At 40.4% G+C, this 441869-nt stretch overlaps 11 protein-coding genes and 2 long non-coding RNA genes across 21 annotated transcripts; 8 read left to right on the plus strand and 5 right to left on the minus strand.

The window, feature by feature from the left end:
• The first annotated feature begins 8055 nt into the window (after positions 1-8055).
• spop (speckle type BTB/POZ protein) lies at positions 8056-110284 on the plus strand. The gene is made up of 12 exons (XM_042505670.2): positions 8056-8207; positions 9975-10118; positions 31239-31381; positions 55685-55965; positions 57838-57959; positions 62127-62278; positions 71401-71528; positions 90549-90726; positions 96924-96979; positions 100447-100569; positions 103052-103194; positions 106796-110284. The coding sequence occupies exons 4-12, from the start codon at positions 55888-55890 to the stop codon at positions 106938-106940; spliced, it is 1125 nt and encodes a 374-aa protein (XP_042361604.1). The 5' UTR covers positions 8056-8207; positions 9975-10118; positions 31239-31381; positions 55685-55887; the 3' UTR covers positions 106941-110284.
• A 71086-nt stretch (positions 110285-181370) lies between these two features.
• LOC121957166 (neurexophilin-1) lies at positions 181371-204926 on the minus strand. The gene is made up of 2 exons (XM_042505690.2): positions 204363-204926; positions 181371-187980 (listed from the first exon to the last, which is right to left on the minus strand). The coding sequence occupies exons 1-2, from the start codon at positions 204417-204419 to the stop codon at positions 187207-187209; spliced, it is 831 nt and encodes a 276-aa protein (XP_042361624.1). The 5' UTR covers positions 204420-204926; the 3' UTR covers positions 181371-187206.
• Positions 204927-210842: 5916 nt separating this feature from the next.
• Positions 210843-358999, plus strand: LOC148186435 (uncharacterized). Its single transcript, XR_015779687.1, has 3 exons — positions 210843-211265; positions 309083-309294; positions 358845-358999. It is a non-coding gene; the product is annotated as an uncharacterized LOC148186435 (long non-coding RNA).
• ngfra (nerve growth factor receptor a (TNFR superfamily, member 16)) lies at positions 293290-333313 on the minus strand. Its single transcript, XM_042505853.2, has 6 exons — positions 332892-333313; positions 329314-329476; positions 320069-320431; positions 309088-309325; positions 307131-307348; positions 293290-298065 (listed from the first exon to the last, which is right to left on the minus strand). The coding sequence occupies exons 1-6, from the start codon at positions 332928-332930 to the stop codon at positions 298013-298015; spliced, it is 1074 nt and encodes a 357-aa protein (XP_042361787.2). The 5' UTR covers positions 332931-333313; the 3' UTR covers positions 293290-298012.
• LOC121956046 (uncharacterized) lies at positions 358256-366126 on the minus strand. The gene is made up of 5 exons (XM_042504128.2): positions 365762-366126; positions 364096-364779; positions 362587-363297; positions 361790-362431; positions 358256-359505 (listed from the first exon to the last, which is right to left on the minus strand). Exons 1-5 carry the CDS (start codon positions 365784-365786, stop codon positions 358784-358786), a joined length of 2784 nt encoding a protein of 927 aa, XP_042360062.2. The 5' UTR covers positions 365787-366126; the 3' UTR covers positions 358256-358783.
• A 1757-nt stretch (positions 366127-367883) lies between these two features.
• LOC121956955 (migration and invasion enhancer 1-like) lies at positions 367884-371143 on the plus strand. Its single transcript, XM_042505408.2, has 4 exons — positions 367884-368043; positions 368253-368350; positions 368520-368596; positions 370141-371143. The coding sequence occupies exons 1-4, from the start codon at positions 367982-367984 to the stop codon at positions 370222-370224; spliced, it is 321 nt and encodes a 106-aa protein (XP_042361342.1). The 5' UTR covers positions 367884-367981; the 3' UTR covers positions 370225-371143.
• A 6348-nt stretch (positions 371144-377491) lies between these two features.
• On the plus strand, positions 377492-389675 carry slc4a1a (solute carrier family 4 member 1a (Diego blood group)). 2 transcript variants are annotated; one of them, XM_088069344.1, is made up of 22 exons: positions 377492-377562; positions 377666-377733; positions 378866-378934; positions 379138-379193; positions 380705-380811; positions 381322-381368; positions 381468-381633; positions 381739-381874; positions 381984-382053; positions 382153-382195; positions 382279-382463; positions 382562-382769; positions 384134-384337; positions 384446-384594; positions 384692-384886; positions 384994-385239; positions 385357-385446; positions 386720-386886; positions 386973-387214; positions 387310-387479; positions 388331-388504; positions 388610-389675. In XM_088069344.1, exons 3-22 carry the CDS (start codon positions 378911-378913, stop codon positions 388685-388687), a joined length of 2757 nt encoding a protein of 918 aa, XP_087925470.1. In that variant the 5' UTR covers positions 377492-377562; positions 377666-377733; positions 378866-378910; the 3' UTR covers positions 388688-389675. The 2 variants fall into 2 exon arrangements, with proteins under 2 accessions (XP_087925470.1, XP_042361408.1); XM_042505474.2 differs by lacking the exon at positions 377492-377562 and having other exon boundaries at positions 377582-377733.
• A 1155-nt stretch (positions 389676-390830) lies between these two features.
• On the plus strand, positions 390831-402147 carry ubtf (upstream binding transcription factor). Of its 5 annotated transcripts, none has more exons than XM_042505472.2 (20): positions 390831-391391; positions 393760-393818; positions 394159-394331; positions 394436-394519; positions 394618-394838; positions 394955-395081; positions 395167-395277; positions 395375-395508; positions 395603-395744; positions 395847-395888; positions 395988-396095; positions 396351-396506; positions 396652-396798; positions 397711-397821; positions 397918-398006; positions 398103-398292; positions 398377-398424; positions 398525-398578; positions 398666-398785; positions 399207-402147. In XM_042505472.2, the coding sequence occupies exons 2-20, from the start codon at positions 393782-393784 to the stop codon at positions 399351-399353; spliced, it is 2241 nt and encodes a 746-aa protein (XP_042361406.1). In that variant the 5' UTR covers positions 390831-391391; positions 393760-393781; the 3' UTR covers positions 399354-402147. The 5 variants fall into 5 exon arrangements, with proteins under 5 accessions (XP_042361406.1, XP_042361407.1, XP_042361405.1 ...); XM_042505473.2 differs by lacking the exon at positions 390831-391391 and adding an exon at positions 391430-391637; XM_042505471.2 differs by lacking the exon at positions 390831-391391 and adding an exon at positions 391811-392047.
• Positions 402148-404206: 2059 nt separating this feature from the next.
• atxn7l3a (ataxin 7 like 3a) lies at positions 404207-416709 on the plus strand. 3 transcript variants are annotated; one of them, XR_015779668.1, is made up of 15 exons: positions 404207-404450; positions 405711-405753; positions 405898-405997; positions 406124-406256; positions 406352-406523; positions 406639-406736; positions 406834-406856; positions 406965-407010; positions 408265-408302; positions 408409-408477; positions 408615-408658; positions 409142-409213; positions 410634-410770; positions 411263-412880; positions 416679-416709. XR_015779668.1 is itself a non-coding variant. In XM_088091157.1 (14 exons), the coding sequence occupies exons 3-14, from the start codon at positions 405947-405949 to the stop codon at positions 411457-411459; spliced, it is 1080 nt and encodes a 359-aa protein (XP_087947283.1). In that variant the 5' UTR covers positions 404207-404450; positions 405711-405753; positions 405898-405946; the 3' UTR covers positions 411460-414919. The 3 variants fall into 3 exon arrangements, 2 of the variants coding, with proteins under 2 accessions (XP_087947283.1, XP_087947284.1); XM_088091157.1 differs by lacking the exon at positions 416679-416709 and having other exon boundaries at positions 411263-414919; XM_088091158.1 differs by lacking the exons at positions 409142-409213; positions 416679-416709 and having other exon boundaries at positions 411263-414919.
• Positions 415154-419165, minus strand: tmub2 (transmembrane and ubiquitin-like domain containing 2). The gene is made up of 3 exons (XM_042504262.2): positions 419029-419165; positions 416506-417155; positions 415154-416396 (listed from the first exon to the last, which is right to left on the minus strand). Exons 2-3 carry the CDS (start codon positions 417138-417140, stop codon positions 416003-416005), a joined length of 1029 nt encoding a protein of 342 aa, XP_042360196.1. The 5' UTR covers positions 417141-417155; positions 419029-419165; the 3' UTR covers positions 415154-416002.
• Positions 419166-419276: 111 nt separating this feature from the next.
• Positions 419277-425270, minus strand: asb16 (ankyrin repeat and SOCS box containing 16). 2 transcript variants are annotated; one of them, XM_088091156.1, is made up of 7 exons: positions 424611-425270; positions 423395-423736; positions 423055-423322; positions 422564-422972; positions 422326-422409; positions 420942-421052; positions 419277-420846 (listed from the first exon to the last, which is right to left on the minus strand). In XM_088091156.1, the coding sequence occupies exons 2-7, from the start codon at positions 423729-423731 to the stop codon at positions 420661-420663; spliced, it is 1395 nt and encodes a 464-aa protein (XP_087947282.1). In that variant the 5' UTR covers positions 423732-423736; positions 424611-425270; the 3' UTR covers positions 419277-420660. The 2 variants fall into 2 exon arrangements, with proteins under 2 accessions (XP_087947282.1, XP_042361719.2); XM_042505785.2 differs by having other exon boundaries at positions 423395-423759; positions 424611-425269.
• On the plus strand, positions 423660-426045 carry LOC148186436 (uncharacterized). The gene is made up of 3 exons (XR_015779669.1): positions 423660-423768; positions 424529-424652; positions 425318-426045. It is a non-coding gene; the product is annotated as an uncharacterized LOC148186436 (long non-coding RNA).
• A 2477-nt stretch (positions 426046-428522) lies between these two features.
• LOC121956222 (poly(A) polymerase type 3-like) lies at positions 428523-439839 on the plus strand. The gene is made up of 19 exons (XM_042504353.2): positions 428523-428648; positions 429278-429448; positions 430042-430108; positions 430224-430305; positions 430542-430651; positions 430872-430925; positions 431033-431144; positions 431296-431385; positions 432802-432940; positions 433390-433462; positions 433599-433719; positions 433991-434075; positions 435579-435632; positions 435821-435940; positions 436144-436238; positions 436329-436591; positions 436737-437006; positions 437163-437254; positions 439691-439839. Exons 1-19 carry the CDS (start codon positions 428641-428643, stop codon positions 439701-439703), a joined length of 2019 nt encoding a protein of 672 aa, XP_042360287.2. The 5' UTR covers positions 428523-428640; the 3' UTR covers positions 439704-439839.
• Positions 439840-441869: the final 2030 nt, after the last annotated feature.

A 441869-nucleotide genomic window follows, 5' to 3' on the forward strand; every position in this document is an offset into this window, starting at 1 on the left:
TTTTGAGATATCCTTTTTGTGGCCAGAATGTGGAGACAGGGAGACTTGAATCACACATGGATGGATCTCCCTCCAGTTGTTCGTCCTTGCCTTTGCATGGCTCCGTCCTGATTAAACACTTGGCTCTGGCCGCACCAACATCAGACATCCCGTACTGTTTTCTCTTACCTTCCTCTGCCACCTTGCTCCTTTGGCCCAACACCCTCACTGTCCACCCCTCCTGCCTGCTGTCCCTCCTCCCATACTACACTGTGGTAATTGAGTGAGAGCGGTGGCCCTGGAGTCCTTGTGTAATCCACACTTTATAAGCACTCTAATTGAAGTGCAAATTCAATACTCCCTCATCAGCCTTTTACTGGCTGTGCCTTTGCCTTAACCCCTTAGGTAATTACAAGGAGACTGGCAGTTCAATCATTTTGCAGAAAATAATGTAACAAAAACATAGCTGCGAATCATTTTACCGTGGCTGTGTTGAGAGTATGATTGTCGGGCTCACACAAAACACTGTCCTCTCTCTCGGCAGGAGGGTAACACACTAAAACCTGTGCGATAAAGAAAGTTAGAGGACCTTACCTGAATACAACACGGGATTACTCTACACTCACATTTCCCTGCTCTTGTAGTGCCTGTGGACATGTGCACACATGGATGCAGGCACAAAAGTGAGCATGTGCACACTCACACAGTTTCCTCTTTTGTATAGTTGTAGATAGACACACATGGGTATAAAGAATTGGTGTGTATTGGTTTGCCTATATTACCGTGCATGTGTGTCTGCGTGTGGGAGTGGGGTTTGCAGCTTTAATTAAACTTCCTCTATTTTCTCTCAGCTTGTCCCCATAGGGCCCTGTCTTCTTCCCGACCACATGCTTATTTATTTATAATTGCATTAAACTCCAGAGCGGAGCCATGGCTGAACACGGTGCCAGACCTGTGGAGTAAGCTGGGATTGTCACACAGTAATACAATTTCATGAACTGAAGCATCCCACCAGCTGGGGAAAATTCCATGTTATGAATCATGTAGGGATGCACTGTACATTAAATAACAACATGATGAAAAAAGAAATTTGGATTATTATTCCCAATACAAGCAACACAGATGTATACAATTCAGAACTGTGGGACTGTTTCACACAACAGAGCAGCCAGCTCTACCTGTGAAAAACTCTTATCAATATCATCCCTGCCGCATTGTGCTCCTCAAGAGATCAAACATTCCTGAGAAGAAAACAATCCAGGTGTCATAACAACTTCTTCCCTTTATTCAATTGCCAGATTTTTCTTCCTTTTTTGTTTATCTTTCTAATTTGCTTTTCCTTAAACTAAATATCCCACCAGACAACCTTTTGGATGAGCATCACAGCAGATCCGCGGCGCATCCCAAGTGCTTTTGTTGAAGTTGGATGAATGTGATTTAAATCTTCAAAAGAGAAAATCATATTATGATATTCTTATAAGATTGCGAAAATTGCCAAGCTACCCTACATGGGCAGCTACCCACATGCGGTGACTTAATATCTGCAACACTACCTACTCACATCTGCAACATAAAAAAGCCTGCGTGCCATTCTTTTCAGAGCCAATTTAAATGCTGGCATCAAGATCATAATCACATTATAGCACATCTTTTCATGTCATATCATCAAACCAGTGTAGCTGTAAATCTTCACAAAGACACTGCACCATCGTTTATGTTTTGCATTATACTCAGTATGCTTTTAATTGCTTGTTGCATTACCTCACATGGTGTGCCTGCACATATATCCTGATGTGATGACCCACTTTACGGAGGGCAGTAATTCACAAAAAATATGTGTATTGCAAAGTTCCTCAATTTAATAGGGTTTTCCATGAAAAAAACCCCACAGAAATTTACACTTGTATTGATCAGAACTCTGAGAATAAAGTGCAGCAATTACTGGTGACAAAAAAATAAAATCTATCTGTGTGTGTTTGTACAATAAATCACCAGGCCCCCAGCTGAAAAGGAAAATGGGCACAGCATTCTGCAATAAAGACAGAGTTATCTTTACTTTGAGACATGTCGTCAACATTGATGTCTAATAATAATAATAATAACAATAATAACAGAAATATCACATTTTACACATATTTATGTGCGTACTGTTTCATTATCTGGATCATTTAAGAAAAAGTTGGCCTAACCATAGAGGTGCCTGTTCTTTCAGAGAAAAAAATTATAGAGCAGTGGTTTCCAACTGGTGGGTCACGTACCAAAAGTGGGTCACGGATCCATTGAATTTCACACTGAATTTCAGGCAAGCATTCTTTGTATTACTTGGCCAATAAACATGCTGCACCTTTGCAGTGTTTTTGTCACTTTTTTGGTTGCATTGCTATTTATTTACTAAGTTTTTGGAGCTATGTCACTTTTGTGCTGCTCTCAGATGCCTTTCACAAGTATTTTAACCACTGAAACACAAACACATTGTGATTTTTTTTTACTATATTATAATTATCACAATAACATATTTAAAAGTAAGCTATAAAATTATTATAATTTTTAAGCTCCTTTTTTCATGGTCATTTCTGTGTTGTTTTATTTTAACTTTATTCATTTATGTATTTTTCCCATTGCCTTCTGTTGGAATTTAAAGGGGGAGAAGTATTGTGATGTGAACATTGTTGGGTTGGTCTTGTCAGAGTGGGAGCACGGGTGCTGTGCACCCACCAGGGGTTGATGTTCCTTGTGTTGCATTTATTTTGAAGGAGACTTCTGCTCTGGTGGTCACGTGCGCCCCTGGCGTTGTTGTATGCTTGACCTCTAGCCGACAGAGACGTTAACAGACTAGCTCCGGTTGTAATATTAAGTTTTGCCAGGATTTATATAAAGTGCAACTACGGCCACGAAGGTGTCGAGTGGTTCTTTTCCAGCTGAAGTTACCACATATTTTTGGCGACGAGGTGAAACTTTTTTTTTGGACGTGTCGTCTCCGTTTTGTTGTTTTCTTAGCTATGCTAGGCTAAAGTGTGCTAGCTAGTTTCAGGCGGCTGTTACGAGCTACGCGCGGACGTGACAGTGCCAGGAGGGGAGACGCGACCCGGAGCAGAGGTGCGGTGCGACCACGGCGGGCACAGTGTCGGCGGCTGCAGAGGAGCAGCTCGGGGAGCAGGTCGAGGAGGAGAGACAAGCACCGGCGGCTGCAGAGGAGCTGCACGGAGGCGGGGAGCCTCGCGCTCGGATGGCTACGTTCGGGACTATCGGTGAATTTGTGGAGGGAAACGAGGACTGGACAGAGTATGAGGAGAGGTTGGGACACTTTTTCAATGCTAATGGGATTACTGAAGAGGCTAAAAAGCGCTCTATTCTCCTGAGTGCGTGTGGAGCAAAGACTTATAAGCTGATAAGGAATCTGGCCACACCGCGGAAACCGGGGGACATCCCCTATGAGGAACTGGTCGCGCTCGTGGCGAACCACCACAATCCGAAACCGTCTGTGATAGTCCAACGCTTCAAGTTTCACAGCCATTTCCGGAAGCAAGGTCAGTCTGTAGCCAACTTTGTAGCTGAGTTACGGCAGCTGTCAGAGCATTGTGATTTCGGGACAGTGTTAGATGATATGCTCCGTGACAGACTTGTGTGCGGCATTAACAATGATGCTATACAGCGCCGCTTACTGGGGGAAACCCCACCGCTGACTTTTAAGAAGGCCCTAGAGATTTCACAAGGTATGGAGATGGCTGCTAACAATGCAAAGGACATTCAGAAAGGAAATGGAGGCGCACAGACAGCAGCAGTGCACCAAGTCAAGAGAGAGACTGTTAAGAATGCCAAACGGGTGGAGTGTTTTCGGTGTGGGGGGACACACTACGCAAATGATTGCAAATTTAAAGACACTGTCTGCCATGTTTGTAGTAAAAAAGGGCATTTAGCTAAAAAGTGCAGAAGTTCAAAAGGGAAGGGAAAGCCTGGGCAGGGAAAAAGTCATCAGCCTCAGGCAACCACACACCATCTAGAGGAAGAGGGTGTGTGTTCCTACAACATGTTTGGGGTGGAAACAGACGAAGAACCTCCTGAACCTTATTATGCTACAGTCAATGTTAAAGGGCGGGACATCACGTTCGAGATTGACTCAGGAGCTACTGCATCTGTCATCAGTGAGGAGACGTACAGGAGCACATGGGGGCATAACCTGCCTCCCCTCAGACGTTCAAGGCTCAGACTCAGGACCTATACAGGGCAGCCCATCCCTCACTTAGGGGTGATCTATGTGGACATTTCAGCAGAGGGTCAAAAGGCGAAAGCCAGGCTGGTGATAGCTAAAGGCAACGGGCCCAGTCTTTTGGGCCGTGACTGGCTTCGCAAGATTCGACTCAACTGGCATGAAATAAAGTATGTGCACGCAACAGAGGACATTCTGAAACAGTACAGTGACGTGTTCAGAGACGAACTGGGCACACTGAAGGACGTGACAGTAAAGCTGCATGTCGACCCTGAGGCCACGCCGCGGTTTTGCAAGCCCAGATCAGTGCCCTATGCCATGAAAGGCAAGGTTGAGGAAGAACTGGAGCGGTTGCAGAGGCTTGGTATCATCGAGCCTGTCCAGTTTTCGAGGTGGGCGGCACCCATTGTGCCAGTTTTGAAAGAGGACAAAACTGCACGGATATGTGGGGACTACAAGCTCACGGTGAATCAGGTCTCGAAGCTGGAGGAGTATCCCTTGCCACGCATAGAGGATCTGTTTGCGACCCTGGCAGGAGGTAAGCTCTTCACAAAGCTTGACATGAGCCAGGCATACCAGCAGCTGCTACTGGATGAGGACTCAAAAGAGTATGTCACCATCAACACACACAAGGGATTGTTCAAGTACAATCGCCTGGTGTTTGGAGTAGCGTCCAGTCCTGCCATCTTCCAGAGAACAATGGACACTATGCTGCAGGGGATCCCGCATGTGGCAGTCTACCTAGATGACATTTTGATCACAGGGGCCACAGAGGCAGAGCATTTGGCTAACTTGGAACAGGTGCTGAAGAGGTTCTCAGATGCAGGGTTGCGGTTAAAGCGCAGCAAATGTGTGTTCCTAGCACCAAGTGTGACCTACCTAGGCCATAAGATCACAGCAGAGGGACTCTGCCCAGTGGAAGACAAAGTAAGGGCTATTAAGGAGGCCCCGAGCCCCAAGTGTGTCACTGAACTGAGATCTTTTTTGGGCATGGTGAACTATTATGGCAAATTCCTGCCCGACCTCTCGAAGGTTTTGGCCCCACTGTACAAGCTGCTTCACAACGACACTAAGTGGCAGTGGTGCGAGGAGCAGGAGGGAGCTTTTAAGGAAGTAAAAGAGCTCCTCCACTCAGCGACGCTCCTAGTTCACTTTGACCCAGATAAGGACATAACCCTTTCATGTGACGCTTCCCCATATGGTATTGGGGCAGTTCTTTTCACATCGCGGAAGATGGGTCCCAGGAAGCTGTTGGTTTTGCTTCACGTACGCTGACAGCGGCGGAGAAGGGATACTCTCAGCTGGACAAAGAGGGCTTAGCCATTGTTTTTGCTGTCAAGCGTTTCCATCAGTATCTCTATGGCCGTGCATTCAAAATCTATACGGACCATAAGCCACTGATGAGCCTGTTCAGCGAGACCAAATGCATCCCGCCACTAGCCTCAGCCAGGATACAGCGCTGGGCGCTCACACTGTCAGCCTACCAGTACACCATAGAGTACAGAGCGGGTAAGGACAATGCAAACGCAGACGCACTGAGTCGGCTGCCATTACCAGACACACCCGCTGTGACACACGTACCTCCCGAGACTGTTTTTACATTGGAGAGGCGGGCAGAGACACCTGTAAAAGCCTCCTGCATAAAGCGGTGGACAGAGAGGGACCCAGTCCTGTCCCAAGTCAAAACCTTCCTTTTGCAGGGTTGGCCCAGTGTGGTAGAAGGAGAGGAGTTGAGGCCTTATGCTAAACGCAAAACAGAACTGAGTCTGCAGGATGGCTGCATCTTTTGGGGTGCGAGGGTCATCGTGCCTCCCCCAGGTCGTGCACAGATCATGGACGAGTTACATGAGACTCATCCAGGGGTATCGCGGATAAAAAGTCTTGCAAGGTCCTATGTCTGGTGGCCGAGACTGGATCAGGATCTAGAGAACAAGGTGAGAGCATGCACTCAGTGTCAGGCCAATCAGAACATGCCTCAACCAGCCCCCTTGCACCCTTGGGAGTGGCCAGACCGCCCCTGGTCTAGGCTACATTTAGACTTTGCTGGTCCGTTCAAAGGGCAGATGTTTCTTATAATGGTGGATGCACACTCTAAGTGGATAGAGGCCCACCTCATGAGCAACATTACAGCCCCCACAACCATTGACAAACTCAGGCAAGTGTTTGCAGTACATGGTTTGCCTGACAGATTAGTCACTGATAATGGCCCGACATTCACCAGCGAGCTGTTCAGTGAGTTCATGCAACAGAATGGCATTCATCACATACGGACAGCTCCTTTCCACCCCGCCTCAAATGGGTTGGCTGAGCGGGCTGTTCAAACAGTGAAGCAGGGCCTGAAGCGGATGACAGGAGATTCGCTCAGCACTCAGCTTTCGCGTTTCCTGTTTAAATACCGCCTCACGCCACACCCTACGACGGGACGCTCACCAGCAGAGATGCTGATGGGGCGTAGGCCCAAGTCGAGGCTGGACCTGCTGCGCCCTGACATGAAGGCAAAAGTGGAGGAAAAGCAGAAAAAGCAGAAAGACCGACATGATCAACATGCACGGGAGAGACAGTTGAAACCGGATGGCTGTGTCTACGTGAGGAACTTCAGCGGCAGTAACAACCAGCAGTGGCTGCCTGGAGTTATTCTCAAGCGTAGTGGGCCAGTCTCCTATGTTGTTAAGCTGACTGATGGGAGGATTTTCCGCAGACATCAGGATCATGTTCGCTTGCGGCATGATACAGTTTTGGAGAGAGACAGTGTTGCTGAGTTTCCAGTGGTGAGACCGACAGCTGTGGAGGTGGGTCAACCAGAGAGAGAGACACAGGCAGAGGTTTCTGAGCCATCCAGAGAGGGAGAACCCTCTCACACTGACACCCAGACCCCTCTCAGTGCTGCAACACCAGATCCGCCCAAAACACATACACCAGGAGGGAATGCTGGGTCACCGGGGGTAGTGCGAAGGTCACAGCGCACTCGCAAACCTCCAGACAGACTAAATGTTTGATGGACCAATGTACGTTGGACTGAATGTTAAAGCTGTCATGTTTTCCATGTGTTTGTATTTACAGCTGTTGAGGAAATACTTTATGTTTTGAGAGTACCCCAGTTAAAGACAAAAATGGGACTGTTTGGTTTCTGCTAGTAATTCACATTTTGGGGAGAATGTTGGAATTTAAAGGGGGAGAAGTATTGTGATGTGAACATTGTTGGGTTGGTCTTGTCAGAGTGGGAGCACGGGTGCTGTGTACCCACCAGGGGTTGATGTTCCTTGTGTTGCATTTATTTTGAAGGAGACTTCTGCCTGGTGGTCACGCGGCGCCTGGCGTTGTTGTATGCTTGACCTCTACATAGAGACGCACAGACTAGCTCCGGTTGTAATATTAAGTTTTGCCAGGATTTATATAAAGTGCAACTACGGCCACGAAGGTGTCGAGTGGTTCTTTTCCAGCTGAAGTTACCACACCTTCTTCCTGTTTTGAATGAAGTAATGCCAATTGGCAAAAAGAGTTTCAAAGGGTTAATCCTGCAATATGTTGTCTTTCATTGTGTTCTAAGCCCATGTGTTGTTTACATTTTGTGAAATAAAATTGAATATGTAGTCATTTATTTGATGTATGGACCTCAAACTAATGAGTAAGGAAAAATCTGGACCCCCTGGCTAGACCAGTTGGGAACCACTTATACAGATAATCTTTATTGTCCATGGAGGGACATTTGCCAATGGCCAGCTCTTTTGTTAAAACATATGAGTAACATTTGTCTCACAATCTGTCTCTCAGCCACATTATCTATTCCCCAGGCCCCTTAATGCCTTTTTCCACCAATCCACCAGAGGGCCTTGGACTTTACTTCCTTTCCCCATCACCTGACTGCCCCGCCCATCTCCTCACCTGCATCTTATTCCCTCATCAGCCTCTCACCACATATACTGGTCTGCTTCCTTATTGCTGTAATGCTGCCAAGTCAGATTTTATGTTTGCTCTTAAGCCACCTACTTCAGTACCTGACTGCCTGTCTGCCTACCTGCATGTAAGCCTTAAATTTCAAGAAACCACTGATGTCTTCCTGCTGCCTTGACTGTTTGGGTCCTTCCCTTGTCCCTCTTCACTGTTGTGGCAATCAGTAGTCTACTAACGGTTGGAAGTTATTATCCCTCTGCTTTGTAAAAATCAGAAAAGTGCAATATTCATGGTGGTATAGTGGTAAGCACTATTGCCTCACAGCAAGAGGGTTCGAAACTGTTTGCTGGGCCTTTCTCTATCGACTTTGCATGGGTCAGTGTGGGCTTCCTCCCACAGTCCTAACATTCAGATTATGTTATTTATGACTCTAAGTGTACTTAAGAAGGTATACTTTCATTTACTATGAAGAACTTATTTTTTTAAATTTTTTTTCAGTTAATCTGTATCTTGTTTGTATCGGTTTCTTTGACAGTGGTGAAATGTAACTGCGTTTACTCTCTCTGCATTACAAGATTATACTTCAGTATCTTTAGTTCCTGCTATTTCACACTTTTACTGTACTACATTTTAGAGGAAAATTCTGTAAGTTTACTCTAATACATTTATCAGTTGCGGCTATTGTTACTATTTACTTTAGAGATGAATTTATAGGGAGATATTCACATATCCTACTACCTCAGATTCAGGTGCTTTGGAAAGTAAGGAGAAGATCCTGCAGATTGCTGTTGTTTGGCATCCCAATACTTTGCAGATTAAAAAAAAAATAATTTAAGACATATGCAGAGTTTAAACATATGATGCACTGATATAAATCTAGCTTCCCCTCTGCCAGCTAACAATAATATAAACATGTCCTATAGTATAAATAATAAAAATCAGTCCAGAAAATAAGATACCTTTCACAGGGGCCATTGAGTATACTATTACATTCAGCTTTACAGGTTTCTATTGATACTCACCTGCTTTTACCTAAAGAAAGGATCTGAATACTTCTTCCACCTCTGCACCCTGGTTTATTTCTCAATAAAGTCAGTTAATCTTTAATAAACTTTAATAAGTAATAAATAATCTTTAAATCAAACTAAACTAATCACCATTTTTGCACCAATGATGTAAAGGGTTAAACGTTGGAGAAGTATTCAGACCATTTACTTGAGTAAAAGTACTAAATCACATTGTAAAAATACTCTGCTACAGGTTAAAGTCCTGCATTTAAAAGTTTAAAAGTAAATAAGTAAGTAAATAAGTACTCATTGTACAGTAAAATACTCCCTGACAGTGTTTTACTATTATATGTTTTCGGGTAACTACAAGTGCTGCATTAATCCTAGCTGTAGCCTAGATGTTTAGGGTTGTGCTCATTTAAACTCCTTTACATATTGTTTGGTAGTTTAAATTAAAATCATATTCAATAGGATCATCACATATTTGTAGTGTGACTGTCCTGTGAGAACTGCATATCTTTAAAAATCAACTTTTGATGGCGTCACAAAAACAGCCCTGTTCTCAGCCTTGTGAGGATGCATTTTCCAGCTGATCCAAGAGGGTTTTGAATAATTTATTTAGCACAAGAAGTGGGAGAATGTTCTCAACACATAAAGCAACATTTAATCCTTTAGCTTATCACAAACATTCAAAATCAACACATCTGAAGATAAATGGTTTTCACGAGGCAGGAAGAGGATAAAAAAACTGTCATCTAAAATGTAACCTAAAGCTATCAGACAAATGTAGTGGAGTAAGAAGTATGATATATGATGTTTGGAATGAGTAATATCTAACATAACAGGTTAAATGAAAGGGAGTTTAATTAATAAATCCATTTAATTTACAGTGTGACACCCAGAGTGAAAACCAAAACAATCCCAGCATGGCCAGCCGCTTGTTGTGCGCCTGTATACGTCACAGCCTAACCCGGAAGTGCAGTGACAGCTCTGTCAAAAATCCTCCATCCCTTTCGTGAAACAGCGAAACAAAGGTGAGTTTAAAAGCTACACTCCGGTCTCTCCTTACACCTTTCGCTTGTATCTCATGCTGTCTTCCCTGTACAACGTGTGTTTGGGCTTGCTTTAACGCTGCGAGCACTTTTACGGGGCTTAAATGTTAGCCGCTAGCTGGCTAATGTTAGCAGGTAAGTAACGGCTCATGTTTGATGTGTGTGATGTCGAGATAGTGGTGAGGACTTTTCGGGTGCGTTTTGTCATTTTCTGTGTCATACCAAGGTCGGTCGGTTGCGTGTGGTCCAAAGAAGAAATTACTTGTGTAAAAAATTATGACACATGCAAAATAATGAGCCCAGTACAAGCAAAGACGTTATAGTGTAGTCTCCTGCGCTGCTTAAGTATCCTGCCAAAAAGTGACCCCCGTTTGTTGCATGTCCATGCGCAGTGCAGGACAGCTGCAGGATGCACCGTGACACTGAACTATAGACTGCATATAAAGAGTTTTATATCTTTATACCGTTATGTACATTACATTTTAGTATTTTACAATGCATTTATACAATCTTTGTTTAATCTTAATGTAAAGTCCATGTACTGAACCAGTGGTGGATGAAGTATTTGAGTAAAAGTATATCTTCCCAGAAAATGATGTAAAGGTTAAAGTAGGCTGTCTGATACTAAGTATCAAAATAAAGTATCAAAATAAATTTACTGAAGTAATGAAAGTTAAAGTACAAGTAAATACTGATTATAAAAAAGCAAGCAGTCAGAATTTCAACAATGAAGAAGTTTACTTTTACATTACATGCAGGCCTATACCACCTTAAAAATTACACTTGAAGAAAAATTAGGTCTTTTTCACAACTTCAAGAATTTAAAAAACAAAATCCAATTGTCCCTTCCCTCCGATTTCTTCATTTGTCTGTCTGCCTGTCCCTTCCTCCCTCCTTCCCTCCTCCATTCACTCCCTATTTTGTGGTAAGTAACTAAAACACTTTGGGGAAATGTAGTGGAGTAAAAGTATACATTGTATTTAGGAAATGTAATGTAGTAAAAATGAAAGTTGACAGAAACATAAAAACTCAAGTAAAGTACAGATACTCTCAAAAATACTCAAGTATTGTAAAGAAGTACTATTACTGTGTTACATTACACCACTGTGCTGTACAAACCAGTGGGACACAAGAGTCCAAGTGATTTATTTTTATAGATAGAGTAGTAAAAATTGTCACCACCTTTATCAGCTGCAACATTTGTGAGACTTACAAATAAGTGCATTAATATTTATAATCCACTTGTAATAGAGCATTTCTACACTGGGATATTTGTACTTTTTAAGTAGTCTAAATAAAAGTGGTTTAAAGCCAGCTCGAATAAATGATGTATTTGCAGAGACAGAATTGTGATCATCAAAGTCCACAGAATTAAACCACGGTTAGTACTTAAAGAAATTAATTTAATTTAATCATCTGGTGGAGAGTGATTAATATTGATAGTTAATGTCTCTTAAAAGTGAGACAATAAATGTTGTTATTTCTAACTACATTGATTTGCATTTGTTTTTTTTTTTTTTAAATGGGTTTTGAATAGGCTGCTCACTGTTGAAAATATCTGGTCCATTGGCATTTCCTGGTTTTAAAATTCGGCCCAATGGACTTTGTCATTGAGTAGCCGTGATGTATAGTTGGTGGTGCATTAATGTGTAAGCAGCACTAAAGTTACAATGTACATTCGAATGCTTAATAAAAAACAAAACGGTGGAGTAAAAAGTACAAGAGGTGCTTCCAAAATAGAGAGGAGTAGAAGTATAAAGTAGCATAAAATGAAAATGCTCAAGTAAAGTACAAGTACTACTAAATTCTAGGCAACTTAAGTAGAGTACTTGAGTAAATGCACTTACAGTCCATCACTGCTTACCACTAAAGCCATAAGGAGTGAAACTTTTCGCAAAACCAATTAACAAGGATGCACCAATCCAATCTTTTCTCCCCTGATGCAGTTTGCCGATCCAATAACTGTGCGGTCTTTCCCCCCAAATTTAAAATCTGTGATTGCCAATGTTTCTGTGTTACGTCCAGTAATGCCAGGGGTTGTTGTGGCAATAACAACTGAGTTGACAGCCGCATTAATATTAATTTAATGTAAAAAAAATTCTTAAACACTGCATTTTATAATTATACTGATAAAGAAACTGGCCTATCAGGGCAGGGCATGCCTATAGATTGAAAGCTTTCAAAACAAATGACCAAATCAGAAAACAAATCAATTCATAAAACTTTGTTTTGCATTATAGGCAAGTTGCAAGACTAAAGATGTGTTAAAGTAGAAAATGAAATATATTCATAAATGGGGCAACTGTGAATTTGTGGAAAAAGGCACAAATATAAGTCCTGTCTTTTTTTGTATAAATCTAAATGCATGTTAAAAATTCAGTTGGCTTGTCCCACAGTGTTTTCTGCTCAGCTGTGCTTGAATTGTATGCATGTGCAGGGAGGCGTGTGGGAGTTCAGAAAAGCTCTGAATGGGAGTCTTGTTTGATTCACAACAGTCTATGGGTGAAAGTATTTGAATCTCAAAGATAACTCGCTGGCATTCTTTTCATTTTTCTGCTTCTCTCACACTGAAACACAGTTTCTTTACTGGTGGTAGAAGAGATTCTTGACACGGTCATGACTTATACTGGTGTGAAAGTTTGTTAGAAGTATTATTAAGCTGTATCTCTATCTGATAAATAGAATACAGTCCATCCTTCTCAGGTCATCACTCAGTCAAGTAAGTCACAGTTGTCTAAAGTTCAACAAAATTCCCCTGAACTCAGCACAAAAAAGAATCTGATGACAGCAGGAGTTATAAAGACATATTGACCAGAGCGATAATAGACCGTAAATACTGTAATATTATACAAAATGGGTGATGATGTATAGAGGCAATACTTTTTCTATTGGCTGATCATGCAAATTTTCAAGTTTGATTTTAAAATTACTACAGCAAAGAAGAAATAATAGGCCATAATTACTGCAGGCATTTTGGCATGATATAGAGGGAAATTCACATGCAAAATTAATAACATTAACGAGGACTGCCCTTTATTTTGCTTCACTAGTTTTAGGGCCCTGCCACTGTGATAACTCATTGATTTAAATTCTTAAAGTGACATTTTACCCCCAAATCAAAAATAAACATATTTCACTCCTCTTACCTGTAGTGCTGTTTATCAGTCTAGATTGTTCTGATGTGAGTTGCAGAGTGTTGGAAATATCAGCAGTAGAGATGTCGGCCTATTCTCTAGTGTAATGGAACTAGATGGCACTCAACTTGGGGTGTATAAAGCTCCAAAAATAAACACCTGAAAAACTCTACAGCAATGTGATCATGACCTGGTTCCTCAAGGTAATCCACAGAACTTGTTATAAGCAGTTTCATGTAGGAACTATTTTCTTTCTACTGAAGTACAACTGCCAAGTGTATCATGCCTGTGACAGGGCAACAATGGCGTTCTCCTCGCCTAAGCTGAAACATTAGCTAGCACAGTGGTGCTAGGTGAGCTAGCAGTTGATGCACACTTCCTTCTGTGGGATGATATGGTAGTCGGGTGTTGTTTGGTAGAAAGAAAATAGTTCCTACATGAAACTGCTCAAGACATGGTCTGTAAATTATCTTGAATAACCGGGTTATGAATTCTAGAAAGAGACATAGCTGGTGAGTTTTTTGAATTTATTAATTTTTTGCACCACAAGCCAAGTGCCGTCTAGTTCCATTATAAATGAGTGAATGCAGACATCCCCTCGGCCCACTCACACCAAAACAATTCCAGATTGATAAATAGCAATACAGGTACGAGGAAACATATGTATCTTTTGATTTTGGGGTGAGCTGTTACTTTAAATGAAGCAGAGTCATTGTTAGTGGTATTAATTATGCCCATGCTTTTCCTGCAATGACAAGTTAAAATGTCTGCTTTGACAAAGGCCCACACAGAACAATACAAAAACAAGAGAATGCATATAAAGCAGGGTTTCCCACACATTCATTTATTTGTGCCCCACCCACATTGTCATCAGCTACCACCACACATAGATTTTGATTCTGTGGGAAACAGTATAAAGATTAGTGACAGTCATATATGCAGCGGCAAGCAATATTCACAATACATTTTGTCATAAGTATGCTTTTGATTATTAAATAATAAATACAGCATGTGTTTCCCAAGTCATTTTTTGCTGTGTTTTTGTAGATGTTTTTCTCTTTAAAATTCAAGTAGCATGTAGCTGATAGTCATACTCATTTTTTTTGTGTGAGCAGGCTACACTGAGCTGCGGTCCAGTATTTCCATCTGTGCAAGAAAATGTTTTTTCAAAGACCATCTCAAAGCCATTAGAAAAACTGAATTCAGTCGCAGCATGGGAAGCATTTTATTTTAAAAATTATGGCCATGTATTATTCCATTTTGTTACACTCTTGGGGGGGGCAAAACCTATTCGGGTGAAATAAATTCTATATAAGAGGAACACAGATCTGCATGCTGTTAACAAGATCAGTTTGGAGGGGACAGGCCAGATGCTCAGTTTCATATTACTGAGCTGTACACATCAAAAACAGTTATTAGACAGGTGGCCTTTCCTAAGACTTACACCTGGCAGCTGGCAGATAGACACACTTTTTCTTTTGTTTATCGGAGTGTGTGTGTGAAGTGGAATGAGGCCACTTGTCTTGATTTAGAAGTGCTTTTCTTGCCCGGCTGCTTGTATTTTTTTTAAACACTAGTCAAATTTAAGCTCTTAGGCTGATGTGTGTCGAGCTCTCTCCCTCTAGTCGACTGTGTCCATTCAGCTGGGCGCTGTATATTAAACTATTCAACCACTCTGTCAGATGTTCTTTACACACAAGCGCCCAGCTGCCCAGAGCCTCCCACCCCCTCCTCTTCATACACTACAAGAAGCAGCCATTTGGTTTATTTACGGGAGGTGCTTCTGTAACTGCTGGGAATAGGCCAAGAGCCAATCGAAACACACGGTGGAGGCCAAGCTAATAGAATCTGACAGGAATGGAGTCATAGAGGCCGCTCAGGCATCGTAAAGCTGTCGCCGTTTAAGCCCCTAAATTTGTCGCTATTACCTGCTTGCTTCTCCCTTTACATGGCGAAAGAGTTGTGAGGAAAAGTGGAGCCAGGCGCCAGAGTTGGAGCAAGTGCTGTTACTCATCTTTTGCTGTTTCTTCAACATTAAATAAACACGGGTATGCTGGTGTGTACATACTTATACACATGCTTGTATATTTTCATCTAATGCATTGACAGTAAATGTACATACTGTCCACCTTAGTGGTCTTAAGTAAGCAGTGAGGATTATTTTTTAGTATTGTAGATTCTAGCTAGGGATGCACTGATTTATCAGTGACACATCGTTAAAGGTTGATATTTGCCTTGTTGAAATAACATGGCCTTCATCAATTGTGTTACATCAATATTGGGCAGACTTAAAGGAGGGCTAGGCAAACAAAACAAACGGTGTCCTGTCACCCTGCGGTCCTGTCTTCCTGTTGTCCTGGAGAGAGTAGAAAATAATGTTTGTGACAAACATAGATCCTCCCCAGGATGGAAGGACACAGTTAACTCATAGATGGAACAGGTTATGCACCCTGTTGTTTCCCTGATAATGCTACATTGTGAATGACAAATTCATGTTCACAACATTTCACAACAACAGTTCTTGCTGACACTAAATATCCAACAAAAGCCAGAGGCTGTCAAATTAAGTTGCTCTGTGCTGTGGATTCACAACTTGAGCAGGAGAGTTAAGACAATGTTATCTCTGAGCCTTCATGTGCAAAGTCACACCTGCACAGGGCTGCTGCATTGTCTGCTACTGCTTGTACCAAAGATATCATGAAAGTCAAGAGCACTTACTCCGCAGCCAAATCCAGTGACCAAAACATCCCCAGAAGCAAACAAAGGACCACCCTGACAAACAATGTTATATATATTAAAAAGTCTTGATTCATTAAAAATGCTTTTCATGTTAAAATAGGTTAAATTCAAGATTGTTTAATAAGTGTGTATGGTTGAATTGGTGCTCATTCAAAGATAGTGTGATGAAGGATTGAATAGCTTTAAAACAGTCTAAAACAGTGCATTGATGCATCCCTAATTATTACAAACAAAATGTTTCTGCACTGCACCATTTCTCTGTGTGACTCTGCTGCACCCAGCTAGCCATGTGCTGTATTTGTTTACACTTATCCTTATTTGGCTGTGTGGTTTCGGGGAATTGCTTTTGTTGAAGGTGCTGCAGGCGAAGATGTCAAGATGTATGAGTCTTTTCTAGGTCGTCACAGTGTAAAACGCTACAGCAGTTAGTACATCAAACACCAGTCAGTGAGGGGAAAGTCATTGGAAATCATTCCCTAGTCAGAAATCCATTGTAGAATCCCAAAATGAACAGAGTTTTACGGATTTTTTTCTCACTAATGAGCCTGATTAAGAGAATACACGTAAATACCCCTCCAGTTGGGCTCGTCGTCACTGTGGCCAGTCTGGCTCCTGAGCTGTGGCGATGGATCAATTCCAAAAAGTGTTGGCCGATGGCATCACAGCCTAAAGCTCTGGCACTTCTCTGTCTGGCTTTGTGAGGGACTTTTCACAAATGGGAACTGATGAATGTAGAAAAAAATGAATGTGCATTATTTATTTTGACCTGATTTCCACTTTGAAGGTCAAACCTCAAATTAGAGTATATCATGTTTTAAATGCTCATTCCACTGACATCCCACTGTTAGCATAATGCTTATTTAATTGGTTTTGAAAACACGAGTAGTTAAGCTCTTGACTTAAGTGCTGACAGTGTGTGATGTAAAATATGAGTTTTAAATGTAGCTAATATGGGCTGAATGCATCCTGAGTGCACAAAATATGGAGAAAAGTAATCTGCATTTTATGACAGTGTGGTGAGAATTTGAAAAGCACTAATTTTCTATCCTTTAATGCTACTTCCAAGAATCTTCCCATGTGCAGACCTACTAAGACATAATTGATATAGGCAGAGGCCCACTCAAAAATCTCTCTGATTGGGCCTTTTATAGATGCAGCTTGAGAAGAAGCTCATTTCTCACATTGCAGATCGCTTGTGAGGGAAGGCAACAAGTATTGAATTAGTTTGCATGAGAGGAGGGAAATTGAAATATGGATTGGGGTCGCAAATGCCTGCCAGTGCTATTGGCTGTTGCGGATATGGAGGATGAAATGTATTTTCTGTGTGTATGTGTGTGTCAGTGTGTGACTGATGCAGACAGTGCTGGCATCGAATGGTTTTCCAGCGTTCCTATTTTCCAATAACAAGTTGGGAGCAGGAGTGACACAGATGAAGTGAATGTTTTAAGAGGAAAAGTAATCTTAAAGACAAGCCAAGCCATTCCTCACTCTAATACGCAGCCTCATCCTCTGCTTCTCCTACATCACTGCTTCTGTCTCGCAGCCAGACACGAGCCAGCTCTCTTGCCATCTGCCATTTAGATGTATTTAAATCATGCATGCCTGCTGAGTTTGGACCTGTGATTTGAACTGGTCAGGTCCCCGGTCTCTGCCAGGCTGCTCAGCAAAACTCGTGACCCAGGAAAGCCATCTGAATATGAATTAATGACAACACAGTTGGTTAAAAGTGTCACTGCCCAAAAGTCAGATCCAATTCTGCTGATATTATCTGGCATTTAAAGCCTGGAAAATGGTGACCCACGCTAATGGTTTGATTACCAGATCAAGCTCTGTCATGGCTGAAATGTTGCCTGATTTGGCATTTGAGATGGATATCATTTTTAGGTAAAATATTGATGGCAGCAAGAATAATACATTACAGCCAAAAGTAAAGAGAGGCCCAGTCTGACAAACTGTTGTGAGGACAGTGATTAAAATTGCAGTGAAATAGTAAAGAAGTGAGGAAATGGAGTTTAGATATCAAATTACATTGATAATTACAACCTTAAAGAAATCAATTACTACTCACTCTCACAGCTTACTCATATACAGTAAATATATACACAGTTATATATTTTCAATATTACAAATTTCAAGTGATATTATTATTTGACATTAAACATTTCCTTCATTGTAATGTACAATTTGATAATAATTATAGTTAAAATTTGATATACAATACAATTTGATAATAATTATAGTTAGTTAATATCAAATAATAATAATAATATTAGTCTATTAATTGACTAGTTGATGGACAAAAAATGAAATGGCATTAAGTTAGATGATTTGTTAATCACTTAGGTAATTTTTCAAGACCAAAATGCTAAAATTTTTGGCTCCAGCTTCTCGTGTGTCAATATTTTCTGGTTTTCTTAGTTTTATTATAATTTAGTGTATTTGGGATTTGGACTGGTGTTCAGACTAAAACATCATTTTAAAGATGTGACGTTGGGCTCTTGGGGCTTGTTTTCACTACTTCTTAAATATTTCTTTGAAAAAATGGTTAATAATAATAATAATTAATTAATAAATCAACATATTATTTAATAATAAAGATTATTGTTTGTTATATCACTAGATAATTATAACAACTTTCAACTACATATAGCACCTTTCATTAAAGAAATGCAGTAGGGCTCGACAGTAACGGTTGTCAGGTTGCCGTTGGCAGTTGTTGGCAGCCGTTTTGAGAAACTGTTAACAAATTCTCTTGCTTTCGGTTGCCATCAGTGGCAGCCACTTTTAACTTAGGAAAAAATGGGGATAATAGGTGGCTAATGAACACTGCCATTTGTAAGACAAACGCAGCCAATCGAGCAGTCCTTATAAAATTTTTCACTCCGCGTGTGATCTGAAATTTGAGACACTTTACATCGGTGCCTCGTCTGCTTCAAATAAAGAACAGATCTGATTTGGTGTGACTGATAAGCTGCAGGACCGATTAAGCATACAGGAGGTAATGATGCTAGCTAGCCTGGCATTGTTTGAGAAGGTAACTCAGTAAAAACAATGTTTTTTTTTAATTACTTTTTTGTTTTGGGGATGTTAGCTATCAGATTTCAAAACAGTGTGCTGAGCTACTGTTGCCGTCATCATCCGTAGCGACAGCATTGCACCAACTCTGCTAAACATGTGGTCAGTTTAATATTTCTCTCAATTTGGGCTAAAATAAGTGTATTGCAAAGCATGGAGTGAGATATCTTACACTTAACCAAATTGTTTAATTTGGTATGTCTAGCTCACCAAACAGCGCCTTTCTCTCTTTAGTAACAATAACTTGTTGCGAACAACACAAGGTTGTGAACAAAATTATGAATCTGACATTCAATGTCTCTGGCTGAATCTCTGCTGCTCTCTGGGGACAATGTACTTCCGTTTTTAAAAAACATTTGGTTACATTTTCATTATTACACTGACGCACTGTATAACTGCATCATATCTTTTTTACTCAAAGGTGACAAAAAATGGCAACTGTATTTTCAGTTTCAGTGACCAAAAGCTGATGGTTGGGGCCTCCACTTTCAAAAGTTAGTCTTGAGTCCTTTGCAGCTCCAACTGCTTTCAGAGTAATATCTGTAAATCACTTAATAAATATCACAGTATCTTTGCAGTCTGTATCTTTGTTAAATCTGAATATCTGACAGATATTTGAAGAACTAAAAGACATTAATTGCCCTTATGATTAATGAAACTTCTCTTGTAGAGGACTTTGTCACATACCGATTCAAGTAAAACCACTTGTAAGGGATTTGAATGGTCTAAAATTATGAAGTTCATATGAAAGGGCCACTTCACCCTCCTAACCCCCAACACAAAACACTCTTGGGAAAGGAGTTGCGTGTCAACAGTAGGGGACTGAAAAAGAGCGAGGACGGGAGGAGGCGGAGGGAGAGTAAGAATCGCGGCTGTGAAATCGATATTTCATACTGTTCTGAAATTGAAGGGTTTTTTTGTCAGAAACTGTGTGTAGAAGGTGGAATATGAAATAGCTTTGGTGGAGGCCCCTGATGTAAGCAGCAGTATTGATTTCCAGAGACCTGGTCCAATTATGGTACCGCAGGATTTGTCAGTGCCCTTTAAAGCACCAGAGTGACTCTGGTGGGGCAAAAAATTTGGGCATCGCTGGACTGCCTCATCTCCTCCTCCCCCAGTGGCCGGCTCTCTCTGTTAAAGTCATAGAGAAAAAGTCAAGGAAATAGAGTCTTCTGTTTCTACAGTTTCCAGATTCTCTCTGAGGAAACAGCTGCAGGATGGGAGATTTCCCCTGTTGGCAGTTCCTGTTAAGAGATTCACTGGCATTACAACATAAAGAGAAAATAATCCTCTCTCTATGTGTGGTACTATCTGTCTGCATGTGTGTCTCTGTTGGCAAGTGGCTCAGAGAGAAAGAGTCTGACTGAGTGGACTGACAGAATCAGTGTCTGCGTACGAGACAGCCTGGCTTTTTACATGTTTTGTTACCGAACAGGGACGGGGGCTGCATGAACGGCTGTTGGGCTGCAGCTTGTGTTGAGGTGTATTCACACGTATCCCCTACAGTTTAGCAGTTATTGTGAACAGCAACACATTAGTGGAAAAATTGCAGCTGTTTTAAAGCTTTTATTGCTGGAGGATTTGCAGGGTAAAATGGTCTGTAATTCCCATCCTGTGCTCCCGCTGTGCTGTCCCTGCTGCTGACGCTGCTTTCATACTGCCCTAGTCTGGCTTCATAAGGAAAAGCGACAGGAGGCTATCGGCTCCCCGAACAATATAGGACATCCACCCCCCCCACCCCCCACCCCTCACTCTTGAGAGTCAAAAAAAGTTTGCTGGCACTGAAAAGAAGGCTTTGCCTCTTACTCAGTCTCTCTTCCCCTTTGCTTCCTCTACAGTCGCCATGTGTCCCATCTCTTCTTCCCCTTTCCTCTCCCTCCCTCAACTCTCGTCCTCTCTCCAAGTAACAGGAGTCTCATGCAATATGCTGTGTTTCCCCACTTGAGTGTTAATGAGGCAGATGAATATTCATGGAGAGGAGGCTGACATCGCTCTATGGCGATTGTGCAGAGGATGTTTGTGTGCACAGGCGCTGTGGTGGCCACATTTCTGAGAGATCTGCTGTGGGCAGACATCAGGGGACTCTTGGCTTCTCTGCTAAAGATGCAGATGTGCGTCCCTGATTTTTGTTTTGGTTGGTGATTGTAGATGACCCCCTCTCTCCCTAGTGTCTGTTGGCAGAGCTTAAGTTTAGCCTCCAGCTGCTGGTGGAGAAGAGCCAGGGAGCACAAGATTGAGATGAGGAGCTACCTCTTAGTCTGCTGCTTACACTCCTCCACCTCCTCCTCCTCTTCCTCCCTGTGGCTCTGGCCCGTGACAATCAAATGCCATTGGCCACCTCTCTGGGGATCATCCCCATGCTTTTATTATACCTCTCCCTCTTTCCTGCCACATCTCTTCATCTTTTCATTGTCTGTGTCTCCTGTATTTTGTTTCTTGGAACATATTGTGCTGTGATGTCTACAGCCGCCAGCACTACTTTTTGAAGGACATATAAGAAAGCGTGTGGTCCATTTTAGCAGCAAAAGGCGGCATGATGTGTTCTCGTCATGTCTCATGCGTTGCAATTTCCTCCTGTGCTCTCTAACCCCCTCCACTGCACTTTTTTCATTGTCAGCTTTGTTCTGCTCTTCAGATTCTCTTCCAACAGTCCCTATAGTAATCTCTCACTTTCTCCCTCCCCTCGTTCCTCTTTTGCTTGGCAGCCTCTCATTTGCATTTTCTCACTTACTCCTCATCCCTGTCTTCCTCCTCTCTCCCTGCCGTCGTCAGCCTGCGGCTTTCGCTGCTCCCCTTTCCCCGTCTTATTTGCCATTACTCCCTTTTTTCCCTGTCAGCCTCCCTCTTTCCTCCCTTGCTCCTCTGTAAGATATCCGCCCCCTGCGGTCTGGAGCTCCAATGGTTCTGTTAAACATCTGTAAAATCTTTGATCTTCCACCAGCCATTTTCAACATTAGGAGGTGTGTGTTTATGTCTGCGGCTCAAGGTGGAAATGTGTGTTTGTCTGTCTGTCTCATGCTGTTTGTACTCACTCAGCAACCCTTATTTTGGAAAGGTGAGTCTGTTGGTGCTGTAGAGGAGGACAGATAGTCTGACTGGCTACTTTTATGTCTACTGTTAGGTGACATAATAGAGGCCTTCCTGCTCCTTGGTTCTCCTGGCCTCCCTGTGTTCATGAAAACTGTGGCACTGCCACTTAATATTGTCAGTTCTAGTCTAGCGGGCGTCCATGCTGATTCTCATGCACACACACATCCTTCCTGTAGTTGGGGAAAGGGTAGAGGCTGGCCAATTTATCAGCGCTCTGACTGTAAGGCTGCAGGGAGCCCTCCGTCTTCATCAGCTCACTCAGCAGATAGGCACACCCCAGTCACCGCTACTAGACTTACCTCATGTGTCTCCATCACACGATAATAACAAAGCTGTGAGAGTGAGTAGAATTGGCGCTCCATGTTATACCATGTTAAGAAACGGGATGTTTGCTCAAATCACAGGTGGAGCAGGTTAAAAATGTTTTTATTAACTCTAAAAAATGAAAAGGCCATAGTACTGTAGTCGTCATTTCATTATAAGCTAATAAGAATATAAATGAGAAAATAAGCTGCACGTTATGCTGTTTTGATTATTGTAAGTGTAAAGCAAGTTTTTTTTTTTTAATCAGCACCTAAGTGTAAATTTGTTGTGCAGACTTGAAATTCTGAATTCCATTATGAGACATCACAGCAATACAGATTTAAAGGACATTTAAACCAAACACATTAAAACAAGTATCATTCCCATCAAAAGTATTAGAACCCACTGCTGGTTGCTGTTTAAGCATATGCCCTAGCCAGTACAGGAGTTTTTTTGTCATTATCATTTAATTTGTTTATTATTTTCTATGTAAAATGTCACAAAATAGTATAAAACTTTTAATTTCCTAAAGCCAAAGGTGAAGTTTTAAAATGAAAATTGTTTTTTCTGACCAACAGTCCAAAACCCAGTTATATTAAATTTTAGGTGATGGAAAGCAGAACATACGGCAAATCCTCAAATTTGAGAAGCTGAAACTAATGTTTGGCAATTTTGCTTGATAAATGACCCAAAGGCATACTCCATCTGCATTTTTTTCTGGGTTCTTTAAATGGAAACATCAAATCAGTCGTGAGCAAAAAGCCGTGATGTAGGTTACAGTGCTGATGCCCTCTCTTCCTCAAACCCCCACACATGCCGCTCGCTGTCAGTATAAGCGTGGAGAGTAAGGAAAGTTTTAGCTCGGAAGATTTGAGCTTGGAGGTGGAACATATTGCTATTTTATCATTATTAAACCTTTATTTGGCCAGATGAAGACACACTGAATTGTATAAACTCATTTACAGATCCATAGTCGGAGGACAGTAGATGTCGGTTGGCATGCTCCCAGTGTATATATACATTACGGTTTCATTGACTATATAATTGTTTTGAAATGCAAAATAATGGAATTGAAAACTTGATTTACTTGATAAACTTGAACTTTGAAGCAATTTAAAAGAATGAATTGTTTCACAGCCCTACTCTTCATCCATGAATCTGACGTCAAAATAGTTGTTGATTAATATTCTCTCATTGTTTTAGCTTTAATTCATTGTTAAACAGTATCTAGTCTTTGCATCAGAAAACTGCAGTATCCAAATCAAACATCAAGTTGTAGCAACTCATATCAGTTTAAAGAGATCTGAATAAAATGAACTCTGCTTGTATGTTTTATGGTCACTGGACAGAACAAGGTTATTGTCACTAAGTTGTTTGAACCTTGGGTGCTCGTCATTGATATACCCTGCTGTTTCTGTCCTGTCATGTGATATCTCATGGTCATCCTGCAACAGCGAAGGATGCCTGTCTACTATCCATCCTCCTCTTCTAGCTCCCCTTCGTCCTTGGCCTGTATGCCCCGTCGCTTCCCTCGGCCCACTGCTGATCAAAGCCCCTTTGAGGGTGCTGAGCGGGTCCAGTGCTGATAGTGATGTGATGATATGTGTACGTCCCTTCTTGTGTGATTAGACGGTGTGTGACAGGCAGCGTTGGCCACATCAGCTCACATTAAGCCCGAACGCTGCACTGACACCACCGCTGCCGTTTTTATCTTTTAATGTTACACCTTCCTCACCAGCCGAATCAATTATCAGTGATTATGTTAGTGTCAAAGTCTTTAGCGCCAGGCTGAGCCCCACTGCCGCCTCCTCCTCCTCTCCTTCACTGTGTGGCCCAGAGGCCCAACAGAAGCCACACTACGCTGATCTCCAGTCAGAGCACTGCTGCTGCAGAGGGACAGCTTTACAGACAGCTCCAAGTTTAACCTTCCTCCTCAACAGAGCTGTGACAATGCAAGGAGAGTTTATTATGCCTGACAAAACTCCCCCATGTAGGTTCTCCTCGGCGAGAAAGCTGCATAGCGATTAGCCCTATCATGTTCAATTGTGGATGTAGCTGTCAGAGCTGGCTTGGTGGTCTTGTTGTGTCCTTGGATTGAACATGGTTGCTTGAGAAGAGACCATGTTGTATAAGTAATAAGAGATCACAGAGCCTTTGCTACACCACACTTGTGTTAGCTGCTAAAAGGAGAATTTTCTATGCAAAATCTCTCCTCCACACTTTCCCATGTATCCCATCTCTTTCTCTCATGGGCTTTCCTCAGTACAAGCACACACTTGGACTTGGATTTACTGGTGTTTCACAGTGTGCGTGTGTTTCTGTGTGTGTGGATTATTGCCACTGCAATACACACACACACACACACACACACACAGACGCACACAAGGCAGTGAGGCGGCTCGTTAAAAACTCCTCTCGGCTGCAAGGCCACGGCTCTGGCTTTTCCACCTTTGTGAGTGTCAATGCTGTGTCACACACACATTCACACACTTTGTAGACTTTTTAAATATCACGAAGCTGTAAGTTTAGAATTTAACACTTTCTATAACTCACTTTCACATACACACATTTTGCTTGGGGTGTCCTTTCAAGTGATTAAACGTCAGCTGCTCCATCATGTCCCCCACCTCTTTTTTATTTACTCACACACATGCTAGTACTGAAAAAGTTGATATAATTGGGTAACATTTTGGAAATTAGCAGATTTACAGATCTGACTCTCTCAGATTAGTTAAGGGTTTCTGTGGATCCTTGAAAAGTCTTAAAAGGCATCAAATCCATCAATCTAAAAATATGGCCTTAAATGGCATGAAATGTCTTAAATCAATCTCTCAAAAGACTTAAAAATGCTTAGACATTGGAGATGGCGTATTGATGAATCTTTTTTTGACAATACATTTAAATAGCTTAAAATAATTGGTAACTTAAAAATAATATTGCTAATTTAGTGATTGCCTCTTGCATTAACATCCACAAAGATTCATGTTATGTTGCAATAAATACTTATTTGAAATAACATTAAATTTCCCCTAACCTTGACTAATTAATGTCCATACATGATTTTATCTTCAGAATTGGCCTCTGTTGTTCTTAAATTTCATCCCAGGTAGCATTAAAAAAGTCTTAAGAAGTCTTAAATCACACTTGCCATGGATGTAAGAAGTATGTAAGAAGAGGTACTTTATTAATCCCTCTTGGGATTTTGTTGTTAATTTATTAATTAACACACACACATGCAGATGCTAGATCGATGGTGCTTCTTCATGATCCAAGCAGTTATGGGTTTTAGTGCCTTGCTCAAGGAGGTGAACTGGCACCTTTCCAGCTACCAGTCCACACTCTGTAAGTCTCTGAGTCTGAACTGAACTCTGTGGTCCGTGCTGAACTTGAATGGCCACCCTTTGGTTCTTAAGCCAGTTTTAATAAGCGACTCCTGAAACTGATGTAGAAATAACATATCACCCTTTTGGTTAATTGAAACTACGGGAATGCTCGAGTCCACTCGTAATTGTTAGGGCTGCGTTGAAAAGGTGAATACATTTGTTTCAGTTACAGTTACAGTAAAGCCAAACATCAAACAAAATTTCATTTAATCTGATAATCACTTTAGATTTTGTTAAATGCTGTCAAACCTCAACATGGTCATTTATTGTCATTTATCAAGCAAAAATCTTCTTTTTTTTCTCTAATGCAATTTTAAGAGGTCACCTCAGGCTTTGGGAGCAGATGATGTGGATTTAATTTAATTTAGTTTTTTTTGTATAATGATGACCAATCCAATCCATCCTCCAACAAAGCCAGCTGTTTACCGGAGATGAAAGCTGCAGCGTAGCTCATGTCTTTCCATTAGCGGAGCTCTCTGTGGAAATAAACCAAGGGTCAGGTTTGAAGTTGCCAGTTAGGATTAGAGTTCTTTAAATTCAGCTGCCGTACATCTTTACTTGACAGGCCTCCGATGTTGACAGGGGTGGAAGTTTGTTTGAGGCTTTTAAGATCTAATGTGTCCTCCCGCTATCTGAGATAGTTTCGCTCTCGACCCTCCCTGCCGCTCCACCTGCCCATCCTCTCCTTCTATATGTTATCCAGTGTTGAGTGGTGGTAAGGAGAGATAGTAATCTGCTCTAGCCTTGGCACTCCCTCGCACTCTGGTCTCATTGAAGAAGATTGATGGCCCTCTTTCTGGAATGGCTGTTGTTTTGGATGGAGAGAGAAAAAGGTGGAGGCAGAGAAGTGGATTTAGAATGAAAAACTGAGCGAGTCGAGGTGGAGTAGGGGATGGCGGCAGTGGGGGGGGGGGGTATGGTGAATGATAGCTGTAAAAAATGGAGGAACGGCAGAGGAAATGTCACTGTGGAGGCGCTTGAGAGCTTATTAAATTTAGTTTGTGTTTTATTGAGTGAAGGCAAGCATCCACCTGTGATTGGCTTTAGATTCACACATCAGTCTTTTTTTTTATTTCTTGATGCACGTTTGGGTTATGGAATTGGCTGCACTTAATTTGCATGTCAGCAGGATTATATTTAAATGTCAGCTTTTCTCTCAGGATGGAAAAGGAGCCAGGAACGTGTTGTGATGGAGCGATTTTGTACATGTGTCTCTGTTGCATTAGAATACTGTAGCCTTTAGGCCTTTAAGGTATCTGCTGTTCACTATTAGTAGTCAGTGCTGCATCGCTGGGGGGAATTAGCATCTCTTTATCCCTCTTCATGATAGGTCTATTGCTCGGTACCCGTGTGTGGGCGGCGTTGGGTTGATTGGCTGTGATGACAGTTATGCTCTTAATTGTGTCAGTTATTCTTCCTCTGTGGCTCTTTTTGAATGTATTGAAGCGCTTGATGTAACCCCTCCTGGCGTTTTGTTCCTTTCTACGCATTGGCTTTTTTAAAAATCTATATAGGTTTTAAGAGCCGTGAGACGGAGAGGAGCCAGCTTTAATACTCCCCTCTTCTGAGAGGAGAATTGAGTCTGACTTTTTATTTTATTTTTTGGGGTACCCCCATCTCTCCGTGTCCCTCTCTGCCCTTTGCTTAATTTGTCTTCTATCCCTTTAGTGTGTCTACCGTCTTTTTGTTTCTCTGTTTCTTGACTATTGTTTGAGCTGCTGTTCTACTCCTTTATCTCTCTGTCTTTCTCGCTCTATTTCATCAGCCTGTTGTACATCGACCTATCTTTCATCCTGTCTCTCCCCCCTCTGTGTCTTGTCGGCTCTTCAATTTTCTGCTTTCTATTTTCCATGTTCTTGTATTTTTGTTTCCCACCCCCCTGTCTGGCAGCTCCATCCTCCTTTTCTTTACTTTTTTTTCCCAGACAGACTGCACTGTCTCATGATGCTCAGACGTTGCCGTGGTCAACCAGTCAGGCCTCAGTGCCATGACTGGTTGGATTGTCTATTGCCATCCGTCCTCGTCTTAACTGACCACTTGAGACTGCCAGAGTCGCAGGAGGGCAAATGACACAGGACAGAGAGGACAGGAAGGGCATGAAGGCCGGGTCCCATCCTGCTTATCTAAGCTGCTGATGGGGTTGTTACAAGCTCCAGGTCATACTTCATTTCCTGTGGTCACAACCCAGTATCATACCTCTGCTCGTTGTGTATATTGGACATAGAAAGTATAGGCAATGAAAACAACAACCATTGTTAGTTTTAAGAAAACAGTGAGGAAGGAGGAAGATGTTAAAGTTGAGGACATTGTTGTTATTGTGCTAGCTGTTCCTTCATGATGGAATTATAGCAGAGAGAAGTGATGGTTCAGAACATCATTCTCTCTGCAATAACTGATTTTTTTTTCCCACATGGGGGCAGCACAAACAAGCTGTGACCAAAACACTGACTTTTTATCAGATATTCTCCACAACCCCCGAGAGGAAAACATCTGGCTGTATGTTCACCTACTGGAAGCCAACTTTGTCTGTTTGGTGTGCGACAGGTAGTGTGCAGGTGCTTTTTAGAGCTTTTTTGCCGAATATAGCTACAAATTATGTTATGAAAGCGGTGAACCAAAACAGTGAAGTTGCGGACCCTAAACTCAAGATGTTTCACAAACAAGTTGTCATGTGATCCATTAATATGTGAAAATATAAATTATAACCACTATAAAGACAGTTCAAATATATCCTCAAATATACTCATACACTCAATTCTTTTATATATCTATTATAATAACTGTTTAGTTTATTCTATGTGGAAGCAATAGTGAGAAATGACGGAGGGTGATGTCTTTTTACCAGTTTGGAATCTTTGCCTGATATAATTAACTATTAATTGATTATATAAAACTAATGGCAATCAATTTTCTGTTGCACAGCTAATCAATAAGTAGACTTATTGACTCACCACTAGCATATTATTGTTGACATCGTATTGCAATTAAGCCATAGTTTCTCAAGTTGCGGCCCCAGGGATAACGTAGTTCCTCAGAAACATTTTGTGCAGCCACTGATGGTGACATGTAATGCATGCATTATATGTGAAGCATCATTTAGATTTATTATTTGATAAGCCATTTGAAGCTTTACTGTTAGAAAAATGTATTTCTCGTAGCACTGTTGGCCAATTTCTATTCATATTTTTACTTTACTTTTTTTGTGAGTACTTGAGTTCTGTGTAATTATTTAATGAGAGTACTTGATCATGAAAGTAACTCAAATTGCCCATCCCTTCTTATTAGGAATAATATGAACAGTTACTGGTTGTTTAGCAACTTAACGCACCTCATAAGTTGCGCAGGACTTACACTCTGTCATCAATGCTAGTACTGTTAGCTAAAATGAGCGATTTCGATGCACAGCTTGCAAAATGCAATGCAAAATGCAAAAATGCATTTTTTTTTCCTGTGTGGCTCTCAATCATATGCTGAATCCCTAAATTGACACCTTGCTGTAAAGTTAAAGGAGTATGTTTGCAAGTATTAATGTATAAAGCTGTGTGCTGAAGCGGTGCAGTTATTTGAAAATATCCAATGTTCTGTGTAGCGATGCTATAATAAGTGAAAATGCAAATGTGAAAACTGAAAAGATATTAGTCAAAAGAATTACTGAAGTTACATTCTCAATTTCATCTGCTAAATGTCACATATCAAAAGCAGTAACAGTGCTAATATATTGTATACTGAAGGGGTGTTATTAGGCAGGATGGTCAGTTTTTCTGTCGAAAATGCCTTATATAACCAGGTTGGTATTAAATTGATTTTTAAAAGGGGGCCTATAGATCCAGGATGCGTCTATTTTGTTGTCAGTTGTCGAGTGAATGCCTGCTTCGTCGAGTCAATGATCACATATTCATTTCAGGTGAGCTATTGATTAGATGGTGTTGGCCCCACACACACACAGAAGCACAGACCATACAGAGCCAGGTTCTCTTTTTGACATTTCTCTCAGGGTTCAGCCTCTGTATTTTGCATCTGATTGACATTTCCTTGCTATGTATCTGTAAACATGTGGATCTTAAGATATTTCATTCATTCATGTAGATCACCTCCGCTCTCTCTCTGAGGTAAAAGCCCATAGGCAGTTTGGATACTGGTCATGAATACAAAGAAGCAAAGTGTAAAAAAGTAACCTATTCTTTGTTCAGTAAATCTGGGCCAAATAGTGTTTTAGTTTGTGTCAGAATTTATTTAACTATTGAGGCAACCTGCGACTAATTTTTCTGTAGCTATTGCCCTGATTTCAAGTCATTCATGCCCGATTTAAAATGCAGCTTTCTACTTTATGAGCTGAGTGTAAAAGAAAATTGACTCAAATCAGCCAGCTATTTCTACTTTAAATGTCTTAAATGTCAGGCATCTTTATGAATTGGCTGTGTTATGAGCCCAACGAGCATCACTGGGGCCGTTTTAACTTTAGACATTTTGTTATAAACTGCTGCAGACTTTCCTCGAATAATGGTTGGCCACACACAACCGGTCTGCTTTGTGAAATCCAGTTGGCTCTGTGGTTGGCAAGCATGTGAAGTATGAGTAAGCGGCGGTCATGTTTATTTAGGTAGAGGTGGTATTTGAAAGTGAATTAGACTTGGAGGATTTTAATGAGACTGCCAGAGCATACCTCTACGGTAGAGTTGAGTGCCACTGTGGGTCTGTTCTGTCAGATGGTTGTACTGTTATTGGGGTCTCTGTGGGGCCTTTATATATCACATTAACATGCAGCGTGCACGTCTGAATTACTGTATATCCGCAAAGATTTTTATCCATATTTATAGGTCAGTGTAAATACACCCCAAGAAGTATTAAAGACGCATTGAGCCTGCTTTATATCTCATTGCCATAAGCACCATCATTTGATTTGTGGAAATGAGATTTCATTCCTTCATGGCTGTGTTTACACCTGTGGCTTAGCTTAGTTTGCTGTTTGGATACAGTCCAGATACAGTTTGTATTTGGATTAGTGTTTTAATGCTGGGTGTAATTACGTAAGGAGGGCCTCTGTTCCACTTTGTTCCGCCTCACTGTGTAAACCTCACTACCTCTTCGTAAAACATGTGTCTTTGTAATATCTCGTCACACAGACTCTCACACGCACGCACGCACGCACACACGCACACACACACACACACACACACACACACACACACACACACACACAAGCAAACATACTCTCAAAAAAATGTTCTGCATTCAAGTCTCCTGCATAACAGGTGCGCACACAAACAGTCAACTTGACAAGGAGTCTCTTGCAAGAATATGATAAGGCACTGGATCACACCCACGCTCCCTCTCACAACTACAGTCTTGTTGATTCTTTCCGCTGTTTGCGTTTGCAGCTTGCAGCTTGCCAAGAAGCTCAGGCTTTGGACAGACATGCAGTACTGACACACCTACAGACAGAGAGACCTGACGGACAGAGTCCAGCTGGCGAGTCGTAGCGGCAACAACCGGAACAGATGTGTGAGGGACTTTGATCTAGGTGAGTACCAAATGGGGTGAGGATCTGGGGGAGGGAAGGGAGGGTGTTGGTCTGTACCAATATTTGAAAATGGTATATACTCTGGAACAGGGAGGCTGAAATGGGGGGCTGTTAGAGAGGTATCATGAGCACATTTGACTGCTCTTAAACTTCAAAATGTTTTAAACTGGAGGCCTTGTTTTGGTTCAAGTGTTTGAAGTCTTAACTACGTATTTTATACATTTCTCCCTGGTACCAAGTGTTATGAACTGATTTGTCAGCATAGGCATACAGAGCAATATTGTATAATAGGTCCACATTAAATTTGATTTACATGCTTATACTTATAATGTTGTCTTTACAGTCTGCTTTGCAACCAAGTCATGGAAAATAATGAGCTACTAAGTTGTAGTTCAGTAGTTTCTCTTAAGCAAACTATGTTTTGTTTTGCTTTTTGAGACGTGTACACATATTCCAGATGGCTCGTGTTGAACCAAATAGTGGGTAAGCGGAAATTGATGGTCCAGAATGAGAAATAAGGTAGATGGCATGAATAGAAAAACAAAAACCTTCAAAAAGAATGAAGGTGACAGAAGATCTAAAGGCTACCAGTCGAGGAATACCAAGTAGCAAGAGAACAGAGGATGCAGCAGACACTTGATCATATAAATGGCAGCATGGATAAGAAGTTTCAGGTAGCATTCAGTCGTCGTTTAAAAGTGGAAATTGCAACTACTTCTAATAAAAGACTAAAAAGTGAGGAAAAAAGGAAGGAGATCAGGTTTTTGGAAGGGGAAATGAGGGCGGAGGCATGGAGGATGTGCTTACATGAGAGGCCAAAAAAAAAAAAAAAACAACAATAAAATAAATCCTTGAGGGGAAATTATGTGTGCCTGTGTGTTTCGTGCCTCCCCCAAAAACTTTCCATGTTAATTAGGTAATGTAAAACTAGCAAGAACAGCAAGAAAGCAGGAGCAAAAGCTAGATGAAAAGACAGTGTAAAACAGCACACTCTATTCAGTAAGAGGCCACAATACACATATTTTTGTGCGTGCTGAGGGGAGAAAATAGTAAATTACTGTGCATTATTGATGTGACATACTGGCCTGCTGGCGTGCACAGGTTCGCCTGCAGTTTCATTGTTTCACCAAACGTGTAACAAAGTGAATCTTTCTTTTTGTTTTAAAAGGCAAATGCAGCAACATGAGAAATTCCAGGACACAGTTCAAATCTATTCTCCACATTCCCACATGCTTGGAGTGTGATTTACCTTTACATATTCAGAGTGAAACTAGCATTTCACTTGGCAGTGTCGTCTAACATCAGCATTGCTGCATATATCCATGAAAATTAAATCTGTGTGTGGGATTTGTTGAGAAATGCTGGGATATTTTAATCACCTCCTTTCTATATTATCATACATACAGAGCATCATGCAGAATCAACATGAATATGGTTTTGTAGATGTACATGAGGCAGTGCCTGTGATATTGGATTTCCTGGCTTCTGTTCTCTCAGGAAACTCAAAATGATGAAAACTATTGTGTGTGTTTAGACTGGATGTGTGTGCCGGTGGGCGCGAGTGAAAGACAGTCCTTGCTGACCCCGCAGTTACAGCCAATTTGCTGTGATCACAGTGACAACTGTCTCCATATGGATACTTAGTAATTAGCTAAGAGGAGATGGAGAAAGGTTGGAGTTGGTGGGGCATTAGAAGACCTGTCAGAAGGCCCCCACTCATCTTACCCCCCCCCCCCAAATCTGTCAAGAGGCTTGTCTGGGGCCCATCCCCCCCTCCAGTCCCCTCCCTTACACTTGGCTGCTCCAGTTAATTGAAGCCACTTCAGATCAGTCAGAGGAGCTGGATCTGCACGCCTGAGAAGACCACGGCGCTCACCTGACTTGTCAGTCACTACTGCCAGCTGCCTGCCACATGCATCGCCCTTTTTTGAATTTAAACGCAACAGGGATCCCAGGAGGAGATGCTCTGCATGCACCAACCAAAACCAGCCTCACTAAATCCGTCCCAGATGTGGTCTTCGCCAGGACGCTGTACCAGTCAGTTTGAAGTAGTGTATTTGAACCCATGAGCTTTTTACCTTATTTCATTTAGGCAGGTGAGAGGGTTGGCTTTTAAACTCAAATAATAACCACACAGAGACATCTGAAAATGTGGACCTTCGATAAACTGCAAGGCAGTTTGTTTGAAGTTAGCCCTGCATCTACAAGAAGTGACCCTGAAATGTACTTTAATGGCTATAAGGAGACGAATGTTGTCACCTGATAGCCGGTACTTACTCAAGCTTGAAAAGCCAAGCAAAACAAAATGAACCAAGGGCAAACTTGCACTCAAGATGCAATAAAATGCTTTTCAATACATTTCTAAACTCTGCAAAAGAGCAGACAAGAAGTGTAAAGCTCAGTGCAAACAAAGAGCCAAGACTGCAAGTCCACAAAGCTGTGAGCAAAAGCGACACGCACTGCAATTGGATTTGTTTGGACTAATTTGCCTGCCGCATGGCTTTTGTTGATAGATTAGGGCTGAGTTGAAAATTGTGTATGGTTATCATAAAAGCAGCCAATGCATGAATGCAACAAAGCAGCAACTTGTCCGCTGATTTGGACCAAAACAAGCTGAGTAAGGTTTGCAAAGGCCAGAAAAGTGATACCGTGGAGCGAACAAGCAATGCTGTAATTCTTCTCATGAGGACAATTTTACAGTTCTCCTCAGTGCCTTGCCTATGGACACATCAGCAAGGTGGATAATTAAATAATTGCCTAAAAGTCCTCTAGTTGTTGAGAGATTGCCACCTTGTTGCAATTAAAAACTTTTCTAACTCACATCCTGCAGGATTTCTGCAGATGAATACTTTCCTCTTACATTCTGTGCTCCTGTGTTGCTTCTACAATGGTGCCTTCCGTAACACTGAGCACAAGGGACGTGTGAAGTCAAACCACAGGGAGTAGATCTTTTTAAAACAACCCACACGGGACAAATCTAAAATGAGAAGTGGAGCTTGTGTATTGTTTTAAATGCCAGGCTTTTCCTCATTCAGCGTCCCTTTAGTTGTAGCTCAGTCAGCTGACATTTAATGCTCAGCCATTACATACTCTACCGCTGCTACTTTAGTATAGGCCCAGTTGTTGCCGGCATAAATATGAACAGACAGATGTGACAGCTGGCCAGCCATATGTGACAAGCCTTTTGGATCTTTATGCCTTAATTATTCCTCCCCTCGGGACCAATATTGACATTTTAGGTCTTAACACTCAGACCTTACAAACTGCCAGCTTCCAGTTGGCATTATCTGTCTCTTGGCAACCTCCAGGCAGACTGAGAAAGGTGCTTGATAAGTGCTTACAGCTAAATTCATTTCTGTCAGCTGTGGTGAGATCGGTACTTTCAAATTTATCACAGTGTTGTAAAAATCATTGTCTGTTGTTTACTGATAACTAGCGGTGTCAAAGGTTTCTTTCATTTTTTTTCTTAATGACGTTTCTGTGGGAGTTTTTCCTCATTTTCAGTGAGGGTCTGAGGTTGGAAGGCTTCGTTTTCATTTATTTTCATAGTGTAGGCGTTGAGAAACCCTTTGAGACTTGCTGTGATTGGGGGCTATACAAATAAAATTGACTTAATTAATAACTGAAAGTGGAAGTTGAATTATTGCGAACACTGTATATATAATTATCTAATCTTGGCTGCAATTTTCACATGGCTCCAGTAATCCTGCTGCAGTATGCATTTGTGAGTTTTGTTGTTCGGATGATGTCACACCGCAGGAGAGCACATTTATGGTTTCTTCATGTATTATGTTGAATGGGCTGCTGTCATCTCTTTTTAAGATTTGACGTGCGCATTTATCACGCTGTTGTATAAGCGTTTCTCACAGGAATGAAGGCAACTCTGTTTTTTTTCTCCATGAATCTTTCTCTCTCTAATTCCCCTCGCTGTGTGTCTCACCTGGGTCGTCCCACACATTTTCATTTCTCTTGTTATCCCAGGTTCTAATTTCAGTTGCCGCGGCAACCCTGCGGCTCCCTCCACTTATTTCTCCTCCCTCGTCTCTCTGAGCTCCTTGTTAAGTGTGGCAGAGCCGGTCAATGATTGTGTTTTATTTATATTTTTCCTGCGGTAGGGTTCTTTTCGATGGGACCACTCATGTATCTTCATTTCATGTCTCTCTTGCTTACTTGTTTGCTTTCTTTCTGCCTTTATTTTCTTTTGTTGCTTGTTTTGTTGTCTTTGTGTTTTTCTGTTTTTTTCTCATGACACACTGCAGACTGCCACTGTTAGCTGTCAGTCCTGCAGTAAATTGCGGTCACTCAAGGACACTAGGTGGACGGTCACTGCTTATCCGATGCCATATTTTAAGGCAAATTAGTTTGCCCATTGTGCCTTGTCTGATTGTTTGCTTTTATGCAGATGAAGTTTAAATAGAGTTCAGCCACTGTGTTGTTTCATCAGTAAAAGTCCACATGTTTGAAGCTTACCTGCTACAAAAGATGCGTGATTATAAACTTGTTAAACAATAACTCATTGCAATGCCACCATATGCTTAGTCTCACTCAAGGTACTTTAACTGTAATGCTTGGAACTGATTTAGATTTTTGCGAAAACACTGCTATTTTAATACATGCCCTGATTTATTACAAATCACATTATTTCAATGTCTGTTTTTACTGTAAAGAACTGAGCACAAATTACTTCAACTCAAATGCTCAACAGAAGATTCAATTTGTCATAGTGTTTAGTTCTTTTTTTACACAGCAGCCGCATCCCTGAGAGCTTCTCTGTGCCGACTTCCAAAGTGTTGCCTAAAGTGAAAACAGCTAACTGTAAACAGGGACATCTCCTCCTTTTTGTCATCATATTGATATATATATTTTTAAATGCACTGAGAGTTCTGTATTGCAAGTTATTAATTTACAACCCCAATTCCAAAAATGTTTGGATGTAAAATGTACATAAAACAGAATGCAGTGATTTTAAAAATCCTTTTCGACTGATAATCATTTGAATGTCATACAAAGACAAAACATTTGATTTTAAAATTGGCTGTTGTTTTTTTGAAATATTACCATTTCTTTTAACACTTCCAAGCGTTTGGAAACTGAGGACAGGAATTGTGGAAGTTTTGAAAGCAAAATTATGTAATTTCATGTGCTCCATTGCCGTATTTGTTGCACATTATAAAGTGATGTGCTCCATTGCCATATTTTGCGGCACATTGTGCCACAAAATTGTCACGGGAGACAAGTCTTGACTTTAGGCAGGCCAGTCTAGCATCCAAACTCTTTGCTATGGAGCCACGGTGTTGTAACACGTGCAGAATGTGGCTTGGAATTGTTTTGCTGGAATAAATAGGTATGTCCCTGGAAAAGATGCCATTTAGATGGCAGCATATGTCGCTCCAAAACCTGTATGTACCTTTTAGCATTCATGGTGCCTTACCACTTGTGCTAGTAACTCATGATGCCATGGGCACTGACACACCCCAATACCATCACAGATAATGACTTTTCAACTTTTCACTGGTAACAACCTGGATGGTCCTTTTTTCATGATTTCAGATGAGTCTAGGATTTCCAAAAACAATTTGAAATCTGGACTCGTCAAACCACAACACACTTTTCCACTTTGTGTCAGTCCATGTCAGATGAGTTCAGGCCCAGAGAAGCCTTCGCTATTTTTATTGATGTTCTTGATATAAAGCTTTTAATTTACATTAGAGTCTATCCTTACGCGTGTCGGGTTTTAATGCAGTGCAGCCTGACGGGTTAAAGGTCAGGCTAAATCAGTGTGTTTGCCATCATCCAATTCTAGGTAACACGGCATAACTAATTGATAAAAAAAAATTAACAGTATATATAAAGTACTCCTTTAAACAAATATTCGTTAAAGGAGGAAATGTCTGCTGATCCACTTTTATCGAACCAAAACATAAAATTCACACAATATAAAAGCTGTAGTTTTAATATTTAATAATGTGTTTAATACTATTTGGAAAAGTTATTGCCTGACACCTCTATATAGTAGCCTTAACGCAGCTGGAAGACATACTAAAAGAGCAGTACAATATAGATGTACCACTGGACTGTACAGTTTCATGCCTGTTTATTGCTCACCAGGAATTTTTCACGCTTTTTTTTCTCTTTCCTTCCTTGTCTCCTATTGTTCATCCTTCCCTCCCTCACTATGACTGTTTTTCTGTCTTTCACACATAGACTATCTCTTAATAACATCTCTGAAACTGTTGTAGTGTAGATATGTATGCCAACAAATGACCACACCAGCATTTCTAAAACTGCATTTTTTAAATTGAAACACAGTGCAGCTCTGTAGGAGTAAATAACAGTAAATTATTGTAAAATGAAAAGCTTTAAGCAAATTGTTCATAGCATCTCACAGTCACTGCTACATAACAATAGTGGCATTTGAAAATTCTTTGAATGACTCTGAAGAAAACACCTATTTTGGTTACTTCAGTAACTTCTTCGAGACAAGTCCATCTTGCTTATCTGAAGTTACAGGGACTTGAATCTGATTTGTTTTGACATCTGTCTTCCTTGTTTGCTTTGCTTTCTCAGTTTCTGTCAGGATGTTCCTGCTTCTTTTTACTTCTTATTCTTTTTCTCGTTGGTCACATTATTCTGTGGACAAAAACCTGTTTGGGTACAAATACATCAGTGTAAGAGAAAGGCAGGTTCCTTCACCTTCACAGTTTTGCTTGATCCATTTCTTCCCACCCTTTCTTTTTCACAGTCTCCTAATTATTTTTATGTATCTATGATATATTTATATATTCAACATGGTCTAAGATAAATGCTGTCTGGCTCCCCGCTGATGTGCTTTTTCACTTTGCTCTCTCTGTTTATCTGCCTCCTTGCCCTCCGTCCATTATTCTCGGTTGTTGCCACCATCTTGGCATCTGCCCGAACACATCAAGTCTCTCTGGTGCTTTTGATTGGCTGTTCAGAGATTGGAATGTGCCTCCCTGACTCAAATGACTTCATTAGAGAGTGATAATCTCAGAGGGGGTTGCCACCAAAGGTAGCCTGATGTGTCTGTGTTGTCAGGGCCATTTAGACAAAAGATGAAACGTGTTGAATAGTTAACATGAGTAATTTAAAATGGCAGAATAGGCAGCAGAGATGAGTTTCAGGACTGGAAGTTTGGGATAGTGGCAGGAGTGCTCTCAGACATAGCGAAAGACAGGGAGATGAATTAGGAAGGCTTGGATTTGGAGCATAACTGTTGGTCACGGTCCCAGATTCAATGCAGAGATCTTAAATGTCAATGTGTGTGTGTGTTTGTGGTAGTCTAGCAGCTTTATCTGCATGGCATTTCCTGCTTTCAGAAGCGACTGCTGCACCAGGCACCATCTGATGACCCTTCAAAAGGCTCAGCGCTGCAAAGAATATTGAGGGGGACACATGTAACCTTAACATGAATTAGAAAAGCTTGGATTTGGAGGATGACATACAGGGTTTTGTCACCTTTACTAACACCAGCAGTTATTTGGTGGGCCTTATCTTAATAGTGTCAAGGGAGTTTGGATTTGATTCCTTTTCTGTGTGCTCCATGTGTGCAGGTAATGAACTGATCTCAAATCAGACTGCTGGATGATTAAAACAGATGATATGACACATTCACAGTTGTTTGGCATCAGCTTGTTGTCTCAACTTTGCAGTCTTTTCTACTTCAGCACTGCAAGGATAGAGGTTGGCATTTAGGTGCCAGCAGCAAAACAGAGATGTACGACTGCAAGCACTCAACGCCCACTACTATCTCAACTAGGGTTCTTCAGAGAGTGAATATTGAAAATGTCACCTGAAAATTATATGTAAATATTGACACTCTTGAGATTTTAGCATTTTTAATGTCATATCTCCTAAAGAGAGAGTGATATGTAGCTTAAAATTTATAGTTGTGGCTTTGAAGCCACATTAACATACGCACAAATTGGATATATTTCCACATTTAATTATGCATAGTTAGTAAACAATGTGAGAAAATACTGCGCGCAACAAGTACAAGCTTGTGCTTAGACTTATATGTAATGGAAATAACCGTGAAATTTGATAAGTATTGCTTGAGGCAAGTTTTGCTGATGATTCTTTTTTAAAGTTTGTTTTTTTTTTCTTTTCCAGTGGCACTCTTAATGGTTCATCTGACCAGCAGTATTTTTCTCTGCTTAGTATTACTGGCATTTCCCTTTTTATTATCAAGACCGTAGTTTGACACTTTTCAGAGTGAGACGGCTCATTTTCAGTCCTCACTGTATAATGTATGTGCTCTTAAATGTAAAGATAACAATGTATGAAAGGTGAGGAGATCACTTTTGGTTTTTAAAGACGGTCCATCTTTTATGAATTTAATGGAGAGCATTTAAAATTCTCCCTGAATATAAATGAATGTGTGCATGTGTGTGTGTATGTGTGTGTGTATAAATGTGGTAATTGGGAGGCAGAGTGACGTCGGGGCACACAAAGGAGTAACCCTTGTCGTACCAAGTGCAACCGATGGATAGAACTGAACTTATTAGCGCAGCTACCTTTCCTTTCCCTTCTTTTCACTGAAAAGAGCAACAGCAAAGCAATAAGACAGAGATCACCGTGTGCACCTGTCTCCCTGTCTCCAAATCCACTCAACGAACTGTGAGACTGTGTCTCGGTTTCCATACAGTGTAAGTGAATAAATGTGCATTCTGTCTAGTGAATGAGGAAAGCTGAATAGAAATAAAATATCATCTGATTAACTTTTTTCAGTTGACAAATTATGTGATGAATAATGAGTTGGATCCATTCACTCAGAATAAAATGAAATGGAAAATACTTTTGGTTGTAGGTCAATCATTAGGTTGTTTACAATGCGTTAGTATAAATGATGAATTGTCATCAATAAAATTATGTACAATTGGAGTGTCACAAGGCTCAACTCTGTTGCTGAGTTTATAGATCAAGGATCTCCCATCCATTTTTGAGGATGTGGAAATTTAGATGTATGCTGATGATACAATCATAAACACTCATGGGAGAGATACTAAACAAGTGGCCACCAAGTTTTCATCAAAGCTTCAGTGGTGGAGTGACATGTTTCTTACCTTGAATATGAAGAAAACAGTGACAATTTATTTTACTAAAACAAAAGCTAACCTTGTATCCACAGCTTAGTGTTAATTGACAAATAATCAAAAACATCAGTGAGGTTGAAAATTTAGGTATGATTTTGAATTTCTATTTGACTTTTAAAAGTTATATTCAAAACATGAGTACAAATTGAAATACAGCATTGTTAAATTTAGACATAGTATAAAATGTTTGCATGCTATGATTTTTCCATATCTTGCATATTTCTTGTTGAATATCTTGCTGGTCCCAGGCTAGTAAGACTGTGGTAAAACCACACAAGATTCTTTTCAAACAAGCCTTAAAATACTTTAATAACAAATCTGTAATACACCCATCATTGTAACATACTGTCCAAATACAGCCTTGTCATTTTGAAAATCCCATTTCTTTTAACAACCAAAAGTTTGGTTGTTGTTCAAGATTATTTACAACTTGACTTATTCACCACTGAATAGTTTTTTAAGCTCTGCTCAACATCCCGCTGCACTACACTGCCTTAGCACAGTCTGCTGTTTAATTTTTAGACAGCCATCAAACATCAGAATATTCTTATTATTATTAAAACTTGCACAGACTTTCATCTTTTTCTTTCATGTAGCAAAAAAAGGACACTGTGCAGCTAGTCATGTTGAAATTAATTTCATTGTGGTTTGTGATTTTAATTGTAATTGAATTGTATTTTTAATAGTTGAACTGAATTAATGTGCTGTTGTTTACATGTTGATGTGTGCTTTTAGATTTGTTTGTGTAATTTTTAGTGTGACTGATACTGTGCAATGGTGTTGCATGTAAATGAATGTTTTTAGTGTTGGTAGATAATTGTTCTGTGTGTACCTGCCCAGGCACTGCAGATGTAAATTTGCTAATATAAACGTGCCATAAATCATCTCATTTTGAGATTGTTTTTTGTGCATGGTCCTTGTTTAACAAAGATTAATAATAATAAGAGGTAGTGAATTACATTATTGCAGAGTGTGTCTTTGTTTCAACATTTGGCTGTTATAAAATATGGCCTCACTTTAGTAAGCACCGAAGAGAATAACATCTTGCCTTGTAAAAAACATCAGTTTGGAATTTGCTTGACTTTTGAATTCTTTCAATTTTTACCTCTAATTAACATTGTTCACTCAAAGAAATGTCCTAATAAATATAAAATATATAATGATAAATAAGTTTTTATTATGTGACAGCACTGTTATTGTTTTGGTTATGATTAGGCACAAAAAGGGAAAAGTCATAGTTTGGGCTGAAATAAGTACCTAGTCAAGGTTAAGGAAATATCGTGGTTGGGCTTCACATTCCTACCTCGTTAGGTTTGACATTTCTTGTCATGACTATAATAAACACTTCAGCAAGGGAATTGTCATTGCCATGGTCAAAAGAAACCAGCCTCGATTGTCTGTTAAAAACAGTGGACAACACATTTTGTTAACCCATCCATCCACCTTTATCTCCTCCCTACACAGCCTTTGTTGCTCTAAAATAACATCACTTAAATTCTCCTTTTATTCCTGATGATCAAGGTCATCAAGGTCATAATCCACGCTTTCTAGAGGGTTTTTCCAGTTGAATGTTAACATAGTGTTGTTTTGGCACACTTGCTGTAAAAACGATTCTATCCTTTTCTTGGGAGGACAGTCTCAACAAAGGGTGACCCAGGACCCCTGCTTACAATGACCCTGTACGGTTACTGCTGATTGGTCTCAAATGTGTGTGAGAGATTAGAAGTGAAATCTGGTAAGAAGCAGGAATATTGTCCCCTGAGGTGAAGATGGGCTGCTGTGTGGAAAAATGCCAGTTTGGACCCTGCCTTTCCCCCACCCATGGCATTAGATTGCCCTTGATCCCCATATTTCAGCACAGCAATATGACCGTATGACAAATTAAGTGAACAGTTGATCTTAATTGGCTCCTTTTCTGTGTTTGTGTGTGTGTGGGTGTGTCCACTTGGTTTCGAACCATTGTATGCTAATGGGAAGACCCACCGTAGGGACACAAAAAAAATGTTGACTTTTCATTGATATCCAGTTCACAGAAGAGGGTCTCTGAGGTTCAAATAACCACATTGTTTGTGATCACTTGTTATTATCTTTCATGACAGAAACTTGCCTCCTTATTTACTCCTTCACTATTCTCCATAAAGTAAACATATTAAACACTTAATGGTTTACTCTTTTATTAGATTTTATTAGATTTATAGACGCTGTAATCATCCTTCATTATTTTGTTTCACCATTGTCATTTTAGGAGCAGCAGTGACCCAATGAATTCTACATCTTGTGTTCCATCAAAGGGTCTCTTTTGTGGTTTTATAGTACATAAATGTTAGACATAGAATTCAGACTCTCAAATAAAATAGCTCAATGTAAGTATACAGCACTTGCTAGCAAATAGGGAGCAACTCTGGAAAAAGTGCTGGAGTGGGCGTACGGGAGGGGTGCAATTGTCCCTCACTGAAATGAGCCTTTATATGTATCTGGGGATAGAATGAAAGATGTTTTACCTGAGGCGACATTCCTGTGCCAAAGCAAGCTGACATGAATCCAAACCGTAATTAAAATGGAAACAACGCGAGGAGGAGGTTGGTGCCCAAGGTCTGACATGGTCTTAACCTTTATATTTGAAATTCTAATCATGTCATGACTCTGAACATTGAATTGATTTTTGCAGAGTGCTGTATTTCTGGCTGAAATGTCATCACAACTACAAGTTCTGATTTCTTAGGAAATCAGAAAAATATCAGGCTGGATTCAGAGTGCATTGTAGTTTTTTATGCTTTATAAAGCACATTTATGAATAACAAAGGTTCTGGTCAAAATGAATTAGGACCCTGTATGACAACATTCTGTGTATACACATATGATATTTCTCCATTTGTACATTTTTTAGGATGTTGGAAACAATTCTTACTTGGCAGATTTTGGCAAGCTGTGCAAGCCACTGCATTGTCAACAACACGGTCCTGCTAACATTTCACAATAAAAAGCCTTGTGCTTTTTTAACAACTGAAGAGATTCTTTTAACCAACACATTGTCAGCGGGCTTTTATTTTGAAAGAGAAACAGGAAAGTTTGAGTAAAACTTGCATTTTATTTGCATTTCTTCATGTCTGTGACAGATGAGGACATCAAAACTGAATATTTTTGTGGAAAACCACTTGCATCATGCTGGAAAAATAGGAGACTCCTATTCTGTAGATGTTGCGGAGCTGAGAAGCAGTGTTCAGTGTCCTAAGATGCCACCAAAATGTCCTAAAGTATGGCCACACTACACACCACTCCGTTCACATAATGGGTATCGTATAGAGTATAAGTAGAAGTAAACAATAAAGTACCTTATTGGTATCGTTATCACTTTAAGTGTTCTGGTACATCATTTTTTTAAAATGATACCCAGCCCTATTAAAAACCCACAGTCAGGTTCCATTTTTTCCTCTTCTTACAAATCAAATATCTCGTTTAGGTCTATAGAAGCTGAAACCTGTTGGCCTATAAAGGCACTGACTGAGTGCATGCATGATGTCCAACACAGTCTGTGATAAGAGAAGGATCAGAAGAGATTAGACAAGTGAAGGGGATAAAGATAGAGCTAAAGACAGGCTTTGTTTTTGGCCCCCTTATGAGCCAGGGCTCCTGCTAATTACCAAGCTCTCTGGTCCTTGCTAAATGTGTTTGAAATCCACTGGATGCAGATAATTGAGCTGGAAATGTGTTACATGACAAAGTCACGCTGAAGGACAACCACTAAAAAAGGCCTCCTCTCCACTTCCCCCTGTTTTCTCTGTCAGGCACACTTTTGAAATACAACTCCCCCCCAAATGATTCATTCCACTGCGTTTGTCTTTGTTGTTTGTTGAGATTGAAGCTTAGGGGATGTTTGAGCCACCTATTGTGATAAGCTATAGTCAAAACAGAGATGGGCCATTGGCGGATGTGTCAGACAAGCCTGTGTTTTCTTGTTGCCAAAATAATTGCTTTTAGCCTTCAGTTTAGGGATGTGAGCTTTTAAAGATCCTTCACACATCATCATAGCAAAGTATAAAAATGTTTTATAGCCACAGGCTGGATGTGTCTGTCCATGCATCTCAAGTTTTCTCTCAGCGAAGCAGTCGCTTGTACTTGTAGCCTAAATTTGAAATTGATTCCAGCGCTTCATATGAATATTGATTTACTAGCTTGGATACATTGATCCCGGGCAGAGATGGGCCTCCCCTGAGAATGTTGGAGTAAAGTGAAAACAAGGTGAAGAGAGACTCCCTGTCGCTTTATTTGCATTTTAATTATAAATTGCATCATTGCACTGAGTGCAGTAACAAAACAAACTCCCTCTCCCTCCATTCACTCCTCCCTTTTGCTCCAGGCTCGGCTCACTTCATGAGAATGAAACTTCATGCGGAGAAGCCTCTGCAGGGCAGAAAATAAACAGGCAGGGTAATACATACGCGCACATCCAGTGGTCGTGAGGATGAAGGTGAAAGAAGCTCTGTACCTCAGTGGGTGCATGCATAACATTTGTTGCACAGATATTGTTCTCTAGCAGCTTAGTTCAGAGAATGGAAGAAATATATTGTCAAAAAAGATTTTTGTTTTATGTGTAGACAGACTTTACTGTGTTTCAATGGGCGCCTGTGTTGGGGAAGAATACACAGAGTGAGAGCGAGCTGTGGACTTGCTGCAGCCAGTATCATTTTGTCATTTAGAAAGCACTTTTCTGTTGTTATCTTGGCTACATGGGCCCACTGTGGTTTGATGTCTGCCTCAGAGTATATCATTTTTATTTTTTTTCAAGTCTCAAATTTTCACAGTGGATTTGGCGCTCTCTGCTGTGTGTGTGAGTGTGTTTGTGTGTGTGTGTGTGCAGTTGTGTAGAAGAGTTGGTATGTTTTGTCACATAAGAGGGCTAATTGATCACATTGGAGTAGAGTGTAGGGACAAATCGCAAAAGCGCAGACTGAAAAGCTTTGGATGTGAGACTTAAAGCCCCAGTCTGGATTTGTTCGCAGGGTGGCATTATGTTTATGCACACACACTACTGCCAAGTGAGAGTTTTTCTAGAGGATTGTATTCATCAAATGAGCCCTTTATCTTTGTTGCAGGTTGGTCTCATTGATATATCAGTTGTTTCAAGCTGAGTGTGCAAAATATTAAGAGTATGCAGATAGATTGATTAGCATGTGTAATGCAATGAGACTGAAAGTCATTGTGGTAAAGGTATTTATGTGTGTAATGACATACACCAGAGCGTGCAGACTCTTATTAGACATTTATTCACAGATTGCAGCATTATGGCTAAATACTGGAACTTTAGAGAGACCAAATGTTCAGCATTTTGACTGAAGTTAACGTACATGACTTGTAAAGATGGTTTTAATGTAGAAATGTTCTGATACCATTTTTAAGCCTCGATTTTAAGCGATAACCATGGCTGGAGGCATTATGACGAAATTCTACACAAATGTCTGATATAATAAAATTATAAAATGATGATATTATACATCCAAAAGGTCAAGTTCAAATTCCCTCCTGATACTTATTTCGATTCCTGAACTTTCAAACAGCTGATAATGAGTACCGATCTGATACCATTTTATTTAAAAAAACCCAGCTGTGAGCCACTAACCCTGTATGGATGTGAAATGATTGCTATCATTTTTAGCATGGCTCAGGTCAAACCCTGTGTAAAACATTTAGAAATATATACATAGACCTCATTATCTCATATAACATCTAGCTAAAAGCTAACATCAAACTGTTTGCCAGAAATCAATTCATCTTCGCCGCCCTTAAGTGGAGGTAACAAGTGGCTGCACAGCGCAGCTTGCTGTGTTGACTACTGTTTTAAAGCAACAAAGAAGAATAAATTCCCTACTATCATATCAGTTCCTAGCCTGGTGTACTTGCTGGTACCGGATCCAGCATATAGGCAATATCAGAGGCATTTGTAATTTTAGTATCTGTGTCAGACCAGCTTTATTTAAATGTATAGGTGGATATTGTGTTAGGGCTGCCCTTTTGTTTGTGCTAAGATTTAAGATTGGACCTTTATACTTAGACACTGAGTCACACAGCAGCTGGTCGGCTCTGCAGCGACAGAGCAAATCAGAGGTTTGGGGGAAATTAGAGAGGATGGAGGGATGGGGAGGGAGCAGAAAGGCAAGGGCTAAATGCTGACAGAATACTCTCTTCTTTGTCTTTTTCAGCCTTGCAATTAAATTAAGCTAAAAGACATTCTAAAGCCACCATAGGCCATTGACTGTATCAAATGATAAATGATGAAGTAGTGACGAGTACTGAGATATGTTCGCTTTTATTACCAAGGTTCAACCACTGGACTTTCCCCCATGTGGCATGCATGTTTGAATAACTAAAAAGCTATAGCGTAATAAAGTTGTTATGATTTAACTCTTTGTGTTTCTGGCATGCCTATACTTCTGTCACTTTAACTGTCTATATCAGTGGTTCCCAACTTGTCCAGCCACAGGGTCTAGATTTCTCCTTAGTCATTAGCTTAAGGTCCAGACTTAGGATAAATTACCATAAATTCAGTTTGATTTCACAAAATGGAAGCAAAACATTGGCTTGGAACACAATGGAATAAAACATAATGCAGGAATAAAGTGCCATTACTTAAAACCCTGTAAATGAATAGCTAATAATGCTGTAAAGGCACAGTATGTTAATAGGCCAAATAATAGCCTACTAAGAACAAGGCAATAAAAATAGTTGCTGTACTGAAAAAAAAGCTTTACGTGATAAAAAAGGCCCTTAACAAAGTCTGTAGGTCTGTCCTTAAAAATCAGTGTTTTTTATTTTTTATTTTTTGTACCATCTTGACACATTCATGAGTCACTTGCGGTCCATTCAGAATGGACCCGCGACCCACTTCTGGACCATGACCCACCGGGTGGGAACCACTGGTCTGTAGGTATTAAGGAATTTCTGTCAGTCTTGCGTCAAAGTGCCAGCAACACTGTCTCCAATGTCATCCAAAACATCAATTCAACGACTGCTTATCTGTTAAAGTGATACCAGAATTAAGTTAATTAACATTTCCCACCATAGTAGTGATATGTATTGTTAATGCTGTGAAGCGCAGTTAGGTTATTAACATGAATAATTTGGGCTAAGCTATTGTACATTCTTAATTTGAGACTACTTATGGTAAATTTGTTATCTTGGCTGCACAAATTAATGCTTTTCTCATTTTTTCTGAGTTCTAAAGAAGGAAATATGATCAAAACAAGAAACTAGAGCAGTAAAGAAGTGTGGCGCTGGCATGGTTGCCTGGTTTTATGGCAAGAATGACTAAGGGAGGGAGAGAAAATGCGGAACTTTAGTTGATGGTTTGAAAAGAGGGGGAAATAAGAAAGCAGAGACAACGAGCTCAAGAGAGAAGACCATCAGTGATATGGAGAGGGATGGTGATGTTGTTTCACCGGGGTTTGCTCTGTGGTGGGAGGGCCTCTGTCTCTGCCAGCACCTCTTAATCCATCACACCTCCTGCGGCCCTGGATCCGACACACACCAGTGTCTCTCCAACCCGCCGCGAGTTCGCGCTCAGCCCTGTCATGCATGTGTGCCCACTGTTCCTGCCGTTCTCTTATTCCTGTTTTCACCCTCTTTTTCGCTCTCTGAGTGAGTGTCAGGGCTATCAGCAGTGCCTCGGGCAAGATGGACAGACACTGTTTTACTGCAGACATGTTTTTATACATGCTCCATATCCAGCTGTGTTCACACGTGTGTCTTTCACTCACTCCTGAGAGGGAAAATTCTCCTTCCCTCTGCCCATTTTTGCTTGCCAGACTCACCTGCTGCAGCTCCACATATACTCCAGGTTTTCTCGCCATTAATGTCAGAGACACCTCGGCGCTGCTTTCCTCTCTCTCATGTCTGCTGCCAAAACTCCTGAATCTCTTGTAACTGGGAGTTGGAATCACTTTCGTCATATGATCCCTGAGTGTGTGCTTCTTTGACAGGAAGTTCGCCTCCAGCCAGCTGTGTATGATTTTTGGAAATGCGAGTCGGCTACTTCACTTGATCAATCTTGCCGATCCCCTGGATGCGCCTGCACATGCTCCCTGTAAGCTTTCATCGGAGCTCCCGTCCACTTTAAATGCTATCTGACCTTCTAATGAACAGGCTTCATTAACCCTCTGTCAGATTTCTCACCAGAGCTGGAGGGAAGAGGCTGGTGATGGCGGGGGGTTTGTTAAAAAAGCTCAGGGTTGACTCTAAGCTGTGGAAAAGGGAGCTAGCATGTGGGCGTTTGATTTACGTTCAGAAATGCGTCACGCATACGCTCAAAGCTGCAACACTCTGTCACTTAGCCTCAGCTTTCTGGCATGTTTTCAGTCTTTGTAGTCTGTCCCTCTAAACTCTGCAGCCCGTCTCTGTTTCTCACTGTTTTGCTCGCTGCCTATTGTCGCACAAGGTGACCCTCTAAACACTCCAGGATCCCTGCTGTGATCCCTTCCTTTTCTGCAGCAGCCAAATCATACAGCTCCACCCCCTGTCCACCTGGTGGTGGTGTCTCTGCACCATGCCACCCATTTGCTTCTCCTCCCAGTAGGAAGTGGGTCCCTAAGGGAGACGCTGGTAGGAAGTCCTCAGTATTTGATGCTTCCCTTTCATTTTGAAAGTTAAAGGGAATTTAGATGGCGACATGTTGTGTGTGCTTGTGTGCTCGCATGTAGAATGTGTTTCTGCTTTTTTTCTTTTTTATAATGAATTTATTTTCTCTTTTTTGAGAGCAATAGCTGTAATGAATTCCAGAAGGCTTTCCATCTCTCTCTTCTGTCACTCTTCACCTCCTATTTCACAGCAGGCCTGGTCGCCTGAAGTCCCTGCCATATGGCCAAACTGAGGGATTTTTGGGATAAACTTAACTATATCAAACAAATCCATTGATAAAAGCATGTGAAGGGCTTATCATCATCATCACCAGCAGCCAGATGCTTGAAGTAAGTCGGCTACATTTACTCAAGCGCTGTAAGTACAATTTTAAGGTACTTGTACATTACTTGAGTATTTGCATTTTCTGCTTCTTTATACTTCTTTATACTTCTATCCCAGTGCAGTATAGAAGCAAAAAATATACTTTTTACTCAATGAAATTTATTTCATAACTTGAGTTACTTTGAGGATGTAGCTGATGATGTTATATCATATTTAAATAAAATGGTATTGATCATCTGGGTGGCACACATAAGGGGCCAAGTAATAGTTTCCATGTGTGCATGTCCGCTAGGGTCAGCTTTGGTCTGTGTGATGTAAATGGATCCCCACGAACCCCTGTGCAGACATCTGCATGCAGCGCATTTTTTGTGATAGTGCGCAATTCTTGCAAGCAAGCTTGCTGACTGCGCATGCCCCTATTTCTCGTCCACGCTTCGGGTCAATATAAAACAACAAACATTCACTCTGGACCCAGCATCTTCTATTTTCAGTTTTCACCCGATGCTGGCAGAAAGCTTACCTCAGAGCCCTCTCGTTTATTGCTCGGGGCTGACGAAGATCCTCAATTGTACCATTAACGAAATGAAATTAAAGTACATACAAACCTTTATGCATCAGTAATTATAATCCAATATATAATGTGCATTACTCTGACGTGCCATTCTGCATGGTGTACTTAAAGCATTTCTCTACAATGGTATCGCTATTTTTACTAAAGTAAAAAATCTAAGTACTTCTTCCCCTGTTGCCAGCAGCAAGTGTGTGTCCACATGTTAACAGTGAAAAGGTACTTTTAAGTTATCTAATGTGCATATTGAATCAATACATTTTTCAAAAAATCAAAATTTCTCTTCTCTTTACAGCAACATTTTATTTTTAGGGATAGTAAAGATATTGAGCCTGTGATTATGGCATTGCCATTATGTTAAAAAAATAACAGTAGAGATCAAACAGGTAGAAAATTTTAGGAGACAGAGGGAATGACATGCAACACGTCTCGGTCTGGACATGAACTGCGGACATTGCAGTAAGTTGTGTCTCAATCACAAAACTTCTGGATGCCAAAGACGTGTTGTTTTATATCACAATGACTTGGCTCTGAGTACCCACACCTACCAGAGTGGTTCAGAAATATTTATCCATAAAAATATATAAAATCATGAAACAAATAAAGCATTGTCCTTCTTATTAATTAAGTTTCTTATATTGCAGAGATAGTGGGTGTTGAACAATAGCAGGAAAGATGCTAACTGTGTGGCTCCATGATGTGGTGTCAGTTTTTAATGAAATATCTCTTGACTAATAATAACATTAACAATGACTCTGTTTTGTTCAAGCATTTAAGTAAGCCATTACAGTATGACATATAGCCGGCATGCACTATACCAGAACCCCTAAACTAAAGCAGCTAAATATAATTCAGCCATAATTTATCATTGCAGTTACACTTTTGCTTTTTCTACTTTAGAATACTCTGAAAATGTATAATTGTGAAATTGGCTGAAGATAATGTGCTAAAGATAGACATAACAAAAAGCCGAAAATGTTAAAAATACACCAGTTAAATATGCATTGTGTTCACAGACAGACTCGCAGGTTGGAGTGGCTGTGCGGGCGACGTGTGCATCACTAGCTTTTCAAATTGTCACGGAGCACAGATGGAAAAACAAATGAACAGAAATGTGTCCTCGGGTGTAAATATGCATTGTAAGCTGTTCACATTAGCAGATTTGCAGATGGAGGTAACATATGTGCAGAATATATATGCTATTACAATGTAAAATGTACAGATGGAGTTAATATCACAGCACAAGCTTTATTACGCTATGAGCCGAGTGTCATGTGTTGACTCGGTGTGACGTGATGAGCTGGTGGTGTGGTTACTGTATGCGGTGCAGACGGCCAGTATCTGGGCAGCTGGCAGCCTCTGGCTCTCCGGCTGATGCGGGAGGCAGATGCGGCATCACCTCGCTTAGCTCTTGTTTATACAGAGGAAGTTGAATCTATCTGTCTGTTGGTTTGTCAGACTCTCCTCCCTGGCGTGTTGAGGTGTGTGACAGAGAGATGGAGAGAGATGGAGGCTGGACTGGCAGAGGGAGAGGAGACTGTCTCTCTGTAATGAATACAAATGGGCTCCAGGTCTCACTCTCCTCATCTGACTCCCTTCTCTGAAAACAGGCATGGGACGAGGATGTGGGATCGGGGTGGCCCGTATTCCTGCCCTCCCACTTTACTTATAAACACGATGTACATTTATTTCCTGATTTTGTGGCGACTTCTTTGCAGTTTTCAAATCCCGTTTTAGCCTAAACAGCTGATAGTGAGACTGTCAGCTCTATGAAACTTTATCAAAGTCTTGTCAAAGTAATTGTTTATATCTACAGTTTTATGTTTTTAATTAAAAATAATGTGTTACAAAAAATGTTTTACCCAAATGAATACATTTGAATAAGTCACAAAGTCTGTTGATGATTTAAGATTTGCATATAACTGCTGAAATAGGTAAGCTAGTTGAGCCTTTTACCACCAGTTTAATCAGCGACAATTTTAATTATCAAAGTAATTTATCACACAACAATGCCAAAAATTCTCTTGTTCCAGCTTCTGAATCTGCTTTTTACTTGTTTCACATCATTTTAAAATCTGTATGATCTATTTTGTACTCTCCATAGTTTTCTCCATAGTTTCCAATGTTTTTTTTTCTATTTTATAGACTAAGCATGTAAACTATTCATAAAAAATAATTTACAATTCAATTATAATAACATAAAAATCAGTTGCAGCCGACATCAATTTTTTTGTGGACACCTATACAATCAAATTCAATTGAATTAAAAAAAAAAACATGCAATGAATGCTATCTTTGTGAAGCTCATGATGTTCAGTTGGACTTGTGAAGGAGTACACCATCTGAAGAAATAGTCTCTGTCTCTATCTTCCACTTATCTGTATTTTATTGTATTCACTTTGTCTATGTATGCCATTATTGCAAATGTGGTACTGAAAACACCTATTGTAGCAGGAACTACCTTGAAAATGTTTTTGAGTACTTTTGCATGTCCCACTAGCGTAACGACTATGCAATGACTGTTCAATATTTGCTCAAGACAGATCAGAGCTGGGGTGATCCCGTCGCAAGATGGTCTCTAGTTGTTACTGAAAATAAATATGAATCTTACTAATCTCCTGTCAATAACAGTATAGTAACAAATCGGACAAACTAAAGCACACACTGATTATGACTCTACCCCTTCAAAATCTTTCTATAACTCAAAACCTCATTGTAAACATATTGTTAACTGTTACTGCTGCAGCTTCCACATTATGGCTGGATATTGATGCACACTTCAGGGCCAACGTCCTTCACTATACCCAGCAGCTGTGAAGCAAGACACAGGAACTTTTGTTGGTTTGATGAGCTGCACCATTTATTCATGGACAGACTGAAACTTACAGTGTACATTTACAATGAGGGTTGCAACATTATGACATTTTCACTGTATGATAACCGTCTCTGAAAATATTGCTGTGTCATGGTATCACAGAGGTGTTATTACTGTCAGTTACAATGACCCTTAAAGGAATGAAAACAGAATGTTTTTTTTTGTAAAGATGGGAGTCTCCATCCTGTTGTATCTTTTTCACTTCTGTAGATAAACAGATGGACACGGCATGATAACCGTCAATTTTCTTACCACAATGTACCTTGAAACTGGTATCGCTGCAACCCAATTTAAGTCAACTTTGCAACTTTGGTGCTTACTTGTTCTTTGCTCTTATTGCCAACACCTGTCCACCACACTCTGTACAGATGCATTACATTATTATTGCAACAATGTAATAAGTAGGCACCTGGATTGCACTTGAACCTGTCTGTAGCCATTTTCAAACATTAGTACTATGACCATTAAAGCCTGTGCGGGGAATTTTGTTGTTTTTTTCAACTACTCTCATTCCCATATGTCACATGATTCTTAGCAGCAAATTGTGTTGTACAACAATGATTTGATTTCAGTTCATCATCCAGCCCCACTCTCTACTGTCATGCACTCCAGAACATGTACAGCTATCAGATATTGTTGTGTTGTGTAGCAAGGACTGAACATTATGGGCTTCACAGTGTTGTATTCACTGCAGGGCCTTTGTATGCACGTGTGCAATACGCTGTTTTTTTCTCTCAGTTTGTCGTATTTGCCAGAGAAGAGATTAAGACGTATCTGTGCAGAATCTGAACTAGTTTGCTGTCTCTCTGCATCGCTCTCTCTGAACACCCTTACCCTCATCCTTATTTCCACTGCTTTTTCCAGCCTACGAGGTGCTGATGGAGTCCAAGTAGCAGCAACAAACACTCCCTTATCTGAAGCACAGCACCTCCATTACCGCCTTACTTTGTCTTTTAATTGCCTTTGGGGGGAGCACAGTCTTTGTAAATCTCTGCCTGCCATACTCTGTGGTGCGGCGATATTTATTTTATTCTATGCTGTGTGCATTATCACCTATTAGTCATTCTCCCCATTCATGCTGTCATCACCTGATTCCCATGACAAATGAACTGTCTGAAGACATTTCTTCTGAGGGAGTCCTATGATTAGCACACATCTCCTCTATCTCTCAGAGTTGTTATTGCTGCTTTCCTCCTGCTGCTCCGCTCTTGATGTTTGTCATGAAAAGGATGAAAAAAAAAACATCCTTAGCTTTATTCTGGTTAAGTGTCATCTGGGTCTATTTAGAAAGCTGTGAGGCTGTTAGCAGTGCTGCCAGTGTTGTCATGTTTTCTTAAATTGATTCCCTGTGATTACTTGGCATTCATGTTGCTCTTTAAGGGACAGGATACAAGAAAAGCACTTGGTAAATTGTGCGTCAGATATGTTTTGGAACAAAGCCGGAATGATGGCACAAACACACAGACGTGTGCGAAAAATCTGCGTATACACCCTCACTCACTCATATAGACTATAATTAATTGCCAGGAAGTCTCAGGTAATTTAAATTGCAAATCAGTGCAGCCTTGTTCTCCCAACTTTTATGATTAATATTTTATTGTTTTACTGAGCGAAAATGCCACCAGTGTTTTTCATCAGATACAAATAGCACAAAAGAAGAAAAGGGGGGCACTGGATTGAGGAAGATCAGATGCAGGCCTTATCTCCAAACATTAATTAAGTTGCGTCTGGGTCTGGAGCTGCTAAGGTCGCTTCTCCTGTCTCCAATCCACTCACGAAGACAGAGGTCTGCCTCCCTTTTCACCCATTCTCTCATTTATCGCTCTGTCTCTCTGCGTTCTCGCCCTGATACTCAGTTTCTGCCAAATTTTCTCAGGTCCTGAACTTCTCTTTCAATCAGCCACTAATTAAGCAGCAGAGCGGAAGGGTTTCTTTGGCAGGAGATCGGAGGGGACGTGCAGGTTGAGTGAGAAAATCCAGGTCCTGAGACCTTGTGCTGAGTTAGGTATGACATGTCTGAAGAGGAAGTTGAGAGGAGCAGAGCATGAAACCAGCGGAAATGAGAGACTTAGGCATCAGAGAAATTAAGCTTTTAAAACCAAAGTCACATGTACCTTTTTCTTTTTTTTCTCAACAAGATTTTTTATCCCATGAGACTGCTAGTGTAGAAAAAAAATAGACAAAAATAATGAGGAAGTTTCCTTTTGCCACAAGCAGAAAGTGAGAGTTAATTGTGACGATTATGGTGTAAATCTCAGTGGCAGCATTTCACGATGAAAATAAAACTGGATGTATAGCTTCTAATGAAAAACAACTTTGACCTTTCTCAGGCGGCGCTGGCTTTTGAAAGTGCTGCATGACCTTGTGTGTATGTTTGTGCGAGTACAGACTGGCAGCTTGAGATGAAAGTCTTGCACTTCACTTAGAGCCATGGTGGACGGGCGCAGCCTGGCTGGAATCAGATGGCTGGCACAGTGCTCTGCTCCTCTCAAAGCAAAACAAAGACGAAACCACGCGCAGATAAAGGAAGGCTTCCCCCAGTGAAGCAGAGCTCGCGCCGCTGCTGTGCTTTGAATACTGAAGCCTCCTTTAAAGCAAATGAATTCAGACCCCTTACGTCCTACTTACTAGGAAATACCACTCAATTAGACTAACCATTCAATTAGGAATTGCCTTGACATGCTCAAACACAGACACATACACATGGGCACTCACACAAGGTCACAGCTTTTCACAGTAATGTGCTTGACTAGTTTAAAGTCTATTTTAATGACTGTGTTTTTGTGTCCCCACAGAGCGCCTGTAGCTATTTTGGAGTCTGGACGTCCTGTTGTACGGGATTCATCTCTCTGCAGCTCTCTGTACGGCAGGTGTTGTTTAAGAGGTGGCCAGCTTGACTGATTATTGGCCCTTCCCTCGCCTGCGCACCATAGCACCTCTGCCCACACCTGGCTGGTGCCCCAGCCCCATTCAGGTCATCTCTGCATCAAAGCTGGCGATGTCCAGAGCCCCAAGCCCCCCTCCCCCAGTGGACATGTCCAGCGGTCCTGTAGCTGAGAGCTGGTGTTACACTCAGGTGAGGCGGGAGTGTGTAAAAGCACGTTATCCTCAGATAGGGGCACATGGCTGCATGGAGAACATATTTGACATAACTAATGCTGATAGTCCATTTTTTTGTGGTCTGTCAGAGTTTTTGCATAATGTTTTAGGAGGAGATTTAGGGGGATTTTTTTCATCCAGCAGTGAGGTCTGCTGATTGCAACATGCTGAAACTCTCCTTGTTAGAATTCCTTTAGTGGTCATTGTTCAGGAGGTTTTTACTGGGAGACAAAGTATCAGCAGCGGTCTCTTTTTTACCCAAAGCAAATATACCAGGTATCTAAAACCAGTAGAGACACTGATTAGGCTGATTTACATTTAAAAAAAAAAAAAAAAAAGTTTCTCCTACGTTGTTTGGCAAGTTGAAGACGAGTTGCTTGCCCAGCACCAGTTAACCTGTTAATGTGTGCTCACCTTTTTTCTCTAACAACTTCCCGACATTAAGGAAGTTTTTACTGGGTGTCAGATTTTCTCGAGAGGTCTTCTCCTCTACAAAACAAACAGACCCAGGGATGGAAATCAGTTAAAGCACTAAATAAAACAGTTTCACCTGACAGAAATCAGTGTTTTCCCAATGCTGCTGGTCATGGAGGGGCTGCTAACTATGGTGGCTGACTAGGGTTGGGCACTGAAACCGTTTGCCTACTGGACTGAATCATAACACAGATTTCGGTGTTTCTTTTAGGTGCCTTCTTGCATGAGTAGCAAGAGAGAGAGCAAGTGCGAGAATGAGACAGCTGTGTACTAGTGACAGTGAGGCTGCAGTGACCGGAGCAGAGATTATGAAGTACAACATAGCAGTGCAGTGTGTTAACAGTTCAGGCTCTTTGTCAGTGAGTAAATGCATCTCAAACCCCTCCTCATGACCCAAGCTGTGTTCCCATGTCTTGTTTATAACCTGCTTATTAAAATTAAGTGAGTTGCTCATTAAATAGAGGATCATTAAATAGAAGTATAAAAGTATCATTTTAGCACCAGTATCGGACAAACCCAAATTAAACTGATCCCTGTGGCTAATGTGAAACATGAATGATCCTTATCTAGAGCCAGTATTGGGTTTGTCTGTCCTGGGCTATTGCCTAAACATGGCGGACTCCGTGGCAAGGATCTGCTTCTGATGTAGATATAAACGGCTTATTTTAAGGTTACGAAAACATGATGATTCTTATTTTCAAGTGATTTCACACTCAACAAAACATAGTTATAGTATTATATTCCATTTCTGCCAATATATCCCCCTAAATCCTACATACCAAACCTTTAAATGGAGCTAACTTCCGTCTTTTCTTTTTTTGAAAAAATTAAGCTTTTTGGTGCCCATCTGAAATTAAACCTATCAGTCAAAATGGAAGGATTTTACTTAAAATATACATCAGTTATTCGTAAAACTTAATATTTTATGTGCAAGCCAGTGATCAGTTCAATAGCAAGAATCATGTCTTTGTTTTTCTGACTGATTCGGTATTACAAGCCTAATTTGTGTTTTCATTTTATACTTTGTTTCAAAGGTCACCTATACTGTAAAATCATGTTTGTCTCAGTGCAGGCTTTACTAGTTCAGAAATCACTTTCCTATTAAGAGCCAAGGTAGATAAAGTATGTCATTGATGATGTCTGTTTTTTCATCTCCTCCTGCAAAATTGTTTTTTGTTTTTTTTCCCTGTTGCCGCTTTTACAATATCCTTTCTTCTTTCCTTCCGTTTGTTGTCGGTGTTTATTAAGATGAAAGGCAGTTTTGATGTGCGGTTTGAAGTCCGTGCTGACCAGACACCACTTACCCATATAGAATAGGTAAATATATAAAAAAAAGAGATCTGGTTTCAGCTCTTCCCATGTCTTTTCTTTGCAGATCAAAGTGGTGAAGTTCTCCTACATGTGGACCATCAACAACTTCAGCTTCTGTCGTGAGGAGATGGGAGAGGTCATCAAAAGCTCCACTTTTTCCTCCGGAGCCAACGACAAACTCAAATGGTAGGTGTACACTGATAAAATACTGAAAATGCAACAATCTCACTTTAAGAGAGTTGTTGGGGGTTATTTCTCCAACAACTCTCTCAAGCATTATCCACTTGTTGCATCTTTGAGAGCTACAACATTGTTTTCAAGAGTTTGAAGCATCCAGTTTCCTGCTTCAGTGGCAGCTAGTGTGCCTTCATCTAACCTGTATTACCACTTGTATTTACTTATACATGTGCCTTGAATAATAATTTTTGTAGCGCTTTGTCATGCTTGAATTTCGTCTGGCTGTATCTTCGCTTCCTCACGTTGAAATAGGCTGAGAGTGAGAGATAAACCCACCATCAATGCCTGAGTTAATGTATGAATATGTGGTTCACATAAAATCAAGCACACTAACGTGAGAATAAAGACGTAAATGTACAGCTGTTTAAGTCTGTAGAAGAGGGGGAGTCAGAAAATTTAGGGGGAAGCCTTGCTTGTCTCTTGAACAGAGGTCACACAGGACATCAAAACATCTGTTTGATGTCCAAATCTGCAGTGGCAAGGCAGTATTTGAGTGGGTCCCATTTAAAAAAAAAAAGCATACTTGAGGATCTGCTCTAAATACGGGATGTCACACTGTATCTTCATTTAAGGATTGGTATGATGTGTTATGAATTAGTGCCTGAACCAGGTAGGTTAAGGCCAGACACACCAAACTGATCGAGCAGTGACAGAGTGGCGTGTTGCATCACCTCACATCGCCTGTGTCTCATCCAAAAAGTTGCACTTGGACACACTGCAAAGACTACAACCAACGGCCAACCAGCATTTACATTCTGCACCTGCATTAGCAGAAATAACTTCATAGCAGTAGATGGTTGTAGTCTGTAATCGCTGTCTAAAAGGGGAAACTGGAAGACCGTCTTGACACCAGTTAGCCAGTGAGCACATGAACAACACACCCAGATATTAAAAAGAACAAATTATATTTATTGTGTGCTAACGAGCAATAACACAAACCATCTGGAAAGGTTTCTGCCAGAGAGCTCAATGGCTAAAGAAAAACAACCTTACCGTATCTAACAAGTTTGTTTTGATCTCATGCGACTTTATCCTTTTGTTTACTTTTTCACTTCTGTTATTCTTCTAATGCGCTGAGCTGAACTGCCAATCGAAATAATTTAATTCACCAACGGTCTCCACCATGGCCTGACAAGGGCCATTTGTGCAGGTCACACCACAGCAACTAGTGCCACAGCTGCTCCAACACTGCTCGATGTCTGACCGTCGGCTTGGTGTGTCAGGGCTTTTAGGTTTCAGTAAAGAATCATGGTTGGGCTTCATCACCTTCATCATTTAGTAGTTAATTTAACACATCGTCATGATGTGACAAGGCGACCTGACTTCTATGCTGGCTTTTGGTTTCACACAAGACACAAATTGTGGTCCCCTTGGTCAAAGACCTGTGTTTCTTTGACCCATTTATCCCCCCCGCCCACCTGCCCATGTAGACTTTGTCAGTCTTGATACTATCTGATCTAGCTTCCTCCTTCGCTCCTGTCATATGACTAGGACAGCCTGCAGCGCATAGGTTACATGATCACAGCCTCCTAGCTCACGGTTATGTTGGTTATACACATAGGTATAAATATGAATAGTGAATGAGAGCAGCCTGCACACTGCTCAACATCCAGGGAAAGCTTGTCCTATTGCAGTGGAAAGAATGCTTCAGTTGTTTTTTAAAATGCAGATTTAGTAGGAGAAATAAGATTTCAGTCAATCTGCACTGCTTCGCTCTGAAAGGTATTGATGGCCTAGTGTTGTCACAAAACTGGAATTTCCATCTTTGATACAATACCTTGAAAAAGATCTCAAGATTTCAATAAAAGATGAATATAACAAGGCTATAACATGACAACGACAAATTTTCTTTTCTTTGGTAGTATCATAAAGTTTGTAGTGAACAGTCATGAAGGAGAGAGAGAAAGAACAGTTAGTACTGGTGTATTACTGTGAAAAACGAGTATTCAAGTATTCAGAATCACTTTATATTGATAAATCAGTGTTTTTGAAAACATTATGGTGAGCTTGGTTTGCGATCTAGAACAACACAAGTGGCTGGGATGAAGAACTTGTGGGCTATGTTTCTTCGCCATTTTCAATGACACTCCAGGGGACTGATGGGTTGATGGCATTAATGAGAACTCCTGCTTATGATAATACATCATATCCACATAGTTAGCTTTTCTGTTTTATTAGTTATACAGTAGAGATCCGAAGAAATCAGAAATGACACTGATTTGTAATCACAGAAGAGCTCCCAGAGAACAGGGAAACAAATTCTGTATTTCACACAAAAACATGGCCATTTGGAGGGGGCTAAAAGTAATGACTGTGGCTGTAGCCTCAGGTAAAACAACACATAACAGTGGGTCTGGGTTTGTTATTTTACCTGCTTAAATTAGAAATAAATGGAGATGCGCAATTTCAGAGAAAGACCGGGCTCTTCTTCAAATACCACATCAACCTAAGTTGTTTTTGGACATTATGCCATTAGTCCACTTCCTCCTGTAAGTGCTCAGCCAAGACCGTTTACCTGCTTTTTCATCTTATCTGAGTGAACAATTGTGACTGGTCTGTTCCAGCCCTCTGTGTCATCCTGCACTGTCAGGAGCATTTTTTTGCTTGTTTCTCCATTGCTGTCATAGATGTTTGTTAAAAAAAATTAGCTCCAGAGTGCACTGTGGGTCAGCCCTCCACCTTTAGTTATTACAGTAATTAAGAAATAAAAAGAAATAACAATAATGAAAAGATGTGTACTGATGAATTCAAGAACTTGTCAAAAATATAGTATATTTTATCTACAATATAGGGGGAAAACCCCTATGGAATAGAAATTTGGCAGTATATAGTCAGTACAAAATATCTTAAATGCAAAGTCTTGCCGTTTTTCTTTTGCCTTGAATACTTTATTTTAACAGGGTTCATTTAATTAGAGTTACTGGGTAACTGCCAACTAAATGAATCATATTCTACAGAATAAATGTATAGATATTGATTTCTCTTGTCAATGTTGAGTCTAGAGAGCTCCAGCACATAAAGATTGTTACTTTTTTAAAAATGTATTTGTCTCAAGTGGTTTAGCAGAATCACAGCTCCCAGCTGTCTCATGTTGAATAATAGTTCACATGGTAATGTGTTTCATCTTCTGAAACTATATAACAGTCTGTGCAACAGAAAACCCATACGTTTCAAAAGCACTAGGATTCTTTTGTTAAACTGCTCTATGTAAACATAAAAGGACTCTGACTCCCAAGCAGCATTAATGTACTGTTCACAGCAAATGTTTTGAATACCCAGGATAAAACATATTGTTCATGCACCGATGATATTTTTCTGTTTTGAAAGAGGTTTAGTAGGTTTATCTCTAATTTTGAGGAAGGTTACCTAGAAAGCTGCCTCACTAGTCAGAAATAAGGAGGTCAAATAATCCACGCTGTGTTACATTTGCAGCCATGATACTAGTATTGATGCAGCACCAACACTGAGATACTTCTTGTTGCATTGCTGAAGCAGAACTGTTTCCTTTCTTTCCTTTTCATGCTCAAACTGTGGAATGTTCTGCTTTTGGCAGTTTAGGCCTTTTACCAGTTTTATTGCTGTTTGACATTGAAGTATTGGCATTCATGCTCATGTTGCTGTGCATGAAACAGACTCAGACTCATTGCTCTTTGGTCTGCTTTGTTACATCTCAGCTGTCTATAAAACTACTTAAAACTGAAGGATTTTCATTATAGATTCAAAAGATGGAGAAACATTTTTGATTCCAGCTTTGTAAAAAAAAGTCATATTCAGGGCTGTATATTCCAGTTCACTTAAACAGATATAATGATACATCTTACATGATTTCATGGTTTAAACAGTAGCATGCATTGCAGAATCAATACCATCAAACCATCACTTTGGCTCGACTGAAGGGTTGTGGATGAAATCAATAGATCTGACTGTGAAGCCAAGGATGCAAAATCTGCAGCAGTCTTCACAGGATAAATCTGAAACACACTCTAATAGCCAGAGTGCCACTACTGATATAATACTGACATTACAAACATTGCATACAAAATGCTTCCAGGCATCAAAGCATCACGTCAGCTTTATGTGTCTGATCAGTATGTTTCTTTGTTTTCCTGCCTCCAGGTGTTTGCGTGTGAACCCTAAAGGTCTGGATGAGGAGAGTAAAGACTATCTGTCACTTTACTTGCTCTTAGTCAGCTGCCCCAAAAGTGAGGTGCGCGCCAAGTTTAAGTTCTCTATCCTCAATGCCAAGGGAGAAGAGACCAAAGCAATGGGTAAGTGTGACCAAAATCAGCTAAAACTGACCAGGGGTCTCATTTATAAAATGCGTAGGATCTAGTTAGCAGTAGTAATAGTTAGCTTTAACCTCTACAGTTTCAAATTAGCAAAATACTTGCTGATCACAGCACAGTAAGTGTCAGGATTCCACAGTTTCCCCCCATTCTCTCTGCTGATCCCCCACTTCTGTATCCACATTTGTCCTCTTAAAAGTTTGTTTTTTCGGTACAGCATCTTATAAAAAGTTAGTTCTGGGTTCTTAACATAGTTGGTAGTGCATCTAATCATACAGCAGCTTTTAGGTGTTATTCTTTCATTTGCTCAGACAAAAAAAAGACACAGAGCCACCTTCACTCAATACATAGTCAGTTGAGAGCGATGGATTGTTTACCTCCCCGGTGGGGGCGGGACTTAAATGTGCTCCTTCTCTGTGGTTTTCTTTATGATGAATCATGGCAACAACCAAGTGTCTTCACAGTTTTTTATATATAAACAGCATCAGACTGATAGTATCACACTGTACCAAAATGCTTGGGACAATCAATGGTATCGCTCACCCTGGGACATCATTTGAAAATTGATGTTGGATAGGTAACCACAAAAGGAACACCACCTGAAGTAAGAATTCCAAAATGTTATTTCCATGGCTGAGGAAAGTTCAACTATTATTTGTGAACATGAGCTACTCTCTCTCAAGTCTCAAACTTGTGATGTCATCAAGTATAAAGTCTGGAGCTGCTTCATAGAAAACGAATGGGAGCCTGATTTTGTGGACTCACTGAATGTTTGTTTTCATTTTTTATATGCAAATGAGCTTTAATTTATTGTAGTGTTCTCTGTCCTGAGACAGAAATGTACTCATATACTCAGAACATTCCCCAGGCTGCTCATACTGTTATCTATAATATCTTTCCCCATTCATTGTCCACAGAGCTGCTCCACACATAGTACCCTATGACATCACAAATTATAGTTTATTACTCTAGTTTTGTGATTTGGGAGAGAGATGTTCATGTTAAATAATATTTATGAACTGTCTTAGACCACAGGAATAACATGCATGAATTTCGAAAATGGACATAGTTCCTCTTTAAGTTTTGTCATGGTGAACTTGGCCTGCATAGTGATCATAATAAATAAATAGAGTGTAATGATTGTGCAAAGAGCTGTCAGTGAATTGATTTCCAGACTTTGGTAACTTGCACAATCAGAGATGTGCAGGTGGTGAGGATTTACTGAAGGCGATTTCTCTCTCTCCTCTCTGGGGAATGAATGAGATGGTGAGACAGAGCTGATGAAATATTGAGTGGAATCTGATTTGAGATTTTTACAATTGAAAGGTGCTTATGGGATAGCTATTACACAAATAGCATTGCTATATTGAATTTTATGATTAAGTTGATTTATAAGTGACGTGATATGAGGTGAAATTTAATGTGTGAAAGGCATCATTATACATGTTATGATTACTCTATTTAATTTCTATAATTTGGCTTCAGTTTACCACGTTACCATCTACATTGCCAATTTCCTCTGTCTCCAAAATGTTCATACACATTGATCAGATTTTCCCTACAGATGCACACATTCTCTGTTATATATTATATATTCTTTATTTAACCAGGTAAAAGACTCATTGAAATTTAAAATCTCTTTTCCACGAGTGACCTGGCCCATCAAGTTTGTTTTTATAGATTACTCCTTTTTTGTGGCAAGTAGTGTATGCCTCTTTTAGGCCTGGTTTGTGTTTATTCATCAGTTATAAATGAGACCTCTGCACCCTAAAAAACAACCTCTTTTTCTTTAACAGTCCATTACTCCTTTAATTTTCTTAACTTGGAAATGAGTTGGCTAAAAAAATCTCAGGCCCAACCTGTGTTTAAGTCTATGTTTCAGCAGAGAACTGTGGGTATCTCAAAGTTGGAGAGGTTCAAAATTAAAAACTCCTGTCACACCTGTGTCTTAGGGGCACTGAAATTTGTAAATGCAGGAGGTGGGGAGTGTGTCTAATACTCCCAAGCGTGTCTAATAATGTGAGGTATTGATAGCCATATGGGCTTGTGTAATCACTGCTGGTTGGATTCATTTTGAGTAAATATATAATTCAAAGTAGCGTGGGGCAATTTTGATTTTAATTAAAAGAGACCCAACCTTTTTAGAAGTCTTCGTCCGCCTCTCTCCCCGTTGATGAATTGTAAATGAATGTGCCTCCAATTCCTGCTTTTTTTTTAATTAGGTTATGTTATGGGGAGGAAAAAGCAAACTTGTGTGGAATTGAATTAGTGTGGGCCAGATGTGACCGCTTCCTGGTTATCAGGCTTTCTGGCTGCCTCCCTCTCTGCTAGTGCCCTGCAGCGTACTGTACAGGAAGCGTGGAGGAGGGAAGATGGGGCGGGCGGGTGGGTGGGAGAGAGGCAGAGTAGAGAAGAGGTGGGAGGCGGAAGTGTTTGAATTGGAGGCGTATGCGGTGAAACTGTGTACAACCCCCCGCGGTGCAGGTTGTGTAGAAAGGGAAATCATTTTTCCTGCTGAGAAACATTTCCCCATGTGAACTTGACACCCCCCACCTCCGTGTGTCTAACTTTTGCTTCCTCATTTGCTCACTAAGACCTCTCTCTCCTCTCACATTCACAATGTCACTTTCTCTTTCTTTTATCCCTTTTTTATTCCACTTCTGCCCTGTAATGTTGGAATAGCACCTCTTAACTTGCAGCGACAGGCTCACGAAAACTGAACCTCAGTGTGGTTATTGTCCTTACAGCTTTCTCTCCTGGCTATTATACTGTATGCTGGTGGCTATATGGTATTGTGGAGAGGATTTGCCTTTGGCATGAGTAATAAACAGGCCTTTGAGGTGTGTGACTTCACTGCCTGGCCATTTCATAAGCACTGCTCTCTTAAATGACCCCAGAAAAGCCTGAATGAGGGGAATACCGAGTGAAGTGAAGAGGATCTCATTTTCCTCTCCTCCTCTCTTTTTGTGTCTCAAGGGGCTTTTGCCTATAAATGGTGTGCTCTATGGTGCAAACCCCATCCCATTCTTGCCATATGCCCTCCTCCAATCTTCCCACAATCCCCCTGGGGAGAGCGGGGCCCTCCACTTCGCTCGCCCTGTCACAGGAGAAAATTACCCAACTGCCAGCATATTTGTGACAGTTTAGTGAGCACTCCGTCTAAGAATATGGCAGTAAAGATTGCTCTATTGGTTCTGGATCATTTAGAATCCAATTTAATCCAGGCCTCTAGCAAAAAAGGCCAAATAAAAACAAAGTGCCTTAATTAACAAAGCTGGGTGGCTGTGGACTGTTTATGTGGCAGGTCTGCGCGTACACTTAGTCCCTGTGGGGGCAATTTCTAATACAATGCATATTCGGTCTTTATGAGTACTTTAAACAGGAATAGTCAGGTAGAAGAATGAGCGGATAATCAGCAAAGACAGGAGAAGTTTTGAAACTGTAGTGAGTATATTGAAATATTGCAGAGTAACATTGCTATCGAAGGCAAGTGTCAGAATCCTGCTGATGGAAATTCTCAGTGCTGAGCCGAACAACTGAGGAGCTGAAGTCTGCGTTTGACGTGTCGGTTTAAATTTCTATCTTTTGTAGCTTTTGCACGAGGCAATCTCTCGCTTACAACCCAGCCTAATGCAAAAGCATCGGCCATACACTCATTGTTTAATTTTACCCAGACTCTCTGAGCAAACATAAATTTTGATTTGTGTTGACTGGCATGTGCATATTGAGAATTGAAGTATCCCTGCGGTACTTAAAGGAGGAGGTTTAGAATAAAAACAGTGCAAGATTTGAAGGCTGCACTACGATTGCAGATTTTGACTGGAAAGCTTGACGTTATCTGATGAAACACCACATCGGTATCAGTCAGCCCTTGAGCCCCCCACTAGAGAGTGTGTGTCTGTGTCTGGATCCTCTGATGGTCCCTACTTGCTAATGGAGATAGATTCAGGCAGCGGCAGTAGCCCACCGCACCCCCCCTCACCACACCGTACTCTCGGTTTGGCCACATCATTTCTCTCCCTGGCTTAATGTGCTGGTTCTCTCCTCTGAGGCTGTTGGGTGGGTTGTAACTTGTCTCTTGACACCCCCCCCTCCTCCTCCTCCTCCTTTTGCCAGAGAAAACATCTGCCCCCCTGCAGACTTCTGCTCTGACAGCTCGGAGAGGAGAGATGGAAAGTTCTCATCCTCTGCCGCAAGCTGTTTTGTATTCAAATAGTCTCCTTGTTAAGTCTCCCCTACAGACAATGGTTTTGTTGTTTTGTAGCCAAAGGCTAAGTGAGCTTATGTGTGTATGAGTTGGCCGGAGAGTCTAGTTACAGCAGGTTTTTGCTGTGGGCTGCTTCTGTATTTTGTAGCTGGAGATTCAGTGTGTTTTTTCTTTCCTTCTGGTTTCAGTTAATTGAGGCTCTGTGTGTGAGCTTGTCAGCGTCTGTTGCCCTCGGTGACTGATGGAGGTGATCAGGCATTCTGTGTGGGTGAGTGGAGCACGGCTAATAGAGTTGAAGCTATTGGTCAGTCTTTACATAATCAGATGGTATTGACATTGGTAGGAAAGGATGTCAATAGACATGTTTGTGCTGACACGAGTTTATGGAGCTCAGTCTTCAATAGAGATTAGATTTTCTTACCGGGAAGACTGTGTGTCATGTTTATATGTGTATCTGTCTGCTTTATGCAATATGAATCAATGTGTAGAGGGAATAAAGTTTATATTAGGTTTTTATACTCTTACTAGTGAGATAAATACACCCTTGTATAGACCGGTCAGGTAATGGCTTTGCTAATTGCGCTTTTGCGTCAATATGTTTTGAAAGATTGTAAAATGTGGTTGCGAGTCGTGGTTAGTGGAAGGATTTTGCTGAAATTGAATGTGTGAAAAGAGAAGGCCAGAAGAGTGACAGACAGGAAGAGAGATGTTGACTCTGGCTGCTGTGTCGGCTGTTATTTTTCTACATGCCAGCTCGTCTTCTGGCGACCTTCTCGTTCTGTGTGCCAACCGTGCCCCTGAGCCCTCTGCCTGAATATGGATGCCCCGCTCACTTAAACACCATGGCGTTGCTTCCGCTCTCCTTGTCTACTCTCCGTCTATAGCTCAGACCTCGTTTTTCTCACCTTCCCCATCACCTTCAGTCGTTTTTTTGGCAGGGTGAGAAACTTCACTCTTCAGTGCCCGGGAAACATCAAAGTGCATCTTGACAACATGGTAAAAACTTGAAAATCATCTCTGTTCTTTATTGAGTGGTACCTATATATATTGTAACTGTGACTTTTCACACAAGTTCTATATTAATTATAAAGTGTGCTGTGACAGAAACACAATCACCTATCTATGCTTGTTAATTTTTCTGTCATACTAGTCTGTTTCATACACTCTGTTAGATATTTCAGTTTCGCCGACCCCCTCCACCACTGTCCAGCTCTTTTTGGTATTTTGGCATAGTGCTTGTTCTCTCGCCACCTTGGCCAGCGCACTGAAAGAGCGAGTGCCAGCGATCTGACCTGCAGTTGATTCTCTGCCAGTGCAAGTTTCTGATGCCCCTCTAGAAATGGCAGTGTGGCATAAGCTGAGCTAAGCACACACTTGCACACACACTCATCATCTGTTCCTGTATGCATGTGCACATTCACACATACACACATGCACCTCACTGTCACGGGTAAGCGCTGAAGAAGTCACACCTTTCTCTTCCTCTCCACTAGTCTGCTGGAGCTTCTTTCAGCGTTCCCTCTCACCTCTCCTCACCTCTTCCTCTTCCTCTTGGCTTGCTTGCTTCCCCCCTTCCTGTCTCACTCTCCTGCCAACCCCTCTCCTCACACCCAAGTTTAGCTTTAGATACCGCCACTGGGGAAGTCCTCACTCATCACTGCTAGTCTTGTTTTCATACCTAAATAACAAAACTTCACAAGGAGAGTCTGTGCCTTGGGATTTTATCTGGGTCTCACATGCGAGGTCTTATCAAACACGTTTAAAGGACATGAAAGAGCGGGTGAAAGTCAGAAGAGAAAGATTTTTCTTCAGACCTTTGAGAGAGATCCAGATACTATTACTTTGAGTCTACACAGCCACAAACAGTACAGTGTACCAAGGCCACAGAAGTTTGATTTTCTTTTAAACCTGCTCGGCTTTGGTTGAAAGATCTCTGGTCTATAAACCTCAGTCTTTTTTAGAAAACAGACACCCGTCCTCTGTTACACTCAGTGGAAGTACAATGAATAAAGTCAAGTGCTGTGAAAAAGCAGAATGCAAGGATTTGTAATTTTTGTGCTTGCAGGCATGCTTATGCATGTGTGTGTGTGTGTATGTGTGTGTGTTTGCATGGTTATTTCTGTCAGATTCTTTGCGTACACAGTCCCTGGGGGCTGGGGATTACAGTGAAGGACCGCCTGCATGAGCAGTGGTGGGAATAACTGCATATGTACTGCACTCCTCTACCAATCCCCTCATAGCTGCATGCTCCCTCAGATCCAAACAGGGGATTTGACACAGGATCTTACAGCAACATTGACACTTCATCTTAGTGCTTCCCACTGTGATCTGTCAGCGGATCTCCTGTTGGGATCTCTAGGCAAGAGCAGCCTGAAGAGAAATCTGTTTGAACTGCTGGGGCTAAATGCATGTAGTCTGTACAGACCGAAGAGTTTTGAAGGTGAGAGGTGATGACCTCTTGGTATGAAAGGACTATGCAGTATTAAGCCCATTTCAGACAACTTTTTACAACTTCATGCCCTTTAACAGGGTTTAAAGAGGACTCAAAGGTTGTTTTTTTTTTCATTTTTCATCATCTGACATTAAGACATAAGTTGAATCTGTGTGGCTATAGGAAGTCTGTATGCCCCGCAATAGTCTTAAATGTCATAAATGATAAACCTGAGGCCCAAAAAGACCCAAATAAAGGTCTTGACACAGCAGTGTGTGACAAATGTTTGTGATAAATTAATGACATAAAAATGTGAAATACTTGTCTGTATCAAAACTATTCAAACTGGCAGTGATGCAAATTTTTTGACAGGTCCTCCACTGACGTGATATGGTGATGTGCATTTGTTCCACACAGAGATTTACTGATGCCTTTTTCCACAGTGTGAAAGCTCAGAAAAATCTACCTTTTTCCGAAAAAAAAATTATGTTGTGTTTTTGCTGCTTGATATCCGGGTCAAAGTACTCATGAAAAACAACAACAGTTTGAAAAAATATTTCATGTGTTAATTAGGGGTGTAACAATGCATCTATCTGGATCAGTATATTGATTCAGTGATCACCAATCCAACAGAGGCAGAGTGAAAGCATTGGTCATCATTCTTAGATACTCCTTTATTTTAAATTTCCCATGGCATGTCTGTGTCGCCACTTAAATCCAAGGTCACCACCCTCCTACACATTCAAACAGCGCTAGTGACCTAATGCCAGGAATACAATGGTAAGCAGTCAAGACAAGGACACTGACAATATTTACTGATATTGTCTCATGTTGATGGAAATCGTATCTTGGCAGACTTTGTAATTTTGAGGTGTTTGAAGAAAGAAGGAATCATTATATATATATATATCATGTTGCAATCAGACTTCTGATTTATACCCCTATTGTGAATTAATAGCACGAGAAAAAGAAAAACACTGACTCTGGTGTATAAAGGTTTTAAATCAGTTTATTGGGGTGAAAACATTTGAATAGTATCTTTTGGAGAAAAAAGGCTGCTCAAGCAGACACGGGTCCTATACAGTTTTTTTCTCTTTCAAAAGTCTCAAATAGTTGTACATTTCATGCCACCATGGATATGATAACATTTACATTTAAAATAATCCTAATGTACATGTTGAAATCTGATGTTTCTTGCAAATCCTAGCCTATTGTGCACCTACCCTCTCGATAGTTATGTCCTTCTCCGGGAGCTCCCTGTTCGTTTTGCATGTGCTTTCTAATTTGATTCATGCACAAATGCTTGTTTGCACATATGGAGTTGATCTGCTGTATGTAGACAGGGGGCATGCTGCTATAACACTTAGTCATTACAACCAAATGAGTATCGGACAACCACTTCTGGTGATTTTTAATTAATCTGTTTTTAGTGCTCCTGGATTGTGTTTCTGCTCTTTCCCAACACAGTCCAATCGTCCAGATGCATCAAGTTTGCCAAAGGCATCTTGATAACATCTGCCAAAGAAATGAAACGACTTGAATGGTGATGTGGTTCTGATGCCATTTAAGCCTTTATAGGGCCGTCGACATTGTAACAGACGTATACAGCCTTAAGTTATTACCGTCACGGTGTGGTGAGGCGTGTCTACTCTGATAGGAATGGACAAAAACGTCTCCATCCACAGAAAGGGTCTGAAGCTTGTCTCGGCTGAACACATTCAGAAATCCCAGAGCAGTGCCCGAGGAAGCATTTTCGACTCATTAACAAAATGTCGAGTGATGTAATTTCTCCAAAGAATGGTGTTACATCCCTCCAACAGAGCTCCAGTTACTTGCAGAATTTATGTGTGAGTGCCGTGCTTCCTTTCTATCGGCAATTAGCTTTAATTTGCTGTGATCTCTGCAGCAGTCATAGTCCACAGTCATTATCTTTTGACCTTGTATGTGAGCATTTGTGACTGTTAGGTGACTGTAGATAGCTGTGACTGCCCCCACAGTGTGACTATTGTACACACAAGAACTCCAGCACCTTTTCCTGTGTCTTTGTAGTGCAACTGAGTGTAACAGAATCCTTCCTGCCACTGTCAGAGATAATTGGCACTCCATAAACACATGATAATTGGACTGCTTTGATCCCTGCAATTTCTCACTTCTTGGCCAAAGAGGCGCAGCAGTTCTGTCTCATGTTTACCACTAGTCTTTATGTGGTGACGAGAGGATACAGAGAGTGAAAGAGGGAGAGAGAGAGATTCTGTTTTCTTCTGAAGTGTTAAAAGCTCCCTGCAGGCAATACTTCCTGCACCCAGCCTCTTTCGCCATTGTTTCTCCACTGCTTATGGCCATGACTCATAACAAACTTTCTCTTTCGCACACACATTCACACACGCAGGGCTTAATCACGTTGTGAAAGTCTCCAAAATAATCTTGTTTCGCCTTGTTTGTCCGTGTTTTTTTTTCTTTTCCCAGAGAGCCAGAGAGCGTACCGTTTTGTCCAGGGGAAGGACTGGGGTTTCAAAAAGTTCATAAGGAGGGACTTCCTGCTGGATGAGGCCAACGGTCTGCTGCCCGATGACAAATTAACACTGTTCTGTGAGGTGAGGGTTGACTCTTCCTCTAAACTCAGGTTATTTGTTACACAGAGTTCTCACCCTTTTTTTGCTGAAAATCTCAAAGGAAATCAGAGTACAGGCTGCACACTCAAAAATGATAATCCTTATTATATTGCTAGATCAAAATTATTATTCATAATTCAACATTTCAGACAAGCCCAGGCTTGTATGATTAAGTTTTAAAGCTGAAATTATGGTGTTGGATCATACTAATGCAGAATAATGTGTGCACTTGATTCCCCCAGAATATATCATTTTAACAGAATCTAAAAATACTGTTGAAATACATAAATTCATTGTTTTATTGGCGCTTTTGTCTCAGAGTGATCACAACTGTAATTCCTCTCTCACTCATCTTTTTATTCAACACTACAGCTCATTGTATGTCCCTGTTAGTGAATGATGTATGTTTTTATTGGTACTACATAGCCTCTGGGTTTAGATCTCTCTCTCATCGCTAACATACAAGCTGATTGTCATTCAGCCGGCATGGTGGCTTGGCTCCGATTCCTCTGATCCGAAGCCGGCAGCTGCTCCTCATTGAAAATTCCCTTGTTGTTTTTCAGCTGTAACACAGGGGGCAGCAGAGGTCAACTGTCCTCCCTCTCTCTCGTTCCCCTCTGCTCCTCATCATGGAGCCGGGGAGCAGAGAAGAGGTTAAACTTTCTGGATATGTTAATGCCTTAGTTGTAATGCATGCACCCATAAATGTTTAAAAAGCATGGCAGTGGCTGTTTAAAACAATTCTAATTAACCCTGCGGGTATGGAGCAGAGCATGTCTTGAAGTTTTCCCTTTTTGTAGCGGAGCAATGTGCAAGTCTGTTTAAAGTGTTTCCAAACTGGGCTTATTGACAGAGGGGTAGGAGGGGCAGTGCTGCTTCTGCAGAGCCATGTGGGATAGTGGGGTAGAGTCGTGTATGTGTGTGTGTGTGTGTGTGTGTGTGTGTGTGTAGGAGTATTTTATGCATATATTGTGTGTGTGTTGGTGCAGGCGTGTCTCATTGGGACATAATTCTGAGGATGAGACTGTTTGCTGGAGAGAATGAGCTGCAGGAGAGAGGAATTAGTTACCTTGAAGAGTCCTCTCTCACTGAATGCTTCCACTCTCCTGAACGGGGAGGAGGTGGGGTTGCTGGTTCAAGTCCTCCGTGGCCACTTCCTCCCCCGTAAATATCTGCTGTACGGTGGCAATTAGCCCGCTCTGCTGATGAACAAGCACGGCAAGGCAAAACCTGATTTATATAACACATTTTATACACAAGGAAAAATCAATGTGGTTAATATAAAAACTGTGCACAATTGTAAAAGCTTAAATGGGAGTAGTAAGTAGATAAATAAAGCAGGCAGAGAACATTTTCTGTATTTATTTTCTAAGATTTAAAAGTACTCTCAGGTGCTGTGGAACTTTCCTCCAACTGTGTGTTGCATAATAATTTCAGCTTTACAATTTTTAACCCAGGGAAACGTTCAGCAGAACAGCCCCAGATGACCTGAGAGGTCACTGAGTTCGTATTCTTAATGCAAGTCAGAGACCTGGTATATACACAGGCAGCAGTATTTTAAAATCAATTCAAAAATGTGTGTGTGTTATAAGAAAAAAAGGCAATCTGCTTGTGGGATGTTGTGTGCAGTAAACGATGTGATTGCCAATAGTGAGGTCTGGTAGCGTTTTCCACCAACACGTGGGCAGGACGGTTGGAGGAGTTGGAGTTTTGAGTGGATGGTGGTAGGAAAGTGCAGAACGGGTATTTGAATCTCTTTCCCTGGTCTTTTTCCATGTGAAAGTGAAGCCCAGTGTTTACCGTCAGAGACCTGGCTTCGCTTTCGTCCAGATGGTCCCGTCCTGCATCTGAGAGAGCCCCGTCGCCCCAGAGCCCAGCTCTCTCTCCCTCTTCTCTCTTCTCTCATCCACTTCCTCTTTTTTTCCCCCTCCATCTTATCTCTCATTCAAACCCAATCTCCTCCTCCTCTTTTCCCTTTTCCTTTCATCTCTGGCTGCCTCCCACTTTGAGCATCACAGTTTCTCACTTTTTTCCTCCTTTCACTCTACCTTCCCCTCTCCCTCGTGTCCCTCGTCTCCCTTTTCTACTCAGCCTCCCTACTTTTACTCCTTCTTTGCCCTCCTTCAGCTCCCGTCTTTCTTCCTCTTTTACTCTGTGTATTTGTGTGTCAAAGAGGCGAAAAGGCTATGAGGAGAGGCCAAATCTCTGTTGGAGGGGAACACAGGCTCAACCTCTCCTCCTGACCCTTGGTCCCTGCGCTGGGTTCATTTGCCTCCTGAGACATCAGTAATTCAAGTTTTGCACAGGGAATCTGACTGTATGTCATGTTGGAGAGGGCCAGAACAACCAGGCGTTGTTCTCTCACTTCTTGTCTCTTTCTCTCTCTCCATCCCTGCCAAAGCGCTGCAGACACCTGCAGGTATTTAATGAGGGGATAGCTCCCATTAAAGGTGCTGCGTTAGCTGTCAAAAGAGAGCAAGAGGGACTGAGAAGGAGATAAAGGGGGAGGGAAAGGAGGCATAGTGAGAAGAGATTGAAGGAAAGGCCTTCTCTCAGGAAAAGTGGGCACACTTGGTGGCAGCGAGCCAAAGGGGGTGAAGAACAGACAAAAGAGGGAAAATAAAAGATGATACAGGATAAAAAACAAAAGACTAAGATGGTTTGGATTGGATTTAGCTCAGAGAGAATGTTTTCATGTGGATGAGACATGTTTTTACCTTCTTTGCTCATTCCTCCTCTAATGAGACGCAGAGGTAAAAAAGGTTAAATCTTCTCCCTTTGGCTGTCAGCAGCACAGGTAACCTCTTGCTCTGAGGTCAGACCATCGGCATCTAGCTCTTCATGCGATAGATAATGCAGATGCTTTGAGAGTTTTTAGAGTAATGCCAGACGCACATGCGTGGTCCTATGGCTCACGGAAAATCTCGGCTACTTTGTGCTGTTGTGATTTGCCTGCAGGCAGAGTCGTGTTGACTGACACCGTAAGGGTTACTATTCTGGAAGTCTGTTTTGACTGACTAAAGGGGAAAGAAGGGGTTGTTTTTTGGCAGGGAGAAGTTTATGCTGAAACTTATCTGTCAGTCATGTTAAATTGGCTGCTGAAAAGTAGAGCATACTGGTCCACCTTTAGTCAGCCAGAAGTGAAGTCAGAGAGTTACATTTGCCGGACACATTTATTTCACAGAGGAGACGTCTCTTCCTCCCCAGTCAGCTGTGGCAACATGGAGGATGAACTCTGATATTCTCCGTGTCTGCCATGCAGACACAGCTTTCTGTATCTATTATTACTCAGCTTCACATATCTTTCACTGGGGAAATGCAGCTAAGTACATTTTCTCAAATTCTGGTCTTAAGTATGAATTGGATGTATTTGTACTTGAGTATTTCCATTTTATGCAACTATTATACTACTACTAATACTAATTTTCATTACATTTCAGTGGCTAATATTTTCAGGGTTGCTATGGTCATGGAAAACCTGGAAATATGGAATTTCACAATCACGTGTTCCAGGCCTGGAAAAGTAATGTAGTGAGTAAAAAGCACTAAAGGTTTTTGAAAAGTCCTGGAATTTGGTTGTGTGTAATGAAAAAGTAACAGTAATCTTCTATGGATAACCTTTCAAGTAAAGTAACATATCAGCAAATTCATTTTCTATAACTGTCGACATAACACAGCTTTAATATGCGTCTGTGTGATGTTTTGTTTACCATCACTTACGTTTCGTCATTCCTCGCCTTGTTCCGTCTATCCCTTCATATATTACAGCTGGGTGAAATTCAGTTTGAATAGAGTTTGAATCTGATATGTTTGAAAAAAGGATTTTTTTATTATGGGTCCTTAAAAAGTCATGGGAAAGTTTAGAAATGTTGTCCTTGAAAATGTGTAGGAACCTTACATTTTATTTTCTCGCCCATTACATCTGTCTGATAGCTTCACTTTCTAGGTCTGAAGTTTTCTCACCCTTGCTGTCCACGGGACAGTGATGTAACCATTGAATTTGATCATCATAATAGAATCACATCACTGTAGGTTAAACTACTGAACAGTATATAAAGGAGTTAAAATGACCTGAAACGTCTACAGCAGTAACATGAAACATACACATTAAAGGACCACTGTGTACGATTCAAGGGGATTTAGTGGCCTATAGCAGTGAGAAGTGCCGATTTCAGCCAGCTGAAACTTCTGCTGATCAGAATTCCTTCAGTGATTATTGTTCAGGAGGTTTTTTATCAGGAGCCGAATTATCTGCAGAGGTCTCCTCCGATCCACTATAAACTAGTAAAAGCATGTTACAAATCTTCTGTTTGGCAGGTCCCATACATGTTGTTTGCCCAGTGCCTGCTAATGTGTGCTTACCTTTTTGCTCCAATAACTTAACATGTGCTCACCGTGTTTTGGATGCAGACGTTCAAAAGATTTTTACAGTGAGCTAAATAATCTGCTCTAAAACAAACAACCTGGTGATTTACACTGGTAAAGAAAAAAAATAAAGCAGTTTCACATTACAGATTAGTGTTTCTCTGACTCTGTTTGGCATAATGGTGACAGGCAGCTCGCCCACCACATGCTTATGTGTATTCACCTTTTTCTTTTATAACTTAAGATCCAGACATTCAGGAGGTTTGTACTGGGAGCCGAATTATGCACAAAGGTATGTTCCTTTCTCACACAAACAGACCTGGTTATTTAAATCAGAAAAACACTGAATGGAGCAATTATATATCACAAATAAGCATTTTTCTAGTGCTTCTCATCTCAAATAGGCATGTAACTATGATGGCCACAACAAAACCATGAATGGCACTATCTATAGTCAGTGTTGGTTTGTCTTTCAGTGCTACTTATTATACAATAAAGAAAACACACTTGGTCTTGTTTTTAGTCATGTCGCTGCTGTGATGAAGCTTTTTAACTTGAATAGCTTAACGGAGCAGTTTGCCTTGACCTAAATCCCTTTCACGTGGTTATTGATTATCAACTTATACATCAGGATCACATTTATTCTATTTTATACTGATATATTGTTTTGCCAGTATGGACTGATGTTAATCTTTTATTATAAACTGGATTGATTTTACTGTCTTTCCATTTAAGTTGCAAACTCTTATGAAGTTGAGAACTACTGCGTATTTGGCTGCTGTCTGACTCACACATAGAGATAGGGGAGATGAAAAGTTTTCTCTTTCAGGTTCAGCAAACATCACTGTGAGGTGCAACAGAGGGAGGAACAGAGGGCAAGATTTACAAAGGCTTTTGCACTGTTTTTTCAGGCGCAGGTGTGACGCATTCTGCCCCTAACACGTTTGCATGTTTAGTAGTGAGTATCTGAATGTGTGCCTCTGTGGTCATTGCATATCCATACTAGGGAGGATCACATAAATCAAAGCAAGTACATATTAAAGCTACAGACAGAAATTTTTGTGAAAATAAGTTTTTGTCATACTGCTTAAACTGTCACTGTGTAATGAAAGAAAAACACGAGACAGTCTATAGAAAAACACGTCCTTCCTCCCTTTTTTTGCCTATAATAGTATTTGCTAGAATTTTCCACAGCGCAGCAAACAGCAACCAATCAGCATCGATTGATTTAGACTGTTAAATGCAACTTTCAATCATGTTAATCATTGCTTGTGAACTGCGGTCAAAGAGTCAAACTAGGCAGCGTTGAACAAATATAAATCAGATTTTTGTTACTCAAAAACATATTTCAGTGTCCTGCTTAGCTGTAAATTGAGAGAGTTTGCGACCTGGCCACTGTGTTGGAAGTAACGCATCGGCCAGACTGATTTTCAGTGCTGCCTAGCTTGACTGCAGGTCATGAGCAGTGATTGACATGATTGATAGCTGCATTTCAGACTCCTTGGCTTTGATTTGTTGTTTTCATTCATGTGAAGTAAGGTCACTAGAAATACCACAAGTCAGTAGAATAGGCAGAGGAATATGATTTTTTTTCATAAAGTTACTATCTACAGCTTTAACCACTTTCTTTGGAAATGTAAACACAGTTTTTGGCAGTTGAAATCCAGAAACACATACTTCCTACTTTATCACTGAGTTAGCTGATGTAACCCACAAACTGACAGTCAAGTCGGTTTATGTGTCAGTTAGATGGTCGCCTCAGATCAAATTTGTTTGGATACGTTTATGTATGACTCATAAAAAACAACATTAGAAAAAGAGAGGGATTTTGATATAACATATATATATATATATATATATATATCTTTTTTTTAAATGACATATTTACCAAAAGATGACTGAACAGTTAACATAGAGACACAGGTTTTGAGCTGGGAAAATATATATATTTTTTGTAAATTATAGTTCAACTCCAGAGATTAGATGCACATTTTGCATTAAGTACTTCTTGGAGAAAATAAATACCTCCTTATTTACAATAGTAATTACATGTGAGGCAAAAAAGAGGCATAAAGTTGTGTCAGTGTATATTTAGTTATTATTAATGTTCTGTATGGTAACCGGTCTCATTCACTGCCGTGTGACACACATAAGGGTGATGAACGCATATGTGAGGATCAGCGCCTGCATGTGTAAACTGGGAGACGAGCCACTGTTTTTCTCTTGATTGGTTTACCTTTTGCAAATAGACAATCTTTAATGTAATTTACTAAAATGCATTTCAACCGGGGCCTTGGCCATTGCTAGCCGGTTCGAGGTCTTTTCTTTAAGGCTTCTCAACCGCCTCCCTCCTGGGGCGAGGTGGCGGTGGGAGAATAAATGAGTGGGGTGCTGATGTTCAGCTGTTTCCTCCTCTTCCTCATGGTGTTAGTGCGGCTTGCCTCTTCTGTCGGTGGGTAAGCACTTTGCCGGGTGACAGCACCCATCCTTCACAGGGCCTTGCCATATGCCGTGCTGCTGTCAGAGGAGACGACTGCAGATGCTCCAGCTGCTCCCTCCCTGCACACTGAGCAACACACACACACACACACACACACACACACACACACACACACACACACACACACACACACACACACACAACCAGCTCTTGGAGCAGGATAAAGAGGCAGTGGTGGGAAGAGCGGGGCGAGGGAGAAAAGATGCACATAAAGATTTGGGTTTGTGTGAAAAAGGGGAAGGCAAAAGCAATCTTTCATTCCTGGAAAATGAGGTAAATATGTATTTATTTAGTTCTATTTTTGCATAACAGGCAGAAAAAGTGAAGCGGGTAAGATGACTTGGATCATTTAAAAAGGAGGTTTGAGACCTAATCAAAGAGATGGAAATACAAATGCCGATTGAGACGCTGTGACAAAGCAAGAGAATGAGCAAACAGTGCAGGCTTGATCCTTTTCTTGCAATGGGATTTTTACTGTGATAGCTTGTTGGCACCCATTTTTGAGCCACGATGGAGCCCTTAATTGATTCTGCCTTTGCAACACTTCTGCACCAGAATCACATCAACAGGTCTTTTATATCCCATCAAAAGCCCTTTGCTTCTCTCAGAGTAAAGACGGCAGAAATTGAGCAAACAGGCAACTTTTGCCTGCTTATTTATTTGTTTTCTTTGTCCAAACATTTCCTTCAAGCACTTTAGATCGGGCCTCAGAGTCTCAAAGCTATCACTTTAGTGTCTGTGATCTTCCAGCAGAGAAAACAAAACTACTTAAAAAGAGACCCAAATGGCTGGTGCTCACAGACAGCATGCAGAGGCTCATGCTCACTGCCAGTGGTGATACTGAGTGTGTATCGTGTGTGTGTGTGTGTGTGTGTGTGTGTGTGTGTGTGTGTGTGTGTGTGTGTGTGTGTGTGTGAACTATATCTCTGAGCCAGTGTCTGCGTGTGTATGTGTAAGAACAAGGTTGGCCAGCCACGAAGCTCGTTCAGCAGCTTGACTTCAAATCATGCATGAAATATGCCTCTGTCTGTGCAGATTTACCTAAATACCTCTGTGTCAATGGCAGGCCGGCCTGCCTGTCTGTAGACTGAGCCATTGAAATGGACACAGCTGGGTCCCTGCAAACAGCCAACTGAATAGGCAGCTCTGACACATGAATGTGTGCATTCAGTGGTGTCATAATGTAAAATTAAATTTGAATAAAAAATCATAGCAGTTTAGTTAAAGATTCCAAACTACCATGAGGCAATAAGTCATTTAAAGGGGACCCATTAAACTCATTTTCAGGTTCATACTTCTATTTCAGGTTTCTACCAGGGCATTTTTACACGTTGTCATCTTCAGAAAAATACTTAGTTTTAGATAGGACTGGAAATTGCCAGCATGAAAAGGGGAGAGATGACATGCAGCAAAGGGCTGCAAGCCAGAATCAAACCCGCAGCCGCTGCAGCAAGGACACTGCCTTCATATATGGGGCACCTGCTTTATCCACTGAGCCACCCGACACCCCAGCACCTGACTCTTTAAGCCCCCTTCTGAAAATGCGCAGTCTGCACTGATTGGTCAGCATTTCCAGGTCCTCTGTATCTCGGTGGCTCTGCACCATAATTGCAGCTGGGGAATAAGTATACTGGAGTAAAGCACTTTTTGTTGTGAAAAATCACCAAAAGCAACTTCGACCAAATCTTCACAACAAGCCCATTGTCATTCCCAGAGTGTCTATTACCACCGTTTTCTCACGCCCCTTGGTGTGTCATATCGCTGTCAAAGGCCCCCCTCAGCACAAAAGACGGAAGATGGATGAGTCAAACAAAACCGGACTTTCATCTTGGAGAACACAGGTCATGCCCTGTGTTAAACCAAATATCAATGTTGTTTCAATGTAATGAAATGTCACTTGGCTACAGTTGTCATACTTAATTTCACCCCAAAAAATATTTATTTTCCCATTACCTTACAAAGTCACTGCCATTAACCTAACTGCGACCATTACACAACATTAACCAGGTGTTACAATGTGTTTTATCGGTGCGTCAAAAACTTTAGATATGCTTAAGGGTAGCCTTCGCGTCTCTTTAAGACATGGAGGGGTGTGACAAAGCATTAGTATTTGATGACCTGGAAATGAGAACAGATTGTCACAGTTGGACATTTTCTAGCAGGAATATGATCTGAAATCAGGAAGAAAAAAACAGCATCAGCAACCAAGATGACATGTTTCCCTGTTCCCGTGTTAGCTTGTCATAGAAATAAAAAAAAAAAAAATTGAAAACATAGTATTCCAAACATTTAAAGCCGGAGATTACTTTCATATACTATTACCTTATTACTTGAAACTTTGGCCACATCAACATTAACATCCAACATTGTAACAATATGACAGAAAATGAGGACAAGCACAGTAGGTCCACTTTAAGATAATATTCCTGGTTGATTTTCCGTCAACCATGGTTACTGGAGGTAGCTGCAAGTTAAAAACTGAAGATCTAGTTTAATTCAAAAAGAAGAGAAAATGGTGTATCTCTTTACAGTGTGGCCAAAAAAAAACCACACTGTTTTAATGATGAAATTGTAAAATAATCAGCCTTTTTTCATTCACACCATGAGCAGCTGTAATCTGGTGTCACGCTGCACAAATTGTGAGTAGTTTTCCACACAAACAGGACAGGGTGAAGTTGGTTACCTTGCTAAGGAGTTGGAGGTGTGCAGCCTGCAGCTCCTCATCTAACAGCTTACTGTGGCTGCTTCTTCTTCTTATATCTGCAGTCTTTAGTCTTCGATTTGTTATGAGCGTGATGTGGTTTTTGTTATGGTTTTTGTTATGTTCTGTGATGTGGCGCTCTTTTCTTCTTCTCCAGTCTATTGCTGCTCCGGCTATCTGCCCAGTTTTTCTTCTGTTTTGTCAAAAACAAACCCAGAAATACAAAGCACGTCACACATTGTGCTGCAAAGAAAAGACCCACCAAACAGTATCTTGTTAGGACAGCGACTGTAAAAGCGTCTTAAAGGTTGAATAAGGTGCTCGAAATACAATTATAACCAGCTGGGATGAAATGAATAGCCTGTAATTAAAGAATGTTCCAGCTATTGTCTTCAGGAGAGTGAGTGCAGTATTTATTTTTGACTTTTATTTAATAGCGTTGGGATTTGGGGCTATGTTTGTTTAATGGTGTCGGGAACAAATCAGATTCTGCTATTATTCTCAGTTTTAATCAGTTCAGTCACCTTCTGCAGCTGCCAGAGGGCGGCTAACTCTGTATCCTGTATCCGAGTCTGTCTCCTGACTGAAATATCCTGTCATTGCTCTGAGTGTTTTTGATTTTCTTGAGCAATAACATCCAAAAGTGGGTGGAGAGGATGAATAAGAAAGGGAGAGGGAGAACGAGAGCTGCAGAGTGGGTCTGTGACATCCAGCCTGTTTACTCTGGCTGGCTGGAGAGAGGAGGGTGAGCCATGCATCATAAAAAGCTGATGATGAGCTTTGTGCTCAGAGGGTTCAGAGGACAAGTTTAAAGATCACAGATCAATTAAGCCATTATAGATATATGTATGTTGAGTGTCCAATAATGTGGTTTTATTGAAAATGCTTAAATTTCTAGTAATGTTAACCTTTGTCACATTGGTCACTTAATGCAGACCAACCTTGTCAAAGAAGTATTTTGCAGTTGGAAAGATGGTCTTTTCATAAACCTGGGCTCTCTATGCAGTAGAAAGCTGCAAGCGCTTTTAATAATCGGTGCTGATTGACCAGTAACATTTGCTTTTGCTCAAGAAGTAGAAAACCTACAACTACCAGAATACACTGCACTGCACTGGGCCAATCATTGCTCTTCCTGGTGTGTGATGTATTGGAAGCTTGTCTGTTTTAACACAGGAAAAAAAATGATGAATGCCTGGTAACACACGATCCTGAGTTACAATTTAACAGTAGGCTAAAGTAAATAGGTCAAACTAGGAAGTGCTGATCGAATATAAAGTAAGATTCTGTAACTGCATTGTTTATTTCTCATCTCAAATGTTTTTAGAAAAAAAGTTTTTGTGTACTGTTCAGATGTAAAATGAGAAAGTTATGAGCCTGCTGCCATCTTGGAAATACTTGATCAAAGTATCAAGCAACGCTCACAGGCAGGACCAACTTTCTCATATTACAGCTAAAAAGTACGCTAAAATATGTTTCTGAAAACATTTAGATAATAAATAGGCAATACAATAAAAGAATCTTGGTTGATATTTGATCAGTGCTGCTTAGTTTAACAGTTTGACGTCAGTTCATGGGCAGTGAGTGACATGATTGAATGTTGGGTTAGAGACTGCTTAGTTTTTACCATTTGATCAGAGTTTTTTTAGCCTCCATGTTTACAATGCAGAAAGCGGTGCGGTGCCCACTTCATGCTCCCAATTTCTCATATGACAGCCAAATAGTGCACTAAAATATGTTTCTGAAGACATTGTAGTCAAGAAATAGAGTACAGTAACAGAGTCTTGGTTTATATTTGATGAGCACTTACAGTTTGATCTGAGCTTGATAAATAGAGAGAGTGGGGCTGCTCTCTCTTGATCCACTCTTGATCTATTTCTATACTTTTGTGTCCGTGGTGGCGGGCATATGAAAATGGCTGAAGTACAATCTGTAGTTCAGGCAACATTGCTGGTGTCCAAAATTGAGTTTATGGAAAGTATACCATAGTCTATTTACACATACTACCCACACTGTAATGATGCAAAGCTGGTTGAAAATCAGCAAAGTATCTCCTTAAGTCTGTCTTATTTAGTGAATAATAAAAACCTGATGTGCAGTTTTACCCTGGAATATTAGATACAGGTTGAGTTGCAGTCAAATTTCCATTAAAAACAGATGAAGTCCATGGTGAAGCCATGATACAGTGCATTACTGCAAAACTTTGGCTGCTCCCCTGCTGTAAAGGGAAATTAAATGATTTTGTTTAATACATTTGTTTTGTTCCTGCAGAGCAGCAACATCACACAGACTAATAAGGTGTTTGCTTTGAGACAGAGTGCAGGTATAATACAGTTAATGCAGTAAAACATTTTCCATGTGTATCCAATGCTCACAGTGTACAATCTCTACCCAGGCAAATGAGAGTTCTGCAGTTGCATTGATTTATTCTGTCGGAAATAAAAACTGAAATTAAGTGTGGAGAAAAACAGTCTAGTGATAACCTGTCAACAACAAAGTATAACCCACAACACAGTAGACCTGATACTGAGACAGCCAAAACTGAATGAGAGACAAGTAGTAATTTAACTAAAATATTGTGAGCAACAGGACGTAATGAATAGAAGAGAGTGAATGTAAAAATAAAATAGTGACAGTGATCCGCAGCAGGTGCACAGTAGAATTAAATATGTTGAGCTAATCTTGGTACCAGTTTTTATTATTAAAATATGGGGTGTAATTACACTGGATCGTTATCACTCTAATTATAAACAATTAAAATACAGCTACCATTCTGGCAATAGCTGTTTGCCAACCTGGCAGCCATTACCGAAACTTAGTGTCGGACCCTGCCTCTGCCAGCAGAACTGGGCAGGGTTTTCCCCTCATGCTGTCAGTTTGTGTTTATTTTGTCAACGAATGTCTCAAAAACTGTATTAATTTACACACAGATCTCTGGAAAGATCGGTCATCTGTCACCAAAACACATTTTAAATCTACATAGATTCTAGTAAGATCATTAAACATTGTGCTTGGCTGTCAGCAGCTCTCCATTATTTCCCCACTACAACAGCTGCTTGTTTCCATGTTCGTCATTACTAACACTTAATAAAAAACACGTTTCCAATGCTAGTATGGGGATAAAATTGCAGCCCTAGAATTCTTTAAAGTTGCTTTAATTTGAACACCATGTGCTGACAGTCATGAAAATGTGCAGTAAGGGGGTTTGGAAGAAACTGACTTGTGGGACCGACAAATCTTGACAGTTGCACGGAGCTAGTTGAGATATATACTCATACTGACTGCTATTTAGCTACCCATGAAGTCAGCAGCAATGTGACTCAGAGCACTAGAGATCCTGCCCTGATCAGTAAAACTATGCAATGTGCAAATCCAAACAATATACATGCAAATGATCTATTGCTAATTTACAGCATCAAAGAAAAAAAGCCCCCAAAAGACAGGCACTTGCATGCAGATATTCTTTTAAAAATCGTACAGCTGCCGTAAGTGTTGTATGTCATACAGGGGTGTGTTTAGTTTAATAGGGTGAGTGTATAAATGAGTTTATGTTTTAAGGTGTTTGAAAAAATGCACAGGACTGAACAGAGGAAAATGTGACTTGGGAGGTAAAAGAACAAGTGTTTCATAACTTAATGAATTTGATTTGATTTGATTTTTTTTTTCCTTTTTCAAACTATTTCACGCATGGCAAAACACTGTAAATCCATAAACAAACACATAAACAGGCAGAAAAAGATTGATGCATTATGAATAAATCATCTGGGTACCGAAACTCAATATTAACTCTGCATTGCCTGGAGGGCTGAGAAGGGAGCTTACGACAGATCCATCTTGATGTCTGAGGAACTAACTGGGAGGCGAGTGCTTTAGTAAGTACTTATCCTGGGAACTTAATTACCAAAACAAATGATGATTGTGGCGATATAGCAGCTATGATTCTTCATTACTGTTATTCTTTACCTAAGGTTGTAAACAGAGTGTGTCTCTGTCTGCATCATCGTCATAATGAACACCACTGGGGAATGAATAAAAGTCAGTTGGTTGGTCAGTCCAACACTTCGCTAGGATTTAGATATTTTCACCACTCCTGGCTGGATTACCGTGACATTTCTCAAGGATATGAAGGGTGATATTGTTGATTTTGAAAGTCTCTGGTGACCCCAAAACTTAAGTCTGGCACCAACATCAGGTCAACATTCGCTCTTGATTTGCACTTGTAGACATTACTTTGTATCTTAAAAAGTAATGACTGAATATTGTTGACAAATTTGCTTGCTGAAATTTCCTGTTTCACCACCATCAAGCCAAAATTTTCACCGGTTCAAGAATGACCAGATTGGCTGTAAAATTTACAGTGCACGTTGCAGTGTTAAAACATATCCTCATACAGCAGTTCATGTAATATCTAATGAATTAGCGGCAGCTATTGGATGGACTGACATTTTGTACAGACATTTGTGGTCCTCAGAATATGAATCTTACTCACTTTGTTGACTCGCTGACTTTTCCTCCAACACTACCAGTGGGTTTACGTTTTTGTTTTTAAATAAAATGTCTCAACAGCTATTGGATGCATTCCTAGGAAATTTGATGCAGACATTTGTCACCTTTAGCTCATATATCATCATCATCAGGCCAAAATTAAACTTTATTGCTTTATGACCAAATACGTGTTAAATTGATGACATTCCCTTTAGGCTCAGCTGTACTCTGTGTATAGTACCAGCAAATCTTAGCATGTTAACGCACTAAGCTAAGATTTTAAACATTAAAAACATACAAAGCTTGATTCTACTACCTCACAGAGCCACGGGCATGGTCTTAGACTCTTGTAGGAACTTGTTTTAAAATCTAAAATACAAACTATTATATAAGACGTTCATTGAAATTCATACCATAAACCAACATTAAGGATGTGGGGTATATTTGTCAGTCTATTCTGTGAATACAAATGCAGATAAACTGGCTACATCCTTGCCCACTCCTCCAGAATGAAAAGGGGTGTTTGGAGGAGGAAGAGGAGGAGGTTGACAATGACTGAAGATGACAGCTTGTGGCGTGAAGACTTTCCGGGCAGCCAGTGTGTCTAAATAACCAGGTGCTGCGATTTAGTTTCTGCCTGGTTAAACAGTGGAATAATTGGTCAAGTTAGCCAGTAATTAGACCAGCTCTGCCACGCTGCGTCTGAGAGCCCAGCGACGGCTCCGCCATGCTAATTGGGCTATTTATACCGCAACGCATTGACCAGGCTCGCTGGCTTCCCTTCCAATTCGCTTTTCAGCACTTGTTTATTTTTTCAGTGTGTACTCAGGACACAGCACTGGGCTCACTGCCCTCCTCCTCCTCTCCTAAAGCCATTTTTCATTCCAACTTGAGCTGACTGAACTTCTGTCCTCGGCCCTCTGTCCCTTTGTCCGTCTGTCTCTCTCCTCTGTTTTTTGTTGTTTTTCTCCCTCTCCTCTCCTATACACGGCAGCTCCCTTTCTAACAGGCCTTCTGTATTGCTAATCAGTGTTTTATGAATGCCAGTGTCTGTGAGCAGGACTGTCTCTTCCTCATGTGAATGTCTATGTGTTTGTGTGTATGAGCATTCCTCTGTGAGTGTCAGGAGATGGATGCACGTCAGTCAGTCAGACCTGCATCCCCCTGGAGTGTGATTAATAGAGCCAGCTGTGGAAACCAGACTGTCACACATTCACACTCATATGTACAGACACACACATAGTGAATGCTCTTCCCTTCAGAAAAGTCACATTTTCTTCTCTCTGTGTCCCTGTCATTTCTTTGTCAGGAATGAGCTGCTGCTTACGAGAGGCCATCTCCAACTGTAGATCCCACCAATAGCTCGCCCACACTCCCCCACCTCCCCTTACCTGTGATGGCCTCTATTCTCCTCTTGGTATCTCTGCATCTGTATTCTCTGCTTTTTATTATCCCTATATCTCCTTCTCTCTGTCCTCCTTTTTCTCACACTCTTCTTCTGTTTTATTATCTTTCCTGCTGTCTCTCGTTCTCTCTGTCTTTCTGTCCCCTTCAGGCTAACTCTCAAACCTCCATCAGGAGCAAACAAGACTCCTTGACATTCAATTTCCTGCTTGCCACGCACTTGTCTATTGTATGTGCTTCTCCTCCTTTTCTAGGACTCTTTTTGTGTGAGTTGAATAGGTGGATAGATGTGCTATTGGACGAATAGGCGGGCAGATGGACGGATGGGGATGGATGAGGAGGGATGTTTTTTTGTGAGGTTTTGGGTGTCAGCCTCCCCAAAGCTTCAACAGCAAGGTCACTTTGTGGTGATTTTCAGCCTTTTTCTTGAAAACTATGTACTGAATGTGTTTAAGAGCTGTCAGCAATGAAAGCAGAGAACCAAGATTATTCTGTCTGATTAGGCAGTGATTATTGTGCAGAATGTAACAAAGTAATTAAACAGTTAATAATTCATTAGAATATAATGTGCTTGATGGTGTGTCCCCATCAGCATCTTTAGATTTAATTGTGTATTTAAGAAAACTACTGTATGACATAATTTTATAAGAGGGCAAAACAGAAAAAACACGTCATGTGTATTGATTGGAAATATTATATAAATGTTTGTGAAGTTTATAGTAAAAGTTCCAGCTTATAGTGTAACATCTTTATGTTGACACTGCCATAATTAAGCACGGATACACCTATTGTTAGAAATTGGATGTTTAGTATTATAATTTTGATAGTGTTAATGTAATTACATAGTCAGGAAAAATATAGCAGAATTAAAGTAACATCATCATACAGCAATATTTCACTGGTTGCTTTATTACGCTGTTGACAGATTGACATTTTGACAGATTTTTAATCATTTAACAGTTGTAATTAATGTTCTTGTGCAGTCTTGGCTGTAGTCATATGCTCCTGAACGAGTCCACTTAATCAGCCACATAAGAGTTGCATCCGTTATACTCATTTTAAACCTGTTAAAGCTTTGGTAGCTTTAATAAAAAAAAATGCTTGAACTGTCACTTCACAAAGCACTAAATGAGACAGATTATCTGTTAAAAAAAAAAAAAAATCATAATTCTAAACAACTAAATCTCTGATGCAGCTGTCAATCACTCTGTGAACTGCAGTCAAACTGTTAAACAGTGCTGATCAAGTATGAATCAACATTCTTTGACTGCATTGCCTATTTTTTGTCTGAAATATTTAAGAAACATATTTTAGTGTGCTGTTTGGCTGTAAATTGACAAAGTTGGTCTGGTTGGTGGGCGGTGCTTGGTACTTTGGTCAACTCTGTCATGGCAGCCCGGTCACAAACGTTCTCATTTTACAGCTAAAGAAATATGTTTTTGAAAACATTTGACATGAGAAATACACAATGCAGAAACAGAATCTGGATTGATATTAATCAGTGCTGCCTATTGACAGTTGGACCGCAGTTCACGAGCACATATTGACAACTTTATTAGAGACTCCTTTCCTGTCGTTGTCGGTGCACTTCGGTAGATTCTGGTGAATGACATTAGAAACAGGAGGAAGAGGAGGAGGGATGTGATTTTTTTCACAGACTATGTCATGTACTTCTGTGGGAATATAGTAGCAGTTTTAGCAAAATTGACCAACTATAGCTTTAATGACTACTTTAATATTCCTCAACAACGAAATGCAGGAGGATTTAAAGGTACCATAACATTATGTTATGGCTGTCAAGTATGTCAATGTTTTTGCAACATGAGAAGTTATTTTCTTTGGTCAGTTTGTTAATGTGAAATACTACTCACCTACATACTGCTCTTTATTTTCTCTGCCATGTTGAGCAGCAAGAGAGATTTTCCACTCCTGTCTGTTTAGGGCAAACTTTTGGATGGTAACCAGAATGAGTTGTTGGACGTTGTTTCCAGTTATATTTATTTTTCATTCGTAATGCATTATCAGCTTTAAATCACTGCTTTTGCTGTACTGCAAACAAGAGACTTGTTTAGTTCATTGCAGCAACTGAATTTTTACTTTTAACACTGTATATTGATCTTTTAAATTCTTATTCATACTTCATTTATAAAGACAAATATGACAAAATAAAAGTGAAAATGGTGTAATTAATTGCAGCAAGTCTATTAAAGCAGCATACATCAGACTAATAACTTAGTGTTGGTCTGAATAAATACAGGGAGAAAATATAGATATAATAGAGAATTGCTGTATCACACATTAACATTATGGAGTTTAACATAGCACAATATAATACAGTATGGCATATAAGATGAAGCATAAAGTGAAACATATATAGCAAAGCAATATAACATAGAATACCAATTACAATATACAGTAGTGCAGTGATAAATAATGAATATTGCATACAGCGCTGTCTTTTCTTCTAACTTTAAGAACATAGTTGTGCACCATGTTGCTTTTTTACAATGCTTCCCATTCTTTTCAACACAGGCACTCATTGTTTGTACCTAAGAATGAGAGTTTTATGCTCCTTCAAGAATTAGAGGTACTCCAACAGGCCATTGTCTAACATTGTTGTTACATATGTAGATAACTTCAGAAAGCTTGAGCACAACTCTGCACAACAATATTTTACTACGCTAACCATCAAGGGTCGCTCTAGAATAAATTTTCACCAGAAATTGGTGTAATGCTTTTACCTATCAGGCTGTTGTATCATGAAGTGTAACTAACTCACCAAATAATTAAATAAGCAGCATAGTATATTCTAAGCAGGGCTGTGGGTAACTCACTGGTATTTGATTAGATGGCACAGCAAGCAGGTGAAAAACTGCAAGTCAGTCAACCCAGGCTGTCGGAAATTACTTAGTAATTAGTGTATGTGTGTGTGTGTGTGTGTGTGTGTGTGTGTGTGTGTGAGTGAGTGAGTGAGAGAGAGAGAATGCGTGTGTGTTTGTGCTCATGAGTCTGCCTCGTGTGTACGTGAGTGTGTGTATGCATCTGTGTGTGTGTGTGTGTGTGTGTGTGTGTGTGTGTGTTTGCAGTGAGTCCTGTAGAGAGATAAATGAGTCTGGTTGACATTGTCTGGAACAGGTGGTGAAGTCAGCAGGGAAGACATACAGACAACCCTCATGCACGCACACACACAAGCACACATACTCGCACACCCAATTTGACTTCAATGCTGATTCTGTGGCTTGTTTAGAAGCATGGCCGATCTGATCGGATAAAGATGGAAGAATGGGTCATTTTTGAATAGCCTCCATCTCGAGTGTCTGATGTATTGATTACAAAGGCAGAGTGCCCACATTAATCATTCACAGCATGTTTGATTACCTGATTTATTTCCTTTTAATGAACATTGCATGCTATTTATTGGCCTCTGCGTGAAGTGAGTGTGTTAAAGGGGCAGTTCACTCTGAAATTATAACCCTGTGTGTGAAAGTAATCCTATTTGTTTATGCTCAAGAAGGAAATAAAATGTTACATTTTACTTGTGTGTTTGTAGGTGAGTGTGGTGCAGGACTCTGTGAACATCTCAGGCCAGAACACGATGAATATGGTGAAGGTTCCTGACTGCAGGCTGGCTGAGGAGCTCGGTGATCTGTGGGAGAGCTCCAGATTCACTGACTGCTCTCTGTGTGTCGCTGGGCAGAAATTCCAGGCGCACAAAGCAATCCTGGCAGGTGAGAATATCCTTTTAATTCATCACATCTGAGAAAAGTTGATGGATAATGACTCATACTTAACATGTAGGGGGTAAAAACTTCATGAAGTAAGGCAGTGGTTTCTTAAACTTCTGATTTTCTGACAACTATGAGAAGAAAATACCAAGTTCAGTAAAATATGTACAAGTAAGAATACTAAAGGTTTTATTGTTCAAGATACCATGGTAGCACATAGCATTATACTGCACATTTTATTGCGTATATGCGTACTGCAGTAAAAACATGAACTGAATTAAGTGTAAACCCTTGTTCTCGTCCCAATCATGGGCTTAAGTACATTTCTCAATCTTGTCTCTGTAGATTTTAAGTCTTAACATGTGAAAAGAATTTAACTCTGAAGATGTTATGCAGATGGATATTACCGTGTGCCTCAACACACAGCGTCATTAATGGAGCAGCATACAGACTAATAGTGAAGATTGCTAGTGGAGTAAGGTGTGTGTGTGTGTGTGTGTGTGCGTGCGTGCGTGCGTGCGTGCGTGCGTGCGTGTGTTGTAATTGGAGCAGTGTGTCCTTGTGTGTGTCGCACTGGCTAGCTAAGCGTCGCCACTTTGCACTGCACTAAACTTGTGCCGACCCATGGGGAGATGGGAAATGTAACACCCACCCTTAGGTCACCCCCTGTTTAACACCATTAGCACGGTCAGCACTGTTCACGCTCTTAGCACAGTTATCTGCTAGCTGTTAGCCAAAGGCTCAGCAGCTTCCATTTTGAGAGACGGTGAAGACATACTGGTTTCAATACTCATTTTATTTGTAGTAACTATAAAAAGAACAATCCTTATAAATACCTAGATGGGAAACTGGGCAGAGTCACTGAAGGGTAATACAGCACATAGTTCCATTGCAACACCAATAAAGGAGGTCAGTGAAAGCAGAAAATGTTCAATAAGTTAGAAAAAAACATAAAATAAATGTACCAATGTACAACCATGTAAACATTGTGCAGGCAATAACAGCATAAGTAATTTTTGCATGCACGGAATGAATACTTTAAGTAGTAGGAAAAAAAAGGCATCAACAGTGTTCATTAAAAAACTTGAACTGATCAGTGGAGCATTTTGGCAATAGGAGGCGGGTGCCTCTGCTGCACAGTACACTGGTACCAGCTGCATTTTTTCCTCTCTTTTATTAATATTCACGACAGTAATTCTGCTGTACTCTGCTACTAACCAAGACAAGAACAGTCATCATTGTCATGTTATATTTATCTTTTAATAAAAAAGTAATTTTATATCCTCAATGTCAGTTTGTGCCCGTGGTATTGAATATCAGTATTTTTCAAGGTATTGTATCAAAGTCAGAAATTTCAATATCAAGACAACAGTAAATAATAGATGTTGCGTACAGCTCTTTAACTTTAACTATTGTCAGAAAATAGTACAAACTGCCCGTTAAAATTTCTAAAAACGTAATCAGATTGCGTGTTGTGTCCAGATACTGAGTTTACAATTTCTCAAAGCTAAGAACAGCAGCAAATTCTTGCATAAGAAAAGCTGGAACCAGCAAATATTTGACTTGTTTGCTTTATAAATAATCTGAAATAATAGGTTATCAAAATTGGTGTCTGGTGATTGACTGATAGTTTTAAGATCACATAACTTGCAAACTAATATATGTGGCGTAGTTAATATTTGCCATTTTTCTGGGTTTTGTTTGAGACTTTTGGATTTGGTCTAAACGCTGCTTCAGTTACTTTTCCACTGTGACAAAAATTAAATTCCAGGGGAAATACTTCATCAAATTTTTAATTTAATGAATAATTTTTGTTTGCCAAAGGGATGGTTACATTTGAATATGCTGAATATCCATACAAAGTATCATTTACTGGCACTTCAGCACCTGTCTGCCTTCATAGAGCCCACACACAGACCACACCCTGTCATGTTCACACTCACATGAACACACATGAACACACATGAACACACATGGCACACGGCGAACCACTTGTTGGCACTTTAATGACAGACAGCGTCAGATAGCGAAAGGTTTGAGGAAACTGGTGAACTGTGAGTCTCAGTGGATGGGAGGAGAGGCTGTTCATTATTGGATTTGTTGAAATGTGTGTGTGAGGAGCCATTTTAATTATGTGCTGCTGTGGTTTGGGGTCTTCCCCTCTCTCTCTCTCTCTCTCTCTCTCTCTCTCTCTCTCTCTCTCTCTCTCTCTCTCTCTCTCTCTGCTCTACTTGGTCCAGATGACGTCCCTCCTCCTCGTTATTCCCCCTCTCGGCCGTTCCCGTGACAACTCTCCCGGCCGTTAATCGCCGTGGAGACGGACAGAGAGGGATCAAACGAAGGAGGGAGAGCAACTCAAATTGGCTCCACATTGGCCATGTGATCTTTAAACCACTCTGGTTCTCTCCCTCTATCTCTTACCTTCTCTTTCTTTTCTGTCTCTACATCCTCCTTTACCTTTTCTCAATATTCCCCCTTTCACTTTCATGTTTCCCTTTTTCATCCTCCCTCTTGTCTTTCTCTACCCACTCCGTTTTCCTTCTCCTTTCATCGTTCCTCTCTCCTGCCTCTCTGTCTTCTCTGTGTTCACATCCGTCTATTGTTTGTCTTCCTTTGAGTCTTCTTTATCTCTTTCTCTCCTCTCAAATCTTGCTCAGTTCGCTTTCCTCCCGTTTCTGTCTACTCTCCTTGCCTCCTACTTTCTCTCTCCTCTCCGTCCATTCACTTTCTGTAAAGCTCTCTCTCTCTCTCTCTCCCTTTTTCTGTCTCTCATGCCCGCCCCTTCCCTTTGTTGCTGCAGTATGAGCTCACCAGTATTGAGCTGCACCAGACAGACTTACTGTAGGTTAGTCCCCATAGTCCTACCTGCCCATTCACTGCTAAGTTTCAGTGCTCCAACAACATTTGCTGCAACATGTTGCTGTCTCTGACATACAGTGTGACCCTTGCAAAACATAACTGTAGGTAACTGTAAAGAACCAGGAATCTACAGCTGTCAAGTTGCCTTTGACTTAGCACTTCTAGATACTGAGACAAACAAAGTCCCTCTTTTAACTTCTCTGTCATTAAGACTTAATATCAGCCGTGGTACTGTTTTCATCTTGTGTGTCTGTGTGTGTCGTCATGGCGCAATTTTGTCCCATTGACACCAGTTGTAGGGAAACTACCACAGAAGACATTTTAAGTTTTTTTGCTAGGAATTTTTCATGTCTGCGCCTGTGGGCAGATTTTGTCAATAGCATCTAGGGCTGGGTATTGGTACTCTATACTTTAAGGTAATGACTGAAACAACTCAAAAAATCAAAACGTCTCCAGTCAAACGATACCTGCATTCAATTCTTTTTGCGCCATAGGTCTGATCTCCAACCATCCCGTCTCTCCGCTGGACAGGCTGACTTTCTGTCTCAGCTGGCCTTCCGTCTGAGCTGACTTTCCGTCTCAGCTTTCTTCAACACCATACTGTAAAACAATCACAGTGACTCTGAGGCCTCTTAAAATATTTAACCATGACAATTGACAAATCACACATTCATAAAGTTACTGTTATACATAACATTCATTTCCACAACAGTTTCTATTTTTTTACTGAAATCAAAGTCTCAATTTCTAAGTGAGTTTTTTTTTTTTCATCAATTGTTCCATAACCTTAAGTTGTGTGGCCAGCTTCCCTCGCCTCCCTTGCAAACAAAACAAATTACCTCTGGAAAGAAGAGAAGTAAATAATTTGGCTGTTTGTTTGTTTTTATGTGCATTTCACTGATCCCTTAAGCTCTCCTTGGATAGTTACTTAAAACATCCATCTGACTTTTGAGCTTCTAATTTCATTTTCCCACTCCTGAGTGGTAAAACATTAACTCCCTCTGATACCTACTGAAAAGTTATTTCGAAGCAAGTCCTGTGACATCTATAATCTGATCTTTAAAATAAAGAAGAATTGGGATGTTTCTTATCCAAAAATCTTGACCCCTCAGCTGATATACCGTAAAACTTCATGAAAGGCAACACTGTTTCTTTTTCTCTTTAAAAGTAAAGGAAAACTGAGATACACCTGTCAACGTGCAGAGGGAAGTTTGCATCTACTTGCTTGTTCATGTAGACCACTGAACTAACTAAACTTACAGCTCAGCTGAGGACAACACTATTAATGTCTACCACTCACGCTATTACAAGCACAAGCCTTTTGTCCATGAGTAGTTTCACACTTCCTTCTGAGTGGTGACTGGCAGGTATATTTCAGTAGAAAGAAACATTGCTGCTGAGTTTTTCAAATCAATTTCTTTGAGCACCACAAGCAGAGTGCCATTTAGTTCCATTATATTGGAGAGAAGGCAAACATCTTTACGACTGATATCTCCAACATTTGGCAACTCACACCAAAATAATCTAGACTGATAAAGAGCTCTTCAGGTAAGAGGAAAAACATGTACTTGAATTTGGGGTGAACTATCCCTTTAATGTTACCCAGAAGTTTTGCTTTTGACCCTCAGCCAAAGCATATCTAAAACACATTTATGAAAGCTGAATGAGGTGTGACCTGTAAGTTACAGTGTTATTTATTAAGATGATTGAGTTACATCTGAAGCAGCAGGTGCTGACCTTAAAACCACAGGATCCCAGTGTGAACGTTTTTCATTGCTCATATTATTATTATTATGATATTAGCAGCATCATATTTATTTGTGGCTTGTGCAGAGTTGATAGATGGCACCACGTTTTCAAATGAGTAATTAAATGGATAGCTACTTCAGCTCTGAGGTTGATAAGTCATTATTAAGTGGTTAAATTAATTAGCATATCACTGACTTTGACACATGCTTAATAATGTCTTGAAACATTTGTTAAATTTTAATCACTAGTTAATTAAGCATTCATCAGTGAACAGTACAGTAACTGTAAGTGTTACCCAGTGAGCACATAATCAAACAAAGTGAACCGTGTCAGAGGAGGACAACTCTGGGTATATGTGATTTTTTTTTTTTTTTTTGTTAAAGTCCTTTAGGTTATAGGTCTAACCTTTGTGGAGACACTTCGCTCCTTCCACTGTTAATCAATCAAACAATAATCAACGCAGGCTCCAATTGCCAGGTTCAGCCTGTGCCGAAACTAACCACTGTCACGGCTACAATGATATGAGAGAAAATACAGTGTTGTCGCCTTGAGCAGAACTGCCGAGACAAGATGTGGTGATTATTTTAAGCATGCAAAATTATCATACAGCAGTGATTTCGAGTAACAGAAATGGGGCTGATTTATGACATTTCAAGTGCTGTGGTTGGATCAGACAGTTAGCCTGGTTGGTCTGTGCTGAAGATTAAACATATCTCCCTCCAGCTGGGTTCGTGTCTGGAGTAGTAAGAAAAAAAAATACACTGTGCAGCAAGTTAATGGTCACCTCACCTGTTTCAAGATGAGAGCACAAACACTAAAATCATCCTTTTTTTAATAAATAGCTACACTTTCAGGGGTCTCAAGGTTATTTAATTTATCATTTATTTTAAAAAAAATAATATATCATGAAATCTGGTTGAAAACTGGATTATAAAATACAATTTCCATTGTCAGGTCACCATTTAATTATTTTCTTGTACTTTGAGGGACTTCTGCACATAATCAGCATTTCTTTTGCATTTAGTCTCCACTTTAATAGAAGCATAGTCTGAACTGTCCTTGCCTCAAGAGGATTTGTCAGCTGTGGAGAACAGTGTCCTCTTGCAGCAAAAGACAGAACACATTTTGGATTTGACATAAAAGCTGGGCAAGAACAACTTAGAACATCAGCTCTTTTTTAAAAAAATATGCCTGTTTTGTATTTTATGATTAAAATCAGCCTTAACAGTTCTCTATGCTGCCATGATAGAATGGTCTATGCTGAATGGCAGCAGGCGACCACGTTATCAAAACAGGGAGATGGACCTTAATGTATCTAACAAGCTCCAGTGAAGTCAGTCTATCAACATTAAAGTGTGGCTAAACGCACCTGAGAGGTCGTCATGAGTCTGTCGGCAGGACGGAGCTGCAGTTGACTTTTTACCACACAATGCTTCTACAGCTGTCACTGCTGCCAATCATCCGCCGCGCTCTCCGCTGGCCCTGTGGCAGGCTGTTAACGGATATCAGAGACCTCAACATGCATCAACATTACACACAATAACAAACCCCCCTCTCTCTCTCTGTCTGTCTTTTGTTTCTGTCTGTCTCAGCTCGCTCGCCGGTGTTCAGTGCCATGTTTGAGCACGAGATGGAAGAGAGTAAGAAGGTGAGTTGAGCACTTGACTCTCTTGATCCTTCTCCCTCGGTGGCGAGCCGAATGCCTAAATTCTAATCTTTCTCTCCGTTGCGTCAGGAAGTGTTCACCTCTCCAAACATCCATGTGTGTCTGCACGTGTTCCTTCATGTCTTCTTGACTCCATCTCTATTATCTGCCTTTATCTGTCTTTAAAGCCGCTATGTGTAGAATTTTTGTGTGGCTATAGCATCTTTTAAATGATGCAGAAGGCATACAGTGTTTTTTAGGCAGAATGAGACAATACTAGTGAAACAATAGTCTGTTGCCTTTAGCACAGTCATCTCACAATCTCTTGGATGAAGTCTTGGTAAGAGGAGGCTGTTGGTGGTCTGCTGTGGTGTCCTCTTTTGGAGCCAAAGTTGGACATTTAAAGATTAAAGCTGCCCCATACTGCATGTTTGAGGCTGATACCAATATCAACATAGAGTTAAAAATCGCAATACCTTCAACCAGAAATTGCGCAATACTTTTTTTACACTTTTGTAATGCCATTACATAACATGAATATTTAAATATTATTCATGACCAAGACATGTACTGAGTCAGATATTTTAAAGTCGAAACAATAAACTCATCAGTGCTTTCTCGTGTAAAAACTTTGTAATGGCAACAGTGGTTCTAAGTTAAGGTTAACATATATTTTTTATATGTAGTGTCTGTGTGTCATAGTAGCTTTGGGAGTTATCTATTTTTCATGCCTTAATACATTCTTAAAATATCATATACAGTATATGACGGTATTTGTGTACGTCGCTAACCCAGCAGAATATGCTGTCTCCTCCTGCAGTTTCTCACTGCTCTTTGGGGCTGACAGTTTACAGTCCTGTAACATTATCCCTGCCACTTGCAGTTGTCATGTTCGTCAGCTCAGCGTTCACCAGACTGACTTCTTGTGGTGTGTGATGTGCACTACATACAAAACCTCCTCAGTACAGCCTCTCTGTAAGAGATTGATATAAAGATTAGCGACTGTATTTTTGATGCTGTGAAATTATATCATCAGGATTTCTAAATAGCCCCCTACCGTAATACAGGGAGGCCGCCACAGAGACTTGTTAAGTCCAGATCTTACCACCATTTAGAGAAACAAAACTTTGCTTTAGAGCTAAACTTTGGTACGCATGTTTGTGCTGTTGATCAAAAGGAAGCTAACTTTACAGTAATGACCTTTGAGGGAACAGAGAAAAGATGTATGACGCTAATGTAACTTTTTTGCATGTGTTTCACCATCCACATTTCGAAGAGGAATATTTTGCACACAGTTGTGCAGCCTGAGTCAATGGTACAAAGGCAAGTTTTTCAATTAACTTGTTGTTTTAGCAACTTGAGGGTTCAGTAACTCTTCATTAAAAAAAACAAAAACATAACTAAAATGGTGTGACTATCTAACATGTTCCTGGCAGGTTTGTGTGTTAGCAGTTAGCTCAACAGTAATTTGCTAAATGGCCCTGCAATTACAGAACAATCACTAAGCATGAATATAGATGAATTTCGGTGTGCGCTGTTTCTGTTGGGCGTTAACTGACACTCTATATGTCAGCATAGGTAATCTGTGATTAGATAGTTCATATTTAGTTCATATTTGTTGAGCTTCTTTCTACACATAGTGGCTTGAAATTCATTTTTGATAATTACTTTATGTTAAGTGTAAAAGAAAACTATATGCAAACCACTTCATCCACTGCATATGACTTATTTACTATGAAGTTAAAAATGAGGCAAAACACCTTTATTAGAATACATGTTTTGTCTACAGTGACATGTTCATTAAAAAATATGCTGATTTCATGTTGTTGTTTCTTAACCTTGGTGTCTAATACTGCAGCATTAAAATGTTTTCTTAATAGCCCATATAAAGCTCTCAGAAGCCTGCACTGTTTAGTAATACAACCTATATAAGTTAATGTTTAGTTGTCCTGAGTGCAACTGATATTATGGATGTGTTAAATATATTTTACTATTTTGTATTTGTGGTTTAGTGTACATGTAAGTTTTTCAGCACTGCCAGCAGTAAGTGCTTCTTTTTTATGTGTCCTGTGTGGTGTATGTGTTTGTATGTGTGCATGTTTCCATGTGTGTCTGCCCTCGCGTGCCACAGTTGGCTGTGTTCATCTGGTAGGAGGTGGTGAGATTGAACCTTGGTGATTTAGCTGTCATGTCAGCGGAATATTGATGCCTGCATGGCTCGAATGGGGAAATTATAAAGTACAGAGCCAGGAAATGCATCTTAATTGCTGTTAAAGTGGGCGTCTTCATCAGAAAGAGGGAGAGCTGGTGGGCCACGTCCCCATACGATTCAGAGAAAACAGATAGATGGGTTAACACTCCTCTGCAGCACTCTATATAGGAGAGACAAATGAGCTCATAAAGAAGCACTCTAATAGAGGACTGCTCTGTGAATAGAGGGCAGCTTCAGACACTGTAACTACAGGAGCATCGTCTATTTATGAGGAACAGCTCAAAGCTTGCCTTCGCAATACTGAAGGAAGCCCTGTTAGGTTTTCTCATGTGATTTCCAACATGATGCTATTTAGCCTTTTTAAAATTTCATTAACACTCTAACACACACTCCAATTAGTCAAGTTTTTGTCTCCAGTGTGTCAAACCTTCTCCTTTATTTCAGGCTGTGATGAGAAATGTTATTTTTTCAAATTGCTAATTTAGAAACAACATGCAGATTCAATGTGCATTAAGTACCAAGTAGAGAATTCATGCTGCACGTGTGTGCTCACATGCCGTTATGTATTTAGGTGTGTTATCGGTATTCCTGAAAAGGGCACTGTAGCGCGCTGCGTGCTTTAAGCTCGGCCCAGCTGCTGTCAAACTCTCCCTCCATTATTCCTCAGCGTGTTTATGTTGCTGTTGAGTGGTCAGAGTTGACACAAACGCACTAAGCTGTTGGTACACCCAGCCTGACCCCGCTAAAACGCCGCTGGTCACCGTGGTGATGATAAAGCTGTGTTATAATTGGTTTACTGCTTTGTTCTGCCTCTCAGTGCGGAGGGAAAGGTTCAGGTTACCGTCACTGTGCCAGCAAGTGATAAAGCCTACTTTGCTGGCTGCAGGCACTGTCAAGGAATGAATGCTCAGGATTAATTTTCAGGAATCAGCTGAAAAGAATGAAATAATGTACTAGAATGTAGTTTTGCTGAAACGTGTTCAGACTGTTCAGAAGGTTCTTCAAGTTTGTCTTCTTATTTGCCACTTGGTACTTGTTTTGTATCACTGCGTGGCTGACTGTCCCTGTGTGTGTGCTAAACAAGGTGAGGAAGTTTAATTCAGGTAGGTTTTTCGGATATTCACATGAAATAAAAAACACTCCGCCGCAGCGCATGGGTTTTGAAGGATTGTCAAAGCATCTGTCTTTTTCTTCTCTCGCCTTTTATTCCGTTAAACCCTGTGTGTATTCTCCTCTCCTGTCCTCTCCTCCCGTTCAGAACCGTGTGGAGATAAATGACGTGGAGCCAGATGTCTTCAAAGAGATGATGTGCTTCATCTACACAGGCAAGGCCCCCAACCTGGACAAGATGGCTGATGACCTGCTGGCTGCAGCTGACAAGGTACAGAGAGTGTGTATGTGTGTGTGTGTGTGTGCACCTGTTATTATGTACATTTATACACAAGCAGGTGTGCATAATAATAATCCCCAGAAATAAAAACCAAATACTCCTCAACTCCTAAACACACACACATTCAAGCGCATTTTTGTAGAAAAAACAATATATATATATATATATATAATCCTATGTACCTGTGGGATGCAAACAGATTCATGCACTTGAATCGTATTCATAATTGTTTGTTCCTGTGCTGACCCTGTATACTCAAGGTCTCCTGTCTATATGTCCACACCGACATTTTACCCCTCCACTCATCCCTTTCTTCCAGTTTTGCTGTTTTCCATTTTTCTGAGAGCTTTTTGCCTTTGCGATATTAATAGTATCAAGCTGCTCATTGTTGAGCTTGATTTGTATTTTTCCAGCTTTTAATGGCTCACAACAGGCTCATCCCTGTGTATTTCCACAAAACCAGCCAATTATACACTGTTAAAGAGGCCTGTTAGACCTATGATAGTGGCACAGCTCTGGGGATGGCGATGGCAGTCCAACGCTTTAGTTCTGACTATTATATCTCAATAACTGTGGAATGGATTGGCCATGAAATTTTGTGCAGATATTAATGGACCCAGAGGATGAGGCGTAATGACTTTGGTGATCCCCTGACTTCTTCTAGCACCACCATGAGGTTGATTTCTTTGTTTTTTAGTGAAATATCTCAATATAGACTTGATGGATTGGCTCAACTCTTTGTATGGGTGTTTTTTGATTAATTTTGCTGAGTGAAATGTTTAAAGGGATTACCGTGAACTAATGAACTGGTTATTTTCCGACTGTTCATCTAGAGCCAGTAATTCACTGTATATAAAGATGAACAACATGACAGCTCCCCAAAAGTGAAGCCAAAACATCTCAATCGCCTGGTGGCTGGCTCAAGGATGAGTCATTAACTCCGCCCCTCCATGTTAGCGAATGAGACATGGGCTAAAGTAAAACCTCATGATACACACTAAATACAATTTTCCCAAAGATAGTGTCTGTAATTTAAGGTAGTTCTTATCGCCCTACTGGATGTTCAAGTGTTCATTTTCTGATAATTTTGTTGAGAATTGTTTTTGTTATGCTTTAAAAAAAGTGGGTTTGACCATATCATTTAAAGATGTGTGTGCCAGTCAATGTGATTGTGTTCAATAGTGCCACTTGCAATTGGTTGGACAGGTATATGGGCGGAAACTTGATAAAATGCGGAGATGTCTACTGTGCGGACTCTCAAACCTCCAGTCTAGCATTTTGGCCGTCGTCATGTTTTTTTTTGGAGCGAGAAGTGACCATATTTGGACAACAGGGTGGTGCTGTGGAGGGGAAAGAGGGGTGGATCTTATTAACAGACTAAAGCAATCTGTAGGGACAATTTGCAGCCTGTCGCTCAAACAGCCCCATCCTTGAATATGCATAACTTTCGGTCTTGATAATATGTGAGAAAACGACCCCCCCCCCCCATACAGTTGTCATGAATGTTTTTGTATCAGGCTGTAAACATGTTTATTTCTGCTGTAAAGTGGAGATTTTAAGATAGGGGTCGATGGGGATTTAATGTTTTGGAGCCAGCCTCCAGTGGTCATTTGATGAATTGCCATTTTTGGCAGTTTCACATTGGCTTCATTTCTCAGCCATGGAGGTTGCAACTTGATAAGCACATATTGATATGCTAATATGCTAGACATTGTAAATGTCATACCTGTTAAACATAAGTATGTAACCACAGTCATTGTGAGGGTGTTGCCTTGGTTGGTTTCTATGCTCACAGCAATAATCTTGTCAAATTACTTTAAAAGATTCAAGAAGAACTAAAATCTTTCGCATAATAAACCAGTCCGTGATTTGTCTCAGCAGATAAATGTTGATGTTTCCTCACCTCACTTACAGCCTTCACGCTTGAATGAAGAGTGCAAAATTAAAGTTCCTAATGAGTGTTTTCTCTTAAAATATTTTTTTGTTTTGGTGGCAGAGGGCACTTTGTTTTCCCTACTAGATGTGAGGCATGTCTAACATATCCTAGCGCAAGTTTTATTAAGTGGAAGTTCATGTAAATTAACTCCTTTACATCATTAATGTTAATAAATACTCGTTAAACTGTAGTCTCTGCTGAACCAGCATGACTCATCCTGAAGTGTGTGTGTGAATATGAGCAAAAGATTATTGTTCTTATTGTAGTCAAACTCCGTGGAAATTATTTTTTACCCCTCAAGTGCTCCCCTTTCACACAGTCCCTCCTCCTCTGTCTACATAAATGTCACTTTTGCTTCTCTTGGCCATATTTTTTTCTTATTCAATCTAAGTCTTGTTGCCGCCGCGGTGGAGTAATTCTGTGTTTCCGTATCATTACACAGTGCAACAACAGTTGTTTGTGGCAGCGCTGTTTAAGTAATTTAGTTTACCTGCTGTTTCTCCTCTCTCTTTCTCTCTCTCTCCCTGTCATTGACAGTATGCTCTGGAGAGGCTGAAGGTGATGTGCGAGGACGCTCTGTGCACGAGCCTGAGTGTGGAGAACGCCGCAGAGATCCTCATCCTCGCCGACCTGCACAGCGCCGACCAGCTTAAGACACAGGCTGTGGACTTCATCAACTAGTGAGTTACTCGCCTGCACTTTCATCATTTATCTCCAGAACTACTTCCACACTTATGCAAACATTTTTTCCCCTCTCTCTCTCTCACACACACACACACACACACTTAGCTTTTTGTCAAAGGAAGTCATTAATTTTCAGTGGGAGCAATTTTTGTCTCCCGAGGAAATTTAATTTAATCCCCCGATCGGACCATTTTGCTGCCGTATCATATTGGGCCATTTAGCAATAAAGCTCAGCTGCTGATGTTAATCATGTTGCAGGCAGCCTGTTTAGGTAAGATGGGGCCTATTAGCATCAAAGACTGCTATTTATGTCCACGGAGAGGTGATTGATCCAGTGTTTGAATGCCCAGTTGAAACAAAAAGCTTCCTCTAAGTCACTACCTAAATTCATCACCTTCTCTCTGTTTTCTTATTTCTCTGCCTCTGAGCCAGACACATTTCCCATCCCTTTGTTCACTCCTCTTTACAGCTTTACTCATCTCCTGGTCTTGTTCCTGCATCTCCCTCCCTCTTCCATTCACTCCCATCTTTCCTCCCCTCCCCTGTTCTGTGCTTAAGAGCTCATGTATGCCTAAAGGTGTTCAGTAATGCAGATTTCTGCCCCTAATCCCAGTCATTAATTGTGGTTATGGGGTTTATGACAGTTTAATTTGCCACCACGTTGTGGTGGTGGTGGGAAAATTGGCCACAGGGGACTCCTGGCCAGCAAAGCGTTATCAACCCTCCTCCTGCAGACACAATGGACAGCAACAAGAGCAACAAACAAAAATCAATTTAGAGGACGAATATAGAAAACAGGCGACACAGAGGAACCAATAATCCTCCCCCCAGTCGCACCTCGACCTCTTTCCAGACCAGTCTTTACAAGCAGCTTACAGTCATTTAGTCGAGACAATAGGGGTAGTCTTTATCCTACCTCTGTCTCATTTATTCATCCTCCCCAGGGATGTGGTGGAGAGTAAAGCCACCCAGACACTCTTTATCCACTTTGTTGAGGGAAAAGAGCACATTTTTTTAAACATGAATCTTAAGGCTCCAGTAAATTCATCGGATAAATCACAGTAAGTAGTGCAAACGCAGTGTGAGTAATATGAAGTGAGGGTTTCTTAAGGCAGAAAAAGCTTTTCTGAAAGTAGTTTTTTGTTGATAATAGTGGTGGTTTGCCTTATGATTACCACTGACTGGAGGTCATAGTTTGGCCTTTTTTTAATTTACCTCCACATCACTGCTCCTCTGCCTCCCTCGGTCCCTCCTGTCCCTCTCTGCAGACTTTCATTACTCTCCCTCACCTCCCTGCTTTTTATTTATTTCTTTTCTGGTCACTGCTGCTGTCTTCCTCTCTCCTCCCTCGGTCTTTCCCTCCTCCTCCCTTTCCTACTGTGACTGCTCTCTTCGTGCCCTTCGCTGGCCTGTTGCCTCAGCCTCAGCACACTAGCCATTACTGTAAGCAGGGGTTTAGCTCCTCCACAGAGGATGGGGTCAGAGGTTGGCTGGAGGTCTGGAACTGCTGTGTGGACAGCACATGACCATGCACACACACACATGAACACACCCGGAGTGCCAAGAGTAGCCATGCCAAGACACATGAACACACACACGCAGTTTATTTACACACAACAAAACATGAAAAATGTCATTAAAGGCCACACAGCGGTGTGCGTGATAGTGCAGCTCAGCACCCTGAGGGCGTCAGGAGGCTGAAGATCGCCACAGGGTCCGCTGCTGGAAACTCACATCTGTGGGAGATGATGACCACAAGTGAAACTCATCAGCAATTAATTACAAGATTTATCCCAAATTGTTTTGGCCTTCTGGGTTCCCTGAGTTGATGAAGCTCTAAATTTGCACAACAGGAAAGCCGAAGAAATCAAAATGTCTTGAAAAGTCATCTTTAATGGAAAACAAAAAGAAAGGACAAATTAGGAATGAGTAACTAAAGAGAGCAGTTCCTCCTTGAAGGTCTGGTGTGTAGGATTTAGGGGGATATCTTTGCATAGATAAAATAATGTAATAAGTATACTTTCTTGGTGTTTAATTACCCGGAAAAAAAAGGAATCATTGTGTTTTCATAATCTTAGAGTGACCCGTTTATATCTGCATAGGGAGCGGATCCTTGTTGATCAATATCAATATGTTGCACTGCCAAAAAAGACAAACCAAACACTGACTCAAGATAGGGCCATTTGTGTTTTTTTTCCTTCAGCCACCATAGTTAGAAACTCCTCCAAGAAGAGTAGCATCAGAGAAACATTGATTTGTAAAGTGAAACAGCATTATTTGTGTTTTTACCTACTTAGATCACCATGTCTGTTTCTTTTAAAAAGGAAGAGACCTCTGTGAGTTATTTGGCTCCCAATAAAAGCGTTTTTAACGTCTGGATCATAAGTTATCAGAGAAAAAAGGTGGACCACCAAGAGTGTGTAGTGCTCGAGCTGCCCATCTCTGACACACAGATGTCAGATAATTCTGCTCCCTTGAGAAAAACCTCCTTAACGTTAATCACTGAAAGAATTTGATCCCAGAGAAGTTTCAACTGGTTGCTATCTGCAGTCCTCACCGCTAGAAGCCACTAAATCATGCTAAAGTTTACACTACAAACCTTTAATAATCGTGCTGTGGTTTCTGTTCTAACACAACCTCATAAACTGTATATCACCTGATGCTGATATCTCTTAGTCTAATTGAAGTATTCCCATTATGTTTGAAAGTAAACCAAGACGGAAAAAACATTCAATTACAAGTAAAAATCCTGCATTCAACTTTTTAAATAGAATGGAATAGAATAGGACGTATCTTTGTTTTTCATGTCACTAAACACAAGAGATAACAACAGTAAAAGCAGTGGTCATATTGCGCATTTAAAAACAGTTTGTGTCAACCAAAGAACACAAGTATTAAGTGCAAAATGAACTATATATTTTTATATAGATGTCATAGATATATAAAATATTATATAAGTAATCAGTACCCATGTTGTGCCCATGGACCATGTTATGGCCACTCTAGTCAACATATCACAGTTTACATTGGTAAACAAACCATAAACAAATCATCAATCAATTTTAATAAATACACATGATAATATATGATTAATAAAAACCATGGTACCAGTGGCAAAATACAGCTGAAAGACTGTGAAATAATAAACAATATAGAAGAGATTTTTTTTTAAATATCTGCATTACATAATTATGCTTATTTTTTTCTCTTTTCTCACACTTTTTTGTCAAATGGTGTGAAATGCTGTAGAGCTTTACCTCCTATGAACTCTAAAGAGTCAAGTATTTAAATGATTTAATATATGATATGACAGATTTTTTAAACGAATTGCCTGCATATTTATGACCGCTGCCTTTTATTTGTGTGGTGTTATTTCTCTCACAAAATGACCTCTGGGGTTAAATATTTAAAAATATAAAGTAAATAACAGCTCTGCCAGCTGGTATGACAAATCCTTAATGTCTCAGAGCTGCACTGCACACAGATGGAGTCAGAGAAGCTGTCGAGAAACTTATTTGTGTGATCGTCCATTTTTTTGCTTTCCTTAAACATTTTCCACGCTTTGTATCTCCTCTATTTGCCCTCTCTCTCTGTCAGTCACGCAGCTGATGTGATGGAGACGTCGAACTGGAAGTCCATGGTGACCTCTCACCCACACCTGGTGGCTGAGGCCTATCACTCCCTGGCCTCAGCTCAGTGCCCCTACCTGGGTCCCCCAAGAAAACGACTCAAACAGTCCTAGTGGTCCGGGGAGGCTCTCCTGTCCAAACCCTGCTGTGTCCTCTTGTACCAGCAACCTCACTGCTCCTCCAGTCCCACAGCATCCACAGACGCCCAAGACTGAAGCCCAGGACTCAGCTAGATATGGCAGAGGAAGGCCACTCAGCCAGGTCGCCCAGAGAATAACAGGACTGAAGCAACAGAGGAGGTACTACACATCTCTGAAGGTGGTGGGGGTGAATTCTATAAGATCTAAACCTGGATATTTATGGATCGCAAACTCAAAGCCTCACATACACCATACATCTTTTGTCTTCAGTATTGGAAAGCTAGAACCATAATCTGCGAGTCAGTCACGTAAAGATTTGATCTTCTGCCTCAAAAGGAAAAGTCAATGCTGAGTCCCTGTAAATACAATACTGTGGCATATTGTCTTGTACAGCGTCTCGAGTGTTAAAGCCCAAACTGCTTTACTGTAAAAAGACAAGTGAAGAGGATCAAACAACCTGAAACTGAAAGACTATTGTTCCCATTGTTGATTATTTAAACAGTGTTTTCTACAAAGTCTTGTTTTTATAGAGCACAAAAACAAATACGAACACGTTTTAATGTTTATTCAGTCTGTGCCTTAAGCCGAGCAGACACTGTGCAGAACAGTCGCCCTCGACTTATTTTGGAATCAGGACAGATTTCTGCCAGATCGGTTTCTTATCTGACGTGCAGTTTGAGGGGGGGTCACGATGCCAGATTAATTGCCTGAACAATCAACGATCTGGTTGTCAGGCTATTTGGATTTCTGGCATGTCAGAAATTTTGGTCGGCTGTCTTGCAGTTTGAGCAGTCCGATTTCCCACATGGCGGCTGTCAAAATATCCGTTATGAACTGTACTGAGTTTGTTTTAATATTATTAGAGAAGTGACATGTTGTGGCTGAAACTGTCGTCGTGACTGAGACTGAGCTGTGATAGAAAACTGAAGATCGCTGCAGAACAGACAATACTTGTTGTCTTCATCTTCCAGTCATCTGAGGCTCTGTATCTTTTCTCTTCTTATTTTCCATTCACAGTAAAATTGCACAAAGTAATGCTGGCTTTCTCTTTTTTGCCAACATTATTGAGGATAAAGTGGACTTGGTTGAATAAACTGTACCGGGATGTTTACTGGACAACCATGCTACATTCTTTCATTTAGTGTGGGCAGCCACTGAGTTTACCAGGGCAGTCGTGGAGGGGGCAAAAATTTGTCTAATTACCCCGATTGGGGGGGTGTTAAGTTTTAAGGTGTTTTAAGTAATAGAGTGCCCAAGGGATGATGTTTTTCTGTAGGCTGATGCAGGAGTTAGCATTGCCCTGGTTCCCTCTTCAAAAAGCCTATGGGATATTTTCATTGGATTTTGGATTAGGGCAACAAGTAAACTGTAGTTTACACATTTGTTCAACAAGATAATCTTCAGAAATGAACAGCACAACAACACAATTTTTCAAGATTAAATGCACTTGCCAGAAGTAAAAAGCTAATGTTAGGCTATAAATGAACTACACTATAGTTGCACATCTTAACGAAGCTTCCACAACAAGGCTGTAAGTAGCCACATTCACTGTTATGAGAATCTGTGGTGTCATTCAGACGCTTATTAGCAACTGCCCTTTTCAAGACCATAAAAGGCTCAAAGTTCATGACTGGGATATTTACTTATGTATTTTATGTCTTAGAACAAAGTGTGAAATTGTTGTATTCAAGACAGGGGAATTAGAAGTGCTAAAACGCTAACACATTTCCAGGTTTAAGGACTCATTCCTCTGGTTTTCTATTAGTGTCGTAACTAAATTAAAATTTGCTGAAAAATCAGGTGACTGAATAAGTGGAAGATCTCTGAGGCCCGTCTCACACATTGTACACCATGTCTTGTCATGTCATGTCTTTGCCCAAAAAAGAAAAGGTGTGTGAGAGAGACTTTGATCCAGAAAATAAGGGCACGTTGCCCACAGACACTGCTCATGCATAGGGCCCAGAATTTGGTGCTACGCCACAGGAATTAACACAATGTAGAAAATGGATAAAAACGCACAGTGTCCACCCACCTTTAAAAAATATGTCAGATGAACTAACCATGGAAAAAAAACTTTTTTACTCACCTTTTTACCACAGAACATTCCCTTTGACTGAAGCTATAAAATACAGATGTTTGAATTGTATCTGGCTCGTCTGTGTGTCTTTCGTCCTTGATATCTTCATTATTTCTCATTATGCAGTTTGGACACATCCACCAGTTACTGACTCATTAATGCACAGCATCTTTCAACTTGCTGCCTGATCAGTGTGTGTGAGGAACACATTTCAGTTTCAAGCTTAATCCTGTCATGATCAAAGTTCAATCCCCAGTGCATGTGCTGCTCACCTCAGCTGATCACAAGGGCTCGTATCCAGCTGTTCTGTGTGCAGACTCGGCTCTCGCTCACAGTCACAGGCCTCTTTGACTTGGCCTTCGTGGCCTTGCTTAGAGAGCAGTTAGGTTGTAATCACTTCAGAGAGAGCTGGACCTTTCTCTCGGACAGTATCTTAACAGGGATTTCTCTGTGTTGACCAAAGTTGATGCCCAGAGGGCTTTAAGGAAGCTCATCCCTGAGCCCTGCAAATCGCTCCTCATCAAACAGTCAGCCCTGGCCGGCGATCTTTGGGGAGACTCTGGCGCTCATCAAATGGAGAGAAGGCCATTATTTGTGATACAGACAGAACACTGTAGCTTCATGACAGACCTTGTATTGGTAGGACTGATGATTCAATTCTGTCATTTATATTTGCTGAGCGGCATCATATTTTGGAGATATGGTGATCGAGGCATGCTTAATTATTCAATATTACATCATTTTTAAAAAATATATTTAAAGACTTTTTTTCAGGGCATTTTATGGCTTTATTAGAGAATCAACAGTAGTGAGATGACAGTGAATGAGGACAGAGAGAGATGGGAACGGCATGCAGCAGATGTTCAGTCAGACTTGGATCTGGGACATTGTAATTCGTGCTGCGATTAATTCATTGAAGAAGGTTATACTGTGTATACAGTATAGTGTTCACCATTATAGAAAAGTAATGTCAATAGCGATACAAGAAAATGGCATTAGACAAACGTAATCAGTACTAAGAAGTGGAGCCGAGCAATATATTAAAATTGATTATCTTGATAGGAGACTTCAATATGAGGGTTGTCTGTGGTTGTGGTTATTATACTAAAAGTTACATTTGTCTGAGCAATTCATGAACAATGAACACATCACATTATCAGCTTTATTAAAATGTACTGCATGTAAAAGAACAAATACACAGAGGAAATGATGGAACTATATAAACAAGTTAAGATGCTCAGTTGCTCAAAGGCTCTATTTTCTTCTTCCATTTGTGTTTATTCACACTATCCATGTGTTGTTTTGTGCTGTGTGCTTGTGTGTGTGTGTGTGTGTGTGTGTGTGTGTGTGTGTGTGTGTGTGTGTGTGTGTGTGTGTTAATGACCTGCCAGATGGACCAAAGACAATTATCTATCTTGATGGACAATAAAATGCTCCCTATTGTTACATTATAGTGCTGGTCCATATGACATCAATCAGTATCACATCTGAAGTATATGAATAAGCATATTCATAGATACCGTATAACAATACGGAAAAAAGGCATAATTACATATCAAATGATGCAACTGATACATTCGCTTGGAAGTATCACATTGTTCACAGAAATATGTGAATTATTACCACAGAATATAATATATTATACTGAATAATGAGAAAAACAGCAAAAATAATAACCGCTTAATATAATGTATACCAGGAACAAAATAGAACATTGTGAGATTCATAAAAATAGATGTTATGGAAGAACACCTGTATTAGATTAGACTGTATAAGATGATACATTAATAAAGTGGTAACTGTATACTATATAACTAAAGTGTCTTAGTTACTGAGCTCTGAAGTTTGATGGTGTTTGCTGGGAACATAGCTGAAGTAATAAATATTTTACACCGTAGTACTGAGAAATGTAGTTATTTCAAGTTGCACAAAATTTGGGACTTTAATTTTGGCAATTTTCTGAATTGATACTTTAAAAATGCTTGATTTTGAGTCTCTATGCTGATTTTTTAAGTAATTTTCTTCAAAAAAATTTTTTGAAGATTTTTGAATTTATTAGGGACACAGGAAACATGCTGTATACTTCCTGTGAATATAATCTAATTAATCGTATTTCCATTTCTGTGTTTTGTATGTATTCTGATTTCATGCCTTATTTTGAAGGCAAAGTAGTAGCATGTGTATCCTTGGCTGTTTCAGTGTATTTACCATAAAGGTCAGAGTACAAGGCCACTGCAATTTTAGCTGCTGCTGTTTTGACCACAAAGAAACATCAGACGCTGCCATTAGACCACCGACATGATTTGATCTAGCTTGGCTGACTGAAAAAAAAGATTGTGGTCAGTCAGGCCGTCACTGGCATCTCCATGGTCAAAACAGCCGCCAAACTTGTAGACAGACACAGGTAGCAACGTCTTGGCGAGTAAAGCAGACGTAGAAGCGTCGCTCACTCTAGCCTTATTTGGAAGCTGGGTTTTGCTAATTCCAGCTCCCTCCTGGTGTCTCCCATGATAAACAATGATTCAGAAAGTGTATTTTTAAATTGCACTGGTCTTCCTCTTTATAAAATTTAGTCATAATGCTGCCAAACATTGTGGCAAAATGCGACGAAAGGGTCACATTCTGGTACCCCTTATATTAATGTAGCATAGCATCCCCTCAGAATAACAGGAGAAGGAGAACAGTGTTTGATAGCTCAAACTACAAAAATTCCTGAATCCTCAAATAAGCCTTGCCGCCAATAATTCAGAGTTGAAGAATGTCCCTGTAAAGGTCAAGGTGTGTGTGTCAGACTAAAAGAGTGTGTGTGAACATGGCAGACATATGGCGCTCTACGAGTGGGCATGCATGTCAGCACAATGAGCTTTTTTGGGAATGTCCCTGAGATAGGAAGAGGCTTTGTTAAGCAGCATCGGGCCTGCCAGAGTGACCTTCCTCATATGAGCTGGAATTTGAAGCATCAGGGTGTGATTTATTTTTTTTTTTCCAGCTTTGATAGTCAGCTTGTGTAGCAGCTTGCAGCCAACCTTCTGTGTCTTTGTAAAGATGTGTGTGTGTGTGTGTGTGTGTGTGTGTGTGTGTGTGTGTGTGTTTGTGCATGTGTGTGTGTGTGTGTCTCCATTGGCCTTAGATGAGACCGTCAGGGGGAGATAGATGGAGTGATGCATGTGGAGAGGCGTACTCTGTTGTTATGCATGCTGTATGAGTCTGTCACTCCCTCCCCTCCTCCGCGCTCTTCCTCTTGTGCCTCCGCCTTGCCTCCCCATCATTCACTCCTCCTTTTATGGGAGGAAGGAGAGCGAGGCGTGGTGGGTCAATGCTGTGAAAGCCCGTGACAAGCTCTGCGTCTGTGTCAGCCCGCCATCACTAAAGAGGAGGAAGAGCCGGGGCCAAGATTGATGCCTGCTGGTCTGCACTGCCCAACAGGAGGAGGAGGAGGAGGAGGAGGGAAGACAGCAGTGTGGAGAGAGGAAAGTGTTGGGTGGGGGGGTCAGGGGCTTGAAATTTACACCTCAACTATTTGTATGTCAAAGCCACCCACTTGTCACCAAGTCGAGCATCTCTATGAATATAAATATGGTTGTAATTTCACTTGTGACTTTCTCTTATGTCCTCACAAGATGACGCCAGACAACCTCACTAACACCATGACTCTTATTTGATTATTTTATTTTTCTGAGCCAGATATTTAGTTGTCTCTTTATTTCTTTGTCTTTTTATTTGATCTCTTTTATGAAAAATCATCACAGACATAATGCTGCATACAGTTTAGTGATGTTGCAGAAATCAGCTAGGGGAAATCAGCTCTCCTCTATTCTTATTTCAGAAATCATAATTAGTGCACGCAACATTTAAAAAATCTGGTTACCTGTGTGTAATCTCGTTCCTTTATTGATGTCTGATTTTTTGTTACCAAAGTCATACTTTAAAATGACATAGAAGTTGCAGATAATGCCAAATTAATGGCTGATATAATATATTTTTTATAAGATAAGGCAAGATATAAAAAGGTAAAACTTTATTTATCCCACACTGGGGAAGTCAGAAATAGAGAAAATGCAAAAAAGGGATTTGAATGCAAAAAAAGGATAAAATATTACAAAATACATATGTGATAAAATAAAAGTCAAGTAATATAAAATCTATATACACTATAAACACCTTTTACTTTTACAGATGCTATATGTTCATAATTAATAGTAGCACTGGATAACTAAAATACACACATGGTGTGTGATATTACTGTATAAATATAGATTTATAGCTTATAAATAGTATTGTACAGTAAGTGGTAAGATATTGCACAGTAGGAAACTGAAAATATATGTATGTTCTGTAAATATTTATGATGTGTAAAATGAGGAGGAAATTGTGCATAAGTAGCTGTCAAGTTGTAAGTGATGGGTAACGCTTTATAGATCAGTAGCAGGACAGCTCTTGGGTTGCCAGGTTGAGAAAAATGTATTGGGTTAGTGTGTGTTAGCCATCTTAATTAGCTTTGTCTTTTTAACTAGCTCCTAAATTATTCAGGGAGAATTTCATGGACAGTTTTACCATTTTTCACTGGAAAAAGCATCTAGATCTATTAAACCTGCATTCATTAAATTTCCCTGGCCAGATGGGGGCAGCAAAACAAACTCTACAGACAACACTGGAAATTATCACCTTGTAAGCAACCTTGTTGGCCTGTTTACACTCCTTGGACACAGAGAAATATTTGCATTCCTTTGCAGTTGTGTTTGTGTAAAGAATAAGAGTCCAATATTTTCCTATTAGCTTTGTTTTCATCTCCACCAACTCCCGAGAGAAATATGTGGCTCTTTAGCTGCTAAATGCCCCACTATGTTCAGCAGATAGTCACTAACTTTGTCAGTCTGCTGGTGCTGGACAGGTAGTGTCAGACAGCTGCTTTTTTAAACTTTTCATTGAAAAGCACTGCTTGTTGCTGCTTGAATCAATTTTGATGAGAGCACTGAGCATCGAATAAAGACATCAACAAATCACATGCTGATATTGTAAAACAAAGGCTCCGAAATTAAAAACCAAGATGGCAAACTTGATTACTCATTTTGACCTTGACGATAGTAGCACATACCAGGTCCACTCCTCACATTCTTACCTTTAACAATAAAAGCCTTGGACATACACACTCCATAATGGTATACCAGAGAGAACTCAATTCACTCTGAGCATTTGACTTAAGTCAGCTCAATAAAATAGCTTACAGTAGCACCCCTGTTAACAGGTTAGAGCAGCCACGCTGCTCAGGTGCTGCACATCTAAAGAAATGGAGGCTGGCTGAATTTTTTTTCTCCACATGGCGCACTCTTTTTTTAAGCAAAAATAGAAAGGGAAAATGGTCTGTTGATAATTATATTGACTCTATACCAACTTTTACTGCAGTTTCAATGTCTTTTTCAGTCACAGACATAAGGAACAAATGTATCTGTTTTTCTCAACCTTTCCTGTTTCTGTTTCAAAATAAAAGCCCTCTCACAACGTTGACAAAATCCCTTCAGCTTGATGATCAGCACCGCTTCTGCATCATTGGAAAAGTAGAAAGAACAAGTAATACTTTCGCTGGCTTAACTGGCTACTTTCCGTTTAGCACATTGCTAACTTGATTGAGGATATATTTTGACCCGATTGACGAGGTTGTGTTGTGACGCTCAAAAAAGTATATTCTCAGATTTACTATCGTCTCATTTCACCATGTAATTCAACAGGAAAAAATCCTTTTTTTGCCACAGGGCATCATTTGTTGTAGTTACACTGTTTGACCACAACGAAAATTGGCTTCACAGCTCGCTGAACTTCCTGGAGGCCTGAGACAAACACTGCGAGGAGTCCATGGGACTGTCACAATTTGAGCCCCTGCCCCACAATTTATTCACTTTAAAATGTTTTATTGAAAAAGTGTTGCTGTTGTCACAAATTCTCATTCTGCCCTTATGAATTGCTGTTATGCAAAATATTTCACATCTTTGTGTCATTCATTTGTCCCTTCCCCATCGGGTTAAGGCCTTAAAACCAAAAGAATGAGCTTAAAGATGCTAAAACAATCCATCAAGTTGAGGGGAACAGCATAGTTGGGTTATAATTATCTGATGGTTCAAGCAACAAGCAACTATTCTCACAAACAGAAGTTCATATGATCCATTTTTAAAATAAAAATATTGAACACAGATTTAAATTTCAAGCTATTAAATGTATCACAAGGTCTAAGAAATCCTTCAAGAAAAGGATTGATACAAAAAATTATCCTATATTAGGAAAATCAGTAATTTGACATTAAGAAGGACAACTCTTGAGTTGTCAGGTTGCGAAAATCCATTTCGCTGGTGTGTGTCATTCAAGAAGACATCATTTGCTTTTTGTTTTTAACTAGCTCTGAAATTGCCCTAATGAACAGTTTGATTGCTAAAAAGAGCTGCAAAGATCAAAAATCTATTTAATCACAAATTATAATATTTATAAACCCACTGAGTACTCCACTGGAAGAAGACCTTATTAATTATGTACTCAGTTTTAATCAATTTCTTATTTAAAGTAAGAAAAAAAACCTTTTAATGAGATATTCATTTTCTAAAAGGACATTAAAATAACTGATTTGGTAACATTAATAAAGCCATTAGTTACAACCTATAAACCCTTTACAAACTATGGATCATTTGAAAAGCTGTGCCCAATCTTGTGTAACCATGAGCGCAGCCTTATGCAGCATTAATGAGAGCAAATCATAACCTTTGTGAGCAGATATTTGACCGTATATATCCCTCATGATATCCCAAGTAATCCACTCAGATGGTATCACCTGTGACAGGCGAGGGGAGCTCAGGCCTTGGGGCAGAGAAATGGAAGGCTGAAGTGACAGGGGTAATGGATGGATAGGGGGATGAAGAGTGATCGGGTGTCATACAGGTGGGATAGGGCCAGACATGGTGAATGAAGGAGCGATGGAGGATGGATGGCCGGAGCACCTCAGACATTGACAGCGTTGAGAGATTTGTCTTCTTTGCACTCCATTTGTCTTGTTTCTCCTTCTCCTCTGTGCCCGAGTGAGTTAAATCTCATAAAACTATTCACTCTGACAGTGCAGCAGCAGTGGCGGCGTTTGTTTTTTGCCGTGATACTGTACCTGCTGTTCATACTTCTCCATGAGAATCCTCCATTCTGAGCGGGTTGTTAAAAGGATTAGGCGACGTGCACAAACAAACAAACTGCAATCCACAATGAACTGTTTGCTAATAACACCGGATGTAGAAATTAGAGAACTAGACATGGGAGTTGAGTCATACTCGCACAAACACACACACACACACACACACACACACACGTACGGACACAATTACGCACATATATATGAGCTGCTAATTGCTTTGTGTGCACCAATCCGTCCTGTGAATGTGCCGGTGCAATATTGCGGTGCTGTGGGTGTTTGCTCGGCTCATAACCGCAGACCAATGTGGCGGAGACAAGCTCATATATTAAGATAACCCCGAAACGGAATGGAATTGTATTTCCCCGGTGGTTCAAACGACTTCTGTGGTTGTAAACTGATAGTGGATGAGATTTGGCTTTAATGAAGCAAGACTTATTGTGCACAGTGCAACAGAGGAAGGTGCATGCGTTTCATTATTCGAGTGTGTGTTTGAATGTGCATGTGTGTCCATTTTTTTCCTTAACAAGGGGCGCTGTTATCTACGGCCACATGTTTGCTCATGCTCTCATAGCGGTTGTTATTGTATCACTATTTTTCTTGCTCTGAGTTTGGAGCGTGTGTCTGAAGGGCTGTGATTTATTTTGCCTGAAATAATCAAGCGAAAGGTTTTTTATTTTGTGCACGTCCCTGGTGTAATTTTTTCTCAAGGTTGTGTGTGTTTGTAGGTGTGTGTATGTATAGGCTGTATGAGTGTCATCTTCATCTGTTTATTACAATGTTCCCTACTGGCCACGCTGTAATGAGACCTGTGGAGCCAAGGAGTGATGGAGTTGAACTCATCAGGACGAGACTCGTGGCAACAGAGTGAAAAAGAGAGAGAGACATGGCAGGGAGCGGTAGTTAATAAAGAGGGAAGCTAAAAGAAGCCACAAGAAATACATAACTAAGTGACGTGCATCATTTTTCAAATTTTTGTTAAAACCTGATTATTGTTGTCTGTAGCTTAATTTGCTTATAGGGTTCTGTTTCTGGTCATTTATCATGTATTTTATAGTGAAATAGCTTAAATCATGCAGGTGATCAAGGTCACATGAAGCATTTTCTTCTTAAAAAAGCATTTCCTGTACTTAAGCAATGGCAGCAATTCCATCTGGAATTATTAGCTTACTTACAAAGTCACAGGGGAAACATTTTACTACCCTTCTCCCCCTGGAGTTTTAATCCTACCCAAATAGGGCTGAAGCTATATAATGGCAGGAGAGATGAATGAATGGGTGCCTCAGCCTATCCAAGCATGCAGAGGGGGAGAGGAAGGGAGGTTTAAGTAGAGTAGAATAGAGCCTAAATGTCCCTGAGGGGCAATTTGTTTTACAGACAGGAGTCAGATGAATAGTAAAAAACATTGAAAGGCAAAAGAACATAATAAATAGAGACCATCTTGTGATTGGATCACTCCAGCCATGATACAGCGGTTTCCAATGGCCCTTTCTCTGACTTCTTATGACCCCACCCCCACACCACACCCATCTTCAGACATGTCCTTCATTGTGATCTTAACGAGAAAACAGTAATGTTTTGCGACTGTCTTGCACGGTGGCATCGTTGGTGTGTTGACAATAATCTGTCTACAAACAGAGCTGCCAAGGTCCATAAAACAGACTTCCGTGGTAGTTCTCGCTTCAATGGGTGTCTGTTGTCAGATTTTATGATGATGACACACAAAGACCAGGCAAAGACTAATAAGGTGCTAACAATGCCAGCAGTTTGGATATTGCCGTGGCAAGTAAAATAATAAATAATAATCTTTTTTCTAATGTGCTTTTTTAAACCAAAGTTACAAAGTGCTTCACAATACAATGCCATACAATATAAAAAAAACAAAGTAAAACAACATAATTTGCAGAAAATGCTTATACTTATTTATGTATAAACTTGACGGACACTTGGCGATCGCAGACCTCTGCCATGGCCGAAAGTGACAAACAATTTGTGTATATGCAACATGATTTGGATCTGTTCCAAAATTTATTGGTCTTCTTTGCCCCATGCTAAATTATTCCACCAAGTTTCATAAGAATCGGGCCAGTAGTTTTTCCGTAATCTTGCTGACAGACAAACTGACAGAGCTGCTTTGGGCTAAATGCTAAAATCAGCAAGCTAATATGACGTTTGTTAACATGACAATGTGAACCAACATTATCGTGTTGACCACCTCCATTCAGTGTGCTACTTCCTAACATTTTCTAATTAACGAAAAGTGCAGCTAAGGCTAAAGTGAATGTTATTTGTTTTGTATGTGTATGGTCATTAATCAGAGTATTGGACAAATAAAGTTTATGAGCTGATGGCTCTATATGGGAAGTCAGGGGTCCCCCAAAAATGAGAATTCATTGTCTGGGCACCAGGAATATCAACTTTCATGATAATCCACCCTGTAGTAGACTAGACATGTCACTACAAAACGATATGAAATAGAAATAAACTGCTGGAGGCACTCATGGAAAAGTCAGGGGATGACCAAAATCTATAGGCTTCATCGTCTGGAGACCACGAATGCCTGTGCAAAATGTAATGGCAATTGTTGTTGGGATATATTTTTACCTGGACAAAAAAGACCCAAAACCAAAGTGCAAACACAAAGGTTAGTACCATTGTCACTGGTCACTAAACCCATCTAAAGAAAATAAACCATATCACATCAACACCACCAGCAACAACAGTGTGAACTCAAATATTACCAAAGAGTTGAATCAACTTCTTTGTGACAATGTGCCAACAAACATTTTACAATAGAGAACAGATTTTTTTTGTAGGGCATTTGTATTGGATTGCATTAGATTGTAAAGGTGTAGATATATAGCCGTTTGATAGAGTCTGTGTCTAGATCAATATCTGCAGTGACAGAAGCTGAAGTTGCTGTTCACAAAACAAAATAACTATGACGTTTAAAGAGTTAAAACAACAAAGTAGAGGAGAGGGTACACCTAATAAATGAGCTACTCTGTCTGGACAAGGAGAGAGAAAGAGGAGAGATACACTGAAGGACATCACAGGAAGAGGGGAAACAAGGGTTGTCTTATGAGCACTGTGGTCCATTTGTTACCTGTGCATGGGTAAATGAAAGCCCTCTCTTAGCCTCGTTAAGCATGATGCACTGCCTCGGCCATCGGCACGGCGCTGATTAAAATTCGCCCTCCGGAGTTTGGGGAGCAGCTAGCTGAGGCTGCACTCCTGTACTCCCAGAGCAAATGGGCCGAAAGGTCACGGCTGGATGACCCCCACAGCCATGCCTTATTTATTTAGCCTTTTACCTCACCTGCCTCCGGGACAGAAGGAGGAGAGCTCTTCATTCATGCTCATGCTCATATTCTGGTAATGTACTGCAAACCTACAGCATGAACTGTTGCTGCTCCCAAATGGTCGATACTGCTGCTTGTCTTTTTGAAGGCCTTAAACTGGTACTAGTGTTCTAGTTTGATTCAATTCCACAGATGCAAAAAGGTTTAATATAACAATGAATGTAATACTTACATTTAGTGGAGAGTCTCCATCAATATTTGCTGGTGGCGTGGCTCAAAAGATGGAAATGTCAGTCTGTCTGTTTGTTGTGATCTTTCACTTTGTTCCAGACTGAAATATCTCAACTGATGAAAATGATTTCTGATGAAATTTGTACAAATATCTATTGTCCCAAGACTATGAGTATCTTGCACCGCCAGCAGTTCAAAGTTTTCAGGTATCTGCGAGCATCTCTACATCTATTTGATGATTTGTCCCAGAATTTTATTGAGACATTCATGTTCCCCAGAAGACGAATCCTACTAACTTTGGTGATCCCTGTACTTTTTTTTATTGCCATCATGAGCTTAAAATTTGTTGCTCAAAGTGAAATGTCTCAACAAGTTTTCATGTGTGTCATCATCAGGTCATAATTTTGATTCGTCCAATACTTTTAGGAACGGGTCTAGGAACAAACACATGGTGACAAACCACATCTAACCCTTTTCCGCCAGATTAGTTCTGGTTCTTGAACTAATGCCGTTAGGAATTGCTGGAATCTGGTGCTGTCCAGCGAACCAGCCTGCGTTTCTACCAGTTTTGCACAGAACAAATGTAATCAAAGATTTGTTATCAATGGAGAGCATTGCACAACAGAAGTAGACATTTTTAGCAAAATTGCAGATTACATGAATTACTTGCAAACTCTAAGTAACTCTATGGTTATTACTGATATTTTTTTTTTACCCCCAAAACAAGTATGGACCAGATATTAATGTGACCACTGTACACTCTTTTTTTGTTTGATGATTTCTCGCATGATTTCTCCATCATTGCTTTCTCCTTTCTCTCCTTCCAACCTGTAGAATATGACACACCCACCACACTTATGGTCAAGGAAAATTTGCTGTTTTTTGGTTACACTCACAGATTTTTGAGTTATGGCTCAAAACATGTTTTGTGGAGTTACTGTGACCCTGACCTTTGACCATCTGAGTCTAATTAGTTAATTTTTGAGTCCAAGTGGACATTTGTGCCAAATTTAAGGCCATCTTCAAATATAAAAAAAATGAGGTGGATGCAAGGTCACCAAATTCTGATCAGCTCGTTGTTGATCACTTGCACAAGAATGAGAGGAACACAAGGTCAGCGTGATCCTTTAACCTGATCAGCTTATCCTTGAATCCACTTGAATGTTTGTGTTAAGTAAAATGAAAATGGTCGCAATGCTGACCCGCATTGTCCAGAAGTATAATAAAAGGAAGGTATTCCTGAATGGTGAAAAGATGTAAAGCAGCAGATTTAATGTTCAATTCTACATATACGCTTTTTCCCCAAAACATACAGAAATGTGACCCCTTTGCAGTCACCAGCATTTTTTGCAGTAACTGTACCTGATCACAAATACATTTTTATTTGTAATTTTACTATGTAACTCTTTACTGGATATGAGGAACTGTCGTTGAAATGTGGTGCAATTTATATTTGTCGCAAAACTGATGCACAGATGCACAGATGCACAGCGTAAAAACGACTTCCAAAATCTGAAGAAACTAACCTTAGTACAGACTCAAGTATCTGGACCAAGTGTGAAAAAAAAACATCGACAGTGTCCCGGGATCTAAATGTTCATCCAGATGATGTTCCATCCTGCCAAGAACAAAATTCACAAGGAAGCAAGCTTGCAACTTTTGGGATAAATTGGTATTGGCTTCCAAAAACCCACATCATCAGTCACCCACAGCAGACCTGATAAACTCAGCTCGCTCTGTGTAAAGAGTCTCTGCAACCAGAAGGAAGTAAAGCTTAGAGAGACAGCAGACGTACACTTTTAATCTCTCGCCTGTTTCATCTCGTCTCCTCCTCTGTCGGCATCAAACTCTTTGATAGGTACAAGCACCAACTGTATAATTACTCTGAACATTTTGGGAGGCTGTGAAGAGGATGTTACTGTCATTTGTTGCTCAGGATTCACAGATATCTGCATGTTTGTGTTGTAGGAGAGGTGGCACATTAAACTACATAAGGCTGGGTTTTTTTTGTAAAGTTACACTTGTTTAGTCAACCTGCAACATGCTGCAGGATAATCTTGCCTCATCTGCCCACGTTAAAGTCTGGTGTTAGGTGTGTGGTCATTGGCAGCAACTCCAACCATATCTACAACTGGAGCTGTTTTGTGATGGCATATTTTAATTTAACTGATGTCCCTCGGCCTGCTTTGTTGACTTCCTCCTAAATTAGTGATTTTCTTCATTTTCCAGCATGCTTTTTGACAACCAAAGAGAAGAAGATCATCTTGCTTTATTTAACTGTGTGGTTGTAGCTGTGGAGATGACTAAAAGTCATCACTAAAAGTGATGTGGACGGGAGGGCAAAAGATAATTTCATTCAAGAAAGACTTGACTTGATTCCCTCATAAATTATTTCCTCAATTGCTTTGATTTTGACCGTCTATCTGCCTGACTGAGAAAAATGCACAACTGAAAAACAAAATGATACCGGCAATGCAAAGTAGTCAGTTTTTGGTCAAGATCGAAATTCAGAATGTCTCCTGATAAGACTGAGAATCTGCAGCCATGCCAGATGCTCTGTGTGTCTATGCACAGCAGTGCTCTAAGCTACATGCTAACATGGGCACAGTATGTGCTCACAGTGATGCTGTTAATGATACCATGTAAACCAACTTTGTCTAAAGTGTTAGCATGCTAACATTGATATAAAGTACAGCTGAGGCTGATGGGACTGTCATTAGTTTTGCAGGTATTTGGACATAAAGGAAAGTACAGGCACGTTGAAATTTTGACTTCATGTCTTTAGATGCAATGTTAGAGGATCATCAATTATTATCAGCATTATTATTTAAAGGGGGGCTAAAATATTTTCTTGTCTCTCATTTTTGTTATATATATATATATATATATATATATATATATATATATATATATATATTTATATATATATATATATATATATATAATGTTTAAGTGTTGGATATTCCTATTAAATGTGGCCAAAGTTTCAAATAATGTGGTTGATGTAGACCTATTTAAAAGTTTTACATTTTAAATACTCTGTTTGCAACAATTGCTCTTTTGTATTTTTACGACAAGCTGACTTCTGATTGTGTTGGATTTCTTTATCTGCTCCAGGCACACTACTGCAAGTGTTTACATTACGTAGCATACACTGCTAAATGTAGCTAAATGCTAATGTTAAGGAAGCAATGCTCTTCCCTGACAATGTTAATTTCTGTCCTGGTGTCAGGTCATATTCCTGCTGGAACAGCTCCGGTAGGACATTTTATTGGTGGTTTTTCATGGTAAAAATCATTGATACTCTCCATTACAGTAAATCCCTGGCTTCAATGACGGTGCTGAGACACTGAGGTGTGAATGACCCGCATACACTGACCAAGCAGGGCTTTTTTGGGAGGAGGGGCTTAAAGAAAGAGGCGCTAAAATAGGGCATTTCAGACAAACAGACAAAGCGAATACAGGTGTTTAATGACAGACAGTGCGTGAAAGAGAAAGTGTATTTTGAATGATAAAGCATGCTGACATATTCTAGTAAAAAGCCGTTATACATGTATGAACCTGAAAATTTGTATAAAAGATCCTCTTTAAGGGACATACATCGTATTTGTTGAGACATTTCACTGAAAACCACAAATGTCCACCTCATAGTGGCGCTACAGGAAAAGTCAGAGAATGACCAAATTCAGTGGGGTTCATCCTCTTGTGACCATGAATTTCAGTACATAATTTCATGGCAATGCAGCCAATAGTTGTTGAGAGATTTCAGTCCAGACCAAAAGTAGTGGACCAGCCACCTGACTCTGCTATGCCATGAGCCATGCTGTCAGCCTGGTTAAAGAACCAGACGTTGGCTCTTTTACATTTTTTGTCTCTTTGGTACTGTGCTGTGATTCAAAGCATAACTGAGTATTCAGGTTGTGAAATGGGAGCAAACTCGTCTTCTTGATGTTGTGCAACATGAGTTATGATTCGTCTTTGTGAAGTTTCAAACAGTTAACTCTTGATGCCATTTGGAGTTGCGCCTTTTAACTGAATACAGTATTTGATCCCCCGAGGAGACGCCTGACATTGCTTTCTTCTCACCTCTGATATTCTCTATCCAATTTCCCCCCTGTTCTTAACACCTTCCTTTGCATTGCACTCATCCCTCCGACTCTGCCCATCTCACCCCTCCTTCAAGTCAATCTCTCCTTCAGCGTCCTCTCCCCCGTTTATAGTTCCTTTTCTTTTCTGCAACCCAGTCATCCCTCCCTCTAGCCTCCCTCATCTTCATTCCCCTTTGTCTCTCTCTTTCTCTTTTCTCCATCTCTGTCTTTCTTCCCCCTTGGTTCGCGGTGCAGGTCCGGCGAGGTGTAATTGGGTTGTGCTCTGTTAGAGAGCTGCTGGGAAGAGGAGCTTTAATCTTTAGTCTCGCTCAAAATGTAAAGCGAAGGCTGGAGGCTTCTGGCCGTGGCAGAGATTTTCCCCCTTGCCACACATATGTTTGCATATTCCCCTTCTTTTATAAAGACACAATGCATTAATACATATAGGGGATTATTCACTTGATTCCCCCCCCCCCATATGCGAAGAATTACACGCACAAACTACACACCAGTCACATTCCCTTCAGCTCCCACACCTTCCATTCAGTGTCAGTTCTTTTAAAAGATAAGTTTATATGCTGATTCTGCCCACAGCAAGTAAAGCGTATTAGTGCTCTCCAGGTGGTATGTTGACTAGATAATGAGCGTTGAGGTAATTGATTGGGGGTTGTAATTAGTGGTTAGCTGTCACTGATTAATCACAGTCCGCTTCCTCCAGCGTTATCATCTCTTGGTCTCAGGTTGTTTTGAGCATGTGTATCTGCTTCACCAGGCACCAATTGTGCCTTTATTCCTATCGTCTCAGTGCTTAGCTCTGACCTGATGCGGCACACATGCACACAGTTTTTCCTTCTCCACCCCGATAAAAACATCTCATTATAGCCCCTCCAATCTTCCTTATTGCAGTTTCAGCTGTTTGGTTTCTCTCATTTCCTCACTGACACCCTTCAGTCGGTCTTATTAAAAATATATAAATAACCAGGAGCCTGCAATCGGCGTTCGGGCCTCGAGGCTGTCCTATTGTCATTTTTGATTAGTGCTGGTTTGTCAAATTAGCCCATTTTAATCTCACAATTAAATGATTTAATAAGTTTCGCACCAGTATCAGATGAAACTTTTGTAAGTGACTCATTTGTATGCTGAAGCTTGTGAAATCATTTCTGTTAATAGGATAATTCCGGCGTTAATCAGCAAGTTTTTGCTCAGATGAGGTACTGCTGAGCTTCCTGCTACATCTCCAGATTACTGACAGATAGCCACACTGCACGCTAATATTACACAACAGAGAGAGGAAACGAATTCCTGTGTGTGAGTGCGTGTGTGTGCGCAAGTGTGTCCACTTGCCTATAGGGTACCTGGTCCTGTGTATGGTTTGTCTCCTGATTGATAGTCAGGTTTAGTGCACACTGTGGGACAGCAGTGTTATGGAAACCAGCAGAAACCCACAGTAGCATGACCTTCAGACGTTTGGGGATGCACGTTCACCTGTGTGAGTGCACATGCGAATGTGTCTTAGTCCTTCTATCTTTGTGAGGACCTGTTATAGAGTAGAGTAGAGGACATTTAGATATAGTGAGTTGGCCTTCCTTCTTTAAAAAGCTGTTTAAAGCATCTTTGTGTGACGTACTTTCCAGTGGATGGAATTTGTGATCGAGGTATCATTTTGAGAGTGATTAAAATTCCGGGCGGAAACCACAGCACGACTGGAAATGTAAAACAAACTTTTTGCCAAATGAAATCCAAACACACACCTCTGACTCATGATAGAGCTCTGCCAGCTACAATGGCACACAAACTACTAATAAGAGAGATTAGCTGGTTGCCTCAAATCACATTTGATTGGATAAACTGTATATTTATGCCTCTGAATTCTGAATCCAATATTCAGGCATTTATTTTACTGGACAAGAAAAGAGATATCATAATGTATAAATGCCTTTTTTGACTGACATTTTAATTATACCAGGAGATAGCAGAGCAGTTAATGCAAATATATCCAACGAACAGGTAATTTTTTGTCTTAAAAGAATTAGCCACAAAAAAATGTAGAATGAATAAAGGATGTTGAACCACTCGCTGTGGTCAGTTGACTGATACAAAGAAAATGGTGATTATTGTGAGTTATTATTGTGACAACACACATCATCAGGCAGTTAAGTGTGTCACACCCAGTTGTGGAGAATTGTCCCACTTTAAAAATATCACCATATTTCCCTGTTTTGTTTTTTTTTGTTGTTGCTTTTAATTGCTTGTTGCTTGGCAGAAAGAGACATCTGGAACAAACAGTGTAGATCAAACATATATTAATATCTTACGTAGAGAATTAAGGGTTTTTTTCAACCAAACCAGGGTTGGTGATTGTTGGACTAGCCGACTAACTGGATGATTAACAAGACTGGCAAAGAAGGTTTTGATGAGTTTTATTTAGTTTCTCATGAGTTTAAATGAAGCATCAGTTAGCAATGCAAATAAGCTAGTCTTATGTTAAATAGAGAAACTTGGGTTGGTGTACGGTTATATTTTGCCTCTCAATAAGGAAAATGGGTAATAATGTGAGTTTATTAGGTAGGTGCAAAGGTAGTGAAGTCTCCCGGCTCAAACAGCTGCCCTCTTTCCTCCCTGGCTAATGCTGTAACTTAAATCCAGACCTCAATTCCTCTTTAGCAGCAATGAAAAGACACTTCTCAATACTTCGTACTACATCACTGCTTGTTTGGTTGCTACTGCACAATCTCCCCTCAGTGAGTTAGTGACTTGCTGCAAGTCTGTTTGTTAGCCCACTGTGACAGTTTCAATGGCAAAGGTGCACATGACGACTGTAACTCTGACCGTCCTGCTGTGTTGATTTAAATGGGAATGTCTGTTCTGCTATCATTCTGTTCCTATGAAACTGACAGTTTTTTTGGGCTCAAAACTGACATATTACGGCTTTTTAAAGTTCGTATTGCACAATGTTAGCAAAAAAATTGCTGACTTACACGTCGAGACACAGAGCGACATTGGCATTCAGATGAAGTCATCTGTCTGGTCACATTGAAAATATAAGTCCAATATTCACTCTCTTTTTGTTAACGCTTTATTTAGATTGTCCCCCTGCTGATTTTATTTGTTACATTTCAGCAGTTTATCAGTTGAGAGAAAATCAGAAAAACAGTTCAAATGTTTTTCTTTGTCTATAGCTGTTGAACAGATATTCCAGAGTACATTTTACATGACAATACCATGCTCTTATGCTACTATTTTTACCTTGTTTTGTTAGATCAACCATTCTCAGAGGTGTTCAGAAACGCCACTGTAAACATGACATACAAAACATACAGAAGTGTTGTCTGACTCTGCTCCTCCAGACTTTATACCATGTCTGCCACCGTTTCTCTCCAAATTTTTTTAAACTTCTCACCTTTATGTGTCACTTCTTTCAGGATTCGAAAGTAGCACTTGTTTTTTCCCCGATTTGACCGGTCGGCACAACCATAAACAGCACAAAACTGGCATTTTTATAGCACTTCTCTATGCTGAAATCACTGCCTGCCCCCCATCTGCTGCTCTTTGCAGTGATGTGACATCATGTGCACACAACCTATAGGGCAAAGTAAGGGGTGAGGGTTGGGGTTAGGCAAAAAACAGGGTTGGATTGGTGTTTTGGGCCAGGGAACACACGTCAACGGGCTCTCACGAGTTTAGGGGTACAAATGTCTGTGTGTGTGTGTGTGTGTGTGTGTGTGTGTGTGTGTGTGTGTGTGTATGTGCACGCACGCGTGCATGCTATGTAATTACGCGTCTATGTGCGTGCTACGTAAATACGCATCTGTGTGTGTGTGTGTGTGTGTGTGTGTGTGTGTGTGCGTGTGTGCGTGTGTGCGTGTGTGTGAGGAGAGAAGGGAGTGTGATAGAAAATCCCTCATTTCACCACTGGGCAGAGGAATGCCAGCATGATGTATGAGGTCACTCGTCCTTCAAGAAGCTTTGCACTATCCGCTTTTATCAGGCAAGCTGTTCCCCCAACACACACACAAACAAGCCCATGCGTACCTGAAAGGTCACTGTGAGGAATTTTGGTCCATTACTTTGGCTATTACCCTTCATTAATTGTAAAAGATCTCCGTCCAGCTGACTCTGTGAAATAGTCACTTGCTTATGAGACGTTTCTCTCAGAACCTCATGAATTCTTCAAATGGCCTTCGACTGAAGTCCCCGATCACTCATGAGAGCTGATAGGTCCAAGCTCAAGTCATCACACATTCTCCTCACACCTGAGTGAGGTGTGTGTCAGCCTTACTTGTCACAAGTGTGTAACAGTCACACAGACACACACACACATACTCCTGTCTGGTTAAGAATTCCATCAAAACCCCCCAAAGCCGATGCTGTTTTGCTTGCTTTTTTTTTTGTTTATGTACTTCTGTATTTCTTTCTTTATTTACGTTCAATTCAAACTTTTCATTAAAATGCAAAGGATTTTTGCCTCTCTCACTTATTCATCCTCAATCTGCCAATTTCCCCCACTGCACTTGAGAATTATCTTTACTTGTAAGGCTTTGCAAGTTTGTCCTGTTCTGCCTCTCTCTCTCTCTCTCTCTCTCTCTCTCTCTCTCTCTCTCTCTCTCTCTCTCTCTCTCCCTCGGGTGCTCCTGAGGTCCGGTTATTTCTCAGCTGGGGAAATACAAATATCTCTGCTGCAGTGGGCCAATTACCCGCCCTGACTGTTTCTGTGTACTTTGCGTTTTACATCTCAGCATTAGAGTGGTCAGTCATTTATTTCTGTTTGCAGATCACCTTGTAAGCATCAGCATTGAGAACACATAACCTTAAAGTTGATATTTCATTTTTCCATATGCGCATTAAGGTTGAGAAAAAATTACAACAATTAAATTATGATAATTAACCAGACATATCACTCAGGAGTGGTGTGGCGTGGGTGGTTTTCTGTTTACTGTTGTTTTTTATATAAAAATTAATTGCGTGCATGTGTTTCTGGACAAGGCATGTCAGGTGTGATTTATATAGACACACTGATAATAAACTTTTTTATGAAAATTCAGAGTGCTTCACAGTAAACAAAACAGCATGTGAAATTATTACGACGGAGACTGCAAAATATGACAGCAAAACAAGGTCTTGTGTTCCTCAAGCGCTCCTGCAGGTTCTTCCTTATTTGAATTAAGACTTTTCTGCCATACAGGTGTGTGTGTGGCCAGTAATAAATCCTAAGAAAGTGACACAGGATGATGTGTGTTGTGTTAATGAGCCGCGTCGTCATGAAATCCAAAGCGAATAAATAAATGAATGCATTACAGTAGCTGCACAAAGGTGCGTGTGCAATGATGGGAATAATAATCATCAATGCGCTGTCGCTCCAGCTAATGACTACGAGCATGATGCCTTGTACAATATGTAGCAGTGCTCCGTTGCTGCTAATTTGGAGTGTGTAATTGCAGTCTGTCTGGAGCTTAAACAAATATTTCACCATAGATTAAAGCTATAAAACATAACTCCTCATGACTTGTAATTTTTGCATTAAGTTCTTTTCAGTGCAGCTTTCTGTTTTGAGCTCTGCAAACTCGTCACTTCTTTTTCGATTTACTCCAAACACAACATAGCACACATAATTGCCTGTGCACATACAGGGAGGATTTTCCCCCAGAAAAGCAGTGTGAAAGCTTTCATAAAGTGGCCGCACAGTAAGTAGGTTGAATCGCTCCTGTGCTGCAGCAATCAAGTGAGTTGTGAGTTGCATGTGAAGCTCCAGAGGGAATCCATTAATAAACAGCTGACAACATGACACACACTATAAAGCAGGAACAGTGGGGAGAGGCTGGTGGTTTATTATAATGAAGGACCCTGCTAAAGGGAAATGCAGAGACATGTCTCATGACCACGCACTTGTGACGCATGTTGGCGTGATTTTTAATCATGCTGTGTTTAAGAAAGCCAGTGGTATGTGAGAGGCTGCTGTTGATGTACTATTTAAAACAGCTGACATGGAGTCTGATGGGGATTCTCTGCACTGTTTCAACTATTCTCTCCTCCTTTTCCCCCCTCTGTGCCGAAGAAAAGATGCAGCTCAGATCTCTGTTGGACAAAACATCTGTCCAGCCTCTGAGGAAGTTCAGGCAGAGTGTGAAGTAAAACTGGTGTGTGCATGTTCATTGTATGTGTTGCTCTTTGTACATATGAGTATGTTATTGTCGCATGTGAAGGCCGAAGATTTGTTTCAACATTTTGGGGGAACACATGGAGTGGGACATCTGGGAGTCCTCCACCAACAAATTTTGAGCATTAAACATTTTAGTTCCTGCATTCTGGAGAATTATTTATGCAACAATTTGTGGCTTTTTTGCATAAATCTGTGGTAGAAATGTTATGGTACTTCCTGCCTTAATTGTATGTAGTTGGTTATTCCTCCTGTTTTATGGCAGAATGCAACCATTGATTCTGAAAGTGCATATTTCCACCACATACTTAACTGGAGGCACTGTTGTATCTTTGAGTCACGTTCTTGCAGTAAAGAAAAATAAATGTCCTCTACTACTTAATTTTGAAGTCGTCAAATACAGCTGTTTTTGCAGTGCTTTTTGCATAAGATACTGATGCCAAAAGCCACCTTTTGTGTCTGCATGATATTCCATTGGGCGGCATCAGCTGTAAACATGGTTGGACAGAACCCTTTGCAGTATTATTATATGGCAATTGAAATGCTTTGGGTGATGACATCCCTGCGTTGGCTGCCATGTGCTTTTGTTGCCTCAACATAACCATGTGCAGCGTAATCCTACTGTGTGTTTGTGTTGATATCACGGTAGCGGCATCCCGGATATGCAAACAGCAGTCGCAAAAGAATACCTAGAATGTAATATGTAGAAGTGGAAGTCCACTGCAAAGCAGCAATATGTGACGACTTGGTATGAGAACGTTTTTGAATATTCCATTCATCCATTATTTGTAACTGCTTATCCTATTCAGATACGTGCAGGGCTGGAGCCTATCCCACCAAACATTGGGCGAGAGGCAGGGGTACACCCTGGACAGATAACTAAACTATCCCAGAGCTGACACATGGAGACACACAACCACATTTACATACACACCTACGGGGCAATTTAGAGTCACCAATTAACCTGGATGTCTTTGAACTGTTGAAGGAAGCCGGAGAAAACCCATCTTGACACGGGTTAACCCGGCCCTGCTGTTAATGATCTCTGCACCACATTTCTGCACCATATTTTCTCAGTCTAAATATTGTCTAAATTAAATCAAATAAGCCTGAATACTTAGACCTACTAATAAGAAGAAGTGTATTTTTACAAACTCTGCATCATTATGTCCAGCTCTGCCATTTGACCAAATCAGCTGCCTATGATGTGTTGGTGTTGTATAATCAGGGTCAGTAAGATCACCATTGATGCCTTTGATTTAAGTTTACTTTTAGTAAAGTGTGAGTATAACTTCAGTTTTAAGGCAAAGAACCACCGTCCTTGATGCCTTCTGCTTACTATAAATATTTAAATTTTTCCTTTTCTACACTTCAATCAGCGGACTGAGGACTCTCACACGTTCTTCTTCAGTCAGATTTCACCACGACCTCTATGAGCCAATCATCTCCTTGCTGTCAAATCTGAACTTTCTCCCTTCCATCCAAATCTTCAGCTGGGTTTTTTCTCTACTCTTTTCACCCCGACCAGTGTCTAAACTCCATCAGCACATACCCCTGTAAAAAATTCTGATGTCACAATGTGGTTTAGTCATCAAAATACTCCTCATAAATCTACTCAATTTTTTTTATGTGCACACTACATCATATGCTATAATATTATAACTCATTTTGATTGAAACCATTTTGTAATATGTGTCCCTTGGGCAAAGATGTTATTTTTATTTCTCATGCAGCTTGAAAATGGACTTCATTTCAGTTCATTTTTTAAGACTTAAAACTTTTACTGTTGATATTGCACATATATTGTCGATGGGTTGGTTATTAGTTGTACTGAGGATCGTGGACATGGTTGTGATCATGAATATGTTCATGTTGATGTTAAATACAGTACAACTACACTCACATTAATATTTATTCTATTTATTTCAGTGTTGTGCTTTTCCCTTATTTATTACAGCCTCGTGTTGAATATGTCTTCTCTTATTGTCTCACCTGTTGTCTAACCTTTATGTACAGCGGCACTCAGTTTCCCCCCTGTGAGATTTCTAAAGTACCTTGTATGGTATTTTCTCTGCAAATTTTGTTGAAGTAGAATGATCATTTTTTAAAATGTTTTTATATTAAAAAAATCTCAATTTAATCTCAAAACAAACAAAAATTGCCAAAAATAATCCTATACATTTTTCCCATAATAACTGTTAACTTGATACATACTGTACAGTAATTTCTGGTCACTTATCAGCCAACACAACATATACACCAATACAGAAGATATATCTGCAGTTAGATGACATTTGCTTTTCCCTATATATATTGACTTGCCTAATTCACTAGTGAAGCTCTAATTGCAAATATATTGTGGAACAATTGTTTTAAAGGACTGAAGATGATGGACTCCATAGTGTTTTATGATTTGCTTCTCATTCACCCATTCATACACCGGTTGTTGCAAGCCGTCATGCAAGACACTGACTTAACCGTCCAGAGCAATCGTGCTACTATGTTTTGCTCGAGAATTCTTCAGCATGTGGAGCCCAGCTTCGAACCTCAAAATTAATGAATGACTCACTCTTCCTGCTGAGTCACAGACACCCGGTCCATAGAAAGATGAAAATGTTCGCCCAGTGTTTGTGTTTCTGCAGCTCTTTGTTCATTGAACAGAAGTGAAAGCAGAATTTTCCTCTTCTGTAAGTGTTTGAAGGATTATTCCACTGTGAATATAAAAAAGAATGGGTGGATTTTCTTAAAACGACCAATTCTTAAATGAAAAAATAAAAAATAAATTAAAAAAAATAAGCTCTATATTTGTACACTGGACCAACTCCTTTAAAGCTGTTTGTGTTTTACACTTTCCTATCAACGTTTGACAGTTTTATAAAAGGTTTATACCACATTGTTCTGACTAATATTAGTCTAAATGCAAACCTAACTATTGCTTTGGATGTTATTCCATACTGAAGAAGTCCTCTGTGTTTCACATGCAGTGTTTTGTGTAGGGCAGGGGTGGATGATATGAGACTGGCGTCGGCTGGCCCTCAAGCCTAAACGTTATTGGTCCACACTGGGGGTCTTTAGTGAGAGAGGTGGTAATAAAATAAAGATGAGACTGGGCCCGTGATATTTACCGAAGGACAATGCGATTACGAGAGGACTGTTAGTTCTGCTATGAAGCTCTTGGGTTGTGATGAAAAGCAAGGGGAAGATATTAAAACCTGAACCGTTTTGTAAAAGGCTGCCTTTTGCCATCCGCACCTGCCTCTAAGAGAACCTCTGTGTCATGTAAATAAAGACAGAAAGGAAGAAGGATGATTGCTTTAGAGGGAGAGGGACAGCAAAGGGATGAAGGGGGGGGGCACTGAAAGAAAGAGCGAAAAAAGGCTGGAAAATGTGTCAGTGAAATATATAGAGAAGGTAAATGGAATCTTCTGAGAAATGAAGGATGAAGGACGGCATATTGAAACCTTGGAGGGAGAACGTTGGGGCTGAGGTAAAGATGAAAAGTGAGTGGGTGTGAGAATGACAGTCAGAGGCTGAGGCTCCGCTCAGTATGCGGGGCAGAGCAGAGGTTTGGATGTGGCCAGTCAGACGGCACTCAGCTGCTTTAGCTCCATGGCTCCTATACCTAACACTCTATTTATATATCAATGCTGTCAGTATTAACCGGGCTGATCAAAATCACACACTGGCCTGATAAAAATTCATGAATTTGGTTTTGTTATAAAAACATAAAAGATGTATTTTTAATATTTCAAAATGTAATATCTGTGATGCTTTATGCTCTGATAACATTTCAGAGCTGCAGTGTCTTTAGTGCCTCTGTGGTCAAAATGGATCTTAAAGAGATGATGAAATATATTAAGAACCAGGAATGACAGTAGCATTATGTTAAATTCTCCTGCCCATTTTGATGCTAAATAAATGAACCCATGTGGTTACAGCTTATCTTCTCTTTTATATAAAGGGACAATTCAATTTTTTTCTAACCATTTATACATATGCTTATATGATCAAAAGTAATTGTATAGACATGGGTGGTGTCAATCAAGAGTTTCATCATGAAATATCAATTTAGAAAATGAAATTTGCTGATATCAAAGTCTGCCACAAGGCCTGTAGATTTGTTGTCTAAACCTAACTAGCATGTCACATAGATTTGCTTAAGGGTTGCCCTGCGTGTTGCTATCAGACGCCGAGAGGTGTGACAAAGCATCAGGCAACCTGGTAATGAAAGTGGATTGGATGCCTGGCTGGATTTGTCCTGTAACTACAATGTTTGCACATGGCATGTGCTTTGTCTGTTGACTGAGCTCTTCTCCAAAATCCCAAATATTTCCACAATGCAGATGTACAGTGGGTACGGAAAGTATTCAGACCCCCTTAAATTTTTCACTCTTTGTTATATTGCAGCCATTTGCTAAAATCATTAAAGTTCATTTTTTTTCCTCATTAATGTACACACAGCACTCCATATTGACAGAAAAACACAGAATTGTTGACATTTTTGCAGATTTATTAAAAAAGAAAAACTGAAATATCACATGGTCATAAGTATTCAGACCCTTTGCTGTGACACTCATATATTTAACTCAGGTGCTGTCCATTTCCTCTGATCATCCTTGAGATGGTTCTACACCTTCATTGGAGTCCAGCTGTGTTTTATTATACTGTTTGGACTTGATTAGGAAAGCCACACACCTGTCTATATAAGACCTCACAGTGCATGTCAGAGCAAATGAGAATCATGAGGTCAAAGGACCTGCCTGAAGAGCTCAGAGACAGAATTGTGGCAAGGCACAGATCTGGCCAAGGTTACAAAAAAAATTCTGCTGCATTTAAGGTTCCTAAGAGCACAGTGGCCTCCATAATCCTTAAATGGAAGACGTTTGGGATGACCAGAGCCCTTCCTAGAGCTGGCCGTCTGGCTAAACTGAGCAATCGGGGGAGAAGAGCCTTGGTGAGAGAGGTAAAGAAGAACCCAAAGATCACTGTGGCTGAGCTCCAGAGATGCAGTCGGGAGATGGGAGAAAGTTGTAGAAAGTCAACCATCACTGCAGCCCTCCACCAGTCGGGGCTTTATGGCAGAGTGGCCCGACGGAAGCCTCTCCTCAGTGCAAGACACATGAAAGCCCGCATGGAGTTTGCTAAAAAACACCTGAAGGACTCCAAGATGGTGAGAAATAAGATTCTCTGGTCTGATGAGACCAAGATAGAACTTTTTGGCCGTAATTCTAAGCGGTATGTGTGGAGAACACCAGGCACTGCTCATCACCTGTCCAACACAGTCCCCACAGTGAAGCATGGTGGTGGCAGCATCATGCTGTAGGGGTGTTTTTCAGCTGCAGGGATAGGACGACTGGTTGCAATCTAAGGACAGATGAATGCGGCCAAGTACAGGGATATCCTGGATGAAAACCTTCTCCAGAGTGCTCAGGACCTCAGACTGGGCCGAAGGTTCACCTTCCAACAAGACAATGACCCTAAGCACACAGCTAAAATAACGGAGTGGCTTCACAACAACTCTGTGACTGTTCTTGAATGATCCAGCCAGAGCCCTGACTTAAACCCAATTGAGCATCTCTGGAGAGACCTGAAAATGGCTGTCCACCAACGTTCACCATCCAACCTGACAGAACTGGAGAGGATCTGCAAGGAGGAATGGCAGAGGATCCCCAAATCCAGGTGTGAAAAACTTGTTGCATCATTCCCAAAAAGACTCATGGCTGTATTAGCTCAAAAGGGTGCTTCTACTAAATACTGAGCAAAGGGTCTGAGTACTTATGACCATGTGATATTTCAGTTAATGAGGAAAAAAAATGAACTTAAATGATTTTAGCAAATGGCTGCAATATAACAAAGAGTGAAAAATTTAAGGGGGTCTGAATACTTTCCGTACCCACTGTATTCCCAAGAGGGATGTAAATATTCTCATTGTCTCTTTCTTGGTGGCTTGTCATTATCTGTTTGACCATGACACAGACATGCCAACAAAATATCTTTAAGATAATAATACTGATTTTTTCACTTTGCTTCACTGTTATTGGATAGTTGGACAGCGATCCCTAAATCAATACATCTACCCAGACTGATGGATCGTTGTACCACTTATAGGCATTTGCACTTCCTAAAATGTACCTTGCATCAGAGCTACTGCGGCTACAAAGACACGACACAATACCAGCAGTTTTCGATGCGAGTGTGGAATTTTGGAGATGTCAATGCGTGCAGAAAAAAAAGTGTCAGTTGTCCTTGCCTTACAGTATATCCATATATTCTTGAAGTGGTGCTGTCAGCAGAGGAAGAAACCCAGTGTCAGACTATGAATCTAATCAACCACCTTTTAACCTTTTGTATCTACCATTAAAACAGCTTTTCCTCTGGCATGCCTCCTAAACGGCATGATCACCCCAGCATTAATAACACTGAAACATCTAACTAAAGACCACAATAGAAGAAGCTATCACATGAACTTCTAATTCTGATTTTATGTAACCCTGCTCTGCTGAATGAAAAGCATAAAACTTTCCTCTTTGTAATCATTTTGGCATGACCAAAGCCTCAACCCACGGTAGTGACTGCATGACCTGCAAGTATTTACTACGTCACCATACTTCTCGCACCACCTACTTCCGAAAGGGCATGTGAATTACATTTCATTCAGTCATTTTCTGGTGCGAATGACTGATCAGACACAGGTGTAAAGTAATAATATTATCTGTGGCTGCATTGCATTTCGTAGTGAAGCAGAGCCATGATTAATGTCATTGGTCATGTGTTTTGCCTGCTATGAGAAGTCAAAAAGCATCTTGTGAAAAAGGTCTCCTGGAAGGTCTCGATTTAGCAACTTATTTGAGTCACCGCAGCTGAAATAGGCTTTTCACACAGAAAATATTTTGAGATGTAACAGTCAGAAAAGCACAAGTGTAAATGGTCGAATCAATGAAGGCTGAATTTAATTTTACCTACTAAGTTTCAGGTTCCTGGTATTTTTCATGCTAGCTCACTTTCACACTATTCTTATACCTAAATGAAAGCTAAGGTTGTTCACCAAACACTTCTAAAATGGCACACATTTTGAGAGTACCAGAAGCAGATGCACATACTAATGGTTTGAGTATTAAACATGGGTTAATGTTATGTCAAAGTTATGACCCAAAACTTTGTGGTTTGGTTCAGGAAAAAGATCATTGTTGGGCTTAAGATAAATACATTTGTTTAACCCTTTTCCCACCAAAATTAGTGTGTGTATGCAGGTTTTTTAAATGCAGGAGAACTTCTTATGTTCAGGCAATAGACTCTTTTCCTATTGCCATTAGACCAGAGCTTTGTACAGAGTTGATAGTAGAAGACATTATGCCTTTTTCCCCTTTTTTTGATGTCTGTCTTTTTACTTATTCAGTCTCTCTTTGAAACTCTTTGGAACTTTGGAAAGATGTTCAAGTGGTGCTTGGACGAAGACGGACTTTATTTTATGGCAACATATCATGTTATTGTGATAGAAAAGGAAAATTAGCAAGACCAACCCGGTGCCATATTTCCATCACTGCCGGTTGGAGCTTACCACAGCTAAAGCCAAGTAATACTCTTGATTACTTAAGAGTCATTTAACCTTGGAATAAATGTTGATTGTAACCTTTCTCATTAAAAGCCAGATGTTAGTTGGTGTAAGCGGGCGTTCTTTATAGTGGGAAAGGGGCTTTATTTACTTTTATGTATGTTACATACTTGACGCCTGTTTCTAATGTTAGTCGTCAAGTTGACTTTTGGTTTCACACAGGACTAAAACAGTTATCTACTGGGTGAAAATCCTGTGTTTGTTTGACCAAAGCATACACTGCGTTATTGTCTATTTTTTCTAAACTGAACCATAATTTACCAAATGAACATTATGCTGCATTGAAGATGACTTGAAATAAGCAGTTGGGACCATAAACTCATTACAAATTTTGAATTTTTCTGAGGTAGTAAATCAAGTGAGAAATTAGGTCATAGAGAACCTCAGTGATGAGTCCTAAAACCTGGAAATGAATTAACATTTCAGCTACTCCAGTTTCCTCATCTCAAAATCAGTGGTTTTTTTTTTTTTGGTTTGGGTTTTTAGACTTCTAAACAATTAAAGTCCTTTTTGCAACCATTGGAGTCGCCCCCTGCTGGCCATTAGAAAGAATGCAGGTTTCAGGCACTTCTGCCTTGGCTTAACTTTTTATTCCCAGAGGCTAAGCCCACTTCTTTTATAGAGTCTAAGGTCCACCCCAACTTCTTCCCTAAGCGGTCTTTGTTGTTTATACTACGACACCTGACTTTCTTTGCTCCCCTCATAATTACGGCCACTAGCGATTGCTCCCCAACAATAAAGGTAAATATGGGTGGTAATAAACTGCTTTCAAAGATAACTTATACAGCTTTTTTTGTTTGTTTGGTTTTTTTTTTTTTTTTGGTCATGGGGGTGGGGGGAGGGGGTGGGGGGTGTCATGGTTTATGGGGACATTTGAATAGAACTGAACTATTGTTATTGTAATTAGTTATTTGTCCCATTCCTGCTATAACAAGTCAAAATGTCTCACCGTGAAACATGCCCATTGTCAGCCCTTCAGGATCCATTATTGTGATTTTTTTCCGAATACTCAAACATATTCCATAAATACCGTTTCAGCTTAACTGACCTGAAACATAATTGAAGCTGTTATCTCTATCTGCCTCCATATATTTGAGAGTAAAACATGAAAACTAAATAATAAGGGACCACTGCACTCTGAAGGTTTTATACAGGTCTTGCAAATTCATAAAAAGTCTAATGGAAAGTGTCTGGGGTCAGCGAAAGTATCTTGTAATAGTTTGGGGGTCTGTGCACCAGGCCACTTCCAGGGGCTTGAAGGTCACAGCACTCTACTAGCGGTAAAAGCTATGCGGCCATTTTTGCCCTGCTAATAGAATTAGCAGGCCATCTGTTTTCGTGCGGTGTGCCAGCCCGGAACCCCTGCTAATTATGTTATAATATCCCGTTCAACGGCAGTCGTCTTTTTAATATTCCCCCAGCAAACACTCCGGGGGCAGGCTCCAATAAAAGCAGGTGGCTGGAGACAGAGATGCAGAAACACAAACCCACACGCTCTGTTCTAATGAAATAACACTGTAGCTGAAAGTGTATATCTTACCCGAACTGGGAAATATGTTCAGAGGCTGAGCCATGTTGCCAGGCGACTGCTGCCTGGAATGGCGTGCATGTCTGTGGTGACAGACAGATGGAGGGTGGAAGGACATGGTGAAGCCAAGAGGCTGGAGTTACACTCTCTCTAAGTCTGTGTATGTTTGTTTGGAAGAGATTGTTGTTGTTGTTGCTGCTGCTGTTTGGCTGTCGTTGCTGCAAATATGATAGCAGTGTTTGCAGTGCCGCACTTTAGCACATCAGGGGAGGTGAGCAACACCATTTAATAATCTGGCCAGGTCCTCTCCTCAGTAAAATGCTATTACTACTGTCTGCACAGCAAACATTGTTTACAACATGTCTGCTATTACAGTTTAATTATTTGGATATTCTTGGCTGCCAGCATGGTCTTTCTTGTTTGCACTGTTGGTGGTTTGTAATCTGACTTTCTCTTTTTTTTCTGTACAAGGCCTGGCTTTGTTTTGTTGTTGTTTCCTCGGCGTGCCCTTGTGTTTGCAGATTGACCTTGCTCTAGACAAAGTGAGACAGACTCACCCGAGCGCTCACAGTGTGCCTCATTAAATTAGAGTACTGTCAGAGGGGAGTTGAAATAATGCAGCTACGCCCATTGTCTGTCCCTCTTTGTCATCTCAATGAGGCCCGTTATATTTTCCCTCATGTTGCTTCTCCTTTCTCACAGATGTAACTACTGATGCTGTTCACGGGGGACGTCACACTTTCACTCCTCAGCATGACTCTGCTTATGAATATCTCAGCAGTCTGCCCGGCTTACCATACACTCATTTTACAAGAGTGTGTTCATGTCATTTTATTATTTCATCATGCAACCATCTGGGTCTGTGAAAGGCTGCTGAGGAGACACAATAGACATGTTCAATTGAATTAGGATTTACATGAGATTCAATAGTGCACATGTAAACAGGTTTGCACTTGGACATGTGCACACATGCATACGGAAACAAGCAATCAACAATTGCAGAAGAATAATTCAGCTATGAGGGGTGTTCTGCAGCAGGGGGGTGTTCTGCTGCATGCAAACTAACACAAGTGCTTTCTGAAAAACTCCCCAGAGCATTGCACATACATGATGATGAGAAACAGGAAATTTGGAATTGGAACCTGGATCAGTATCAGTTTTTTTGTGCTGGTTCAGATGCCTTTCACAAGCTATTTGACTGTTTGAAACCTGAACAAATTGCTTTGATTTCTTTTGAAAATATGAGGAAAAAAGGCAATGGCCAACTGGGCAAGAAATGTCCTACAAATTGCAAGAATTTAGTAAAAAGTGACCTTAAAATTTGTTTTTAAAAAATAGCATTATTACCACGTTCTCCAAAAAAATGGGGAAAAAATCCCCCAAACTATATTTATAATTAAAAGAACTTAGAAAAAAACAAGCCAATAACTTTTTAAACTTTTTTTTGCTTATTTTCAGGTGATTTTCGTGTAACTTTATTTTTAAAATAATATTTGGGCCATGTCCTGTGAAGCTGCTCATTGCCCTCTCCCCATGTTTTCGAAAGAAATCAATCCATTTTTTTGCAAAGGTTTTAGAAGGTTAAGGTCTAAACATAACACGTTTTTTTTAAAAAAAAAAAAATCATGGTAATCCCGTGCTGCTATTGTGTCCCTTTGAAGCACCCTTGCAAAGCCACCAAAATGGTCTCCTGCTCCCTGCTGCCACAGTGATGGAAAATAATGATACCTCTGTGCTTTTGAGTGGCTCATTTCACTTTAAAGTCTTTAAGACTTTAAGTCACAAGTAATATGCACATTGTGCCTAATAGAAGTAAAATATCATGGAAATATTTCAAGTTTAAGCAACAACCAATGATGTGAGAACACAAGTGCAGCTAATCAGATTTATGTCAGAGGGCAACTGTAATACCAAAGCAGACAAAGCTCTGTTATGGAGCATGTGATTCGCCACAGACCTGTGGGTGAAACTGAATCGAAAAGGTTACCTACAGCGCTTGCCAAATGGGTGGCAACTGACTGCAGTCCAGTCGCTATCGTGGAAGACTCGGGTCTACGGGACTTCCGCAGGTTGGCGTGTTGTAACCAGTCATATTTGTTACTGTCGCAGACAACAACACATGCAGGACCTGTATGAATCAGAGAAAGCCTTAAAAGTGCAAATGTTGTATAAAACAAGAGTCATTGAACGTCAGTGAGTGATATCTCAGAGTATCAGCACACCGTATTGACAGTAACTGAACATTGCACTCCATTTTAACCTCTAAATCATGGTCTCAAGACCATACTGGTATAGCAGGGCAGTACTGTTTTAAAACAAATAAATCTAAAAGTCAAGTAAAATTCTGTGCATTAATTTGACTCCCAATCAAGACACCCTGGTAAGAATTGCTTTACTTTGTTAATATAGACTTCAAATTGTTTAAAAATGTTAAATAATTTTTAAACGTGATTAAAAATGTGATTAATAGTGATTAACTTTTAAAATTCAACAATTTATCGTGATTAAAAACTTACGTTATATGACAGCTCTAGTTTTATCTGCTGGCCTCCTTTTGATGGTTTTGGTTGGATGAAACTGCCTGCAGCTTCTATTTATCTTTTGTTCTGTTATCCATATGGAGTCACATCATCATCATGATATAGGATCAATTTAAAGGAGAATGAGTAGCAGAGGCATCCCTCTGATCTCAGTTTTTTCACTAGCACCCTCTCATTTACTGTAAATCTTAAGGAAATGCACAGAGAGGACGGAGCCATTTTATCTCCTCAAACATCCCCCTTGTTAAATGTGAACAAATTGCTTGCTGATTAACATGTCAGGAAACTGGCCGCAGCATGGGCCTACTGTAGCTGCTCCACAATGACGCTAACAGAACAGAGAGATAAGGAGGAAAAGAAAAGGGAGAATTAATATCCCTTCGAGACTGACAGCGGATGTGCCACATTACTATGCTGCTGCTGTATCTGTGTGTCTGACCAGTTGTGTTGATTGGGATTTCTCCCCTCGAGGTAAAAGACCCTCTGACAGGATTCAAGGCTTTAGCCTACCGTCAGAGACGCCTGTCTGTAATTTGTGATTACAGCACAAGCAGAAGGGGTGGCAGGGATTAATTCAATCCACCACACAAATCTGATTCCCACATTTGCATATTAATGAGAAAAAAATGTTGAGTGTTTTTGGCAGGTGGCAAAACAGAAAATGGTAAAAACTTTGAAATTTGGATATTTACTGCTCTTGTGTCTGGCGAGTTGAGGTCAGTGTCTGGTTTTGCATGTATTTGCATATATTTGCATCCAAATGATGTGATATACTTCTAGATATTCCAGTGGCTTTGTGCCTCGTCCAATGCGACGGTCTTCTGCTTACTTATTACAGTTTATACACTGATCGCTCATTTGTAAGACTCCTGAGCTGAGTTTGTTTTCAGCACTAACAGAAGAGTGTGTTTCTTAAAAGCTGATCGTCAGCTGACCCTGGCCAAGGAAACTGAGCAAGTCAACAATCTCCCAACTCATTTGGTTACAGCAATTAACCTTGAGTTAATGTCTCGAAATGATTAATGAAGCTGGTGTTACAACCAGTTACATGATGGTGTAGTTTATAATATTATTGTCATCTGAGATGGTGGATTCATTAGTGGTAATTTTTGTGAAATTGGTGTCTAATTTTCTATTCTCTTGAGTGTAAAAATATGAAATAATAAGACAGATTTTGCCTCAAGCAGAAACATTTCCCCTTAAATCCACAATGCGAACAATTAACTCCACTTTAAAGGGACAGTTCACCCCACTTCAAAAATGACTGACTGTTTTGGTGTGAGTTGCAGAGTGTTGGAAGTGTCAGACATCAAGATATCTGCTTCCCCCATAAAAATACATTTGAATATTCAACAACAATGTCTCTGAATCTTCTTTCTCCTGAACTACACATGCCAACCTAATCAGTACACAGGAAGTGTGCGTTCAGCCCATCTTCACCTCTAGCATGTCAAATACCGATGTTTTAACACTGATCTTTGTATCAGACACCGATGCGCAGAGGCACCGTATGTGGCTGTATGGTTCAACCAGACCGTAGCAGTTTTCGTCAACAACCCTTCTTGCCATTGTACCACTGCTTTGTCAGTGGACTTTGGCATCAGATACAGACCCACAGAGGCACCCTTTGCAGCATTATGATTTGCACTATGCTGTGTCACTTTGTAATGCCGCTGGCAGCTTTCTTTGTTATACGAGCTATAGGGCAACTTTCACCTGAGAGCTCGTTGTTCCTCTCCTGTGTGACAGTAAAAGTTATTGGAGCTATTCTAATAACAGCCTACTGTACTAGTACGTGTAGCATGCTACTGATGCATGTCACATGATTCAACATTACATCATTAACAACCTTCCTTATGTTTTTTTCTAGAACTAACCACGTGGTCTTGTTGCCTAAACCTAAAGAAGTAAGTGTGTTACCTGCGTTTTGAAAAAGACTGTATGCATGTAACAGCAAAGATACTCTATAACAAAAGATACCTCATAACAAGCTGTGCCAGTCACTTCTGGTCTCCTAAGTGGACATAGTTATCTCTCCTCTACATACCCCCACCTCATTTAAAAGTATAGTAAATGTAATGTGGATGGATGAAATATGATTTAAAACAATGCAAAACTATATACAAATTCCCCCAAATCTAATGCTTGCTCTTTATTTTCCTGCTAACATTTATGTGCTAGCTTAATTTCTGATATTAACCAACATCAATGTTGCCAGGTCTCATGATTTCTGGAAAGAGACATTGCTGTTGAGTCTTTCAGCTGTATTTTTTGGCCCTTTGAGCACCACAAGATGAGTGTCATCTAGTTCAATTGGGGAAAGAAAATCTAGATTAATTAATAGCACCAATGGTAAGAGGAAAAATATTTGTTTCTAATTTTGAGGGTAAGTACCATCTTAGTATTATGACTACTGAGCAGAAGTGAAACGTGAAAGTGTCGCATTGTTAATGGATTAAGTTAAGTGATAATACTAGATGAGTGCTTTGAAATACAAAAATAATGGACAAGATATAGAGGCAAAGATTACTATTTTCTTTGCAAAGCCTATTATTTTCGTGTCAGGGAATATAATCTTGGCTACTTACCACAAGCAAAATCATGAGATGTGTTTATCTGTAAACGTAGAAGCATTAGTATAGTCACTACAAATACTTCGGTCAAACGGATGACTAGAACTACTGAGGATCCCTGAGATATGAATTCAATAGACAGATGTCATTTTACTCACCGTGGTAAATTGTATTAATTTGTTGAAATACATTAGAGACTCAGACTTTGTTCAAACTCACAAAAGTAATGACAGATTCTAGTGGAGATTACAAGGCTCCCAGAGATATTAAATATGTATTTAGCATGAAAAAAAGCACATCTTTTTAACATAGTGCTAATTTTGTGGCTCAGTTTATTGTATAGAAATGTGTTCTATTTTATGACTTTATTCTGAATGTTCTGCATGTCCAAAACTTTGACTGCAAACTACAGCAGTGGAGTTTAAAGAACAATAATTCCTGCTGAAATGTACTGAAGCAAAAGAGCAGACAAAATGTCATGTACCAAATAAGTACCACTAAATTGAGCGTACGTGCAGTGCTTGACTTTATTGCAAATATCCCTCTGATTGGTCACCATGAGGCAACATCACGCTAGTAGCCACAAAATCAGAAGGAAAGTACTGAAACACTAAAAATGGCTGCTGTAATGAATACTTCGGCCTGAGAACCATGTGCTACTTTAGCAGTTTGGTATTGTGGTCATCAGCTGTGGTTGCAAAGCACAAACCTCATGCACCACTTCAACCTCAACGCAGCTGATCACTCTGGAGTCCTTGAGTCTAGATGTGTGTGATTTCCCGCCGTCGTGACGGACTCATGCAAAAAGATTCGCTGTCGCATCCAGAGTGGTAACATTTCTCTGCAGCAGCCTTGAGTAAAGCTGGCTCTCGGTCTCCGTTGCAGTCGGATGCGGTTGTGGTTTATGAGCCAGGCGGCCAGCCCATTAAACCCGGCGCTCTTTTGTAAAGGTTGTCTGCCTCTTAAACGGTGTCATCTTTATTGATGTGTTTCTCTCTCAGCCCCCCTCCTCTCATGTACAGAAATATGCGATATGGCCCTGGTTTAAATTCAGTTCTCCAACACGAGCTGTTTATTATGGCAGACAGGCCCGCTATAGAGCTATAGCTTTAGAGCAAGTGTGTGTGTGTGTGTTTGTGAGTTTGGAGGGGGGGTGACTGTCCCAGCATTAAATGATACAGCAAATTAATGTCTTCCTTTCATAGGCACACACACTCACACACTGGAACACACACAGCACCGGCTCCACGTGCCACATCCTGCTTAGCCCTGACAATATAGTAGCTGTAAAAGTGGTCGCCTCTGTGATCGGACACACAAATCACAGCGGGAGAGATTAGATGGTGCCATCCCGCCGCTCAGAGAGCCAGGGAGGGGCCGCGCCAGAGGACAAGATGTCCGTCTCTTCTTGTGGCTTCTCTCCATGTATCAATGTCATTTTCAGAGGCCCACTTTGCTGTATATGGCCATTCAGCTGGTCTTTATCTGAAAGAACGACCATCCAGGTTTGCTCCAGCATACTTATGATGCTAACCTGCTCTGTGGATTCCGATCTTATTTGGTTTTGCTTCCACATTATCTTCTATGCTCCTTTCATGCGGAGTCACCTTTGACATCAATTTCACGTGGTTCACCGTGGGGCAGCTTTTCAGAGCTGTGGTGCCAATATAAATATAATACACTGGGTAATAACTGCAGCTATGTATTGATCCTGTGGGATTTCTGGACTGTGTTAAGTACTCCATCAAATCGGCTTCAATCTTTACATGACAGACAGTGTATATATGTAAGTGGTTATTTCGTGGTGATGCTCCTCTGCGCACGACCGTGACCACACACACACACACACACACACACACATACATCAAAAGAAACGCTGTGGAGGCGTGGACAAATAGACTCAACGGATGGAGAAGCAAGACATGATTAGCTCTATAAGCTCTTGCCATGCTGTTGGAGTCTGTCCCCTACCTCAATGCTTCCCAACCCCTCACTTCCTCCACCGTTCCCCAGAGCTGCTAATGACAGCTAATTGTGGCATGGCAGGGGAGCGATGATAAAAACCGGATATCAGCAGCCATGCCTGGCATCGTGACTGCCCGCCGGCTGGTAGGCTGGTGGCCCCTCATCTGTCAGCTCCATCTATCAGGAAGTTGACTCAACTTCTGTGTGTTTAGGAAAGCAGCCTAAAAAACAATGTTTACATCACAGCATGTTTAAAGTTTGCTTTGCACTTTTTCACTCATTTTGGTCAGTAGAAATTTGCTGAACCTAAAAGCAGCAGTGGTGGAAAGTATATTTACTCAAGTACTTCAGTGCAATTTTCAGATACTTGCACTTTACTTGAGTAAACTAAACTCCCTCCACGGCCACTGTCCAATCCTAATTTAGCAAACATAGCTGCATGGGAGGCCCGTCAAGCTTCACTGTCAAGGGGAAATGTCGAAATGGTGCACATATGGAACCTGTAAGTTCAACAGCAGATATCGCCTAAGTTTAAAGGGGATGTCTTACCAGTGCTTTTTGCTTTTCTGTAGCCAGAAACTCAAGAGGAACGATGCCGGATAGAAATTAAACAGTGTGAAAGACCTCAATAACAGCTGAATCCATCGGAGATCAACAAAAACGTCTTTGTTTGCTCTGAGGTAAGATATTAACTAACATCAGCTTGCTTAGCAAACAAAGACCATTGAATATTGAATATAAGTCATTTATGTTTTAGCTTTAATTTGAGGCTGTTTGCACTTTAAACAAATATAAAAGCAGGATACTTTCATTTTGCCAACAATTTGCTGAAATATATTTTGATAGGCCGATGAAAGCTAAGGGAGAGCTAGTGAAATGTTAGCTTAAAATCAACAGTTGACTGACTTGCTGTGAAAGAACGATGTTGTTCCTGCATTTTTTTCTTTTGTGTGAATTGTCAAGACAAATATATTGCAGCTCTCAAAAGCGAATTGGATTTCTCACCTGATGACATCATACTACTGTTTGTTTATCGGCCCTCGAAATTAAAGGGGCTTTGCAATACTTTTGATCATGAAGTTCACTTTAATTGTCTGTGCCCATGAAATCTGAAATCCATTCTGACCGTTCTTTCCTTAAATCTGTCTGTTGTGATTTTGTGAACTGAATCACTGGAGAAACTCTTTAAAGACTCCTAAATTTTGGTCAGCTTTACATTATATGAAGAACAGAATCCCATTTTTATATCAGAGATTAAAGTATGGAAAAGTTTAATGACGAAACATTGCTATGGTGCAGAATCCACTGATTAATGCTTTTTTCCCCTTAAAAATGTTGCTGTAGCTCAAAAGTGTTAGGACTCCTCACTGTTCTCTAACACTGAGAAGCTTAAAATACGGAGCAGTTTGAGCCTATCTATAATCCTCTATGGATCTTTGAAAAGATGTAACTTTTGAAGCAATTTTCTGTGACTGCCAGTCACTTTAAACTTAGTTTGCAGCCACTTAAAGCAGTAATTTGAGAGTTTTTTGTGTATTTCAAACAAACCACTGATGCCGCTGCCAGAATGAAGAAATGCATCAATATTTCCAGGAAATAACTACCAGGCACTGAGTGTTCAGAGCAGCAAATACAATTTTTTTTAAGAAATGGCAATAGTTTGTGTGTTTAGGTAATCAATAAGAAGTGTAAAACATGATGTATTTGTATGAAAATGATCATTGCTGAGAAGAAATGTATAGCTTTATGTATGTAGGGATTTTTGTTTTTGTCCCAATATGATGAAGGACAATATGATGGACAACTCTCAGGGCTTCCTTCAAAGCTGGCCATCAATATGTGTTCATTTTTTAGAGAAATTGGTAGAAAAAGTGCCTGTGGTGACATGTTTGGTGAGTGAAAGTCCTGTCATCACTCTGTCAGGGCTGGAGGTGCAGCGCACACTCCCGACTGCTTCCAGCTCCCCGACAAAAATTTTGATGATATGTGCAGCTGTGATGTGATGAATTGTGTACAATAACTGTATGAGCTTTCATTCTGAATTGCTGGTGGACATGAAAGTAATTTACATCTGTAGTTATGAAGTTATTAAGCGGCGTGCAGTCATGCTGTGTTTGTTTCTAAGATTGCTGATCTCACCAGAGATATTGTGTTTCACTGGTTGATATGACTTGATTTTTTTTTTTATTAACCTTTGGCACTCAGTTGTTGATTTGCAACATAATTGTCTTGAAAAACCAGTGTTGTAAAGGAGAGTTTTAAGCCCTCACCAATAACCAGTGTGGACTCTTCTTTAGTGAAGAAACACTGAGGTACATTTACATTGACAAAATAGTCTGGTTTTTGCCCTTATTCCTAAAAAGACAATATTCCTACTAAGCTTTAATGAAAATTAATATTCCACTAACACTCCGGTTTACATGCATACTGCATACTCAGATTAATGTGCCCTAACATATTGTTTATCACATTTAAATATAAAATATAATATAAAACAGCTGGAGCTGCTTGTCCTTTTCCAGCTTTGTATCAAAATAGGATTTTTTTTCCCACTGATGGTGGAATTGTTGGACTCTTTCCTTCACTTTCTTGAAAAGATCAGTGTTACCACATTTCCACATATCTAAAATCCTGTTGATATCCACATTTTTCATAAGGTTTAAAAGCAGGTGTGTTTCTCCTTCTGACCAGAAATGTGGGCTTTTCTACATTTGTTTCTACACCAGCCCTGGAAACCACTGGCAAAATGGTTTGTGTACAACGTATCCATAACAACGCACACAGCTAACTTTGAACAGGCAAGAGGCCATGTGTCATAATCTGCAGTAAAAAAAAAAAACGTGGAAAAGGAAAGTGCTAAATTCGGGAGGTGGCCTAATTCTGAATATTTAAACCGAATATACTGTTTATATGATCTGCATCAAATTCTGAATACTGTCATATTGAGAATAATAGCGGTGTACTGGTGTGCATGTAACCATAGCCAGTGATCTCAGTGTCCAGGGACAGCAGCTAAAGTGTTTCCAAGTTTCATGTCATTCAGCCCTTGATGGGGGAGTCGGCCACTGAGTAAATTCACTGTTAAGCTCTGATCGTCCTTTAGTCTCGGCAGCGCCTCACCTGCCGAATCTCTCACTCTCACCTTCACCAGTTATTTTGTGTTTGGCTCAGGACAAATTGAGGGCATGGCTGTGACAGACAAGCAAGGATATGCATTCTCTATATCCCTAAGGCATCCTCCCTGCATTTTCCTGAAGTGTCAATTATAATGCCAGAGGATGAGAGATCAGGAGCCGGTATGCAATGCTGTGATAAATTTCTTTTTCCAACTCTTTGGCAAATTTCATTTGGAATAGGATTTGGCAGAGGGGAGACAGTAATGTTCAGATGAAGTGCCTGACCTGTTTCTTTGTCCTGTGTTAGCTCTGCCATATCGCTTAATCTCTCATTTCAGTGAGGAAATTTTCCCTCTTGTTTCAAACCCAATTTTTCCAAAACTCCCTGTGTCAGCAACAGCAGCAGCCCCTGCATCCGCCCAGTCGAACGCACAGTGTCCAATTAAACCCTCATATCCATGCAAAAAAGATTTCTTTCTCTTTCTCTCCCCCACTCCTTCACCCACTCAATCCATCATTAATATTATTTCCCCCCGTTCTCAATTACCTTTCTCTTTCTCAATTACCCTGCCTTGTTAGAAAAACGGACATGCCTGAGCACAATATGAAATACTAATTAAAACCAAAATGCGTAACACAAATTTAGATCTCACATCAGCACCTTTTTTTTTTGCCAAGCGTCTGCTCCTTGCCCCCCCACCTCCTCTCCCTCTCCCTGCAGCAGATGGCTTTGGTCAGAGGTGGACAGGTAACAGACGACCCTATAACTCCCCCCAGGGCACCTGAGCCCAGCCCTGCCCAGCCTGTCTCCCCTACGTCCCCCTCCTCGTCCCATTACAGACCTCCTCCACCCCCACTCGACCAGCCCTTTGAACACCTCCAACCTTTTCTGCTCCTTCATCAGCCCCAGCATGCCACCCTCCATCCCCTCCCTGCTCCTCAGTGTCCCCCTCCCTTCCTTTCCCCCTCCCTCTCCTCTCCTCTGGGCTGTATCTGGTGGGCCAGCACCCCCCTCCTCCCCCCAGTGGTGCAGGCCTTCTGGACGGAGCAGATGGTAAGAGAGGGCCAGGAGGAGACGTCCTCTAACCTGGGAGCCCAGCCAGACCTGGCCCACAGCGAATGCCTGATGCCTGCCTAATAGACCTGGACTGGGCTTGAAATTGTCTCACTCTGTGTGTGTGTGTGTGTGTGTGTGTGTGTGTGTGTGTGTGTGTGTGTGTGTGTGTGTGCACGCGTGCGCGCGCGCGCGTGTGTGTGTGTGTGTGTGTGTGTGTGTGTGTGTGTGTGTGTGTGCGTGCGTGCATATGGCACTGTGTGTTTTTCATGAAGCCAATATTACTGTGTTTTTGCTGTTGCAATTAAGCGAATGGTATTGGAATGAGTGTTATTTAAGCCTCAGAGTTTGAGCATATTTTGGCTGTAAGGTTTCACTAAACTCCTGAAAGGCCAAATACTTTTTGAGTCTGAAAAAGTGATTTTCAAGCTGGGCTGCTTGTGCAAGTATGTTTACTCAAGTACTACACTTGAGTAGGCCTCCTATCTTTTACTTACATTTTCTTTATTAAAGTTACTTCATAGATTCACCAAGTTATGATCTATTAGTATACGTTAAGATAAAACTTTATCGATCCCCGCGGGGACATTCACAAAGGGTTATTAAATTAGCTCCACCTTCAGTGTTTGCAACATTAAAGTGATGGACAACTATTATCCAATACTATGATAAACGTTATATGGGCCATTCTATCTACTTTGGCTACCTGTTTGGGAAGTATGTTTTGATGCAACGACAATAAATTCACAAATATGATTACATATTGATGTGATGCAATCTTTAATAGTTTGTTAATTACAGTTGTCACTGTAATTAACAAACTACCAGCTTCAATAGGCCGACTGCATGGGACACACTCACCGCCGTAAAGCACCTTAACACCAACTGATGTGATTTGTTGGCAAGCGAATGAAAGATAATTTCTCTAAGTGGTAGTGGTATGAATGCAAACAACAAATACAGCAAGCCACTGGAAATTCTTGTATAAACAAATTAAGACAATATCTAGTTCTTTGGGGGAAAAAAATCCTTTTTAAAATCAGCTGAACATTTTACCAACTGGTCGCGCAGACGAAACAATACTTATCTGATCTTGGCTGATCTGATCTGACAGCAAAGGCTGTGCAATGCTTTTTTTTCTTTACTACACTTACTGCTTAGGAGCATATACACAAGGAAATGATCGTAACCTTATTTTGCTTTTCAGAAAGAGCTTAAGTGACTGTATTCCATACCTGTCGCCAATATGTTACAGTGCAGAATAAAGATACTGTCTGGATGTCTGGCAGATGTATTTTGTGCATGGATGTATAAAGAGAACTGGATACATGATGCTTGAAGCAAAAAAAGTTTGATTTTTGAGCATAAAATCACCTTGATCATCTGCATCATGGGGCCCATAAAACAAGCACACCGGAGACTTCATCAGCTGACCATATAGATTTTGGCTTAGCCCTCCGTTAACTTGAATGGGGATAATAAGTCTTCTAGACTTAAAAAATGCCATCAGGCAGAATTCTAATAATAAAACCAGTCATTTTGTGGGAGTTCCAAAAAAGTGTATCCACTGCTTGCAAGATGTCTCTTTCACAATGTAAGTCTTTGGGGAAAATGTCTTTTAGGGCATTATGGCATCATGTGACGCACCAGGGAATTGTAATTCCACTTATTGATAATAGTGGCTGTAAAGCTTGGTGCTGTTCCTGGGGGCTTTACATTGTGTATAACTACAAATTCACAGCTGCCATGACTGTATTAAGAGAACCGGATACAGCAATGAACTCTCATTCTTATGAGAGTTGCTTGTATAAAATTACCTGGATGATCTGGGGATGATTGGCATTGCTGTCGTACTGTGCAGCTAATGGAGCAAGCACACTAGAGACTTACGGCAGTCAAGCACAGCCAAGTGCGGCCAAGTGGCTAACTTTTGGTTAAGCACTCTGCTAACTTTAACAGAGATAAAACTATGTAATCATGCTTCCACTTTCCAAATGTTATCAGACCAAATTGATCAAATCCTGATAGACCAGTCATTTCACCTGGGTTGTGAAAAAAAAAATGTTCCACTGATTTACAGTTGTCTCTTTGCCATGTAAGCCAGAGGGAAAAAGTATTTTTGGGCCTAAGGGCATAATGTGAAAATTGGTTTCAGAGGCCATCGCACTTTAAGGGGGCCTGATAACTACTCTACTTCTACTGAAACAAGGGTCAGTACAAACTTCTATCACACACACTGCCACCTAGCACTAAGGATGAAACTTCACATATGTCACTTATTTGTTTCAGCTCTAGTCTAAACACTGCTGTGTTTTTATTGTTGTAAGTTAAGCAACTTATAAAAAGTTGATAAGTTTTAATTTGTGGATTTAAAATGATGGTGTGTGGCCATGTTGATTTGTGTGTTTGTGTATGGGTTGGATTGTGGTTGCATGTAATTAGAAAACATCTAAACAGTTTCTATGGTAACACGCACATCCCTGGACTGGGGCTGAAGAAACACGGTGCTCCTCCAATTGCTGAGGTCGTACATTGGGGGTGTTTTGATGTTTAATAGGTGCACTGAGTCTGCCGCTTAAAAAGAGTTCAGAGACAAACTTTGAACTCAAAAACTCAACTCATGCACCTACATGTTTTGGTTTTGGATGTTTCATGTGACACAAACCCAATTTACAGTGTCAGTGATCCCTGTAAGTGCACAATATGATGGATGTGTTGGATTTATAAATATATTGAGTTGAAAATACATGTGTCCCAGGAGAGAAGTGTTTTGTACTGTAGCTGGTGAAGAATAAATGTCTCTCTCAAATCTACCACGGAGATTTCTCCAATCCTGATAAGCCTTACATCTGTCTGTCTGCTCCACAATACCCAACACTGTGGTTTCAGGGCACCTTTGTTAAAAAGAGGCAGATATTCTGTCTCCATATGAAGCAGAGAGACACTCGGCGCTCACTGTTTTCGAAGTGTATTTATGGCTATTCCATAAAATTCATTTAAAATTCATTAATACCACAGGGATAGATTCAATGAGCTCAGCCTAGTTTCCCTCATTTGCCCACCGAGTCCAAACGGATTGTTGTTCTCCCCAGACGCTGCTCCTCTCCAATCTCTTCCTGTTATTAAATATTCAAATCTCTACCGCAATCACTCTGTTTAGTAAACACTCAGGGGACCTTACCAAGACTATTAAAGGAGAGATGATTGCAATGGTTTGTTTTTGTTTAGTTTTGCTTCTTGATATGGCCGACATGCTAATTGCTAAAGGATTGCTTGTTAATTGTTTGACCGTAGTCGTCACCTGACTGGATGCTTTCATCTGCAAGTTTCTCTTGCTCTTGTTTATTCCCTTCTCATGTTTCCATGTAACATAATATTACAGTCACCCACCAAATATGCACATCTCAAAATGATTTCACACTCCCACACCCTTCCTCCTTTGATCTTTTATTCCCGGGTCTTCACCCGCCATCTGATGATATGGAGGAACACTGAATTTATCATCTATTTCCCTGTTTTACATCATTTATCATCCCCATCCCTTCTCTCTGCTATTGTAGCAGAATGTTTCTCATCCGATCTCCAGTGTCATGCTGTTTTCTAATAAGCGCCATAGTAATTTCTGTGTGTTATTAATGGCGGTGCACACCGCCATCTGAGGAGCTCCCCGCTGCGCTGAGGCAAGGATAGGCATCTTGTGGCCTGCCGTGCCACCCCACGCTCAAAACACGCACACCGCCGCCCCCACCACCGCCAGGGGAGCCCGCTTGCTTGCCCTGGAGGTGATGCTAATGGGAGATTTTAACTACATTTCCCTCCTTCCTCCCTTCCTCGCCTCCTCTCCCACTGGTGCTGCGGATATGAGCCTAGAGCAAACACAGGGCACTCTCATTAAGGGACTAGTGCTGGTATTAAATTCGCTGTTATTAGAGAGGCCTGCTTTCATTTCACTGGCACAGCAAACCACAGACACCCACAGGAGACTCAGGGTGAGGACTAGATTACACTCATACACTCGGATGGCTTTTGGTGTGTGCGCGTGCGTGTGTGTTTGTGTTTTTGGGCCCAAGCTATAAAGGGTATTTGGCAAAATAGGAGTTGCAGTTGCTGCATTCTTTTTTTGTGAGTGCCAATTGCATCAAGAGACCCCGGTTTTAAAATAATAGACTGTAATGTGGCTGGGCAGAGGGCATTGCTTTAATGGCAGGGTTCCCTGCTGCCTCATTGGCTCCCTGGCAGAGAGGGAGGTCATTTTTCACATTACTGCACACCCCCTGCCTGACATGTCAGAGATGGACAAAATCAATATACATAGAGCAACAAAGGCTCTGGCTCCAAAAAATCAATGCCACTTATTTGATGAAAGACCGTTTCCACAAGCTGGAGCAGAATGTGCATGAACGCCTCTGCGATGTGAACTGGCAGGTTTGCATCCAGCCTCCTGTATCTGGAATGAGTGCCCTGCAGGACATCTTCGCTGCCTGCCGATACTGCTCTTGTCAGCGGCCCCTCAGGGCATGGCGGGCTGAGTGACGGGAGCGAGCCAAAGTGACTGTGACAAGGGAACTCGCATCAAATTCCCTGACAGTTACCTCAACAACCTCCTCTGATACTGCCATGTCACACGCATAAGGAGATTACTGAATGGATTTAGTGAATGTGAAATGTGAGTGAACGCTCCATGATACAAGATTTTTTTTTTTTTCCTCCCCAGAGCCAAAGGAGCCTGCCTATGTGATATGCTGCTATCTGGCGTAGGCACTTGGCTGGCTCATCTTGGAAGAAGACAGAACAGGTGGCAAAGAGGCAAAAGCAAGGCAGAGTGAGTGCGTGCTGCGAACACGCCGCAGGTGTCCTGGTCGCCTGCGATGGCAAGAGGCTGAAAAAACAGCCCTTACACACCTTCAAAGCACAAACACACATAATTATATTGGAGATATACTGCAGGAGGACCCCATTTAACTCTGTGCATTAGTTGTGATGTTTGTGATTGTAGCACACAGTCCGTTTTTCATGGTGGCATGCCTTTCTGTTGGTGCTGTAAAGCACAGCGGTGTGTTCAGCTGTGACTGGGACTCATTAGAGGAGAAGAGTGTCCGTCATGGTGCCTTGCTGTCTGTGTGCTGGTCATCCAGCGGGGGACTTGGGGGAGAATGTGGGCGGTGGAGGAAACGCGCAGGGCCCAGACGAGCCTCCCTCCTCATCCAGTCCGCTCCATCCTTCCCTTTTTCTCCTCTCTTACTCATTTGCCCTGCCGCTCTCTCTTCCATCCTCTTCACCCTTTCTTTCTTCCATCTCTCACCGGGGGTTCATCTCTTGTGATTCACTGAAGCCCATTATCAGTTCCCCGCCAACCTCCATCCCCAGCCAGCCTCTCAACAACAACACACAACCACTCGATCAAAGCCCCAAGAGGGCCGGCAGCTTGATTGATGCTTATCAAAGAATCCATTGTTGTTGACCCATGTTGCCAATTCCAGTCATCATGTGCGCTGCTGTTATTGCAAGTTTCTCATAGTATTGTAGCTGTGTGTCATTAGCCAGGTATTGTTTCCACTCCATTCCAAACAATCTTCAAAATAAAAGATAATGCCAGGTGCTCCAGACAGCCATGACAGGTCCAGCTGACATTCCCTCATTTATACCTCCGTAATGTTATTTCAAATCCTCCATGATGGAGGCCGGAGCCAGCAGAGCCAGCAGAGCCAGCAGAGGCAGCAGAGGCAACGAAGTGGTCTCTGGAATAATAGCTACATCGGAATCAAAACAGATTGAACACCTCATGCAACTGATGTTTGAGCTTGCACACAGGGCAGCCTGTAAATAAGATTTTTGGGTCAATAATTTCACATAAAAGATGAAGCTGTTTAATGCGGCAGACAAAATTGCACCTGTGCAATGAGCGTAGGTGTTTTGTGTTGGGATCATTTGGGCTCATTTTATGTGTAATGGCTTTTTAGTTCTTGCATTCTTTTGTCTTGCTGAAATGTTTCAATGATACTGAAACATTAAAACTTTTTCCGTATGTGTGCCCTGCATATCAATAAGTTGGATACATTAAAGTATGAAAATCAATCCTGTCTTTACAAGAAAAATGTAGCACCAGTCTTTTCAAGGAATGGACAAATACGTGTACCTTCAACTGACAATGCCCTCTAGTGGCTGAAGCAATTGTGATTCTTGTCTTTGGATCAGAGAAATAATGTGTTGTTACAGTGACGTGAAGTCCACATAAGTTGGGATGGTTGAATGGGTGACTAAAATATTGAACTTGTCTATGAGATCTATTGTTTCCTACCCATTTATGACCACACATCCCCAACTCTCGTTATGCCTCCCCACAGGCTATAGCCGTGCCTGGATGCATTATGTTGTTGAATTGTTTGTCCGTCCAGTTCTTGTGAACACAATATCTCAAGAACACCGCCACTTTGACTCAGTGATGAACTGATTCAAATTTAGTTTGTCAAAGGTCAAGGTCACTGTGACCTTGCATCTGACCCATTCTTGGGAGCACGAAATGTTAAGAACACCCAAACGTCTATTTGGACTCAATGATGAACTGATTAGATTTTGATAGTCAAATGTCACTGTGGCCTAACAAAACATGTTTTTGGCCATAACTCAAGAATTCGTACTGTAATTATGACCAAAATTCACACAAATGTTTAATAGGGTATAATAATGAAGTAGTGACATTTATTTCCAAAAGGTCAAAGGTCAAATTCACTGTTACATCATAATGTCCTGCAAAAAACACTTTTCTGGGCATTACTAAACATCATAATTCAGGAACAAAAGATATTTGGTCTGATATTGAATTGGTTACACTAATTGTGGGTGTTCACCTGTGCTGATTGTATAGATCCTCTGGGCTGCTGGGTTAAAGATGTGGAAGAAACATCCACCTTTTTTTTTTCAATTTGTAGCTTTTTTTTTTTTTTTTTTACAATTTGTAGCTTTTTTGTAGCTTTTCTGAAGCATTTTTAACTAACAGCTACATTATTGGCTTTGGTTCCATGATGACGATCAGTGGTAACTGCTGTATGTGGACCCACTTTAAGCCATGGGCTTACAAAACTTTACAGCTTTGTAGTTGAGATCACAATAACAAGTTCAAAGATGGGTTAAAAGAGAAGTAAGGGAAGGTCCACTTGGCGCCCACATCCTGTCTGACAGTTGCTTTAAAATGTGGAGCACTGTATCGCGATTAGAGTGATCCCATCACAAGATGGTCTCTAGTATTTTTTGTTGTGTGCTTGGGCACTCTAGCTTTTACCTGAATGCTAAACTTGACCTGTATATGTCTTACCCTCTGCCTGGTTAACAGACTTATGATTCTCTGTCAAACCCTTTTTGGATTTATTTGCCTATTTGACCCTCCTTATTTCGAACCTTGCCTGTCTCACATATCCTCTACCTGTCAAAAGCCTTATACATTGTCATGAAAACTGATTCTGTTTGCCTGCTAGTTTCTGCATTCAGTCTTATCTCTTTTTACCTGAACTCACCTGGTGGGACAAGATCAGGAAATGCTTCTATTTGCAATTTATTTATTTATTTGGACGGCACTGCTGATAAACAGTAAGATCAAAAGATTACTATCATTCAGGAGGGCTGATAATGAGGAAATTAATTAACTAATCCAGTTTTGGGGGTTGAGGAACCTACAATGTGCCTGTAATGTTCTTAGTTGAATCTTGACCTATGACCTTTTCATCTTTCTTGCCTCCTTGCACTTTTTACTGTAGTATTGTAGTATAGTATTGTCCTTTATCTTCTACCTGTTTAGCCACTCAGCCATTTATCCTTTACATTCCATTGGTCGTTTTATGCTTTCCTGTTCCAGAAATCTGTCCTTCCTCTCTCTATCCATATATCCGTCTTCTGTCCATGGGAATATGGGAGTTTCCCTCAGAGCCGCAGCTCTTTGTGCAGCTCTCAGACCAGCAGGACCAGTGCTGTGTCAGTGTCAGATCTCCACTCATGTGTGGAGCAGCTCAGACACAAGCTCAATCTACCCCAGTACCCTGATTCCCTCCCTCCTTCCCTCTGTTTCTCCTCCTCTTCCTTCTCCACTCCTCTCTTTCTCTGTCTCCTCCTCTTTCTCCCGCCTAGCTGTCTTTTTCATCTGCTGTCTCTTCCTCTAAAGGAAGATCACCTTCTCCTCACAGGCCGGGGCTGATATTTCATTTCCAAATCACTGTGGCTCACAGTTGTTTCACCACTCTCATCCTTCTCGCTCTCCTCTTTCTTCAATGTTCTGAGAGACACAACAGAGGGAGGCTGAAACACAATGGCCATGTTGACATGTAAGAGGAGGTGGCGTCTGAGAGGCTGAGGCCTCTGTGCCGCTCAAATGAGAAAGGACATCGCTCATTTCCAACCTCAAATTGCCTTGCTCTCATCTCTGACCCTCGCTTAACAGCCTCACTCAGGCAATTCACCGCCCATTCACACACACAAAAACAAGTGTGTTTACATGTGTGAACATGTATACACACACACACATACGCACTTCATTTAAACACTCAAATTACTCATTCTGCTGCCACAGCCTTGACCAGCGCAGGGGTGATGACTGACTCAAATGTGCTAACACATATTACAAAGACCAGGCAGCCATTTATATACCGTGCCCTCTGGGCAAGACCCTGTCGCCATGGCTACGAGATCATGTTGACCAGTTAAAAAGCAAAAAAATAACAGCTATGCGGGAAGCAGAGTGATTGATTGCAGTTTGCCACGAGGGAGAATCAGCTGAATTGTGGATAATCCGGGGTTCTGCGGACTCATCTGTTTGACATTTCACCTCATGGGCAGCGATGAGCTGGTCCTCCACCAGCTTCACTGATTTCCTTTCTCTCTCTACCTTCTGTCAGATTGCCCTGTGGAAACAGTCGTGCTCATATAACTTCATTACTTTTTAATGCAGCCGTAATTACTCCAGCATGTTGTAATTGGACAGAGATATGAGAACAATAAAGGATGTCAGGACAGAGAACAGGATTTTAATTGTGGGTTAATGATATTTATTTTGCGTCGTGCTCTTTTTCTTCTCAGTCATGGCTCAGTCGTGTGGGCTAAGTGTTGGATCTCCGGGGAGAGCGGGGGGGGGTGCTTATTTCTCTGCTTTTCTCCGCTCTTGCTTTTGTCATAGAGAGGCATTACATTAACCTCGGATCCGATTAAGGGCTGTAACAGAGCCAGGTCGTGGAGTGGCCAAGCGTCCAGGCTCCTCCGGGCTCCTCCGGGCTCCTCCGGGCTCCTCTGGGCTCAGATTAGGCCTGACCCCTGACCGATGTGTCAGTAACAGATAATGAGCTTAGCTTTATCAGCCCCATTTGTCTCCCCGAGGGTCCACACAGCTGCCTCGCCCTGCTTTGTCAGGGCGGGTGTAAACTCTGGGAGCAGTACAGGGGTTAATGCTCAGATAAGAATCGTGTTGTTTTATCGGCTCTCACTGGAGGCTCCTCAGCTGAGAGCTGCTCTGGAAGAAACAGTACTAATATACCCAGGGGGGCGATACTGTGTGAAGATGCACTTAGGAACACTATTCATAAAGTGATAATTTTGTCTCTCACAATTACACCCATTCATTTGTTACATGTCAGACAGCCCTGAGTGGATTTCATTGAAATGTGGAGAAAAGATGAATCTCACCACTGCATCTTCACAAATGTAATCGTCATTTGCTTGTTTATTTTCCCTTTTTTAAGTAATTATGCTGTCTGACTCACTGCTACATTTTCCCACTGCTGTGTAGTGGCATTTTCAAAATGATATTGATCGGTCCAGGAGGGGAGCTATAATCACAGATCAAAACAAGGTGACGTACTTGTTACAGACTGGCCCGCAGGGAGACGGCCTCATTCTCAGGGAACATGTTTATTTTGGTCTCGTAGTTGTTTTAGTCCGCGGTGATCACTGAGCAAGTGGAGTGGGGGTAATGAAAGAGGTTTGCACATCATGATTAATTATGAATGTCATTTAGTCTAATTACAGTCATAATTACAGAGTTTTTTTGAACAAAGACCAAGTGATGCTAAATTGAAGGTTGAATATCGGCTGCAGTCAATCCCAAACTGATTTCCCCTTCGACATCAACAACAAAAAAAGTCATGTCAATATCTTGTTATAACTGATGGGCAAATGATACACCTGCAACAATGGGCAGAGGGACTGACAAAAGGGGAAAAGATGATCTGAGAAGAGGTGAGAGGGGAGTTTCATATTCTAATCAATTACTCTGTTCGTTCACCTGTGGCCTGCATATGTTGTTGATGAGGAGGAGGATTATCAGGCAAAGGGAGAAGAGATGAGGAGATGAGTGAAGCTGCTAGATTAATATCCTGCCACGGCAGCCCAGGGAGAGATTAATTTCCTCTTTACCACCATTTAAAACGAGGCGCATGCGTCAGGGTCGGGAGTTGCTTTAATGGAGAGAAGGAGAGTGATCTGTTCAGCTGCATGCCACAGGGGCGGACGGCTAAGACAATGTATATCATTGGTCCGGTAGTGAACTTAGAGCGAGTCCACCTAAGCACCTTCTGCCCTATGTGTGTATTTGTGTGTGTGTCTGAGCAAAGATGTGATTGATTGGATCTCTGAGTGCTTGTGCCATTGGGAAGCAAAAGAAAGAACCTGAGAGAGTGCAGGCATGTGAGAAGATTGAAACGTGGGTGTGTGTCTGTGTATGCGAGTATATATGGGGTGTGCGACGTGACACGCTTCTTGAGATTTAATTTGATTAAATGAAAGTGCTGTCACTGTAACCAATGAGAAAGATGATCTTACTCCCATTTCTGCAATATTAGGCTGATGAAAATGATGGCGTCTTTTAGATCTTATGCCTCATGTCTTGTAATATTTGGTGGAATCAGAGCAGAGAAGTTTTACATTAGTGGGAACCTAATTGGACATGTAGGAACTGGAGGACTAATTGGACAATATAGGAGGGTGTCCTCATGCAGCTTATTTTAGATGATGAGTAAATCTGCAAATTCATCACAGTTAGTCACTAGAGACAAGAGGCAGCTTGGATTTCAAGATAATGGGAAACTTAACATTAAAACATTTTTTTAGAAAAGAGCTACACTTTAAGGCTCAATCCCAATACATCTCTTTCTCCAACCACTTATACTCTCCAGCCCCTTATAGCCATAGATTTTCATTTAAAAATTGACGATGTGTCTTCACTTATCCCTACTGTGCAAGAATTAAGCCAAAATACCCTGCATACAACCGGTGTCATCTTGTGATGGTGACGTTATTAATAGCTTGAAACTGTGAACAAATTGCATGCCTTTCTATTCCCATCCAAAATAAATAACACCATTTCCATGGTTGTGTCTGTTAACGTAAACGCCGTCAGTGATGATGATGATAATGATGACGTAATGGTTGGCCCATTTTCAACCACTAACCCTTTTAACTCTGTTTTGAGGGGCGGAGAGGTACTCAAAAACATGGGGTAGGGGTAAAAACAAGAAATGGGCTTGGGTCTGTGTTTCCAAGACTATATTTAGCATTCATAAGCAGAATATAAACATTTAAGAAATGTTTAAGACAGATTTTAATGTTGTTGTGAACAGATTTAAGTGTTTATTAGATGTATCAGTAACTATAACTCCAGGTTTTGACACACATAAGTGGAAGCTGGTATATAAACACATAATTAATGACGCTATGATGAAACACATTTGTTGTGATATCTACATTGGAGAAAGAAGTTATAATTATTGATAAATAATGTATATTAACAAAGACTTCAAACTGCACTATGTATTTATTAAACTGTTTATAGCCTTTTGTGAATGTTTAATAGAGGGACTTAGATTAAAGTGTTGCCCTTTTAAAAATTGCCTTCATCTTAAATTTCACATTACAGTGAAATTTAAGCAACTTAAATTTCCCATTACAATGAAATTTAAGCCATGTTCTTGTCAATAATAACTGATTATAGTGGATTTGCAGATGTATTCATCATTTAAGATAAACTTGAAGTGTTGATAAAGTGTTACCAAAAGAAGGGGAAATAATGGTTAAAGTCCCAGTCTAGTCTTTTAATGGAACACATACATTTGAAATATCTTTATGGAAGTAGCTAAAGAATTTGACTGAATCTTTGGCATAATCATAGACAGCATTTCTTGTCTTTATCAGTGTATAAAAGACTAACTAACGTGAGGGAAATAGCAGGTTTCCAATCTTGTGGTTCACGTTTGGCATATGCTTTTAAAATCCTCATTATTCCAACACATCGCTGGCTCCACTGGTTATCACATTCTGGTTGGCTGAGTGTCAGCTCACCATTCAAGTGCTCAGTCATTAGTTAGCTGCCATTATAAATCTTCCCCCTTATTAGAAACGCAGAAAGCTCAATAGCTGGAAATGCAGCCACTCACAAACACTCTATCAAACCATTGCCTTATTGATCGGCCTCTCGTGTCTCATTCACCTGGGCTCAGATGGATGGACCTCAGAGTGTCAGTCCGTCCTGTGAGTCAGACGCTTCTGTATCTGCCTCCTTACAGTCGCTTCCTGCGGCGATGGCTCTGCTCAAATGTCAGAGTAAATGAGCTGGCCGGGCTGTGCTACCGTATGTGCTCATCAGGCCACTTTCTCCTCCTTGTTTGTTACTATCAACCACACACACATACACACATACACACACATTCATACACACCTCTACCTTCCCTAACAAATCCCTCTCCCTCCACCCCCCGCGGCTCTCCTGGGGGTCCAGGGGTCATTTGCTCGCTTATAGGTTTAATTAAAGGCCTGTTAATTATTTAGTCTGCTCCGGGGAAGGGGGGGGATCCATCCTTGGCCTTCAGTTTGATCAGTGGGTGACTTGTTGAGTGTGTAAGAAGGCCCACAGCTAAACATCAGTTTCTCACTGAGCCAATACTCTCTATAGACTGAACACACACTATAATTGTTATGTATTTTAAGTAGGACTGCAGCTAATGATTGTTGTCATTATTGATCAATTTGTTGTTGTTTTTTTTTTCTTCAATTTATTAATTTAAGGAAAATCTAGGCGTTAATTTATAAGTTTACTGTGCCTACCAAATTAAATAAAACAGTTGGGAATGTAAAATACAGCAGTTCAAACAACAAACTAAGTCTGTTTACTGTGATAGATGTCCAAATGAGACTGATGTGGTTTTACTTTATCATGAATTTCTCTTCCAATAAGCTTTGCTAACATTGTTTTTTGTTTTTTGTTTTTTTTTAATCCTCTGTGATTGTCTGCTCATGTCTCTTACCCTGTCTGACTTCTTTTTAGAAATGTAATGTTTCCAGATTTCTGCAATTAGTTTAGTAAGTACACAAAGGTATTGTTACAGATCAATAGGGATCATGGCCAAAACTACAAAAAATAAAACCCTGGTTGTATAAAAAAAAACTACCCTGAATCCTTAAAATTAACTCATGCTCTTGCAACATAATAACCATTCATTGCAACTAACTAAATACTGATAATAAATAATAATGTCCAGGCACTCACAGCACTTGGTGAAGGTTAATAAAAGACCATGCTCTTGTTAAAATACTGATAATGTGAAGAATGAGTTTACTTTATTAACATTAACAGAAACAATATTTTTTTAACCAAATTGTTTTTTGTTGCCAAAACCTAAATATACGTGGAACACTGTCCCCAACTGTGAAACTATGACTTGTGTACAGTTAAATAATGTTTTACTAGGAAGTAACTAGGATGTATATTTTTGTATAGGAATACAAAAATATGTAACAGGGAAGATGATTCATCCAGCAATTACATTTCTTCACTCTATATGACTGTTGGAGAGTACCAGTGACAAGCGCATGTACAAACAGTAGAAGATTCAAACTTGTGGTTTACTTTGTGAAACAGTTACAGTTCCACACCAAAATGATGTGGTTAAGAAAAAGATTGCAGTCTGGTTTTAAATAAATTTTGTTTTTTAATGTTTGGTTACACTAAAGACACAATAATTGGCCTCTTCAGGGTGAAAGTCCTATATTTTTTGACCAATCCACCATCCTGACCTCCTGCGGACATGGACTTTGTCATTCATACACTTTGTCTCCACACAGTTTTGTTTTGTGTCCATATTTCCAAATGGTACACAGAGTTTGCCACTGGTCTTCATAGCAAGGAAGTGCATCTCCTTCCAGATGGATAGGAACACCTCCGCAGAATAGTTCATTTTGAGTGATTTTCACCACTGCCTAATCTTATGGAATATGTGCACGGAGCAGTACAGAGACACAAACAGGACCTATGAGTCATGGCGACAGTAAGTGAAGAAGTTGGCCTGTCTGGAGTACAGCCAGTTTTGTGAAATATTTTGTTCAAATACCCACTGTGCTTACAATCTATATGTTACACAGTTTGCCTGTTACCAATGTTAAAAGTAAACATAAAAAAATGTTAAAGTAGGGCATCATTACGTTCATCAATCCGGTAGCTCATTTATTTTTATGCTTACTACTTGGGACACATACTTCACGTTCTGTTTGTAATCTGCCACAAGAGTTCAATTACAAAGAGGCGAACTCCAAACCCAAACCCAAACAGAAGGAGGAGTTTTGGGAATACATTGGAGATCACAGAGATTCTCATAGTAATTAATGCACAGCCAGTTGATAGGCATGTGTACATAGAGCCATTTGGAAACAAGGTGTCATGCTACATCACCTGACCTCCACCTTAATCTGGTCACAATTATTACGGCCACTAGAGGTCTCAGCCAAAAAATGAGCCAAACAATGAGCCTAACACTGAGCGTGAACATTGGTGGTGATAAGCTGCTTACACGACCTATGACTTATATGGCAATTTAGGTGACAGCAGGCTATTTGTTATGTATCAAACAGAGAAAATATAATAGTCGTCACATCTGCGTAGCTGAAGCAAAAGATGTTGAATGTTTTTGTTTCATGAACAACTTTAACAATTAACTGAAAATTCTTGTTGGTTTTGTCAGTTGTCTATTGAATTTACTAAAGTTATTGTTTCAGCACAAACATCAAGACTAAAATTTACAGGACGTTTTACTCTCTACAGTTTATTTTGATCAGTTTTATATAATGTACTTCTGTCTCTTGTCTCTTTTGTGTTTTAGTTATACTTATCAGTATGCTCTGAGTCTTGTAACAATTCAACAATGCTGGCACACTTAGCAGTAATAGTTGGACTTGCTCATGCAGGACTAAGGCGTAGAGTGTGGGTGAAATGTATGAACTGTACCGCACCAGGCTGTGAAGTGTTTTGATTGCTGCTGTCCCGGTCTGCTCAGCCCCTGACCGGCTCCTCACCTCCATCCCCAGGGGGGATAATGACACTAATACCTGTAAGCGGCGCTCTGCCTTGATGCCAGCCTGGGAGGAGGCGGCGGGGGCACCAAGCCTTTTAAACCAATTTCAAGCCCGTCAATTAAGCTGGTGATTTGTGTTGGACAGAAATCGCTCTGGCACTGCCACTTCTACACCCCCCCCCATCCCCCACCCCTCTCTCCGCACACACGTACACTATTCCTCCTCTATCCCACAATCCTTCGGGGACTCAGAGAGGCATTGATTGGTTGAGCTGTTCGCCCCTCAGACAGATCGATAATCACTGTGTTCTCCCGGCGCTGTGCTGGAGGGGTGAGGCTGGGTAGACGCTCATTTGCCAGTTCCCATGGGAACTGCTCTGAGTCCCACCGGATATGGCGCTTTGAAGACCTCCTTGATTATTTCTCAAAGTTTCTGTTTTGGAAGTTTTACTAAATCAACCTTTGAGGACAGTTAATATGGTATCCAACGGTAAATGCTTTAATTGGCAGTAAAATTGGAACCAAAAATGGGTGTCCGTTTTAGAGGGTATCTTGGCTATTATTGGTTCTTTTCCTTAAGACAGATGATAGCAGCATATGTGTGTGTGAGTGTGTGTGTGTATGGTACGGTAAAATAATGAATTTCTCTTGATTAAAAATTCTCTCAGAGCGCGAGTGCTGAAACCCTATTGATTTCCATTAAAAGTAATCAAACTTTTCATGCTTCTAGATGGGTGTGGGAATTTTTTTTTTCATTGTGAAAAACTATTTGACTTCTGCTTTTAAAATGACCACCAATCTACACAGAAGAGTCTGAATCATCGCATTCATCAATCAGTTCTCCCATGCCTCGCTCCAATATCAGCTGTTAATAGTCTGAACCCTGAACTCGGAAAGTATTGGCAGGGTAACGCTGAAGCTGTGAAAAGCTTGGAAAGTTTAGGGCTGTATCTTCTGATTCATCAATCTCTAAATCAATAGCTCGGAGTTGTCTCGGGCATGAATCTCCCCTCACTACCAACCCTGAATCGTTTGAGCCATCAATTTCCCCTCTATTAGACTTGCACTGTCTGCTCCATGGCCATGTCTTCTCATTGGAGTTATGGGTTGAGTGTAAATGGGGAGGGGAGGGGGGGGCTGTCGGTGGATGATAGAGACACGCGGGGGAGGAGCAGTGTGGGCAGAGGTTAGAGCAGGCAGAGATATGCTTGGTATTTAGGCAGAGATGCATGAGGAATGACTGTATCTGTCACTTCCTGCCCTCCCGTCTCCGCCCAGTGGTCCCCGCCACTGCGTCCGCTCATGCTGGTGGCTCATAAAGAGTCCTGTGCAGCCCTATGTTCAGGTCATAAAACCGAATTAAAATATTAAATCTGTCAGGGCCTGTCCTCGTAAATAAAGCCATATATTACTCCTCCATCTATAAAAGTGAAAAAGGGTCGAGGCATTTTATGAGGGGGAGAGGAGCAGGCCTATTTCGGGTCTGATCACAAAAAGCCACCTCATCACTGCCTCCACCTGTGGACTGAGCTAATTATTCACTTTGCAGAGTGAAGAAGAGTAAAGAGGGATCGATGAAAAGTACAATGGGCTGCAGATGGTCTCAGATAATATGCCTGTTCTTTCATCAGTGACTTGAGGGTGTAGGGAAAAACATCATAAAATTTCATGAAATATTTGCATGTCGTTGGCACATATTCTACAAATAATAAACTACATTTATGTGAAAAAATATCTACTTTCCTAGTGTCTGTTCTGATTAATAAAACCACTTCACTGTGTGCCAATTTGTTTTCTGGTAATCTGATTAATTGTAAACTTGATTACATCATTAATGCACAACATAACAGGATTGGTAAGGACCTAGAGGTGACCCCTGCATTTTAATCCTTTCTTGAGGACCTAATCTAGGTGTAATATTTTTAATATTTCAGTCTGTATCCCGGTTACAGCTTGCATATTCCTAAATATGTTGGATGGATATTATGGGCGGCACGGTGGTGCGTGGTTAGCACTGTTGCCTCACAGCAAGAGGGTCCCTGGTTCGAAACCCGGTTGGAATAGGGTTCGGACCGTGGGTGGGGGCCCTTCTGTGCGGAGTTTGCATGTTCTCCCCATGGGTTCTCTCCGGGGTCTCCGGCTTCCTCCCACAGTCCAAAGACATGCAGCTTAGGTTGATTGGTGACTCTTAATTGCCCGTAGGTGTGACTGTGAGCGTGTATGGTTGTCTGTCTATATGTGTCGGCCCTGCGATAGTCTGGCGAACTGTCCAGGGTGTACCCCGCCTTCCGCCCGATGACAGCTGGGATTGGCTCCAGCCCCCCGCGACCCTTACGAGGACAAGCGGTTGCAGAAAATGACTGACTGACTAATCACATTATCACAAATAATCACAAACTGATGGGTGGGGGAACTGGACAGGGGATGCATCACAAATATTGTGATGGGCTCCCCTTGTAGCTAATCCAGTTGTGTTGCCATACCATGCCATTGTTCCATCGGCTACAAAAGTCCAAAAAATGCTCCATTGTACTGAGAGTTAATTTCTTCAATCCCAAAAACAAATGCTCATTGTCCAGTTTTTCTGAAAATACACACTCCCTGCAGTTTGCCTGGGTGTTTTTTCCCATCACTGCTTTTTCAGAAATTTCTGTGCTACCAAACAGGGGTTCTTTAAGCCAAAACGTCTTTTCCTAACCATAACTAAGTGCTTTTTGTGTCTAAGCATTACTGCACATTCACCACAGGGTATTTCAAAAATGTAATGTATCCATGGTTTATCGAAACGTACAATGCAGACATTTTTTTCTGGTGATTTAGTGGTTTAACTGCTGGGAATGTGTATTTTTGGAAGGTAGCCTCCTGTGTCCCATTTGGACCATCAGGGATGGTGTGTCTTTAACACTAGGTTCATGCATTGTGCATGCATTGCAAAGTATACCTTTGTTTTCACAGGAAATATACAGTTTCTGCTTCTGAGATGTATGCAGTCTTTTTCACAATGAAGTTCCAACATAGTTTAACACATACTAGCACACTCCATTGGCTTTTGATTTAATGCCGGAAAACAAACAGCGTGCTCCCCGGTAAAAGTCAGGGGATTGTTTGACGCATCCACCATGGACTTTCTCACTGTTTATACTGCTGTATTTGCCAGCAGCATCACAAACTGCCTCTGGCCGTTGTGTATTTTATCGCCATGAACAGGGCCTCTGTGCATTGATGTCTGACGCCCTGGTTAACAAAGTTGCCGTGTTTGACGAGTACATTCTGGTACATGCTTGTATATTAATATGTATACCCCCACTAGGGGGTTCTACTGTGTCTCAGTTATTTCTATCCACAGTTGATCTGCCTCCCCCGGCGGTCCACTCCAGTGGTCCCTGAGATCAGAGCCATTAGTATTAGCAAGTGGTAGGGATGTTGGGATGGACGTCCACCTGCTACAGGGCAGCTGCTTCTGCCCGTTCAGCTAATTGGCGGGCAGGTGGCCGGGACAACGCAAGTGTGTCTCAGCCAGGAAGAAGAAGAGCAAGGACATCAAGTCTTCCGGTATCCTGGACCAAAGATGAAAAGGCTTCTGCAGAATGAAAACAAGTCATCCACACACACACGCACACGCACACATGCACATGCACACACATACTGTACATACTTCCTTCTTCCAATTACAAACAAGCTGTAACACACATACTCACACATGTCTTGCAGCATTTGCTGTCAACATACAAAAACCCAAAACAAACACACACATGCACACACTCTCTCCCTCTCTCTATTTTATTTTGTCTAATACACACAGAAAGACACACACGCATGCACACATGGACTCACAGTCTTTGAGCTTTGCAGAATAACCTTGGCACCAGCATGGTGCCTGCTTCGCCAGTCTGGTAGATAGATGGTCCTCGACGCAGGCTGGCACAGGCTTTTCATTATGTACACTACCAATCCATAGGAACTGAGTTTTGGATTTCTTCCTTTTTTCGTCTTTCCCATTTGCTTCTGGCTTCCAGCTTACTCTACTGTACTATACATGTGCTGCTCTTTTTCTGCATTGTCAGTGTCCATCCTTTCCTTTATCTATTGTCTTTTAGTCGCAGTTTTGTTTTTCCTCTCTTCCTCTTCTCTCTTCTTTTCCTTTCTACTCCTGGCTTAATTAGGATGTGGGGGAGCTGGTTGTCGGTTGAGTAAGCTCAGTATCAGATGATTAATTGCTGGAGGGGGGTACAGCAGCCCAGGGGCAGTAAGGCCAGGGGAACACAAGGTTACAGGATGGTATAACCCCCCTCCATTCCACATCCCTACCTCCGCCTTCCCTTCCCTCTCTCTCTCTCTTTCTGTCTCCTTCAGCAACTTTCTCTCCTCCTCATCTCCCTTCTCTTCATCTCTGTCTCATTTACCCTCTCACTCTCCCCTCTCTCCTTGTTGATCTGTTGTACAGCAAATTCCCCACATTTCCTTGTCTGACCTACGCATGTTGCCGGTGAGCGCCGCCTCAGAGCGGGAACATTGCCGGACATATGTGTGCCGGTAATTAAGATAAAAGGCTGAAGGCAGATGAACGGCAACGCAAACCAGCTGTTCATCACTGCAATGATCATTAGCTCCATGTATTCATTAACAAGCCTGATTTCATGCGTTTCAGGCAGTCAAAATGTTCAGCCGCACACTGTCTCCCACTGTGATTTGCAGTAATTCTCACCCCAAGTCGGTGTATGATGGTCAGTAGTCTGCTGACCTTGGCTAACAGCAGGGTTGAGAGTGTCAGACTGTGGCTATGATTAGTTTGCAGATAGTGGACCTTGTCTTCGGTCGGCCAGAGGGCAGAAAATCTATTATGTGATTGGTCAGTTGGCAAGGCGCTCTGTAGCGGCAGCATCAAGCGGGAGTGAAGTCTAGACTCTAAATTTAGATTAATGAAAGGGTAGCTGGCTAAGTTTGTAATTAATAGCAGTGACCTGCAGGGGCTACACGTATTCCTTAAGTCTGAACACAGCTGGACACCTCCCTGACCCACACACACCTCACACACTTTGTCACCGTGAATAGAGACCTCATCTATTTTCTCCAAGTCCCTTTTTATTTATGGCTTGTTTTGACTTCACTGCTTCTCGCAAAATGTTGTCGGCAGGCAGTGTGCGTTTTGGTTTATTGTGCAGAGTCACAAAATTCCTGTAGCATTTCAGACTGTGCCTGCGAAAGGGATGGCAGACCACCTTGAACAAAGAATATTCGACAGGACAAAATGCCACTTCAGCTTTTTGTGCAGAACTCATCTCCAACCATTTTGTTTGGACCTGAGAGCATTTTCTGTCGCCATTCTCTGGCCACAACTGTATTTTCCAGATGCATTCCACTCTTGTGACCCTTTTTTTCTCCTACTTCATTCCTCAGTGTTTTCACTTTCTCTCCCTCCCCTACCTGATGCAGACTTTCCCTCCCTCCCTCCCCCCTCCATCATATGGAGCTGTCCGTCAGTGTAGGGCCTCGTGTCTCTTAGTCTTTGATGGATAGGGAACACGTAGGAGGAGCAGCCGCCCTTAATAGACACGGCGGATTGAAACGCTGGGGAAGTAAATGTTAAGGGCCTCATAAAACATCCACTTCCCCGCCCTCGTCCTATGCCGCCCTCCCCCACATCACCCACACATCTCCCTCCCACAATCACCCTTCTCTCCCTCCTTAAATTTCCACCCACACACCACTGCCGCCTTATCAGTCGCCAAGTGTCTCTCTTTGTGACTGCCTTTCTTAACGCTTTGATATCTTCATGTAGAGATGTGTAGGCATGTGTGTTAAAGTGGACATGATTGTATTTATCAAATCTGCACCTCCTGTGGGGGGATAGTGGTGATTGATGGAGTCAGAGGGGGAAGGACCACCTTTCACCTCAATCAGACATCTGTAAGAGCCGTAGATCAGCTTTCATGGCAGTTTCCAGCAGCGATATGTCACTGCATGTATATACAGTGACCGTGGCGGCCCTTTGCCCATGACCCCGCGTAACCGTCAGCTCCGACAGGGCTGCTGAGAAGTAGGAGGGGGATTAAGAAGACACTGGTAAAGTTGATTTATTTCCTCACGCCCCAGGCAGAGACAAAGGAACCATGTTAAAGAGCCTGCATCAATAAGCCGGCGCTCTTGCTACCGTGTTTGCGAGAGGCAGTAAGGTCAGCTTTTAAAGTTATGGCTGCAGGGTGATAGCTGTACCACTGAATAACCCCCCCCCCAAAGTGGAAGGGTCAAGAGGAGTCAAGGACAGTGGTAACGCAGGAGGTGGGTGGAAAGTGAATTTAGCAGGAGAGGGTAGGGCTGCTGTTTCATCTGGAGCATTGACCCTGGTCATAATTCGAATTGCCTGACTTGTTTGATGCAGAAAGAAATCCCTCAGTGTGAAAGGAATTGCCTTCCCCCAGCAGCTCCATAGTGTGTTTATGTGTAAACATGTGGAGGACAGATTCTGACCATGATTTAGATCTTCAAAAACAGACCTAGAATTGAAAACCCAACTGTAGAAGATATTTGAGGCGCCATTATATGTATGTGCCTGAAAAGACAACCTGAAGCCAATACGAGAGCTCTGCAGATTCAGCCATTAATCATCATAATGCGGGAGGCATCCAGCGATGAATTAGAATCCCCTGGCCCATGCAACCTCAATAATCCAATTATTTAAAAGCCAAAATAGAAGTTATAGTATGGTAAAATCTTTAAGGTGAAGGTCGACACATTACAGCATAGTAAGGCACATGGCATCAGCTCCCTGGCGAGCTGTATTTCCCCTGTGGCGGTATTTCATAGCAAACGTCAAGACATGTACAGCGAGCTCTTGTTGAGGTCATGTTTGGAGCTCATGACGGAGCAGAGGATGAAGTCATGTTTGTCCAGACTACTTTATAACATTATGAGACATACGGAGGATTTTAAGAGTTACTGTGTGCACTGATATGGGTGAGAGTTGTAATCCTGGCTTACAGTAAAATAGGGGTCTGAGCGGATACAGGATGCAAAGCTGAAGTTATTCTGCAGGTAATGAGCAGGAAAATATTTGCTGAATAGAGATATCTATCATTGAAATGAGCAGGGTGTCAGCACATTATAGAAAACACTGCTTGGGAATAGGGACAATGGCAAAACTACCCCAGCTGTAAATACTTAAAATAATATGTGTTCAGGTGGAAAATACTACATGCATGTTGAGGCACTGAATATAGTTAGTTCGTACATATTTGGCTGCAGTATCTTTGTGGTATTTGAATTTACTATTGACTCTCTATAACTGTATCTGAATCATGTTTATGCTTTTGGGTCATGTAAAGTATTAGTGTTAAAGGTATTAACGGTAGTAGTATTAAAGGTCTAGTGTGTAGAATTTAGTGGCATCTAGGGGTTAGGTTAAGGATTGCGTGTAGGAGAAAATGCAAATAGCCATATCTAGAGCCAATGTTTGGTTTGTTCATTTTTGGCTTCTTTAGAAATATGGCAGACTCTGTGGGCGAGGAGCCGCTCTATACAGAGATATAAACTGCTCATTTTATGTTAAAGGTAATACAACAATTCTAATTTCAGGTGATTATTAGTAAATGCAAACATAATATATATTACCAATTGATAACCCTACATGATATACACTGGACCTTTAAAGAAAACAAAATATTATAATAAAATATTTGCAAAAAACAATAAAGGGTATCAGTTTGAACATTAAATATCTTATCTTTGTAGTGTATTCAGTTGAATATAGGTTGAAAAGGATTCGCAAATCATTATATTCTGTTTTTATTTACATTTTACACAACGTCTCAACTTCATTGGAATTGGGGTTTATATGATAATTATCATATTCTTACAATAACTTTGCCCTTTTGTACAATATACAATCAACAATTCCAAAAATGCTGTAATGTGTAATAATTTGACGAAAGTACTTACAATAAGCACTTAGTTTAATTTGCACGTCTCAATTTAATTTCTCATTTACTGGCTCCTACATTTGCATTAACGCATCACTTCTCACATGATCTCCTTACAGCCAGTCGCGTTTGGTGTAGGCCGTGATGACATGAACATGACCCCAACCTTTCCACTCGTATACTATGTCAGTATGCTGGAAAAAAAAATATTGACATCAGCTGTGGGCTGAGCTGAGTAGACTGAGAAACAGCTTCTGTCTAAGGCAGTGGGTATGGGTAGATTTGTAGATGTGTCAAAAAGTTGTTTAAATAACTTGTTCACTGAAGTTGTAAATTTAGCCTATTTGTTCTTGTAATTGTGACTGCCATACAATAATTTTTCTCAAAATATGATACATTGGAGTCTATGGTACAATAGTTTAACATTTCAAATCTGGCAACTCTGTGACAGATCTAATGGTGTTAAACTGTGGCAGAACCAGAGGGTGGATGCTACACTCCAGGAACAATGCTGTTCTGTCACCATGGATTGAGACAGCATTATCAGTGGTAACCTCCTTATGAGTTCAGTGCAGAGCCGGATTTTTAGCCAGTGCACCGAAACCAGAAACAAAGAAGCTCAGTTTACAACACAGAGCGGCAGCATGACTTTGGACTGGACATCATTAATCCACTATATCTTTACATATCAAGTCATTGTTTGCTGCTATATGAATGCTGTGAAAGTTGCATATAAAACCTTTAAAGCTGCTCTAATTGCATTTTTCAAGAATTACCACAAGCCTGCAGTTTCCCCTCAGTCATTTGGAGCTTTTTAACATCATTTAGCTAATTCTGTTGGTTTTACTGACAACTTCACAACTTTACTGTTTTGGTTCACTCTCACTTCTGTCATTGGCTTCTTTCATGGTGGTAGTTTTCACTGAAAAGGTTGAGAAACAAGCTGTAGCCAATGGCAACACCAAACAGCAGACAGGCACAGTTAGCAACTAGATGGTGAACATAGTGAAGAAATTAGCAACTAAAAAGCCAGATGTTTCCCCTCAGGAGTCGGTGGAAAGCAAAAACAAAAGGAAAAATTTGGACTTAAATTCATCTGGTTGAATCAAACATGACTTCAAATCAGGGTGGCTGTTGTTCTACATGTGTTTGTAGTTTCAGTAAGTAAACTAATGTTTTGTAATATCAATTTAAGATGATAAATATGTCTCTGTTGTGTTTACAGCTGTTGCATTGGCCTTGTATGACTAAACAATCTAGTAATAGAGGTTCGAGTAAAAGATCTAAGTACTTCTATGAAAGCTATTTTTCACACTGAGGGAGCTGTAAAGGTGCAGTTGAAGTCTTTGCCCTCTTTTTGTCCAACATATCAGACATTCCAACACTTTATGTGAAATAATTAATCAACACCAGGCTGTGATCCTCTTATAATTTACTAAAATGTCAGACTGAGACTTACTGCATGGCTGTCCATTGTCATTGAGAGGTCACATTAAAGTCTAGTTTTCCAATTACCTCCCTGCAATGAACCTGCTCTCCATCGTAGCTTTCTCTTTTTACTGAGTTGTAAACGTGGGAGCCTAGGCACCGATTTCACTTCATTCAGAGCAATAAAAGGAGGTCTTTGCAGCTCAAAGTTTATTCAGACATTTTACAGAGGGACCATGGAAGACTTTTTCATTTCATATGGCGGAACTCTGATAGCATTCATGGCTTCGTCTTTGGAAGAAAAACTCCTGAGGTGAGCCAAGTGTTTGTCCAGTGAAAGCATTTAAGTGTTATGTGAGGGGAGCTTTACTTTCACAGCACTCATTCATGTGCCATTTGCAGTGAGTGACTGTATATCATGCTGTTTGTTGACTGTTTTTTCACTGCCTGCGGCTGGTTTTGGAGAACCTCTGGGCCCAGCAGGATGCGGTCCTCAGACATGTCTCACTACCAGCTTTTGTTTTGCAAAAATTCAACTGTTTACTGAGAGGAGAGAAGGAGCAAAACAAAGCATCTCCCTTGAGAGCTCCTTGTTTCTTCTCCAAATAGGCGGGAAAGTGGCGAAAAATGACAAGGAAGAGGAGGCAAATGAAGACTGATTGAGGTGTGTGACTGTCTGCAGCTTAGTCGGCACATTGTTGGGTTTGTGATGAACTCGTGCAGGAGTGCTGATAACGATGTGAGCCGAACACCCTCCCATGACAAGCCTGTGGTGGGTAGATTGGTGTGTGTGTGTGTGTGTGTGTGTGTGTGTGTGTGTGTGTGTGTGTGTGTGTGTGTGTGTGTGTGTGTGTGTGTGTGTGTGCGTGCGTGGAAGAGGGTCTTTCCCTGCAAACAGCCCCAAAGATAATGAGAAGCATCAGGGCCCCCAACTCTTTCTTTGACTTTTCAAGTAACAGCCCTGCAGTACTAAGGACTGGACTGTCAGCAAAAACAAACCTGCAGAAGTGTGTGTGTGTGTTTGTGTGTGTTGGGGCTACTTGGTAACTTAGGGGCAATAGAGGGAGCTCGAGGGATATGGAGCGCTGCCAGGAGAGAAGCACTAAGGATGTGTTGGGGAAAGATAGAAGCAAAACCAGGGCCAAAAAAATCCATCAGGCTGCAGTTTTTGAAGGACAGTTTCCCGGTGAGAGTCTCATCCCATCAGCCCCTGGGCTGGGCTTCGGTCAGGCCTCGACGGGAGAGAGCTCCTCCTCCTGAGATCATGCTGCCTCTGGTTGAAGGTTATAAAAGAGGGAAAAAAATGGACAGGCGGTGAGAACAAGCTGGCGAGACACAGTGATGGAGCGGTGGAAAGCTAACCTTTACCAGCTCTTGTTTTATGTCTCCCTCTCTCTTCCTTCTCACGTTTATCACCTGATATGAGCCCTTAGCTGAGCACCCTTTCTCTCCACTGAAGAGTTTGGCATAAACACTTCTCAGTTACATGAAAAGAGGAGAAACTGTAACATTTCACACCTCCCTCGCTCCCTCCCGGTTCACTCAAACGCACACACAGATGCCGACACACTCCTCGCCAAATGCGCGCGCACACATGACCACACATCCACACCTGATCGTCTTCTAAGGGAGTGAATAATTACTTTGCCAAAGGGCACAACTGTGATCCCTGGCTGGTATTTAAAGCCTTGTCACTGAATTTAAATTACCCCTCCTCTCCATCGCTTCCTTTAGTTAAGTGGAAATGTCCTCTTTTTTGGGCTAATACAGAGATCACAGCCCTAATGTCTTCATCACAGCCTCTAGCTAATACTGCCGCATTGCATGATACAGACGCCCAGCTTGAACTTCCACACTGGCGTCAACGTGTGAAGCTATTTGCTATCGCCCACCGCAATCCAAACTTTCCTGTTATTGTGTTACAAGATGCAACGAAGTGTCAAAACCCTGAGCTTTGATATTAGTGTTTCCATCTCAAAGTCTTGCTTTCCTGTGCTTAAGAATGATTTATAGATAAAACATATTTTTCAAGCGGAGGTAGGGAGTTGCTGACTTGATGGAGGTGTGTGTGAAATTCTCCCCCTCTAATTAGTTTATTCAGTTATTCTTTCCTCTTCCCACCATGTTGTAGCCCTAGGCCATCTGTGCTTTCTTTTGCAACAAGCTCTCACTGCCTCCACCGCCCTCCTGCTGTTTCCCCTACCCCTCAGCTGCACTATAATTTTCCAGCCTATCTTTTATGGCCTCTGTCGCGCACGTGTGCCCTGCGTCGTGTGCCCTGCGTCGTGTGCCCTGCGTCTTGTGCCCTGCGTCTTGTGTCCAGCCTGTGTAGAACTACAGAGATGGGGGCTGTGGTGCTCCATCATGAAAGCAGCTGCAGGGATTGAGAAGCTGATCCTGTATTTGTCTTTTACTGATGTAACTTGTCTCCAATGATGTTCTGTGGCTGGCCCACCTGCTTGTCCACTCTACTCGGGGCTCCATGATTGGCATGGCGGGGCAGAGAGACTATTAGGATGCTGAAGCATGAAACCACTTAAGGTGTGTGTTTCTCGGTGTGTGTTTCAGCGAGCGCATGTATACATTTGTGCCCGAAGTAAGAGCATGACTATGACCACCCAGACACACAATTCAGAATATCAAAGAACATCAAGTGTTTTTGAACTCAGAGAGAGTGCAGCAAGGTATGGTATTATAATAAATTACATCTGGATGGAGATGGTATCCAGGTAACAAAAGCCCTAATCAGCCTCCATAAGATCTGCAGCCCCGCATCGCGCAGAACGTGGAGACAGATACAGGGACTCTTAATGGCGTGGAGGGAATTTTGTCTTGCAAAATGTATAATCAGTTTTTTTTTTCTTATAATAAAAACAGTGTCCATTACGTTTTTCCTTATTTTCTGTCATATATTTAATCTTACAATTTAAGATATTAACATTAAATTTCACCAAAATTACAAATAATAAGGTAAACATGAAAGTAATCCTTGTGATCAAAGACATCAGGCTCTAGTGCACTCTGAACAGTGGTGGATGAGGTATTATGATTCTTTACTTAAACAAAAGTACTAATACCACCCTGTGAGTATACTCTGTTACAAGTAAAAGCCCTGCATTGAAAATGGTACTAAAAGTAAGTAAGTAGAATCAGGGGGAAAAAACTCAAAATGATTAAAAACAAGAAGGAAAAAACCATTTAAAAAAAACCCTCAAAATTCTTATTAAAAGATAGAAGACTTAATTAAAAGAGTTGGCAATTCATTTTCTGTATATTGGCTGATTGACTAATCAAATCATTGTTACAGCTGTACTTGCAGAATGTAAGGTAATTTAATATATAACAAAACATAATATTCTATAAACTTTTTTACAAAATTGAAAAGTAAAGCTGTCAGATAAATGTAGTGAATAAAAAAGTACAATTTTTCCCTCTGAAACGTAGCGGAGTGAAAGTAAAAAGTGGCATAAAAAGAAAATACTTAAGTAAAATACAATTACCTTAAATTCATTCTTAAGTTCGGCACTTGAGTAAATGTACTTAGTTACATTTCACCATTGGTTCTGAATACTCTGTTTAAACCATTTTTTCTACAATATGATGTCAGCTGGTGGTAAATTTCTTTATATGGTCATCTGCTCTACAAGTCGCTGCAAGTGTTTACATTAAATACCCTGCTACATGTAGCCACATGCTAACATCAGGGAAGCATGAAATCTTGTTTGGTCATTTTTCCTCGTTTTTGGGTCAAACTCCAGCTGAAACATGTCCGGTTGTGAAGACTGGCATAAAAGCTTTCATTGATGGTTGATGGTTAACATCAGCTTTACATAACCTTGGTTGCTGAGATTGTTAATTTCTTCCTGATTTCAGATCATATTCCTGCTGGAACGTGTCCAATTGTAACTTTAACAATTCACTTTATAAACACGTTTTGACTGAAAGATATTTTGTAAGTGACATATCGCAGTAGCAAGTGCGGCTATTCTCTGTTACTGTCATTCCAAGGCTGCAGTGACAGTGCAGAGACGCAAAGATGTGGAAGACTTGAAATTACTGACCAATCAGAGTAGACTGGGCTTTTTCAGGAGGGGTCTTACAGAGACAGGCACAGTAGCGTTGTGTCCGAGACTTCAGCCCTGAATGTTTTATAAATAGCCCTGGATGTAAATACTGTATGTAGGCTATTTATAGGTTTCAAAAATAAGAATAGGCCTAATAATAATAAAAAATCCCTGCATCTAATAATTTGTCATTCCGTTCACACTTGTATTTCAGTAAATTAGTTAGTTACAATCTACCACTGTTAATGTAAAGTCAATCAGTTTTTAATGATAGCAGTTAAGTATTCTGTTTTTTACTTATTCTAATTATGAAGAACTGCTAATATTTTTAACGTCACAATTCTTAATTAATCTCTAAAGTAAAAACAAAAATATATTTTTAAATGTGAATAAGATGCCAGAGTGCATTAAAAAACAACTACAACATAAAATTACCAAAAAATTTACCCTGAAGAGGATCCCCCCCCTAGATCCCCCTATAGGGGTCCTGGCCCCCAAAGTCCTAGAAATCTTAGAAGTGTACTTGGAAAGTATTAAAACACAGGGTTTCATCACAGAGGGCGAATACAGGTGTTCCACCACAGACAGCATGAGAAAGTGTTTTTTGAAGATCATGTTAATATGTTCTAGAAACTTACAATACAAGTATGAACCTGAAAATAAGAGTAATAGGTGTCGTTTAATCATGTGCACAACTCATAGCAATAAGGTTTCACCTGTTATTCTTAATATGTGTCCCCAATTTCATTCTTCTCAGGGTGAAAAAACCTCTGAAACCACATTTACTCTATAATGAGACACAAAAATCTCCAAAACCCTAGACTAATGAAATTTTCAGATGGGTTGGCAGGCTGACCCAACACACCTTTTTAATATAAAAAGAGATTTAGGGATACATTAATCATTTAAATGAAGAAATAATTTACAAAAACAGATTAAAAAACAGAATTATGCGAAGGAGATTATCCTTACTGCGGGGTTCGCATGCTGTTTTAATGTGGCTGACAGAGAAACCTGTATCATATTAGTTACAGATGACTGATGAAATCAGATTTTTAATAAGACTTCAGTATCACTCCGCTTCTGTATATCATCAAACTGGTATACCAGCCTAATCCTCGTCGATGATTTCAAAGTGTGAAGAAATGAGAGCGCTGCGGCTGAGCTTCAACTTTGTCAACACTGTTAGCGAGGGGATGATGCTGCAGAGTGCAATATCCACCGCCACAGCAATATTACACTTTGTGGTGTAACATGTCATGGAGGAAAATGACACATAATTATTATTCTACAGGGTAAAATTGCAAACCTGATAGCCTTGTTATTCAAAACAAGGTGCTAACAAGGAGTCAGCGCTGTCCCTTCTGTCTCCTCTCACTCTCCTCGTCTCCTCTCACATATTTTGTCTAGTTTTTCCCAGACACACATTTTCATACCTCAAGGTTATTTTCCCGAATGTCTATTTATCATTTGAAGCTTTGCACGCCTTCTCCTGCCTCCTCACGCCATGACTAGTTATTTTCTCAATTGACTATCGTCCAGCTTCCCATTACTCATGCCGAAATGCCCTTTCCTCCCTGAGACGCACACACTCGAATTGTTTTCTCGTCGTGGACAAGCCAAAGCCTCTGTACTTTTTGTAAAGCCTTATGTCCATTATCAATGATTGTTGCCTGCAGTTTGCACCCTCTGTGTGTATCTGTTGCAGTGTGTGTGTGTGTGTGTGTGTGTGTGTGTGTGTGTGTGTGTGTGTGTGTGTGTGTGTGTGTGTGTGTGTGTGTGTGTGTGTGTGTGTGTGTTTGTGTGTGTGTGTGTGTGTGTGTGTGTGTGTGTGTGTGTTTGACCCAGTATGCTGCTCTCACAGATTTCACATTAACCTCAATCCTGCTTTCTTCCAAATTAGATTTCTATTCTTCTGTCTCCGTGTTGACTTATTTGCTTCCCTTTCATCATCTCCGGCAAGGTTATCCTGAGGCAAGCAGCACTTTTATGGGAACAAGGGGGCGTCGAGGAGGGGTGGAGGGCCTGGCTTTGCCGCCAGCCATGCCTTAATCGATCTTGTTTAAAGGGATGTTGTGAGCTGAATGTTTGAACCCATCCCCTCGTTAACACTTTTCTGGGATTTAATTAAGAAGTAGAATGAATTTAATGTCAATTACATCTTAAAATGAACGGAGAGCACGGAGATGCACAACAAAGGAAGCGAGAGTGAGAGGAGAAGGGGAGGGGAGAGAGAGGAGGCTAATTAGAGGATGGAGTTGTGTTCATGCATCATTCCAGTTGAAACATTTCCTTCCTCTCCCTCTCAACCCCATTTTCCTCCCTGCTCCTTTTTCTCCTTCTCTCTGCATGTATATCTGCAAGAGCCCTCAGCAAAAAATTTTGTCACATCTTTTTCTCTGCCGTTGGCACACAGTATGGGTATGCAAATAGGAGAAAATAGAGACTTCAGCATTGTTGACACGCTCTTCCTACATATGAAGCACAACCTGATATAACACTGGAGTCTTTCTCTCTACAACCCAAATGGTTTAAGTACGTCTGTGTACTTTATTGATTTTTTTGAATGTTGAAAACCACAGTAAATGCCATCATATCATCCGTACAGTATATCAGCCACATGACATCAAGAAACAAAACCATGAGGAACATAAAGATAAAACAGACGACCTCCACTGCATGACCCACATTTAAATACAACTTTATTCAGATCTGAGGACTCTTAGCTTTTATATATATTTATATATGTATATTTATGTTTTGACAGTCGTGTTTTGTTACTATTCATTGCTGAGGGGACCAGTGTTGTGTCGCAGTCTCTAAGGCCAAATATCCACATGTCTGTTGGCATTAGATGGGTCAACAGTGAGGCTGCTGCCGTAACAACACCGTCCATCCCACAGCAGCATGACTGTCTCTTCAACTCAGTCCAGCAGCCTTTCTTTAAGTCGCCCCGGAGAGGCGGGGAGGGTGGAGTCTCAGTGAGAGTATTGCTGTAAATCTGAGAGCATCGGTAAGGAGCAGAGTGAGGGGCTTCTTCCCAGCATGGAGCCCAAGATGTGTTTTTTTTTTTTTTTGTCTACATGAGTTCAGTGTTGAGTGGGCTCATGTTGCCCAGCTTTGATTCCAACATGTGTGAGTATCCAGCTTCTCTCCGGACGCCCTACGGGAGGCGGGGAGAAGAGTATTGAGGTTACTGAGGCATATCTGTGTCGGGCACTCCGTTGGCATGCTCACGAGGAGATATCATGTCCTCACAATCCAGGGGGCTTATGTAAGATGCTTTGAACAGGAGAGAGGAAAATACCTAAACCAGCACATCTTAAGACTGTGTGTGCACACGCATTTGTTTGATGGGATATAGATAAAGAGAGAAACAGATAGATAGAGAAGGAGAGAGGGGAGTTCTCACTGCTGATGTTCAGTTGGCTCGACATTAAGCTCACAGAGATTAGCCAGCTCAGCTCAGCGCTGTGCGCACAAGGGCGGGTGGGGCAGCGGTGAGGAACTACCCACAGCAGGGTTCAACGCCAGGGTAAGGGAGGTAGAGAGGGGATGGGGGGCTCGGGCCAGTCAGGCGGGTCACACACAGGGAGAGGACAACAGCGTGAAGACGGCGGGACATATGGCTGAGGAACATGCAGACGTCTGGAGGGGAAAAGGGTGCAGAGAGAGCTGGAGGATGAAGGAATGAATGAACAGAGCGAGAGGCAGTGGTTCATTCATGCTGGTTGATGTGCATTTTACAAGCTCAGTATTTTATCCTGCAGACAGGACCTACATCTATATTGCATGTTCCACTGGGACTCTGCTTTCAAATAAATACTGCATAAACAGCTCAAAGTATCCTCATAAAGCTGTTGCTATGATATCTTATGTATTAGTGCCCCTCCTGGCTCATGTTGGAGAAGAATCATGGCTGGGCATAGTCACATGATGCAGATTATGTCATACGTATATAACTTAAAATAATTGAATTTTGGCTTTACATGGAACTCAAACCCCAGTTTTCTGGATGAAAATCCTGTGTTTGTTTGACCTGAACATACCCTAACCATCTCCATAGGTGGACTTAAGCCTTATTTGAATTGTCTAGTATTACTTTTTAGGTAGGACTTTTCATAGGACTTTTTAGGATTTTGTAATAATTGCAAAGGTTGTCTGTGACCTTAATCAAGTGCAAATCTGCAATGTCCATAACTTATCAAGTCCAAATTCTACCTTAAATTACCTGCCATATTTTAGCAAACACAGGGGTCATTTATTTGTATTTGAATCAGCATCTCAATGATTTAGGGCTGTATTTAGGTTTTTGTTTTGTTTTGGTTTTTGGGGGGTTTTTTTGTGTGCCTCTTTCCCTGTCAGGAATTATGGAGACTGTGTTGGCAATGATAAATGAAACAGTTTTAACAGTTTTTGGCAGAAAGAGCAATGCGTCAATAGAGCAAAATCTCCAAAGATGATATGATATGAGATTGATGACGTGACAGTTTGTGGTGGAATTGGTTAGGTTTGTTTAACACTGTATGTCACTGATCATGGTGCTGTGTATTGTTTATGTGTTGTGTAGAGTAGAGTTACAAATTACTGTGCATCGTAAATTTGAGTAAAATACAGCCTTCACTTATCCCTTGCAAATGCGCCTCACAAAATATAAACATGTAGTGTAATTTCTGAATCAAATGATGTCTGCTGGTAATACTAGACCTGTGCGAACTGGACTTTCTGTTGCTCTTAATACTACGTGACCCGACTTCCTCCATTGCTCCTGTCATACAACAGATGATCACCTACAGCGCATCACATGATCATTGCCTCCTGGCTCACAATTACATTGGTTATACATGAATTATAGTACGTTACTTTTTGAAGATATAAATACAAACCATACACTGTATATAAAGATGGATGATGCATCTCCACGTACTCCAACTGCACAGAAATGAAGTCAAAAATTATGACTCCTGCCAACTTTGACATTATTTGGAGCCAGAGTTTGCCCAGCAGCGATATCCAGGGTATCTAGTTTACGCCCATACACCAATTTCGGGCAGCGCCTTTGATCGCAAGGGTGCTAAAAGGCACACACAGCTGTCAATCATGACCTAATTCCCCGTTCCTTTTTGTTTACATTCATTTACTAGTTTTAACCCAACTTGTCAGAAGAACATACACTTGCACAAACGTAGGAACTACCTAAAATGACAGAAACCATCTTTGGAAAAAATGTATTTGACATGCACTTTTGAGATTGTGGTTTGGCCGATGTCCTATTCGCTAACATGTTGGGGGCAGGGTTTATGAAAGTGCGACAGCCAGACACCAGGGGGAAATGTTTTGACTTCATTCTGGGGAAGCAGTCATCAAGGCTATTCAAAGGAGGCTTGGACATGCTCTTGACACTATGGAAGTTATGGGCTATGACACACGTACTATGTACCTTGGGCTGCAATGTTGGTTATGGCGGATGTTGCTGTAAATAAAGGGACAATGTCCACTCATGTGCTCTCTGGTTGCGAAGGACCTGACAGAACTTTTTGGGTTTGCTCAAATGAATGGCAGCCAATATACAACAGTATAGAACATTTTCATATAGAAAGCATCTTTTTGTGGTCTTTTATTAAGGATCTTGATGGTAATCATTGAACTGTACTTTCCCCCACGTCTTTCTAAATATATTTTGGACTGTGGGGCCTCAGTAATATGAATCAATCCATCCTATGTTCTATGATAATGCTTCAGCCATCGAGCCCTTCAAAAAGTGCATGCCAGATTTTACTGCACGTGTTGTTCCCCAATGATATGACACAATATGATGCTGTGACTTCTCTTTTTAACTCCCTTTGGCAGTCATATCATCCATCTTTAAATACAGTCTACAGTACTAACAGTGTATGTGAACAGCCTAAATACTTATTGTGATGTGGCAGAAATTAGAATCCATTCCTACAAGCTTTCTCATACAGTAATTGGCACTCTGATTGATGGTATCCTTTTAAGTAAAATCCCCTCTGTGAGGATTCTTGATAATGAGATTTTTACAGTAAGAGATAGAGATAGGTGTGTTGTCAATATATATTGATGCATACATGTAATATCTGTTCAGATAACACATTCACGTGCAGGAGGAAGAAAAGGTTTGATGTCGGCCAGATGAACAGACTTAATCAGCGCTGTGGGTGGTGGAGCTGTGTGTCCCCTGCAGACATGCTCGCTGCCATTTGCTCTGTGCCACAAGTTGATTAGGTCACATATGGAGAGGAGCTACCCCCCTCTTTAAGAGTGAATTAAAAAAGCTTTGATGTGCAGGTCTTTGTTGCTATCTTTAGCCCTATCGCTGTGTTTTCCCTCCAACTCCTGCTTCTCACTCTCACACAGAGCAGCCGCAGAGGTACATTTATGTCTGGCCTCATGCTACGCCCCCCCCTCCACAGGAGCATCGCTTCATTGAGACTGTTCACTGCTGCGTCAGTCCACCTGGGACATCGCTGCGCAGTTCCAGCCAAGCATGTACAGATCTCGGTTAAATCCCTGATATCAGTGCACATTAAAACAGCTACCGTTTAATGACTCTTCACACCTGCACTGTGACCGTTCACTGTAAAGTCATTGTGCCCTCATGAGCAGGGTTAACGCTAACCTCCCCCTAACAAAATATCAGGCTACCTAATTCATGGCTCCACTGTGCACTCATCTTTACTGATATTGTTTGTGAGAGAAACATGAGACGGGCAAGCCAGTGGCAATTTATCTTAATGAGAGCAGTTAACTCTGGGCTGAGCTTTGGCTGCCGGCTCCACGCGAAAAACCATTCCCGTGAACGTCCTCTTATCCTCCTACCCGCTGACTTGATTTTTAGGAATACATTTCGCCCTCTCGTTGAAACCTTAATTAGTTCTAAAGGAGATTAAATTATATGTAATTATTATGATAATATTTTCATTTATTCAAGATAACGGGCCGACTTTAGTGAGCGCAGTATTTGTCGGGAGAGAGCAATCTGCCTCACACAGTCAAAGTTATCAAGGCGTGAAATCAGGAATCCTGACGGCAACAAAATGTAATCTTTTTCATACAGAGGGGACAATAGAAGGAGCTGCATACTCTAAGTCTCCTTCTCCACTTTAATTAAAACAGCTCACTGAGTCTCTCCCTCTCTTCCTCCCCTGCCTCTCTCCCTCCCTCTCTCTCTCTCTTAAGTGTAGAGGGCCAATTCTATCTCAATGCAGAATCTAGTTATTTCCCTCGCACTGAACTCGTCTTAAGCCCTGGCCCTGAATCTTTGTTGAGCAATTGCTTTTTCTTGCAAATTTTATTATTTTTTCTCCCCCTCTTTTCCCTCTTTTATTGAAACAGAGGTGACATAATGGAGAGATATATTGTGATTAGATTTGGCAGGCTGCAAACGACACAATGTGGGATGCTAACATGTGAGGACAGGAACTTTGTTTAAGGATGGACTTAAAGTTCAGATAAAAAAAGGATGCCCTTTAAAAAAGTGTAACCTAAATGATACCGTGGTCGGTTCCACTTTACATTCATCTGCTCTTTGTGAGAAAAACAACGCTTTGTGTTCCCTCTGGTAACTTTTTAATCATTTACAGCGCGATATTAAACACTGTATGATGTTTGTAATAAAGTCTGGATTTGTATACAACTCTCCAGTGAATCGTATCACGGCCTTAAAAGCTTGCTTTCACTGAAAATGCTGCCTTGTGACTTTGCAAAAGAGCAATACAGTAAAGGGTGATTAAAAGGACATTCAGACAACATTCACAGATGACTTAATGGAGGAGAGAATTAGCTGGCGAGAAGTTGGCATTTAGAAACTGGGTTGAGGTAAGAATGTGCGTGTTTGATTTTCACTACCAGTCCAGTTAATGAATGCTGCAGTTATGCATTCCAAATGCCTCATTATCTGCATACTGTAGTTTTGTTTTGCATATATGTTTTTACATCTTAGAATAGTCAGGCTACAGAGAGAAGGGTTTTTTTTAAGGTGCCACAATGGCATTAAGGACGATTCACAGCCCTGGTTTCTTCCTCGTGTGTCACAGTCACTCCTACTCACCCCCCTTTTCCTCTCCCCTCCCACCTCTCCTCCCCCCTACAAGTCTTCTAGCCCGAGGGCAGGTAGGGCATCTCGTTATGGTAGTTGTAGTCCGGGCAAACCTTCTGGACCAGGCGGTAGTCCGTACTGTAGAAGGAAATGTAGATACAGATGACCTTGAAAGGCTTGGAGCAAATCCAGGACACGTGGCTCTGAATCTGCTCCTGGAAGCAGGTCTTGGATGGGTCGTAGTTGCACAGCGAGGTGCGCTTGCTGCGATCCACCTTCTCATAGTCCACGCGACAGTTGAAGATCTTTGAGTCCTTTGGGTAGACCACGCTCTGGCGCTCCAGGTCAAACTCCACTGCCTTGACAGGTGGCACCAGGCTGACTGAGATGTTGCCCTGACCTGTGGAGTTGTGGCGGAAATAGACGCTGAAGGTGCCGTTACCGTGGTCCACGATTTTGCCGGTGATCAGCAGGTTAAGCCTCACCGTCTTGATATTGGAATAGAAGTCGCCCCAGCCGAACATCTTCTTGAACTTGCCGGTTTTAACAATGGGCCGCCGTTTGACCCTGGAGCTGGAGGCGTCAGGTTTGAGCAGGTCGCTGCCCAACATCTCCCAGAACTCCTGTTTCGAAAACTCCTGTTTGGAGAAAGGGACCGGAGAGCGGTAGGGCAGCTCCAGGGAGGTGGTGTTAGCAGCTCTGCTCTTACTGTGAAGCATCCAGCGGCTCAGGGGCGAGAGGGGAGCCTGCCCGCTCAGGAGGCCCACCGTCTTGGAGGAGTCGTCTGAAGAGCTCTTGGGGCTGGAGGAGTCGTCTTCTTGACCCAGGGCCACCTGCAGAGAAGAGGTGGAGGTGGGGATCAAGGGAGAAAATAGAGAAAGAAAAGTTGGCAGTTATGAGCAACGTAGAAAGAAACGTGGACAGAAAACAAATTAAAGGCTTAATCGATACTTAATTTACCGTTCATACCTCTAGTGGTAGTCACTGTGACATTCTATCAATGTTATATATAAAAATAAATGGTTGAATTTTTGCAGGTATTGCTATTATTACATTCTTGTGTTTACCCCAGCCGTGAGAGAAAATACTTCTTTATGTGTAGTTTTCGCAGAGCCGATGTAATTCCCTAAGCTCCCTAGTAATGGGCTCGTATGCCTCTGCCGAGCTAGTGGAGGCCAGAGGGATCAAAGAACAGATTCAAACAGAAAATCCACACCAAAACTGAATTCACACAAAGCGTGTTACTCCTGTGGGCAGTTTAATCAATACTTCTGAGGGTGGACAATTTTCTACAAAGTCTATAATCCTATAAAACAATAAAGCACTGTCATTAAGAAATGCTTTCACAAGTTGTTTCTCTGACAACAGAGGTTGGAGGTTGATTTATGCACTTATAAAGTGTCTGGGTGCACCAAGAAAGGAGCTGAAACACTCATTTCTACATTAACACAGCATCATCCAGAGTTCTATTTTAATGTTTCATCTCATTTTCACTGGAGCTAACTCGGAAAAAGGTCACTTGAAGATTATCTAATTGGAGAGAAATTGTTCATATATAAAATCTTAAAGGGAGAAACTCAAAGCGGAGAGTCAACTAAGCTGTGTTCACTGTTTTAAAGTGAGCTTTTTGCTTCTTAAGCACTGCGGTCTGAGTCTGAGAACAGGGGAAACTATTATTGCCTCGAAAGATTCGGTCTGAGGATCAAAGTGTTTGAGGAAGGGAGCTGGGTGGGGTGGGGGTGGGGGGTGGGGGGGTGGGGGGGGCAGAGAATAAAGTGTAATGTCCAATTAAGACTTCCAGTGTTTTAATTAAAGAAAAAAATCTGTATCGGCGCACACACAAAGCTGTCAGATGTTAACATCAACGGAGGGGAGGGAAAGAGGAGTGAGGGAGATAAGATAGTGCTGCTGTGCTCAGCAGTAGCTTTGTGGACAGTGTGTGAATGTGAGAGCAAAGGAATGGATAATTATTCAACGGTAATGATCTATTAACAGGTTGCTGCTGTCCAATGGAAGTCACCAGCATTACTGTGTCCTTCAGATTTGGCGGCGGAGAACACACACACGCGGCGTTTGTGAATTTTGAGTTGTAAACGTGAACAATAAGTGATGCAAATGCAGGATAAGTTTGTGTGTGTGCGCTCTACCCGGAGAGATTTTACAATGATGCATAATGCATGCATTCCTGTCTGTGCTCTGATCCATCTACTGTCTTGACTGCCAGGGCTTCCTTATACAGGCTTAGTCAGGATTATTAAGTCTGACTCATTTTTATTCCATTTTTATGCAGGTTTTTCAAGCTCGCTCAGATTTGTTCACTTGCACCGCAGTCAGTCAGTGATATTGATTTTCTGTCTCTCTGAAAACATGTATTTCCTTTCATAACAACGTGTATCGCATTTCAACTGCCTTGCGAGGATTCCCGCTGATGTGATTGTGGTCTGGTGTTTGGACGCACATGAAAGGACTCCCCCTTTTTCCTCTAATATGGCCCTGTTACCACAGGGGTGTGCGGAGGCCAGACGGGCCAGACGCCCTCTCCTCTTGTTACCTGTCTGCTGCTACGCAACACTGCCGCTCAGCCTCCCTACGGGGGCCAGTAACTGCCCTGACAAGGACTCCTTCCTCTCGACTCAGATAGTTCTGATAGCATCTTCGAGAAACTCATTAATATTGGACAAAAAATTTGGAGGAGCTGAAGACGTATTGATTTTAATCTCTTCAGATGTATCTTTGTTTTTTCAGGCTGGCACAGATTGACTTTGATGACAAATACACCGTTCCCCACAGCTCCTACTGAAGGACTAGTTTGTGTTTGATTTCTCCTCTTCAATGAGCTGGTGGCTGCTGGGCACAGAGGGTAGCACTCTGCCTGCCTCCCCAGATAGCACTTAAGAGCCCCTGCGGTGTCCTACAAAACGGCCCTTTAGGGTTCTTGAAAAATATGTCAGTCTTGATTTCTATAAAACTGTCCCCTTGCTTTAAAGATCCTGATCATTTTACCAATGCCACCACTTGTGGAGAGGGACTCTCTGATGGTGCCATCATTCATATCTGAGTGAAAACATATTGCAGAACGCTTTGCCGTAGTTTACACATTGAGCAAGGCATTGCTCCCTCTCTCGCACAGCGTTCATTAGAAAGCCTGGGAGACCCGGCTGCAGAAGGGGAGATGAAGTGAGAATTGTGCTGTTGTTGAACAGAAGATTTAAGTGTCTGGCACTGCTGGAGGTGTCAGATTCAGTGTGCAGCATCATTGTCAAAGACAAATGTTAAAATGAGCTTAATATGGCTCTGAAGAAAAGAAGAAAAAAACTGAGCCAGAGCTGCAATTATTACTGCAGTGAGAGAACACATGCTGTGTGGTCTTCCACACCACCAGGATATCTTTAAATACTAGTGTGGTTCCATCTCTGCAGGTAAATGTTCTGCAGTACTGTTTTTACATACCATTTGCATGTCATCAAACCCCCTGAGATCTGGTTAGTTAGGGCTGGAAGGTATACTCTCAGAATTAAGAGTTGCAAAAGCATTCATCCTGATTGGTTTATTTGAAGAAAGGGTTCTTCAAACTCTTTTCAAGACATAGATTGAACTTTGTTTAGGGTTCACTCACTGCACCCCGAGATAAACAAAGCTTGGGAGCACTTGTGTGCCTTCATAGCATTACTCGCTTTTGAGAGAATTGTCTGCAGGTCTACATCAAAGATAATAGATTTGGGGGCACAATAAACGCGGCAGGTGTATAAGCCATTCCATTAGGAACCTTTTTCATCCGAAGAACATGTTTTGGAAGAAAGAGTTCTTTAGGTATTGTCTGAAAACATCGCTATTAAAGCATTCTCAGCCTGAAATATTCAAATGTTTGCCCGTGTTTCATGTGGTATTTTTTAAATGTACGTTTGCATTTCTTCCAAATACTTTTCAGATATGTCTGTATGTTTGTGTATGTTTACAAGTTCATTCTTTCCTTTCCTTTTTTACATGTTAGAAATTGGTTTTAATTCAGTTCAAATGTAGATGTATTGTTGATATCCATACCATAATTGCCATGCAATACTACATGGTCTACCAGTACTTGGCACTTTGAATTCAGTTCTAACCCCCTGAATATTTGTGAACCATTATTTCTGCAGCTTGTGCCAGACCACATCAGCCCCGTTACTTTGGTAACCTCATGAAGCCCCCCTCTGCTGAACCTGGTGGTGATTTGGGTGGAACCTTTCACAGTTGGTTCAAGGTAAAATCCTTAATGTTGGGCTCCAGGGAGAACATCCTATATACCCATTTTCCACCAAAGTAGCTCTGGTTCAAGTACTGGTGCAATTCATTTTCATTTCATTTTTGGAACTGTGGTACTATCTCGAGAACCCGCCTTTATTTCCACCAGTTTTGAATGGAACCATTGTAATTAATAATGTGTAACATTACAACATAGGGCGTTGTATTATGCACAGTGGAAGTAAACAGTCATAGCAAAATCACAGATTACATTGTTTACCTGCAAACTTCTCTTCTGTTATTACAGATGTGTTACCAACAGTGCCTTGTAAGTGGAAAAAGGGATATGAAGGGTTTCCGGTGGAACCTTTATACAAAGTTCTACAACGAATAGGGACAAGCTGGAGAACCCTTTATGGTTCTAGTTCTCATCTTTATTACTGAGAGAAAATAAATACCACATTTTCTTTTACAAATACCTTTATATCAATATTGTGACAATATTACAGGGTGAACTATTGGTGCTTTCACAACATATATATGCAATTAGATTTTTGATAATAATCATCAGTAATGTGGAACATATGACTAAGTGAGTAAAGGCACATAATAAAGCAGCTTTTCATCTCCTAACTGCAATGCAGCCTTGAAGACGAAGAAAAGACAACACTTACAATATTATGATATCCAGAATCTAAGAGAATATCTAGTCTCATATCATGATGTCAATATGATATTGATATATTGCCCAGCCCAAGAATCAACAATGCATCTTTAAGGTCACAGAGGTCACACATTATACTGCAGCATAACATTTTTTTCATAATCAAATATTGTTACAATCACTACTTTTATACTTCATTCTGAAAAACTGCACACTGCTACAACTCTCTCGCAACTCTGCATTTAACTAGGAGAGTATATGAGGTGTAAGATTTAACTATCAGCACGCTTCCAACTTTGACTTATGCAGCGTAAGCAAATTGAAACGGAGAAGAAACCCCCCCGAGTTCACTGTTGTTTTCACAAAGCTAAAAGATTAATGCATTGCTTCACTTTGGTGGAATATTTTTGAATTTTAGCATGCCTACCTCCCCACTGTTTTGTTAACAATGATCACTAACATTGTCTGCTTTTGGTATTCATACAACTTACTTGCTTTCATATTTAAAACACAGTCCAAAAAGTCATCCTTTGATGATGCACCACAAATAATTCACTTTTTTCCCAGTGACCCGTGTAGTAACATTAAAGAACTGTTTAGTCAAGTTTTAAAAAGGACAAATTTCCAGGGCTGCCATTGTAATGTCAAAGGTGTCCTGTTCGCTAGGTCAGACTAAAATATGCAGCATCTACATATTATAACAGCAAAATGTTGCTTTGGAGGGCCAGAACAAGTGATTTTCAAACTAAGTTTGTTTTGTTTCATGAAGCTTGGCAAGATGTATCCCAGCTTTAAGTGCTGTAGGCAAAGTGTGGGCGATGGGCAATCAGGTCTTAGTGAGGGGGCGGAGGTTCGGGGTGATTTTGTCATTTGTCATGTGCGCTAAGTGAGTCAGTGAAACGGCTGGAGAGGATGGGAGGTGACTGCAGGCTCTGTCGCTGTGGTAATTGTGAGTCATTCAGCCTCAGTGAGCACAGGCCCCAGGCCTCTCTCCCAGCAGGGAGCGAGAGGAGGGGAGCCATCCTCACAAGCCTGCCAGCTCCACAGGCAATAATCAGCCTGTTACAGTGACAGGTACACCGTTTTAACCCCTTTCCCCCTGTGAATGAAGCTCACACTACTGCCATAATGCAGCAGAGAGATCAGGGAGCCACTTAACTGAAATCTGTGCCACAACTTTCACAGACGCAGGGGGACTGGTGACAGACCAGTGTGTCAACCAAAGAATATTGTTCCAAAATTAGACTCCCACTTGAAGTTGCACAGTCAGACTTTACTTGTTAAGTTCCTGGAAGTGAAACAAGTGTTTCAGATGACCATGTTTTACTTAGAAATGTGGGAACTGGAGCTGAAACAGTAATTGATTAGTCAATCCAAAACTATTTTCATCATTGATTCATCATTAAAGTATTTTTTTCTGGCAAAAACACCAAACTCTGGTTCCATCTTGTCAAATGTGAGGATTTGCAGTTTTTTATCATTGTAAATAGAAGTTATTTGGCTGTTAGATTGTTGAAACTTTGTCAGTATCATTTGTTTGAAATGATACCATTTCCATTAATTACACATTTGATAGTATTTAAAGTACTGAGTTACCAATTTTCAATGCAAGATGTACATACTGTTTACCTTATTACAAATGTGTTCAGTGACTTTTTCAAGTTTTCTGTGCAGGTGAATTAATTTCATAAAGACAAATATATCATATTTTGGGTGTCTAGGCATTTTTCTTTATTTTTGTTTTGTTAATTTTTGTTGTTGTTGATGGTGGAAGAGGTTTCAAGTTTAGATTTCAATAATAGCAGTACAAATAAAGTTCTGGTATCATTACAACATTACCTTGGGCATAAGGAAACTGACATTAAATAGACTAAACAAATAATCCATTGAAGCAGATATATTTTTAAAATAGTAATTTCTGTAATTACATTTGATGAAATAACCATGTTTAATATGAAATGAGTAATAATCCAAAGAGAATTATCACCTGTTTGTGCACTTCCCCATCAGCTCAATGGGGCGTAAGCTCTTTGTTTTAATTTTATAGTGGTAACTGTTACTGTAACTTTTACTGTTTTGGTTCACTCTTACTGTGACTCACCTGCCAAGACACATGTAGAGAGAAAAGTATTTATAGTGGCTAAAAAGCCAAATATTTCCCGTGGGAGTTGGTGGAGACCAGAAACAGGACTCCCAATTAATGCTTATGTTGCTTTGTGTCTTCTGGATGTATAAATAGACAACAGTTTGCACACAACTTTTTTCCAGGTTTAACAGGATTTTGACTCATACCTATAATTACATTTTACATATGTTTCACTGCTGTACACTTCCCATTTACATGCAGTCTTTACATAGCTGGCCCCAAGTTATTTCAGGGTTAAATAACTGAGAAAGTATACAGTAGATTAACAAAAATAACTGTTAGTTGCAGCTCTAATGGAGACTGTGGTGCAGAGCATTACTTATTTTTTATTGTCGTTGCTATGTAATAAAAGCTGTTTTTATTGCTTTTATTACCTTTTTTACTATGATATACAGAATGTATCCCAGTAAGAGCTGAGTAGGTCAATGGCTTAAAGGCAACTGGGGATATAGGTAAACTTATATTTGGTTTAATTTAGATGTCTAGGTCATACGATCAAGAGTGTTTTAACACATTTGTAATGACAAGAACACTTAAAATCTCAAAAGTCTTTAACTGCAAGTGCTTACTGCGAAGTATGTCTGTGGTTTGATGTGTGTTATGAGTCTTAAATTGTATTTTTATGGATGCATGATCTGGATTAAAGTAAACCGATTGATTGATACAAAGGATCCTCCTGTAGAGCTATCCAGCGGGGCTGAAAGCATGTGCTGGTCCTGTGGAGCTGACAAGTTCAATAAGCACTCCATTTTCCTCTGGCTGTTGAGTTGAAATCTTCATCTCTAATATGACATCAATTTTTAATTAAAGACCCAGGCAGCTCAGATTTCTTAAGTGTTCGTCAATGCTTTATTCTTTTTTTTTCGTCTTCTTCTCTGTCTGCTCTCCCTGTCTCCAGATCTAATATGCTCACTGCAGGAGACTTCTCTGTTACATGATTAAAGACTGAAAATGGCTGTGCCCTTATAACTAATTATTCTTCTGGCTAGTGTAGATCCAAGAGGAGGTGAGGGAGGGAAAGGTAATTTCACAAGAAACAAGCCATTTGACTCTTAATGAATAATTTACTCCTTCTTCTTGGGGGTCACTGGAGCTCTGATCTGCAGCGGGTGAACAAACACACAACACTTTTTTATTCTAAACTCTTCTCCCAATCTGTTCTTTCTGTCTGCATCCTCCACCCTCGCTTCCCAGCTCATTTTGGGCAGGTTCAGTTGTGTGGTCCCCGTGGAGTTGGGCTTATTTTGTATGCTCGGAGAGAAGCCAAGCTCTGAATTGGCTATCAGATTTTTTACATTATAAGATATTGACAAGTTGGCAATGCAGGGAGGGTGGAGAGGGGACTGTTTCTCCCCAGTTTGTCCCCCGGGGAACAGTGAGCAGAGCATGCACTGATGGGGCGGAGCTGATTAAAGCGCTGCTTCAGTATTCACACCTGTCTGGTAAAAGCTGGAAGGACTCTACAATTGTCTAATGGAGGTTCAGGAATAAACAGCCTCAGTTCACTGCCATCTGATCAAGGGCTGTCTGATATAATGCTGCAGTCTTTCTGTTGGATTTTGAACACCCGCCCAGGAGCTTAAAAACACAGATACATGAACAGTTGCCAGTTTTAATTCTAAAACAATGAAAGCAAATGAATTTCTTGTTTATTTAATTGCTTCAGTAAGAGTCAAATCTAAAGACAATGGTGTTACTGTGCAGCACCCATTTCAAAGTGTGTATTTGTATGAATGGACTCTGGTCACACACAGTAGCACTATAAAGGCCAGTAGTTGACAGCTTTACATACAGATTTGCACCCAAAATCTGTTGGTACTCATCAGTGACATTTAGAGGTGGGCCAGATGTGTTTGGATGGTGAACACGAATGGGTTTCTGATTGTTTTGAATATCTGCCTGGCTTTGCAGACCACGTGCAAACTGCCACAGCAATCTGCTCCTTTAGCTGAAGTCGAACTTTTTTCTCTTCAGCAGCAGTCTTTAACGGATAAAAGCAAATGTGAGCGGGAAGTGAAATCTGATCACAAGTGCTTACTTGTGAAACATTCGACACGCATCCTGACAACAGGTGTGATCTGCAGTCTATTTCAACTGCCTTACAGTGTCATCAGAGGAAAGGACGTGTACGAACTCTTAAACAACCTATTTGTTAAAGCAATACTTTACCCACAGTTTGACCATTTGTTTATCAATAATTCACCCTGTCTTACAATTTGTGAAAAAAAAACGTTGTTGTTCTGGCATGCCTCCACGCTGAACAGAGAATCCACAAACACAGAAAATTCTTGATGAACTTGAGTAGAAGGGGGCCAAGTTCATTGACAGCAAAACTATATCAGAACATTTATGTACACACTTTCACACAACTTGTCGAGTGAGCACACAACAACCTTCTTTGCTATCAGAAGTTAAATATCATTTGAAAAATATACTGTCATCTTTCTAATGAGTCAGTTATAGTCCGCCTGATTGCAAGAGGTCATTTTTTATTTGTAGAAACACTTCACCCACAAAACAATCATTAGTATATCAATTCCTTGCCCTGTTTTACATTAAATTTGTGAGGGAAAAAATTGTTTTTCTGTCATGTCGTCACAGCGAATCTCTAATTATCCTGCTACAGAAGTGAGGAAGTTGGGTGTGGATGTTTGGCCATACAAAGAACATAACACCGCATTCTGGGCTATCTCCTATCAAGAGTCAATGTTTGTGTCTTTAAAAGGGATTTAGTGGCATCCAGCAGTGAGGATTGCAGATTACAACCAGCTGAAACTTTTACTTATAAGAATTCTCTCTGCATTCATTGTTCGGGAGGTTTTTAGGGGAGCCAAATTATCCACAGAGGTCTCCTACATGCTCAAACTAAAGAAATAAAGGTTACAATAATTGCTAGTCATTGTTGTCCTTTATTCTACAGCAATACATTCTCAATTCAATTCAGAAATCTCTGCTCTGCAGGAAATGTTCCTATTATCCATTTATTATACTTGAAACTGTCTTCTTTCAAGCTCAGCCAAATTCCCTGATCCCTGTGGCTGTGCACTACTTTAATTGGAAACCCCCGTAAAGACCCTCAGCGGGCCTTGTCTGGACATGTGCATCACTCTGACCCTGAAAATCACTGTACCGTCACTGGGCAGCATGCTGGTGAACTGCACACTACATGTTCATCCACGCAGAACAGACTGTTTACAGATTGTGAGAGAATATAAATGGGCTTTTGCTCCCCGGTCTCATTCTGATGTGATATCCAGCAGCTCCAGTCCCGCCATGATGAGGTCATCAGCATGGACCTCGGAGCCTGCGGCATCAGAAAAAGCTTCAGTTTCCTGCAGTGTTAAACTGCACTGACACCCTGATGTTCCCCTCACAAATAAACCCTCGTCCCCTGGTCCCACACCGCTTTTTCTAATATTGTTTGGATGCCTACTTGAAACGATGAAAATTCCATTCTATATTGACACTTTTCACAACGCAGTAAAACAACTTTTACTATTGTCAGTTCCAGCAGAAGCTCTCTGAAATTAAAACGTCTGTTATGGATTTTCCCATCCTTAGTTATTCCTGCGTGTGAAAGTCAAGCACATTTTATCTGGATCCCCTGGGAGTTATATCCACTCATTTCACCCAAGGCTACAAGTCATTTTTCTTTAAGCTGTGTGCACCGTAATCCACCCTTCACTATCCGAACCAGCAGACAAACCTACAGATTTTTTTCTTCCAGGATCTGCTCTGTCTCCCCTGCAGTCTCCCAGAGAGCAATGCCACAATAAATTGTGCTGCTTTTGAGCAGACAACGTATTCTGTCTCAGGACAGCTTGCCGCTTCACTATGAAGGGCTGTCAGTGTGTCAGGGAGCGTACGTTCTCTCTGTCCGTCTCTCTTGGCCTCTCTCTCTGTCTCTCTCGGCTATGGGGCTACTGGGAGCCTGAGGGAGGAGGAGGAGGAGGAGGAGGAGCGGAGGGGAAGGACAGGCGGTCCCCCTGCTGGCTTCCTCAGTGGGTGGTCAGGGGAAAAGAGGTGCACCTCTGGGTTCACTCTCACTGTGGTTGTGCATAACTCAAGCTGTTTTACAGCACAAGCTATGAGCTGCAGAGGTTGTCCATTATCACTCCGGTCGCCATTTAGCACTTCTTCATCTTTGTATGTTGTTTTTGTGATTGCTCATTGTTGGAATATTTATTTGAAAAATTTAAAAAATTGATGTGAAAAGTCAGAGCAAATTAGTTTAAAGCAGAAGGAACGAATCATACAGATGCAACTAGATGTGCCGGTAGAGTCAAAAAAGGCCGATTTTATGGCTTCAAGAACACAAATCACATTAAAGGGAAAAAAACAACAATCGTGCAGTTATCTGTGCAAACCAACTCCTTTTATAAATTTAGATCCACAATACAAACAACACAAGCAGCTGGCTTCTAAATCTGACATTTCATTGTGAAAATCAACTCTTTGTTTTAGAGAAACTGCAAATCTTCACATTTTGAGAAGCTGGAAGCTGCAAATGTCCATATTTGCTTGAAAAAATATTTTTGACCAGTTGTTCAATTAAGTAATCATTACTGCTTTGTAAATGGGAATCGACAAGATGAAACTATAAGAAACACCTTCTGCATTTACAGAAGATGTTTCTTATAGTTTCATGAGTTGTGTGTGCTCACCCAGGCTATACTGCAATCATTCTAACGATGGCAAACATGAGGAGTGCACATTATCGTGCTACTGATGATGCAGATGTCACGACCTGATAATTGTCCCTCTCACATCATCCCCTCATGTTTATCAAGTACGCTACAGATGTCATGGGCACAATAAACTGTTGTGTCTGCTTTCACTGTGCCTCTACAGCCGAACCCTCCTTTATGATAGAAATTTGACAATTATGAATGGGTTTTGTGTTTCCTGCGTGTGTGTGGGATGTGAGGTGAAGCTTATGAGCTCTGACATACAGATTGCAACAGTGATAGCAAAAAGGAAGACTCAGGAGAGTGAGAAAGCCCCCCCATCCACAAAAAAAAATTAGTATTCATCCTGCTGCTGCTGTCTCACATTTGTGTCTGTGTGTGCTATATATGCTTTATCAGACGTTGAGTTTTTTTCTATTTGTTTTCTCGGGATTAGAGTGGTATTTCTGCTTAGCCGGGGATGTATCTGGGTGGACAAGGTCAGCGACCCTGTGAGGAGGACAGGTATCTAAGAAGCATGAATCTAAGACTTTGTGACAGGCCAAAATGGAGAGAGGAGTCTGATGTGGTTAGAATTAACGCCAAGCAGACTCTGCTTTTTAATCTTACACACAAATACTCATGTTTGCACAGTGTGTGTTTTTGCATTGTTGCACCAAGCTGTCTGGTTGAGTTGCGGGCAAACAGTTTTGCTCAGATTGTCATGCATTTTGTTGTCTCAGTTGTGTTACTGTTATGTTATGATTCAAGTGTCCCCTTGCTGTGGTGCACTCTGTGCAGCCTAATCACAATCCCGTCTTTGTCATGAAAGGGATTGTGGCTCTGTGAAGCTCTCAATGTAAGAACATAATTTGTTTTTTAATTGACGTGCCGTCTTAAATAAGTTTCTTTGCTGACGGCAAAGTCGAATAGAGGGTGATGGTAGAAATTTGAAAGTGGGAAACTGAATACTGTAGCACTAGATACCTATTTACGAATTCATACAAGTGTCATGCTTTCTTTATATTTTCAAATTACCTCCAAGCACAGAAACCTTGGAATATGTATGAATGTCTCCAGAGAAATCCAATCTGCAAAAAAGTGACATTCTGTGCAGGGCTACAGAGGTGAAATTCAGCTATCAAGCACGATGGTCAGCGTCTGCGTCTGCACTGAAAGCAATCAGAGGGAGTATAAAGCCGTCCTGTCTCTCATGGCCACAGAGGAGGCTACCTGAGGGCTCATCCCTTCCAGAAAAATTCCTGTGTGAAAGAGCAGCTGCAAGCTCAATGTGAGAACACATGAGCTCCCCCATCTCTGCCGATCTTTACCACATGAAGGTTATAGCACGTGCAAGGTCAGAATTCCTCAATTAATAAGCTCCTTTGTGGGTGTGTTTTGAACAAACACGTTTATGTCTCAGTGTTGAGTGAATTTTTAATTATGTTTCAAACCTATTTGAAATGACCTGGTATTTTGAGCAAAAATTTACATCTAAGTGGAATGATTTTAGGGTGATTGCAGGGCAGAGAGAGTCTGTGGTTCACCAGGGCAGACAAGTTCAACGCCCTGTTCTGTTGCACTTCTTTCTTCTGCTTGTAGTTATTCAGATTGTTGACCTTATCTCTTCCCAGATTTCACCGGCTGGTCTGGGGATTCGGATTGTCAACCGCAGTTCAGCCACACTGCTGCAGTTGTAATTATATGTGGATTAAGTGTATTTTCTTTGGATGCTTTTGTGCAAAGGGAGGAAAGAGTCTGCCATGACTGTCAATGAGGTGTGTAAACCTCTAAAGGCAGCTGTTTAACTTATTCTTTTTTTTAGCCTTTTCTCTACACCTCTTCTCACTTCCTCCATCACTGCTCTGTACCTGCTCTGTGTATTTTCAGTGTGTCAACTTATCGTCTAGAGCCACCTGTCTCTCCTCGGCGCTCGCATCTGCTACATCTGTTTAGTGATGAATTATGTCCTTACAGAGACTGTAACTTTCACATAAACACTAAAATAAATAGTCAGATGACAGACTGGTCAGAAGAGCTGCAACTATTAATCTTTTAATTGTTAACCGTTAAATTAATCGCCAACAATTTGATGAGTGATTATTCGGTATGAGTAACTTTATAAGAAAGATGGCAAAATTCTGAGTCTGGCTGTGGATATTTTCTGGTTTCTTTACTCCTCTGTGACAGTAAATGAATATTTTTTGGGCTGTAGACAAAATAAGACAGCTGAGGACATCATCTTTCACCATTTTCACCATTTTATAGACCAAACAACTATTTGATTAAATGGTTTGCTCAACCAAACAACACATCCATTAATCGAGAAAATGATCAACAGATCGATCGACAATAAAAGTAACCACTTCATAAAAAATCACATCCATTTGATAGTTCGAGCTTTTTAAATATAGAACTTTGCAGCTTTTGCTGATGAGCTTTTTTTCAATGTTTTGTCGATCAAATGATTAATCGATTAATCAGAAAAGTAAGAACAGATTGATCAGTAATGAAAACAACCGTTACAGTAGTTGCAGCCCTGCTTAACAGGAACCATTTTTTATAATCAATGAATAATTTAAGTCATTTTTTGAGCATATACCCCAAACATGTCTTAAATGTGAGGCTTTTGCTGCTTTTGCTGCAGAGCACTCTTTACTTTTTTGACAATTTGTCAAGTAAGCGATTAATTGATTAATCATGTAAAGAGAAAATTAATGATAATGAAGTTAATAGAAATGTCAGTTACAGCTTATCAGCAACTATTTTGATAATTGAATAATCATTTAAGTCATTTCTTGAGCAAAAACCACACACATTTGACGGCTTCAGTTTCTCAAATATGAAACTTTTGCTGCTTTTGCTAAAGAGTGATTATTTACATTTTTTGACGTTTTGTTGAACAACTAATCGATTAATCATGGAAAAATAGCAGATAAATTAGTAATGAAAATAACTGTTAGTTGCAGCTTTAGTTAACATCATGGTTAACCTAACACGCTTAACCAACAACTGACCACTAATTACAAGGACAATGAAAAGACACTAAATATGAAATTACGCTCCATAATACGCCACAGATTATTCTCCTGATATGTGCACATCAGCCACTTCATTCACTGAAATGAACCCAGTCAGTCTGTCGAGCATCACAGAAGAAAAATAACTCGAACCGCTGCCAAAAATAAACACAATTTCTCAAGCAGTCAATTATACAAGTGAGATGGTTTTATATTATTCATAACCCTTCAATTCAAATACAGAGAATAATTAACATTTGAAACACATCATTCATCACATAAACAACAACCAGAGTGGCACCTTGTGTTAATAGTCGTCTGTATTAGCAGTCATTTGCAAAAGGCCCCTCGAGACCTAAAACCCTCTCTGAGAATTGCGGAGCTATTACAACAGAAAATCATCCAAATCTAATTTTAATGCATAGTAGGCTTATATGAGTATTAATCACTGCTCTGTAGCATAATAAAAAGTTACTTAATTTATTAATTCCCCCATAATTTATCAATGTTAGGGGAGCTAATGAATTAGCCCAGATCTCCTGCTGAGGGATGTCATGTACGTTTTTCATAGATACATGGTCTGGAGAGGGAGAAAAGGGCCCCGGTTAATTTCATTATCATTAGCCACAGACCTTTTGGGGTACAATAGGCTGTAGCCCTGCAGCTCACAAAAAAATGCTCCCAGAACCAAGACAACACAAGAGTGAGCGTTAAGCCTATTATCCCGCACTCTTGTATCTCGTTATACAACGGCTGAAAAAGCACTCATCCCCCATATTTTAAATCAGCGTGTGGTCTCGTCTCTCTCAGATCTGCTCTGTTTCAAACTAAATAAATCTGTGTGTGTTTAGTCTTTCACAACCCCCTTACTGTTAGACCCTCAAATCACCAAAAGGGCCATTATTTCTCGGCAAGCACCTGAATAATACGTTAAAATGAAAACGACAAGGTCATCCTTGAAGGGATGCCGACACAAACGGGTGCACCAAACAAGCGCTCACTTGAATATTTCCACCGCACTGATGTGTTTTTTGGAGCTTGCTCATTTCCTGGGCCTGTGAAACTCAGCCCAGGGGTTTCCGAGCAAAAGGGTGTTCAAGTTTTCTCATGTGAATCAAGAGCTGATTTCTCATTAAAGGCTGCTTTTTAATAAATCTGTGAGCGTAGATGAAAGAGGAGTGGGTGATCCAAATTTTGATAGTGTGGTTATGTAATGTTGAAGGTATTCATTAAAGTTGCGGAAACGCTTCGTGTTTACACATCTGGTGTTATAGGTCAGCGAGGGTCCTTGGGAATGGTATCATGGTTTACTTATATATACTGGAGGTTTGTAGTAGTACTTCATTTATTATTAGTTGGCTCAATTAAAGAACAGAGATTCTAATGAGATTTTTCACTGCAGTTCAAAGTTATCTCACCAGCCACAGTGTAAATTCTGTGTTTAATCATATCTGACATGAAGGTGAGAGTCCTCAGGATAAAGACTTTATTAAAAAAGAGCTGCTTGTCTCATCTTTCTGTAGATCTTTGGCATGAAAAGTACTCCATCCTGTTACTGTAGGGTCTGTCCTACACTCACGACTATTACCCTAGAACCTTATGTTGCAATTGTTTGTAGTAAATCAAATAAAATCAAATATGTCTGGTCTGGTTAAAACATTACAAAATTACCTCAACTTGTCTTGTCAAATTCAGTCAACTTAAAATTTTAAGGTAATCCGTACACTCACTTTTTAAAGTGGGGTAAAGTAAACCCACTTTCCTACATATGAATTTTGTTTGCAGCTGACAGAAGCTGTGTTTAAGTAAAAACATACAAACATGACAAACTGCTGAAAACCTTCTTTTCTTGCCTGGCCTAAAAGTCAAAGAAAGAAGATCACACCTGCCTGTCATATGTCAACTTTTCGTGTGTTTTTTTTTTTAATTGAAAATGATCACTTTCTTGAGCACTTACACACTTTCAGGTGATTCTATGATAAAGATTGGATGATACGTTTAAATCCTCTGAGCAGGCACAGATCAGAGCACACTGACACCGGCTGCACGCTGCGCTCCGCACGTGTCCTCTGGGAATACAGTGCACCCGCCGTACTTGAGCCCAGTAGGGTCACACTGAATGCTATTTACTTCATAATTATAAGAGCGGCAAAATAACACAGACATCAGCACAAGTGGAAACAGAGGACAGAGCACAGCAGGCGGGAATTATCCCTGCATCTCTGCATGAAACACAAATAACCTGCACGGCTGCTAATTTATCATTTTGACCAGCGTCATCTCACTTCCACATGTTTGTGCGCACAATTTTAGTCAATTTATAATCACGAGTTTGTAAGTTGTTTTTTGTTTTTTGTTTTTTGGTTGGTTTTTTTTGGCGTTTGGCGTGCAGGCACCTTTTCGTACCTCGTGACGCAGGCACAAGGTGTTAGATGTGAAAAAGCTGATTTGGAGCAAGATGCGTAAAGACTTTCCCCCTCTCCCACTCTTTTCTTACCAAACAAGCGGTTCCGTTGAGGAGGAGTAGGATGAAGCCGCGGTTAGGACGCATCATTCCGGCGCGTAAAACCCACAGCTCCCCCTCCCCGGTAGCAGAAAACAGAAATTTAAAAAAACTCCCGCACACGGGCTTTTCCTCCTTCAGGAAGATGTTCTTCCTCCGGCACCGGATCCCTCTCGGCTGACGCACGGTCCCATGTCCAAGGCAGGCTGAACTGCAGCTTCCACAAAGAAAAGCACTTGGAGTCACCCCCTTTTTTTTTTTTTTTTTTTTCTTTTGCTTTTGTCCCCCCACCAATCCCGGGTTTGAGTCAAATTAGTTGTGGTATGAGAAATCCATGAGTCTGCGGTAGGCTGTTATCATCCATGCAAACAGATAGAAAGAGATCCCAGCTCAGAATGGAATGCTGGGAAGTGCATATCTAGTCATCGGTGCCAGTGGAGATCCTGGAGTGATGGAGCTGCAGCCTCCTGCACAAACTGAGCGATGCTGAGACTGGCAAGAGCGAACACACGTTTTAACAGTTTCTACTCTCTCTCCCTCTCTCTTTCTCTCTCTCTGTATGTGCCTCTCCCCACGAATCTCTTCCCTCTCTCTCCCCCTTTCTCTCTCTTCCCCCCTCCCTCATCTTTATCTCTCTCCACCTATCCAGCATCTCCCCTCTCCCTCTTTCAGCCACTTTCTCTGATCTCATCCACTTAATTCATTCTGCATACAATCAAATAAAAAAAACAATTAAAATGAATAAGCAGTAGCTACACAACAATAAACATCTGTTCCACTTGTATGAGTGCATCTGCCTCTATTTTCCCATCCCTAACCAATATATATATAGATATATGACTTTTTTCCCCAGCCCTCCTCACTAATCCACTGACAACACTGTGGGCATTTCTCATCACCAAGCCTGTCATTAAGTGTAATCATCACTGGAGGTGGGTGAATCTCATTGATTGGGAAAGTCTGTTTTCACACCTTGCTTGTCACAACAACTCCTGTGTCTTCTGAGGATGTTAAAGGTGCAGCAGGCATTTGTCACAATGCCTAATCCTCACGCACCTCATGCACAATCAGATTGTTTTGTCCTCCCCACAGCTCAGCCGGTGATCCAGAGCCCCCCCTGCTGAAGACTATCGACGTACTCTGCGAGCGCCGATGAACCAGTGACCGTCACCTCAGTTGGGTGTGATTGATAAAGACTTTCCCCAATAACGCACAGTTCATTAGGAGCAGGTTAATGGACTGAAATGCAAGATATCACTACGCAGGTCCCCTGGCTCCCAACGGCTCCATTTCTGCTTAATTAGACTCCTAGATGAGTTTCACTCCCTCTGTCCATCTCGCTGAGCCTTTCCATTTGCTCCTCTTTTTCTGCAGCTCTCTTCAATCTCACAAGAAGAAGACCTGCTCTGTATCTCCCAGCCACCTGGTCAGAGCCTCTTCTATCTTGTGTTATTTTGTCTTGGATCAGCCCATTTGGAACCCCTTGATCTGGTGGGGTTTTCTGCACCTGCTAATAATGCATTTGGTGTTATCTGCTTGCACTGGTGTAAAAGGGTTAATTGATCTCACTTCTGGGGTTAATTGGCTCGACAGGCCTAATGCTGAGGGATCTGACCCCTGAAGGTGCAAGGTCAGAGCTGAAGGGGGTCACCAGGGGAGATGTCAAAGTGTTACTGAGACATCAAAGAATTTGGCTGCAGGGGAGTCTTCAGGACGACTGTTGTCTCCCACCCATCTTACTGTGTGCACACATACACATCCACTGCTCATTATGATGCAGGAGATGCTGATGAAAGATGGGAATGAGCTCATCGACTTAGGAGGTTGCTTGATGTCTTTCTCCCTCTTTCTTGCCTTTTTTTTTATTAGATTATTTCAGAAGCTAAACGTGTCTCTGTATAATGCGAACCAGCCTCTTCAGTTGCCCAGGGTATCGGGGAGCTCTCTGGGAGAGGAAACAGCAAACCCATAAAGGGAGATCCGCTCCCCGGCCCACAATCTGAGGAAACAGCAACCACAATAAAATGCCTTTTAAAACGGAGCACGTTCATTCATACACACACTTTCTCTCCTGCACATAATTATAGGGCCATAACTCAGTCTGTATACTCTCTGGGGAACAGCCAGACAAGCGGCTGCTATTTTTTACTCACTTGAAAAAAAAAAACAGTGTGGATGCTAAGATACCCATCATTTGACACCCAGGATCGACTTATCTTAATGTCGTTTCACAGACGACTCGCATCAGCATGACAAATAGGAATGCGTGTTTATATATTTTCTTTTTATTCCGCTTTCCTGCCAAACTCCCAACAATTGTGCTCAATCATTGCATTGCTTGACACGTAATCCTATTTCACAGTGTAATTCAGTTTGAATGAGGAGCTGCAGGCAACAGACAGCCTGGTGAGATGTCAGAGACCCAGGCTGCAGGGTTTATATATGAGGATTGGCTGCCCTCTAGTGTCCTTAGTCTTCTCTGCACCCTCGGGATGGAGGCAGAGCTTCAGGAGAGGTGGAAGTAATGAGTGATGGAGGTCATTTAAAGGGTCACTTCAACCAAATAACCCATTTTCTCACTTCTGGCAGAATTTAACCATTGGCTAGTTTTGGTGTTACTTGTCTAGATTTTGAGGTATCCATCACTGAGATTTTTGTCTCTTCTGTCTCTTATTTAAGAAGTTTGTTTAGTTTATGGAGCTCACAGCATTGAACATTTATAATTTATGTTAAATTTAACAGCAGCATCCCTTTTCAGAGACATTTCTTTACCGAAAACACTATTAACAGTTTTCTAAGAAACTATGACTCATTTGTGCTCAAGAATAGATATGTATCTGGACACGGATGGTCCATATTCTGTGTTCATTTCATCTGTATCACTGCATGTTTTCCAAAAGCTTATAGATATGGACTGTGTTAAAAAAAATACATTATTTTGTCCTCCTCCATCATTGCCATGTTTATTGTCGACACATTCTCATCCCAACTGTTAAATATTGCCTCTTGGCCAGTGATGTTCGTGTCTACATGACGCACTAGGTGTCCTCCTGTGTCTGTTGTTGTCCCAGGGCAGTGTGTCAGTTTGCACCTGATGGCATAGATATAACCAATAGATGGCACAAGAGGGCATAGTGCCTTTTAAAAATACACTTCCATTTTCACAGAAATGTGTGCTTGTTATATACATAATGTCTTTTTCAAAATAAATTCAAAATGAACACAATGTTCCTTGTGTAACACAAGCAGGTGGTTAGGTTAAAAAAACATCTTGGTGTGGCTCTACATTCATATGAAAATGAAATTACGGGATTTGTTGGACCCATCCACCTCCCTTTCTACCTGCCCTGTAAGGACTTTCCAACTTCTTATATTACGCAGTTGCTGGTAGCATTTCTAAGTAATGCTAAAGTGATCTGAGTGATTTCTAAGTGCCATGGTGCTGTCAGCCCACATTATAAACTGACACTGTCCAGCGGTGTATCATACTGCCACAATAGGTGCCGTCCGGACAACTGGCGTATGTATAATACCTCCGCGAAAGGTTATCAACAATCTGATGCTGCCTGGTGGTGTATCATACAGAGTCTGTGTGTGACGCTGGCATCACTGACCAAGCGTCGGTATTTAACAACATGGGAATGACAACAGGCTGTTGCTTTTGTTTGAAACTTTGATGCTGTTCTCTTGCGCCATCTATTGGTTCTATCTTTGTCATTATGAATGACCTGGACAAGTTTGTTCTTTTTTAAATTTATTTAATTATGTATTTATTTTTTATAATGACCCTCCCCAAAGCTACAAATATTTTTCATTGAGCCTCCCAAAGTGACTGGGGGAAAATGCATGACCCTCCCTCTACCATGAATGAGCATATGTTTTATATTCAAACCAAATGTAGGTAGTATTGAGCCAATGCAACGAGTAAACAGCACAAGAGTGAGAGTTATCCCCAAAGCATAACAACTTACTTCTTATCAAAATGCAGGTCCTCCTTAAAATGATGTGTTAAAGAGTTGTTGAAAAAATTGAAAATGCTACAGTTCTGGCTATGATGACTGGTGTAATTTTGGCGATTTTAAAATAAAACATGCCTTCATGCCTGACAAGACTATTTAAAATAAGTAAAAAGATACAGCCTTTTAAAGTTTTATGTCCCTCCCCTGAGCCAAAATAAAAATGCTAATACCTCCCCAGTGCTTAAAAAAAATATTTGACATGCTTTTTCAGTTTTTTTTTCTCATTTTGCAATCAATATTCTATTCACAAATAGATCTCACTCACTCAATTCATAGTTGGCACAGATGGGCTTCTTCAACTGTATTTACATGAGTCCAGCTGTGAGGAATAATTCTGAACTCTTTCAGCCACTAGGGGGCGCTGTAATCAAAGGAAACCCTTTGCAGCTAATGAACACCTCTGGCTCTGTGCAGACACAACTCTTGCATGAGTATCAGTAACCATCCATCAAACATGGGAGACTGATGTCTGACAACATGAGCAAGGTGTTGTGTCAGTGTTTGTTTGCTGCTATTGTTCCCTCTACTGCAGGGAGCACATTAGCTCAAATAGGGGAAAAAATCAGTCTATTTATGTCCGCTGTTGAGTACATATAGATTTTATCAAGCTTCAAGTCTGGAACATATCTATCTTGTTTCAGTGTGACTCAATCTGATCTATTGCACCATCTGTTTACCACAGGAGACTGGGAATTTACTGTAAAAAAAAAATGTCAGATTAACACCAGCAGTTACTTTCTCTTTCTGTGTCCCAGCCCACAATTCCCCTCTCCATCTTAATGTTGAATCTCCAGAGATATAAATATATGAGGCACTTCAAGCTAACAATAGACTGATTGAATCTCGGCGAGCTGCTCTGTGACAGAGTAGTCAGTCACTGTGTCCTCTGCTAATCAGTGTCTTTCTTGAGAAAAGGAGAGGGCACAATAAGAGAGCAGGTCAGGGGAGAAGTAGGAGTGATGACAGACGCTGACACTAGAAATATCGAGGACTGAGGGATGAAGGGAGGTTTAAATGTGGATTGAGGGATGAAAAGAGGTCTGGATGAATGAAGGAGAATCAAATCTTCAGCTCTGGGGAGGTCTGCACACTCAGGATCCATTAATCCTACACAGATCCCCCTCTTCTTTATGTTTCATTTCCTCCTTCCTTGAGAAAAAGAAAAGAAAGTCTTTAGTTTTCCATTCGTTTGGCTTTCTCATAATCACCAATATTCTCTTATCAACTGCTTGATCATTAAGTTTTAAATATGGCCTCTGCATTTTAATGCCTGTGTATGTTTTCTCTCCCTCGCTCCCACTAAAAACACTTTCAAAAGTTGAATGTTCTTGCTTGAAGATTTGCCTTGGGATCTAAACTTTATATGTACCATAGAGGGTTAATTGAGTAACAGCAGGGAAGGGATACACATTTGGGACTTGTCAGCTTTATAATTTTCCCTCTTTCTTTCCTTATTGAAGAGGAGTGGATTATTTCCAGACCTTGACAAGGAGACTCAGACACAGAGGCTGGTTCCATCCAAATGTTGCTCCAAATCTTTTTAGCTACGTGGTGTGGCCACTGAAGAGGACTGTTGGCCGGTCTGTCTGTTCAACTCTTTAGTCCCGAAAATGATTGCATATAAAGATGGTCCAGACAGAGTGAAATATCTTGACAAGAAATGCATGGGTTGTTATGGAATTTGGCACAAATATTCAATAAACACTTTTCTCCCTCTACTTGCATCTCATGTCACAAGCAGGACAACATTCCGACTTGTCCAACACTGTAGTTTCTGTAGTTTCTGACAGAAGTGGAAGAAGTTTTTATACTTTAATTCAAATAGTTTTACCACAATGGGGAAATACTCTGCCACAACTAAAAGTCCCAGTGTGTGTGTGTGTGTGTGTGTGTGTGTGTGTGTGTGTGTGTATATATATATATATATATATATATATATATATATATATATATATATATACATATATATATATAAAATTTCATTTCACCAAGGGATTGATATAGTCCTTTGGATTGCTGTGGTGTATAAATTTATGGTGGCATAAAAAGATAAAGGCATTAATACTCAAGAAATTTCAAGTACCTCAAGGTCTTACTTAAGTGCAGTATCCTACTCGACTAAATGCACTTAGTTACTTTCCACCACTGGTTTCTGAAAGGACACTTCTCAAACAAACAAATGCGATGCTGAATTTCTGAAATCAAACATCAGCATTAGTCTGCCCCCACAAAAGGCCCCAAAATATCTTTGTTATTTTTTATTTTATTTTTAATTATTTATAACACGTTAAAATTTGTGTATATTTAACAAAAATAATTCATATTGGAATTTAAATTATAATTCACAATTTTATGCAAAACTCGACCGCAGATGACCCGCTTGTTGATTGGTTGCTCAAAGCTTATTCTTAGCTGCACCAGCTGCACCAGCCAACTTTGATTAATAAGTCGGCAAGCTAGCTAAACTACACCTTAGCCAGGCGTGAAAAAGAAGTCTTTGGTGCCATGAATTTGCGTTATGCGGGAGTGGAAGCTGACTGTGCTGCAGGAAAAACGTCACTACATGATGGAGTAGGTGACTTCTGTGGACTGGTCTTCACCTGGCAAAGCGCCATATTGGAAATAAAAACAGAATGGGATTAATGCCCTGCAGGATGCATTTGTGTTGTTCAGCTCATATCAGGACGCTGTCTTGGATTTATTCGAACTGTCGTGCATCTCTCAACTGTCACACCATCTGCATGCTAACGGAGCTTTTCGTGCTTAAAGTCAGCTAAAGACATCAAAGTTACCTGAGAAACAGGTGTGCCGAAGGAAAAACCGGCGACGGAGGACTGGACTTCGAGGAAGACCGTTTTGCAGTGCTCTTCTGTGACCGGTGAGTACATATTTCTTCAAACTATTAGCTCTCAGTTAATGACCTGCTTATTGTTGTTTGTATGGTTTGTGTATTGTGCCATCATTAATATGTGTGCCATCTGATGTCTGGTGTGTTGTCCATTGGCAATGATATTAAGACATGTGGGTTGTTAGTGCAGTTTGATGAGGGCTGCACAGCATACTGTGCATGGCTGTCAGTGTGGAGTGATGGTAATCAAGTGAAAGTGATTATGTGCTGGCTACAACCAATAACATCTTTATAGCTCATATAAGTGATGATGTTATTAATGTTGTGGGCCTAAAGTATTGTAGTTGTGTTCTTTAAGGCATCTGCGATGTTTATCTGTGGCTTCTGACTGCATAAAGAGATGTTTTATGTTGCTGTGAATGGCTGCAGTGTTGTTGTTGTGCTGTCTGCACAGTCATAGTGAAGCACAAATGCAGTCATCAGTTCACTGAAGCACATGCTTGGATAACTCAGGTTTGAAAAACATATGTCATTATTTATCATCATATTTGTTTTTTTTACAAAAATGTTTTTGCATCTCCTATTAATAATTTATCAACTCCCCCACCTACAATTATGCTTCCAGCAGTCTGGATGCAAGTGGTGTTAAAGTACAGCCAGCAGGTGAACACTCTGTGTTAAGTCTCCCAGAACATCCTGGATGTCATGGTGGTGAGTTGCACAATATCAAGCCTGTGAGATTGCAAAATCAAAGAGCAGCATCCGAGAAGTTATTGGCTCCAGAAGTGTTGTAAGATCATTGTTTAGATATGATTGAACTTTGCAAATGTAAGGATCTTAGAAATGACAAAGAAGATTACAGCAGGAGAAAATAACAAAAATATAACTTTTGCCAGCACTTTATAAGGTTAAGCCAGTTTGACAAAGTTGATCTGAGGCTGACAAGCTGAGAGTTGTCTGAAAGTAGCCAGAATACAGATTAAGATAACATCATGGCCCACCTTCAGGCCGAATTGGATATTTTTTAACTCACTTTGGGTTACAGTTGAAGACAAACAGACTGTTGTATTCTCTGGTGTGAGACGGGCGGAAAAGAAAGTGTTAAGAGTTATACAGTTTTTCTGTGGGCTGAGAAAATTCCTGAAACCTTTAGGCTAATAACAGTCTTTGAAAGCTTGTTGGAAAATGTCAAAAATGCTTTGTCATCAAGACTGAAACCAGGAACAAGTTTTTCCCCCCTAAATAAACACTGCTGTTACTGCAAGACAATTTCCAACTGCAGTTATTTTAAAGTGTTTTGACACAGATAATCAGAATGCCTGGAAAGTAGTTTTAATTAAAGGAGACAGAAAAAATACGCTGACATTGTATGATACTTTAGCTCCGTAATAATCTGTAATCTATTTTCACAGTGTTGTCCAGAATAAATCGTCATCTGCTGCTCATGTGCTTCCGATCAGTCGTAAGTCTCTACCTGCTGACCTGTCCACAGCTCATGGTGGCTCCAGGCGTGTTAAAAGGTGTTAGTGACTCAGTGTTGCTGCTTGTTTGGATTTTGTTTGGGTTCTGACAACATGGGGGGGCGTGAGAATGACTCAGCCTTAACACCGGTGGATTTCAGCATGGGCTCCTTCCCCCTGCCTGTATTGTTTAACCACCCTCTAATGCTCAAAACAAATATCTCCGGGATCCCAGAGAGCCTGTTTAGGATTTCCCACTGTGCGGCATGATGGCTTTTCCTTCAAACTCTCTCTAGTGTCAATCGAATGACAGTTTAAACCAATCTGGCTTTTTATGTAACCTTTAAGCCAGTTGGTCTGCTCGCAAACATTTCCTGGACCGTTACACGAGCCATGTATCACACTGGAGCGCCCCAAGGGCTCAGCCTGAATACATTTATACTTTTGTCAGGAGCCTTTCCAAAGGAAATCTATTAACGCTGGGGTTTACTTAATCAGCATGAGTGATGGCCATCACCATTGGTTAAGCAACGGAGAAAAATAGACTTTGTGCCGCAAGGTCATGCTCCAGTGATCCCTAATGAAGGTGCCTTTTGGTGGTTTGGCCTTTTTAACTTATCCATCACCTGGAAAGTGTGAGTTTAAAGTGTAATATGAGCAGTTTTTAGAGTTATGGCCTATTAACTTGTAAGTCGGGTCTACATTTTCCTGTAGTTATCCTGCAGTGCTGTCACTGGACACAGTAAAATAGCAATAAAACAAACTTTGATGCAATCAAATGAAGACTCTAATTTGCGGTGATGGACTATCTTCTGTGGATGTTGTTTTTTATCTTATACGAGACAGTAAAAATAGGAAAATGCAAAGAGGAAAGGCACATATACTCTTGAAACACACACAACAAAATTAATCACATTGTGGAAATCTTTCATCTCACCTTTTTTAAAGGCTCATCTGTCATCAGGCCCTCTCACATGCACAATAATAACCCAGAGAACAAGTGTGGCTTTGTTGTGGTCATTGTATTTTCTTCTCCTTTCTCCTGATATCAGAGATGCCTGCAATATGTCTCAACCTATATATAATATAAGAGCTTCCTTTTAAAAGATAGTGGAGACACAGCAGGTTGTTCCATATGGTCTATATATCGGAGGGAGTCTTGTGGTCCTGATGTAGCGTCCTCAAGTTACACTCTTTTTAAGGATAGATCAAAGTTGAGCCCCCATCAGCTGGGATGCTCTGAGCATCAGACACACAGGGAAGGTCACGAGGCGGGGCTGCTGGGAAAGTGTCCGACTTCAAGGCCTTTGAGCAGGGGCCCTGCGTCATCCGCCATTGTGAGGCGGGCCAGCCAGTTGGGGGTGCCACAGAGGGAAAACAGCAGGGCGCCCTCAGGGATACGAAGGACAGGGACCCTTTGAAGTGGGTAGGGTTGCAAGTCTGTGGCTGTGCGGCCCTCCCAGAACCCCACCCTGCTTCCACACATCACATATGGACACCTCGGAAAACGACCCCTGGGAGCTGTGTGGCTCCCAGACCGGGGCCGTGTAATCTGAGAGTGGCTGTAGCAGCCTGTCAGACCACTGATGGAGTCTCCCCATTGGTCCAAACAGGAAGCGAGTGTGACCCCCTGAAGCCCTGGGGTCGAATACGTCTCCTAGAACGGTGACAATTGGATTAGTGTCTTATGTAGACCAGACGGCCTTGGGATCTCATAAACACAGACGCATTCGCACAGGTAGAAGTGGCCTGGGAGCGCTTACACTTGCACATCCTAAAAACACACATTTTATTTTAGCTGCCGGCTCAGAGGAACTCAGACTTTCTGGTTTCCCTGCTAGTTCAGGCAACAGTGCAGCTCATGAGCACATGATGTCATCATTTTCATTTCTGTTTTGTGATAGGGGATTGATAATTGAAAGTGTACTTATCTGTTTTCAATGGATGAGTCATCCAGTCCACCATGCTGCCCTTTTCTATATTTAGCCTTGCATTTATTTTCCAGCACAGCTTTTTTTATGCGAACAATCTCGCAGCAGACACACACCTTCTCTTTAGGGAGACAGATGGAAACAGTGTTTTATAGCTCTGCTCCCTCATGCCCTTTTTCCTCTTCTGTTTTCCTCTCTGCCTTTCTTTTTTTCTTGCTCCCTCGCTCTTGCTGTCCTTTCTCTCTGTCTTGCGTAGATGAGGGCATGCCATCATCACTTTTGCAGACTTAAAAAAAGATGATTAGACAGATTTAATGCCACTGGAGCCAGTTTGGTTGTCTGGTCTACGCATTTTGTGAGTGCATTTAAATACGTGTGTGCATTCCGTATGTGGGTGCATTTGTATGTAATGTACATATATGTGTGTGTGTTTGTGTGCGTGTGTGTGGTCATATAAGTGCATGTAAGCATGTGGCTGGCTCAGAGGAGCAGTGGTGCATACACTACCATCAGCCAGAGCCCAGAGCCAGCCTTGCTTTAATGGCTGCCATAATTAAAAAAGCTTTTAGAGGAGGGTGTGCCACTAACAGAGGCAAGGTGGGGGTGGCGCTGGGCTGGTTGGAGGCACAGAGTGAATAGTGCAGGATAGCCGGCTGCCAAAACAACAGGCTAGTCTGCACAGGCATTTTGTAAAGATGGTAGAAAATGTGCTTTTTTTTCATTCTGTCTAAATTTTTTTTTATTTACTCGGAAGTGGCACTAGAATGGCTTGTTTTTCTGAAAATCATTGAAATACTAAGACTACATTTTTCAGGTTTATGGATGTCATATTTAAATCCTTTACTTAAAATTTTAAATAAATGACTTTTCAGCCACTTGGGGTCAATGGAAACCTACATTGTCACCTTTTTTGGTTCCCATGAAATGAAAAATGCATTTACCCAGTTTAAATCCTATGTTCCTGAGCTGGTTAAATGTCAAATATATGTAAAATAAAATCAGTATCACAGTATTTTTACATCATCCCGTTTGTGGGTTGTAGTAACTACCTATCAAGGCAATATGGAGATAGATAGGAAGTGATTGTTTTGTTTTCATATCGAAAAACTAAAGGTCTAATTTATTTTCATCGTTCCCTTGTCTTCCTCCTGATTTTTCGGTGAGGGAGGTGTGTGTGGAGCCAACAGTCTGCTCAGCAACAGACTCTACTGAGCTCAGAATCTTACAAAACTCTTAGCCTGCCCACATTTTAGTGTACAAATCAAAGTGAAGGTTTTGATTTAGCTTTGTTTTGTTGACTGTATCAGTCAAATATATCGCTTCACCGGAAAATAATCACCATACAGAAGCTACGGATGCTCTAACTTCATGGAGACTTTGAGTGTGACATTGCAAACATATTGTCAAACACACTCCCTCTTATTCATTTATTTATTATTTTATTTATTTTGCTGAAAACAGCCACCTGCTGATGCTTAAAAACACGCTGCGAGAGCAGTAAGAGTGAATCAAAGCTGTAAAGTTTGGGCCACACACATAAATAATGAGCTAAAGCTCACTGCATAACTCTGTAAAGCTGAGGGGAACTGCAGATTTTGGCAAAGTTCATCTCCATGAGTGAGCCTGTTCACATTGTCCATACAGTAACAGAGAATATGCAGGCAGCCATATTTTTATAAACAGTCTGTTATGCTGTAATGTTGATTCCTTTAGCATGAAGCGCCTGTGGAGAGTCAGGAAATTCATGCTGATGTAAAGAGGTAACATGGAAGTGCTTCAAGCTGTCTGCAGCACAGACTATGACCTCAGCAAATGTACAAGGTAATCCTATAAAAGACGTTGCCAAGAGGTCATCGTGGCGTCCACTGGCCACTAGACTGAGTAGAATTTTTGACTTAAGATTAATTAACCAAAATTATTCTACTACTGTATACCTGCCTCATGTAATGGTACCACTGCTGAACCATTCTTGTTGCCATTAGCTGCTTTGTTTACATGTCCAGAAAACATTTATTTTGCTGGCAAAGCTTTGTAACGTAAACACCATGAACATGGATGGAAACAATTACACATCTCGGACATGCCCCCAGTGATAACGGTGTACAACTCTAACCTAAACACTCTGGAAAGCATAAATATTCATTAGAGGCCAGGGAGAAGCCGGATTAGATGCTGTTATAATAAATGGGATTCAGGGGTTTTATGTTTGAGTCATGATGGAGGAAATACACGTTGCTATGTTCAGCTGCTGGTCGATGTACTGTACAGAAGTTCATATTACATTACACTGGCTCCAGATAGGAAATTCAAGTTGGCCAATTTTGACTATAATTCATCAAAACCAGATTTGTGAATCAGATAGTTTTGCATTGGGAAACTGTGGTTTCACACTGTACATGTTGTACTGTAATCCTGTGTGTAGGTGTCTGTCCATTAGTGCTTCAACACAGGTTTTGGACGTGTGGTTGTGATTAGCAAGGTCCTTAAACTCTCCCAGGTTGTGAAAACATTCGAAAACACTTTTCATTTCCTTAGCTTGAACTGGGGAGCGTCCTGCCACTCTCTCTCGCTCTCTCTCTCTCTCTCTCACACACACACACAAACACACACACACACACACTCACACACTCTGTCCTCCCTATGAATGTAAATGATCCTGTTCTCTCACAGAAGTCCAGTGGAGCAGACCTGCTTAGCTGTGCCCTCTGGGGTCATACAGAGGAGGTCTGAGCCTGGTGCGTACAACTACTGTGCCTCACAGTTTCTCCCCACTGAACCTATTGAATATCACCAGGGAGGGGAAACATCCCTCTGTTTACTGCTGCACCCGGGGGTAAAATCAGCAAACTGGTAGAGAAGGTGTGAGTTTCGGGTTCAGGCGCAGGTCAGAGTTAAAAAAAAAAAAGGTTGAGGTTAAAGTTCAGTGCATTTAACTGTTTCTACCCTCACACAGAGGATCCTAACTCACATGTATTTACATTAAATTGCAGCTGACAGGCTCGTTAATGAACCCAAAGAACAAATCTGCACCTTCCGTGTGAAGAAACGATATATAGCTGTAAAGTATATAAGTCGATATTTTTTAATCTTGTTGTAAAACTTATATTTACTGTACATATGTATTCTGGCCTCTTGCATATGCTTTCACATTTTTAATGTGTTTTATGCCTCCGTGCTGGGGATAGTCGAGGCTGGAGGAATTATGTTTTCGGGTTGTCCCTCTGTCCCATTCTCGTGAATCTCAAGGGAATTTCTTTAAATTTGGCGCAAACTCTGCTTGGACTCTAAGAATGGACTGTGTAGATTTGGTGGTCAAAGATCACTGTGACCTTGCACCTGCCTCATTCCTGTGAATGCCATATCTTATGAAGGCCCTGAGGGAAACGTCCACTTGGTCTCACTTGGTCTCAAGAAGTGTGGTCAAAGGTCAAAGTCACTGTGACCTCAAAACATGTTTTTGTCGATAACTCCAGAATTCATACACTAATTATGACAACATTTCACAGAAATGTCTAACAGGATAAAATGATGAAGTGATCACAATATATTTCCAAAGGTCAAAGGTCAGCTTCACTGTTGCATCATAATGTCACACAAAAACTCTTTTCTGGCCATTACTCAAAGCCATAAGTCAGGGACAGACCAGACCAGATATTTGGTCATTTACTTAAAACTAATCCTGCGTGCCCACCTTGAAACTGCGCTGATTGTTTAAATATTCTGGGCTGGGGGGGGGGAGGGATGCTTGACAGGTTTGCAGAGGCATACAAAGTAATTCTAGTTCATTTAAATCTTGCCGCTGCTACTGCTGTCATGCAGCATTGCCTGCTACCAATTACCACATCATAGTTTACATGATAAATACATCTCATTTGTGCAGTTTTATTTACTGTAATTTGTTTCACCTTTGAAATTGCTGGTTGTGGATGTTTAATCCCACTTATTGCTCTGTTGTTATATACAGTACATGTTTCTTTGCTGTTTCCTATCATCTGCTGCTGGAATGACTCTTTAGTTCCTGTGGGGATCATTAGGCTTTCCTTAAGCTGATGGAGCACAGCACTTGGCGTGAGGTTGGTGGGGTGTATGGGTGAACTGGACCCCCCTGACTTGCTCCAGAAGTTGTTGGGTGGAGGTAGAGGTGGAGGTGTTAAAGAGCTCAGGGCAGACAGAGTCTCCTCTTCTCAGGCCCAGGTGGGGGCACAGGGAGTTTCTGGGGAGGCTCTTATGTTCAGGAAGAGAGCAGGCAGGGGCGCAGGATCTGAGCAATTACACTATTTGGGTTACAGGGGAGCTATTTATTTGCGCGGTTTGACATGTTTCTGTCGACTGGGGGAGCTGTGCAGTATGGAAAACCGATAGCGCTGAAGTGTATTTATTTATTCTGCAGGCGAAGCAGCCAAACAGAACAAGGCTGGAGAGAGGAGTTAGAAATTAGAAAGTTAAAATGTGCACACACACACACACACACACACACACACACACACACACACACACACACACATAGAGAAAGAGAAAACAGTTTACTGAGTTTTTCAAAGAGTTGGGCCTTAAGTTTTGTCCCAGCATGCTGTGCACTAAGTCCTGTGGAGTTGTGGGTGGTAGAGAGGACACGTCCTCCATCTGCCTGTACAGCTTCCCGGACCACAATCCGATGCTGGCTTCTGACCAGTGGTGATATGAGTTATGATTTTCTCCATGGTTCAGTACACAACCATAACCATTTAAATTAATTCATAAGCAAAGGTCTTTATGTAAGTACATATAAATTATCAACTATCAAGTCTGCTATTCCCTACTCCCTTTAGTAACTGTTTCGATGCCTGTCAAGCTTTCCATTCTTGCAAGACACATATGCAGTGTACAGTTTAATGATAGCAAGTTTATTACACAAAATTCAAGTATGCACTCCTCCAAAATGCAAACACAGGTCCTTGTACAAGCAGCAATTATGACCCATATTTCTTATTGTTAGGCGGCGGCCTTTAGTGGCCATAGTTATTGTGATGGGAGCAAAGGGGGAAGCCAGGTGACATAATATCAAGATTGACAATCAGTGTCCACTGAATCACATACTTTTTCTTTTTTACCTATAGTAAATTCTACAGCTGCCCTTGAAAAGGATGTACTGTTGCATGCAGTGTGCACACAGTCAGGACATACTTCTTCTTCAAAACACTTTGCTAAAGGCATAGCGTTTTGAAGAAGTTTTATGCTGTTTCTCACTTATCTGTTACCATGGAGATCAAACAAAATGGCATTGGCCAAGCTCACCAGAGATGGGGATCAATCCGGAAAGATCTGCTAATGTTACTTTGCATTTTATGTAACATTAGTTTAATTTTTAAATTACATTATAGATTGTAACAAACAAAAACACTCCAGGAGATACATCACATCATGTTATTATACTTATTTTACTACATATATACAGTATTTTACTACATACTTATTTTAATCCGAACCATGTAGTTTCTTGCCTAAACCTAACCAGGTAGTTTTCATGTGTAATGATGATTCATTCACAGCAACCACATGTTTAAAACTGCGACTGTTAACAGGGATATATGAGCAAATCTGTCATCCACCTGCAGGGGCACTAATTGAGGAAATACTCTGTTGGGTCATATTAGAGGGTAGGAATATAACCTATGTGGTTGTATGGGATGGAAGACTTGTGAAAATCTTAGCAATATTTTTTTAAACAATAGGTCTTTGATTTAACCAGAAGTAGACAAAAGGAGACTTCTCATTTGTTGATAGGGATTATCAATAGTGATAACTAAAATGTCAGATGGGACCAGCACATTCTATTAGCTGCTAATGCACCCTCCTGTAGCTGCTAATGAAGCTGATTTAGTTTAAAAAATGGTGTACAGCTGACTTCTTATGTTTTTAACTGACTTGTTTTAAATGTAAAATCTTGTAATCTTAAATGAACATTTGATTGTAAAAACACATCATATTGTACTAAAAGACTGAGACTAATGCTGCAGTTCTAATCAGCATCATCACCAGCTGATGAGGCCAAACATGGAAATAAAACACAAATAACACAAAACAAAAAACAGGCTGCACAGTATGTTTCTATTTCCACATTATACGAGAAAATTCAGAAATACTACATGCTACATTTGAGTAAACACACTGTTTAAGCAAATGCACTGTTTAACCAATTCCACTTTTTGGTTTGAAAGAAAGTAAGTTATGACAATAATGTTTTTCATTTTACTGGTGGCAGAAAATCAAGACATGAAGAATCAAAATATAAAATCTGATCCAAAGAAAGCAGCGTTTCCCAGTGTTACATGTTTGGCCTCTTTTATCTATCATGGGAAACATACAGCAGCATGCCATTGGTATTTTACTGACACAGCATCACATTAGTTCTGGGAAAGTTCAAACGGCTTGTGAGAATGTTGTATGTTACTGCCACTTGTAGCTGCTGACATGCAAAGTTGCCCAACACAGTTTTAAATATCATATTGTTGATTTTACGGTCAGCACAACATCCTCCAACAATCCTCAGCCTTTCTTTAGCATTATGTGTGGGTTTACAAGTATGTATGTGTGTTTTCATGCTATGCACAGATTCCATATGTTTCCTGCCACATTGTGATACAACCACCGAAATAAAAAAAATAAATCACAAACAAAAAATCTGATATGAGAAAAAAGTCAGGCAAACTCTTATTGTACTGCTGTCATCATTAACATCGCTGTCGTTATGATCTCCTTTTTTTTCCCTCTCAAAATCCCATCTTCTTTTTTCCTTTATTTGAAAGTCTCGCACTCTCTCTCTCTCTCACACACCCACACACACGTGTACACATGCACACACTCACAGGGTGCTAATGTTGACCATGTGTCTGGCAGCAATTTTCACCTTTAACTGCATACTTTAAATATATAAACGCATTTTGAAAAAGTTTTTTTGCTTTTTAAAAATATGTTTGAAATAGTTAACAAGCAATATAATTTCAATATATGGCGTTATATATGGGTTTTCTAAAAGCCAGATCACTGAAGACGTGAGATATGTAGGAATGTTTTAAAAAAAATGTACTCAAGGGTTAAACCTTTGCCCTTGAGTTGTACTCAGTCCATTCCTGGGTAAACACAGCTAATCCAGCGCTCTCTGAGCTACAGAGGATATAGAATCAATACAGCAAAGAGCGGGTATTATTCTCTAATATTATGATGAGCTTTTTAAATTCATAATTCACACTATTTTTAGTGTGGTCAGAAGAACAGGTCTCACCTCTCATGTGGGAACGGTGGGCTGCTCTGCATTCCACAGCACATCAGACATGAATGTGGCTCAAAGGATAAAAACAAGCATAACGACTGGATCCAGATCCTGCAGAGATGCCCTTCTGATGGCTCTCTACACTAGATCACAGGTGGATTACCTGCTGAGCAACATGACAGGATATGAAATCCTTCACTTTTTCACGAAATGTCAGTCCAGAGATATTGATGCTTCTTCTCCTTATAATGGAGGAGAACTTTGAGGAGCAGCAAAGTCTTATGTTATTGCTTATTTTAGGCTGTGTATATGCGCTGTGTGTGTGTGTGTGTGTGTGTGTGTGTGTGTGTGTGTGTGTGTGTGTGTGTGTGTGTGTGTGTGTGTGTGTGTGTGTGTGTGTGTGTGTGTGTGTGTGTGTGTGTGTGTGTGAACATTGGTCTGAAGTGTGCCTGTGGTTCTGCTGATTTGCTAATGACAAAGTCGTGCGTGACCAGCGGTCTGATGGGAGTTGAAGTTGTTTTAGAGACACTTTGTCACCCCGAGACTCATTAGGTGCTTATGATGTTGATGGTGACTCACAAGTATGATTGATTTATCCTCATAGCTAAAAGTCAACTGCAGTCTGGCAATGTTTAAAGAATATGAAGTGGCTTCAGAGTCATGGTTTGATTGTATTCAGTGCACGGGGCCGGTTTAATGCCGCAGGCCAGCCTTATCTCAACATAATTCTTCTGGTTTGGCAGGGGATGTGTCACACACACCCCAGCGCACCAGCCTCTGTCACGACCTTGTAGAAGCTCTCTCATCATGATTACTTTATTCTCTGCTCTTGTTTGATTCTGTCTGTCAGTCTACAGTGCACGACTCACCCTGTAGCAGTTTATCTCTACTGCATTCAGAGCGATGATTCAGTTTTTGTCACTCAGCTGTTTGTTCAAATCCCACAAATCTCGTCTCAATATTGTCCTTTGTTAGGAGTGTTTATGATGAACTCTTAATTTACGTTCCAGCTCTCAATAGACTAATGACAAATGATCCTTAACTTTTTTTAGGCACAAACAACACAGTTAAGCAAATAGCCAGCCCAACAGCTGTGTTTAATTTTTGGTGAAGTATGTACATTTTTTACAGGTGCGATCATAACATGAGCGTAGGACTATGACATCTGTTATTTTCAACATCATTTATCTTTATTGTATTACATATTAAATATCCTTTATACACAAGCACTGTTATGAAATAATCTCTCCAAATGAAAATGCAAAAACTCAAATGGAAGTTGGATCAAGAGCATGCCAAACTAACAGGCAGTGATATTACCCGATCACGCAAAGAGGCAGAAGAAAATGATGGCCAATCAGAAGCCTGAAAAAAGCTGTTACTGAAAAGCCACCTGAGCATTGACCTCTGTATTGGACTTTGACACCTCTGTTCCTCAATATAGTGGAAGAATAACTGTACATTTTTGTGTAGGTTAGAGCCAGCACTATATTGGTCACATTTGACATTGTATGAATTGTTGCCTCATTCATGATGGCTCACAAAGCAGATAACAGTTTTCCTGTTCACATGTCAACACTGACAACAGAGTTTCTGAAAATCTTCACCCTCAATGAAGTTAAAAGGTTCCCTTTTGTGACTGTAAAACACATTTTGTGTGTTGACTTGGGTTGGAACTGAACTCAGTACTTTAATGGATAAAAACTGAATTACATCCGTTCTACTAGGAACACGTTTAAGCCACCGAATTATGGTATAGAGGGCATCTGGATGAGTAAGAACACCAGGTTTTGACAAGAGGGAGAAATGCCTTTATTACAGTACAGTTACAGAGCGACAGAAAAGGGGGAGAGAGAATGGGGATGACACACATAAGCAGCTGGCCGGAATTGAATCTGGACCGCTGCAAAGGCATCAGCCTACAGGGGGCGGACGCTCTACACTCTGAGCCAGAGGCTGCCCCAGTGTTAAAACTAATTCTGTCCAAAATCCGTGACCCAGCCCCTAAACCATAAACCTAAACTCACAAAACTCAATGATTTTTTAAAGGCGTCTGGTAACGGGTCACAGTATCTATCAAGTAACAGATTTCTGTGTTACAGTGGAGCTCCATGGAGCTGCTGGGTTCAACTTAAGACAGGAAGTAGAACACCCTGGGGCCGGGAAGCCGGCTACGGAGCGCCACGGCCACTCCACTGCTTTCCCAGCAAACCAAAACTATTGCAGCAACACTTAAATGCCACTTCAGTTTTGCCGTCTGGTCTATTTTCTATCTTTTTTATTTTAAAAAAGATAGAAAGACTTAGACAGAAGTAAAGAAAGACTAGAAAGAAAGAATAGAAAAGAGCAGAGTTGCATTTTAATCTAGTGTCACCCCTGCAGCTTGTTCAAAAATTACATTTTTGATATTACAAAAAAGTTAAGTACTGAAAATTTTTTTTTATGGAACTTCAGGTAATGAAACCTGAATCGGTCAAAATGTAAATGGTACCCAACCCAGTATGGATGAAGAGCCAAAAAGCTACATTCTCAATTAAAACCATGCACATTTGGACAAGTCCTAAAGTTAACATCCTCTTTGGGGTGACAGATTTCCTGTTGCAGACTTTTTGTAGCCGGTGCCGGTCAAGCTGACACAGATCTTGTTTTTTCTTATGGAAAGATATTATTAACTCTTACACAGTTCTTCCAGTTCTCATTTGGATCACATGAGATTATACTACAAGATTGCATCCTGAGGCATGGAGCCCACAGTGTGTCTGACTTGTATTAAACTCGCCAGGTATGTCATTAGATTTGTGCCAGTGAGTCAGGTGGAAGAAATGGACATGAATAATACTTGTGGGCATAAGCTTTTATTTTGTCAAAACTGCGAAACATTAATCATATTATACTCTAATGTAATGTGTGTCATGACCACTGTTCAGGGTGCTGACATGCCCCACAGCAGGGTTGGAAATTAGCACCAGTCACCAGCCAAATGCTGGTAAAATATACAAGTGGCTGCTAGATTTGCTGCACTCACCAGCCAAAAATCATGTTCATTTATTGAGTGGCTGGTGGATTTCTGAGTTAACCAGCCACAGTGGCAAGTGGGCAGAAAAGTTCATTTCTAGCTCTGCCTACAGGGACTGATGGTCAATAGTTTGCTTGAACTGATCAGCCTCATCATTTGTCTCACTGGTCTGCTCATTGCTTTATGCACACCTTCTTTTTCCTGATGTTGGTTTCTGAGACTTGGACATGCTTCCTCCAGACAGTCAGTCGGTTCAGTGCTTTTTTTTCTGCACACAGTTTTAGCTTATTATTGCTTCCGCTTTATCATGGAGATCTTGTTTATTTTAATTTCCTGAACAACATTAACAGTTTTAACACAAGCCATTTTCAGAAGTCAGCCATTTCTTGAGTGTTCTTGTGTGTGTGTTTTTGAGTTTAGCCAAGTTTAAAACAATCCAAAAATCATAGATCATATAATCATAATCATACAGCATTCTGAATGACACCTTTGCCAGGTTTATATTTGCACAAGGCATCAGTTACATCCTGGAATAACTCAATATTCAAAATGTGAACAGCATTTTTAAACATCAGTGTGCAAAGTAAATAAAAGCCACAGATATATGTGACAGAAAGCACTGACCTCTGCCGACAATGATCCTCTGCTTACATAAACCAGTCACTGAAATTAAGTCAATCCTTTAACACAAACAGTCAATATCTGATGAATGAGCTGAAGGAGTGGAGGCATGTTGGGGAAACCAGTGTTGAGGGGAAGTTTTATTTACGGCAGCACCTCCTCTCTTCAACTCCTGTAGGTAGAGGGGGAGACTTTCATCAAGGTGATTCATCATGAGTGACTCTTTCTTATCAGATGTTATTTGGGTCGAGGCCTCTGTCCCGCTCTGGTAGCCTCAGTGCCCTGCTCTATGATGGATAGTGCAGCGGAGCTGAGATTGTGATCCACAAGAACACAACCTCTCTGAAACAAACCTCCTGCTCCTCCAGTGCCTAGAAATCCACTCTGAGATGTGGCATTAGCTATGTTCTTTGAAACACAATCTCACGTTACTCACACAGACGTTTTATTGCAAATGTAAATTAGTATGGCCCTGAGCTAAAACTTTATCAATGTCACATCTGTGAAGGCTCGGAGAGTTTTTTAAAGTTTGACCTATAAAGCAAATAAGGCTGCGAGAGTGCAATTTGGCTACAAATGAAGCCCTGTTCTGCCAAGCCGTGTAATGCCTGTTGTTGTCGTTTATTTTCACACCCATTTTTGCTTAATACACTTATGTTCACCTATTTGTTTTTCTATCAGTTGAAAAAGGTGAAAATGACCTTGACTCCAGCATGCTGAGCCAGTAGGGAAGTGGGGGATAAGGGCACACTGAGCACGGGTGGCCTCAAAAGTGTGATAGCAGTAAGATTAACAACTTGGGGAGATTTGTTTATGAATGTCAGGGAGTTTCTCTCTTGGCTTTGTGAGGGAGCCGGGGCCCTAATTTGTCTGGTTAATGCTGTTAATCCTGCTCCTGGAGATCGTCCGAGGCCTGCCTGCCTCCCCGCCTGCTGTAATGCCTTCCAGGCTGCTGTCAGAGGGAGGAGAAAATTATTTTTATTAATCTGTTTTTAAAGGCTCACAGGGTTCTGCTGTTGAGGGCTATCAGAGTGAACAATGATCAGGCTGAGACAATAGGTTTAGGATGCGCATTAGAGCACCTAATGGTCCTCTCCATCTTCCACTCACACGCACACACATGCATATACTCATCATGCTCAAAACTCCATCATCCAAACCAATACACACATGCACAGACACAAATCCACACAGCAGAGAGTCAAAGTGTATCTGTCAGCATTTGATCACCAATGATGAAAAACCAGAGTGAAAAAAAAGACATTCGAAGATTTTCATTTCATGCCTTTGTTTAGAAGAAAGCAGCCAGTTTCCATTATAGTCTTCTGTTTCTGTTTAAAGTGAGCAAGGCGGCCATCCAAGACTCAACAGAACGAAAAAAGAAAGAAAACAAAGCCCCTCGGCTGGCAGCATCGTCTATTGTGAAAAATCATCCCAGCCTACTTCCTTCTCTGTAATCCATATAATAAGCTCACTTTGGGTCTAAATACCTGATGCTGCACAAATGCAAAGTTCTGCCTGGGATGGTTGTAATTGTGTGCGGGTCTGTTTACTGCAGTTGCCGTCAGCATGAAGCTACATCTTGTAGTTGTTCCAAGTTTGCTACGAAATAATAGATTTTTATGACTTCTCTTGTTTAATTTCCGGGTTTCGGTGCTGATTGAAATGCACTGCTGTCTGGACTTGCAGTATTATGACTCGGGCAGCTGCTCGACGGACGTGCTTACAAAAAGGTTTGCTCCCGAACACTAATAACTGCTGATTATCTTAATTTAAGCTACTGCATCATCTTCACAGAGTCATATACATCATCATTTTTCTGTGTATACACACTCCTGTTTTGCTTGCTTTAAGGCATGCCTTGCACATTTGTTTAGTGAAATAATCAGATGATGTTTCTGATTTGCTCAGCCCCCCCCCCCAGCTGTCTCCTCTCTCCTCCGATCCCCGTATGCTTTCACTTTTCCTCACAGGAAGTGATTTACTGTCAAACACATTCCAACAGCCAACCCCAACTGCACACACTGATCCCAACAGACCCCGTGCTTTTATTTTTACCCATTTTCTCACCTCCTTTCTTCTTTTGCCATGGAACATCACAGCTTCAACCTCTGCTTTTTTTTTAGGCTCATCTCTTCATGAGGTTGTCTGTGATCAGTTTTATCTGCTCTAGCCTCTCTGTTGTTTGTTATTCCATTGTGTGTTCATGCCCGTGTTTTGGCTGTTGATGCTCTTGCTTGTTTGTTCTTTCCTTTTGTTTGTTCTGACATGGTTTGCACTGATTGGATGTTTAGAAAACCTGGGGAAATTATGCATCTCACCAACACATCATTTTCGATTTTCAAATTTTCATTTCTGATTCACATAGGTTGCTTTTTCATTGCATTTTTTTTTATATCCAACAGTAGTATCCAGGGACTTACCTATTTGATTTCGACAACATGTAGAAATAATGCATCACACCAAAATGTGATGGCATTTTCAGATCCTGTCTAATTGTTCGAAATGGGTAAAACTTTTTCTTTTCCCCAACTTCTCCATGTCCTCACTGTAACTCATTCTTTCTTTTCGTCCACTCTTTGTCACAACATGTTCTCCTCCTCTTCTTCCTCCTCTTCCCGCCTGTCTCTGCATCCGAGTCGGAAACATCCTGTTGACGGCTCCATATCGACAAAGACACAGCTGGTGTGGATCTGCATGTGGGCCGGCTGCTCCAGCTTTATTTATGCCTCTCTCCTGGTTAGGCAGCAGAGCTCTGGAGCAGATGGCTGCAGTGTTCAATTGGACTCTGCCATTGTACCCTTCGTAATTGGTACTTGTAACCAAGTGCCTCATTAATTATGCAAAAGGGACTGTTTTAATGCATGGTGAGCCGGTCTTACTGGAGTGTAATACTAATCAAGTGAGTGCTTTGCTGCATTATGCATTAGAGAGTTTGATTTATTCTAATATGGGCTTATAACAGGATGTGTCAGGTCTGAATCTTTGGAGAAAGGTAGGTGGGGGGAAATGAATGAGTAACATAGCTGCATTCCTTATGAGCTGTCCTTGTGGTGCCCTTGAGAAAAGTGTTTTAGGATGTTCTCCACATGCAAGGCTGTCAGTGTGTAGGACTGTTTTTGAACTCCAGAAAAGTACAAAAAAGTAGACTAAGATTCACTGAAAACAGAAATCTGTGTAGTGTAGTCTGCAGCAGGTGTTAATTCAATTCATCCCATAATCTTTTTGTTAATGTTTTTCTTTTGTTACATAATGTTTTAGGAAAGTGTAGAGTTGTATAGCTTGCAAGTCCATCATTCAGAGAGGAGATATCCTATCTGACTGCAGCTGTTTTTATGCCTTGGCATCAGCGATAGCCGTGGCAGCAGGCAATATGTTTTTGAAGTTGTTTATCCACCCGTCCATCTCGTTTATTTTTAAACCCAATATCTCAAGAATTCCTAAGAATTCCTTGAGGGAATTTCTTAGAATTTGGCACAAACATCCAACTGGCCGATTAGATTTTTGAGGTCACAAGTCAAAGGTCAAGGTCACGGTGACTTTGTCTGTCCCATTCTCCTGAGCATGATATCTGATGATATATATATAAGAACACCTTGAGGGAATTTCTTCAAATTTGACACAAACAACCAGTTAGACTCAAGAATGAACTTATTCGTGAACTGATATATTTTGGTTATCAAAGGTCACTGTGACCTCATAAAACATGTTTTTGGCCATAACTAAATAATGCATATACTAATTATGACAAAATTTCACATTATTGTTTGATAGACAAAAATAATGAAGTAATGAAATTTTACATTCAAATGTTTAATGGTCAACTTTATTGTGACATCATTATCATTTTGCAAATGATGATGACCTCACGTTAATTAAACAAATTTGGAGCTGTACTGTTTATCAGGTGCGCTATTGGATTATATATACCATTCAGTTATACATTGCACCACACCACCAGAGTATTCTGGGCACTAATGGAGCAGTAGAACGCCAGATGCAGTGAAAGTTAATCTTAATTGTGCAGGGTCTAAAAGTTTGCATTCACTCCTCTCTGTAGCAGCTGCTCCTCTCATCAGTTGATCTGATCTGACTGCAAATCATTTATCCAGCCTGCAACTCAAACTTAACACGCTATTGTTGAGGAAAAAAAGGACTCAGGAAGAGTTCCTCTTGCGCTGCATTCAAGGACTCACAAAAATGTCCAAATTTAGAAAGGGGACACAGTGATTTAAAAAAAAAAAAAAAAAAAAGGAATTCTAATTTTGTGGGAGACAGTAGATTCTGAACTGGTGAAATCAAACTTGAGTGTCCACCATGAAACTGTGATGATTGCATAGATCTTATGTGCTGTTGGAATGAGAATTTTTGTTAAGCATCCATGTTTTAGGATGTGTAGCTTCTGTGTAGCAACATCCATAGCCCATTTGAAACATTATTGCTACATATGATTATCTGGACAGACCCCATCTTGACAGACAGGGATGTAAACTGTAACTAAAACTTGAATGGTTTGAAGAGGCATGCAACGGCAAGGTGGTAGTCTTAGTTGGTGATAGGCTCACCTTCATGAGCATGCAGAGAGGGGGAGTGCAAAACTGCGTGCAGTTTCAGTGGATTGTAAACACACCTCACTATATTTGATGATGAAATCTCTCTCTCTTGATGAAATAAACTGTGGCAAAAACAAAAACAGAAAGTTCTTCCGTACTTTCTTCCTTGTTTGCAAGTTGAAATTACAGAATAAGTGACTTTGTTGAGATGAAGAGATGCACAAAAACACTGTGGTTTGGGAAGTTTCTCTTTTATATGGAAGCAATTTTGAAAGGATGAAAAACACCTGAAGTGAACTTTAGAACCACCTAATCAGCTCAAGTGGGAAAACACCTCCAATTTCTCCACCCCTCCAGTGGAGCAGCAAAATGATCAACTGGAGTCTGTGGCTGCGCTGAGAAGCTCTGTATGTGTTTTGTGTGTGGGTGTGCAGCAGGTTTTGTACCATGGTAAGCTGACTTACTTACTTTCCTACATGAGCAAAGTTAAAAAAAAAAAAAAAAAAGGTCAGAAACACAGAGTCAGTTCACTGAAATCAAACCTTCTATTTCAACTTACATCCATAGTCTTGCATCGTTACCCACAGCCATTTTACTATGCAATACATCTGCTGGTTGTCACAACAGCCGGCCGTCCAGTTTCAACATGTGTGTTTGATATGGGGACCGATTTGGTTGGTATGTAAACGGTTGTCGCTGGTGGTTTGACCGCAATGCAGATCACTGCTGCTTGAGGCCGAAACATTACACCCTGGGCCTTCAGATTCACTCGACTGGAGCAACCAGGTCCGAGCAGTTGGCACTGTTGGGTGGTGGTCTCCTGAGATTTGGCTGGTATTTCAACTCTGTGTTAATCTGTGGTAATTAGAAAGATCCATCTGGGCTACAGTGAGCACGGTGGAGTGTGCCATACACATGTTCATTCATGAAGTACTCTGCTGGGTGTGGTCTCGGCTTTATAATCACATCAGGTGTACAGTATGTGGTGTAGTGTGGCATGTTATCTATCAGGCTGCTCCTAAATTCATTTAGTCATAAGTGGCATTCAAGGTCGTTCATAAGTACTCTGTGTGTGCATGCAAATGACTGTTTATGCCCCCCACTTAATCTATAGTTCTGATGCTTTGTAATAGCCATATGAGTTACTTTTGATACTTTAATGTTATGATTTAACATTTTCTGGAAGCTGTATTTCAGGTGGCACAGTATCAGTCCCAAATGTAGTCGAATTAAAAAGCAGTGATTTGATTAGTTGATGAAATTCAAATCCTTTCAGATGTCTCGATGTTCTCAGTGTCTCCTACATCATATAGAAGTCACGTCAACTTCCATTAATGACGAAAATGTCAACATAACTGCATAAAACATCGTATCAGGTCAATATTTTACTGTAACATTATACGGTATTGATTCACATCTTGGTCTTGGGTGAATGTGTTTGTCCAGTGCAGTATAAGAGTATCCTTACTGTATGTGAGGTGAGCTTGTGTACTTCTTTACTGTACATCAGTGTATGTGTGTGTGTGGTGGTGAATGTAGGATGATGGGTGGGGTGGGGGTGGATTCATTGGAGTGTGATCTTGTTAAGGCATGTGCCAGCGCCCACCTCATGTGTTTAATGTAACGTTTGGGGCCAAATTAGATCTTTGCAGGCGTTAATGTGGGAGGCAGCATTTAGTACACGGAGCACTGCCTCAAGAAAAAACATTGTTAGTATTAAGGACTATGTGTGTGCCTCTGTCACTGCTCTCATAGGTTCTCTGGAGGGTTTGACCTTTAATAGCTGCTGTTTGTTTATCTCATGCATGCAGGATATTTTCAAAGGATATTTCATAACTTTTCAAGTCTATCTTGAAACAATAGTGTCATTTGAATCAGATTTGGCTGTTCAATACAGATATTTGACAACTCGTTTTGTTTTCCAAGTAGAGTTCTAAAGTTTGTTCAGGGGCATTCATTGTGACAGCGGAATGTTATAATATTGTAAAAAAAGTTAACAGCGCAAACAAAGGATCTCAAATGCGCTACAACATTTTTTGCTGACACTAGATATCAATGAACAGCCAGACACTGTAGCGTATTAACTTGCTGTGAGCTGTAAATTCACCACTTCTGAGCAGAGGAGCAGCTTCTCTCTCCCTTCATGCCAAGTATCTCTTCCGTGCTACAGGCGTAGCTGCTCGAATCAAAGAGAAGCGTGAAAGTCTAGACCCATGACTCAGCAGCAAAATCAGAAGACCAAAACATCCCCAGAAGTACACTGCACAGCACACTGACTGGCAAAATCAAAAAACGATGGCTCAACTTGAAGCTCTCTCAGTTGACTGAGGGGTCTCCGACTAGTGATTCAAATCTCCAACTTTTAAGGGGAAGCCCTACTGATTAGTCAAATCAGCTTTACAGTACATGACAAAATGGTCTGTGGAATAATCTGAATAAACACAAATACCCCTTTTCAACCAAATTAGCTCTGCTTCTGTAACTGGTTCCTTTCAGGAACTGCTGAATCACGACTGAACCTTTGTGCTGTGTAGTAAACCAGCCTGCATTTCCACCACTTTTGAGTGGAACTATTGTAATGGATATAATGGATGGAATTGATTTGTCATTAACAGAAGGCGTTGCACAATGCACAACGGAAGTAAAAAGTAGAGCCAAAATCGCGGATTACATTGCAAACTTTAGCTGTTTTTAAAGATATTTGTTTTACCCATAAAACAAGCATGAACCAACTATTAATGAGACCATTACGCGCTTTCTTTTTTTCCCTGATTTTTCATTTGTCACTTCTTCAGTATTGCCTTTTTCATCCTCTTTCCAACCTGTGGAATATGGTATACTCACTGATGTCGCCACAGTTCACACTTCAGGAAAAACCTATTCTTGGTTGAAATACACTGAATGGTTTAAAATTATATGTAGGAGCCGGAACAGAGCTGGTTCCATGCTGGTGGAAAGGGGGTAAAAACAGGAATTTCTTTTTTAAGCTTTTTTTTTTATGCCTTTTAATGATCACACAATAGAAGATAAAACAGGAGATATGGGAGGGAGAGGGGGGATGACATGCAACAGGGGCTGCAGGTCAGAATTGAACCTGGGTCGCTGCAGGAGCCTCAGCCTACATGGGGCGCATGCTCTACCTAGTGAGCTAGAGGTCACCCGTAGAAGAAATTTCTCACTAAAATCTTGGTAGATACTGATTGATTTGGCTAATTTAAACTGCTGAATGAGCACAGCAACTGTTTCAGTGCTTATACTAGCCCCTCACTATCATATAAAGAAAGACTTCCTTTAAGCATAACAAGAGCGAACAAATCTCAGACTTCCACCATGTCCAGAGGCTATTGTACATAACAATATTACTGTGAAATATCCTGCATTAAAACCAGACGCACCAAATTGGATTGAGATGTTGTTGTTGTCATGGCAACAATGTGACTGACAAGTTTTTGGTTCCTGCCCCACAATGAGTCTTATTTCTCACCCCAAAGTACGACCGCGACCGTGATAATGCAACACGTACAGATAAGCTCTTTTCTAGTAACACAGATGGAGTACTGATTTCATCTAATGATCAAGATCGGTATATACATGACAATGGCATCATCATTTCTCTTGGTCACTGCGAACTGACAAACTGTACATCAATTACTTGCGGTCCGAAGCCAGTTTTGAACTGATTTCTCTCAACAGAAATATTTGTTAGACTGATCGCACTCTGCTTTTATCATGCAGAGTATTTACTCGTAATTTCCTTAACAATGAAATCATTTTCTGTCTCATTTACATTTTCTATGTTTACAAAATGTTATTTCTAGTTTGCCGCTCCCATTCAGCTCGTCTTATTCAGTGCACCATCATTTACATGAGAATACAAAGGTGGAAACCCCAAGCTTCTGTCTGCAGCACTCTTGTCAATTTTTCTTTCTCTCCATCTGTGGTTGCAAGCAGTGACTCATCGTTGTGTCTGCTGTGATGTCCACTCACAAGACACATACAGGGATGATTATAGCTGTGCATCAGGTAGGATCGTGTCTTTATTGTGCAGAATTCAAACGTAACTGAGTCTCTCTGATAAAGGTAGAAAATGGGTTGATATCATGCCCTTGAATGAAGCTGTCTGTCTCCTTTTTTCCCTGGGGGACTGACTTACGTGTCCATTTCACCTGGTCCCAGTCTGAGTAATAGCAAGGTTTTGTCATTCTTAGTCAGATGAAGCACAAAAATCTGTAATGATGATTACTGTAATTGCTGCTCAATTTGTCTGCCTCCACCAACCCCAGCACCTCCAAAGCATCCCCCTCCCCCATTTTCAATAATCTGCCATCAGCAGACTTTTCCTGGGTTTTCTCATGCAATTATGCAGAGCTGCGTGTTATTAGTTTCCATGGTGAGTTTCTAAGATAAACATCAAAGTATGCGATAGGAGAGTGGCTTGTTGGTTTAAGAGATCTCAGGGTTGCTATCATAATGTGTCCACATTTGACCTTTCACCCACCTCCATGTTCTTTGACAACACGGCAGACTGTGGTTGTGATCGTGGTTGTGCGGAGGAAACCTTGGGTCTTTTCTACCATCGCTTACGGATTGTCCCGTCATCTTTCCTCCCCCTCAATTCACAGTCTCCGACTACCTCAGACCTGACCGACATGAAACACTCTCACAGGGCGCATTGGTGGTGATGACATATGACATTTTCTGCACATGAGGATAAGGTTATGGCAGATGTTTGAAACTTCACAGCTCAGGTTGAGAGATTTACAATTGCATATTTACAGCTCCCACTATTTGATTCATTATTGATTTAAAAAGTGAAGACATGCCTTATTAAGATGGTTTATTCAATTGTACTCAACTGTATTATAAGGGAGTAGAGATTTATTTATATAAAACTTTTCAAAACAAAAGTGACAAAGTGCTACACAATAGAAACCTGTTTATTACTGCTTTGGGGTTATTTTTGTGGGTTTGGCAATCTTTGCTTTTGGTTATTCACTGACCAAAGCCATTCTGGGATCTGGTGACATCACTACAACAAAGTCTAGCAGAGTTAAACAAAGAAGAAGTCAGACTGTCTGGCTGGATGGACAGAAGCTAACAGTTTATCCAGAGATAAATCACTGAATTTCAAATTATGGTAAACATAAATGTAAGCTCAGCAGAAATCTTACTCACAAACCAGGGAACAGTAAATCACTGTGAGCTACAGCAAGTACAGTGGCTCATACTGGAATCAGGAAGTTGCTCTGTAAACTGTGATTAATGTTTAAAATGGGCAGTTAATTATCAACTTTCTTTTCCAAATAAGGATATTTTGGGTTTCGTCTGATACCTTTCTGCTTTACTGTTGTTGTAATGGACTCTGTAAAATAATGGATTTTGCTGTCATGATGTCACCCATTGGTTTGTGGACTTCCATTTTGAAGACCAGAGTTTGGCATTTTGTATATTTGTACAGCTTGTCATCTGATGGCACCTGGCTGCTACTCAAAGCAGCGCTGCCCTTAATTATTCATTATTCTAGCCTAAATAAAAAAATGTAAGTACGTGATATATAACCCACGCCCCATACAGTTGTCATGACTGTTGACATGAGATATAGAGACCAAAACTATCTTTTGTACCAGAGTGTGAACTGTTAATTTTTGCTGTAAAGTTGGGTATTTTAATGTGGCGGTCTATGGGGATGGACTTGCTTTTGGAGCTAACCTCAAGAGGCCATTCAAGGACTGCAGTTTTTGGAACTTCTGCATTGACTTAAATTTTTAGCCAAAAGGGTTTTTGATTGGATCTTGCTGCTTACACAGATATCAGCAGTTATCTTGGTGATTAATATGCTATTATTTCAAATAGAAAACTACAAAAGCAAGTTGTATTGCATGGATTTTTTAAAGCCCACAATACCAATAGGTAGGATATCTCTAGCTACATAATAATACAGCAATATAGAATTTGAAAAGAAAACAGCCTAAAAAGTAGGAAAAAATAGTCCTAAGATGATAAAAATGCTAACCGAACTGGACGAACTAACAATAGGAGTTAAAGAGACAGTTCACCCCAAAGTCAAAAATCAGCATTTTTCCTCTTACCTGTAGTGCTATTTATCAATCTAGATTGTTAGTGTTACCGAGTGCTCGACTGGTGCTTGTGACACTAATGTGAGACGTAAACATTAATGATGTGTTCCCCAGCAGAGCTGCAATGTTAGCGAGCTCAGTGGTGCTAAGTGAGCTAGCAGTAAATGTAAGCTTGCTTCTGCATTGTGATTTGGTTATTGGGTGTAGTTTGGTAGAAAAAAAAATTCTTACATGAAACTGCTCACAACAAGTTTTAGAGACATTGCTGTTGAGTTTTTAAAGCTGTATTTACCTACTTAAACACAGGCTGAGTGCTATCTAGTTCCATTGTATTGGAAAGAGGGCAGACGTCTCTATGGCAGATATCTCCCTCAATTAGCAACTCTTACCTAAACAATCCAGATTGATAAGTAGCACTGCAGGTGAGAGGAAAACATGTATTTATGATTTTGGAGTGAACTGTCTCTTTGAAGTTCCATCATCATAAATTGAGAGACCTTATGTTGCTTTATGGACACTAATTCGTATTTACTTTCTAAATGAAAGGGAAATGTGTCAGCCCAGATCATTGATCTAAAAAAGTCTCTTGATGACTTCCATGGTGTGAAAAACAAAGCTTTGACAAAGTGCATGACCTCTGAACATTTCTGTGTTCATTCACAGAAACTCACGTGAAGTCCTGTAATCTACAGGATATAACCACAACCCTCACAGAGGCCACTCTGCACCAGTTTGTCACAGTAAAAATCCCCTTCTGTTTTTCACGCACAGAGCAGCCGCAGTCTAGATTCTCTGACAAACCAAACTCTTCATGCTGTATCTCTCTCTCTCTCTCTCACGCTGTCATAGCGCCTTTTCATCACTTTGTGTGTGTGATCAGAGTGGCGCTCACCACCACTCTGTGGTGCGCTGATGTGGTTTCAGCCCCCAGACATCCTCTCAGGGAGTGAGGGCCCTGTCTTGTCATGTGATTTCCAGGCCTGTCTGTAGGCAGCGTGGGCGTTGGCAGAAAGAAAGAAAAGGGCGAAACTGGGTTAACTCATGCAACCCGTGGGTCGGCTGTGGTTTAGGCTTTGTGAAGAAAGGTTGTTAAATTGGCTGCTTCCACTGACTTTTTTCACACTTGTCTACCAAACACCACCAACTCACGCCTGACCCCCACTCTCACCGCCGCTCCCTTTCTCTATACCTTTTACCCCGACGGTGGGGAAACACGACCTTTTAGTGTAATTACCCTGACTGAATCTCCCTCATTAGACTCCTGCGGTGGAGCTCATAAACAGCTGCAGTATGTGGCCCCCTGTGAGCCACACAGTATTCACTGTAGACTTCTCACCCACGCATAACCTAAATACACATCACACAGCTATTAGCCAAAACTACTACCATCCAGTTAGGAGCACAGGTTTGCAAAAAAAAAACTGCTTTAAAATCAACTTCAGAGCAGGCAACGGTCCACGATTTCATTATTATACCCAACAATTCTTGCAGTACGTCGGTAAGCATCTTATTTCCTTCACATCCACCGCCAACATCACCGCCTCCTGAGTCTCGAGTCAGTGAAAAGTACAGTATGTTACACTAGTCTGGAAATATATGTACACACATGCTGATTGTCTCCAAATACAACTGCTAAAACACAAAGGAGATCCACCACAAAACATTTGCGTGTGTGTGTGTGTTCATGTAGTGACGTTGATGCATGGTTTGTTTACTCCAGATCCCGGAGCGGCTTGTGCTGGGTCACCTGCAGGCTTAGTCTGAGAGTCTTATTGAACTTCGGCTTTGTTCACAGCCCCCTCAGGTTCACCGCATCCCTCATTTTCATAATCACTAGACATTTTGATTGTGGAGAGTCAGTGTGTTTGACCATAAGTGCAACAGACTGAATCCATTAATAAAAAGTCAATGAGCATGGTCAATAAGGCAATTTAGACAAATACGTGAATCAACAATAGCATATTAAAGCTCTTGCCAGTAAGTGGGTCCATGGGGATGGCATTTTGCTGCGCGCTGTGAAAAATCTAATGCAATTATGATCAGAATAATGCCTGGTATTGACCGGTGTGAGAGGCCATGAGGTGCAGGGGTGGGGCTGCTCTGGGGATGACCCCTTCCCACTTCTTGATTGATTTGGTGTGTCGGAGCAATTCCAGCCCAAATGACTCAGTGCGGGCCTGTGTGTCGAGCTGCGTCCAGGCTGGGCTCACGTTATTAACTTACCCAGGAAGAGGGCACCGTAAATAGCCTGCAGTGGAGCCTCACTGGGGGACACTGCAGAAATAAAGAGGGGAAAAGCAGCCCCGCTAAACTCAATTTGTAATTCAATCCAGGGTGCTGCCATCGATCGAGATCTGCTCCTGCAATAGCAGCCAACCCACAGCTGGGCAATGGATTAAAGTACATACTAACTTATCATCCTCACTCTGCTGCCACCCTCTGTTTCCCAGAGTGTCGCGAAATTGTCCCAATGAGCTTTGTGAACATTATGTCTTTCGCCTAAACAGCATCCTTTTGTTAAGGTCTTCACTAGTTAACCTGAGAGGCCACAACCATATCCATAAGGACATCATCCGCAGGGCTAGAATTCCCTCAAAGGTGCAACATTTCTATAATATGATATAATGTCATTTAGACGATACTAAATGGTTTAAAATGAATGCTGAGCCCGACTCCAAATAATGTCATAATGGCGTATTGAAATTGGCTTGATTGGATGTTCAGGGTAACAGTGACGTTCATGTAAATATCGTAAGCATGCTAAGTTAGCGCTCCGAGGTCAATCCCCAATCTGGTAACATTTTTTGCTGACATTAGATATCAAACAAACGGCAGACACCATTAAGCTGCTGTGAGCTGAAAATTCACCACTTCTAAGCAGAAAGCAGAAGATAACGTTATCTCCGATCCCGAAGGGGGAAAGCCTCTTTCCCTTAAGAATCAGTTCACCCATATTACAATTTTTTTCCCCGCTTATCCTTAGTGGTATCTAGCCTTGCAGATAGTTTTAGTTTGTTTCCCTTTGATTTTAAGATATCCATCTGTGAGATTTCTGCTGCCACCTCTTTAAAGTGGGGCTTAATGAAATTGCATTTGTGGTGCTCAGAGTGTTACAAAACAGGAAATAAACTCTGAAAATATTTTCTATTGAATAGCAGTCCAAACTGGCATATGACAATGTCCATTGTGTATCACAATGTTGGACTCATTGATCGGTCACTGACAGCTATTGCCAATTGTCCATCAGGTCAATGTTAATTATTAATAATACTGATTACTGATTGATAGTGATGTCTATGGAGTATTATTAGACACCAGGCATGACAAGACAAAATGCTTTTGAACGTAATGTATGATGTAAAACAAAGAAAATTCCATCTGTCTCTATTGAATTGTGAGGATGGCAGAAGTAGCAATAACTGATCAATTTTAAGACATATCTCACTATTGGAAAGAAAGTCTTTCTCTTAAACTGGGCTGTCTATGCAGTAGAAAGAATCAAATACTTATAAAATTGGTTCTATGACTATAGAAAACAGATAAAAAGGACTGTTTATGTGCTCAAGAATGGGGAAAACTGCAACTCCCAGAATGCACTGTGCTGCACTTTGCCAATTAATGCTCCTGGTGATGTGTGACATCATGCAAGCCTGGTTATTTTGACTCAGGAGACAAAATGGTGGCCACCTGATAATAATCTTGAATAACCGTTGAACAGTGCACTGGAATATGTTTCTGAAAAGAATTAAGGGGAGAAATAGGAAACTAATTTGATCTTGGTTCATATTTAAACAGCACTGACTAGTTTTACCCTTTGAACTCAGTTTTTTCAGCGTCTGTTTTTAAAATACAGGAAACACGGCACCAGCTTTTTGTTCATAAACTCTCATATCAAAAATATGTTTTGAAGACATTTTAGGCAAAAAATAGCCAATACAGGAAGAGAATCTTAATTTATGTTTGATCACTGCCTAATTTTACTGTTTGATCTGAGTTTGGTCTGAAAAAGGGGACTGGTCTGTCTCTTGATCTGCCTCTTAACGCTGTTTGTGTGGTGGCGAGAATATTAAAGTGGCAAAGTACAATCTGTAGATGGAGCAAGAGTGGAAATTTTAGATTTGAGTTAAAAGATGAGCGGGAGATCTTGGCGCTGGGAAGCTGGAGGGACGTTTACCACAGTTTATTTACACATATTGCCAAAACTTGTTATTATACATCCCTTTAATGCTGCAGGATGCACAAAAAAATAAAAAATAATGATTGTTGGGCTCTCTGTGAACTGGGGACCATTGTTTCTATAAAGCCCTCATGACTGAGGTTAAGTGTGCTCCTTTTGTCGGCTGTATTATACGCTGTCAAGGCAGGGAGGTGCTCCCCATTCACCTCCACTGCGTTTGATCTGAGCTCAGTGTCTGAGAGACGATACCTGTGTTAACTACCAGCTGTCAGCCAGGGCCAGTAGCTCTCTCCACACCAGGGAGCAGGTTAGCATCAGTCATGGATAAAGTGTTGTATGTGCTCTCCCATCTCCACCTTCTGCTGCTGCACATGTGAATGTGATTCCAGGAAAGCTGAGTGCATTGTGGCAAATGAGCGTGGGAGGTGGATTTGATGGATGCCTCTGTCGTGTCAGACGGGTGGTACCGGCAACTCCCTGTAAGATTAACTTTATGTTTCTCTGCCATTGCCTTGACAGCATTAGGGCACTATTTGTGACAAAAGCAAGCTCCGTGTAAGCCATGTAAGATAAACTATACATCAACCTGATTAGACTCCGCAAACACACTTTGGCTGAACTGTTTGCCATATGGAGCAATGAAAGGCCTTTATATTTAAGCGTTCTGCTACAGTTGTAAGGGTGAGAGGCGAAAGGGGACTTGCATGGCAGCTTTTCTGTGAAGTCATACACCAAATTCCCCTACAGAATTTTATTAGATGCGTGTTTTGCTTGCAAAATCCAATATAATGCTTGGAGTACATTGTGCTTTTAGTTTTATTGTTGCACCCTTTAATCAGCTACTTATATTTTTTTTCTTTCATTCTCATAAATTCCCTCTTAAGGGTTAAAATTTCATTGGCTGATTGTATGTAAAGGCGATACATTATTGGCTGACCTAATGGAAGCTGTCATGCTTTCAGTAACCCCACACAAACTCCTTCATCTTATTTCCCTTGATAGATAAGGAGAATAGACTCGATTGTTACTGTGAGATATAAGTGAAAGACAATCCTACCATTTTGAACAAACCGTAATGGACTTCTCTTCCCTCCCCCGTGATCTCTCTGTTCTCTGCGCCTCCCTGCATGTAGCCCGTGTATTTTGTCCAGCAATACCGTATGGCTCTCAGGTTTTTATCGGTTCCATGTGTTTCGTGCCCGGTCGGGGACTGGGAGGGAATGAATTGATCCCTAAAGAAACAGCCTGCTTCAATTCTCCGCATCGGTTTAGCCAATCAGCACCCCTGCTGCTCCCACTCACTCTCATGATTGTCTCACTAGAGTTTCAGTAATATCTCCAGGAATGCTTGCAAGCACACACACACACAAACACTATCTATCCCTTCATCTCGCCGTCTCGTACATACAAATGTTACATGCATCAACCACCGGGTAACAGGAAACAGTCCCAGTGTGTGAGAGATTGGCTGGTCTCACTCACCCTCTCTCACAAGCAGGATGATTTGCAACCTCTCATTGTTATTTATTAGCTTTTTTTTAACTCTACAACAATTCTCTCATGCGTCAAATGGGGTGCTAATGTTGACTCACAGTCCCCAAATCTCAATACATAGGATGCAACACTGTAGGTCTTTCACTGTGGTCCAGACAGTATTTATGGAAAAAGGCCAAACAGCCAATGAATCCCTGCATGACTACAATGATGTAATGCTGACCTTTGCCCTAAATGTATATGTCATTTTTATGATTATTGAGAGCATCAGGAATTACTCTGCTACGTAAAGTGATGGGGGAGGTGGCCCTTTTAGAGATTAGTTTTAAGTTTTGGTGGTAATTTATAGTGAGTCTGTGATTTCTACTGAAATTGGAAAGGAGGCTCATTTCATCAGGGGTTTCGGTTCAGCTATTGAAGCATACACCCTCTTTTTTACCAACCGTTGTATCCCCAGACAACTTTCTTCTAGGGTACAATTTATGCACTGGCTAATCCGTCACAATCACAAGCTGGGAAAGATGTTTTCAGCACCATCGCACGCTGTCAAGGGCATGGGTTGTGATTTAGGGCATGTGGATCTGTTGCTGCTGTGAAGGGAGGAAGAGGTTCGAGTCGAGCTCGGTCCGCTCCCGACACGGGTCAGTGCAGAATGCAAAGGCCTCTGGAGGAAGTGGAAAGATTTTCTTGTTTTTCGAGGTTTATTTTTCTACGTGTCGCGGGGGATGGAAAGGCGCTGGTTTGCAGGTTTCAATTGGACATGATGGATCAAACATCTTGGAAAATAAACACACACTCACAGAGACGCACACTTTGTCATTCTCTTTATTGCTCATAGAGTAATTCACTCCATCAGTTGTGCACATGTTTGCAGACACACATACACACACACAAGCACACACTCAATTACCACCACTGCTCTCCATGCAGTAACACTCGAGCTCCCCTGACACTGACTATACTCTGAACAAACAGCCAGATGAAAGCTCAGGTACACATCAGAGTTAGCTCTACTCTAATGAGCTGACCAGAGGTAATGGATTGCTCATTACGGCAACTTAAGTGAGTCTCTGGATCCTTTAAAAGGAAAAATCTAACTTCATCCAGGTCAGGCTGTCAAGTTCAGTGAGACTTTCTGCTGGCTGCCTGAGCTATAGGGTGAAAATGAGGAAATTACGAGGATGTTAAGAGAATTGGGCTTTCATGAATGAACATTTTACTCAGAGAAAATATCATGAGTGGAATTTTAATGAATAATAATAATAATAATTCTGTGGCTTGAAACCTTGCAATGTAAGATGATTGATGATGTGACGAGACATTAGATAGTAGATGTGACTTAGGTGAGAACATAAATTAAATATATATGATAAGACATTAGATTTGAGATGAGATGTGAGCGGTCTTCAAAATTAACTTTTTTGACTCACCAGTCAAGGTGACTGGTAGATGAAAAAATACACCAACCAAGCATATTTTTCCCAGCCAAAATAATGAGTAGCCTTTTGTGTCACATATCCATTTGTTTGAGTAGATTTCATTGTGATAGTAATGTATTATATCGAATACAAACTTTAAGCAGAGGCCAGAGCAATATCTGAGGCAATTTTTTTTGACACATTTAACAGCTCATCACCACAGTTTCAGCATGATGCATCTGGTAAGTACTGATGGATCGTATATGTTTAGGGCTTTTATCATGAAAGGAGAGAATAGTAGATGTATAACTATTGTGCTGCTGTCGACAGTGTGGGCAGCAATAAAGAGTTTGGCGTTTTTGTTCAAACTATTAGGGCCTCCGTCATTTTTTTAATTCCGTTCATAAGTATAGTCACAATGCTAGCTTGCAGTAAACAGTGCCATAAAACTAGGAGTGCACCATTTCAGTGTGTGTGTGTGTGTGTGTGTGTGTGTGTGTGTGTGTGTGTGTGTGTGTGCGTGTGCGTGTGTGACTCAGACAGCAAAAGAGCAGCTTAGGAGCAGCAGAGTCATACATCTGTAAATGACAGTAAAATGCAGAAGACACTCAGCATAGTTTTTGCATTCATGACTGTTTTGGTACAAACATTTACGCACCTATGTGGCAAATAGTCTACTTTATGCTACACTAATCAAAATTACAGTTCAACCATCAGCATATTGTTTTTATGAGTTTTGGAAAGAATGACGATGAGGCAAAATGATCTGTGGCAAAATTGCAGGTGCATCTGTCAAAAAGCACAATTATTTAATATGTGAAGGGAAGCTTGATTATAACATAGAGCAGTTTATTACCCTTATCCAATAGGACAGCCCAGCATTAAAATCTGTTCTTCCACCTTGTGTGCTGCATATAAAAATGAGCAGAGAAAATATTAGAACCGTCTTTCGGTATTGCTCTGGATTGTATTAGACTGTACATCTGTACATAATAAACGGTTGATGAATCATAGCACATCTGAGCTTTAAAGAATCTGCTGATTGGTATGCAACCTAATACAACCCACTATGGTCTCATTGTTTGTGTTGGTGATAAAGCTCCTTTAGAGTATGGCTGAGCAATATGGCCAAAAGTGTTATCCCGATAAAAATTTCCCTGTGAGTCAGTAACATGATAAAATGTCAAATCACCATTTCTTTGAAGTTTAATGGCTGATTTGGCTCCTGAGTGAAGTAAAGTTGAAGAGGCCAGAGGGTGAATTGTAGTTTTAAACTCTTCTTTATTGAGAGAACCTGACAAACTTGTGCCGAACAATTGAGCATTTCACAAATCTGAGGTCAATTCAACATAATATTGCTAAGTGAAAATATAAATAAACAAAGATATCTTGATTCTGCTCAGCAGCATGTCAGACCCTTTGTAAATAAAGTTTAAAACATTTTGCAAGTGTTAAAGCTGACAGACAAAACAAAAATCTCAATAGTGGTCAATATTTTTTCTACAAGTTTTAAACACACAGTATGTAATTCCTTCCAAGATCAAAATGATAACAAAAGATGGATTTTGATGACATTGTGATGTAACTTGGGATTCATTGTTGAACCACACCGATATCTTTCTGACGTGATTCAGGCAGAAATCATGTTCACGGACAAGGAAATGTATTAAATGTGCATTTAGTCACTTTTAATCATCTTGTGTCATTTAATTTTGATAAAATGGACGCAAGTTGCGAAGGTAACGTTAACTTGCTAACTTACGGTTAGCATTAGATGAGTAGACCACCAATACTGTCGCAAAAGTCATGCGGCATTTCAGACCATGGGTAGGGTTTTGAGTGTGCTGAATCTTGTAATGTTATAACAAGATGCTATTGTGTATGTTAACATCAATATCTACTACTACTACATGGGCATTTTTTAAGTAACGTACTCAAGTACTCAAAACAAGTTAAATTCAAAATTAATGTTTTGAATAACCAGGCTTCAATTAGCCTATAAAACCATACATTTAAAGTTTAATCAAAAGTAAAAAGTTCAAAGTAAAATCAGCAAACTTTCTTTTGCTGCCATTACATAGGTTAGATGCACCACTGAAGGACCATCTCTGGTGCTGTAGGTAAGTTAACGACTGCTCAGTTAACACAAGCTAACAAAGCAGCTGCGGCTAACATTTAACACAAGTCATTTAACAAACACCAACACCCAAAGTGGTGCATTTCTGTGATTAAACCCCTTAATAACCACTAGGTAATGTTAGCCATGTATTGCTAACAGTTAGCCCTGTCACTGTATGTGTGCAGCCGGACTCTCACCAACTGTTCCCGGTGCTGAGCTCACCGCAGCCGTAGTCTCATGATAAAAAGAGAGAGCAACAGCAGAACTAAGTGGCACTGAGGGAACTAAGCCCCTCATCCCCCTCACCCTCTCTGGTGGTTTATTTATATCTCACATTTCACTGAGATGATTGTTGTAATCGTTGTATTGCCCGGCTCTACTTAAAAGTCCTTCATCTTTTAGTCCTCTACTTATCTTTAGTTTTGTTTACCACTTATAAAATGGTTCTGATGACTGGTGGATGTGAATATAATCACTTGTGCTTTCCACTGTTGTTGTTGATGGATATTGCCGCTAACAACATTGATATTATTAGAATCAGTGTAGCTGCCTTACCTTTCTTTTCTGGCAGATCCTCATTATGTCAGAGAGAGGACAGCTCTGTCGTTCAGTCAACACCAGCAAAATGAGAAATTCCTCATCGCGACCCCACAGCCTCCACAGCTCGCAATCCAACACCTGTTCAGTAATGACGGATGCAATGAAGATGGAGGTCACAATGTAAACCACAACCTGGTAACACTCTTTGATGTGAGTGCGTGTGTTAGGGCTGAGTGGACATGTGGCTCTGTGTCGAGAGTCATGAATTTAACAGACAACTTGGTTGATGCTGGTCTGTTTTGAATAGTTGTCAGGTGTTAGACATTACAGCCCCCGAGCCCTCCCCCGATGTTTCACATCTCACATGGTTTATAACACTTTCTGACACACATTCAGCTCATTCCCCTAAACACAGAAGACAAGCCTGTGCCCACTACCCTTCCTTTCTCCTCCAAAGTAAGGCTGTCACGGCTGACACCTGCCCAGGAAGCGCTTAAAACAATTAGAACTCCCTGGAAAGCTCAAAAATGTCGCCTGCCAAGAAGAGAAAAAGAGATATAAAAGCATAGTTCCACTTCTCAGATTAAAAACCCTAAATTAAATCAAGTGTGCCATCAGTGCGTGCCGGGGAGGGTCCCTAATGGCAGGCTTCTCATTCTTTTATTTCATTAATTCCCTCTCCTTGCTCAGCCATCTCCTACTGTAACAGCCTCTCTGACTCATCTGCTGCAGGAGAAGGGGAACGGGAGGAAAAGCACCCAAGAGTGGAGGAGTGGGGGTGGGCACAGTGCCCGCTCGAGGCAGAGTGAGTCACGACGCACCGCAGGACCCATTCATCACAGTGTGGCGCTGGCAGAGCCTGCACCTTGGCAGTGTCCATCACAGCCAACCTGAGCAGCCGTGAAAATTAGGCTGCGTTATCTCAGGGCTGTTATGTTATTGTTGCCTCTCAGCTCCCCCGCCTGTGGTCCTGTGGTTGAGGATGAAAGGACACGAGCACAAGGCCCTGGTCAGCTAATATCACGACACCTAGAACTACACCCTAAATTAGACTTATCATGCTAAATGACCAGGACTACAATAGAAAAGAGCAATCATCTTCCATACAAGCCCGCCAACCCACATTTACTTTTTCCATCTGATTCATGTTCAGTATTAGTTATGGCTCTTATGGTTCATGGACAATCCAACAATAAAAGATTGTCTTCTAAATGGCAGAGACTCAATGGTAATTTTGACCTGCTTTGACCAGCTGACAATAGCAAAAAAGTTGTTGGTATGTTCTTGCACATAAAAGTGTGTGTATTTGCACATTGAAAGTATTTCATAATATTATTCAAAAACAGCAGACAATATAAAAAGACTCCCCTGTACCATGATGGTGACTTGGGTGACAAGAACGAATGTGACGCCTCAGGATTCAACAGTGAGAATGATGCCCTTTGTCTCAGGCTGATGTGCTTTGTAGTGCAGAGCTGGTTAGAAGTTGGGGTTTTCATTTGTTAGAAGAGAGAGCGCTTCAGGTGTGTGACATCAAATGATTTCTCAGCAGTGGAGTCAGGCTTTTGAACTCCTTTTAAAACTTATTAGAAAGTTTCAAAAATCAAAAAGTTTTTCCTGCCAAACTAGAGTGTTGGCATGTGCCATTTTAATCTTCTCTGGTTGGATTGTTACAACAGCATGTGTAACACAGATTGTAGATGCATGAAGCAGAAATAAAATACAATTAAGAATAGGGAAGAACTGTGAATAATAATGTTAAAATGTAGTAAGGGTAACCACTAACCACTACCCCTGGATGTGAAATAATTATCTTTGTATGGCATGGCTCAGGTAAACCCTCTGTAAATTGTGAATGAATACATAATAAATGCCATTTAACTTAAATGCATTTTCTAATTTGACTGTCAGTCATAAGAAAAATCTGGATGTTTTTGCAGATGCTTTTACGCAGCACAGGCAGAACCCTTCATGAGAGCTTTTTTCTCAGCCGCACTTGAGTTTGAGTTGCAGGGTGGACAGTTGATTTGTCTTTCTAATCAGAGCTGATCAGATTAGACTGATGGATGACAGGAGCTGCTGCTGCAGAGGTGGTGAATGCAAACTTTTAGACCCAGCGCATGAACAGTTAAGTTTCACTTTCAATGCGCCTGATATTCTGCTGCTCCGTCTGTGCCCAGAGTACAAGCTGCAGCCACAAATAAATGAATGTATACTATTTACTAGAAATCCTTCTTTGCCGTTTTTAAACAAAACTTTCCATTGCCTGCACAGCGCATCTTGCTATATAGGCTGCTCAATTAAAGCAGCAAAGACGAAAAATTGATTTCCAGGAAAACTGACATTTTATCTAGGTATGAGACTACTTTAAAGTTGTTGTTTTTTTTTAAATAAATAATGTGGTACTAGATTTGCACATAGACACACATGCTAGCCGTTACAACATCCAGAGTTTTAGTAAGTATCAGAGGCTTTTCCGATACTGGTATTGTTCCTGAAACAAAATGTATCATTTATAAGACATGCATAAGATTCAGTGAGTCAGGATTAAGGCATGCAAATTGATCAAACTGTTCAAATGCAGCACTGCAAAATAACTGATTTCGAATGGGATAAAAAACTGAGTATACAAAAAGATGTCCAGTGTAAAACATAACCATATGCGTGTTTGTTAATTTAATTCAGACGCAATTTACACTTGGATATGAAAAATGTGAATACAGTTCATACATATCCATAGCTCTCTTCTTCTGGATAGCTTCCATTACTTTACCCACAGAGGATCCCCATCGTCTTTAAAGCAGCTTGTGAAGCAGTTGCAGCTGTTCTAAATCACTTCTCCTAACATCTTGAATTCACTGAATGTCAGATGCTGAAGATCGGATAGTGTTTGGGGATGAGACACTAAGGACTTGTTGTATATTTTCTGTGAATCTCAGTGCACTGCGGGTTAGTCTGTGTGTGTTACTCATTAGTTAGCGAAACCACATCTGTGTTTCCATCTAAACAGTGTTCTTGTTGCAGATTAAGAACAATACAGAGATGGCATTGATCTTTTCCCATGAGGTATAGTTGGAAAATGGAAGTTGTGTCCAGGTTTTTTTTTCTCCGGATCTTGACTGTGGGATACTGTGCTGACCGATGAGAAGGTGCACTGTGCAGATGGGAAACGGGAGAGGTTAAATCCTCGATTCGAAATTACTCTGCATTGCAGTCACTGCCTGGTGGGAATAAAAATGGCAGAAACATGTTGATTTAATCTCACCTTTCATACCCCTCACCTGGTGTTGGCTGTTTTGTTTATTCAAATCACATGCCGACCATATGATGTTGCATTTACGTATTGGCTTTCAGTTGTCTTTGAGCAAGCTGTCACGGCCAATTTTCTCAATTTATGCCAGATATGAATAATGCATCACTTCACAATCATCACCATTTGTTTGAGCCAGTAATGTTAATTCAAACAGGATCACATTTGTTTGAATAAATGATTTACAGTCACTTTCTTTGTTCATTTTAAGTCCATATAGAGCCCTCTGGATGTTCATTGTTTACAAGCGTTTTCTCATCTAATGACTGCTTCATGGTCAGCAAAAAATTTGTGGACCATATGCGTCAACCAGCGATCAGTTTTGACACTGAAGTTTTGTGCCAATCCATGACACAGATCGGGTCTCAAATTCCGGTCTGAGTCCAAAAGCCCTCAGGCAGTTTCATCCCGCTTAGTATAAAATCATGGATGGACATCACACATCTTTAGGAGCCTCCACGGCACATCACAGCCCTCATAAAGATTTCATTTACAGCTATTGAATCACCCCTCTGTCTCTTTTGTTTTCTCCATCATTCCTCCTCTCTGCCACTACCCACATTGTAGATGACAGGGCTTCCTACCCAAGGCCACTGTGTTACTCACCACTTTTACTCAAGACTGCTTGGACTGTGTCACTTCAACCCCCCTCCTTCTTCCTCTGAACCCAACCACCCCAAACACCACATCCTCCCCCATCATCTCTCTCCTCTGTGCTGGTGTCTGGTCTGCCTCCCTCACTTTAATCTTATAAAAGTGGATTTCTGATATAGAGAGTGAGAGGGCTTTTAAGTGGATGGTATTGAGGTTGGTATAGAGTGTGTATGATGGGTGAGAGGCTGGGGGCAGAGTGATGGGTAGAGGGCAGGTGGTTCCTGTAATGGCTTTAGCCCCTCCACCCCCTCTTACAACCCCCCCTACACACACACACACAAAAACCCTCCCTCCCTATCAGCCACTAATGAGCCGATATAGACACCCAGTAGTGGGTTATGATGTTGCGGTGAAAATGAGAGCTGGACAGAGAGAGAAGACGAGATAGAGAGCGAGGGTCCATCGCAGCGGCGCAGCACAGCCGGTCACTTACTGACATCGATCCGCGTCCCAATCCATCTCAATTTCCTTCATATGTAGTCACATCCAATTATGTTTAGCTCTATCTTGGAAGTGTTTTAGCAGAGGCATCTGAAAAACTGCAATAGCACGATGCTGTTCACATATATGCAGAAGAAAACACACCATGCTCAGGGACTTATGACCACACACAACTAAGAAGTGCGCCTTTTTTTATGTGTACAATCCACTTTTCTCCGTCCAAATGCCTGAAATCCCTGGGGTGAATGTGCTCCCCTCTTTGTTATAACATCTCCATTTGAGGAGAAGATGAATGTGTTCCCTTCTTCATTCTCCCCCACCCCTCCCTCCTCCTTTTTCTTTCCCCCACCAGCTTAAAAGCTGCTGTCTGGGTGGTAAAAACTTGACTGCGGAGATGCACGAACCCAGGAGACACTGTCAGAAGGCTGGTGTGTTCTTTCCATGCGAGTTTTTTGCTTGTGTGATGAATGGCGTATACATACAGAACAGTAGTCCTGGAGATCCATCCTGTTTCTTATTATAGTCAAGGATACACAGAGCGGGAGCCTCTTTGTCTTAATGACAGTGGTTATTTCAACAAAGACAGAGCCTCTTGAAAAATAAGATGTCTTCAGATATAAGTGCTCCATACAGACTAACAATCAGTCGCCTGTGAATTCTATTTTTGTTATTGTTCTCAGGGAAAAGCTTTTACTTTGAACTAAGGACATTTTTTCTTTTTATTGTCAAGTATAAAGTTTTGAACATAGCTCAGTCTTTATTCCATAATAGATTTCATTTATTTTTTTATTTATCTATATGATGGCATGTTTATCATTATGGGTTGTCTTTTATTGCCTACTGTATTTTCTTATTTTTTTACCAGACCTGAAAATATGTCACCTTTCCAAAGACCCCCTTAATGGAAATACATTGAGTAAAAAGTGGCTTCAGAAAGTGTTCAGAGATGATGGCAGGCAGCAGATGCTCCAAATCCAGACTGACTCTTGAGACTGAGCTGAAGAAACCCAAATCCAGGTGCTGACACAGACTATTCCAAGACCATCCATTAAGTTTTGACTACAGCGGAAGATGCCTCAATAGTTTTGTAAACTAAACATTTTATTGTTTATATTTTGTCATAATGGATAATCGTGGGGCTTTTTGTTTCTTTTTTGGCCTAAAAAGTCAAATCTTAAATTACATCTTTAAGTGTACAAAAAGTGGAGGCACTAACCATAACCCGAGTCCAGACCTAGAATTGTCTCAGTAAAAGTCTCTATCTTTAGACCGCCTTGCACATAATGAGCAGCAGAATTGCATAAAGCTGTTGTTTTCATATGGAGTGAGCAAAAATGCCAACTTGTAGCACTATTTTGCTGAGCTGCTCAAAGCTCGACTGTCCTCACAGGAAGTACTATAGCAAGTGTCCCAAAAAGACGTGATTATGTTTATATGACAAAGCCCTCCACTGATCATAATGATTATGACAGGAGTAAAGGAGGAACTCAGGTGATGATATAAAAGAGCGACAGAGGGCGGTGAAATGATGGGACAACAAAACAAAAACATCAACCTTTACATTGGGACTCCACTGTTTAATTACCTTCTTTTTTTGTAAAGCATGGTCAAAACTTTCAATGAGTCCTAACTTTAATCCAAACCATGACGTTTTCCAAAACCTAATCTAATTGTTTGTGTGCCTTAACCTAACCAAAACCTAACCTTGGTGAGGTTAGATCATAAAAGCAGATTTAATTTCAACATTGATTTGTAATGATTTTGGTAGGGCTGCCCTCTGAAAGTCAAATATCGGGATCATCAGTTGGAGACCATCAGCTGACTGAGATTCTCTTAAGTCGAGCAGCCTTTATTTCGTTTTCTTTTGTTTTCTTAAGTCAGTGTACCTCGGAGGATGTTTCGGTTGCTGGAATGAACTGCTCTCTGGTACAGCTGCAGCCTTTGCCCAGTCCAGGTCCGACATAACATTATCTTCTGTGTTTTGCTTTAAAGTCGTGAATTTATAGCTCACAGCAGCTTTATACTATATGGTCTCTGGCTTTTGTTTGATATCTAGTGTCTGCAAAATAGTTGTCGTCCATATCCATTCCGTCATTAATGTAGTTAGCATTAGTTTGGAGGGCTAACTTGACTTTTTTCCTATATTACATGTATGTTACATTCACTGTCAACGTGAATATCCTGCTGAACCCCGTTCAACCTCTCAAAATTTAAATGGACAAATTGTCAAATATTCTTATTAAACAGACAAATCTAAAAAAAATAAATTAACTACAATAAATGCAGATGAAGTAAAAAAGGTAAGTCATGTTGCCCAAAAAGTGAGAAGGAGGGAAACGGGAAGAAGATTGTAGGTCAGTAATTGGTCTAAAGGTTCACAGAGACATATTATATTTATGATATTATACTGTATATCAAAGCAGTTTAAGGATTTAGGTTAAAGAAAACTTGGCACTTAACATTTATGGTGTTACTTCCTTAATATTTCAGGACATTTGGCAATGATAGAAATGCTGTTGGCCTTTAAAAAGCAGTGTATAAATGAATTGGCAGCATCTTGTTTTGAGTTCTGGTGTTGGGCTAGTTTTGTTACACAGACCTTGCAACCCTGTTCCTTTATTTTGTTTTTCACCGTAGATAATTTGACGATTTATTTGCATTTTTATAAAGGATGAATGTAGTCTGGAGTCTCACTTTTGTTATTGCTGAATAAATTCATCTATTTAAACCAGCTTACACATTCAGTAAAGCGTTGAGATTGTGTTTCTAATTTAAATACTGAATGCTTTAGGAGATGTTGCTTCATAATTCATAACATTATAATTTAAGAATACAAATGGGCCCATTCTCAATAATGACATTACTGTGTTGAGAAGAGACAAAAATATATAACTTCAATAGTATTTCACAGTGTGACTTCCTTTATTTTGCATTAGATGGTAGATGAAAACTTTATTTTTACAGCACGGTAAGACTGGAAAACCTTTTGGGGAGCTTTTGTACCTGAGCCTGTGGGATGAATAAGCCATCATTCATCTCAATCATCTGGGGCTAATATATGTGACACATTTTAGAGGACCTTAGTTACTCTGACCCCAGTTAAAAACTGACCTCGTCCATGTGACAGTCTGTAAAATTGCAGTCTTAAGCAAGTGTGGCAATGTGTGTTTTCACTTGATAGAGCAGTGCTCTCTGGGAAATGGCATTCTCAGGTAGGTTTCCATAGTGACTTCATGTGGAAGCCATCTCTTAACTGGGAGTTATGGTACAGGAGATGGTGATAGTGGTGGGGGAGCAGTATTCAGGTGTTAATAGACTGAACATGCACATGGAACCGTCCCAAGAACTTTAAATAAAAACATCCCAAAGTTTAGTGGAAAAAACCCCCAGACAAATCAAGACAACCTTTGTGCAGTAAATATCACCTGCTCAGGTCATATTCAGATGCATGTTTCTAATGTTGGAACAAAAATATCAAATCATAGCCATGTGTAAAGTGTAAAGGCAGCCTGATGAACAGAGTCCAAATCCCATCAGCCCAGAGACCCACAGAGAGCTGTAGAGCTGTAGTCCTGTGACTTTAACACCAGTCCATCAAAATTAAGATGCCCTCTGGAGTTTTCTTGTTAATTAGCATTTCACAACAGGGTGGGGGCATTCAGAGAACCTTGGGGGGTGCCGGGAGCAATATTTTTGAAATCGGGGCATCAAATTGTCCTTGGGGGACATTTGTGTTTGTCTTCTTTTTAATGGCAGTTTCATCCTACATGCACAGTTTCACAATTTTATCATTAGACATACTTTTACCACCACCATCTGAAGCTTTTTTTTAAGGCCTTTTTTTCCGGAATCGTTTGCATGCAGCCTTTCATTGTTTACTATGAGATGGTGTACTCTGGTGTTTTGGGTGTTCTCCTCTGTTAATTTTTTTAATGTGCATCAGAGTGGAACACTACACACTACCTACTTTGTGGCAGGGCATGCTGGAAAAACACGAGCAACTGTGCTTTATAGACAGTGGGAGAGAGGGACATGGCCATGGGACAGGCACGCTCGGCCAAGAGATTGTGGCTGCGCCCCCTTCACTTTTTTTTTTTTTTTTTGCAGAGCAAGAAGCCTTGTCTGTAGGTCAGTGGTCTGTGCAGTCGCATCTTTTGGCTCTTTGTTTGATTTAGTTTCTGTTTTTCCATCTCTGACTGAAGAGCAGTGCACAGCTGCTTCTTTAAACTTTGTCTCCCAAACGGGGCTCTGTGTCTGTCAGATGGTCTGAGGGGGATACAAGAGCGCAGTGCATTAATCTAATGCACAGCAGACTATTGGACAGAACTTTTTTTTCTCAAAATATTCCAACTTTATTACCAACTTCTCAGAGAACACAGATATGTGAAATACGTTCTGCTGAAACACAGATAAGCTATTCAAGTCTGGGGGTTTATACATTACTGCCAGCTGGAGATCTGGGGAATAGCATGAAACCATTGGCAGGATGGCGTCACATGCAAGATAAACAAAACACTATAACAACTTGTAGAAAAAAATGCTCTATAGCGCTACTATTGGTACACCTCAACCAAGTTGAGCCAGTCTTCCCCAGGATACTCTTTTCTTCATCAGGAGGTTATATGAAGTTAAGTCTAGTTTCTTTATAAAGACTGGCATGTGTTTATAGTTTGAGGAATGTACAAATTACTATAAATATAAAACACTTTTAAAGACACATTTTCTTTAGTGTTTAATCTTAATCTGTCACCAGATAAATAAGTTTAAATCTCCAGTTGTCAAACACTGTTGAAAAATGAATATGTATACTGGTATTCACACTAGTCATGTGCACATGGACACATACATGTATGCATTTTATAATGTTATAGGATATATTTGTTGAAGATGTTTTATGCTAAATCATCCATTCAAGACCCTGAAAGATCACATGCATAAAAGCATACTTTTTCATTTTACTCACCCCTCCACAAGCTCCAGAGTATAGGACACACCATAAAAAAGTTCCTGTTACCGTTTCTTCTTCAAAATTTATAGATGGCCTGAACTAATCTCTAAGTGAATGCACAGTCAACTCTAACTCATCCATCCATTAAACTAAATTGACTGAATCTCAGCCAGCTCTGTGGCCGCTCTTCTATAGTCCCTGACCTTTGACCTCCCTGTGAGCAGGAGAAGAGTTGATGTCCCTACAGAGATCAATATTGTCCCCATTAATCACAAAGATTTTTAATGCATGTCAACTAATAGATAACAGAGAATAGATATGACTGGAAGAGGTATTCAAAAATATTAATATATGGATATTTTACAGTACCCTCGGGGGTTTTTATGACTCCCTGCCACTGATAGCCATGGCTGCAGGCATTATGTTTTTGGATGTCATATGTCTGTCCATCCAACCGTCCTTTCTTCCACTCATCTAGCCATGCATTCATCTTATTCTTGTGAACACAATATTTCAAGAATGCCTTTAGGCAGTTTCTTCAAATTTAGCACAGACATCCACTTAGACTGAACAATAAACTGATTTGATTTTGGTGGTCAAAGGTCAAGGTCAATGTGACCTTGCATTCATCTCATTCTTGAGACTGTGATATCTCAAGAACACCTTAGGGGAATTTCTTAAAATTTGGCACCATCGCCCACGTGGACTCAAAGGTCAAAAAGGGCAAGGTCACAGTAACCGCACAAAACACACTTTTGACCATAATTCAATAATTCAAATGCTAATAATGACAAAATTTCACACAAATGTCTAAGATGATATAATAATGACATTTCATATCTAAAAGGTCAAAGGTCTGCTTCATTGTGACAGCATAATGTTCTGCGAAAACGATAACTCTCCACCTTGAAACTGTGCTGATCGTATAGATCTTCTGTGCTACTGCTAAGAATGCAAATGTGAGGCATCTACATTTCCACAGACATGGAACTAAACTGTATGCAACTTTACTGATGTGTGGGGGAAATTCTAGTCTGAAATATGTTGTCTTTTTGGTTTGTAGTTGGTGGGTTTACTGTTTATTAAAGGGCTGTTTTGGTAGAAAACCTCAGAAAACCTTCCAAGTCAACTGAGTGAATCTCCAGTTTATTGTCAATGGAGCTTTTCCAGGATATAAATCAGGACAATGCAGAGCTGCAGGAGAGATTTGTCCACATTTACAAACATTGATTAAATTGTCCCAGGCCAAATGTGTTTCTTTCAACTTTGTTTTATTCCTATTTAACAGAGTTGAGACAACTGAGAGAGATACAGAGTACTAATGAGGAACAGCAGTGCCAGTGTAGCATATGTGTGTGTCTATCATTGTGTGTGTGTGTGTGTCTGAGTGCAAATGAGATTGTGGTGTCATTTGCTCTGTTATTGCTGTCGATGCTACCTCTGTTTGAATTGCATAAACTTGCATGCTCTGCAGCGGGATACCAACAGCGTTGATGAAGTAAACATCCTACACACTAACCATCACCTCTGGTTTCAACAACAAACACACACACAAAGATGTTTGACAGTGTTGATATGATGCTTCACCGACATCAGCCCGAGTAGAGGCCAGTTCAAGCGGTTCGTCGAAGGTTCGCTCTCACACATGTCATGAACGTGAAGAATCTTAAACGCCCACACACTGGCGTACATTAAAATCATTGGCTCACACTTGTACAATTCATAGAAGGCCTTTCTTTACAGTCAACTAGAGAGAAGAGGGGGATGTCATTCTGGATGGTGTCCAGGTGTGGGGCCTGCCTCTCCCACCTCTGTCATTAAACCCCCGTCCTGTGGGAAGGATGGCTTACTGGGCTCCTCTGACCCCAAGATGAAGCCATCAGTATCGCCTCTCTCAGATCACTGCTAACAGCTCACCGCTATAATTCAAAGCCAGATGCAGCAGACATCACAGTGAACTTATTTATTGCACATATTCTGCTGTTAAATGAGAATCTTTCAGGTGTTGGGCCATGTGCAAGTGCCAGCAATGACATTTTTATATCATGTTGGCAGCTCGCTCACTCACCCGATTCCTGAACTTTGCTTTACATCCCACTGTCAGTCTGGACATGCATTGCCATCGTTTTTGCTGAAGTATTGAAGGAACTGCCTGAGGATCAGCAGCGTGCAGAGCTCCTTAAAGCTGATTTAATCAGAGAAGCTTATGTCATTTGTGGCAAATGATCACACTGTAAAGTTAGATTTTACGGAATAAAGACTCTGTTTGAGGGAGCTTTCAAAAATCTGAGCAGCAACAACCATTCTGATGGGAGAACTGATACCCCCTCGTTTCCCCTCTTCTCCAGAGACTGGAAACCAAATTGGATTAAATGCAAAGTGGAATTGCATTTGAGAGGACTCTACTGGTCTAAAAGTTGATCTTGACAGTTGATCTTGATAGTATTTAATTTAAAGAACAAACTCAACAGTTGACAAAACAAAACAATCTGAGGGTCCCCCTTAAGTCCAATATAGACAGTAGGGCTGCACAGTGTATTGTTTTTTTTTCATCATTGCTCTGTCAACTTCGGCCGTACATACATAGCAACATACTGTGATATTGCACCTTGAATAGGCTTATATATTTCATAGATGAAATGGTGGTCAATTCAACCCGTGTTATAGGGGTAGTGTAGCTCTTTTAGGGAGTAGCTCTGGGAGTCCCGATGTGTGGCTGAGAGAGACATAAGGAGTGGCAGTGGACGTGGTCTTAGCAGATAGGTGTTGGTGATCAGAGCAGAGAAGAAAGTAACAATAAAGCCAACAAGTGGTTGTAAATGTACAGTGAAATTAATAAATGCTGCAGTTCCTTAGCATATTTATTTTACACAAGTAAAATAAATATGCTGTAAATATGCAATACACATACAGGCACAAGTATAGTGCAAATCTGCTAGTAATATCATTATGACGATATTAAAAAAATGTATTGCCTAGATTAATAACCTTCAGTAGGTTCATAGGAACTGAACACAGAGACAAAAGTGCTAAGTTCAAAGTAATGGAAAATTTCAAATATCTACTCTTTCACAATCATCTGCTCAACAAGCCTGTTGATAAGATCGGAAGCAAAAACCGAGTAAGTGGAGCTTGAGTTGAGATTGCTTTTCCAGCTGCTGTTTCAAAGGACACGAAAGAACTCATGTCAGCCAACATGTGGAACCAGAAATACTACAATAACTCCTTTTATTAGTTTTATATCTTTAATGTTTTCTGTTTCAGTACTCATTTACCCCAATCCTTTTCTGAATCTGAATCAATTATTAGTGACATTATTCATATTTTCTAAGTAATCCTTTTTGCAGATTTGTGATAAGTAATGACTGTGGATGTTTTCTGGCTGGCGACGGATGAGACCAAAACAAGGTCTGGTCATGGAACCATTACCCAGGTTTTCGGAGGTCGGCTGGGCTCTGTCCTATGCCTTTTAGACACAGTGGCTGTATTATCCACTCTGACAGCCTGAGGTCCAGTCTGAAAGGGGTTTCTCTCTCAGCCCACAGACAGGTGAGGTTTGATGGCTTCTGGGTCCCAGCAAACAATGTTATAACCCACTGAGCTGGCGGTAACGCAGCCCAGTGAGCATTAACTCTGCAGGTGCCTGGTGCTGCACTTTGTGTTTTAAAGCAGAGCAGTGAACCATGTTTTTTTTTTTTACTAATATCCTGTTGTACGGCAAGAGAATAAAAACATTGTTTAAGCTGTACAGCATGTGTTCAGCCTCATATCACTTGTAATTGATTTGCGATGGCGATGTGAGCTACAAAAGGCCTGCGAGGTTATTGACAGTGAGGAATGACTTCCTCCTACACACACCATGTGGTCGATGAAGCCATGCGGCAATATTACATGTAAAACTAATTTAGCCCATTTCTATTAAATCCTCATGTCAGGGATGCTGTATTTCTAGATTTGTTATGAATTGTCTATATCAGCTCACTTATATCCTCTAAGTGGTTCCTTATTAAACAGGGGTTTTCTTGTTCTGGCTCACTGGGGAGGGGTTTGATGCTGTGAAAACACTCTCGCCACAACTGGTTCATCTGACACGAGAGGAATTGGAGGAAACCAGAAACGGCTAATGGTGATGTCGCATTCCTGCTTTGATAATACCTGCATGCATGGCTAACCCTCGTCAGTCAGAGCGCTGCTCCTGGGCGTGTTTGACAAGATGGTTGCCTCTATAATTTGACGTGTTACTGCAGTGACTTATTCCACTCTGTTCTGACTCTGAGGGCCATAAACACACATACACATGATTTCACACTTGTCTACACGCTTGAGATGTAAATAGAGTTGCCTTAAAATAGCTTTACAGCTCCAAGGGTTTTGTGTTTCCTCAAGTGGCAGTGATACAGTCCTTCAAAGCTGCACATGTGCGCCTTCTGTTAAGTGAAAGCTAATGGTAGTAGGTATGATGTCTCAGATCTCTTCCCTCAGGGTTAGACGTCTCACATAATCGTCTCTTCCGCTCATCTTTTTTTCATCATCATTTTTCTTGTGTATATTAATAGCCGTCATGGGAGTAATGCCAGTGATTGGTTTATTTAAAAGTTTGTCTTAGCGTATATGTCTCCAGGTAAGCCCTGATTAGAAATGAGTCCCAGTAACACTGACATATGGGAAGCATCAACCTTCTCGAGGTTGTGACTTCCTTCCTCTTTATTTCCTCTGCCATGATGGAGAGCTAGTGGTTGAGTCCATTCCTCAATGCCCTCGTCCATTAGAAAGGTCACCTCAGGTCATTAAGAAGCTTGCCTGTGGACCAGAGAGAGACTTTGGAGCAATGGGAAGCCAACAGGATATGGATTGCAAATGTGAAATGGGAACTTTACCTGTATTTGTATGTGATCTTTACAAGGAAGGAAAGGCTCAGTGGTAATGGCTTGTTTACACTGTTTGGAAAGCGCCGATCTTTTGATTCATGTAATTGGCCCCCCGACTCAATCAATCAAGGTATCAATCAGCGCTCTGTGCTTTAAGTAAACATATTAATGTTTTAGATTTCTGCTCTCCTGATGGCGCCCCAGAGAAAAGGTCAGCTCTGAGTAAGAAGATTGTGAAGAATCCCAACTGGAGCTCGTGTTTCCATCATAAGCAAACACACTAATTAGTTGAATAAGCAGTACAACTGTCATTAAAGGGTACTTGTCCTGTTGCGATGGACAGGATAAAAAAAAAGCTTTTGGGTCCGTGTCCCATCAAGGCAGGAAACAGCAGGTTAGAATGGCAGTGGCTCCTGGAAGACTCTCAGTAATGGTGTATTTGTTTCAATCAGGAAGAGGACCAGTAACCCAGCCCTCTGTGTGTGGTTTTCAGCTTTTGTTGCAAAGATCTACAGTCTCTCTGCTCTGTGGCTGGTGAATGTAGTATGTTTCTTGATAATAAAGTTCAAGAGAGGCAAAAAGATTTTTGAACAATTTTTCTCATGTGCTTGACTCAGAGACCACAGATCTGATTTTCAAGGCCCACTCCTGAGCCAGAACCAGGACGTTCAATATTATACCTGCCATGCCACCCACATTATGACCAATTAGTTCTGAGACCCAACCCCCTGACATAAGGTCTGTAGCTCGAACTGAAACCACAAATCCCATGCACAGCTCAAATAATTATGTTAGTGAGCAAGTTTAAAGTAATCATTTTGAAACATTTCATACATGTGAAATGAAGATATTTTAAAACAACGGTAAGTCAGGAAATGCAAATTTAAATGAACATTTTTTTACTTATTCTAATGCTATTGAGCAGCACATCTCCACAGTGAACAATACACAAAGTCAGCAGTCAGAGGATTAAAACAACAAAACATTGAATTGGATTATTTTTATTCACATTTTATTAAAATATATATATCATTTAACACCCACAATGTGACCCTCATTCTTTGGTGCAGCCAGGACCAAACCTGGCAATTAATTAAGACAAATACAAAAACACCTATGATTCAGTTTTTTTGTGGGTCACTTGTAGTACCCAAACAAGGGGGACTCTGGCTTGGCTACAGACTTTTAAATTCCACAGTATCATTACAGTATATCATCCCACTAACAGTTCTGGATAAAAACAGATGTCTTCGACACTATTTTGGATAGAATGAGGTTAGACCTTGTTGCCTCTCTTTGTAAGTTCTCCTATGTAAGTCATAGCAATGCCATCATACTATATAATTTTTAATTTTGGAATTTAAAACACTTAACAAAAAAATGCCAGTTTAGTTGCAGCTGTTCCTTTTAACTTCAGTGTGCTTTTCTGACCTCTTATTCAGCTGAACAACTCTCTGTCACTTGTTTAAACTTATTTTCCTTATTAAACCATAAATACATGACTGAAATACTTCAATTACATATGTGACTTTTTTCAGTTATGGATGTTATTATGTGCTTTTTTCTCTCTGAATATTGTAAAGTTTCTTTGCTCATTACTTATTTGACCATGTTCTTTTTTCACATCTTCATTCTATTCTTCCTGTCCTGTGTAATGAAAATAAAGCTAAACCTTGAAGGTAGTACTGATGTTTCTCTACAAAACATTGTGTTGTCATGGTATTATTGATGGCAATCTTTTTTTTCAATGTCCTTCTTAAGTTTCATGCTATCTCTGTACTCTAGATTACATAACAGATCTCTACCTTTGTGTGGTTATGTATGGCTGTGCTGTGCTGTACAGCATATGATATGCAAAGTATGGCACTAGGCACTTCACTGAACAGTGTGTATTCCATAAGTACTGCAGATAAAGATTATGGTGCGATTAGGTGTTTATTTTACAGGTGAATTTAATTGTTTATTGGGTTTTATGCAACTCCAAAGTTGAAGATGGGCAGGTGGCGCCCCTCCCAATCCTGAAAAGGTACTGGTAATATTTGGTGACCTAATGCAGTGTTCTATGTAGTAGCATAGCCAGAAATACTAACTTAGTTAGGCCTGTGAGATATGAGGTTTGCAAGAACCAAAGCATAAAGTGATATGCAACCCCAAACAGTGTGCTTATTGCTGTGTATGTGATGACCACAGTTTTGTTCTCACTTTGTCTCCACCCACTGAGCTTCAACTCAACCGATGAGATGATTTCTGTCTCCAGAGTGATTTTGACACCCAAGAAATGTTTACACAACTCAAATTGCGATCTGACTCTCTCATTCACTGTTACTGACTTTGGCACCGCCGCCATTTTCTCCTAAACACTTTAAATGTGTGGCAGCTGAGAGTTTGGGCAGCAGCTGCCCTGGTGGTCTTTTACTCCTCTAATTGCAGCCCCCCCCTTCCTCCCATGCCCCTTCTCCATCCCTCACTGCTGCACCGTTCCTCCCATCATCAGTGGATTTACAGCCCAATCACTGTTTCCATGGAATGTAATATCCTTTGCAACAATAAAACAAGTAGTTTTCATAATGGAGGCTCAAGCAGGTCTGACCTTACAATCAGAGTCAAGTGTTGCATGTTAGCAGGCTGTCAGCTCTGCTCGGCGTGGTCAGTCAAACTGCAGGTCTTTGTAAGGATTTGTCTCTGACATGTTACAGTGATCCTTGCTCCAATGGGGTTGAAAGGACACCTTATAAAGTCAGGCTGAAGACTTAGTTACTCCTGCTTCCATTACAGTGCAAAGACAGGCTACTCCAGTTATTAGACAGAGCCCTGCACTACTGTAACCGCACCGAGGCTGGCTCAGCTCAAACACACCTCCTAATGGCTTTCCCAGAGCGGCCCCTGGCTGGCCCAAAGTCTTGTAATAAAAGATTTGGATATTTAAAAAGAAACAGACGTGCCATACCTCCAGCTGGGCACGATGTTGTACAGTACAGCAGAGCAAAAACAGTGGTCCACGCCGGATTTAGTGAGCATTAGCCAGGGTTACAGTAAGACTGAAGGGTACTGCAGGGGAGTAGTTTCCCAAGACCCCGCTCATGAGTACACAACCTTGGTGTCCGTCCAGACATCCACTCCCGTGCTGTCACCCCCACATGCACTTCACTCCCCTCTTCTCGGCTTCCTGCATCCCAAGTGTGGTCGTCTACGTGCTTGGTCGCAGGGTTAAGAGTTCAATCTGATCTATCTTTTTTTTGTTGCTAGAGGGGTAGTGAGGTGGACAGGATTAAACACTGTCATCACCCTCTCCTCCCTCAGAGCTCAATACTCTCCATCACACTGACAGCAGGTCCCAGACCTCCAAAACTAAAGCCAAACACATTCCAAACTGCCGATAGATGGACAGGTAACTCCTTTCTGATGCACTGCATATGTCCTGTTTCCAACCTCAATATACAGCTCAACTGCCTCTGCAGAATATGGTAATGTTGGACTTAACTTTATTGGACTCTTTACTATGCCTGTGCATGGAAAGCATTGACCTTTCCTCAAACTACCTCATGAATTAAAGTGTTCCACTGTAGATCACAAGCAGACTTACCAGTCTTTGGAACTTATTATTAAAATAGCTTATATAAAAGAGGTTAAATCAAAACGTATTGAACGAATCATGTCGCAACGCAATAATGGCCTTCAGGTCTTTTCTTTTCATGTGACCCCTGAAGTGCAAATATTTGAAACCCGAGGAAATAAGCAGTCATCTTGTTTGCATCTTTAGTGCCTCACACCTCTTGTCTCATGTCAGTGATTCTTTCCCCAGCACATTTCCAGACCTCAGTGGTTTTAGTGTGCAATAATTGCATGGTGGTGGTCATGCCATTGACATTTTCCATGTGTGCATCATATTGCCTTTAAATTTAAGAGATTTTAAAGGTATCAAAGGACTGATACAGAAAATGGCTTTCATACATTGTAAATTGAATCAAAAGAAAATTATCTCAAATGCTCAAATTCTTCCTGTGAATTCTAAAGTTACAAAATAGCATTTTATACCGTTTTTATCTTTAAATTGGCTTGTATGGCTGGTTTCCTCCTGTGCTCTTTCAAGAAAGTACATTTAACTATGCAAGAAAAAAAAGTGAATTTAGTGCGCCTGCACACATGCGCGCGCGCACACACACACACACACACACACACACACACACACACACACACACACACACAAACAGAGGCTGGTGATAGTTGTGAGGAAGGTGGTCATGATTCTTGATGCTCACAGCTGGAGTTTACCCGCAAAAATGCCAGGAGGATTATTGTAGTTAAATGCAGGGTTATTTTGGGGGGGAAGAGGCAGAGCAATATTCTGTCTGAGACCCAAAATCCTTAGCTGCCACCCTGGCTGGTGGTGGAATTGAAATCATAAAATAAAATGTCTGACAGCTGTCTGAAATTTCAGCCCCTTACTTCCTTCATCTTGTGTCCTCACAGACACTTGGAACATAAGGTTCTCCATCGGCTGGATCTTATCCCGGGCTCCAGTTTTCCCACACTAAATCCAGAAAATATCCATGTTCATAAAGGTTGACACTGGCCAAATAAAAAATACATTGTAGTCCAGTCAAAAGAAAGACAATGGATTGAAGCTTATGTCATAACATTAAATCTCAAGAGGTTGAAAAAATGGAAGTTTATTTTGGATGTAGATCCTACATTGTGATGAATGCAATGTGTTTGATCGGGATTTGAGCCATCGTGTCACCAAGTTCAATATTTTGGTTCAGAGCAGTGAAGAAAAAAGGAAAAAGAAAGAAACACATGAATGTGGGAAAGAGGAGAAAATAAAAACCAGGACTGTTCATTTATATCCAAAGCTTTTACCCCTCTGTTTAAATGTCACCGTCTGATGTCTTCAGAAAACATCCAACCACTGACTGAGTGAATGCAATATTCGCTGTAGCCAAGCGTAAATGAAAAAGCAGTTTACTGTGAATATCAAAAGAAACACCTTGGATAATTGTTGTGTAAAACCAAAATAATATTCCGCCTTGGCGCGGGCGGCTCCATCCTGCGCAACTGTTTTTAATGGAAGTAAAGTCCCACAGACTGCACTCCTCCACCCCCTCAAACCTGACTGCTGAGAGCAGAGAGCGTCTTGTAGCACCTTTTTAACGCTTTTCAGGGTCAGGAGAAAATCTGATTGAGAAAGGAAGGGTCTCCTCTTGAGGGAGTGAAGGTGTGAATCTGACATGAAGCAGGTTTTAGTTAGTGAAGCAGAAAGTATAGCAGTTGAGGTGATGCATTGACATGTAGCACATCATACTTTTATGTGGGAGAGTGGAGCCTGTGGCCCGGCGTCACATCATGAACAGCTAATACTGGCTTCTTTTGATACTGTAGCTGTGATTTTTTTTTTTCCCCTAGTCAAAACCATAGACGAGTTTTCATGTTCAGATATTTAAAAAGGTAGCATTTACAATGATGGTGTTGGATGCTGAACATTGTTTCTGGATAAAATCTGCAGTTTAGCAGAACTATTCAACATATTTTGGTGGAGAGGCATTCCTCACGGTAACTCATAGTTTCGAAATTGCAAATACTAATGTTCAAGCCTCCATTGTTTCAGTAGGCAAAACAATTAAAATTTGATTTTCACAACTTATTGCAGTTGCTACATAAAAACCATAAAATTTATAACCACTTTTACAATGCAAATTCAAATCAGACAAGAATCTACAGCTTCTATTCAGTTAATAAAAATGCTGTATTGAATATGTATAGTATGTAGTTCACATGCCACCAGAGGTAAGTCTCTACAGGTGGAACAGGCAGTTGAGACAAACATGGTCACTGCTAGCGGTGGGGGTAACATTACAGGACTGTAAACAGCCGGCAAGCAGCTTCAGAAAGTGACTGCTGCATATTTTCACATCTAACTTTGCAAATTGAGGGTTTATTTTGACTAAATCAGGGTTAGTGATTGTTGGAACAGTAGACTAACTACCTTATCAACTAAGAAGACCAAATAAGATGATTTTGGTGTGTTTTATTCTCAAGTGTGTTTTATGATAAGTTCACAAGGCATGTAAGCTAGTCTTAGTTTGATGATAGAAAATTTAATTCAGAGGGTATACAGTTGTATTTCTCTGTTTTAAAACGGAAAATAGGTGTTAAGAATAGGCTATTACCTTTCTTGACATTTTGTGAGTTTATGTTGTTGTTTTATTAGATTGAAAAAGTGAAGAGAGCTTGCGGAATGTAGCAAACTCACCAGTCTGAGGAGCCGGGGATCAGTGCCACCAGAGCATACTTATTTGTAATAGCAAACACATTTTAAAGGAAACCTAATGTGACCTGGCTCACATTTTTGTCAACATAATGAGAAAACAGTGTCATATCTGGAAAGTTGCAAAGTGGTTATGCTAAACGTATCAATAAAATGTTCAGTGACAACATATTTTATGTTTTTTCCTACAATATCCGCCCTTGGGAAACAGTATTCACTTGTAGCAACTTTATTAAACTTTTTTATGGTCATGTTTTGGCCCTCATACACCCCAGTAAAGGAACAATTGTGGTTTAATGTCGAAAAAGTCTACAGTGACTTAAAGCACAAGACAGGATGTTCACTTTTTTGACATTGAACCAGAGTTAAGATCTCTTTCCCTAACATTGGGCGCTTTCATTGCCAAAACCTCACTGCACACAGGACTCTATGACCCCGGTCTCCACTGTCAAATCCCTGAGCTGTATACACCCACTCTTCACGGCCACCACCTCCTTTCAATTTTTGTGCGTCAGCACTTCCTTTGCCGGAGAAAAACCATAATCCAGGCAACATTAACGAAACAGATCGAAAAACCTAACTGGAAAAACAAATTATCAGTACATAAATGCATCTTAATACAAATACTCGCTTGGAACCACTTTTACAACCCAAAGTCAAATTAAACCATTCACTCCAAAAGATGCAACAAATTTAGGCAGATAATATAACTGTGAGTATGTGCAATGAGGGCCATTTAAAATGAAGTGACTGAATATTGTTTCAAAGGTGTTTGTGCATTTACTTTGTGAGATTGTTCACAGGGCAGCAGGTAACTGGTATTGACCTCTTTTTCTTCCTCTCTGACTGCTATAACAGAACTGTAACTGATCCTTGTTTGGACGATATTGACCCTTTGCCGGGCCAGCGCTCCTCTCCTTCTCCTCACTGCACCTATTGATCTCATTCTTTAAGTGTTACCATAAATTCCCTCCCCATTAGTTTTAACTGGACGGCATTTGGTTCACCCCATGATTCATCCAGACAGTCCTCAGAGAAAGAAGAGTCCTCTGCTCCTCATCCCTCCTGCAACGTGTTCCCTCCTCTTTTATTACCTCTCCATCAGCCACTCTCCTTTTCCACCCTTTCACTCACTCTCCTCTCTGTTTAAGTGTTGTGCTTCCTGGATACATGCTGTACAAAGTGCTTCTATACTGGAGGGATTAAATTCACCCCTAATTTGGTTTTGATACTTTTTATCTGCGCCATTTACTTGTTGGAAGTGTGGTCACTGTCTTTGTTGTTGATAACTGAAATGTACTCGCTGTACTAAAATCTGTGTAATTCTTAAAGGGGAACAGTCAGTTTACAGCAAACAGGCCCTGACAGAAAACCTCTCCATGAAACTGAAGTACTCCTCCTGAACGTCTGTTTAATGGACTACAGATGAGTTTCAACAGTGCACACAAGAGCTGGGTGACATTACATTTGCAAATACATTTTGCGGCTTGTATGAGCTCATTTGGGTGCCAAATAGATGTGGAGGGTGCCAGAAAGAAGGGTAGTAGGGTTTTTAGGACTCCACGCTGGCGTCAGCAGTGGGCGAAGGCATTATGTTTTCAGGCTGTCTGTACAGACGGTGGGACATCATAGGTTGTAGGTCATGGGCTAGAGGTTAAGGTCACAGTAACCTCTTGTAGCTCATTCACATGAACACAAGGTCATTGTAGGTATGACCTTGCATCCGTCTCATTCTCGTGAGTGCGATATCTCAAGAAGGCCTTGGTGAAATTTCTTCAAATTTGGCACAGATGTCCCCTTAAAGTCAAGAATGATCTCATTAGAATTTGGTGGTAAAATGTCAGTATGACATCACAACACATGTTTTTGGCCATAACTCAAAAATTCATCCACTTATTATGACAAAATTTCGCACAAATGTTTAATAGGATAAAATTAGAAAGTCATGATATTATATATCCAAAGAATCAAGGGTCAGCTTCACTGTGACATCATAAGGCTGTGCAAAAACAAGCCAATGTGCAACATTATAACTCAGGTGCAAAAGGGGAGATATTTGGTGAGATGCTGGATTGGTGACATTAGTCTTGACATTATGCTAATAGTATAGATCTTCTGTGCTGACAGGGGAAAAGCATCCATATTTTCACGGCCATTATTGTAAACTGTAACTGCAACCTGACTGGTTCGCAGAGGCATATCGTGAGGCAATAATCTGATTTTTTATTTTATTGTCAACTTACTTCATGCTATCTGGTGTTCCCTCAAAGAAGTCCTCAGAAATGCTCAAACAAATGCAAAAGAGAGGTTTTAAATTACCGTTTGATCCACACAAAGCAGCAGGCAGCAACAAATGTACCAACCGATCACAACTGTAATGCCAACACTGTCAGATTTGCTTTCTTGCTCCTATCACATATCTCATGATTACCCTCTCCTCCATCAGTCGTGCAGCTTCTCAGGTGTCATGTGATCACTGAGCCCTGGGTTCAATTCCCCAGGTGAGTGTTTTTGAAAATCCCCTTGAATTATTTTGCTAAAGCGTTAGGCTCTCTGAAGTGTGAAACGCTGGACGCACAAATCATTTCTGGGTGAAGCCATATGTGAGGCTTTAAAGGTAGAGACGGCAATAATAATGTTGGTCCGGAGCCAGCGTCGGGCTGCAGAGGGGCTGTTAGATGGATGTCTGCATTATGCACCTGAGTGAGACTTCGGTAAGCAGATGAAAATGCTTCATTATTTCCAACAGAGATTTCAATGCAGCACATGAACCCTCAGGAGAACAATACTCAGGGTCTGCTGTGGAGAAGAAAGTTGAATTTTATGTTGCATTTATGCTCCTGGATCATACATCTTTACTCTTTTATGGTTTTTAAGAGCTGTGTGCAGCTCTCAACATGCTTGATTGTGCATTTTTCACATGTATCTTCTTGTATGTCTGTTTGTTTCCACATATACATACATGTTAGATCTGGCAGGAAGAGCTAAATTGGCTTCAAGAGATCAAAGCTGTAATTTAATCGGTCTTTCAAACACACAGCAATTTGTGCAGGAAGTTTTGATTAAAAAGCCTGTGCATCAGTGTAAGGAGCCTCACCCACCTCCATGGCAGCCAGTTAGCTGATTAATACCCCAGAGGACCCGGTAACCAAGGGCATGCCCATTACCACTGCTGTCTGAGAGGGTGAAGGGGGGGGGTCGGGAAAGAACGAAGGGCGGATAGAGATCTGAATGGTGTGCTACAATAAATCAGCTCCATCCAGCACACACACTTTCACAATGTAATACTTTTATTTCTGTTCATATAAACAACAATCACTTGGAACATAAACCATAACTAGTGCAAAACACTGCTGGTCACTGCAAACTTCCATGTTTACACGCCACACTTCCAAGTACAAACAAAAGCAGCAGGTCCTCCAAATGTCAGTAACTGCAGAAACAGAACAGAGCAGCACCTCAGCAGTAGTCTTTTAATGGCACTCCCCTCATCTGTAAATCTCTCAGCACCAGTTTAAGACATTTAAGACAGAGCCAAATATAAACACATCAGTTAACATGTTGAGAGCTGTTTTTAAAGAACATTTATCTGTACAATGTGTGGCAAATGCTGCGTGGTTACAATTTGGTTTTGGTTGGGCAGCAAAAACACTGACGGTTTGGAGTAGAATACAGAGTTGATGTTACGAAAGCAAATTTTAATTAAAGCATTTTTCAAAACAGCAGTTACAAAGAGCTTTACAGATTTTCTAAAACGGCAATAGATGGACTGATTAACTAAAATGGAAGGCGTCTCTGTTGGTCTGTATGTCTTTCCTTTTATTTTTTTTAACAACTGTTCATCCACTCAACTTTACACTTGGCGGGTGCATCACTGAGCATCGAAGGAAGTGTACTGTGGAGTGTGAGCTTTTGAGATCTACAGGAGATGGTTATTAGTAGGGTGTTACTGCTGCCAGAATTGAGAGGGGACTCCATTACTTGGTACACTGCTAAATAGCATGCTCGCTCTTAACTTCTCACTGCAGTATATTCAAGAACAAATAGAGAAAGGGAGATCAGAGATGTTACAATGTAGCACTTAAACATTTCATGCATTAGTGATGTAACCATTGGAATTAATGCTTTGTTCTTGAAATTTGAAAGGCTTTGACTTCATTGAGAAAAGATAGACGTCCGCTCCCTTTAAAGGATTTTATTCTGTGAAATAAGTGACGTTTCAAGCCAAAGCGCTCTTCCTCAGACTGGGGAAGACTTTTGGCTCAAAAGGTCACCTGTTTTCACATTTTGGCTATCTTGGATCCAGCGCCCCCAACAGGGGAGTCTCATTTTTGAATCTCTTTGACTTCATTGAAGCCAAAAAATATTTGCATACCCAAATGGCATGTAAAGTCTAGAATGGCCAAGTATAAGAATGAGGTTGTTCGGCTGAGTGCTTCTTGAGAAAGTTGCAATACCAGAAGCCAAGCACAACTGAGTGGTTCCAAACAGCCCTTTTTTAGGCACTGAACTAGAATTTTAACAACAAAGTTCCATGTCACTATTCTACCACCTGCAGCTGGTTTCAGTTCTGTAGCGGTTTAACTTACAGTGTGATATTCAGTCTAAAAACCAAGCAGTTATTAACACAAATCTTTTGCGTTGTACTTCCTATGAGGACTTTATGTTAATCCTTTGCGAGTATTTTGGTTTCTTTCTGGCATGAGGGACAGTGATCTGAGAGTGGTCAAGTTTCCATCCAAATTTACCGCAATTGTATTTCCATAAAACTTGAAGAACATATTTCCACTTAATTTGTGTTTTCATCCACTCCCAAACATTGTGATAAAAAACTATTCCACAATTTTGCAATGATTCAACTTTTTTCCAATTTGCATGTTTTCATTCCCTTTTTTATACAAAAATTGAAAATGTGTATTAAAAACAGATATATGAAACAGGTTATTGTACTACCTTATTCTGACGAAACCTCCCATCAAAGTCTTTTATGATATCTCATTATTTTAAAGGCCTCATAGGCTGTCTCCTCATCTTCATGCTTTATTTTTATTTTAAACATTGGTACTTGACATACTTCCTGTCCTGCTGAATCATCCAATCCATCCATTGCAGAAACAGTTTCTAATATTGATGAAAAGTTTCTGCTGTTACTTTTTTTTTATTTCAACAATAGCAACATTGGTACAGTTGTCAGTTTGATAACATTATTTTGTGACACAGGTATGCTTGTATTTTCAGAGACCAAAACAAGCTGAAATGACCTTATGTCCCTAATGCCCCAACAGCCACCTGCCCAGTGCTGCTGTGCTACATATTCACCTCATTAACTCCATTAATCCGGTCTTGTGCTTCTGCTTCTGCTCATATGGGTCTTTTTCATTATCTGGCTGATTTGTTGCTCAGGATCACTGTGCTCAAGAGCCACTTGAATATCCACAGAGGTCAAAGAAGGAGTTTGATGCCTGTTTTGGAGCATTACTCAGTCCTCTGTGTGAGGGCTTGACATCTACAGTACAGCGTATAATGAGACGGCAGCTTGACTCATGCTGCACTGATCGGAGGTCAGCAGCTCGCTATGATGTGATCCAGGAATTAAATGTCAATGAGTATTTAATCTATCGGATTCTGCACAGAGGTGTTGCTGGATAAGGTCGCGCGGAGCATAATGAAGTGTTGTTAAGTTGAAGGTAATGTGTTTTTTAGTGGGCTGTTCTTGCGCAGGCAGCTTGGCAGTGTTGTTATAACTACATTTATTATTCAATGTGTGGTGGAAAAATTATTTTTACCTTTATTAAGAAATTGTGTTAAGACTTATTCAAGGTAATTTGTTAGCTGTCGTTCTTGGCAGCATGCAAAAAGTTATAATCACTTCACTTTGTCTCTCAGCCAGACTAAACACTATTTTTTATGAGGTTAATCAAGAAAATGTGATACGGGGACACTCTAATCCACTTAATATCTCTGTAAAATAGATACTTTATATTGATGAGATAACATCATATCTAAGTGGGGGGTTTTATAGGACTGTGTACACTTCAACTAAAGAGGTTGGTAGGCTGGTGGTCCTTTAGAAAATCGTAAAAGAAACTCCTGACAGCTGCCTCTACTCTCTGTACACACACACACACACACACACACACACACACACACACACACACACACACACACACACACACACACACACACACACATACTCAGAGTCCACCCGATGACCCTGTTCACCAACATCTCCATTAACCAGAGCACAGTGTGATTTCATTACATCAGACCTAATTGTGTTCGCTGCATCTCGATGTGCTCTAGTAGAAACAGTGGCGTGAGGGCGGCTGGAGGAAACAGAAGATGGGAACGGCGCAGGGATGCAGGGCAGAGGGGATGTCAAAGCTTTTATTCACTGGCTTTTAAAAAGCTCTCTATTCCACACCAGTGCATTTTCCCCCTCCGCAGGGCTGAGAGCATGTCCGCACTGAGAAAATAACCTCCAGCCTCCACGCCACCTTGCAAACAAACCACACCGGCATTATGTACTGGTCTCTGCGCTACAGGCCCAATAAGAGACAGTGTATTTTCTAATATAGTGGGGCAGGAGAGGGAGGTGATGGTTGTAGACATTTATCAACTCATACTGGTGTGTACTTTTTATTCTGGTGCAGGGAAATAAAAGTAGAGTGAAGGCTCACCCAGCGTAGAGGGGAATGGGTTGAGAAAACAGTGAAAAGCAGATAAAAGGAGCAAAGGTTCTCAAAACGCTACAAATTTAAAAACTGATTCACATAACTACCTTTACAAAGCTTGATTATGATGTTATTTCTTCTGACAGCTGGTGCCTATTTGCAACTATTGTGTAATCTATGTGGACAGCTGCAAAATAACAGCAGTGGGACCAGGACCTGGTAGAGACCTCACTGTTTGGTACAAGATGAATTGGCCCCGTTGGGAATGAAAGCCGAGGTAATTCTGGGTCTGTCTGTGCTCGACACCTGACATGGTTTGGTTTCTTTGTCCTTCAGCTGGAGCTGAAACACCTGCTGTGACTTGGTGGGGTTTTGTTCACATGTCAGTCCATCCAGACACCCACTGCTGTTTCAACTGTCTCAACACTGCAGAGACTGAAGTCCTGTCTGCTAATTTCAGGCCATGACCTTTTGTCTGTGTGTGTCCAGACACATCTGTATGCTGGTATGCTTACCTATTGTGGTACTTTTGTGCACCAGGGTAACTCTAGTATGAATGGAGATTGGACTGAATTTTAATGGTGAGAACCCATGCAACATGGGTCTGTGAACGGTAATGTTGGTCCACCACTTTGGCCAAGACTGAAATATCTATACAACTATTAGATGGATTGCCATCAAATTGGGGATTGACTGATACTGGTTTTTCAGGGTCCATACTGTCAATATTTAGAATTTTGAACATAACGAACTCAAACATTAAACTTGCCTTTAGTAATGTTGAATTAAAACTGAAAAGTTCAACATCAAATACAGCAAGTTTCCAGCAACTTTTTTTAAAAAATAAAGTCAAGTGAAAATGTAAATAAAAAATGAATAAATAAAAAAATATCTTTCTGACACTTTCTTTGCACTTCTTAATTAATTAATTTTGTCAGCGATCATTAAAATAAAATACAGATACAGATAATCGGCAAAATGCCAAATATCACCCCCAGTAATGGGACAGGCCGATAATCTGTCAACCCCTACATGAAGTGCTTACAAACAGTCATGGTCCCAAGAAGATGAATCCTGAGGACTTTGATTATCCCCCGACTTTTCCTCTAGCAAGCATGGGGCTATGTTTGTGTCCCAATAAATATGGATGGATTGCCATGAAATGAGGTGCACACATTCATGCCCATGTTGAATTGTATTCACTTTGGTGATCTCCTGATTTCTCATTCAGCACCATCATTGATCAAAATTGCCATGTTTGGTTACCAAATACTTTTCAAACTACTGATCCTATGTGTTGTGTGTTGTGTTGTGTTGTGTTTCGTGATAACTGACAAATCAGCATACTGAGGATAAGCTTTCATGACTGTAGACTCGACTTGACAAAATCAAAAAAGACTCCAATAGTGTGTGACTTTACTTGAACATGAGGCTTATGGTGGAGCAGTATGGTGGAGAGTGTATTATGACTTGTTTAAGACCCAAAGGTCAAAGTTTAGCACCTGGGGTTTGACTTGGGGCTTGATTTAAGTGCATAGACTTGAGACTTTGTCCTACCTCTCATTCTAAAATTCTGACATTTAGCCCAAAGCCATTCTGTGTTTCGAAGTACAGCCTCGCAGAGCAGTTAGCATGGCTTCACACTGTTAGTCTAGTTCAAATTCTGGTCTCATTTCAGGGCTCCAACCTCTGTCAAGACTCAAAACAGTAGAATGGGTCCACATCCCTTAAACCGCTTACCTTTGATGAGCTAATCAGTGGCACCTGGAAGCCGCTTTGAGATAATATGGACCTTCTCACAAGTTGTAGTTTCCTCACTGCAGGAGGGAGGAAATACGGGAAGGCATTTAAGGACGAGGAACAGGTGTGGCTGAGAAAAAGGCAAAAGGACAAAGAAAAAAGTGTGGAATAAGGAGGAATAAAACAGAAATAGAGAAAATTAAAGGATTCACTATATAGATCTGGAGAAACAAAGATAACATAGACAGATTCTGCCACCAACTGCAGTGTTTCTGTTCTTTCAATTAGGCTTTTACAGTAAATACTTCTCTGCACAGCCGTTTGTGATCCCACAAACGGCTCCCTGATCTGCAGTAAAGGAAGAATCTACCCCCAAACCAGTTGAAAGGCCTGTGGTTAGCCGATCACCGTGACTGCACCTACGGCTAATGTAACGCAGCAAATGTTTTTAACTAGATTTTAAGTTTACAATTTGGAAACTATTTCATTGAAATTGCACCCAGGCAGGTTCAGAGTGTTGTACCTTTGATGAGAAGAGTCAGAGATTTTATTGTACTTAATATGGTGTTAAACTAAGCCAATAATGAGACCCTTACTGATGAGAACGCCTATATTCACATTTTGTTTTAAACAACTATCGCATGCAGCCCTGCTTAGTAAATACCTCCATGAGTGTGTGAAATCTGACCTTTAACAGCAGAGTTCATTGCAGGTAATGTATGTTTTGTGTTTCCCTTTAACATTTTACCAAGTTTTAGTTTTAACGTCATAACCTATAAAACCTCCATGTGCGTCACAGACACACGCAGCAAAGTATTGACCTTAAATCTGTGAAATATAACCTTTGTGCACACCTGATCATGTATTGATTCAAAAGACGTAACAAATTAATAAAAGCTCTATTTTTTCTTAAAAGTTGGACAGTGGATATGTCCATTTAGTGGAGTGTTGTGCTGCCAGTAGAGTAATGCCGGTGTAAACATTTTCTAACCATTTGGATTTTAAGCCAACCACCAGAGTGTAGCTAACTTACAAGATGTCACTCGTAACTTAGCAGCAGCTCCCAAATGGAACATAATGACCCTGTGTCCTAACAGCAAGTAAGCATGTAATTATCACATTGCATTGTGTAACATCTGGGCTCTCTGTCTACACTGAATCCATTCAATATACACTTCTTTGATTGGACCTGACCACTCAAAGGATGGTTGATGAGTAGCCTAATGGAACCTTTATTTTACCAGAAACTTGGGAGCTCCTCCCCACTGTATTTTGGTTTTCATAGTGAAATAAGAAGGTATCGTGTAGTCCTGATTTCAGCCTAATGAATCAGCCATTTCTTCTGTATTGCAGAGCTTTCAAAGCGAGATAGGAATAAATAGTGACAGGGTGTCTGAAAAAGTTCAGCTCAACATGTGCAGCCCTTCCCAACTCTACTGAGATTTGATCTCCTTCACGTTGCCTGCTTGACTTTGAATTACAATAAGCCTGTCAGACACTGGTGGCTCCATTTGTCCATTTATAAACATAATATTATGTTAATCACGTTTGCATGTTGCTTATTACTGATACAATACAAGTTGGATGCACTGCAGTGGTGCTGTTTGCACAGCTTGCTGATGTAGGTAACTTTTTAATTTGCCAAAACATGTTAAAATGACAAATACCAGTTCAAACAGTTAATTAATCACAAATTAATCCAACTCTAGTTGCCAGACTTTATGTTACGACCAGGACTAAGCCTGTTTATTTGCATCTTGACACAAAAGCCCACTGGCCCATTAATGCACACTCAGGATCCATGAGTTCAGTACAACTACTGCAAAAAGAAACTTTAAGGTTTGAATGCTCCAAAACCAAAGAAACCTAATACTCATCTAATAATGCAAACATTTTAAACATTTTGTTTTTAATTAACATCTCTGAAATTATCTAATAGAATTGCATTCACATGTTACAGTGGGTTGTACCTTTCTTGCAGCTGCTTAACTTTTCCAAGGAGCTTCAGGAGAATGTAGTTTTCTCCGGATGAAAACAATCTTTGTATTTATTGCCCAAGTTGGTTTGCACACCCAAGAAATTTGACTTGGAGTGACTGCTTTAATTAATATAAACACTTAAAATTGGTGTAAAAATAAATGGAGAGTAGATTTAACAGAGTGGAATGGAGAGATTTTCCCCTAGTTTTATACCCAATACCAGAATTTCCACAAGACTGGATCCAAAACATCTCGGTTAGGAAGACTGGGTTACACCATTAAGCCTTATAATAACTGTAATTGTTTTGTTTTTATTCTAGAAACTTGATGGTCGCAGCTTTCAGTACTTAAAACATTTGTAAGCCGTCTATCACCACACATCATGAGCAGGCTGTTGCAAATTAGAAATTTTGGAGTTCTGTCTGGACAAAAATAATGTTTGGTTCACACGTTGATGTGAGTCGATTGATGGTCAGCGGATAGAGATTTGCCCCGTGCCAAAGGCACCATGTAGAGAAGAGCATCTGCTGTCTGTTAGCTGCAGAATACATCAGCCGTGACAACAGCAGTGAATGCAGAAACTTTTGAACCAAATAATATGATGTATACCTGCAACACATGTTGGATGTTATTAGAAAGAGAGACGTCAGTGAGTCTACCACGAAGGAGACGTCCAGAGTCTATCTCAGGGGACTGTGCGTCTACATCAGTTTGTTAGTTCTGACTTTGGCTTTAGACAGTTAAAGTTTATTACTATAAATCCTCAGTGACCTTTTCGTTTTTCAAATCAAATGCCTGCACCATCCTAATTATAGACCCGCACTAAGACAAACAGCTGAGTGACGCCAAACCGAAAGTGCAGTTTACATAACTAACAGTCTTAACTTTGCTATCACTGAGCTCATTACAGACAGAAATAGAGAGCTCTATGCTGCACAGATGCTTTCATCCAAACCCATTAATGCACTTTTTGCATTTACATCCAAGCTCACTATAGAGACGGTGAGCCTTCTAAAGTTGTGATGCGTTCCAGTGATTACTTGAGGTTGGCATTTATGACCAGCATATTCCCCTGAACGGCCCTGGGGACAGAACTCAGGTCTTTGTTTTTTGATCTCCTCCCAGCTGTCTGATGCATTAACTCACTTCTTACAGCAGATGCACTCATAAATGAGTCACTTCATTTTTCATATTGAGGAGCAGCTCTATGAGACTCATTGTCGAATCTGCCCCAACATCCCTCGCTGCACAATGTGACTCTTTAGTACATTAAGCCACCCATCTCCACACAGACACATTTAAAGCCAGACGGTAACATATTACTGTTATCACGATGTTGTGCATTAGAGGTGCATTATGCTGCTCTTAGCACGTAATGTTATTGTAGTTTGCACTGAATACAAATCACCTCTAAATGGTTTGCTGTATGAGATGCTTTTTTATGCTGTTGGAAAAAATTACCTCCTCCTTCATGTTTAAAGGTCCCGACACACTGTGCAACAACAGTTCCCTTGCAGGTTGACTACATGTCACACTGTGCAAGATGTGTCAAATAAAATCTTGCTTGTTTTCTGTCAGAATGTATGACATCATATTAAAGGTATGTCAGATTTAGATGAGTCTGCAGCAAAACAAAAAAGAAAAAACAAGCTTTTGCTACAGTTCTGGTACTTCTGTGCTCCATAGTGTTTTCCTCTTTAGCAGATTTTTTTTTCCTGTTTTCCTTTTCTTTTTTTCATTTCATGCTGCATTTTGCTTGTTTGGTGTGTAGATGTTTGTCATAGCAACGGTCACATGGTGAGAATTTCATCCTAAATTTTTGATGCTGCAATATTTTAATTTGTTTAATATTTATTCCAGTGCCAGACTGAGCACATTTGGCTTCTGATTTTGGGCAGAGCACCTAGGCGACTGCCTATGTAGCCTGTAGGAGGATGTTGTGAATTAATGACCAAAGATTTTACCACATTTTCTCACAAATCACATGTTGGACAGCCCAAAGACCTGATTAAGGCCACATGCTTAAAAAGAAAAACTGGTCCGACAATAACATTTTTATACTGCAAATGTTGCTTCAGTTTTGTCTCCGTGATGTTTCTGTCTCCATGCAATTTGAAAGTAGGTGATGTGCCATAAGAACTGATCTGTTTGTACAGATTCATTAGTAAAGGGGAGAAAATCCACACATCTTGATGTCTTTACTTGACTTTGTCATGGACAATTAATTATATTATTTTATTTTCACCTCCAGAGCCATTAAAAGGCTTCAGTCAATAATACATATTTGATTTTCCTGTATTTTCATTTCTGATGTTTATTTTGCATGATTTCACAAGCCTAATTACTAGAAGAAATGTTGGTTTTATACATTTTTGCAAACCATACATATCTTACATTTGTATATTATTACATTGCAGATTTATTGAAATTTTGAATATCAGCAATGCTGTTTAGGCAGAAAAAAATCACTTGGTCATTGTCAGGTTTCGGCATAAAATACCTGGTATCTTATCTTGGTAAAAAAATAAAACAATAATGTCTTTTATACCACTTTCCCTGGTAAAAAAAAAAAATACAGCCACAGGTCTCAAAGAAACACCCATGTTTGTTGGCAAAAAATCTGCAGGGAACACAACAGTGACTCGCTAAAACAACCGGTTTTGCTGTTTGTTGGTCTTGAATAGTGGTCTGCAGCTTGGCAGAGGTTTTGTCAAGGTAACATGCCATTCACTGTCCCCTACACCTCATGATGACAAAGTCAACTCATATACTATGTATTTACACTACATACCGCACAAATGTAATATATTCGTGGTTTTCAGAAATGTACATGCCAACATTTTCGTCTGGCTACTGGTTCAATCGGACCTTGAAGACTTGTTTGAAATAAATTTCTGTGGCCCATGAAGGCTACGTTGTTCTAGCTTTCAGACTCTATGCCAATACCACCAGTGCCATAAAGCTAACAAGTGCTCATTTAGTTACTCTCCTCACAGCACTTAGTGCAATAATGCAGTTTTAATGACTCTCTCTAAGCACAACTTAACTGTATCTGTGCTGTGCAGTGAACAGGACCTCTGGGTATTTGAGCATATTTACTGTTACAAAGGAGAGCTTCCATATCATCCCTATAAACTCCCTCACCCATTAACTAGATACAGACGCAGGCTTTGTCCAGTAGCGCTGCTCCCCTGCCATCATCAAAGACAAGAAGTTACTGTCAGAGCGTGTCCTGAACTGTCGGCCAAAGAAACAGTTTCTCTGCCCTGACTGCTCAGCTTCAGCCGAGCGCTGCTTGGAGAGGAGTGTGAGACCAGAGAGGAAGGGAGGGGAGGAACGCTGGAGTCTAATATAATACAATTTAGTAGGAGCACTTCCATAGAGATGGTGAGTGGATCCACGTGGGCTGACTAACGACGAGCACAGCTGCATTTGCAAATTTGCCCAATCCCTCAGCTCAGTAGAAAGTGATTGTCTGGCTGTCGGTTAGTGCTCCTTAGATTCAGATGTGCTGGATGTGCCTTCTTAGCTTGAAAATTTTCTGTTTTTCTTTTGGTTAGACAACCACTGGGTCTTTTCATAGTCACTTTCAGATGACGCTTGGCATCAACATGTCAATAGTGAAAGAATATATTCATCCAGTATCTTGGGAGCGGTTTCTAGATGGAAAACAGCTTTACCAAGGGTAGCTCGGACGCCAAGTTTTACATGTTGTGGTGAGATGTTTTCGTTATATCAGATTACCTTATTATGAATGTCTTATAGAGTAAAATCTCACTGATAAATTCACCAACATTTCACAGTTTATCAGTTAACTTACAAATACATTTGATGATGTCAGGCCGCTTGGAAACCATTCCATCTGTGAAAGAGAGTTCATGTTTAAGAGAGCCAATAATGAGTGACTTTTAACAAGGAATTGTGACTCAACAGATGTTCGACTTCATTTATAGATCAACCTGTTCATGCAAAGCCAGCATGCTACAGTGAAATCCATTGCACCGTGTCCCTTCTTCATTAGTTCCCATGCTGTAACAACACAAGCTTTTTCTGATCAGACTGGGGAGTCTGCAGGTTAATGTGAGGTGTTGGTCAGTCGGGGGTCTTTAGTTTCACACCCTGGTTTTTCGCTCGGGGAGGCCTGAGGGGAAACTAGCAGAGCTGTTCAGGGATCTAGTGACGCTTTAGGAAAACATGGTGTAAAAAATGGATGGGAACACTAACTTCTCCAGACAGATGTGTTGATAAGCCCTCAAAAGAAAAGGCTTCATTGTGATGATGTGAGAGGCAGCGGGGGGAAGAGAAAATGGGACAGATGGGGCTAAAAGAAAAAGAACAAATACAAGAAAAAGACTCAAAAAATATTCTCTCTACTGCCTTCTCAGTTTGACTTAATGCTTAGTCATATTCTTTTTCAGACTATCCCTTCATCCCTCCCCCTAAATTACCAGCTGTCAGACCCCCTCATACTAGTGTTGATTGATGACCTCATCTGGGAGTTAACATGACACACTTTCTGTCAACTTTTCAGACTGCTACACTCACGCTCTGCATTGTCCTCAATACCTTGAGCCATTCATTACTTTGCCGCCAAACGCAGCTTATTGTTACTTGATCGCATAAACCTCGACCCTCTGCCACGCAGCATGTGGCGAGCAGACAAAGGCATTTAATTCTTTTGGCCAAGTAACAGGTTATAAATACTGTCACATGCAGAGTTCTGCTAACCAAGACGTCTTATGTTTGACTCAGAGGGTTTCAGTGAGGGAGAGGCTTCATAACACACACACACACCCTTACGATGTTGATAAAGCTGCAGAGCTCTGATGGATAACTCCATGTTCACACCGGTGCTCTGGGGTACATTTAAAGTATGCGTGTGTCCTCTGAGTGAAACCTCTCGTTTCCTGCAAAGACACAAGGGTGACGTAAGGAAGTGTTTTCTTTTTTTTTTTTTTTGTAAAAGAAATTCCACTACATCTTGAGAAAGTTCTTATCTCAACTTTGTATTGTCTACTGTGCCGGTAATGGATCCTGCAGCCTCTCTTTGTTTTAATCACCACTTTATTTCATTAAGAAGAGTCAGCATTCAGGGATTGGTCAGCAGAGGATTCTAGTGGGAAAATAAAGCTTATTTTATGGCAATATTTTGACGTGCCAAGTGCATTGTGAAATCCAGCATTGGTTCAGCGTGGCTTTTCGGAACAATAAAAGCCACTGTGGTCGGTGTGTGGTTTTCCATGAGAGAAGTAATTATCCATTAGACCTGTCAGATATATTAGATGATCTCTGAATGGTCGGCTAAAATGCATGTCTGGGATTTCTGTTTTTCCTGAAAGTCGGCTCGTAATGACAGGTAATGAGCTCGCGTACATAAACTTAAGTGATGGTGACTCAAAATTACTCAGCCTAGCTTTCTCCTCTAGAGATTTCCTCCTTTACCTGCATGCATGACTTATTTAATGGTTTTCATTAAATCTGGGTTAAAACTCAAAAAACACATTTTGGAAACATTTTTAATTGTATTTGTTGTATAAGCTAGTGTGATCTTCATTCCCATATGTATGATTTAGAGCAGCAAACTTTACTCAAACACTAATTGATGCCAGCTAATCTGCATTTGCTTAAAGCTTGTTTTTTCCTGTATGACATCTATTGCCATGCATTATTGGTTAGCTGAATGGCAGCAGTCTTTACCAGCTAATCAACAAAGCCTCAAATATTGGTAACATGCACAGTTCAGCTCTGGATTTTATATTTGAGGATCAACTTTCCACATGTGGACTGTCTGCATGTCATTCGTAAGCTGCAGAACTGTGCATCTTTTACAGAAATTCAAAATAAATTCATTAAAGAAAATACCAGCTTACCAAAGATACATACTTCTAGAGTTAAATTCTTCAAACAACCAAAGTTTTGGCAGATACTTAAAACTATTACTGAAAATCCAGAAAAGGAACAATCATGATCAAACACTTGGAAGGGCACTTTAGCTATGACAGCTGAGTAAACAGCAGGGATTTTAGTTCCTTCTGAAAAAGTGCTACATTTGATGACTGGAAAATTGAAAATCTTCTCTATTGAAGGACAGGGCGGACAAGGAGATTTTGTAGGGACATGTACAATGTTTTTAAACAATTAAAAAATACTGTAAAAACTCTACCTTTTCCTAGCATGTAAAGACAAAAAATAAACGATATAATAACACTATGTAAAATATCTGTAAAAAACAACTTGAACAGTCCAGGACTGAGGAAATCACAGATCCTCACATATAAAAGGGGAAAATACACCACAGCTCAAACAAGATGAAAACAATTAATACACATGAAAAAAAGATTATTAATTAAGAGAAGATGCAAACCTTCAATAGATAATCACACCTTAAATGTAAGCCATTAAACCCACCATTAAAAATACATGCACATTAATCGACGAGTATAAAGTGCTCTGTGGATCAGAGAGGATCTAATTCTACTTTTTTTTTTTTTTTTTTTAAGGTATTTCTTTCTGACCCAAGCAACATGCATGTGATATTGTGGTACCACATGGTAGTGGTACATTTATTGCCCCTGATCTGCATGTAAAATGCCCAGCTCTTTATTTGACTGGCAGCAACTCTTTGGCAGTAAGAGTAAGGTTTTAAGAAAAGTGTAAAACATGCGTTCAGAGCATTATGTTTGAATGCATGTTGGCCAAAGTCATGTCAAATCATTTTGACTTGAAAGATCAACGTGAAGCTTTTATTTTATTTACCACCAAGACACAACTCAAAATGAGAATGTACTACCAGAACTCACTCACAAGCACTAAACATCAAAACCAATCCATCTGCATTTTAAAAATAAAAAAAAAAAAAAAGTTCAGGGATCTCCTCTAATTTGAGTGGTCAATATCATCATCACTCTATTGATTTATCTTGATGTCCAACACCAGAAAGTTTGTTTTTATCTTAACTGTTTTCCCTGGAGACATGAACAGTTTTATTAACTGAGATAGATGGAAAAGATATGACCAGAAAAGGGGTTGACAAACATAATTCATTCAGACATATTCATTTAGTCTGTCAGCCCCTCGGTCACTCTTGCCTGTCACACTAACCTTGACTGTTTTTTATGTGTTCTTTTCACATGTTTCTTATTAGTCTATAGATTCATATTGTGACACATCTCTAAGATTGCTTTCTCCACTCTCCTTCATGTCAGTGTTATGTGCCAGCATGGTGATGCTCTGTTGCTGCCAGACATCACAGCATAACATGTGTCAGTCAGAAAGCTGTATTGATAAGTGAAGTAACAGGTAGAAAATGGGTTTTCTGGAAAGGCAGCTGAGCCAACTCTGTTTTGTTATGTCATTTTCATATCTGCATGGGTTTCTTCCCATTGGCCAAAGTCCTGCTGGTTGGATGTATTGGAAACTCAATATCACCTGCACCTCTTAGCCACTGTATGCTAAGATAGGCTCTATAGAGACATATCAAGACATACTACTAAAAGCAAAAAATACTCACTGTGGGTGACTTTCAGTCAGATGATCTTCAAAGTTAATAGGAATAATCCTCTGGGGACCCTGAATGTCTGTTACATGACAATCCATCCAATAATTGTTAAAATATTTCAGTCTGGACAATAGTGGTGGACAGACAGCAGTGGTGGTGATAATTGGATGAATGAGGGTTTAGTATTAGGGGGATATAAGAACTGAGACAAATGGAGGACAAAAGAGTTGGACTCGCCTTATTAGCAGAAGGAACAGGGACTTTGTCTGAGGTGTGGTCTTTGTTCCCGATCCAAACTTACATTAGGTATATAAATTACTTTGATTAACCAACAATGCTGTTTTTTTATAGAAAGTTGCCCTTTCAAAATCATAGATTTGTTTTTTGTTGTTGTTTTTTTTTTGTCATTTTAAAAAAGCAAAGCCACTGTGTCTCCTTTACGCTCTGCTTTTTGGGCATTAAAAATTGGTTGAAGGAGGCGAGTTGCTATAGGCCGTCTTCTATTCTCAGCACTTATAAACGATGATTTCCCCCTAAATTGGGTTTATTCAGAGAAGAGCAGGGAGAAATGACAATATTTCCCTCCACAGTGAGACAGACATGCTTTATTGTCTCAGTGTAATAGTCTCTGCCCTAACACATGCAGCAGATAATGCTTTATCATAAAACAGATTTCCAGGTCCATTTGCTGGACGGAGGTGTGCTGTGGAGCAGAGCGAGCTGTCTGCTTACTGTCACCCACGCAGCCAGCTCGGTGCAGATGCAGCAGGACGTGCTGTGGGTACCCAGCATCTCCGGCTCGGAGGAGAGGGCTCCGTAGAAACCCAACTCCTTGCTGGCTGCCATCTATCTTTGTCTATCTCCAAAAACATCCCGTCCTCTCTCTTTTATCGTGCTATCCTACATATTTACAGCTCCTTATTCATCAGAAACACTCCAGTTGCTGACTTCCTCACATATCTTCTTCACACACAATCAGTAAACACACAGGGGACCCCATATTTCTATCTTTTTTTGCATGCATTGAACACTCAGTATTCATGCGGCATAGAGCTGAAAGCATCTGGGCACTGCAGCTGTACTGGCAACAGCAGAGGGTCAATGCATGAAAAACATCTCTGAATGTATTGTTGTTGACAGAAAAAGAGTCCATTACAAGGTGAGAATGGCAAAGTAATGAGAAAAACCTGATTGTTAAATTTGCTTCGATTGAGAGTTGGATTCTGTTCGTCCTGCAGTCAGTGTTTGTTTTGTTAAGAGGTGATTTGAAAGCCTGAGTTAGACTCTTTTTACAGTCTCACTTCATGTAACTGATATCAACAACGTTCTGTGAAGCTAAGATCATTGTAATGATGTAAGATCACCTTACCTCGCCCTGTTTTTCTGCATATCTTCAAACTGGTGTGATGCCTCTGATCGCACGCAGTGCCCCGAGGTAGATACTGTGGTGGATGCAGCTGTCTCTATGCAGGGGGAAAGGCCTATTCTGTCTCTGCAAATGCTTAAATATATGTTTGTGTGTGCATGTGTGTGAGCTGTTTATCTGTCTGTCATATACAAATTCTCTCGGAAAAGCCGAGATGATTAGAGAGGAGAGATCATGCCTTGTCCTTTAATCAGACCAAGCAGAAGGTGTGTCTCACAAACATTAACACAGTGTGTGTGTTCTGGCTGCTTTCTGTTAAAAAGAAGTTGTGAGCACATACAACCAGGTGTCTCAACATTGGCACTTATAGCTTCAGAGGAGCTCAAGGGGAGAAAAAAATGATGAACAAAATTTATTGCTGACATTAAGTGGTTTGCTGATCTTTATAGTAGTGGTGGTTTCATGTTTTATTTTGCCACCCATGGGTGTCACAGATAAACATTTGGTGTAGCGCTGTTACTGTGGTTTGTGTGAATGCTACTCCATAACAAGGACAGAGTTATAGGGTTGTTGCATCATCGGTTGGGTGTATACAGTAAGTCAAATCAAGTTTATTTGCTATTGCTCAATGTTATATACAACGTCTCAATGAGATTTACAGGCTCAAAACAGAAATGGTTTCCAGCCCAGCCCCAGCTGTCTAAAAAGAAAACAAAGAGAACAATGTTGTAACAGTTAATAGAATTACAGTATTTGTTTTTCACAATAGGATTAATAGAATTGTTCCAGCAATAATGCAGTAAAACCAGTATTAACAAACCCAGTAAGACAAGTCAAAAGAACGGGTCAAGTAACGCAAGTCAAAGCAGCTGAGTTCTGCCTGTTAGCTACATTTAGCTCTAAGCACAGGTTTGGCAACTATTTCTGGGTAAAATTTGAAAAAAGAAATGTCACTATTTCGCTCTCTGACTTTTCCAGTTGTCAGTGTCTATGTGATTCCCATGTCATGTTTTGTAAGTAGATACATTGTGCCCAGTGGTAAAAGGGAAAGAGACAGAATGAAGCCCAGTGTAGCCTGTAGGGTTTGGTGCTGTTTGCAAATGAACCGATATTAATGTTATACTTTTCTCTGCACTTTGATTTTTGAACAAGCTGCAGAGGTGATGTAGCACTAAAATGCAGTTCTGCTCCTCTCTTTCTCCAATCACATAGAGCTAATCTGTCTGTCGGTCTGCTTGTGTGTGTGTGTGTGTCTGCTCATCTAGCAGTGATACTACTGAAATAATATAGAAAAGAAAATAGAGCTGACACATTTTATTGCAGCAGAGATAGTTTTGGCTCACTGGAGGGCTGACGGAGCGACTGCAGAGCTCCTTGGCTGGCTGCAGGGTGCTTCTGCCTCCCATCTGAAGTTGGACCTGGCAGATCTGTGGAGCTCTGTGGCTGGCTTCCAGGCTTAAGGGTGCTTTGCAATACTTCCACTTCTTGTTTAAATCTGGTGTTCTCACGCTGATACATTCTCAGGTACCTACATGTGGCACCAATGGGTTTAATGTAAACAGTTAGTGTTTCCAACAGAATGCCAGTGTATGTGTGGCGGTAGCTGATGACAGGGGGAGGAATGTAGCGTTTTTAGTTTTAGTTTCTTTGTTTTGGCATATTTTAAGTGCCTGTGTGTCCCTTTCAATTAACCTGTTCCCTCACTTTAATATCTTATGCTTTTGTGGGTCCGTGAACGTTGTACAGTAGGCAGAGCTCTCCATGAGTCCTTTTTTTCCACTTCATAGCAGTTTGTCACTAGCGAGGTGGATAATTGATCTGTCGATCCCTTCACAGCTGATCAGATCACATCAATGGATTTTAGACCCGGCAGATTGAACGTGCAAGTTTCACTTTGAATGCACCTAATGTTCTGCTGCGCCGTCTCTGCCCCAAGTGCGCTATAAATAACCAATGGTATTTATAGTCCAGTAGAGCTCCATGTTGACAGCACAGCTCCAAAAATCTAGTTGTGGTGGTATTGTAGCTGTGGCGGCCCACCACAAATAAATGAATGTGTGGGAAACCCTGGGATACTCAGTAGTACAGTTGTAATTTGGCCAGTACTATAGAAAGTAGACTATACTATATACTATACTACAGCAAGTTGACATTGATACTCAACCCTAGTAGCCTGCAAGCTATGAGTCAGTAATGGGCCTGTTTCACGTCTCGAATGTGACGAATTAGACCCATTTTAGATCCCTAGAGATTTATTTGTTGAATGTATATTTAACAACATACGTGGTAAAGAGCATTTCACAGTTTGCCTCCCATTCACAAATTCACTCATGCTCGCCCTGCAAGGCACTGGCCATCCAATCAGGAGAATTGTGGAGTTCAGTGTTTTGTTCAAGGATACTACAATATAAGAAGAGGAGGAGACGGGGATAAAACCACCAACCCTGTGATAAATAGACATCTTGATTCACCTCCAGAGCCACAGCAGCACCGTCCACTTTATGTCCAGCACAGTCGTGTTTTTGAATATTAGAACGCAACACAGGAAGTCATTGCACAGTTCTTCTGTTGGCACTTATTGTGGAAATGGACAAAAGATTTTAAAAAGTCTATTAACATAAATAACATTCTTTAAGTGTAAGTTTTTTCAATTCATTAAAAATGTGGCAGTCTATGTTTTTACCCTTTGATGAAAGTATGCTTTTTGTTATTTCTTACATGGTGTACCTTCACTGTGTTGCCTTCAAAACTAAGTTAATGAGTTTTTATTTGTATTCATTTCAGTTTACCCTCCCATTGAAATGACACATTTCTGTGTCACGTTCTGCCTTTTTTACCATGTAGCAATGTATTCTACTGCATTTTTAAAACACAAATTGTTCTCGCCATAAAGTGGCCCATGCATACAATACAGTTCCCACTTTGATTTTTCTCCCTTAAAGTTGAACTGAGAAAAGAAAATCTAACCCTGCCCTAAAATTATTCATCTCTGTCTTGATACGAGGTGACAGTCGAGTAATGGATGTGGGCAAACCGAATCCCACTGAGTCTCACTCCAACGTGTCATTAGTCAACTATGTTGTCCACATTACTTTATAGCAGAGCAGGAAATAAGCAATCCAGATCCGTGCATTCAAATCCATGGATGAACAGAAGCATATTTGAGGTTTTCATTTAGTAAATCTAAAAAAAGAGACTTAAACAAATAGGAATAATTTAACTACGGCCAAAACCAAGTTTATTTAAGAAGTAATTTGTCTAGTTGATTAAAAGAGCAGAACTTTATACAGAGAAGCCGACTGTATGTTTACCTTTTTACTGCAGAGGTGTAAATAGAAGTAGGGTTCTGTGTACATATGGGTTTGATTTATGGATTTGTACAGAGCAGAAGATATATGTGGTGCTGTGTGATACCTTGAGGGTCACATTTCAAGACAAAGACAAAACACTCTCTCTTCTTTTTAGCTTTGTTTCAGCTGGCATGCCTTAGAAGTCCCACAGCAACAAGTGCAATGTGATAAATTAGAATAAGTCTGACTGATGAGGGTTTGTGGTTGGGTGTGTTTGACTTGGTTATCCACCAGAGTGAGGTGTTACAGGATGGGGCTCCAACAGCTGGCCGCCATCACTCTCAGGTCTCATTTTCTAGCTCCAGCTCTATCTTTTTTTTGACTCTTGTGCATCCATTTTTATACATAAAACTAGTAGAGCAGGGACAGGGTGGTCCCCTTCTTCCCTACGTGGGATGCAGGCAGATGGGAGAGGCCAGGGGTGGATTGGTTAATTTGCTTATGTGTTAACTGCTGCTGTGCCGGATGCTTTCCCCATGTGCCCCACACATGATCCGGAGCTGATCCAGGCCTGCAGTCAACTCTCCCAAACTGATTTCTAACCCTGCAAGGACCTGTATGAGAACACTGATAAAACAGACGCACTGAGAGATCTCGATAGAAATGGCCCCATGTTTCTAGTTTGTTCTGTTAGTGCGTGCAGTGTTTTATTCCTCTGTGTCTTGTATATTTACTTGTCAGGTTTTGTAATATCACGGCGAAAGAGTTCAACCATTTGGAGTGCATTGAAAGACAGATTCACTCCTTCCTCCACCGTGAGGAAAGACAACTTTTCCAAAAATATCCCCTCTGAGGACGCCAGCTCACATTTTGTGCAGCTTTATATTGATTGACTGAAGCCGCAGTCCAAGATTTGAAGTACAGATGTGTGTCAGTGTTTCAGCATTTTGATTTCACGCCAAACTGCTCTCATTGTTCTTGGGAACTCTGAGTTAAAAGTCAGACATGTTGTCTTTTATGTTTTAAAAATGAGAGCCATATTTCCCATAAATGGTAGTTCTTATCTCAGTGGACATAACATTTTCTTTCTCCTCTCTGCTGTCACTTCAGTCATGGATGCATTACTGAATGGGGCTACCAGGCAAAAGCGCAGGGCCCCAAAGGGCCCCTGGCTAGCACCTGCAAAATATCACTCAAATTAATACAAACTGACCAGAAAGAGATTCAGACTGACCACAAATCTATGAAAAGGATCTACAAAGAGACACAAAATGACCAAATAAGACAAAAATAAACCTCAAAGACACACAAATTGACCTTTAAAGAGACAAAAAAAACAAACAATTAAGACATGTAAAGGAACTACAAAAAGGCACAGAGTGACCACAAAGATATGCAAAAAAAGCACAAAGAGACACAAAACATCTACAAAGAGACACAAAACAACCAAATAAGACACAAATATACCTCAAGGATACAAAACAACAACAAAAACATGCATTGGAACTACTAAGAGACACAAAATGACTAATATATATACCTCAAAGAATGACCACAAAGAGACAGCTACAAAGAGACACAAAACAACAAAAAGAGGCAAAACCACCATAAAGGATGTATCTTCCTCCAATGTAGGAGAGGTGGTGGGGCCTTTTGCATGTCTGTGCCCAGGGGCCCATTGTCCCATTGTCTTTTAAAGAGAAAAAGGAGGACTACTATGAGCCAATGCATTCAGATATTGTAAGGATACCTCACCAAGAATCTGACTTTTGAGAAGCAAATATGGCATGTAGGCAAACAATGCTTGTAGCGTGCTCCAGAGAATGGCAGATAAAGGCAATTTAGTATTGTTGGTGAACAGAGTGTGTTGTATTGGAGAAAAGTTGTGTGACGTCTTTTAATTTGAGACAGGATGTGAGCAGCAATTGTCAAAGTGAGACACTTTGTTAACCCAGCCATCCAACCTTAAGAGTTATCATGCTACTTCCGTCTTTACACAAGCAAAAAAAGACCTTTATCAGGTGAGTGTAAACATGGTGATTCCAGGCTTTTGAAGAATGATTGATGATGTCGTTTTTATAGAGAGGAACGTCTCTTTTTGTGCTTTTATGTAAGCTGAATACAGCTGTTGTCCTTTGTGTGGTGGCAGGCCAAAAACTTTTCAGAGACACCATTCAAACCTGAGTATTTGACACTGAAAAGACAGATTTTCAAGGGTGTATTTCTTTAAAGGCAACCTCCTGTTTTCCTGTCTTTGGGCTTTCAAACAATCAGACACGATGTTGCAATGAGCACATTTCAATGCAGCAGGTGCTGCAGAAGCTGTCAATCATCTTGGCAATATTTTGGTTACTTCATGTAACTCTGCTGATGTCTTAGAGTGGATTTAGCAATAATTTATTGATTTTAAATGGCTGGTAAAAGCATCACTCAACACAGGAGTGCCACAACGGCAGCACAGACATTCATCTTATAGCTGACAGTGGTGTTTCTTTATGGGTTGAGCCATGTTCGAGTTTTATTGCTCCGAGCATACTTCAGTGTGCCTTTGCGTTTCCTACGACGGGCATGTCTGTTTTCTTTTATCTGTTTAAAACTTTTCTTCTGCCATTTCAGCTGACTTGCAGGCTTGATTAATCTTGACAGAGAGAAAAACGCAGTTTGATTAGTGTCTCCATATAAGTGCTCCCTGCTGATCAAATTAAAATTCTGCAGTCTATCTGTCACCCCTATCTCAGTGTGGCTCACTGTTATCAGGCCCTCATATAGAAACCAGTCAAAGAGGGGAAAATATCAGTACAGAAACGTTTCACACTGCTGATTTTGTTTTGTTTTCCCAGGCACACTTGTCAACAAAGTCGTTCAAGTAAAAATTGAAGTACTGTTGTTAAGACTGTAGTGTCCCCCTCCCCAAAAAAATTGTACTGTATTTGGTGACTTCTATGCTTTTTTGTCCTTTCTATTTCTGTGGGGGATTTTATCATTGAGGATTCATCTCTGACACGTAGCAGGAAAAAAAACCTTGTCAGACCCCAGAATGTTTAAGTGGTGGTCTGCAGAGAAACACACTCTGGGTCCAACGGATGCACACATATGGTCCTGGTTTTGAGTGTGGTTTGGCTGCCGGTCTGCCACGCCATACTTTCTGGTTTCAGCATTTTATTTTCATTTGCTTGAGGTAATTTTCACAAATGCTTTTGGGTGTTTTGTAAAGAGGGTAGAAAATACTAAAAGTGCATTTCTGAAGCCTAACATCAAGTCTGTGTGTCACTTATGATGGACTGTTCCTCACTTCGGAGAAATAGGAATAATTGAATACATTATCTATCAGATATCAGATATCACAGATGTAACAATCTCACTGAGGTTCCTCTAACCTGCTTATGATGTCTTCATGTACACAAACTCAAAACTGAAAGGAAAAGAACAACATTTTGGGAACTGTGCCTATTTGCTTTGTTCTGAGGGTTAGGTGAGAAATGATGCCACTGTCATGTCTATGGTTTGCCTTCCCATTACCAGTAGACCAGAGCTGTGTACACGGCTGTGCAGCAGATGTTTTGTATGTGCGTTTTTTGGTGGGGGGTTTTGGTGTCATGTTCGACGTCACAGACAGGCCCAAGAACAGGTAAACGGTAGAAAGCAGCATGGGCAGAGGTCTCTGAAAACTTTATGGTGGTTGCTTCTCTTTTTATATCTCTTACATATTTAGTCTCTCTTTCAAACTCAGTGCAGGATCATTTTGGATCACTGTTTGAATGTTGCTTAGGAGGAAATGGATGGTAATTGGTGGCGGCATGTCATTGCATGTCACCTGTTATGAGCTGCAATTAGCACATTCACCTGAGTGTTGTGTTCCCATCAATGCTTGAGGGGATAAATACGTGTGACTACAGCAGAGTCATTTGACCCAGGTGTGAATGCTGATTATACACATTACCATCGCATTAAAAAGCCAGATGTTACTGGGTTTTAGCGTTGGGTTTTTTTTTCTGTTTTGTTTGTTTTTTATGCAGTTGAAATTAGGCTTGAGCAAGTGCAAGCACTTTCCTTATCCTCAGCCTGTATGGCTGTATTGCTACATAAGCCCACCGATTTTAATCTACTTAACGTCACAGAGTTAAGAAAAAAATATTCAAAAGTCATGGAAAAATTTCAAATCCACTGGTAAAAATGTGTGGGATCCCTGGCATTTATTCAACAGACATGAAAAAATCTATCTTTTCATTCAATTCTCAGCCAAAAAAAGCTAATAGGCATATTTGACAAAATATTCTACTACAAACTATTCCTCTAATATTTTAACATCAACTTTCACAAACAAAGGTAGTTTTACTGTAGCTTCAAAGACAAAGTGGACACATAATGCAATGACATCTCTGTTTATTGTATTATAGATGCTCATTTCATTTGCACACTTTTGTTTTTTTTTTTACATTTTATAGTGTATTTTTGTATCTTGTATCAACTCTAAGAAATTCACATTTACACAATGCATTTTACATTAGTAGGTAAGTACAGGTGACATTCCTCTTGTTCGGGAGCAGGTCCTGATCTTTCTGTAGCAAGTCTGTAACAATATCACAGAGAATCACAGTGAACCTCCCCATACATTTCATATTATGGCAGATTACATGTCTTGTTGCTTCTGAAATGGAGGTACATGATAAAACGTACTGTACATGCAAAAACCCCTGCACAGTAGAGCTGATCTCTATTGACTAAGAGCATTTGTGAGTTTTAGAGAAGAAGTCTCAGTTGGCATGTAAATGTTTTTGTAATGCTACATGACCCTATTAGTTGCCAGTATTTATAGCATGTTAACATACAGTATGTCTTCATTAGCAACCTATGTATCCCTTTATGTTAGTGCCAGGTTTATACAGTTTGCTTGAGTCTCCAAAGTTTATCAGACTTTTGTTTTCTAAAAACCTTCATTAGCTCTCAAAATATAAAATAAAATACATAAAATCATAAAATAAGTGGAAAAACTGCAAAAAATATAGTCTGAACTTAAAGACACCTGACACTGTACACAGGCACTTGAAATGTGGTACACTCTTTGAGTGCATTCATATTACATCTAATAAGTGCTACAAAATAACATATCCGTTAGAAAAAATACTGACTCCAGAAGGTGTAATACTATTCAGAATATAAACCAACAGGGAAACATAAAGACAAATTTACAACAGCAGAATGAGGGCAAACTTAAAACCTTATCCTTGAATGTGTCTTGCATATTTTTCGGTTTATATTTGGGTTTTACATTCTGACATTGTATGTCTGACTTCACAAGCTGCAGGAGAAAGAGAATAAGTTGGTTCGGGGTAGATGAGCGCACTGTTTGAGGGTCGATTGTGCCTCAGGGGGAGACAGAGTCGAGGAGTTTCTTTTCTTTAAATCAACACCCCGGTCAGTCGCACTGTAGCAGCGTCTGCTTTAATGTCAATGCCACAGCTAGGATCAGGATGAATCACACAGCTCTCTCAGTAGAGGAGTGAATCATACACTGTCGCTCTGTGTGTGTGTGTGTGTGTGTGTGTGTGTGTGTGTGTGTGTGTGTGTGTGTGTGCACGTGTGTGTGTGTGTGTGGGTGGGTGGGTGTGTGTGTGTGATCACATGTCCACAACACATGCACACATCAACTGAGGAACTGTGAGCAAAGAACAGCAGCTTTTTATTCATTTTCATTCATAATGCTGCAGTGATGCAAGATGAATCACAAGTGAAGGGACCACAAAGTTTAATTGTCTTGAGATGTTATTGACCATGTGACTGATCCATGCAGCGGCTTCACACTGGATGTAATGACTCACTTTCCTTGTCATCCTGAAATTTTTTATCTAACTGTTGCTCACTGCACTCTTCAAGCTCTGCTGACAAGTAAACATGTCCTATCTCTCCTTTAAAATAATATTTTGCCATTGTATTCGCTTTCTTTGCCAGAGCTGCTTGAGAAGTCTGATACAACGTGTTATAGTACATTATTAGTGATGTCAACAGTATACTGTTAATCAGTTAACCGGCAAGAATATTTTTGACAGGTTACACATGTCTATAGGTAAATTTTGCTACTCTTCAGTTTACTGCACCACCTGGGTGTTGTGGGAGATAACATTAGCTAGCGGCGCTGCTCATTCAGCGTGTAACAGCATCCAGATCAATTAGTGTTGCTGCGGAAACATGGTCGCCACCCTGCGGAGTTCCAAGGTTGCCCTCGTTAAGTAAGCCGCTTAATTTTGAGCAGCAAACCCCCTTTAGCATTGTTAACTAAATGTACTCACTGTTAACTCTGTCATCACAATGAGCAGTGTCAGCACAACTAGTGGATGCATTGTTAACAATGCTAAAGGGGCTTAAAATGAAAACGCTTACCCAACAGGGCGACTCAGGACTAGACCAGAGGGTGTCCACTTTGTTTCAACAGCAACATCCTGCCACCTGGGCAACATTTTTAGCAGTAATCACAGAATAAGCTAGCTCCCACCTTACCTAGGTTGTGCGCTTTGCAGAGTCGCCAAGGCTAACAATAGCTTAATAGTGAAGACCATTGTTTGCGTTTGTTAATATGGCTAGCTGACTGTCTGGCAAAGCCAACAGAATATTTAACAAAATGCAAAACATTTCCATCACAAAACACTAACATTTTACCACCCGGAAAGTGCTTTGAAATGTTGAGCTGAAGCTCACTGTGTCAATTGAGCACCAGAGTGAAAGGAAAGGCCTCTTGTATGTTGCATCATTTTGCTTTTTTTTTTTTTTTCAAAAATTAACCAAGCCATTACTAATCAGTGGGTGTCGAGCTATCGAAAGAAAAATTAACCAAAACTGACATCCCTATTCAGCATTTGACCAAATGTGTTTTACACTTAAGGTTTTTTTCATAAACAAATTAGATATAATGTGTTAATTAGTTAGACCAGTTTTTCCCCCTGTTTACAGTCTTTATGCTAAGCTAAGCTAACCCACTGCTGGCAGGAGCTTTATATATTCTGTATGGGCATGGGAGTGGTATCAATCCACTCACCTAAGTCTCTGCAAGAGTGTGAATAAGCGTATTTTCCAAAATGTCTGACTGTTTCTTTAAATTCATCATTGCCTGGATCATGTTGAAATCAGCTAACCTGTATCTTTCTACATTTTTTTATATCAACATAACAACTGCTTTACATCTGCTCCTGCCTACCTACCTACTCTATCGTACATCTACAGGTTGTTTACAGAAATCCTCTACAGATCTCTTGATAATCTTTAGTCACGCAACAGCAAGAGGGACCCTGAGAAAGTACGTGCCCCTGTAGGAATGAACGCTAAAGCAGTGCAGTCGAACTCAGCTACAGTATACTTCTATAACAAGATCTCTATGTTGACTGCTTTTACAGTTACAGCCAGCAGCAGGAGGGAGGCAGCATAAAAGTGGCCCTGTGTGATAAAAGGTACCAGCCTGCCTTGCAGCTAAGTGCTTTTATGTCACCATGGTGATATAGTAAATGTCAGTGGACGCGGACTTAGATAATTGATCTGTAATGTCATGCTGTGGCTTCAAAGAGGGTTGCCCCTCTGTTGTCCGCAGCGTTAATCCCGATGAGAAGTGGCTGAGCCGAGCCAAGCGGAGGGTAAATGAAGCTGAAACCCTGAGGTAATTACTACCTGCCTGTCAGGATGTCTCTCTAATGGGCCCCGTGTTGACGTAAGCGCTGCCGCCAATGCATTGGCGCCTCGGCACTGTTTATCAGACTCTATCGCGCAGACAGAGCTGTACACAAGACTGTAAGAGTGAGCTTGTGGAGGGTAGTGGCATCAGCGAGCTCAGGATGGTGAAAGCCTCTGAGGGGTGTCCCAATTTTCCACTCAGTAGGCGTAAAGAATGACAGATGGGATTCCTTTTTGCAGTTTTTTTTCCCCCGTACCAAATACATTTAAGCATCTGTTTAATGAGCAGCTCTGCATACTGGGCTACTGAGTGATGACGTCATTTGACGTTTTTGCTCGCCCCTCAAACATTATCGCAGTGAGTCAGCAGAGCTCCGCAGTCCAGCCTCTCATGTTGGCTCCACAGAGGACCGTGGCGGCACCCTGCTGAATCAGCTGTGTAACTGGAGCCCCCAAAATGAAAGTGATGCACTAAAAACAGGAGACAAGCATAGAGGTGTGTTACATTATTAGCATGAAATTACTGAAACACAATCCCTAGAAGTGCTGTAAAGGAGTCCATGTATGTCAAGTGCAAGAAAAAGCATCTCGCTGAGTAAAAATAGTTGATTACCGAGCAGGCTGCACAGCAATCATCCTTTCTTCACTAAATATGAGCCACTTGCATCAGTTGGTGCTGCCAATCTCAAACAATGACGCAAACATTTTACAAGACAACATGCCATGAAATGCGTCTGTGGTTAAATGATAAAAGAACAAGGAACTTCAGAAGAAGTTCAGAAGTGACTCACGGCTCCCCCGCTGCTTTTTGTATCGCAGATGACGGCGGGGGTCTAATAGAGTGAATCCTATGGAGAGAGACAGAGGATTATCTGAGAGTGGGACGCCACAGAGGAAGATGTGAGAGGGAGAAAAAAAAGGCTGTGAAGAAGAAGGTCTCTTTGGAGATAATGGAGAACCTTTCTGCCTATTTACCTTTCAGGCACATATGTTTCATGGCTAGTGATTGTGGAATTAAGGGGAAATCTAAAGCTTAATAACGGGCTGAGGAGACTATGTTGGCAGTTAGTGTTAATTATGTCAATATTAGATACTGGAATAGTCAGTTATTACGAGATGCACTGGCATATACAATGATTATGTATCTGCAGTGGCATTGGTACAGAGGGTGGTTGATATTGCCATAGAGGTCCAGGCACACTGATTAATAGAGTTGGACTCTATATGCAGGGATGAAGAGTAAGACTGTGGCCCAAAGGTGCTGGCATGTCCGTATAAGTCAAGTCTTTGCTCTGTGGCCACTTCAGATATGAATCAGTCAGTTTTACATTCCCATGTGGCCCCCCTTTTCCCCCCGCTTTCTTTTTGGTCCACGGTTAAAGTCCCCACTCTCCTCTCCCTGTCGTCAGCTCCACTCTGACTTCTCTTCTTCCTCAGACTTCAGGGGGAGGCGTGTCAGGCTGGGGGCCACCATCTACCCTCACCACTGTGGAAAGAAAATAAAAAATGATATCTCAGGCTCTTAAAGAGGACATAGGTATTTAAATCACTTTTTTTACATAAACCTTTTTCTTATTTGCACTGTTACACTTATTTTCTTGTACTGATGCAGTCTTGTGTTTTCCACTGAGCAGCTCCTCTTAAGTAAGTGGGAAGTCCTTTGATTAAGGGCACCTTGATTAGTTAACAGCCACAATGTCGTGACGGCTGGTATTGTTTTCACTTAGTGTGTCTGTGTGTGAGGCATCATGGCAAAATGTGATTCTGGAGATACATGTTACAACAGGAACTACCATAGACCATGGCTATTTTTTTATACTGTCATACCTTTCTGGAATTTCACCAGGGTGTATGCTATATGAGAGTATCAGTTATATACCGCGGATACCGTTTTCCTTATTAAACAGTGAAACACAACCTTCTGAATTCATGTTTCTCTCTTTTACCCAAACTAAGATTTTTGTACTGTGGAACCTGTTGGGGTTTATTCCATGTGCCCATATTACCAGGTCTGTTGCTTTCACAGACTTTCACTTTTATTTTATGTAAAATTGCAGTTTTTGATATTGGGCTTGATAAATTACACTGAATTGCAAAGTTTACCAGTAGCAAGACCATCAAAAAATCCCTTTAACAAACTCACACAACTTGTGAAGTATAATCCAAACTCATTCATACAGTTGTATGCTTAGTACTTTCCAAACACATATATTTCTACTAAAACCTTATTATGTAAAACTGAAACTGAGACTTATCTCTGCCAGATTCCAAAACTGAGATTTTTTTTTGTGAAAATTCATGTGTTAAGGAAATACTGAGCACACAATTGGATAACTGAGTCTTAGAGTCACCTGCACAAGTTGTGTGATGTTTTGTAAACAGATGTTTGGTATGGTTCCGCTGTTGTTCAATGTGGTACCCAGTCAATCAATAAATTAATATTTTTGCCATCATTTTCCATCTGGACCTGTTTTCTTCACCAATTCAGTGTAACTCAGCATGAGAAATTGATTTACAAATGGTCATATTGTGGGTGAATTATTCCTTTAAGTCACAGATTGTTTTATATTGCAGCTGGGGTGATCCCATCGTAAGATGAATGTTTTTTCATTGAATTCCCGGAGAGATAATAGCCTCCTTTCCATCCAAATAATATAAGTCCTGCAGGGAAAAACTGTAAACCCCCTGATTATCACACTTTTCCCTGCAGGGGGCCCTGTGGTGTCACTCACTCATCTGAACCTGTTAAACTGGAGTCATTAGCCGGATGAGGATGGGACACAAATGCTCTCTTTTCCCACAAACCTCTTAACCTGTTGTCAATTGAGGGATACCATGGAAACGCCTCAGGAATGCAGAGGCGTTTCTGAGAGGACCCCCGAGTCCGGTGGGTGTTTTCTCATCTTTATCAATGCATCCTTGTGTCAGGGGAGTGTAGTACAAGAGGGTTTATTTTAAAGCTTTAAGAAAGGGAGATTTTCATGTCGACTTATAACTTCCTACCCTCCCACAGTTTTCATTCCTCTTCCCTTCCTAAAAATCTTTGTCTACACATTTATCTGTTACAAACTTGGATTGCTGTACTCTGCGTCTTTGCCCGCTGTTGATTCTATTGATTCTACATTGATTCTATCCAGTGACAGCCACAGTCCATAGCACTCCTTCTTTCCTTCCTGTTTAAACAGACACTCTGCAGGCATGAGCAGTGACAAAGAGCAGAGAGACACTAATACTGGCCAGTGCTCAGCCATCTGTAAGGCACACATGTTCAGGCATACGCACAGTGGCTTGCACCTGTACTTCTACCTCAATGCAAGCATTCCATTGCGCTTCATTTTGGAGGCAGTGGTGATAATAATGGCCACATGCCTGTCCGATGTTTTCAGTCCAACCTCATTCCAAGAATTGATGCAAGCTGTCTTTCACCTGAACCAACCGGAACCAATTTGCTCTGAAATGTGAACTTGCAGCGAAGCTTTGTTACCGACTTCTTCTTTCTTTCTTTCTCAGCACATTCAGGCAATCCTGATTGGACCCTAAGCCACAATACGAGCTTTTAAATTTGCTGACTGGAATTGAATTTGAGATGTCTTCATGATAATCACAAGAACTCCCTGGGAAAACTTAACAGACATTGGGATGGTTTTACTCATTTAAAAAATATATCACTTGTTTTGTTAGTTTACTTATCACTCCCAGGGGGGCAGTGGTTCATTGCACAACTTATTTTACTGCTTATTCATTTAAATCCCTAAAATTCAATGAGTCGATTATGCGTTTAAAGGGCGCCTCCTTTTACCCACGAGAGCACCAACCCCTTCACTCGCTGTAATTTAGCATCTTTCTCGGGGGTATGGTATAAAATAATTGTAACACTAAAAAGCCCTGTAAACTTATATAATTGATAATTTATCAGTTATCTTCTATATGTGATCAGATCCTACATGAACACAGTATTTTCTGCCAAAGATAGTTATTAGTTATAGTATTTAAATTTAAAGATTTGTTTGTTTCTTCTCTCTTTGTGCTTGTCTCACTGGTTTGAATCATCAGATCTGTGAACAAGCAAATATTAACGCTCATCTTTTATCCACTTCCCAAATTGCTCCATCCATTTGTTTCTAATTATTTTTATTATTTTTTTCTTCTACTGTCAAATATAGTAAGTTGCTTTACTAATTTGATGTAAGTTTACTAAAATATGCACTGTGTAGCTGTGTTGTGTCTGGAAAAATGATCAAAAGTAGGACACGAATAGATTTTTGATCAGACTCAGCAGATTGTAACGGATCGTGAGAAATTAACGTGATTGGGATAGGGGCTGAGCCTTGTGACATTCCAACAAGAAATGCATCGAAAATGTAATCAGGTGATCATTTCAGCGTAACTATGAATACAGATGCAACACAAACACAAAAAAATTAAACACTGCCATCATTTTTTAATCAATTATCCCACTACTTCGCCTAATGTTTGCAATTTTTTGAATGCGGTGGGAATTCAGACTGTAATGTGCAAAGGGGATTTTTAGTTCTTATTGTAGTTCCTGACTCTCTAAGCTCCGGCTTTTGCACCCATAAGGTCCAATGGGCGTGCACACTGTGGGCTAGTTCCATCAAAGCCAAAAGTGAGGAGATTTCCATCAACTCTCAATGAAAAAGGGAAAGTGATATTGCTTATGTCTCATGTTGTCGTCACCCAGCAGTGATGGGAATACTTCCAGACAGAGAAGTTTTATTAAAAGCCCCTCGTGTGGGAGGAATTATGAGTCATCCGACCTTTTTTTACTGAAATTGCATTAGTATTTTTTTTTTTTTTACATGACTCAGCTACATTATTACTGTAACTTGCTGCGAGATAAAGTTACACACTGAATGTGCTGTTCAGCTCCAGCAGGTCCCTCAGGCTCTTGTCCAGAATCATAAATGCAAACTAAACTACTAACCCTCTGTAACTGTTAATTTTGGTGCTGTAATAAAGATCCCTGTCCCTCAGGGTTTCCATAAAGGCTTTTTTTTTTTCATCATAATTTCCTTGTGGCAGTGGCGTAATACTTGAGGTTGTTCTTGGTCTCAAGACTGGTTTCAAGATCACTATTTGTTTCAAACTCAACTGCACTTTTACTCAGTCTTGTCTCTGCCTCAGACATAGAGGATTCTGGGTTTCACTTCAAGTTTTGTTAAGAACATAAAGAGGGATGACACTAAAATGCCTGTGCAAAAAAAAAAAAGTGTTGTAAAATTATGGCCAAGTTGATTTCAGCTGTTTGCACACATAAAATTCACTTCTGTAATCTCTTCTGATTATTTTATCAAGACGTTTCCTCATGTTGCATTTATAAACACACAGTACGGGAATAGAAGAGTGATTGAAGAGGAATATTAGTTTTGTTGGGGTGTTTCTGTAGGAGTGTTTGAGGAGTGCCTTTGAGTCTGCTTATACCTGGTATTAAATCTGTCTTTGATGATATGATCACAAGTGGACAGCACTTTGTATAAGTGTAAACAACCGCCAAGACGCACTGTGAACTGATCACTCAAACCACTTGCCAAGGTTGCCTGCGACCAAACACATAACAGGAAAATACTCCATAAATGTAGGATGTGGTGGTTGTTTATTGTTTGGTAACAGTGCACTAACTCTCTCTAACTTACCCATTTTATGAGTGTTAAATGATTATCCATTGTTGGTGGAAAGAGACGTGCTGACTTCTGCTGACAGCGACATCTCAAGCTTTACCAATACAACTGCTTATGTGACTAGCAGGCAACTACAGAGTGTGGATGTAGTAACTAAACCTGGGCCCCTTTGACTGTCTTGCGTAAGTGACGTAGGCAGTGACGAAATCTCTCGATACACTCTGCTCTTGGTATCTGTTTAGGTGTTCCTGACTACAATGTTGCCTTGTGGCTTTTATATGAAGGCCAGCCTTCCGATTTCATTCTTTATTCTGATGAATACCAATCTGTGTTACTTATAATCAGGACTTAAGAATTTTCAGTCAGTTTTAAAGATTTCTGCAATAAGCTTACGTCATTTAGCTTTTTGAGTGACATTTTCCTTGACTCCGTTTTGTGTAGACTGTGAGGTCAAACACAGGACAGGGATGCACGGATGGGAGATGTGAGTGAGGGCTTAGAGTCTTGTTTAAATTTTAAACACATTCAATATGCACGATTCAGAGGGGGAAGCAGGCAGCAAAAGAGGTTGCGGAGGGGGGCAGGGAGGGGTGCTGTGCAGATAGACGGTTCTTTTTAATGGAGATGAGCAGACAGAAATGAGGCCAAGCACCCCTCATGTCAGAGCTCTCACCCCTCACCAGTGACTCATGCAGGGAATACCCTCTCTGAATGTTGTCAGTCAAAACACAGGACATTTTCATTGCTCTGTATCTCTTTTTAAAGGCTTATTGGACTTGTTTTGACTGGAGGTGTTCCCATTATTTTAGCCGGCAGTGAAATATGGTTCATTGGCAACAGGAAACCCCCTGCGATTATCGTGGATTTATTGTGCATATTCTCACCCTCTCGCGTATTTTAACAGAACCAGTTGGTTGTGGAAGAACCGACGGCCCCCAGCATGAGAGCATTTGCTGCCTTTTTTAATGGCTTCCGCACCCGTAGACGGTGCTAATGCCAATTAGCACGTGCTAAACGCTGGCACTGGATCAGATTTTGAAAGGCAGCGAGACCAGGCCTGGATCCCGTCTTGTAACACCTGCTAATGAGCCAATCAGTTAGAGAGGCGACAGGGTTAACGGGGCAGTCATCGTCTAAATGAACCAATCCCGAGCTGTTCCTCCAAAAGAAATTCCTTCTTTTCTTCGACATGCAGCAGGCTTTGCATTTGTTGAGTGGAAGAATGGAAAGAGGGACTCAAACAAAACACAAAAAACAAAATAAGCTTTTCCCAAGCCTCATTAGAATGTAATGGGTATCCCAGAAAGGACAGATTGATGTGGATTGTTCGAGGGAGGATTTATCAGCTGTTTGCCTTGTTAGCACTTATTATCCCTGTATAACCATTTATTAGGCTTTGCTATAATTCACAATAAGACTTGGAAGGAAATGTATAAGATTCTTTTTGAAAAAGTCTGGGAGAGAAGCATGAATGAGTGAATGAATAACAAGATCATGACTGAACTTGAGACTTCTTCTTCAGGTAAAAAGCCTCTCAGGTTTTGTGTATAGATCGAGTGAGAGCGCTGGTTTCATCTCTTTAATGTAAGTGCTATTTGAGTATTGAACGAAGGTAGACTGCTCTGAGGTCACATCTCATCCCTGCAGCACTTGCTTTTATTCTCTGAGCTGTTTAAAGGTTATCCTCCTTTTGTAGCAACTCTGTGCAGGTTCCACACAATGCACCTTGCCTCATTTTTTTGTGTTTGTACTCAGTGTTGTGCAGTGAGTGAAATATGTTAATTACTTAAAGATTTAAAGAAGGTGTAAAGGGATGGATAGAGCAGGTGGCTCTCTAAGAAAATCAGTGACACACGGTAATAGGTCTGAAATATAAAATACAGAATAATTCACCAATTTTCCCCTTTGTGTTGCTAGTTATTTTAGTTTAAATGATGATGCTGGAGACAGTCTGTTTTTATTGTCAACAAATACTATTAAAAGACCAAAACAAAAAAATTATCAGACCAACAAATATTGTCTTTGTAGCTGAAATATGATATAATGTTCCTCTTTGCTATAAACCTCCACCAGTCAATGAGTCAATCCCACACACAATCTTGCCTCCATAATCACTCACTAGTATGCCAAGTGTGCATTAATCCGCGGCTGAAAATAGTTTACTTGACATGCCAGATGGTTTCTTGCACAGAACCATATGAGTGGACGTCATTGTAAACTGTTTGGAAAAGGGTGGGCATTTTTAAGTAAAATAATTGGTGATTGGATGAACCATCTGTCTATCACTGTCTATCACTGGCTGACTTTGACCAGTCAGTTCAAGAGGAGCCAGTTGGTGAATCAAGCTCTTGTTGATGCCAGTGGGTAGAACAGTGAAAACATCTTTTCCATAAAGGAAAGTCCACAGTGCCACTTAACTCTTTACTCATCTTTCAATCATGAAATATGGCGCCGTCTAAAAGCCACAGAAGCTAACATTAGCAAACTAGCAAGCAGGTCACATAGCCCAATTAAATATAGATTAATCTACCCTCCACCGAAAAATTAAGATTGTGAAAACATCCGCAAACACGTCACCACCATAGACTATATAAATTATGAATGTAGCTACCGTGATGTCACGCATTGGTTTGTGGACTGCCGTTTTGAAACCTTGAGTTCTGCATTTCAGGCGCTGCCATATTGGGGGTTTTTTTTCGAGTCAGAAATGTTCATATTTAGATAATGGACTGGAGCTGTGGAGAAGTGAGGGATGGATCTGACTCAGACTGTAGCGACGTCTCCCGGGCAGCCTGTTACTCAGCGTTAAATATCCTTAACTTCTTTGGGCCTTACTAAAATTTAAACTGTTGACTTATATAAAAGTTCACCCCCCATACAGCTGTTATGAATGTTGAAATTACCATACGAGGGTGTCGTACATATGAACTCGTGAACACAGTAAACACAACCCCGTTTAAAAGCAGCAATACTTTCTAGTTCTGATGTAACTGATGCATCTATTAAAGCCTGTGCTATCATTTAAATACAAATATATGAACTACACAATATTGGGAAATTGTGCAAATTTCGACATATTTTTTAGTTTCTTTTTCACAGATAACTGGAAAAAGCAACAAAACTCAACAGTCTGTTTCTCTCTCCCTCAATGCACTGCACTGAGAAAAGTCTATTAAGCCCATGGTAAACTGCTTTATAATAGATCAGTAAAGTGCATAATGTTGTTTTTATCCCTTCAAGCCAGACATGATCAACTGAGTTTATCTCAAAAAACCTTTTAGGTTTTGTCTGGCTTGCGAGACTGCATGGCAAAGTCTATCCCAGACATGCATCCAAAATATTTCAGAGACGGACAAATATAGGTACAGAGGAGTAGTAAAGGCAAATATAGATCACACGTATGCAGTTACGTGCTTTCCTCATACATTACATTTCTAATATGTGCTGTACACTAAGATAGAAACTGTGTCAAACGTCTGTCAGCATTCATTTTTTTTAGCCTCATATTGATGGTACATGTCAACATTTGTGATTAGGAGGCATCTAGCCAAACATATACATAAAGCAGTCAAGCTCAATCTGTCTAATATTCAGTACACGCCTCACATTCGTGTTACTACAGGACCTCACTCATAATCTCTACATTCCTGCAGGCTAATACATCATGCATGTAAGATTTGGCCTCACCTATCTGCTCTTGGCAGCTTCGTCCTGCTCCTAGGTGATATATTGTTTTGATCTTTTTGCTCTGAGGTAAAGGGCACACTGCTGCAGAACCACTACTCGCAAAATCTCAGCACAGTATCTTGACATAATCAGTAATGACAGCTAGAATATCACGGTGTGAAGAAGGAATGTATTCAAACTTAAAGGAGGGTCTTGTGTTAAGTTAGAGTTTCTGTGGTGAATATAAATGGAGGGTTACAGCCAGGAATCACGTTAAAATAATAACATCTGAACAGTCAGATGTTCTACATTTAACAGATATTAGATGCAAATGTGATGCAAGCGTGTTGCACGCTTGGGTGTTCACACTGGCAGGGTTGTTGCTGTTACGCTCCTGCATTGTCAACAACATGGTCCTGCAAATGTTTCACAATAAAATGCCTTGTGTCAACAACTGACAGGATTCTGTCGACAGAAATGTTGGCAGAGCACTTCTATTTTAAAACGGAAGTAGGAAAGTTTGAGTAAAACAGATACATTTGTATTCCTCATCTGTGTGACAGATAAAGATACTGAAACTGTAGTAAAAGTGGTATAGACTCAGTATAATCATCAAAACACCAACAAAGGAGCTATCATTTCTGTGGATGTGCCACGGCCGAATTAATAGAACAACATGTTCTGCAACGCTCACGCAGGCAGTGTGTTACAGGCAGCATGCAATCCAATACAAAAGCCGTGCTATAACATTTCTTTATGCACATGATATTCAGATTTTGGTGCCTTTGTCGGAAATGTGTGAATTTAGTCATATGTTTATTACAGGGGTTAGTCAGAATTGGAAATACCGTTACTAATTATGTCCTCAGTGCAAAAACATATCATTTAATGCCAGTGTTGCAGGCATTGTGACTTGTAGACTTTTATGCCAGAAAAGTGACATATGATATCCAAATATCCTTGGACAAGATTCTGAATGCCAAATTGCTCCCAATGGCTGTTCAATCAGTGTGAGTGTGTATGAATGTTAAAAAACTGAGTAGCAGATGGCATCTTGTACAGTAGCTTCAGCCCCCAGTGTAGAAATGTATGTCTGATTGGGTGAATGTGACAAGAAGTGAGAAAGCACTAGTCTAGAAAAGCACTATACAAGTGCCAGTCAGTTTAACATTTACCATATTGTTTTGCAAGGATCTCATGAAAATGATTCTATTAACCTCAAAAACAAAGTGATTTTCAGTCTTACCTATCTGTTCCTGTGTGCGTGAGTGTGAGGGCTGAGCCTGGACTTCAGCCTGGGCCTGCTGCTGCTGCTGCTGCTGCTGCTGCTGCTCCTGCAGACTCTGACTGTCCACCGAGATGCCGCTGTCGCTGTGCAGCTTCTCTCCCTCCGGCGTCACCATCTGGTTGTTTGTAGCCGCACGGTTATTTGCTGCCTGCTTGTTCTGTTTGCAGCTATTCCACCTGTGGAGAAGTGGCGTGTCAGAGAGAGATAACAGTCCACTCAATATATATGATAAATAGTGTTCAGAGTTTTAGATATTTGGATTTCACATTGGAAAGAAAACAATAACTGATAGGGGAAAACAACATTTTATGTAACTGTTTATGTGTCCATATTCAGTGGTAGTGTGGTGAAAATTAAGATATCAATTACTTTTTTGTTTTGTTTTTTTAAAGAAAGATCAAGACATGTTTTTAGCCTCTGTGAGACCAAACAGGACGAGCAGAAAAAATGCAGTTAGCATGTCAGGCTAACTAGCTACTGGCTTATTAGCTACAGTTACCAACTGCTTTAAAGGAGCATCTCACTACGTTCCTTTAAATTTGACCTCTGACAGGACCATCCAAAATTACCAGAGATAGCTCCATGTTTGCCAAACACATTTCTTGGCATTAAAAGTGAAAACATAGCTCAGTCTTTTAGAATACAAGCAGCTGTCTAAGCTAAACCAAACAGGCTAAAAAGAACATTTGTTTCCTTATCCTACATAAAATTAATTATGAATAATGAATTCGTTATGCAGTGCAACACAAGAACAATGCTCTATTCAGATGTCTTCTACATGGACTATCAACTGGTTAGGATGCTAACTTTCACCTGAAAAATGTAGCATAGAATCAGTTTGTTAGCACAATATCATGTATTTGGTCATTAGGAGCATATTTTAAGACCCCTATGGCCTAAAACAATTGAGCTTGAAACATTATGAAGTCTAGTTGGAGACAGATTTTTCAACCTACTCATGGAGCTACTTTGCCACAACAAATAAAATCAACAGCTCACAAGAAGTGAGGAAGCTGCTTTTGAAATCAAAAACCCTTCATTTCAGAAATTTCTATGAATTTCAGTGGTTACTTGTCGTTGAAGGCTTAATATGTGTTGCATCTTTGTGTTCAAATAGAAAACTATAATAAGATGCTCGTACGATTTGTTTTTAATGAAAAAGCTTCATAATTGTCTAATGACCCTTTCTCAGAGGATGAATGACTCATGAATTAATAATTAAAATATTCATGAGGTATTGGATGGTTCACTACAGTTAACACTTTCAAGTGTTTACTTATAAATGATTAGGTGTCAAAGAAATTCACATAGTTTGCAGTCTTTTTTCTGCATGACAAGTACATGAGGATTTTAGGCCAGATGTGTTTGTGACTCTGCCGATAAATCTGGCACTTGAATATCCCCCTGGTCGGCACTTTTCAAACAATCAATGCCACTAATGAGGTTGTTTACTTGCTTCAGATGTGTTTCAGCCTGGGCTTGTATCTGTCTGTATGAGTGCTTGCATGTGTGGTGGTGTGTCCTCATTAATGTGTTAGTGTGTTAGTGTGTGTGTGTGTGTGTGTGTGTGTGTGTGTGTGTGTGTGTGTGTGTGTGTGTGTGTGTGTGTGTGTGTGTGTGAGACCTCTGTAATGCATTAACTGTTGTGAGAAAAACTCTTTGTGGCATATTTAAGTGATTCTTTAGAAATAGGTCAAAACCTTTCAGACCATAGCAGGCCTGAATATTTCACTAGCCACCTTTCTGCCATTTTTTAGCCTGGGGCAACATCTGTCACTCAATCCAACACCATCCACCACACCACTATCTCCATCACCCTCTTTGTCCTACATTATATTGTGGCTGTGGTGCAAAATTGTGCTAATGTCTTTAACTACAAAACATCTTTTCATGTTGTTTTTTTCTACCAGCTGACCTCTTAAAAACGATGTAGGCCACAAGGCCCACCACCACGGCAGCCAGGATGGAGCAGTAGATGGGAATGAGATTTTCGTTGAGCCCATGGCCGAGGAAGCGTGGAGAGCCAGCGCTGGATGTGGTGGTCTCTCCTGGCATCGGGCTGTCGGAGCCATCGGGGAGGAAGTAATTGGTGAAGGAGGGTGGAGACGGACCCATATCAGAGGTGGGAGTGAAATATGTTGGGAGGAGAGGATCTGTGTGGGAGAGAAGTGAGCATTTTTGTGAGAAATTAAATGCCTAGATTCAACTGAGAAATTGAATTAAGTCTAGTTCTGAATCGTCATAGTTCTGTGAGAAAGTAGTGCTTTGAGCTAAATGTTAACAACAGCATGGTAACATGGACAATGCTAACATGCTGCCATTTACAGTGCTGGAAGGAGTACTCAGTAACATTTCTACAGTGTAGAAAAATTCTAGTAAAAGTCAAAAGTATTTAGAATATAAAAATACAAAATATACTTTAATTACCTAAAGTAAATGTATCAGTTATGCAGAATGGCTGAGAATAATGCGTTTTTTTTTCTAATTATTATTGTCTAAGCTGGTAAAGGTGGAGCCTGTGATCTTGGTTGTTTGGTGAAAGGTAGTCATAAAACTTGCACCGAGCTGTCTTTAGTCAGTCTTTTTGTTGTGTTGATGTTCTGATAATATCAAACGTGTTTATGCAAATACTGAAGTTCAATAACGTGAATATTTTCAAAAAACCAATTGCTGTGCTCTCTTGAGAACCAAACAAGAAGCAGCAAACCTGGCAAACAGTGAACAGAAGAGTCTAGGGAGATGCAAGGCCATGGAAAAGTCTTGTTTCTCTTGTACTGTGGAAAAATATAAGAAGCTTGTGGTGATGTGGATTGAGCAAGGTTTGGTGTAGCTATACTGCTGCTATTTGACACCCTTTTATCTTATGTTGTTAGAGTTATGTGTTTTTGTGGACCTGTGAGGACTTACTATTTCATATTTCTAAAAGGGAGTTTTGTGTAATATATTCCACCAGGAGCAGGATGCTAAATAATCTCAAAAGGAAACTAGTTGTAGTCTTGCAATTAGTGACCCTGCAAGATCCAGGGTCTTTGCAAAATCTTAAAGTGTGTGACTAAAACTCACATTGTCTTTTAATGTTATAAAAGCATTTTCAGTCATCTAATGAAGGGTAGGCATAAGCCTATAGAGACACATCATCATTTTGTTTGATTTTATTTTTGCATTAATAATCTGAATCTGTAATGTAAAGTAAAGTTATCAGATCAATGTAATAATGTGTAAGACGTACAATATATGCATTGAAACTGTATTAAGTAGAAAATGACAATTCTTCACATGTACTTCAGTACTTAACACCATTAGCTATTTAGTAGGTGAAATGTTTATCATGTTCATAGTTTTAGTTTAGTGTGCTAGTGTGTTAACATTTGCAATTTGGCACTAAATACAAAGAACAGCTTAAGCATTATTAGGGTTCTTTCTTTTGGCACCATGAATATATGTACCAAGTTTCAATCCAGCCAGTGGTTGATGAGATGTATCAGTCGAGACCACAGTGCTGGACTAGCAGACTGCCATCCACAGAGCCAGGACACTTGCATGGCTCAAAAGAAATGCTATCATGACGAGACACTTTCATATCTTCTCTGAGAGCTTGTTTGTTGGGGTGTAGTCACCAAGTCCCCAACCAGATGTCTGATACACTGCACACATGCGGCAGCTGTTTCTGATAGACAGATGGGTTCTGGCTGAGTTGCTGTATGCAGAAAGAAAAGGAATGTTCCTCGAAAAGTTGGGGGGGGGGCAAAAAATATCTGTCACCCACCAGCCCACCCGACACCAGGCCTGGGCCCTGCACACCCGGTCGCTTCTCACAACATCCCCTTCTATGTGATCTGTGCACATTGCCTGACATTATGGCCATATGGATCCATGTAGAGCACAGTCTGGGGCTTAAGGGAGGTCATTGCTTTGAGTTTAGCCTTTGCTGAGGCCAGAGAGGCAGGAAGGCTCTGTGCTACTGGATGGGTCTGGTTTCTATCATAGCAAAGCCTGGAGAGAAGAGTCATTTTCATAAATTGTCCTATTTCCTCTTTCTTTGTGAGCTCCATTAATGATTCAGTGTAATTTCCCTTGCTCCTGCAGCACCGTGCCCACTCTGATGGGCATGACTTGTCCGGAAAACACACTTCATCTGTCAAATCTCTCCTACAAGCTCCGTCATATTACACTTGTGTTTTGAAAAGCGGCTAACACTGCAGTGATTCTGTCAGATGGTAGAAAGGCTCAGAGAGAAGACTGCAGATTATTCCCTCCCTCAGGGCACGGTACAGCAGGCTGAGGAGAGGGCCTGTCCAGCCAAAACCAAAAACCCCTCAGCTCAGCAGCCTGGTGGGGATGGAGAATGTGCAGATTTGAGCCTGTAATTCCCAGCAGAACCTCAGGCTGCTCCTCATTAGCTTTGTACTGGCGCTCACTGGATTAACCCCGTGGAGACCCCTGAGGCTTCCTTCAAGGCCAAAGACTGGGACGCTCCATCCCAAGTACTTTAGGGGTCGCCCTACTTTACAATTATTCTGTTTTTTTGGCGTTTAACACTAAACTGTGATGCATAAACTTGATACAGTGATTACAGCGGGTGAATCAGATTACCAAGTGGTTCCCATGTAATGTAGCTAGATTTTCTTCTTTGTTGCTGTCATCATCTTTAATACACCCATCACTTTTCAAATCTACAAACTATTTCAAAAGAAGGTTTAAATGTATGCCATGTACATTACTTTTGATATTTCAAATCATGGCTGTAATTTTAAAAACTTACTGACTTGAGAAAAAGCTATAGGTTGGTTTTCTCAAATAACAAAAAAACATATTTTCTCATTTACTTTCACTGGCATCAAGGCTGCATTGCAGATACTGTTCATTTTATTTGTACAGGGTTTCCAGAGATATCCACCTCTCGAATTTCTGCCTCTACCCCAATTCACTGGAGGTGAATAAAATTCCATTTGTGCTGCTCACAGGATTGAAAAATTACATTTTAATAATTCAACAGCTGTGTGTCTTTGCAAAAACGCTGTCCTTTTGACTGCGGGTTACCCACAGACTGCACTGTCAAGAAGTTTTCTTTGGAACTTCTTTGAACTGAAAAAATACTCTGTATAAAAACTGTCGACATTGTTTTCTCTGTGTGTATGTAGCCATAGATATTTTTTTCAAAGTTTTCCTTTTAGCAACACATTTTTCACTCACCTGCACTCTATCTATTATTATTATTACTAACAAGAACAAGGCCCAGCCGAAGACAGACATTAATATGAAGTCAGACAGATGCTGAATGACTGCTTGTGTTTGTACTAAATTTTTGTACTAAGCAACGAAAATTTGGAATTTGGGGGGCGGGGGGGTTGATTAAGTCACTGGTGTGAGCAGTAATGTGGTCAGATGTCAGGAAGAAGAAACTCAGTAGACCATCACGGACACAGTCTGTCTACACATATAATCTCTTTTCACCAACATGGCACATAGTCAAGTTTCTCCACATTGATTTGTTGCATAATTTACACATGGCTACTCGCTGTAATAGTCCGATGGGACTTTGATGGGCAACTTATGTGGACATATTTGAAAAACTTGTGTTGGGCGTTAAGACTCCACGTTGGTCTCTCTGTCTGTGATGACGGGGCATTCCTGCCTCCCGTGGGGGGGATTGGTTTACTGAGGCGGTAGAAAGTGTCTTTCACAGACAGAAAAATACAGCACATGTGCTTGCCATACTTAGAAACACAGAAATAATGCAGAGGTCTATTTAAAGCAGCGCTATTGATTCAGATCTGTCTAAAAGGAGGGTGCGCTCAGAGGAGTGGAACACGGGTGTCTGTATTACACGCGTTTCTTGACCTTTCCTGGGATGTAGTCAGGTTTCCTCAGCTCCGCCATACATCACCCGACTAATGCAGGGCTGGCTAATGGTATTAGCAATGCAACACGAGCTCGCAAATAGAATAAATTGTCAATGGGAAGGTGTAAAAGTGAAGGAAAGTGTGCAGACTGTCTGGCTTTATATACAGTTTGTCAAGGAAGCTTTCTTGCACCACACTGAGCTATCATTCATCCTGAACTGCTGTGAGTGCCTTTCTTTGGTACAATGACTGTTCTTTCCATGCAGATGAATGTATGCATCAGACACACCTCAGGATTCGTCTTAAATTGCTTTTCTCATTCTGAGCCAAGATGACAGCTCTCCTGGGAATCTGCCTTACACAACACCGACTCAACACAGAGTTTAAGTACTGTATACTACATCTCTATTGTAACTCCCCCTCTTTCCCTCTATTTCTCAAGGCTGATGTAGAAAACACGACTGGCGTTCGACCAAAGGATAAACCTGGGGCTCCAGAGGCTGCATACCTCAGCTGGAATAGAATGGGAGCTTAAAGGCGGCGGTGGAGCTTGAACAATTTCATTTTGGCTTCAGTGGGTTTAAAACACTCATGAAACAAAATAAAACTAGCCCGGGATTTTATGAGCATGGGGCTGTGTGCATGGGGAGATGTGTTTATTAGCCGGGTGTGGACGAGAAGGGGAGAAAAAAATGTTTTTAATTTTTACGAGCCATTGAGGTCTTTATGGTGAAGTTAACCTCGGGGTCTTGCGCAGAGGTTGGTGTCTTGGCTTCTGCCAGTTCAGGGGTGGAGATGAGCAGCTATCAGGCGCAGCACATGTACAATGACCTCTTTATCAGCCGCCAAACACTCCCCCTCTCTCAGCTCAGGCCTCTATCTCAATCTTCCTCTGTGTTTGTCGCCAGACGCGCACACATCCATCACACACACATACAAATTATTCAAGTGAGCGCTCTGTCTTCTATTAGGGAGGGTTAATAGGGAGAGCGGAGGGGAGGGCAGACAGAGAGGCAGAGTGTTAGGACAGAGTGAGGAGGGGGTGCGGATGAACAGAGGAGCTGCTGTAAAGTGCTCTGATTAGCAGGAGTAATTATACTGCAGCGGTGAAGGCACTGAATGCACACTGGCCACCTTCCACCACTCCGCTAGCCCAGCCACTTGAGGGCCACTGTGGGAAGAGATAGAGAGAGAAGGGAGAAGGGGGGCAGTGATGAGAGGGGTAATCAAGAGAAAAGGAAGTCTGCCTTTATCTGTTTTTTTTTTTTAATGTTCCCCTCTTCCATGTTCTCGAGGACAAACACTCAAACAGACGCTCAACACTTCAAATCTTCTCAACTGGAAACTGAGTAGCACCTTTATGGAAAAACTCAGCCGAGGCCAAACGGACAGAGACCTTCGATAAAAGATGCAGGAGGTGTTTTCAATTTCAGATCAAAGGCGGTTCACACATGTGCAGTGTCCGGATTTTAATGAAAAATGCACAACTTAAAGCGCACTTGGCAGGAGGAGGGAAGAGTGTGCCGAGTTAGCCCTCTATCAGCTGTATTGATTTTGGATGCTCATAAAAAGTGTGTCTGAAGCTGGAGAAGCTTGTGTGTGTGTGTGTGTGTGTGTGTGTGTGTGTGTGTGTGTGTGTGTGTGTGTGTGTGTGTGTGTGTGTGTGTGTGTGTGTGTGTGTGTGTGTGTGCGCGTGTGTGTGTGCGCTGCAGTGGAGTGTGGGTGCTCATAGAGGTCATTCAGCGAAACCTGAGCATGAGCAGAAGAAATCCCAGGACTCGAATCGACCCCTCTGCATAGAATACCAGCACAGCACATATGCTGCAGCCCTCTCTGTCTGGTTTCATCTCTATTTCCCTCTCTCGCTCGCTTTCGGTCTCTGTCACTGTATCATGTAATTGACACTTGGTAACAGCTGAATATGAACTCAGGGTTTAGGGATTTAAAAAATAGCTCCATCATATCTTGGAGGCGAGAGACAGCAGGATAGGAATTTTAAAAAAATTCACTCACATAAAAAAATACACAAACAGGATGAGAATCCCAGCAAGGCCATTTCCTGTTTGCTGCATCCTAGACCACCGTCAAAGGCCTGGAAACTTCATCACCACCACATGTGACTGCAGCCATTACCCACAGGCCCACTGGTGCTACATGACAGGGCTCTCCTTTCAAACGGACGTCCCACAAGGTCACTTATCGTGCCATTTTCAGTGGCAACCGTCGCTACGGCTACAATGCTATTGCTTAGGACAAGGCGGGTCAGAGGTGAGACTGGCTGCATGGGTGGGCGCTAAATGGGCAGCAGAAGGCTGTGCTGTAGCCTGCTGAAATGTACAGTAGATATCCTGCGTGTTTTAGGGGGCACAGGGTGCAGTTTGTCTTGATGCCTGTCAGTCCTGTGATGTGTCAGCCTTCTGAGTGGACATTGCATCCTCCATTACTAAACTATATGCAGCACAGTGCAGCGTTTGGGTAGATATGTACGCAAGATTTTAGGGTCTGATAAAAAAAAAAATAAGGCAGAGTTTGCAAGGAGCAAGGAAAATAGTCATTCCCAACATCCCACCATGTGGACTTTGGTATGCACATTGGCTTCCAGGATTTCTGCAAAGCTGCCAAGTTCAGACTCGTTCCATGAGTCGGGAAGTTTGAGCACTGCAGGGATAATTTTTTCTCATGTCTTTGTTTTTGTTCTATAAACAAAAATTAACAAAGCTGAATATTGATTTTAACTTGAACTGGCACAGATATGGACATTACCAGGTGTAATGAACATCTGATTTTGTTGCATCATCTTTCTACTCCACTCAGTCATGAGAATTTTAAACAAGACTAAGAGTCTACAGCCATGCTAGCAGCTCTGAGACTGTAAATATGCACAGCAGTGCTAAGAGCTTAATGGTAATATCAGCATGCTAATATCATAGACTGTATAAGTAATGGACGTAGCCACTGTGACATCACCCATTGGCTTGTGTACTCCTGTTCTGAAGCCTCGAATTTGGCATTTCGGCTGTCGCCATCTTGTTCTTTAGAGCCAGAAGTGGCCATATTTTGTCAAGAGGCTGGCACTGTAAAGGAGTAAGGGGTCGATCTCAAAGAAGCCAAGGACACTATTAATAGCAGCTGTCACTCAAAATGGCTTGCCCTAAATTATGTCTAACTTTGGGCCTTAACAAAATGTAAACACATGAGCTATATGAAAATTCACCCTCTGTACAATTTGCAAGAAAGACCAAAACTGCTTTTTTTGTACCAGGATATAATCATGTCTATTTCTGCTGTAAAGTTGGGCATTTTAACATGGGGGTCTATGGGGATTGTCTGGCGTCCTGAGCTAGCCTCAAGTGCAAGAATTGCAGTTTTTGACACTTACATTTTGGGTTCGTTTTTTAGCCGCTTGGCAAATATGCTAACAATGAATGCTTATGGTGCATTCCATTTGCACTGAGAGGTTGGAATTTCAGAGTTCCCAGTTTGAAATTTCAACTGGGAACCCCCGTGAAGTCAAGTTTCCAACTTGGAAAGTCAGAGGAAACCAACAAACCCAGACCTCAAAAATCAGTATGGCTGCTTTGTGCACCAACAGTAGTGAAAGCTGTTGTAACATACTGTTTATTAGCAATTCTGTCTTATTTGTGATTGTAAATTTTGTTATTGGCAACTGGTATTGCTAACAATTGCTAACCCAGCTTGAACTTGGTTTTGCTAACAGCATCTGGGTTTCACAACTTGTTGTACTGGATAATGATCTACTCAGGTGTGACGGCATTTCCAGCTTCGACTTTCGAGGTAAATGGAACACAGCCTCACATGCTGATGTTAAGCAGGTTTATCATGTTCCTCATCTTTGTTGAATGTGTTAGCATGCTAACTTTGGCTAAAAGGCAAAAAACTGGAAAAAAAAAGTGCAGCTGAGGATGATAGGAATGATTAGTTTGGTCATTAATCCATTATCAAACTTTGAGCTGATGACTGTGCTAGATAACAAGTTGGGGTCACCAAAGTTTTTTTTAAATTCATGCTGAATGTGACATGAATGTCTGAACCAAATTTCCATTGCACTCTATCCAGTAGTTTTCAAGACATTTCACTTCAAACCACAAATGTCAAACTCATGGTGGCTCTAGAGGAAAAGTCAGTAGATCAAGAAAGAAAGAATTCTGAAGAAATCCTGATCATCATTAATGTCTACAAATTTTCACAGCAATTCTCCTAATAGTTGTTGAGATATCTCTGTCTGGACCAAACAGGTGGACAGACCAACTAACTGACATCGTCTATCATGGCTAAAAACTGCAAAAAAAAAAAAAAAATTAAATCAGTTTTTGCCAGAAGAAAATTAACTTCATCTTTTTGTGTGCCTTGTTATAGATAAATCCAGCAAAATTTGACCTGGTGGCACACAATTTAAAATGCAGAGTCAAGCAGAGGCCACAGTCTTGTTTGTGTTAGAAATAACCATGGTGATGTTTTATTGAGGATAAAAGTCCAAATGTGGTGCCTTTGACGGTGTTTGGTACACAGGGAAAGAAAGGTGGTAAGTCATCGTCTATGTTATTAGCCCTTCTTCCACCTCATCTGCCGCTCCTCATCTTATCTCCCCAGTCCATTTCTCCACTGGCTGTCAGTGCTATTACAGTCTATTAAAAGAGGAATTTACACCTTCCACATGGTGCTAACATCCTCCATACTAAAACCTTTGTTGACAGATTTTTGAGGTTCATTAGCTTGGTGGACCCAAATGCCTGCCAGCATCTAAGGCCGTGAAATCCCAACCAAGCCAGCCTAAGAAAGAGAAATATTGTAGCCCAAGTAAAAATCCCAACATTCATATCAGAGGCCACTATTGAGATGTTCATTTAAAAATTATAATGCGCGCAGGAGATCGATAAACGCTCTGCGTTAGCAAGTGCTCCTGCCATTAAGTGCTTTTCTTAGAAGCATTTAATCATTCCACAACGTTAAGTGCCTCTTCGGTCAAAGTTTGCATAAAAACAAGTCACACAGAAGGAAAAAAGCTGTTCTCTGAAACAGACAAAGACCACAAATTTCCTCTGAAATCAGGGTTGTTATTGGGAAAAGGTTGTTTTTGTTACAAGTGCTTAAGATGTCGAGTTTAACTTTACACTCCTCACTTATCTGATAGTGCTTTAAAGGAAGATTGCAGATTTTTATCAAGGAAATGGAGAGCAATGCCACCTCAGACATTTTTACCTCCCAGATTTGAGCCTGGTAGCCCCCTGATGAGGTCGATTTCATGCCTCGTCCGGCCCAAGAATTTACAGCTTCCTTGGTTAGAAGCTGCTTGTATTCCCGGATACAAGCAGCTCAACTCTGCTTCTTGCATGTTGCCTTCTGCTATGTGGGAGACCAGATTATTCATTGTCTTTGTGTTGACATTTCAGTAGTCTTTGACCTTTTAATGCTAAAGCTTTCAACTTCCTGGCATTTCAAAACATGACCAGCACTGACCTCTGACCTCGCCTTTTCCCACATATATGTGGGAGTCACTGGTAGCATTTTGAATGTGATTGAGACCTGATTGAGACATATATGATGGCTCCAACATAGTTTGCAGGGAGTTTGCAGCATGTGGTCTGTTTCACACCTATAACCTGTTTGGTTCAGTTCATTTTAACTCTGATTGCGATATCTTGTGCACTAATATTCCTCTGTTATTCTAAAAAAAAGCAATATGTTGAATTTAGATATTATGAACTATGTCTTTTTACGACTGTAATATTTTTGATTAAGAGGTGCGATATTCCAGTAATATTCGGGTTTCAGTAGCATGCTTTGAACATGTATACATTCCAGCCAGAATGTAAGTCTCAACTGGGGATTTTAGTGCGATTTGTGACACATGGCCGCTTGCCTGCATACAGTCAGATCAACAGTTTGTAAGTCAGTATGGCAGAGTTGCATGCCCAAAAGGAAAGCCCACATTTCTGGTTAGAAGGAGAAACACAGCAACTGGAGACAAAAAAAAAAAATCAGCAGGTTTTTGGATATGCACAAATATGATGGTTGAAGAAATTAAAGTGTGAGGCTGTGTTTCCACAGTCAAACAAGTCTACCACCAGCAGGAAACTTTGGAAAAATGGTATTTTGATGCAAATAAGCAAAATGAGAAACAACTGCAGCTGCTCTTCTTTTCTATATTGTGATTTGATAAACAGCTTGTTAGATTAATCGCAGTATGCACTGCTGCATGTAAACAGGAGTAGTAATGGAACATTCATTTTCATTAGCCATGTAACCAGCTTAGTAGGAGTATTGTCTTTTTTGGAATGAGGGCAAAAAATGGAACATCTTGTAATGTAAACATAGCCACTGACATCTGAACTCTGACACTGAGCAAATAACGACACCAAAACAGCTTGAAATTAGGGTCTGTGCTTCCAAGCACATTTACAAGCCTATAGTTCGTCCACTCACCAGAACATGATTTAAGCATGAACTCAAAAGCTAAACTCTGGTTATCTTTGCCCACGTGTGCATGATGTCAGCGCAAGTCTGTCTGGCATGCATTGTGCTGCAATTTTGCGCAGGCATGGCTCACCAAAAACAGGCATATTGTTAATGACCAACCTCTGTAAGCTTTTCATGATGACCAAAGAAAAAAAATCAATCAATAATATGTGCACCATGACTTATTTTAATCAGGGCTAATGATAACTAATGATTATTTTCTCTATTAATACATTTATTGATAAATTAATCTTATATCTAAATGCCCTTAGCCCAAGGTGACCTCCTTAAATTTCTTGTTTTGTCCAATAAAAAATATTCAGTTAACTGTCACATAATTTAAAGAAAATCAGGAAATCTTCTGAATTTATGCGCCGGAAGTATTTTCTAAATTAAATGAATAAAAATTCTGCTACTGTAAATCTACTGTCAAAATAATTAATTAAAAGATCATTTCAGCTCCTGTCAACAGTCCACAAAACTGTCTGATGAATGATTAGTCCATCAGTCATTTGAGTCCAGTGGAGTGGCCTGAACTAACGGGGTGAGTGTGATCTGTGTGTGTGGCAGACTTACCATGGCAGACAGAGTCGCTGTCCGGTGTGCACACAGCCAGCTGTATCTCTGTTTCCTCATCACAGATGGTGCAGGGCAGGCAGGGGTCGAGGGAGCTCTCCCGATCAGAGTAGGTATCATCCACGCATTCCTCACACACCGTGTCATGATCATGTTCACAGTGCGCGTACACACCCTGACCCACCGGGCACACTGTACACGGCTCGCACTGGCCGGATAACGCATTGAAGAAGAAGTTGTAGTTGCAGACACAGATGGCGTCGTTGGAGTCGGTGCAGGGCGTCTCCATTCTCATCAAGCCGGTACACTCGGTGCAGGGACTGCACTCTTCTGTGTGACTGTAGTTCTGTGAGAAGGTCTCACCTGCAGATGAGAGGACAGGTCGAAGGAGACGAGACACAAGAGCGAGACGGAGGAAACGAGAGAGGGGGCAAAAAGTAAAGGAGGTTAGAAGATGTAGAGAGAGCAGGAAATATGAGGAGGTAAACAGAGAGATAAACAGAGAGTCTAATGGCATTAATCATGTTTACTGCACATTCATTAGAAGGGAGGATACATTGATCCACTGGGCTTTTAGTGATTTGTGCTCTGGGACAAGAAAGGTGCTCTTGTTGGGGAGGGAGTCGAAAGCCTGCTGTGCTCGTTACGATATCGATCTCAATGTGTTTGTGCTGCGCTGAGTAAACTGCTTTAATCTCAGTTATACACACAGAGTGAAGTGCAGGTGCATCGACATGGTGATGCACAGATGATAAAGACTTGTAGTTAGGATGCTCAAGTGATCAAGCTGTCACTCGGGTACATTTGAAGGCAATAGAGTGTTCATGGGACATTTCACCTAAATAGGACAGTTCTGAGACGTTTGAATCAAATTTGTAATTTTTTTGGTGACAGACCACCTAAACACTAATACAATTTTAGCATACCGTTAAGAATTTTGAGTAAAATTGCTAAAAACTGATAAAATAGTGTCTATGAATCTAATGCTGTTTGGGCCATTGAAACATAAGAGAATTTTTTGTAAAAATGCTTTTGTATTGCTTAATTTGCTTGTAATAAGTAGGTGTATAGTACCAATGTAAAATATTTAATTAGGACCAATAAAACCTCTAATAGCTCTTGCTTCTGATTGGTTAGTACTCATGTCTGCGCTTTTAAGTCAATTAAGAAGAAACTAAGGAGCTTTTGATTTTGCACCACCTCTTTGTTAGGTGTGTAATCATGTTTCATTTTTGTAATTTTGATGAAAAAGACTTTGATAGATATAATAAATACTTATAAACGGTCAAAATGTCAATTAGCATTGTTATTAGCATTAGTAAGTATCAGGGTTCTACCAGTGTTCCCTTTGTTAATGAAAACTGAAGAAAAATGTTTGGCAATCATAATTTTTCCATGACGAGCTAAAAATAGATCTTTGACAAAAAGATATGACAAAATGTATATTTTGTTCGTGTTGACAAGACAGGCCTAAAATGTTTGTGGTGGGCTAATGGATATTCAGAATGAGAGCAGAGGAGAACAGAATGATTGATGCTTTTCACTCGGAAACCGAGAGTGGCCGTGCAAGCTAGAATTTCCCAATGGGGTATGAGTGGTATGATCTCGAAACTCTGAGTTCTTACCATTAAATGGTAAGACTAAATCTCAAAAAGCTGCCAAACTTGACACTGAACAGTGTTTATCATTTTTACTAACTTAGTTTTATGTGTTAGCAAGCTAACATTTGCTAATTATTACACAACGAACAGCTAAGGCTGATGAGAATGTCATTTTTGCAGGCATTTAGTCATAAACCATAGTATTGTGTAGGGCTCACCCGAATGCTTCAAAGCGTCAATCATTGCCATGGTGCTGGATGCCCAAATCAGTTTTTAAATGCTTAATTTTTATCTTTGTTTTTTGTTTTTTCACAAGTAAACTTGTGGAGGCAATGGAAAGGAGGTGGCAAGTGTCAGACAGGAATGAGGCCAGTGTGAGTCGAAATGTGGCCCGACCCAACGCATTCCAAATTATTAAACTCCTACAACATTGCGTGCAATAGTCCACATTCCACTTTTTCTTCCCTTTCTCTTTCTCACACACACAGGCAGTGGTGCTAAGCACTATCAAAACTGGACCAGATTTGCTTGGTTCTGTCTCCTCCTGTTTAAGTTTCAACACAGGTAATTACCACTGGAGCTTAAAAGCCCCCAAAACAGTGATAATCATGAACATTATGTATTGACCACATACTTATACACTTACCAATACTTAACATCTGATAATGTGCAAACTTTATATATCCCACCAGAGCTGTGCCATGTTGTTAACCTGTTTTTGGCATCGTACATATTCTATATATTTTGGATTTGCACCTTACTGACACTGTTGTATCAGACTTGCATATGTCCAAGGTTACTTTATCCATTTTGTATTGCAACTGCTGCTGCTGCTGCTGAAACTGTAATTTCCCTCAGTGCAAACATACTTTGACTTGATGGTGGCACAAGATAAAAAGTCAGGAGATAACCAAAGTTATTGACTTTATTATCTGGAGATCATGAATTTCTTTACAACTTTTCATTGCAATGCCTCACATCGTTGTTGGGATATTACAGTCTGGACCAAAATGGTGAATCAAATGACATTAGCTCTGGTCTGGTTCAAATTTGCTAGTCCTTCACGGGGTTTGGACAGATTTTGTCCTGCAAATTGATCGTGTCTTCTTTCTTAATCAATGCATGTGTCCAAAAGACGCTCATTTTAAAGAACAACTTCGTCTCATTATATTGATTTTGTTCAAGGGTTGTGGGTAGAGCTGAGTTGTGGAGAACAGTGCTGAACAGAATGAGCTAAAAGCCATGCTGACTAATTGCCTGCTGCTTTTCAATTACTTCCAACACTTCAGATTTGCTCTCCAGGAACGTTTGCATCGGGAGGATTCGGGGAGAGTTCAGCGCTGAGGAAGTGATGACCTCGAATTAGCTTATTCTTACACTGAGAGTTCCTAGGGGCTCAAAGTAATCTATTAATATTGAATGTTCATATAGAATTATTTTCAGATATAATTGGATGCCTGCTGAATTATGCATACAGTGAGAGAGAGAGGAGGGGGCCGTGAGTGTGTTTTAGTGGTTGAATGAGATGGGAGTGGAGTAGAGAGGCTGACAGGGAAATAAATCTACAGCTCAAAATCACTACAGAGGCAGCTTCACTGTTCTCCAAATCCCTTTTTTTTTGTACCATGCTTAACATGAGAACGGTCACCTTGCAAGAGCTGCAGTTCAGACAGAATTTGTGGCGTTTTACTCTAATCAGAGTGGCAGCAAAGTGCTGCAGGAACTTTAGCATCCAACCAGTACAAAAGTTTCACAATATAAGAGCATGAGACAAGAATGCATGTCTAAACAGTCTTGTAAAAAGTTAAATAACTGCCTGTCTCACCACTGATTTCACAAAATGAAGCACGTTAACACTGGTTTAAAATCTCTTTAGTGGTTAGACGCTATTTGTCTTAAAGAAATAAATCACTGGGGCTGGGTTTCACTGTAAATAAAGCCACATGACTGTGAGGATGCGTGAGACATTTTTTGCGCAGCTCTTATCAGCATATGTCTGAGCGTGTGTGTGTGTGTTTGCCTTGGAAAGCGCTTAGTGGGTGTCGTGTTGAGCAACAGCATATTGTCAGTGTGAAAAGCCCTGCAGCAATGTCCCAGCACTTGCTTTGCGTTGTAAGCGGCTCTGGCAAGTAAACGCTGGCACCGACTGAAGCTCTAAACACCTTGTAAACAGCAGCGCGGCTAAGAAGCCGACGATGAAAGCTGTCACATTATACAGGCAGGCTGAGCAGAGCAGACGGAGGTAATGTGGAGACAGGTAGAGAGTAGGCTGGAAGAGTGGCCGCTCAATTTGCTCGAATGTTTGACTCACAGTCTGTGAGGGTGGTCTGGTGAGCGAGACGTCCAACATGAGTCTAAAAACCATGATTTAGAGATCAAAGTGCTGATGTACGACTGGAAGGGGAAGGGTCAGAGGAAATGGGGCAGTAAGGGATGTAACTGGGTTAAGTTTCCTTCTCAGATAGATGCACAAACCATCAGATTCAGGGCTTTTTCCACCTCTATCTGTCTTCACCCCTCGCTCTTATTACTGTCTGGAGGCGAGAGGGTGACACTGACTGAACCTCGGACAAATAACACACCTCAGAGGTAAACGATTATTTGAATTTGTGAGCCTGAAGCCTTTGTTTTTCTTTGCAGTCAAGCTCAACCAGACAAAGCTCTCCTCATTCATTTCAATTATCCCACAGCGAGCAGGCTAATTTAAACTTGCATGCATGAGCCCCTTTGCAGCCCTTGTGTGTGTAAACACATCTAAATGTGACCATATGCACAGAGAGGAGTGTGTCTAATTTATGTGTCAGCACTTTCATTTTGCAGCTAAAAGAAGACAGTAAAAGGCCACAGAATCAGGTAGAGTGATGTCTTTAATAAAATATTATCTTTTTTTTTTTTTTTTTTTAATTGGCCCCAATTGAGTTATGACCAGTGCACCTTTGCAGTCATGTTTGACACTAAAAATGGTTGTTAGTAAAGAGAAACGCGGCAGTGTAGCAGGGGATGGTACACTTAAAATGTGCCACTTCAGCCCGTGGAGACCCCCCTCCAAACATTGATGTGTTTCGGCCCCATTAGTGTCATCAATAATGTAGCTGTGGACGGCCTTGAAACTGCGCGATGATCTCCACAATCAGCACTTTAGGTGTAAGCTTTTAGCCAGGATGGCCATTTCTGCCATTCTAAAGCGTGTGCAGGTCCAACGGAGAGACCGTTTTTCTTCCTGACCCTCTGCTGACTGCAGATAAATCAGCAGCATTTGGAAATCTGCATGACGGTTTTATTTGTCTTTTTGATCATGAAACATTTTTGTGTGTAATTATCGCCCCGTTTCATTGGTCCACTTACCTCAAGATTTGAAACAGGTGTTTCAGGATATTACCGAAGCTATTATTAGAGGGCAAAGGAGGGAAGTTGTAATTTAACAATCAACAGTTGCTCTTGTATCCTGTGCTGAGCTGTTGGCTTGTTAGGGTGTCATGTAGGCACAAAGCTTCCTCTGAAACTGCCACAGAGTACCTGCCAGGGAAAAATCTCAATTTCCCTTTTCTTCATTCCTTATGATCCAACTTGGAAGCGATTTTTCATGCTCTTTTTCAGCTCTCACCAGACGAGGCTGTGATTCTACTTTGCTTCCTACTTTAAATCCCCCGTGAGCTGCAGTCCAGTCGGCCAGCGGGGCCCTTCTTAAACACTACTTCAGCTCATAAGGCTCTGCCTTTTGTCTCTCTGATCTTGAGTCAGTTTGCAGGGCAAGTTTTCCTGAATGGTTCACTAAGTGAGGCAGGACCGGTTGTCTTGTCTCCCATGACAGCAGGGAAAAGTGGAGGAGACTGATAAATATTTCAGCGCTGCTGACGCTGGCACTCGTCCCGAGCCGGGATCAGGGGGGGTTACTCTGACAGGAAGTGGGGAATTAAGAGGGGGTCGTGGTAAATAAAGATTCACCCATATTTACCATTAAACAGGAAATGGATGTGTTGAATTTGACTCTTCAATTATTCATTTCTGCACTTTAAAAGATGTATTCATAGCTTCAGTTTTCAAGGTAGGGTCAGTGTTTCAGCCTCCAACTTCCATATAAATCCCACCGAGTCTTATTTTAGGGCATATGCTCCTGTGGGCCTCAGGTACATTAAGATTTTATCTGCTGAAACAAAAACAATATTGAAACCAATGAAAATGCATTCGCACCGGAAATTGAGTGCAACCTCCTGGGCATTTGAGCTTAATTGTTGAGTGTTTATCAGCGGTGAATACCGCTTCTGTACTGCAGAGCAAGATAATTGTTCACTGTTAGAGGCACAATAGGCTTTTCAATATGGTTTAATTAGCTGGATCAAATGAGTAAAGAAGCATTGATGTAACAGTATGCATGATGAATGAGCAGATCGTGCCCTTTGGTGCCTGGCTCTCTAATACCATTTTATCTGCTAATACAGACGATGAGTCATAGCAACAGAGAGGAGGAGGAGGGGGGATGCTGGCTGAGAGTACAGGATGGAGAGGAGAGGAGACACGACTAGAGTTGGTGGGATTCGCTGGTGTGGAGTGGGTGGGGGATGAGGGAGTGAATGAAAAAAAAATACTCATCAGAACTACAGTCCTGAGGGCCAGCCCACATTATAGGAAAATAGAGCTGCGGTTTGCCGTCTATGCATCGTCTGCCACTGTTTACAGCAGGAATATGAAAAGGAATATGACGCGCAAGACAAACTCCTTGTGACGTCAAAGCAAAGATAAAGTCCAGACGCTTTGTGAAGCTGTGACTTGTTTCTCTACAGACTCCAGACACATCCACTCAACCAATTTCCTGCTCCGGCCTATCATATGCAACATTTGATGATGACTATTAATTACCCTGCTCCTTCCCCATTGCCTGGCGTGGCTGGACTTTTAACAACACTGATGCAAAAGCATGAAGTCCACTTTCTTTTATTCTTTTATTTTTAAACAAAAACCCATTTTTGCCAATTTCACGCCAATACCTTCTCTAACACTGACTTTGTTTGAAAAGAGTTGCTTTATGTGAAATTGACTCTCAATACTTTTTTACCCGGTGGCACTGTCGTGCTCTAGATGTGGAGAATTGGCTTTCTGCCCCTGAACCCGTTGCTGCAGCTCTTGAGTTGCTCCAGGCGAGGAATAAAAAATTCAAATGGGTGAAATCAGACTTGAGATTCTTAAAAATGCGACAAGACGCAGGGATTAGCATCTGTTGTCCAAAGAAGTTCACAAGTTCAAGTTTAATTTTCTGTAGACAAAGAGCATTACTGCCATCCTGCAAACATCCCTCAAAATCGAATCATTTCCAAGAGAATGACATCAAGTTGATATTATTGTGTTTTGATGTTAAAAGGGTGTTTACATGCACCATTTGCCAGTGTTTACATATGGCATCTGTGTGAGTGGATTAATGCAATCAATCAGTGTTCAGCAGAGAGTGCACTCTGCATGTGTAAACAAGACAAATTTTAGATTTCTGCTCAGCAACAGTCACCTTAGAGTCTTAAACTGACACAATTAGCAGGTGCTTTCAAAAGGTAAGAGAATGTGTGACATTTTCCACAATTCTTTAGCTCCTCTAGAACTATGCAGCAATGCTCGTGACCTATTCTGCTCTCTGACATACACCATCATCTTAAAGGGCAAAAAGAGCTGCAGGAACGTGACACAGACAGACGCCAGAATTGAGAAGAACACTATTTGTTTGCAGCATTGCCTCTTCTTCTTCTCTGAGAAGTTGCAGTGTTGGCACCTCTCCCGGCTCTGGTCTGTAGAGCGAGCGTTAATGGTTCACAGCCTGAGCCGAGCTGTGAGCGAACACATTTGGACCCACTTACAAGCATCAAACATGTGAATTCCTGTTTTATTTCTCAGGACACTTGATAATGGCAAAACAGACACTTTATACAAATGAGTAAATTGGACAATAGAAGTTTGTCTTGGCTTTACATTCTTTATGTTTGAAGTTCAGGGCTGGGGTGCCATTGAAAGCACAGAAAATGAATGTGGATGTATAAATAAAGATGATGTAAGTGGATGACTTTGCATTAATCGGGTGTGAGCACGTGTAATGCTGGTGATGACATGCAGTTTACATGTGTATACACTATATTTGATCGTCTCCAGGTTGAATGTAATCCTCTTGGGTTTGACAAAATTCAGGAACTGGAGTTTCTGTAAAGTCAAGGTTTAGCATTTTGGGGTAAAAGTTACTTATCTAGTCTATCAAAGGGTTAATTCAGCCAAATACAAAAATTAGAGACATTTTTTGACCCGACTGAGCAGATTTTATTGGAACCATATTGTTTCAAAGATGAAAATATGTTAACTGTGAGGTCTGTAGATATTGTTTGTGGAAAGACTCATAGCTACTAAGTTTTTGTTAAATGTGATTTTTGATTTTTAACACCACAAACCTAAAGCACAAATTTTGGAGGAGAATATCTCAAAACCGTAGAAAACAAAACCAACACTTAATGGTAGGAAAATGAGAGAATGGTTTTGGTATCACTTTTCTTTTAAAGAACAGTCCATAATTTGTAACTTCTGTTGAGGTTTTTTACATGAAAGTAAAATACTCATTCCCAAAGAAAACAAAATGTGTGTCATTGGTTTTATTGAATGAAGTTGCCTTTGTTTTACACTATTACGATAATCTGTCTATTAAACTTAAATGAGAAGTTCTTGAAACTGAAAATGAGATTCAGTTGTGAGTATGTAAATTAGATAACATCCAAGTTATTCCTAATAGCTTTATTAATATTTAAGAAGTAACTTATTATAATTGTGTTGCAGATTAGATAAAGGCTGTTAATGGAGACAGCTTTTCTGTTGCTGGAAAATTCTTTCGGCTGGTGTCTGTCATAGACTTTATAAACAATGGACGTAGCTACCGTTACGTCACCCCCGCAATTATGCATAAATTTAAGACTTCATAAAACATAAACTGATGAGTTATATAAAAATTCAGAGTTGTCATAAATGTTTAAATTAGCTACAGAGACCAGCACCGTTATTTTGTACCAGGCTGTAAACATTTTATTTCTGCTGTAAAGTTGGGCATTTTAACATGGGTGTCTATGGGGACTGACTTGCTGTTGGAGCCAGCGTTACGTGTTCATTAGAGGAGCTGCAGTTTTTCATACTATCACGATGGCTTCATTTTTCAGCTCCGGAGGCTGCCGCTTGGAGCTTCTGCGACTCTTCTTTTTTATTTAGCATATTTTATCAGTTGTATAGTGGTAAATGTTAATATTGTTCGTAGATGGATAGTATTACAGAGACCCAAAGGTATTTTTCACAACCTGGCAACCCAGAAGTTGTTGGTATTGATAGCCAGTGTGTAAGATTTAGGGGCATCTCTTGGCAGAAAAGATATATCATACTCATAACTTTTTCAGTTAATAATCACCATTGCCACCGTAGTCCTACATGCATGTCACATTTGAGAAGTATCAGTTGGTTGCAATCTGCAACATTACCACTCGATCAATCCTGCACACCAGACTTTTAAACCATTTCTGACAACTTATTAATACTGTATGCCTTATCAGAAATTGCTGTCAGGGTTTCTTTTTGATTTGATCAAAATGCACAGTGGTTGAAAGTCTTAATATTTAACTTTATGAATGAAATACTCACTGTCCAAACACTGGGCGCAGACAGTCTGCGTGTCGCCGCATGTCTTTATCACTCCCTCTCCAGGTGGACACACCTGGCAGCATTCTCCACTGGTAGTGTACTGACCGGAGTCACAAGGGAGTAGCACTGCTCGCTCCGTCTTAGACGCCGCCGCTAACGCCACCTAGGACAACAATACAGTACATTAGAGCAACTCTTTGACACATATTCAAACACACAGCACACAGCCACTGTGACTTAAACATACACAGCAAAACAAATTGACGAAAATTACTGCCAGGTTTCCAAGCTGTTTCTTAAATCCACCTGCTATCAGGACTCATCATAAATCATGTTGTCTCCACCTGTATTAGACACACTTTGAACAAGTCTAAACTGCCCTAATGGCTCCCCTGAAGGCCCATCAGCTCTAATAGTAAACTCATGACACGCTGCGGCCGAGGCACTTACCATAAAATCATGTGCACACAACATTATACACATGGCCGTCATAATTAGTGTCTAAAGGTGAGAGGAGCTGTAAACGCCGGCCCCTTCTTCTGATCAGCAATGGCACACACACACATACTTGTTCTTCTCTACATATGAGGACTTTTTAATGAGAATAATGCATTTTCTACCACCTTAATCCTAACTTTAACCATCAAAACTGCTTAAATCCACCTCTTAGACTAAGTCTAACTGTAACCCTTATGCTGCATTCACATGAAATCATCGTGAAACAGTTTTGGACGGCAAGGAAAACAAAAAAACTGTTTGAAAAATAGCAGGACAGGGCTGGATTTCCAAAATAAAAGCACCCTGATGGTAACTGGGAGAGCCTGGACAAGGCTATGTTTTTAAGAGAAAAGCCTCCAGATGGTAACATTATCATACCAGAAGGCTCATATAAAGCAGAATTTTCAAAATAAAAGCTCTTAGATTATAATTTAATCTGATTTAACATTTTCTTTATTTTAAACACGAGGCAAGCTGAAAAAAATCATATCTTCAATCTGCTCCACTCTAAAATTCTTCCACTTTTCATGCTTTTATCAAAAATAGAATCATTTTATGTCCATTATTTTATACAATTGTACTGGTAATGTCCATTAGTTGATCGCCCGTGTTTTCTTCTTGTGTGTGGGAGCTACATAATGTCCGATTGCAAAGTCAGTCATGGAGGATGTCAGAAAGATTTTACTGTCACCAGTATTCTCTGCCAGGCTCACCTACTTTTATCATCAAACTTGAGAATGATATCCGGTTTGCCATCTGCCTGATTTCATGTGAACACAGCATAACCGCTGGAAAACAAATGCAGTCCTCTGACGGGACCATAACAAAGTCAGGAGCAGGAAAGATGTCCTTACTTTGCAAAAATGTCCTCAGGGTCTAAAATTAAATTTGGTTTTTGTCACTTAGGCGGACATTGCATTGACTTTCCCTAACTTTAGCCAAATAATAGGCCATGATAGTGCAATAAAAGGGTTTAGTTAATGGGGGCCAAATGGGAGATAGCCCACTGCTGTAAAGCAAACCTCTACTCTCACTGGATTCACAGCTGAGGTGATAAAGTTGTTTTTGCATTAGATAACAGGTCTTTATTTATAACTCTGTACTAACTTGCATTTCACAGATACACATTTTATCACATTACATACCTGCAGCAGGCAGCCATTGCTCTGTAAATACACATGCATTTGCAGTCTCTTTCTTCCAGAAACATAATTATTTGCATGCATGGTTTAAATTTCTCCATCCTGTCTAATTTACTGCCGTTATCACTCTCTTTCTCCCCCTCCTCTCTTGTTGCATTTCCTCACTCTTTCTGATATAAATGCCACGCAGCCCTGCTGGCAAAAGAACTGAGGCTTGTTCCGCTGGTGTGTACGCAACAATGTTAAATAAAAGGAATTTGTATCCAGACGTTTTAGAACAAAGAAAATCATTATACTGAGACACTTTCATGTCCTGTGGCTCTTATTATGTAACAAGCAAAAGCTCATTTCCACTTAATTCACATTTGCTGACACATCAATTCAATCTTTCTCTTCCTCTCTCTCTCATTTGTCCCTCCTCTCCATCTTCTTTCTGCTGTCCCTGCTTTCATTCAGAAACAGATGTACTGAGCAGCCAGCAGCTCTCTCTTATTCTCACTGCTCAACATTTCCCCCTCTCTGTCGTCCCACTTTCTGCTCTCGAGGTGCATTTCTCCTCCTGACTTTACAAACTGTTACCTCAACATTTTGTGCACAGATCTCAGATTGTCTTTGAGCATATCATCAGAATTAAAGTCACGTTTTTGTCTGCAAAAATGAACTCTGGATGGAGTCCAAAACCTCATGAGAGTTCCCTCTCGAATCTGCAGGAGAAGGATTCATGTCCCTGACTGCTGCCTGCGCCAACTCCCTTTTCCTGTGACATCTCCCTGGACAATCACTCAGCTCAAACGCAGATTAATGGCAAAATCAGCGGGAAATTGGTTCACCAGCAGCAGGAAAATGCATCCACACACACACAAATGCAACAACAATACAGTGACCCAGCTGTGATATGCTTGGTTTGTACTCCCCTCAATTTCATGGTCAATTTGAGAGTTTATTTCTAAATTTAATTCTACCAAAGTGCACCCGACCATCGCCACCCTTTAAACCAGCTGTCATAACAGAGTGTACCCCTCACGTCCAGGGCTGTTCACATGATGACTGAGCTGCACGGCCCAATTAGACCAGCTGCTGTGGACATACCAGAGTGCCGGGAGGACGTGCTCTCTCAGCTCTGTGCTCTATCGCCACCGTCCTCCAACTTTTTCACGCTATCAGAAGTGTTTTATGTCAAAAAAGCCAAACAATTTACAGCTCGTCAGATAAAAAATTAATGAATCAATTTACTTTCCATAAGCCGCAGCATCTTTATCTCTTCTTATTTTGATATCCCAATATGAAACTAAAATTAGACGTAAATTACTTGTTCTCATTAATGGTTTTAAAGTTTATCTGCAGACTGCTCCTGGATGCCCAATGTAAGATCTACTAATCCCAGCAAGGCTGTACATTTTTTTTCAAAACCAAAAGGGAGGTGTGTGAGTGTGCATGTAGGGGCGTGTGTGTGTGTGTGTGTGTGTGTGTGTGTGTGTGTGTCTGTGTCTGTGTGTGTGTGTGTGTGTGTGTAGCTCTGGGAATATAATAGAACCGGGAAATAATATCACATGCAAATCAACTGTTTAGCAACATGCAGCATGTTTAGTAGGGTATAAAAACGGCACCATGGTCCTTTAATATGACGTTTTTATAGGGAAACACCACAGTACTGATACAGCACACATTAAAACCCTGTTCACAATATTTTAAAAATATCACATGCATCATAAAAGGAATAATAAATGCGATGATTAGCTCTGAAGTCAAGAAAACTCACTACCAAAGTCCCACCAGGATTAGGCTATTAAATGAATATTATTGCTTTTAAAAGTAGTCACACAAATTAAACATGAGTTGTTGTTTTTTTTATCACAAAGTCTCTATAAATAACAGGAAAAAAACGTGCAATCAGAATATTTCAGCCAAGACGCATCAGTTACTGTACAGGCTACTTACCAAAGCGCACAAAATCACCAGCGGTAAGGTAGTAGTCATCCTGCGTCGCCTGCTGGAGTCACACAAACACAGATCTTGTGCAGAGAAGGAAGCGCTATGTGGAGGAGGAGAGCCGCTCAGCGGGAGAGCTCATTTTAATTCCAGCGGCAGCGGATTTTATCAATGAGTCCGCACCATCACGCGCCTGTCCGGGACCTCTGGACCAGAGTCAGATGCGACTCTCGGTGCACCCCCTCAGCAGCAGCACACAAAAACACACAGAGGAGGAGGAGGAGGAGAAGAAGAAGAAGATGAAGAGGAGCAGGAGGATGAGACCGTCCTGTCCGGAGAGCTGCTCAGCTGCAAGTGCACTGCGGAGGAGACGAGAGGAGAGAAGAGAGGGGGCACGTCCAGCCTCCGGTTTATTACCCCTGATACTCCTGCAGTAAGACTATACAACCTGCTCCTCTCTCTCTCTCTCTCTCTCTCTCTCTCTCTCTCTCTCTCTCTCTCTCTCTCTCTCTCTCCCTCCATCTCTCTCCTGCTTTAATCGCACGTGAGGTCTGTAAAAGTGACATAAAAATGATTTAATGTCTGACACATTCATCACTTTCTCCACTTCCCCCTCTCACTCTACGCTATATACTATGTGGCCAAAAGTATGTGGACACCTCTACTTTTGTGTGTTTTCAGAGCTGTCTCATGTTTTGGGCTTGTAGCAATACATGAAATCCTAAAGGGACAGTTTACCCCAAAATCAAAAAGTCATATTTTTCCTCTTACCTTTAGCACTATAAATCAGTCTAAATTGTTTTGGTGTGAGTTGATGAGTGTTGGAGATAACGGCTGTGGAGATGTCTGCCCTTTCTCGAATTTATTAAAACTAGATGGCACTTGGCTTGTCGGTCTCAAATCACCAAACATATACATCTGAAAAACTCAACAGCCATGTCTCTTTCTACAAATCATGTTCTGGTGAAGAACTGAAGATAATCCACAGACCTCGTTGTGAGCAGTTTCGTATAGGCATACCTGCCAACAAATGGTGTCCTTCTCAGCTGAGCTGGTGCTTGTTGCACAGTGTTGGGGTTGTTGGCCATATAGATATCTGCTTTCTCAAGAAAATTGTGTGGCAGTAGTTTGGGGAAGACCCTTCTCTTTTTCAATATGACAGTCCCCCCACATACACAAAGATAGCTTCACTAAAAACTTGATCTCCCAATTTGGTGTGGAAGAACTTGACTGGTCTGCACAGAGTCCTGACCTCAACTCCATTCAACACTGTTGAGATTAACTGGTTGTCACAAAATATCAATAGTTGATCAAAGCGCTGCAGCCCATTACATGTTTAACAATTGTCCTTGTCCACATACTTCTGTCCATATGTATATAGTGAATGACACTGCGCTTAAGACTGCAGTCTGTGCCATTGGGCTGGATTGAATTATCTTGACGTGTGTTTCTAATATTTTTTCTTCTCCACATATGTAAATGAGGCAGGCAAAAATATTAGAAACACCTTTCCATGCCTCCCAAACGAGACCACCACAAAGTGCAGCCTCAAAAACGTGGCCTGAAAATTGGGTCACCCACAAACAACTAAAGAAACCTCAAGAACTGCAGGGGTAACAGGTGTTTCTATTTTTCAATTAATCTACTTTTTTTTAACCTCATATCCAGTGAATAAGTTGTGCAAAATGCAACTTATAAAACAAACTCAACTTAAATAAACCATGACTTTATGTTTGTGCAAAACAAATGCTTGTATGTCCCAGTTTCTTACTAGTTTCTTACCATCCAACTCTTAACATATTCCCATCAGTCAAATACATTATCATCATGGGCCACAAGAGGGCGACTCAGATGAGTTCATATCAGTAGCAGGTTAACAGTGAAGGATGATGTTGTTCTTCCCCAAATAGACAGACAATTCTCTGAGGGATATGCACCATGAAAAGGCTTTTTTTCACTGATCTCAGGTTACTATCCTACTTTTTCATTACAAACATTTGTTTATTTTTTTAATATTATTGTTATGATTGAATAGTCATTGTTTTTTATGATAGACTGCACTGTATATTGTTTAGCACTAATGTTGCAGAAATGGATATACTATTAGTCTGAAGCACTTTTTCGGAAACCTGCTGAACATGTTGACGTTTTCATCCATTAAGCTCTGCCTGCTACATCACAAATATTCTTTTTGGTTTTCTTTATCAAGATGATCCTAAATTTGGAGAGACCACTTCAAAACCGCTAATGCACATCTAAGCATTGTAATTGTGTTTGATGCTCATTGAGGTACTTAGCCTTTACACTCAAGGAAAACCAGTGTTGATGGGTATTGATCCAAGACAATGTGATGATGAAGAAGCTGTAGTCATCCAAAAAATATATATATATTTTCGGCTTTATCTGCGTCCAGCCTTTTTCAATCTCCATCTTGTCCAATCCTCCTGACCCCGTTACTTCCACCTTGTTCACACTGATCATCAGCTCAGGGGACGAAGAGGCTGATGCCCCTGAAGCAGCAGCAGCCACAGGGTGATTTAGTTTCACTGTTGTAGATCCAAATGCTCTCCAGTATTGATCTTGGGACACATCAATTCTCCCACTTCCTACATCCTCCTTTGAGATCACCCCTGCAGCACCTCCGACTAACCCCCATTCTGATGACTCTGACAGCACTCCTCTCCATCAATGCAGCCTTCTTTGATATTGAATTCACATGTCGGCTCCTTTAAATCCACTATTTGTTGTCCACAGTGCGTAAAATACCTCCGTAAAAATGTGCAGTTAGTCAATAATGGGCTCCAACTCATCCGTCAAATAGATGCTAATAATTAACATTAACACTCTCCTGTCATGTTGTTGATATTGTTTGATCCCAACAACAGTGTAACAGAGATGTACTACAACTGAAATGGATCCACCCAACAGCCCAAAATAGAAAAATGTCCTCTGAATGAGAGCTCTATTAGTAGTGTTATGGATATTTGGATATGTGCTGACAGCAGTCTTTGGTAGGATACATGTATTTTTCTCTGTACGGATCACATTTCCAGGCGTATGATTGGTCAGCAAAAGGAAGTGTCATGTCAGTCTGCAAGGTCACTAATGAATACAATCTTGATGAAGATGACTTGCCGCTTGGTGGAAGTTGTCGCGGTGAGCAACTCAAGGGCAGCGACATGTAAAATTCAGTGGAACACAGTCTTATTTATTGTGTGGAAACATGTTCTAAAGATCATTTTCACAGCTGACATTTTGCTTGTCACAGTAGGGAAAGCATTGTTGTCACTAACTAGTGATGGTGAGTGTAACAGGGAGCAAGCATGCATGATACAAGGAACCTGAAGTCACAGCAGCTAAATGGAATGCAGTCATCATCAATTTCCCTATTTACACCTGAGCTGCTACTGTAATAAGTCAGTCCATGAAAAGGACCTTTTTACTACTGTTACGCTTTATAGCACCTGGAGGGGATCATGCATTTCTGTGTGCGCGTGTGAGCATGTGCATTCATCTGTCTGTAGTTAATCTCACAACTATTTGAGCAATCACCCTAATATTTTGTTAGCACATTAAAAGTTGCACGCTAAAGGAGCTCTTGTGATTGCAGTGATTTATAATTGTTGAGAAATCTGTTTTATTGACCGTTTTATACTGCCACTGAACAGTGACTCCCCACTTCTGGGCTGAGGGTTTTCCAGAAATCATTTCAGCTATAAACAACAAGCCTTACCTTGTCTATTCCACATTTTGAGAAGTTTTATACAAAAGTTTTGTCTCATTTTAAACTGGAGCATCTGCTGATTAAATCCCTACCTGGTATATCTTGGTATGATCCAGTAAAGTTAGGCTCAATACAAGATGAATTTGTTCTAGTCTGGGTTTTCTTTGCTGCAGTCTTGACTATTAGGGAGGCAAGAGGGACAGTTCTATCAGGTGCAGCTCTGATGCCTTCATACCACACAAGGAACATTTTCAAATTTAGGCATCTTGCCTGCCTGATTTTGTAGACCTGCAGATTTTGTTGATATGGTCATTTTTGTTGATATTTGTCAGTTCAAGTCAGTTTTATTTATAGAGCCCATTATCACAAAACATGGTTTGCCTCAGAGGGCTTTACAGTGTACGACATCCCTCTGCCCTTAGACCCTCACATCACCCAAGGAAAAACTCCCGAAAAAGAACCCCTGTAACGGGGGAAAAAAAAAGGAAGAAACCTCAGGAAGAGCGGTAGAGGATAGTGAGGGATCCCTCTTCCAGGACGGACAGACGAGCAATAGATGTCGTAAATAGCAAATGAAATACAATCATGGCAAAAAAGGAAAGAGAAAGAGAGAGGGGGAGAGAGGGGAAGAGAGGGGAAGAGAGGCACAGCAATAATAGAAACAGATGCATGTCATATTACAATAATGGTAGGTGTGAAATTAGTAATTGCACTCTATGATGATGTTGAGGGAGATGATAACAGTCTCATGCATATGTTGAAAGGGAGTTGTCCAAAGGCAAGATCACAGCATCGGCGCAACCAGGACCAGACCACATTCAGGGCGAGCGAGGGGCACAGTATCAGTACAGCCACAGCATGAGCACAACCAAAGGCAGGATCACAGCATCAGCACAGCTCTCACCACGGTCAGGCACAGTCAAGGTTACGGCCAGGATCCAGGAAAACTAGGAAACAAGGGAGCAGGAATGCTCCCGAGAGGCAACAGGATTAGCGTAGTGCAATTCAACAGACCCAGGCTCTGTAATCGCGAGCCCCAGGTAGTGAGAGAACCACATGGCTATCACAGAGCTAAGCTAAGCTTGCAAATGGCAATGCAGTTAACAGACATGCATGATTTCCGATGGCGGCATTGAGAGAAGGAAAGGAGCTCAGCGTATCAGGGGAAGTCCCCCAGCAGGTTAAACCTATGTCAGCCTAACTATGGGCTGGTCCAGGCAGCCTGAGCCAGCCCTAATTATAAGCTTTATCAAAGAGGAAAGTCTTAAGTCTACCCTTAAAAGTTGAAACGGTGTCTGCCTCCCTGACCGAAAATGGAAGATGGTTCCATAGGAGAGGAGCGTGGTAGCTGAATGCTCTGGTTCCTAACCTACTTTTGGAAATTTTGGGAACCACAAGTAACCCTGCATTTTCAGAGCACAGTGATCTTGAGGGTTGGTAAGGAACTATGAGCTGTGACAGACAGGATGAGCCTGACCATTTAGAGCTTTGTAAGTAAGGAGGAGGATTTTAAATTCAATCCTGGATTTCACAGGGAGCCAGTGCAGAGAAGCTAAAACAGGAGAAATATGATCCCTTTTCTTGCTTCCCGTTAAAACACGAGCAGCAGCGTTCTGCACCAGTTGGAGAGACCTAAGAGATTTGTTGGGGCAACCAAATAATAGGGAATTACAGTAATCCAGCCTAGAGGTGACAAATGCATGTACTAATTTTTCAGCATCTGTTTGGGACAGGATATGTCTAATTTTTGCGATGTTACGCAAGTGAAAGAAAGCCGTCCTTGAAGTTTGTTTTATATGGGAGGCAAAGGATAAATCCTGGTCAAATAAAACTCCGTGGTTCCTTACAGTTGTGCTAGAGGCCAAGGTAATGCCATCTAGAGAAATTACATTGTTGGAAAAGGAGCTTCTGAGGTGTTTTGGGCCAAGAACAATAACTTCAGTTTTGTCTGAATTCAACATCAGGAAATTACGGCTCATCCAGGCTTTTACATCCTTAAGACATGTTTGAAGTCTAGATAGCTGATCAGTTTCATCTGGTTTCATAGATAGATATAATTGCGTATCATCAGCATAACAATGGAAATTTAAGGAATGTTTTCTAATTATGTTGCCTAGAGGAAGCATATATAAAGTGAAAAGGATTGGTCCAAGCACCGAACCTTGTGGCACTCCAAAGCAGACCTTTGTATGTGCGGAGGGTTGATCATTGATGTGAACAAATTGGGAACGATCTGATAAGTATGACTTAAACCAGGCTAGTGATGTTCCTTTAAGGCCAATTGAGGTTTCAAGTCTGTGCAGTAAGATTTGATGGTCAATGGTGTCAAATGCAGCACTGAGATCTAATAGGATTAAAACAGAGACCAGACCCGTGTCAGAAGCGATAAATAAGTCGTTATTAATTTTTACTAGTCCCGTCTCTGTGCTATGATGAACTCTGAAGCCTGACTGAAAGTCCTCGAATAAACTGTTGTCTTGGAGAAAGTCACAGAGCTGATGAGCAACCACTCTCTCAAGGGTTTTACAAATAAAGGGGAGATTTGATATCGGTCTATAGTTAGCTAAAATCTCAGGCTCGAGAGTGGGCTTCTTTAGAAGAGGTTTAATGACAGCTACTTTAAAAGACTGGGGTACATAGCCTGTTAATAAAGACGCATTGATTATATCTAATAAAAAGTTGTCTAATAAAGGCAAAACTTCCTTAAGGAGCTTAGTTGGGATGGGGTCTAGCAGGCATGTTGATGCTTCTATCATGAGTAAGTAAGCAGACTGTGTAGTTAAATGATTGATGATCCTTTTTTTGTCTATTTTTAGTAGTGCTTATTGTTATTTCCTACTTTAGGAAAAAAAGTTGAGAAAATGTGTTTGGAGGTAAATGACTCTCTTTAAGGTTGAGGGGTCTTTGTTGTCATGGTGATAATAATAAACAAACAAAACAGGAAACAAATAGCAGTCTCCTGTGGTGAAGTTCTTTGTTTTGTTGACTCATCCATCCACCCCTGCTTGGCCCATGCAGACTTTGTTACTTTGTAACCCAACTTCCTCCTTTGCTCCTTTATAACTCCCACAGTCACTAAACATGTCTTTTTGGGTGCTTGCTAAATCAAAGCAAAAATTCAATCTCTTTTTCATGAGAAATTAGGTTTTTTGGTTGCGTTTTGCGTTCTTAAAAACCTGTGAATACAGTAAAACTCCTGTGCATTTTTTAGTCAGAGTTTGGTTGGATGTTGAAATGCCTGCAGATACTGTAAGCATTTGGACAGGGACACAATGTTGTGGCTGAGTGCTGCAGGACATTGGATTTGAAATCAAACTAAGACTGATGTTAAAATAAGAACTCAGCTTTAAGGGTCTTTGAAGGTGTTTATATGCCTGCTGAATGAACAATGTAGGAATTGTAGCTCTTTGTATACATATTCTTTCTCATTTTTGAGTTCGAATCATATATTGTTATTCCTGTATTGGTGCTAACGGCTTTAAATTAAAGTTGAAAGTCATGTATTTAACCACAGTCGTTTCATTTTGGCTCCAATATGTTGCGGAGTACAGAGCCAAAATAATAGAAATTGGATCACTCTCTGTAGTAGTTATGAAGTGTTTCTCTAATTGGTCCCAATAAAACCCCTAAAACATCACATTTGCATTTCGAGGAACTTGTGGTTTTATTGCCTGTTTTTTGCAGACTGGCTGTTTGGCCAGGTTGAGCTTGAATGTTAGAGAAAAAAATGGGGGCTATGCATGTAAAGAGCAGAAATGATCCACCTCATCAATCACTTCTCGGCTATTGTTTTTATCCTAATTGCTGGAGTTAGACAAATAACGTCCAGGTTACACACACTTTGTTGAAAACGTGTCTTGAGATCTTAATAAAACTGGTGGAGTTTTCAAACTGGAGGAAGGTCTTTCTCAGGGCTTATAAAATACAGATGTTGTGCTGTTTAGACACAGAAAAGTCCAGTCAAGACAAGCGGCTCCAGTTCGACCCTGGTGTGATGTTTCAACCACACAGTGATTTCTTATCTTCATACCATTGGGGCGACAGATTTGGGTTGATGTAAGCATTGCATGGCCACTGTATAAAGTTATGGCCCAGCATGCATTGAGGGAGCTGCTCCGAGGGACGTATTGAGACCAGAGGGTGGACACCATGTGTTTTAAACACTCTGCCAAGTAGGGGATAGGACGTCACCTGTGACTGGTTATGCATCTAAAAACAAGAATTATAGCTCCCATTCGAAACAGAGGAGGAGATGCATTCACCCTTCACAAATCGTTTGCAAATATAAACCACAAAAACTACACGCTGAAAGCTGGAGCCGAGCCAGAGCTGCGGGGGGACATACACTTTTCTCCTGGCAGGCTGTCTTTACGCTGTCATATTCATGGTTTTGGTTTTTTCTCCTTGGTTAACTTTAACTCTGAAAGATTGCCCACGTCCAGAATGTTAAGATCAAATATCAGAAGTTCAAAGAGGAGAATAAAAATGGATTTTTAAGCAGATGATCCCATCAGAGTCATTTAACTGGCCTTTAAACAGCATCATGACAGGAACCAGAGAGCTTTTCTTTCAGAAATATCCCCATATATTATATATATTTATGTAAAACAGATACCGTAAATGCCAACTGATCTTTTTCATGTCAGAATTCCTGGTTTATTTTTTACCCTAAACTGGCTCAAGCTGTAATCAATGGGTTTGAATATTTGGTAGTTGCTTCTCCTTCCTGTGGCTTCCCTACATTTAACATCTCCCGCTGATATATTTATTCTGCCAGTAATTTCAGGCTGTGTTACATGTTCTGAGACACACGACTGAGCTTTTTATACCAGCTCTTCTCACTCTGAGCAGCACTAAGTGAATTACAGAAGCATAAATTAACTTCCTGCTAATTACAGTAGGTGATTAATGACTTCCACTGTGTTTAGAACCTCTGAAAGGGATTAACTTGATTTTTTTTTGTATGTTTTTTTTCATAAGGAGGGTGTGTTTCTGTGTTTGGGAAACAAACTACCCCCCTGGGCAATGCGCTGCAGTGACTCATGTTTACTGTGCATTTTTACAAAGCCAGATTTTTCTCTCTGACTTCAAGAGAAATTTATTGGAAACACTGCCGTGCACAAAATCAAAGCAGAGAGTCAAAATTCAAGACTTTTCATCATGCTGTTTCCCTCTCATCTGTTGTTCTTGGATGTTCAAAGCTTTGTTTTCAGCCATATACTGCCAATGTACATACCGTAGTGAAGGAGTAAGGGAGCTGACCTGCAGCCAACAGCTCATGAGGGACGCCAAGTTGGAGGCAGACATTAGTACACAGTAGAATTACCAACACAACAGTTCATATAAATTACACAAACTCCTGAGTGGATACCAAGAAACTAACAAGGAATAAATAAGGAAAGAATGCTAATTAACAAAAAGTACCAAGTAGCTACTGATCTAATCTGAATTAAGGACTATATACAGTGGTCGAACATGGGAACAGACTACAAAAATACTAAGTAATGAAGAAGTGTGCATAATTAATACTTAATCAGCATCAACATATTAACATTAATGTGCTTTATATATGATGATTACTTTTTTAGCCATTCTAGTGGATAGCTCTAATTGGTCTAGTCAGTAGATGTATTTTTAGGTCAGGAAATCAGGTTCCTAGTAACGTATCAACGTACAACGTTTCGTGTGATATCCCACAAATTGGCACCCCATAAATGACATTACATACTTAACATAAAGTGACGTACTTCAGATAAGGTAATGGAGGTTAGATTAAGGCAAGTGTATTTAGTGTGGTTAGTTTATGAAAAGAAGCATGGTGTTTACATGGTTCCAAACACCAGTCAGAAAGTCCCGTGTTTTGTGAACAGTCCACCACCCAACCGACCTCCTTATAGGACTGCTCTCTTCTTTGCTTACTTATAAAGTCCATATTGGCAAGGTAAAGCATTTCATACTTGATTAGGATTCAAATGACAGCAAAATATTGCATGGGACTAGTGTAAAGTGGGCATGTCTATTAAGGGAAAACTCATGGGTACCCACAGAATCCATTTTCATTCAGATATCTTGCCGTCAAAGGCCAAGGGATCCCTTTGAAATGACCATGCCGTTTTTACATGGCCAAAATTTAGCCTAAATTAGGAGCATTATTCAGCCCCTTTCCTGAGAAGCTAGCATGACTTGGTTGACACGCTAGCTTCTCTGGACTGGATTCCTTTCATCTTCTAGTTTCATATGATACCAGTATCACCACTCAAGTGTAAAACTCAGCCTGGTGCAGCCTCTTAAAGTCAGAATGTCAATTGGCGATTAACATGATTAAAAAAAACTTTAACGCGTTATGTATGGACCTTAATCCCAGCTTTTAACCATTGTGGATGCAGTTTGAGATTCATGTCAATAATTTTACAGACGTCTCTTTTGTAATGGTGGTCTATGGGGAAGATGCTTTTGGGGCTGCAAAACTGCTGCAATACTGCAAGTGGCCACTAGGAAAAATTAGAAGCAAAGTTGGTAATGTGTGCTAGCAGTGTAGCCCTAAAATATTAATGTTGGTCTATCTGTAGCCCCACCACTTCTGTTCAAACTTAGATAACTCAACGACTGTTTGATGATATTAATGTTCCTCAGAGGATGATCCCTAGAATCTGGTGAGTCCCTGACATATATTTTAGTACCTTTGTGAGGTTGACATTTGTGGTTTTGAGGGAAATGTCTTGGCAAATATTTGATGGGTTGCTATATACTCTTGGTACAGACACTCATGCGCCTATGAGGATGAATAGTAATAACTCTGATGTTTCCTTTACTTTTTATCTAGCACCATCATGAGGTCAAAATTTCAGTCTATCCAATAGTTTGGTTTGTGACCAAATAACTTCCTAACATTCAGCCTCAGTACTTTGTGTTTAGTGCTTATTAGCACATGGCAGCAAAATGGTAAACATTGTATCTCCCAAACATCAGCATGTAACTTTATCAGCATTGTCATTGTGAGCCTGTTAGCGTACTGACATTAGGATTTAACTCAAAGCGCCTCAGGTCCTGAGTACAGCCTCAGAGAGCTGCTGGCATGGCTTTGGATTTTTTTAGTCTTGCTGCCTCCCTTGTGTCATACATTCCCAGTAACAAGCCTAACACTCCTCCTGACCAATGGCATATGTGGTCATTATGAAGACCATGGCTTATTTTCCATCTTGATACAGTAAAATTGGTGCTCTGGGGCTGAGCGAGCTCGTTAAAAGTCTGGTTTTGATGATACACAATATGTATCTCTTTCTGTGTATTTGTTCCTGAATATATTTATTAGACATGACTTTTTTCAACAATTTAGGCAAGAGTAAAAAAATGTATTTACTCCAGCACAACTGCACACCAGATCTCCAGAGGTTGTTCTCTTATTACGCATGCGATAAGCGAGTGTTTTGGAGCAAACGACACATCTTGCATCCAGTTTTCTGAGTGTGAAATGCACCATTTGCTCCAAAAGACTCACTTATCTCATGTAGGAATAAAAAATAACTCCCAGACATCTGGTGCACGGTGAGATTTCAACTTGTCAAACAATAATACTATAATCAATTTTAAACACATGCCACCAGATATGCAAATGCTGACCACAATTGGCAATTGCCCGGCCACCATAATAACTGTAATAAGAAACATTTTTTTGGTAGGCTATTCATATAACTTCCTTCTTCCTGGACAGATACTCAGGCTTTTGTGCACTCAATGGTAAAGTATTATCAGCTGACATTTAAATTGCAGTCCCTGAGTAAGCGCCTCCTCCATCAGAGTGGTTCCTGTGACCCTGATGTGCAGGATGACCATTTCTGTCAGAAAAGCTATATATCCTGACAGAGTGGGTGGATTTTCTGCAGACCCCAGAGGACTCATGTTCTGCACTCCCTCTGTGTCCCAGACTGTCACAGGATGCTGCAGAGGTGCAGTGAAGCATCAGACTCAGTGTCATATTGCTGACCTGATACTTACAGACACTAAACACAAAACCTTTCATACCTGGCAAAACCAGACAGAGACATACAGGGGAGGGGGTTTGTCATCGAGCAGGTGCACTGTCGCACTCCTGCGCTGCCATAAAAAAAGCAGTTAATGCTCTTCCTGTTTCTGTCTCCACATGACTGGTGGTCAGAGCGTGCTTCACCCTCAGATCCCCTGCTGTCGCGGTGTGGTGGAAAGGTAGCAGCACCAGGTTGTAAAACATGTGACCCCTCACAATAGGTGACCCTTGTGTACCTGGGAACCAGAAGCTGAAAGGTACAGAAGAAGAAAAACAGGTGATGCCCAGGAAACTTGCAAACTTGACATTTTACTACCACACAAAAAAATGTCCATCTCAATAACTTTCATCTCATGATTTTTTAAATTAGTATTATTATTATTATTTCTCGTAGTACAAGAGGATTTTTTTTCTTTGTAGGAGTAGTTTTGGATTAACTGAGAGTAGGAGTAATGTGTCCGTCCAGAAACAATGTACTGACTCTTCAGAATAATCACAGACCTCACTGTGAACAGTTGGACCTACTTTCTATGAAGGAAATAGTCCCTTTGTTGACAGTGAAGTCTGTGTATTATCCAGAGTAACCAAGATATTTGTTCTGGAAAGGTAAGCTCCTGTTGAGTTTTTCCAATTTCATTTTTCAATCCTTTGATCAACCACAAACAAAATCCAATTTACTTTTTTCCACACTGTGTCGGAGTAGCAGCATAGAGATATAGATCTCCCAAAACCTGATAGAAGATAAAACAGAAACTGTCTGTATGGCTAGATAAAGGCTTTATGTTACATCTGTAAGGAGAAATATGCATTTTTCTATACTGTGATGAACTGCCCATTTAACACTCAAATATAAAACATAGTAATCATTGACTAGAATAACAGCCTCATGGTTGTATGCCTCAACCAACCACTCATGTTGCAATTTACATCCGTTGCTGTCCAGACTTATGTGAAGACCTAAAAGGAATTTAATAAATAGTATTAGGTGTATTTTTGGCAAAACGAAAGTGATCACTATATTGACATGCTTAATTGCAGTGAGAAACAAGCTGTCTCTGCTTAGAGAATATTTTTACTGAGGATTACAGAGGAATCGTGGGGTGCAACAACAATCGACTGAAGCTCAATATCGGCTAAACCAATAAGCATGTCGTGGACTACCAGCAAAACAGGACAGAACACAGAGTTGTAGCTATGACAGCAGACAATGCTTCAAATATGGATGTTGCTACAAAAAAGCTACAACTTAAAAACGTATATGCTTTAAACACGTCTTCAACCCATCAGCACAGAGGATCTATAAAACCAGCACGGTTCATTGACATTAATGTCACCAATTCAGTATTACCAAATGTTGCCCCTTCTGTTCCTGAGATATGATGCTGAATAATGACCAGAAAAGTATTTTTGCTGAACATTATGATGTCACAGTGCAGTTGACCTTTGACTTTTTGGATTTAAAATGCCATCAATGTATCATATTAGCCATTTGTGTGAAATTTTAAAATTTGCAAATGGATTCTTGAGTTAAGGCTAAAAATACATTTTGTGAGGTCACGGTCACGGTTGGCAACCCAATCGCCAGAAAAAATGTTCACTGTGAACGTTTCTGCAAACCACAGATATGTTACTTTTGTAGATTTTTAGTGGATATGTTGAAACTTTACATTTCTCGGCAAAGCTATGGTGAAGTTTGGGGTTCAGTTAAGGCACGAAAAACACTTAGTAATGTTGTGAAAAAGATTATGATTTGGCTTAAAACACACAGAATTGGTGCCACACCAGTGGAAACATAACAAAGGGTCGCTAAAAACAGCCAGTAATGCTGGTGTCAAACAGTGGTCTGCAGCTTGGCAGGCGCCTCACCTAGGTGACATGCCATCCACCATTCCTCCCACCTACCAATGACAAAAGTCAGCTTGTATATGACATCACTTTAGAAATGCTGATATGATACACAAACATGCAAATGAAACGTATTCTCTGTTTGCAGAAATATACAATGCATAAACATAAAATGCCTTACTGGGCTGTGGACTGACAGACAAACAACCAAGAAACATAGTAGCTGCAGCAACAGCTGTTGCCTACGTCAAGACTTAAAATTGTTCAGTTTTAGGGGCTATGTAGACGTTGCTCTGCTGCACTGCAGCTGGACCGGGAGTAGCTTCAAATATAATGCTAATTTCCATTTGCAGTAAACAGAGAGGATCATATAAACAGATCATCTGCACCAATAATTTGATTGAATGTTTAAAATGCTAATGTGACTTTTACCTTTCACACAAAAAATGGTTGCAGTCAGTTGTGCAAGCTGTAGACTGACTGATAGTGTTCAGGGGACCAGATGATGTTTTGTTGCTTTTTTAATTTTTTTCTCTTCTGCTGTATATTATCCATTTTTGATATTCCCATCCTTTTTATTATCCTGAGGGGATATGTTAAATTGAATTGTCATATTTTATTGTGTAATGATCCAAGTTATAGCCTTAATCATTTTGTTCCTCTTCAAAACGACAATAAAGACATGTTTATAAAGTGCTTTTGAGAGCATCCGGTAAGCCAGTAAGTAATAGCACGATTTCTTTATCTGTCTCCCACTCCTATACTCGCAGTGAGGCGAAGCACTGCTTCAGATAAGACCATTTATGATCCACTGCAATCGAGAAAAGTAGTTATCTGCTTTTCTTAGCAGCTTTTCTCCGTCCTCTTCATGGTGATGCTTCAGCTAACCACTATAATCAGCCAAATGGATGAGCTGCTTCACTCAAGGTGGCGCTGATGGAATATTGATGGTGTGATTTTAAACCTTGATGTCTTTCCAGACATTATTCCCTGCCCTCTGAGTGCATCTAGCACCTCGGCAGATAAATGTGCTGCTTCCTTGGCATCAATCAGGAGAGCCATTGTTATGATGCACAAATTGTGATTCAAATATATTCAACTTTAAGGGATTGCAATTATATTCTTGCTTGTTTGTTCAAATAGAAGAAGCAGAACATCTGCATAATGCCCCTGCAGGCAGGGACATTTACATTTCACTTGCTTTGCATGCATTGTCTCACACAGGGACAACGTCCTGGCATCAAAGGAGTTTTAACGTCTGTGAATGAGACAGGACATTGTTGTTTTAGGCTTTCTTTGGTCTATATGAGCATCCTGGGATCGTAAAGGCCACCGCTGCTTTACTTCTGAAGCACCTGGAACATCATGTGGAAGGAGACAAGAGAGGGGATGCCGGAGAGAAATCAAAACAAATGAAAAGAGGTGTTAAGAGCAAAGAGAAAAAGAGATGGTGGTTAAAAAAAAAGGCAAGCCGTCGACCGAGAGTAGCCCGAGGATGAGTATTGACAGCAGGGCACAGAGAGGAGAGTAATACGATTAGCTGGTTGGACAGTATTGAATAGCAATCATAGATAACCTGATCCTCTTCCTCTACCTTCCTCCAAGCATCCTTTACTTCCAAAATGTGATCTTCCTGAGCTCTGGACTTCCACAAACAGCTCAATACTATTAAATAAAAACTAATGAAGGCTTTAATTCAGATGCATAGTCACTTTTTTGTGCGTTTCCTCATCTTGTTTGAAGTTTATTGCTGCATTTATTACTAGGTGCATTTGTGTATAATGTGTGTTTGGTTTGTAGTCATGTTGTGTTCACGTCCCATCATGCTTTTCGTCTCATTGGCAGTGATCAAAGGCCGTAACCTTGTTCAGTTGGGTCACGTTTACTCAACCAGCATACATGTCTGGCTGCTAATGTCCTGGAAATCCTCAACACAGACACAAAATAAACTTTTGCTCTGTGTGTGTGTGTGTGTGTGTGCACGCGCGCGTGCGCGACCATATATTGTTTTTATTGCATTTCCAATCTTTCTCAGCCCTAAACATGAAATCTGTATTCATTCGCCTGGTTTTCTTCCTTGTTCTTGTTTTTTTCCCATTATCTCGATCTCCAGTAAGCGCCATCACACATCTCTCTTCACACAACATGCATCCCAATAACCTCCTTCACATCACTTTATGTTGTTGTCATTCCAGCCACAAAGGCTCAGGCTTCTCCACTCAACCATACATTTTCTTCCTCGGGGGTGGGGGCCTGCAGTATCGTATAGATATACAGACAATTAAAGTCAGCCATCCAAATATAATGTTAAAGATTGTTTCAATGCCAGGATAAATTCATGGATCCTGCCATGTATAAAATAACCGCTATTAGCATGACAGTATACCACAAATAAACACATGCACATTGTGGCCAGTAAATCACTGGATCCCACGCTTTTTGGCTTGTGACTGTTATGACTCTTTGTCACATTGTGAGAAACCATGTTGGGATAAAGTTCAACCATGAAGTTATTTTCCCTTCAGATGCTGTTTCATTTGAATACATTTGGAGGCATAAAGTAGGAAAATGGTCCAGTGTTTTACAAGAAAACTGAGAATTAAAACAAGGCTAGAAGCCATGTTAGCAGCTGGGTCTTTTTCTGAACCTAACCTGTGCTTTTCTTGACTGTGCTGGCACTGGTTGCGGCGTCGTGGAAGGTCAACAGCAGACGCAGGAGGATTCCTAGAGTGTACCTTGTAGACATGAAAGTCCACTGACAATATGTGACAACTTGGGGTGAGAACAAGTTAGATATAACTATGCAACTTGTGTTATCATTCAATCATTTGTCTCTCCCCACTGACTATCATACATATTTTTTCCAAAATAAGTTCCCATGGTGGTCTATCAAAAGGGGAGGGACTTCACCTCTCTATAGCTGAGACTTGTGTCATCAGTTTTGCAAGTAATTGGTCCAAAATAAGCATGTGAGTGGAGCGGGAGCAAGGCGGGAGCATGAGTTGAAGGATTCTGGATGGATCTCAGAGTGGAATTTTTTGGAGCATGGCCTCGTCTCCCGTTCAGATTTGTGTACCCTTTCCTCCAAAGCTCGCCCAACCCAGATTTTGTATGTGTTTTGCACACACATTATTTTTGTCAAAAATCAGCTGCTGAGAGCTTTTGGCACCATCTGCAGTTTGGAAAACACTCCTCTGTACACACTAAAAGTTAAAAAAAAAAAAAAAAAAATGACATAAAAATGTTGTGTGTTCAGAGACCAAACCATGTTTCCACACTACTCATGATTTGCTGTCACACTGCAGTCCTGCACACTGATACTGGACGTGTTATAGAAGCTCAGATGTTTATATTCTGTATGACATATACCTTATTTAAGTGCTTCTGACATAATGCAGTGATGAAACGCTGTGAAAGCATTCTGCCTCGCTGGCCATGGTCGGGAGCTAAATGTCTGAAGGTGAAATGGACTTCAGGGTCAAACCACAAACCCAGTAAGCCTCCACTGATTTACAGGGGGCTCTGCTCTCATCCCTCTCTGTAATAGCTCTTGCAATAGCCACTTGCAAAGCAGATGGCATCTAAATTTTTAACATACAACTGTGTTGCTTTTCCTCTTTTGTGGTCTCCAGTCGCAGGGTTAATGATTTAACGAGTGGGACCTTCTGAGAAACAGAAACATATTCAAAATGGACCTGGAATTCGGTCCACTGGTGTGCAGTTATTTCCCTTAATTGTTTCCTGAACTTTGCCCTTGAGGTTTTCCCTGACCCGGCATATCCTGATGGGGCTCAATGACAGACGTGGATTTGGGGAAGATGGAAGAGGGGTCAGTCCTGCATGTGTGTGAATGTGTGCGTGTGCTGGTCCAGTCCAGGTGCCAGCAAAGCCAAATGTATCTCATTTACTTCTGACACACACTCTTCCATCACCTCCGCACTTGAAGCCTGGACTTATTCAGACTATTTCTAAACCGTTCAGTGAAATTGTTCCCACAGGTTGAGTGTGATGTTGTAATGAGGTCTCAACGAGGCCAGAGGCTCCCATATTAATGCCGTATGTTTCCTTCATTGATAATATTCTGGAACCAGAGCTAAAGACTTGAGACTTAGGTCAATAAAACAACGACTTGACGTGGACTTGGCTGCTGTGAGGTTGATTCATAGAGACTTGATTTACATCCATCTTTCTGGTCATGTATTTTCCATTGCACGGTAGCTCAGAAGTCTTTCATAGTGTAGGTCCGTCCTCCAGCTCCAGAGGCTCTCTCATCTGTCCGTAAAAACTGTAAAGAAAAAACTTTGAGGTCTCAGGTCTCTTTTGGCTGAGTTAGATTAGCAGAATAAAAAAGAACATTATTTACATATACAGTTGTTTCTAGAGGGATTTAAGAGCAGATGTGTGGGCTTTAGATTTCCATTTGACTCAAACTTATATGAGGACTTAGATTTGACTGTTGTAAAGGTTTCAGTGTGCTTTAAACTATCTATTTCTTTGTGTATTCTAGGCTGCTGTAGAACAACATGGTGGACTCAATGGAAGTTGACCCACTCCATATGTAGATATAAATGGCTCATTGAAAAATAGTTAACACAAAACAATTCTTAACAATTTTTTTGGGGTGATTATAAACTAACCTCCTCTCAGTCGCACCTTACCTGTGAACTCTATGTTCCTTTATTACTGTAAAATTGTACATACAGACATATTTTATTCTTATTGTATTTTTGTCTATAACAGTCACACACGCCACACAACATACATACACACAACATACACACAAACATACAAACATACACACACACACATCTTACAATACACACACACGCACAGACAAACATACACATCACATGCACACACACACGCCACACGGACTTTCAAGCTGTGAAATTGTTTTTAAGCACAATTACCTCCTTTACATGCACCTTATTACTATTATTATATTATTATTATACTTTATTCACCTATATACTGTATATACACAAATATTTAAATTATCTTTATTTTGATTTCTATTTTTTCTCTCCTTCTTACTTTCATCTTGACCTTATTGCTTGTCATGCTGCTCTGTGTGCCTTGAATTGCCCCCTGGGGACAAATAAAGTTTTTTGAATTGAATTGAATTAATGAAAACATAGTTATGAATATATGTACATATGTATATACCATTTCTGCCAACAATGTCCCTAAATCATGCCTTAAAACCTTTAAGGCATGTATGATGTTGTGCTGTGTTTGTATTCATTAAAGAATGAGATCGTTTTGTGATTTTTTTTAAAGAGAGAGAAGAAAAGAGAGCTTGACAGAGAAGTTTAAGCCCTGCCTATTTGTTCTGTGTCAAGTGAGCGTAATTGCTGATTTCAGAACGTAAAAATAACTGTCAGATACAGACCCTTGATTCTGATGTCGAAGAGGTGAGGTGGATGATCTGAGAAACAGTTTGAAGCATACTTATCATATTTGAAGACAAGAACATTCAAGTTTCAAGTTTATACTTGATCCTGAACCCTTACAGACTAACATTTTGAAAGCACTTAATCTCAACTGTGCAAAGGAACACGTTTACCAGCGCTTTTAAATTGAAAAGGTTTTAGGAGTTTCAGTTTCATTCTGAGACCGAAAAGACTTGCAGACGACTTGTAAATTACTTAAGCAGAGTTTTGGACTTCCCCTTAAGGACTTGAGTGGGCCAAGACTCGACCCAGAAGACCTTGGAACACCTCTCTCAAAAAATAATTCTAATTTTTTTTTAAAAAGAACCTGTGAGAGTTGACTAGGATTTGTTATGAATTGCTCAAAACTTGAGCTTGATTTGGACACTTTTCCAAAACACTTAAAAAATGTTGTTGGTATAAATGTGAAATTGACACTCAGAGCCTAAAGAGGAAAAACATTTTACGCTTAGGAAGAATAATCCCTTGAAAACCCTCCATGCCCAGACTCCCTGTGGCATCACCAAAGCTTCTTTCTGCTGTTTATCACAGCTTTGACCTAAATTAAATTGCAGCCTCAGTGATTGGGACTAAACTTCCCAAAACCTTGAATCACACAACTGTAATCACTGGGTACTGTACTCTGTGTTTTAGTCCTGAAGTTTGTGTTAAGTCAGTATCTCTGTGAGGTCATGATGCAGACTTTCTTTATGAGCTGGAAAACGTAGAAAAGTTCAGTCCTCCCGCTGAGGTGCACTGGTCGACACTGTACCATGTCCCAGACATCACCCCCCGGGGGACGTCATCGTATCAGAGCATGAAGGGAAGTGGACGATGGATGAATTCTTTACATCAGGTCTAAATCATCCCGTCTCCATACATGTTCCCAGCCTCTGCCCATCTCCCTGCCTGGTTTTCTTTTTCCACCTGGAAAAATAGCAGGCAGTGAAACGTGATACAGGGCGGCGGGTGGGGGGGTCGTGCCGGTCACTGCTCTGTCCCACTAATGGAGATGGATGTGGGCTCAGAATTGTCTTCCGAACAGCCTCCATGACGGAGAGAGAGAGAGGAGATCCATTTCTCCTGCGCTTCCTCCCTGGCTGCACAACTCCCTTAATAAGAGGGGGGGTGAGTACTCACGACTTGATTTGAGAGAAGGAGGGGAGACCGCGGGATGAAGAACTGCAGAGGGAATGGGATGGCAGACAGAAAGACATGTGGGGAGACAGAAAAGAGAAAATGGGATGGGAGAAAATGAGCAGCAGGAGAATAGAGTGGAGGAATGACATGTTGACAACGGAGGAAGATAGATGATAAGACAGCAGGGAGAGGGGATCGAAGGAGTAATGATACACAAAGAGGTATAATGCAAAGAGAGAAAGCACCAAGATGAAGACTGACAAAGATAAATAGACTATGATTGCCTACAACTCACTCTGCTATTATGCCTCCAGTTAGTCCATCCTCCAAAATGTCTCAGTCCCTTTCCTGTATCCCCACAGCTGAGACTTCTCCTGTCTTTTATTGCAGTTATCACAACATTTTGGGAGCTTAAGGGCTAAAGAGTTATTTGTCAACAACAGTGTGGATGATAAGAGGCAAGAAAAGGAAACTTCGCTTGTAAAGCAAGAGGTGAAGTGCATTTAAAGCTGAACTACAAGGTTTTTTTCTTAAAATACTTCTGTTCTAATCAGTCAGATAATGAGAGAGAATATCCAGTCCAAAGTAAATTATACCTCAAAAAGTGTCCGTCTTTGGTAACGTATATTTACCTGGCACAAATACAAATTCTCATGGCAAGACAAAATTATTGTTCTTTAAGTTCAAATGATGATGTATTAACAGATTAATGTGACATTTTGACATTCATGGTCCACAGATGAAGAATCCTAGTTTGGTGATTCCTTGACTTTTCTTCTGGTTCCTCTGGCTTCTGAGGTTGACATTCAGGATTTCGTGCAACATGATCTCATCCTTACTCATCGTATTTTGCCACTGGGGCAGAAGCCTCAGGTGTGACTAAAGTGATGTTAAGGGCAGCCTTTTGCATTGTATCATGATGCAGAAGGGGTTGCAATAAGGAGCTATTAACTCATTGAGTGCCATTGACGTATATATACGTCAAAGTGTGTTTTCGGCGGCTGGCACAAGGGGGCACTCTCACACCCTGTGTGTAATTTTGGGGCTGCTGGAATTCGTAGTTGTAGTGAAAAAAGACGGTAGATCAAAACATGAATTGGAGTAGCCAAGATCAGAGAGCAGAGTGATCTGTACAGAGGTGATTCGAAATTACAGCAATGAAGCTACATCAACACAGTATCGGCATAAAATGCCCCCCAAAAAACGGAGAGGGTCAAGCGGCCAGTTTCGCCAGCGGACGCTGGAAGAAACTCTCATGGATCTGGGCTCCCCTCCCCCCATGCTCTTGACTGAGTGTCCCGCGGGGTCCGAAGCATTTGCTTTGAAAAATTAGAGCGTTCAAAGCAGGCCCGGTCGCCCGAATACTGCAGCTAGGAATAGTGGAATAGGACTCCGGTTCTGTTTTGTGGGTTTTCTCTCTCTGAACTGGGGCCATGATTTGTTGCATTGTGCTGTACTTTGCATATTTACACAGTTACATACATTTGTAATACAATTTTCAGGTGTCTTTTATGTCATTGAAGGCAAATTCTAACATTCAAATCATTGTTTTGCTTGACAGACTCCCTTTCACAAAAATGCATTTTTCTCAGCTTTCTAGAAAAAAAGTGGTCTTTTTGATAACTAGCCTCTATCCAACTTCAGATAAATCAAGAATGGAACAAGGTGCAAACAAACGTTTTTTTCCATGACAAAAAAGAGAGTTTCTTCTTTCATTTGAGCTATTCTGTGTTTTCAGAGTCTTTGTACAATACTGTACAATATTCTGTGGGTCTTAAAGATGACTCAAAATGGCCAGAAAAGCTGGCACAATCCACTTTCCATTATATAATAGGGCTGGCACCCAGTGAGTTATGTTTAGGCAACAAAACTACTTGGTTATGATTAAGAAATGATGAAGATTGTCATTTGCCACGAGTTGAGTCACACAAGGGGTCACTGGTTATGTTTAGGGTACAAAACCTTTTGAAAATGGTCAGTAAGAGATTGAAGATGTCGCTGGGAAACATCTGGTTTTAAGTGCCACAAACACGTCCAGAAAGGCAGTAACGTCACTAAAAAACGACTAACTTTGTGCACCACAGACATGACTAATGTTGTTTTTTGTTAGTTGATTTTCAATTTTGTCAAAAATACAGATGCTCCTCTTTCGCTTGAACTCATACAGAAATGCTGTGGATATATTGTATGAAGTGCACATCACGCACCACAAGAGGTCAGTCTCTGCTGGTGTAACAGGCAGCTGAGCTGACAAATATGGTGACAGCTAGTGGTGAAGATAATGTTACAGGATTGTAAACAGCAGGCTAGCAACAGGAGAGCGGGACAGCTGGGAAAACAGCATATTTTCACATCTAACTCTGTGAATGAGGGGTTTATTTCAACCCAAACTAGAGTTGGTGAAATTAAGGAAACTATGAAGATATGAAAAAATAGATACTGCCCGAGCTGACTGTGTCGTCAATAAAAGCACACAATCAGAATTTGGACACTCAAATACAATGGCAGACAGTGAATATAGTGCACTATGTAGTAAACAGCAGCCTTTGTACTGTTACTTTAAAAGTCAAGATATTATCTTATCTTGTATTCTAATTTATTAACTAATGTGTTATTACTCACACTTAGAAAGTTCAATTTTGACATTCTATGTATTATTGTGGAGTGTTTTTTGTTTTTACCAATCCTAACTTTGCATCATGTTTTTCTTTTCTTCTGCAAACATGGGCAAACTCCTATGTTTCAAGCGGTTTTCTTCTGCTGCCGTGTGGAGCCACTGATGTGCAAAGTTCCCTAATGCAGCTTTAATGAAAGGGGAACAATGATATTGTTTGGGAGGAATGAACACATCACATACGACTGAAAATTTTATGCTTTCAGATTTCAGATATTTCACTGTTCTCACATCTGAATCGGGAAGCCAGATCAAATAACTTCAGCTCCATCATGAAATGGCCACCTGCCTCCTGGTGTGACCATACGTTTTTATTTAGTGTTGACAGCAGAGGACATTCACAGAGTTTACTCTGCCAGAGCCTTATTAGCCTCTGCAGTAGTAACAGTCTGTGTGACTCACATAGAAAGCTCTTGATATATATTTGGAGAAAAAACCTTTGAATGGAAGCAGCAACAGATTCTCTGTTTTCTCATCAAAGAAAATGGTGAGCTGGACGGACTTCTTGCTTTTAACCACTGTTTGGCTGTAAACAAGGAGAAACACAAATGTGGACTCTTCTGCACAGATTGGCAAGGTAAATTTCAACTTTTCAAGGTTTACATGTTTGAGCAGGAACCTACAGGGAATCATTTGATAGGAAAGATGAATGATTTACAGCTATATCCCATCCTTCCATTGTCAATTGAATCTTAAAAATTTCATGTGGGTTATCTGTCTTTCTCTGGAGTGTTTCACTAGTATTTGGACACACCTAGCGTGCTTCCAGCATAGGGTCACACATGACCCTGCCTTGTGATAATCATGACTACCATATTAATAACCTCTGTCTCTGCTTTTTTAAGTTCTTCATCCTCAGTTATTTCCTCCTACTCTGTGTTGCCAAAACCTTGCCTAGTGTACACTCTTTCCAGGTCTTCTTGGTAGAGAGGATGTTATGTGTCTCAGGTCCTACCTGTTTTGGCAGCACCTGGAAATTCCTCAATATTCTCCAATGGCAATGTTCTTCCCACACATTTATTGTTATTGATCTGCTTCATTTTGGCATTGTAATACTCTTTATTATAGTTTTTTCCTTGGTTTCCTCTCAGTGTTTTTTGGATGGGATGGGTTACTAAAAAGGCTTCCCAGAGACAGGCCCAACAGTCCAAAGTGTCATGGGGCCCCTCTGACCTTTGCCTGCAAAATAACACTCAAATTAACATGTACCAACCAGGAAGAGACTCAAAATTACCACAAAGAGATGCAAATGAACTGCAAAGAGACACAAAATAATTTAAAAGATGCAAAACAATCACAAAGGGACACAAAATGAACAAAAATTTTACAAAATTATATTATAGAGACACAAATTACCACAAAAATACACAAAAACATAAAATACCAAAAAGACATAAAATTACCTCAAAGAAACACAAATCTACCAAAAAAAGTACAAATTATCTTAAAAAAAAAAAGGAAACAAAATTCCCTCAAAGAGATACAAAACTACCACAAAGATACACTAAATTATCAAAAAAGACAAAAATGACCTGAAAAAAGACACAAAATTACCTCAAAGATTCATTAACTATCAAAAAGGACAAACAAAAAATAACAAAAAGGACACAAAACTACTTAAAAGAGACACAAAACTACCAAGGACACATTACCTCAAAGAGACAGAATTACCACAGAGACACAAAATTACCTCAAAGAAACACAAAACTATTTTTTTTTTTTTTTTTTTAAAAAAAAGGACACAAAATTACCTCAAACAGACACGAAATGACCACAGAGACACAAAACTACAACAGACACATTATCAAAAAGAGGCAAAACCAGCACAAAGTGTACTTGCCTTGCTCCTGTGTGGGAGAGGTGGTGGGTCCTTTTGTATGTCTGTGCCCGGGGGTCTGTTGTCTCATAATCCACCCATGACAAGTCTGAGCCTAAAGAGGAAGTGAAGGGTTTAGGGTCTCATATGCTGTGCAGATTTTAAAGAAAATTTGTGATTTGTCACACTAATGGTCTTGTAGCTGCAACTGCAGGTACCAAATTTTTGTGAAATGCCTGAAATCAGAAGAGTGGAGGCTGTTACAGCAGTAGTTTGATGCCCGCAGCTTTGGCATGTCATGTATAACAATCACATATACTGTACTCAAGTGAAATATAAGTACCTCAGGAGTGTAATGTTCAGGTATCCACAAACTTTGGGGCACATACTGTAGTGTATACAGTATAAATATATAATATATAGTAATATAATAGAAGAGAATATTATGGATATTGTAGATAATGTGTTACTTTTATTGCAAAGTCAGTTTCCATCTTGCCAAGGTGCCATGAGGTGACTAACTATAAAACCTGTTTCTTTTAACCGATTTCAAGATTTCAGTGGAAAAATCAGGTTTGCAGTAGTGGACATTTACTTAAGTATTGCTCTTAAGTGCAGTTGTTTATAGTTTAACTCCACTACATTTTTTTAATAACTTTGCAGATTCAGATTAATAAATCAAAATGTAATTAAAAGATAAAGTGATTAAATATTGCGAAAGGTTCAGATAAGACTTTATTGATTCCCCGAGGAAAAAATTCACAAGTGACCCAGCTGAATATGGAGCAATACAAATTAGCTCCACCTTTACCAGCTGCCACATTCATATAATATAGGCATTAGTGAACCAATAATTATCATCCAGTAATGTGCATTATTCTGAAATGGGCTATTTTGCATAAGAGTATTTTACCTTTTGGTTTTTCAGGTATAATCTGATGCCATAATTTTTGGACTTTTACTTGAAACAGTATTTCTACACTTTAGTTTGGCTGTTTTTACTAAAGTAACAGATCTGAGTACTTCTTCCACCACTGCAGAGGTGAGAGCCTCAGCAGTCACATAATAACCCATTCTTATACAACAGCTCCCCCGTGTGGAGAATTATAACAAACCAAACAAAAAACCAAACTGTGGCTCCTCCAGTCAGAGATAGCAATGTTTGGACTATTTATTTTTTAATTCTTGGTCTTGAAAACACACATGCATTCATTTTGATAGAGAAAACAATGTACCGTATGTCTGTATCAACATGTGTTATTATCATCCTGTTTACTTTCTTCTCTGAGTTCCTGTATGACCTTCCAGCTGTTCTCCAGACTCGCTCTCAGCTCGGCCAGATCCCCCCTGATGTCCTCAAGGAGCTCCAGCTTTGAAAGCTTCCTGTCGATGGATCTGAGCACTTCCTCCTGTCCGTCCCCCTCCTCGACAACAGCATCCTGTTCCACGGCGGAGCAGTCAGGTTCTTGAAATGACCCCATGGTTTGCGTCCAAACCATCTCAAAGTACGAGTCAATGAAGGCCTCCAGCTCCTCCAGGCTGCTGTCGTCCCAGCGCTCGATCAGCGCCTGCAGACCTCCAGACTCAGAGAGCCTCCTGAGGGTCCGATCTCTCAGTGCGGGGTGACAGAGGGAATTCACACTGATGCCATTTTCTGCGGCAAGCATCCTGTGTTGTGTTTGAGGTGAAACCATAAGCATTATGGGACGTCTGGATGAGAACAGACAGCTGTCACCGTTCAGTCTCCGGTGAGGATCATCAGTGGGGAACCAGATGGGCAGATTTATAGTCCACCTCAGTGCTTTTTTACCAGAGAGCGAAGAGGACATGAAGCTGTCTCTGTTCAGGATGTTGAGTCCACTCTGTCCTCTTGTTCTTTGTGCTGGTAGTGCCACTACCTGTCCACCGTTATCTGAGCGTCCTGAGCAGTTCACTGATGTCTGAGTGGTGGGATCAGCTGACTCAGTCACTGTAAAGGAAATAATATGGTGCTGTGATTTCACGCGAGCCATGAAAATACCAAACATCTAAGATATAAATCTGTTTAGCTCTCTGTCACAGACGCTGCTGCCTCACTGTTTACACCATAAACCAGTTTTTGATTTGATCCCTCCCAGCGTTACTCCTTTTATGACTTCTTTTTTTTTTTAGATTTACTGTCTGTATTGTTTTCTCTGTGTTTAGGGCACTGTTGTATTTTTTCATTAGCACCTGATAATATTGCATAAATGTGTTTTGTGTTGTGCATATCCCTCATCTTTAATTGTTCTGTGTGATTGCATCCATTTTCAATAACTTATTTTAATATTGAATATTAAATATAATATTTACCATGTGGCACATTTAAAACATTGTTTCTTAATGTCAGCAAAACAAGTTTAACTTTTGTATCTGAAAGTTTTAAGCCATAGTAGGAAAGATCTTCAAAAAATGTCCTTTTGTTTTAACTGCAAATGTGTAAAATTATGAAAGCAGATGCAAGATGAAAGCATGTTGTCTGTTGCAAGTTAACATAAAAATAATAAGTGATAGCTCAAATAATCTTAAAAGACGTGAAGAAGTAAGATTACCGAGTTATTAAAAGCAAAAACCTATCACAAAGTCTGACTCTTCCTGTTCTGTCTCTGTCCCTCCATTCAGCCCCCTGTGTTGCCGTCCTCCTTTCGTCCACTAGGTGTCCTCATACCCCATCATCTGTCCCATGTAGGTCTAATCTTATATACTATGCTCTACACATTCAGTAGTGCTACTGTTTAACATGCTTTTTGTACATAAACAGTTGTATGTCTCTTTTCAGATGCACTGAGCTGTAGTTACCTATGAAGGTGTGTGACCATGGTAACCCATACCAACATCAAGGCTACTGTGAAATTTAGATTTTTTTAAAAAAAATTTATTTATTTTTATTATTGGTTATTTCATTATTATTTTTATTTTTATTTTTATTTTTATTTTTATTATTATTATTATTATTATTTTATGAAAAAATATATTACACCTTGCAAAGTTAATTGCTTTCTGTCATGAACATTGGCATGAGACACACTGCATTGGTGGACATTTATGTCTGCGTAGTGTTCACTGTTTGCACACAGTAATATTTTACTAGAAATAGTACACAGTTCACGTACTATTGTTTCAAACATACTCCAAAATTTCACATACTGTTTTAGCATGCTAAATAGCATAGTATGTTCCATAGTATGGAAGTTAGGACGCAGCCGCAGTCATCATCTGCTCACCTGCTTCTGCTTTTCCTTCTCAGCCCTGCAGTCCATTTCTACTCGGTCTTTGTCAGTTTTTCAGTGTTTCTTTTGTCTTTAAGTTTCAGCCACATGAACCTGATTCTGTTCCAGTTCCTGTTTTTGTGTCACCTGTTCCTGACCTGCTCGCCTGCTGTGCTCCCCTTTAGATTTACGTAACTGTTCTGCTTTCCTGTGAGCCTATTCCTGACATTTGCCTCAGGTAAATTTCCCTTCATCCTACCTGTTTGCTTTGTGTGCATTTGTTTGTGTTTGAGTCCAGCTGTATCATTTATATTTTTTGTCCTATATTTCTGTCCTGTTTATTGTCTCATGACCATTTTGACCACATTTGAGGGGTCCCTATCTCTATGAAGCTAAAATACAGTAAATTTTTGTAATTGAATATAAAATTTGGCACTGAAAAAGGAAACATTGAGAAAAGTTCAATTGGAAATGTATTGTTTTATTTTATTTTATTTTAATTTATTGTGAAGTGTTTTTCAAAGGCAATCATCAGATGTTTTTTTCATCCCAGTCATGTTTTAGTGTCTTTTTTTATATACAGTGACACTTTTTTCACTTTTTTTCAGTTTCAACTTTCTGTCATTGTTTTGGCATGGAGGGGAGGAGTTTGAGGGAACAAGGAAATTTGATTTACAAATAAACCCCATACTAGGGAAATAATGGCTCCTCCTGACCCACAGTCCTTTGAGAGTTACATGAAGAAAAAATCAGAAGATCAGCATTGAAAAATACATTGGAATGCAAACAAAGAATATCTAAATTAAGTAAAATAATTCTATGGCTGTATTTTATTTTTCAGTGGATTTTAGTTAGTGCTAATGTTTCCTTTTTCATTGCCAAATTTTTATTTTGATGCCAAAACTTACTGTCATTGTTGTAGCTCAATATTCCTCCAGTTCTCTTAAAGAACCACATCATTAAGTATCTGAACCTGAGGTGAAAATCATGTTGGAGAAAAACCATAAGTGCATCATGTTTACTTACAGTCATCGGACAGCTGATGTCTGCAGCTCGTGAGCATCTTTGAATCTGTTTCACACAGCGTCCCTGCGTCTCCTGATGAAACGCTTCTCCACATGTGGTCACCTCTGTGCAGAGCAGCCAGCCTCTCTTCAACCAGCATCTCATCTATCAGTTCAATCAGCTCTATCACCTGAGCTCCGTCTCCCCGCTGTTTATTATCCAGCACATGATATCTGTTCCCACACTGCTCGACGAGCCTCTGCAGTGGCTCTCCTTCACTCTCGATGCGCCGCTCGATGCTCGTGTCACCCAGCCAGTCACCACAGCTGAAGAGAACCACAGCTCTGCTCCACATCTGGCCTCCTGCTGCCTCCAGCTGTTTTTCCATGGCCTCCATGTGGGTATCTGTGAATGAGGAGCTCACGTTGACAACCAGGAGGATGACACAGAATGGTGAGAGGAGGTCAGAGGTCACAGAGAAGCTGCCCGGCGTGTCCAGCACTGCCACCGTCTTGCCACAGATTTTGGTTCGATTTTCGGAGCAGGAAGTGGTGTCTGTGTGGAAGCACTCTCTGCTCAGGATGGTGTCTCCACATGAGCTCTTGCCTGTTTTCCTGCCACCAACGAGCACCATTCTCAGCTCTGGAAGAGGGCCGAGCTTCTCTGTGGGAAAGAAGTTTTACAAATCAAACTCCTTCTGCTTAAATTAAGTTCAAAAACTCCAAACATCTCCACAGCTTAATTAAATATAGTTTATTAAATCAGCAAAACAAGATCATGCCGACATTGTTTATCACTTTTCAATGTATCTAACTCACCCAGCTGAGACCTCGCCATCTGCCTTTGTTTCTCCTTCCTCATCAGTCTCTCCTTGGCTCTCTCCACCTCTCTCCTCATCTTCCCCTGCAGCTGCTCCACCACCTCCCTCTTTCTTTCATAATGCAGGACGCTGTTACAGCCGGACAACATTTCCTCAATCTTCCCAATCAGCTCTCTGACTTGAAACCCATCCCCTTTAGTTTTATTGTTCAGGACATGATATCTGTTGTTGCATCTCTCAACGAGGCCCCGCAGAGGCTCTCCCTCGCTCTCGATGCACTGCTCAGTGGTTGTGCCTGCCAGCCAGTCCCCGAAACTGAACAGCACAATGACACGGCTCCAGATGTGCTCATTGATCAGCTCGAGGTGCTCCTGTGCCGCCCTCCTGTAGGTTTCACTGAAGGCTCTGTCCACACGGATCACTAGTAGAAAGACGTGAGGCCCCGGAGGGCAGAGAGACACACTGAGCACCAGCTCCCTCCGGTCAAACACGGGACTCTCATCACAGAAGTAGTTCATCCACCAGCCCGGTGTGTCCACCACCGTCACCTGACGCCCAAACACAACTCCTTCTCCAACCTGACACCGGGCTGTCCTCCTCGCTGGCTGGCTGCTCTCTCTGCTCAGAATTGTGTTCATAGTGGATGTTTTCCCAGAACCCTTTGCTCCCAGCAGCACGATCCGGATATCAGTAATAGGTCGCAACCTCTCTGAAAAAATCAAAGTGGAAATAACTTAAGTGTGTTATCTTTCAGACTTCTATTCAATACATTCTTCAGGTAGCATTCATTTGATGGTTTGCAGGTAAAGATACAGCGGGTTGCTGGAATGGTTTGACATTTTGGGGGGAAAAAACATTCATGTTCTTGTCTAGAGTCAAATGAGAAGATTATTGCCACTCTGATTTGTCTTTTTAATGTGAAGCTGGTGCCAACAGCCTGTTAGCTTAGCATAAAGACTGGGAACAGGAAGAAACAGTTAGCCTGGTTATGTCCAAAGCACCTCCAAAACTCACCAATTAACATGTTAAATCGTGTTCATGTAATCTGTACAAAAACAAAAGCGTAAAATACATCAGTTTATGGTTTGACAGGCATTTATGTGTAGGGCTATTTCTTGACCGGTCACAGTATTTCCCAAAATGTCTATTTCTTTAAAACCAGGCTAAACCTGCTTAAATAATTCGGTTTTGTTGAAGACGTATGCTTTCAGAGGGCATGAGGCTGTGAAGAAGAATCAGTCTGCAAATCACTTACTGGTTGTATATGAAAGAGTCTAGGAATAATATAATATCATAATCAATTATTAATAATGACAATCATTTTTTTGCAGTAGCTAAATTAATCTTTGGAATAAATAAATATAGTTGTACAAATTAGGGCTGACAGACGGTCTAAAGAGAGTATAATACTTTGCTTTGTGTTTGTTTCTGTGAAGTTGAGTTTACAGAGATTTTTCTTGAACAGCCAAACAGAAGCGAAACATTTCAGAGACGATGATGAGCTCACCTCTCATGAGAGATCTGTGTTTCTTCATTCTCACAAACCTCTGCTGAGCTCTCTCCTCCACTCTCCTCTTCTCTGCAGTCACCTGTAAAAGGTGGTCCTGCATTTCAAACGCTCTGTTTCCATTTCCTGTGACAAGTTCCTGTATGTTCTCCAGCAGCTCGGTGACTTCGCTATCATCCCTCAAGATAACACTGTGACACCTATGACTGCACTTCTCACTGAGCCAGCGGAGGGCCTCTCCCCCCATCTTTACGAGCTGCTCAGCATCTGTGTGTTCAGATCTGTCTGCAGAGATGAAGACAACCATGCAGTGACACCACACCCTCTCACCCAGCAGGGCCACGTGCTCCTCCACCGCCCGCCGACGCTTCTCTGAGAGGCCTGAGCTCGCCTTGATTGTTATGAGAAACACATGAGGGCCTGGTGAGCACAGCGAGACGCTGCTGACAATCTCCCTCTTCACCAGCTCAGATGTGTCCTGAGCGCTGAAGTCGCACCACCAGCCAGGAGTGTCCACCACGGTGAGCCACCGTCCCGCCACCACACCCAGCCTCCGGCAGCACGAGGTCCTCTCTTTGGTGACAAACTCCTCTCTGCCCAAAATCAAGTTCCCCAAAGAGCTCTTTCCAGAGTTTCTGCCACCGAGAAGGATTATCCTCAACTGTGAGGTACACCAGCTGTCCCCTGACAAAGAAATACAAAGAAAGGGTTAATAGTACAGCTATATTAACTAAAATATTGTTCAAATGAATTAAAAGATTATCATTTGAGCAAACACAACCAAAATGTGTTTCGATGAAATAGTTAATTGATTTATCCATAAATAAATTTACAGAAAATCAAGCAACAACTGATAATTTAAAGGTAATTGTCAGTCATTTTTAAAAGCAAAAATTAACTAGTTTAAGCTTTTCGTCTTCTTTATCTGAATATTCACTAGTTTTCTTTTTTATATATATATATAGCAGTTTATAAATTAGAATTGAATTTGAATATCTTTGACAAAGAAATTAGGCAATGATTTTGATTATTGATTAATAAGTGCTCTTATTTTTACGCAAAAGTGCCAAAATATTCACAGGTTTAAGCATTGAAAATTTGCTGGTTTTCTTTCTATTTTATGATGGTTGATTTAATCCATTTTTTATCTTTGATGTAAAAAAAAATAAGCTACCAAAATTTTGATAATATATTTATCATTTTTAGTTTCTCTGAGTTTTGAGGCTGTTAGACAGATAAAAACTAATTAATTTTAGACATTTAATAGACCACATGGTTAATCAAATAATTCATTTATAATAAAAATAATAGTAAAAATGTACCACATTGGGCCCTAGAATTACACTAAACTGCCTAAAAGTACACTGAGTTGATTCTGTTTTGTAAATTATGAGTAAATTCTGATATTACCTTTAATCATTCCATCTTAAATCCTAACACACTTTGACAATGATATAATAACAATAAACTATAGGCTAACTAAGAGTATGAGGTGAAATAAAACGCCAAAATGTAGCAAAAAAGTCAGATCAGTTGTTTATAGCCTATAAAATATTAAGACATTTAAAATATAACACCAATAAAAATCTACTAATTAAAATTTAAAACAAAGACATATTTATTGATACAATGCAGATACTATGAGACTTCAAGAAGTAAAACTTACATAATGACAGCTTGCTGGTTGCCATCTCACATTCCGTACTATCTGAAAACTGGTAGACTTTAAAACAAACGTCAGTTATTTACTTGTCACGTCTGTGTTTCCCTGTTCTTTTTTTTTTTAAGTGTGGACAAAGCTTCCTGTTTAAGGAGCAAAACTGCAGCAGAAGTCTGTGTTTTTATGCATTTATGAGTCTGAAGGTCGTCTGTAATGAGTAATCAGACATGACTGCGGTGGACAGTAAGAACCACACCTCTCAGCAGCAGGTCGACAGTCCGTTCTGAGGAGAAACACAGAGAGAGTGCAGCATTTATCATTTACTAAACACAGACTGACAGACTGTTGTGGTGAATGATCACTGAGCTTTATACCAGACTAACTACATTATAGAGGCAAATACTGCACTTTTTACCAAATATATTTTTGACAGCTCAAGTTACTTTGTAGATTTAGATAACTAATATTAAATCTACTAGTAAATACTAAATACTAATAAATCAACCAATAAATTATAATGTCTTAGATTAAGATAGCCACAGTGTAGTGAATTAGCTCCTTCTTAACCAGGTGCAACATTAAAGGGATTTGCCAATGAATGTATTTCCATGAATATGAATACATAGTACTTTTACTTTTGGTAGAACATTAATACTAATATTTGTTTTACTTTTGCATATGTAAAATTTGGGATTTAGGACTTTTACTTCTGACATTCTAACACTCTGATGTTGATGCTGGAGTAAAAGCAAACGTGTCATTTGCGTGGTGATCTAATTAGACATGGCTTTATTTAGGAATATGCACCATGTGAGCACAACTAAAACGATAATAGTTTTAAATTTTAACAAAGGGTCAGTTATGCATGATGTGTAACTTAAGGTGTGCAAATTGCAGCACAAATTTTCAAATCATACGCTGAAATCATATGACATGAATGTGGTTATTTCCTGGCTGGTTATTCAGCCCTGAGAGTTAAGTATGTGGGTGAGAACAGAAAAAGTTCACTCTGTAGGAAACTAGGGCCACAAATATTTTTTACAGTTTTACTTGTACCGCAGTATTTTTACTGTGCGGTAGTCATACTTTTACTTAAGTTTACTTAAGTCGGAGAAGTACTCAGACTACTGGTATGTGACCCAGCCCAGTGAATGTTTGCATTGACTAATGTAAAGTTAAGAGAATAAAAGACCAAGCTTCTGGTTTTGCCTTTCAAAATAATATAGGCCTACTTGTGATGACCACTCTTTTTACTCTTTAAAACAATGCAATGTTCAAAATGTATGTGACATGCTTGATTATAAACAAATCATCAAAATGTGCATTACACTGCCAGTAATTGCCAAAACATTCAGAGTCACATTTTGGAGAACTCTGAATTATATTCAGTGGTGGAAGAAGTACTCAAGTCATTTATTTAACCTAACAAATGATATCAGGTATTATATATATTATAATGTTATTGTACTGTATGTATTATATATGATATTAGGCAGTAGTATTGTAATACTGATGCATCTTATAGCCCCTTTGAGGCAGGTATTTTAGTGTTTAGCTGTAGACAGTTTTAACTATTTCCTTTACAGTAAGATAGATTAGAGTATTTAAGGGTATGGCCTCTACAAAGTGTCACAAGACAGGTCATGAGATGATAACAGGGAGGAGGAAGAAGAAGAAAAAGTCCGGCTACAGTCATTGAAAGTGCACCATCTGAGAGGTTGAAAGGGGAATTGTTTCACATAGTCATCTGAAACTTGTTAAAGGGTCTCAATTATTTTGGCTACGCTTTTTTGTAAGGCATCACAAGCCAAAAACGTCGAGTGTTTTGTGTTGTAAGCATATTTATAAGCATATCACATGGTGTTTTAGGTCCATTCTTCATCTGAAAAATTGGCTAATTTTACTGGACTAAAAAGTAGCAAACAAATTTCTCAATTAAATATGGTAAATATGTATTAAGTAACAGGGAACTGAAATACTCAAGTAAGTAGGAGTACGCGAACATTGTTTACAACTTAAGTAAAGTTCTTCAGTCAATGTAATTAGTTACTTTCCACCAACTTACTTAAAAAGCATAACATTTCAGCTCCGGTGGTCCCGGTGTGATTAACCAGTAGTGAGGCGAGCTGACATTGAAGGATTTCTCCCAGTTTAAACCCCGCCCCGCCGGCCGGATCTGTGTTAAAAAAGAAGCGAACGCACCTAAACATCCACAACTCTGCCACTATGGCTGACACCGAAGGAACAAAAACTGCCACCAAAGGGGTGAAACTTGTTGTCGAATACTGGTACTTACAACTTTTATTATACGCATTTCCATCGCGTGTAATGTTTTAGCTAACCTGCGTCTGTTTGTGTCAGGGTCCGTGCCGTAAATCCTCCTTTAAAGACGGCTATTACTGCAGATTAGCTGTTAGCATCCTTAGCTCACAGCTAGCTCCGCTTGCTGGCACATCTCTGTATTCTGTTTAAAAATGTACGTATTTTTCTCTTGCAGCGGTAAATGAGGATACGAGCCCCGCTATCAGGACGTCGTCCGTCTTGTTAAGGACGAGTTTCCTGATGCGGAGTTGTCAGGCTTCGTGGGAAGACAAGGTAAATTTATTACTGATAAACGCGTTAAGCTGAGGCAGTGTTATTGAACTGTGACCCACAGTGAATCACATCTTTATCGTTTATGATATTTAAGGCAACGATCTTTGTTGTTGTTGTTGTTGTTGTTGTTGTTGTTGTTGTTAAATTATTTATTTACTTATTTTTTCAGGCAGCTTTGAGATTCAGATCAATGGGCAGCTGGTCTTCTCCAAGCTGGAGACAGGAGGGTTTCCATATGAAGATGATGTGAGTACACATACAGGCTCAGCAGGCCCTCATATACTAAGACTAAGTACATTTACTCGCGTGCTATACAAATTTGGGGTACTTGTACTTAACTTTAGTCTTTGCTTTTCATGCACCTTTCTATTTCTACTCACTTACATTTCAGAGGGAGGTATTGTTCTTTTATTTCACTATGTTTATCTGAAAGCTTGAGTCATTTTACAAGATTTTTGCACACAAAATATTGACAACTATTTGAGAATAAGTCATTTTTAAAAAGCTCTAGACTGTTGGTTGGACAAGACAAATGTTATGAAGGTGTCACTATGGGTCTTTGGTAATTGTGACAGCATTTGTGTCTGATTGATTTTTACAATCAATCAATAGATGGAAAATAATAATTATTATAATAATTATCATTATTTGCAGTACCTTTATGTGATTCACAGTATTCCTAATTTTTATCTTGTCACTTATTTTTGTCTTTTCTCTTCCTGGATATTCTTGCTACATGCTGGATTTTTGGTTGTTTTCAGCTTACTGATTGCTTTCTCCAACTCTTGCTTTGTAATGGGGGCTGTTAATTTAGCATTCTGTAATTTCCCCATAGAGATGATTAGTCTAAAGAATAAAGTATTGTTTAATGTTATCTTCCTCAGCATTGTTTGGCTGTGAATATAACATTTCAAATTAATCATTGAAGATTTTATTAATATCCTCTGGAACATCAGTAATTTTATTAGTTAATGGGTCTCTGATCATGTGAATTGAGTTTATTGTTTGTTGTGCCCTGAGGCGTCTTGCTATTTATTTATTTTTTGTTGTTGTTGTTGTGGTTTTTTTTTGCTTCAGGGTCAGAATCATAAAAGGTTTGTTTGATAAATTAACATTTTTTATTCATCTCTCAGGGTGATCTGTATTTGCTTTTTAGTTTCTTTTATCTCATTTAACAATTCTTTATCCCTATCTTGTAGTTGTTGATTGTCTAATTTTCTCAGCATTTTTTCTAAGTTGTCATTTTTTTCTTTTCATCTTATTACTATAAGTATGCTGTTGTTGAGATAAATCTTCCTCTCATTATTGCTTTGACTGTGTCTCATAAGATGTTTGGGTATACTTGGCAATTCTTGTTATCTTTATACAGTCACTGATTTCTTGTTTGATCTCCTTTACCACAGTCTCCCCATTAAAGATACTAATATTAGGCCTCCATAATGTATTATTGGGCCGGTTATCCAGGCATAGTGTTATATAAATTGCGTTGTGATCTGATACATCTGCAGCTCCTATTAAGCACTCAAATCTGTGTTATTCATTACGAAGTAGTCTAATCAGGAGTGAACCCTATAAGTAGTTGAATAGCATGTTAAATATATTTCTGATGGATGGAAGTTCCTCCAGGCATCTGACTACTCTATCATCAAACCGGAAGTTCTCAATGCAAGACTTTATACTTGTAACAGAGTACTCTCACGGTGTGGTGTTATTACTTTTCCTAAAGTAAAGCAACTGGAACCTTCACCACTTGTAAATAAAAACAATGATACACTGATTTCTTGCTGCAGGTCTTGAATGCAGTCCAGGATACCTATGATGGCAAACCCATGCAGAAGATCACCAGGAGCCGTGCGCCATGCGTCATCATGTAAACTGCCCTCAGTCCTACAGCATCAAGACAGGCCAGTGCATCTCTATACTGCCAATGCCACCTCTCTTCTACCCACAACCCTGCTTAAAAATGGGTCGGGATAAAACCTTGCTTTATACAAACCCAACAGAGATGCACTATGACCACTAGCTGCTTTCTTTGATGCAGATGACCAAATGTCTGGCTCCCCCTCTCTGTTCTCATTATGGTGCTCCAGGCTGTTAATGATTACAGTAGCCTAAAGGGTTAAAGGTTATAGTATGATGAATCCATTCCTGGATGTTCCTGATGATAGGAGCTGAGACGGGGAGAAGATGTTATAGAAGGAATGACTGATGCTCTTTTTACTTCACCTTTCCTGCAGCCTCATTGCCTCATTCTCTTATCTGCCTAAATGTTTTGGGTTTTCAAATTTTCCAAGTCTTTGTTTACTGATGTTTCATGCCAGTTTTCATTGAATGCAAGGACCGTGCAAAGAGGTTGCACTTAATTTTTTAAAAGCAGACTGCCTCTCTACCGCTGCACGCCTCTACACTAAATAAACTGTTACTTCAGCATTTTTCTAACAACTGAATAACTATTTCAGACACTCAATACTGTAAAAGTTGTGGATAGTCAAGTAATGTTATTTAATTTGTATCTGTGAATGCAAAACTAAGCTTGCAACAGTTTCTTTATGCATATCTAATTGGATTAGATTTAAATTTCTGCTGTCAGGTTTTTGGGGGGGGGTATGATGAGCTCCTGCAATTTAAACTGGTCAGGTATGAGTGCGATCATCAGACGTGCTTCTGAAGACCACCACCCACTGGTCTGTCAGCTCACTCTTTAGATAGCAACTCATTTTCTACAAAATCATCTCGCATTGTTCACTCTGATGTCAAAACTGTAGACTTTAAATAAAGGTAATGGTTCTTTCAGTACTGGTGTTTTTCACTCTTTCATAACATCACAGGGTGTTTTTTTAGTTTTATTTAAATGATTTTAGTTGTTTTTTTTTTTAATTCCTCACTGGGTGTGGTGAAGGTGTGCAGACAATATATGTATAGCTTTTTTTGAAGGCACAAGTTGAACAGGTTTGTTGTGTTATCAGCCTGCATAGCAACCGTTGCTCAAGTTGAGGAACAGTGAACATAAACAGCAGTGTTGTTTTTCCCCTCAGCACACAGAAGTGACATTTCAGACAATTAAAATAAAGATTTAACTCAAAGTTAAATGCTTAATTAGTTATCTAATAGTCTGTTGTTGTTTTTTTTTAATTCCACGTTGTTTTTTCTTTACACAATCTAGTTTATCTATGAGGCTAGAGCAAAAAATAGTGAATGACCCTTTCAGTGATCCAAAACCAACAGGATGACTAGGAGTTGCGGTTCATAAACATAATGATTTTTTTTTTTTTATTTTTTATGCTTTCCTGCTCTAAGGAATAAAGGTAGTGAGAAAATCCAGAGCGAACACACAAATAATTTCTTCATGCAGTGTTTCTGCCTTATTTACACTGAGGGGCGCCAAAATCAACAAAGACTGCCACCGTTAGTATTTGGCCTCTGGCGTCCCCTCGCTAAAAGAACAGATACCGTCACACAGAAAGGGAATCCAAATGAAGACATACTTGTGCAGCAGTCTGAAAAACTGCTACAACCCTGGAGGCTCTTCTCACAATATTCTCTACTACAACCTTTTTAGTCAATTGAAGATGTTATTTTTGCAAAGGTTATTATACACAGATGCGATTCAGACATTATTATTCGGGTTACATGCTATAAACAATATCAGCCACTAAAGTTGTACTTTTGCTTATTAAGCCGACAAAAGTAGATTTAATATTGACTGAGACCATTAAACATTATGTTGCATATTATGTTTAGATGGCAAGTCAGTGACCACTGAGCACAAAAATTAGATTAAATACAGATACAGTATGAATCTACAAAAAGTGAGCATTTGTTTTCTGACTTTACTTATTTATTATTTATTTGGACTAAAGTCACAGTGACCACAACTTGCACAACTTGTTGATGGATGGCAAGTTGTGTAGTTGAGTGTAATGCACTGTGACTAGGTGGGTCTTTGGTGCTGTCTCTGGCTCTCAGTGATAAGTGTTATAATGCTGATAGAGCCCACATGTGCTGCTGTCGTTAGTCCGCCAAGTAGAGCTTTAAAAATGAACAGTGCCTGTAAAAGTATTCAAGTTGAACCTTATAGAGACACAGGTGTATTTATACTGTTATATGAAACTAATTATATGACTTTTAAATCCCCCTATTAAAGAGGGTTTAATACTTGTGCAAACATGTGTTTTGAATTTGAAATTCATTTCGATCGCTCTGTAGAAATCTCTTTCTGTTAAACAGTGTGAAAAAAGCCACATTAAATAAGCTTTGATTCATTTTGTAAGACATAACTTGCAGGGAATATGAGTGAACGTTTCTTAGTCTGATTTTAGCCATATAATTTTGGTCTTTTGTCGTTTGACTATGGTATTTTCAATAAGACTGCTCAGCAGTTTAATAATCAACTACAACATGGACATGATGTATTTTAGTCACTTAATTTTCCTCACATCCATTTTTTCTTAAAAAAGTAGTTAAAAAGTCAATCACATATGCCTACATGCCTGATGCTTGTGTTAGATGCTTTACTTTACATAGTTTTTTAGCTAAATTGTTATTGTCTGTTATTTTATGCATGTTTTCAAGTCTAATGTAGCGTAAGGATCAAACTTCTTATCTAATTTGCTATCATTTGCTTTACACTAAGTGAAATCCTCCAAATAATGCATTCAGACCAAAGATTATGAACGTGTGTCTGAATGGAAATGGCTATATGAAGACTGGGAGGGTCTGTATGCTGTATGTTGAGACACATGGGCGCTGCAGATAATGGGCCTGTGCCACAGTGTCTTCAGCCGGGGCCCCACTGTCCCTCACTGCAGGGTGTGTGTATGTATTTTCACTGTGTGGTAAGTATAAGCACTTGGATGCCCTGAACTTTCATTTTGCACCTTGTCATGAGGTCAGATTTGAATTTGTCCAGAATTAATTTATGACTAAATAACTGCTAATTATCAGCCTCAATTATACTTCGTGTTAAGTGTTTATTAGCAAAGGTTAGCATGCCAACACACCCCCATAAGATGGTTCGCATATTAACGTTGCCACTGTGAGCATGTTAGCATGCTGACTTTAGCATTTAGCTCATAGTAGAGCTGTAAGTACACACTCACAGAGCTGCTATTAACTGAAACAACATATGTATGAGTGTGGGAGAGAACAGCTCATTTCAGGTCAGTTGTTTGTTGAGACTTTGTCGGACAACAGTGTGTGCATTTTTCCTAAAGTTACACTAAACATCTCTGACAAACAACATTAACTCATGAGTTCCTTCCTTGAGTTACATATTAGTTCCAGGACTTGTAAAATCAAGTTTATCTCTCCTAGCATGAATTTGTCACCATCAGTCTTGTGACTCAGGCCTCAAAGACTCAAATCACTTTAGTTGGAGGTTTACTGACAAAATAATATGGGTGTAAATTGAGTTAGGCCTTACAATAAAAACTTAACATAGAAACCTGTAATGTGTTACCATTTCAGTTAAGTATTCTGATTATGAAAAACCCTGAAATACCCCAAAAAGTAACATTTGCTAGAGAGGAAGAAAACCAAGAGTCCCCCCATTGTGATAGAAAGTCCCCTTATTCTTCTCAGATTTCATGTCTTGCACATGATCTCCACACAATGGACTTGTTAATGGTAAATCACATGGTATATCCATGAAGCACATATGACTGCATCCATTTAACAAACAGGGACATGAGGCCTTGTTCACACTGTGGAGGTTGAAATCAGTTGTCTTTGTTTATGTTTTCTCAGACAGAATGGAGGCTTTTGTCCATACAAAACCTTTTAGAGTCCATCTTATAAATGATCCTTTCTCATTTATCTTGTTGAACGGAAACTGAGTTTATGTATTATTAAAAAGATTCAGTCTTCCTAGAGGAGACAGCTTTCCAGGGAGCCAGGTCTTCATAGGTCTTGGATTAGGCTACAAAGGCATGGATGGCTAGGTTTAGGCAACATAAGCAGGTGGATATGTATAGGAAAAAATGTCATGGTTTGGCTTTACATTCAGGCAGGAAGCAAACACCAACCTCCCAGGTAACAGTCCGGGGTTTGTTGGACCCATCCACCAACCCCGCCCATAGGTACCCTTGGGCTCCTTCTATAATGTTCCCTGCAGCATTATAACCTGACGCTATCCAGCAACGTTTTAAAAGGCCACAACAGTTTCTGTACAGCTGCGTTAAAAACTGATACTGTCTGTCCACGTATCATACAGCTGTGCCAGGTGCCGTCTGACCGACTGGAGGCATCTCATAACACCTCAAAAGGGTGCGTTACAAACAGACGCCTCCTGGCAGCTTATCATACCGCCACGGAAGGTGGCTTTTGGTGTCGATATCATACTGAAATCAGTGAAAAAGCAATGGCAGGACAACTGCAGAATGAGAAGAGGCTCTACCAGGATACGTTAGGGGCCAGGGGCATTTGCTCAGACTTAAAGTAATTCATCTTGTAAACAAAAATTAATTATCTCAGCTGCTCTCACAAAAGACGCTTCATGGTTGCTTAGATAAAGCATGACAGTGTCTGCATAAAGGGAAACTGTATGAAGCATGAGACCCAGAGCTTTGCCTGTCAAAAAGTGTCTAACACATCAGTCCTAATGAGAGGGGCTCCATGGCTAGAGCGAGGCTGGACAAGCCTGAAAGGAGCTACGCTCCACTGCGTTCACAGAGCACTTCAGGCTATTTGTAATAACTGAGGAACAAGGGGCAGCATACAGAAGAGATGTAATTGTCACCTAATAAAATTTTGACAAGGTTTGATCGATTAAGGCCGCTCAATCCAAACAAAGACCTTTGGCTCTTTGCCATACTCCTTACATTACTGAATGAGGTGCGACCAAACAGAAAAAAACATCTGATCCATTGAAACAATGCAAAAGTCCCAAAAATTACAGTTGTATGAAAAAGTTTGGGCACCCCTGACAATTTCCATCATTTTCATTTATAAGTCATTGGGTGTTTGTATCAGCAACTTCATTTTGATATATCAAATAACTGATGGACTCAGTAATATTTCAGTGGTGAAATGAGGTTTATTGGATTAACAGTAAATGTGCAATATGAATCAAAACAAAATTAGACACGTGCATAAATTTGGGCACCCCAACAGAAAAATCCCATCAATATTTAGTTGAGCCCCCTTTTGAAAAAATAACAGCTACCAGACGCTTCCTATAGCCTGTAATAAGTGTCTGGATTCTAGATGAAGGTATTTTGGATCATTCTTCCTTACAAAACATCTCTAGTTCAGTCAGGTTCAATGGTTTCCGAGCATGGACAGCCCGCTTCAAATCATCCCACAGATTTTCAATGATATTCAAGTCTGGGGACTGGGATGGCCATTCCAGAACATTTTATTTCTGTATTTATTCCGTATTTGTTCCTCTGCATGAATGCCTGAGAAGATTTTGAGCAGTGTTTTGGGTCGTTGTCTTGTTGAAATATCCAGCCCCGGCGTAACTTCAACTTTGTGATGGATTCTTGAACATTATTCTCAAGAATTTGCTGGTATTGAGTGGAATCCATGCGACCCTCAACTTAAACAAGATTCCCAGTACCAGCACTCGCCACACAGCCCCACAGCATGATGGAACCTCCACCAAATTTTACTGTGGGTAACAAGTTTTTTTCTTGGAATGCTGTGTTCTTTTGCCGCCATCCATAACGGCGCTTGTTATGCCCAAATAACTCAATCTTTGTTTCATCACTCCACAGCACCTTATTCCAAAATGAAGCTGGCTTGTCCAAATGTGCTTCTGCATACCTCAAGCGACTCCGTTTGTGGCGTGTGCTCAGAAAAGGCTTCTTCCGCATCACTCTCCCGTACAGCTTTTCCTTGTGCAAAGTGCGCTGAATTGTTGAACGATGCACATCCACACCATCTGATGCAAGATGATCTTGAAGGTCTTTGGAGGTGGTCTGTGGGTTGTTTTTGACCATTCTCACCATCCTTCCTAGCCTTTGCCTCTCTGATATTTTTCGTGGCCTGCCACTTCTGGCCTTAACAAGAACTGTGCCTGTCCCTTCCATTTCCTCACTATGTTCCTCACAGTGGAAACTGACAGCTGAAATCTCTGAGATAGCTTTTTGTAGCCTTCCCCTAAATCATAATGCTCAGTAATCTTTGTTTTCAGGTCATTCGAGAGTTGTTTTGAAGCCCCCATGTCGCCACTCTTCAGAGGAGAGTCAAAGAGAAGAACACCTTGAAACTGGCCACCTTAAATACCTTTTCTCATGATTGGATACACCTGTGTGTGGAGTTCAATGCTGAATGAGCTCATCAGACCAATTTTGTATTCCAATAAGTAGTTACAGGTATTCAAAACAGTGAAATGACAAGGGTGCCCAAATTTTTGCACAGCCTATTTCTAACCTCTGATTTAATTACATACAATTGAATATCGCCACACTTAAAGTTTTTCTCTCAAAAACACCCCAGTACTCAGCTTTGATTAGGAAATGAATGGCATGACACTTTGATCATTTCCTGTGAAGATAAAGTAAATTATTATGCAGCCTCAGAGGGGTGCCCAAACTTTTCATACAACTGTATATTTCCATTCTTGCAGCACCCTTGCAAAAAATGTCATCACAGACAAGAGATGCTCTTAGAGTTTTGTATATTTTTGTTGTAGGTTGTTTTTTGTTGTGATAATCTGTGTCTGGTGTTTTCATCTGTCATCAGTCTGCGCTGCATCCTTGTGTCAGTATCTGTCATCAGACTTGGTTGGACCACCAGCATCATCCATCCAGGCAGCTGCAGAAGATGGCAAACCGTGATGCTGCCATGTCACATGTACCGTGCATGAGACAAACCAAGCGAGATTGAGGGCTGTATTGAAAAAAAAGGTTTGATGTGTTTATAAGTGGGGAGCCCCCCCTCTCACCGAGAGGGAATCCCCAGAACGTAAACAAGATGACGTACCAAGACGCCGTTGTCCTGATAGTTTATGTTGCCCCCTTTTTACCCTCTTTACCCCCCCATGTGGCCCTCCATCAGCATGAGTTCAGGCCTGCTGGTCCAAACAGTTTTATCTCATGACCTCTGTCAAGGCTCAGACCTGCTTCGTGCTGGGAGGGCGGAGCAGGCAAAACTGGGTTGGGATATCCCTGTCTCAAGGTGTCCTGGGCCGATAGCGCTGTTTGTCTGTCACACAGGCCTTATCTCCTGCACCCCCCACCAAGTTGCTGAGCAACCAAAGGGGTTGAGAGGTACGGCACATCTTAGGGTCGACGTAGTTTCATATGGGTGTTCCCGCTCCTCTTGTTCTCCCTCTGTACTCATCTTTTCGTTTGTCCTGGCTCATTTTATCAGCGGGCTCGTCAAGGCTGACAGAGTCCTGTTTCCTGTGCTGGGGACCAGGTGGGAGTACCTGCATGCAGGTAAGGGTGTGGCCTCCTCTGGGCAGGGGACTGGACTAGAGGGTAGAGTTCAAACAGGATAGATATCTGAATGTACCATAATAGGAAAGAAGCATATTCTAACCTTTAATTTATTTATCATGCTTGTAAAATAATGGCGGGAGTTTAGGTAAAATATTTTTTTTTTAACTTAAATTATTTTCTCGAGAAAGAATATTCATATTTACAAAAAAGACGTTTGTTGTGCATATTTTGTGGAAAGACAATTCATGCATTTTTAACTCATCCGAGGTTAAGGTCAGTCTTCGGATTCTCATAGTTTGTTGCACTTTAAGAAATATTAGACCATATTTCACCTGCCATATTTCATTTTGTCTTTGTTGTAAAATATCTGTATATTCTCAGTGTTACATGGTGTAGAATTGTTAACACGAAATGTCTGTTGTGCAGCATCATATCATGATGTAAAGCATTACTATAAGTCATCTGTATCAATTTTGTGCATGTGGCAAGTGAGTTTGAAGTCAATTTACCTCTTTTGAGCCTATCTGCTGACATATTTTCAGTTGCAGTTTTGAACACACAAAGAATACACCAGGCTTGTTCAGTTGTTTGTGAAATTTAAACGCAGGCCTTTCCAAACAACATACAATGTTACATAATTAGAAAAATATTACATTTTCAGTATTCCTGTCTAAATGTAAAGAGTTTTGTAGTATTTGCTGTTAGTAGCTTCATTTTAAAGTTTTTCACTGTACTGTTATTGGAGAGAACAGAGGTGTCTGGTTGAAGAAGGGTGTAACCCAAAGATAAGGCTGTGCAAGGCTTCTTTTAAAATTATAACGAAGTTCACACTCTCAACAGTATTTTTTGTCAAAGCTGCCTTGCAAAGGCTCAAAGCAGATCTTAATGGTCTCTTTAGTGGCTGAGCCTAGTTGACATCAACATAATGGTACTTCTGCTTTGACTGCCACAAAAATATGACATATACTTATCACACATGCTGTGCTTTGGATGCTGTAGTTTCACTTTTTTACATTAAAAGAGTGTCAAAACCACGCCTCACAAATTACCAGTAAAGGAAGACAATTTTTTTTGTATCTCATATACTTGTGTACTTTTTTTTTGTTCATTAATTCTTTTTCTGTCCCAGGGAATGCATACAAGTAGCTGAGAGTTCAACATCTGAAAAACATCAATGGAAAATAATTTCAATTTTGAGGTTAGTCCTGCTTCCCTCAACATCTGACAGTACAACATCCAGCATTACAATACTGCAAAATCTAACTGAGGAAAGGGATCCTGGGAAATCGGTCAGGATGGAGACTGTTGCTATGATGTGTTCAGTTAATAGTGCAGCAATACATATTCAATTTTCATCCAACTTTCTACTGTTAATTTTTTGTCAACTTTCCTCTTTTCCAGGGCAGTGACGTGTCCTATGAAGACAATGACTTGGCCTTCCCCTCTCCACTAAGACTGTGAGTACTTTTCTCTCATTTAGGCCTCTCTGTTTAAGCAGCACAATACATGTACTGTAAATATATGCTGGGGCTCTGCATCATGTTTCTAACTGACCATATCAAGTAGTGCTCCCAAGATGTGTACCACCCAAAGTAATAATAATAATAATAATACATTTTATTTATAGGCGCCTTACAAAGCACTCAAGGTCAGCTTACAGGGCAAGATTAAAACAACATACAGCAACACAGATAAATGTAAATAAAAGTAAAGTTGTCCCTCCAATCCAGTGATTATAAAAAGTTTTTGTAAATAGTAATTAAACTGCTCTAATCAAAAGTTGTAACAATCGGTCGCATGACTTTGTGCAATATGAAAGGGCTCTATGAAGCATTGTAGCCTCTTTTGGCTCTTCATTTTGTTTTTATTTGCCATAACCTAAATGTTTCTATATATTTTTTATACGAGAATAAGCCCTGAAAAACATTTTTTACACTCCCTCCCCAGCACTAAAGACTAGTTCTTGACTATAGTGGTAAATGTAGCAGCTTAACACTCAGATATTTATCTCAGAAAATCGTGGAGACCAAACACAGAGCTAAAAAGAGTATTATTGTTGGACTTAAATTCATCAGGTTGAATTCATCAAATGAAAGTTGTGTCTGTTGAGTGTGCATAGCTGTTTGCTAACATGTTCACCATAACAACTGTTTGAGGTGATAAAGTTGTGTCAACAACTTGTTTGCACTGCCCCCAGGTGGCCACGAACAACTCAATTAATGCAGATCTAAGGTGAATGTCATGCTCAACTCTTTATAACTTTATATTCCCATGCTTATAACTTGCAAGCATGAATTCATCCATCAGATAACCACTAAAAAATATTTAACAAAATGCCAATAAAGTCGTGGCATAGCTACAATGAGTTATAGACACTGACTGTCTGATTTTGCTTTTTTTACTTTCAGAAAAATTCAGGTTCCCCACAGACATATTTACAGCATGATATGAATGATTTTTTGCACTTCAGAAAGTTTAGAATAATTTCTCTGTGGTGTGAACTCAGCATTAAGTGTCATGGCTGAGGTAAGGCTGAGCCAATCCTCAAAGGAGGAAAGGTATTTTTATACAGCTTGTGGTAAACATGCGTGAGAGTCTGTACTCAGGGGACTCACCCAGAAGGCTATGCTGTGAATGATAATAAACAAAAATGTTGAGCAGTCTTGCCCTCTTGTGGCCAAGAATAGAATTACACCATCAGCAGGTTTTGACAGTTATGGGAACTGGATCAATCTTCACTGAGACCTTTTTAGATAGATTTTAAACCATTTGCCATCCACAATTACAGAAGTAAGTTTAAATGAACGACCATTATTAGAGTGCATTTGCAAAAAATATGCCAAATTTCCTCCACCTATCAGGGCTGAGTTAAATAACTTAACAGGTGAGACATTAGGAGAGGTTGTTGAAAAGTACTTGTGTGTGCGTGTTTATCCCAACTGCTGTTTCTGTTTTTCCACCTCACCAGAACTCCACCGGACCAGAGCGCCATCTATGACCTGGAGGGCGGGAGACGGGAAGAGGAGGAGAATGAGCCACCTGTGGAGGCATTCGTCATCCCCAGGGATTCAGAGGGTAGGTTTTCAGCAACGCAGCTGTTTTCTTGTTGTATCTGTGTACAAAGCACTTGTCTCAAGTAGTGAAATGCAACTGAGTATATTTCATCAAGTATTATGCTCAAGTTCAAATTGGAGGAACTTGTACTCTACCTCAAGAGGGAAATATTGTGCCTTTTGCTCCACTACATATGTGGCAGCTTCAGTCTATGTGGTTTTCACACAAGACAGCTACGCTACAAACATATGGTGATCTTAGAGAATATGATGCATTTCTCTAGATTAAACTACCCAGCAGTATATAAAGGATTTAAACATTGAACATCTACAGCAGTGAAATGCAATATCCACCATCAAAGCAGCAGAAATATTAATCCAAAATCATTGTGGACAAAGATACAACACTGACAGATTTTACTGCACAATAAGTACTTTAACTTCTCATACTTTAAGTACATTTTGCTGATTATACTAACACACTTTAACTTCAGTAAAGGATCTAAATACTTCTTTTGTCTTTTTATTTCAGCTTATCTGAACATGAACACTAATGCCACCACAAGAGGGGATGCTCAAGTTAGTCGACATTCTTCACATTTGTCTGATGTAAAAGTTCATTAATGCAAGCCGATGTTACTGGTGTGTTTATTAACAAACCACATTGTATCACCACAGGCCTATGTGGAGCTAAATGAGCTCATGGGCAGCACCTGGCAGGAGACTGGCCGCTGGGTGGGCTACGAGGAGAACTTAAACCCTGCCACCGGAAAATGGAGTCCTGCTCATGTCTCCCATCTCACCTTCAAGAGTCTGATCCAGCTCCGCAAGACAATGAGCACAGGTTACTTTGGAATTTAGATCAAATAGAAATCAGTGCTCATATCAGAATAAAATCCAACTTGTTTTGACTTGATAAATTAGTTAAAAGCAACTTAAATGTACTCAGGTGCTGTCATCCTTGACCTGAATGCCAGCAGTCTGTCTGCTGTGGCTGAGAAGATTGTTGATGAGCTGCTGAACAAGAATGAGATTCGTGGCACTGATCGTGATGGCCTGCTGAGAGCTCTCCTCCTGAGACGCAGGTAACCCACGGGACGCACATGATGCACTATTTCTCAGTTTCTTTCTAAGATGTGCGCCATGAAAATGTTTGCAGCAAGCATCTTATGCTTCTTTTATTTGTCCGTCCAGTCAGACTGCAGGACCTACTGTTAGCCCCACTGGAGACATTGAGATGCAGACCTTTTCTGTGACCAAGAAGGTATACATTTTGTTTTTTTTAAATACAGTTTTATCCATTTTGACGCATATTCATTCATTAACCAAGCCGTTCGTATTTTCTGCATTGTTATTCCTGCAGAGAGACACCTCTGACAACATGGAGGCCTCAATTGTCCTGTCAGGTATGTTCATGTGACTCAGATGCAGTTGTGTATCTGTGTGTGGGTCTGGAGCAGATATGGCTAAAAGAAAGTATTTTCGATAGGTGTCGTGGAAGTTCTGGAGAAACCTGTAGTGGCTTTTGTGAGGTTGAGAGACTCTGTGGTGATGGACTCCTCGCTGGAGTCTCCTGTCCCTGTCCGCTTCGTGTTCGTGCTGGTGGGCCCAAGCCAGAGTGGGATAGACTACAGTGAAAGTGGCCGCGCTATGGGTGCTCTGATGGCTGACTGGGTGAGAGAGAAGAGAGAGGAACACAATAACTCAGCAGCATGATGAAAAGCAGTCTATTTTGTTTGGTGTAGATGAATAAAAGACTTCTGTTCTCACAGGTGTTCTGTCTGGAGGCCTTCTTGGCCCAAACTGACAAAGACCTGACCAACGCCATTGCTGACTTCATGGACTGCAGCATTGTGATCCCTCCCACTGAGATCCAAGATAGTGAAATGCTTGCACCAATCATCAATTTCCAGAAGAAGATGCTGCGTGACAGGCTCCGTCCTTGTGACACCCGTCTTGCCTATGGTGCCAGGGTCAGAGGTCAGCACGTTGCACAAAATGTCAAACTATTCTCTAACACTAACAAAATGTTCAATACATTTTCAGCTCCTCACTGCAACTAAATTCACCTCTTTAAAGCTGGAGTAGGTAACTTTTATTAAATTTTTTTCATTTCTGCTGAAACTAACTTTATTTACACAGCACTAAATGAAACAGTCTGTGAAAAAAAAAATACTCGGCTAACTCTTAGTGCTTTACATGACCTTACTGCACATGAATTAAAACAGCCAATCAGAGCAAAGGACTTTGTAAAGACAGTCATATCAGTCACTGCTCCTGTCAAACTAGGCAGCACTGATAAAATATGAATCCAGATTCTGTTGCTGCATTGCCCTTCTCTCACCTCAAATGTTTACAGAAACATATTTGAGTGTACAAATTAGCTGTAAAATGAGAAAGTTAGTCTGGCCAGTGAGCGGTGCTTGCTGTTTTGGTAAATTGCACCCAAGCTGTGACTGAAATGATTGGCCGCTGTGTTAGTGGCTATTTTGCTCTGATTGGTTGTTTTTGTAGTGTGCTGTGGTTGATTCTAGCCAATGCCATCAGAAGTAAATGGAGGAGAAGGAGCATGAGTGTTTTCACACTGCCATGCACTGTATATAAAGGTGGATGACATAACAGCTCCCCAAAAGTGAAGCCAAAACGTCCTCATCGCCCCCTGGTGGCTGGTTGCAGTATCAGTTACAAATCTTGCCCCCTCCATGTTCGCAGATGGGACATGGGCCAATCTAAAAACTCAGGAGTACATATCAGATAAATTCTTCCCAAAGACAGTTTCTGCCATTTTAGATAGTTTCTACTACAGTTATGTTTATTTAAGTGTTCGTTTTAACATAAATTCACCGGATTAGATGACATGATTGACAGCTGTGTGTGCATGATTGGTTGGCCAGGTGTATGGGCAGTAACTTGTTACCGCCGAGATTGCGACTGTGCAGAATCTGGCTCTAAATTAAGTCTCCAAAAACATTTTGGATTCATTTTTGTACGGTGGGAATATGTGAAGATGTGTAGTCTGTCTTTACATACAGTCTTTGGTCTTGTGATACTGTGTGGAAATACTTACAAGTTACAAAGTTACCAAAGGCAGAACATCAACCTTGAAAAAGGCACAAACATGGCTTTATGTAAATTGTGGTCTAAATTTTTAGATTATCAGCTCTAACACTGGTACACATAGCTCCTTTAAACTTAATTCACTGAAGCATAGACAACAATATAAGTAGAGCAGACAAATTAAGCCGAAACAACACTTATAAAGCAACATTATCTTAAAAGCAATAGGAAAAATAAACAGATTTTAGTGCAGCTGATATAAACGTCAGTTTGATTCGTTTGTTCAGTTGATAAACCTCCAGAGGAGCCGCGGGAGGACCCCCTGGCTCGCACAGGGTATCCATTTGGTGGGATGGTGAAGGACCTGAAGCGCCGTTACCGGCACTACCTTAGCGACTACACAGATGCTCTCAACCCTCAGGTCCTTGCTGCTGTCATCTTCATCTACTTTGCTGCCCTGTCCCCTGCCATCACTTTTGGAGGACTTCTGGGTAAAAGAGAGCTGAAAATATAGTTTTGTCTGTTTGCTCAATAAATTTATAAGAGTTTTTTGACCTTTAATGTGAATAATAATGAATATCTCTGTCATCTGATTCTAGCTGACAAAACAGAAAAAATGATGGGCGTGTCAGAGCTTATGATCTCCACTGCCATCCAGGGTGTCATCTTCTGTCTCATTGCCGCCCAGCCTGTCCTTGTCATCGGCTTCTCCGGACCACTGCTGGTGTTTGAGGAAGCTTTTTACGCTGTACGTATGAGTCAACAGATTTCAGAACTCCTGAAATAAATATTTTATTAGCTTTTTTTCTTCTTCATTTGTGTCTACTTTACCTTTTCCATACTAGTTCTGCAAGTCCCAGGGCATTGAGTACATCGTGGGCCGTATCTGGGTGGGGATGTGGCTGATAGTGATCGTGGTCATCATTGTTGCTGTTGAGGGCAGCTTCCTGGTCAGATTCATCTCCCGCTTCACTCAGGAAATCTTCTCCATCCTCATCTCTCTCATCTTCATCTACGAGACCTTCAATAAGCTCATCAAGGTTTCCTCACCTCATCATCTTCATCCGTTTCACTCTGTCTGCCTGTAATCACCTCATGTGTCGTCTCTTATATAGCTTCCTCTGACTTCTCATCTCCTGTTGCTTAGATCTTCAAAGCCCACCCTCTGATTCTGAACTACGACCATCTGAATGACACAATGGACAACCCCTTCCACCCAGTCATCAAGGAGCACGTTGAGTATCATCCAGATGGCAACATAACCATTAAAGAGCTTGAGATTGAAAGGCCCTTCCCCAACACTGCCCTGCTGTCTATGTGTCTGATGTTTGGTTGCTTCTTCATTGCCTACTTCCTCCGCATGTTCAAGAATGGCCATTACTTTCCAGGCCCAGTAAGATCAACTTTCTTTGTTTGGAGATGGTTTTGAAAAGTTTGTCAAGTACTCTAAATGAAAAATCCATCAAGTAGGTCATGTGATTTTGACCTGTGGTGCTTTCTGTTTCATTAGCTCCGTCGTTTGATTGGAGATTTCGGTGTCCCCATTGCTATTTTCTTCATGATTGCTGTGGATATCAGCATTGAGGATGCTTACACACAGGTAAATGTTGTCTTATGGTGAATGAATCATCTTAAGTAAGTTCTAACAATGCTTATATTTTTGTTAGCAACAAAAAAATCTTAAAGGGACAGTTCACCCCAAAATCAAAAATAAATACTTTTTCTCTTATATGCAGTGCTATTGTTAAAAGTAGATTGTTTTGGTGTAAGTTGCTGAGAGTTGGTGACATCGGCTGTAGAGATCACTGCCTTCTCTCCAATATAATAGAACTAGATGGCACTCATACTAGTGCTCAAAGCACCACAAGAAAAACTCAACAGCAATGTCTCCTTCCACAAATCATGACTCGGTTTCTCAAGATAATCCACAGATCTTGGGAGTTGTGAGCAGTTTCATGCAGGAACTATTTTCTTTCAACTGAACTACATTCACCAACTGTATCACTGCACAGAAGGAAGCATGCATCTACTCTGAGATGAGACACACGTTCTTGACACAGCCTGAGATGTTAATGGCGTCCTACTCCTCTGAGCTGTAATGTTAGCTAACTCAGTGGTGCTAGGTGAGCTGGCAGTTGTTTTCTTCTGCACAGTGATTTGTTTGGAGGGTGTTCTTTGGCAGAGAGAAAATAGTTCCTACATGAAACTACTCACAGCAAGATCTGTGGATTATCATGAGAAACTGCATCATACAAACACGCACACACACACACACACACACACACACACACACACACACACACACACACATATACATATATATTTATACACATATAGTATATATATAGTATATATTGATAGTGGCAATGCATAGGTGTTCCTTGCAGCATTTCACATCATGTGTGCAAAAGTGTGTGGGAAAGTTGGTTCAGATCTTGACGATGGATAACATAATGCACTATTAATGTTTTATAATCAGGGACATACTAGTAAATAAAACGTTTAATAGGTTATGATCCTCAGTTGGAGGCTGTCATGATGTAAACACCAAACGGCAAAAAATCTGTTATATTTTTGCTCTTGGTCTTTTCCCTACATTCCTTTAATAGGACTAATCTTAATAGATTCTAGGAATTTGTTGCCACTCACTTCCTGCACATAAAAAGGAGCATTAAGTTAAATGAGTTTAAGTTCCTTGATATAATCCTTGTCATTTTTTGCCTTAATTCAAACTCTGTTCATAAACTCATTTCACATCACTTCAGAATACTCACACAGAAGAAAACTTCTGTTTTTATTTCTCTTTCTGCAATTTTGTTGGGGGTGGGTGGGGGGCAAGTGGGCTGAATGAAACTTATGCTGTTCCCTTGTAGAAACTTGTTGTGCCAAAAGGCATTGAGGTGACCAACCCCAAAGTCAGAGGCTGGTTCATCAACCCCATGGGAGAGAAGAAGGCCTTTCCCATCTGGATGATGGCTGCCTGCTGTGTACCAGCACTGCTCGTCTTTATCCTCATCTTCCTGGAGTCCCAGATCACTACGTGAGTGACACCATAAATAATGGCAATACTGACTGCAATGTTACTCCATGAGAAGCACATTAACCCTGTTGTTGTGTGATTGCCAGGCTGATTGTGAGCAAACCTGAGAGGAAGATGGTGAAAGGATCCGGGTTCCATTGGGACCTGCTCATCCTGGTCACCATGGGGGGCATCTCCTCTATCTTCGGGGTACCCTGGCTTAGTGCCGCCACTGTGCGATCCGTCACCCATGCCAACGCTCTCACTGTCATGAGCAAAGGCCCGAAACCAGAGATTGAGAAGGTGGTTGAGCAGAGGGTCAGTGGCATCCTCGTGGCCATCATGGTTGGTAGGTGCTGCCATCTACAGTGCTGATGTAGACACAGCAGGCTGAGAGTAAATTACCATTTCCTTTCATAATCCTCCGCTTTCTGTGACTTCCAGGCGTTTCCATTTTCATGGAGCCGATCCTGAAGATGATTCCAATGACAGCCTTGTTTGGTATCTTCCTCTACATGGGTATCACCTCTCTGAGTGGAATCCAGATGTGGGACAGGATGCTTCTCTTGATCACACCAAAGAAATACCATCCTGGTGACGCCTACGCCACCAGGGTATGCAGCCTCTTCAAATACAACTCAGTATTATTATTAATATATTTTCATGTGGAGGACCTTCTGTTTATGATGGTTTTACATGTCTTTTCGGTCATTTAGAGTCTCTCTGCTGTCCTGTCATGTTTTTTTGTGGTCTTTTGCATCCCTTTGTTGTGTTTCTAGACAATTTGAGGATGTCTTGACCTTTGACGTAATATTGTATCTGTGGTTGTTTCGTGTGTTTTCAAGTTCATAATGTTTCTCTTTGTGGTCATTTTCATGTCTTGAGCCTCTTTGTTGTTGTTTGACATCTTTTTGTGGTTGTTTTGCATCAATTCATGTTTATTTTTCACCAGTGTAGTCATTTCACATTTTTTGTGGTTCTTTTGCATCATTTTATGTTTATTTTTCATCACAGTGTAGTCATTTCACGTCTTTTTGTGGTTGTTTTGCATCTTGTATGGAGCTTTTTAGAGATCATTTTTTGTATGTGGTCATTTCACGTCATTTTGTGGTCGTTTTGAGCCTTGTTTTTGTCATTTTGCATCTAGCTGTAGTTGTTGGGACAACTTTTGGTGGTAATTTTATCTCTTTGTGGTCATTTGTCTCTCAGGGTCCCTTGACCCTCTGGATCATGGACCTTTGCTCTGTAGACCCATTCAGTAAACCTTCGATGTGACATACCACTACAATGGACTGCATAGGCTTCCCTATCTTCCCATATATTCCAGTGTTGTTTTTTAGCCTGTGGCAATGTCCCTGTAAATTATTATGAATCTGCAAATCCTGAAATCAGCATTTTGTACATTTTCATGTCAGTGTTTGGCTCCTTGATCACCTGTTAATGCTTTCATGTGTTGTCACTGCAGGTGAGCACAATGCGGATGCATCTCTTCACTTTTATCCAGCTTGTGTGCTTGGCTATCCTATGGGTTGTGAAGATCAGTCCCTTCTCTCTGGCACTGCCTTTTGTGCTTATTCTCACCATCCCTCTGCGCATGGCCATGACCGGCACACTCTTCACTAACTTGGAGATGAAATGTGTAAGTACCTCTCTGTATCTTTTACATTTACTACAGTCTCAGGCACATATCATCTTAGGTGATACGTGGGTTTCTCTGTTGTAACCAGATGTGTTTGTGTTGCAGCTGGATGCTGATGATGCCAAAGTGACCTTTGAGGAGGAACCTGGGGTAGACGTGTACAATGAGTCCCCACTGCCATAAACAGCATCATATCATTCATGTTTCATTCACAAACTGCCAGTAATTATGTGACAATTTCATATCAGGGATCTTAAAAAATATGTATTTGTAAACATATACAGTTTCAAACTTTTCTGTTCTGTTATTAGTATTTATCTTTAAAGGAAACTCTCAGACAGGAACTCTCATTTCTAGAATTCATATTATTATTTTTATTGTTATTATTATTATTATTATTATTATTTCTGTAGCTGAATCTATGTGTGTGACCAATATTGTATATTGTCATCATATTAAATTTTTCTTACTTAAGGTTGTTTATTTACCTAAACATTAAGTTATCATTTGACCCAGGGGGAAAAAAAAACATTTGATTTCTTTAACTGAGGTGTTTTTCCTTAAGATATGGAGAAAATTCATTTATAATATTGTTGTTTTTTTTCTTTTAGTGCATAACTACAGCATAGCTTAAAAGTGACAAGGGCTGCCACATTGTAGATCTGCCCGTGTTATAATATTATAATTCCACTTAATTTAATGTTCACTATTTAAGTTAAGCAAATTTAATCTCATCAGCTTTATGCACACGTACAAATAATGATTTTTCATGGGATTGTCCCACCAGCCTTTCTCCATACTTTGTTTTAACTTGTTACTCAGGTTTGCCTTATTTGATATATTTGATGTATGGTTTATTGAACTTAAGGTTTACTTGCTGTTCAGTTGACTTGTTTAGAATGTGTATAGAAACATATGTAATGCACTTATATCTGTTTTAGGTGAGTAGTTGCTGTAGTGATTATAAAATGAGACAAGCAGTGATGGGAAGACAGTTGATAATAATAGAATTATTTGAGCTGACTGTTGCTTATAATCAGTGAAAAACTTATTTGTAAATGTACCTTATTCTGCCTGTCCGTGTGTTTGTGTGCTTGAAACACTGTACATGCTTGGTTTGATTGGAAGGATTTTCACTTTATTAAAAATAAAAACATCCATTAAAGTGCCAGTTTCCATTAAAGCATTAGAAGTTACAATGATTAACACCACCCAACTCTTATCATGTTTTATCTTTCAAGTAACAGGGGCAGGGTGTTCACTGGCAGTCAGGAGTCTGCCACTCAGCTGCATGCTGCCTTCAAAGTTTCAAGTAATCCCCAATTTCTCGACACTCCCAATTGGAAAACACAATGTGATTGAAAATACTTCTGGCATGAAGTAAGAAATTAATTTTCATGGCTAGCGGGCAGAATTAACCTGCATGACATTTTCATGTGCTTTGTTTTAAGTTGCAGATTGTGGCTTGCTGTATTGTGGCTAAACTGACCCAAATGCAAGATGGTCTCAAGTTGTATACAGTTATATTTAAATCAGATGTAATTAAGTAAAGATTATGCATTCAAACAAAATGGGAAGATTCACTCAAACAAATCCTTTGCAGATATAAATAATACATGAAATTGTGTTATCTACAAAGCCAAAATGTAAATAAATAAATGTTGCTAAAAATGAAATTGTGAAATGCAAAAGCATTTAAAACCCAGCTCATTGTTATAAAATGTTATCTTATTTTGCTTACTTTCAAAATACTTCATAACAGGTTAGTTTTATTTCATGCTAATGTTTTTTTATTGGTTATCTATTATTTGAATTCATAAAGCTAGTTTCATCAAAAAGTCCCTCACTGTTATTCAAGACAACAAACAGCCCAGAGCCATAAAGGTGTCTGATTGTCAGTTTGATCTGAATGAACAAACATAGTGGAATATAATAAATTATAAAAGAGCCTAAAATTTGATATAAAGAAATAAATGGCACCTGTAACAAGTTTGTCAAAATAGCTAATTTTATTTTTATTATTATTTAATAATATTGTTTATTTCATTATGTTTTTTTATGCATGTTTAACTTTTAAACTTTTGGCCTCGTATACAGTCAAATTCTTTCGCAACTTTCAGGTTTGTGCCTGCTATTCCGCAATGATGACAATATTTCCGACAGCAAGGGAACGCAGCACAGTTTAACAAGGCCGAGTGCCTGAAAGTCATTTGTTTTCCCCTGAATCGAACTGACTGGATTGGACGGCCGGGGGTTCCGCCCACAAACACACAAGGTGGAGTTGAAAAGAAACAACATGCTGGGCCAAAATGAAGCTGTCAAACAGCTTCTTAGTATTTGCTATAAGAGGAATCGAGCAATGTGAAAATGCATGGAGGCTGCTTTGAGGACTCTTTGGACAGTTCTGTCTGAAGTGCGAATCTGACTTTAATAAGATTCCATTATAGCCTTACTTAATTTTTTTTAATGTATATTTGTATGTTAATTGTATTAAGTTATGGATGAGATACACTGGTTGCACTTAAAAAAGACAACCATTATCAAAACTTTGACTTTCATGAAACTGATAAAATATTCGTGGTGCAAACTTCGGCCGGAGATCAGACATGGTCGGCCTGCAGGAGTCAAAAATAATCGCCCTCGGTTGGGTTCAGAAACAACGGTGCGAGGTCGGAAAAAATGGATGTCTCCGCGTAGCGAAATGGTTGGATGGAGAGAGAGGAGCTGCTGCGCGTTGAGTGGAGGGAGACGGCGAGTGAGATGGAGGCGGGGGGGAAGGACCATCTCTGCGGGGACTGGAGCCCAGGACCGACGGCGCAGTGCTGGCTATCGTTCAACCCTCCCCTTCTTCCTCCACAACGACACCGAGGCTCAAGCCGAGAGACAGGTAAGCCAACGGAACAGCCGCTCGGTTTCATAATACGGAGAGTGCGCGATAAACAAACCAAAATAACCGTCTTAAACACAAAAAATATGCGTTTAATATGTGCTTTTGTTTTCTTATAAAGCGCCTCGGTCGGTAGTCTTTGTAGTAGCGAGATAAACCAACCGCGGTGGCAGGGCACAGACGAGGTCGGCCATAGCCGAATTTCTTGTCCTCTACAGCGGGGAAGAAACAGGATAAGACCCGGAGGTAAATATGGTGTTTACTCAAAACTACACCAAAGCGACTGTTTTATGCTAATTCTCTGAATCGAAACTCGGCTGTGTGTACTGGAAACTGGGTGGTTGCGTGAGGGAATCGACGGTGGTTTCCGCGCCGAGACCTCCATGCGGCTGTTGGCGGAACAGCCAGCCGCCTCTCTCGGTTAGCCATCAGGGATCTCGGTTTAATATCTCACCGTGCAGAGACTCGCCCTCTCTCTCCCCCTCTCTCTCTCACACCGACTAGCCCAGAACCGCCGACGACCGAGCTCGGAGAACCCGCCTTCTTGTTCTCGCTTATGCGCTTTTAGAAGCTCGGAAAGGGAGCCTGCAACGCCCTGGCTTTAGTTTTAAGCTCCGTATTTCTGTGTTTGCAGTGCGCCATTGGACCTTGTCACGGTAGGTTTCCTTGTAGAGCAGAGCTGAAGCATGGCGGACCTGGAACTGTTTGTCGCGCCAGAGAAGCCACTCAGCCTCGGTTGTTAACATGTTTCCTTTGAGCTCCTCGATAACATTTAAGATACAGTTAAACCGCGTTTTGATGAAGCCGAAACTGTTAACAGCGATCGCTACATCGAACTCTACCGTTAAGTAAGCGCGAGGCTTTACCGTTTGACCGTTTTTTCCGTTTTCTTCTTTCTTCCTGCGCCTCCGCAAGTCCTTCCAACCCACCGCCATGAGATTTACCTCGGGCATTATGATAATTTGTTAAAATGTGTATTTTTCAAGACGCGGTTTGGTCTATCGTAAATTCATCAACGTTTAATGGTAGCTATAATTATAACTGTTTTAAAAAACGTTGTAAACAGTGACGTTTGATCCTGCTTTACCCCGAGGAAACAGGAGATTCGTATTAAATGCAGCCAATTTTAGTTTGTATTAAACGGTAACATGTTTTAAAAGATATGTCTGCAAATATATTGACGAAAAGTCAAATTTAAGCTTTATTTTTCGTACCAAGTTGCCCTTGGCCATTTAGCTCCCAAATTTTTATCATCTAGATATGTTGTAATTTTTATGAATTTGACAAATTTAGTTGCTTTAACGGCTCCGAATGTGCGTTACAGTAGCTCTTTATTTACATAAATGGAGGTATTGACGGTCTACATGCAGCTGGGTCACCCCGTGGATGCCACAGTGAGCTGGGGCCATCAAGGACACGATGAACAACGAGCAGCCGCCATCATTGGAGCGTGGCTCGGCTACGCCTCGCTGAAGAATGCACTGCGTTTTAATCTAAAATCCCAGCATTAAACCGAAAAACACCGACTAACGCTGGCCGCGAATACACTTTAAACACTTTCACAACTGTAAGAGCATATTATGTCGATTCCCTCGCTTCGGTCGGGGTAAACATTTGTGAAGAAGATTATAGGGTTGCTTGGCGGAGCTAGATCCGCGTCCATCGGTGATGAGGCGCCTCTACCGAGTGGCGCATTTGGCTGCAGTGCTTCCAAGCCACCATTCCCCCTCGTCGGAGACCGAAAGCAGATCCCCCGTCCGTGGTCAGCTGGTCGCCTACAGCTGCCTGTCTGTCCACGTCCATTCGCTTCCTCCTTCCGTGGATCCTCCCCAACCTCCGTCCCGACAGAAAATCCTCCATTACCGAGCGGACCGGGCGAGAAAATGGTCGCGCCTGTGTGTTCACGATACTTTAGTTGTGGATTACAGGACAGTACTAATACGTTAAATTCCGGCTGGCAAAATTTGCCCGACGGAGACTCCTGTTGTCGTAGCTAGTTGTGCTAGTTGAAGCCCTCCGCAGTGTTATTTGAGATTTGAAGCCGTCACAAGCAATAGCCTATGTCTCACCGTGTAGCGTAAACGTTTAAGGGGCGGTGTAATGAACATAAACCATTATGTCGAGGCAAATTTAAATTCCACCACTTGAAAACATCAGAGTTTTACTTTTATATCACAAACAAATCGTTTCTTTGATAAAATATGAGCAATATAGGCCTACATATGAAATTTATCATAACATACTGCTTTTTTAAAAATACATATAGCCTCGATACAGGGGCAAAAGTCTGAATCTAGATGTTATGGATTGTAATGTTTTTCTCTATAAATGCGAGATTTAAATTTTTTTTCCTCTTTTGCTTTCCTAGATACAAGACAGTACATCCACAAATGAATGGAGAAATGGAGGCAACCACCCAAGACAAAGGTGGGATAACAAAACTTCTGCTATAATGAAAACTTACTTTAAGCTCTTAATAATTCATTTCTATTAATGTACTGTAGTAGTTGTAGTGGTGACAACCTTGGAGGTTAAAACACCAGACTGTATGATTTAGTCACTGAAAACCCAGTATTACAGAGTAATATATATATGCTTAAAAGTCACTGTATAAATATAATAGGAATGTCTTTTCTCATGGTGAGGATGATTGGACATAGTGTTAGCTATACAAAAGTATTTTACAGCTAGTTCTGTAATGGAGCAGAGAGATTAACAAATTTGTAATTTTTGCGTTCTTTTGCATCTTGTTATTGTGTTATCATAGTGTGGGCACAGGAAGACCTCTTAAAACTGCTGGAGGCCATGAAAGTGGCCCTGCCCCAGAAAGACCTGACTAAATACAAAACATCCGAGTCCCACCTCGACTGGCAGAAGGTGGCCTTTAATTCCTACACAGCTGAGATGTGTAAGCAGAAGTGGCAGGAGGTTTCTAAAGAGGTGAGCCAATTTAAAGTTTGTATTGCGTAACAGTGTAGTGAAGTATTTGTATTGATTGTTTAACAGTCAGATTTGTAATAGTTTTTTGTTTGCCTGAACCACAGATTCGTAAATTTCGGACTCTAACAGAACTGATATTTGATGCCCAAGACTACATCAAGAACCCGTACAAGGGGAAAAAAATCAAGGTGAGTTAAAAAAAATACATTAAACTTAGCCAATGAAAAATAAGAGGTTACGAACAAAACTGATGACTTTTCTTTTTTTCCACCCTAATGATATATAGAAACACCCAGATTTCCCCAAGAAGCCCTTGACTCCATACTTCCGCTTCTTCATGGAAAAGAGGGCCAAATACGCAAAGTTGCACCCCGAAATGAGCAACCTAGACTTAACTAAAATCCTTTCCAAGAAGTACAGGGAGCTACCTGACAAAAAGAAGAAAAAGTACGTTGACGACTTCTTGAGAGACAAAGAAGCGTTTGTGCACAGCATGATGAAGTTCAGGTGAGACAAGTTATCATTACTACTCATAATTACATCTTTATAGACTGGGAATATTAGGCATGCTCCTGCAGCATATTTAAAGAAAGTAATTGTGCTCATTTGTTGTGTAAATGTAGAGAACAACACCCAGACCTTATGGAGAGCATGACCAAGAAAGGTTCCAATGTACCAGAGAAGCCCAAGACCCCCCAACAGCTGTGGTACAACCATGAAAAGAAGGCCTTCCTCAAGACACACCCAGACGTATGTTTCTGCATTTACAACACAAACATGCAAAATGTACAGTTTCACAATGTCAAAGATGTTAACTCTCCATGTTGGACACCAGGCGACCACCAAAGACATTAAAGACAGTCTTGGCAAACAGTGGACGCAGCTGTCTGACAAGAAGAGACTCAAATGGATCGCCAAGTCCCTGGAACAGCAGAAACTGTATGCGGTAAGACTGCAAGTGCTGTGTGATATACAGTATTGTTGATATCCAAGGGTTGTTGTGGTAGAACTGTTAAGAGCAACAATGACATCTATCAATCCAGGGGACGATGAAGGAGTACATCCAGCAGCACCCAGAGTTAAACATGACCCAAGAGGATATTGTCAAGTCCACCCTGACCAAGGCTGAGAGGCACCTGAAAGACAAATCTGACGGCCGACCCGACAAACCTCCTCCGTGAGTCACAGCTGCTGATTTATCTGCATAATGCCGATTGTAGGCCACTGCCCCGTGAATGAGTTATTTCAATTTAATGTGTTTGTCATTCCAGAAATGGTTACTCGATGTTCTGCGCGGAGTTGATGTCGAGCATGAAGGATGTACCCAGCACAGAGCGTATGGTGATGTGCAGCCAGCGGTGGAAGCTGCTCAAACAGAACGAGAAAGATGGCTACCAGAAACGCTGTGAGCAGGTGAGACCAGAATCTTCAAGTCGGACAATTTAAAAAAAAAAAAAAAAAAAGAAGTTGTTCAGTTTTGACCAAAGTCTCATAAATGTCCTTTTTTTTTTACAGAGGAAGAAAGAGTATGAAATTGAAATGAACAGATTTCTCAGTGTAAGTCTAATTGTTTTAGTTCCTACATCAACACGTGTTTTTGTGTCCTCATTTGCGTGTGAATTTATCGTGTATTTGCTCTGCTGTATGGATCTGTAGAGTTTGTCAGAGGAGGAGCAAACCCGGGTTCTGTCTGAGGAGAAGATAGGTTTTAAGAAAGGTGGAGCCAGCAGTCCTGCTGCCAAAAAGAAGGCCTCTAAAGCAAAGGTATGAACAAGTATACACTCTTCACACGTGCTCAAATGCAAACTGAATTTGAGTGCTGGGTATCAGTTTTGTTACAACAGAATTTTATCCAAAGAAAGCATAGCATAGCTTTAGCATTTAGCTGAAGTGCCTTTGCACACTTGTTTGATTTTTCAAACTATTAAAAAGTAAAGTTCAATATTGGATAGGCATTTAATTAGTTACTTAGGTGTTTTGGTATCCTTTTGTGATGTTTCCATTCTCCGAAACACATAGACCAATCCAGAGAAACCCAAAAGGCCAATTTCAGCCATGTTCATCTTCTCTGAGGAGAAGCGTCAGAAACTGCAGCAGGAGCGGTCGGACCTTTCTGACAGTGAGCTCACAAGACTCCTGGCTCGCATGTGGAATGAGCTGCCAGATAAGAAGAAGGTAAAGTAATATTATACTGTAGACTGTAGAAGAGGTATCAGGCCAGGAGAGCGGATCTCAAGAGGCTAATCATGAAGATATGTACAATTTGTTATTTACTTTACAAAAACTTTTTTGTAATAACCTTCTTTTCTCGATCGTTTAGGAGAAGTACAAAAGGCTGGAAACAGTCCTTAAGGCAGAGTCTGAGAAGAAGGAGAAAGAGGATCGCAGTCGTCTGCCGGATCCACCCAAAACTGCACAGGACATCTGGCAGCAGAGTGTCATAGGAGACTACCTGGCCCGATTTAAGGTATGCATAACTCCTAGTCTCAAGAATACTAGCACCTAGTTTTGTTTTAACCCATTACACCATGATCACTGATAGCCAAGTGCTCAAATTAGAAATTAAGATGCTCCATGTGTGCATTTGAAAAGAATTATTTTAGAAAGGAAAAGGGAAAGAACAAAGATACCTGTCAAAAACAACAGAAAAAGGGACAAAATAACACAAAATCACACACACACACACAAAAAGACCATTAACTTAAGGGACATCTGGAGTAACTAACATATGTGTATAAACTCACAAATGGATCAGAAATGATCAGAGTTAAGAAAAATAAAAAATTGTGCAGCATCAACCTTTAACCATTCTGGCTCATAGCTTAACCACAGGGTGTTATGAGTAGAGGCGACTAGAAATATCTAACGTCACCAAGTTTTACCGAAGGTTCGTCCTATGAACTGGAGTAGTGAACAATATTTCCATTGCGCGAGAATCTTTTGAGATGATGATGATTATTCATGACAGTCGTCAAACCTTCAGGTGTTAATAAGGAAATTGAGTTATGCCTTGTGAAAAACTTTACATTTAGATTGTGAAAAACTTTACATTTAGATTGCAAAACACATGAAAATATAAAGAAATAGTCTTATTTTTTTTAGCTTTGGCATGTGACCATGGTATAAGCTGGACAATGCTCTTTGAGGTGATCATAATCAGGAAGAATGGACTGCGTGCTCTCCCCATCATCCATTAATTCCTGATAATGGACATCTCTTATCCCTTACATATTTTGCTATTTACATGAATACAATAATGTTAGCACAGAGTATCCTAATGAAAACATGTAGAAACTTTAAAAGAAGAGAGGTGGTTAATCATACTAAGAGTAGAGTATTAGTGATGTACTATAGTTTAATGTGAACCTTTGCGTTGCAGAGTGATCGGCCAAAGGCACAAAAAGCAATGGAAGCAACCTGGAGCACCATGGAGAAGAAAGAGAAAATAATGTGGATCAAAAAGGCAGCAGAGGACCAGAAAAGATATGAGGTTAGTGTCAATTCATTGACAATATCCAGCAGAACTCCACAGTGTATGTGTGTTAACACCACCAGTGTGACCTAACAGTTGACTTCTCCTGAACAGAGAGACCTGTGTGAGATGCGTTCACCTGCCGCTGCCATCGCCTCAGGGAAGAAGATGAAGTTTGAGGGTGAACCCAAAAAACCACCATCGTAAGTCTGTCACACCTCTACACTTGTCTGTGCTGCTTGTTGTGTGTATTCTATAGAAACCTGAATCTGATTTCTCGCTTGCTCTTGACTTCCTAGAAATGGTTATCAGAAGTTCTCTCAGGAGATGCTGTCCAACGGAGAGCTGAACCACCTCCCGATGAAAGAGCGGATGACTGAGATCGGCAGCCGCTGGCAGAGGTTACCGCTGAAGGAGAAGGACCGCTACAAGAAGATCGCTGAGGAGAAGCAGCGACAGTACAAAGTCCAACTGGAACAGTGGCTCGCTGTAAGAAGTGATTGTTTGGGGACAGGGGATCATTTGACGTGTTGAATAGTTGACTTATCTAACATACACTTTCATTGTCAACAGAGCTTGTCCTCGCAAGAGAGAAACACTTACAAAGAATATAATTCACAAGTGAGTTACTGTTACAGTTAACACTGCTGGATTTGTAAAAATTGTACTGTATTTCTACTTAAACTGTCATTTAAAACTGTTCATCTGCTTGACATTTCAGAAAAGGAGATCTACAGCAAAACCAGGAGGCCCAAAGGCAAAGGCCAAGAAATCTGTAAGAGAAGACTCTCATTCTTCCCTCTCTCATTAATCAGCCATCGTAATGTGTGTCAGCCGAGCCTAAAAATCTCTCTTCCCACAGGACACGGAGGAGGAGGACGAAGATGAGGACGAGGATGAAGATGACGATGAGCGGGAGAAGGCTTCCTCTGATGCCGACACATCCAGTGAGGATGAGGACGACGACGACGATGATGATGATGTGAGTTGTGTCTGTCTTTGCCAGTATGCAGGGGACAACAACAAGGACAGGGAGGTCACACTTAATACTTGCAACTTAAGCCTGTTGGAGTCGTTTTATTCCAAAATATTTGCGTTTTAATAGTGCATACATATTTCCTGTATGCTCTGGTTGTGTTTTAGTAAAAAGACTGCTGAGAAATAAAAATGTATGATCATTATAACCTCGCCAATATAACAAAGTTTAATGTAGCCCTAGACTTTTGCACACTTGTGTACAATACTGTTCAGTTGGTTTATACATTGAGAGCACTCATGGAAAATGTATTATGGGTCCTTAAAGTCATGAAAACATTTTGAAATTTTGTCCATGAAAATGTGTGGGAACACTGAGAAATGAAGCTGATTGTGTGAAATATTATTTTTTATCGTTTTTTTTGAAGAAGGAGGAGGATGATGAAGATGACGATGATGATGACGACGACGACGACGACGATGACGACGATGAGGCGGAAGACAAGGAGAACAAGTCTGAGGACAGCAGCAGCGATTCAAATTCACAGGCGTCGTCGGACTCTGATTCGGACTGAGACGGGCCGCGTCTCTGTGAGACAAACTGAGCAGCGCTGAGCTGAGCCAAGAGTCAAGGGAGCTCTGCCACTGTGCCAACCCTGCTCTCCTCCCACCACCAGAGGGAGCCCCTGCATTGCCTCATTCACTTCACACTCACCCACTTTATGTTGCTGCAACAGTGATCTGCTCATGGAGGCACCCTGTCCAAAATCAGTTTCATTCCCTCCCCGGTGTGACGGTCATCTCACAGCACGGGCCGCTGACGTTATGCCAAAAACAGCATCCCACTGGTTTGGTGATGTTTGTGAACATTACTGCCGCTGGTTTCAATCTTGACTTAACAGGTTCAGTGGTTTAAGGTTAGAGTTTTAATGTTGAGGGTAATTGATTACCTTCTCAGTGTTTATTTTATTTTTCCTGATAATTAGTTGAAGGTGGCATGAACAGGCTTCATAGAGCCAAAGAACATAGTATGGCGGATCACTTTAGGGAGCGAGAGGGGGGAGGGGGGCTGTGCAGGGTACTGAAAAATTGCACTCTTCAGAATGTTTCCTTTAATTTTTTTTTCCCAGTACATCGTCGCGTTTGTTCTCTATTCTCAATTTATGATGTAGATTTTATCATTTGGTTCTTAAAGAGGTGGTATTTTTTCAGGAAAAAAATCAAGCCATTATGAATGTCTTTGTTGCTGGAAAATTTCAGTACTTACTAACACATGCTCTCATTTAAAAAGGCAGCAGTGCCTGTATAAGGTGTTCACCCCCCAATGGGCTTTTTAAAAATTGTTTTACAATGTCGTAGCAAAGTGGATGCTTTAATTCTCATTAGTGGGTAATTACTCGTCATACTGCAATATGTATTTATTATAAAGTGCAGCAGATCTCATCTAATGATTAAGACGGCAACAATCCAAGAAGATTTCCCCCTAATGTCACAGGAAAAACAAATCTCCACAGGTGTATCTAAATGAAGTGCAGATTAAAAAAAAAAAAGATTATTTAAGCATTCACCCTCATAAATACTTAGTAGAAGCATCTTTGGCAGCAATTATCGCCTTGAGTGTTTGTGGATCGATCGTTGCATTTTCCCCCTTTTCTCCATTTCTTTTTTGCAAAACTGCCTAACCATGGCCCTATTCTTTACATTTTTTATTTTTTATTGTTTGACCATACTGTAATCTGAAGGCTATTCTGTGCCTTGAAAATTCTCTGTTTATTTGGATTTATTCTGAATGTTCCTTCATCTTCACGTTTGTATTTTTTTTAGTATTTTTATTAAATTAGAAAACAAGCTTTTGGTGCTTCCAGATACAGATGTACACACAAGGGATCTCCTTTTATTCTAAAAACACTTCTCTGCATCAATTGATATTTTTGTGATTAATGATTTTAGTTCTATAGAAGGATTTAATATAGAGAAAAAAAGCCTGATTGCATCCAGTCTGCTTCAGAGATGTAAAACTTAACAAAAAGGTCCAAGGATGGTGAACAGTTTGTTTAGGCGCTGTGGGATTCATTGCCGTGTGTCTGTCATTGAAAGGTGTCATTTATCAAATTTAACTGACGTGTTGTACACATGAATCCATCAGTCTGAAACAATTCTGTGTGACTCAGTTAATTCTGGCCTGACAGAAATAAACAGTGTTTGTGTGACCAGAGCAGTTTGTTATGAAGGGATAACACTTGTTTTCCACATGTAGAGCTCAATCTGACTCTGTTTTTAAAGAATACGTCACACAGTTGGTGTATGTTTCTTCTCGGAGCTGTTGTTTACGGTTTATTTGAATTGTTAATAGTTTTGTTTTAATTGTAAGCAGTTGTGTTCTGATCCATCTGGAATCATTTTGTGGATGTCGAACTGAATGGTTTTCATTAAAAAAAAAAGTCTGTTTTGAATTTTTTAATGGTATGGACTGTAATCCGCAGGACTTTCAGTCTGATGCTTAATCCCAAAAAAGTGTGCACTTAATGTAAATCTGTCCCTCTGTGTGAGTTTGTGTGCATGCATGCACAGAACTGTGTATATATGAGGGTGTGAGTGTGTGTTTCTTTGCTTTAATGTGTGCTGTTTTTACCGTTTTGTTGCATACCATTATTTGACTGCAGCGTGCATGTTTGTGCCTGTGTGGGGATGTCATACCAACACCATGAATGTAGATATTGTTAAATCTTTTAAATTTTTTTTCTTCCAAAGGTCGTCAGTACTTTTCCTGCTCGGCGCTGTTGTCATTGGTTACCTGAAAACAGACTAATGACTGTCGTTTTGGGTCCACAGACAAATGAGTACATGGCAACTTAATATTCTGTTAGGAATGGACTGATTTTGACCATTATAAATCTCATCACTGTCTGAAACAAAAACCAGCGTGGACTATTTAAATAATTTGGGGAGGGAAAGGAAATGTGTTTGCTGATATTGAACAACGGGAGTTTGTAAAAGGGATTCGGGAAACTGAGTTGCCAGAGGAATTGGGGTTAAAAACTGTTGTAATTTTCCCTGTAAATACTGTTTTTGTATCGAGTGCTTATCGTTTTGTTAGTGCTTTAATTTGGCAAACCCTCATCTGTGACTTCTGAGGCCAGTGAGTTTTTCACTCACACAGGGAGAGTTTTTGGTTAAATTCACCTGTTTTAGTTGTTTGTTCTCTCCCATATGTTGGTTTATAGAGATATCTAAGACAGCAAAGCTTTACAAGTTTGTACTGCTGATCATTTGACAAAAATTTGATGTTTTCTATAGCTGAGGGTGTTCTTATGTCCTTGTAGTTCAAGTATTTGGGCAAATAAAAAAAAAGATCTTTAATAGTTAGAAGTGTGTGTTCTGTTTTAACCTTTCACAAGCAGACAGGGCTGGGCTCAGTGCATACTGGGGATATTTTTTTTTTTTACAGTTTGGTCTAGGCCCTTTAGTTTCAGGGACATCATAACGCTACATCATGCAATGACATTTTAGACATTAGTGTGCTTTGAAACTCAAACATCTGAAAAAACTGAAAAAAAAATTTAATTGATTAACCACTTGAGTCATTTATCAAGCAAATAATAGCAAAATTTGCTACTTCTGGTTCCTAAAATGTTAAAAATGTCTGTCTTTTTCATGTGTGAAATGATTAAAAACTGAATTGCTTTTGGTGTTGGACTGTCAGTCAGACAAAACAAATATCTAAATTGGTCATCTTGCAGTAATGGATATGGTAAAGACGATTTTGAACTTTTTAAAAATAATTTTACAGACCAAATGCATAACCAATTAATTGAGAGAAACAACAAATTTGTCAATAATCATTAGCCACAGTCCAGGTGTTCCCTTCAACTTGTAGCCAACAGTTTGTGTGTCCGCCTTAAGTTATTTGGAGGCCATACAAGAGCTGTTGGGTCTGTATTATCCTCCCATACCTCAAGATTTCTTTGCAATTTGTACAGTTTGTCTTTCCTGTCCTGTCCTTGTCCTGAAATACTATCAGACCCTAGATTCACTGTGTGGCAGTGAAATTACACATCATTCTTCCAATTTTTTAGGGTTATGTCCCAAATAAACAAAGCAATGTCTACATGTGACCCCTTGTCATGGGTACATTGTAGCCTCATAATTTCAATTTAATTTAAAGTTATGGCCAGTTTAAAGAAAATGTTGATCCCTTCTCAGATTGTTTTGTTGTTTTGTTTTTTAACTATTTGAGACATGACAAAGTAAAAGTATCAAGTATATGACAAAATTAGAAATGATCATAGAAAAGTGAGGAAAAATAAACATATGTAGGTTATAAAAAAAAAAAAAAAAAGAAAATCCCACATCAAGGCACTTAACTGACATAATGAAGGGTTTAAAACTAGTTTAATGTCTGTCCACATACTTTTGGCGAGATGGTGCATATTGTTGTTACAGATGACCTCATCCAACCGCTCAGGCTCAACTATATGATCACAGATAACGAGAGGAAACATAATGTTCCTTTATTAATGTCTTGACTGGATGGTTTTAGTCCCCCACCTGCGTCAAGTCTGTCGGAAATACCGGAAACACGTTGATTGTACCTTCAAAATAAAATCATCAAGTGGGTCGCACACATCTATCAACTACAGATATTATTAGCTGGTCAACAAAAGTAGTGGTAAAATAAAGTTGAAGTAGTAATGATCAGTGGTGTAAACTAAGTAACTATGTAGCCTACATTTACTGAAATACTGTACCAAAGTACAGGTTTGAGGTACTTTATTTGAGTGAACATTTTACTCCATTACATTTTTACAAACACGTGATTAATAAAATATGACATTTATATTGAAAACTATCAAATAAAGTACTTTAAATTAGTACTGCCTCCACCAACTGGGTAATTAAAAAGCTGCTTGTGTGTTAATGCATTAGTAGGTTAAATAATATTGGCAGGCCATATATGTTATTCAGTGTTGTCATTAATAGCAGTGACAATTGTATCAATGTATTTATAATCTGGTGGTTCTTGCATGTTTCCCTTGTAAACCATACATTCAGCCACTATGACAACATGCCAGTAAACTAGTAAAGGGAAGTTCTGTATCTTTTATGTTTGATATCACTATTACACCTGAACCACAATCTCACACCCTGCAATAATACTGAAAGAGACCATCATGCCCAATGAGTCAGGTACTTTTTCTTTTGATACCTGAAGTTGTTTACATTTTTCAATCAGAACTTGAATATAAGGTTCCTATTTGCAACAGATTGTTATAACATCTTGGCGTAGCTTCTTTTTTTTAAGTCACTTTGTGTGTATTGTGGTATACTTCTTACACCACTGATTAGCTTCAGATGCATTTGTCCATCAAACATTTGACAGCTCAGGAAGCAAGGCTTTTATTTTTGAGGTTTAACCGGAAGCGCGTTGTTTTGTTGTTTTGTTGGTTCCTTCACTGTCGGCCTCCTCGGTGTCAGGCGGGTTCCTAACGTCAATTTAACCGACACCGGCGACGACCAACAATTTAAACTAGGATTTTTCTCTACTGTCGACAAAATGATGCGTGTTTCTGAAGAGTAGGCTTCTTATTAACGTATTTCCGTGTGGACTGACGCGGTGATGTTGCCTCCCTCAGAGAAACTGCCTGTTTCAGACTGAGTTTCGGCATGACAGGGTAAGAGGAAACATTTTTTTAACCCTGTGAAATTAGAAACATAACGTCGCTACATTGTTTCTGAGTATTTCCCATCGATAAGCCGAAAAACGCACATCCTTCAGCAGAAGCTAAAAGAGTCGCGGGGCTAGCTAGCGAATGCTAACATAAAAAAGTAATGTTGACGGTAAACAGTGTTGAGTTTCCTAACTGCCATTACCTGCGTCTATAATGTTTTTATTTTTTCCTACTTATTTAAGGTTGTTCAGATGTGTGTTTTATGTTTGAGTTGTACGTTAGCTATTCTTGTAGTGTTTATAGTGTAAACAAAGATGCATCTTGTCGTAGTTAACACCACAGTTAACCACACCTGCCGCGCTGTAACGTTAGCGTTAATGTCGAGTACAGCTGCTCTGTATTAATGGTCTTAATCTTATATACTTAGGGACCGTTCCTTATTTATGAGGTAACGGTGGGAGGGAGGTGGGGCAAAAAGGGGGAGGCACTTCTAATACTTGTTTTAGGCACCTGGGAGCGACATTATATTTATTTTAGATATCCTCAAAACCCGTATTTGCGTTTGAAAACCACATCATTGATCACAGCCAGAAAATGTGAAATATGGTTATTTGTGGAGGGAGGGTAATGCATTATTTCCAGTCCCTGAAGGGGGAAACATTATTAGCCTGATATTGCTGTAACTAGTATGTCTAGGCTTAGAGTTTGATCTTAAACTGTCACTTTTGTACTTTTTTTTTATGGGATGAATGCTTCCCATAATGTTTAATAAACGAAAACACATGTATAGCTCATATATTTATTCAGGCTACAGTTGGTTTATTTTTGTTATTTTTATGTACTATACTATATATTATGTTGTACCTTTTACTTTATGCTTCTCCTACCTCATACTGAATTTATACTACATTATGTTAATATGTGATACTGTTGTATTTCATTATATACTTTTGTTTGTAATTTTATTTTAATGCACTAGACACTCAATAGCCTTATAATATTATATATAAGTTTGGTGTATATGTACTAGACTTTCTGACTGTGCTGCTGTTAATCATTTTACCTGTAATATGTACCTGTCACTTTAATACTGCCATTTTGTCTTAAATTGCTCTTGTTTAGTTTACTGCATAAACTAAACTAAACTATTTATCTGTACTTATTTCTGGCCTTTTGCTGAAACAAATTAATTTCCCCTCTGTGGATCAATAAAGGCTTATCTTATTTAATCCATTTATTTAAGTATTTTCTTCTCTTCAACAGAATGAAGACATATCTGCAACAACTTTCAATATCTCTTTTAAACGTAAGTGTTTGAAGCACCAGTTTCATTCAAAAACTTGAGCCTTGGTGACAGGTTGGATTCGTCTCTCTCTTATCTGTTGACCATGCCAACCATTTCATGAGTGTCATTTTTTTTCTGTTCTTTTATTTTGTTCAAAATCCTCAGGTCAAAATCTCATTACGTTGCTATCAAGACTTCCCATACAGACTTTCAAATGAAAATGGAGGATATGCCCCTGTCAGGCCCAGACAACACCAGGCTGGAGGTGAGTGAATGCGTATGATTTGTAATAAATATAGCTTTTAACTTTTACCCACAGACAGATGTTATGTCTTTATCCATTTTATATGGCATCCAGTTTGAATTTGGTTTTAAATGATCCTTGTTATAGGCCTTGGTCCATGACATCTACTCTGAGCTGGTGGAAGATGCGTGTTTGGGCCTGTGTTTTGAGGTGCATCGTGCTGTGAAACAGGGCTATTTCTTCTTGGATGAAACAGATCAAGAGAGCATGAAGGAGTTTGGTGTGTGCCATGGTTTCTATTTTTTTCTGGTCTATTTGTCTTGTCATTTTTTTTGGTGTGTTTGCTCACAGTATGCACCTTCATTACTCTTCCAGAAATTGTGGATCAGCCAGGAGTGGACATATTTGGCCAAGTGTACAATCAGTGGAAAAACAAAGAGTGTGAGTGCCCGAACTGCAAAAGACTGATAGCAGCTTCTCGCTTCGCCCCACACTTGGAGAAATGTCTTGGCATGGGACGCAATAGCAGTCGCATCGCCAATCGCAGGTCAGTCAGTGAGGGTCATTCAGGACTTATCGGTGCATTTATCTAAATTAGGTAGGATCAGAATGTTTGATTGTTTGTTTGTTTGTTTGTTTGTTTGTTTTTCACCTTTTAATAGGCTAGCCAGCAATAATAACATGAGCAAATCAGAGAGTGATCAGGAAGACAACGATGATCTCAACGATAACGACTGGTCCTATGGGGCAGAAAAAAAAGGTAAGTTTAACTTATTTTTCTACTATGGCGAGAGAATAATTAAGCATGCTCCAGATTGATTCCACATAATTAACAAACTTCTTTTTCCACATCACAGCCAAGAAGAGAAAGTCAGATAAGGTATTTTGGGGTTTGTTTTCTCTTTTGCAGACAGCGTTAGACTAAATTGTATTACGTTTTAATGTGTATAATGAGTTTAAGCTAATCTGAATGATTTTCTTTGTCCAGAATCAAAATTCTCCAAGAAGATCCAAATCAGTAAAACATAAAAATGGTGAGTCTGTCAAGTATTTATTCTCTAGTGAACTGTTGAAGTTTTGGTCCATGCACCTGTATAAATATTTGAAATGATTCTGGACTGGACCATAACTTGGTTTGTTCAGCTTTCAGCAGCCTAAGCATCATTTTATAAATCAGGATGTTCTGTGTATGCAGTTCCCCCAGTAACAGGAAGCAGGAGGTGCACCTTTCAGATTTAATGATCAGGGCAAAAATGTCAGCATAAAGCAATGTTGGGTGAATGCTCAAAGACTATAAATTGAGGGAAAATGTTGCAAATTTTCAGCTGAACTTGTATGTGAGGCACAGTGCACAGAAAAATAACTAGGGACACAAAGAGTTTGATAATAGTGTGCGATAATATATTTAACTATTTATTTGGCTATTCTGTGTAATGAAAATTCATATGTTGTTGAGTGAAAAGAATATTTTGACATAAATATGCAAAACTGAAAAGTAAAAATACTTTGAGGGTTTGTTTGGATCAAGTTCTTCAGGAGGTTTTCTATTTACAAGGGAGGAGCAAATAATATCTGATTAGCTGCAAGCTAGTTTCCAAGAACTGTAGATATGGAAGCAAATGAGAAACACAAATGTTTAAATTTCAACAGCCACCAAATTCATATTACATACATATTTAATATTTTACTTTGAAAACTATGTATGTATTTGTTCTGACTTCACCTCTTTGAAATTATATTTCTGACAGACCTCACTCTGATAGGCCAGAAGTGGGTTCAGTTGCATTCAGGCATGATTTTGTATCCTGTCCAGGGAAACCCAAATGTTGCCATTTAAAAAAATTCTGAGGTCTAAATTTGGATCTGAATCTGCACAATTAAATTAAAGCTATCTTAATCTATTTTTCTTTTTTCTTTTTTTATCTGAATTTATGAACATTGAAGAAAAGTATATTCACATTCAGCTTTTGAATTGCAAATCAAGACATTTAATTTTTTAATTTCAATGTGGTGAATTTAGAACGAATGAATTCAGATACGTGGTTTGCGGTAAAATATTGTGAAATGGAATAAGTAAAGTAAAATACTGTATGCTATGAATAGAGTGGTGTGTAAATTTCAGTGCAATGACTGTAAAAAAAATTAAATACTTGTGTCTTATTTGCTTCCTTATGTACACAACTTGGAAACCCTCTTGATTGTGAATTGAGGTCCATTTTTGATGATGTTTTAATAGTTTTAATGTGGTATAAATAAAAAGGATTAATAGTTGTGTTTTCCTTCTCCAGGTGAACTGGGGAGCAGCGTCAGTTTAGAGCCTTACAAGGTGACACGTTTTGTTCATGTCGCCTGCAAGATCTTAAAGTCACATTTGTATTGCATTATTCAGTGCAAAGTATTAATAATGGTTCTTGGTCTGTGTTTCATTGCAGTACAACTATAATACTGGCATCAGTTATGAAAGTTTAGGCCCTGATGAAGTCAGATCACTTTTAACAACGGTGAGTTTTCCATGTAAATGCATCAAAGCGTATTGATCTTTTCACAGTCCTATTTCTCAGGATAAATAGTCATTTTTACTGCTCTCCTGTTTTACTTAAACAGATGTTGATCATTTATGTTGTGTTTGTTTCTATAGCAATGTGGGGTGATCTCTGAGCACACCAAGAAGATGTGTACCAGGTAAATACAGTCTGTCCCTTCTGTGAATTTTGTAATGCAAACTAAATCCCTTAGAAATGCTGTCTGAAACTGTCTGTTGCATGTGAAATCTGGAACATGATCAGTTTCATCCATGTATTTCTGAAAATGATCATGTGCGTTGGGACTTACTCAGGGGCACACAAGTGGCAGCATTGTACTTCATTGTTTAGCTTTTTTTCTGGACCAATGATTGATTTGTTTTTATCCCCAAAATGAAACACTGGACTAAGAAACAGGATTAATTTGACAGAGATTTTTTTTAATTGGACCACGGAGGACCCTGTCAGTGACCAGCCTCTAACTTTTCGTAACCTTTAACACGTCATTTCTGCTCTGCCTCATCTGATTGGTCACTGATTGGGTCCATCCTACCTCCCTGGCTCCCTGTGGCTGTGTGTTGGCAGGCAGGGTGATGCATGAAGCTGTGTCAGGGATGTATAATGCCACCTTGTGTCCCACCAGGTCTCAGCGATGTCCCCAGCACACGGACGAACAGAGGAGGGCCGTCAGGGTCTTCCTACTGGGGCCGTCCGCGTGAGTGTCCTTACCCGCCCTCAACCTCGAGTGTATTTTCTAAAAGTCTCGTGTGAATGAGTGTTGAGACCCACATGGTGCAGGTGTTTGCTGATGCGACTCAATGTTTTTTGATTGAGTTGCCAGAGATAGAAACAGAACAATGCTGCTGGTCAGTGTTGAGAACACTCTGGAACAGTGGCGCCTTTCGTGCAAGTACAGCACCTTGATGACGGCAGAGTTGCAGCACAGAGGTGTTAACAGAAACTGCATCGAATGCCCTTTTATCAATAAAAAAAGGCCGTACACCTGACGCATATTGGTTCTCAGAAAAGGTAAAATCTATGAATAGATATCTGCCTGTGTGTGGTACAAGATGTTGGTATTAAAAATGTTCTGGTTTCCGTTTGTAGTATTGAGCAATCACATTGGAGTGGCAGGTATGTTGTGCATGTGGAGAGCAAAAGGCCTATTTTGCTATTGCGTGAGAACTGTTTAGCTTTTCATTAGCTTTTTTTTTATTTATTTATCTGCTTTTACATACAGATATGTAATCTTGGCCCTGATATCTGCTGGCTACACTGGAAAATCTGAACTATTATCAGTTGCCTCCAAAGTCTTATCGTCATCACACCAATAGCCAATTGCAAAAGAAGAGTGCCAGTGCCAATCAGGATGTGATTAAATAATCTTACCGCTCATTCAATTACTTCTTAACTACATTAAGGGAAATATAGTGGAAATACATGAAGCAATAAGCCCCTGGAGGCCATGGTTTGCAGGGATTTTAGGACAGTTAAGGGGGTTTTAGGCACAAGTAACGCACAGCATCAGAAAAGGCAATGATTTGATAATTAGTCATTCTTCTGAGAAGCAATATAGTTTTCCAGAAAAATATAGCAGGACTGCTTTAGAAATCTGTGGCAACACGGAGCCAAAGAAGTTCCCTCCCATGGGCTGTAGTAAATCTAATTGTAGGAGAAAGGAAAAACAAGTTGTCATGTTGTTGCACTTACAATATAACCACATACGGCTCTACCATCTGCAAATATTGTGCTCACGTTTCATTTTGTTAAAGTGTAGACCGGTTACTTGCTTGAGTAATAAAGCTGCACTGTAACAAAAATGATATCTCTAGCAACATGCCTGGAGAAAAGTGAGCATACTAGGCTACAAATAAAAACAAGAAAGCTAGCTCAGGTTACGTCATTAACTTACCATAGACTGTGTGTGTAGTCTTCAGCTTTAGATGGAAAAAAAAGAGGCTGGTGGAATAAGCGGCAGCAACAACAGGTTTGTCTTCAACGCAGCTCAGCCAGTAATAATCCAGGACTGAAACTATCCGTTTTATTGATTTTTTTTTAAATCACTGTGTGGTCAGTCTGAGTTGTGTCCTCACCAGTGTAACAGTGTGTATCTCTGTCTGGATGTCATGGAACAGGCCGTCGCTGCTCGATGCAGACGCTGTGGTTGAGAATGACAGCTTTGACATTCCCGATGGACAGACTCTGATGAGCCGCTTGCAGTGGGAAGACTCACCTGATATTTCACCCACTGACTCTGCCTCATCGAAAGCTAGTAAGGAACTTAAAGTTCTTGTCTTACTGTCTACAAATTTCACTGTTTACTGTTTCACTGTTTTAAAAGTATAAATGTATGTGCATGTAGATGCAGGACTGAATGCTGCAGAAAGACTTTCCTGCCTGCTGCCGTTAGACTTTTTAATGCTTTTAAATAACCATTGTTTTTAATTACTGCACAATAAAGTCTTATACACAACATAGCATTTATTATTTGATATTTTTTTGGTATTTACTATCTATAATTTATTTTTAATATTTTTTGTGGCTAATTACAGATGTGCTTTCATGTTATGTGTGGTTTGAATGAACTGCCGTAACAAATGTAATTTCCTGTGAAGGATTAATAAAGTATCTAATCTATCTATAGACTTTTTAATGTAAATTTATATATGTAGATAGTAGTTTAATGTTTTTTTTTTACCTTTTTCCAGCTTTGTTGTTAAATTGTAAAGACAGCTGATAGATACATTTTCTGTCCCTCTCACAGGCGCCAACCATTCAGATTCTAGAAAGCCCAAGAAAAAGAAGAGGACGTCTCTCGGTTTGAACAGTGGAGGAGGAGGAAGTCTGACTGGAGGCAGCAGCAGCAGCAGCTCTCAGAGTAATATCGGCTTATCGACCAAAAAAAAGAGGCCCAAACTCTCAGCACCTTCTATTTCCAGTATCTATGATGACTTAAACTAGCGTAAGCTCTGTCAGTCAGAGCAGCTCTCGTCTCCTCTGATAAGTCCCTCCGTTCACACCTGCATTCACAGGCCTGAACAGGGTGAGGTGAAACTTGACTCAGTAGTTCTTACTCATACAGCCTTGACAAGTAAGTGAATTTAATTAGCATTTCTGCTTCTGTTTTATGAACACAGTGTTTAAAATATTGTGAATGAGAATCACAGAGTTCAGTCAGAGTCTGAAGGAACTTATTGGGGAAAAAGAACCCTAACACAGACTTTACTTTCTGCCTATTCCAGTAATCTCAGACAGTTTGGACCACACAGACAGCTGCTGTCCCCCTAAAATCGAGGACAGGATGTTGCATCCTCACAAGGCCTCCAGCAGCGAATCAGAAATTGTGCCCATATGCAGATAAAGCCACCATAGTTGCTGTCATTGTGTCCAAGCAGGTATTTCAGTTTACGCTGTTGCACCATATGACCAAAGGTATGTGGACACATGAACGTTGCACCCATATGTGATTGCTGAACATATCATTCTAAACCACAGGGTTTCTACCAGAGTCTGGCTGCAGGGGTTTTTACTGAGTGCAGGGGGACTACTGAGTGCTAACACTGATGTTTGGTGATCAGGTCTGCCTCACAGTCGGTGTTCCAGTTCATCCCAAAAGTACTGGATGGAGTTGAGGTCAGGGCTTTATGCAGGCCAGTCACATTCTTCCAAAACTAAACTTGAAATCCAGTTCTCTATGGATCTGACTTAATGCACAAGGAGTCGTCGATATGTTGAAACAGGAAACAAAGTTGAATGCACACGATTAGTCAAAATAAAATGCTGTAGAAATTCCTTAATTTGAACATATCAGCCACAGAGGCGTCCACATTCTTATGGCTATACAGTGTAAACAGATCTAGGAATTGTCTCTTTATGATGCCATCACCACATTTGGCATCTCTACCTTTCAGATAAAGTAGAGTTTGTTTGTTTTTTAATTTACATTTAAACTGAGCTGTACTATATGATAACATTTTTATGCTCTACAGTCAGAGTGCAGGGGCTCTGCAGATAAATACTCAACCAGAGACTTGTAATGATTCATAAATGATGAGTCACTTTTGTATGACTCTATACATTTTTTTTTTTAAATTCTGCATAGTATACCTTCGAAAAGCACCACAAGTGATCCTTCTCACAACAGCCATTTTGAAAAGAAATAGCAGTAAAATCAAAGGTGTAGTTATTACGATTAGGCCTCCATTTAGCTTTCCTAATTCCAGGGCCTTGCTCGCTGACAGGGTTTACTGATGCACTTGAATGCATCACAGCTATCATTAACAGAACTGGTTGCACCTGTGTTTCTCCTGCTATCACAGATTAACTTGCTTCTGTGAAAAAGGCCCATTACAAGTCTTCATTTGTTGACCATTTTCTGAAAGGTAAATGCACACTGCTTATTTATAAGACCTTTTAAGAGCTGCCTTGTCAGGAAAGGCTTTTTGTTGATCCCAAACGTCTCCCTTAAAGCATTAAAAGTCTTAAATTTGGCTTTCCGAGACCTTCAGGTACTCTGTTACTGTTGGCGACCTGTCTGTCTTTTTAGACTCTGTGTTCATTTAACTCAGTCTTAAAGGAGACATGCTTCAATTCAAAACTTGGCACAAGTTTACTGGAGTACTCATCAGTGGCTTTTCAATCTAGCGTTGTATTGCACAGTTGTGTTTGTGTGTGTGTGTGTGTGTGTGTGTGTGTGTGTGTGTGTGTGTGTGTGTGTGTGTGTGTGTGTGTGTGAGTGCCTTTGTATGCTGACTTAAACTCTGTGTGACTGTCACTTTTCACGTAGTGTGTGCATGTGTGGTTAGCAGATGTGCGCATGTGTAATCCATTTATATTTTCATAAAACTATGCATCATAGAATGTGATGTTTTTGTGACAGTATGTGTGCCATTTTAAATATTTAACTTTGTTTACATCAACAATCTATTTAAGTTTTTTATTTGTCTCTGCTTATTAAGTGTATATTATTTGTGTGTAAATGCAGACTTTGCTTTTTCATGAGCCAATAGGCTTTTGGGGCACATGTACAGTACATGTTTGTATGATGTGTGATATAGAGAAATAATCATGAATCCAACTTTCTTTCCTCTGTACAAAACTTGTCTTGTGTATTTTTACTTAGTTTCAGCCTTTAAACCAACAATGAAAAAATTTGTAAAATATGTTACACGCTTCACAGGTCAGATGAACTATTTCACGAATCTTGTACTTGCAACTGTCAAGAGTTGACGTTGTAGAGAAGCAATTTTTCTCCTTTAAAGTTTCAGATATGATTGTAGAGTCATAAGTGCATAGTTGAGTACAAGGATGATGTATTTTGTTTGTAAACACCAGGGCAGCATTTTTGTAAGACTTAGGGACTGTGTGAAAATTATTTGGGCCAAGAGGAGTTCAGAAAAACAGCAGAGGGTTAAGGCGTAGGTATACCCCGTCATAATCGCTTTTTGGATGGTTAATTCGGCTTTGGAAACACCCAACCCCCCATATCTTTCTAGGGTCCGAATTTCTGTAACTTTCTGAAACCAGTAATCAGACAATCACACTCACTTCCTGCCGTGTTTGGTCAGCGGTGTGGAGTTGAGAAAAGATCCAGTGTTGGATCTACTTCTGTCACTTTGTATGTGAATGACCGAGTGTGACACTATAAATCCCCCGTTAGCTCGAGATTTCAGCACTATTGTGTCTCGCATCCATCTTGGACGGCTTTTCACCCCGCCCTCAAGTGTGGCTGTTAACATTAACTACGTAATCTTACGTAACATTTTAATTAGTTGTTATTTTTTTCTTACTTTTATTTATTGAAAGGTTGCAATGTGATTTTTTTTTTTTTTTTTTTAAGAGTAGGAAGGTTTTTTCCCAGCGCAGATAAAAGGATTTAATTCCTCTATAAAGGCTTTTTTTTTCCCTTATCAAGATCAGCTAACTCGTAGGATGAAAAAGTCAGTTTTTAGGAACAGAATAGATACAGCAACTGTGCTGCCTGAGCCTGATTCACTTATTTAATGGCTGATATTACTTTTTATTTAAGAGCTCAGAAATAGAAAATGGCTAAAACATTTGCTGTTTTTATATCTGTTTATTCTTTATTTCCAGGTGTTGGGGTAAGGGTGCTCCTTTTCATTCTAGGTTAAAAGGATGTTTCAAAGAAAATATAATAACCAGTGACAAATAGGATTAATCCCTCCTCACCACCCGAATAATTTTCGTACAGTCCCTAAAGTCAAGTGCATTAAGTTGTTAGTGTTAAATATCTTGAACGTGACAATCTGTCGAAGCCCGATTTAATTTTTAGTGTAGTTAACACTTTTGGATCTCTTTCTGTCCTGGTCTGTAGTAACTTTGAACGTGCCCTTTTAATCTTTAATCTTTCCTAGTAAAGTCTTGGTGATGTGCACTTAAGATAAATGAGCTGTTATTGAGACACAGGTGTGATTTTGATTCTTAAGCCACCTTTTGTGGACAACAGCAGATCGTCTCTCGTGGCTCTTTGTGTATCTGTGTGCAGTACGAGTGCAATAACAAAGAATGCAATGTTGTGACAGTTATGATCATAATGTGATTGTTTTTTTCTTCTCTGCCATGCATACCGATGTTTGCATATAAATAAACTGAAAGCGGCTCACTTCCGTAGACTAAAAACAGATACTGAGACAGGTTTGGTTTGAAATGCTTTAATTTGAGACATCACTGAAGCCAGAGCAGTCCAGCATAATCAGGAGGGTTCAATGTCCCCCTCCAAATCTTTAAGTGCCAGATGCAGGTTCATCTGATTCATTCTATCATTTTATTTACAGAAAATACACAATATATTTACAATATCTTCTCAAAAAGTGTCTATTTTCATGTCTAGTGATTATTTAAATTAGCCTATTTCTAAATAGCAACGGTTTTTGAGCAACAAAAATATCAGGAATTTTCAGCCTAGCACTGAGGCAACTGCACAGTCCATATTTGCTTACACATAGATTGACTCATTCAAATAACACAAAAATAATGGTAGTTAAACTGGCACACACAGCACAACAGTGAGTGGTTCCAACAGATTTAATTCTTGCATCTATCAGTTAATTGTATATAATTTTTTAAAACACAGAAACAGTGGCCTAAAAAAAACAGACGGACAAGAAAAGCATCATGAATCTTTAGCAACGATAAAAGAGTGGACAAGATAAAGCCAGAGTGTTTAAACATGGTGCGAACCACTAAGTCATGTTTGGAGAGGAGCTAAAGTACGGTTCAGTTTCACCTGAACTTCACTCACTGCAGATTATTATTTACTCCACATATTCTGTACAATCACTCATCTGTTTTTTTATCTTGGTACATGCACAAACAGACCAGCCACCCACACAAACACACTCTGCAGGGATCCAATCTGCTGTGGTATCTGCACCAAACCCCGTTTTGATTAGTCCGTCTCTCCAGGTGCCACCCACTGCTGCGGTTATTTTTGTTTTACCTCACAACATTCAGCTTGTATGCGTGTGCCCTCTCCCCTGCCTTTTCAGCGGCTGTGCATCCCAAATATCAGAAAGCTGAAGAACACAGTGACTCCCACGAGGGAGATGGTCGCAGGAGCGGTGAAGAACTGCCTGTAGTTGATGCGGAAGTACCACACCACGGCCAGTATCACCACGAACACAGGCACCACCAGGCTGCTGGTGCTGATAGCCACACCGGCAGCCCTGAATCCTCCAGTGACCCCAGACCCGACTCCTGCTCCGGCCCCAGGCTGAGCCCCCTCCTCTGGAGTGGCCTCGTGCAGGGCCTGGGAGATGTGGCAGTGGATCACGCTGTTGTGTGTGATGTTTAGGGATAACAGAGTCTTCTTGGGGTCCTGCAGCAACTGGCCTTGGTAGATGAGTTTAATTTGTTGTTCCCGACCTGAGAAGTATTTACTAGGGAAGAGGAGAGACAAGAAAGAGGAGATGTAAAAGAAGGTTATTTTCCAAAATTCGAAACTTCACTTAACTATCTATGCTTGAAGTTTGCAGGCGGATGTTTTACCTTTTCAGTACTCCGACTGTATCCTGTGGTTCTACAACGGCCACCTCCTCCGTGTCATTTAAATACTTAAGACGGACAGAGATGGAAGTGGCAGTAGTGGTGGTGGTGATGGGGGAGATTGTGCTGGTCAGCACTGGAATATGCTTTATAATCTTTTTTTCTTCCTCCTCCAGTTCCTCCTCCTCCTCATCATCCTCATCATCATCATCATCATCCTCTTCATCCTCCTCCTCATCTGAAGTGTGCAGTCTTCCCGCCTGTGGTTGTTTGCTCTGTATGTCCAGCAGAAGATCCGTCCTCACCCCCTCAGCTCCCTCTCCGATCCCCTCCCCCTCTCCCCTCTCAGTCCCCGGCTCGCCGTCATCTGGCTTGTTCTCCTGCGAAGGCGGCGGAGTCTGCTGTTCGGGGGCGTCTGCGCTCGGAGATCCCGCGCTGTAGCTGTCATGTCCTCCCAGTCCGATCAGAGAGGCGTGAGCGCCCACGGTGAGGATGGTGCCCAGTATGTGGTCTCCCCGGTCGGCCACGTGGGTTGAGAGCCAAGCAAAGATGAGGGCCAGGACCAGGAGCAACACACCGCCTGCAGCCGTGACCTCGTCCTCCATCCCATCCAGCATGGTCAGTGCACACACTGCCATCTCTGTCCTCCAAACCTGCAAACAAGACACAACACAACACTTTATTTATTTAGCCATAAATCACAACTCTGTCCAAAAGACGCTGTATAATCCATACTACAATGAAGCAGCATTAGGCAGAAAACGTAGGCAAAATAAAACACAAAGTTAAAGGTTATCCAAGTGTAGTTTAATGTGTACCATCCTCATGTGATAAATATATGAAGTAGTTATTTTCATTATTATTAAAAAATGTTTGTGTAATTCATTTGCAACTTTAAAGAAGCATTTCCCCCACTAAGAACACAGTAGGTTTGGGAAATACTGTAACTCGATGAGAGTACCACAGCTGACATTTTGCATTATGTTTATTATTCCTCAATTACCTCTAGTTGTGTTTCGCTACTGTGGGCAATATTGTTAATCAATAAGCAGGACTGCTTTATTGAAGTGTGACAAAGTATCTGGATTCACCCAAAACAGATATTCCCATTAGTGCTGGGTGATATCAATCAAATATATCACCAATACTATTTTTGACAGTTGACTATTGCTGCTTTGACAAAATATTTATACAATGAGATTTTAATAAGTAATTATCAGTAATGTGGATCTAAGTGGGTAAGGGAAATAAAAAAAAAGCTACCACAGTCTGGTAAGTTTACTGAAATGCAGCCTTTAAAACCAGAAAAAAACAACACTTTTGATACTGCGGCATTCAAAATTTAAGACAGCACTGAGTCTCATATTACGATATCAAGATGATTTATATATATATATATATATATATATACATATATATTTCCCCACCCTAATTCCCAAATAGTTAGTTTTATTTATCAATCGTTTCACATTTGAATTTGACTACATGATAATAACATTGGGGCTGCAGGTAATTATTAATTTAATTATGGCATAGTTTGCAAATCACCTTTTAAACTTGAATTGACAGAAAGTACAGTTTTGTTTTGTTTTTTTTGTTTTTTTAAAGGTGACCTGTGTGCTCCTACCTGAACTCCAACCCCAAGATTATTATTTTACCATGACATAAGATGAAGAAAACTACAAGGAAATATGTTGTGTTTGTCAGGCACACATAATATACAGCATATGTCATAATATAACACAGCATGATATAAAATTACATATATACAGGAAGATTGCACAATCGTCCCCACCCATGGCCCTTAAATGACAGTCAAAAACTTAACTTCCTGTCTGTTTTAGAAACTAAAAGTATTATATATGTGTCAGAATAGCACTATCGGCTTTACAAAGCTGTGGCCTTGCAGCAATGATACAATACCTCAGAACTGAGTGCTTTTAGCCCCTGCACACCCGGATAAAGATACTTTACACAAGAAACCATTCGCGTTTACACAATCCTCGAGTTTCTCTACGTGTAAACACGCAGCTCAGTGGCGACGTATACAATGTTTTTATTAAAAAAGGACTGGCGGACGAATAATCTTTTAACGAGGTATATCCATTTGTGAAGATAATTATTTATTATTTATCATTTAGGACTCATTATAAAGATCCGCAGCAGCTATCAGGGCTGGTCAACAGCTGTTTGTTGTAGCTGCGAAGCTACGTCCAAACACCCAGCTGATCAAAGACATGTTAACACTGACTTATACACCACGGTAGTCATTACACGCGACATTTAGACAAAAATATGCCGTTATATAACCTAACCTTCTGCGCTGCTGGCGTGTTTATACTGTAGTCAATGTTGCTACTTGGGGTGCTAAGTTAGCTTGCGAGTTAGCCTTCCTTGCTAGCTTCAAAAAACGACCTTCGACTCTCGTCGCTCGTTTTATTTTTATCGCAATAGTTTTCAAACTAAGCACAGAGGTCGCGTGAAACGTCTGTGAGTCTGTATGGTGTTGGTATGAAACGATCTTACCTGCCAGCTGTGTGAATCAGAGCATGTTTGAAGACGAGGCTCAATGCTAGTTAGCAGCTGCTCCTTAAAAACCACATAATAAACACACAGGCGACGAGAGGCGGCGTGACGTCATCACCGGGCAGCGGGGAGCGCTTGTTTTGGAGACGGGACACGCCTGTTGCTCATCCTGCTCATGCAATAATGAAAATAGATTGAATGTAGAATGCTGTGTGGTTTTCACTAGGCCTCTGATTTGGTAACCCATTCACTGAGGTGAAAAGTGACTAAATTAATTTGCTCAAGTACTATACGTAAGTACAAATTGAGGTATTTCTACTTGAGTCTTTTCTTTTCAAGCCTCTTTAAACTCCTCGACATTTATTTAACAGCTTTACTCACTACAAATCAAGAGTTTTCCACACAAAATATGTAATTTAGTTAGAAAATATTTCTGATATTTGTTTAGCTCTTTTTGCTGTTTTTTAAGAAAATATATATTTTTAAAAAACCCTTTAAATTTATTTCTAATAATTTTATGGACAAAATAAACATTGTAGAGGTGTCACTTTGGCCTCTGGGTATTGTTAGGCATTTCTCCCTATTTTCTTTATTTTTACAAACAATCAATTGATTGATTGTAATTGATTCATGGAGAAAATAGTCGGCAGGCTATTCCGAAGAATGAATTAATCAGTTTTAATTAGTTTTAGTCTGATACAAAATAGTTTAAAATGAGGTCCAACTTAACCAGCTACAGGAGTAAAGTCCTGATTTTACATTAATGCCTTAAGTATATAATAAACAATCTAAATAAATAATATAATGGTCTAATATGTAATACTGAGCTAAAACAGTCACAGGGGACATTTTTCTACACTTACTACTTTTACTTATACGTAGGTACATTTTTCTGATTATACTTATGTACTTCTACTTAAGTAACATTTTTTATTTAGGACTTAAATTTGTACTGTAGTATTTTTAGAGTGTGGTATTAGTACTTCCATAAATTATCTGAATACTCATGGTTTACACCACTGCCTATTTAGGACAGTGGAAATACAGTATATTTACTATTTGCACACACTGTACAACACTATATTTAAGATGCTTTCTTTACATCAAGTTAGTTATTTATCTTTGACTATATTTTAAACAAAGGCTGAAGAAGTCTTCACATCTTTTGCCTAAGATAGAGTAACAATATCACATTGTAAAAGTTATAAGCACGAGTCTCGCACCACCTAAAATACCCATATCAGTAAAATGTACTGAAGTACTCCATATGCAGGCACAGTGGCCCTGGTCATTGTTATATTAACACTTTTAAGTTTTTATGCAAGCACTTTTTTTTGCTTAAATTAGTGTTAAAACAATAGTATCAATCAACCAGTACAATACAGATAAATTAATAGTAAATAAAAACAATAATAATAATAATAATAATAATAATAAAGAGGAATTAAAGTTATATATATTTGGGTTTTTCTTTTGTTTGTTGTTTTACAGAAATTCCATCTGAAAGTGTTTGAAGGTGACAAAATAAGTGTTAGTTTTTTTTAAAAAAAGGAGAAAAAAAGCAACTTGTCTAAAATAAATCTAGTCTCCAAAGAGGCACCATGCTGTTAAAACTGTCCATACAACATGAAGTCACTGGAGCGTCCAGTCGTTACACAGCAGCAGGTAGTCCCTCACAGAGCTGGGAATGTCCAGTTCACTGATGGCCTGGAAACATTGTGCTCCGAGGCACCGGCGTAAAGCACATCGACAGAGATGCTGCAGAGAGCGAGGCTGACCGCTCCGCTGACGCACCAACTCAAAGAAAGACCGGTGCTCCTGAAGCAGCGAAGGGACAAACAAAAACACTTTAGAGCACTGGGTGAAAAACAAAAAGGAGAGAAGAGGTGACTTAAACACTGCAGAGAGCTCACCTCATATATCTCAGTGGACAGAGCGTCCATCCACTCACAGGGAGGGATGGATATGTACGAGTTCAGCATCACCTCCAGAGTGGCAGGAGAGAGGACGCACAGCTTCAACATCTGAAGAGGAAAGACAAATTCATACTATCAGACTCCAGATTTTCTTGAGCTAAACTGTTCAGTCAAATTACGTTAGAAGAGGAAATATTTTAGGAAGTCTTTGCACTTGAATTTCAAGTCAAGATGGTCCTGAGTCAAGTCCCAAGTTTAAACTGACAAGTTTAAAGTCAAGTCTCCAGTCCTAAACTTTGAATTTTAAGTCCTTAACAAGTCATAGGCTAAAGTACTCTTCACCAAATGTAAAGCCATTTTAAAAAAAGAGTAATATGTCTAAAAAAAGGATCATGAATGCCTTTTTAAAATTTGTATTTATTTGTTGCAGCATGTTTGTTAATGTTAGCTAACTCTAAGCTCGCTAACTTGTTCAGCATCCGTTCTTTGTGCTGCTTCAGTGTCAAACAAAGCTGGAAGTTGCTGCCTCTCCATCTATAATTTCCAACCCACATTTTTTGCATACTGCAATTAATTTTTTGTTGTCCTCTGCATAGTTTTTTTTTACGTGAATGTAACAATCATTAGTACCATTTTTTTTCCAAATGCCTCCAAGTAAAGTAACGTTAGTGCTTATGGATGCTGCTGGATTGGCTCAGACAAACTGAATTTGGAAAAATAAGTGTCTACTTGCTGGAAATAGTTAGCATTAATGTAAATGTCGTTAAGTATTTTAAGTCAAAAAGCTCAAGCCCAAGTGAAGACGCGAGTCACTGGTGTTGAAGTCTAAGTCAAGTTGCAAGTCTTTTATGTATTTATTTATTTATTGATTTTCAAGTTGAAAGTCATCCAATTACTGACTAGAGTGCTGCTTAATTCCAAGTCATGTGACTCGAGGTCACACCTCTGGTTATTGGTACTGTTGTCCTTGTCGTCATTAATAGACTTCTGTAACACTTTATTATGATTTTTCAACTTTGGACTTGAACCCTTCTGGTTAAGAGCATGGATATGATAACACAATAGCCTCTTTTTTGCAGATTTTTCCCTTTTTATTTTCTGTTTATATTAGTATTCTACGGATTTTGACATGATTAGTTTTACCAGTTATTGGTGTGGTAACTATCTTATTTGTTGATTTTGGTTCCTCTTCTGATTGGTTGTTACAGCCCATAGCTTTAGTATAAAGATGTTCTTATTTCACATTGTGAATTTAAGAATTTGGGAAATTCAGCTATTTCTTTTTGTCATTTAATCACCTGTCAACTACATACGGATTAGAGCACAACAAATTTTAAGCATATCAGTGTCACATTTGGTCAGTGTGGCTGTTTCATCTAACCTTTGGTGAAACAGGCTGAGCTCCATGGTTCAGAAGTGACCGTGCAATTGCTTCTGGTTGCTGCTCTGGGTAATCTTCAACCACCTGTAAGTTTAAGCAGAAATGCGTTTATCCCACTGCATGAGCTTAAAAGGTAAAAAATAATGTTTCTACTTGATTATTCAGATTTGAAAAGTTATATATTTGCTGCTTCACATAACTAACTATCCCTGAACTCCACCCAGCCCTCATGAGCTACCTGTAACAGACAGCCCATTGGTGTGTATCCTGCGCAGTTGCTAACGTCTGCCTTGGCTCCGTGCTGAAGGAGGACGTCAACAATCCGCGGGCTGCAGTTTGCACAGGCGTTGTGCAGGGGGGTGTGTTTCTTCCTGCCAGCAGTTCTGGGGTCAGCTCCTGCACCCAGCAGCTTTTGAATCACACGTAAATAGCGGCCGGCCTCAGAAGGCCTCTCGGCACCGGAGCAGGCAGCGTTCAGAGGGGTCTCCCCCTCTTGATTTGTGGCTGCCACATCTGCTCCATGGCTGAGGAAGAGCTCCACGTGCTCCTCCAGGCCTCGGCGGGCGGCCACGTGCAGAGGTGTGACCCTCGACTCCCTCATCCTCACACTGACCTCTGCCCCTCCGTCTAGCAGCAGCTCAGCACACCTGGAATGAAAGGCACATATCTGCATCTAATAGAGATTATTGATAATCGTATATAGTAGTCGTCAGCTGCTCTGTCGCTCACTGGAGTGACTGGGTGGAGGTGCAGAGGTGAAGAGGCGCACTGCCGTCTGCAGTCAGCAGGTCAGGATCTGCTCCATGAGAAAGCAGCAGCTGGACACAGACAGCGTGACCGCCCACACAGGCATCATGGAGGGCTGTTTTTCCTCCGGGGTCTGCGTTCACCTCGGCCCCACGAAACAGCAGCTCCTCCACGCATCCTGTGTGTCCTCTGCTGGCAGCCAGATGAAGTGCTGAAGTCTGCTTCACCTTGGAGCTCAGCGTCCACATGCCTGACAGGGGAACAGAAAGACTGTGAGAAACTGTGTGTGCCATGTGTTATTTTAGGGAAAGAGGCCTCATACCCATCTCAGGAGCCCACACCATCTCCTCATGCACTGTCTCCATCAGGGCGTTGACCATCCCAGGGTCCTTCAGCACTGCGTATACTCCTTTCATGTCTCCACACATGAAGGTGTTGTGGATGGCTGCGTCTCTGCACCGGACCTGAGCTGGAGGGGCCTGGACCTCCTGGAGTCGTTGCTGCCTGGGAGGAGGCCTGGGGGCCCGGGGCAGCGGGGCCCTGGTCATGGCTCTCCTATGAGCCAACGCTCGCCGAGCATCCTCCCACTCCTGAAGCTCCTGCTCCAGCCTCAGAGAGCGCAGTGAGGTAGAAGTGAACGGAAATGATTCCTTCGCCATGGCACCTTAAAGTAAGGCCACCAGAAAGCTGTAAGAAGTAAGTGAGTAACAAATCAGATTTCATACGATTTTTTTTGTAAGGTCACACGTTAAAGTGACAGTCCACCCCAAAATCAAATATAGAATATTTTCCTTCTTACCCATACTGCTGTTTATTTGTCTAGATTATTTTGCTGTGAGCTGCCGAGTGTTTGAGATATCGGCCGTAGAGATGTCTGCCCTATCTTGAATATAATGGAACTAAATGGCACTTTGCTTGTGGTGCACAAAGCAAAAAAAAAAACCTTTGAAAAACTAAACAGCAATGTCTCTTTCTAGAAATCATGACCCAGTTACTCAAGACGATTCATAGACTGTGTTATGAGCAGTTTCATGTAGGAATTATTTTCCCTCTACCAAACAACACCCACCAACTGTATCACCACGCAGAAGGAAATGTGCATCTTCTGCTCGCTTTCCTCTGAGCATTGATGTGGTTTGCAGATGTATTATATTAGAAAGAAAATAGTTCCTCTATGAAACTACTCACAACAAGTTCTGTGGATCATCTTGAATAACTGGGTCATGATATCTAGAAAGAGACATTTCTGTTAAGTTTTAAAAATCATTTTTTGGCACTTTTAGTAATACAAGCCAAGTTTCATCTTGTTTCACTATACTGGAGAATAGGCTGACATCTCTATAGCTGATATCTCCAACACTTGGCAACTCTCGCCAGGACATTTAGATGTATTAATAGCACAACAGGTGGGAGGAAAAATGTGTTTCTTTGATTTTTGGTTAACTGTCCCTTTAAGTTCTCTTAAATAACAGGTTCTGGAGCTCCAAAGCACTGGACAATACTGGTCAAAGAAATGTGAACCAACAGCTTCAACTTACCCCTCACTGGAGCTGCGGAGAGTCACAGGGGTCCACGCAGAGGTCAAGTAAAACCTTTATCATTTGAAACAGTCCTGCTTCCCTTTATGCCAAATATTACAGCTCAAAATGAAATGCCCTTCCTCTATGAATACAGTCGCGAGCTTGGTGCTCAAACACAACTTCAGCACTAGTTATTAATAGACCAGAATGCAAGCTGACACTTGTATTACCCAAAAAGGCCACCAGATAGCAGTATTGATGTGGTGTTAATGCCCCAGAGTACATCAGCCAAGCCAAAGAACCCAGAAATGTCAAGATAAACTACATCCAAAACCAGGTATTGTTGCAGGTCAGATGAGGAAATACAATTGTTTGGTCAATCTTATTGTAATGTATTTCCTGTTGACATGCAAAATTTGAACATGCAGCGAAAAATCATGCAAAAGGTCTGAATGTGGCACAGTTAGTGAGGGAAAGGCAGTCTGAGGGTGGAATGCAGGAATCATTATATGACAACAACATCAGCTAATTTGTAACTGCAATATTATTCACCGCTAAGATTACTGGTGCATAATTTTTTATGATTATCTGTCCCTCAGGATTTAAAACTGGTGCAATTCTGATTAAACTATTATTTTTTCAACCCCTGGTAAACAAGCATCTGCAGAGATTGGAGCTGATGTTGCAACAAAAAAGAACTTGATGGCTGTTTTTTTCCCCAACAGGAAGTCTGAGGCCATGTGTTGTCTGCAAGTGTGGTGACCATCAAATCAGAGAAGGTTTCGGCAGTGGCCCAGTGCAAACGCCCAGAACATGTAAAGGACCTAAAATCATTCCCCGGCTATGGCATCTATTAAAGGTATCACAGGTGTGATGGGCTGCTGGGTGTCCACTCACTGTTGATGCTGATATGATTTGAGGTGGGAAAGTATTTAAGTGTATTTACTCAAGTGCTGTGCTTAAGTTCAATTTTGAGGAAATCGTACTTTACTTGAGTATTACCATTTCATTTTTATCTCGTGCTTCTACTCCACTGCATGTCAGAGAGAAATACTGAATTTTTTACTTCACTAAATTCGTTAATAATTATTTGAAAAATTCTGAATAATAATCCAAAATAAAAAATCATCTAATGAATTAAAATAACTTATTATACATAAAACTAAGCAGCAGTATATAAACTTACTAAAATGAGCTTCACCTTTGCCAACTGCAATATTAGAGGAATGTACACATTAATTAATCAATAATTATAATCCAGATATATAAAATATATGATTCTGTAATAGACCATTCTGCAAAATCCGTGCCCTTACTTACTTTAATTATATTTTGATACTCACGCTTTTGTACTTTTACTCAAGTAAAATATTGATGCCGGACCTTTACTTGGAACAAAGTCTTTCTACACTGTGGTATTGCAACTTTTTGATTAAATAAAGGATCTGGGTGCTTCTTCTACCACTTCACATCATATAAAGTGCTGTATTTTTGTTTTGTTTTTTTTTAGGATTTTGCTTTGTGTACTTTTTCACTGTTTTAGTTTTCTTCTTAATTGACAGTCAGGTCTGCTGTGATTTACAATAAATTTGATTCATCATAAGAATAAAGTAAAATTGAAACATCTTTTTTATGCGATTATCTCATGTTTACATGAGGTATCTCATAATAATAATAATAATAAATGATAATAATTACCTTTATTTGTATAGCACTTGTAGCAAAGAATATACAAAGAAATATATAAATACAATAAATAAAACAATGTTATGAGCTAGGATAAAAGTGTAAAGGACATAAACACAAAAAATTCCATTTTACAAATGTGCAAATCAGTCATTAAAATAAAAGGCTTTCCTTTAAAAATATGTTTTAAGTAATGATTTAAAAGCAGGCAGTGTGTTGGCGTGCCTAATCTCTTCGGGCAGAGAGTTCCAGAGGGTGGGGGCCCTGATGGCAAAATCCTGACCACCTTTAGTTAATAGTCTTGTCTAATGACTAATGATGGAAGACTAGATGATCTTAGGTCGCAACCAGGAACATATGAGGTTAAGAGTTCGGATATATAGCTTGGGACTAAACCATGTTGGGCCTTAAAAGCTATTTGAAGAATATTAAAATCAATTCTAAAATGAACAGGTAGCCAGTGGAGGGAGGCGAGAATTGGAGGGATTTGTGACCTACAAGTTGTTCCAATTAAAATTCGAGCAGAAGCATTTTGCACAAGTTGAAGCCGGGCCAGTGATGTTTTGCTTAGACGTGTAAATAATACATTGCAGTAGTCAAGACGTGAGAACACAAAAGCGTGAATAATCCCAGAGTAACACATTTGGTTCCTAGTGTTAATGGTTTACTTGTCCTGAGAAAACAAAATATTGTCCTCTTGAGACAAGAAGTCTATTTTCAACCATGTGCTTAACACTGTGCAATTTCTTGAAAACTTCAGTATTTCAGGTATGATTTTTGCTTGGTATCTGTAAAAAAAAAAAAATTAGCTTAAGTTGACTTGACAGTTGGCTTAACTGCCCACTGCAGGGGTGTCCACACATTTTTGAATGGGGTCCAGATGATAAAATGTGAAAATACCTGGGGGGCAGCTGCTTCTCACAACACATGGGTTAGTTCAAAAAAAGAAAAAAAAGAAACATACAAATGAGACAAATGTTTCATCTTTTAGCGGAAAAGTGTTCACTTTTCCACCTCCCCTGAAAGCGGTGGAGGTGCTGTTGACTTAACACTTCTTTGCTGTGGCTATGTCTGCTGCTTTTAAGGAAATACCAGCTGTTAGGTTAACATTTGTTCGCTTGTTTATCATCAGTTTATGAAAACACATTAGTTCTGCCTGCGCAGTTTCTACTTGTTGCATGTCTACAAATTGTATTATAACCTTGCTATGGTGAGATGAAAAGAAAAAAATGCAAAGTGAATTTGTTCATTAATGTAGTGGGTCATATAATATATTTTAAAGGACCAGCCAGGGCCATTAAAAATTGGTCCACTGGCCACAATTGGCCCTCTGGCTGGGCTTTGGACATACCTGACTTACTGCACATTACTGACAGACTTGTAAAACCACCCTCTTTGAAGGTACGGTGATGCATTAGTTAATATAGTATGAAATCACCTCATCTGTTTGTCAGGTAATCAGTTAATCCCCTCAATTTTGGTTTCTTTAAAACGTTTTTGGTAATGCTTGTTTTTCTTTTTGTACTGTAAATTGGTTGGGTTTTTTTTTGTGATATCTTTTTTGCGATTCTCTTTCGATAAAATGTTTTGGCAATTTGGCGATTTTTCTTGAATTCCTTTAAAACATCATCAAACGTCATTTTTAAAGAAAACGTGCCTTCCAAACCCACACGTCTACCAAAATAAAAACTGCCAAAACTACACCATTTATCGCAGCCAGAAATTATAAAAACAGAAGCTGGATTGGATTTTCAAATATCAGGGAGGCTCAAGGAAAGAAATATTAGTAGTTTTGGGAAGGGTAAAAAAAAAAAAAAGATCAGTCCCTTGGGCCTAACCGCCTCACAATAAAAGCTCTGTGCTACATATTGACTGTACTTCGAAATAAAGTGTCTTTTACAAACTTGATATGGTCGCGAGTCACTTGCAGTCCAGTCACAATGGACCTGCGACCCACTTTTGGACCGTGACCCACCAGTTGGGAACCACTGTTTCAGATACACTCTTCATCATATCAACACATTGTGAAGATCTTTTACAAAAAGCACAAGTAGAATCCGAACCATTTATATTTCTACATTTTATTGGAAAACATCAATAAATTTTGTCAGAAAATACGGAAACAAGTGAACGCAGCACACCAGGGTCGCTCGAGGTCACAGCTTCATCGTCATCGTCGTCATCACGGGCGCTGATTCTGTTCCAGAAGGCCGCTTTATATCTGCGCGCGCTCCAGAACTCCGTCACTGTACATCCAGCCACCCTGAGTGTCGGACTTACACTATTATCGCACTGTTTTTCTGAGAGAAAGGAAGGTTTTTCTGACTCAATTCAAACAAACAAGCGCTGTATTATTGCTACAATGTCTCGGTAAGTACCTCTGTCTTCTTTTTCCCCGCTCAGGGAAGCTGAAATTCACTGTTATCGCCGAATATGCTCCAAGCTAGCTAATGTGCATAGTTGACACGAATTAGCTTATTTTAGCACTGCTACCACCGATTATTTTCATTATCGATTGATTTCACGATTGTTTTGAGAATGTTTCATTCAGGCCATAAAATATCAAGAAATTGTGAAACATGTTTATCACGATTTCTTTGAGCCAAAGTGACACTTGGCTTCTTTTGTCCGAACAATAGTCTAAAACCCAAAGACTCTTCATCTACTGTCATATATGTCAACGAAAAGCAGGAGATTATTACATTTAAGAAGCTGGAACTAGCTAATGTTTGACATTTTGGCTTAAAAAATGACTTAAACAATGGATTAATGATCAAAACAGATAGCATTAATGGAGTAGTCGAGCTAAAGTGAATTAATCAACTAATTTGCAGTTGTTGCAGCAGCTCTAATGTACTTCAGATTTCTTAGCACAATGTAACGCTCCTATAAAGTTATCATCCTTACAACCAAAGTTTCTCGATATAACTGTGTGCATACTTTTTTGTGTTGTGACTGTTGAATGACTACTGCACTAACATTCAAATGTCCCTTTTCAGTCTAAATGAGAGCGAAGCTCCACTATACCAGGACACCTCACGGTGGTTTGGGATCACTCCCCCGATCAGTGAGGATCTGCCCGAGGAGGCTGACTTGATCCAGACCAGAGCACTGTTTGAGGCTTTGAGATCGTTTGGTGTATTTGAGGATGACTTGGAGCTGAAACACAGGTATGACACACCTTTTCATTATTACCATACTGTGTTTAATACAGCTTGATGTCAGGGCTGGGTAATATCCCAATATTATATCAATATCATGATATATCATACAAGACATCTCAGATTTTTGATAGTGCTATAGAAGTAAATGTTGTGTTTTCCTGGTTTTAAAGGCTGTATCACAGTAAAGTGATACAATTTTCAGAAATTACCAGATTGTTCTAGCTGTTCTGTTATGTGCCTTAGCCAGCTTAGTCATATCTACATTAGATGACAGTATATCAAAAATCGAACTGAGTACCATTATCTCTACATTATCATTTTAATATCAATATTGAGGTATTTGGTCTAAAATATAAGGATATTTAATTTTTACATTATTGCCCAGCCATACTTGGAGAGGTAGAACTCAAGAAGTCATTTTGATTTTCAGCGTGTTTTTGCGACTTTGGAACATTATGCGACTATTGAGCTCTTACCTTACCATTCACCGTGAATGAAGCTAATGCAACTAATGGACCACAAATGGAAGGGACTATAGCATGTTTTGCTTTGGAGGACTTACAATATTGAAAAATGCTCTCTTTGTTTATTTTTTGCAGAGAGAAAGTTGTGAAACAACTGGAGTCACTCTTTAAAGAATGGCTCGTAGAGATCTGTGTAGAAATGGTAAGACATCTATCTTCATCTGTATGTTTTTTTTTTTCCTCAAAAGTAACTCAAATATGATACAGGAGACATGTTGTTGCATTGTTAATACACCTTTATTTTGTTGTGGTTTTAGAACGTACCTGAATCAGTTACCGCACACGTTGGAGGCAGGGTCATCCCGTTTGGCTCCTTTCATCTGGGAGCTCACATGAAAGGTAATTACCATTTTCTTTCCTCTGCTGTAAGAGCATTTTAGGACTGTGGCAGCTTGTGTCTCACAGAGGTTTGCGACTTTGCTGATAAATTTGCGAGCCATCAATTTCCCAAGTGACACTTTAATGTTTTAGTCAAGGGGCATGCAGCATGAACATGGTGGAGATAATGGCTCAGAGCGTAATTACACATTTAAATCTAGACTTTGCTCTCATATGAATGTGTGCTGTTTTGACAGGTGCTGATATCGATGTCCTCTGTGTTGGACCCGGTTTTCTCGAGAGAGAAGACTTCTTCACTTCCTTCTATAAGAAGCTGAAAGCTCAGGAGGAGGTCAAAGACATACGGGTAAGTCTTCAAGTGATTTAATAATACATTTTATTTATGGGTGCCTTCCAGGACGCTCAATGTCACCTTACAGAAAAATGAATATAAAACAGCAAAATATTTGGGCATAAGTAAAACAATATACATTAAAAAGCTAAAAATTCGTAAAAGGTTTATTGTGTACACGTTAAATCATCTTTTTCTCCCTGTTGCAAGTGGCTTAAAATATTGTTTTCCTCAGGCCATTGAAGAGGCATCTGTCCCTGTCATCAAGTTGTCCTACGATGGAACTGAGGTAATTTAGCTTGGAAAAAAGTAAAAACTCTCCTCTCCTGTCCGCAGTATCCTCCAGTTAAAGGTTGGTGTGCTTGTGTCTTGAAAGTTTTTTCTGTTATTCTATAGATCGACTTAGTCTTTGCCCGAGTGGGACGCAAAAGCGTTTCTGACAAACTGGATCTCCTTGACAGCAACTTGTTGAGGTCCATGGATAAACGCTGCGTCAAGAGTCTCAATGGTAAGCAACTTTTCACCAAGTCCTGCTGCATTAGTGTCTGATAGCTGTACCCATCAGTGATGTTTCTGCGATTCAAATATTTATGGTTTGCCTGTTTTACTGGGTCCGTTTCTTTATTAATCCCTTTTCTTATTCATCATGTTTTTCATAGGCTTCAGAGTCACAGAGGAGATCCTCAGGGCTGTGCCCAATGTTCACAACTTCAGGCTCGCTCTGAGAGCCATCAAGCTGTGGGCCAAACGTATGTTGAACACACACACAACTAGTTAAGCTCGCTCGTCACTCAAAGAGACTGTGAATATGCAGACAGATATTTTGGACTTGTTGCTTTTAAACAGTATTTGCACATTTGTACTGACAATGCAGTCGTGCAGAACGATATCTTCAATCTTAACTTAGGGGTGGGTTATTTATCCAATATACTCAATGTACCGCTACTTGTGCCATTTGGGATATATAAAATGACTATATCGTGAACATCGAATATAATTGTCACATCATTTTTTCAAGCCACCGACGTGAGAATCACTTTAGCATTTTGGTTCTCTCTAATTCTCCCTGCATGTCAGATATTCATCCAGACGCGGGGCTTTTGCAGGGCTCCAGACTGTGACTATTTATTTGTACTTTGTGAACATTAAACACCAGGGTCCTTCAAATTAAAAGCACCATGGTTTCAGCTATTTATATATTGTAATTTATTGACAGTAAATTAAATACATTTTTATTATAATTGTTTTTATTAAAACACTATTTTGTTATTATAACAGCATTTCCTATAACTTACTTATAACAGTGTTTTATTAAACTATATTATTATGGTAACTTATTAAATTGTATTCAATAGCAGTAGCTACTTTAACTTGTAATGCAGTTAATTTAATCGTTTTGTATCTGAGCAGTCTACAGTAGTTTTGAGGAGAAAATATCATAATCAAAATATCATGATTTATCTTGTATATCGTGATATAGCATAAAAATTGCGTGGTATTATTTTAAAGTCATATCTCCCATCCCTATGACCATTTAGAATTTTTTTCACCATGGAGTTAAGTATTGAGCGTTTATTATGAAGGAAATGTTGAAAGAACACTCCGGGGAGTGATTACAGTCACAGCCATTATTCTTTTTTTCTTTCCCTTGGGTCGTGTTTTTCAGTGTCTCATTATGCTGTGGGTATTTTGGTTTTATATTACCCCGATGCAACCTTAATCCATTTGCAGTTTTACAGATATAAACAATGCACAGATTTATTGAACTTTATAGCCAGCGTCTGTCTAATAAGTCAAGAGTCTATGTAAAATCATCTTGTGTAATGTTCAACTTCCTGTATCCAAGACAACATTAAACAGATCACTCATCCAAGCAGTCTAAAAATGTCGCTGTCATTATATGCTACGCTTTAACAAATGTTTGTTTGTTTGTTTTTTCAATTCATTTTTGACCAAAAATTGTAAAGTGAGAGTTAACCCTGTTAGACACAAAAACTCAAAGTATCTAATTTGAAAACCAAATAAAAACTAAAGTGATTTAAAAAAAAAAACTACTCAAAGTTTCAGCTGACTGAAGTAAATCTGAGCAGGCTGTCGTTAACATGAGGCAACATTGTGATCTGGTTGTCTTAATTTTGTTTTCCCATTCTCTTTTTTCTCTTCAGGCCGCAACATTTATTCCAGCGCCCTTGGCTTCCTGGGCGGTGTCTCATGGGCCATACTGGTCGCCAGAATCTGCCAGCTGTACCCCAACGCCACAGCGGCCACCCTGGTGACCAAATTTTTCAAGGCCTTCTGTTTGATGTAAGTTGACCCATTTCAGAAATGAAAAAGAAAGCACCAACAACAAAGGAACACTGATTTGGATTTACTAGAATTACTGTGATCCACTGTTTTGCAAGTCATCTTATTGGACCATGAGTGGTCCATGTAAATGCCTTATTTCCATTAAAAACAGACTACATACAGTATGCACGTACTACAGTAGCCATTTTTTTAATCTTTATGTGTTTGATTGGTAATTGTAAAATATGACGTGGCATTTCGGGAAAAAACGCAACTTATGAGTGCAACCTTTGTTGTGCAATTTGTTTAAAAATACTGGAACGGCAGTGACAACATAAAATGTTCAGTTACATTTTGAGGTGTTTTTATTCCCTTCCACTCTGAAAATGCAGCTGCATGTGAATACTTTGCAAAAGTAGCAGATGTGGATCAGATGATGTGAAAAGTATCTTGTGTATTTGTTTTAGGAAGTGGCCAAATGTGGTTCAGCTGAGGGTGCCAGAGGCCTGCAATCTCAACCACCCTGTTTGGGATCCAAGGGTAAGGCCTCAGCAGGAGTTTTTTTTTTTTTAAAGGATTTTAGGTTACAGATAAAGAATCATTTCAGTCAATTTATTATAAAATTTGCTCAGAAGCACAGGTTCGCTGAAAATAGTGTGTTCTTCTGCATTTCCAGATTAATCCAAGTGACCGGCGCCACGTCATGCCGATCATCACCCCAGCATACCCAGAGCAGAACTCCGCAGTCAATGTGTCTCCCTCCACACTGGCCATCATGATGGAGGAGATCCAGCGGGGTATGTATCACTCAGCCGACATCCACCGCGTTCTCACAGTGCACAGCCTGCATCATGAACCCATTTACTTAACCCTAAGAGGGACGATTTGACACAATCCGAAAACATTCCTGTTGGCTTTGATGCAAAATCAGTTGGTCGGGAAAGGGTTAACACAATTTTAAAACATTTAGTTCATAACTTTAAGTATATTCCAAAGATCTGATTAAGTAAACAAAGATCGGGTTTTGATTCAATGAGACTGAAACAATCTTTCCTTCCTCAATCACAGGCCGTGCCATCACTGAGGAAATACTGCAGAAAAATGCAGACTGGGACAAACTGTTTGAAACACCAAACTTCTTTGAGAAGTACAAGTATGTGTTTGCACTAAAGTTAAAAAGGATTGCCACAATACAGAATACACACACAATACACACCACTGTCTACACTATGGACATTTCCCTTTGTTTGTAGTTTTTAAGCATTTTGATGTTTTACACATACATTTTTTGATCCACATTAACGCCTTTCCTAATATTTTTATTTTGCCTCTGAAGAGGGCAGAGCTTTATATTTGACGTTTTATACTGTTGATGTTCTTTATTAAGATGTGTGTATAAAAATGTAAACCCTGTGAAAATTCTTCTGTACTCTCATACCTGCTATGTTCAAACCTAATCGTCGCATTTACTACTATTTCTGTACAATACTGCATGTCTGAATTATGTAGACTTGCATTTGTTTTCACACAGTGTGCTGTATGATGCATACGTTGGTATTTAGTTCATTTTGTGATTATTAAGGCAGGCCCTGTGTACTTTGCATTATGAAAGCAGTATAGTTTCCTTCTTGTAAACCGACTCTTTTTTGTACCTGTCATGAATAGAGCTGCAACTAATGATTGTTTTAATTGTCGATTATTTTTATTGTCAGTTAATCTGTTGATTATTGTATCGACAAATTGATTAGTGAGCTGGTGTTTAAAATATCATGAAATGATGAAAAATGTCGATCATCGTTTCCCAAAGCCCAAAATGACGTCCTCAAATGGCTTGTTTTGTCCAATTCTGTTTACCATCATAGAGAAGTTAAGAAAGCAGAAAATATTCACATTTAAGACACTCAAGTCTGATAATTTAGTTTAATTTTTTAATTTGTTTATAAAAATTATAAACTGATTAAGCAATTACAAAATTAGTTGCTGGGTAATTTAATAGTTGACATCTAACTGATCTAATTAATCATTGCAGCTCTAGTCATGAAATGTTAAATGCCTGTTGTGTGTTGAATGTACAAAACTGAAGTTTGTGATCTGCTGAGATGTTTTCGCTGTTATTCTATTTATTTTGTGTGTGTGACTGATTCCAATTTGTACTTTTGCTGTTCCTGGAGTTTCTGTCGTTGCATTTCTTCGATTGTCCCGTATGAATAAAGCTGCCGTGTGTTCTGATCTCTTCTTTCATTTCGCCAAATTTGTAGTGAAACTCTTCATAATCTTATTTCTTGAATTTAATTCTTGAATTACACAACTATTGAGCAACTGGAGGTCAGAACAGGCAGCGTCCTTGATATGGTTAATCATGTAGATTAAGAAGTGAGCAGTTTTGCTGTTTGTATTCAACATCAGTTACACAGATTAAAAACGGGAGCCAATTTTAAAACAGTCGACAGGTTTTGTCCTTTAAGATAGTTCGATGTGTTTAAAGTATCGTCTTTGTATCGTGACGTGAGACGTTCTCTTCACCTGCTTTAAACATGAATCAGAAATCCCTTCAGCTATGACAGTAAATATGTTTAACGTAATGAGATGCCAGTCTTTGTACAAAGGCACAATGCTGCAACATGTGTTGCCACTGTTCTGTCTTTTATGTTTTAAGGCATTACATTTTGGTGGAAGCTTCTTCTGCTACAGTGAAGCCACATCTGGAATGGTAAGTAAGCAGAGCAAAGTGAAAGAGAAGCAACGTTTTAGTAAAACTAGAACGGATGGAATCATTTTTATAGACAATCTCATATCCTCGGGTGACAATGCTTCTTGTTTCTCGTGAAGGTGAAAACATTTTGAATAGTTACGTCCACCTGTGGCGTTTCTGAACGTGTTGTCTTTTCCTTGTGTCAGGATTGGCCTGGTTGAGTCTAAAATCAGACTCCTGGTGGGAAAACTGGAGAGAAATGTTTACATTTCTCTGGCCCACGTTAATCCGCAGTCCTTCCCGGGATCCACGAGGAGCAAAGCAAAGTAAGGACACGACGTTTCATGTTTGTATTGTAATTATGGCAGCAAGTTCTCTCAATCAAGTAATGTTCATTTCTATTAACTCACTCATATTTTTGTCCTTATGTTATATATTTATTCGCATCATAAAATATTAAAACTGGCTGTTATCTATGCAGGTTATGTGTTGACTTTGTAAACTCACAGTCCTGTATGTCTTTCTCTAGCACAATGTGGCTGATCGGACTCGACTTTAATATGGACGGGTATAAAAACCTGAACATCGACGTGACCCAAGACCTCCTCTCCTTCAGAGACACAAGTATGTATGCTTAACTTTTCCCACATTTAGTAAAAATGAAGCAATGTTGACTGAAATTCTAAACCATGTTTTTATTTGGTGCTGCTGCAGTCTACAGTCAGGCCAAGACCTGTAAGATTTATGGGGAGGGGATGACCGTATCAGCCAGATACATGAGCAGAGACAATCTCACCTGGCAGATGCCAAACGGACAACTCAAAAGGGTTTACAGCCCAAAACGCCAGCCCACAGAGAGCCGTCAGCGCGCTGTCCCAGCGAGTGGCACCGCACCTGTCAACGCAGGCCGAGCAGCCGCCAAGAGAAAAGGCTGCGCTCACACTGATGTGCCAACCAAGAAGGTGAAAGCTGACAAGGTACGCCAAACACTTCCACCCTCTGTTCATGAGCAAATGTCCAGAATGTTAGCAGTCGTTTTATAGGTGTTATCCCAAATTAGACAAGAAGAAACCCCGTGCTGAAATGTTCAAAACATAAACACATTTTCCTTGTTCTCTGCAGGCTTCAGTGTCTTTGGCTAAAGGCTCAGCTGTCCGAGTATCTACACCCATCAAACCTGCTTCATCCTCCATGACTCCAAAAGCTAAAACCAGACCTCGCTCCCCTGACATACAAACTTCGCCTAAGAAGTTTAAATCTGATAAGGAACCAGCCAGCAGCACCTCCTCTCAGGCCTCTGCAGGCGTCTCACTCAGTCAGAGCCCACGAGGCACCAAGAGACCTCACAGTACTGAGCCCGAGACACCGAGCAAGAGAGCCATAATTGAGCTGGTATGTCTAACTGTCTTTAAAGATGTTCTGTGAAGCTGACATGCACAAGAGCTTGTGCCAGATAAATTAAGACCTATTTGCTGCCCTGTCTCAATGTGTATTTAAAAAACACTGATCTAAAGGTATTCATATATTTACCTGTTGGTTCACTCTCAGGATCCGCCGACTGTTGAGCTGCCAGAGCAGTCTGTCTGCCCCATCCAGCCTGCTACAGCTGTGAAGAAAGCCATCAGACTCCAGCTGATCAGGTACAGCACCGAGTAAAGAACAGCTTTCCTCAGTTCCCTCTATCTGAACACGCCTCTCCTCTTTCCGACGCTATTATGTTCCTCATGTGACAGACACACACAGTGTTCGCACTGAGCTTCATAGAGGGCCTCTCCAAAGGCAGACTGATAGAGCTGCATGAATTTCATGCTTTGACCACAAGGGGGCAACGAAGCTTTTCTGCTGGCCTCTTCCTCCACTGTAGCAAATGAGTGCACACTGTCTGTATCCAGTCTAATTATACATCCACGGTGCACACTGACACACTGTTCAAAGACTCGTCACATGGGGACAGAAAAAAACGAAACTTATTAGAGTTAAGGCAGGGGCGGAGCTAGATGTAAATATTTGGGGCTCAGCCCAAACCTAGGAGGATCTGGGAGCATAGAGAGCGCAACACATCAAAACCCCGCCCACTGGGGGACGAGGACAATCAGCAACAATATGCAAACAAGTGCTGACATATTAAAGTGCCCATAGCGAGCTAGAAACATGAGATATCTACATATTAAGGATTATTTTAACCTAAAGTCTCCCAGAGAGGAAAAGTTACACCAACAAACTCAATATTGTAATATTCGATCTGTCTCAGTGTCCCCTCTAACTCTGCTTATCATGGGGAAATGATCCCACTGAATCGACATGCATTGGTATTTAAAACTATTTCTGGATAAGATAATCATTTAATCCACAAAGTTAGTAGTTGATCCCGGCACAAAAAAACTTTTTGGGTATTTTTATGTTCTTTGTCAGCAAGAAGCTCAGTTATGAAATACAAAGTCAGTGGGGAGCAATGAATTGTCTTTCTTCTCCGATGGGGGTGGGACTTAAATTCACTCATTCTTTATGCTCCCACAAGGATATATTTCCCTTTCACGGCAGCTATTTGTGCCATTTGAGTTAAGTGAATGCCTAAAAATCTGTACATCGTTTGGGAAAAACATGATTGTTGCGAAAGAAAAGTATATAATCCTGTCGAGCCGACATCCTACTTATATCTAACTGTTCTCCAACTGTCTTCATGACTCTGAAACCATAACACAACAATGTCGAGGATGACTAGTTCTCACTCCTGCCAGCTAAGAAGAGGCAAATATGTCTTTGTCTGAGTGACATCACATACGTAGGTTAGAAATCAATAGACAAGAAATAGAACTTTTGCTTCATTGATTTGTCGATCCACTCAGAGAGACTGAAGGTAAACAACTTAAAGTTGAAGGAAATTAAAAAACTTAAAACATTCGGGCCTTTAGCCCCAGAATCCACCCTCATGCTGCGCCCCTGGTAAAGTGAGCATGTTACCGAAATCTTGTGAACGCTTGCGTTTCTCACCTCAGTGTGTTGATTTGCAGAGCAGATAGCAGTAATGATGTGCTGATTAATAATGTTGTGATGCTTTTTTGACAGTGACCGATCAGGCTGTCCTTTCAAAACGTATGTCTTCTTTTGTGCTCTTGTTGATCAATCTCCTTGAAGTGCTGCGCTCAAAGGATCATGTTTTGTCAGTTGACCTCTCTTTGCAGAGTGGTGTTTTTAAGTCAGCTGCTGACGTTGATTAAGTGCAATTAATGACAGGGAGAAACAAGCATCACTCATTATTGAGCAGTAATTGTTTTTAGGGCTTTTTGGATGAAGAGGATAATAGAGAGTATACTTCAAATTTGAGTACCACAAAAATCACACTCAGTCCAACACCATGAAATACACGCGCTTCAGTGCAGAGAGCTGGGTGGCGCATTAAAGCGTCTAAACCTTGTTCCACAACATACAGTCCTCTATAACATATGTAAATAACACCCTTAGCAGAAAATATAGCAGAATGCTCTATTGCTACTCTGGCAGGTTGAAGTTAAAAAGAAATAGCCTCCTTCATCTCCCGCTCCCAAAACGGGATGATAAAAGTAAGTTTCACATCTGAGAAAGCGCAACAATGCTACTGTGTGTCTTCAAAGAGGGAAGACAGACAGACATTGAGAGATGTGAGTATTGATATGAAAGTGTGGAGATCAGAGGAGGCCCACCAGATGTGTGCTGTTACTCTGAGTGATCTGACCAGCGTGGTGGAGGAGAGGTGTCACAGCAGACAGACTCACTTAGATGTGCGTCAGTGTCGGTTGTTTCTTAAAGGAATTTGGTAAAGTGCAGCTGGGAAATGCTTCACACCCTAAATGTCTGGATTTTTTTGTCTCCATTTGTTGATTCAGAGAGTGTGTACATTACTTTACATGTGTAGAAATGGTAACATTTCAAAGCTGACTGGTTATTGGCGTCTGTGTGAGCCTGAGGTGTAGGAGCTGACCCCCTTTCCGCATACAGTTTCCACGGCACCCATGGGTGACCTTTTGACTGAGGAAGTGTCACATATGACTGTGAACTTGTAAATCTGACAACCCTTTTTTTTCTTGTGTCTCTTACAGCAGACGCAACTGATTCAGCTCATGAGCAAGAGGGATTTAAACATCCACACCCTCCAGCACCATTTTTTTCTTATTTACTTTTACTATTATTATATTTACTGTTGTTATTTAGTTTACTTAGTTTTTCAGGGCAGACATCATTTAGTCTGAACCCAGCATTATTGTGTTTGATGTGTTTGTGCTTTTTTCTGCATATTAACTAAAATGAACTTGAAATGAGTTCATTTAAAAATATAAATAAATGCAGCAAAACTAGTTCAATTGTTTTGCCTTTGATTATCAAAACAAATAACAGGTATATTTGTTTTAGTGCAATAAACCTTAAATGCACAATACAAAAGTTATATATTGCAAAGTGTCTAAATATCATTATAAAATTGATGAATGCTGTCATTTTAATGCAATATTTGAGCTGGTCAGGGGGTGATCTGAGGAGCGATGACAGGAGATCCTCTCTCATGGAAAAACTTAATAAAATCCATATATGGTACTTCACCCTGCAGCCTCTGAAAACAGGTTGCCACATTTACTTTTTGGTAAAACTAAATTCATTCACACATATGCAGATTTGATAGAACCTATGTAATATCGGTGTAATTTAGTTGTTTTGGTGGAAAAAACACAAAGATACTTTAATTTCCATAACAAAATTGCATGTGGGATTAATAACCTAACTGCAGCTGACTTCATGATAGCTACAAACACACTTTAAAAATACAAAAAACAGGTAATCAGGTTAAACAAATGTTGTTTTTTTCTGTTAATCTTGTATGGAAACACAACTAGAGCCATGCATGCAGCACAGGTCCTGATCACAGTGTCTGCTGGACGCCTGCGAGTCTCAGTACCTGCTACACTGCACTACCTGACAGCAGGGTGGTCTACAAACTGATTTTGTTCTGATTTTATTTTGTTCTTGCAAAGTATCTAGAAAGACGTTTCTTAATACTGATCAACGTGATAGAGGGAAGCCTTAGAGAAGTCAGAAGGAGAACAAAATAGAGACACACAAGACTGTTTGAGAGTGACGGAGAACATGAAGTTGTGTGATGCTGATGGTTCATATGTAGGGTATTTGTAAAACGTAGCTTGATTGTCATTGGTATGGAATAAACATACACATCTTTCATAAACCCCTCCTGACATAATAATAATAATAATAATAATAATGATAATACATTTTATTTATAGAGCGCGTTTCAAGAAGCACTTTACAGAAGTCAGAAAGATCATATAATAGAATACATTAAAATACATACTAAAATACATGCAACATTACAATTTAATTATGATATTAATTAGAGGTTAAAAGCAGTTTTAAACAGGTGGGTTTTGATGAGTGATTTAAACTGGGAGAGGTTAGTGCAGTCTCGAATGTGTTTGAGGAGAGACTTCCAGAGGGAGGGGGTGATTATGGAACAGGCACAACCGTGTAACCTTTTGAGACCTGAGCAAACTGGCTTGATTTCCTTCAGAAACATGGAAAGAAGGTAATGAGCAATAAAATTAGCAAGAAATTAGTAAAGTACAAGAAAGCACAAGTACAAGAGTACAAGAAAATTACCTGAAAAATAGATTTTTTATAAAAGGAAAATAAAGGAAGAAAAATGCCAAAAAGAAAAAACTGAAAACAAAAAGAAATTGAAAAAAAAAGAAGAAAAGGGGAAATGACCTGGAAAAAGTACCTAAAAATATCATAATTAACATATTTAACACACATTTAATTTAACATAATAAGTAAAAAAAAGTATATGAAAATTGCCTGAAAATTAGTTAAAAAAGAAAAAAATGAAACAAAAATGAAAAAGAAAAAACTGAAAAAATAAAATAAAAAGATTTTTCAAAATTAATTTTCCAGTCTACTAATTAAAATTAAAACTTGCAAAAAATGTCTGAAAGCAGCACAAGAAAAGTGATTTTGCGCCAGATTTCAAAGGGTTAACTTCATGGTCAGATGTAGGCTGGATGTTCCCTGAAAACTTCACAAGACTTTGAATTGAATTTTGTGATGGATAAAAAAAAGTGACATATATATACAGTATACATGTTATTTTATGATTTATTTATATATATAGTACAAGTACAATATTTGCCTCTGAGATGTAATGAAATAGATGCATAGAGCAGTAAAAAAAAATTAAATACTCAAGTGCAGTACAAGTACTTCAAAGTTGAGCTC

Source organism: Plectropomus leopardus, chromosome 18 (assembly GCF_026936395.1).
Source record: "Plectropomus leopardus strain MGB_pleo_1.0 chromosome 18, ASM2693639v1, whole genome shotgun sequence".
In the NCBI taxonomy this organism is placed as follows: Eukaryota; Metazoa; Chordata; class Actinopteri; order Perciformes; family Serranidae; genus Plectropomus; species Plectropomus leopardus.

Bases quoted from the DNA above. Each gene is read 5' to 3' on its own strand.
- spop (XM_042505670.2), top strand. From the start codon at position 55,888: ATGTCCAGAGCCCCAAGCCCCCCTCCCCCAGTGGACATGTCCAGCGGT. The intron at 96,980-100,446 runs GTGAGTTGAGCA...CCTCCCGTTCAG, and splicing joins AGATGGAAGAGAGTAAGAAG to AACCGTGTGGAGATAAATGA. The intron at 100,570-103,051 runs GTACAGAGAGTG...TGTCATTGACAG, and splicing joins TGCTGGCTGCAGCTGACAAG to TATGCTCTGGAGAGGCTGAA.
- LOC121956046 (XM_042504128.2), bottom strand. From the start codon at position 365,786: ATGGCAACCAGCAAGCTGTCATTAT. The intron at 364,780-365,761 runs GTAAGTTTTACT...TTTCTTTGTCAG, and splicing joins AACCAGCAAGCTGTCATTAT to GGGACAGCTGGTGTACCTCA. The intron at 362,432-362,586 runs GTGAGTTAGATA...TCTTTCCCACAG, and splicing joins GATGGCGAGGTCTCAGCTGG to AGAAGCTCGGCCCTCTTCCA.
- atxn7l3a (XM_088091157.1), top strand. From the start codon at position 405,947: ATGAAAATGGAGGATATGCCCCTGTCAGGCCCAGACAACACCAGGCTG. The intron at 406,737-406,833 runs GTAAGTTTAACT...TCCACATCACAG, and splicing joins CTATGGGGCAGAAAAAAAAG to CCAAGAAGAGAAAGTCAGAT. The intron at 408,303-408,408 runs GTGACACGTTTT...GTTTCATTGCAG, and splicing joins TCAGTTTAGAGCCTTACAAG to TACAACTATAATACTGGCAT.
- ubtf (XM_042505469.2), top strand. From the start codon at position 392,136: ATGTTTCCTTTGAGCTCCTCGATAACATTTAAGATACAGTTAAACCGC. The intron at 396,096-396,350 runs GTATGAACAAGT...CGAAACACATAG, and splicing joins AGAAGGCCTCTAAAGCAAAG to ACCAATCCAGAGAAACCCAA. The intron at 398,786-399,206 runs GTGAGTTGTGTC...TTTTTTTTGAAG, and splicing joins ACGACGACGATGATGATGAT to AAGGAGGAGGATGATGAAGA.
- asb16 (XM_088091156.1), bottom strand. From the start codon at position 423,731: ATGGCGAAGGAATCATTTCCGTTCACTTCTACCTCACTGCGCTCTCTG. The intron at 422,973-423,054 runs GTGAGCGACAGA...CTTTCATTCCAG, and splicing joins ACCTCCACCCAGTCACTCCA to GTGTGCTGAGCTGCTGCTAG. The intron at 420,847-420,941 runs GTGAGCTCTCTG...TCGCTGCTTCAG, and splicing joins TGTCCACTGAGATATATGAG to GAGCACCGGTCTTTCTTTGA.
- LOC121957166 (XM_042505690.2), bottom strand. From the start codon at position 204,419: ATGATGCGTCCTAACCGCGGCTTCATCCTACTCCTCCTCAACGGAACC. The intron at 187,981-204,362 runs GTAAGAAAAGAG...TCTTCTCTGCAG, and splicing joins TCAACGGAACCGCTTGTTTG to GTGGCCCTGGGTCAAGAAGA.
- LOC121956222 (XM_042504353.2), top strand. The intron at 435,633-435,820 runs GTAAGTAAGCAG...TCCTTGTGTCAG, and splicing joins GTGAAGCCACATCTGGAATG to GATTGGCCTGGTTGAGTCTA. The intron at 436,239-436,328 runs GTATGTATGCTT...GTGCTGCTGCAG, and splicing joins CCTCTCCTTCAGAGACACAA to TCTACAGTCAGGCCAAGACC.
- tmub2 (XM_042504262.2), bottom strand. From the start codon at position 417,140: ATGGCAGTGTGTGCACTGACCATGCTGGATGGGATGGAGGACGAGGTC. The intron at 416,397-416,505 runs GTAAAACATCCG...CCTCTTCCCTAG, and splicing joins ACAGTCGGAGTACTGAAAAG to TAAATACTTCTCAGGTCGGG.
- slc4a1a (XM_088069344.1), top strand. From the start codon at position 378,911: ATGGAAAATAATTTCAATTTTGAG. The intron at 386,887-386,972 runs GTGAGTGACACC...TGTGATTGCCAG, and splicing joins CTGGAGTCCCAGATCACTAC to GCTGATTGTGAGCAAACCTG. The intron at 387,215-387,309 runs GTAGGTGCTGCC...TGTGACTTCCAG, and splicing joins CCTCGTGGCCATCATGGTTG to GCGTTTCCATTTTCATGGAG.
- ngfra (XM_042505853.2), bottom strand. From the start codon at position 332,930: ATGACTACTACCTTACCGCTGGTGATTTTGTGCGCTTTG. The intron at 329,477-332,891 runs GTAAGTAGCCTG...TTGTTGTCCTAG, and splicing joins TGGTGATTTTGTGCGCTTTG to GTGGCGTTAGCGGCGGCGTC. The intron at 298,066-307,130 runs GTAAGACTGAAA...TTCTTTCCACAG, and splicing joins ACGCACACAGGAACAGATAG to TGGTGAGGGTAGATGGTGGC.